The sequence below is a fragment of the Brugia malayi genome (assembly GCF_000002995.4).
Source record: "Brugia malayi strain FR3 genome assembly, contig: Bm_v4_Chr2_contig_001, whole genome shotgun sequence".
NCBI classification, from domain to species: Eukaryota; Metazoa; Nematoda; class Chromadorea; order Rhabditida; family Onchocercidae; genus Brugia; species Brugia malayi.
In genome coordinates this window covers 8,608,976-9,104,614 of record NW_025062476.1, presented here as the reverse complement: position 1 = coordinate 9,104,614, position 495,639 = coordinate 8,608,976, and the positions used below count along the sequence as shown (strand labels likewise).

The following is a 495,639-nucleotide window of genomic DNA, read 5'->3' as shown; positions in this document are numbered from 1 at the left end:
TCATATGTTCTACTTTCATACAATATTTTAGGGTTTTGCGATATTAAAATCTGCGACAGATATTGAGAGAGGGAAAATGCGGATACCGACAAACAAGTTTGATAGCGATCTAATCTTTGCAGATAAAATTGAGTTCAACTTAAAACTGCTCTATTATGCTTGTATCTTACAGTTCTTATTCATTAATAAGAATTTGACTTCGAAAGGAACAAACGTTTCAGATTGTCTCCTATCTTTCACAATATTCGTTTCTCAAAAATTATCATTTAGTTTACGCTACGCATTTGTTAACTAATTTGAATATATTTTTACTGAGCCAATTATCTTACCGTATTGAATATATAAAATGATTTGTTTATACATAAACGCTATCCACTTACCTTTCCATTTTTCCATAAATTGAAGTTGCTTCTTTGAAATTCGATTTACACTTTCTGAAGCAAATTTAGCAGCCAAAATTTACTCAATTAAAACGCTTCGTGGAAACTCTTAATCTCATCATACAAAATTTATTTCCAGTAATCAGACATACTAACTAAACCACTTTACTTTGGGTATCAGATACACAGATGTAGACGTATATTGTATATTATATTTCGATCTGTATGGTTAATTGATTAAATTGTTTTTTATTCTTTTATTGCAGTTATATAATAAAAATTAGTATACTGTTAAATTAAGCAGATTTTTTAATTTGAAAGTACTCTTTTCTCTTCTAATTATTTCTGTTAACTGTTCTTATCTTCAAAAAGTATTTTATACCTTTGTAATTATTGCAAGATTTTGCTGTCTTTCAATGCTTCCAATGCTTTCAATTTTCGAAAAGTTTTGTAAATGGCATTACAAAATAATATAGATTTTATCTCATCTCACAAAATCAGTTGTCATAATTTCAATACATGCATTCATCCGTAATCTGCAATTAATTTTGCAACAGAAATTGGAGTTTTTCATTGAATTTGTCAGCAGGATCGATTACGTCAACCCAATTTAGCATTATAATTGAGACCAATTTTCTATCACACATTGATAATTAAGTCAAAATTCAACTTTATGTCCTTGAGTAATCGATCTATCTATTCATAGATCGATTGCATTGCTTTTTCTGATGTGATATCTGAAAATTCACGGTTATTAACATTAAAATCAATCTTAGATAGGATCATTCGCTAGAAGTAATGTAGAACTAGCCTTTATTTTCTGTTTATTGCCAATTTTTTTAAAAATTGATTTACACTCTCTTAGTCAAAAAAAATCAAAATTTGCGTGAATTTTTGCTTCCCTCATTAATAATAAATTACAAAAGTGAGTGAAAGAAATTTATTAGATGAAATCTGTGTTTGTTGTAAGATGAAATTTGTTAGTCAATAATTTAGAGAAAAGGAATGAGAATTAATTAATGGAACGAACGAAAGAAGAGGGATCGTGTAATGCTTTCATCTCATTTACAAGTCGTTGTTCTTTAATATATTTCCACATGAAAGATCAAATCAAAAATCCCAATTAGGGGATCAATTATGTTGAAGCTTTCAGGAAATATTTTTGATTTCCTCAAAATTTTTTAATTTATGGATGGTTGAATCTACTATGAGAAAAAAGACAAAAAATTGTATTTGGGAATGAAAATAACCCGAAAATTTAAAAAAGTTAATGAAATTTCATCAAAACATAAAGCATTATATAAATTGATAGATGAATGTGATAAACAAATATGTTCTTAAGATCATTATGAGCTGAAGAAGCGAATTTGCTGGTACTCCTCCTTTCCAGTTTTTGATTGAAAAATACTTCTGAATTTATTTTTTAAACAGACTAGAAGCACAACTTCATAATAATAAGTAAAATTTCGTGCTTATGAGTGCAATTTTGCAAGTTAAAGAGCAGTTTCTTTTGACAGATACATCAACACTAAAGAAGAAAAGCTTCAATCAAAAGTGATTGAAAATCTATCTGCAATCATTTTTATCGCATAAAAAGAATTTGCTTCAAAAGAATCAAAACTTTCACTTATTGCAACAAATTGAAAATACTTTCAATAACGCGATAAAAACTGTGACATGAAAATTGCAGCTTTTTAAACCAATTGAAAATTTTTGTTTAATCTCGATCTTCAACAATTTATCAATTTTTCACTACCGATATCTTAAATATTAGCAATTCCCAATTGATTCCTCGTTTATTTGCATATCTGATAATGTTTCTATTCTTAAACATGCATATCTGCTGTATCAACCGATATAACTTAGAACCTAGGACCTCTACTGAAGAGTTTCGCATATTGTGAATTCTTTTTGAGTCGTATCATTGATGGCACAATTGTATCAGTGGCAAAGAGCGCTCAATTCAAGGACATGAAGTACAATTATTATAAAATATTCTCATGCTTCACTTAAGGATAAAATTTAATCATGAGACCATTATAGTACTGACATCGTAAACTTCTGAAGCTTTAAACTTTTTTGTTGCTTTCAGACATTTAATTTCTTAATTACTTGTTGTGATTTAAGTCTGTGAACTTTTGTGCTCAAAGCTAACATACTTGTGATAAATAGATGCTGCAATAATCAAATGAAAAACAAAGCAATTTCATGATTGCTAAAAATCGTTCAGAGAGCGCAATATTTTTAAACATCCCTTAGCGCCCACAATTCTATTCTAAAGTGACATACATAACCAATCGATTTTAAATCAATTCATAAGTTTTGTTCATAAGAAGAAACAAAAATTACGTCCTTCATGCATATCAGTTGAATGGGAACCTGTTTTCTACCAGAGTTCCACGTCTCTCTTCTTATCATCTTTAATTGTATTTCACATTCATCCATTACTAATTATGCTGTAGAAATGCTGCTTCTCCTCTGGGAAGATTAAAAGGTAAACTTATAGTAGTAACGATATTTCTCTTAATCTATCCATTTCATCCACTTACCCTACTCCAGCTATTATTTCAATTCACTAACTGGTGATCAATGTGAACATATGTTATTTTCACTCTACAATGGCAATTATGAAACGAAAAACCCAATCGATAAAGTTTGTGATGTTTTATAACATAAAATACCAGTTTAGATAACGCTTAAAAATGCGAAAGACATATTACTTCTAATATTGATATGTGTCACCTTGTCAAGATTACTCAGTGACTATTTCATTATTTGTCCTTTACTCATATAACTTTAAGTAGCTGTCAACTTTCTTCAACATTTTTCGGCTCTTATTGATAAATGGAATGATAATTCCAGAATATTTGTTATATCTCAAATACGTGCTGCTCTACGAAGGGTTCAAAGAATTGTTATTTGACTACATTTATTTATGTTATAAATCATTTCTGAAATCTAATAATACATTATTCCGTAGAATAAGATTAATATTCAAACGCAATATGTCCCACATGAAATCTTCTTGTTCCAAATATCTTTTGAACTGTTGGTCATTTAAATTACCGTTCACAAAGGAATCGATTTTGATTTAATAGATTTCAATTGAATTTCAATTTATGCAAACATTAGTGAGCCAACCATTAAGAAACACTCGGACAGGAATAGCAAGGAAATGACAACAGACAACAGAATGCATTGGTTCCCTACTCAAGAACCCAACTACCAAAATAACAGGTTTCATTCGATCACCATCATGGAATAGCTGCGCAGATTGTTCAAACGAACTTTTGATAATGCGACCTATGTACTTCCTTTTCATTCACTTCGATAAATTTCCAAACTTTTTTCTACATTTAAATTTTAATACAGAATGACTGAATTCTCTTTTAAGCCCTCCAGAGAGAAGATTGTGTTAACATTGCGCTGCGTCTCCGCCTGGAACAAATTTTCTCAAGATAAGTAGAAAAGACATCAGAAGATCCCTCACAGAAACTTGAAGAAATGACACAATTAGCAAGGCTTAAAATTTAAAGATCGATCACGTTTAATACCTGAGATATTTTACTACAAAATGCCTATGCAGTAATGATAGTTTGTTGATTTTTAAAGGAATTAGTTGCAAATGACCGATGCTCATTGTATCATACAAAATCATTTATGTGTAATGTTTTCGTACGTTTTGCAACATTTTTACTATTTTTTTTTCACAGTCTTGTTTATTAACTGTATCATTGTTTCAAGGTTTTCAAGAAAAGTATAATTTAGTATTTGGTTAATTTAGTCACTTTTGTTTAAATTCATCATTTCTTGGTGATCATATTTCAGAAAGGTATAGATTTAGCTTTACAATCAAATAATAACTTCCATCTACTGCTTTTTAAGTGATATTTGTAAAAACATTTTAACAGAATGCTTGGCGATTAATTTTAAAGATATAAGCTATTACTTCATTTTATTGTTTCCATGATATTTTTTGAAAACCTTCGAGAGACTGGGTTGATCGTTAATGTGTAGAAAATTAGTGTTATTTAAAGTAAACAAAAAACAATCAATGTTTTCATGATTGCAGAAGGCAACAAAAGTCACGCAACAAGATCAGAGAATCTTTCAGGTGGTGGTGCGATAGGAAGGGAATTGAAGAGATATTTGTCTTCTTCTTCATCTTTGACAGCAAATACATTTCTTTCAGGAAACTTTTTTTTAAACTGAAAAAAAAAAAAAAAAAAAACTTTTGGAGGAAAATATTTTAGAATAAAAAAGATGATCATAATAATTGGAAATTTAGAGCTAATGAGGCGAAAATGAATATCTTTTATTGAAATCGTGAGCAATGATATGTTGGATTTTCAATTTTCATAAAATGAAAACTGCTGATAAGTGATAGAAAGAGTAGTGAATGAAGTTTTAAAGTGTGAGTTGATTGGAAATCAAGCAGGAAAAGAGCTCTGGCCGTTAGAGGAGGGATGTGTGGCTTCTAAACTTCAACCTTACTACGACACCTTTTCGTACACCCTCTTTCGCTGGTGTAGTAGTTCTCGTCATCATTCAGTAAACTCCCATCAAGTGACATTTTATTAAGCAAACTATCTGCAATTCTTCACTCTCGTCCGTCTCTTTCTCGTCATTCGATGATCAAATTTGCCTCATTTTATACAAATACGAAATTTGGGTAAACAAAACATATGGCTTGCTCAATGCTTTACTCTATTTTGCTTGTTCTATCCCAACAGTGTAGCAATTGTGACAGCGGGATTAGTTACAAAGCAGTCAGTCCTTCTAGCATGTTTTCAATGAAATCGAAATTACTGTTTCTAAGGTATAATAACCTGTAGTAAGGCAATTCAGGTTCTCATTCATTCATAAACCGCACAGTAAATTGGCTCTATCATGGCTGCTTGTTGCAGAATTTAGCGCAAATGTTGCAATCAGTGGTAAAAAGCGATGGTAGCACAGTACTATTGACTGGGTGATAGATTTGTAATCACCATATTAGTAAGAATGATTTTAGCAAAACTGTGATGAAAATTAATAAATTATCATTGGTATTTTGCAGAATAATATAAAATCAAAATTAACATCCAAAACAATGCTATTCTTAATTAACGATTTCATTCTTCAATTGTAAAAACATGTTATCACTGTACATTTGCAACTTCTTAGTAATTCGAAACATTCTACTGTAGCCATTTCCTAACTACAAATGACCAAAGCGCATTTTTCTAATCTTTGGTAACAAAATTACTTGAAAACTTCAATTCGAAATTCACCGTTTAGCTTCCATTTTTTAAAACTTATAATGCAAAAATATTCTGCTAGTAATGAAATAAATGTAATTTGGAAAAGTCGAAAAGCTTTGCAATCTCAAAAAGACATTTCATACTTTCTGAATATAAAACAAAATGATGATCATCTCATCATCACTGATACTATACAAATTGATAGGAATTATATTATTTTAGAAATCATTGTTAAATAGCTTAAGAAAAAGGTAGGCTTAGATATTTTGGCTTTCCGAAATTCCCGCTCCCTTTTATACACGTCTCATAAATGTGAACACCACTTTGGTTTTGCAGGATGTTGGCCAATTATATACGATTAATATTTGTGTTGGGATTGTTTCTCTTTGTTACAGCTTCTTATGAAGAACTATGCAAATTTGCAAACAATGTTACAGGTACTTTTAGTATTAAAGAGCAAAAAGCGATAATGTTCAAATTTCAAATAATATTTGTTGTCTTTTCTTTAAACTTATCTTTAAGCAATTCAATGCATGAAATTATTTAACTTCAGTGGTGTTAAATCATAAACGATTATTCATTTTGTACTCCACTGAAATTGTACTTCGAATTAGCGATGCATTTCAAGCGCTAGAAAGGTTTTATAAGGAAAGGTGTGATCATTTCTCTATGTCAGCTGAAAGGTCGGAAAATCTTTAAGTCCAGTTAGCTGCATAAATGAAAGTGGTGATTAGTAATACCTACGAATCTTAAGTGTTCATTACAGGGAAACAAAACCGTGATCTTCTCTATAAACAATACGATAGTATGGATAAAAAACAAAAGCTTTGTTTTAAAAAAGCTTTTCTAGTGACTGTCACTGTTTAAAAAGATTAAGATGGGATTTTTTCGAAAGATATAGCTATTTAGTAAAGCAAAACATAAAATTACTATTTATTTTACACAGCCAATTTTATTTCTTCCCTCCAAGTACTCAATGATCTCTTCTCAATATGATGAATTTATTGATTAGTCCGAATCATTAATTACCAGAAGCAGTTAAATCTATACAATCAAATATGAGAGATACCTTATTAATCATTGTAAAATTTAAATTTATACTTAAAGAATCAAATTGCAACGGCAATAATTAATTATTGGTGTATGAAGATAGAATTATAAATAATGTCATTAACTTTTAATGCTCTAAAACGAAATCTGTAAGCTCGATTGTTAAAATAAAATAATTTTGTGGCATTCATAAATAAAACAAAGTGATAGTTATAGTGAGACTGTTTGCAACTGTTCTGTTCTGTCAATAACCCTTTATTCTGATGACAATATTAAGGTATGATATTAAATGAAACATCTATGTGATTAGCTGTTATTAATTTTGTTGCAACACTTCATCATATTTGACTTAAATATCTTAATTGATTGCCAAGAAAATGTTATCTTTAAAAGATTTGCAATTATTTAACAAGCCATTTGAAAAATGAAGTATTTTAGATTATTTTATTTTTTTCAATTGCAATTTCTGTTCAACAAGCATCGAAGATTATTCTTTCCAAAATTAATCTAAAAAAGAAAAAAAAAACCGGTTTTCCGTTTGTATGAATGATATTTGCATCAACCTATTTTCAAACTGATGTCAGCTGACTAGTAAAGTTTTCATCCTTCATTTGTTAAAAAGTTTAAAACAGTAATGAAAAAAATTGATATATATAAAAAAAATCTATGTATAACATCTCGAAAAGAAATAAGCTAGCATATTTATTTCCATTTTCTATTTTCAGATGTGGAAGAGTTGGCGCATCATAAATATCAGGTATTAGAGGATTGCTTGTACTATAAGCTTAGCCAAGATGCCAGCGCAATGCAAGGTAAATCAAATGCTATTAGCATTTTGCCTCCAAGTGTAGCTGCCGGTGAAACTTTGGATGCTGAAATTCTTGAAATAACACTTAAGCAATTATGGATGGTATGTCCTCTGGATTTTCTTACTGAATTTTACTCAGTTTCTAGCGCAACTTTCAGTTGTGGAATAATTGCTTTTACTATATAAAATTGCAAAAATATCTGTATCATTTTAATTCGAAAACACAAAGTAATGCGTATTTTTTTGTTTATAAATTTTAATTCGTATAAAATGAGTAAACGTTGTAATTTCTTAATTTTTAGACACATGAAACTTTGGATTTTTGTTTTTCAGAATGAGATTTGGCATGTGATGAATATAAATGGACATTTTTTAATCGTATGTTTCATTTTCCCAAGAATTTTAAAATTAATTTCTCTGTTCTTCCGCAATTACATTAAGTGTAGGTATAACTAAATAATTAGATGAGTTAAAATTAATAAATTTAGAAATATGTTTTACCAACCAGGGTGTGTAAGACATTTCTTCAACCAAAAATAATGCTTTATTGTTTTAGTTTAATATAGTTTAAAGTATCGGAAAAGAAGACGGACAAATATAATGTAATATTAAGAAAGATCATGAATAATATGATTAGCAGTGGCTGTCATCTATTCTAACAAAACATTAAATTTTAATGTAACAACAATTTCAAATCTTATGAATTAGTATCAACGCACAATTTTTGAAGCTTTTAGAGGGAACAACTACTTGATAGATGATGATGATTGTATAAAAAATGAAAAAGAAAAATTTTTTAACTAGTAATTAGAGGAATGAAAACTACATCTTATTGCAAGAGAGAACGATGCAATCAACTTAGTTTTATTGGTTAACTACTGAAAACTCATTCAGTTATTAATATATAAGTTAAAGTCATTTCTTTAAATTTCATAGAAATTACTGTTGACTGTATCTTATCGGAAAAAATCATTCTCATCATAAATTTAAATTTTATAAAAACTGTGGTTGAAATGACATATTTAGGATTACATTCAGATCAAGCAGATATTACAGCATAATAAATTGAGGTTACATATGAATTTTATAACATTAATCCAGGAGCGCTGAATGTGTCAACTGCGGACATAAAATTACAGTTTACGTTTGAAAAGAGAGGGTACAAAGGCATTTCCATACATTTATAATTCGGGTCAAAAATTATCGAATTGCACTTTTATATGAATAAACTAAACTATTTTTGTAAAAACACTCTGAATTTTCATTTAAAATGAATGAATAAAGAAATAAATAAGAAATCATTATATGGAAAATTGAAATTTTTTGAATATATGAAAATATTGGGAGCTTTAACAGAGTTGTTATTGAGATAAAAAGAAACAATCGATAAATTTATTTCCAAGTAATCTTCCTTCATAAATTACAATTAAATGCAAACGGAGCAGCTAAAAAAAATATATGTGATTTTGAGTCATGGAAGGATCGTAGGATGAAGTGGGATTTGAATGAATGGAAAACTGATACGCTGAACATACGTTCATATGGCAGGTTGTGGGTACCAGATATTAATAGCGACAGGTATGTTTTGAATTATTTGTTTTGAATTATGATAATTTACTTGAAGTTATCACTCAAAGTTATGGTACTTGGAAATATTAATTGGGAACATATAAAAGCAGTAACTGATTTTCCCCAAAAAGTAGGCTCGAAAATTCTCAATGAAAATTTTGAATTGACAGTAGTTTAGAAGCTTCTTTTACCAGAATTTTTATCAAGAATTCTAAATGAATATTCTGATTATTAAAAATATTTGGTTGGTTTGAAGGAAACTGATTTTTTAGCATTTTTTAAATATTTCCTCATGATAGTCATTCTTGTCATTTCTTCCTTAAAAATCTGCTCAATCTAGCACGCTTTAGCAACAATCTTTTCGTATTAGTATTAAACAACTTTCATCTAGCTGATTTCTGTTTGTCACAATTTTTTATTTTTATTTGTGTAATGATCATTTCGCCTCCTAAGTATGTTTGAAATTTGTAAATGTTTGTAGCACTTCCGACTTTTGTTTTCTTAATAATTATCTATCATTAAAGAGATCGCAACTTTTTGAACCACTCTTTTAGGTTAAAGATACTTGATAAGAAGTAATAAAGAAAACTTCAATCACTAACAGTTGCAGATTTCAAACATCATCTCAAAGTGGTGATTACGCACAGTTCTATAATATTGTGGCGAAAAACAGCGGTAATGTTACTGGACGGTTGGAATTTAAGATGCAAGCTCATTGCGATATTGATTATACTAACTTTCCAGATGTTAGTTCCTACTGCTTGTTAATAACTTTCTCAAGGAATTGTTAGTTAAAAATTTGAATGAGCATATAAATTTCTCAGCTTTGTTTTATAAAGCTAAATTATCTGTCTCTTAACACAATTATTCATTGCAGGATGACAAGAATTGCTGCTTTCGGATGAAATCAGTCCTTTATCCTCATTACATCAGATACTATCTTGCTCAGGGTGAAGGTGATACTCAAAATTTAATTTGTCAAAGTGGAATTATTTCTGATCTAATTCACAGAAAGCAAAATTTTGATAGGAGAAGATTGTAGAAGAAATTGAATTATTCTGCAGATGGATTGGATCTCACAAAGCTAAGGACCAATTGGCATGTACGAGATGCAACAATTAAAGTGTTACCGGATGAAGATGATCGCAAGTTAGTATCCTGTTGTTTCCCAACATTTCTTTTAAAGTAATTCCTCGAATCAATTTGTATTTTATGCAAGCTAAGTGCAATGTATGTGGGAAATTTTCAGAACACAAATGCTGCAAATTTGTTTACAAGTACGACGTCGATCGTCAACACTACGTATCGAGCTTACTCTTCCCATGATGGTTTCATCATTATTTGTTGTAATCGCACCATTTTTCGGCTCTTTTCGTGATCAAGTACTTACTTTCAAATAAAATATCGTTATTAATAGCTAGCTTATTTCGCTTTGACAGAATAATTCGAAAATTAACCCTCGACTGGTTCACTTCGTCTAGATAACTGCTATTCAGACTCAATCGCTTTCATTAAGCAATTGATTGTTTCCTTTTTGACATATCACAAAGACTTGCCTACCAGTAACAGCAAATTTCTTTCTTGATATGATTTGAAATATTGCTGCCTTCTCCTGCGGTTACTATTAAATTCTAAATTTGAATTTTTTATGGTTATTAAATGCCTTGTTTTGCAGATTAATGTGAAACTATTTGCAATATTCATTCAGCTGGTCAGTTTCACATTTCTGGCCATAAAGGCTCCTCAAGTTGGATTCGGTGAAACTGTTCCACACATATGTAGGTTTTTCGATTGATTATAGCTTATTTCTATTCTCAGTTCAGTCTTCTTGCAAAAGCAGTGATAACAGTTCTACTTGCTAGAAAGGTCATTTCGAACAGAATTATATTACAAAGTAACTGGAAGCAGTGACGAGAATTCTTAGACGAAAATAAAAAACAGTACAGGGAATTAAGAGTTTCATATTGCTTATTGATCAAATTTAAAACTCATTTCAGACACATTTTACGTATTCACACTAGCTACGACAGTTGTTAGTTTACTTTTGACTCTTATTATCAGCGCTATGTCACGGATTCGGCGGAAATTGCCACCTGGTAAAAATAAATATTTGCTTGAGGATTAATAGTTGCTGCTATAAAATAACTACTTATTCTTTTTAAAAATTTCTAGAATCAAAATTTTATTGAAATATTAGAAAAAATCTTTTTCTAATTAAACATTAGAGAAAAATTAGAAGAAGAAATAAGTTGGAATTCTGAAGGAAACATTTATTCGTATGACCAATAGGAAGGAAATATAATCTTTGGCTGAATAAAGAGGTTCTTTTGAAATCTTATACATCAGATTTCCCAGCGTCGGATTTAAAAATAAATTTTTAAAGGGTTTTTTTTTTTTTCATAAGCGGGATTTTTTGACGATTTCTGATGCAATTGCACAAATGAATCCAATTCTTCATATTTCAAGATTATTCGCTAATTACTCATTCCATGTGATATGATTTATCCTCTGTGTCTTTATTATATTTCATTTAATTAACTTAAAATGATATCTTTTTAGCACATCGATACACATTGCTGGCTTCTGCTCTCAATACTAGCTTGTGTTGCGGAAGTGAAACGTGTACTGAAATGGATGGAACTTCAGCGAAAGATTATCACCAAGATTGGCTACAAATTCATACCGCCATCAATAACGTCGTATCATTCATCATTCTCGTTGCTTATACCATTGGTATCATTGTCATTCTATGTGTGTAATAGTAGCACTGTACAAAATATGCTGAATTTAATTTTTGAAATTTTAATAAATGCTGTGTTAAGACAAATAATGACAAATGGAACAAACGAACAATAAAAAGATATCAAAACATCTTTTTAGTTATTCATCCGAAATTCTTGTACAGTAATCTTTCTATTGAAACAGTACACTTATTTGAAGTAGTACAGGATCGGATACGTGAATGTTAATTAAAGGACGGACTGATAATCGTAAGAACAATAAATCACAGTAATTAACGAGCATTTCATTAAATCCACCAGTTTTGCTGGAAAATGGACGCATCAGGTACTTTTTACATGATTTTTAACTGACAACATTTATTTTCCTAATATTTTTACACAAGAGATATAGACATATCATCAATTGAGGTCAAAAAAATGTCGTATAGGTAAAAAGATTAATTGTTGATCAGCTTATCATATCTTCAATCTAGGAAACTTCCTATTGTCTTTTTTATGCTTTAAAGAGAAAAGGAAAAAAAAAGGAATTACATAAGAGAATAAAAAAATAATCAGAGAAAATAACCAGAATAATCAGACTCAAAGTGGTGCACCTCTTGACTAAATTGGTCGTGTATCAAGTAAATATCAGCATGATATTAAAAAATGAGTGCGTCCAGTGGATTCATCTTTTGTAATTTTGGAGCGCAAGAAGTTGTGACGATCAAATTGGGGAATGTTTATTTGTATTTCATGTTATATTCGGTAATACGACAAGAAGTAAAAGTAACATCTGCCATTTGCGAAATCAACAAATACAAATTATTCATTAGCTTTATTATTGTAACTGATCTGTGAATAAATATTTCAATATGTTCAGTTTGTATTATCATTGATTTTTATCTCTTTAGTGCACAATATTACGCGATAATTCGAAATATCAGCTTCCCTTAAATTTAATAAATTAACTTTGTCCTAACTTTTGTAGGCTTGTATGGCGTGGAATAAAAGTAGATCACAAGATATCATTTATTTGAATAGTTGTGATTGTGCTGATAAGAGAGGGTGAAAATGCAATTCACTGCAATTTGGCTGTCCCAGTAAAATCTAAAAATGAAATATCAGCTTTTTAAGCTTCTCATTACCTTCCATAACTCTTTAAGTATTTGTCCGTAAGTAAAAAGGAAATAGCGAAAACGGAATCATTTGTTCATTTCATTCTTTATTTATTCCTGAAATTTATCTTTTCATTGTCACTTTGCTGCTCAAATCAACAAATAATAATAATAGTATGCAAAAGAACACTGAAACAAAAGGTAAAAAGACGAACACAGAGAAACTGACAGGTAAATAGACGGAGGGCTTTGACCACCTCAATAAAAGCTGAGGTAATGCATGTGTCTGGTAGTCTTTGATAAGTAAAACATCAGTGCATCAACCTGAAGGATCAAAAAAGTATCGCTATGAAGATAATAGAAAACAAAATCGAAGACAGATTCAGTAGTGCGATATACTACTGATTCTATTTGACTATTGAATAAAAAGTAATGAACTCTTGATCTGCAGATTTTTGAATACAGGGTCTGGCCATTTCAGCATGATTCCAACATAACAGAATAAATTCGACAGAGAGAGAGAGAGAGAGTTTATTTTGCTTTCCTTAAATGTTTCGGTTGACTTTCCTGTTAGACGGATATTCTTAAGCTTCTGAGTTGCTTCCGCTGCTCTCCAAATATTGGGCTTGTGAATCCTTTCTATGCATAACATTTTTCTTCCCTCTTTATCACTAGAATTCGAGCTTCACATTTTATTTCAAGCTTCAGACTTCGACAGAATTAAATTACGTAAAATCTTCACCAGCCTACAACATATAGAATTTAGAAAATAATGATAAATGTAGACTGAAGCAAAAAATATTTCAATTTTTGAAACAACCAGTAAGGAGAGCCAAATCATAGTTTGCAAGAAAGGCGAATTACGTTAAAAAAAAATACTTAACTACAGTGCTATTGAGCAAAATTAAAACTTTAAATATCACATTTGAGCAGCGATTTAATGAAACACAGAAGAATCAATTGTAATACAAAAAGTATAGAACGAAGGAAAGCTCTCGGAAAAAAGCTTTCAAAAAATTTAACAAGCGATTTTAAAACTTACGTAGTTCTTGAACACACACTTACACATAAAAATGGAAAATGTGTTTCTGTTTCCATAATTTTATACATATCAAAGAAACCACAATTTAGAAAATGTCGATGGAAACAAATTTTAAGTATTTTATTTGCTCTAAAATTACTCTAAGACTTAAAAAAGATGACCCGATTTTCATGAAGTTTTTAGGTTGCTCAAAAATTTGATAGGTCAGGAACAAAATATAAGGATTAAGCAAGAAGGATAAAAATTTTCATTCAATCTTTTTTTAAAGCTATTTTACCATTTATCTAATCTGGGAAACTTACAGAAATAATTATTCCAACTTTAATTTACATAACTATCCTAAATTTCTAATAATAAGTGTTCTGAAAAGCTCAAATTTGAAGAAAATAATGATAGATAATAACAAGTGATAGCCGTAGTATTTTGTTCTGAACCGGATTAATAAAGTAAAGCTGGAATAAAGCTAACTTTTCTTCGTCTTCATTTCTTCTTTTTACTCATGATTTCCGTATTATTTGCGAAAATCGATCAGCATTGGTGTTATAAGATGACCAAAATGATTAGTGCCCTACAATTCATCCATCGTCAACTAATATGGTTAGCATTCAAAATAGTTGTTGGATTACTGGAGCGTATTAAATTACGTAACGAACTATTCTGCGATGCTGAATCTCGTGATTCCTCTTTTTGGTCAAAAATACGATATTCCGGATTGGTCATGTACCAGTGTAGCATCAAATCATACAAGTATTTATATTCATCCTGAATTATATATTTAAAATTACATTACTAAAATTTTATTAAAAATATTTCTTGAAAATAAAATTTTAATTTGTAAATAATTTTCACAACTTAGACACTCAGAAATCGAACATAAATTGTCATTAATTACTGAACTCTTTCATAAAATTGCTATACAACTAAATAAGATTGTCAACCTGTTGTCTTCTATTCTTGTGAGCAAGAAAATAAGTTGGAAAACAGTCATTTTTATTATACTTTTATATCGAATCTTACAATTACAAAGTGTCATTGAAATTACTTTTTATAAATAAGTCATTCCTAACATAAGCACTAGCTTTTAAGATTACTTTATAGATAAATAAGTCATTTTCTAACACTTTCTAATCCAATAAGCACTGACTATTAATTAGCTGCAACTTTATAAAACAAAAATTAGTGAGTGAACAAATTTACTCTGTCAACAAGTTGTGGTCTGTTCATTCTAATCAATTTGACAGCATGAAAGACATCAACTTCATGATCCATATCCATTTGATCAATACATACATTAGCAGCTATATAAATGCCGCATCGATTTACACCATTACTGGAAATAAACTTATTAAAAAGTGAAGTATCTATCAAAGAAAATAATTCCATGGATCTTTGACTTTATAAAACAAAAATTAGTGAGTGAACAAATTTACTCTGTCAACAAGTTGTGGTCTGTTCATTCTAATCAATTTGACAGCATGAAAGACATCAACTTCATGATTCATTCATTAATTCATCTGACATTTCTGGCCTACTTCAAAAATGACGTCATTTAAATCTATTTATTTACCTTCAGTAACTGGAATTTCAAGAGCAAATTGAGTTTTGGTGTACTCAATCAACTTAAAAAATGTCAGATGAATTAATGAATGAATGAACTATGTTTTAAATTAGATAAAATTCAGACTAAAATTTTGACTAAGTTTCTGCACTTAACATACTTCAAAATATTTTTATTCAAATAATGTAACTTCCCAATTTTGTTTTTATGCTCAAAAAAATGACATCTATCTTTTCCTGGTAATTTAGAGTTATAAAAAACAAGTGTAGAATGGATTCTGTACTTACTGTGACATAACAATTGTGGGTTTTGTTTCCGGTCTTTCTGGGGCACGTTTCCGCCAGCTGCGAGCCATTTTTATCATATCAATAAGACCAGAAGTTGATGATGGAACCTTGTTTTCAATTGGCCACATTCGAATCTAAAGGCTTTCGAAAGTATAATTAAAAAATATTTTGAAAATTTTGAGTTAAGAAGTGACTTGCTAAAAATCAAATAACTTAAGGCATACATTCGTTTCTTTCTCAGCTAAAAATTTGCACAGATAAAAAATTAGAAAGTGTTAATTGTCTACCAATTAGATATTCACAAGTTCACTTTTTCTTTATTGTTGGAGAAATTTTCAAAACAATAAATGATAAGTCAAAGTCATTTTGCTCATTGAAGTATTATTACCTGTATAACACAACATATTCTAACTTCGGCTTCCAACTGCTGTTGATTGGTACCGTTTGCCATTATTTCTGAGATCATAAATAACTGAAAATATGCATAGAATGACAACAGCAAAACTTTTAAGAAGAGAAATAAAAATAAAAAAAGAACTTCTTGATTGATCTGAGAAAGGGAATCTAATTACTTATGGATTATCGATTTAGTGATCAGTGAACAAATCAACGAAAGTAAACACTTCCATTTTAAAGAAATTATTTCATTTATTTTCATTTAATTTTTTGCCTCAAATAGATAAAGCCACTTTACTTTTTGATACTATTGTGCTGTGTCTTTTTTGAAAATAACTTTTAATAAGACGTAGAAAGTATCTGAATCTTTTGAATAGGTACCATATCAGAAAGCAAAGTTGGCACCACAAGGAAAATAGCAATAGGAGGATATAGAAAATCATTCAACAATCCTAAGAATAATTTAAGAAAAAAGAAACTATTTTGTATTTGTCTTTATTGCAACATATTTCTAGTATCAGAATTATTTAAAGCCTTTCGCATTGTAGCGCAGATTTAATATTGTAACTTTTAAGGTTGTATTTTTTGGTGATTTAAAGCATTCCAAATTAAATTAAAAATACCACACAAAGATAAATGTAAATCGTAAACTTATCTATTAAAATGACAAAAGAGAAACGATATTAAAAAATGAAAAAATTTTGCATCAAAATTAAGTTTATTAGTCTAATCTTTAGAAATAAAACTAGCATTGTTGGAATCTTACGTGAATTAAGATAAAAGAAATTACCCAACTGGATTACTCTCTTCAAATATCATTTTAGATGTTTCACTTTGCAATACTTGCTATCACTCCTTCCCTCTCTCTTTCAGAATTTTAATGTATGTCGGGCTTGTCTGTGAATTTCCAAAAAAGAAAACTCAGCAAGGAATTTTTGTAAAGAATAAAAAAGAAAAATACTACCAAAAATAATTTGTTAAAAAGAAATGAAACAAAGCAGAACAAGTTAAAAATGAGCAATTTAGAGAAAATATCACACAGTGAGTGTGTTCACAATATTACTAATTGAATTGCTCAAGTCAAATACTCTTAATTCCCTTTACATAGAAGCAATTAATTCTACTCAATTTCAATTCTTCATACTGTTCACATATTGTCTGTTTTGTTTTAAGTAGGAAAAATATATTAGCTCTCTTTAAGTGACTCATTTTTAAAGAATATTAATTCGGGTAAAATTCAGACTAAAACATTCATTTTTAATTTGAACTTCTGTCTCATTCAGGTAGAAACAACTATCTTATCATCTAGTTAAGAAACCGTAATGTAGAAGAACTTCAGAAGTATTGAAGGATTTAAATAACATACCAATTAGGATTAAAATAAAAAATAACATACCAATTAGGATTAAAATAATATATACAAACGGTACTGACATGAAAATTTCTTTCGTGAAGGAAATTTTCATGTCAGTACCGTTTGAGAGAACTTCGCTAAATTCGTGATTAGCAATAGTTGCACATTTAAGCAGCGAGTCTTGATCTCATACATATTAATGGAACCGTCAACTGACCATCAAGTGTCATTCTTGTTAGAGTAGAGTGGATAGAACAATGAAGTCAATACTAATAACATGAAGTATAAAAAAATTCATTTCATTTCTTTTTAATTTGGATAACAATAGAATATTCAATTTTGATAGATAGAGAAAAGATTTCGATACAAAACATTTGGAATGGCAGAAAAACATGCCACGACGAGTTTCAAATCATTTACGTCCACAAATGACGTGAGCTGTTTTCTAGAATATGCATTTTCTATCGCAATTTTTGGTTAAAAACTATGTCTTAATTCTTTTACTCTTTGACAGTTTTCAGTGTCACAGTGACATATTTCGTTCCGATAAGATATATGCTTTTAGAATTGTTGAAATCAGTCTTTTATCACTTTTCCAGTACATGATGGTAATAGTGTAAGAGAAATCAGAAATTGATATGCTGAAGTGAAAACTGTAATTTAAGAAATGGAAATTCGAAAACTTTGCTTGGAAAAATTCAAAAAAATAAAAGTCGAGAAACAAATTTACACTGAGAGATTTGGCAGAAGAACAAGAACTTTTCAGTAAAAAGTAGATAAACAAACGTGGTTTAAATTGGAAAAAGATAAACGACCATAAAGAGGCAAAAAATAATGAATTTCTCATAGTAATCAACTGATTCGAAAATATTTGCATATACATTGATTTTAATGTATTTTAATGGTGCGAGACACATACCTTCTTCATAATTTTGACCATATGAGAGGTCATTGATGGATATTGATGATGATTTAAAATTTCGACAACAAAAGGCCCATATGTGTGCTTTCCTTTGCTGTGTAGGAATGTTGGATATGCCTGAAAGAGCAGAGTTTTAGAATTTGCATAAGCTCGAAGTACAGTACCTATTAAACGAAATACTTATTTTGAGGATGAGAAATTCGTATAAATTTAATGAATAGACTATGATCGAAAACCAACGTAATATTAATTAGTCATCTTTCGTCAGTTATTTGGATTATTTACTGTTTTTTTTTTTTTTTTTTTAAATGGCTTTACAAAGAAAACTTACTCGAGAACGCCCCTGATTACTTAAATTAATAATGGTATGGCAACTATGATCGAAAACCAACGTCCAGAAACTATCCAGTGTTGAATTTTTCGGCCACTCCGTTACGATAAACTCATTCTTCCGTCTAAAACCATCTACTTCAACTGCATTGATATAAGTGTAATCTTTGCTTTCACCGTGTAACGTTTGTAAATACGGTCGAGCATGGTCAGCTGCAACTGAATTTGAATAAGCGAAAAAAGTATGCCATTAATACATATTCCAAAGAAGCTTTGAAAATATCTGTAATATCTAAATGACATATTAAGGAAATAGTTTAATTAGAAAGAAATAATATAGTATAAGAACTTACGTGGTACTACCATTACGTCCCTGTTTTTACCGCGATTCTCTAACCGATGACCACCAGCACAATCACCAATCCTCAACGTAGGTGTCAACATTACTAGCAACTGTAAAATATTTGTTTCGAAAATTGAAGTTTTGGTTGAAGTTTTTAAGCTTTCTCATCAAATACTTTCAAAATCTTGTGAAAATTTTGCTTGGATAATAAAAAGTGAAAAGAAATTATAAAAATATTATTAACCTTAGCTTCATTAGCAACCTGTGCTTCCATTACCTGGCGATTCTTCTTCGCTTTGTACATACTACTCCTTTTCTTCAATTTCCACATTTCGATCGGTTCGATATTACACAAGACTGCCTAAAATTTTCCAGGTGTGATATTCAGTAGGTACTGAAACAACGAAGGAATCATTTACTAATTTAAGAGTTGAAGATTGCAGTTAAGACAAAGACTGAAAGAAAATTCGGATCCAAGTGCTAAGAGGTTAAAATCCTAAGGCTAAAAAGGAGATTGGATGACAATAGGGACTGCTTTAGCTGAAATCAATCAGCATGCAGATAACAAAATAAAAAAAAACAGAAATTCATTTGAGTTAAGCCGACCTCAGCGAGAGCATCATAAATGAATTGGTACTGATCTACCGAATCGATCAGATGAGGTCGAGCATTAATTAATATTTTACCATATTCATATACATCAATCTGTCCTGTCTTCTTCAAAAGTTCCAAATTTGCGTCCAATGCCAAAAATGCGCCACTGCGACCGCCACCGTTGCTAAAAATGGAAACGGGTAGAGGATCTGATTAACTCGACTAATTTTTCTCAAAATTTTCAACTTCATATCTTAATTTAATTAACATATATATAATTTTAAATAAATCAGTGCTGAGAACTGCAGAATTTTAGCAATAGCGATTATGCATATGCAACAAAAGTGGAACTTTTCATTTTCAAGGTGCAGAACGAAAACAATTTCTAATTGTAAACTTAAACAATTTCTGATTGTAAAATTAGAAAACAAAAATAGCAAACTGACAAATTGTTTGACTAGCTAGCAAGGTTTGGTGCATCAAATAGAGAGGAAGGAAAACGCGTTTGTGTTGCTTTCGCTGAATTGAAACCAGTGGGATGACTTTTATGCCCGATCATATAAAATCAAAACATTCTCAAAAAATTGACTCGGAGAATTATCAATTTTTTATTTCTTACAGTTACACTTTTACATGGAATTTAAGTTGCACTGCAAAACCCACTATTTGCAACAATGATACTATTACTTTAGGAAACATGCCTTGTTTTCAACTTTCACTATTTTATATTTACGAGTCCAAAAATAAGTTTGCACAGGCTGTGCAAAAAATTCAAAGGTATTATCGCATTGAATCTAAGATTTAGCTTAACTACTGGAAAACTGCAAAAACATGCAAATGTAAATGTATTTTCAAAAATTCCTAAGAAAATACATTGCGTTTGCAAGTGGCATGTGAAAAAACGTGAGATAGCTTCGGTTCTGACACTTATTCCACAATTTTTTCTTCTCGTCTTTATTTCCTTCTTCATCTTGTAATAACTGATGGAATTAAAAATTGAAATAAATCCTTAAGATGTGCTTGCAAGTGTAATTCTTATAGGCTTATCTATTGCAATTTAGCTTAATATGGTACCCTACTCAGTGTTTGATAAGCTAAAAAGTCTAACTCAAGTCCCAGCACAAATAATTCAAAGAATTTTTTAAAAATTCAAAGAATTTGAATATAGAATAAATGTCAAATGTTTCATTAAGTTGAGTAGAAATGAAAATTCTGATTAAATAATAATTTTATTACCTTGAGAAAAGTTTATTATAAGAAAAAGCAGTAATCTGGCATTAATGAGTTCTGATTACCGTTTTTCTCCATATTTTTTACTAATATATATAACTAAGTCTAAAAATGAACACAATAAAGAGACTTCCTATTCTCTCATAGATTATATCAAGTAGACAAAGACTACATAAAAACATATTAGATCAAAGTTAAAAATTGGTGAATTTTTAAAAAACTAATCCACGTTTTCGAAATGAATATCTAAAAGTGAATTTTACTCTGCTCACAAGTCTCTAAACAAGTTTTGACGGAAGTCATTAAAATGCTTGACCCTTTCCATAAGAGAACTAACGTGAGAAAATATGACAGCCGTCAATGAATTCAGATTTCTTTTCTTGCTCAAAATAAAATGAATTGACAGAAAGTGAGCAGAACCGCCCAGAACTGCTCATTTGATGCTATTAAAGCCAACAACGCATCTTATAGAAAATGGTGCATTAGAAAACGAAAATCATTTTCCATTTCTTTCGATCTTCTACCTTTCTCTTTCTTTTCTTCTGTTGTCTATTTTTATGCTGGATTTAACAAATTGTTAAAAAATAGGTAATTTAGTTTCAGAATGCTCAAAAACACATTTCTGGACTTTTATTCCTCTCATCTTTCTTTTCTAAAAATTTTACCTAATAATAAACAGAAATTGCGCAACAATGGAACGAAAAAAGATGTTGCTAAGAACTATTTCACTAATGAGACATTAGCGGTAGTCAAATACTTTGTTTTGAATTTCGTTTCTAATCGTTTTTTTTTTTTTTTTTTCTTTTTTTAGTATTTCCTTGTATCGTGTGAAGTAAACGATTCTGATTAAAGAGTTTCATTAAGCTATGCTATCTTCCGTCCTGTGAAGAGAAAAATCATCCTTTATATTTCCAGAAATAGAAGCCCAAAAATTCTAAACTTCAACAATTACATCAAAAATAAGTAGGAAATAAAAAAGGTCAGATTTGTTCAGAATTCTCAGATCGAAGTAGAGCTCAAATTCTTTACAGAAATTAACTCTCAAAAAACTCCGGCATTTTTAATTTTATCCCATCCTTCAAATTCCAATTTGGGTATTAATTACATGATTCTTTAATTACCTCCGTAAGAAATTACTAAATAAATACGAAAATTTTATCAAATGAAATAATAAGGAAGAGAGAGAGAGAATTGTATTAAAATGAATTCTGCTCGATATATTAACAGTGCGTTGCAGAAACTTATTGACACAAAGTCTGTTGATCTCTTATGCATCGATTCTAATAAGGTTAAACAACTGCTCTGAATACGTGTAAAGAAACGTATCTTGACACGCATGAACGTATCACGGGTCCCTCAACAATTTAGACCATTAAGAATTTAATCGGTCGGAATCTTGTATAATATAATTTATAGTAAAAAACTGATATATAGAAATAAAGAATTGCATGGATTAAAATATGCAATCTTTTCTGATATTTTTAACTTTGAAAAATACAAAAAAGACTAAAACCACTTATCCATACATTCTTTGTCCTTTAATTTGTAATCTAAATAAGTCTTACTGAATAATTTTGGGAACACGATTACAAGTTTGATTCTTAATATAAGACTCATCGATCATAGATATCTGTGCTCGACAAACAGTATGCTAAGAATCAAACTTGTATTCATGCATTAAAAGCAATCTAACAACAATTTTGAACAATTTTTTCCCAGATCCCGGCAATCTTTGCTTATTTTCCGTAATGAGGCGCGCATTTTGGAATTTAATTTATGTACATTTAAAACAACGTCTTTAGATATTAATGATTCTAATAAATTCGATTTAATTGATGTTTGGAGAAGGAAACACAACAGCTATGAACTGTCACTAAACAACGGGAAAATAATGAAATTAAAATTATTTGCTGAAATGAATTCCTTGCACTGCAATGTGAAGCTTTTTCTTACGCTGTTTTTGCATTTTATAACTTCTGAAATGCAAACAACAGGTAAGAATTATACCATTTCCTCTGATTAGTTCAAATTTAAATTAATTGAAGTGAAGTAAAATATCACCTGAATGAATTTCAGCTAATTGTTATTATTTATTTATGAGCCGTTTTTATTAGTATTATCCATCTAACAATATATAAATTAGGTTGGTAATTACTAGGATATAAATACATCTAAATCTATGTTGACAAATATATTAGAATAGAAGCATGCAACTGTTTTCCATCAATTTATTCACAGCAAAAAAGCAATTTTATCAAGCACACTGAAGTGTTTTAAGGGAAGAATGAAAGTAATTGCGCTCTTATGGTTTTTGTTCTTTGTATAGTCAATTGATTTTGCTAAGTAAAAAATGAATTAAGGATTAAGGACTTTTGCTTTCCGTACTTTTTTCTAACTAAAAAATACTTAAACTGACTATTTTTTTTTGGATTAGAAAAACTTGAGGATTTAGCTTGATAATTTGTAAATTACTGTGGCAGTAATTTACAAATATTCGTTTCGAAACTCACAAATGTTACAAATTAGTGTTTGAAAAAATCCTCGAATTAATGAAGTCAAGGTATTTCTCATCCTAACTTTTACAATTTTCATAAGAAAATGTCAAATTAATCGAAAGAACCCAAACAAATTCCAATATCTAGAAATTAATTAAAATAATAACTCTAATCAAGCTGGATAATTTTTAGAGCTGACCCTACAGAAGATTGTTAGAAGTAAGCGAGCATTTGACTTGGCACAAATCGAATCGGATCTGGCGGAGCAGGAAGAGCAGCGTATTCGCTGGGAATCATTCAGAACAGTGAATTCGGAAGCACTGAAGGATAAAATATGCCAAAATAAATGTAACGACAATTTACGACTCGGTCTTGACATGGTCAAGGTACTTAAATGATAATTTTGTGTATGCATCTAGTAGACAGTGGTGGTTTGTCACACCACTGTCTACTAGATGCAAATTGTAAAAGTCAGAGCAAAACAAAAATTTTGTTTTTGGAAAGAAACTTTGGAACAAGTTTTCGGTTTTTTTCAAAATATCATTTCATAAAATAGCGATCGAAGAGCTGCTTTTATAACAGAAAAAGAATTAAAAGACCAAGGAAACATGTGTAAACTGAACTACAAATCCTATTCATCTTCACACATAATTATCTAAATTCTCAAAACATTTTCCTCTCCTCGAAGAAACAGAAATGTTCTGTTTTTCCATTTATTTGGAGTAAGATAGCCATAATCATGGACAGTCATTCCGTCGCAAACTGTTATTTTTAGGCGCACATGGCATTTGGCAGTATCAGTTTTCCGCCATTAGTAGATGAAAACGATCTCAAACTGTTTTGTCACCTAGACGATCAGCATAGTTTGTGCTTACGTAATTGTGGTTTCATAATACAATTCAATATGAATGATTTCATTTGCAAGCATCATTATAAAGAAGTCAATTTTTTATTTTGAAAAAAAAATATTGAAAAGTCATTTGTAAGTAGTAACTATAAAAGATGGGCAACCATTTTAAGTGTTACACTGAATAAGAGAATTAATCTAAGCTTGAATTTGTCAAATTGTTTTCAAATCCTAATAGCTAAAATCAAGCAATGTTAGCTGCATGGTACTTGTCACTTCTTTTCAAGAACATTGCTAGTTCAACGAGAATCGATAACTTAGCAAGAAACCAGGGATAAATCCACTCCCATATTTTTCTCTAATTGAAAGATATGAATAAAGATGATTTCAAAATAATACTTTGATACTTTTCAGATGACTTATTTACTGCCCTGCTATAGACATGCAGTACCAGCATTAAAGCTTGAATGTGGCGCAAAAAGATGCGGTCCTTACATAGATACTGCTAATACAATTACTGGTGAATATTGTGTTACTTAGTTAAACTTCTTTCTTTTATTTATGGGGCGAAGAAAACTGTAAGTCCCACCCAAGGTTTTTTTGGCTCAACAGGCCAAAAGAAGGCTCATTTTTAGGGCGTGCGCATCGATGTAGTTTGCTATTATGTGATATGAGATGCACAACAAATGTGCTTATTGGACGATGTGCTAATGAGTATGGTCAACAAGCCGCTCATTTTATTATGAATTACACAAGCCAACAGGAAATTTTAAACTTTTCAACCTTACTGTTTCAAGTTTCTCTAAATATTAGTAATTTGCTTGCCACGATTTTTCCTAAGTAAACAAAAATTATTTTTCCTTTTCCTCTCTTCGTCCCCTATTATCAAACTTTTATTTCCAATTTCAAATCATATTTTATTCTGAATAAAATGAAGGCACATTTCCAGTTATGTGAGCTTTTTTCTTTGATATATTATCACTAATAGTAGTTGTACAAAGTCTATTTTATTTTTAGGTATCATTTTGGATGAAAGATTTGCTAAAAGAATTAAATTCTACAATCGAAAATTCGACGGTGATAATACCACCCTCATGCTCCAGACTTTTCTGTCATAAACCTGACTTTCGTCAATGCTTTTTATAGAAAGAAATTAAAAATATTATCCACTGATGAATCTGACTTTTGATTCACCAAAATATACTATTATAGTACTCTACTTTTGCCAAAGGAACAGAAGTTCTCTTTGAAAAAAAGTTAGTTTCAATATTTTTGCTAAATTATGTCTGTTTCATTCTTTTTTCCTTTTTTGGAAAAGTATGTTTTGGAGACTAATATTTTCCGATGATATTTTCTTCAAAATTCTATTACCACAAATAATTTTATTGAAAAGATGTCAAAGTAATCAGAAATAAACAAACCTGCAATGTACAACAATTGGTGCATCGGCACGAAATTTGTCAGTGTACTGACGAACTCGTCGACGTAATTCAATAAAGGCGCTAATATACGGTAAACTGTCCAGTTCCCACTCAGTAAAATGAAAATGTTTAATCACGCGAGATTGCTGACCCACATCCGGATCCACTTTTGATAACCGTAACGTACGTATGATCTATAAACCCTGTCTTCTATTAGTTTTCAATAAATGTAAGTTGGAATATATGGAGATGTTTCACAGTCTACTAATAATGGAACTTCTAGAATACAATCTCAGAAATGAGGAACAAAAATGACATGCGAGTGACCGAAGATTCTTTTTCCGGAATATTTTTCAAAAATTTATTTTCTAAATCTATCTCAGGTGACTGATTGGTTATTATATAGATGCCATAATAGGCAAATGAGACGTTTCATTCAACTTAAAATTCAACTTCATTTTTACAATCTTCAAAAAAATTATCTACTAAAGAAACATCGTTAAACTAGCAATTTGTTCTATTGATTATTGCAACTTTGAACTTACAAAATGAGCGTAACTTTTGGTCTCCAATGTTTCTACCTCGATTTGGCCATATTCACTGGATGTAGCAGGCCAATATTGAAGACACATGACCTATATTTATTTTGAATGAAGGAACCTTGTCTTTTTATGATATTTTTGATAGAATTATTTCAACAGCTTATACTCATTATTATTATTATTATTATTAAAAACACTAACCCATCATTATCACTCAAAAGTTAAATACTGTTCTAGGTCATTAATCAATATGCTGCAGTAGCTTTAGAGTTAACTAAACTAACTATGGATTGTTAAAATCAAACTAACCCGCATAAAATCAAAAACTTTAGTTAACATAACTATACAATTTGACCCAAGTTCCCAAATCAATCTCCAAAATTCCGCTATTGCGGGTTTGGTCCTAACAGCTTGCGTTACAACATAAGCCTTCTCACGTAGCCAACTCTGAAATAAATCAAAAATAATATCAATTGCTTATTTATTTAGTTAGTTGCTTGAGAAGGGGAAATCAATGAGAAAGGACGAATATATAAAGACTATTGCTGAATGAAACGTTCGCGGCGCACTTGTCTGGCTTAAATAAGAAAATTAATGAGTGACGCTGTGTGTTTGCATTTCTTTTCCTTCTTCTTCTTCTTTAGAATGGAATAATTTTAAAGTTTCACTATGAGAATAGCTTTGAAAAATTAGAAAAGGAGTAGTTCATCGAAGAACTTCGAGAAAGGATTAATCTTGTTTGTAATAATCAGTTTTGATAATGAAGACTGGAATAATGTAAAAAAAAAGGAAAAAAATTAAATTTAGAACAGAAGTAAAACATAACAGAAGATAAAAAAGCTTGGTAACTTCTATTAGTAGTCTAGTAGTGTATTTTCGTTTCATTGCAAATTTCGAATTTTAAAATTCATAATGTTTGTGAAATTTTGAAGTAAAAGTACAATCTTAAGAACTAACATTGACGTAGCTAGCATTAGCGTAGTGGGAATTTTTGTCGCCAGGGAGCATACGTAGTATGACACGATTGTAATCATATGGCAGCGTATCAGGGAATTGATTACGGTTCTCCATTGCCTGACCGATATCACATCGACATTTGGTCGGATTCACCGAACGTAATATCATCTGCAAATTTTCGAGTATTTTCCTCATAATTTGCTTAACAGCTGGGCCATTTACCTGATAAAAAAAGACTTGTATTACCTATTTGAGAGATGACAATAAAACGAAAAAAATTCTGCGAGACAAACTGCTAACCAACTACAGCTAATTTGCAAATATTTGTACATATATCAGTAGCAGTGTGACAAGTGCGCTTGTTGTCCTTTCAAAAAACTCACAATATATTCTCCTTTAAACAAAATCCTCTTTTTCCGTCGTTCCGTAACATATGCAACAAATTTAGATGCATCAATGGGCGCTGATGGTGCTGCCTGCATCGCTTTTTCTTCTTGCACTGAAATGAACTAATCCCGCAACCAATTCTTTTGATTTGCAGTAAACCTTTTAAATTAAATCTTTGTTTTTCAGTAAAATGTAAACCAAATTCATTTAAACAATGAAAATTTTACTTCGCTTTTTGGGTTTTATCGTTTTGTCATTGTTTAAAAATGAACGATCAAAAAATATGAAAAGAGGATGAGTAAATTAAAACTTCAGCGGAGAGAAATCAATCAAGTAATTCTTTCTTTTTTTTTTTAATTTGATTGATCGAAATGCTGAAGAAATCAGCGATACTACAAATTAATATGTTGAAATTTCGATAATGTGAAATATAAAACCTCAATGGCTGAAATAACCGCATACATTCATTTCGATTAAATGCGGCAGTTGAAAAGAACAATAATTTTCGATAATTAAACAAATGAATTTTTCTAGTGAGAACGATTTTAAAACAATAAAAGCAAAAAAAGAAAAAGTAATTGCAAGCGTTACATTAAAATGTTTTAATTCTAAAGGCATTTCCATTGCTTTTCAATGGATAAAACAATATTATTTCATATGAATGAATGCTAACTATTAATAATGATAAACTAACAGAGTTAGTCTTCTAGGTATATAATCTAAACGAAACATACTGGAAATATAATACATAATTGAGAAGTAAGGACGGAGATACATGAGAAGAGTTGAAAGTAAGAATATTTTATGTTTTCTTGCAAATGATACTGCTATAAAGAACATGCAACTAAAACAAAATAGCTGATCTTTTTGATATTAATTTGTTATCAACAAAAAGTTTTCTGCATTCAATCTATTGTAAGTTGTACAATTTATAGAATGATAAGTAACCCTTTAATGCCTATAAATTAGTCGATAAGCCTTAAAGATCTGTTAAATAGATATAGTACACTTTTTTAAAGAAACTTTTGTCTAAAGTTTTTTCTTTAATGATATGAAAAATGATTATTAATTACTGACTAAGATATAGTTCAACTGCAAAAAACAATGCACTTTTGATGATTTCATCGATTTTATTTTAGCGAAATGTTTCAAATATTATATTTCATAGCAGGATGTACAATTGGTGATGTGTGACGTGACAATCAATGTCATCTGTTTTTTGTTGACAAAGAAAATGTTCAGAGAGCTTTAACTCATTGAACTCTCAGATGTTGTATGTATCTTAAATGGTCCATATCCACGATCCATATTCAGGTAATTTAATAGGTAAGTTTGAACCAGAAATGCTATAAAGTAGCAAATGATTTTCATAATAATTAAACTATGGAGAATAACTTGAATACATCTCTTTCTCCAGAAACATACAGATCCAAAAAATTTATAAATAAAAAAATGCTAAAACATTTTGGATTCTCATGAAAATGCTAATTAAAATTATTGTCCAAAGTTAAAAATATTATTGTCATTTTTCCGCTCACAGTTCATTATGACAAAAAACCAACAAACATATGAAGTCAAAAGATAAGCTGTTTCTAGTGGAAATTCGTGATGGCTTTGAGGATAATGAAGTTTGCGAATTATAAAAAATGATTAAGCGCACTCCGCAATCTTAATAAACAGATGCAAAGTATCTGTGACCAGAACTGATGTTTACAGAATTACAGGAGTGAGCAATAAAATATTGGTAAAATAAACTTATTGTAAAAAGATGTGAATTTTGATGGTCAGGTGGTTAAACATATTTCCTGATCGGTCGTATGTATCTGAGGTGGAACTTCTTGAGAATGACAATCTTCCAACAAGTGTATCGTAAAATTTTCCTTAATTGAACATAGTAGCTTGTCCCATTGTTGACACGATTCAACAATCTTTGTCCGATGGTGAATATGACTCTTATAATTGGCCAAAGTTAGTTAAGCATAATTAGCATTTCCACTTTTTTTTCTTTCTTTATAGAAATATGCAATATGATGCTTAACTTCATGGCTAGTAATACTGCTCAATGACAGAAATCATTAAATTTCAGTACATTTAGTTATCCTCAATTTCTTCTACAAAAAAGTGACAGACTTGCAGGCTGCTATCTATCTAAAAATGAAATGAATTTTAAACAGTATCTTTCATATCGCTCAAAAATGGGACCACAAAATCTCTGATAATACTATGAAACCACTTCCTAAGTAAAGCAAATAGTATTGTATCAGTCCACTTTGAAATTCGTCAAGATTGCGTAAATAGAAGAAACTGAATTAATCAATATTTTCATTTGTTGACATTCAGGTGGTTTTAATAGGTTTTTTTTTTTTTTGAAAATTTTTTCAAAACTTTCATAATTTTGAAACATTTTCAGTGACGATGTTTGCTCAGTAAGGTACAAAAGACATTCAATTAGTACGCTTCAATTAGTACGCATGCAAAACTTAAATGACAGATAAATAATTGTAAACTGTTTAAATTATAACTGCTTAGTTTTATCTAAGTCCAAGACCCATCTCAATTCAGTTGAGTTGAAACGAAATAATGAGAGTATGATGATTTGTTGCAACAGAAGACTTCCATGTTTATTATAGTTTTGATAGGTAAAATCTTTTCAAAGCTTTTTTAAAGAACTTCTCTGGAAATAACCTTTCCTTAAGCAGTGCATTCAGATAAATACAGGTCTGAATCATATTAAGTGTTATTTTGGTGAACTTAAAGTCGGCAAAAAACTGACCAAACAAACTAGACAATCTGCACTTTTTAGATTAAAGAATACTAAGGTCTCACAGGTGTGTTAAGATTCGTTGCATAAATACAATAAATATATAGAAGCTTAATGTACTGAAGCTCATATAAGATCAATATTAATAAAAATTATTCAGAAAAGTTAGGCTAGGGAAGTAAAATTTTGGTAAGTCTTTTAAAAACATTAAAAAGGACCGGATATTTGCCGGTTTCGTTAGGAGAAGAATGAATCCATAGCATTTGAATGTTTCAAATGGAATGCTTGCTAAGCTTTTTTACTCTCTGCGACATTATTCCAATACCTCAAGAACCAGAATGAATTTTACTTTTTATGTACCTAATCTCATCTTTTTCTAGCCTTGAATTCCTTTGATACGGCATATTCCCTGTTTTCAAAGGAAAACTTAGTAATCTTCTACCTCATGATCACTATAATCGTGATTATCGAATAATCATTAAAGTAATTGTTGGCTCTTCTTATAATGATTATTAAGCTCTAGCATCTTATAGTGATTAGCAAATTCTACCTCTCATAAAGGATGAAACATTCTTTTAGTCGTTATCATATCTTATTCCAGTTTCACAAATCCAAATTGTCCTATTAATTTCATCCTTATCTAGCGCAAATTTTATGAAGTAAAAGAGAAATACGGATTGCTAAGAACAATTTACGATATTAATATAAAACTTGAAAAGTTCGTGAGTAAAAGATTCTAACCTGAGCTAATGGACACAGAAGAATGGATAGCTTGCAATAGTGGAAATTTGAGAACATCTACAAATAGCAATTTTATGACTTTAAAAAAGAAATATTAATTTCTCTATTTCAGCTAATTCTTTCGCACTCCATGAAGAATGTTCATTGTAATTCGTTCAGTAAGACTACTGAAATTTATTCCTCTTATTATTCTGTAAATAAATTAGAATTGTCCAAAATAGTTTTGAATGTAGTAGCAATATGAAGATCAATTGTTAGCTGTGATCTATGCATTATGATCAATGGACACGCTACTGATAACCAGCACTTACATTCTGAACTTATCATTTCGGTTCTTCTAAACCGCTGCTATCATAAACACTGCAACTTATTACAGAGATATATTGCTTGTGAAATTCAATTTAAGCTTACAACGCATACCTTATTTCTGAAACTTAATATAACGAAAAAGGTTGTGTAATAAAAACATGAATAAAAGATATATGAGTTTCTAGTTTAAAATAGAATAAATTAGTTATATTATAAATGTATGAACAATACAAGTCGATTCAAAGGATAAGTTGCAATTTCTAAAGAAAATAAAGTTGAGCTTGTCGCTTTGTCCTTTATAATTTTTGGAACACTCATTAAAGTGGAAATCAATTTTACTACTACATAAAGTACGAAAAATCGACAGAATCATCAAGCATTCCTTTTTCAAATTCTTTTCCAAACTGTCCCATTCTAATTCAACCATCTGTAGTGATTTCATTAGATCCATGCATCTTTTCTTTCTTTCATTGTTTATCAGTTGATAATTTCATCTTTGTGCCACCATTAATTAGGATGTTTATACTATTTTAATCGAATACTAAATCAAGTTAAGCCTAAGCTTAGTTAATAATTAATCTTTCACATCGATCTCTTAATTTTCATTAATGAGGTATATTTGAGCAGTTTCTGCTACATAAACATATCCAATAATTGCCACAATGTGTAAAGCATAGTGCACAGCTGAATGATTCTTGGAAATGTTGAAGAACGTTTCCAGTTGTAAATCTTTCTCTAAACATCCGTCTGCGCCAACAACAACTGTTCCATCGATGAAAAAGAGTAAAGTGTCAGTTTGCCAAAAGTTGGCGTAAATGTGTCTATTATAATGCAATTAACTTATGGTCAATATGTCATATTTCATAATATTTATACGCAGGAAAATTTCATGTAGAACAGAAAGAATTTTAAGTTTTTTTAATATTGGCAACGATGAGAAATGGCATTAAAACATGTGGACATTATAGCAGTTAATGAGAAAACATTTTAGTAGTTTAATATGCTGTCAAGACTTTTGAGATCAAGTAGAGAACTGTGTCCTTCAATGAATTATCTGATAAAATAAAGTAAAGAAAAAGAAGGAACTTATTTATTTTCGTATCCATATGCTAGAAAAATTTAAAAAGTGATTTAATTAATTACCATATCGTATTTGTTCGTTGAGATGATGCGGTGAATAATTTTGCCACTTGACTAATGCTTTACGACGTTTTCGTTTTTTCACTGCCGAAACACGGATCGACTTGGGAGCATTATCGCCAACCGTAACACCGCCAACCGTAATACCTGGTAAAGGTGGTATTCCATGCGTTTGTAAAGATCCGGAACGCATCGCTTCCAAGACTAGACTTATTTCAGAAGCTGATTTTCGTAAGTTAGACCAAATTTTGGGAACATGTAAGTCACGAAGCGATTCACGAAATGTCAGTTTTGGTGATGATAAAGTAACGGAGGGTGATGAAAGTGACTGTTGTTTGGATGGAGAAGCATTCTGCCGATGATCTGAATTATCATGATAATAATGGCAGTAATCATAGGATGACGAACTCTGCTGTGGTTCCAGCAATTGTCCTTGTTGTTGTTTAACTCTGTTATATTGGCGACGTTGATTTTCTGGAGTTTCTGGTGCAATGGAAGCTTTTTCTACTGTAATTTCTGGTGTCATCGCCATTATTTGCTTCCAGCAATCAGAATTAAGCAAAGTAATGAACGAAAAAATGAATTAAAAAAATAGTTTATTTCTTGATTATCGATGGGGATCGCATAGATTTTTACATCACAAAACATAGTCTTATGATCGTAGCAACCCTTTCGGTTTCGCAGCAGGAAGAAACAGGAAAGAATAAATGTTTTCGCATTAAGGCGTATTATTGCTATATTTGAGTTCCGTAACGAAACGTCGTCGACCGGTGGCAAAAATAATACGTATGCAAACCCTCTCACATGATGAAGTAAAAGAATGCAGAAGGCTGGGCGCAACTTTTTTGTCGCTGAAAGAAGACTAATAAATAAACTTCTCTTTGGAATCGATGTTTGTTTTTCTTTCAACTTGAAGCTTAAAGTTTGTGCTGAAGCTTTCTCCTTTCCACCCAACTGTGATGGGTTGGTAGTAGATCTCTGGTGCTTTTTTAATCAACAAAAATTAATGTCTATCAAGATTGTCAGCAAACAAATTTTGGAAATTCAATTTTCGAGATACAAATTTCAGAAATTCAATTGTCGAACATAAATTTCGAAAATGCAATTGCTGAGACACAATTTACTTATGTCACAATATTTGAAAAATACATTATTGCTATGCAACATGATTTTCCAAACAACTATAAATAAGGAGCAGTGGGATGCAGAATTTGTTGATGAGCTCTACTTGAATGGGTTTAAGGCCAAATTCGACATACAATAATACAACACTGAAAAATTCATAGAGAAGAAGTAGCTCCTAGTGCTTCCTAATGGAAGCAAAAAGTGGTCATAGGATATCAAGAAGAACAGTGTCTTAGAAACTGATTATTTTACTACTATTCTATCGAAAAACTTCTAATTTAGCAGTGAAAAACTCTCTTACAGATACAAAACCAAAATTAATGACTGAGAAAAACACTTTGATCAATGATATTAATAATGTTTTAGTCATTGATATGTGATCTTTGGAGGGAGAGGAAATTAATAACAATTTAGAAAATTAGTTTCTCAAAGTAATGGAGAAATTAATTCTGAATGAATAATTGAATACTTGCTTGTACGGATTAGCCCATTAAATATCCGATAAAGATTTCTGGGCAAAATTCGGTTTGCTGTTTCTAAATCAAAATTCAGGGAGAGAGAGAGAGAAGACTGAATATCACTACAATTAGCTGGCATTATCAAAACTCTAGCATCACATTTTTTGAATTTTGGAGCCTTTTTTAAAGAATTTTTGTTCAAATTAGTAGTCTGGAATTTTTGAGAAAACTAATATCCCAATACCTTGAAGCTAGAATGGCACTAGTCGTTTACTATTGGGTCAAAAATAATAGCCATTGCTTCAAGAATGACAAACATAGTAAGAGGATTATGCTACTAATCATTCTGTCTTTCGGGACAAATAGAGTCAACAAATCAAACGGTCGCTTCCCAAAGAGATTTACACGAAGAAAGTCTAAGTTTTAACTTTTTTTTCTGAAATTCAACAAAGTCTTTGGAAATTTTTGTACGAAACAGCTGCGTAACGTAGAAAGAAAACTACAAAAAGTAATCGCTCCTCATCTGGTCTTAATATAAATGATGCGCAAATACTGCACTTATAGAGAAGAAGCTAAAGGTTGGAATAGGACTAACAAAGAGAAGAAGTTGAATTTAGCTGTTGTCAAAGACACAAAATAAAAAAATGACCTTAGAGATATGATGTAACATGCTTCCTCCAGCAAATTAATTTACATAATTATTAATTTATTATTATTTTACTAGCACTATTCATTGTTATCGACTTTTATTACATTTTTGATCAGTAGGACATAAATATTCGAGGCAGAATCCTTAACAGATAGGGTTTATTATGTAGCAGACAAAAGCGATTGAGAAAGAGAGCCGAGGGGAAAGGGAACAGGTGGCTTTGAGAGAATGAACAGAAGAGAAAAAACCACCCGCCAGTACTAGATGTCATCACTTCTTTCTTCAACAAATTTCCCAGATTTGGTTGTTTCAATCCACCTATTGAAATCTAAAGTGGACCTAAAAGTTGATGCGGCAGTGTCGCACATGCAACTCACTCCCCTCCCCTCCGTAACCGATAGTAACCACTGCTAACTGAGTGGAAGGAATGGCATAACCTGTAAGATCAATAATAATTATGGCAATTTAGCAAATAAATGTTATAAATTGGATGCATAGATTTCTGCAGGAAACAATGAAAAATGATTTAATGATATTACTAACAAAAGCAACAAAGTATGTGAATGTCTCATCTGCTGCGCATACGGAAGGAATGACAGAGAAGAGTGATGGTTCTAAAGGCAATGAACCTCAGTATGCTTCAGTATTGTAATAGTAAGCGTCGTTTAGAGGATGATTCGGTTTCCGGAAAATAGAAATAATGCAAGGAAAACATGAACAAGTACATAACAATAATATTGAGTGTTTGAGGACAGAAAGGGAGAAATATTATTCAAAATGTGATGTGGAAAAGGACTAGGATACAAATTTACGAGCTTATGAAGGAAAAGGGAAGTCGTAAAGTAGGATTCAAAAACAGGTGGATCTAAGGATGAAGGAAGATAGAGATAAGATGGAAAGTCTAAAGCTAATAAGTTAGAGAGTAGGCTAAGTAGTTTGATAGATATCGAAACTGAAGAGGGAACTGAAAGGGTTAAAGAACGAAACTGAAAACTTTTGTCTCCTTACTCTTCCTGGATTTAACTCTTCTTTCCCTTGTTTTCTTCACCTCTCTGGTTAATGATATGTTATTGGCCCTGACAAAATGTTATTTTGCTGAGGAAAGAGATTTGTGAGTGAGGTAAGTCCATGAACTGAACTACACAGTTTCTGTTATCACATCATTAGCATCACCATCATCCTCATCACTGCCCTTATCTCCACTTATCATCATTACTGAACTTCTCTTTGTCCTTTTCTCCGTCAACCCTTCTTTATCAACTTCTTCGCAGCTTATTTTTTTTCTAACACCCCATTTTTCTGAAAAAATTTGTTTCTTTCGCTGCGCTTTTTGATTTATTTGTTATAGATGAAAAAAAAAAAAAAAAAAAAAAAACCTTTTATTCTAAACATTTCCAATGAAAAAAGCCAATTCATCCCCCTCTATGGTATCTACGTTATGACACCCATTTAATTAATTCCAGCAGTTCGTTAACGAATTGTTTAAACCATTAACTTTTGTTTCCTTAATCTACTTTTTTATCTCACGATTCTCAACGGGAGTATATGTAGTTCGAAATTATAGCCAAAAGATGTTTATGGAAAGTCAAAGACAATTCCTCCTTGTAATTCTTCCGAAACTTTCTTCTATCAAATGTGACGGGCAAAAAGTTAGGTAAAGGCTCGCAGATGATCTAATTGCAGGCAATAATGACACTAGTGATAATTATCTTAAAAATTCCTTTACTAAAGGAAATATTTAAATTATGAAGACTTGAATCATTATGTGTTAAACAACAAATATGAGATTTAACTTTCCCTCTCTCTCTCTCTCTCTTTCTCCCTATGAAGGTCAGAAATAGGGTTATTATTATATCAAAATGAGAGACACAAATCAATGAATCTCATCTTTGTGTTGCATTTAATACTAAAACTTTCTGATTTCGAGATTTTAGTGTTGGGAAAATGACGATGAACCCATCGTTTTTGAGATTTTCTATGCAAATATTTACCTGTTTTGCTTATTAGGAAGTGCATTTGTATGAATCGCGTATAGAATATACAATGACCACTCAGTGACTTGTCGAAGTATTTCAGGAAAGACTCAATCAAAATCGGAAAGCGATTTTGACAAGCAAATCTCTCTTGATTCAAGACGAATGTCTCCTTTGGTGGATTGCTGGCACAACTTAAAAAAAATAGAAGACTTTGTTGATTAAAGCGGAAATTTTTTCCTACCTGTCGTAATTTCAATGTTTTTTGGAAATGAAAATGATGGCTACAATAATGTATTGCAAGCGTTTTAGAGGAATTCTATGCATGCCAAACCAACCTGAAACTTTCTATAGAATGTTGACTATGACATTCATTGCAGATGAATAGACTGAACTGTTTGAATTGCACCTGCCAAGAATTAAAAATAATTTCTAATTTCACCGAAGGCTGATTATTTGAATCAACAAACAGCTGATTGTAAATGCTATCTAATCTGAGCTACACCACTAAAAAACATCTCAGTAGTTGTGTTTCAAAAGTAATCATAAACCATACGCTTTAAAATACTCAACAATTCTACTAAATTTCTAGAACTTGAAATTCAGATAAAAATGTTGGTTATTGTTAATAGCACTCCCGTTAAAGTACCGATCTAACGAGTAATGTACAATGGAATTAAGCCTGGCAACTGCGACCCAGTAGACAATATAAATAGTCTAGAATAGCCATATGTGTATTGTTTCCTAATTATAAAGCTTTGCTCATGTTTTATGTGGCGCATAAATTGCATTAGCTCTTATTCCAAAGTTTTAATCCTTCCAGTTACATCCATGTGGGAATAATAACAAATTTAATTAATGTGTGAGGAAAGAAGTAGCATTTTATTATCAGTTATGGACAATAAGAGGATATATTTTAAATCCATTTTAACCGATTTATGTTTCAGCAAAATTAGACAACACATGGGTCTTTCATGATGTGATATGCAACAGAAGCGCAGTGATGAAATCAAATGATTTCCCCCTTTTTTATAACAAATTGCATATTTGAGCTCTTAAAATTCTCGGAATGCTTTTAAATTCACATCAGTCAGCAGAACTCTGGAAGTATTACAAGAGAAAACTGGCAATAAGCGACAACAATTCAGTTAATCCAATATTGTAAGTCTGTTTCATTTGGACCTGCAGGATTGACCTATAACTCGAAATGTACTGAAGCGATTTGTATAGGTGCGATTTATGCTGTAAGCACTGACAGCATTGCTAATATTTACTGATTATAAGTTTTGCAATTGGATCTGATGCAGTTCGGGAGAGAATTCTGAAAAGGCTAATATATTCTAAAATTAGTTTCTGAAGAGAAAGTTTTCAATGTATAGATTAATTTTTCAAAAGATCTGTCTTTTAAGCAATTCAGCATTCAAATTTCATACAAGGAAGGCTGTCCATTTGCTTGAAACGTGTACAATGGCTATGCAAATTTGAGAAGAGAACACTTTATGAAGATGTGCTCCAATGTTTTCTCTGCTAATAGATTTAAATTTTGTCGTATTTGTTAGAGTCATATTTATAAAACAACGATCACCTAGGCTTTATGATTTAGAACTCGATTTTTAGTTCTAATTTCTTGTTATTTAAATCATCAATCTCATACTGGCGCTCATTTGCATTTTCTTTAACTTACTATAATTGACGGTTTCAAAAATCGGAAAGGAATAGTATGAAAATACCTAGACTTCGTAGTGTCTTTTGATCTTTCTCATGTCATCAAATATTTCTTTAGTTTATAATAATTAAAAAATAATTTATAATAATTTTATAATAATCATCCAGTGCAAATTTCAATTATCAATTATTAAGACATAATACTTCAGTTGAAAGTTATAAAATGAATTTTACATAAAGAGTACTCAAACATACATTTACCAAGTGCGCATTTAGGGTGACATGCAATGCTTGTATATTTTGTGAATCCATTCTCAAAATAAGTCTAATTAGATCTCATTTTCGTTTTGCGATTCACCAAAAAAACCTTAACATATTTTTGAACTAAGAACCGTACAAAATTCAATCTGGTTGTTCTTTGAAAAATTTCTCAAAATTTTGAAGACTTTTTAAAAAGTCAATAATGAATAGAACTTTTATAACTAAAAAAGACATAAGGCACTTCGAGGCATTTGGAGACGGAAATCAGAACTTATTTTGGAAAGGCTTAATAAAGTGTATCTTCACAACACACACACGACACACACACGTACATATAAACACAAACACACATATACACACACGCAGACGCACACACATACAAACACAAACAAAGCTAGTATCCATCAGTCATTCCTTCTTGATGACGTGGATAAAAGATTGTTGGGCTTGCTATCTACCAAATTACCGTGTTTTTAGCCAATTTCAAATACAATGCTAACTGGATCATATAAAATCCTAAGCACTTATCAGCACTCACCTTTTAATCATCTGTATTTTCCGGAACAAGAAGTGCTTTTTTCATGATCCGCTTGGAATCTATTCAGTTTCAATCAATAATGAAACTCGGAACTCGCTTTAGACTGAAAAATTGTGAAGTTCTTATAACAATATTAGTAACAGTAGTTTGAGATAATATGACAATAATTGGAGTGCGCAAACAGTTGTAATAATTTCACCGAGTGATTACCAATTAATTTGATCTGATCTAATATATGATTTTAAATTGAAATTACATTCTATAGTATATAACCAATTTGCTAATAGTTTCTCATAAGCCTCGAAGAAGTTATCATTGAAAACATGTTTAAAGCTATTCATTTCTATTCCTTTCATTGCGGAACTGAAAAGTTTCAATGTCGCCCTATTAAGCATATTTTCATCTTTCAGTAAATGACTTTGGCAATTGAAGTTTACAAGCAAAAATCATTGCTATCGATACTTATGAAAATCATTTAACAATCAAATTGTCAATCAAACAAATCAATTTTAAGGGATGAGGAAGAAGTGAACAGGCAGGACACAAAGTTAACTATGTTTTAAGTGACAACCTATTTGCTTGCCAAAACAATATACATCGGTTTCTTATAACAAGTAATAAAGGGATGTCCACACTTCGACATACTAAAAATGATGATGCTTGTACCTATCTAGAATTGGAAATCAAAATTAAATTGAGATGAAATCAATTAGTTTAGTTTGAATTTCATAATATTTTATTATTTCTGTTTATTCCCACTTTAGAATTTATTTCTTATCTCTCGTATTTTCATTTTTGATTTAAGTTTTTCGTAAATAGTAAAACATTAGCCAAAATATATATATATAATTCTTGTCTTTGCTGAGTAAAACTAGATTGATTTAACTAGAGGGAAAACATTCATGTATTCAAATTCAAATTGAGAACACGCGGAAAACAACAAAGATACATTTCCGAATAATATGAGGATATTTCGCATTGTTTATTGCTTAAGCAATTTTAATATTCTTAGAAAATAGTGATAGTAGTAATAATATTAATAACAAATGAATGATTGGCTTATTAATAGCATCATTTATTCATATTTTCTCATTTCAATTTGAAATGAAAGTAAGTTAGGAAATAAATAAAAGACCAACCTTTTTCTTGTTTCAGTAATTTCATTCGCTGAGCTTCTTCCTTTTCCCTGAAGCAAGCCATAATCATTCTTTACCTACTGAAAACTTTAAAATTCATTTTAATTTAAAAGAGCTAAGTGATGAAGCCCGTCTTCCATAAAGCTTGAAATATTCTTGAAAAAATGTCTTTATTGATAATAATTTTATGAAAATTATTGTTTTTTTTTTTTTGAAATAAGCAGGAAAATTTCACTGATATTTTCATAAATAATGTGAATAAATTGTAATCCATAATTCAACTATTTCATAAATTCTTTTGCAGTAAGAATTCGTGACTGTAATTTTTTTAATAAACAAAGCATATGTCTTCAATTACTTAACTAAATCTTTAATTTAAGTCAACTTATACAACTTATACTTCTTTCCATTAAATTCGTTCTCTGTCTTAAATATTTTCTTCAATGTATCATCTTTTTATAATTTTCAAAAAACACAAAAAATCATAGCGATTAAGCTGATGAGGAAAATTGGTCACTTGTTTAATAAGATATTCTTTAGAAAATTTAAAAAAAAAATTCTTTACTGCAGAATAACTGATAGGAAAAGAAGTGATTGAAACTAATTAAGCTTAGATTTATAAATATCTAAAGTCATCATCGTGGCTATTTATCTTCAAAGAAGATCATATTATAAATGATTGATTAGAAAAAATGTGAACAGATGGACCAAATTTTTGCTTTGGTAATAAGTTCAAAACAGCCTTCTAGCTATGCAAAAGATGCCTAAATAACTCAAAATGAAATCAAAACTAAATCAAGGAACAGTTTTAGATAGTAATAACATCGATGTGGCTATGTGGTGGTAGCTAGTGATCTGGTATTAAGGAGATATTTTGTAAAGCCTATTGACAGGAATACTATTGTACTGGCGTTGTAAACTGAAAATAGCTGTCAAAAATTAAGGGTGCAGTAGTAAGTGTGGCCAAGAGAAATAAGGCAACATAAATAATCATTACTCAGAGTTCTGGCTTGATTCCTTTTTCCTTTTCTGCTTGGGAAATAAGAATAAATTGCGTATGTTACGGAGCAATGAAGTAAATTTATTTGTTTATATAATGAAAGTCGTAGATGCTATTGCTAACCACTAAGAATATCATTTTGCTTCATTGTATGTATGGAAAATTGGTCAACAAATTAAACAATTAGTTTGATTATCACAAGCAATGGATATGTAAAGATTAAAAGTACAGTGCCGATTACAAAGGTTTTAGATCCTGTTAATCGATGTGTCGTAGTATGTTAAAGAAACGAAATGTCTCTTCAAAAAAGCAAAGATGGATATGACTAAGGTTTAAGAATAAAGGGGAAAGAAATGAGTAGCTTTTAATTAATTGTGCTCTTTGTTTTGAAGCAATTAATTGATTTTATTAGTTTTTTTTTTTTTTTAAATTTTGCGGTTGTTCCGAAGGTAAAAACGAAACCAAACAAAGTAAATGAAAAAATTCGGAAGAGTAATTTTCTTTTTTCTTTTTGAATGAAAAGCCAATTTACCTTTCGATAACAAAACTTCTTCTGAGGGTAGGATTTCTAGCATATGGCTATTATCGCAATGGATGTTAAGGACTAGGCTAGGAAAAAGTTGATTAAATCCACGATTGTAATTTTGTTCATGATATATAAGTTTTTTTTTCTACTTTTTGAGTTCATTTAACATTTTTTTGCGTCAATTTAAAAAAAAAAAATTTTTTTTCGATTGATTTACTTTTTACTACTTCTCCTCCCCACTTTCTAAGTTAATTCGTCTTTTTTTTTTGCTTAAGTATTTTTCTTAAACTTTCAAGTGTTTTGGGAAGAGTTTGATCTAAAATCCATGCTTCTATCCTCCAGAACCAAATTTTTCCTTTCAATTGCAAACCAAACATTTATTTAATTTTCAGGTAGAAATCAGAAATACGTTTTTCTCATCAAAGTGCGTATCTTTTATTTTGATCTGAATCGGTTGCTTAGCTCTTTTGACCTATTTTGTCATATGGCAAGCTTAATTGTCAATTCTAGCTTATGTGTAGATATTTAATCCCAATCATCATGAAAATATGGTCTCATTAGTGACTTATTATATAAAAAACACAGGGTATATGGCATAAATACGTAACCGGGTGAAAATTTACCGTTGCACCCAGAACTAAGGATTTGCAAAGTAATAACGGATCGTATTTTGCAATTGTTCCGTTATTTCGGGTCTCTCTTATTGTCACCACATCTCCCTTTCTGGTATTTCTGGTTCGGTGTAGAATGTTCTTTACAGGAATGGAGAAAATTATTATTAGTTATAAGTTATTATTCTAACTGTCATTATTAATTTATTTTTTCGAATTCTCATTAAAATATTTCGAAACACGGAGACTGTTTCCTTTGTTTTCCAATTGATCATTTCTTCAACTTTCACAATTGCGAATATCTTAGCAGTAAAAATGTCAAACATACGACGCATTTTTACTGCACTATTTTTTTAGCAAACAAAAGATAACAAGCTTGTCCTATGTGTTTAGCACTGCAGGTAATTTAGCAGATTGTACATAAAAATATTACAATAATATTTTTATAATTACTATTACAATTTTGGGTTTCTTATCACTTTTTATTTTTTAGAAATTTTCATAAGTGCATTTTTGGTGGGTGAAGTTGGTGCAAAAAATGGTCAAAATTGATTCTGCAACTTTATCAGCAAAATGATTCAAGAAATGCAAAAGAGTAATAAAAACAAAATATAAATTAGAGAATTGCAGAATTAAAGATGATTGTTCAAAGGTCATCATAATATTTGACGATGTGATAAGTACTTCGTAAGAATTTTAATGGTAGTATTTGAGTTGCATATTCTACAAACGAGCAAAAAAATAAAGTAAAAGGCATTTTTTAAGCTTTCTGGACAAGAAATCAAATAGTAACACTTACTCAATAACATCGGAAACTCTGCAGTTTTATTCATCCAAGATTTTTGTTTTATTTTTTAAAATTTATTTGCAAATTCTTACTGTTTCATATTCAGGCCGTAAAGCATCGAACGAAGTGATCGATATTTTGATTGTTTTTTGCTCGATTTTCTCTTTTGGTGATTTGATAAGCCCACATCGAATGAAAGTTGTTTTTGTGATTGCCTTTTCTTACGATGCCGGCTGCTAGTTGATCGTGACAACTTACAAAATTACTTTGTTTTGTAAAATATAATATCAAATAATATAATATATGAGACGAAGATATTGCGGTTGGTTATTAATTAATCACTAATTATAAGCATAGCTAATGCTGATACCATTTCAATTGTCTTTCGAAGAAGTTAGTGATTCAATTGTTCTTCCTCTTCAAGCTAACTCGTGTCTTACTTAGCATAGTAAGACTCAGTCTGCTAATCTTCTAATTAGTTATAATTACATAAGCAATTACCAATGATGAAAATATCCTTCGTGAAGGTAATAAACCTTTTCCAGTCGCTTCATCACCATCAGACTGCGAAGACAAGCGCATTTTATGAGTACGAGGAATACTGAAATTTTATTATTTCAAAAAGTTAAAGTAATTTTCAACTTCGTAATTAAGGAATTTCAAATCATTTAATTTAACTTACAATTTAAACTAATTGAGCGCATCTTTAAAAAGTCGTATGCGATTAAGTTTACTTCGCAATAATTCTAGAGCGTTTGTAAAAAGAAGGTCAAAATTTTTATTAAAATAAATTTTTATTTATTAATATTTTTTTAAGGAAAAATGAAAGAGAGAAATTTGAACTATATTCTTTTGATTGTAGTTGTTTATACAGTAAGATGACGCTGTTGTATTAAAATATTTGATGACATAATAATATGTTGACATAGTCGAAAGCAAAGTAGCGATATGTGATTTCTCATTAGTAACTGAAAATAGTTTTTATTGAATTCTCATAACACAATCAGATATGCTGATAAAGTGGAACAAATTATAAGAAACGTATCGAATTCTAGCTGTCTTGCGCCAAGCTTAACATAAATGTAAATTTTGTTACAAATCACTGAAATGGTGAAGGAGACATAAATTCATAACTCTTGGAAATGACAACACTGGAATTTAAAAAAATTTTTGACCATTTTTCTAGTTTGAGATACGAATTCTTGAAATGAATGCAACAGATTAACTTTAACAAATTTCCATTATAAAATTCACATGAATGATCAGTCCAACCTTCATTTCCTTTTTTAATTGTCTGAATTTGTAGCTTTCTCTTGCATTCAGAACATTTTCAGTAATTTTCTACCTCAATCAAAATTTAATGCTTCACTATCCACGCCGTTTTTATATTAAAATCACAGCTATGAATCACCGAGAATGAAGCGAAAAAACGTTGAAAAATTAAAAAATCAGCAAACAGCTCTCGGATTAAAATACTTCTTTAAATGAAGTAGAAAGGAACAGGGATGAGCTGAGGTTAGACTGAAATATTTACAAGCTTATCATCCTGCTTCCTCTTTATTCTTATCATTTTTTAAAGATATTTTTTCTTAATTTAATACTTAAAAAGTATCTTTTGTATAAACAGTAAATTGGAAATCTTGTAAAGCTTTGCACTATAGTGATAGCGAATGGAATGACTGACTGGATTGTTCTGATTGATAGCAGTTCTGAATAATGACTGTACGTTGGGAAAACGGCACAGCATTTCAGCTTTTACCTAGTAAATAGTGATGAATAGGAGATTTACACAAAAACTTTCTACTTGAGCGATCTATGGGCGCTATAGTTTCTTTATGATAAATAATAAACTTTTGTTATATGATTAAGTAGCGATGTGTTTAATTAATGGCATGTCTGGAAATGAACTTTTTATAAAGTTTATTACAAATGCTTTTGTAATGAGAAAGTAAACGAACAAAAGCATTTCTCAGCTACTTTTTTAAGCAAAAATTAATGGTCACCTAAAATATGAAATAAAATCTTGTGAAAGAAAAAAGATTTCATTCAAGTTGACTTGAATTTGACTTACAATGTACTGAAACGAACAAAAAAAAAAAACGAAAAGATGCATTTTCAAATGAAAAATTTAGAAAAAAAGATTGTAAAATGTTCACAAAAGCTTTCACAGACATTTAAAGATTAGCTTGATAAATACCACATATTTAATCAATTTCTATAAAATGGTAAGATAAAGTGTTTGATATTAACAACAACAGTTAAGTTCTGATGAACGGTGTTAATATCATTAAAAATAAACAAGATAATAAAAAAATGCATCATAATATTGTTAATTCATGTATATCACTTTTCTCTGGTCAAATAAATTTAAATTTAGCTTCAAATGTAAGCTGTCTTCACATATTTTTTAAATAATCTGAAAACATAGGATATAAAAGTATCCAAATCATTAAAACTGGTTTGACATTATAACAGAGCGTTGTGTTTGTTGAATGAATTTTGTGCAAAGGCTTTCTCTAATTGTCGAACTTTTTTGATGAAAAATTTTTTACTGATTGTTGTAAATTTACTGTCGAAAACAAATAACAACTGATAATTGACAGATGTGCGTATTTTTGTGATAAGATCAAAAGTCAAATCTTGTGAGGTAATAACAAGAAGATAGTAGACTTTTTGGCTAGTATATTTAAGACTAGTGATGCTTTGCTACTTATCAAAAAGATAAAAAAGTGTAATTTTCCTACACATTCAAGTCAACAGAATGAGCATTTCTGTTCGCGGCAAAAATTTGATCAAAAAAATTCACTAATTTACAGCACATGGAAGAGATCACTTCAAAATATCTCAAGACTTTTTACTCTAGTGAAATATTCTTCAGATATCTCAGTTTATATGCAATAATATTTAGCCATAAAAAATTATAACATAAATAAATAAAATAAAAAATTCATATTTCTGAAAATTCATACGGAGTGTTGGAATAAAAATATATGACAAGAGCAAGTGGAAATAGCGAGCAATGAGAGAGAGGAGTCTGATAAATAAGGAAGTTTACCTTTATTGAAAAAGTAACAGCTGAACGCTTTGGTCACTGATAATATAATGTCATTTTAAAATTAATGACTCATTCCGGGGTAGACAAAATTATTTCAATCAATCAAGGGGAAGCGAGAATTTGAAACTTCAAATATAAATAATATTTATCTTGAAAGCACTTACACATAAAGCATAAAGGATCTTTTTTCTTGTCTTCGAAAAACTCATTTGCTTTTTCAATTTAGTTTTTTGGCGATCTCATTTTGATCGTTTGTGCGGTCATAACTAATTGCTGAAATATACTAGAAAACTTATCTTCAACGAACAAATTCGTTCTTTTTTTTGAGCTTTTTTAGAAAACCTTAAGTAAATTTTTCTGATTTCCTTCGCTTTCTTTTAATGATAGAAACAATTTTGCTTTTTATACGATAAGTATATTTCTGTGTGTGCAGCGATAAAATTTCAACTTGCTGGAATGCGATCAATGCTAATAAACTTCTATATAAATAATTAGACTCCAAGTCTTTTAGAAATTCGATTCCAAGATATACATTATCATTGATCTGACCATTTTTTCACAATTGCTGAACAGCTGACAACAATTATTTTCCAACGAAACATAAAAGCTTACGCTTTGAAGTTAGTTAAAAGTGCACGAAGAAATTGTGAATCCGGTTAGAAAAAGCTTTCCAGAAAAATTATGTTGTTTTGCTTGTTCTTTTTCTCTATTGTTGATAACTGATCGTTTCATAACTGTTTGGTATTTTCAAAACTTATCATTAACTCACCGAATGCTTTGAAGAAAGAGAACTGTAAAATAGACAGAAAAGCAACAATCTGCACTGATGATTTTAAATCCTCAAACTTATTCCGTTCCTTTCTTTCAAAAAAGAAATTCTTTTCATAAGTGATGTGAAACTCATCATTACAATTAACGGAAACTTAAGCGGTGGACTTCATATTCATTTCATCAATGCGATGAAGGATCTTTAAGCCTTCAGTCTGCGAGACTTCTCCACAAAGAGTGCTTCTCTTTCTATTCTTCTGCCATATTTAATCATCATATCATAGATGAATTTATGTGAGACATAACTTTTGTTTGCAAAGGATGACGAAAATGAAATTCGATATTTTGAAGAATGATTTAAAAGAGCTTTACGATAGAGAGAAAGTTTGAAAAAAGTGCAAAAAGGCCTTACTTATGTCTAATATCAATAAACATAAGTATGTGTTATCCAGCAAATAAAGTTTTACTTGTTGTGAAAACGATCAAACAATGATTAGAATAGAAGGATATGGTATTCCGAATAAATAGTCACGTTGACTAAATAATTAAAAACTTCAAAGAAAAAAAATAAATAAATAAAAAACTTTGACATTATAAACCATTTGAACAGTTTATAATGCTAAAGAAGCGTAAGATAGTTTGTAATTAAAAATGAAAATCAAAATTCGAGTCATTCAAAAAGACCGCACAACAATACCAAAGGATTGCATGTGAAAGTTGGAATGTCCTATCAATGAAAACGACAGTGATCCAATTACTAATTATGCTATTTATGTGCTCAGTAACTTCACTGTTATACAGTTATACTCAAAAAAATTTTTTAACAAGTAATTAATTGATAAAATTGTTTCAATAACTCTAAAGAATGAATCGCTGAATGATACACCTATCTCTTTTTCAAAAGAATGCCAAAAATGACTGAAATTCATTTGTTTTTGAAAAGCCTCACAAATTTATAAAAACATTTATGTGACATGTTTATACATGAAGTTATGGGCAACTTTATGCATGCTGCCATTCAGATAACCCGTGGACATTCTTGTCATTACTGTAATTGTATAAATAATGACTCCTCGGTGCTATTAGCATTTGGCTAAAGGTCGCTTCTCCCTCACAAAAAAAATTTGGAATTGAGGAATATTTACTCACACTTTAGAAAGGTCTCCGACTTTTAAGTAAATCATTGATAATCTCATAATGAAGGACAGCGCTTGTGTTCCCAAAAGCAAAAGAACCCAAAGAACAGATTTCTAATTGTCGAAAAAGTATGAATCTATCCACCATAAAACTGAAAGAATCTATCCAACCTTTGCAAAAATATGAACTGAATCGGTAGTCAAACCTTAGATTTCTCTACTGTTCATTTTTTTCTTACTCTTCTCCTCTGAAAGATCCACATTAATTTTAGTATTGCGACAAAAGAGTGGTAGATGATTGGGTATTAAAAATAAAAGATCAAATAACTTTACTGGACCTTCGTCTATCAAATGATCATTAGTCAACGACAAGCAAAATAAAGCACCTTCTTTTAAAACTTGTAATTAAAATTTTTAGACTTTTCGAAAAGAACTGGAGGTGAGGGAATTACTGAATCTTAGTAAGTCCTGCATATATATTTTAAAATGAATAATGTTCTGGAGAAAATACAGTAAAAAAAGTGGACAAGAAAAATAGTAAGAATAAGATAATAAGTTGGTAAGAAATGATAAATGATGAATTTGATTAGAGATAGGTGCTTGGAAGGTTCTGCTTCCTGCTGATTTCCTGAGAGAAGAAATAGGAGGATAAGTTTTGCAACTCACAAGTTCATTTAGTCTTCTCTTCTAGCCCTTTTTCTTATTGCTTTCAGCATTGTCAGATCAAACGGCATTGGCTGCAATTTGCCGATCGATGGAATGATTAACCGACAAATAATCGAAAGCACTTCAATTTGCTTAGTCAATGAATGTTTGTTAAAAGGAGGTGCTCATTTCTAACGTTTTTAACTTACCATGTATTTGAAAATACGTATTTTCAGCAAAGTCAAAGAACAAGGCAATAAGACAGTTTCGTAGAGACGCCGAACAACAAACAAAACATTAAGCTAGCAGAATAAGTTAAAACTCCTATAAGCCAAGACATATGGCTCAACAGCCATTCTTATTTTAAATTCTTGTTAGTCAGCAAATTATTGCTGATCAAAGCTTTCAAAAAATAATCCTCGACAAGTCACTATGAATGAATTAGAGACCTTCAACTTTTGACATCAAATTTACCAATAATAGTTTACAGCTCATTTTATAAGCCAAATATACAGCCCAGCATCATTTCTCTTTCTCCCTCATCTTATCAGTAGTGATAAAATCTCACTTTTAATAGTTTCATTTATACAGATTTGTACAATCTTATTTATACAATAAAAAAATTTTACATTTCAATATTTTTGCTGGAACTTAAATCAGTTTAAACCAATTGATTATAATTCGGAAATTCCGACAGCTATGGATTTGTCACTATGCCACTCATGGCAGTACAAAAAAAAGTGTAAAATTTGGTAACTTCTATAAATATTTTAGAAAATCTATAGATTATTTTGTTCTATAAAATTTTCAAATAAATTTAAAATTATATATTAATTAAACAGCTGAGGTGACTTGCTAGTGTAAAATATTTGTTTCTCCTTTTTCTTCAAAACGATCAATAAATTTGAAGAATGATTACAACATTTTAAGATTATTAATTAATTAATTTTTAAGAAAGAAAAAAGAAAATATTTTAAGGAAACATGCTTAAAGAATAAATGTTAGCAAAACCAGACCAACTAATCCTTTCAACCAATGCTAAACTTATTTTGCTAGAAAATAAAATTATTAATTGGCCTTCGAGATAGATATCTTAAAGTGTAATACAGACATTCCTAGCTGCAAACAAAGTTCCGCAAGAGGTTGACATTTTCAACTAGTCAGATTTTTCAACAGACAATACTCAAGTTCATTTGATCAATGATTATTAAAAAAAAAAATTCACTTATCTCTGGCCGATATTATTTTACTTACCACTGCTACTTGGCTATTTGTAATTCGCGAGTGAAACGAAATTTCTTTTTGTGAACAGATGAATGCCTTTTATTCGTTTTTCCACTGGAAAATACTTAGTCAATATGGTTAATTCAGCTCGCGTAGTTTTAACTAATTATTTCAACACTTCAAAATAAAAATAACGCTTTCTCGTCATTAACTAAGTGATCAATCAAGTAGATAGCCTTTGAAATTAGATCACAAAAAATGGCTAACCTTCTCATATATTTGCAAATCATGCATAAAATACCGTTACTTTCAAAAAACTATTCCAGACTATAATTTTTTTTTTTTTTAAACAGCTCAAAATATGATGGCAAATGTTCAGCGCAAGTGGTAATTAAATACAATTTGAACCAAATATTTGTTAATTCCTAAAGTAGTTTTCAGGAAAAAAATAAATAAGTTGGATCAAAACAAAAGGATTAAAATAAAATTCTTTTGGATTTGATTTTGTGATTAAATTAAAAAGCAACTTGATATACGAAAAAAGTGAAATTGCATGTTTAATTACTCTCAATAAAAAAAATTTTATTTCTTTTATCATTCAGCTTGTTCCGACGTTTGTTATTTCAGCTTATCATTGTCGCTGGCTTCATTATTTAAAAATATTTATTTATTTGATCTTCGAGTTCCTTAGCAAAAGCACACAAATAGGAAATAGAGCAGCAGTATTTGGTTACTTTTTATTGCGATCATTGTTGAAAGTGATAAATCCATGGTATGATGAATATTCTTCAAGCGGTGATTTGATTTTATTGTAACTTGCTTATAGCACAGTTATTTAATATACAAAATATCTTACTCACTGATCCGCTGTTACAGTAGTTATTTCATTAATTAAAATATGTTTTGTTAGATGGGGAATACAGAACAGAAATAAAATTAGTAATAGAGCTATCGCAGAAACCTTTTTCTGAAATTATTGTACAGCATTTTAAGAAGCAACGAACTACTTAAATATGCTATTTCAGCAGTAATCAAATTCGATTTAATTCCGACTATTGTTTCTTATAAGGAAAAAAAGTAATGTTAAGCATTGCGCAAATATTTTGCATATATCGAAAGAAAAAAAATATTTTGAAAAAATTTGATATATTAATATATTAAATTTGAAAAAACATTGAGATATATTAATATGTTTTATTGATAGGTCATCTATTTTTATCAAATATTTCGATTGGGCAAAATAAAAAGATTCATTTTTTAATTTTAATTGCAGTTTAGCTCAAATTAAAATAATGAGTGGAAAAAAGTTAAATCAATAGGGCAATCAGGAAATTGTCCGGTAAACCTTCTTGATGGAGTTTAAGTAGAACTTTGCACAACCCACTGAGTAGATATGTGATTCGATTTCGAAAATATTACATTTGTAAATGGCAAACATTTCAAGCAATTTAGCACAAATTAGAAATTATTTTATAATAAACTATTTTATGAATTAATTTCGACATATCACGAAAAAGTCGAGGTAGACGCTAACAGCGATTTTCTTACTTCAGAAGCATCATCTGCAGCTGCTGCTTTCCGGCTTCTCTGGTAGTTGTTAAGGGAAAGCAGATTGTTGAGGGAACTTGTGCTACCCTGACTACCGTAAGTACTGTAAATTGCCGGATAGCTGCTGTATGCTGTCGGTAATGAATAGCTAGTCTCCAGACCTGAATGGCTGTTACTGGTGTAAATGTTTGGGGGTACACTGTAAAACGAGGGTAACGAGTAGGTTTTGTAACTTGCGTCTGGTAGCGACGAATAGGGATTGTAAATAGCATTGCTTCCCGAAATACCATATCCTATGCCACTACTTGCAGTAGGAACTGTATTAAGGCTACTGCTTGGTAAACAATTATTATTGTAGCAATTGACATATCCATTTCCAGCAGAACTATATGCGCTATTCGACAGTATCCCAGTCTGAAAGATTTCGGTATTTGAGAATTTGAAAGGAACGAAAATTTTCCAAAGTTTTTTTCTTGACCTAACAACAACATTTTTTTATATCTTGGAACAATAAATCATGAACTGTTAAAGATCAAAAGAACGTACTGCAGAGGAAGAACCGTAGTTTAGATTATTATTAGTCTGGGTGCTCCCATAACCTGTACCACTACCGTAACTGCTTGAACTATAGCCGTAGCTGCTTGGAATGATTAGACTGTTGCTTGTGGGTAGTGAATACAAACTTTTGCCAGTCAAATCTGAATTTGCGGTATTCGATGAACTTATTGAAATGCTCTTTCACAAAAATAAATTTTACAAATCAGTTTATTTTTATTGAATCCAGTTTAAATTTTGAACTTTGTATTTCAGTTTAAAGCTCATTTATTTGATAGAATGATAGAGCGAAATTAGTATAGCTATTTCGCTTTCTTATCTTTATAAAACCTTAGAGAATGGAATAAATCACACTAGCAAATATCGTTGTCTCCACATTAGAATGAAAAATTTCAGCAAAAAAATTGAATTGGTACCGTAATTGCCGCCACCAAAGCCAAATCCTCGCGAAATTGAGCCACTATTAGTCAGTGCGCAAGTAGAACAGTAACCATTACCACCATAACCTAACTGACCGCTACATTGTTTGAATGCGAAAAATATGATAGTAAGTATTAGAGGGAGCATAGCTGACTGGATAACTAGAAAATCGTTGGTTCAAAAACTGTCTGATAGTTTTAGCAAAAAATGCCAAAAATGTTGGTGCAAATACAAAACAATTTCATCTAATACCGAATTTTTGAACGCTGAAATTAAAATGATGCATTTTCAGCTCATTTTACTCTATATCACTTACAGGGCAAAAAAAGAAGCCAGAAGTTGAATAAGAAATGGCAGCATTAAGGCCAAAAGATTTTGAACTGAATTGATTAGAAATTTTGGACAAGAAGTTGATTTCTATATTTAACCAGATACATCGACTATTATGATCATCTAATAGCTAGACACTGTAATGGATAACAACAATTTGTTGATATGTAATAAGCAAGAAACAAAAACCCAGATTTACTGCAGCTAGAACTTGGGCCGAGGAGCCAGAGTAAATTTGAAAAATGTCAACGTTTTTTGAAATCCTTGAAAATCTGGTTGAAATTTTGATAGCATCAACAATTATTCTTACTTAATTTTGCTAGATAACGCTAACTTTGAATGATTTTTTCTCCCAAGAATTTAACTAATAAAGTATCCTTAACTATTTTTAAAGCAAAATATGAAATGAAGTTGGATGTTGGTAGCTGTCCGATGAAACGTTTATAAAGTGGTTAACAAACCGGCTGGTCCATATCCGGTTTAGAAGGAACGGTAGGACCTGACATCGAGATTTTTAATTGTAATTGTTAAGTCAATTTAACTAGTCTCTACGACAAAAATCTATCTGTTCTGTGTGAAAACTTCTGTTTCTATCTGCATAATAATGTGTCGATAGTGCTACCACTCTAACTAAACTATGTATGGCCTACAAAATGGCCTATGCTTGGTCAATGAAATTGTATTAAAATCAAACAGACGAGGGAAAAGAAAGGATATAGATTTAAGTGCTATTACTACTTTTACCATTACAAAAGAAAGCTTCTTTTTACTTTTCTTTTTCTTGCTTTCACGCGCGTCTTTTGTTCAGAAATTCAAATGCCCATTTAATGACCCAAACTTCGTCAACACAGTTTCGATAATATTCCTATCTTTTCTTACTACTTGCTAAGCAAACATCAGAAAAACTTCTTTAAAATGATTTTGTTTGCAGAAAGAAAATTCGAAATCCAATTTACTGGGTGATATTTAAATGAGAAACTAGATTTTACACGAATTCTACTATTTTTACTAAAAGTGCTTTTGACCATCTTGAAATTTTTTCTCTTTTGAACAAATTCTTCACTTTTATCATTTTCTAACATAAATTTGCAAACAGAATCTTCATTTACTAATGACGCAACAGTTTCGAGAAGTGCTAATTGATCAGCACATTTTCGTGTTCTTTTAAAATGTCCATGTGACTTTTCATTTGAATAACTGAATAGGCTGCTTGAACTCAATAACTAAATTCACTAATTTTTCCAGAAGTTTGTAATAATAGTGGCAATTTATCGCTAACTTCTTGTAAAGTGATGGCAATAGATTTTCACTGAGTACAATTTTATTCTCTTAGTGAAAGAAATTCTTCACACTGTTTTGAACTATTCTGTAATCATTAAGAATTAATCTTTTTGATGATAAAATTTTATATGAAAATATATTATGAACAAAGAGAGAAGAAGCATTATACCTCTTTTACAAAGAAATTATGTTTTTTCAGAGCTAAATGGAAAAATATTGGAATTTGTACTGTGCAAATGAAACGGCGAACGATTTGCTAGAATTAGAGCAAAGTACTTCCAGCAAGAAGTATTCTTAATAAATTAGATTTAATAATCGATGACAGCTGGTAATGAAACATTGAGCGGATGGTATGATTCAAATATTACAAAAAGAGTTACGAAATTTAATATCTAAGGAATACTAAATTTTAGAAAAGACAAATTTTTTCATTGTTCTTAAAAACATTGAAATCAATGTGAAAAGAAATTTCTAAAGAATTGTTTTATTTTTTACTAAACTAAAGGTTCCAGAGAAAGAATCAAAAAACGAGAATTACTACTATTCCCCAATTTTTTTTAGCAATTTGTTTATTGAGCACTTATTTCTTTGGTTCATTTCGTAACATGTTTAAACAGAAGACTTAAATCTTACTTTTCTTATTCAGTGATATAAATTTTTATTCCGCTGACACTTTTATGTTTCATTTCTTATTTGATCTCAAAATTTTTGCCCTCATGCTTTTCTCTAGATTGGAATTTCGAACTGAAATTTTAGAGGAATATGAAACAGCTAATTGATAACATAATAAGGTGTGACATTGAAGATTAATGCCGACAATTTTAATTCAGCACAAAATTGGAATATTATTCGTAATTAAAATCTTCGACAAAAGTACATAAGTAGATTGAAGAAAGTGTTGATAAGAAGTATTTGAAATTTCAGAAAAATAGAATCTTTCAATTAAATTGAGAAATTTAAGAAATTAAGCATAATGATTGTGCTTCTATTTTCTTGCTTTATTTTTTAAATTATTTAATTTTATTTTTCCTGATGTATCCATTACTGTATTACATTTGCTGAAAAAATTAATACCTTATTATACTGCTCGAATGGTTATATTCGTCTATAATTGTATAACCAATAAAGCATATATGAATCAGTTAATTCACAAATGATTAATAGGTGACTAATTTATTTTTGAGTTTCGGCAGCTGAATCATTTATAATTTTAAAATCTAACCTTCACTGCTTCTTTATCAACCTTGCTAGTAATGAAGCCTAGCTAGATTTTCGAGATTTATTCAAAAGAAAAATGCTTGATTTAAGTCCGACAAATCAAATACGCTGTCGCCCTGCGTTAGTTTAATTTGTACACTCTAACTGCTACACATTCGGCAAAACTTTTTTATTTGTACAAAGTTATAACGACAAATATTTCAACGCACAGTTTAAGCTATAAAATCATCATCAAAGAATACGAAAATTGCTAAATTCTGATAAGAACTTTGTAAAGCTATATTAATCGAATCTATGCTAATTAAATTAATAACCTTGAAGTTTCAGATCCTAAAGTTTAATTTAACTGATCAAAATTAATTATTCCAGTGAATAGTGAAAAAAGAAAACTCTATGCAATATTGCCAACATGAAAAGGCTCGTACACAGTGCAATGTAAAGCAAGAAGATTTCTCAGTTCAGAAAAAGATGAAAAGAATATTTCTAATTTAGAAGTTTTTTGAAATTTTCCTTTTGCATTGTTGTGTCATATATACTTATAATTTTCTGCTGAAAAAGGAAGTTCCAATTTTGTAAATTCCATTATAGTTAATATAAATAATATATAAATAAAAGTTCACTTTTATCCATATTTAATCATAATAAAACTTACAAAATTACTCATTTTTAAAAGTTACCAAAAGTTATTCCCAAAAGTATACCATTTAGGATCTAAATTTGTTTCACTTTATTTTTACTTTATAGACATACAACACCGTAAATATTGCATTCATCACTTAAATTTCATTTTTCTTTTTTTTTTTTTTAATATTCATTGGTAGTTCTATTTAAGGGAAGTACATATGACGAATAATTCTGTGGTCTTTGAAATATGCAAAATAAAATGTTCGACGTATTTAAAATTTGTGAAGTTTAGAAGGAGAAGGATTCAGTGTTGGTCAAAATACTTATATGAAGAGAATATGTTGTAAAGATATGATAAGAATTCATTGATTTTGAATTGCTTAATTGTTTATCTATTAAGAAAATCTTCTCTCTTACTCACTTCTTCTGTTCAATTAATATTTTGAAGTACACTAAATTAGTTAATTTTTCATTAGCTAAGCGTTGCAGATAAAAAAGAGTGCTAGAAATACGAAAGTAATTGTATGCTGTCATAAAGTTGAAATGATTATTGTTTTTGTTGTAATATTCGAATTATTTTATTGATTTAACAAGTGATGAAGGAGCAAAGATGGAGAAAAACTGATATGCAAAGAACAAGGAAATGGAAGATAGTAAAAGCACCTTCGAGAACTGTCGCAGAAATCATTCCACTATAGTATCATTGAAGGATAATAGGAACCTGTAAGGTAAGAGAAAGCTTAAAAAGACTGAAAAACAGTGATAGAGGAACAAGAAGACCTCTTTCCCACTGCAAATGAAAAAGAAACTCATCCTACTTCTCTGTTTATTTGTTGTGTAATGATTTATTTATCATTTACTATGTAGTTTATTTCTCTAGCACATTAAACAATAATTACCTAGTACAAAATACAAAATACTTCTAAAAATAATAATATTTTGTCTATTATGCTGAAAGTATTTAATTCTTATGCAGTCTGACTGAGTTTATTGCATGAATGCTTACTTTGGTGTTGCTACCTTAATCACTGTTATCAATCTTTTCCCTTTAAGCTTTATAAAAATTTTTTTTCCATCCAAATATTTAGCTGTTTACATAAAAAGCAATTAAATATCAGAGCAAACAGAATGGTCCCAATTGATGATGCAGTAACCTATCAATACCCCCTGCTACTCTATTATTGCATATTTTATTTCAGAATTTTTTGCAGGAAGGTTATCTAAAAAATAGGCGGAAGAAATTCTTCACATAATCTTTGTGTAGTATTGCAGTTGTGTCATTCATTGTCTCTTTTTCTTCCACTCCTCTTGTGACATTCCAACTGCTTTTCAAAACAGCGATTTCGTAGCATTAGTTGTGGTAAAGAGAGAAACTTCTTTCAAACTTTCAACTGATAAACAGTTCACAACGATCACTGAGTAAATATTTCGTTAATTTGCTATTTTGTGCGGGATTTCAAATTCGAATTGTGCGACTCAATTCCGCAGCATAGCATCCATTTATTCATAAAAGCAAAAAAGATTTTGACAAAAACCTTCGGAATTAACTAACAAATTGCTGGAACAATGTTGCATTTCCTGACTGCACTAATTTGTTTCTACGGATTCATTAAAGAATTTAAAATTGGTGAACCATTTATTTATTTATATCAAAGTGAAGTGTTGAACTTGACACGCGAACAACTTACAAATGAGGTTCGTATTGTATCTCAAATCTTGTGAATAATGTTTCTAAATATCTTTTAATAAAAGATTTTAAACTTTCCACACAGCTTTCATAAAATAGCACTACAGTGCTTTAGTACTGCTAGCATGCTTCTCAATTTCAGGTTTATCCATTTGCCGCTTACAGTTATTTGTTATCACTGATACCAGTACTTTTGTTAACTGATCTAACACTTTACAAACCAACGATGTTACTAGAAGTTGTCGCACAAACCATTTATCGGTATGTTTCATTCATCGTTTTCCGAACTTTCCATGCATGTGAACATATGGCTCTCTTTTTCGTTTTCTCGCTATTTTAAACTCCTAACGTAAGCATTTTAATAAATTTTAGTCTAATTCAAGTTTAACAGTAATTTTCAAGCATCATACTTTTAGTAAACTTCTCTGATTTTCATATTGAGGGACTTAATCCAAGTTTTAGCGGGTTGCTCTCCTAAACTGTGAATTTTGTAGTCAAATTAATTAATTGTTTGGTGGTCACAAATTTATTCTTTGTATAAACTTCTCGGAACAAATTATTTAAATTAAAATTTTGTTTTTTACGATTTACCCGGATCATTCATTTTAATTTCCCGACTCTGAGAAATATTTTGAGAGGTATATTGGTGTTCTGCCCGATGGTTTGGGCGCAAAAACTGGGGATTATGGTTTTCGGAACAGCATCTGCTTCCGAAATAGCTTTCTTCTCCTATATTTACTCAAAATCAGAAAAGGATCAGTATCAAAAGTAATTATTACGATTGTTTATAAGTGATCAGTGATTTATACTGAATTATAATCAATGATTAAAGGATGACCTTTCGCTAACATTTTTATTTTGTTTGTATTTCTAAGTGTTTTGATTGTTTTGGTCCTCAAGGCCTAGATATCATAGATTAACAAGTTATTCGAGAGCAGCAGTGATGTCTGGACGCATGATAAGTTATCTTCTGGCTCAGACAATTATTCTTACGGGGATTGGAAGTTATCAATTTTTGCAAAGTATAGGTTTTGGAATCCCATGCTTTGTTGTCATTCTTGCTGCATTTCTACCGAATGTGAAATGGAAGCAAGTGATTGTCAGGCTCTCCAACTCGAATAGCAAAGGTAATTAATTAGTCATGAAGAATTCAAATGCTATGAACTCAATTTGCGGCAAATCAAAGTTTCACTATTCTCTTATTTTTCATGCATTTTTTTTTTTTTTGACACTGATTTATAAAGAATCAGTGTCCTTTCAGAAACGGCCGCCGAACAATCCGGTTTACCACAGACGTATAGTGCATATGTACAATACCAGTTATGCTTAATGCGTCATAATATAACTCATATATATCAGATTGCTGCCATCCGAAAGTGGTCCATATGGTGGGCACTAACAACATGCATGTCACTTCAGGTATTCATTGAGTATATCCATCGCAGATACTTGAGAAAGTGAATTTCCTTCATTACTACCATACCAATGACACCAAACATCTTTCGAGAGTGTCACTGATTTCGCTATTTACATCTCGAGAAACACTGCAAAAATGAAATATTCTCAAATCAGTATGTAATTTATAACATGAAGGTTGCTCAATATGCTCAATCACTTTGGGGTGAAGTACAACGTGGTGACACGAATTCATTAAATGGTTTCGCGGAAGCTATGTATACTGCCACAGGTAGTTATATGCTTATTTTTAGAATTTTAATTGTTAGACTAAATCAAAGAAAGCCACAAAACACATGTATGATAGGATATTTGGAAGTAACTTCTAGTAATTACAGCGGATGGGTTGGATAAATGCAATTTCAATACAGGATAGGCAACTTCAAACACTTAACCAGTTTGTATGTTTGTCGTTTCTTCAGAATTAAACTTTCTAAAAAGATCAACAGTTAGAATCAGGCGATATATTTAATAATATGGCATAATCCTGATAACTTTCAGCTGCCATATCGATTTTAATATTGGGTTTAGCTAAAATAAATTGGGATAAATGGGGTGAACTGATGCTGGCTACGATTTCTTTGATTGATACGTTAATATTAATTGTATATTCAAGAGCACAATCCATATGGATTATGTATGTTTGTTATATTGGCTATCGAAGTTTGTATCAAGTGATGATTACCATTGCGCAGTGAGTTAACTAATTTCGTTTTAAAATCCAAAAGAGCTGCTTTTAACAATTGACTTTTTCATACAAATGTCTATCTCTTCTTATTAGAATCTATTACAGAATCTGCTAAATTATTATCAATCTACTAAAGCTGAGCAAAAAATTTGTGACTTCAATTTAGCTTAGGAGTTCCGCATATCTAAAAATAATTCATGTCTTTGCTTTACGAATTCATGCTAAGTTTGAGAGAAATGTGGAATACTTTCTATTAAATATAAGATTCTGAGAAATGCAAACTATTACAGCAATTATAAGGAAGCAACAATCAGCACCACTTACTGCTCCCATTATGGCTGATATGTAGTACAGCATCACCTATTTAGTATCCTTGGACCATTAAGAGAAAGAAATGCTTAATTTTGTAAAATTTTACAAAATTTGCCATTTTTCTGAATTGAGAAATTGGATATCCAACGCAAGTTAATCACCGGCATTTTTTCTGGTTATACTTGCAGGTGGAACTTGGCAAGGAAAATGATCGGTGAATCATATGGTTTAGTATTTGGTTTGAATTCGTTCACTGCCCTGTTGCTTCAAACATTACTCACCATCATTGTACCTGATCAACACGGACTTAACATGCCTGTTAGGCAACAAGTAACCAATTTATGTACAGCATTAACTATTGAATTCGAAGTGGAAAAAACTCACTTTCCTTGGAAAACATAAGTTTGCCTTTTGGTGCCTTGATTTTGTAATTCAATCAACAATCAAGTTTGCTCACTTAACCACTGCTTACGAATTCAAACCGTCTGAAACCGTGTCAGCTCTTAGCACTTCAGAAATTATACTTCCAATAAAATTTTTATACCTCATACCATAAAAGCGTAATCAGCAGTTTGAGCAGTACACTGTAATAAGTTTAATTCTAGTTTCTGGTATACGCCGGATGTCATGCGTTCATTGGAACAATCTTTCTAATCTCATTATGCAATTCACTTATCGGATGCTGCAGGTCAAAGCCAAATATCCTTGCAAATTAAACAATCGGCCACTGCAGCAACATGGATAAGATGGTGCATAAATAACTTGAATTATTTGTTAGTGAAACTTAATAACTATCACTTGATACAAGCGAGGAATAAGTCTTGATAAGAAAGAGAAAAGGTCGCTTCCAAAGGAAAGGAAATAATTCATATGGTTTTAAAGCATAGAGAATTTCAAATGGTCGTACTGCTTATCTTGTGTAATCTTTTTGGACGCTCGCAGAACATCAAGCTTAAACCTAATCATTCACTGTGAATTTCCTTATTAATAATTAGTGATCCAACAGTTCACAGTATACAATACAATATGACCTTCTAAGGAAAATATATATAAACAAAACGTGGAGAATCTTACAATTTATTTATCAAAAAATATAACTGAATTGAGGCATTATCAAATTTGTCATAAAAAAAATCGCCTTCGACTAGATTCCATTTCATGCCTCTGAAAATAAACCATATGAAAAAATAAAACACTTTTGATTCCAAACAAAGTAATTCATTTCAACATCTTTGCTTCAGTAGCATTGGAATGAAACACAAATAAGAAAAAATCTTCGCTAAAACAGAAAAAAATACATCTTAGTATTAAATATTTGATTAACAAATTATATAATGAAGCAAATATTAAGAACGAAATGATATCCAAAATTAAGTAAAACGAAAAATACCTTTAGGACCCATTCATATTCACCATATCGAGTATCAAATGTTCCTTTCTGCAGCCATTTCAGCCGTAAAGTGAAACGAGGTCCGAGCTCGAGCAATGCCGCCTTTTCACCTTCTCTTTTGAACTCGTATCTGTTTATAGTAAAGAAAAGTTAAATATCAATTTTAATAATTTTACATCGTGTATGAAAAATATCTCAAATTTGATTTCAAATTTCGAAATAAAAACAACCGTCAAAAGGAAGATGTTCAGGAAGGAACGTGAGAATGATTCCCAAGAAAAGGAAAAATCGCAACAAAGAGAACTTTAAGTTGATTAGGAAAAGCAAAAGTTAAATTTTGTCAGTTCCGAGAAGTAAAGAAAGTTATCAATGAAATAATCTGAAAATTAAATTCGCTAACAGTTGGTAATGCAAAACCTGTGATGTCTAAAAAATATGTAGTCACGTTGGTTGTGAAAAGTAACCACTCGTCGCCCAGAATACATAGGTTTTTGTGGAAAAAGACAAGCAAACATTCGAGCAATCGTATGACCAAGCCGGGTGTTGAAATTGTTTAATACGATTTCTGGATAATGCACGGTGGATTCGCCTTTTTTCTACAATATTAAAGTTACATTATTCATCAAGTCTTTAGAACCGAAATGTTTCTTTCTCGGCGAACCTTTTACTAGTTAAGATTAAAGAACGTACAGTGAAATGAAATTTTAAAAAACTAAAACTTCATAAACCAAAATAATAAAACCTATTTGTATAATTTGGATATTAACAAAAATCAACAAACGAGTAAAATTATTGAGAATATAGCACTTCAATAAATTCTCACCTTAAGATTCTTAGTAAACGTTAAACTATTAATTTTAAAAAACGCAGTTGGACCATCTGGTAAATGACAAAGAACAATACCATCTGGAAATAATGATAATAATTATGTCACAGCACCAAAAAAAAAGTGATGTAAACTTTTGATACTTGCAGTAGTGAAAAAAATTCAAGCACTACAGCTGAACTGGCATATCTTTACACAAATTGTTTCATTCATCTTATGTAAAGGAATTACAATAAATTATTTGACAAAGAAGAGACAAAAATTACTTGGTATCTTCCGATCTTCGTGCACTACAATCAAATCAGTATATTCCTTGGATTTTGCTTGTTTCACCACTTTTTTCAAAGGGATTCCTTTACGGGTAAATATATCAGCATTAGGAATGCATTTTTGTAATTCGTAGCAAAACTTGAATGTGTTCTTAAAAAAATAGAAAAATCAACAGAAAGATAAGAAATTGTTCTCAACATCCGTAAACTGGAATACTAATTCTAAGCTTCTATAGTCAGCATATTATGGTACTTCAGTTGTAGAACTCAATAGCATATGCAGTGTGTTGCGTCATGCAAATTGAAAAATACGCACCACTCTAAATAGATAAAATGTTCTACAAGACAAGAACTAACCACTTTAGCATATGGTGACGTGGTTATCAGGATTTTCGGTGGTATTTCGTCGTTGAAGTATGTGCTCATTTCATCATTTGCTTCATCATGCTGAACCTGAAAGACAATGACACTGTATACTTCTTGGTCCTTAAACTTTGCACATATTTAATTATTTTCTTCAGTCAAAAAATTCTCAAACATTACTTCTTAACAACTAAAACATTATCACTTATTAGTCATTAAAGGAAATTCCAAAAGATCTACCAGATTAAATGAACGACACTGATTAACCATGCGTTTCAAATTTCAATTAATAAAGTCCAACCAATGAATGAAGAAAAAAGATTAACCAAAAAATATGTATGATTATCTTCATACATATTATACTTGCTAAAAAACAAGTCTTTTGCTCAACTCTATGATTAACATTATAGAAATGGTATTAAAACCTGCATATATAAAAAAACTCTGAACAAACTTCTTGGTCGTCATCTTCTATCACAGTAATATCAAATTCACGAGTACTTTCAATTGTTCGAGGCTTTTCCTTCGGTATTTTTTCTTCGCCAAGTTTTTCGCGTAATTTCAAACGCAATTTTTGTCGCTCACGCTTTGCCTAAATTAAATTTTTACAAAAAAAGAGAGCGATACCGACCAACAATGCTTAGATAGTTTTGTGTTAAGAACAAAACAATCAATTCATAGAAAAAAAAAATTAATATATAGATACCTCCTGACAGAAATGTCGACAAATGAAAGAAGAAACAGGTAAGATCGCAGAAATAAAAGTTGACAAAACCTCACACAATAAAGAAAATTTAGTAATCTTTATAAAATGTTCAATTCAAAAAAAAAAAAAAAAAACTTTTCGAATCACTTCACAAGATTAAAGCTCGTTACAAAAAAAAGCAAGTGCTTGTGTCTTTGATCTCTTCATTCCAAAAGATATTCACAATGAAATCTTGTGAGTGGCATATGCATATTCGACATCACCTTATTTCTTCATACGAATCACCAGTTTTGTATCGTTGAGAAATAACTTACAGAAGCTTTTTCCAAACGCAATTTCTTGCCACGTTCATTTTTTGCTGAATTGCGAATTGTCTTATACAAACGCTCCAAATTCTGCTCTGCAGATTTGGCCGATGATGTGATAGATGCCACTGATGCTTTATTAATTTCTCGACCGCCTTCTCCCTTCAGCGCTTCTTTGGATGAACGCTTCATAACTTGAAATTTAATTAGAAACATTAGCAAACAAGAAATGCTTGTAAAAAAAAAGAAGCTAGAAAAAAAAGTTGAGGTATATACCAATTAGGTTCAAAGAAATAATCGAAGATGAAAGTGAGCAATGATATGGGGAATAGCTGTCAACTTCTGCTTGTCACTTAAAGAATGTCACTTGCCAAATAATCTTTTTTTCTTTCTTTAAAGCGGAATATGTAAAGCATGAACACAGTCCAGCCTCCTCCTCCTTCTACAATTCTGTGAAACCATAGCGATAAACATCAAGCGCCATAGCTAACCGTAAAATACCAACTGGCTATTTGAGCTGAATGATTCAAACCATCCAAGTGATTCAATGAAAATTGCTGTTCCGGGCGTAATTCATACTATCAACTTCGCTAGATAGGGGAGATTTCACATGGGCTTTTATATACGCATTTGACATTAAAAGTTGCATTTTTCATTTTTGCACTTATTTTAAGCAACAAATACATTGTAGAAAATATTCAAATTCGTTCTATTCAAATTTTTCTTGTTAGTATAAAAGAAAATATTTCAAAAGTTTCATTCATTAATATTCTTAGTACTTTGAAAATGTCCACACATAGTGTCCACAACGAAATTTCTTTGTAAAAGGCGCAAGTTCTTCAAATTAGATTTGGTATGCGTCGTTTTCTGAAAGTGAACTTCCAGAGATATTAGCTGCCTGATTGTTTTCTAACAGTGATGTCTGTCTTCCAGGAAATGGCTGAAAAAAAACTCAGCGAAAAATTACCACAGCCTGGTGAATTTATTATCACTAAAAAAGCAGAATATGAGGTGACAGCTGAAATTTGCCCATGCAAACATCGGATACTTCAAAATTATATACTCTGTGATAAATTGTTCCGCAACCATATTTAACTAACAAAATTAATTTCTTTTCATTCTTAATCTTTGCAAGAAAGTAAAGTAGTTTGCTGGTTCAGTCAATAAAATTGTTGGGCAAAGGCGGCTTTGGAGCAGTATATGAAGTAAAACGCATATCGGATTCTGCTGCTTTTGCAATGAAATGTGAATTAATGGATGTTAGAAAACGAGTAATATTTTCTAATACATTTAAATTAAACTATTTTATTAAATAACTGCTTAAAAACTTCTGGCAATTAGGAGGCAAGTCATTAAATTTTAAGGTAATAAATGAAGCAGTGAGATTTCCACAGGTATTATTAATGGACTGTACAGTTTTGCGTGGTGCTCAGTCACTTGGAAGCAAACATTTTTGCGAGATTGTCGATCGTGGAAAGCAACCTGAACGTTTCAGATTTATCATCATGAAACTGGTAGATTTCATTTGCAGAAACTATCACCTTTTGCGGATTGTCATCTATGTTATGGCAACTTGATAAACATTGGTCATGCTACTGAATGAACAAAACTGTAAATTAATTTCGACAAATTTAAGCATAATCTATTTTACTATAATTCGAGGAAGTTCTAAACCCAACTTTTTTATATATGATGTTTTAGCTTAAAAACTAAGTTTACTTCAAAATTTGAAAAAGTTTTAGGTCTTTTTATGAATAAAATTTTCAGGTTGGTCGAAATTTATGGGATTTAAGGGTGGAACGGCCAGAACAACGTTTCACATTAAATACAGCATTAAAAGCAGCCGAACAATGTTTGGAATCAATTGAGCACTTGCATACCGTTGGATTTTTACATCGAGACATTAAACCGGGCAATTTTGCGATCGGACGACCGGAAGCCAACGAACATCATACCATTTTTATGCTTGACTTCGGGTTATGCAGGCAATTCAGGTAATGTCTTGGAGAGGGTTGAAAATAAGTACTATTCTGAGTTTTCAGGATTATTATTTCTTCTTTTGTGCCCACTTGAATGCCTGTAAGCCAATGAATAAAATGAAATAGTTATATGGTTGTCAGTCCTTGCAAGAATCTAAAAGCATATATGTGCGACCATCGGATATACTATATTCAGTAATTGAGTAACCTTGATTTAATTGTAATAATGATCCTACCTAATAAGATAAAATGAATAACTTCCAGTTTTCACTTTTAATCAAAAATTACAGCTCTGGAAATAAAGATTTACGGTTGCCTCGTGCTTCCGCTCCTTTTCGTGGTACTACTCGTTATGCTTCAATTGCCGCACTGCGACAAATGGAGCAGTCACGAAAAGATGACGTCGAATCATGGCTTTATATTACAGTTGAATGGACTGCTGGTTCTTTGCCGTGGAGGAAACTAAAGGTTTGAGATTTAAATCAAAATGGCGATCCATCCTTTGAAGTGAAATTTTTAAGAAGCTGCGGAAGGAAAGAAGAGTGAATGGCATTCAAATTAACAAATTATTATTGGCGACTACCATGGTCAGAGATATGATATTAACACAAATGTAAATGAACATTTCAGGTAAAACTTGATCAACCTGACAGTCCTAATTCTAGGGGCCTGATAAAGAAGAGGTGCTGCAGTGGAAAGAAGAGGTACGTGAAGGTGAAGCAATGGATGATTTTTTTAAACAGTGTCCCAGACGAGAATTTTCAACAATAATGAAATATATTGATTCACTGGAATACGAAAGTATACCGGATTATGATCATATTTATTACTGTATACAACATGCTGCTAAGGTATCAATTCGCTTAGCTTTTGATTTAAATGAATACAAATATGAGAAAATCGAGTTAGCTTGATTTGAATTATAGCTTACCATTGGAAGTTTATTGCTTTTTTTGATTCCTTCTATTAATTGTTATTGCTTTGATTCCTTCTATTAATTGAAAAGAATTTACATCTAAGTAACTAATGAGTATTTTTCTATCGTTTCGGCAAATCACATAGCAGTAGATGATCCACTTGATTGGGACCCAGAGCACAAGTATCATGGGCCAATTATAAATCTTAACGAAAGGCAAAGTAAACAAATGAAGGATCGACGACGTCTGGTTACGGCAAGAACACAACATTCTAGTTAATTTTGCATCTTAGTTGTGGATTAAGCATGAATTATTGCTAAACATTTTCTCAGAATATCTTCTTCTGCATAAAAATTTTTATTAAAGTCCAAAATTTTCAAATAAAAACTTTAACTTCAAAATGAATTCAAATTCCATCTGAAATTCTATTTAACGTGCTAAGTAATAAATACGGAATTTCGTTACAGTCAATCTGTTTAAAGCTTTCAACTGACTTTCGCTGCAAGTAGACGACCATTTCTAACGTTCTTTCTTCATTTAATGCGAGTATTCCGGATGTGTTGAATGATAAAAACTGACTGTAATTTAAATTTATAATTTAATTCCAGTAATTAGTTGCACAGGAGAAAAAACGCTTAAATTGCGCTTGTCGTTCTAAGAAAAATGAGAGCTTATTGTAAACTATCTAAACTTTAAACTTTATTTCCTCCTTTTTTGCTTTGTATTTATATATTTTTAAAGAATGTTACAAAGACCATGAGCATTTATTTATAAGTACACAGATTCACAATTTCAAAAAATGAATTAATATAATCAATCATAAACAATCGAATGAGATCATTAAAAATATATACAAACTCTCAGATATGTTATGCAGTATGCTTCATGGATATTCACTTCAATTCGCTATTTCTTATGCTTGTTTTTTGATGAGCAAAAATTAATTATAATTTTAGCATAGTACATCACTTTTCTGCACATATTTGAGAAACAAATGCAAATTACATATTTTAATTAGTGATAGGTAGAAATTTAGGAAGTGCTTGACTACTACTCAGCATCTATCTTCATAAGCATGATTAGTCAGAAAATTTTTATCGATGAGCTGATTATTAAATAGCTGTACAGTGCTAAAAAATAAAAATAGTATTGTGAGTTTTCGGTTCCAAGGGTTCTGATAATTGTTTAAGATGTTCTTGATTTAAATTATTTGTGACACAAAATGAGATGCATTAATATGACATTGTGATACTGCTTAGTATGATAAGCACTAGTGATTGTTTACCAGCGAATGGAACTCATTCACAATACAGATCTCTTAGCATATTCATGCAACTTAGCCAACTTAGCTAAACAAACCGAACTGATAATACAATTCCGGATTCCACTGTAAGCCAGTAGCAATCACAAGTGTACCATTCCGGAAAGTTGCTGTACAATATATTGCTTTATATAGTGTACTTTTTGTTCTTGCTAGTGAGCACTGTTGCGTTAATAATTTCTAAAAAATAATAAGCATCGTACCCTAATGTAAAAATCTGAATTTAATGAAAATTAAAAGGTGACAAAAAAGGAGAAGTGTGAAGTAAGAAGATACAAAAGTTCAAGATGTCAATTTTTTATTGAAAATTTTCATGGCATAATCTGTGGTGGCAGATAATATAATATCGAAGTGTCGTAAGACTAATTTTTAATTTCTGTGCACAGTTGTGATGTCTATAAAAAGTTTTTCTCTCCATTCGCAGTATGAAGAATTAGTAAAAGAGTTGTTTTAAAAAATTAAGCATTAAAAACTAACCTCAAAGAATCTTTTTTTTGAAGAAATTAATCGCAGTAGATGTTCATCACAATTCGAGACTAACTCGACATAAGGCGTTACATTGCTTATCATTATGCTAACCACTTGCAGCGATGCATCCATATTTTGCACTGGCTTATACTAAAATAAATCTAATTTTACTTTCTGTATACCTTACTACAGAGTAACTATTGACACTGCAAGATTCTAATTTAGCAAATAATCATAGGCTTCTAGTTTTCATACGTATGCGGACGGGATTTGGTTGACAAATTTTGAGAAATACTTGAAGAAAGCTACATATCATATCTATTCTAATAAGTTGTTGTCACGTGGATCGTGACAAAGTATATGCCCTTAATAAGAAAATAGGCAACCGCATGAGTGTTTAACTATAAAATAAATGATTTACTTATACCGTTGCAGCAAGATGTTCATTCAGGTATTCATTGCTGACATGTATCGTTGCATGCCATTCGAACTCCAATACTTTCACATCCATACTTTCCTCTTTGTAAGTTACGAAACTTGTTAGATGCAAATCAATCAATGCAAAACCATTTCGAACTGATGCAACTAACGGGGAGCTTATTTTGATGACCATACGACCTGAATTTACATCTTTATATTTTACTTCCATTTCCTGTACCAAACAATAAGCCATTGTATGCATCCTCCTCATCTATCTATTTGAGTTAATTTGTAATTGTTTGTTTTAGGACGTACTGCTTAAGCAATAATTTTCAATATAGAATTAATAATTTCTCCCTAATAGATTTCTATTTATTAATAAGTTCATTCGGGAACAATTCGAGATAACAAGTTAATGTATTCATTAACTGTCACCTTTTATACTGATATGATGAGTTTTACAATAAAAAATTTAATTTCTGATAAAGTAATATAAAAAATTGAAGACAAACTACGAAAGAGCGCACCTGAATCGGGAACATATAATTCTGTATCCTGTAACAAGTCGCCCATGCATTTTTCGTCCTCAGAACAATTTAAGCTTAGTAACTTCTGAAATTCTGGATCTGCATGTAATTGCAACGCGGTATCTCCAAACGTTGCGAGCTGCTTCAGGAATATATTTAGTACTGATTCTGAGACATACAAATAAATCATTTCCACTTTATCGTCCGGTGATTTCTAGAAATTTTTGACGAAATTTTTGAAAAAGGAACGAAAAGCAAGAAAAAGCGATGTGACTAGATAATGCGCGGAGAATTATTGCCAAAGGTCGAAGTAGCAGATTAAATCAGCTGGAAAACTGAATATATCGATGCAACAACTTCAATTAAACTTCTAATATCAAACTTGGCAGATAAATTCTTTCTTCCGAAGGAAAAAAACTTGATTCTTCGAAGTTTGCGAAGTGAACAAACCATCAGATACGCTTCCCTTTCCAATTTCTTGATTGCGGGAGTACCAAGAAGTGGAAAATCGAAATAGTCTTCAGTCAGGGAAATATCATTGCTTATTGTAGTATCAATAAGGAGACGTGTAACTGTATCATTAATCTGAAAAAAAGATTCGTGAAATTCTAACATTACAAGGAAATCTTCTGGATGAAATAATTTTCTTAAATGAAGTGGATAGTGAAATATTTTCAAAATAAATCAAGTAAACAGTAAGATATTCAGAATTCATTTAAGATTTAAAATATACATATATCACTTACTCACTTACTTTAATTTCAACAACCGGTGAGCGTATTAACTTATTCAAGCGTTCTTCAAATTGATTTGTGAACGCTTCTAGAGCTTCACAGATAACAACAGATACGGTTTCATCTAATTCTACTCGTAAGCCTTGATCAACCAATTCGTGTAATTTCGGTGTCAGTTTAATGTCAATTGATCTTACTTCTGCACCACAAACTATGTCCTCCAGCTAAATATTTAAATATGTAATGCATTCGAAAAATTGATGAACAAAACTTGATTAGTTGACCTTTTCAAATCATTACAGTTAAAAGTCATGCATAATTTAGTATTGGTAAGTTCCCTTCCGGTTCAAACTTAATGGACCAAGTTTTCTTATTATTCTAAGACAGGTCTTTCCATATATATTATTACAGATCCAAACGTCAGAAAACTAGACTAATTTCTATTCTTTTGGTTATTTCCAAATATACTTACCAATAACTTTCCAGCAAATGTTGTAGCAATTTTAAGTCTTAAATTAATTACGAAGTTGCTCATATTTGCTTCCAAATATCCTTCACGAATGGTTCGATATACTGCTCGATAAGAACTTGACAGTTGCGCTGATCCTCCATGTAATATTACCTCCAAGGTATTATTGCACTGCACCTAAATTAATACTGAAAACCTTATAAGACAAAGCGAATTCTGTGGAAAACTTGAAACTAGTTTCCGAATTTCGTTTCAAATAGTGCAAAAAATATGTTTTTTATTCATGTTAAAACAAATTTTTTAAAAATAAATCAAAATATGTATGATTTGTATTATTAAAACTTCAGGTACGTTATAAGTAAATTAAATTGAAGATCCGGAATTATCTTCTTTCGTTATCATATTCTCATCTCACTATCTCTACCACTTAATATTTTAATTGAAAAGGACTGAAATTATTCATCATGCCTAGCATTCTTTTAATATAACCAAAAATTTGAATAGACCTTGTAACTGAATCCTGGAAGTGTTATATTATGAATTCGTGGCTTAAGGATTGATACGTTTAATTTCATCAAAGTACGTGAAAATTCCGGCAACTCTCTGTTTTCTAGCTTCTTTTGAAACATCTGTTTCAGTTCCTGAAAGGCAACTGTCAAGAATTTGAAATCTTATTTGCTTGATATCACAAGCAAAAGCTGTGATATGAAACATTGCAACAGAACCGTTTTTGATTTATTTGCTTATTAAAAAAAAAAAAAAACCTTACCGCTGCCCAATAATTAATCATTCTTGGTGTTATTCGTATTAACATTCCAACATTCCTTTTCAAATCATCATCAAACTTGATATTGCTTTCATAACCCACTTTTGCAAATAAATTTGTGATATTAGTCGATTGGCTAACTTCTGCATCCTGTTGCTTTTCTTTTTTCTCCTGCATCAGTCCCTGAGAATTTAAATAAATAACTAATACTGTCCCATATTCGATTATATTCATCGGATAGGAAGAATCTTGAAACAAACCAACAGCTTAAAATGCATTTTATCTTTCGCTTGGATACGTCTTTTTGCCACTCTTTTACCAGCACTCTCCGTTTATATATATTGAAAAAATGTTCAGCTCAACAATTACCTCCTTCTAAAGATAACAAAAATTTTGGAAGAGTGTAACAGAGATATGTGTCTATGGCTCGCATAATTTAACTATAACTTACTTCTGGACTAGTTATCTCATAATTTTTTCTAGTTGTAGTGACCAAATCTGGAACATATTCCAAGGTTAATCCAATCGCATAGTTCGGTAGTATCAAAAGTATAAAATAAAGTGTAGAAGATGAACCAATGATGATTCTAAGGTTTGGTAGCAAAGACATCATCGAAAATTATTTTTGCATTTAAAGTCTGAAATAATTTGGGCTACAAAAGCAACTGTAGCATTGGTAATAGTACGGTAGGGTGACGTGAGATTAGAAATGTCATAGAGACGTGTGTCTAGCAAAAGCACTCTAAATCAACACCTTATGCAATTGAACTTTTCGCAGAAGTACCAATGAAGGAAGGGATGAATTTCTTCATAAAGATTTTTAGGGTTTTTTGACACTGAGGTAGCGAAAAGGAGGCGGAGAAGGAAACAATGCCATTTGTATTTCTTTTAACAAAATTAACAATCTTCGCATCTTTTTATCGTCGTTCTTAAAACACCGGAAATGGTTGACAAGTGAAAAAGTGAAGGAACCAAACATGATTTGAGTTTTGGTGAACCACAAACATTTCCTCCCACACCACATATATATATATATTGTTTTCTGTAACCTCTATATATATATATATATATATATAGAGGTTGCAGACAAACATACACTCCAAAAAATAGTTACTTTTTATTAAATCGGTCATTTGTCATCGTCTTAAAGGGTTGACAGAAAACGGTTGCAAAATTTACACAGTTCACTATAAAAAAAGCTCATCAACAGTTCGCGGTAGTTCCCCGGAAGTGGAAATTTTCACGTTTTTTTTTTTCGACTTCGGCAATAAAATAAAATCGGTTTCGATATTTACTTCTGCTGTTTGAAGCACGCACCATTTTTTATCTTTTATAATTAATCACATCCTTATAAAAACGCTTAAAAAGACCACTATGAATTGCATTCTGATAATATCTCCCACTGGGAGTCCCAGTTAAAGGTTAAGTGAGAGAAATAGTCTTTCACTCTTGTTTTAAGCGATATAAATCTTGTTTGATTTACTTTCAATTTGTCTTTCATAAAATAAAAAACAAATAAACAAGGATTAAGCACTGATATGAATGAATCATCCCTTACCATAAACTTTCTTACCTCACATTGCCATTGACATCTATCTTCTAAATTTGCTCACATTTCTTGAATACTTGTGGAAACAAGGATGGTATCCATTTCAGTGTCATTCTATAAGTTGGCTGTCTAATTCATTAGTAATACATGTCTCATTTTTTCTAAATCACTAATTTTCGACAACCAAGTGAGATTAAATCAAGGAAGGAGACGTAATGCAATTTATAAATATTTCCTATTTTTGTTTCAATACTTCAAAATTGAGTTTTCTTCTCAAATAGGCTAAACCTGTTAATGTAGCAGTTTCTCTCAAAGTACAGGGACATTAAAATGAAATGCATAGACAAGGAGAAGCGTGACATTTTTCTAATATCTTCCGGTGCTTTTTCAAGACAGTAACAGTTTTGCCTATTTTATAATAAAATCAAAAGTCAGTACCATTCAAGTTTTCTTTTAATTTAATTTAATTTGCATGCTCAGTGATTGTTGACCTTTAGCTCAAAGATCAATGCGGAAAATTTCGGGAAATAAAGACTCTTCCTTTGTTTTTACCATTAGTCAGGTTGCGACTTTTTTCTTTTTGAAATAAAATTAGGAAAATTTGAGCATATTAACGGCAATACTTTTGAATTTAATGGTTTGTAATAAGTTATTACAAGAAATAATTAAATATAAGTTCCGAAAAATTTCTTAAAACATGAAAATTTTCAGAAAGGCAATAACTTTTGTGTGAAGATTTTCAGGATCTGAAATTAATGTCATTCTAGTTTTTTATAAAGTGCCAAGAACTTTATTCCAGTTATTTAAACTTGAAAAGTTTTCCAAAATATGAAAAATTTGCAATTTACCTCAAGAAAAGAAACTTCTGACAAAAGTGAAGTGAAGTACGGTTAATAGATTCCTTAATTTAGGCGAGAGCAAGACAAAAGCAAATGATCCTTGAAATTGCATTTGAGACATAAATCAAATAATATTCACATTCTTTTGTTTGTTGTCAGTAAATCATTGATCGTATTAATTGCAACTGTATCGGCTGCTTCTTTTCAAGTTTTTTAGGTCTTCAAAAAAAAAAAAAATTCTTTTAAAATGCGCTTAAATTAAAGCTATCCTATACTTGAAAGTCTATATTTCTGTGTTTCAAAATCAATGCTCAATCATAGATTTGAATTCCTCTACTATAAACGGTAATCTTAATAACTTTAAGAATGATAAATACATATGTTGAAATGTATGTAAATAAAGCAACATGGAAGAAATTAGTATAAGTGAGAAAAAACAAAAATTCGATAACGTAGTACAGCAAATTAAAAATGTCGTGAAGATCGTAGCAGTGAGTTCTGCGCCATCATGTCATGCCAAAAACAGTTTTTGATACTCTCAAAACGATCATAGCAAATCAAATAGCTATAGTCCAGTTGTGTGACGTTGCCTGGACGTTGGTCACAGAATATCAAGCACTTATCACCGGCCAATGTTGTTCCGACCCCTTCAATTAAATGAATTATAATTGACAAAACTTAATGATTTATGCCGCAAATATGATTAAAGATTGCTAAAATTAGTAGCTCAAGAGAATATGAAAAAAGCACACACCACTTTTCCAGCAAAAAAAGAGGAAAAGCAAGTACGAAGACAAATTTAAGTCAATTGAATTTAATTTTAAAATTCACAGGAATAGCTAAAATTCTGATCCACTGTACATCATATTAAGAAGAACACCATGTTCTATAAGCAGTCATTTTAGAGACAGTAAAAAGTGATTTTGATTAAGAGTACTTCATCTGCAAGACATGGAATGAAAATAAACTTCTCTGATATATATTTTACCATATGACACTTCAAATTATTATAAATTATTCATCAAACCATATAATTTTCACTGACAAAGAAAAAAAAATAAACGAATCAGAAAGTAACTAATTTATTCTCCAAGACGTTAAGTAGAAAAAAATTTTCTAATTCAATTGATTTTTGTTTTTTTTTGTAATGAGAAAATTTTTGATTACCATATTTTTCTGTTATCCTAACTATGCGATATCAATTGGATGCTGTTGGCGAATAAGATATTAAATTTAATTAAATACATTGAAATAATTGATGTTATCAAAAGATAAAACTAAACTTTAAATGCAACAAAGGATTACCATTTCGAGCACAGCACTGACGGTGATCGCGTCCTTGTGCAGCACAGAATTGTATTTCTGCAGCAGCCGAGACTGGACAAGGATCGCGATTAAAATACATGTTTACCAACTGAAATATAAATAATTATCAGTGAGAAAGAAATAAATCCATTAAGTTGAATGTTCTCTCAAGATTTGCTTACAAACCCGAAAAATTTATTGGAAAACTGCAAAGCAATGAAAAGAATTTCTTTGTTAAAGATTTAGAATTTAATTAGAATAATTAAATTCAGTGATAATTAACTTAAACTACTTCACTAAAAGAACACATGTTGTGCATTAGGAAGCATTGCACCCATCCTTTTTAATATGATTCCTCCAGGTAAATCTACACCTGTGTAATTTTCAAGAATAAACGAAAGATGAAATAAGTATTTAACCCAAAGTTATATATCTTTTATTTGAATCATTCTTCAAACACTTCAATAGAATCTCTTATTTAGTGTTTATTAGTTTTCAAAAAAAAAAAAGAAATGTTCATATTTGACACTTCTATTTGACAAATAATGTATCGGCTTTGTAATAACCCGCTTCACTGAGAACAAATATGCGAATCAAAGTTAGAAGAGATACTTGAACAAAGAAGACTGCAACATAATTCTGCCTAATTCCGTTGAATTCCGTTGACCTATTCTAAACTTTGCATTCCTAATCCTTGACAAGTTATTAGACTTCTAACATATTTTTATTTTATAAGGTACCGCATCTTTGGTGTAATCTTGAATTGAGCACTTTTGCAAGCAAGCTTTTGGGAGTCCTCTTCTTTCACAGCACTCCATGAACAGCTGGTCGGGACTCTGTAATTTATAACTTTAAAAGTTACATCAGTTTCCTTTGCTAGTAATTTTGGCTTTTTATCTGTTCTTATTTTCTTAATAGATTTAAATATTTAAAATAATAAGTCTTAAACTCATTTCAAAAACTTTACACTTTTCTAAGCTTACTTTTGAATCCTCACTCTCTATATCTGGTTGGAAAAGGTTTGCGCCACGAGCTCGTGCTCGCAACTGTGTACAACCGTATGGACCGCAGTGATATCCCGGGCCACAGGCTGGTTGACATGTTGATTGTGGTTGCTGAATCTGAGAATGACAAGTGCCAAAACCGGGACCACACACACCATTTGCAAGACACTGCAAATACAAATGTTGTTTTATAACACTTCTTATAGGAACTTTTTTCTGTGTACTCTAACTTAGGTAAAGGTGACTTTCTTCTTGTAACCGTATGGAATTGTTTTTGGAACGAAATGAGAATCCGGAAAGAATTAGGATAATTTCAGAAAACGAAATAATTAGAGGCTTTTTCCAACTTTAACATATATTTTGCGATAAATGAAACATGAAAGGAGCCTCGAAATAATATTTTTGCTAGTTATTTGTTTAAGTTAAATGCTTGAAAAAATTATGTCAAGTAAGTTTTGATAATTATTTAAAAAATTTTTGAAAAAAAAGTTTACCGAAATTGCGACAGGTATAAGTGGACTCATGACGCAAAAAAGTGGTAATATATTGAAGGACATTGTCCGTATTTGCAACTATTCTGGTGACAGTGAGGGTTTTCTATTGGAAAGATTCGAGAAGGAAAACTGGACAGATAGCTAGTCGAAAAGGCAGGCCGTCAATTTATATGCGATTTTCAACAATCTTTCCCATATCTAACCAATCTATTGTCCAGCAGCTTGCAGGGCGGTCCTTAAATGAATCGCTGTATTTATAATTAAAATTTACAAGTAAACATTTGAATGTGATGAATCAACAATTTCTGAAATTACCATTTTCTTTTAAAGTAGTAAATACTTAAAGTAATTATTTATTGGAAAGGTTAAATCAAATGGTTGCTTGTGGTTTATTGCAAACTTTTTTCAGATATTATTTGCACAGATTCTGGTAAAACTGAGAAGTCTTTGTTCATTGCATATATGAAAAGGAATTATATTCGATGAAATGAAAAAAGAAATTGTTACTTAAAGTTGAAACCAATAATGAAGTCATTTTAAAATAGAATAAAAACTACTAAATACTTTGGTCTAAGTTCTAATAAAGTTCAATGCAAAATGATTCTGGAAATATCAAATAGTTTGTTTTCTGACTTGTCATCAACACATTTCAAAAAATTCGTTTTTCAACTTGTGATTATTAATTTTAAAAATTGTAAGTTAATGAAATAACAACTGTAACAAATTAGAAGTGAAACTTTAAAAATTATTTGGCAAAAAACTTTTCTTTGCAAAATTTTTTGAAGGCGAAAAGAAATCTCCTCTTGTGATATAAGATGCAAATTTCTACGAATAGAAGTCAGATGAGTTTTCTCAATATTTGATGTTATAAATGTGTAATCACACTATAATACCAAACTTTTTTTATTGTATTGTCGTAGGGCAATGATTTGCTAAAATGTGTGATAGACGAATGGTATCAGTGAAGAATTTGCATATTTTATGGCTTTTGAAATGAAACATGGTGATTGGAAAATCCTGTTCCTTTCTTCAAAAGCCCACTTCTCTTTTACCATTAAATTGTTCGTGTTTTCATTTATATCACGCAGGCATCAGCAATACTGGAACGCAACATCAAATTAACTTCTGCTACTATCAAATTAACGTGATATCGAGTTGTTTCCAGGACATCTCAAGTTTATAAATCTACCACGTAGACTTAGCAAAAGACTCTGAGAATAGCGTGGTTCTGTTTTTCAGTTTTGTTTATTTGCAGCATTAGAATGAGTCCCAGCTTTTGTCTCTGAACCAAATTGAATTTCCAAAATATGAGAATAGCATTCATTAGATGGATTCGGAAAAGAAAGAAATCAGACGCTGGAGTGGAGTATAACATTAGAAGTCCAGAATGAATCCGATATGGGGTTTTTGACACACCCTTCATTACGGATTGAATTTTACATAATCGCTTATAATAGATGCAGATATATTACTTTCTACACTTACTATTTAAGTAAAAATGCACTTTGAGTTAACTTTGAGTTCTACTTCTCACTCCTCAATTTCATTAGCGAAAATATTAGTAAAAAATCATTTTTTTTTTTTTTTTATTAGTATAAAATCATGTTAAAATAGTGAAAAAATATAACTAACTGTGTGCACAAAAATGCCACATTCTTTCATATTAGTAATTGAAATGTCCCAGTTAAATAGTTAAAAAAAAGAACTAAATCAGGAACAGATCAACGCTGAGTAGGTTGTGCAGAGTGAGTAACTTAGATTTTAAGCAAATGGACTGTAATCGATGTAGCTATTTAGTATTTCCTTGGTTCTCGCAGAGGTCTCATCTTAATGTTATGCAACTTGCAACATAATTTTCTTTTAATCGTTGGAAACGAAGATTTGATGATTTGGAATCATAAATCATAAGGCATTACTCTATATTATGTTAATTTGACCAAACTTGAAATAATTGCATGTATTCGCCATGCATAATAGTTGCAACGTTCGAAATAACAGCCTAGGATGAAATAGAAGGATAATTACACTTTCTAATCAAATTTGGTTCATTCCATGGAAAAAAAAATGTGCTGCAATATGGAATGTTTGACAAAGGTCAGTGAAATATCGATAGGGAATTTTATTGGATTTGACTGTCCGTTTAGCAAATGGACTATAATTATGTGCTAAAATATCAATGTCCTGACAGTGTTTGCTGCGGGACTCCAAATTATCATTCCCCAATGAGCATGTAAGTCTTTTAGGTCAACAAATCTTTTATAATTTCATAATAAATCTCAGTTTTACAAAATATTAATTACTTTACTGGTAATTTCAAAAATTTTAACTTTAAAAAAATTGTCCAGAATTCTTCGTATATCATTACTGCACTAATATAAGATCTTAGTCACACCAAGAAAGACCATTTTGAGATTACCATAATACTTATTGGATGTTAAATGGTCCTAGGGAATAATTGTTGGTTCCAATCCGACCACTCAATGTCAATTCCTGAAAAATGAAACAAGTAGTTGAATGTGAACGTTCATATCGCATGAGTATTCTAGTACAGCTTTTAAATTTTTGATGGCATTTTATTTCATAGGGAATAGAATTGTAAAATCTAGTTCGACAGAATAATTTGGATTCTATCGTTTTGCTTACCTTTCCTTTTCTTCATCATCTCTATCCCTGAAACGGTTTTTACAGTTCACCTATTTCAAATCTATTTCGATTCGTGGATGTATGGATTTGTTGTAAACATTCTAAATGGCTGTTTTCACTATTCCTCTCTAAAATTATCCATTCTAAATGTTTACAGCAACGAAATCTGTTTTGACCCTGTTGTTGAATTTTATCGATATGAGACAATCATTTGAAAGGAAAATCTCCCAAATCTAATGTGATGACGTGTGGAAATCTTCGCACTACAAATAAGTTTGAATGTGTTGAAAAGGCAATTAAATCAAACAAATGAATCATTGTGAAGAAAATAATCCTTACAAATTAAGCTTCAATAAAAACCACAAAATAAGCATTACTCGTTATTCCGGTTTGGAATTTCAACACCTACTGGTTGACATATTTATTGTTATTCTTGCAAACTGGTTTTTGTTGTAATCAACTTTTCGCTTTTGTGAATCAGTTGAATATTCCTAACCAGGATTTATGTCGTTTTCATAAATAGAGTTTCTACTTGCAGTATTCCATCAAAATAGAATTAAAAAAATCAATTTTTAAAAAATCAAAATCGTTTGAACTTCGAGAAGGGAATAATGTACTCGAATATATGATGAATACAATTTAGTCCTTTTTGTATCACCTAAGTTTCATTATTCTAATATGATTTAGTAAGTATGGCTATGATTTAATAAATTGTGGCTAGTCATAGGTAATTTAATTAGCTTGGTAAAGTTAAATTCATTTTAAAATCGGAGCCGGGACCAATTTCATCAATTAAAAAAACGAGGGACAAAAAATTCAAATCTCTAAAAATTTAATTTATCGGTTTTCCTTTGATGCATACATATCTGATAATCTTTCCCTCCTTCTTACATTGTAACCGATGGTCCGAGGTTCTAGTTTCAGCAATACGTATCGGTGTGATGTGCGCAGTTTCAGCACAACCTTCCCAATTAAAGTATTTTAGAATTACGAGTTGCTGAAATGTCAAATGCAATGAAGAGAATGTGCTAAATCGAGGATGCATATCGGGATCATATTTCTCTTCCTATTGTAAAGTTTAAAAGAGCTACAAAATTGTTTAATCCTCTGATTTTACAATCAATCACTCGATGAAAGGGAAATTTTAGGCATGAAAGATTTTAACAATTCAAACTGAAAAGAATACTTTTTGACGGGAAAGAATAAAAAGCACAAAATGTAACATATCGCAGTAAAAACCATAATGTATTTTCAAAAATCAAAGATTACCGATATTTTTAATCACAAAAAAGATAAAACTGAAAAAATAGAAATATGACAAAGTGGGAAATAGAAATTATGAAATATTTGAGATGATCAATTCAAATTTTCAAATTAAGTTTATTAATAACAGTAGAATCACTGGCAGTAATCACTGTAATTATTATCAAAGCGAGCTGAATATTAAGGCAAAATATTCCTAATAGTAGTTATTCAAATTCCTAAAGATTTTTAGTAATAAAATTTAAGCACTGAATTTACAAAAATTGGTATGAAAGTCTGATATTAGATTTAGCAATCCATTGTTAATTTATTCAGTTGCAAGAAGACGGTAAGTCTGGAGTGTAACGAATCCATAGCAATATTAATTAGAAAGTATTGCATACATACCATTTCATCCTTTCAAACCATTGATTTTAAAAGGAAAAAGTTTATGAAGGCCGTTGGAATTAGATGGGAGAATTAGTACAACTTGAAATTGGAAGCATTGTGGAAGGATGGAAGATTGATGGGAAACTTGGAGAAGGTGCTTTTGGTGCTGTATACGTTTGTTCCAAGGATAACAAAAAATATGCACTTAAGGTATTTGCTTTTTTATACAGGATCAATTAAGATTTTGAATAGCTGTTTTGTAAACATTTTGATTAATTCAAATTAAAAAGCCATTTAGAAGAAAATTAATCTTAACAACATTTAGGTAGAAAGTGTCCATGAAAAAGTTGGCTTCTTGAAAATGGAGCTAACGGTGCTGAGTAAATTGAAGGAGCAAGATCGCCTACGACATTTTTGTACCATTGAGGACAAAGGCAGACACAAAGATTTTTTCTACATTGTTATGACTATGGTTGGAAAATCCCTCCAGGTCAACGGTTTATTTTAAATTGCTGATTAAGCGGACAAAGATGAAAGCTTTTAGCAATTGCGTAATGAAAAATCGACATACGTAATAATATGTATTATAAAACAACAGATACAGTAAAATTAATTCTAACAACACCTGAAATAATGCAGGAATTGCGACTAGAAGCTCAAAACAAGAAATTTTCATTGGGTACAGCCATCAGTGTTGGCATTAAGTGTTTGGAAGCACTGGAAGATTTGCATAACATTGGCTATTTGCATCGCGATGTCAAGCCAGGCAATTTCGCCATCGGTAGACCCGAAGTCAAAGAACTAAGAAACGTATTGCTTTCTAAAAATTTCTCAACTCTTGAGATTTATAATATATATCAGAAAATAACAATTCAAGGAAGCTGTGATACTGAGAAAGATTCAGTAATCCTGGATACTTCATAATTTATTAGCTTTTTGCATCTTTGCTAGAGAAAGAATACGATTGTTGTACAATATTGCCAATGATAGAACACCTCATTCGTATCTCATCCTCAGAATTTAAGATTATTGATTGATTCAGACAAAAAATGCTCCAGGTATATGTCCTTGATTTTGGTATGGCTCGACTGTATATCCATGAAGATGGCACGATGAGAAATCCTCGCGCACTAACTGGATTTCGGGGTACTGTAAAGTATGCTCCGTTATCGGCTCATATATTACGTGAACTGTGTCGGAAAGATGATGTAGAATCATGGTTGTATATGGTGGTCGAGCTCACCAATGGGAAGCTACCTTGGAGGAATATGACGGTGATAATTGAATAGTTTTATGTAGTAATAAATCCTGCTTAATTAAGTTATTAGGGAGCAGTGAATGATTTCTGAAGACCTGGAAGCTTATAGGTTATAGGTGGCAAACACCGTTAAAAATCTTCAGTAAAATAAGGGTTCGATCAAATAAAAAAGAAATTCATTAAAATAATAATCGGAAATAACAATTCTTCATATGAAAGTAAAAATAGGTGGAGTGCTAATTTCTAAGAATACTAGAAATACTTGGAGGCTGAGAAAAGACAGTAGTTGAAATCAGTACTGCTGCAAGCATTTCACATGGTGGAAAGAAACTTCGTCATAGTTCATTTCTAGCGATGAAACAAGTGCTACAGTTTCAAATCCTTCACCCGTGAAACATTTTGCGCACGAAGTAGTTAATGAGCAGATTGTGAGGAATAAATAAACAAGCGACTGTTTATCAATTTTAGGAAATCAACGCCATCGGCGTATCCAAAAAGCAGTGTCGCAAAGACAAAGGCATAAAAAAATTGTTCGGCGGTTGTCCAAGAAAATACATTGAGATACTCCAAATATGCGATAAGACGAAATTTTTCGATACACCCGATTATGACAAGATTTATAGTTTGATGCGTAATGCTATTCAGGATACTAGGAGTCAGGTTCGACGAATTTATTATCTTGAGTTGAATTTGAGCGATGAGATTCCTTCGAAAAAACAAGTGTAAAACTTTTGAGCCCGAGTAAGATTTAAACTTATACTTCTATCTATTTCAGGAATATCCATATGATTGGGAAAAACCAACTCCAGTCATGGAAAGCGATGAACATGGAGCAGACCTTTTAAGTCAATACAAGAGTACTGTTATGGGTGCACCGACAGCTGCACAATCTCCGCCAAGAAAGGAAGTGGTTGATAAAGCAGATAAAGAAATAAACGTAGAACCAAAGGCTTAATAATACATGCCACAGTTCTGATTGTGATATGATAACTACCAGAAAATAAGTTCTAGAAAATGATTTCCTTGTATAAATCTAATTTAAGCAAAAATAAATGAATCTTAAACGAATCAGCATGATATCTGTACAAAAGAATGGATAAGAATGAGCAGGTGCGATTTGTGAAGGGAAAAAGGAAATAATTCCTTTCAAATCTTGATGGTGTATTGAAGGAATATTCATGCAAAACAGCAAAGATTAAGACCTCTCCAGTCATGAAATCACGATTCTTCTTGAAATGAAAATATGGTGATATTGCTGAGACTGCAGTTTGCATACCGGTAACAGTGAGATATAACGGACAGCGATTTTGTCTCTTTTCTCGCCTCTACTAGTGCTTTCTTTCTATTGTTTGGACGCTAATTTGTTTGTTGGTTGCATTTATGGGTGGAATAAGGCATCTGTGATCATTCATTGTGATAATTTGATTCGTTGTGAAGTTATTCCAGTGATTTTTGGAGACTATTATAATAGGTACATTTCTATTTCCAGGCTTAGTTCTTCGATTTTACTATCTTTGAATTCAGTGCTGCATCCCTCAGGTATTAATAATCAAAGTTTACTGAAGTAAAAGGTGTTTTCGTTTGATTTAATGTCGAACTTTCCTCTTTAGAAATAAAATCTCAGTTTCAGTTGGAAGTATTTGGTTGACATCTTCCACCGATGAATGTTAGCTGGACGAACCATTTTCTTGTTGGAAAAAACAATTTCTTTCCGACTTCTCAGCTACGATATCCTGTTATTTCAAAAGAAATACCTTTCAGGTCTTTTGTCCACTGAACATTAATGAATAGTTGCGGATTAAAATTTTTCACTGAAAGCCAAGCTGAATATAGATCAAGAATACTAAATATTTAGGAAAGGATTTCAAAGGCTGTAAGGTGAAAAACTTACTTAGTATATCCCGCTTCAAAATTATGTATATATTGCTTCCAGCTAAAAAAGAACGGGATACTGAAGAAATTATTCAAGCGCTGAATCGACGAATCAGCGAATACAGGAAATATCTTTCCAGGTATTCATGAAGAAGTATTTTGTGACATAGGTAACTGACTGCATCTAACTCTATTGGGAATAGATTTCTCAATATTCTTATAACTGTCATGGTTTTCTAGACATAGTAACAGCACCTATCTTAGTAAAAAAGCATTGGCCTCTGTGGAAATCTTAACTCAAGAACTGGCCGACATACAACAAATGAACAAAGCAAAAGTAACTCCAGCAATTCCATCTAGTGTATCAATCGAGGTTTGTTTCCTAGAAAGTCGAGAATCTGAATAACTAATAGCTTATAAGCGGGACAACAGGGACAGCGCAGAATTGTAGAGAATTCTATTTACAGTGTTTTTAACTGCAGTAAAACGTTTTGTTAAATTTTGTTGCAGATTATAAGCAATGGCACAGCTCACCTTAGGCCATGTGTCGTTATCCATACTAATTACAAGGATTATTTGTTTAACTGTCCAGAAGGCACTTCACGATTCCTGGCTGCAAATCGCTTGAAAGCTATCAATCTTACTGATATTTTCTTTACACGAGGTAATTTACCTGGAATTTCTAGTAAACTAGTTTAGCTTTAGCTTAGCTTAGATGTTCCGAAAAATTTTTAATCTGTTCACATTATGTGGGAGCTTCAGTCGGTATGCTGCATCAAATTTAAGTAGTCTAACTAAAGTACATTTGAACTGGCATTAATAATTTTCACGCAAATTTTTGAGATACTTGGGAACATTTTGCCGGTGTATCAGGATTGCTCAAAACACCAGTGGCTTCATCGTCATCTAAACTAGAGCGAATTATCAGGCTACATGGTTCTCATAACAAGATGAAGTATTTTGAGTCCCAAAATGATTATACCGATGCTGATTTCCCGTCATCTGTGACTACTAAAGTATCATTTTTTTAAATGATTTATTCGATTTGAAGCCTTACCGTTGTTGGAATTAGAACAGTTCTCATAGTGGGATTACTTATTCTATAACAATGAGGAAAAAGATTTGAGATTCATAATCATTTGTTATATAACTTTTTTGACTCTGTATGGATTGCATTCAATATTTTCTCGTTTATTGAAGAATTTATTGACCTTTAAATGAATAATTCGACTTGCATGTGGAAGAGCGTCCCCTTAGCTGCGGTTTCTACTCAGACGATGCACTGACCGTACATTTTATACCAGTGTCAACATTTTCTACTCCTCAGCGATCAATGCAAGAAAAGGTTTGCATTGAGACAAATTACGCTTAGAAATGAGGTGAATAATTTTGTGCTGAACAATAATAATAATACCCCAAAAAAATTGAGAATTTTTTTGAGTTGGATATAGCTTTTTTGGTTGAACTGAAGCCACCACAAAGGTCCTTGGATATCCAAAAAATCAAGAAGCTAAAAATCCCTAGTGGTCCTCATATGAAGCAGCTAAAAGATGGGGAAAATATAACGTTATCCGATGGGCGTTTTGTTAAAGTTTGTTTTTTGATCTTTTTTATTCTATTATAAAAATTCCAGTCTTTTGTAACGAAACAGTAAACATATTTATGAGATAGGATTATTTTTTAAAAAATGCTTTTTCCAAATTTGCATGTGCAGTGTAAAAAGTAAACAAGTGAATTTTTTAAAGTAAATGTAGAATGAGAATTGAGATGCTGAGAATCTGAGACATGATCTAGATCCATTATTGTTACGAAGCTTTTGTTAATTCAGTTATCTTCTAATATGGTTTTTTTTTTGAAAAAAAGATTTTTGTTTGATAAGCGTTTTGTATGAGATGTTATTAGCAGTTTACTCTTACTGCCACAATACTTTTAATTTAGTGAGATATCAGAAATATTAAGAGAATCAGAAACAAAATATGAATTGAAACTGGAAATTTGATCATTAACAATATAGAATGACAAATTAATGAGGTCTTACTACAGGCAGAAGAAGTCTTAAGCGATTTAAAGGCTAAACCACTATATGCTTGCCTTATTGTTGAGTGCAGTGATCTAAAAAAGCTTCAGTCATTGCAAAATAATACTTTACTTCGAGTAAGTTTTTTAGATTTTTGGCTCATCGAATTTCTACTTATCTTTTATTTTGTTAGTCTTTTATTTATTGTTTCATAATGCTTTTAATGTATTTACGTGATTTTGCTTTTTCTGTATTTTTCAATAATTATTTTTGCAGGGCTATAACAACCGAGACAGAAGTCTACGGTATGTCGTTCATTTCACTAAAAATTCAGTGCTGAATAATGATGAATACAAATCTTGGATGGCTTCATTTGGACATAGCGTGGAGCATATCATTGTGAATGGCAGCGGTCCATGCTTGCCTCACATGGAAGCAGTTTATCGTATCAATGTTATCTTGAATCATATTTGTCCAAAGTTATTTCCTCTTCTATATCCAAAAGGATTCAATGGTATTATACAACAGGTAAGTGATTGTAAGAATGTCAAAGTATTTTTTTGATGTTTGTGTGATACATTTTTTGTCCTTTCTTGTAGAAAATTTCCAGTGAAATCATAGAAGGCCTTTGAATTTAGAAATTCTTAATGTTTATTCATCATTTCTGCTAGAAGTGCCCTACCGGCACTTTGAAAAAAAAAAAGTAAATGACGTGTATCTTTTTATTTTCTCCATTTCAGAATTGTTAGTGTCTTCGATTTCCAAATTATATCTTAAACTTGTAGGATGATGATTGCGAAAAGAGCGGCAACTGTCTCTATGTTAGGCCATTTCAGCGGTATTTTTTGCGCAGGCCTGTCAATTTAGATTTAGCACCGCCCAATGTATCGTTAGTCCTTACTGATTTGTTGCTGCAACTCAAAGAAGACTCGGCAACTTCTGAATCTATTAATTTATTCAGGCGCAGTAGGTTATCATTTGCTTGATTTTTTAGTTTTTTTTATTTTTTTAAAAATTTGTTTATCTTTATTTAATGGAATGTCAGATGTAGGCGGATGGTTATGCACTTTTTTATTACGAATGTAGCATTATTCATACGTGTGAGCACAATTTGCTTTAAAAGCTTCCAAAGTTAACTGCTTGTATTTTGGTGGAATAATTTTCTTCTAAAAATCTGAATGGCCAATAGTTAAGCACAACACAAATTTAAATTTCTTAGCATCAAATCTGCTAGCAAACGAGGACAATTGGCCTAGGATTTGTTTTCTTGGCACATCATCAGCCGTGCCTACAAATTTCCGTAATGTCAGTGCATATTTTCTTCAGTTTAACGAGAATTTTTGTATATTCGTTGACTGTGGCGAAGGATCATATGGTTAGTTTTTAATTATTTCTTTGGTAGCGAAACCCAATGCTATGTGATTAAAAATTTTTTACAGTTTGAGATTTAACTCTGCCTATTACATGTTATTGTACCATACGAATTCCGGATTATTTTCTCATTTTCTGATAATTTCATCTGCGATTGAATATTGAAGTAGTAAGCAGCTGACTATAGAAGTTTCAAAATTCTATTCGAATGAAGTGTTAAACTGTACGCTTCCAGGTCAGTTACGCACTTTATTCGGTGATGTAGCTTGTGAAGATTTGTTACTGAAATTAAGTGCAGTTTTCATTACACATGGTCATCAGGATCACTACCATGGAATTTTCACTATTGTTCAGTGTCGAAAAGAATTGTTTATGAAAAGAGGTGCACCTTATGTTTGACTTCTTAAATATTAATGCTTATTTTTATTGTTTGGAATGTCTTGTAAATTTTCTGTTGTATTGGTAATTCGTAGGCATGACTTACAAGCCGTTAATTGTGGCTGGTGGGAACCACGTTTTGAAAGTTTTCCGTGATGTTGATCGTAGCTTTGGTAATTATACGCGGGATATGCATATTGTGAACATCTCTAAAATATTGTGGACGTAAGTTTTAATACAAAGTTCATAGTGAAAGACATTTGTTTTGAAATGCAAATTTAAAATTTTTGGAATGTATGGAGAAGAAGAAGATCAGATTGTTGTAAAAAATTTGTTAGATGAAATTGCTTAACGTATTTTCTACTGAATTATTAATTTGATTTGCAGACTTTCTCAACAGAAAGGAGGTCCGATAGAGGCAGTCGATTTGACTGGTGAAATACCTCCTGAAATTATAGATATAGAAAAACTTGGATTTAAAAGTGTTATTGCGGTTAAGGTGATTTTTTGGTTGTTTTTATATTTCTGGCTTCCAAGCAATCCGTTTGTCAAGCTTTTCATCTTTACATTCATCAGTTGTGAAAAACTTCTGTTATTCATCACATACATCAGTGATGAATGGATCATCGAAGACGTATGTGTGATGAATAATAGAAATTTTTGAATGAATTGTTGTGTTTTTTGTGACTTTCATTCATTTTATAAATGTCCAAAATTTAACGGAAATACTTATCATTTCAGGTGAATCATGCAAGAACTGCTGTTGGTTATATATTTACAGATCTAAAAAACCAAAAATTTGTTTTTTCCGGTGACACAATGCCTTGTGAGCAGCTTGTAAATCATGGAAAAGATGCACTAGTTCTTGTTCATGAATCAACTTTTGGGGATGATGAAGAGGTTGTTTTTCATTTTGATAATCAAAGCACCTTGTAGAAGGAGCTTAGAATTGGTTTTGTCTTTCCATCGTTCTTTATGTTAATTTCAAGACTTGAATTTGTAATTATTCTTAGATTCAGGCACATGCTCTATATAAGAAACACAGTACAATGAAGCAAGCTTTCGATGTTGCTGCACGGATGGGTGCAAAGAATTTGGTACTAACACATTTTAGTGCGAAATATCCGAAGGTTTGCGTTATCCATTTCTCCCTGTGAAACTGCAAAAAAACTGAATGAAAACTTGCGAAAATCAAAAAATTCAAACTAAATATTAGTGAATTCTAAAAAACCGCACTGAAAAAAAATCACAAACTAATAATTATGCCGAATTTTAGGTACCACCATTACCAGATTATATCGAAAAAGCGGGCAATGTAACTATCGCGATGGATAATATGATTGTTACACCAAGCGACTTGAAACTCTCAGCAAAACTTATCCCGGTATTACGAGCAGTTTTCTCGAAAGAAATTATCGAAATAATGCAGCGGTCTTTGAAAAGACATGTTCAAGAAGACACACTTGCACGAAAATTTGTTGATACCCTTGGCTGTACGGCACAAAAGAAAAAACCATCCGAAAATTTATCTTTTTCGGATGCCGTTCCCTCAATAACTTCGTGATATTTGATGAAGTAAACTTTTTTGATTTTTAGTCAAGAAACTCATATAATCGTATGATTGAAGTATCTTCGCCATCAAAAGTTATTACCCGGAAATGCAATTTGGGGTCATTTGTATTCTACTGAAAGTTTTACGAAAAGCATGTCAGTTCCATTTGGCTAAGTGCTTATTTGGTTTTGCTGTTTTATGTTGTTTCATTAATCTGAATTGCATTTTGTCAAAAATTTGGTAACATCTTGTTTGTTTCTTAATTTAAAATAGCTCGTTTACATTGTATTGCCTCTTTAAATTTTTAGATTTTAAAGTGTCTTTCGTTAAATTGAAAAATAAACAGTAAAAATGTACGGTTATCTTGTCATTACAAACTTTTAAAATGGCATTCTCCACGGTAAATTGAAGTATATTATCATAAAAGAAATATTTAGCGATTGTGGTCCGATGTTCTGCTCGTAGAATTCAAAGATTTTGAATGGAGGGTTTGAGGGTTGGGGTGTTAATTTTAATCTTAACAGTTTCACGAAATCATTTCCGCTTCATTATGTCGCATGGAATGATTCGTAATAAAAAATAAGAACTTCAGGTTCGTTGTTATTGACTATTCTCTCACTAGAATAAACATGCAGAACGGCGATGTGAAAAGGCCTACCAGGATAGTAAGGTAAAGTTACTACCAATTTGTTCGGTTCTGTGTAGCAATTAGTTCCAGTATTAACGACTCCGAGTTTTACAATCTTTGTATTAAAAACAATTGGTCACACCTAACCGTAGGAGACAAGAAATCAGTTTTATGGTGTGAATATGGTTTATGGACTTTGATTTGAATTTCAGGAAAGTTTTCCTTTCACTTTTTCTAGATATAAACCTGTGGATCCGCAGTCATCTCTTTCGCTGACAGATGACCCAATCCCTGAATATATGAATGTGTTAGGAATGGTTTTTAGTATGTGTGGATTAATGATGAGAGTATGTTTTTCATTTCTTGTTAATTTGTTTTAAAGTTTTCGGTGTTATGACCTCTCTGAAATACCGAAGTTATCTAAATGATTCAATAACGCAACGTTTGTAGTAATCAGAATATTGATTTTTCATGAAACACTCAAATGTAGGGTTTGCGCTAATGTTTTTGCGAAGAAGAGTTATGACGTTCCGTTGCACTAAATGAGAGAATGAAGTAAATAATCATTATTTTTTAGCTAAGAAGGTTGTGTTTTAATGAGAAAACTTTATCTGGAAGACTACTTATGTGGGGTTGGTAGAATAGAAACAGAAAAGTTTGATTTTTTATCTATTCCAATTTAATCTTTTATCAGATGAAATGGTGCGCATGGGTCGCCCTTCTATGTTCTTGTGTTAGTTTTGCGAATGCAAGAACAAGCGATGATGCAAAACAAATTGTTAGCAGTTTCATGTAAGTTCTTTTATAATACGTAATCGAGATTCATATAGACAAAAGCACAGTCAATAATTTTTAGCTAACTTGATCCTACATAATTTGCTTCAGCTTTGCAGAGCTTATATACTTTGCTTTGTTAGTCTATTTGCAGTTGGTCTTGATAAACAGCTGAGAATACCAGGTTTTTCAGGCTCTCAATTTCCGCTGTTGTTATGAGTTATTTGCAAAATCCGCAACCAATAATACCGCCATGGGCCAACTTATTGTAGCAGTAACGGCTCAGTAATGTAGAATCAGTGCTGAAGACGTGAATGAGTCTTATTTGGCGCCATTTATATTTTATTGTTATTTCTGATACAATATCTCCCCAACTTCATAAACTTGAGACTTTATATTACTGGAATATATACTTGTAAGAAAAATATTGAATCAATGTAGGAGCAAATTACAATCAGTTTTGGAGCAGTTTGCAGGTGATGGGTTTTTAATTATAGTGTCAGTTTAATACATTGAAGTCTTATTCTGTTATTTGAGATGTACTATATCCAAAATAACTAAAAAACATTACTAAAGAGCAAAAAAGCCTTATTCGAATTCAAAGATCTGAGGAAATAAATGTGCGCTGTGAATAGATATTGGAGTGAATCTTAAAAATTTAGATGAGGAGGTCACTCACATTGAATAAATGGATTTGTTACAACGTATTCTTTTTCATATGATGTCCATAAGATAAATTATGGGAGCATTTGTCACACAGGCTGATGAAGTGATCAATTTCTCCTTTCACAGCAGTATAGATTTAGAGGCAAGTTAATTGTACAGTATTACTTACCGTCATTTGGAAATGAATTATTTCTCATGGGTAACAAATGGGTGTTGATGAACAAAGTCACATATAACTGTACCGAAATAGAAAAGAGAAAATTCTTCCACCGATACTATGGATGGAAAGAATTCAAAACACGATTGCCAACTATTTTCCAAGAGACATGCTTGAACTGGATATATCCGAAGCAGAATGCACAATGAAGTTCATGAAGAATTTATAGCTCACATATCCGTGCAGTGGCTCCTACGCATGCAACAAGTTAGTGATAAAGTGAAGTAGACGTGAAAAAAGCACAACAGAAATGGATTTAAGACACGGGTAAAGACCATTATTACTGTTGCCAAAAATGAAATGGAAAGTAGGCCAGTTTCTTGTTCATTTCCTTCAAAAATGATGTGCATATGGAAAAATTATACTTCAAAAGACTTAAAATTCAAAATGGTCGTAGAATTCGATAAGATGATCTTTTAGGTGTGTGGGTATCCATCACTTATCCACACAGATCAACGTTTGAAAGAGGGATGAAAAATGTGTAACAATTTTTTCAGATAAAAAACAGGAGAAAACCTACAGCAGAACTGCAATCAATCAAATCTTACGTTAATCATTCCCAGCTTTTAGAATAGAAACTTTGATATTGTAAGGTACATAATGTGATTTTCCACATTATTTTGGACTTTTAATGAGGCAAAGTACACTGAAGTACACTGGTTTACAGTCTATTCAAACAAAGAAAAAAAAGTCATAAGTGAGCATAACAACAAAATAATGGTAATAACCTCCTGCAGAAATGAATCTCATAATGAATTCATCCAGTGAACTTTCCTATGTTCATACTTCTTATTTTCTTCATCATTGAACATTATTGCATTTATCATCCCATATGCCACCTTTCTTCCTGCTTTTTTAGCTCTTCTCCCTTCTGCATTTCACTAGAAAAAACGAGATCTGTCTTTTGCTTGAGTTATATCAACACGCATTCGTTGTTGTTCGATCCGATGCTCGAAATTTAATTTTTCCACAAATATATCCTCTTAAACTCACTTAAATACTTCATTGTCCAGAGAGATTCTCGAGCAATACTTCGTCGTTCTCCACTGACCGCTGTGTAATGATACAGCTACTCGTTTTGTCAGATTTATTAATAAAAACTCAAACCAACCTTCCACAAATCTTTTTGCTCGTTTATCTTTTGTGAAAGTACTTAAAATGAAATGACATTTCCATAAGTGGATAATTAAGTATTAAAGAGCGAGACTAACATGCTATAAACATACCCAATTCCTTCAAATAACCTGGTTATTTTACCAATAAATATTTGCTTCCTATAAATCAACTGAATACCAGGCACCAGTTCTGGATCTATTTTTACTTTTTCGCCTACTACTATATATGGAAAATGTCTGACACAATACAGAAAATGGCATTTCAATTCACTTTTTGCAAAGACAAGGCTTAATCAACATTCTAATAATAATCAAAAGAAAGCAACTCACAAACCCCCAATAGATTCTAAATCAGTATTGTAAAACAGCGCTTGTCGAAAAAACCAAAATATAAAATGTCAAAATAATTTTGTATTAACTCCATAAGACAAGAATTTGTAGACAGGACTCTGAATATTCCTTTCACAGATAAAAACTGCTCTTTGTATCTGAACTCTCAATTGTGACTAAACTCATGTAGAATTGTAACTTCTGAAATGTTACAATCTACTAAAAAAGCATACAATGCTTCATATATTTTGTTGTTAAGATCTTCCAATTTGACAACCAAACTTGGATTCGATTATTAAAGACTCTAAGCTTTCTGTTCAATTAGTTTCCATCGTTATAAAATATATTTATTATACTTAAAAATTATCTACTTGCAATGTCGAAATACTTTCGATCTGACATTCTTATAAGTAATTGAAGCATAATGTTATAGACCAATTCCCACCGACAGCTCTATACCCACCTCAATCATTCACTTCGTTATAAGCCAACCCTATCATGTTATGTAAGAAATTAAAATCATTGCCCTGGCTTAGTTTTGGATGCTGCAAATTCAATTCGGTTTGTTTCGGCACTGACTCATCCACACCATCACTTCAACAAACGGTGCTGCAGAAAGAGCAGGAATAATATTGCTGAAGCGAAATTACAATTTAGACAATATTAGCAATTTGTTGGTATAATTTAGTATCCACTTTGTTGATCTCATCCTTATGTAAGTGTAATATCGTACGATCATTTAATTAATAATGATTAGTACTAACAGTAATTAATATTAATAAATAATAAATAATGAATAATAATAATTATAATAATTAATAATAGATATATTAATAATAATAATTAATATTAATAATAATAATTAATAATAGAATAATTGATAATAATAATAATATAAATAGAATTAATAATAATAATAATAACCAATAATTAATAATTACTACTACTACTACTAATAATAATAATAGTAATAATAATGTAAATCCAGTTTAATGAAGACTAACTTTTGAGTGTTGAAATTTTACTTGCAATAGATTAACGGAATCCTACTAAATCAGTTAAATTTCAGGAGAATTTTCACTCGAGCGGATGAATTTTTAAACTTAGTAAGGGAATAAATCATAATTAAATTAACCCTGAAAACTAATATTTTCGTTCTGAACAGAAAGAAACATGGTGGGTACTTTCATTGGTATTTTCATTACAATAAGGCACAAAAACATTGAGAAGTAATTAAATCTACAAAGATAGACAAGAGAACTGGTAAAAAGAAAGCAACATATGCGTAGTAAAAATACACGAAAAATTTTGTGCTTGGAAATGTGTGCAATAATTATGTATAGAGAGAAGACACTGTAAATAAAAACAAGTATTTTAAGACATTTCAAAAAAAGCTTCCAATTTCTAGACCAAACTATAGGAGTAAATAGTGCTGGAAATTCTAGCCTAATTTTAACCTAAAATTAATAAAGCTTGTTTTCTTTCTACCTCATTAATTGATGAATTATCTATGTTTTTTGAAGGCTTAATATGTTGCCAAACACTGTTCTCACAACTTCAAACATTATCAAATTGGAAAACTGAAAATTAATTAGAAATACTGACTGTGAAAAGTTATTAACAGTAACTGAATAACGCGAACTATTTTTTCCTTCTGTACAGAGTAACAATTATATATAATTACTGAGGAATGTACAATATGAAGCCAGCTAGCATGCGCAAGTTGAAAGTGGTGAATCCGAGCTTTCCGACAATGTTAATGACTTCGCGCGCATCATACCACTTCGAATACCTTCCCAACCATCAACTACACGCAACTGTCCATTCTCAATTCGATCACAGATTTCTCGTGCAATCATTTTAAACGACTCCTGAAAATTCGAATTAAGCTTCACTAAATCACATAGTTAAGCCTATTCAAATTGGTCTCTAACAAACGCGAGAAATCACAATTTAACTTCATTTTAATGGCTATCGTATTGTTATAATCCACGCAAGCAGTTTGTAAGCCTTCCAGAAATATAACACTTACTATAATACTTACTATAACACTTACTATAATACTTAATGTTATAGGTATTACTATAATACCTATAACACTTACCTGCACATTTTCACCCGTAACTGCTGATGTTTCCAAAAATTTGATTTTGTTATATTTGGCAAAATATTCGCCTTCTTCATACATTACCTAAAAATGGTACTACAAGAAACAGACCTGAACTGGCCATTTGCAATTCTATTTATTTATTTGTTTTCTTTTTTTTTTTTTTTTTTGATAAATGTTCGTCGAAATTTCCAGCTGCAACGTCTCATCAGTATTTTCTTATGAATGCAATGCATTACTGAATGATGCCAACGAACTTTTGATGCAAGTTATAACCATCAAACAAAAAGTAGCAGATAACTTGAATCAAATACACTCATAGTAAAAGTTACTTCCGCTTTGTGATAAATATGGATAAATATAAAAGATATTTTGATACTGAAGATTGTGACGAAGAACCGTGAACTTGAGGCGGTGCATCATCGTGAACAGCTAGCAAATGTTTATTTGCAGAATGGTGTGTGCCATACCTGGCGTTCATCATTTAGATCAGCTTTATGGCCGATGAGTTGGAAGACACAGTTGTTTGGTTGTGGACCCCCAACATTCTGTTCTGCCTCTTTTAGCCATTGTGCAACATGGTCGAATGTTGATCGATTTGTTATATCATAAACAACAATAACACCCACAGAATTACGGTAGTAGGAACGTGTTATCGATCTGAAGCGCATTTATTATTTGTTCCTTCAGCAAAGGATTTTGCTAATAAATGAAACTGAGATGGAACACACATGAAACATGTAAACTCAAAAATGAATCTGATCTAAATCTGTTTTAAATAAGATGAATTGCTGGTGACCGAAATTCAGCTTCAACCAACAATTCCTGGTTGTTATTAAACTATCTATAACATATTACGGGAATACTGGGCAGAGCTCCCATCTGCACATGATCTATGATTGTATCTAAGTAATACTGACAGTATCTCGTTAGTTACCAATCAGATTATTCATTCAGTATCAGCTTCGACCAATAGTCACTGAAATAAAAGACTTTTTCAAATCATCTTACCTGAACTTCTCTTGCCCAGCAGTATCCCAAAGTTGCAACTTTATCCGATACCCTGGTTTAACTTCCACCATTCGGGCATAGAAATCAACACCAACTGTGGGATCACAAATTTCGGCACACTTTCCCTCTGTAAAATGCCGAAGCAAACTAGATTTTCCCACGGTAGAGTCACCGATTAGTATCACTCGGAACTGATAACGGTACATTGGAGTATAATTTGGAGTCTCCATACCACTTTCCTCCGTTTCCATTAGCACTTCAAACCCGACTGGAATACGCGATCAAAAAAATCTAAAAAGCACTTTTAGAGTTCTAGTGCTAAATCATTCTAAATGTGTCCATCTTCTGTTCCTGTAATACCTCAATTATTGTAGATGGATTATGAGAGTCAACTGATTCGCAAGGTCAAAGATCAATGCACTAAAAAATTTCCGAAAACTTGTGAAAAGCTTTCAGGAAAAGTTTAACACACAGAATAAATAAGCTTGGATGAAAGGAAGACCTTCTGCTATACACATCATTGAAAATACACGCACTCATTGCTACTCGATGATAACAATGAAATAAATTAAGGTGTGTACGCTTCACCTGAAGAAAAAACATGGCCGTCGTTTCCTGTGAATACCGTGAAATGCAATTAGAAAGGATCAGCTACAAAATGTCGATGTTTTGATATTCCGAAATAGTAGCGGTGGAAATTAAGGTCCTTGCAACTATACAACTGACAACTGTGCAAATGTCAGGTAATACAGAATGCCAAAAATGCAGATTAATTTACAATTATTGAGCTGCAATGTACCAAAAGAGTTCGAAAGTGTTCTCTTGTTGACAATACGGTGATAGTTTTACATATTTTTTTTCCTAGTGGAATTGAAAGTATGACAGTCCTGGGAAGGTGGTTCATCTCCTTCTATCTGTTTAAAGTATTACTGAATACGTTTTTAACTTGAATAAGCTTTCAAATCTTGCCTCAATCCTATATGTAATGTCTATGTAACTCTTTGCATCTATGGCTGAAGATTTTAGCCTGAAGTGTTGTTTTTGCTAAATGCTTCTTACATGACTTCTTTGGTTGTTAGCGCTGAATACGTGTTCAAAAACAAATTTGAACATGAATAATATACAATGCAACTTTCCATTGATAAAGGTATACATTTTAGATTAAGCGTATGTGTATGAAAACAGCTGATTAGAGAAGGAGGACAGTATTATAAAAAAAATTTTAAGTCCAAAAATCGCATAGCGTAATGAAAATGGAGCATTCTAATGACTGTCAGTTATTGCTCGAGAAATAAATATGTTAAATATGTGGCCTTAACATTTTGTCTTGTAATTTTCATTTCGGTCTCCATTCGTTCGTTCAAACTTATTTGAACGAGGTTTTACAATAGAAGCATACTGGATGTAGCTTTGTGTGACTTTAAATTTATTTAAAAATGGAGTTTTTCTTTTCTTTTTTCCTTTTTCTCAGAATGACGAAATAAGCCAGCGTTACAGTTTGGTTTATCCTCATGAAATTAAAGCGTGGGATTTACGCTTATCAGACAACTCTTCGCTAATATTTGGATTTAGCTCTGTTCGTAACAAATGGAAAGAGTATAGAACAAAGTGGGGCGTGAAATAATCTCTGCAATCTGCTTTGTTTTACAAAAGACATAGTTTTATTTATTAATATCCAATAGAAGTGATCTCTATTTGATTACCTGACCACCGAATGGAGGAAAACAGGCGAGCGTAACATTTTGGTATTAAACAAACACTGTTTAATCTTGCTTCAAATGAAATAAAGAATCAACCTTCCAAGTTGTTTTTTTTTTAGCTTCTTGAGGAAGTTTGGATAGGATTAGTATTTGACATTTTTCTTTGGTGATGATTATGCCCTCTGCTTTCCTCTCAAGCTTCTCCCGAGTCGAAACCATCTCTTTCGATGAATTCAGCATTTTATAGATTGGGATTTTATCGAAGCTGGAAGTAAAATTGATATGCAAATCGAAGAACTGAATATGCTGAATGCTCTTTTGTCACATCACTGACATCATACCAGTACAAGGGTTGAAATGACATATTCTAATCGAGAATAACGCCTTGCATGTTCTTTTATTTCTGGTACTTTGTTTATTCAAAAAAATTGTGACAAATTATGTTTATAATCAGGGTTTACAAACTTAATATTGCTGTATTTTTCTTGATTTAAGTAAACTATTACTTAAAAAAATTTTTTCGGTTTAACTAATAAATATGAATACCTTATATTTCCTTTAGATATCCTTTTGGGTAAAATAAGGTGTCTTTTGAAAATTTTGTGATAGTATTATGCAATTACTTCATTTCTTTTCATTTCCATGCGACTGTTGGATCTTTCTTCTTTTTTATATGCGCTTATTTTGATGTGGGATGTATTAAAACTGAAGCACCTGCTATTTTTGAAGAAACATGTAGTACATTTCCATATTTTCGTCTTTTATAAAAGTATTTAAGGAGAACAAGTGAAATTTCTGTTTAAATATTTCCTAAATTTTCAGCGCCATGTCGTATACGCTTATATTTGACAATGGCTGTAGCACTATCAAAGCTGGTTATGTAAAGGACGACCAACCAAAGTAGCGTTTAATAATTTTCCTTATTCTTATCATTACCAGGTTTGACAGAGAAGAAAATGACTTTCTTATATTCTTATATTCAGTGATTTGAATTTCTCGATTTTAGACTTGCTAAAAGCGAGTGTTTTTATCTGCAGCTTTTGGGTCAGGCTTCTAGTTATTTAAGAGAACTTTGAATGGTTAATTTCAGATTATTCCCAAACTGTATTATTAAGACGAAAACTGATCGCAAAAGGGTTTTTGTGGCAGATGAAGTTGAAGAGTGTCGTGATCATTCTAGCATTTTTTTTCTTACTCCAGCGGAAAAGGGATATATTGGTTAGTGTGTTGATGCTTTTAAGAATTTGGTTTCAATAGCAGAAATGCTGTGGAATGCATCTTGTTCGGACGTAATTTTTTTTATATCGCAAGTATTTTAGTTAATTGGGATGTAGAACAACAAATATGGGATAGAGTATTTGGAAAAAATGCTCTGAATGTTTCATTCTCCGATACTCGTCTCATCATGACCGATACCATTTATAGTGTGCCAGCAATCCGGGATTTTTCGGATGAAATACTCTTTGAGCAGTATGGATTTCATTCAGTTGTCAAAACAAGTGGTAGGTAGTCCTGTGAAACTAAATGAGATATTTTGATGTAGTTAGATTTCATTCCAGTTTATCTAAATGCGAATCAAAAAATTTTCCTTGACTTGATATTCCACTCTCAGTTTTATGTTTTGTCGAAAATTCATTAAAATTCTTTTAAACGTCTGTCTTCAGCTTCTTCACTCGTTGCAATGGCTGATACTGTGTCGCAGGAATACAAGGATCAACTTTGCTGTATTGTCGTAGATACAGGTTTTTCATTTACTCATATCGTGCCTTATTATAATGGAAAAGTTATTCGAGAGGGCATTTTAAGGTAGGTTTAAATCCTTCAATTCGAAATTTGCAACTTGATATGATTTTCTGTAAAAAAGATGCAAGTTCAATTTATTTTTCCGTGCTTTTTTCCTGTAGCACGATTTTCAGAATGAAATTGGGGTAAGACAAAGAGAAAACTGATTTCCCCAGCTTTTCTTTATTTCATGTTATCTTTTTTTTGAATTTCAGAATTGATGTTGGCGGTAAAGTTCTGACTAATTTATTAAAAGAATGGATTTCATATAGACAGTTGAATGTAATGGAAGAAACATATGTTATGAATGAATGCAAGGAAGATATTTGTTTTGTTGCCGATGATTTTGCCAAACATATGGACATTGCGAAGTAAATTTTCAAGAAGTACAGAGCATTTTGGGAATAAATAAAATTTGCTGCACATTCCGTTCATACTGTGCAAAAGGATACCATCTTCATTTTAAATAGACATGATTTTTTCCCAGGGGGTTGTGCATACTGCAAACAACAAACATATCGTCTTCCTAAGGCAAAGCAATTGATAGATGTTTATTGTTGCTTCAGCGGTTGCTCAGATATGTAATTGGACTAAAATTATTATCTAGAATATAAAATGCCTTTTATATCCGGATAAATTTTCAAACTTATTATTTCTGCTATTCCTAAACTTTAATATGGAGTTCTCAATTCTTTTTTTCTTTTTCTTCGTGTAGCATAATATCTTAAGCCTCCTTTTTTAAGGTGCCGAGGAAAAGAGAATACCATTGTTCAGGATTACGTGCTTCCAGATTTCAACATCCATAATCGCGGATTTGTTCGTAGTCCTGAAGATAATGTTGGCGATGATCTACAGAAGTTGAGAGTGAATATAGAAAGATTTGCAGTACCTGAAACACTTTTTACACCGTCGGACATTGGAATTGCGCAGATGGGTATACCAGAAGCTATCGCAACAGCTGTAAAGAAATGCCCGTATGGTAATCTGTTTTGAGGATTCTGACATTGATTATTGACAGTAGTATACTTTTTGGTTTGTTAATTTCTGTAGGAGCGTAAAAGTTCATATGTTTTTAAGGTATGCGAGGACGATTGTTGAACAACATTGTTCTTTGTGGTGGTAATGTTTTATTTCCTGGATTCAAAGAACGAGTGTGAGCTTTTAACGCCATCTTTTCTTTAAAAAAAAAAAAAAGGAAAACGATTTCAGCAAGCTTTTTGTGATTAATTGTTGAATAAGTATTGTGTGGGATTTCCCATTATTGTTTCCGTTTAACATTTAGGTTTTTCATTTTAACAAGCTTTCAGCTTGGTTAAATTTTAGTGTTAAATCTGATCAAATTTTAGAGTTAAAGATTTGCGACCATTCGTGGATCAAATTTATGATATACAGTTAAGAGACGTTGCTAATCCTATAACGTATGCTTGGCACTGTGGGCAAAATTCGGTGAAACTCGGTGCTTGGGATGATAAGTATGTTTTTAACGAGAAGAATGAATTTTTATGATATGAAGAAGAATGAATTAAATTTTTATGATATGAACAATTTTTTTCGTGGGGCAGTTCACTATTGATATAAGTCAAATTTTTTTCTTTTTTTCAGTGGGATTGTTTTATATTAACTTCTTTAAATTTCAGATTTGTTTCAAAGGCGGAATACAGCGAGCATGGCTCCGTTATTTGGAGGAAGAAATTCTTCCATTTTCTTGAAACATAGTTCTGATTGTTTTGTTTTAAAATTCATTGTTGCTGACGATCTCATTGCCATTGATATATCTATGAAGAAATTTTTAACAGTTTGAAGTGCTATATTTCATGTATTATTCATGAAAATATTTTGTGTGATTTTTCATTTTCATGTCCAAATTTTCCTTAAAAATATTTAGGACTGTAGCACTAAGATCTCTATGATGATGCTACAGCCATAACATTAATTACTCATGTCTTTTCCTCATTTGCAAAAATTACATTACAAATCTGAGAGGGTAAGCTAACAGCAAAACGATCTGATTTTCTAGTTTTTGGTTCTTATTCTCCATTCCCTATCGCTCCCCTCTCTTACCTTACAAACTCAACACTGATTGTTCGGATTCGTGATATCTGAATATTTGATAATCTATTGAAATGATCGATTCGAAGTATTTCTGTATCAAAATGGTTCATACTCTTCTGAAGTTCAAATTTTCTTTCTAAAATCCATAGAAAGTAAGATCCAGTAAACTTTCTTTGGCATTATATTTACTAATGATTTCATATGTTGCAGGAAATTATTGTTGAGTAGTACTTAATCCCAACTTAAGTGTTTCATATACTGCAATTCTATCTCCGAATATGTCAGCAGGACCTATTTTGGAGAGGAATCAAGGTGAGTGTGGTTTTCTTGATTATGAGCCTTGAAATGTGCTATCTTCACTTTTAATACAATGTGATATCTTTACTCTTAATATGCACCTCATGTAACGTACTTCATTGCTGTTTCTGAACAGATTTTTTGAATTACTAATTCAATCTATCCGAAACATGTTTTCAATTTTTTGTGTTTTCTTACACTGTTTTTAACGGTTGTGGGAAGGACATTGCTGTCAATTTTTTATATGAAATTCAACTTCCAGATGCCACAATTTACGTTGGTGGTTTGGATGAAAAAGTGACTGACGCAATTTTATGGGAGTTGTTTGTTCAAGCAGGGCCGGTTGTATCAGTGAATATGCCGAAAGACCGAGTGACAAGCTCACATCAAGGGTTATTTCATTTTGAATTTAAAATTAGGTTTCGAATCTAATGTTGAAATTTGTCAAAGTACTGGATTTTTTTAAATTTGCAAGTTAATGTATACATTCAAATTTATAGAGATTTTTATTTAAGCAGTTTGAATGCTAAATTTTTTCTTACTTTTGATTATCTTTATCGAATTGATGTGGTTATTAGCCTTACTTACAAGAGTCTTTGGTTTCAGTTTCGGTTTTATTGAATTCATGGGTGAAGAAGATGCTGATTATGCAATTAAGATCATGAACATGATAAAATTGTATGGGAAGCCTATAAAGGTTGTTGATATCATATTTGAAAATCCTTTAGAAATATGCTGAATTGGAGAACTGATTGACTTAACGATCAATATTATTTTGCTTAAAAAGTGTGATTTGAGCCACATGCCAGTGCATGTTATACTATTACTAAGGTCATGACCTTAGTAACTGAAATATTAATGGATCTCTCCATGTTTACAAAAACCTTGAGCCGTTCGTATTGTATATGAATTAGTTTTATGTTTAATACTGTTCATCAGTTCTGTATTTTCTTGTTATGATTGCACTTCAGTAAAGATAATGAGGCTGTGAAGTCTTTAGATATAAAACAATTTTTAATAAAGTAATTCCTTTTTGTCTAATATTGGCTGGAGACGATTTTTCCAGGTAAATAAGGCGTCCGCTCATGAAAAAAATATGGATGTTGGCGCAAACGTATTCGTTGGTAATCTGGACCCTGAAGTGGATGAGAAATTACTTTTTGATACATTTAGTGCATTTGGAGTTATTTTACAGGTCTTTTTTCTTTTCTGAAATAATTACTTGGCTTAATTATAGTCTTTTCTAGAGTTATCACTTACACGCAAGGGAGAACCCTATATTTTAGAAAGGCGGTAGATTTAGCTCTATAATTCCTGTACGAAAAAGTGGGTGTTACTTTGTATATTTTATTTTGTATCACCAGAAATGTTGCTTTTCATTTTTCTAAATTCTCTGTTTAAAGCTAATAATGATTATTTCAATAATGGTTATTTTTCAGGTTCCGAAAATAATGCGTGATGCTGAAACGGGTAACAGTAAAGGTTTTGCATTTGTGAATTTTGCATCTTTTGAAGCATCAGATTCAGCTATTGAAGCAATGAATGGACAATTTCTTTGCAATCGAGCTATCACTGTGAGTTATGCATTCAAAAAAGATACAAAGGTTTGTTCTTTTTCTCAATTTTATTTTTTGTTTTCGATGCTTTCTTCATTCGACGTAGGTCTATCTATAGACTAATGCTCTAACGTGTGATGTAATTATTGATTTGGGTTTTGGCCGTTTAAAAAAAAAAAAACTTTCGATGTTTTCCTTTATTGCTTTATATTTCTAATGTGCTGAGCTTTTAAAGTTTTTTCTGCGAAAGAAAAAGAGAAAAACGGAAATTTTAAGGATGAGTTTACCAGTTTTGGGTTTCCTGTTAATTGAAGTTAGTGAAATTATCAGTTTCTTTGGTTTTATTTTCTGGCATTTAGGGTGAACGACACGGTACTGCTGCTGAACGAATGCTAGCTGCACAGAATCCTTTGTTTCCTTCAGACAAACCAAATCAGATATTCTCTGATGGAAAATTGCCTCTTGCACCTGTACTTCATCCACCACCACCAGGTCCTCCAATACCTCCACCGATGATCCAGCCAATGGCCGGACCACCGCCTGCAATCTTTCCACCACCTCCACCACCTATGCCTACACCTGGTGCAACACCGATTCCACCACCACCTCCACCACCTGCTCCACCAACACCGCTTGGTACCCCTAGACCACCGCCGCCAATGAGTGGTGAGTATTTGTTACCTTTGGATTCTATTTGCTTTGTGCAGTTTGTCAAGTAAAAAACAAAGTTGGGATTGTATTTTATATCATTTGAATAGTTAATTTATTTGGCAGTCCTTTAATTTGAAACCCAAAAACTTTTTTAATTTACATTAACTGCTTTTCATCCTTCGGAATAATTGTACACCGTTCGAAAATTTCAGCGCCGTTACCAATGTGGGGAATGCCACCACCACCACCGATAACACCAGGAATGCGACCGCCAGCAACACCGACACCGACGCCACCTCCACCACCTCCTCCGAGGGGTTTCCCTCGAATGCCTCCACCGTTTCCTCCTATGCAAGGTCGCGCATCATTCCCTCCGCCACCGCCTCCTTCAGTACGAATGATGCGTCCTCCTCCGCCTCCCATCATGCGCCCTTCTAGACCACCACCTCCTCCAACATCTGCTCCCGTCTCCACATCGTCATAAATTTTTAAATGATTTAATGTTTCATCATTTGCTGTTTCAAGTGTTTTACCAATACATGACTTAATCTTCGGTTTTGGATTTATTACCCTGATTTTTCTTCTATTATAACTTTAAGTTTCTAAAGTTGTTCAGTATTCAGTATCAATGATTAGTAATAAAAATATAAAGTTAAGATTGTCCTCTTAAAGGACCATTCCAACGAATCGAGTTGTGCAGTAAAGCACAGAATGTTAAGTTTTCATTTATTGGTTCTGCTTAAAAATGATATCCAAGTTACATGTGTGAACAAATAAAAATCTGTGTTACATTTTCTGCCAAATTTTTTCAAGAAATTTTTTCAGACGGCTAGTTTATCAATTTGCGTAGAAAGGTCTGCTTGGTGTGAACGTATATTTACATAACGATACCTTTGGAGATTTGTATGAACATTAATGCTCTGTTGCTGAAACATTTGCTTGTAGATTATGGAAGACCTGAAGCTGTTCATGGTATTTACAGAAAATCGAGTCAGCAACGCTGGCAAGACTTTTTTGGTAAAGTTGTAGCCAAAGCATTTGGTCGTTTGACTCTTAAAAGTCAATGAAAAAATCATTCACTAACGAATTTTTTTTTTTTTTTTTTTTTTTTTTATAGGCCAAAAGATTCCAAAAAAAGTATTTTGCAAATTTACTGGATAAGCTTCAATAGAATGAGATTACTACCAATTTACTTCGTTAACTATGTTGGCAGTGGTCTCACACTATACCTGCCATCAAATCTTTCCGTAGAACCTTTATTACCAATTCTTAATGTTTGTTGTTGAATTCAAAAGGGAGTTTTGGTGGACAACGAAGTACTTGCGTACTTGTTTTGATGGACAACGAAGTACTTATTAGTCTATCAAATATTTCTCAGGTGATGAAATTTGCCTATAGAATAAAATACTGGAATTTATGAGTTCTTATTAGCTTGAATAGAGTTACGAAATTGAGGAGAGTTTGTGGGATGGAAATCAGTCACTGTTATTACTACGAGTTTATCAAGGATGTTTCAAATCAAAGTTAAATGTCAATAATTCCTTTGTTACCCTTCTTCTTACTTCATCAACTACTTATCATATCTGATAGCAAAGGAGAGACGAGTCGATGAAGTGGCCTGCGTATTATCGTTCAGCCATTTCACAAGATAGGCAACACTTCAACTGTTTGATGATCTCTTACACTGCAACCATACGATCTTCCCTCTTGCGTAGCTCATCTGTTGCTTCTGCTCCGTGTAATCATACTGATAACATCGCGCTGCACTGATAAGGTTATTAAAGCTAAAATTGCCACTGTCGAAGATAATGTCAGTGTGAAATTTCACTGACTGATAGTTTCCATCTGGGATCATAATTACGAGATTTTGGTGCGATCTTAATGCAAATTTTGAAAGACACTTGTTTTCTTCTAGTTTTTCCACTTCTCCTAGTTATTGCTGACGACTTCTTGGAAGAAGAAATACGATTGGAAAATAAAAAAGATTCAGATAATGTACTGGGAGCATTCGTCACTGAATTTTTCGCCGACTCACAGTGGCAACTGATCATTGATTTGGATTTCTTCAGAACTTTATTTCTTCATCCCACTAGCAAATTTGAGAAAGCGTTGAAAACAGGCGATGAATCATACATCAAACGATTACTCACTTTGTTGGAACCTTTAAAGGTATATTTTAGCTCTTGTTCCGTTTCATTCCTTTATTTTTTGCTTATTCATCATTAATTTTATTTACTTCATTCATTCACTTGTTTACTTATGCTTTTATTATTTCCGTAATGCTTATATATTTTTTGAAGAAATGGCTAGTATTAAATGAAATTTTAATTCAATGTCAAGTATACCGTACTATTAAAATCCCTCATTTTATTGCTACATCGTAATTCTTGCGAGAAAAGCATCTTTGCATTCCGATTTTCATATAGTCTCTTCAGAGTGAGAATTAAACGAAATCGCTTAAAGTAACTGACTTTGTGAACCTTTGCACAGTCTTGCTAAAATATCTGGTATGTATTGTAATGATGCATAGATAAACCGCTAATTCTGACACCACTTTTCGAATATGAGAAGCACGTTGATAATGACTGTTAAATTAAGAAAATAATATTGTTTTCGGTCTGAAATTTTACAAATTACGGACTTTCCCTTTAAATGGAGATACTTTTAAATGGTAAACATAGATATAGATGGAATTGCTTAAATAGTATAACAATCATACGAAATATTTTTGTACTAACTTTATTTTAGGAGTACGATGTATCATCACCTTGTCTTGCCGATATAGCTTATTTTCTCTGGACAGCTATGGATTATACTCGTTCCAATGAGCGCAGTGGCTGTACTAATTGTACTTGTGAATTTCACATGCGTAATCATCAAAATCACCGGTGGATTTTCAACGGTATAATTTTAAATATGACGATTTTGTTGCAGATATTTTGGAGACTTTTTCTGTCTGTATATACATACTTTCTGACATACTTTCTCCTCAATTGATAGTTCTTTCAATTTTGTTTTACTTTTTTTGTGAATTTGTGGATCGAATAAATTTTTTAATGGTTTGATGTTTTTTTTGATCAGCTGTTCCTTTATCCGTTGCAGTACTAGATGCAATGGGCAAAGTACCAGCTGGTATTTTAAGCGGTAATAATCTCTGGATCGGGTCGTGGAGTGCTTGTCGACGTATTTCAGTTATCAAAAATCGCCAGCAGTATATTTTGTTGTTCTTCAATATTTATATTCTCTCGAATATTCGAACGAATAAATTTTTTAACTTCAAAAACAGAATAGTTCTGTTTTAAACTTTTCAAGGAATACTTTTTTTTTTTTTTTTCAACCTTCACCGTATGGGAAATTCAAAACACTCAAACAATCAACCGAATTTTATTTAGACAGAAATGGTCAGGTCAGTACTGCTTGGCCAGCTTCCAGCCATACAGTTCTGCTGATCCATTCAAAAACATCGCTTCTAGTCCTATAAAGAATTCTAACGTTCATTGCAGGTTTGCTTCTATTCAATTCTCATTTGCACTTTCTTTACAATTTTTTTTAACCTCCTTTTTAGTATGTATTCTAGTTCAATTTCATTTCATTTAAAACTAGTAATTTCTAGAAGTAGGCGATTTTTTTACATTCAGATGTAATTGAAAAATTAATACGCTTTATGGATACTTAGTTTAATTATGAGTTTTATAGTTTTTTGATCTTTCTTTTTAGTAGTTCAAACATTTGGCCCTCAAATGAAACAAATGATGAAAATGACAGATGCTTCACTTTAATTCCATTGCTCAACTATGGCATCTGCACGCCAGACTCTTGCACAAATTATGATGTGAAGAAAATTTTCGAATTAGGTCATTTTTTAATTTTCAAATTAATGCATTTACAAGGTCTTTATTAGGATCTTGAATTTGGAAAACTTGACTGAAAATCGTGACAACAAAAATCAAAAACTTCCGGGTGGCAAGTGTATGTTATGCATCTTGCTTCTCTGAACCATTTCAAAATTTGTCAAATTTAAAGGTTAAACCTTTTCAAGTTACAGTTTACAAATCGGCTGAAAGCGCTATTGGTAGACAAATAGTATGCAATGTGGATATTATTTGTCGTAATAATTTACCTCACTTCCAACTTTCCCATGATTCGAGTTCATTAATTGTACTGTAAGTCTATTATTTTGGTCTAAACTAAAGCTGTTACTCAATAATTCTGTAACAGCCGTTTGGATGCTCGAATCAAAATAGTATTAAATCAGAACAATAAGTTTTGATATGAACTGCCAGTATTTTTTATTTTTAGTATTACAAGAAATTTACTTTTCCCGGCTTTTAATGTTTGATATCGTAAAGATTACAGGTTGCAGGGGTTAATTACATCTAACTAATTCAAAATTTGTAGATCATTTTAAATCTTACAGATTTCACGAAAAACAAAAATTTTGGAAATGGTCAACGAAGTCAAAAAATTCTAAAAGTGAAAAAGAATACTTCTCTCGAATATGTTGTTCGTTGAGTATTTATTCGTTCAGACTTTCTGCTTTACAATGAACTTTTTTGCAGATTTTTTGTGCTCTTTGTACTAGTGTTGATGCTTTTCGGCACACTGTATGATTATCTTGTTTATCAAACGGAGCTGAAGAACGACGAGGATGAGATGTACAATAAAAAACAAAGTTGACCTTAATTTCCCTAAAATTCTTTGCTTTTGTCTAGGAAATTTTACTGCTAATAACCTATTAGCTATTGCGGGTTAAAATTAATTCTTCATGAAGTGACAATCTTTGTCCAATATGTGGTTAGGACAGCAAAAATTTTTAAATGCCCATAGCAGCAGTTGATATAGACAATGAACTTGTGAAAAGCATGATTGAAAACTAGAATTCATTTTATGATACAGTAAAGAACAAAATAGGTTAAACTATGATTAAATTACTTTTTTAATTTTTTGCAATATTTCAGACTGGTTCTTAAAAGTATTATTAGCGTTTTCGATTTACACAAATGGACGAAATATTTTAAGAACAGAGAAACGAAGTAATCAGATACACTGCCTTCATGGTACTAGAGTGCTCAGTATGTTCTGGATCATCCTTGGTCATTCATATTATTACATTATCAGCAGTCTAACAGTTGGTGCGTTTGGTTTTGAAATTTATGAACTAACTTTTTCGTAAAGATATAAAGCCTACGAAAATTGCAAGCAGTATTTAATTGGGAATAAAGATAAAATTTTCATTTATGCCATAATTTATTTCAGATAATTTGTTACCCGCAATGATTGCATTTCCACAAAAAATTTTTAACCTTATTATTGTACAAGCACCACTTGCTGTTGATTCATTTTTTTATCTCAGGTTATTTGTTTTTGGCAACCAAAGTATGGAATTTCTAAAAATTTCGGAGATTTTTGTTTTGTGGTACTTGATTTAGCTTCGGAAATTTCATGGCGTTTTGAATTTCCATTAAGTATACTTAAATTGTGCTTGTGAACCTTTGGTTATGTCTCAATTTTCAGCGGTATGTTAACTTCATATTTGTTTATGCGAAAGTTTGAAGCGGAAGCTGCAAAAGGTCGTTCTATATATTCATTAGATATGTGGTCGCTTTTCTACATTCATCGATATATCAGGTTTTTATTCCTCTGTCCAGGATACCACGATTCTACTTATTACTTCTTAATTCTTAACAGATTAGGAGATTCATATATCATGTTCATTATGATGTTTTTTTACTTGCCAATTAAAGGCTTACTCCCATATACTTAATGATTATGGTTCTGGATGTCACTTTATTTACACATTTCTCTGATGGACCATTTTGGCGACCTATTGAAGCGAACTATTGTCGCAAAAGTTGGTGGACTAACTTAATTTATATGAATAATTTTTTATTGCAAGATGTTGAAGTTGTAAGTTTTTCATGGTCTTTACATTTTTTAACATGTCTTTTGTAAGTTCCACTTCATAAATAATATTTGCTATATTTATTTAGAGATTAAAATATATTCATATTCAAGGCACTCCTTATTTATATAGACTTGAATTTTCATGTATTTATTTCTTCTTATTGATATTCCATATATCAGTTATATTATTTTAAACATAATCTCTTCTTTAAGTCTTGTGCAAAACTGATAAAAGATTAAAGCTATAATATTTGAAGTGCATGGGGTGGACGTGGTATATGGCCAACGACATGCAGTTTCATATTTTTTCACCAGTACTTCTTATACTTCTCTATAGGTTAGTTATTATATTCTTTTGTCAAATAAAATTCAGTTATAGCATTTAAGTCTTTTGATTAATATAAAAGCCTTCAAGCAAAAATAAAATTTGAAGTTAGATTTGTAGAAATCAGCTTGTTGGCATCATTATTGCGTTGTCATTGATTACTGTGTCATCTCTGGCACATTTATTCATCATTCTTGCAAATAACTATCCACCTGCACCCATACTGACCGCCAAACTGCAACTGTACGTTTCCATTTTTTTCTTCTCTGAATTATACTGCATTTTTTATGAGCGTCCAAATTTTCACTCTTTGATAACTTTCTGAAGTTGGATTTGTAGTCATTTCAAGTCAAGTATAAAGCTTATATAACAAATTACGAAATGAAAAATAGAAATGCTGATCTAGGTTTAGTGAATCAACTCTATGGCCTACTTTCTACAAATGGTAATAAGATAATTGCAGAGTGCAGGATCTAAGCACGTACTGGCCGGATGTCTATGTGAAACCGTATATTCGTTGCAATCCATATATAATTGGTATATTGGTTGGTTACGCAGTATATAAATGTACACTTCGGCCCACATTTCCTAGGGTATTTTTAAATTTAAAAGAAAAAACTTCTTTGTCAGGAAGTAATTTCACTTTTTTCGAATTTTTAATTTCTCATTTTTTCCCAGTGGAAAGTAGTAGCAGGCTGGATGCTGTCTACAGTTTTGGGACTTCTAGCCGTGTTTGGCTTATATAATTATGCTCGAACAGGCGATATATCAGACCCGGCACGCATTATTTATGCCTTATTTGGACGTAATGCCTATGCCTTAAGTTTAGCGTGGATTACTTTTGCATGCGCTACTGGGTATGGAGGTTAGCTGTTTAACATTTTTCTGCATTTCCATTTCCGACTTTTGAATGGTTTAAACTCAACAACATTTTTGCTTTATAAAAACATATGCTAAAAACATATGCTTTAATTTTATTTTTTGCTACAGGTAGTGCCAATCTTGAGAGAAATCATCAACGAGCAATTTAATTTCAGGAGCGGTAAATAATATATTAGGTTGGCGAGCTTGGATACCATTAAGTCGTATAACATTTTGTGCCTACCTCATTCATCCTATTTTACTACAAATTTACTATTTGAGTCGACCACATGCTTTTCATTTTACTACCGTTTATCAAATGGCATGTTCTTCAATAACTTTTGTTTTTTTTTTTATTCTCTTAAAAATAGAAATACTACATCACCGATATTTTAAAACAAAAATATTTTATACGATAAATGATGTGGCGAAATTTTATTTGTCCTAATCATAATAATCATAATATAGAAGATCGAAACGACTGAATAGTATCATAGTACTACGATTTTTCTCATAATTTTTAAGTTACTTGTGGAAGCTCGGTTGTGCTTTCTAGCTTAGCTTAGATTAGATTACTACTCTTATTATCGAATATCTATCCTAAACCCGTATTTTTACGGCTTTTTTTCAGCTTTATCAGTTTGCTATAGCTGTTGCAATGGCATATTTTACGGGTTTGTTCCTAAGTTTAGCATTCGAAGTGCCTGTATCCAACTTGGAAACTCTGTTGATTGACAAAATTATGGAAAAAATAAAGGCACATCGACGTCGCAAACCACCGCGGGTAAAAGTACAGTTTGGAGTGGTGAATAATGACGATGTAGACGAAATGGTGTTAAAGGAAGCGGTAATAGAATCATGTACTGCTGACGCTGTTTTAAATAAAAAACAACCAACTCGTTCATAAAACTCCAAAGCTTCGAATAAAATGGATTTGATATCTCCCTCTGTTTACTATTGTTAAAACTATTTTGATTTCACTTTGTATGTAATATCAAAGTTTAAATTTCAGTCATCTTTGTATATCACTTAAACTTAACAATAAAAATTAGCTTCAGAAGAAACGAGGCATTCTTTAAAAAAATCCAGAATCTGTGATTGTTAGTGCATATTGTTGGTGACAAAATGAACACTTAAACAGGGAACGAGTGAAGAGACTTAAGAAATTTATGAATATACAAAATGTCATATATACTAAGTCTAGTAAAGCTATGAGCAGAAATAGTTCATAAATTTAAAAGTTTCTAAGTTATTCATTTGGAATCAGCGAAATGTTTTTGTGTGGCCACTCATTTATTTACCTAATCCTTTGACATATACTTTTAGATCTCGTCAGTTATGTAGTCATACGAAGAAAAATAATTAATGATCTGAATTTTCTTCACATGAAGTTTTCTGTTAAGTTTAAATCCTGTTTTATTCTAAGTGAGGAATATTTGCCTTGAAATTTTATCCTAGTACATTAGGATGAAATTTTATTCGAGTTTCAAAATTACTTGACTTTTTTTTTAAGCATAAAAATCTGATTTGGAATGCTACCTTAAAGCTCGCTTCATGTTCTTCGGAAATTTACGAATCAGTTTTCTTGAATAAGAGCATTTCCATCTAAAGATATGTGAAATTGTTTCTTGGTAGAAGCATTCGGTTGTAGCATTCGGTTTTGATTACTGAGTTTTACAGTTTGCCATAATATTTAAATATTATTATACAGTTTAAATTTTATAACGTATATATTTAAAAAATGAGGCATGGGATTGGGATGATCAGTAATAAATAAAATGGAATGGAAGCGAGACAGTTATCTCTATCCGCTCTAATAATAGTTCAATCCATTAAAATTGTCTCTCATATTTTAATTACTCTTTTTTTGCTGCTTTTATTGATATGATGTGCGTTTGGATTGGAAAAACAGTTTTGTTCAAAATTATTACAGTACGTTGAAGCATCACAAGAATGCATCATTCTCTTTGCAAAAACTAATTGACAGGTTTTCTAGATGATAGTTTATCATTATATGCTTTTTAAGAGTTTGCAGTTCCATTGTGATATGAGCTTTAAGTTGTTATTAGTATTGATGAAACTGAAATATTTGGAGTTCTAATTTATGTATATTTGATTATTTGTTCGTTTCATCTAATTTGAACATTTGGTATGTCAGGATGGAGAAATATTTTAGATCTCAAAAATATTTGTACAGTATTAAACTCTTCTGAAACAGTTTGGTTAGGCTACATTAAATTCACTCATGTTAATAAATTCAATGGATTCTTACAAGTATTTTTGCATTTTCCTTAGTTGTTGAAGTTTTTGCTTCACTATGGAGAGAATTAAATTTTCTTGTTCTTAACTGATGACTAAAATCTTGTTTACTGCTTTCATTTTTACCTTCTTCAATCTATTAGCAAAATACATATCAGTTTCAACTATTCAACTCATTTATTTATTTCAATTTGTTAAACAACTTGATAGCACAATACATGTTCATTATAATGCGTAAGCATTAAGAAAAATTATCTGATGAGTTTTTTGGGAAGATTACTAAACGTTTTTTGTGATGTTGTAATTTTCTAAGTTTACTTTTACCCTGTTGTGAAGAAAATCATCTGTAATTTTCATTAATTCTTATCAGATCGAATATTTATTTAAAAAAGTGGCAAAAACGTATACACTCTTTTTTTGATATTGAGATTTTTAATTCAGATTTCATGCGCTTATTATATTATCTTACATTGAACAATGCATTTTTTGCAAATTGATTTGTTTCACTTTCAATTTACTAAATATAAAGTTTCTTTTTTTTTTACTAAATACGAAAATAGAACAATTGAACAATGAAAATAAGCGAAATGATCGAGTATAATCAGTTTTCACATGAACAAAGATTTTGTAAATAATGTTAAATCTGATTTTAAGACAAAACGAAAAGATGATTTCTCAAATACATCCATCATTGGAAGAAGCATCAATAAAAGTAACTAAAGGTGAATTTACTTGCTATACAATTTTATAATTTAATCCTTATGAAATATAGGTCAAATTGAACTTTTAAGGTCATCATATCTGGATGAATTGCCTCACTGAATGTCCTGAAAGCAAAAACTGCTGATCTTAACTCTTGCTGAATAGCTGGTGAAAAATAAGAATGTAAATGTGAATAAGGTTTTAGTAACTCAAAGATTGTGGATCAAATTTCCGAACTGACATGATTTTCAATCATAATTTCATAAAAGCTGATTGCTATTGAATGTGGTAAAATTGTTAATAGGATTAGCCATCCGAGTAAAGAGCATTTTAATAAGCAATAAGAAAAATAGAAGAAGGAAATTGAAGCAATGTTCAAAGATACTTATGAATCTTTTCGCAGTTGTAGGAAGTATTCCTTAGTATCAACCGTGAATTTGAAAGTTATGAATAGTGAAATTAATTTTTCATTGATGAAAAGCAATTTTATAGATTTGGATGAGAAAGATGAACGCAGTGGACAAATAAAGTTCGTTAATTCTGATACGACGCCGACGTCAAAGGAGAGAAATCTGTGGGAAACGAGAAAAGTACACATCTTTTTATTCTTTTCAATACAAAACATTCAAGGTGGCAATGAAAGCTATAATGTATGGTACTTCTTGGCATACAAAAGTATCCTCAATTTTTTTTTGAAGATACTTTCATTCTTTTGGAAAAATACAAAATATTTGGAGGGGATGAGGGGAGGAAGGGAGAAAGTCCTCAATATATAATATCTAAACATTCCTTAAACAATAAGTCAAAGTTTCATTGTTTCAGGCTAATCTAGGAGTAATGCTTGGTGTGTATTTACCAACGATCCAGCATATTCTTGGTGTGACAATGTTCATACGACTGGCATGGGTAGTTGGAATAGCTGGCATAGTGGACACTATGATTTTGTTACTACTTTGTTGCTTATGTGTAAGCATATTTCTAGAGCTGGAAAAGAATGAAAGAATATTTGGACTGCTGATGATATTTCATTAATTTATTAATTTATTTATCAAACACATTGAATTGCAGACTTTATTGACAAGCATTTCGCTATCAGCGGTAGCAACAAATGGTATTGTTGAAAGTGGGGGAGTTTATTTTATGATTTCAAGAAATTTGGGAGCCGAATTTGGCAGTGCTGTGGGTATTTTGTTTTATTTAGCGAATACGGTGGCATCATCGATGTATTTAATTGGAGGGATTGAAGTGATGCTGGTAAAGTTCTCATATGAAATTAAATATGGAATTAACCCTTTTTTTTTCCATTTAGTTCATTTCAGATAAAGCACTACAGCAATTAGTGAAAATAGTTTTTATTTTCCTGATTGAATTATGAGTTGGGACTTATAATAATGAGAAATTAGAAAGGTTCTTTTTCATTTTTCGAGTAACAGATCATATATGGAGTTTCTTTTTCCTTTATTGTGAATGATCCAACTTTTAAATTTCTTTCAGCTCTACATTTTTCCATCTTTAACTATTGGCGGTAGCGATGTACACTCTGATACTGGTTTGATTTTTTTTTTTTTAAGATATTAAATACTGAGTAAAAAGAGTATGATATACAAGAACAGTTTGAATCATTTACAGTTTTTTCAAGTTTAAAACACAATATTTAAGATATGTGGGGGATGATGTCACATAATTATCGTATTTATGGTTCAATACTTCTTTTATTGGAAGTAATAATCGTGGCTATGGGTGTACGATTTGTACAACTCATTGCACCGGTTTGTTTTTTAAGACGAATTGTATTTTTTAGAATTCTTTGAATATTTTCGAAATATGCAAGCTGATCGATTTAACCATGTTTTTCTATTAATATCGATTAATCCTCTCTGTGAGGTTCAAAAATTCCCTGTTGCAATTTGCAGGTGTCTCTATTAGTCGTAATTATTTCTATACTTGCATGCTTTGCTGGCGGTCTGGAAAAAGCGATTAATCATAGCGGTCAACAGTATGTTTTCATCAAATTTCATCAACAACAATCAGTGTGTTATATCTTCCAGTCTTTCTACTAGATGAAATTGTGTCCAATTCAAAAATCACTAAATTACAGTGTATGTATGCTGAACCAACAACTTCTTCAATCACGAATATTTTTTCCGCATGGCGCCGATCTGTCAACACTTTGCAAGCGATGCGTTAAGTCCGAAGAGTACATCTTACGTGTCTTTACCTTTCATTCGCCATCATTGTGATAAGTGTTATTAGTTTGTGATCGTGTGATTACTTCTTTGATTTGTAATTTGTTTAATTTAATTTAAAATTTAAATTTCAGTATATCGGATGATTTTTGCAACAGTACAACAGCATCTTTTTGCACACATTTCACTGCATCAACGTTAGCATGTACCAACGCATTCCCTGGCATCAATATGCAAACTTTTTATGGTAGCTACGAATTTCACTTAAAATTTAAACGAATGCAACCATTTGTATTTCGTAAAGCATAATACAAATGTTCTTGCTTTCATATGAATTTTAATATAATCTGTAGATAACATGAAACGAATGTATATGGACGCGGGTGAATCTTATCCTGATATAGCGGCTGATGATGCCGGTTTGGAAGTTTCTCAAGACTTTCGGACAAGCTTTTTTATCTTACTTGCTATCTACTTTCCAGCTGTTACTGGGATTATGACGGGGACAAATATGAGTGGTTAGTTTTCCTGAGCTTCGATTTCTAAAGTAGCAGCCAGCAACTGAAAATGAAACGTTCCCCTGTTACTAATGTGTGAAATCATAGACTGGAATGATCTGTTCACTTATTCCCTCGAAACACTTCAAATATTCATTTCATCTGCAACACGGAAAGAATTAAGTCATGACTATTCTGCAGAAAGAAAAATATAAATTTAATACAAAAATTTTCACATTTAAATTATGACTCTGGTAATTTGCTGTGACTCATACGTAGAAAACTTGATGTGAATAAAATGAGTGATTGAATTAGAATGAGAGAAATTTTAGGTGACTTGAAAGATCCTCAGAAATCGATTCCATGTGGAACGATCGCTGCAACATTAACAACATCCGCAATTTATTACGCATTGGCATTGCTATTCGGTGCTTCAATTACCGGACCGGTTCTACGTGATAAGTTATTATTTTTATACTTATTTGATCAACTATGCCAATCCATATCCCTTTTAATGGATGGTGCTAATAATAATTATAACATAACAGTGATAATTGTAATAATATTATAATTATCATAAAAAATTATAATATAACAACAGTAATTGATAATAATAATAATAATGATAATAACGATTAATCAATTAATTAACAATTATTTAATGAAAGTGCAGACCAACAACAACAGTCGGTCTGATCATTAAAAAAAATTGTATTTCGGATATAATTGTAAACTGAGGAAATAAAATTAACACTCAACCATAAATCGTAGGTATGGAAGAAGCTTGGACAGTTCCATGATTGCTGCACTGCTATCATGGCCTTCACCATGGATTGTTATCACTGGCTCTTTCTTATCTACATTTGGTGCCGCCTTACAGTGTCTGTGCAGTATGTTTTGAAATTAACTTGGTTCAACAGATATAATAACAGAACGGATTGAAAGTATAATCCTTAAAATATATCCTTAAGTTAAAGTAAGCATTGAAGTGCCGATCTATTTATGAAAGACATTTACCAAAATAGAAATCTTTCGAGTATTTAACATATTTCTTCATTGGTCACATGAGGACATAATTATACATCAATTAAAAGGAATCTATGATGACATCGTTTAGTCCATTCCTTTCAATTTATTCTTTTACTGTCGTCGTAAAAAAACAGTAATATCTAGAGATGAATTATAGTGATAGCAAAAAAAGGGAACTGGGGAATTAGATAGTAATGACTTGACTTCATCAGAGCAATATTGACTTTTAAAGATCAAAACATGTCAGTGTCAATTAAATTCAGTGGATTTAAACACAATTATTTTCTCTTTTTCACATTGTCTTAAAAGCATTTGTTATTTTAATTTACTGCTTGATTCTTCAGTCGAACCCATAGTATGAGATAAGGTTTCACAAGTTCTTAATATTGTTCTAGGTGCACCACGATTATTACAGTCAATTGCTAAAGACGATGTTATACCGGTATTAGCACCTTTTTCCAAAGTTACAGGAACTAATGAACCATTTCTGAGATAAGTTGCTAATTAGTTATTTCGAAGTTTTTACTTCTTTTAGATTATCTTAAAAGCATTTGTTAATTTGATTACGAAAAATGAAATATGAAATGATGCTTACATATTTCAGTTACTGCGCCTAAGTATCGACAGTTTTTTAACTAATTAAATCATAGAGGACTGAATATTGTTGCATTTTTCAATAAATTTTAAGACTTGTACTTTTACTAGTTCCTCCTAATTTATTCTTAATTTTAGCTTACTGGTAACAGCATTAATAGCCGAATTTGCTATACTTCTTGGCGCTGTGGATAAAATAGCTGAAGTACTGGATTTTTTCTTTCTGATGTGTTACGCATTTGTGAATTTAATCTGTGCGTTGCATTCATTGTTAAAAGTACCGAATTGGAGACCGCGGTTCCGTTATTATCACTGGTATTATTCTTTACCCCATCTAATCAAATGATGCACTTAATATAATTTCTAAAAGGCAGTAATAAATAAAGAAATTGTTGCATTTCATGTTTTTGCATAGAATCTCTCCCTCTGTCGTGAAATTTTATTGACTGCCAGATAATTTACTTTCTTTATAAATGTGAATCGATATAATATGCAATCGAATAATTGAAACAGCAAAGGAATACAGAGTACTGTTGGGTAAGAGGAAGGGAAGACTGCTGGCGATCCTTTCCTTTTTCTTAAAGATTTTTAAGGATGTAGGAAGTGGGCTGGCTTAACAGATTAACATTTACAATGAAGATACATGTACATTTACTATTTGACGTTTAGATAAAGAATTCATAGTTTCAAAAAATGGGATAAAACAAAGGAATATCGAATTGGTTTATAGCAATAAATCATTGCATTAGTATTATTCTAAACAGTTAGTGTGTAATAAATATTTTTTTCGGTTTTCTGACACCGTCTGATAATTTGTCTCATCGTGCTAGTTCAGAATGTTTAACATCTGCTTATGTTACCATATCTTCAGGTCCTTATCATTAACCGGTGCAGCTCTGTGTTTCTTCATAATGTTCGCATCACATTGGCAGTATGCAGTATTTTCAATCATTTTGACTTTTGTTATCTACAAGTATGTGGAATGGAAAGGGTAAAGATAATTTATTTTCACAGAAGTGAGTAACTGATGGTAAATAGCAATAAATGAATAAATAATCAACAGATGCAGTAACTAAAGCACTGGTTTGTTTTTTCTTTTAAAAATTTTTTTGCAGGGCTAAGAAAGAATGGGGTGATGGAATACGAGGTTTGGCGCTGTCAACAGCACAGTACAGTTTGCTGAAGGTTGAGGACAAGGATCCACATCCGAAAAACTGGCGGTAGGAAGAGAAAGTATTTAAACTCATCTGAAAAAGTGTTCATTTAATCACTTTTCAGGCCACAATTGCTTGTCTTGGTGTATGATTCTTTCTGGTCCAATAGTGTCATGGATAAATGGAATGTTAATTTAATTAATTTGGCTGGACAGTTAAAAGCAGGACGCGGACTGGCTATTGTGGTGGCCCTTATAAAAGGTTCTAGTTGGAACTGTGGTGATCGACAAAAAGCTGAAGAGGTGAAATGAATAATCCTAATCTTGAACAATTAATCAGTACGAAATACTTGAAAAAGACATTTTTAAGATGAAAGAGAGGATCCAACACGAGATGCTGCGCGTTCATTTGCGTGGTTTTGGCAAAACGTTACTTTTTGACGAAAATCAGGTAAATTGATATAATTCCTAAAACTGGAAAAAAATGTTAACCTATGTTAACCTAAATTTTATTTACAGAATTTAATTAAGATATTGCAATTTAAATTCACTTTCATTTAAGATATTGCAATATCAGTGAGTAAACACTTCTCAATTTCAGTTTTCTTGAACCTTTGAGATCCAAAAAATCAAGCAGAGTATGAAAAGAAAAATTTAAACTTTGTTTCAGAGTCTAGTTACTTGAAAATAGTTAGAAAGTAGCGTGTGATACACAGCTTTTCAGATGCATGGATGCTTTGCGACGTTATTCCAAAGTATCGGTATTGGTGGTCTGAAGCCGAACACTGTCTTAATGAATTGGCCTAAAATAGAAGAGGAAAACGCAGTCTTTGCTGGTATTAGTGTTTGTAAGGAAAGAATTCCGAGTTTTATTTTTGTATTTATTGATTTGATGTGTTAAACAAGCGAAAGAAAAGAGTGGTTTGTAGCTTGCATTCTCATTAAAACAAACAAAAAGCATTAACCATACATATTTTATGGAAAATCTCAACTTTTTCTTTAATTTAGTAGAATTGGTCGAAGCTGTAGCGAATGATGAATGCATTATGCTAGCCAAAGGTATAACAGAATTCCCATCATCATCTAGCGATCGCCTAACTGGTTATATTGATATATGGTGGATTTTACTTGATGGTGATCTCCTTATGCTGACTGCATTCCTTCTCAAACAACATAAAGTCAGAATTACCTTTGAATATCACTTATGATAATATCTGAACATTGGTTCTGAACAAGAGCTAAAACTTGCTAATGGTTCGTTGGTTGCATAATTATTATAGCATCACTTTTCAGATATGGCGGGGCTGTAAATTGAGAATTTTTGCAATCGCTGAAATACCGGGAAAAAATGTTGAATTAAAAGCAATGCTGCAAAAATACATTTACATGTTGCGTATCGATGCAACAGTTTTTGTAGGTTTCCCTTATTTTATCAGCTTTCCATATTTCATTGAATATAACTAAACAAATTTCAAAAATTTGTAGTTCAACCACTTAATAGTTTGGAGTTTTGACCTTTAAAGGTCTTAAAATTTTGAAAAAATATTTTTAAACCTTAAAAATTTCAATACTCGGTTATGTGCTTTGCGGCAAATGATAAGTACATGATTTATACATGACTTTACGAAATATTTAGATAGTAGACGACAATGTGAATCACGGAAATGAACCTGAAACTTCGAGTGGACTGATTCATAGTGCTGATGCACTCATGGTTAAATTTATACCTAAAAGAAGCTACTTTAAAATAATCTTTCACTTTTTTTTTTAAAAGAACACATCCAATTGCTTTCCTAGTTGACCCACCGCCGCAAAATGACATTTATTTTCTTTACTCGCAATAACAGTTCCAAAAACATTGTTGAGTATAAAATATGCCAATCCTATCAGCAAATGATTTTGAACATGACAAAGGGAAGGAAATCTAGAAAGGATGGTTTATTTTTCAATTAAAAATTTTCATCAACAATTTCTTCAGCATAAAAATGTCGCCTTGATAATTAAAAAATTTGCTACAATTAAACGGCAAACATTTTTTCACAAATCCTAGTTGTTTTCAGATTACCACCAAGGAAAAAAAAAATGACCACAAAAGCAAAAAAATAATTAGAGGTTCGCTTTCCGTTATTAAAATATATTTTACAAGATTGTTTATCATCAGTTGTTAGCCATCCTCGAATTTTAACTTAATTCTTTGTTCACTGTTATTTGTACAACATTACCTTATTGTTTGCTTACTCAATTTATTTTCATTCCCTAATCTTACACCTCTCTGTCTACCTTTATTGCCGTCTTTTTTTTTTCGCATTTTGAAGCGTTAAAACTTTCGCTTCACAACTTTCCCAGTGAAAAGCTTATTTTGAAATATATTGCTACTAAGTAGACCAAATGAAATTTAGGTGCTGATAGTGAAAATAATGAAATGCAAGCAGAAACAACTTTTATTCCGTAAGTCATTACTTAATATATTTTTAAATTTTCTAAATTCCAGATTTCAGTTTCAATTTTTTTCTTAAAGTTATAGAGAAAAATAGCTTTAAAAGTTGATGAGTAGTAACTTCAGGAATGGTTTATCTTCATTTTCAAAAGACTACTTATCGGTTTACCATCAAAGAGAAATCGGATTTCATAACGATGAAAATTGGAAGGTGGTTAAGGAATTATTAAGAAATTCTTCAATAATTGATACATAAAAATAAGTCTTTTTCACAAGCGGGTAGTCAGCTGAAATTTTCAAGCAAAATAACAATAAGATAAACTATTGAATAATAATCAGCTGAATACTAAAATTGAATGCATGTTTGTTAAGTAATTGTCACTCATTTATTTGTCACCTTTTATTGTCCGTAATATTTCATCTGACTCATTTATTCATAATATAGAAAACTATTCGAAACAACTAATGACAAAGCTGTTAACCAATCAGCCATTTAAATATGATTCTCGGTAATTTTTTAGGGTACTTTGGAAACAATAAAACGTTTCAACGACGTTATCGTGGGAAATTCGAAAGATTCACAGTTGGTCCTTCTTAGTCTTCCTCGTCCACCAGTAAGTAAAGAAAAAATATTGTCGCACTATATGCGTTACATCAGTACACTCACTCTGAATCTTCAACGAGTTTTATTCATCGGTGGAAGTGGTAAAGAAGTTGTCACAATCAATTCTTGATGTGACAAATTGATGGTGGAATAATTTTATTTCTTCCAATTTCCAAGCTTTATTCCATGACTTTTTTTTTTTTGGAAGTATTCTATCCTAGTTTTTCTTGATCCTTACTGGTGTTCAACATTATATAAGATTAATACCATCGTATCAGTGAATAGCATAGAAACGTTTGTTTTTACAGTTTGCTCGACTAGATGCTAAAAAAAATTAAGTTCGAGCAGATACCAAATTGCAACAACAATAATTTCATAAAATTAATGTCTCCTTAGCATCTATTATATTAATGCATCTTCAAAACTGTTGAAGCACTAATTAATTTAATTTTAGAAATCGTTATGTGACACTGTACCATATTTTTCTCAATTCATGTTATATTGCTAAAAGGATCTTCTTCATGATTACGAAATGAAATGCTTAAAATACTGCAAGTAATTCTTAAAAAATACAAATAAAATAAAAGTTCGACACATTTGGAAATGACCTCAATTTCCACATATATATCCAGGAAATGTTTTTTCAAGAAGTCATTGTCAAATATATATATATATGTCTTGCGACCAACTTTACAAGTGTTATGTATGCTTTTAGAAGTCTAAAAAATTTAATAAAATTTTTTCTCTAATAGTTTTTTTTTAATTGCTTATTACTCTAAGAAATTGAGCTGATAAGTGTGGCTTAGATGACCATCGATTTTAACGCATTGGTCAATTTTCATGGAAATACTTTGTACTTTCTCAAATTATTTGTTGAATTATTTGTTAGCCAGGAAGAATTTTTTTAAATCTTTTTAATGGAAATGAATGAAAATGTGACTGTTTTCAATTTTAAAATTGTTGAAAAGACCTTTTTATTCGAAGGAAAAGTAGAAAGTTTATAGATATACAAGGCGGAACGAGTTTTTCGAATTTGTAAACTGAAATTGTTTTGAAGATTCATGATCGATAATTCTAAAACAACCTGCAAACTTCCATTGCGCTAGAAGTGTGCTATGAATGTATGTGTGCACTGTTTTACAAGTGCAAGGAATTTGTTTCATGCCATGCATGATGTCATAATTTATGGAGTTCTTACATTGAACAAAAAACTTTATTCTACTTTCTTTTTATGGATAGAACCATCAACAGTACTTGTCGCAACAATTTGCAAATGAATGAAAACATTGACTCACTGCTCTGCAATCTTACCAAATCACTTGTGGTGTAAGCAATAAATGAAATTAAGCATCGTTGTAGGTAATAAAATGAGATGGATTAGAAAATAAGAATTTATTTTTTAATTTTCTTTTTTAAAGTGGAATATTAGAATACAACGGCTGTATCCTTTCATCATGTCGTTCTATTCTTTCTTCATTGTTTCTTTTCAATCATAAACATATCGTTTGGTAATGTCGTTTGCCGATGTACTCCAAAAAATGTGTACAAAGTTTGCGCACTCTGAAAAAAGAGCTGTCTTCCTGTCGCCAAAGCAGTGTCCCTATCTCAAACTACCATCAGAAAGAGGGAAGATCGAACAGAATTGGACTGACTCTAACAAGCAAATAATCTTGGAGAAAATTTCAATTAACCTCTATATATTTTTGTTGTAATGCTTCTCTGCTGCGTCCAACAGTTTCTACTTGTAACATTTGCATTGTTCTGATACTATCTACATAGCACTGCAATTAAGAAATCTTATGTTTTAAATAATTTTATTTCAACTTTAATAAAGAGCTGTAGCAGACTATAATAAGTAATAATAATTGAGACTGAGCCTGAATCTGTATAGTGGATGAGAATTGTATTGCTGCTAAATTAGTGGATGAGAATTGTATTGCTCACCAGAATTTCATGGCTAACTAATTAGTTGATTAATCACCTAAACAATCAGGTCATTAATTGAGTGAGCGTTTCTCTGACCTGATACATTCGTTTACGTTTTTTCGCTTTAATAACTGTACTAGTTTGTAGCCAAGAAAATCGAAAAACATTTCCAATAAAAAGTACAGTGCATATAATGATAAATAGTATGATGAGGACAGTATTGAATAATGATAGTCCATAAACCATCTAGAAAACTTTTCACATCTAATGTTTTTTTTTTTTCGGGTCAGCAAAATAAAAGCAGAAAGATAATTAACAGTTAAATATAGAAATCATTATATCAATGAAATTTCAATGTCCTTAGCGTTGTTTGACGAGATGAATATATTTAAAAAAAGAGAACTATAGTGAAGCGCAATTCTTTGCAATGATTTGAAATAGAATTAAAATGGGGAAGTAACAATGAATTTTTCTTTCACTTTGGAATGACGCACTCAGAATTTATGCTTTTTAAAGGAATTTTTTAAATTCTGAATATGTTATCCTAAAGAAAATAGGCACGCTAATTCACGCAGTCGTTCAATTTTGCTCATATATAAAAAGTAAGAAAATGATTCAAAAATACCAAACTGCATTTTTAGTAAAACGTTCAATTACTAAATTACATAATAACAGAATTGAACCATTGAAAATGTAATAATATGTATCACATAATTATATATAAGGAAACATACTACTGATTTCATAGATATCAAAATCTTCCATTCATGTTGTAATATCAAATTACTGTCTGTTGTATTTTTCAGAATTGATTGTGGGAAATTTTTGTTTATAATCTCAAATTTAGAAATATCGGATGGACTTTTCGAAGATTTTTATTAAAATTTAGTCATAAAAGATATGTGAGTATCTAAAGCCCACTTTTGAGTATTATTTATTAAAGATCACACGACAATCTTGCAAACGATCTAGTGGTTTCATAGCAATTTAAAGATTTCCATTCAAAGTTCTAGCAAATTCAGTTCATTTACATTAAATAGTTTTATTTACACTGAAAAAGGTTTAAGATATACGGCAAGAAAATCCTGAAGCTGTATTTTATCACTGAATGGTGATTCGATATCACTTATGTTGAAAAACATCAGCATATTTGATGGTAAAACAATATGAATCTGAAAATGGATGTAATCAAATGAAGAAATATGTGGTGAAGAATTTTTTTTTGGCACGAACCACGTCCCATACGATTAGGAGGAAATGTAATTGGTGAATTCAAGTTCTGATCAGCTCCGTCAAAGATTTTGTAATTCATTCCAAAGTTAAACAAGAAGCATAAACTCACCGCCTCACTTTTAAAATCACTGAATGTCAGACTGTGGACAGTAAAAAATGAGACAACCATGTTGTATACAAGAATAAATTTTATTTCACACATATTTCTCCTAATGAAACTTGAAAACCTGTAAAGAATACCCCTCAACATAAAATAAGAAGAGACATAATCGTGCATACTGTCACTCTAAATACTACGCTACAATGCTTTACTGGTTTAAACTTTGTCATTCGCATGAATCAGATAGATTTTGCATCCGGTGGGGGAGTAGCAGTTGTTCGGAGAGGCAGGAAATAGGTTTTACATCCGGATTAGTCTGTATTCCAAGTTGACCTAAATTTCATGTCGATGAGGGCCTGATTTTATAGTGATAATATGCTTCTGATTTAATAAAAAACCCTTTCAAGTGTTTCCTATTTTCCTTTGTATATCATCAGGGTTCTCTTATATTAGATATATTGGTGAATATTTCGTTTCTAGAAATCTGTGGCATACACTTCGGAAAGCTGCGATTTTTTTGCGTTTATGAGTTATCTTCATTCTTTTCAGTGCTGCCTGGTCATTGTTTTCCAGGATGGAATGGTTTGGTTCCTTTCAATTTGATTTTGATTAAATTTCATTAAGTCTTCAGGTTTGATGAAGTGTGTGTGAGGTCGCTTAGTTCATGTTGCCGTTATCATTGTTATCAATTCTCCTATTTTTCATCTCTTTCCTTCACGTTCATGTAAGCTTCGAAATTTCATTGTCAAAGAAAATGTTAAGAAATGTTTCGAAATATTGCTATCTGATATCGAGGTAGATTGTGACTGAGGTTCTGATTTTTATAGGAATATATATCAGTAGTCACATTGAAGCTATTTAAGCTATTTTCAAGAATAGAGTTTTGTAAGAGAATCAAATTTATCATTCAGGAAGCGGAAATGAATGCACTATTGTTGTAACCGTATAGGAATTAAATCAGTTTCTATGGTAATATTTATAAGATATAAACTGATTTGTAATGGTTTCAGGGAAATTTCGAAGATGCTCGGTGTCGTTGTGTTTGTCCATCCACCAAATATTTTGCATCGGAAAATAGTACAGTGAGTGAGGAGAGAAGATATTATACAAAATCGAATATTAATGCTCTCACATGGTATAGCATTTCGAGCTTGAGTGCTGCATCCTATATGATAGTTTTCTTAAAATTTCTTGAATCTCATGAAATGCTGTTTGTTAAAGCTCGCTAGTAGTGGTAGCTAATGCCGGAAGAAATTGACAATGAATGGGAAAAAGAAATTCATCTTATTTTATTTATTGAATTTCGACAGTTGATGTGTTTGGCATAAATTGATTTGGAGGATTTAATTTAATTTTGTAGCAAACCACAAACAGTGGTGAAACCAAACGTTTTGGATATAGTGGATGCTGCACATTTGGATGCATTTTTAGCGAACTGTGACTGCAAGCATGAATCGAGAAATACAGTTTTGTTGAAAGTATGTTCAATTTTCCACTTTCCATAAGGTGACTTCTTTCATATGTCCATATTTGCTAATTTAAATCAGGAGTTTGGATTTTTAAATCCAACTATACGGTTCTTGCTCATAATATTGAGTTGTTTTAGGTTGTTGTAATATTCGTTATTTGCGTAGTCTTCGTTCTGGTTACATATATGCTTTTCTTGATGTGTTTGGATCCCATGCTACGCAAACAGCGGCATTCAGTACCATATAGACAGCAAAACGATGAAGTATATTTTTTTCAAGGATTTTTTTCAAAGGAGGTTCAAAGATTTTAGAGGAGTGTCTGAAATGACTCGTCAAATTTGTTGCAAATTTCCGGATTTCTGTTGGTCTTTTCCTTCGTGGAGAATTAACTTTTTAGAAGCAACATTACAGATGGAAGACAATATTTTTGCCCGTACAGTACCAGCGAATGAGCGGTTTTCAGATGTTTCACCTTCAATTACAATGCGATCTCGGAATAGTAAGCTTCTTACAGTTTGTAATGTGCGTAGCATCAATAACTGCATGCTTCATTGCCTCGTATGTATGGGATCGACAAGTGCATAAGAATAGTTTAAAAATAAAGAATTGTGAATTCAGGGATTTCTTTTTTAGTTAATTTTCTATTTTTAGAATTTATTATAAACAGTTTTTTCCTTCTTTAGAGAATAATCATTGAATTTAGTTGCAGATAATGTTTTGGGACGAGTTGAAGCCGAACAAAATCGTTGGATGCGAAAAGTTGAAGAACAACGACGGAATATTTTCACGGATCATACAATGCTTAATTAGTTCCCTCTTTCGTAAATTTGTAAATTTATGCTTTATCAAATTAAACTAGGGTTGAATTTCTCTCCTGTAATTATAAAATTTTTCTCAGTCTAGATTACCAAAAGTTACAAGGAAGTTGGAATTTTGGGAGTTCATTGTCATCATTTGGAAACGATTTTAGGGTAAATTCTGTTGATAAATCTAATATTCTCATATATAAGTTCTTAGCTATTTTTTTACGATTAATCTTTTCAGACATTTTGGAATATATTGATTATTTTATTTGTGATTATCATGTATTGTTTGAAAAATGTAACAACTTTTGAGTTTGACTGATACGTTTTTTGCTCATGTTTTACTTTCTTCTCTTCCATTTATTTTTTCTGCATTCATTTTGCAGTAAGTGTAAAATTATTTCCATAATGATTATATGATTGTGCTGTCAACATTTTACAAATAAAATGAAGTTTAGGATCTTTAAAATGAGTTTATTGGCTTCGATATAACCACAATTTCCTATACAGTTGTGTTTTTAGTGACTATTTCGTTAGAGGCTTTTTCGATGCTATATACATCAGCGACTGAACCGCTTCTTCTCTGCTACTTGAGTCGGCTGCTTTTGTTTAATTTGAAAGTGGAGATTTTATTTTCTATATTTTATATTGTAAGTTCGTTTCTGTATCTTCACCAAATCACCTCTTGGCTGGTTTGCATATAATTGTATTTAAAAGATGATAAAAAATAATGACGTGGATCAGTCCTGATGTGTTATATGTGTGTGTCAAGTTGCCTGTGCTTTTTGTATGCAGCACTACCATTCAACAGTTATTTCTAGAACAAGGAAAAAGTAAAAGAAGCAAATATGACTACTAGGCTCCCTTTATTTGATGTGTTTATTGTCTCAGAAGTAATTGATTGGGTAGTGTTTGTCTCATAAGTTGCATGGCTTTAGAAATCTTGTTTGAATCATGTGCGCATGGAAAATGCAAAGCTTATTTACAGATTTGGTGATTTCACTTCCGTCTTTTTTAATTGACACTGCTCGGCTTATATGTAAATGCCTTTCAGGAATTTCAAGATTAAAAAGCTTTCAAATAAATTTTTAGGATTTTTAAATAAACAGTCATAAATAAGAAGATGTAAAGTGATGCGCTACAGTAAGATGTTGCAGAAGTTCTTATTGATTGAAGAAATCAAACTGATTTAAATGAATCGCTATTACATGAATGATAAAGAGTTAGCTGTAGCTAATGAGGTAGGATACCAATAGCACTAAAGAGATTTAAACAATTAGAAAGATAGCAATTAGCTCAATAAGTATTCAAAAGATAGCGTTTTACCGGTTGCTCGATCTTTTCTTAATATTTTTAATAAATATCACTGACAGAATGCATAGTCTGTTATATTTTCTCAATACGCGCACGAGGTTTATCTCATCTTTGTAACTGAAGTATAATTAAATTTCGATTCCTTCATTTTGATGAAGAAACGGAATCGACGGTATGTGTACATCAACAAAAGGTTGCTAAAAAGCAAACAATGATGGAGCAAAAAATCAGAAAAGACCAAATCGATTCTCAGTGGTGCATGTACATACATACAAGCATTACTGCAAAATAAAACTCGAAACAACATAGACCACTGAAGTATATGTAGAAACGAGTTAATGATATTTCTAGCGTTTTATTTCCTACTGCTCCAACTTTTTTTATTTCAATAGTCTCAAATTTTACAATAATTAAATTCAAGCTGATTATTTTTGGTGATTTTACATAACCCGTAATGCACAAAGTTTTTATGAAAATAGCTACAAGAAATACATTATCTAAAATATAACTACAAAGTGATTATTTACACACTCTTTTTTAATCTCAATTCCTTAAAATAGAGGTGGTTTTAAAAATGACTTAAAAAATGCATTTCAAAATGTTTTTTTAATATTTGTAACAAAATTTTTTATTTTAAAAAATAACAAAAATTTATTTTGATGCATCTCTTTTTTCTCGAAATGTATATATCCCTTTTTTCATCGGAATCTAACAAGAAAGGAAGAATGCAACTTTAAGTGGTAAGACTTGGATTTGCGGTTTGCGCTTTTATCAAAGCCTAACAAAGAGATAGTGACAGGGAGATTGCGGCAATATAGTAAACTTGAATAAGGAAGGTGAAAGTAATAAATCATCTTCTCACAAACACCGAAATTTAGCACATCTTTAATTATTATGTTATGCAGCACCTTGAAATAATATACTACTATGATGGCTCTTCACTTACCTTCGCTGTATCTCATTGATCATCAAACTGAATAATTCTTCTGGAGGAAAAACAGATCAAATCTCTGATTTAAAGAACCAATCGCAAGATTGCATTCTACGAACATACCGGTCGGATGCTGTTGTATTGGTTTTTTTTTTACTTTCTATGAGCAAATTTTGGCAGTATGTTTCAAAATAGAGCAGGTAATTAATCGCCACAAGAATTAAAAACAAAGACAGTGAATTTTAGGATAAGAGAGAAAGCTTTAAGACTCGATAAATATTGACTCAAACAATTTATACCATACAACTTATTAGGATTGCAAAAATGTTTATTTCTATGCTTTAATAGAAGTAATGGGAAAATTGCGTCCTGGCGTTAAATGGCTTATATTAATCTTTCATCAGCATTCGTTGCTTATCAGCTTTTTCAAAGGAACAAGTGAATGTTAATGTTACCACAGAAGTATGAGAAAAACAACAGGATTAAATTTAGGATGATGAGTTGGAAAAAGCAATTTCTTGATTGTCCCCAGTATGGTATCACGCTGATATTTTTCTAACTAATGCTAGCATTGCAAATGAAATTTCTCGACCAGATAATAAAATCACTTGATCACAATACCTGCTGATTCATCAGACCTTGCAAGTTTGTCAACAATGAAAGTTGAGATTCAAAACGGAAGTTGAACAATTTTGTAATATGTATGTAAAACGTGGGCATTCATTCGAATCCCTCACGACGAATTGCCTTATGGCTTCAAATCAATTCTATACTGAATTCTAATTTAATTTTCATCTAAAAAAACTTGTTTACATTGCATAGTAACAAATTTCATGGTTGATATCTCGATCACAAATCATTGTTCATTTTCGAAAAAAGAACGTTTGAAGTGGAGAAATTTATAATAATCTCATTTTTCAGTTTCTAATTTTCAAGTTTATTTGTTTGCGACAATTTTTGAAATGATTTTAAATGAGCTATTATTTGAATACAACGAGTCCGACAAGCATTATCATCTCATTTTTTTGAAATGTTTAGCTCTGAATTATTTTTAGTAGGTTCTCTTTATGAAGCGATGAAGACCTAAAATAGGTTGACTATTAACTAGTCATTTTTCGTAACTGTCATATAGCGGTTCTTTTGACGCACAAGACCTCTGTAAGTAGCAACTTTTATTTCAATTAAATAAAAACAAAAAATTTACTTTGTGAAATTCTGTGAAATGTGACAGCAAAACTATAATAAGGTAACGGATAAGTACTATAAGGTAACAGCTATTATTCATAAGAGTGGTCGCAGAAATTTTCCTTGAACAGTCAATCATTTCTTCTAGTGAAGTTCCATCTGATCAGAATCCAAAACTCAAAGACTCATTTGCGAATTTTCTTTATTGACAGGAAAGTTCTCAAAAGATCTAAATTTTCAGCAGATTGCCAAGTGAGTTATCTAGAAAACCAATTTTTGAATAGAAAAGCCACTATGTGCAGCCCATCATTTTAGCGTGGACAATAGGAAATGAGTGACAAGTTATTGCTAATTGTTGTTGTTGATGTTTTTATTATTATTGTTGTTATTAATTATTATTATTACTGTTGCTGTTATTGTTGGGTAGTTGTGGTAATAGTGGCAGTATTGGTGATGATGGTAATAGTGCTGGTAATGATAATGACGATGATGATGGTGGTGACGGTGGTGTGGTGGATGCATTGGAAACGGTAATTTCATAAAGGCCGTTGCGTGGAGGGCGTGACGAAGGGAGGGGCAATTTCTGCGAACCAATTGACGATCGGTTCGATGTGCTGATAAGCGGAACAGCATATTAACCACTCTTCGTCACAGCACTTGACACAAATGTTCGCATGACTTCAGTAGTGCTAAAAGTATTAGTTAAGGATGACTGATGAGGCCATGGCACCATGTATCATACTTATCCTCGAGACTGAATGTCTCGCGGCTTCTTTAATCATGATATTCTTTCTTACTGACTCTTCGACTTTTATTGAATTTTTTTACTGAAACACTTCAATCTCTCACTCCAAACATATCATATCAATCGCTATATTATTTATCAGAGACTTTTTTTTATCATTTCCTAAGAACTTCCTTCCCCAGATTGAGTCTCGATACATGCTTTAGGCTTGATTGATATTTTGTGATAGCGAAAAATTTGCTCGTATGATTTGACTTCAACTAGCTTATCTAAAAGGGTTAAAATAAATCCTTTTCTTGGAAAAGATTGCTTCTCTTCTTTACGATCTAAAGAGATTCTCTATTAATTATATTTTCCTTACACCAAGTCATCAAATCATTCAGTTCCATTTTTGTATTGTAAACAATGTTACTAGTTTGAAATGAAGTTAAAATGACATTCGCATATTTAATTAAATCAGCCTTAAATTTATTTAACTTCTTTCATTCCTCTTTCGACTTAGTTATCATTTTATTAGTTAATATACTCATTTTTTTTTTAATCTTGTTTGGCAATTTCAATCATTTCACTTAACTCTAATTCATGCTTTTCATCTTGTCGAGATATTATAATCAAACTGATCAATAAATACAATCGTCATTTGATAAAATCCACAATCACTTTTATTATATCACCTTATCAAATTTCTATCGATTGCTTTTTAAAAACAGATTAATATGCTGAACAAAGTCAATGCGGCAAAATTGTTACTCAGATTTTGCATAAATTGTTTTTGGTTTTGCAGGCAGACTTTTTTACCTTTTATTCAAAAAAAGTTATGGGCGATGGCAATAAAAATATTACTTTTACGAATATTATGGGGCAGGTTTGATTACTCTTTAATGTTCATTTTCTTTTTTTTTTTTGTATAGAGCAAAATTTTTTCAGTTCCTACTAAAAAAGCATATCATAATCGAAAGAATGAACAATCATTTACTTTAATCAGATTGCTTTCGTTTTTATCACTTGAGAAGTTTAAGAAATCATATGATTCATTGAAGATAAGCAAAATTACTATCATATCAAATGAAGAAAATCATTGTTTTCAGTTTTAGAATTCCCTCATACTTTATAAATCCTATGTATTGAGATTTAAAATTTTTTGAAGGGCCGCATAAATCAACTTGGCGGTGTTTTTATTAATGGACGACCTTTGCCTCAACATATCCGAATTAAAATAATCGAAATGGCTAGTAATGGCATTAAGTAAGTTCTATGAGAAATAGTTAATTAGTGGTAATCTAGTAAAGTAACTTAGGATTTATCGGATGCTGAAGTGCCACTAAGCGCTTGAGTTCAGAACTCCGAATTTTAAGTATCCTTTATGCTCCTATTACTTTTAGATTCAATCAAAGTAAATTTTTAAATACGTCAAATTTTTAAGAACTTAAATTGCTCTTAATCAATTTACAAATTCCAGACCCTGCCACATTAGTCGGCAGCTACGTGTATCTCATGGAGCTGTATCAAAAATACTGAATCGATATGTCGAAACAGGTTCCGTATCACCTGGACAAGTTGGTTTTCTTCTTAGAAATTTTCAAATCATGCTGATGAGTTATACAATATGGCTATAGTATATATTCGTACCACATACCATTTGCATAACCATCTAAATAACGATATATCTGCGTCCTAAATATCTTCAGTAATACAAAAAATGAAAAGTACTAAAAGGTTTATTTGAGAGGCATATGGTGCAAAACGGCACAGAGCTCCTTTTCCTCAAAATTTCATCAGAAATTCATCAGCTTGCCCCAGGTCACCACAAGTCGGATTTCGTACCCCCTATCGAGAGATTTATACGCCATTCTTCTAGAGCAGTTGTTGCTGTGCTTATGAGATGTTGTCTTTTTGATTAGTGAAAAGGAGAAGGAGTAGGGTGAGTTGTTGTTCAAGCAGATGTGTGTTAATGAGTGCTGCTTGTGGTGAAATGTTTAGCTCTGATTGTTATTTGACAATTTGATGAAAGAATTGTCGTTTTTCCAAAAATTCGTTTCTTCTCAAATTAACAGTTAAATTCAAAATTTTTACAATGTGATTTAAATATTTAAATTGTGGTCGCAATATGGAGATTTTGCAGCACAAACATATTTTATTTTTATTATTATAATTTCAGTTGTCTTATAATGCAGAAAATATTCATTGATAAATTATTGCTCTAATAAAAAGCGTTGCAGAATATCTCGAGAGCAACTCTATTAAAAGCTTGCATAGAAATTTTATTGTGATGATGACACTGTTGTCAACTAATCAATTTATTCTCGAAATAATGTTCTTTTTGAGGGTCTCACTGCAATCTTTTTAGAGAAATATATATGTATATTTTTTGAAATTTATATAAAAATCACAGATCGGAGGTAATCCACGTTCACGATTAGCTATTCAAGCTGTTGAGAAACATATTCTGGCATTAAAAGAAAAGTGTCCTAGTCTATGTGCAAGTGAACTGCGCTCTTGTCTTATTGAGCAAGAGATCTGCTCTGCAGAAAACGCGCCTACCGTATCTTCCATCAACAGGTGAATCTATTTCTGTTCTCACAATTTTTGAATTTTTATTTTTGCAACGAAATTTAAATTGTTGCGTACAGTTTTCTTCCTGTTTACATCATTACGCATTTAGTTTAATTAAAAACACAAATGGAAACCTTTAGACATATTCGATCGAAGAAACTCAATAACTCCAATGACAAAGAAAGGAAAGTAACAAAGAAAAATCAGTTAAGTCACAGCATCGAACAAATCCTTGGTTTACAGAGTGGTCTGTTTCAAAAATCTTTTCAAATTTATTTTCTCTTCTTTCTAGGAATTCTACTATGCCCCTATTTGTCTTTTACTTAATGAATTCCTTAACGAATCAAAAGATGGACTTTAGTCAAAAGCTTATTTATCAAACATAAATAAAGATAATAAAACAATTAGTAAATATGGAAAACGTTGTAAGTGAAATAAATTGTTATGGTCATGATGAATACTATTACTACGGTAAATTTTAACATTTGATAATAAATGTGCATCACAGATTTCATAAATGACATTTTCTTGAAAATTTCGAAATAGTTCATCAAATCAAAGTCATTAGTGTAAAATAGTGGTTCCGATGAAATTTGATACGTTTATGATAGCACATAATAGTTACACGTGACATTGTTTACTGGTTAAAATTTGTTCTTTGAAATCCGTTTAAAATTATACTTTTTATAACTGGACTGAAAACCTGTTATCGAATTATCACATCGCCGATTTGTTACGCATTTTGGATAATAAAGAATTTAAGAGAAGCGACAACTGAATGATAGGTTTGTGATGACTGTGCTTAAATTAGTACTCACTGATTGGAATTATTAAGCTACATAGATGTAGTTAATTAATTGTAGTATCATAATTATGAAGTGGCCATAGTAATAAAAATAAAAATAATAATAAAAGTTTGGGACATCAGATAGCTAGAAGACATTACTAAGGATTGTTTATTCTTACTAATTTTGTCAAGAAAAAAGAAAATGTAAACTGAAAATAATGCAGCAATGAGAGAGGATTGTGAGAATTTATTAAAATATATGAATGGCTATCTTGATGTGAATTTTAAAAGAGATTCTTGAACTAATTTAACAAAATAGTGTGTTAGTGCTTAAAATTTACCTGCACATTCTTTCTAATTAAGTGCAATCCAATTGATACATAATTACCAGACACCTCACATCACTGTAGAATGATTTATCAACTTTGAAGAGATGCTAAAAGAGCATTGACATTACGCAGGAAAAAATGTGGAGGAAATTTTTATTCTTGAGACAGCCATATATTTTGACAGATTCTCTCAGTCCTCTTCCATGCCATACTATTTCCTATCTTGCATACTTTATCACCTTTTTACTACCCAAATTAATGATTAATTTTCTTGATAAGATTCTGATCTCATGAGGTAATAAATCACATCTTTTGGTGGTCAAATGGTTAGAAATTGTATATGAAGTACTTCCGTTTCTGTATTTACGGGGTGCAAACATAAAATGACATAAAAATGAAATCGTTTTCCTTAGTTCATAATGTTTACAAATTTTTAGAAAATGAAAAGTTTCTGACATTCACTGTAAGAAAGTGTCGTTGAGGACAAATTTCATCCTTGAGATAGAGTGAGTAATGAGTAATAGACAGAATGAATAATTTGTCATTGATTGTCATCCGAGCACTGATCATAGATTGCGCAACTTGCTTCACTTTATCAACTGAATGTATCTCTCCCGATTAAGTGAGTAAGGAATGTCATCAAACATATTTGTTTAATAGAAATCTTTAGCACTTACAACTGAAACTAATTACAAAAGGAGCCTTACCACACTGATAATAAATTGATTAATCTTTAATCAGTATGTGATAAGTAAATAGTAGACGCATTTCTAATTCGCAATCTTAAATGAGATTTTGTATTATTATTGTTGCTGTCGTTGTTGCTGTTGGTGGCAATGGTAGATGATCAAATAGCGGTTAATATACTACAAAAGATACATATATGTCGCAAAAGTTCAAAGTAATGAAGAAGTAATTATCAGAAGCGCAATCTGTTGATACTTACAGAAATGAGTATTATCAAGGATCGTCTATACTGATCACCAAACTAATCTTATTAACCACTTTTCTGCTTTGTTGGCACGCGACCTTCCTTTTCTAATCATCCTATTTCCACCATATGTAATCCTCTTTTTGTACTTTATAAATAGAATACAATCCGCAACTTCGCCTTATATCGGTTACGGCTCAAATAATTTGTTCTCTCCACTTCTTATTTAGCTGGAAAATGCTTTCTGCTTCTTTCCATTGTATAAATCACTCAGCATGTTTCTTGGAGCTATATAAGCTTCAAGAAGCTCTCTGCACTTAAAATAATATAAAAGATATTAGAGTCATTAATGCTTACAGGGCTTAAGGTTATTATTAATTTCCTATGAACATTTTTTTGAAAGATTTTTATTAATTTGCTGTTGTTGCTTCAGTGCTGCAACGACACAATGACTGATTAAAACTCTGGAGAAAAATACTAAGGAATGAGAATAAAAGACAATTAAAAGGTCATAAACTTCAGTATGGGCGTATTTGTCAACTTCCCATCTTCGATTGCATTTTACCATCTTTTTCCTTTGCTCTCACTTCTGCTCTCGAAATTGTGGTCAAAAAATTATTATTTGGGTGGGTTTGCTTTATTCATTCGGTTTTTCTTTGATCGGTGCAGTAGTAGTTTGCCTTTCACATATATACTCATTTATACACCTACCGTACCTAATGGATGAGATCGTTGTCACACTCTCATTACAACTTTCAAATATTGCAACAACTACTCATAAATTTTTGGAAAGATATCAATGCATTTTTTTTATTTTGTTATTCGACACTTAATTTAGCTGTATCAAATAATATTTCCATTTTATAATTTTCCTCTTATTAGTTTTTTGTAAATTTTTTTAGATTACACTTGCCAATTACAGTCTGAGATAAGCCGAAGAAACTCTAAATTTAGGTGAAGATGATGGCCCAGAAACATCTGAAGCAAGCTATTCGGAAGGAGAAGGGTCCGGAGATAAAAGAAATGGAAATGCATCAGATAATGGAAATTGTGGGAAAAATGGAAGAGTGCGCCGAAATAGGACAAGTTTCAGCAGCGAACAACTCGAGATTATGGAGGCAGCATTTAATACGAACACCTATCCTGATCAGGATGAACGGGAACGGATTGCAATAAAAACAGGTCTTAGTGAAGATAAGATCATGGTATGTAAATTTTTTTGTCGCATTTTCTGATTGATTAACTATTTCAGCTGTGAAGATAATTATGGTCAATAATTTTGCCATTTAAATTTGCAGGAAATCTTTTCAATTCTTTTTTGATGTTCACATTAAATCAAAACATAAACATTGAATTTTTTAGAATGGCAGCATGTAAGCCTGTATAAAATTTCAAGTGTTGTTGCACAAATTCAATAAAATTTCTTATAGATATCCATAAATAAGTCATCAATTTCTAGACGTGGTTCAGCAATCGTCGAGCACGTTGTCGGAAGAATTTTGCCTTTACGGGTACCAATTCACTTTTAATTCAAAACGCTGCTCCCATATCTGTTATGCCTCGACCATCCATGCGACAGGTTTATAACTTGATTCTTTTTTAGATATCCAAATACCATTTTATTCATCAACAAGCATATTCAAGTAGTTATACATTGTTGTAGAATATATTGTGCTTTAAAAGCTGAATCTTTGCATACAATATTTCTGTAATTCATGAAAGATTTGAAAACAATATAACAAAGAGTCTAAAGTTTTCTATTTTTTGATATTTTTGGTAAATACCAAATAAAGTACTTTAAATCCACAATTACTTACTTTAAAGAAAACGAACTGACCAATAAATTTGCTAGTTAGATGTGCAAGCTTTTATTTGTGATGCAATCCCACTGAGTTTTCACTTCTTTGGAATGAGTTTCTGTTAGTTATTTTCATCAACGTCCTTCCTGTGAGGTGACAGACAGTTGACATCTCTATTCATTTTTTTTTTCTCTAATTGTAATTTTAAATTTCTAGCAGATCACAAAAAATGTAACAATTTGTAATTATTCCTTCTGCTGATAACTAAATTCAAACGTTCTTAAAGCTTAGAAGAGTTTGTAGTTAGCTTATTGTTCATGAGTAAGGGATAAATGTTAGCAGTGAAGGGAAAAAAAGAAAAGATGAATAACACACTTTTGAAAATTGTTTCACCGATATTGTTAAAATCGATAAGTCAAGTCAATAAATCATATAAGGTTTCATATCAGTTATATTTTTGTAGAGTATAATGTTTAAAAAAAAAAAATTTGTTATATTCTAAATTTAAAATTTTTTAGGCTAATATTTTAAATTTCAAATTAATATTTCAACTGCCAATCAATTCCTAAAATTTCTTTTCAGTCTGAAAGTGTACCGTTATTTTCATCACAAATGAATTTATTTCCCTATCCTGTCAGTCCAACATCACCAGTGAAGTTTCAAGATCCATCGACGGCACCGATTCTTTTTTACCCACAATATGCGTCTATATGATAATTACTATTTCATCCATAACTACAGTTAAAATATATGGTATGTGAATATCAGCAATGAGGTTCTATTGTATTCACTTCTTTTTGTTCTGATACTGAATGGAAGCACTGTGTCCATTTTATATAAACAAGTAGATTTCATAAGAAATTAAAAAGTGTCTTTTTGTCGTGCGGAATGAGAAGCATTTAGTACTTTCATATGGTCCATATCACACGACAAAAAGCACAGAAAAGTGTGAAAATTGAAGCTTTCATTCATTTTAATGAAGCAGTTGAATGAGCAAAATGGGTGCTGTTGTAATGTAATATAATTATTTGCGAGTTTCCGATGAAAATAATTTTGTTCTTTTCCTAAACTAATCTTGCATTTTACGTTTCAGTTCCTCTTTTAAACCAGAAAATACTAAACTATTTCTTAAGGCTCTATACGAATTTCATCAAATATGTAACTCAAATAAAGTCCTTTGTAGTTGAACGAGGAGAGATATGTAATGTTTTAAGATAAGCCTGTTGGCTGTATTCTAGAAAATGCAATTGCTTATTAATTAAAGGCTGGTCAGTTAAGAAAGCCGATAACTAATAGTAGAAAATGCTTGAAATTTCTTTTACAATGAGATTTGATTTGAAAATTCATCACTTATTGTTGTTGCGAAGTCCAAATAGCTCAATCCATCGAGCAGCATTGAAGTATGGTAGTCTAGCAATATCAATAGCGATAAACAAGGATTAATAGATTCCTATCCATCCTGCAGGATTTTCCTTCTCGGTATAATCAATGATTTCTTCTAAAACCAGGATAAGAACAAGCAAAATAATAAAATGTGCAAAAGGAGTTCTCTACTTGCTATAAAAACATTTCATATCAAGAAAAATTATAATGATTTGACCTCCTCTACATCGGAATACGAATCTTTTAGTATAGAAGCAGTCAGCTGATGCTTTGATCTTCTGAAGAAGTTTTGTTTTATAAATGAAAAACTTTAGCGTGCTTCTAAAGGAGACATGCATTATTCAAAGAATGAAAGCAACTCTTCAATGATAACTGGTTGTTGATATCAATTTTAGAAGCCAGTATGACTGCAGCCATGAAATGGCGGTCCCTTATTCCTCCCTTTCTAAATCCCTTTTTATTGCGTTCCACAAATATCTGTTCTACCTGACGCGGTATTTCTTCTTCATCCATATCTATATTTATTCCAACATAGATATTCAATGGATCATACGGTTTTGTGGGCTCACTGATGAATTAATTAATATTTGCGTTGATCTTCAGAAAATGTGAAGAAATGATAACGATCAACTAGAGTGTATACCATTATATTTCGCACATCGCAGCGGTGAGAATGAATATTAAGGTGGAGGTGTGAGTAACCTTGTCGTATGACCGATCGCTGTTTGCACACGCACACAGCTCAGAAAGATTGTAATATTGATAAGGATTTCTAATAAACTTAATGACTGACTAACTGACTGGATAGATGAATGGGAGGATGAATAAACTGATAATTGAGAATTCAGTAAAGTTTCCAGTTAGTAAGTTGTAGTGCTTACACTAAGTTTTTTTTTTTTTTAAATAAATAAAATTTACGGATCTGAATAAGGCATCTCAAAGAGGACCTAGAGCAATTCTTTATTAGTGTATTTTGGATGAGTTAAATTTAAACTTAAAAATTTTTTTTTTGTCGCTTATTTAAATTAAAAGTGATTTTATCAGAGACATTTAAGTTACAATTGTTTGAAATTGCAAATAAATTACATTTATTTAAAGTCACAGCCTTGTGCCTAGCAAAACATGTTGTTCCACTAATGATTTTAAAAGATATTGCTGCTATATTCAAAAAATCCTTTTGACTGTTCTAAATAATGATACAGTTAAATAGCAAAATCTAAATTTCTACAAGATGCAAGACTCAAAAGATTAGGAAGATTTTTTTTCGCCGACAGACTACGTGGACACTTGATAAAACAGCAGAAACTCAAAAACTGAAATTCTTCAAGAAAAAAACGTTGATAGATTCAAACAATGTGATACTCATTCAGAAGACTGCAAAGTAATATCTTAAGTTGAAGATACTTTGTTAGCTACAACATTGTTATATTAAAATCACTGTATTCTTGCTTCAGTCATCAATCATCAAACTTTGCTGAAAAGGTTATTTGGCGCTTTTCTCATATTAATTTATCAAATATCTAAGTGTAATTTATTTGAAATCAATTATTGCTTTCTTCCCCATACAGTTAATGTAATCAAAGGAATTGTGATGTATATTTGTGTAGTTGAACAAATTGTCCTTGTTGTGGTTGGCCTCTCTTTATGTCATTCAATACTTTTTACACTCCAAATCATCAAAATCAAAGCAAAAAATCATTGAAAACTGTAAGGTCAGGAAAAATCACCACTTTTTCATTTTTCTTTATGAGCAGAAAATTCGAAAAGTGCCGCCGGTCTGAAAACGATTAAAACGACACTTCATAATTATATATCAATTTTTTGGTGCGGGCAGGGAAAATTGACTTTGTTTGGAAAAAAACCTTTGAAACGCAGCTGCAGATGCAGCAATACTCGCCGCGATATTCGACCATTATCGCTTTGTAGACCGTCACTGTTCGTTTAATTTATGTCTTAATTAATTGATTTCGATAGAAAACTTGAAGAATTCTGTTGTGAAAGTTCTGGGACGGGTTTTTTGCATAGCGGGCTCACCAGAAACCGATCACATGGCAAAGGGGAGAAGGGGAAGAGGAGTGAGAGGTTGTTGGTAAGGGACGGGTGCGAGTGTTCTGAGAAATTCTCGATTATTTATGAATTGAATTGGGTAATTGCCCATTTCCATTTACACACAGTCTTTCTGTCTCTTTTGTTGTGCTAAGGAAGATTGAAGATAGTTGGGATAATTTGTCGGGAATGGGGTCTTTTATGAAAAAAACGAAACTATTTGCTTTTTTGAAATCAATTATTACCTTTTCACATATTTGATTAATCGCATTTTGAAATAATTGTCTAGTAGAGAGTCACTTGCTAATCTTTACTCTCCCTTATCAATGACCAAGGGTACTAATTTGTTAAATTTGAAGTATCTGATAAAACGACCATTTCTTATTACTTTCCTATATGTGATATATGAAATATATATATATATATATATTTTTCTCACAGAGAAGTGAACAAATATGGCAGTATAGCACACTAAATGAGCAAAATAATGATAAAACAAGAAGTAGAGTACAATTTGTTAAGTTTATGAAGAGGACCTTCGATATAATTTGATTTGTTCAGGAAAGGGAAGAAAATGAAGTCAAATGTCATATTTCCTTGAAAAATATCTTTTTTATTATTTTTCAATTATCTAACTGCTCATGAAACGAGAGAAAATTTGTCTGTCAAAGAACAAATTAATAAATAAAAGATAAATTATGTGTTTTGTGGTAATAACGAACACTGTAGTTCTGATAATTATTGCAGGTATGCAGAAGTTTCGAGTAGTTACAAAGACTCAAACTATGTCAATATCTCAAACTGACAAAGCATTGCCATGACATGAATTCTTATAAATGGAAAACAACACAGATTTTTTAACCCTTAGTATTTCTGATCTTTTATAGATTAGTATGACATAAAAATCAAACGAAATGGTGTTGAATGGGGTGCTAAAAAAAACTGCTGATTCCAAGTTTACATTATTAAGTTTTAAATTTTAACAAAATTACTAAGCTGATTTCTCCTTGTGTTTTTTGCATATTTATTAGAATATGATTATTATTAAGAACAATGTTAAAATATGACGAATGAATGAAGCGAACTTATGCGAACTTATATAATTATCAATGAAATTATGTATGAAGAATGATTATACTATTCTGAGAAAAGATTTGTTACATTTCTGTAATTCTTGCCTGATATTAGTTATGCAAATATTTCCTAGGAAACTTGATTAAATTATTGTATGTACTAGAATATAAAAAATAAAAAAACTTTTTTACGACAAAGTTTTGGTTAGAATTACTTTAATGGAATAATATGAATTGGTATTAAAATAATGCAAAAAGATACTTTATTTGACATTAGTTATATGCTCTTACGCTGCAACTTATAAGTAAATAAGTGAATTCTCGTTCTGAGTAATTGGAATTTTGAAAATTTTAAAATGTAACAAAAAATGGAAAAAATTAAGTGTGCGTTTTGACAGCTTCAATAAAAGATACAAATAATCTGAAAATTGGTAGCTTCAACTTTAAATTTTAATTTTAGCTATAATTTTATTATAAACTGCATGAAACTTGTAATTGCCTTTTCTAATACCTTGTGATCAGGTTTGTTTTAATGCCGACAAAGTTGAAGTTTGGTTTATCGAACTGCTCATGGTATTTTATTTTCTTAAAAATCTCTTAAAGGGATCAAATAATTGGTGACACTTAGTGTATTAAATGATACTTGGCGCTATTACTTCTGATGGAATAAACGAACAAATTTCGCATGCCGAGAAACAAAAGATCATTAACAAACGTGTAAAAGGGATCATTAATTAATAAAAAATGAATAATTGGAAAAGAACTTTAACTATATTAAACGAACACGTAAGATTTTTCTTCCCACTTATTGTTATGCAAATCACTGCTACTTAGTGCAAAAATAACATTTGCATTTTCCATATACTATTTGTTAATAATCTTTCTTATAGAAAAGATGTTTAAGACTGCAGTGACAATCAGTGACAATCAAACTTTTTCTTTATCCGACTGCAGTGACAATCAAACTTTTTCTGCATAAGATTTTCTTATGTCTTTACATAAAATCTTAAATAAAATTTCTTTACTTTGAAGGTAAGGACGAATAGTTTGTCGAACAAATTTATTATTGCAGCCACATAAAAAACAGAATGTTGCAATACAATGTGAGGACTCTTTTATCTCATCCCACATTTATAACAAGAAACGATTTGAAGATTTTTGACAAGTTTTCGAGATTTAAACCAAAATGGAAAAGAACTGGACATTCATTTAAGTTTTAGTGTTCACATTTATCATTGGCATTTACATTTTGAAGGTCAAGCTTTTCTTTCTTCAGATCGGACCGAAAATGAACAGTTGACAGATTGAGATTGACTCACCTTAAGAACTAATCTCGGATGTTCTGCTTTATGAGACATGTTAATCTTAATTCCCTTACCATCATCACATCTTCTTTATGATCTTACCGTAAGGAACTGCACCTAACAAATATTAACTCTTATCATAGACTGATTTGTTATGTTCATTGCAGTTGTTGATTCTTTCTATAACAATGATAATAATAATACAAATGGATACGATAGTGATCGTGATGACGAAATTAATAAAGGTGACATCGAATATGCAATGTTGTCCTGTGTCTGATACGGTACTTAAATGGTGCGGAGGTTGACATGTTAGGTGACAGATCTGTAACCATACAGCCCTAATATGGAGGCGGGGCAGAAACCAAACAAACACACATCATACGGGAAATTTTTGGATGGTTAATAATGCAGTGATGCGTTCTGGTAGCGTATAATTATCAGTCATCAACAAAACAAACTACAGAGGAAGAGGTGAAGGTGGAGTAGAAAGGGCGTAAGAGTGTTCAGTCGTAACTCTTTTCAGCATCTAAATCCGTTGGTAATCTGTAGTGGTTATGCACCGGTGTATATTTCAAAAAGAATAAATAGATATGGAAGGTAAAGGAGAAGGAAAGGAGGTTCAAGAGATGATAACAGGCAAAGCAAGAGGTGAAGTTAAGTTGTGTTATGGTAGTAAAATCATACTAACAAAGAGCATTCATATTTTTGAATACATAAAAATAATTTCAATCACAGAACACTCCCACCTCTACGCATCTTTGGACAACAGACGCCCCGTACATCAAACCATCAAAATTATCATTCCTTTTTTAAATAATCGGTAAATGGTGTGAATCGGTTGTTGAAGTTTTTCTTGTTATCGCTGTCATTGATACCACTAGCAAATAATGGCATGTACCACAGGTGGTACCACTACTACTGACATCAGCTCTACTACTTCTATTGTTAATGATACAGCAGCGCTAACATCTAATCACCATTCTTTGACATTTGCTAATATTATGGGACAGGTAAATTATTTATTTCTCTTGAATTAACTGAAATGCTAAATGATCCTTCGATGCTCCAGAATTTCTCATGTGTTCAGTTTCCTCAGCCATTATAAGCTATGATTCTGACGAACTATCTGTCATTAAATGGATTAAATGAAAGATGAAAAAGTCAAACAATTTACCAAAAGCTCTATGATAACATTGCATTGAGACGTTTTCTTTTATTAAGAAACTTTTCTAGCAAAAAAATATTTTCCGAAACTCGGAAAGGTCATTGCATTTTGTTTGTGAAGTTTGAATCAGTAGTTCTATTTACATTCGTTTCTAAATTCATCTCTTTCAAAATAACAAAGAATAGTTCTTTTTGTTCTATTGTTCCATCATTTCTTTAAAGCATCTGACTATCCAATTGACAGCTCTTTCACTAATGATAAAATAGAAAAGAAAATGTCCATGATCTACAGAAGTTGTAATTTTAGATCTTGAAGTTAAGTGCTATCATCCTGATCTCTCAAAGTTCTCATAACCAAAACCAAGCTATTAATTAATCTCTTGTATTTCTAAATAGCCATAAAATTATTTATGCAAGCATGCTTCAATTTCTACTTACTGTCTTGAAGGATAGTTAAAAAGTAATTAGCAACTATAGGGTCGCGTGAACCAACTTGGTGGTGTATTTATCAATGGTCGTCCGTTACCTCAGCATATCCGGTTGAAAATTGTTGAAATGGCTACCAATGGTGTGAAGTAAGTGTATGCTCTTCTGTTCACATTAAATATCGCAAAGTTTTGTACAGCCATTATAACTATTTCATAACTATCACTCAATGTTATAATCATTATCAATGCTACAATTATCATTTCATTTTACCCAGATACTTATAAATTTAAATAAATTTGGTGAAACTGTAATTTGCATAAGAATATTGGGAGCGCTCATTTTTTAACAGTCGAAATGGGAATGAGCAATTGTAAATCAAGTAACAACAAGTCTCCTCTCATATTATGAAAATTTGAAAGGGAATTTTCAAATAGTAATGCAAATGTTATTGCGTAGAATTCACGTATATTCACAGGGAAAGTAAGCCATACTTTACAAATCAATCTCATTGTACTTTATAAGTTTCTCAAATGTAAGAACCTACAGAAAATGAAACTTGAGGTATAGTTCATGCGCAATTCTTTCATAAAATGCACTACCGTCCAATATTTCCCTAAAATTTTTAGTTCACCACTAAAATTTTTAGTTCATGAAAAAATAACTGCCTACAAAGTTGATAGTATCATGTCAACGGATAGGTTGAGCCAAAAGTTCAAGTTGTTATGAACGTAAACTTTCTGCGATAAGCATGACATATCTAAATTAATACATATTTCAAAAGCAATAAATTAAACAAACAATTTTTAATAAACCGTGAAAAATTTTATGACTTCTTTTTGCTATATTAAATGTATCATTTTGTTGACATGACCGACCTGCTGTAGAGTACTTTTATCTAACTTACCTTAAAAGAAAATTGAGTACTTTACATTAGCAACTTTCTGCTTCTTCTCATTCTTTTATTAATGGCATTTTTTTCATCATTAAAGTGTTATTTATTTTCTCTAACCTTTTCTGGCACAAAAGAGAAAAGCGTTTCACGGTGGTCTTTTTCAATTTATTCACTAGTAAAAGTTTTTTTTTTTCTTTTTTTGGAGTTTTCATCGATGCGATATACTCTCAAAACTATATTGTTAATCAGCTCTAAGATTAAGTATGTAGAAACTTCTTATAAGCTTCATAAGGTGAAATAATATTTAGAGGTAGAATAATCGACTACTACTAAATCCTTTGAATAATTTCTACCTGTTCTTTTTTTTTTCCAAAGTACCATTATTAAAGCTCAGTGGAGAATTCTACAAAGCTCTTGCAGACCATGCCATATCAGTCGACAGTTACGCGTTTCGCATGGTTGTGTGTCAAAAATTTTGTATCGATATGCTGAAACTGGATCTGTATCACCTGGACAGGTTTGCACATTTACGAAAGCTTAGGTCTAAGGACAAAGAAAAACAGTAATCTATGACAGCATTTCAAAATACTAGAATAATTTTGTTACATATTTTCGAACGATTCTAGATAATGATAAGTAAAGTCTCACAGTACTTTGTGATGAAACTGCTTCTGTTCATGATTGCTAATTTCAAGTTCATAACTTAAAGTTGCAAACACGTTTATGCACAGATAATATTATATTAGTGTATGTTGTAAGATGATAAAATTTCCACTTTTCATACTTATTCAATGATAACTTTCGATATTCCGATAAGCAAAATTTCGGATTCTTAATACAAATCATCTGGCAATTGTATGCATGTGATTATTTTGAGATAAGAAAAAGAATGAAGGCATTCAAGAAGGAAAAAGAACCCAATTTATCGTCAGTTCATAATTTGATAATATGCAGAAAAAATAGGAACAAAATTATTGTAGTCGTTAGCTCTTTCTAAGAGATCACTTTGATATATGAATGAAACACAAATCTATTACAAATCAAAAAGCCAAAAAAATGGCATTGTGAGATTTCAGTTCTGACTTTCTGATTAGTTCTGAAAGCGGTATTTGGAGTATTGATTCATTGAAGCATACTAGTTGTTGAATTTTCTGCAACAGTTTGATGTGAGACTATAACTTTTTATTTATTTTGCGCAATCAGTCTGTTTTGTTAAATTGTGGAATGAAACAAAGTAGTGAGAGCCTTCCAAGAAAAATGGGTTTATCAATGATTTGTTGATTGGGTTATTTGTACTGACAACGTGTTACTAAAATATTTCCTTTTATTTTTTACTTGTGCCATTAGATTTGCATGACTAGCGCAAATTGCGACATTTTTTCTTAAGAAATTACATCCTTCTTCATAAGTAAGAAAAAGTGAAGAGTAGCAGATATCACTGCTATCAGTAATACAAAGCTAGATTATTAATATTTATATAATACAAAAACAACCATTCAAAATATTCAAAATATCTCATATTTTGAACAAATTCTTCATGCTTGAAATAATACTCATTTACGATTTCAACTCATGTAGCAATTTTACTACTAAAAATTATGACCAAAAATGCGAAACATTAAATACTGCATTATCTCTACTTTCCTTCTTTGTGATCAATATGTTTAATTGGATGCTAATACACATCTTCCAAATGTAATAAATACGTTGAAGTTATTCTGTAACAATGCAGTAATTATTTTGCTATGCGCATGTTTATTCATTTTCTGAATGACTTATCATTTGCGTCCTGATGATATCAACAGCGCTAAGCATTTCTTGTGGAAGTTTCACTTTTAATTTCTTAAATTCATTCCTTTATTACAGCTAAAATGCAGTAATACTGTAAAAAGTTTAAGATTGGTGGCAATCCGCGGTCACGCAAAACGATTCTAGCATTGGAGGAGCATATAGATCGAATTCGTCAAGGTCAACCAGCGATCAATGCTCATGAAATTCGTTTAATGCTTATTGAAAAAGGAATTTGTAGTCGTTCAAATGCACCAACCATTTCTTCAATACATAAATACATGAGGTTGTAAGTCTACCAAAAGTTTTCAAGAAATTTTTCAAAAAAAAAAAGAGGAATATAATGCTTTGATAAGCTTATGGATTGACTTCGAAACATTTAGATAAATTGGAACACTTTTTTGTAAATAAAGAGTTGTTTGTAAGAACTCTATACTTTTCTGTAAATTCCTTACCTGAAGAATTCAGCTATATCTTATAGTAGTGCAAAAATGTGTTTCACAAAAAGTTTCGGGATTTTTTGAACAATAAATTCCTGAATAATTAAAAATTATTGACAATCAGCAAAAGCGAACATTACAGAGATAGGAGTATGCGAAGTGAAATTCAGAATCAGTGCTCGTCAAACGCTTTTACAATGAAACAGCCAAAAGTCTTCACGTTGAAACATAGCATAGACGGTATTCTCGGTACCTTATCAGGTACTGCATTTCATTTGTAATCAGAATCGCAATTTTCAACTTTTATAATCAATTCTAATCACAACAGCTGCACAACAATGTATGTCTTAGCAAAGGAACACAAACAGTTTTCGATAGCTCATTTTGCTAGAAATGTAAACATACAGCTCAGGTCAAAAACTTTAATTTTTTCAATTTATTCCTTTTTCTGAGCTTTAAAAAATTGCAGGAAGCACTCCTTATCATCTTGGGAAGATTAATCTGCAATTGAACTTGTTATATATAGCATTAAATACAATCAATCATGCGTGATTGTTTAGTTAACGATGCGCTAAAATGTTTTTCTTTTTCTTTTTAAAGGATAAAAGCAACTGCAATTTTGGCACGGATAAGCAATTACTTGAAGTGTTAAAGTATAGTAATTCATTCTTGTTTCGTCACCAATCATATAATTAAGTCTAATTTGTACGTTTTAAAATAATTCTGGCGATTGTTATGTATATATGTCTGTGGTTAAATCAGAATTCTCTCTGAAAATTAAATCAAAACTCTCTGATGCTTTTGTGCAGTTAAAAGTTTGTGAATTTTTCAGAGTTTGACTATTTAAATACATTAAAGAGGCATGAAAACTGCTAGATTTCCCATTCATCTCCTATTCAAATGATATGTCTTTCCAAAACACAGTGATAGTTTCCGTTTTTAGCTGTTTGCTACCGAAACAGCTTTCTGAGAAATTGAAAATATTTTGTTATGTGCTCTCTATCTAGCATTTTCTTTTCATGACAAATAATTACAACGTCAGAAATTACTTCTGCTTCACTGAATTTTACTTCAAGCGTTATTATAATATTTCACAAATTGGTAATTAATACCGCTCACTAATACAGGAGGATGCAATAGTACTGAAGAGTTACTCGTGGAATGTCGAACAGAAACGATCGGTAGGACTCGAAGAAATAGGACAAGTTTTACGCAGGAGCAACTAGAAATACTAGAAGCGGCTTTCAAAGCGAACACCTATCCGGATCAGGAACTGCGTGAGCGTCTTGCTGTTGCAACCAAGTTGGATGAGGGTAAAATACAGGTTGAAGTCCTCATTTTTATATTCACATTTTTGATATCGCTAACTGATTGCTTCTTGAGAAAGTTTCAAAATCTGAAATTCAGGAAAGTAATCTGTTTTATATAATCAATGAGCAAAAAGTTATGCTATCGCATATCGTTACGACTTTATTCTTCACAAGATATTTTTATGATTAATCCAAAATTTTTTCAGAACATTGGAATTTTGCAGGTTTGGTTTAGCAATCGTCGAGCACGATGCCGTAAATCTCTAGCAACATCAGCATCTAATCCATTTATGTTTTATTCAAATTCTTCCGTGCCTTTTTTTCAAGAAATGGTAAAGTAATCTTCGAAGAAAAACAATAAGAATTTTTTGTAATTTGTCATTGTGAATAACTAGCAAAACTTACAACTTCAAAGTTTCAGAAAATCTTCAAATCTCGACCATACTTTTTCAAAAAGATTTAAAACTTAATTTTCTCTATTTTAGCACGTCTTAGCATCCACAAGATCTGATATTGGTGCATCTTTTCTATTGAATCCACATACTACAGCGACCGCTGCTGAAGCTATACACTCAATAAGTTTTCTTGATTTACCATCACTACTATACCCAACGAATGTCTAAACGCGTTCAATGACGGTTTAAAATTTAATCTTTATTAAATAAAGTAAAATACATACAAATTGTTTGCGCCTACTTTTAGGCTTTCCAACTTATAATGTAAGCTGTAAATCTGTCATTCGAGGCAGGCGTACTTATATTCTTGAAATCAATAAAATCCTTGAGCAGTTCGAAAGTAAATGTTAGACACAATGTTGAATTGCATACTTTGGTATTATCTGTGTATCTCTTCTTTCATTTATTCAACTAATAAATGGTAAAGAATCAATCCATAGCTGTCTTGATGATTCGGGTCTAAGAAGAGTGTTAAAGTTAGAATTCATAAAGAAGAGTAATGCAAAAATTATTGCTACTTAATGATATTTTCTTAACATTTTTAAAATAATAATAGAAATTCTAGGGATAAACAGAAAATTCGATCTACTCAGTAAAATATTCGAATTGAGGTAAGAAACTTCGTGAATTTTCTTATAAACTCGCAGAATCTTATAAGAGCAAAATTAAAGACATAGACTTGAACAAGACTAATGATCAAAAATTGGTCATAGTAATTAGAAAGAAAAGGCATCTATGATCATCAAGAAATGTTAGAGGTGCTAAAAATCTTCAGAGAGTCGCGTATATTGTAAAAGTAACTTTTCGGTTGATTTTGTCTACACCAATCCAAATCAAAATTTGTTCCAAAAGTAGAAAATGCAGAAAGTCTCAGCCATCAATATTGAAATATATCAAATCTTCTTCCGATTATGTAATTCATTTTTTGTAAAGCATAATTGAATTTCTCGAGCAAATTTGAGTAAGTTAGAATTGGTCTATCGATTTTTTCAAGAGAAATGAAGAATAATGAAAATTTTTTTTGAAAAGTAGAAATAAAAAAGTGTATTGAAATGATGTCTTATTGATGTGATGAGAAATTGGTATCAGTTAATTGAAAGATATAATTGTGAGAAATGATGGATAGGAAAATGTTAAATATAGAGTTGCAACAACATTTCAAATATTTAAGAGAATTGAAGAATAATGAAAATTGTTTTTTTTTTTTTTTCAACTGATAGTGGAATTCAGGGAAAAAGAGAGTATGCAAATAAATCCTTTCTTCATTATTTGCTGTTTACTTTTATCCATTTTCAGTAAGCAACTCAAATCTTTTTACTTTTTTATCATCTTTAATACTATATTGTAACAGTTTAACAGTGAAAGATATAATGTTTAATTAGTGAGAAAGGGAGGTGATATTATATAATAATGAATTGTCTGGTTAACAATTAAAATGTTCATTCTAAATTTGTCGATAATATATGCATCAGTTGCTGGTAAAGCAATTCTCTACGTGGGCTACAATAGCCGCCTAATGGAATGTGCACTGATAAATTATACGTTCAAATGCTGTTACGAGTCTTAGGGTAGTTCGAGAGGTTGTGGTTATGGTACTTCTCAATGCTGTGCATAATCAATAATGAAACTAGCAGATTCTTGGTATCCAAATACAATGTATAAGGAGAAGATTTTTATATTTAATTCTGCTAGTTCCGTTATTTACTTTCACAACACTGAGATAATAAACATTTCACAGTAAATTTGTTCTCAATATTTTTGGAAAAAATTATGAGAAATGAATGGATATGAACAGCTTAAATAGAAAAATTTTTCCGTGATACTGCTTCGGATTTCAAAATTGGTGAGATTACAGTCTTAAAGAGAAATAGTCTATTAATTTGAGCAATAAAAGTCTTACTGTCCGTTTTCGATTTTTAGGGAATACGTCCGAATTTTGTTTAGCCAGATTTATATTTCAATTTGGATATAAGACAGATATCGAAAGGACAGTGATATCCTAAGCTAAACAAAATAATTCATCCTTTTAAAAAGGATACAATACGCTGTAATGATCATAATGCATGAAAATAAATTAATATATCTGCATTTTTTGTTGTACAGTGCAGAACTGAATGGTCAACAAATGTATTTGCTCGTAATAATCATTTATTCTTACAAGCTAATTACTCTTATTTTTTGAGTTACTTCTTCAAAAACAAGTAAAAACTCACTACTATTTTCAGTTCCTACAAGTTTCATCTAAATCCACAGTGCATGCAAAAACCGAACTATTCAACACTTTTTAATGAAATCAGTATATGCAACAAGAAAATAGATTGTCAGTTAAGTTCGGTACTTTGTGATAATAATACATGCATGTTTTAGCTGGGTGACAGTATCCGGTGTCCAACTTCTTCACTATCAATCAGTGTCTTCACTTTCAAAGACGAAATTAAATTTATCTGAAATCAATTACCCACCCGTTCCAAATATCTAAAAAGAGGGCTCAAGAAGAAAAGAAGGAAGGAGAAAGTTGAGATTTCTGAAGACTTCATCACTTCCCATTTCATTTCATGTAATTTAATGTAATCACAAGTTGTACAACAGTATCCTTAAAATATTACATCCATGTTTGTGATTAAATAAATAAACTTAGTTCAAATTTATTCGCCTCTTCAACACAACAAGTATCAGTAGTTGCACTTCACAGTACAGCATACCTCTGAATAACAACTGTACCTTTCTCCAAGCCTACAACCAATACTGTTATCATTTTCAGTCATACACTAAGCAACAATTTATGTTGGAGCAATCAAAATGGATCGATTGTCTCCTACCTGAGAGATGTAATAACACAAAACGGAATCGAACGGTACAGAATATGATATTGTGTATTTTCTCGACCGATTGACTCAACGACGGCTTCATCACATCATCAGTGTCAACTCGTTTCACTAGTTGCCCTGCTGCGCTGCGAAAAATGATGCTGTTGTTGTCTAACTACAACCACTCTATGCTGTCTGCACCGTTCATATAACAAAATTCAGCGTGCGATCTAGGTCGCCTATGATGAACCCGTGCAGATTGATAGGAATTGCCGTCGTACGCCTTGGGCAATGAACGAATGCATGGTGCTGAGGCTTCAAGGGTTAACTGTGGGTGGTACGATTTGCGCTAGTTGCAAGTTGTAAGACTGTTTGGTTTAGTAAGGGTGTGGATTAACTCGCATCTCTGCAAATCAGTGGGTTCGGGAAACCAACCGCAAATGTCTCGTGTGACTAAGTGTGCTTGCATACCAGGGATTCCAGGAGTTGTGAATTGAGAGCGAAATCATTGCAAACTAAGTGGTGATTCCGTTGACGAGCATTAGGAACAAGTCAGTTCCAACTTGCATTTTGGTTGGTTTCTAATTCCGGAGAGGTCAGGATTAGCACATATTTTTATTTCTTTTGTTTTGAACAATAAGTTGGCGAAGTGAGTTATCAATATTTGGAAAAACTAGTAAGTCTTGTATTTCTTATTCTTGAGAATGTTTCTCGGCTTTTTTATGCTCTTTACCGGTTCTTGTTTTCCGGGGCGTCGTAGTTCCACGTGATGTTTTTCCAGATTTTTGTTATCTGTGTCACGAACACGTCTGGTATGCACAGTGCCATGAGTTTTTAGCAGCAGCTGAAATTGAAGCTTTCCGTTGAACTTTTTGAAGTATTAATTGAGAGGGAATCTTGAAATCTAATTGAAACTGTTCGTTATCTTCTCAGTTCAATTCAACTGTTGTGAAGTTTGAGTTTTAAGACTTTGCTGTTTTAAATGCAAATTTTCAGTCAAGTGACTTCCTTCAGTCCTTTAATAAATTTTGATTTTCAATGTATACATGGGAACATAAATTCACGCTCCCATGATGATGAATAAAAACATAGTGCTATTTTATTCAGTAAATCGATTCATTAAATTAAAAGTCGCGGAAAAAAACATTGCTTATGTAGAGAATTAAAGCATAATGTGTTCTGATTGAGTTGTTGCTGCGAACTAGTTAAAATCTTCTGAAAAATAAGAAAAATAACTGAATGATAGCAAGTTGAGCTCACCTCGTCACCACTAATTTCGAGAGTTCCATAACAAGTAGGCGAGATGAAAAGCAAAAGAACTACCAACGAGAACATCGCTTCCATGTTGTCTTTCTGGAAATGTTCTGTAATAAATTAAAACCGTAAAATACAAAATACGAGAATTTGAGATTAAAAATAACACAAAACTGAGTTTTTGGAGGAATACTTCTATCAACTGCCCTTAACATTTTGAACAGATATAAAGAAATGCTAAAAGGTACTTTATCCTATAGCTTACAAATTAGGTTGGTCCCAGTAAATTTATGAGTTGTCTAGTCAAAAGCTAAGATATGCATGCTACAAGAAGAGCAATTCTTTTTGAGACCAATCTACATTCTCAAATTCTCTCTGCATAGAATTGAAGATTTAAATTTTAGAGATGCTAGTTGATCGTCAGCCAAACAAAATGCGCGATATGTTGATGATGGCATGTGGGAGGAGATTTACAATAACTGCGAAAAGGAGGTCATACGACTGATTTGACACTATTCTTTGCCCTGTTCCTCCTTCCTCTCATCCATACAAATTTTCAAAACTGCTCATGATATTCCCGTGCAGACCCAAGAGATTAATTTGAATAACTTTTAAACCCATTTCTCGTAATGATATTGTTCATGGCTAGAAATGTGAGACGCACGCATGAACAATTTTAATCTAATTAGGTATGGATTAAATTTCTCTCAAGATTTTACTGCCTCCACTTTAAATGTGTTGTCTCCAATCAGTTTGCCTTAGCCTTAGCAATAATATAAATTCTGTTAGATATTTTAAACTCTCCACTATAAAACTTACTAAAAATTTTCGCAATATACCATTTCTTTACATAAGTACATTGTGAGCTTCATTTACAAAGCAAGCATTAGTTCTTCAAATTTGCATCTCGTCTGAGAAAGATCCAAGATTCCTTCCTTTGGCGGACATCGTTCTTTAATTATTTCGCTCTGCGTCATATGATGCTTCTGCAGACAGCTAAGCTTACTACGAATCAGCTAACCTAATTTCTGTTTTTCGCAATGTGCTCAGGAGGCAGTACCTCATTTGGAAATATTGAAATTGATATGTTCTACTTTTCTAATTTCGCCGTTAATTTACTAAAATACAAGTGAAAATTGAAGGTCTTATAAGACGCCAGATTTATGCGAAACTTGTTTTTTTGTTTGTTTTTAGCTGCACTTATAGTAGCAACCTTTATTTCTGTTAATATGAGTAATTGAATAATTTGGAAGTAAATTTCATTCCCTTAGTCTTCACATTCTCACCTGTTTTCTAAAGAAATTCCATAAGGTACACTTTGTATTTATCCTATTATTAATGTCGTTAGCTTCTTTAGAATAGCAAATTAATCCAAGCAAAGTGCACTATCTTCGATTTCAGATTCACAGCTCAAATTCCATATGTTAAAGATTCGTTTTAAAAAATAGTTTCATCTTATTCACACCAAATATTTTTATTTTAAATCGAGTACAAAAGTTGATCTCCTTAGCTTATATAAAGCGATTTTTCCAGTGGACAGATTTTGGGGGAATAGAATGCTCCTTGCAACAGATTCCTGGCTTTTTGTAATTAATGAACTGCGATTCATAACAGAGAACTATGAACGAAGGTGAAAACAAAAAATGTGCTATCTAAATAAAGTTATCCTGATGTCGAAATCAAAATGCAACTTCTCTTTTCAAACGCTTAGTTTCGTAAATGTTATGCCGTATCACTTGGGGAAAATGCTCAATGAATGTATAATTCAATAAATCGTCAGTGGCGTAACATTTCACAAGGACATGCTGCACTATTTATGAATCGACACTGCATGCGGGAAGATTCGCGTGTTACTATTACTATATTACTATTATTGTTATTATCATTATCGTCATTATTACCGCTGTCATTGTCGTTTTCACTACCATTATCCTATTATTATTAAATTAATTAATTAAATTATTAATGATATTACAAAAAACATTTCGCAACAGAAAGACGAAAGATCAATTTAGTGCAAAGCAGTCGCACTGGAAGTAGGACACAACATTGAAGTGTATGTTGCTCACGCATTTTGAATTACAAGTTGTAATTTGAATAAACGAAAATTTTCACAATTCTTTTTCTCCCACCTTATTTTTTCTTTTTTCTTGCTGGAATGTTTCAGATGAAACCCAATTTTGAAAAACTGTGAGAGTTCTTCAAGCACATGCTCGCAACAGGATTTCTGCTTCAGCTGTGATGCTGGCAATTGCTGAATCCCAAGTTTTTTTTTTCTTTTTTATTGTATAAATCTGTGAAAAGAAACCAATAATTAGTCAGCTTACTGGATTAGTTCAAAAACTTCCAAACATGGTAGGAACTATTCTTTCACAACTGTTGGGTATTCGTTTTAGTTGAAGAAATCACTTCAATTATGATATACCATAGTAATAATTTGATACAACCGTAAAGTGATTTTCACAACATCTCTACATAAAGTGCACTGGAAATTCCGATCCTGCCGAATTCGGTTTTAAAAAAATTAAAAATATGGAACCAACAACATTAAGACGATTGATTTTTGCAAAACCATTTTAAAAAAATAAGGGATCTGTTGGCAATGTTGAAAATAAAAACCAAAACCTTTCTAACAAAATGCAGAGTAAACAGTGAAAAACGAAATCATCTCGAATGTAGTTACATCTTCACTCAGAACTATAAAAGTATTTTTATCAAATATGATGCTAATGTTGGGCTAAAAGAACTTCAGTAGAATCTACTGAAGAGTTTAAGGAATTTTACGGTTACCAGTTAAATCAATTAATGTGTCACAACTATGAATATAATGGGGTTTAATTACTGCATATGATGGAAATAAGTGCATAAAAAATGAGTATGTTTCGGAATACAAAATATATTATATTGGAATAAATATATTATATATTTATTTAGGAATTATATATATATATATATATATATATTTTAAAAACTAACAAATGATATCTGAAAAGTGGTGTAAGGATTGAGCAAATAGTTGTAATCAGCAAAACAAAACCTTGTAAGTATCATTTGAATGTTTATCGCCAGAACTGCTTTAAGGAAAGGAAGGCCTTCTTCGTATGATGTTAGATTCCTGTCATATGATTTGTTTTCTGGAAAGTATTTGAATTTTTATATGAAATACATGTTACTTTTCCAACAAGATTATTTGCGAGATGCATGCACTTTGATTACACACCCCTATCTATTTTTGTTTAATTTTGATCGAAGTGAATTTTTACTCTCAGTTAACCAAGAAATCATTTGTTTCTATTTTGCCATCTTATTTGTACATAGAGAGAACGCAGCCAATATTGTAAATCACGGCTACTCACGTGGCAGAATTAAAATTTTTACCTTATCTGTATATTCAAACAAAATATCGCTCATTCTGAAGTTTAGCCGCTTCAAATCCAACAGTTATTGTTCGTGGTAACAGATACCTGCCATATAATTCCAATTGTTCCGCTGTTTCTTCAAGAATTCCAAGTGCTTGTAGCACTGGAAACAATGGTGGTTTCCTTGAATGAATTGCAGATGGAGTACTAAAAAGGGTTAAGAAAATTAAGGAAAATAGAAAGTTACGATGCTTAAATTAGTACATCTGTTAGATGGAAACAATAGAAAATTCTTAATTTGGTAAAGATAAAAAGAAACTTAGGTTCGCACTTCCGCTATTTATATACAGCTATACTTCGCTTCCTCCACTTAGCTTTTTCAGCTTGGCTGATGTCGTCAAAAATATCACAAAAGAAAATTTAGGTATTTAGTACAGCACGCATGCTGATAAGAGTGGCATTCGAGAAAGAGGTGTAACTTTCTAAGTAGCTTATAAGACAAAACCCGAATATCAATCTGTTTATTTATGAATTATGAGAATTCGCTCCTTTTTCCATATTTGACCAATGAAAGCTAGTATGTTCTCTGTCGGCCAAAAGTTTTTAGGAATATCTGTTGATGGTGGTATGCTAATCTTTACTAGATTTTTCTTTATTTTACTAATTTCTTTATTTTTTAATCTTTATTCGTGGATAATCAGAAATATATGCCTGATTAGGGCAAATTCATTGGCGATATTCATATAGTGTCTGCGAGCAGCAACGCAAGAGGCGAATACAATGTTTTCAAAAGGTTGCTTATGTTGGCTATTTAGATTGTAAACGGGTTCACCACTGTTTGTCACCTAAAATTTTGCAAAACATACAAATTGCATTAAACTAATTGAAAATCTTCACAAGGAAAAGAACCAATAAGTGTGCATTAATATATATGGCAGAAAATGCGTTAATTTCAATATCTCACGCTTTAAGTCTGGCTGTAAAGAGAAAGTGCAATATGACCTATCTTGTTTGTGAATCAGACATTATTCGAAAAGCGAAGCAAATTTTAAACTTAAACTGACAAAAATTTAACGCCCAATCTAAAGTGAATCTAGTTTAATCTGATGAAAACTTTTTTCTCTTTGTGCGGACGACATTTTTAATTAAACTTAAAATCTGATTCAAATTAGTTTAGATGTATCATTCAAACATCCGATATCAAAAAGAGTCATGATCAAAAAGAACCTTCGATCAAACTCCAAGAATACGAAATATGGAAAGACATGACAGTAAAATTAACTTTAAGCCATCTCCAAGTTGCTATTTTTTCGAAACCAAAATATTCGATCATATTATCTGTAAATTTCAAGTGTTTCGCATTGTTTGTGACCCATATTGCCAACAGTCCTGATTCCTTTAAAAGTTCTGGCAAACACAGATCCAACATCCACCTGTGATCACCATAAGTTGGGTAACTGTAAGATTAACATTAAAATTATTGTTAGAAGTCATTTTTATGAAAAATTTTCTTACTTTTAGTCTCGAAATCTTGGGAAAATTCACAAACATTTACAAGATTTACAGGAATATCTATTTTACTTACACAGTTTTCCTCTTAACAGATTTATTCTCCCAAGGTGGATCCAGTAATATGAAATCAAATTTTTTCCCGTCTGAAATAAATGCTCAATTACATGGGAATATTTGGAATCGATCACTTTCAACATAGCCTTTTGAAAGAATTTGCTTAGCAATCATTAAAGTGCAAGATAAATAGATCGCATTTTGATTTACCATTTTCAAAAATGAAAGAAAACAAGATTGTCGTTCTTGAGAAAACATTGAACGATCGTCAAATAAAACTCACATCTGATCAGTGCCTCTGCTACACATGCATCGTTAATGATGAAAGAAGAAAATGGGGGTAAGATGAATTTTTCATCTTTGCATTTGACTATAATAACTTCCGGGCCACCATTTACCCACATTACGAGTTCGTTTGAAATATCATCAATAGTTCTAAACAAATGCATGTTAAGAAAAGAAGCCATAAAATTTTCAAATGATGAAGAAAATCCAGAGTAGCATGGATAAGTAGATAAGCTGAAACAACTTGTGAAAAGCAATATATAAAGACCAAACAATATTAATAATATTAATTACCACAAATTTGGAATTATATTTGGAGGAGCAATATTGACGTGAAATATCAGTGTTATCAGTGTATATCAATATCAGTATTACAAAAAAAAAATGTTTCAAACATCAAAGTAAACAACAAATTTTCGGAAGATTTCCTAGAAAAGCTAAGTTCTCCTTCCACAAATTTCCAACATAAGATCATTGAAATTACCTTTCTTCTTGATTTAAACATATTTCTTTAATGCTTTGCTTTGCAAAGTAATACTGCTTCCCATAACGAGATAACGGACAAGGAACTGAAGTTGCAGTGAGAACTAACTGTCGTGTTAGATAATTATTGAAGTTTACTGATGTTTCGAAAGAAGAACATTGTGCAGGTCCGCAATGATTTTTACTAAATGCGTCCATCACAACCGCCTTTTCTAATATCTTCTTCAAAACTATACTAACCTGAACAAAATTCTAAAATAGAACAAAACGAAAAAATGGTATAAAAAATAACAAAAAAGTTCAGCAAACAAATATTTAAAGAAGGGAATAAAGCTTAACAAATCTGCTGTTCAATTATCCTTAGAACTAGAAAAGAAAATATAACTGAAAAAGTTGTTCCAAAAGCAAAGAAAACAAAAATTTACGTCGTTTAAATTACAAGTGATATTCGAACATACGCCACGCTTTCGTCTCCGCCTCGACTTATTTTTGTCTGTAAAAGAACCGTTTCCAGGTGAAACTTGCGAATTCATTCGAAACGGCGATTCTATTGCATAGAATCTTCGATTTGGTACACTGAAATATTCTAAATAAAGATAACAAGATCCAAAAACAACTTCCATTTATAATTCTCTACAATATTCACCTGCTACCGACATAAATAGCTTCATAATAAGCACTTTCATCGAGCACTGCCAAATCAACACTCCGTACTCGGATTATCTTCTCAAAAGCAGACACACTCATCAATAAGAGGACTCTGTAAAGTTTTATGTGCAATGCATGATTTCTAGTCATAAATTCTGGTGCAATTAATTTGCGACGAAATATTCATTTGAACACCATATGATAAAGCTACGAATATTCAGTGCGCTGATAATCAGCGATAGAGCAAAAAAACAAATAGTACATAATAAAAGAAATATCCGAAGAATATTGCAAACAATACGAAAAATGAGAACTGGAATATGTAAAATAATTCATCCTTTTATCTCAACAGTTTTAAAAAAAAAGAATTATGATAAAGATTCAGTAGTGTCAAAGATGGAGAAGTACATGTTGTATTTTTTACGTTGCCAAGATGTGTTCAATACCGTTCATTATATACAACTTCGGTTAAATTAGGTTAAATGCAGTATTCACCAGTAACAAATAACAGTAAACAGCAATACACAAAAAGTTTAATGGAGTTTTTTTCAGATGTGCAATGTAAAAGAATATTATGAAAACCAAATCAAAACTAAAAGAAAAAAAAAAAAACTAAAAAGAAAACTGCAGAATTAAAGTTTCAAGAATCTATTGATATTACAACCAAAATCGTACTAGTACATTATGCCATGTGCAAACTTAGCGGTTCAGAAAAGTCACTACGAGATCATTTTTCACTAATAGAAACTAAACGTTAAAAAACAGCAGTTTATGTGCAAAATTTTATAAAGTAACTTATCGGAGACCTGATTTCAAAGTCTAAAATTAAGGGGAAATTGAAAATCTCATCCAAAACTTCAGACTACCAGAATATCTCATTTTTTAATCCTATTATATCAAGTAAACAGTCTCGCAACATCATTTTCTGATTGCTTTAGGTGATGAAGTACATATAAAAACTCACATAAATAAGGAAATATCACTGTATCACGAGAAGTTGTGCAGATAAGAATTATAACAATTAATAAAAATCGAACTGCTCCTTGCTGAAGGAGACATGCTGTCACCACAATGGCGAAGCTATGACGTAGTGAACAGAGACTATTGTTTTAAGTCATTTTAATCTATTTTGTAACTTTAGCATCCATTAAATCCCTCCCAATTTTCTTCCTCACAAAGTGACTCATTATAGTTTCTTATTTTGGTATGGCTCGGTTAGGAAGTGTCTAGCTTGCTTATATCTTTAAATGTTTTATAATTAAGTTATATTTATGTATATCAATTCGTTATTGTAATGTTGTATAATTTTTAATGGTTTAATTACCCAAATTTGAGGTTTGAGTAATAAAGTACTTCACGAAAACTCCCACAGAACAGAACCAGTACAGATTCCAGAATCTACTGGTATCGAAGACAAAGAAGTCAACAATCTGAACTATCAAGAAAGGGAAACTACTTTATTTCGCAATGAAGCAGGGCAGTAAGAAAGAATTATTAAATTTGTTTTTACACATGCTGATATGTCGAAAAGCTTCAAAGCTTCGATCTAATGTTCCCTCTTCATTGTAGCTAGCCGGATAGCCTAGGGCAGAAATAAGCCACAATCAAAAAATTTCCTTGAAAAATACTAAAGCTCGATTAATGGGTAGTTTCCAAAGAAGGCATTACCGAAATCATTTCGATTACAGTATGTTGAAATAACGAAGTGAATAATGCAAACGTTGTCCGAAAATAATGTTAACAAAGAAGAACGTAAATAAACTAATAATTACAGCCAATGCTTTAAATAGGCCTTGTCTGGTACCATGATTATGAACACTCATTTCGGAACTTAATATTTCCACACATGCAACATAAATGAAAGCTCCAGCTGCGAATCCTTCTAACACAAATCGAATCAGCAGTATAGTGTGAACGTTTCTATGGAATTTATCTGAGAACAGTATTTTTTCTTTTTTTTTTCTTTTAAGTGATCGAATACAGACAAAGAAACGAAAACTGTAGAAAGCTGGTATAATACCTTTTTTAGAGAGCATACGGTGATGATTCATATAGTGATGCATCTGTCATACAGTTCCATCACTTCAAACTTATGACAGATCTTCCTCTAATTAAAGATTAGTTTTGATAGCTTTGATAAATATGATTTCTCATATTACCATTATAATTTACTTCAAATTTGTCCTGCAGCTCTAAATTTTCAATTAAGCTTCGAAATTAAAAAAAGTCCCTCTTATGCCATTCACCTGACAAAAAAAAAAGACAAAAGCAAATCTAAATTTATTTTGGCAAATCTAAATAATTCAATTCTTTGAATGTGAAACTTACTAGAATGTTGCGCTAAGCTAACACCTAACCCAAATGAACATAGTACTTCGTGGATCATAACAGCAGTTAACAGACTGTAGAACTCGGTTCAAAATAGCTGCAAATAAATTCTGAAACCAAATTTTGTAGTAATTAGCAATTAATTCAAAGCATTACACCGTTTATATTTAAAACTATGTTACACATAACAAGAAAAAGAATTTAAATATATATTTAAGTGACAACTTACACATATTTAAGTCGTAATTATGACAAAAATAAACTGAACTTAAATATATAATTAACAATCCAAACATCTTTACCAACATATTTTTGATTCAGGAAAAACTAATCAAAATCCGGAGAGAAAGATGTCTTTCATTAGAAGTTGACAGAGCAGACTTATATACAGAATCAATCAATAGTTTTTTTCATTTGATCCTACATTCCGCTAGAGATTTGTGAAATAAGTGAACTATCTAAGTTGACGAATTTATATATAGTATAACTAATATTACTGAGAAATGCAAGTATTTATTAACACTCTCACTTAAATTAGAATTATCGCTGACAATCATAAACAGCATGAGTTAGAGGTACGGAAATATTCATTTATTGACGGTACTGACTAGTTGCTTATTCTCAGTAAAAACAGATGTTTTGTAAGTATACAAAAATGAGCACTTTTGTTAAGGGCATCAAAAAATATAGAATATTTCAAAAATTGAACCTACCTCTTCAAGGAAAAGTATTAGAAGAAAGATCATTAAGACAACCAATTCCGAATTTAAAAATATATATGAAGATGAATCGGTGTGACCAACTGTCGAGATCCACATATTCCGAATATGTTCTTCATGTTTTCGAATGTGTGGCAAGAGCCCAAGGAAACATGACGACAAGAATATACCAGAAGCAAAACAACTGCCCAACGAAACGGCAAGATCAGCTTTTCTGCAGAGCTTTGCAATTTAATGAACATGAAAAATCAAATCTCAAAACAATCTAAGGCGGCAAAATAAGCAGTTGAGTTTGTACAAGCAAAAATGCAGATATTACAAGAAGAATTAGAGATCAGCCATTTCTAAATGGGAAACTTCAAAAGCAAGCAAAAACCTCACTATTAAATGTGTCACTTCCGGCTACCTCGTTTGTGGTCAATAAGCTTCATCAGCGATATTTACTTTCCAGCACCATGAATTTGTTTACATACGTTTGAAGGCACTGATATAAAATTTTTTGTATGTACCTTAATCTTCACTAAATATTCGTCTCCATGTCATAGCACAATATTTGAGATAGTTATGCAGAAATGATCATTTCTTATTCTTTTGCAAAAAAAAGATATCCGCCAAACTTACCTGGTACGACCCTCCACTCGTATCCGTTGTTTTAGCATATAATAAACTACCAAATGTTACGGAAAAAAGAACCATAAATATAATATATCCCCATAAGAAATTCAATAAAACCATCATCAAGCAGTCGAGAATACATTTATTTTATTGCTATCTTGTAACTGCCATCAATCAACATCAGGTCAACTAAACAATCAAATAAGTTTTATAAATGTTTAATATCCTGAGAATAAATGAATACCAGGCTTTCAAACTTGTAAAATCTTACTTTGTCCCAAGCTGTAAACTACCACAGTATTAAGAAAAGTTTTTAAAAAAAAGTTTTTGTTCCTTTAAACCAAGAATTTTTTCAAATATCTGTCTCAGGCGTTTATACTTCGCAAAAAAAAAGAAAGGATTTATAGAGTGTTTATCCACTGACAAAAATAAAAGCAAAAAGTACAAGTAACAATAATTCCAATCTTAACAAACTATCATCAAAACCGTTTAGAAGCAATAATTTTATTCAGAGTTCATAAAAAAATCTGAAAAGCTACGAGAAAGGATAAACAGAAAAAGTCACTGTAAAACATTTAATAAAATTATGACTCTACAAGAAATTCCTATAGTTTTGTTTGTGTTTAAAGTCAAGTAAACGACACACGTTGCATCTTTTTTTTTAGTGTTAGACAAAAAACAAAGACATGAAGATCATCTTTTTCTCGGCTTTGCACGACTTTTCAACACATGTGTGCCAAAATGATGTCCTTTGAGCCTACGAGCTAGACTCCCAGGTGTCGCAAATTCTTCAAAACTAAAAAAAAAATCATGCAAAAATTTGTAAACACTTCATCCTTATATTTCTTTTTTCATTCATTTATGATTTCATTAAAACATAAAGCATAAAATGGCCAAAAATGTTTTAAAGAATTTACTACCTATTTTTATCATTTTTCTTAGACCTCTTTTTTTGTCCGCCGAAGCCGAACTTTTTATCACGGGCCATTCGACGAAATCTCTTACTCTTTTCGCGCATTCTTCCTTTCTCTGACCTCTTTATTCCAACCTGAAAACCACCTTTTTCTTGCAGTGAGAAATAAAAACTTTGAAAACTGCCTGATATAAGCCATAATTCAGATGGCAATCTGATTTTATAGAAATTCAAGCATTATTGCAAAAACTTGATAGTAGAAATGAAAAACCTCAGTATCCTGTATTCTTCTTGCATTATTTAGCATGGCATCCAGATGCGACTTTACGCCCTTTCGATGTTTCTTCACTGCTTCTGCCAAAATCTTTTTTTCACTCTGTTTTCTTTCTATTACCTGAATTAATAAGTAAAATACACGAACTCTATTGTAAAGCAGGAAAAAACATGACCAAATTATGAGCCCAACCACAATTCTAATTACGAAACAACTGATGAAACCAGCCTTCTTTTGCACCTTAGCTGCAAACTTTTTTTCCTCACGAATTCTACGAATTGCTTCCAGTTTTTGTTTACTTTCTTCAATTTCTGCCATACGCTGCCTTATCTACAAAGAGTATGACAACATAACTAATAATATAATAGCGTACATGTATGAATAATGAAATGAAGAAAACAGCAAGAACTGTTAACTCTACCAAAAGTTCCTCGGTAAATCAGAACATTAATCAAAAGAAAAAAAAAAATCAGAATTCAATGCAAAAAAATAAACTCGCCTTCTGCATATGTTGGTCACTTTTTACCATTTCGGCATAATAATCTGTCGGTCGAAAAATCCTTACACCCATTTCCCGCAGTCGCGATATTGCTATTTGTGCTGCTTTTTCAGCCTGCTTGTAACTATAACAAGTTATCTAAGTTATTAAGACTTGACATTACAATTCAGAAACATCCAGTACTTGAAATGAATTACTTATAGTAAAACGCAAAAAAGATACAAAATAACTTACAAAATTATCTCACGTTCGAAATCGTCACTGAGTACTTTCTCATTCAGATAGTCATTATTTACTTCCACATCTAGCGTTTCTAACCATGCCAAATTCATCGCCAGTTTTTTAATTTTATCTTCCAACTCAGCCTTCAAATAGAAAAACTAGTATGCATGATATAATGTGAATCATAATTTCCTGCATCAAAGAGACATTAGAAGAACAACAAATTCAAGTGGATGATATAAAAGAATTCATCATTATTAACTCGATCCAGTTTACTTAATGAGTCAAACATCATACTTTTTTATTTATTATCGGTCTCTTTTTTTCCACAATATAATTCAGCTTATCAGTCTTCAGCAGACCTTCATCGAATGCGATTTGTAACTGTAATTAAAAAACCGTATTGAGAAAATAGCAGAATATCCTCGAACTAATTCCTGCTCCAAATCATCGAAAATTTTCGAAATTAAAGAGCTGGATATGAAAAATATTGCTGGATATGAAAGACTGGCAATTTATTTAAAGGAAGAAAAAACTTTACAAAAACTGAAGTAAGACTTATCGTCCTAGAAATCCCTCGTTAATATTGCTCCCAAGAATTAAATCGATGAAATTACCTCTCTATCAGAATCGCTGCTTTCTTCTTCACTTTCAACAGCTGGTAAAATCCTAGCATTTACATCGACATCTGTGGTACTCATTTCTCCTCTTTTCGCATTTGACATAAGTAATCCTTCAAGGAATCTACCGTTAAGTCTAAAAGAGTATAAATGCTATTGAATATATCACTATAGTATGTACATGTACGTATTAATAGGATTACAACCACTGATTAGAGAAAAGGAAAGAGACATTACACCATTCATTTCTGAAGAAACAAAGCCTAGCATGCGCCACACAACAATGGAGTAGAGTGATGTATTGCGTGTATGGTATTAGCAAATTTCAATGACCCCTGTCAATGGGGAAGCATCTGCATCGCGTCCCACAAACATAGAACTTCCAACTTCTGCATTTGAAAATAATGTTAATTTCACTAAGACTATGAATTTCATTGTGCTCCAGAGTAGGCTTGTGGACGCAGAATATTTACTGCAGCTTACTTTTTGCTAATTTAAGAATTCTCAATTGAGTTTTGCAATTAATGAAGCATTTAGAGATTGATATTGGTTAATCAAATTTCTGTCAGAAGATCAAAAGTAAGAGTCAAGAAACAGTGACCTTCACGCACATTTGGATTTAGACCGAAAAAAGAAAGCGAAATGTCCTTTCCATTAATAAATATGACGGGAAATACACTAACATCGCTTACCGTTATTGTCATTCTTTTTTAAATGATATGATCAGTGATCCGTGATAAATAGGTGTCTAAGATATTGGACCTCATTTCATATTTCAGTCCATGTTGATGTTCCATTCATCAATCTGACGTCTCAAAACAGTCTTAAGAGCCTCTTCGCTGGAAAAATGGGATGGAAAATGGAAAATGAAATAAATTCGAACGATTTCACCTTCGAATCTCCAATAATTGGTCTTTCATCCGACTTACCGCGTTTTCTTTCCTGAAACTGTTTCAAACACAGTAAAGTGTTTGGAACAATTTCAGCAAAGTGTTGGCAGGGATAATGTTGAAATTCTTTAATCCTTAAATATTGAATGAAAATCTTTCGGAATTTTTGAAATAACCCTCCTAAAATTTAGACTATTGAGAATTATTCTATATTTAACATATTTAACTTGCATAAATCAATATAAAATATACTTGTCGTTACAGAAACCAAGCGCCAAATTAATTTCAATTGTTACACTACAGTTTCTTTACAAATGCATTAACTTTAAAATGCGAAAAGATATTTCAGATTATAAGTTTGTGCGAGCGAATAGATGGCAGCCAATGATAGTGAAGTTTCTGAAAGTGAAAGTGACTTAAAATTTATCTCTTCTCAGTTCTACTGAAAATGAGAACTTGAACTTCAAGTTGCACATGAAATGAAGGTTTTTCTGAAGATTTCTAATCTCTGTATTCGAATAAAATTAAAATTCATAATCAATTTTAACCTATAAAATGCTGCTGACCACAGCTAAAGCCTAAAAGAGAAATACAGAAGTTATGAACTGTAAGATGAAATGCTTCTATTTTACGGTTATGGTCTAGTGAAGGGCAGAAGTTCCCAAAATAAGAAAGAAAGAGAAAAAGTGGGAAATTTTAGCTTGCAACACATTAACTCCTTGATCTTTTGTCTTCCACATGAAACCATAAAACAACCTAACTCTCTCAGGTACTGCACTACTGTTACAAAGATGAACTCAGTTTGGCAAATTGGCACGAAAATAGGGTCTAATCAGAATAGATGACAGTGGAATGAAAATGAAAATAGTATATGAAACCAAGATACGGCAGGGATTGCCAGAATTTGCAAGGAAGCATGCTGCTGACACTGAGGGTTCTAGCGAATGACAACTGGAGTAGAAACTGAGAGTTGAGATTTAGCATAGTGTTTGGATACATTGCGATATTGTGCTGCTAGAGTCTACTGCACCGTAGTAAACCCGCGGGTACTTTCGACATCGGAAGTCCGGATGAGTCAGTTTCTTTTCAGGAATGGACAGATTCCTCTTGTTTGGAATGGAAAGTCAAGTTTGGGATTCATCCAGTGGTAATATCATTCACGTTTTTATTATTACCCACGTTTATTTATTATTATTTTATTAATATTATTTACAAATGTCCATATTCATTAAGAAGGCGTGTGATGCTTTAATAATTTCAAACTCTGCATCACCTCATGTAGTTAAACTAGCACGTACATATTGCTTTATTCTTCTTTCTTTATTCTTAAGATACTATTCATATTTTTTACAGCTTTGCAACGTTTGTTATTTCCCGTCTATCCTGCTCGACTTATGTTTGCTCTAGCAGAACATTTTACACTGAAACAGCCGGTAATGATGTACTGAAAGATGAAGGAAAAGCAAAACTGAGGCCATCACCAGAGTTTTTATCATCACTAGACTCAAACTCTCGTCAGTTTCTTGATGAAATAGTGGCAGAAGTTGAAGTAATTTCGTCTTTGGACTAATTTTTTCCTGGTTTCTATTTTCCTCTCCAATAATCAAATTTTTTATGGAATAAGTAAAAGTTCAATCTATTCAAATTTCATGTTAGATAATGGAATGGATGATGCCACATCCACCATCTATTTTGCGAGATAAACAGTGGCAAAAGTTAATGACAATAAAGAAAACGGAAGATCGAGTAGCCTATTTGCGAGCATACGCAAAGCACATCTTTCGCGATGAAATGCGTGAAGCTAAAAAAAAGGCGATCTTGAAATCTCGAGGTGCACTACTCGATTTTCAGGTATTTTGTACTGAAGTTTACAAGTACTGGGATAGTAGGATAGGAGGGAGTCATGTAGGAGGTGAGGCGGAAAGCAAGGGAAAAAAATTTATATGAGAGAAGTGGAACTTATGAAAATGATAAGCAAAAAAAAAAAAAAAAAACAGATGGAAATCACCGATAATGACGTAGTCGAAAGGACGGTATAGGTTGTTATAAGAATTTGTAAATTAAGCCTTCCATTATTATAAGAGGCAAAAAGGCATTAATATAGAAACTTAGTTATTGCTCGAGTTTTGTTTCCAATTTTATTGCATTAAGAAGATTATTTTCAGTTTTTTTTTTACCGAAGTTTCTGATTACAGCGTGCCAAGTTTGATGCTGGTGCGATGGGCTATGGTCCAATGATGTATGAATTGGTAACTTCTAATCTCGAACGCAATGCAAGAAGTAAGTTGGAATTTAATTTCGCAATACATTTTATGGTTCTTGCCTATTTGGCAAATATGAAAAAGTTTCTTACGTAATGAATGGTTACATTATCTTCATAATACTCTTGGTTCCTAAGAAATTGCTAGTGAAAGTTTTTTTTTTTTCCTTTTTTTTTTTTGGTGGAAGTGATTTCTAATGTTCTAAAATGTCCTCCGTACAGTGTGGTTGGCATTAAGAAGATTCTACATTGTGATGCTCTGCGTAGTTTTCACCAAAAAGGACATAACAATTAACTGGTCAAGCTCTAGTCGAAATCTTCTTTAATCTCTTTAATAAAAAAGCCACTATTGATAATTGATAGTATGTCAGTACAGGAATTAAGCATGTCGAAGGTGCTGCGATGTGGAGGACTTTACGGCTGAACGAAAAACCACGAATCGTCTTGGACTGTCAGTTTATTGCTAAAAAATTCGATGACTTTTCGTCTCGTCTTGCTACGCAACTGGAATACATTATACAAGTAAATTTTCGAAACATTTTAGTAATAAAACTTTTTGAATATGTAATTTTTTTTTGTAGTGCAGTTTCAGGGAAAAAGAGAGGTTTCAGTTTTAGATGATTTTGACAACAAATATGAAAAACTTGGTTTTTTTAAAATGTATCTGTTAATGATATCAGGAAAATCTTCGACGACGAGAACCATTTGATTTGTCAATTGTCAACTACGATGAAAACAATCCGAACTGTGAGGCTGTCACGAAGTAAGTTTTTGCCCTGTAGAGAGACGAAAATGCAATTTCTAAATTTAAAGAATTGAAAATTTTTTAGATTTCTCAAGACTCAGTATTCTCATCAGACAATTATGCCACTGTATACAAACGAAGATGTAATTGGTCTATACAACAAAGAAAATATCATTTATGTTGCGAAGTATATAGCTTATATGATCTTTTCATTGTTTAATTTCTTCTGGATTCAAGAGATAGAAGTTTTAAAACAACAGAAAATAATAGATAGCAATAATGTTTTCGCATGCATTACAATGACGAATAATTTTCAGGTGGTCTCAGCAAGTAATACAAGCTCCACTAAATGATGAAGTTTATGTGATATGTTTAGGCCGTGATAATCGGTTGCCTCTTGGTGCTGCTCGAAAGCGCGGTTGCCGTACAGCGCGTATACCATTTAACGAGCACTTTAAGTATGCTTTAATTATTGTTAATTAACTCACTCAAAGTTTTTAATCCATTTTTTTTTTCGAAGCATTTTGAGATATCATAATGATAGGCTATATTAGACATGCGAATCTATATAAGTTTTGTGATTTAGTGCGAATTAAAGCAATGGAGGAAAATATTTGTTTTTGTCTCGAATTTATTGGGTATTTTATGTTATATCGCTTGACTGTAAACAAAACTTATAAACTCTAAAAACTTTACAGACTTTACAACTTTCATTTCCTTCCTTTTACAAGTGTAGTACGAGTTCTCCATGAAGCTTATCAAACTGGTGGAGACTGGCATAAAGCTATATTAAATGGTATTTCCAGGTACCACTTCTGGTTATAATGAAATTTATTTCATTGCGAGATGAGCATTTGTCGACTATTTTTGCTTATTTTTAAGTAAAATATTGCCTTATTTTAAGTAAAAAATCTAAGGAATTTCTGGATGTTAACAGGACTTTAGTGCATGTTTTCCAGCAGTCATTTTTCCACATTTTCACTCTCTGCCTACTTAGCTTGATGATTCTTATTTTGATTAATTTTATTTTTTTGAAATATTCCAGACGATATTTCATTCCTCAAGAAGACAATATATCCAGAACAATGAGTACACAGGCAAGGCTCAAAAATGAAGAGTTGACGGGTCAAATATCTCAAATGATTATCGATGCTTTACAAGCAGATAATGGTAGCAAATAATATTGTATTTCATGACTTGATTTGTTTCCGATGAAATTGAGATATAGCGAGGTGCAGTGGAACGAAGAACTTTCGTTACATTTCGTTGTTGTTTATAAGTTTTGTTATAGTAATGTATATTTTAACCATTGTTTTTGTCACTCTACACTGTTTTAATTGCATCCGAATGATCACGAAGTCAATGAATGAAGTAGCTCAAACGGATACTGTAAAATTCTTCATTGTTCCGGAATTACATTGTTGAGGACTAGCGAAACAGTGTACTTGGATCGGATCAACCAGTGCACAGTGTGAAACCTCGAATGAGGGTGGAGAGTATAGGGATGTTGTAAGGCGGTAAAATTAACAGGAAGGATATTATGGTTGCATAGCGCGTCGCGAGTAGTGTCCGAGTGATAGAATTCAACTTACTGCACAACTTACGGCACTCTGTACGTGGTGGTTATTTCGAACTGCATTAGTTTCGTGTTCTGTTCGGTTGACGTCGGGTGCTGAATGTTGTTAAGTGATCCATACTCGTTAGTGAAGAGTGGGATGAAATTTTAGGGGTGGGAGGGATTCACTGAAGGTAGGTAGATGGTTGCTCCTACCTCTTCATTAAATTTTCGTTCAACAAATGTCACGATTATTGATTGGATTATTCAAATTTGGCGACGGGATAGGGTTAGCTATCTGTTGGTCGTTATTCAGATTCAGTTTTCCGTTTATCGGCATCACCAGCTACCTCTGTTTTATATTGGTTTCTCCTATGTGTATTTCAACTTTATGGGATCCTCTTGTCTCTGCTTCGACTGAGCGGCAGCATTAGTTTTTGAGTCCATATATGGCAGAGGTTGAGCTTAACTTGATGGTTGGGGAGTTTTCTTTTTATGAGATTAACTTTATTTTTTTTTTGAAAAACTTATCTTAGGATATCAGGGAATAAATTTGTAATTTATGAAGTTGTGAAGCTTAAAATCTGTTTTTCAAAATATCAAACTTCCTAGTGTCGCTAGAATTATGTGGCTGAGGAGATGTAATTTAAACATTATACAGCTTGTATGCAGGACAGTTGCACAGTATTATCGTTATTAGTTTTGTTTCACTTGAGCTTCGAGTTTCATGGATGGTGCTCATCTGTCATTAATCGAATCAGATGAAGTCGGTATTTTGATCTGATTAGGCTAATTTTTTTCGGAAGTACTATTTTTTTTTCTAAATAATCAAATAGATAAGGTTACTGGTAAAGGAATCATATTCTTCTTACATAGTTTCTCCTTATTTATCGAATTTTCTTACATTGTTGAATGATTTTACCTTTTTATAAGTTGATTAAGTGTAAATTCGAATAAAGAGATTGAAGGAAACAAGTGAAAAATGCAATTCAGTTGGTTGAAAAACCACTTTCGCTACTTCTTAAGAATCGATGATTTTTTTTCGTCCTTAGCAGTGATGTTCGATTGTATGCTGTATTACAATTAGAAAAATGTTTCAAATTCTTTAAATGAATTTGTGTAAAAAAAAACTATTCACACAAAAGTGAAGTATTGTTTTTATTAGGATACAGATAAAAGGTCAAAGAGTCTATATGTACGGAAAGTTAGGGGCTGCAAAACTGATTCCAGAAAGCAAAATTCTCTGAAGGAAGTTAACATCAGTTTATTATGCATTAACGAATGTTGGGGACGTTAGTAATAATATGATAGAATTATGCATTAAAATCATGTAATGATAAAGTATCGATGCCTGCATATTGCAAACTTCTTAGAAACGCAAGTAACCTATGATCAAGATCCAAAACTAATCAAATGACTTGTTTGGAGGATGGAACACTTTCTTGTTGTCTGCTTTCATGAAATATGATTTGATGCCTTCAAGAAACTCAAGAAGTATCACTGGATAGTAGCGAATATATACGATCCAAATTATCCATCTTTTGTATTTAAACGAATTGAACGAACGATACGTTGTAACATGTAGTTCTGTCGTCACTTGAGATTAGCTTCAAAACTAGAAGTGTGAGGTGGTCAAACACTGAAAATTCCCTCTAAACGTAAGATTGTTACCAATTTCAGATTTTTACGACACAAATCATGGATACATCTGCCGCTAGTACCTCTGCCCACAATCAGCATCACCCATCGTTTGCACCCACTGGTACCATTGAAGTGCCTGTTTTCTATCCGACTATCGAAGAAATGCGCGATTTTCCGACACTAATCAATAAAATTGAACAACAACACCGTGCTCATCTGGTTTGCGGCATTGCAAAGGTTCTTATTTCCATTGTTTCTAAGTGGATGTATTTCTACCATTGTCTGTAGTATCTACTCATTTCGTTCAGTCCATTTACCTCAATCTCACTTACATGAAAATCTCCAACTTTTTTTCACATAAAGTTCAGAGACTACGATTCAGTCTCTTCTCTCGTTCTAATCTTTTTGTCTAATTCCTCATTTTAACAGACCTGACTATAAAAGTCTTTAGGAAATGAATAGTACTTAAAATAACTCTTATCAGATATGTATAGCCATCTTATGTTTGGACCTGATGATCTTTCTCTATTACATTCTGGAAGGTTTTTGTTGGGTTATAAAAAATTGAGATCTCATGTTGATATCATATGCCTCAATTCCTAACTGTATCAGCTTCATATCTCTCTTATTTCTTAGTGCCATTAAAATCTTTCTAAGTACTATCTGTAGCTTCAATGCTTTTTCGTTTATGAAGATATAATATTTAAAAATACAGTGCGGCAAAACATTAGGGAGAATTCTCACGAATAAAAGAAGCATTTAGTTTGATGTAGAAGATGCAGACCACAATAACAGCATAGTCCGATGATTTCTGAGCAGTGTAAATGCTTCATCAGTCGTGTGTAAATGCTTCATAGGCACTATGCTTTATCGTTCCAATATCGATCCACCACACACTACTAGCAACATCCAACCAGTGATAGAAGCAATGCTTTAAGCATGAAAAAAAAAGCAGCCTCTGAGATGTATCTTAAATAATTATTATTTAGAGGTAATATAGGAAAAGTTGTCATACCAGTTTTTTTATCTTTCTTCAAATAATTGCTGTCTCAATGTTAGGGCTGTAGGGATTGAAAAGAAAGTGTGGTACTTTCGTAGTGAAATTTTGATACGACATCAATTTGGATTCAAGTTTTTTTATATGAAAGCATTCAAATTTTCCAGATTCCAAGAGTAAGATATCAGCAGAGTTACTTCATTATTCTTTCTATATGTATATAAGTGAAGCACAGATGTGTGACTGTGTACGAAATAAGATAATGATTAATTGCTCGTACCGGTAAACATCACTTGTTTCATCTGCGGAATTCATTGATATTAATAAACACATTTTCTCTGTGACTGTGCTTCTAACCGGACTACAGCTATAAGAGCAATTAATGCATACTTCCTTTGATAATGTGGAAGAGCGCATTTTGGCAATAGCAAATGATGTTTTACAGTACAAACAGTTAGCTAATGATCATTTAAAACAACAGTGCAAAGAGTAATAACTTCTTACAAATATCTTAATGAAGCACTTAATAGACTATGAATTCTACATACTATGGTTTCTGGTAGAGCTGACATTTTATTAATCAAATAACACGTAAAAAAACGTCGACAGTTGATGGCATTATTTGATTCCGTTCTTAAACATTTCTGCCTCTTCCAATTATGATATTAGTCCACTTGTCTGGTTTCTGCTTAACTGTTTTCCAATCTGAAATAGGAAGGTATATAATCTTCGAAAATTATCATTCATTACAAGTCTATCTGTTACTAAAATTTTTATTCAATTCAAGGTCTGACTGCTACTCTATTCGTGACATTTAGTATAAACTCCCAACACTTCGAAGGAATTATTAAGTAATGAAAAGGGTGGATCAGTAAAGTGGAGGTATGCGAGAAAAAAGAATTGTTTCGCAAGGGAAGAGCTGTTGGCTTCCCAACGGCACCGTTACTAATGTATGATATATATATATGTGCGTGTGTGTGTGTGTATATGTCTGTATGTGTATGCCTGCATATATATGTTTCTTGTTTCTGTGCACTCATGGCATAGATCACTTGCTTATTACAGAAGATATGCATTATATACCCCAAGCATTTTGTTGGTCAAAGGTTAAGCTTTTATATAACTGTTGAATCATCTAGCAACAGTCGGTAATTACGAAGACAGTGTTCTTACTTATCTCCATTGAGATGGGCATATTCAATTAGCAACATATCGCTGTTGAAATCTAAATATGTTATTACCTTGCATTATAAACATGTTATTACCTTGTATTATAAACTTAGACTTTGACATTTGTATTTCAGTTTTCAATTATATTTTTTTACTACATATTCCTGTTTAGATCGTACCTCCGCCGGAATTCTATGCAAGGAAATCAGGCGACTATTCTGACGTCGACAATTATGTCATCGATCAGTAATGTTTTTCTGTCTTTTCTTTAATGTTTTATCTGTTTTAAACAATTAATTTGCTAGGTCAAAACTTAAAATTTCAGGCCAGTTAAAGAAAAAATAGAAGGGAATGCTGGAGTATATACTAAAACAAATAGGTTATATCGAAGATCAATTACTGTACAAGAATTTCGAGCACTTGCAAAGAAATCACCTTTTCCAAAGGGTGATTTACCACCGCAGGAGATTGAAAAGTAAGTTTATGACTATGACTTATGAATGTGGCCTTTACTTTTTTCTTAAGCTCGAAAAGTATAAAACTATAATTGCTTTTATAGCATGTCTTTTTCTTGAAACGAGGATTTTATAAGAGAACCAAGAATTCATCATCTTAAATTTTAAGTTGCACATACATTTTAGATATATCATATAAAACTAAATTCTTTAAAAGCTCAAAAAATTCAGATATTATTGGAAACATGTGTTACAAGGGGAACCGGTTTATGGTGCTGATTCACCGGGGACTATATGTGATGAAAATCTTAGAGAATTCAATATGAATCGTTTGGGCACGGTTCTTGATATGCTAGATAGCAGTGGAGTAAGTAATTTTCTTAATTTTTCAAGAATTGTATTTAATAACTCTTTGGTCATTATAGCTAGAGTTAGATGATATTTTGTCAGAGAACCTTCGTTTAATAATTCAGTTGTTAAGAATTATTTCCGGAATGCTGAGCTGATATGCAACTTATCGAAACCATACAAAAGCAGTCACCCAGTCAGTGTGAGTTGTTGAATTTTGGGTGGGCGCCTGGTTCATTTTTCATCATTTTCTTGCTGAATGAATAGAGATTTCAGCAAATATTATTAAATTTCAACTTGCACATTTTTTTTGTTAAAGTTCCATTATAATTACTGTAGGTTTTATGATTTCAGGTCAAAATCAAAGGAGTGAATACGGTTTATTTGTATTTCGGCATGTGGAAAACAACATTTCCATGGCATCCCGAAGACATGGATCTTTATTCCATCAATTATGTTCATTTTGGTAAACCAAAGGTCATTTATCATTAGTATCAATCGTAGTACCATCGTTGTATTTATTTCATTGTATTCAACTTTCCATTAATATTCTCAAAGTTCATTATTGATTGAAACATATCTCCCATTTTATATGAGTGTTTTTTGTTTGGATGGTTGATGTCGGATAGCATGGGCAATTTTCTTAACTCGCTTTAATGCTTAATGTTTCGTACATCTGACTCCAGAAAGGACTGTTGTCACTAGTTTTTTTTTTTTAAACTTTCAACGATATTTTTTCAAATATTTGGTTGAATTAGAGTAAGAATTACTTTTACTCACTTTAAATATTATATATTGGACACTTTTGTGCTTCAGAGTTATTGAATGGAATCATAATGGCTGCAATTTTAATCACAGTTCCAAGCTCGTACAATGTTGCTTCCTGATGTTCAGCTTGTGATTATTTCAGTTCTGGTATGCTATAGCTACGGATTCGTTGAGTCGTTTTGAACGTTTCGCTGCGCAGTGTTTCCCATCCGCAGCAAAAACATGTAAATCATTTCTACGCCACAAAACATTCATGATCTCTCCACATGTATTACGAAAAAACAATATCAGATACGGAACAATGGTTCAGTATGCAAATGAATTCATAATTACATTTCCACGAGTATGAGTTGCTGTTGACTGTGCAAGATTTTCAATGGAAATAAAATTTGAAATTTTAGAAATATAATAAAAACTTGATAATGAAACAAATATATATATTACTCGAAGGAGATTTTTTATTTTTTGATGTACTTTTATATATTTTTATTTGATCAGTATTGTATCTTTCGTTTATTTAATTTGTATTTCTTTTATTTAAAAATTAACCGCGAGTTCAGCTTTTTATTTTTTCCTCTTTCGATTTGAGCCATTACAGGGATACCACATGGGTTTTAATATTGGCTATAATTGTGCAGAGTCAACAAATTTTGGATCCGATCGATGGATTGATTTTGGTTAATGTTTTAAGTATCTGTGTAATACTGAATTATATTTTTGTAGTTCGTTCTGCTTTCAAATGGTGACGAAGTTGTTAAGTTTGTTGTTTTCAATAGGGAACATTGATTTTTTTTTTTTAAGGCAAGAATGCTTTGGTGTGTGGCTGCCGTTCAGACAGTGTTGAAATTGATATGCGACCATTTATGAAGACATATCGAGCTGCTGAATATGATGAGTGGTACCAGTATTGGTACGGAGAACGACTTGCCAAAGAAAGAAGTAACTTGTTTTCACTGAAGTTGTAGGTGGCGATCTGTCAAAACCGATTAGTTTTCTGACATCTTCTGGATAATCTTTGGTAGTAGTTTTGCTCGAGGATAAATAAACTTAAATTTGCGTCCCCCTCTGACCTCAAATATTTTATTGAATTTAGAAAGAGTGACAAGCTCAAAACGTCAACCAGTATATGATGAGAAAGCAGTAGAAAGGAAGAAGCGTCGAAAAACTCAGAAAAGTGGTGGTGCACGTGGGCCGCATGTTGAAGAAGGTATCCGTACAGGAAGTTCTGGTATGCCTGCGAGATTTTATCTGGTGTTCTGATTTACATTTTTTTTTTTTTTTTTTTGCAATTTTGAAAATTGTTGTTTTTAGAACAAGTTGGTACTAATATTTAAGGATTTAATGGTGATATGAATGGTTACCAGCAGGAGGTGTCAGCAGTGGCTTCAAATATGATTGTAAACAACAAATGGAAAAAGGAGGTAATCCCAATGAGCTTCTATGAATATACTTGGTTGTATATAATATAGAATAAAATGTTTCGATATTTTCTGAAGAAGCCATAACTAAATTTTAATGGAAAGTGATTTTCAGCGTATTTTTTTATATTTTTTCGTATTGTTTTTCGAGGTATTCATAGTTTACTAGTTCTTTTATGAAATATGAAAGTTTTTTCTTCAGGTCCGAGATTTATGGTCAAATCTACCCGGAAGCCTCTACGCTGAAAAGGAGTTTAATATTCGTCATGCTTATGAAACACCGCACTGTTCTGTATGTCAGTATTTTGTACCAAGACCACTAATGGAGAAGAAAAAAAATTTGCCGCTGACGTGAGTTGTGATTTCTTTCGAGATTTTCAGTTTGAAGAAATTGTTTAAAAGATTAGGTTGTATTATGTTACTTTAATTTTATGCATAGAATTGGATTGCAGTTATTTTTAGAACATTAGCAGTCTTGCGTTTGGAATTTAGAGCAGTTTGCTTCAGGTAGTGTGTTTCAGATCTCAGCGTCTTGTAAAACGTGCATATTATGCGAAGATGAATCCTGAAACGTATAATATAAATGAGGATGATGCTGCCTGTGATGACCGATTGTTTAAATGCGCAAACTGTTTTGTAGTTGTACATGAAGGTTGCTATCCAATCGGAAATATTCCTAATGGTTAGTTTTCATGATCTATATCTATTTGGAATGGAAATTTATATTCCAGGATAGCATTCAGAAATATACACTGTTGAAGCTTGATTGATGCCCATTTTTTTCTTCTTTTTCTCCTAAATTTGATTAGTTCTAATCTGTTATTAATTTCTCTTTGGTTGCATTTTTTTTAAATTAAATTTTTAATTAAATTCTTGGTTATATTCCAGATATAACTCAGTGGAGATGTGTACGTTGTAGGCAACGAGATGATTTGGCACTGCGTTCAGCAAGTTGTCACCTATGCGAATTGCGTGGGGGCGCTCTGATACCTTGTGAAAATGTTTGCTCTTTACCGTCTTTAGTAATATTTAATCTTTAGATTTTGGGTTTTTGAGATAGTTTTGCTTTCTTAAATTAGTTTTGAAGTTATAGAGACTATCAAGAAATCTAAATTATGTATTAAACAAGTAATCTGAAATTTTGTTAGTAGAAAGAGAGATGAGTAAAAAGACTAATTGTTTTCGTCTTATCTGATTCAGTCTTACCTTCAGAGTGAAGGGGAGTTTGTCCATGTTATTTGTGCGTTGTTAAATCGTCGTACAGTTTTTTTGGATCCAGTAAAACTAACATCAGCATATACTTTACCACCACCAAAGTTTTGCGCGCCGAACAAGTATCCAGATCTTATGAACAAGGAATATATGGGAGCCTTCGGCGAAAATTGTGAACGAGGCAAATTTGAGTGCGAGTTTTGCTTGCATTCGCGCGAAGGTGAATAAATAGTTTCATGTGAATCTAGATGTTTTGATTGGTTGATCAAAAAAGTTATGACTTCATTCTGATGGCAGGTCGATTGCAAAATTTTATAAGTTAATGTTTTAGGATTATTGAAATGTCTTTCGTGCGATGATACACTCTTTCATGCAACATGTGGTCGTCTAGCAGGTGTTTCTTTCGAATTCCGGAACTGGCCAGACCTTACCGTTGCTGTCTGTCCTGAACATAATGACGGTTGGTTCGAATTTAAGAAAAATTCATTACTGAATACCAAGTCCTATTTTACTATATGGTAGAATGCAGTAATTCTTAAGAATCTGTTGCAGTAGTATTTTTAATTTTAAAATCTTTGTATGAGATTTATGCGATAAATAAATCAAAAACTAGTTTCATCCCGAAATTAACAGGTGAAGTAAATACATCAGCAGTATCAGTTGGTGATAACGTTCGTGTGTGTTTGGGTGACTCTGGTCGTTTACTGAAAGGAACGGTTTCCAGTATTGAATATCATGATTGTTGTACGGTAAATTTTATGGATCGTAACTGGAGTGATGATTTGCCATCAGAAGATATTGTCGAATGTGAATGCTCCCGGTTTAAATGCAATGGATGGCACGTGCCTGGAGCTAAAGTTCGTTGTTTTTATATGAATGCTGAAGGATTTTTGTGAATGGAGTTTTTACATACGTTTGAGTCTTTAGATGGAAAAATATTCTATGAGTCTTTTTAATTTTATAAAGTACTGGAGGAATATAATTGAATTGCTGATCACCGTTTCACATTTCACTGTCTCTTGATAGGTGCTACGTGAAATGAGAATTTTTCAAAGGAGTAAGGAAAGTTTTTCTTACATCATTAAGTGACAGAGCATTCAACAAAATGTAATATTATGTTAGTCTTAAAAAATTGAGTTCATAGAAATCAATATATATGTGTAAATATATATATATATATATATATATATATGCGTAAAAAATTTGTATGTGTAAACTAGCATATCTTTGGTTTAAATGAAAGGAGATTTGAAAGCTTAGAAGAAGAGGGATGTCAGCTTTAGTGACACATTTCCGGAATTTTTTATCCTTAATGGGATAAAAAGTTTTAGTTATTATTAAGTAGAGTGTTATTGAAGATCAAGGTGAAATGGGACGATGGTTTAATCTATGATGGTATTTTTCGGAATCGCTATCAGCGTGCTGTTTATACAGTTAATTTAAACGCGAAACAAACACAGAATCATCCAGCGGTAGTACAGGTTGGACGAGATGCAATATTTGCACGTGGTGAGAAGCCAAACATTGTGTAATTGCAATCCAGTTTTAATTTTTGACTCATGTTTTGCAGTCACTATTTTTTACTTAGTAGCCATTGTTACTTTTTGTCTCATATTTATTGTGATTAGACCCTATTTTTGTTCAGTTCTAATTTCTTGATAGCCTTCAGTGAAAGCAGTTGCATGTGACTTTATATTGCTATGTTTCCTTTCTGTTCTCTCACATTCTAAGTGAAAAAAAATCAGCCTTTCAGAATTCGTTAGGAAGTGGTTATTGATCACTTCGAGTTTTTACTGGTAAGATTGAACTTACAGTTGAAGTCTTTCTGAAAATAACATTGCAGAAAGTAAAATTTATAATTCAGATAGTCTTTTTTAATATCATTAATTCCAGGAATTATGACATATTCTGTTCTTATGCCTAATGTTTTACACAGGTTATATACTTCGAGTCAGAAATACTGGGGATTGAAATTGAACTAATATGTAGTATAGGAATTTTAGGATTTTTTTTTGAAATCGAAATCTAGACAAGTTTCCTCTCTTTTTCTCGTTGCATTATATTGATGTTACGTTAACAAAATATTTTCGTTAAGACTTTTCCATTCGTTTACTTTGTAACTTTTCTAAATCTATTAGTTTTTGACAAATTTGGTTTTTCAATTCTTCTTGCATTTTCTCATCCTTGTTTCATTATTCAATGATTAATTATTGTCTTGTAAACTGCGATGTTGCATGTCATTACCTGCTTTGTTGAAAGTAATTCAGGTTCACTATTAAATTTCTTTTGATAACCATACTTAAATATAACCTATGTTTGCTATTACCGGTGCTTTTGATCGATAAAAAGGAGTGACACAAGGATGAGCAGGAGGGCTAGTTTGAATACCACCTATTCTGGAACGAGAAATGTTGTTTCATTCTTTTTATTCGCTAAATTGGCTGCGTTTTTTGATAGTATTTTGCGCATGGAATTGTTGAATCATCGTAGGTTTGAAATATTAGAATGCGTAGTACAAGTAGAACTAAATTTGTTAAGTCAGTTTTCAGTTTATACGGTCAGTTTTGTCTTAGCATCAAAAGCATTAAATATGGAGAAAAACGAAAAACGTGGCTAAGGTGTGTGCGTGACCTGTTTGGCAATTGATGTTATAATTATCTACTTATTACAAGAAAGAAGAATGAGGCATCTGCACTACAGCATTTTAACAGGAGTGAAAAGGTCGAAGGAAATAGAAGTGAATAGTTGGGAAGTAAAAAGAAAAATATCCTGGGCGAACAAAAACCATACTTTTGGGTCCTTTTGCATTACGGACCGCATGTGATTCATGTATGGCTTTGCAGTTTAAGAACTGAAAGATCAGAACTCTCGGTACTTATTCGGTTTTTCTTTTTTATGTGAGGGAAGAGAAATGTAAATGAGGGAAATCATGCATCATTCCTGCCTTACTATTTCTAGTTTTCAGTTCGGATATCGTTCACTTATTTCAAGACTCTGATTAACTGTCAACTTTGTTTCATTCATTCCAAATTTTGGAACTTATATTTTTGGAATTGAAGACTTCTGATTATTGTAAAATTAAATATGCTTGAAAAAAATTGCTATTAATTTGTCGCTTAGCTCAGTGTAACGAAAATTCATGATTCGGTTTTAAACATACATCTATTTCGTCACTATCTGCTACGGTTACCATCTTTAATTAAATTAGAAAAACTTTAATTAGATTGCGATCAGATCAATACTAGATCCAATATTTTATATTTTGTTCAAATGCCGGAATTTATAGCTGACACCTAATTATCCAAAAATTAGTACTATGCTTATTCACTGATTCAGTTTTGTGAAACTGATTCCTAAATACTTTCCATAATAAAGAACTCAGAATTAATGCTCAAAGATTAGCGGTAAGGTTAAACCAGAGCTGCAATTTTATTAGGAATGTATACTCAAGACGGATTTTTGATCAGATTGCAGCAGTTGTGAAATAATTTGTTGCTTACTCATCCAATTTAACTAAAAAATTGAAAGGTTCAAAGCAGATTAAAATTTCAGTGTTAAACCTGGACAATATGGGGAGTTTAATAAACGAAAAATGAATTCATTTCAGAAAATCTGGGTCCAAGACAAAGGATTAAATTTGTTATTATGGAACGTTTACTGCACCCGCACCATCTACTGCAGGCTGAAACTTTCATATTTTTATGAAACTTGCACAAGCATGATATTTTTAATTATAAGTAAGGCTACAAAATGCTGAAATAACCTCACTAGCTTGGATAGTAAAATTAAAAAAAATAATATCCAAGGTTAACTTCAAAAGTGCAAAGCTTCAAGTGCGGCAAACAAGGACTGGAAATGATCATTTTTTCAAAGTTTATTGAAAAGGAGATAAAAAGAAGATAATTCCGCCAAACCGAACTTGAAACAAATACCATATCCTGAAGATACTGAAAGTTGAAAAACTGTAAAGATTAGTTGATTTCAAAATTCCGATATGTTTTTGGACAGTTTAGGAAATATTTGTTTACATTAGGAAGTCTGCCTAAACATATAAACTATGACATTGAAACAAAGCATTCCAAATGGTTACAATATCAAATTTCCGATGAAAAAAAACTTCGCTGATGGAACAGTTCTCATTATTCAACTCTTTACTTGATGTGCCTGCTTATTTTTAAATTCAGTGATTAATGATATTTTGTAATCAGATTTTAGATAATAGGGAAATGTAGGAAACATAAGTTCCAGTAACATGCCAATAGTATCTATCAAGAAGGAAATGGAAAAAACAAACCAAGAAAACGCGAAACATGAACTAAGGAAATTAAGTGAAATTGGATTAGACTTCGGTTTAAACCGAAATAAGTTGCAAGTTTTCATTGTTTAGTCGGGACTTTTTGAAATTATGAAATTCCTTCTAACACAAGTCAGAGTTTACAATTAAAATTCATTTTTGCTAAAAACATTTACTGATCTTTTTTAAAACATAGATGTCTTGAAATTCACTACAATTTAAGTGCTAATATGGTAAAAAATATAATTATGATGCATGAAAACCAGCTGAATTACTGGAAGAAAGGAAGGGAGAAAGAAAGACAGACAAAAGAATTATTACCTCCTAATTTGGAGCCAGAATATTTTCCATCTAAGAAGATTCTTTCTATATTGGCTGTAATACAACTAATGCTTGCAAGTAGTCATTTCATCGAAAATACCGTCTTACTTCATCGGAATTTCCATGATTTTTATGACTACGAAAGTCGGTAAGTTGCTCTCTTACGTAATACCAAGAAAGCCGGTAAGTTCTACAATTTTCTCTATTACTGGAAACTTTAAATAACGATTGTTTTTAATTCCTAACTGTCCTGTAATAATTCATAATAGATAGAATAGATCGTCGCTGCATCGACAAGATCTGGAATTACTTAAACTTCTTCGAACTTACGCATTTTTACAGTTTGAATTGTTATCTGCAAAAGATTCTTATAAATTCCAAACGAGATTTTTTAAAAATTAAAACCCTGCTCTAGGACGCTCGGAATTGCTAGGATTTTTTGGGTCACTTAACAAATGGAAGGTAGATAAATTACGTTTTTCAGTTTGGTTGTAACTATAATTTGGGCGCTTACACTTTGCTGGATCTTATGCACATTCATTTTACTTATTGGATTATTCACCAATCTACCTTTCCTTCTCTTACCGCATATGGTTTTTTCGGTACATTTCGTCTGTTCACAGCTACATGCCTAGATCCTTATCCAAATTATTAGTGTGATTAATTCAATGTTTATCTGATTGTATTTTAATTGTCCACTTCAGGCTTTTCTTATGTTGCATTTATTTCGCACTTTTGCAATACAGATCAAATATTATACAATAAAAAGAATCAACACTTTCCCCGAATAAATGAAACCTCATTTCTGAAATTTCAGATTTTTTGGTTGCTGTGCAAGATTATTATTCTGCTGATTATGCTAATTTCAAGAGCAAACCTTCTGCCTCTTCTTCTTGTCTCTTCTATCTGTGTTATTACTGCTGTTTCACTGCCATATGAATGGAATTGTTATAGCTTAATGCGTGCTTTGCTATAATACATTGCTTTATGCCGAATTAATAAACATGTAAGAGATAGAACATAAAATATAACAGTAGAAATTAAGTAAAGGAATGGATAGAGTAAATTTTGGATATTAAATTTTTTATAAAAGTTTCGGATGAAACTTACAGAATTTCTTCATTTACATTTGTTACATAATACAATAAGAAACATTGAGTGAATATATTGTATATCAATTTAAAATATGATATATCGAAAAAAGGCTCCGTGTAGAGGAGAAAAAACCAAATTACGAAGAATTAGTCGAATAACATTCTGCCGATGTGATAAATTATGCATATAACGATAAAGTCGATCCGTTAGGCTTGGCCAGGGATTCGATGCGATAAGCATTTTATTCTAGAAATTAAAAACACATTCTTTAACAAATTATAGCACCAGCACAAAATGATTAGAAGACCAGCATTGAAACTACGAACTTCTAATTTAATGAATTTTCCCCTGACTTCACATGTAGGATGGGCCTTCTCAGTATATAAATCGAAGCCTTTGTAAACTTCAATTTCAAATTCTATTCTCAAGCAACAAAGGCTTGACGAAATACTGATTATAGCTGATCAAATAAAAACGAGCAATTCCATAAAAACAAACATTAATTGACCGAGAAGTTGCAGGAAAAAAAAAACTTTTATAGAAAATTTTTATCGCTGAATATATGTTGATAAGAACATGAGTAAATCAAAAATTTCAATTAAAACTAACGTATATTTTTAATATCTACATTATACTGCACTTCATCCACTTCAATACCTTCTTCCAGCTGGAATCAAAGCACAATCCATTTTAAAATTAGTTAAAATAAGATCATCAGGGTGCAGCAAACAAATTATCTCCCAAGTCACCGAAATTGTAATCAGTTAGAAATTACAAATTGAGTTTTTAGCAATAGAAAATTAAATTCGATGTACAAATACGAGATGGTAATCTGATCATTCCGGTATTTCTAACAAGAAACTGTGAAAATGGAAGAAATTTGTTGTAAATAGTAGTTAATAGAAGTGAAAGAAAATCTAAACTAGAAGTAAGAGGTGAAATTTAGTCAACTCACCAAACGTATGGTTTTGCAAGCATTTCTCAGTCGCTCTGATATAGTGTTCTTACTTCCGGTTAGCGTAATAGCTTTTGCAAATACGACCATTTCATCTACACTTGCGGAGTTGAATTTGTCCCCACTTGAGACATTCTACCATTTTCTCCATTGATTTCATTTAGTTTACCGACAAACTGAGTTCTATAAATTTCTTTCTGATTTATAGCTTCGGTAGATTCATCATTGTATTTTGATATCGATGCTGAAGAGGATTTTGGATTTCGCGATCTTAAATTATCGTTTTTTCCATTCATGTATACAGAGTGAAATCTCCATCAGCCACAGAAATATTTTTCATTTCGTCTGCATCTTTTGGATCCTGCCCAACTGCAGGAGTTCATGATTTCGTTTCGGAATCATCCCGCACAATCACTGTTTCATTGCAAACATTGGTTGAAAACTTTACGGAATTCTTAGAAGTCTCATTATCGATTGAAAATACTAGATCTTCAATCTGCAAGGAAACATCAGCTACAGTCTTTTCAACCTCTACTTCAGCTGTCCTTGATTTTAATTCTTCCGATGTTTGGTTAAATGAAAAATCCACCTCAATGAGTCCTAGACCAATAAGTTCTTTTGATTCGAAACTTGCTGATTTCCTCGGCACTGTTATTACTGAATCTTCAGTTGCAGTTCTTGAACCCCCCACTTGAGTATAAATATCATTGTTGTCTTCCTTCTTGTACCTTTCCAGATCTATAGCTATAGAAACTTCTGTCCTTCTCAGCCAATTTTTTATCCGAGCAATATTGTTCAGCGAACTCTTCCCTTCAGAAATTGTTTACAAGTGATAGAAGTTTCTCGCGCATTCCCATGCACCATTTCATTAATTTCTCATTGAGCACATCCAACTCACCAACACCATTATAATGCTCCAAACACTAATCAGTAATCAGAAGTAATTGCTATCAAAATTTCTAGTAGATTTTCCATTTTAACTTGCCGTGAGCCTACCCGGCATCAGACTATCAAAAATCAAACCAGCCTTACTTCAAATTTTTTGCTCTAAAAAAATTTCCAGAACAAATCCATAATGCATCATTTTACTTCTGCTTGGTTCACGACGCAATGCAGATATTGTTCTTACTTACAAATTATTGGTTGACTGTATCATTTTACTTCGTATATGTTGCAATAGCACCGAAGGACAGTTAAATAATTCTAGTAAAGTACTTTTCTTCTCTTCGCATGTTTCTCTAACGATAACTGCCGAAAAAGTTTACCGAAATAAAGCAATTGTTGCTGGATTTTTAAAGGAAAGCACGACAGTAAACATCTTAGATGTAAGGAATAAGATCATTTAAAACGGGTCAAATAGGTTGAATGTAAGATGCTACAGTTATGGTGTATAAACAAAAGTTGTTCCTTCATCTATATGCATAATACTCTAAGCGAGGATTGCAGAACTACCTAGTGGAAAAATAGACTTATATAGAAACAACAAAATGAAGTGAAGTGAATGAAAGTACATGTGACTACAAATAAATTAATCGAAGATTTGTAAAACCCGAAAAGTATGCTCAAAAGATGTTATAGAGGATTAGATGAATAAAAAAAAAGAAAAAAATGAATTCACTACAGCAAGGAAAACAATTGAAAATAATGGACGGGTAAGAAATGTGAACAAAGAATCATATAGAAACAAGAAGGTTCTGAAGGGAAAATCCCTCTTCTTTATTTGTATTTATTTACTTATGTCTTCTCAGCACCCTGAAATCCACCACCTTTTCGCCGCCGCAACTTATCAACATTCTGAAAAAAGCCTTAAAGTCCAAAAAATTCTAAAATGACATTTAAAACACGACAAAGTTTCCTCTACTTCCAATATGAGAAAAAATTCCGTCCAGTTCAACCCTATGTAAAGAGAAACAGGGGAATTTTAATAGAAAGAATTCTAAAATTTCAGATAAAACAATTCGCGTCACCAAACTACGCAGAAGTAATCCCTATCGATCACATCTTCGCATTTTGGGATATAATTTTAGAATTTCATCAAAAGAAATTACCATTATAAAAATAAAGCACATAAACACTAACCATTTCGTGGAAATAGTGAGTCGTCCTTTGTAATGCTGGTTCGAAAGGCTGAAGAAATTTGACATTTTGTAAGAATTATAAGAATTATGTAAGTAAAATTATATAAAACTTTGTTTCAAACGAAAGCTGATTTGCGGGAAAATAATTGTTTAACTGCAGAAGTTTTAATAAAACTGCAAATTCATTTAAAGAAAAATCTGAAAGTGATGAGTCGATTGGTCCTACACCTAATGAAATCGCTGAAATTCTCGTAAAAAAGGTAGCAAAATCAGCGTTTTCAAAGATTAAAGTTCTCGAAATGATTTATTACTCAAATTGTTTCCAGCTTCGCTCGCTTTTCGAAAGTTACTTTCAAAATTTCTAAGATTAAGAAAATTCTTGAAAAAATAATTCAAACTATCCCAGAAAGACGACCCTTTTCTACAGGAAAGGTTAGCATAATCATGGAAAAACTCCGTTTATAGCAAAGGGAAAAATTGTATTTTTATTTGAAAGCTTATTTAACTGCAGAAATCAAATTTTTCACTACATCCAGCAACTATAGTTGAAAATTTTTTAGACATTTAAAAAATTATTAGACATCAAATGAAACTACTGTGTCATAAACTAAACAGGATTTAACACTTGCGCATTGATTTAAAATCCAAATAAAAAGCCGAAAAATTAGGACGACCACATAAATTCACTTTTATCAAAGTACTGATTTCCGGCTGCATCTCTTGAGCAGCTTCTTCCAACAAAGTATTGTCATGTAGTGTTTCATTAAATTTTCCCTTCGGATCATCTACCTTAAGCATAAAAAAAGTAGTAGCACTTACCTCTCAGTTAGAAATAAATTACTATACGATTCAACTTTAATAAATTTTTATTAAATTCAAATTTTATACCTTCTTTTGCACCGGACAGTAATCATCGGTGATCACAGGATTATCAAGTAGTTGCATCGTTGTCGAACTGTAATCAAAACACTAGAGTGGCAAGTGCTAGATTTATTATGATAACAATTGCTATCATAACAATAATAGTGATAATAGTGACGAATAAGCAGCCATTGAACATGAATTATGTCTAGGGATTTGAAGCAATATTTTTATGTCAGTAAAACTAAACGACAGAGTCCCTCAGTTCTGCTCAATTTGAAAAACTAAAAGTGTAGAGAATTTGACTGTAATGTATAATGAATGAGTGACAAATTTACCTTGTTCCAACCTTACCGTGCACTTCGACCACTGTATTCCCATCATGCATCATTGGTTTCCCCACACGACCCCTATTTTTGATTATTTTCGCCGTTTTTAATAACGAAGTCTGCAGATTAGGTCCAGATTTGTTGGAAACCATAAGAGCATCCATTAGTTTTTGTTCACTATTTTTCAATAATCTGTTCTGCTCCACCACTTCATTCAGTCTGCTCTCCAGTTCCACTACTTTTCTCTGTGCTTCGACTAACTGTTGATGTAGGTCCTGATTAGATTCATTTTCCATTTGCGCATTATAACTGTCTAGTTGTCGTTGCATATCAACACTTTCTCCCTGTGTATGTTCCATTTCTGTTTTCAACTCTTTCAAGATAATTTCGCGATTTGCTAATTCAGCTTTCATGCTTCTTTTCTCTTCATTATGGGAAGCTCGCTTTTTGGCTAACTCTACAACCAGACTTTCATTCTCCTTTTTAAGTAGGGTAATTTCTTTGTGCAACTTTGTTTTTATTTCATTTTTCACTTCTTCTGCTAACCTGCCTTTCTCGACCAACAGTTCTTCGCACATTTTCTTCAGATCAATGATTTTTTGTTCCATACTTAAAGTTTTCTCTTCCAGTACCACGTTATATTCTTGTGCCACATTGAGCTTCTTCCCTAACTCTTCAATCACTTGTTGTTGTGATCTCAACTGCAGGTTCAGAGACCTGTTCTCAAGTTCTTGCATCTCAATTTCCCTTTCTTGATGTTGTTCTAATTTCTGTATTCTATTTCCCTCAACAACACCATCCGGAAGGATATCCTGCTTAAAGAGCAAAGTTTGAAATTGTTGTTCCGGCGTGCCACCCGAAATCCAATCCTTCTCCTTTGCTTCATGTTCATTCTCTTTCAATTTTCCCTTCGCAACCTCTTTCTGCTCCTCTAATCCCTCAGTGAACCCTGCCCAAAACAATTCGCATTGTATTCCTTCACTTCCTAACCGCGTTCCTGTACCCTGTAATCCTTTCCCCAGTTCTTCCAGTTCCTGTTCTTCATTTTTCACAAACCCCGCTAACTGAACATTGTAGCTTTTCAGTGACAATAATTCGTCAATAGTAGTAGTTCCACTTACTTCCAATTTCTGCTGATGTCTGGCATCTCCGTGCTGTTCTGTCTCTATTCCACAGTCCTTAAGCTGCTCCATTTTATTTTCATATTCCAAACAATAATCCTCGGTAATTTCTGAACAATTACCCAATCTTCCAGCTTTATTTCTCTCTTCAACTTCTACGCTGTACTCGCGTGTTACATTGAACTCCTTTTTCAAACTTTCTTTATCTTCTTCTTGGGATGTTAGCTCTGTCAGACCTAGTACTTGGATTTCATTCGTCATCGTTAATTTAGTAATCTGTTGATTCAATAAAGGTTTGTAGGGAGTAACTTGGTATCCCGAATTACTGACTAACTCTGCACCAAGATCTTCTGCTTCCCATTTCCATTCCTTTTCTTCTCTATGCATCACTTTCTGTTCCGATGATTGATTCGAAAACTGTTTTGGGATATACTGTTGTTGAAGTAGTGATTGCTGGCTGATAGCTGAGATAAGAGTGTTGCTGGAAGATGTGATGTGCTTAGTCATCTGCTCTTTCAACTCGCTCACCTCATTCTGCAGTCTCAAGTTTGTTTGGGTGAGTTCAGCATTGCACCGGAATAAAGCATCATTATCGGCTATTTTGGTTGTCAAGCGAGCCGCTAAAATGGCTAACTGTAGTTGCGGTGTTGGAGCTGATTGTTCGGTTTGCCTCAGCTCACGACAAATCGTACATGGTGTGGAACAGTTCCATGGATCACTACTACTACTACCACATTTTACTGCTGTAATAATCATTAAATCTTTTTTGAAATGGTATTTTTGAAATGTAATAATCTTTTTTGAAATGGTATTTTTGAAATGTAATAATCTTTTTTGAAATGGAATAAAGTGCAAGTACTAGAAATAATTTAAAAATTTCCACGGTTATTAAAGAAGAAGCTTTATTAAAGATAACGGAAAATTGGGATGCACAAGTATTAAATTTAATATTTTGATACACATTTCTAATAAACCGCTGTTTTTCTAAGAAAGAAATTATTTGAAGTCGTTTCCTGGTGCATACATTGCTGAACAGAATTACAAAAGCCTACATCTATTAAAAATCATATGTTCATTTGACTGCAAATTTCAAAAATTTGGCACACAAACAAGAAGTTCTTAAAAACATACTTACCAGCACTTCTTTTATTTAATCAAATTAATATTTTATAATATACATAGACCTAAGTTATCACTGATAATTTTCAGGTTTAAGAATGATTATGAATCATCGAAATCTCTATTCAATATCATACCAAAAGAGCTGTCAGTTTAGAAAAAGGTCAAGGTCAATTACAGGTTGACAAAGCTAATTTAAATGCATTTTTATTTTTAGCATAAAAAGGATACTACCGTATAATTAATTGAAAGAAATGAACCTGTTGGACTGCTCGTTGCTGAGCCAAGCTGAAAGATGATAATATAGTTAGAAATTGACATTCTTCTTTGGTAAATTACTGCGAATTAATTATTAGAAGCTCAAATTTTGTCCTCATGTGAACCTTCCACGTCCTAAACAGAGAAGATTAAGTGAGAAATTATGAAAAATTCATTCATAAAATTTGAATTTTGAAAGAAATAAATATAAAAAAATAACCACATCAAGTTCAGCTTGAAGCTGTTGACATTTGATGACGTGTTCGGCTAATGAAAACTGTGTTATTTGAAGCAGATCTTCCAACTGTTTAATTTTTGATTCCAACACGTCTTTTTCCGAAATACTCTAAAAATGGGAAATTTTCGAGCTTCATCCCAGTAGTATACAAACTGAAAAAATTCTCTGCTTATAATAACAGTGTTAATCTTCAAAAGATTTCGAAACTAACCAAAAGTTTGTAAGAACTGAAGTCATGGATAAAAGTAACATGACATAAAAAAAAAAAAGAAAAACCTGCTGTGCTTTCATTTCCAAAGCTTCTTTATCACTCCTTTCATTCCATAAATCATTTCCCAAAGTTGTGTTTTCAGATTTCATCTCTGTAAATTTCTTGTTGATAGCGTCAAAAACCATTGACAACGACGAATTTCGTGTTTGTAAGATGTTTTCCTGAAAGTAAGTTTACAGCATTGAATTATTTTTATAATGATTAAAAAAATGGATCAGCTTTACAGAAGATGAAAGTTTAAGATGAGCCTAAAAATCTGAAGCAATTGCTTCATTAAGAAGCACTAAACAGAAACAGGAATGAAGACAGTGAGAGAGATAATTCAATTTGGTATTCAGGAACTTACTGTTAGTGTGTCATTCATAAGATGCTGCATTGCTACAGTGATTTCGGCATCTTTTAATTCTTTCTCTTTACACAATTTGACGATAACTTCCTCAACATATGAAAGAACTTCTTTCAAAGCTTCGTGTAGTTGAGCTCGGACTGTCTGTACACTCTCCATAATAATGTTCTTAAGAAAATAGCATTTATTCCAACTTTCTAGTTTCGAGGAATTTAAAAAATTTTGAAAACACTGGGAAGAAGCTTGCAACGAAAATTGTCGCATCAAAGAAAATCGAATATGTTTATTTTTCGTAATTTAATTGAGAATTCAGTATTCAATTTATTTGAGCATAAATAAAATGAACGAACGTTCATTTAAAATACATACCTTTGTCAATTTCAAACTCATTTCTCGCAAATCTCTGACATTCTTCAGAATTATATGAAGATGATTCCGAAGTAAATCTTGAACATGCTTCAATTGTACTGCCTGTCCTTTCAATTCTGCTTCGCGCTGTGTAAGTTCGCTTTTCCAATATTCGATCGTCTCAGCAAATTTCTTAAATGTATCATCTTGGTAAAACATAATTAAGGTGAGATTTTCAAATCCATTATATTTTGCCTTTTTCCTAGTAAAAATCAAGACAAACTGAAAAAAATTATAATCAGAAAGAATATTTCTAGAATATGACTTTAGTATAAGTCTAGAATATAACAATTTTACCTCGCTAATTTTGAAAGTATTGCTATCCATTGCTGTCTGTGTATTGCTGTCAACCTTACATGCATTTGATCGGGCATACAAAGCATTGTAAGCTTGTTGCAATTGCTGATAGTATTCCGATAGCTTCGCATACGCATTTTCAAGCTCTATGCGACTGTTTTCCATTTGTGCGCTCTTTTCCTGCCATTCAACCAAACGACGATTACTTTCATTTTCGGCCAAAGCAGCCTAAAATTAGAACTTTTAAGATTTAGGAAAGTGAGGATTAATTACGAATTTACGATGCATACTTGTCGTTGGCTTCTTTCAGCCAAATCCTTTTGCTCCTCCAAGTCACGTTCCCGTTCACGAGCGCGCTCAATTTCTTCCTCATGGCGTTGTGAAAGCTTGCACAATTTCTCCGACAAGTCTTCTCGATCAATTAATGACTTGAAATTATCCAAATATTATTAGGATTTTTCTTTAAAACCGATTCAAATTAATATTGATCACATTACCTCGGTTAATTTGATTTTTTATTATTCCGAATGTAAAGATCTAATGAAAGTCTCAATGCTTGACAGCAGAAAATTTACCCTTTTTAGTTGTTCATTAAGGGCCCAGATTTCACCTTTGAGAACTTCAACAGCAGTTTCTAGTTCCGCATTCAGAATCATTAACTGTCTGATATCATCTGTCAAGTTATCGCGTATTTGGTCTGATTTTTCGATGCACTGGAAAATTTTCTCATTTTCAAGAATAGGATCATTATCATGAATGACTCTCCGGGACTAAAAAAATAATAATTTAAATGTGAGAACAATTCCTGATTTTAATTGATAACATTAAGCTCACCATATAAGCTTCGTTTTTATTATTTGATAAAAAATAAAATCAAGAAATAAAAAATATCTTCATGAATTATTCGGCATCTGAAAGCAAAGACGTAAAAGTTTCCTTAAAAGGAATTGATAACTTTAAATTGCTTTCCAAATACCTGATATAATGTCAGTGTTTGTAAATTATGAAGGATATCTACTTTTAAGTTCGAAAGTTTTTCAAACCAGAAGACAATTCTTGAAGCATTTAAAACACCAACCCTTGAAGTTGACTTGTGGCTTGTTTCTGGAGTTTCAGAAAAATGAAAATCACCTCTTGTTTGTGTTTCGCGATGTTGCATAAATAGAAAAGGACGACTTTCAGCTAAAAAAGACAACGTAATTAAACAAAAAATTCACTTCTACGATAAATTTGGAAAATCTTTCTTTTATGACTATAGAAATAATAAAATAAATTACCATCTATTCTTTACGATGAAGCCATACACAAGCAATTTTATAATTCTATTAACCGTGTATTCGCTTAGTGTTTGCTTGATATTGCTAGACAAAACTTCGTCATCAATTCAAGTACTCTCTTTTTAACTAAAGACATTGAAATATTGTATGAAAAATTTTGTAAACAGCTATGCAGGGCATACCTCACATAATGTCTTAATCTTAAATAAATAAAAGATTCGGACCTTCTTCCATAATCGTGGATGCATCCTGCACAATACATTTTGGTTCAGTATCTGTTTTTATGCTTTGTGATAGTGTTAGCGGAGTCGTTAACTGTTCTTCACTTTTTTGATTGAGTAATATGGTTTGAGTTAAATAAGTATGTTGCGACTGTAGCATTTCGATAATGGCATCTTTCTCTTGACTTCGACGTTCCAATTTACTACTCAGTAAATCCAACGCTGCCGTCGATTCAATGCATCTGTGTATTTATGTTAAACAAATTGATGAATTAATAAAATATAATCTTGAATCAACTGAAAATTCTGATTTAAATAACAGAAGTAAAGAAAAAAATCATTTCTGACTCATTAATTAATAGAATATCTATCTATATATATATTCTATATTTGGTGAGAATTTTGATATTTTTTCATAAAAAATATATGAAAATGGAACAAAAATTCAATACACTAATATCAAGAAAACTACCGATAGACCGGAACAAAAAAAAAAAAAATTAGCAGTAATATTAAATTTTCAGGAGGTGTATCTTTTGTTTGTTAATTAAAAAAAAACATCAGAAATAACTACATTTGGTGAGAATTTTGACTAGAAGCATGAATCAAACTTTATTTTTAGTGCTTCGTTCTCGTTCAACATTTTTTGTAGTTCGGTATCTTTCTGCTGCACAGCTTCAGTCAATCTTTCCATTTGTGTTCTCATCTCTATATCTTTGTTAGCTTCACCATGAGCCAATTTTGCAGCCATCGATAAATCTACCGCTTCACTGTTATTAAATTCCATCTGTTGTTGCGCTTGTTGCAGTTGAGCACGCTGATAAGTGCCTTTATTTGAAGACATGGCATCTAAATTTCGTTCTGGAGATAACTGAAGCTGTAACTGAAATCGATCATATCCCACTTGTAGTTGTTGTGTATGCACCTGTAGCCTTTGCAATTCAGTATTGCTTTTTTTCAGCAAATTTAGACGTCCAGATTCTTCCTGATTCGTATTTTTAACCTGCGCTTGTAAGTGCTCAATACAATCATCCTAAAAGTTGATTAATATGTTTTGATTGAAATGTGGTAAAAACGAACATTAAACACAAGAAATGAAGGACGTAAAAGTCCTTTGTTTCATAGTTTTTTAGTTAATGCTGCATTCCGTTTATCAGATTACAGTTTTATAAATGCAAGACAAGTAACCGAAAAAAAAGAAAAAGACAAATAAAAAACATTAAAAATAAAAACCTCTTTTCTATCGCTTTTAGATCTTAAATCTGACAATTTGGGCTCTGTAGAATAAATTCCTTCAAGCTCAGCTCTTAGTGTCTGAATTAAAACATCTTTTGAACTGTTTAAAGTAAAGAGAAGAGTCATTTCACGATCCATGAAATCTAGTTGTTTTTGTAGACCAATGATTTGTGCCTCGTGAACCAAATATTGTTCTTCATCATTTTTCATCGCTGAAGATGCTACTAGAGCTTTTTTATCGGCTTGCAATTGCCGAATAACTGCTTTGAACTTCCGTTTTTCTGTCTGAAACATAGTGCTGAATTAAAATAATGAATTAATAAAGACCCAAAACACTGTCCTTCTGAATAATCTTAAAATTATTATTTTCGAAGAAATGATTCCTCTGGTTTTTTACCTTTAATAGTAAATGTGTGTTCCGATCACTTACTGTCTTCTAATTCTATAGAAATCTCCACTTGCTCTTTTCACCTTTCTGCACTGTAAAACAGATCCTTGTGTGTACAAAAAAAAAAATGAAGAATTTCAACAGCCCTAAAGATAGAATAATGTACTGCGAAACGAGTTCGTTACACATTGGAAGGTAATTAACACTGCTGACCTTATTACGTTCAAGCTGTTTGGCCTGTTTATCGACGGTATTTTTCAAATCATTGATTGTATCCATCATTTGCTTGAGCTGATTAATGGAACATTGTTCTCCATCAGCAACTGATTCTGCATCTGAAGTTTTCCGCGATATGTCTCCTTTCCGTTCTAGCAATATTGTTCGTACTTCTGCCCACTTTGACTCCATTGATGCTTTTTCATCATTTAACTGAAAAAGTACCAAAATATTAACGAAAATATTGCTAGCGTATTATGTATAGTATAATCAATTATATATATATATAACCGTCTAACAATACTTCCTAACTTATACATAATGCAGCACAAGCAAATTTTCTAAACGAGCTCAGTCATAGAGCAAATGATCAGCATATTATATTTTGCTGAAGAAATTATTGGGTCAATCCCAACCTGCAACTTTCCACAATTTTTTTAAGTTGCAGGTTGTTATTTATTATTTCTAAGAAATCATTCTTTAAATTCCTGATAGATTTATCAAAATGGGCTTGCCAAATAAAAGTTTATATTTTTTACAAAGAAAATATTTTTGCCTTCCACACAATTTCTAGTTCCTGATATAATTTATTATAGTCGATAAAGCAGATGTTCGCACGACAAATCAATAGATTTTTAATATTACGGAAAGTTATAAAAAGAAGTAAACGGAAATAAAGTAACTTTCAGCTTTTCATTTCTACCTTTATAATACTGAAAATCGAAACTGTCTTTATTAAGATTTTCTGACGAATATCGAAGTTATTCAATTCGGACTTCATTATTAAAACTTAAATCTGAAGAACTACCTGTTTTTCCAACATTTTTATTTCCATATGAACGGTTTCCATTTCATCCATAGCAAATCGCCACTGCCTCATTTCTTCATTTCGTTTATTATTTTCGATCATCCTACCATTCAGCTGTTCATTTTTTAAAGCTAGTTCTTCCTTAAGATCATTTACTTCTCTCTCTATGGCACTGTACTGAAAAGGAAAAAAAAAGAAAATGTTTGGAATCCTCTATTAATCCCTAATTGGTATACGAGGAAATAACTCGCCACATGTAAACGAATCATCAATTTCAATTATATTGTATAATCAACATAATTAAATTTCGAATATTACATGCAAAAAAATGTGGAAAATCAACTGCAGCCTATAGAAAAAGCCATCTCTTCATAGTTCTGTGATCGTATATTATCAGTGTCTACAAAGTAATAAGCGATACTCAAGAAATGGTACTACAAAATTCTATTTCATTTTTTAATAGTTGTTTGTGGCTTTTCTTACTTTAACTAAGAATTCAGACTGCAATGATTTTTGATATTCTTCTTGCCGCGAACAATTTCGACAAAACTCTCCAACTTGTTCCTCAGCTTGCCGAGCTCGCATTTCAGCTTTTTCCAAACTTTCTTTAGCATTTATTAATTGATGCTCCAACTCAGAATTAATGCAACCCATCTTAACAATCTTCTCTTGTACCAAAGAGCATTCTTCACGAGCTATATCCAATTCAATTTGCATATTATTTACCAGATTCTCATTGTATTGATGCCCTAAAATATTAACATAGAATTCAGTAAAATCGATGTCCACAAAGAAGTTTGATATTACTATGTTCTAGTAAATAATAAAATTATAGAAATATTAGCAAAAACTAATAAAAACTAGTCAGTAAAACACTAATTAGTTCTGTAATTCAAATCCAAAGTTTAAACTTTGTCAGTCCAATTTGGAAAATGGATAGAATATTGAAGCAGAACGTTACCATATGCAGCCGCGACATTTTCTAACACTGGCCAACGTAAAGCTTCCGCAGCTGACTGCCTTCCATTATTTAGTCTCTTTAAAAAGGATAATTAAAATTCCTTATAACATATACACAATAATGGTCGGATAAACTGTGTAAATTAAAAAAAAATAAGATAAAAACTTAATGAATAGAATAAACAGCACAAGTAATTGCTTTAACACAATCTGAAAAATCTTTCAGATAAAATACACATATAAAATTAAGATAAAATACACCACCTGCATCATCGTTTGGGTGTGTACTGGTTTGAAAGCACTTCCTGAACTGACCAAGTTTGAAACAGATTCTACCGTACAAGGAGTGACAGTAGCACTTGAAGCAATAACGGATGCAATCGAAAGATTTTGGCCTAACTGGATCAGTCGAGATTCGAGCTCATCGTTTCGAGTTATTAGAAGGGCCTTCTCTGCTTCCAGTGAATTGATTTTTAGACTTAAAGCTTTTATGTGCAATTTCTTGCCTGAAATTGGAAGATGTCAGAGAAAAACGACAAAATAAAAGATAAAAACACCAAATGTATATTTTCCTGGGAATTCATGGTCTCATTAACTATATCCAGTCATAAAAAATTATTGGAGGAAGATATGCAAAAGGCTCAAATATTCCTTTATTCTAAGACCTTACCTGCCCATCCCACACTTTTCTTTTTTAAATCTCCATGCCTGTTACATGCCTGAATTAAAAAATGGAACGAAATAATAAGTATTTATTTCTTGAATGCAAAATGAGCAAAATCAAAATGAATTCTAGTCTTTGCTGATTTTATTTGTGAAATGTATTACCAGTAAGCATACTTCATAAATTCTCTTACTAATGGAAAATAGTTTTTTTGAAAATTTTTTTCAAATAAAGAGAAACTTTTTCCACTTATTCCAAGTCAGTGTTTTTATTTTTAAGCATGAAACATTAAAGACTTGATTGTCTAAATATTGAGATGATCTGGCCATTCAGAAGCATTCATCGTATAAATTTGGTTTACGTGATTCACTGTATACAAATCTCAAATTCATTTCAAGCCTAAAGATTCTACCCCTCTACAGATAATCTCCATCTGTACGCACAAGAAGATTAAAATTATTCTCGAAGATCCTCTATTTCTCAAATGCCTTTTTGTTAATGATAATACTTCGAAGCCAGCACATGAAATTCCCTCTTACAAAACCAGTTGCCGCTGCAGATTCTATTAGCAGTGAACAAACTCATTCTTTCTTTCCTCTTCTTTCTCAAAAACCTCTTCCCTTCTTTCCGATCGTTTGTCACTATCTTCTCTACTATTCCAGAAAGCGTCATCTTTTTTCACAGAAATTTGCTCTTTACAGAATTGCAATTCTAATATTTTGACTTTCGAAATACGTTACGAATCCCTTACTACTTTTTGACGCATCTGTTAGTTAGATAGTGCCGCAATAGTCACTCAATATTGGCTATTAGGTCTCTGAATTCTTTATTCTTTAAGAGTAAAATGGCTTTTAAAATGGTATTGATTCAATTGTCAGATCTGCTTCTATCTGATCTTTTCTTTTAATTATCACACCAAATTACCCAACGAAAACATTGATGTAACTTCGTAATGAATAATGGAAGGGAGTGGAAAAAATCACTGCTTTTTGCACACATATATTAGCATATTTTGCTTCGTTATTTAGACACTAAATTCGCTTTTGTTCACTGAACTATCTCGATTTTATTCTTTTTTTTCAAATCTCTAACAAAGAAATCAGACCAAGAATTCGAAATTTTTTCAGTTTTGAATCTTCCGCAAACCAGGCTAAAAAAATTCATTCCTTTAGCAGTCATTAAAGAGAACACTAATACTTCCTTTTCTATCAAGTTGGAAAATTTTCCAAAATGAATGGATTAAAAGTCCAGAAAATAACAAACCCTTAAGATTTAGATTTACAGCTATAAACTACTCTTTGAACGTTTTCAGTCGACATATCTCAAATTTGATTGTTAATTCTTCACATTCTCTTCTACGTTACACATACACAGCATAATGAAAATGAAACGAGCTCATCAAATTCTCATATCCTAATCACAATCTCTGCAGATGATTGTTTCATTGATTGGATTATTTCACAATGGAAGCTGAATCGATCCAACAAATTCTTGATCAAAAGCAAAACATCTTTTTCCCTCTTTCAAATGTATATAAGCATGCATATCATTTGCACAATTCTCTTCTCATTTCTGGTTTTCTAGTCGGACGATTAGTCATAATGTGCCGTATTAATCATCACTGTTTACCAGATATTTATAACGCTTTAGAAGAACGCTGTTCAATTTTATCAGTGAAAAATTCCACTATTACTTCCACTTTTATTCAATTTTCGGGAGAGGATGCAAAGCGTAATTTTATAATAAACTACTCTAAATATTTCTAAATTTTTGGCGAGTAACCCCAGAAGCTGACCTTTCGATTTTTGGTTTTTGGTTAACATATTTTTTCAGCATCTCCGATGGCTGCCAGTGCATCATCTTCTATCAAGATAATCGGATCAGAAACAAACCTTTCTTGGATCCTTTTCGGAATTCAAATAAGCGGAATTTCCCATCCACTCATATGATATTGTGAAATGATGGCATGACCAGTATCCTTATATTTTAAGCGAGAAAGGAAGACATTTGATTTTCCAGCAAACTGCCAAATTATTTATTTAGTTTTCGATAGCAGTACTCAAATCGTATCTGCCATTATGATATGCTCCACAGTTAGCATGTGTTTTCGGTTAAAAAGAAAATTTAGGGAAGAGAAAGTTACTAACACTTCCAACATATGTGAAATTGAATTCAAGGAGTTATCTGTTTGGTTAATTAATCATCTAATTATAATGTTTTCCCAATTCTTGTAACCAGGATGCAATTCATACATTATTCGAACTTATTTCTTATATCCCTCATCTATATTAGTTGTTTTTCACTGTACAAAGATGATCATGTGATATCTTATCATCACTGATAGGCTTAGATCTTGGATACAGATCGATATATACGTTACAGAAGTTAAAAGAATATGGAAATCCTCTCCAGTCTTGGATGGAGATTGCAGTTGTATGATTAAATATTATAACTACTTGGTCTTTAGGAATGATACTACATTGCATGACGTTAGCGACAGTGGTTCTGCTGAAACCGCCAGCAATTTATTGATATTATTACAATTATTCAATAATTATTAAGCGGTCGAATGGTACAGTAAGTACATCTACTCGAGACAATCTTTATTATTTAAAGTAGTGTGAAGTACTCTGAATTTGATCCATATATCAAAATTTCATCTTTTCCTTATTCCTCACATTATCATCAGAAGAATTACTTTCCGAATGCTTAAAGTCTTTTCTCATTTTCATCCTTTTTATTTATAATACTGCTAACTCTAAATTTCAAAAATTTTTGATGCGAAAAGGAAACAGCTGTCCAAACTTTTCAACGATAACGATTAGAATTGTAACGTTTCATGGCTATGGCAGTCTGTCCAGTGTGTAAAGTTGACAGTGTGAAGAAACGATTAACGTTGCGTGGTTTGCTACACGGTATGCTGTGTTTTCCGTGTGGTATCTACTGCTGCATGAAGAGTCGTGTATGGTTCTGTCCACTGTGTACCAACGAGGTAAAGGTCATTGTTCGTGGAATATCTATACGTGGTGGATCAAAGTAGTATAGCCTTGACCTGAGTAAGTTATTTAAACTCTTAATATTGCGCGAATCCAGTTTCGCAATCCACCTACGTTCCGAAAAAGGCCAGGTCTACAAATTTAACAGAGACAATATTAAACCGAGAGGAAAAAGGGTTACAGTGTACTTTATAAATTTATGTATTAAAATTATGCAGAAAATATTTCAGGTTAACTATTCTAATGGAAGAGAACCATCCTTTGGTCGAGATTATCGCTGCTACCGCTCATTTGAGAAAGTACACCAAACTAATATTAGAGATGACCATGAGCAAAGTACTCCGGCAAGTCGAACTACTGTGAGTTGTGGGAGGACAATTTCTGGCGGCAGCGAATCTATCAATTCTACAACACTGATATTAAAGCATTAATTATTTTTGCCTACTGTTTGTTCAGCTCTGTTACACAATTCTCATGTCAAAATTCTTGACTTTCATACTTGACCATGTCGCTGAAAATTTTTGCTTACATTATGATTATCAAAAATTGGCAGTTTTTTTACCTTCTTTCATTCTTCCTATTCATTTTTCAACCATTCTTGAAAAGAAACAACCCACTTTTTTATATAGAAAAATGTAAATAAAAAATTTCCTCTGACCAATATTTTGAAAATGGCGCTTAATAAAAATTGGTAACGTTCATTTTTTTCACTTATCTTTCAATACTTTTTTACCAGCTAATTTATTTCTATTCTGTTATTTAAACTTAAATTTGAATTTAGTTACTAGTCATATTCGCTATATAGTCTTATATCTTTCCATTTTCTAATTTCCTCAAATTTATATTAAACTTATTTATCTGATAAGCATAGCTATATCTGGCTTCACTAAACACAATGAGTAGTAGTGGTAGAAAATTGAACTTTGCCTACTGTACTGAGCATTACATATTCTTGTTCTATTCATTTTTCTTGGTTCTCACTAATGCTTAAGTAAAAGTTTGAATTCTTGTTCTCTCATTTTGGAATGAAAAGTTGATATGTGAGGAATATTATGTTATGCAATGTTTTCCATTAAAAAACAAAACGAACGATCGTGTTTGACTCGATAAAAAAGGAGCTAGAACACGCCAAGACTGTTTAGGTTAATACTCGCATGTAAATCAAATCCCAGACAACTTTCAAACACTTAAATCTAGGATATTTGACAGGTAATTATTTTTCTGTTTGCTGTGCATAACTCAGAATTCTCTCCCGTTCTTAACACAATTTTTAAAGTATATTATGAAATGAATGTAGTAGAGTAGTTGCATGCAACAGTTAGAAAAAAATATGAGTAATTATTACTCAAGAATTTCTTTTAGCCTGCCTCTTATCGTTCTGATTTGAAGGATTAGTTCATGTATTTTATCGAATTCAGTAGCATAAAAATTTTGACTTACCATTGCTTCTTCGATTCATTTGTTCTTTTTCTTGCTCTAGCGCTTTTAGTTTTGCTTCATAAGCCTTTGATTTTATCAGAGCTTTTCGTTCCGCTTTCGAAGCACCCAACGAATCTCTTAACAAGCCGACATGCTCTTCGTATATCATTGTATCTTTTTCCAGCAATTCAATATATTGATCTTGAGCTTCTAAAGCTTCTGTAAAAAGTTGAATATTAAGTTTTTTTTTTTAAATTTAGAAACAAAAAACTTTCACTTCGCACATATTCTTAATCAAACTACATAGCATAGCAGTATACCTTTTAATCGTTCAACATCATCAAGAACAGATATTTTTTGCTCTAATAAAATATTCGCTGTTTGCTGTGCTTCTTCCAAATCATCAGCCAACTGAACAATCAAAGCTCGATCATCATTCAACTTCGAACGAAGTTTCTTGCTTACCTCTTGTCCTGCATCCAGTGTTTCCCAAGCATCACTCAACTTTTGTCTGCAATTCATTCAAAATGTGTTAGAGAAGGAAAAATACCATGGAAGCCATAAACTTCGATAAAAACAAATGGGTTGAATATACAAGCTAACGGACGGATCGTCCATAAAATTTCAAATTGATAATAACATTTAGCACTTAATTACGAAATGGTACATTAGCTAAATTCTTGAGTAGAAAAAGCTATTTACGAAAGTTTCCTTGTATTAACATTTGAAAGGGTACTTGTAGGAACCAAGAAGTTTCAGAAGGTGAGCATTTTCTTTCAGTGTCCATTCACGATCAGCTCGAAGTGTTTCGATACTTGCATTCAAATATTCGACCTAAAACACACTGGTTATTAATTTCGAATTTGTTTTCGAAGTGTTACATGCTTGAACGATGCCAAGACCTCAAGCCTTATTTCAGATCCTTGTTAGTTTACTCTCGTCAAATCAATATGCTTCCTAAAAAACCTTCGAATTTTGCTTTGAGAGAAACTTTATAAAAAGTAACCTTATTGGCATTTTCTGCGTTTATTGTAGAAATTTTATCTTCCAAATCGCGAATTTTTCCCTGCATAGAAGCACGAGCTTTCAGAACTTGATTCCGGCTATCCCGACGCATTTCATCTAATTGTGCTTGGAGCTGAATATTGGCTATTGAAAATCAGGTAAGTGATATGCCATTACATTCAATTATACTCCACAATAAATTGAGAATTCAAATGCTTCTATATTTAATTAATTAAAATAACGAAATGAACACTGCAACTGAAGAAAAAGTACACTCCTACTAATTACATTACAAAATTTCGCGCTAAAAGAGTTAGCGAAAGGAATGTGAAAAGTGAAGAAATCGATATTTTTGAAGGTAAAAAGAGAGCTGAGAACAGTACGGAACTTGAATAATTGCGACTACGACTTTCCGACCACCGGGAAATGAAACAGCCTCAGACTGCTGTGATGGCACGGCTTTGTACAATGAACACAGGAGAAACGAAAGTGAAAGTGGTACTGACGTAAAGTTAGAAGCTGTTCAAAGATTATGAGAACGAGTAGGAGATAGGTTGCTAGATTTAAAAAATGAATAACCTGACTCAAATCATTCTGTGAATCACTAGCACACTTCTCCATTTCTTGGATTGTTTGTCGCAACTGGTCATTCTCAACTGTTACATCAATAAATGCTTGTGTAATATCGCTTTCTTCTTGACCAATACCTGAAATGAGTGATCTAGGAATTTCTAAATATTTTCCTGTATAAGCCATACTTTCAACATATAAAATTTGGGTAACAAAATTTTCAATTTGGACATTCTTGCAAATTAAATTTTTTTAATCTAGATTAAAAATGTACCACTTCTGAATTCTTTAGGAGGTGACAAGTCGAAAGTCACTTTCTTCCTGTGTTTCTTTTTGTACAAAGCGGACGCACAGCCTATATCGTCAGTATCAAGGTCGTCCTGTATGTTGCCGTTATCGTGGGTTACTGAACTGCATTCCTCACTTGGATCAATTGGTGGAGGTGAAGCTGAACTACCTGGATAAAAAAAACCTTGTTTAGATATCTTTTTGTAACCTTTACATCAACCTTTTCATCGGAAAATTAAATCTGGAAATATGTTGGCCTCGGACGCTATTTGAAATGAATCGAAGTTTCCGCCAACCAACCTGTTTTAAAATGTATAACAGCATGTCCTGGCGAAAAGGAATCATAGTGATGTTGCTCCTTCAGTAGTTGTTGCGATGACGACAGTGAAGTAAATGAGGACTCAAAAACATACGCAGCTTCAGTTTCTGTGGAATCTTCGCGTGTCGTTCGTGTGCCAAAATCCTGAAATCTGCATAATCGTAGAAGGCATGAAAACCACCACCTAGATATTGGGAAAGTCTTTTACAAAGTAAAAATGTATGGATTATCAGTGCAGAGCAATAATAAGATGGGAACCTCAACTCTATTATAGTCTGTCATCTCTAAAGTCATTTGTTGCTTCAAAATTAACCCTAGTGGTCTTAAAAATACCAGCAGTTTTTGCTGTATGATCTGGAAAGCTTTAGCTTTCGCTCGTACAAGTTCTCCCTGTTCACGACACATTTCTTGTAGTTCAATAATTTGCCCTTCTTTTTCAAGTATCGTATCATTCAATGCCATTATTTTCATATCCTGCAAAGGTCCTTCGTTAATGAAAAAAGAAAAAAATAGTTAGGGGTTGTGTTCCATTTCAGATTAAAACTCGCGCACTTTTACTAACACAAATTATGACGCTTGTTCGAAAGTGCAATGGACTTGTCCTTCTTCCATTTGAAAGATGGAACGTAAGGAAAAAATTTCCGTTCACGTTCCGCACATGTACAGAATGTGAAATAATTTATTTCGCTGACCTTTTCGGTTAGTTGTGAGTGAATCCGCTCTAGGTCTCGACCAATGATACTATCAACTTCAGCGCGAGAGAGTTCATTGATCGGACGACGATCGGTTGCTGACTGCAACTGTTCCTCAAGACTCTACAAAGCTGACCTTTCATTTCTTGTTTTTGAAACTTGTAGTGAATAAATCATGGGAATAAATTGTAAAGTGTTCATTATTTGTATTAATGATTTTTAATTTTTCATAATTATGGTGAGAGATCAAAATACAAATGAAACTTGATGACATGACATTTTAAAAAATACTTGCGAACATTTACGAACTAAATAAAAATAGCATAAGTGCTCAAACCGCGAATGCTTCAATTACCGAAGCTTTTTAAAAAGTTTTTTTTTTCAACAATAATATTATTTAAATCGACAGGAATTTTTATGAAAGGCAGTCACCTGAAATCTGTTAACGTACAGTCTCAATTTTGTACTGGAGAAAAGAATTCTCTTCAGTTAAGGAAACTTTCTCTTCCAAATCTTTTTTCAATTAAAAATTAAGGCTCACAGTTACGGTAGGAGATGAAAAATTAAGGCTATAAGAATGTAACAACAACACTACGAAGATTAGCGTACCATCGCTGTTGGTAAAACAATCTCTCAATTTGATGCCCAGAAAAAATTCGTTTTAATAAAGATATGAAGTGGAAGCAATCACTATCAGATAAAAACTAATTAATCTCTAAAAAATTAGACAGAACGATGCAACCGAATGGCTACTGACCCTAATTTTGATGGCATAATCATTGAGCCTGATTAGCTTGTCGTTCAGGCGTTCCTGCACTTCTTCCTTCCTTCTGCTTTCATCCTGCAGCTTATGAGCTAGTTTTAGAACATGTTCTTGCAGACTCTGCAAATTTTATAAAAACTATATAAAAATCAAGCGCTTTCAGTGCAAAATTTCCATTAGAATTACTTTCTGTACATTGGATCTTTAAATTAAATATAACAATCCTTTCATAAGCTGGAATTTTGCTTAAACCAAAATATTCAATAGATCAAATTTTCCGATTTTCTTAGGCAGAATCACTTAACTGTATAGAAAATTGTTTTGCGTGAATTAGCAAGGTCCAGCAATTCAATTTCCCACTTGAAAAGTTAAGCATCTCAAATGGTGAAAACTGCGTACAAATAGTGGTCTTAATTTCAAACTGAATCCGATACCTTAATTTCGTTTGCTTTGCTATTCAGCTGTTCGTTATAAGTAACACATTGTGAACACGTGGTTAATGTTGCTGCCATGCTATTTTTTAGCCGTGATATAGGATGTTAGAGTTAGTAAAATTATTTACATGTTAAACTGTACTTGACAGCACTCCTGGAAATATAAAAATTCTTTAAAATATACAAAGAAATATACAAAGACTCAAGTCTTCGATCTACTTAGCATCTAATCAAATTGCTGCTGTAGCACTCAAAAAAAAGATGGAAATGCCAATTACTCTTGAAAAGTAAGGGAAAAATAATTGAATAGGGAATCGAAAAGAAACTTAGCTCTCGCTGAATGTCTTATCAATTTGGTACTCACACAATCAGCTACACACAGAACTATCACAACAACATCACAATAAGTGGTAGGAAAGCAATGACAACAGCGTAGGACCCAAGAAAGCATGAATGGACTGTTTATTTTGAATTCGATAATGATGACATCTTTATAGAGGAATATCAAAGATGAAAGAGGTGGAATGTAATTTATTGATGCTGTTAATTCGAATCTTTCAAAAAGATTGAATTCAATGCATGAATCATTTCTTACGAGTAAGGTTAGCTAAAGGACGGTAAAATTTGCATTGTAAAGTGACGCATAAGAGAACTAATAAACTGAGTGAGAACTGACGTAGAAGTCCATGTCCGAGAATTGCGTGAAAGCGCAGTTCACGTAGGAGACGAAGTGAGTATGCACGAGAAGACGGACACTCTCTCTCACAAGAATGAAACGACAACAGCTGGAATTGTGCCAAGTTTTATTCACTGCATTATTTTGTCTCTATCTGGTGGTGATAACAGTGATAATTCCTTGAGATATCATAAAGGTGGATAGAAAGGATAGATAGAGTGTAAGAGTTAGATTGTGGAGACATCAAGGTAATTTGAGAGACAGTAAGGATTTAAAGATGGTGATGGACATTATCAAAGGATGATTAAGGATAGCAAGAGATGGAGAGGGATTTTCAGGGGAGACTGTTGTGGGGACGGTGAGAGTGGTTGGTGACAGAGGCAGCACCCAGCTGCCGGGAATGATGAGTTGGGGAAGGGCAGCCCAAAGGGGCAAGTTCTGTGCAGTAGGGAAATGTACTGCCAGATCTATGGGTGTGAATATATCGACACTGATAGTATTGTTGCTTGAAGGGGGCAGGTGGCCTTAGTGTTGTGACCTAAACAAATTTTGTCAGATAAGTCAGAGTACCCAGACCGATGTCTTTTACTGTATATTTAACAGTTTTAATTTTTGATACTCTGCATCACTTTTACCTTGATTTCATCTGCAGGTATTTGTTTCATATGACATATCCTTGATCATATTGAACTCAAAATATTACATCCCATCAGTATGACATCCTTGGTCAAATTAAACTCAGGATATTACATTCCATCTGTTGGTCTTGGTACTTGGCTTTCGAAGCCAGGTCAAGTTGGAAAAGCACTTAAAATCGCTCTGAACAACGGTTATAGACATATCGATTGTGCGCATGTATATCAAAATCAAATTGAACTGGGTGAAGCTCTTGCTGAGGTTTTCAAAGAGAGCAGTCTGAAGGTGGGAATGATTATAAAAAAATTCTATTTCACTGATTTTATATCCAAGAACTTATGCTGGCCGTAATTTCACTTGGCTTATATTGTCTTATCCAAATAGTTATGCCAGCATTTCTAAACCATTAATTTTAATTGCTTTAAAATGGTGTAAAAACCAGAGCTTTCAAGATTTTCAAAGCTATTTATATGCAGTAGAGGTTTTCAGCGTGCTGATGTATTTGTCACTTCGAAAATATGGAATACTTTTCATTCATATGAAATGGCCAAGAAGGATATAGATATCATATTGGGTGAACTTCGCCTGGATTATCTAGACTTATGCCTCATCCACTGGCCACAGGGATATGAAGAAAGTGGTGAATTTTTCCCCAAGGTTTTGTCGTACTTTTTTCATTTTCCGTGGAACAGCCAAGTTTTTCGTGTAAACTGTTAAATATATAAAGAAATGTGAGCCCATTTTTCCTTATTTGGCACTGTCATTAAAAATATCTTAAAATTAGTAATTTCAAGGTATTCGTTTAACTTGTTTAAAGTACTGTTCACGTATAAATCCATCTGATATTATATGCTATGATTTAGAGACCTGATGGCGAAAAAATGAAGTATTCCAATATTGATTATTTGGATACATGGCGTGCTATGGAAGAGTATGTAAAATTGAAAAAAATCCGCTCTATTGGATTGTCGAACTTTAACCACAAACAGATTCTGCGAGTGATCAACAACTGCACCATCAAACCGGCTGTTTTGCAGGCCTGTTTAAAGCTCCTGTTTCCTCTTCAAATTAAATTGGCAAATGATATCATATATATATAAGAGGCATATATAGTAAATATACTGTTAAGGAAGTTTTTTAAAAAATAAGACGTTTTTTTAAAACAAACTATAAATATAGCTATTTATTAGCCAGAATCATATTATTAATTTTAATAAATACTGAACGAAATTCAGGTTGAACTTCATCCGTATTTCCAACAGCTCAAACTGTACAGTTTCTGTCAGGAATACGGAATAGTAATGACTGCGTATAGTCCGCTAGCCAATCCCGCGATGCCATTCAGAAAAGCAACAGATGCTGTCTTACTTGATGATCCCGTTATTCTTAAGCTTGCGGAAGTGTATCACAAGTCATCAGCACAGGTAAGGCATTCCGTTTTTGTTACTTTTTTTAGTTTTTTATGGTGATTCAAGTTTTTAAATAAATTATGAATATCTGTAAAAAGGCTGTCTTGATTTAATTATATTTCTGATGTTTAAACTTCTTATAACCGTGTATGTCAAACTTTCAAGTTGGAAAGATCTTTCATTTTGCTAGATGTAAAGGTAGGTTTTGAAATAAGGAAACTTCTATAAACTGGGTCTTGTACTTCACCATTGACATGATTTTACAATCTCAGAATGCGGAAGAAGTAACGAACTAGGCTTCTAAATAACTTTTCAAAAAAACTATTTAGTTATCTAGTTATTTTTTCAGGTAGTGCTACGTTGGGGTATCCAGCGTGGATTGGTTGTTATCCCGAAATCAGTGACTGAGAAGAGAATTATTGAAAACGTCAAGATTTTCGACTTTGAACTCAAACCCGATGATATGGCACTGATCAATGGCTTGGATAAAAATTGGCGTATTCTAGGTCTTTCAAGAGATGCAGACCATCCTTTCTTCCCATTCAATGAAGAATACTGAAATAATTTTTTGGGAAAAGTTACAACAGTGAAGCATGAAAAGACTTTTCAAATGTTCCTTTTCAATCCAAGTTGAGCATCTTCACAGATGCGTATTCATGAATCCAGAATATTTCCCAAAAATTAAGTATGGTAGAAAACGATATGCTCAGTGTTCATCTTCGAATGAGGGCAGAGTTGTGAGAGGATTGTCGAATTATTAATTTTTCGTTACATGAACATACATCATTATTTTTCTGAGTTGTATTTACAGTTTTATTGCTGTTATTTGGTTCAGGCATTCCCATCTTTTTCTTTTCTTAATTAAACTTTAAAGTTTTAATCAATTATTTTTAAGCTTTATACATTTTCAATTCCTTTCTTTAACTCGTCAGTTTGAGTATAAGAATTATGCAGATTCTAATAATGATATTTCAAAGCTGTTCATTGATTTTCTAATTGTTAAATGAATTGTAAAAACTGTCACTGTGTCAACGTATAAAACAAGTAGAGAAAATGATATGTAAACACAGTCGGTATAAAATATTATTGCTGCTATACGTTTTTTTTTTTGTCGAGCTGTGTGGTGACCTGTCAATAGCCCCTTCAAAATTATGCAGTTTTTATTTTTTAAAATTCGTGCCCATTTTCCGAAATAATGAAGGAAAAGAGTACATGTTTCTTTTGTCGGGAAAGATGGAAAGAAAAAGATGAAGAGATACATGATTCAATTGTTTTGGACTGCGGTGAATTTGACATATTCTGGAACTCAATATACTGCAAATGTATTGTCATAACCTGCAAATAGTTTGAGGAAGTCTTTTGATCGGTTTTCTCGCACGGAGTGACTGAATACCTTCAGTATTCGATCTTAAGTTTAAGTCGATCAACCAACCTAGGAATTATGAGGTTCACAGAAGAGCTCACTTTCTATGTCAAGCTATAAGTATTGGAGAAATTTTCTGCTCTGCTAAGAGCAGAAAATTGAATTATACCTGATTTTAATGTAATGCAAAGAAGTTGCGGACAGATTTTGATACAGCAGGACATCTTAGGTTAGCTTTGCTTCTGATTGTTGTTAAGTATTTCTGATAGAGCTGATCGATAAATTCTATATTGGCTTCATTCCACACTCTCGATCGACTTTCCGGATCACTTTGCATTGACTGTATCCTTTCCTCAATTGTTGAGTAACGTTGGTCGGAGATAAGACGTAACGAGAGGGACATTGCTTCTGGAAATGCACAATTAACATGAACAACGAGATTCCAAATGTGTTACATAGCCCACAATTTCTTGTTCGTTTTGTTTTACTGCTGTTTTTTAATTTTTAAGAGATTCTGTTAATGAATTATTTCAAAATATTACTTACTTCCAAAGATATTTATTCCATTATTTTGATAAGCTGTTTTGTTGGTCTCATATCCTGTCACATGCAGACTAATGTCATTAGAAAATTAAAAGTATTTCGTTAAATTTATGCTAGTGGAATTACTTATTAAACAACCTTCAACAATTGCTTGTGCATATTTAACAATCTTGTCGTGATTATTGCCACATCGTGCTACTGCCTAAGGAATGAAGAATTTCAGAATAATGACAAACAATTATAACAATAGGAAATGATTTTTCAAATAGAATAGCACAGTTATGTTTTGTCCAGCACATTAGTTTTATGTGATGATGCAGGTTAAAGGTTGTTGTACTATTAAATGACCTGTATTAGAATATCGATCCATAGTTGATCGCTTTTATCTTCCACTGGAACGATGAGATTTTCCTCACCAATTTCATTCTCACTGCCAACTTCAGAACGTCTGGAGTGAAAGACAGGGATTGTAACTGGGATTGATATGCCCAAACTGTCAGTCACTTCCCGGACATCACTAGTTGCGGCGGTCACTTCACTGTAAAGTAAATTTAAGTCTCATATACAGAAAGACCACATTTGATTTTTTTATGAAAGTTTTTGATGTTAGAGTCGAATCGAATTTCAGTGTGAAGAAGAAACTCGAAGTATGCTTACTTTGTAAGAGATATAGGAACTGGCAAAAGTGCTGATAATGAAGTACCAGGTTGAAATAGTTGAGCATCACGATAAGATTTAGTAATAAATTCAGCCATGCCTTGAAGACCGATCGCATAATGATTGGCCTAAAACATAAGTGATTGTACTGGCTTTAGAAGTATGGACGTGAGGAAAACTATTTGTTGTTCAATTTTGTGGTGTTATAAACTTTCAAAAATTTTTTTGGAATTCTTCAAGAACATACTCTGAAATGATTAATGTTCCGTTCAAATGCAGTTTTCAGGACATCTTTTGTTAATTTTGTGTCCTTACCAGCAACCGTAAATACTTGTCGATCACTGTTTGAATTTACAATCAATACCATTAAATCACATAAATTCACATCCTGAATTTAAGTTGTAATAATACCTACCAAAATTGAAGTTATAGTAATATCTGCCATACGTTTTTTATGAGAAAGGTACTCATTTGGATCTTTAGTATTAAGTTGGCCGAAAAGATACAGATAAGGAAAGTAAAAGCAATCAATAACTTCAATTGATCTGAGCTTAATTTTCGAGATTCAACAAATCATTCAGGTCGGCAATAACTAGCAACTTATTTGAATAAAGAGATATACCTGGTAAAGTTGATATCGAATTTTAAGATTATTTGCAAATTTTTCGATATCAACTGGAGTATTCGGTAGTGTACTAATTTTATCGACTACTCCAATAATAATACTCAAACTTTTTCCAGGAAATAATCGACATGATGGTGATGAGTTTGGAACTGTTGCAGCATATGTCAAAAGCTACAAACGAAATGAAGGTGATCGAAGTTTGTAGACTCTTTCTCTTATTGCTTCCCAGACTTTTCGGCTTCTATTCGAGTTTAATAAAAAGTTGTTTTTAAGCAATAAGCTAGCTCTAAGAATCTTCTAAAATATTACAAACGCTTTTGCAGTTCTTTCAGTTTTGAAATCACTTCAATGTTTTAAATATCTAATGGTTATTCCATATTGGATTTATTGAAGAATCACAGAGATTAACACTCTTAATATTTAGTATTGCACGAGAATTCGATGAAATAACACCTTTGTATTATGACTTCTCAACTTTTTCCAATGGTTGATAGGAACAAAAATAATTGCGACAAAAACTAGCAACGTGACTTGAAAGAAATAAATAAACCTGTTTGATTCGGTTGGTAAGTGCTTCCTTCTCACCGAACGTAAGTAATTCACTTGGGTCACATACTGGTCCCACAGTCGGGATTTTGCAGCTAAATGGGTCAATTCGTGGATCCGGATATGTCTCAGAGCTGAATTGAGCCCAAGATATGTGTACCAACAATGCAATGATCAGTAAGTTAAATGAAGAATGCATGATTCAATGAGCCTAAATCTACTTCAAGCTTGAAGCACTGTTTTTATAATAAACGAATAATTTGGCGTTTCTCAAAGATTCTCAAAAACCAATTTTAATATTTTATAAATGGTAATATGCACCAGTTTCTACATTTAATAAATTGTAGTGGATAAGTTCAGTTATAGATAATAATAATATAAGCAATTGCTGTCAAAGTTCATTTAATGTCAAAGAAAGAGAAGTGTCAACACAAGAACATTAATCTGCATAATTGGGTTAGGTTGTTTAAAAAACTTAGAGATAAATCTACGTACATTCTGAGTTTGAAAAAAAAAAAAAACTGATACATTCACAGCATCTTTCAATATTTTGTTATTATCGGCAAATAAAAAGTTTTAACAATTCTTCGACCTTCAAATTCTGCGCACTAAATACAAAATATAAAAAAAATCTTAAGCGATCGGTCAAAATCATTTCCTGATTTTTCTACGAATTACGCTCATTGTTGAGAACATATTTTCGACAAATTCACAACTGATGCATCTTTAATAAATTAAAACGATCTAAAGAAAAGTAAATCATAAAACTTTTGAAATTCATAATTCTTAACACGTTTCTCTTGATTAGCTTTATACATTGAATGACATCTACAAATTATTCATAGAATGGGCTTTTAAAATTTTGCAATAAAAATTAATTATTTTCGTAAGCTGACCAAATAAAAAACCCTAAATCTCTGTAATCACTTTAATCAGACTACCAAAAACTGCGAAGAAAGACGGATGTTATGAGAGCTACAAAATTTATCGTTAAACTTATAAACACTATCTGAATGAAAACCGGATTTTCTACGACAGGTTAAATTCCAAGTTTTTGATCGGAAAAATCGAAAAAAGTCTTTCTTTCATGGATAAAGAAGTCATTGAATGCATCATTTTTTAGCGATTCAGCAAAAAAAAAAAAACATTCTCCATGACTGCACTTTGAATTCTAAGTTAATCAATGAAATGGAAAAAAAATCGATTTCTTAACGAGGTGTTTTTTTGAGGTAATTTATATGGAAGGGTAATCATATCAGCTAACCATAATTAAGCATTTTAACAAAAACTACAAGTGTCATTGTTGTCCAGCTATCAAAATTTTCTTTATTTGTTGAAGAATTAACTGAAATTAAAGTTGAAATAAAATGTTTGTGATTAGTTTAAGTTAGACTGGGCATGAAAAATATTTTAGTTGAATGAAAATTTTAGTTGCAAAGAAATGAAAGGGAAATAAAAGAAAGATCGGTGGCATCGTTGTGAATATTAGAACTGGTAAAAAGGGAAAAATAATAGGTAATCATTCCACCTTTCCGTTTTCTTGTCAGTTGCGCTCTTCTCCATCCACATATCCTCAATCCATATTCTTTTACACTTCTAAACCTATCGAATTAACAGTAAATTAACAATAACTTTTCAAAAATGGATTAAATGTAAGAAGTAAAAGAGTTCTATTTAACTGTCCCACACTTTGTCGCTGAGAAGTTCTATATTTATTTTCCTCTTTTCCTTTAATTAAACTATTTTGAAAGAATCAAATGTTTCATTAGAAGAAATTTAAGATGAAAGGTTAAAAATAAGATGCTACAGAAAAATTGAAGCAAAATATAAAAGTGATGGATAGTTTGGTTGAAAAGATTTGCAAATAATAAATATTAATTAAGGGTCAGCAAAAAAAAATAATGGTAACTGAATTTGCAACATTCGTTTTGCATAATTTATTTTGCTTAAATAATTAAAATTATTTTAAGATCCTAAATCATTAAACTTACGGTTGTTTAAAACTTTTGAACTTTAGTTGAAAAAATTATGTCATTATTTAAAATCAGTCCTCGGCTTTTCTTTTATGTTTTTCATATTTATAGACCTTTTGAAATCTGTCTCTATCAGTTATGAACTCTTTTAGGATCGTTATAACATATGAGACTAAGATTTTGAAGTAATAGTAAATGATAACAAATTTTTTTATTTTTTATAATAATTTATTTATCATTCTCACATTGCGTTAAGATGTTCAGATCAGATTTTGTTGAAGAAAGTCGCAAGGGATCATCACAAGGATTATCAGAAAAATGAAGCAGTAGTGTATGGCTTAACCTTTTAAACAAACTTGAAATATGATCACAAAAGAGAAAACTAAAGATGCTTGCATGCATGCACGTGCATGTACATGTATGTCAGAGAAGAATATAAATTAGTTGATTTAAAAAGAAAAGATCAGTCTGAATATTTATTAAAATTACTTTAGAAAAAGGTTTCAACCGATTTCTTTGTGATTAATGTGCTTTGATCTGATTTCACCTTGCTTTCATTTCGGATTCGGAAAGAAAAAATTTTTGTCATTATTGAATCAAATATGATTATCAAACTTGTTACATTATGCATGAGGGTAGTGCTCACTAGGTTGATGGCGACAGAAGTAGTAATAAAGTTATTTCTCTTGAAATCATCAGAATTGGTGTTCACTTAAAAAACATCTTATTATTAATTTTCTAGGCATAAGTATATCTTTTTTTGAATTTTGGTGACACTAGATGCAGTATTATTTATCAATGTTTAATTCTTTAGCACTTCGTAAACGAAGAAACGAATACAAAAATATTTTGAACCATAAAGTTTTTTATCAGTTTCACAAACATTACAGCCTTCACTACTTATCAAAACAGGTCGTGATTTTTACTCTGAACATTCCCTTTTCTTTTAGACATTTTATAAAATTTTCAAAATTCTTTAAGTATTTCGGCACTGTCTTAAAATTATACAAAACAGCTCTTTTTAGAAACCTGTTTTTACTTGCATTTCTTAACTGAACATCAAAAAAATTACAAAATTCTGCTGAACTATGAAATTGACAAACTCCTTTATTATTATTTCGAAAACAGTTTTGCAGGAAGAAAAGTATTATTTGAATGAAATTTTGTTCATAAAAACAAATATATCTATCGTCATTCTAAAATATACGAAAAATTTTGGACTGAATTGAGCATTACCATTATTCATTACAGTTTTAACAGATATAATTGCATATCATGGCAGTAATAGTAATTCATTTCCAAACTAGTTTTCTGGTTTCCTAGTAAATTCACTTCTATGCAAATTCAAAAAACTTTAGCACACTAAATTTATCAAATATTAAAATTCTAAAATTATGATTACCGTAGTAAGTGCCATGTAAATATGCGAAACTAAATTCTAATCAGTTGGGTGATAGTAGTAACGGAGTGATGATAACTGATTAACTAGTCATAAAGATGACAGCCAAAATCTTGAAACCAGCAATAATTAATTATATCGTTTCATGTTGAATATATTGATAGCATCAATTGTCGGAGAAGCTGAATTATAATATGTCGAAATGAATTTGTGTTGAATCCAAAAAACTAAACACATTTCTAAGAAACATTGTAATACGAAAATGTTTATTTCCACATATTACAATTTAGTTTTTTAGACACGAAAAGTTGTGACGTCATAATGATAATTATAACACTAATTAAAGTCACCAGACACCAATTCTAGGAATGTTTACAAATTATTTATAATAAAAAATTAGTGCAGGTAGTTAAACAGTGATGAAAGTAATATGTGCGATTCAAGACATTAATTCAAAATGTACAATGAACGGAAATATTTATCTTAATGAGTCTTGGATGATGGATATGATACTGATAGTGTTAATACATGTGATTATGATTTCAGAATGTTAATTGATTTCAAAAAGAAGAGTGATATGATCAAAAAATTTCTGGGAAAGTGATGACCTATTTTCTTGATTATGATGAGATCAAAAGACTGACAAACAGTAAATGAATAAGTTTGTGGAAGTTATTTTAAAAAAAAAAATAATTTTTCAGATGACTTTTGTTGATATTTCATGTTGTATTGGATTTAAACAAACAAGCAAAATTTTCCAAAATACTCGTATTTTTTCAAAATTTTTGATTTTAGCGAAAAAGTTTATTTAAGAAATTAAAGTGCAGTTAAAGGCACAATTGTCATGAGGGTGCTTGCAATATTAATTTATTCGTACTTTGGTTTTAAAATTTCCCCACACATTTTAATTTTCTCTTCTGTATTTGAAATCAAAATTGAAAAAATTTTTATAGACTCTGCTGCATTTCCAGTTCCCTCATTATAAGCCTATTTAAGCTTGAATTTTTTCAATAAAAAATTTTCGTTTCTTTTTTTTTAGCTATTAGACTGTTCAGGAACTGAAGAACTGAAATTCTTTTGCTTGGCTCGCTTTTACGAGATTGTGATTATGAGAAATCTCAAAATCATACATCACTTCGCGTCATATAAATTTTATATAATTTCATCGTATGAAATTAACCATTAAAAAATTCACTTACTTACAATATAAAACGAAAAACTTCAATTCTAGAAGGAATTTATAAATTATAAACAAGGAGAAAATAAATTTCTGGATAATTTGAAACTATTCAAACACGAGAAGTTTTTTGTTTTCTATCGAATGAATGGGTGGCTGAAAATGTTGAAGTTATTGCATGACGAATAGTCAGTCCCTCGTTTAGTTTCAACAACAAAACTTGTAAATCTTTGTGAAAACTTGTTATTTTTTTTTTTTTTTCATTTTCCAAATATAAGTTTTGCTTATATGAAATATACTCATCTTTCATGCATTAAATTCAGGAACTCATTCTCTGTAACTAACCTTTACTGTATAACTTTGTCTTACGATCATTAAAAATTAGGCCCAGCAGAGAATTTCCCGAGAAATGATTCATTCTATAGCGGTTGTCACCTGTTTTCATGTCCTTTCGGTCATTTTCAGCAAATATTCTGACCATATCAGTAGATGTCAGTTTAGATATATATAGGTCATGATGCCAAAGATATATATGCACTGCATTTCTTTTACTATTATTATTTATGTCATATATCTTCTCTTTTAGGTATGTCCATCTATTGTATGTCTATGTCTTTTGCACTTCTGCATATTTATGCAAATTCCACGGCAATTTCAACTCAGTTCAACTCATCTAATGTAAAATTTCATCTCTTATTGAACTCTACCACACTACAAACTTCATCATTCATTTATTCAAAAGTTATGTGACAAAATTCTATCGCAGCGATAGGCAAAAGTTGGCATTTTGTTCATTTGTCTATTTGCTTCTTCGTTAGTCATATTTGTCACCGTCCATTTCAAGTTTTAATCTTTAACCAAATTAATAAACTTTTCGACGAAACTAAGTTGCGGTTAACATTAATTTCGAAGTGTTTCTTTATTATTCCTTTACACATTCATTTTGTTGACGTTTGGTTACATTTCAATTTCAATGCTTCCATTAGGTTTTCTCGCATCACTCTCATCAAGCCATTTTATTCATTTCCAAATATTCATTTCCAATTTCTTACTAGTTTTGCAAAATTATTCTTTAAACTCAGATTGAACATTTGAAACTTTTCTTCCTGTTCTGCATCTCGTAATTCTCGTCAACTTACATCTGTCACCTTTTCTCAAACCAGGAAAATCATCTAACTCTCCTTAACCTCTGACTTAATGAAGTACCTCTCGTACAATCTACTCTAACACAATGATTTAAAGAAAACATGAATTTTTTATCGTTACAAAATTTTACATTTACAATTTTCTTCTCATAAATTAACCTCGATTATCCTTATCATTTATCATATTCGATATTTATAAAACAATCTATATCACAAACGCATTTCATGCAGTACGGATTTGAATTTTATAGCAAACATTTACGCACATACGGTGCGAAATGCACATTTCGCACTATTTGCATTACTTAAACAAACAATTTGCTATAAACGGTTGCACATGTTTGTTACTTCATGCAGTAGTCCATCAATTTTCTAGACCTTCTGTGGATGGCATATTGAAATATTGAAGCGATGGTTAGTTTTTTATGAAATTAAAGAATGACAAATTTTCTAACTTTGCTATTTTTGTTAGGCTTGGTCGTAGGTATTTATAAGATTAAAATGTTTTAAATTCATCATTACAGTATTTCATTTGCTTTTTTTTTATTTTTTTATTTTTGGAAGAATGTGTATGGCTAAATTTTATGACAATGCAAACTTTTTTAGACAAATTCTTTTCAAATAATGCTACGTCAAAAATAATAAACATTCATTCCATCAAAAAAAATTTGCTTTTTGGATTTTTTTTTTTTTTTTTTGAATGAATTTTTATGCTAATAACTGCAAAAATATTAAAATTTTATAGCATATCATTAAAGTTTCCGAAATAATGTATAAACTACGAAAGGATTCAATAAAACTTTGTTAGTATTTTAACTTTTGAAATACTTTCTTAAATACTCTATTTGCTTAAAATTGCGTTGTTTTTGTTTTTGAACATTCCAAAATTCTTTAGAAACTCATCAATAGGAAATTTTGAAATTTATTAAAATTAATTTATGCTCAATTTAATAACTTTCTGCTTGAATCCTATAAATTAGTAAAATGTCACATTCCGCACAAAATATTCCACAGTCAAACAAAAATCTTTTGCTGATAGTACTGAGGCTAGTTATATCATACCTTTCAAGTAGATTAGCAGAACAGGTACAAAAAACTTCTGATTGCACAATAAAGAGAACCATATCTACTCACGTTTATTACGCAATTCCCGTGAAATCTACTATTTGAACTGCATCAAATGTTTGTTTTGGATATTAATGATCGAAGCGGTTGAATGATATTCGTTTTTGTTACGCATATTTTGGATTCACTCAGCTTCAACTTATCTTTAGCATATTCAATATGCCTATACGATCGGAAAAGAAAATTTGTAAACATTGCAGTATTTTAAAATATTTCGTGAGGAGATGCAGTGAATAAATTAATTATTAATTAATATTTTTTAATGAGAGCGAAATAATAAATTGTTGAAAGATATGCACTTCATGTTAATTCTTTGGTGCATACTTCCTTCTCAGAAAGGCATATTTTCTACTGCCATAGTTATAAACTTTTTTCTTTATTCAAAACAATGATTCAATTTTCTCCCAAAAAAAAACGATTACATAAAAATCTCTGAAAAGAAACTTTCTTTCCCTGATAATAATTTTTCTACCTCAATGATAAAATGACAATTTAATTGCTTTCTTCACAATTATTTACCTTCATATTTTTTATCCTAACCACCTGTAGATAAAATAAAAAAGCTCACTAAAAACTTTTGGGATTCTTGCTTTAAATCTCAGTGATATCAATCGAAATCAAATATTTTAAACTAAAAAATTTCTAGGATATTTTAAATTTTATGGTACTTTATTTAACCTTATGCATATAGTGTATCCGGAATTTTGCATGATCAGAGATGTTTGACTGAATGATGAAAAAATTCTTTTCCGTTTTAACTTTTTTCTTTCATCCCTTGGCTCTACTATTAAAAATCCAGTTTTAGAATCGAGAACAAAGATATTGTAAGCATTAGTAAATTTTAAATGGACATATTATTTTCCCATTTTTTTCTTGAAAACTTTTTTTTTCCAAAACACATTGAGAAAAAAATTTTTTTAAGTGTACTTTTTGACACTTAGCGCTGAAAAATCAAATTTTTTTAAATTTTAAATCTAAAAATGGAATCAAACTTGTCAGCTTTATAAATATTGGTCTGTTTATAATTCCCCCCAGATCTTTTCTTCCTCTTATTTCTCAGCAACACTTCTGATCAATCCTACGACTGTTCCCTCTCACTCAGTTGTATAGTTCTCATTTTCATTTTGTCAATTCAGAAATGCATCTGCTACCGATGTCATTTTATTGCCATCGGTTATCGCTTCTACAGCTGGTGTCCACCCTTATGACGTCATTTTATTCTGATGAAATAGACAGCTGCTAGTCGTTCAGCTATTATTACTATACAAGAAGAAGTATTTATTATAAACTTATTCGTAGCAATTTCTTATTTTTGCAGTTCAAAGTAGAACTCATCATCTTATGGTTGAAAAACTCTGAGCTTGTAAATAAAAAAACTTTGAGAATGCAATGAAGGAATTGTAATTTGTTCATGGTTTAAATAAAAAGTGGGGTTTTCTATTCATTTCTATTTATGATATTTGAAAAACGCATTTAATAATAATCATTCAATAATAACTTTTCTTGTGTTTTCAGTAATTCAAAATTAAATTAAATTTTGAAATAATTCGTTTTAATAGGTTCATTTTGTATGCAACAAAAGTAAACATCTGCTTTGTTGGCTAAGCAATTCCTTTTACTAGAGAAGTCCATTTATGAAAAATTGCTATGGCAAATGTTTATCATTTGATTACTTAAAACTTTTTAGAAAATTTTCAATAAAGACAAGAATTTGACAAAAAGAAAAAAAAGAATAAAATGTGTATTATCTTCTAAATAAAATGACGAAATAATAAAATAAGACAGAAAAACAAAAATGAAGAGTTGAAGATTAGCAATGTTTTAATATGTTTAATTCTTGTCATTTCGGGTTTCTTATGAATCTCTCTGATAATAAGTAGATTCGTTGCCATAGTGTTTCAGCAGCGGTCATTCCCTCTTTACTTTTTTGTTCATCCATTTATTTACTCGTTGTTTGTCGGTTTGCCTTTGCTTTTGGCAATTTCAAAAAAAAAGCGATCACTTATTGGCTTAACAGGCGCTGATTGCACACAGATATTACACAAACAAAGTTTCACCACCGTCTCCGCTTGGTACCATTTTATGACACATTAGAAGAGGCAATAATCCATTTGAATCTACGTTGACCTTCTGATGATTAGCTCACCAAAAGAAAACAGCCAGGCAGATGAATATTGTAAGAGTTGCGAGTGACAGAAGGAATAAAGAAGGGTCTAATGTCCTTCCGATCTACCTCTCTCAAGTGAACCCTCTCTAGCAACGAAGCTGGGCCAAATCGTACATTCAGTGGAAGATGTCTGCTGGTTTCCTGCCTGCCCGCATTTCGAGATGTAATTGACATCTGACCAATTTTCTGTATTCTAAAGCATTAATGGCTTTTATAATCCTTCAAACCTTTAAATTTGCAATTTCCAAAGCATTTATCTTTCTTACTCTCTTTCCATTTTTTACTATTTTAAAAATCAAAAACAGATCAAATGAATCAAATCATTTGACTGGATACTTTCCCTAACTGTTCTTGTATAATTCAATCTAAAATAGTTAGTGAAAAATGGAAAGGGAGTGAGAAAGAATAAATGCTTTAGAAATTGCAAAATCTATCCCTTCTTGAATTTCAGAAAAAAACTAATACTGATTTTATTTTTATTAGCAGTAATTACAAATACTATTTTGACGTCTTCATTGGATATTTCAATTTCGTTAAAAGAATACTGAGACTATCACAGGTTAAAGGTTACCTAATGATTGCTTTCATTTCCTTCCCTCTATCAGTTCAATGATGCTGAAAACTGATATTTTCTTACTGCTCAAATCTCTATTAATGCTTTCATTGCTTGCATATTTTCTGTCTACATTAATTGCAATAATGTTGAAATGAAATTGTTTGCAAGCACTGCACAATTATCATCTGTCGTATCATTCATTTGCGACACTTCATTTCCAGCATGTGATTTGATTCAAATCAGTCTATTTCAGCTATCTCTGTGATATTGTTAAACCTAATTTATTATCAAAAAAAGAAAAAAAATTCTTTGAGAACGTGTTTTTGCAGTTATTCGTAGTATTATCCACGTTTAAATTAATTGTGACATTATTCACATGGATGAATTACTTATTTATTTCCATCTAATAGCTCGTCTAATTCTCGTGTTTCAAAGTCTTTATCAATGTTTTGCTAACAATACTGGTTAAAAAATCTACTCAGGGAAAGTTATTGTTGAAGAGAAGAGAATTTAGAAAGCTAAGTTTAACTTTCGTCTGTGAATATTTGCTGTCATTATGAATATGCAAACATCAAAGTGTAAATAAATTTCCTAACAGATTAGATTAGTAATACAAAAAGTCAATCACTAGGATCCGATGAAAAATACTATCCATCAATTCATTGGCTAATTAAACGCTTATTAAATTGAACAGAATTACTTTTTTTCTCTTTACCCCTGGAAAAGTAATTTTAAAACAATAAAAATATGAATTGTTTAAATGACTAATTTGATTTTAAACGCCTCACTGAAGTCTGTTATTTATTACATATGTTCGTTTCATATTGCAAACAAAAAAATGTACTCTGCAAGAAAAAATATAGAAAGAATTTAGGATAAAAAAAAAAATTAATTTAATTTAGTGGTTGCTAGTAGTGATGCAAAAAAAAAAAAGTTGATTAAATTGATCCATTTGTCAGAATTAATTCATTTACAAGACAGGAGAACAGATAAACATGCATGCATGCAACGGTTGCAGGAGGGTTGACAAACATCAATATAAATTCGCCTTGGATATCAGGTTTTTCAACGTAGTAGTCCATCGAGAAATACAATGAATGAACTATTTGTCGAAACCCTCTTGAAATTTCCCCTTTCTTTGATGAGTAAACCCGTTTGGTGATAAATAAATCTCCTGCTCTCACCAAATGTCCTTTATTTTGCTCTTCGTCTATCTTTTACTCCAATCTTTATAATTGAAAGCGCATTTTAATATGATGAAATTCTTTTTCATACATTTGACGATTAATAATGATAAGCTGATAAATGCTTATCACACACGATATTTCTTTCCTTCCCTCTCTTTGTTCTTTCTTCATTCGTGGAAAAATAATTATTGAGCGTTGCAATCATTAAGCAAATGTCAACAGATAGTTGTCAGTGATAAATAAACGGATAAAATTAGTGGAATTCGAAATTAGTTTGGTTCTCCGAGTACGTAACCGAGTACGTAAACCGTAATCTTTTATCAAATTTTTAAAATAATGTGAATGATAAGTAAAAAGCTTTTTGAAGTGTGAAATATTCGAAAGATACGAAAAGGGAAGGTAGAATGAAGGATGGGAGAAATTAAATAACATTTATCATTTTTGTTCGTACCATATCAGTCGTCATCAGATCACCTAAATTTCATTTTCTTAATTTGACCAGAAAACACACATATTTCTATTAAATGTTGCGCTTTTCAATTTACATCCATCTTTGCTAATTTCAATTTTTACGACTTACGTCACATTACATCACATCATGCATTAATTATGCTTTCAACTATCTTAAATTTTCAATTCGTTATGCTTAGCTTTTAGATAATAAGTCATAATGAACATTTCCAAATTTTTTGAAAGGAGAAATCATAAAATTGGGATATAAAATAGAACTTTCTTCCATTTGCACAACTAAAAGCTAAAAGTATATATTAAATAAAAGGTACAAAGTAAGCAAAGAATACAATTCTGATTGATCAAAAGCTGACACCGATTAATAGCAAATTAAATTTTCCTTTATTCCAACTTAAAATTACATAATGGAAAAAATTGAATTATTAATTTTTTTTCTAATTCTTAAGACTTCATAGGATAGCAAATTTATTCTAGAGCAGTTATTTCTTCCATTTTTTCTCATTTCTTTTTCCTGTCAACCTTTCCTCATTTCTGATCCTTTTTTATCGCATTTACTTAAATTTTTATTTCTTTATCAGCTGTTCAAGAAATGTGGAATCACGAGGGAAAAGGAATTTCTTATTAAGTTTACGAGCCGATTGTTCTATCGCTCCTTATCAATCTCCTCATTAGATCTTTAAAATTTGAAAAATAACGGGGCTGCTGCTTAATCTAAATATATATTTGAAAATTAATCCACTTTTGAGTATCGGTCAAAAAAAAGTGAATGAAATGAAATATTCAAGCTTTATGAGAGGAAAAATTCAACAATGAATGAAACAGTGACCTGACTTACCCTCTACTACCGCTTGAAATAGCTAATTTCTTTACGGGTTTTCCTTTTCCAATCAACGTGACATTGTCTGGGAATTTATAAGTAATCTAATGCGTCTTAGTAGTGAGAATAAGAATTTGCAAAACAACAAATGATTTCAATCTCCGATAGTAACAATAAAATGCATACTGATGTGACATCTTATGCTGGCAATTGATCCGATAAAGCAGCTTATTGAACTTCCACAAATATATTGAATCGGACATTTCGAGATATTTTCTACTGCATGTTAAAATGTTGCATAAATATCACACGGTTGCTCTAGTGCTTACAGAAATTGAACTCAATAAAGAATTCATTTTTCTTGCCATCATTCCGGTTTTAACATGCAACGATAAATGCTTTCTTATCGTCTCGCTGAGTTGCCATCGCTCTCTAAGAGCATTGTCTAAAAGCATTGAGATCACTATGAAAATTTAATTGCTTTTTGAAGTCTGTTAGAATAAAAACAGAAATGAAAACGTAAATTTCAAAAAACGGAATATCGCGTGGATGTTCACCAATCTAAGCTGAAAACTTTACGATTACTGAAATCATTTTTTTTATACGTTCAATTTCTTGAACAACATTTATATTCTGTCCTCTTTGGACCTTACTTTCACAGAGATATGAACTCCTCCCCTTTAGTAAATGTGAATGGCTTTCATAGAATTTGATATCATATTCATGTTGAAAATAGCTATTCCTATTGTTATGCTGTTTTTGTAACATTTCGCAACTGCTTGCTTTTTGCGACGGATTTTAATTGAGGAAGGAATGACTCGTAAAAAATGTAAATGCTGCTACTAAATTGCAGGTCAAAATAAATGGACGATAATTTGGCGGATTACCGGCGATTCTGTGCTAATCGTTTAAAGCGATTGGAACGCTGTAAAAAAACGAAAAGTTTTTGCAATTTGGACGACGAAGTTCCTTACCCATTTGCCAGCTCCGGTTTTGATTTTATGCTAAGGGAATCGGAAATTTCTGCGTCTCACGGTGGTAACATAACGTTTTCTAGATGCTCTGAAAATACTGTCCTTTCTTCTGTCAAATCAGAGACAATCCCCTTTTGTTTAGGAACAAACACGTTTTGTTCTGAGTCAAAGACTGCTCCTATGACAAATTCCCCTCGTTTCGGGTCTAAGGGAGCTTTTTCCATCAATGTTACCTCCTCCACAACTGAAGCAAATCCAACAAAACATTTATCAGTTGCTGATTCATACCGGAAAGGCACACCGGTAACACCTAACTTTGTGCAGACTGATAACAGCAATAACAATAATGGTTATTTGCCTCCACCTGCATGCTTATCACCATACTCCTCCTTAACTATTACCTTGTCAACTGTATCATCACAATCCTCAATATTGTCAACAAAGAAGCCTGAATCAGTGACAAAGACCACGATAACAAGCGTTAATAATAGCGCTGATTGTAATGATTCTAATCGAAGAGCACAAAGGAATTTCGATCTTTTGCGCGAAAAAATGGTAAGATTTGCAGTGTTTCACATGATTTCAAGCGTCTTTTGAATTCTGTTACTTCTATCAAGCAATAGACTAAGCATATTTCCTATTTTTATGCTTGCACAGACATAAGGATTTTAAGTAGCCAAAGTATTAGTGAACTAATTGTTGCTAATTACAATGCTTTTTGCGCTGATCACTAATAGTAATAAAACACCGAAATACGGAGTCTTATGTGTATTTAAAAATGAAACGAGATTCATTAAAATAGCTCCTAAACATTACACATCGGTACAATGTTTTCCTTGAAGAAATGAGACTTTTCAGTTTTCATTTAATATAACATATTGGTGTCTATTCAATATTTTATAATAATGTTTTCTTGACATTATTTTTTCTATTTAACCCAAGTTTCGTTGAGAAAGTTTCCCAGCTATTAATTATCAGATCTACATTAAAAACTGCTTGATTTCAATTTTTTTTGGCAAAATCCTGGAATTCTTTTAATTTTAAAAAATCAACACTTCTTGTCCACTAAAGAATATTAAAAAATTGTAAGTTGGATGAAGAAATAATGGAAAACAACAGTTTGATGAATTTTCCATGTATTGCAAATTACTAAAACTTATTAGTTTGTGTTATATTTAACGAAAAAATAAGACAATTCATCCAAAATAATTAATGAAGACAAAGAGCAAAAAATGCCCACTGAATGTGTTGGAATTTGCTTGGCGGTAGTTCTTGTGCAGGGCAAATTTGAAATTTACAAAAAGGATTAATTAACTTGAAATGTGTAAGTGGAAGTGACAAATTTGTCTACAAAATACAACTATTTGCTGTTGACAAATTAGTTTATTCAAACTCAATGCTTCACTGTTTTCCTTATTTCTTTATTGATGACAACTGCGCAAATTTTGGAACTTTAGCAAATGAATGGCCGTTTTAATTTGTTGAAATACTGTAAACGATTTTAAGTCGAAAAAAAAACATAAAACCGTTCATTTATACATCAGAATATTTACTTTATATAATTTGTGGTATGTATGCTATCTTCTCACAAGGGTAATAATTTTTGGAAATGTGTCGGTACTCATCAACATAATTAACACCGTTCTGCTCTGTTCAGCAATGTTTATAATTATCAGTTGTTCAACATGGGTGATAACATATTCTGAACAAACATTAACCGCCCGTTCAAGGTTATCTGTCACTGTCATTATTATCATAGTTAACCCATACGAAATGAAATGGGTAATTAACGCTGGAAGATTTTTTGATAGCTTCTGGCAGATGGAATAATGTGCTGATCGGTTGTTGGACTATAAATAATTGGTCACTAACTGCTCGTTCTTACGAACAACACGGAAGCAGCTTAACTGATTAGATATTTCATGCTCAGTTTCCGTCTAAGTAATACAGAAGATAAAGAGTAATGTATTCAATAGGCTCATTCCTTAAGTACTAATTTGCCACGGAATTTGTTTTAAAAAATAAGATTTCGTAAAAAGACAAGATTTCTGCAAAAGTCTGACATTAAAATGAAGTACTTTTGGCGCTTGAAAATATGGAAATCCAATTTTTATAGAAAGATTTGGCATGGATTTTGAAATATTAGTTTTGATTTAATAATTATAGTTGCTACTTCACTGATTTTTGTAGAAGTCTCCTGATTTTTCCAGAAAGGGAAATTTTCTAGTCCACTATATCATTTTTTTATCAAATCAAATGACCACCACAAATCAATGATCAACAAGAAGAGAAAGACTCATGACCTTCTTTGGACATTTATCAGTTAGTCCTTTGAAAAAGTGCATGGTACCAACAATAAGGTTAGATGATAAAATAACTAAAACATTCAAGTGTGGAATATAATTTTTCATTTTTTTCCCTTTGCTTCCTTCGTAGTCTTTCTCCTGTAATCTAATCTACACTTCAAAGATTCTTTGGCCATTTGAACAGAGCCCAATAAACTATTCCTTTGCCCAAACTGTCTTGCAAGCATAACAGAAATGACAATAGCACAGCAATAACTCTAAATTTATTTAACCTTCTACAGCAAATGAGCACATCGCACATTTATTGAATTTCGATTATGTCGCTGAGGCAATATTAAAACATGTACTATTACAAGTGCTGAGGCATGTTGTCACAGATATCAGTTGTTGTCCTCCATTTCCGGTATTATTACTAGCAGAAGCAAACATACACTCACTGTTTTCAAACGTCAACATTAAAAAGACTAACTTAGAGTTTGTCACCTCCTTGTTACCATTCATTCCTGTTTACTGATCTCATTCTCTATTACTATTAAAACATATCTATAACTCATACACAATTTAAATGACATTGGCTTGAGGCTGAAAAGAACTTTCCTTTAATCTGTCTCTGCTTTCTTCGTCAATTGTCCTCTTGTCATGTATTGATAATAGTAGGAATTATAGGGATTAACAAATATGCAAATAGGAAATGTTCCGTTTCAGTGAATTCAAAAAGGTCACAAACATAGCATAGTACAATTTAATATTCGTAGCAAGAATTGAACACAAGAATAAAGTAGGAGGGATAGATGAATTAAATTGAAGCGCATAGAATAATGCTAGTTAAATTATTCATTCATATGGGGAATTGAACAGATTTTGGATTGAGAAATTTTTTGAGGAAAAAATCTTCCCCGCCTGTAATTTCGAGCATGAAATAAATTAGAATTTTGGTCTATATAGTTCATTTCTAATCTTAACTTATATTTGATAGTGAACATAAATGATATAATGAATGACGTAAAAAAATATTAAGAACAGTAATTGAGTTCAGTGGAACACATAAATTTAATGCTACCACTGTACTGCTGATAGAGTAGAACACAATGATGAGTGCATGTTAGCATGCATCTTGCAACGCATTTCTGCCATTCCTATTTAAAGAAGACTTGCAAGAGTTGGACGTAACACAAAATGGGACAAGACCTGATGCAAATTGAGTAATTAAGTTGCCACTGATGATACCTGTTAATATTATCTTAATTGCTGCAGATCTCGCTGATGGAAAATGACGTCCGATTGCTGCAACAGTTATTAGCACTTGGAGATTCCATCCAGGAATTGAAATCCAAAAGTCAAGCTCATCACTGTAGCCAATTATCCCTGAATTCGTTAGAGGAGGAAATTGATGACGATGAGGTTAGCAATAAATACACAAATTAAATGCCACATTTCTTTTTAAAAAAGCCAAGCTATCGTTTTTTTCATTTCTTTCCAAAATTATTTTCTTAATCAGCTGACAATTAAATGAAATAAGCAAAGAGGAAAGAGCAATAGGCACGAAAGCATTAGAAGCCTTTCCAAAATAAGCCTTGCTAATGATCATAGGCATGAATTCACTAGCTAATGATGTCATTGTGAAAAAAAAAATTCATCAAATGTTTCGACATGTGAAGATTTTTGAATTAAGAATGACACTTTTAATGAATTCACCTTCAGGTGCTTATATAAGCATTTTCGTTCCAAAGTGATTGGTTCATCTTTTTGAAGTTTAGGAGTGGTGGTCCGATAATAAGACGAAAACATTCAATAAGTCAATATCAGCAGTTACTAATTTGTATGTGGATGATGAGCCGAAGGAAAATCAAAACAAGCAGTACTTTTCTCGCAAGAATTCTGTCCTTCGCATACCAATTCCGCCAAGAAGTTGTAATCGAATGTCAACAAATGAAAAATTGGTATCATTTTATGAGCTTTCTAATGGTCTTTTTTTTAGATAGTTGCGAATTTCTTTAGATTTTTCTATTTCCAAATAAATCTGAAGGGAATCTAAAAGAAATCACACTTCCTAGATCACTTTGGTTTTATACAGTTTTTTCATGTCTCTTTTTTCAATTTTCATGACTAAAAAAAAAAAATTTATTGTTTCATAATTGCTAGCATCGTCGATTGTCACAATTGTCACAACGTTGCCAGCAGTTACATCATCAAGAGCAGCGGCAGCATCAGCAGGAATTAGTCAAGGAAAATTCATCGCAGACTGATGGTAATATCATTTCAACAAGAGATTTATTACCGCTCATTGCTGTGACGTGTCCTTCTTCATGCCAAACTCAATCAATTCCACTACATGTCCCATCAGCAACAATAAAACAAACATTTGACACCACAGATACTCGCATATCTAATGGTAGCATCGATAGCGGTATTCGAGATGGAAGTTGTAGCAGTTCTTCTGCTGGTAGTTTAAGTCCATTCTTAAAAAATGAGAAATGTTAATAATTTGTTCGTCTACTTATAAATAAGTTTTAGAAATTTAATACTTGTCATTATTAAATTCTTAAAATCCTTCAAAAGCGCGAAAATCGCTTTTAGAAATGAAACTAGCTGAGAAAGTAAATTATCTAAATTAACATCAGTGCATTGTCACAATCAAAAATGGAACAAAGCTTTCATCCAATTTCTTCCTATAATACTCTCATAAGAAGTAACTCAGAATTCAAAATGAGTATACACTTTCTAAAATAAAGTATGTACATAGATCTTGAGAAATAAAAATCTGTGAATAGAATAAGGATTGTAATAGTTTAATCAGATTACCTACCATTAATTCTATAATCATTGATCCTAGATATTTGCTTAAACTTGTCATTGAAATATGTATTTATTAATAGTTGTGAAATAATTGTTTTTACTATGTTTTCCTATTTACAGAGTTTAGGTATTAATTTCTTTCGAAAGGACTTTTTAAAAACTCATGTAAAAGGTGATTTAACAGCAATATTTATTCTGATTGTTTTAAAAGATTAATTTTCCAACTGTAACTAGGAAATTGTTATTGTCTGATAAGGAAAATGTTAATTTGATAAGAACATTCTGAATATTCCTAACTGTGTTAAATTGTTCACACGTGAACTAAGTAAAAGATTTGAGTTTAATTTATTGCACACATAAATAAGAATGTCTTGGATTTTATCAAAACAGTTAATTTCAATTGCAGGAAATTTCAATTAAAAAAATCATTTCATCAAAGGTAATCAAAAAACCAATTCAGCTAAAATTCTATATAATATCAGAATTGATTGATTGATTGATTGATTGATTGATTGACTGATTTAAATAGCAAGTTGATGCAAGTCGATTCAACTTAAATAAAGCAATAAACTACATACAATCGGATTGATGAGTAATATTGCTTTTTTTAAATTTACTTATCAATCATTTGAACTAAATGTCTCTTTCTAATTCTATCGAAATATAATTCTTCTCTAACTATAATATTCTGATCCATTTGTGATTCCAATAGAGTAATTGATATTCATGCAAATAATATCATGATTCTGGACAAAATATACTCTACAAATTTTATTTAGAAGTATGATTTTATCTGAAGTTATAATCAGTTTATCACATAATTATAAAATGATTAAGCAGCGATCAGACGTTTGTCATTTCGTTCATACTTTCAAGAATGATTGTTTGCATCTTTTATTAACGATATATGGAAAATGTTGTTTGTTGCTGTTTAATAAATCAGAAACTATGAAGTGATAACTTTTCCGATAAAAGAAAAAAAACCGAACCTGTTGTTGTTGTAATTATGTGTTAACCGGATACTTGTGATACAGGATAGCAGATCGTATACCCGAAAGGAAAAAAACTACTGGTTGCATTAATGCTGTTATCCTCAGAAATCAATGCCGACTACTAGCTATTAATTATTTGATTATCATTTGACTGCTAATTACTTTTAAAGTTCATAACCAACTGCTATACAATTCCAGAAGAATTCAATCCAAACAACATACAATCATTTTTTCTGCCTTAACAATTATTTATTCCTTTCATCGACATGTGTTCTGACTAATTTCTGCTTCAAAACAACCCGCTCATTCACAATTTTGATGTTTTAATCTCTTTGATGCTTGACAACATCAGAAACGATAATTCATTTACCATTGATAGTTGTCACATGCAGTCACATTGCATTCCATTCCTATCAACAATAAGCACATTACATAGCAGATTGTAAACAATGACTCAGACAGACTACATTAGAAGATATCACAGATTGATTGCTGCTTTGAATATTCACAAGGTATAATCTAAACGAATTTATTAGTTTGTTGGTTAGCCCGTTTATTTAATACGACAATATGTTTTGTTTGCATACAAAAACCAAAATTTATATTAGCAAAATGTCCACTGATCATCCCCAGGTCATTTTGATTAATATTTACTTGGTGGTTGATCTTCTAACAATGACTCCTGAACAAGTCCTCAACATTGCGAACACTGATATTGTAATCACTACGTTAGCTCTTATCAGTACTATCACTATTTGTATACAAAGTATTTTAAATCAAAAATAAATCGTCGTTCCTGTCCATTCTCAATTGTAAAATGGATGAATTTTGTGATGTTCGCTATGATATTTTTATTTATCACCGACATGCTACTTTCAATGTCAACGATAAAATAACTTAGTGAACAAATTGGGCTGTTAGTTATGGTTGTGTGTGTCAAAACAACAAACTTGAATCATTGATTTTTTTTTTTTGTAATCATTACTCAGTATGAATGCCAATAATGAACTTGATTAATTAAGGGTTTCTCATATAATTTAAGCTCTATTAATTTTAAATAACATCCAAATGAATTGAAATTTTCGACACTTCATTTATTTATGATAAGTCGTTCATCTGGAAGTGTATTCCTCACAAAGGTTTCACAAAACTTTTTATAAACAATAAATTATTTATCCTTTCCTTAAATAACTTTCCTCTTCACATCTATTTTTTATTCCAGACAATCTGCTGTGCTTTCCTATTTGTAAAATATTTAGCAGTATTGAATACATCTGATTCTTCTTGAATATGTAATCAAATTATTTCAGTTTTCTGTTGCAGTGAATTGATAAAAATCTTATCAACATAGCTATGATATTAATTGACACGTTGCGTACATATTGCAACGTTAGTCCTTTTTCAATTACTTTTCAATTTTTTTTAAATTCTTCAGCAATTCACTATTAGCATATGCATGAATTCGACTAATGCTGTAGTGGACTGCACTGCTAAATTCTAGGAAAGTTTGAATGAAACTGTAAGAGATGACTTTGGATGTCTTCGAGTTACTGTTCTACCTGTTCTACCGTGCATATTCTTCTGGCTCTTACTGCCAGTCTTTTGCGCACAGATTTGTCGAATACGACTAAATGGAGGAATGCGTTCTCAACCGCTGCCATGGACTGCACTGTTGATTACTAAAACTGTAACTTTTCATATATTTTTGTAAAAGAGCAGTGACATCAATTGAATATTGAAATATACTATAAGAAACGAACCGGAAAGTTGGACTGGCCTGAATGATGAACGGAACAGATTAGAATAATGATTACAGCAGCAAAGTTATGTTGTGAAATTGGTTGAATAACCTTTTAAGAAGCAGTAGAGAATATCAAATTAATCATATATCAAAACATTTTAGGTATTAATGATATGCTTATTAGCAAGCGCATTTGCAAGGCTTGTCATTAACCTGCATAATAATGAAAGAGGTGTAAATATATTGCTTACTGATTTGCTCTATCCAGCTATTATTACAATTACTATGGTCAGTTTAATAATATATTGAAAATTGAATAGCCTAAATCAATTGAGTATTCTGTCATACTAAATCCTGTTAAAATGAGATAAACAGTTCAAATCTTCTGTTTCAGTTGGGCTTATTTTGTTGTGTTTTAACGGCACGAAAAAATGGAATGATCACTTCTGGGATAATACATATTACTTTGATACTCTTCGTACTGTGTGACTTTCCGGAATATTTCTTTGAATGGCAAGAAATTAGCAGTTTTATGGTTTGCATTTTTTGCAAAAAATTTAGAAATTTTTAACTTTAGCTAAGAGTTCAGTAACTAAGTGCACAGAAAGTGATAAAAAATTATCAATTTGTGATTGTCATATGAACATGCAAATCGATAGATGAGATGTAGAGTAGGCTTCGAATACAAAATTATATTTGACTAAGTTAAGTTATCCGTAGTGGTTATTTTTCAGTCAATGCAAAACATAGATAAAGCTCGTTTTCTCGTCTGTCACTTGTGGTATCCATTTGTTACCTTTCAAGCCTTCTTGTTTTCATTTGCCGATTATCGAGCGCCATTCTTGACGAAAGCAAGAAAGCAACTGGTATTCTTTTTTACAATATAAAAAAAAATTCAGGAGATAATAATAATTTGAACGTATTTTCCTCATAATTAACCAGAATTTTCGGATCTTCAATTTTTGTTCAGTTAGTTATAAAATAAAAAACCATTTTGTGTTCGCATTCGCGAACACAAAAAAAGTTAGCCATATCAATGTTCCGCAATTACATTCTCTAAAAGCAATGAAAATTTCAAACTTTATCACTAAATTTTTGAGGAATCAAAAAATTGAATCAACTATTACAATTCTGATAAGCCATGATATAATCAAAAATAGGAATTTACATTTTGTATTACAATAGATTGCGGTCTGTATTCCAAGAAATTGAAAAATTTTTTCTTATCTGAATGTGCAAAACAATAACATCACTAATATTCAGAGTAGAATTCTTCCAGAATTTGTCACCTGAACTGTATAGCTCATTCCTGAATCGTTTGTCACTCTGGTGGTTTACAACAATTCAGTTGCTTGGTGCTCGAAAAACATTGGTTACTAATGATTTATATCAACTCAATGAGGGTAGCACTGCTGAATATTTATCTACCAAATGGGAAGAACTGTGGAATCCTGCTATTGAGGGTTTGTGACAACCGTATGAATTAAATACGATTTAAAAAAAAAAAAGAATCGAAATAATCAGCTATTTGAAAACGTAAAAGCTAACATATATTTAAATTTTTTTTTTAAGTCTTAAAGAAAGTTTTTTCAAATGTTAATATAACTTTTCTTTTTGTTTATTTATATGTATTAAATTTGTTTCAGATTATCGTAGAAGACAGAAAATTTATGAAAGTACATCGCAAAACGACAACACTTCTAAATGCTCTAAAAAGTTTGGCCTTAATCTTAAAAAATTAAGTTTGGGTCTGTATAATTTCAATTAAACAATTCTTTTCAGAGAAAACAGACCGGAACCACCATCAGTCGTGTGGCGATTATTTCTAATGTTTCGTTTTGAAATTTTATCAGCAACAGCTATTAAAATCCTATCTGATATGATGCAACTTGCTAATCCATTTTTTCTCAAGTATGCAGTTTTTGATAACTCACAGGAATTTCGAGAACTTATTCCTGAAATCAATTTTTTCCCTTAAACTTAATCAGACAAATTATGTATGGAAAAGATTGAAATGATGACTACTTTAAATAAGGGTCTTTTTTGATCATTTTGAGATTCCTTGTGAAATATTAAGGATAGCTTGAGATAATCCATTTTCAACTTTCTACACTTACCTGGTACTATCTTACCAATTTCTTAAAATCGTAATTTTTGAATTAAATTAATCTTCTCTGCAACAACGATCCAAAAGGCTTCACTATTTTGCAGCTTATTGCTAAATTACATTTCAACTAAGGATCGTATCTTCATGGAAGGCATTACCTATGCAGTGGCAATGTTTGTATGCGTTGAACTTCGCTCATTTCTCCTCAATTACTACTTTTACCTGATGATGCGAGTGGGTACCAAAATTCAGTCCACATTAATTGCTGCTATTTATCGGAAGGTTTATCTCACTCGGATTTATTGCGACATTTAAAATGATACTCTAAATTTTAGATTTTAGACTATAAAACTCTGACTAAACTATTTCTAGTATTAAAGGATAAAGATTTTATGTCAATTCTATACATCTTGTTGTTAATATATCAAATTGAAGACTTTGAGGCTGTCGAATTCAGCCCGAAGAGCTAGGACAGTGGGTGAGATTGTGAATTTAATGGCAATTGATGTGGAGAGCTTTCAATCTATTACAGCACACGTACAGCAATTCTGGTCATCTCCATTTCAGGTTTGTTGTAATTTTGATTATTTTCTAATTTAAATCATTGTAATTTAGCAACACAATAACATCTTTTGATAATTTTGGTTACATTTTTAGTAACATTCAAATTCTTTGCTTACTTTCAGACTAGTCCTTTTCTCATTAGTTTGGCTCTTAATAATTTGGACACATTTTATCTATTTAAGCTTCTTAAATCTTGTCATCTACATCTGTTCGCCTAAAATTTCAACATAAACAGTATTTGCAGATTATGCTTGTCTTAATATATCATTTCTTTACCATTGGAGCATCAGCTGCTTGTGACATTATTGTCATGACTCTGTTCTTGCCATTAAATATTATTACTTCAATTATTGTCAAAAAATGGCAGGTTTATTCGTTTCATTTCTCATTTTTTTTGCCTCCAAAAAGTTTCATCTTTGATGTCACAAATTTTCATTTGTTTGTTTCAGAAATAGGTGCATGACTTACTTTTCATTATTTTTTCCTTTTTTTAAGTTTTCGAATTTTCCTCAGAATTTTTCTTTATTTTACATTTCAGACCGAACAAATGAATTTGAAAGATCAACGATTGAAAATTTGTAATGAAATATTGAATGGTATAAAAGTAATCAAAATGTATTCGTGGGAACCACCAATGGAAAAAGCTGTTGAGAGAATTAGAAGCAAAGAGCTCTATTTGATTCGGAAAATGGGTCTAACTAGGGCTCTCATCGATACTTTTAACACTTCTTCACCATTCTTTGTGAGTTTCCTTTTGGTTCATAACTTCTGAATTAACAATATGATGTTAAAATGTAGTGAGTCTTTGCTTTGGTAATTTCATTGAGAGTTGAGCTTTAATAACAATTAGACTTTTGAAGAATATTCAGTGTTGATTTAAGACAAAGATAAAGAAAGTTTTTCAAATTGAATTACCGAAGAAAGTACTATAATATTTGTAATAATCATCTGAACCGGACATTTTTGTGTACTATAAGATTTTGTATGATCTATTATAGATCTCCCTAGTTAACTTTTTACTATCAAAAGAACTTCCCTAATCTGATGGTCTAAAAAATTTTGTCACTATTGCATGTTTTCCGAGAAAAAGCCATAATTTCAGGTAGCGGTGTTAACATTTGCAACATACACATTGTCAAGTTCCACTCATATCCTTACACCACAAATTGCTTTTGTTTCATTAACTCTTTTTAATCAGCTACGTTCACCAATGGCAATGATCGCATATCTGATGAAACAGGCAGTAGAGGTATACCTAATTCGATTTCAGTTTCCTTTACATTATTTAGTCGTAGGATCGGAACTCGAAATTCTCAGTCATCAAATAAAATAATATTTTTAACTCGAAATTCTCAGTCATCAAATAAAATAATATTTTTAATACCTTAACTTCACAAATTAGTGTTATAAATAATATTTCCCTAAATATTGGAAAGGAATAAATATATTATTTTATTTTCAAAACAGATAACTCAATTATTTCAGGCAGCAGTAGCGAATAAACGGATTAAAAGTTTTTTGGTGGCAGATGAACTAAATCCATTAACTATTGATCTCATCACTGATCAATTTGGTTTCTTATTTTTTTATATTTATCCTATGAAAAGCGAATGAAAAGACACAGTTTGAAGAAATCATTTAATTCAAAATAACATTTCAATAATAATAACACGTATTGTAATAACGTGGTAGAAGTTGATGGATGCTTCAATTTCAGCTTCTTTAATTGAATTAATTTAGGTGGCAGAAATGCAGTGGAAATTCGAGATGCTTGTTTGAGTTGGAATGTTAGAGGACTGGAAACTGTATTAGAAATCGATTATTTAACGATACCAAAGAGATCTCTAATTGCAGTGGTTGGCAGAGTTGGAAGCGGCAAAAGTTCTCTTCTTAGTGCCATTCTAGGTAATTCATGCTTATTTTGAGATAGCTATTTCAAGTTTTTGTGATGTTTTTCTTTTTTAAAAAAAAAAAAAAAAACTTCTCGTAAGTATAAAATCTCAATTAGTTATAAAATCAATTACATCATTTGTTGATAACAAAGCCAAGCATTCATGCTAAGAGAGATTCGCAATTTTTCAACTCAAAATTTTGCAGCTATTTTATTTCACAATTTCAATGCGCTTTTGTTAAATATTGTCTAAAGAAATAATGTTTATAAGTACAAATTCTTTCTTGGAGAGTGTCAGATTTGTGTCATAAAGGAGCGACAGAATCTTTCAAATTGAAGAAGAAAGTGGTAATGAAAAAATCATTTTAGAAAGTGAAAAAATCATTTTATCATTTTAAACTCATATGTGAAATATTTGAAGCCAACAGCGATCAACCTGAATCATTTGATAGCATTGTTTCAGGTGAGATGGAGAAATTGAAAGGTTGCATTGGTGTGTCTGGCCAGATAGCCATTGTTAGCCAAGAACCGTGGATTCAGAATTCAAATCTTCGAGATAATGTATTATTTGGAAAACAGTTTAATCAAAAGTACTACGATAAAATTGTGGAAGCCTGTGCTTTAGTGAAAGACTTAGCAATTTTACCAAACGGCGATGCTACTGAAATTGGTGAAAAAGTAAGTAAATTGAAATATTATTTTTAAATGGAAAACTGGAAATTGTCGGTCGAGAATTTGTTAAAATTCCTTGCTTCTCTTGACTCCAACTGTTAATTTTTAGGGTATCAATTTATCCGGTGGTCAGAAAGCTCGAGTTGCTCTTGCTCGGGCGGTTTATCAAAACCGTGATAATTACCTGTTGGACGACCCACTATCAGCAGTAGACAGCCATGTTGGAAAACATATTTTTGAAAAGGTGATTTTCGGTTTATTTGCTCTTTTGTTTAATAGGAATATAAGATAATTAAGGATTTTTAAGCTATTTTCAATTGGAAAGAAATATGTCAACTGATAACATTCTACCTGTCCTTCAGGTGTCTGTTTTTTATACGAAAAAATTTTCAGCCATAATAATGGAATAATGAAATAGGGAAGAGAAAAAGGAATATGTAGAAGGTACACAGTATCAGTTCAACTTTGTGACATTGAATTTATTTAGTAATTCAATCACTCTGTACTCAGTTGATTGGATCTTCTATTCCTATTTATAGGTAATTGGTCATAATGGATTACTGCGACATAAGACAAGAATTTTGGTAACAAATAATTTGGTACATCTGAATAAAGTTGATATTATTGCTTATATGCAAGGTTCATTTTAAATTTGTGATAATATTATTGTTTGATGAAAAAGGAAAATTAGTAGTAACTAATTTTATTTTCTTTACCTCAAAAAATTTATGTCTTACTTTAAAATATTTTAAAAGAATAGAATAGAAGTTCAAATGGAAATAATGAAGTGAAAATGGCTTAATTGCATTTTACAGATGGTAAGTTAGCAGCATTTGGTCCATATAAACAATTACTCGAGCAATCCGAGAATTTCTTAAAATTTATTGAAGCATGCAGGAGTGAAAATGAAAAAGAACAAGAATTGGAAAGTGAAAGTGCAACGAGTAATTTGGATGACAGTTCACACTCGAACAGTATTTATTTACAATTTTTATGAATAGAATGCGAAATTCTATCGAATATTTTAACATTCCAAAATCATTTCCTCTTTCCCCGAAGTATGATTTCTACTTCCAACACTGCGTACTCGTACGTCAAGTCTTGCCCTTCGTGATTCCTATCTGAAAGAAGTCTGCAATGTAGAATGTTCGCTAATATCATTATATGAAGCAAAAGTCCCATTTTCAATTGACTGGAAATTAAAATTCCCATTTTCAAATGAAAATTAAAAAAACCAATGAAAAGAAACAATTTCATTGTAGAATACGAGGAATCTGAATCTGAGGATGTTAATAAGGAAAGTACCGCCAGGTTTGATTACTATGTTTCATTACTTTTTCAGTCTAAATATAAAAAGTATTTTGTGTTCGATTGTAAATTCGATACATTTTCAAAATATCAATATCATCGGAAGACTTGCAACAAAAGTTCTATTTGTACTCATTCTATTCAAAATTAGGTGCAAGGATGAAGGGGAAGATTGAAGGATTAAAGATGAGGTTTTTTCTTTTTTTCAAGACGAATTTCGACTCTCTCAGTATTGGATCAAGGATCGTCACGCATTTCCCATCATCCTTCCATAGCGGAATCGCTTTTTGAATCTTCGATTGATCCGATGAGTAGTGGTGAGAAGGGAAAAGTAGGAAAGATGACTGAAGTTGAGAAAGTGAAAGTTGGCAGGGTAAGTTTCTTTTGAGATACTTCTGATGAAGTGTATTAAGTGCCTGAAATTTTAGCATTTAACTAGGTTTGCACGTCATTACTCTAATGTAACTGAAAATTGAAGTAACTGCAAATAAGTAATTGGGAACATTAATAAAGACACTTCTGGACTGTTTCTCTTGCTTTGTGTGCTTTGTGAGAGTAGCCAATTGTTAGCCTGGAGTAAACGATGAGAAAAAAATCGTTTAAGGTCAAATTTGATGTTTACAAGCAGTACGTTCGATCGGCAACTGTTTCAACGTCACTTCTCTTTTTTTCTCTTTTCTTGTCTTATGGATTGTTTCAGATGGGACGTGGATTATGGCTATCTGAATGGTAGGGAAATTATACAAGATTTCTTGCTAGAATACTTATATAGAGAACAGTTAGAAAATAACTACTATTGAAGCAAGTTAATCATCAATTTACTACCTAATTTCGTAATTTCATCTCAGTGTTTTATTTTGCAAAATTACAATTTTTTTGGTCAAATGTAAATGAAACGACGTTAAATGGTTCGGCGATGAAGCAACTTTCTCTTGGAATACGTCTTGGCATATATGTTACTCTTGGCTTCATTGAAGGTTTGTCCAGACAAACTGTGACTTTACTAGGAAATTGTTGTCATTTTCTGACTTTCTTCCCGATTTCACAGCTACTAACATTTACTTTTTTAATCGAAAATAAACTAGAAGAATAATAAAAGAAGACAATTCACTCTATTATGGTGGAGAAAACAGATCCATCGAGTTTATCCATAAAAACGGTGATTTAGCGCAGTTTAGCATGAGTGCTTTATTTATTGGGATTTGTTGATGATGAAATCAAACACTAATTATATGCTTTTCCAAGGCTTATGTTTCTTTGGTGCGGTGGTATTTTTGGTGATAAGCGGCCTTCGAGCATCAGAAAATCTCCATACTCCTTTATTACACCGTTTGTTGCGTTCATCAATGTCATTCTTTGATACAACACCTATCGGACGTATTTTAAATAGGCTTGGCAAGGTTCACTTCCTTTTAAACTTCATTTTATGTTGCCGCCAGGTTTGAGTCAAATTTATTAATCGGACTTGTCTTTTTCTTTGATTGGTCGGGTATGACAGAAATTGGATGAATTTCATTGAGATTAAATTGTCATAGTTTTGTATAGTTTTTTCCCATCATTTTTTTTTTTTCAATATTTGTTCTCTCACTATTATTTTCCAAAGAAAAAAGTTATATCTGAGAAATTCAAGACGATTTCCATAACAGTCAGAGATGGAAGATCTAAATAACTAAAGTTAATCTGTCACTTTCTTTTTAGCTTTCAATTTTCTGCAGGATATCGATGTGATTGATCAGTCACTGCCAATAAGTTTTCGCTACTTCATTTACTGCATTGAAAACGTTACGACCATATTAATTATAATAATTATATCGACACCTATTTTTGTCGTTACTATTATACCTCTTGCACTTTTCTATTATTTTTCTCTGGTAATTTATTATATTCTCACAGACATTTACTTTGGTAGTAATCTTTTGAATAAAAATTCCTGACAATTTCAATTTAATTACCAGCACTTACAGCATTTCTACCTTCCAACTTCGCGGCAGATGAAACGATTAGAAAGTATCAATCGTTCGCCAATTTATCAACATTTCGAAAAAACAGTTCGTGGACTTATGTATATAAGAGCTTTTGAAAAGGTAAGGTAAAGAATATATTTGTGTAATTAAAATCAAAGGATTAGAATAATCATCAGTAAGGTTTTTCAGGATTGCTTCCATTCATCTTCATTACTGACTGTCCACTTCCATTGCTTTTGTGAATCGATTGATCGATTATGCTAATTTATCTATGATATTATTGGATTTTTTTTCTTAAGATTTATTTCTTGTAGCATCATACTCTAATTAGAACATTATCCTCACTTAACTTTTTCGTGTTGTTTTTCTTTGTTACTATATTTTTATGAAGATAAGATTATATTTATGGTATTAGTTATTTAATATGCGATTTGATGACGTTGCTTTGATTTTTGTCAACAGTACTGTCTTTGATTTTGATGTCTAATTTGATGATTCACTTCTCACTTAGCTCTTTTTTTGACTTTTGAAATTAGTTTTGACATAATCGCTATTAAGATTGTTTTGAACTGCTTCCATATACGATCACTAATACAGTACAGGTGCAAGAATTCTGCAAGTTAATGGAAACACACATTGATTGTTTCATGCGTTGTAAATATTCTAATATTTTATCGAATCGCTGGTTAGCAGTACGATTGGAGTTTATCGGGAATTGTGTCGTACTTTGTGCAGCGTTGTTTGCAGTTCTCTCGCAGCATTGGGGAGCTGCATTGAGTGCCGGAATTGCAGGACTTAGTGTTAGCTACGCTCTAAATGTAAAGCTTTTTTTTTAACTAAAACATATTTCATTAATACATTTAAAGGTTAGCATTAATTTTTATTATTTTGAAATCCGACACTTTTCCAATTTTAAAATGAAAAACATCGCTAACAATGCAATAATTTGTATACTTTGTCGAAGAAATTCCTACGAATCTTTAAACGACAATTAGTACTGTCTGTCATAACATTGCATTCCATAGTGCATTCATTGCAGATTACGGAAGCGCTAAATTTTGCTGTACGATATATCAGTGAATTGGAAATGAATATAGTAGCTGTTGAACGCATAAAAGAATATGCCGAGATAGCAACCGAAGTTTGCATTTATCGAAGAATTTTCTGTTATTGTTTAATTTCTAATTTGAATTAACATAGCTTTAAAATAAGCTATGTACATATACTACTTTAAAATATAGCTAATATATTAATATAGCTTTTTCATGCTTTAAGATATTGTATGTGTTTTTGTAACTTTGCAAATATTGAGAAAATTTTTAGGCAGAATGGAGAGTCGATCACTTCAAGCCAGAGAAAGATTGGCCTTCAAAAGGACAGATATTATTAAAAAACTATTCAACGCAGTATAATCCCAACCTTGATTTGGTTTTACGTCAGTTGAATGCTTCCATTGCGCCAGCTGAAAAAATTGGCGTTGTTGGTCGTACAGGCGCAGGCATGCCTTCCATATAAATTTAACAATTTTTTCCAATTCACTTGGTCTATCTAATGTATTCACATTCTGCACATAAAATTAATTCCTTGTAATCTTAAAGTTTAGGTAAAAGTTCCTTAACATTAGCATTGTTCCGAATTATTGAACCCATCCAAGGTGCAATTATTATTGATGGCGTCGATATTTCACTTATAGGCTTGCATGACCTTCGCTCGAATCTTACAATCATTCCACAGGTCATTATCTTTTCAAGAATTGAAAGTTGAGTAAAAGTTACGAGGTAATTTCACTAAGTGAAATTATCATAGCTTATTTATTTTGACCTTTTCATAAAAAAACAATTTGTTTTTGTGATTTCTTTAAATGAATTTAACTTCTGCTGCTCCACTATACAAGTCATAGTTTCAGGATCCCGTCCTATTTTCGGAAACACTCCGATTTAATTTGGATCCATCTCAGGTCTATTCTGATCAGGAAATATGGGCATCTTTGGAGTTGGCTCATTTGAAAACATTTGTATCAAGTCTTCCTGGAGGCTAGTTATTAAAAATTTTGCGATAACATTTATTAGTCCGTAAAATAATATTTATATTAATAGTGAGTTTGTGAGATTAAAAATGGTTCGTTCATTTTACTTCTTAATCGTTTTTATGCAATGCTGGAAAAATGTAATGAATTATCTGAAAATTTTCATCTTTGAAAGAAAATATTTGAAAGCATTGTTTTAGTTAGTTTTAAATTTTCCCAAAATTTACTTACTTTAAAACTTATGAGAAATACTTGTAGTTCAGAACTTCATTATATTTTGAAAGATACATACCTTTCCCAGTTATCTTATTCATATTAAACTTGCTTTGCAGGTTTGCAGTATCAGATCAGCGAGGGAGGCGAGAATATTAGTATTGGACAACGACAACTCATTTGTTTGACTCGTGCACTTCTTCGCAAGAGCAAAGTCATAATCTTAGATGAAGCTACAGCTGCTGTAGATTTAGCAACTGATTTATTAATTCAGGAAACAGTTCGTCGTGAATTCCATAGCTCAACTGTTCTAACCATTGCACATCGTTTGAATACCATAATCGATTGCGACAGGTAATTGAACAAATAAGTAAAGATCTAAAGTTTTGTCATTATTATTTATTTTTTGCCCTGATCTCTCACGTTCTATATTCTGCTTTTGTAATTTTTGCTTCTCATAAAGTCTTTTAAAAAGCTTTTTAGTAGTGGCGAAAAGTATCAAATACACAAATTCCATCTTACAATCAGTATGTTTTTCTTCTTTCAGAATAATAGTCCTTGAAAATGGCTTAATTCGAGAATTTGATTCACCACAGAATTTACTCGCCAGTCGCTCTTCAATCTTTTTCTCCATGGCATGTGATGCTCAAATTGTCTCTTAAAATTTACTTCCACATAAATGATACTTTTATATTGCTGATATTATTTCAAATTTGTGACTTTCTTCAAAACGTTATGGCCTGCACTACTTGTCATCATCAGCTAACTGATGAAATATTGCTTAAAAGGGAATTTTCATACAACAGAAATGTATACTCCTCGTAGACGTATTGTGCACTTTAATGGCCTTCCACTTTTTCCAGCGGTTTATTTGAATTCCTTTTACGGGAAACATCGTTTTACTTGAGTTTGATTGAGAGTGTACTTATTTATTTGACTTTGATAAGTATTACTTTTACTGCGTTAATTTGAATTTGAGACTATATAAGTCACTGAGCTGCAGTAGTTCTTATTACTTTAATAAGTTCTTATTACTTAATAATATATGTCTTATATGTCACATCTCGAAATTGTCTTGCTTTCGGATGACCTTTCAAATAAAAGGAAAATTGCACAGTGACCGTCCGTTATTATTAATAGGAATTATATTTGGAATGAACAAGACATATGAAGTTTTCACCGCTGGACATATAGATTTGCCTTAAAATGAAAGAAATTAATAAATTGAGGAGAAAAATTAATTTGTAATTGGAAATAATTCATTTATATGGGATTTACTGGAACAGAAGGGCAGAATGAAACTCAGAGAGTTATCATGGATTATTTTTGTTTAATTCTGTACTTGCAAATGAGCCTTTCCACAGACTTAAGAGGAAAACAAGCTTTGAAGACTTTTTGTCGAAATAGAAAGACTGCAATAGAGTAATGAGAAGTAATGAGAGGAGAGTAAAACAAAAATCATTCAAGATAACCTCGACATGCACAATATATAATACGACAACTCCATAAAAGAACGCTGAGAATTATAGTGCTCAGAAATACTCTCTAAAGTAAGCTTAGTAATATGCTATGGTACTTCTAACTAGGAATGAAAGACTTCACAGTTAGCTGTTCGCCGACCACAAAATCAGAGCAAGTGAATTTATTTTGAACGAAATGATAATTTAGCAAAATCGTGGAAAAAGAATTGAAAATAATAAAATGTAAAAGAGTAATATTTCATCGGGCCATTCGCCCTTCTCGGTTATTGCTAATATTTATGTATTTATTTAGTGAAACTTTCATCCACACTAGCAGACTGTGGCGGAGGATCATCAACTTGAAATAGCATTGGATTTGATAATGCGAGATTGATATCATTCATTGGTCCCGACTGCTGAAATATCTTCCGAAATGGGAAATTAGCAACACAGAAAGGATTTTAAAAAGGCTATTTTTTTAAAAAGGATAAATTTTGATTTTAAAATGGGTAATTCATTTCTCTGCTACTAATATTGAGCCAAATTTCCAATTCCATTATGAATCTATCACTCTTCGCAGTGTTAACCCAGTTCTTTTATTTAGAAATGTTCTGCAAACCTCCATAACCGTTTCCTTATTCAGGTCATCATCAATCATTGTCAAACCATTACTACCACCACTTAAGCCAGTCTCAATGCGATGCATCGGTAGTTGTAGTCGTTCTTGATGCAATAAATGAGACTGCTCTTGGTTATCATTCTGGAAATAAACATAAGATCAGCACTTGCACTCATCAACAGTTGTTATACAGTAAACCCTTCTTCACCAATAGATAAAAACCTCTTCACCAACCTTTATGCTATTACTATATGTGATAATCGACAGTGCCTCCTCAGTATCAGTGTTGTACCATTACTTACTGACCGAAATATTCTTTTCAGAAATACGTTGTTATGTAAATCTGTTGTAAATCACCTCATATTAAAGATCAACTCATGTTGTAAAGACAACCCAAATGAACTCAATTTGTAAAGAACCTTAGAGTCGATAATCAAGTTTATGAACAATATTCGACATACTGTAAAGGAATCTTTGTGTTTGACTGCATAAGTCAATTTATTTGTAAGAGATCCTCTGGAAACAATCTTCCACTATACAAAAGGAGCTGAGTTCGGTTACTGTTTATTACTCATCGTCGTTTCTTCATCATCATCTTCAGATATTGATTCTTTTGTTCACCTCTACACGATATTCGCTAATATTTGTCTTATAACGTCATTCAGCAAAGTCTTTTCACAACTATTCGTCTGTGCCGATCAACATTGAAGAAAATTCATCGTTAAGTAAAGGAATTCAAATAAACAATACTACCTGGGATTTCGATACAAGTGCCTAGGGTAACTATCACCTGTTGCACTGCAAAAAATTGGTATATTTAGATTTTGCTGAAAAGTTTCGTCTCGTAAAAGTTGTGAGATGGAATATCGTTAAACAATATTTACCGGCTTATTAAGAAATTGCTGCATCATTTGTGGTTCTTGCTTCTGTTGCTGAGTTTGGGGCAGAGGTTTAACTTGATGTTGTTGAACCGTTTGACTTTGCAGCGAATCCGTTATCTACAGAACAAGAAGCTAAGATTCCGTGCAATTCTTGCAAGCGCTTAAATAATTTCAAAAGGTAATTGTTACAATTTCTTGACCTTAAACAGAACTAAGAAACAGGTACCCCAGATTGCTGCTGATTAAGAATTTGATCTTCGGTGTGTTGTGGCAGCACAGGTCCTGTCACTTCAACTGATTGGCTAACAACAGTATTTGCAATCGGCTGATGCTGTAAGCGCTGGTTATTGATGTACCACTGATTGAAGTATCGCATCCACTGATCATTTGCATTGTTATTGTAAACATAACTGTTAGCGCTATCACTTGGTAAAACAGCCTGAGTCATTCGTCCATCCAAATTATCTATTATATTCGTCTGAAAAACAATCTGTCATTTGCTACCATTCTTCTTTCTTTTCTCTTTCTCTACCAATATTTACATACAATTTGAAAAAAAAAAATAGTGAAAGTGTTTTCCATATGCCTAAAAATATGTTTAAAAACATTTCGTTTAAGTTTTAATTACAAGAAATATCGCAGCATCAGTAATTTCCTAGATGATAGTTATATAACTGCCACCTATTAGATGAGACAATCAATGAATGACTTGTCTGGACTACCTGCTTAGTGTACGGTTGGAAAGGACTGTTGAAACCATTTCAAAGAAAAAATCAATTACTATTACTATTGCGTCATCCATAAGAGACATAAACGCGTGGTTCAGAAAATTTTAAATAGTAAATTTATTAGAAAGTAACAATTTCATTAATTCATTCACTCTGAATGCTCAATTTTTGTTTATGCTACCTAAAGTCTTATAAGGCAATTATTCATGAATGTTAGGAATGAGTTACTCTCTGAATATTCCAATCATTATTGTTCTGATATTGGTTCTGATTCATGCTTGGTAGCCAAGTTTGAGGATACTGAGACCAAAGCTGCTGCTCTCCTTGTCCTTGTCCTTGCCATCCTCCTTGCGCCCACTGACTGCCTGCTCCACTCTGAATACTACTTTGCCATTTACCTGCCATATGAGCATTATCCTGCCACTGGTTAGAAGTACTTTCCCATGCGGGCAAAGAATTCTGTCGCACTACAGGTGTGATGGACATATGATCGTTTAACCATTGAACACTCTGCCATTGAGCAACTTTTTCGTTACTATTTTTGTGATAGGGAGGAACAGGCCACTGCCAATTAATCCAGCGTTGTTGTTTGCTCATTTGCTGGGCCAAGTCAAACAGATGAGGTTGCAATGAATTGCTCCAAGCTATATTATTGTTATTATCCCAAACAGTAGGTAACAGCTGTAACTGCTGTGGTTGCAAAAATGGTCCTAGTATAAGCATCGGTCCACCCTTAACCGTATCATCCTGCTGCGATCCAAAAAATTGAATTCCTGAAGCCTGGCTGAAAAATATCAAGCTTTAATTTTCACTGGCTTTAATTTAGTGCTTCTAAAACTTCAACATTCTTATTTATTATTACTATTGTTACTATTATTAATTATTACTCTTTTATTGTTATTATTCACTACGTAGGATAAAATAATTTTAGATACGGCTTCATTTCACATTACTAAAATAGTATTTAGTTTAAAGTCTTCATCCCTACCTTTCATCGTTGTCACCCGTATTCAAGCGTAAGAGGTCAGACAACAGAATTGAACGGATAGGTGTCATAAAATCAATTAGTTGCGGTGCGTTAATTACTGGCTGGAGTTGACTTTCTTCTAATCCGTCGAGTAACTGTAATGGCTTTACCTAAACGGTTTCAGTAATTTAAATTCCTTAGTTAAGTTCATATGAAGTTTTAATTACATCTTAAATCAAATGTGAAACGGAAGTGTAATTAACATCCACCTGTTTCGGTTCGAAGGAATCCATTTGCAGCATCTTCACCTGCATGACGCCTTCAATGCCAGATTTTTCGGCTTGTTCCTTGATTTTTGGAATAATTTTGCGCAAGAAGTCAAGACGAGAATCCTAAATACTGTATCTGATAAATTTCTAAATTATCATTCTTGTTGATCTCTCAACGATATTTTGTCATTTCTAGCGACTGTCGTACTGGGGAGATAAACTTGTTGAAGTCGATAATAGGTGCCAATAATCACATGCAGTTTCGCAGTGAATTGAACGGTACACTTTGCACTGTAAGCCTAAGGCTCTCTTTTCATAATTGTGCAATATTAGTAGCAAAAGTCAAGCCGGTCAGGAATCACGGCATATTTCGTGACATTTTCTGTTCTTATAATTAAGATGAAAAAGCGAAACGCGCTTGGTTTTACTTGTCTGACTTCCCAAAAAAAAAAAAAAAAAGAACTTACGACAATTTGTGTAGCTGATGAGCCCAACTCCAGACGCTGTGATGTTAATGTGGTGGGTGCCACCTGTCTGTTTGTTTGAGATTGTTCTGCCTGCATTGCTAGTGCCACTGGTGGTGCTGCACTGTTTGAACTTTCAAAAAATCTTGAAGATCTACAAAACGAAAACTGTACCTTACTACATTTGCTATGCGCTTGATCTTACTCGCCTGACCTCCCAGAGCGTTTAAGTTGGACATTTTTTGATTGACTTGAATAAACCTATTTATTAAATTCATAAATTGTATTATTTTATATTTCTATAGCAATAATGTCAAAAAAATATGTGGAAGGAACCATTTATTGTTTGTAAAATTTTTCAGCATTGAGATCATTCACAGATCTCTCTAATTTTTTGTATGATGGCATGGCATTATATTACTCTATTTTATAAAACCGTTACCGCTGTGGATAAAATGATTGAATTATACGAGCACTCATACAGTCGTCGCATCCCATTCCTATTCGATGTTTCAATTCAAACCTAAATTTAAAAATTTCTCGAGACGAAAGAATTTCAGTTAGGAATGAGATAAAAAACTTGGAGTATGAAGATAAAAGTAATTTAAGTAAATACTAAAGTGAAAGTCTTTTTTTTTCAATTACAACTATTAATAATTCTTGTAAATTATCAAATGAAGTGAATTTTCAAAAGGTTTAGTTTGATATTATATGTTTCTAAAATATCGGAAATCTGATTTCAAACTTCCAAAAATAATCCTTAAGCGGTTTTTAAACGACAAAAATGTCTTTAGTTCATTAATACCAAGGAAAGAATATCAGATATTAGTCTTTTCCTTTAATTTCTAGAAATCTATTACGATTGCTTTTGATATATTCCTCATTGTGCATAATAAGAGAAAGAAAAATTACCATGGTAGTCCCAAATCATCAGGTATTCTATAGTACACCAATTTGCTGACGATAATTGCAAACAAAAAGATAAAGAACAGCATTCCCAAACACATCACATAATTCTAAAATTTCTCGTTTAAGTTTCAAATATTATCAATGAGAATTAACATGGAAATTAATTAATTAATAAAAGGATATTTTAACAGTTCCAGCTTTTAAAACAATTGTGAAACAACAAGTCTAAATCTAGTGAGCTTATTTTAGATCTCTTTCTTTTTATCTCGCATTATAGTTCTCGAGTTAGATTTTTTTTATTGTCACATAGGAACTCGTTCCCTGAATGACCGCATAATGCTGTAAAATGACCTTCACATCCTGTGACCGTAATAAAATGACTTATATCTCATGATCTTAGCAAAATAATGTAATGTGTTGTGCTACATTCCGTCTGTTTTGCAGGAATGCAAATGATTGAATTCAAAGGAAAATTTTTTCTTGAGAAGCACAGATAAAATGGATAAATAATCGAAAAGGCACAAATCATTACATACAGTATTAAACAAATGTTTCTGGCACTTATTGAGATTAACCTATTTTTCCAATACCACTTTCATCTTTCTATTTATACAAAATTATTTCCACACTTTACCCTTTACTTCTTCTCAATCACAAACATCTCGCATATCAATGCATCTGAAGGTTCCTATAAAATCTCATGAAATCGCTCACTTTATATGAAGTTCGCTTCTTTTCCAGTGTAATAATGGGTGTTGAAGCCACGGTAACTCCATCGGAAGATACTGGATCTTTGATCGGTGGTTTTTCGTCCATACCAACTGTAAATATTTTCATTTTTCGTGCCTGCAAATCCAGTAAGACGAAATTCACTTGTTTCTGTCCCTCGAAGAGGCGCGTAATTAATCTGATTAATAACTCGGAAATGGAAAACAAAGCTAGAAAACAAGAAACGCCAAATTTCTCTTATTTTAAGATCGTTATAAAAGTATACCAGAATTCAAATTTGCAGGAGAGATTAAAAGTTGTGTAATCTCAAAGGTTTAGAAAATTATTGCAATACTTGTTTGAATGGCATAAAACCTGGTGAGTATGTTTTCAATGACTGAATCAAATTTTAAACTTAAATTTGAATAATCTAAGTAGACGACCATCAATTTGAAAACATTCTAGAAAATTTATCTAGAAAGCAGAATCAAAAAATAATTTATTAAATTAGGTTAGATATAAGCAATTCCGTTATTTTCTAAGTGCAAATGGAAACACATTTTAAAAAGTTGCCGAATTCGAGCCATGCACAACAACATAGAACACAAAAGATGCGCGGTCTAAAAGTGAGTGCAGATATTCTCCACTGTAAGATATATCTGCCACATCCTTAATATGCAGGTCATCGGGGTTATAAAACATAATACGAAAAGATAAAACTGTAAGGAAACATGTGAAATACTCGTGATGATAAGTGGTAAGACATTCAACAGAATTATGCGATTGTAAATATCATTATGATTATGTATTACCGAATAATTAGCCGAAGAAACCGAGCCGTTTAATTTGTCATCATTCAACTTTTATACCTCATTACTTATTGCTTTTCGTTCTTCCACGAATTCTTCATTTATTTGTCACTCAAATCAAATAAAGCTGGTAATCATAACCAGAAATGTACTAAATGAATTAAAAAGACTTTCCCAGTCGTCGCACATGACTGGCGAAAGAAAATTATGTCATCATCACTCGACAGATGTAGTGCATCGGATGACAGATGAGCGTTGGTGATTCCAGAACAGAAGCGTTCAATCATTAAGAATTCAATCTTTTCACTCTTGGAATCACTATCCTCCTTATTACTTGTTACTTGTTCCATTAATGAGAGCCATAATCAAAGTCAACCTTAAGGCCAGATATGAAAAAGAATCAATCATACTAAAGTATATTATCCAAACAAATACACAGCACAGCAAAACAGTTTTCGTGTTTTGAGGTGAAAGAAGAGGCGATGAAGTGGAGGGACGTGGAGCGGTGAAAAAACTAGTTTCCGCTCCTCTTCTTCATCCTCCTAATTCACTGTCATCCCAGCTGTACTCTCCACTTCCAGACCTTTCACCCCTACTTATCGATCATTCTCCATTCCACAATGATGCCAACGATCTAATCCTTTGCCAGGAACTGATCGGTATTTATTCATTGTTTCATCTCATCATATTTCACCATCATTCTGTATGCATTGGTGACAATAAAGAATTATTGGCAGGATTTTAGTTTTGGTGGAGAAGGGAATGACAGTTTCTCTGCCGATCGAATCAGTGATTCATCGTCAAGTTAGTACAGTACTACTCATATCATAATTGTTGTTACCTTCTTTCTCTTTAAAAAATTGTTTACTTGTTTGTTTTACAATTTAACTCAATTTTTTCTTAACTTTCTGAAATGAATTGCAAGAATAAATAATTGCAACACTATATTTCAACAATTCAACGAGTACTGATGATTTATGGCGATACTGCAACTACAATTAAAATGTGAACAAGCGAGGTAGCATATATTTTGTTGAAGATTGAATTCCATGCAAAATACCGAAAAGAATAATTCGAAAAATTCCTAAAAAGAGGACAGATATGCTTAAGTGGAGGACGATTTCGATACAGCTGAAAGTTTACTTTGTACTATTGCACAGTGATAAAATTAAAATAAGCGATTATCTTCTTTTTAGGTTATCTCAAAGGAAATGAGTTGAAAAAATCCCGCAATTTGCGAAATATTCGACAAACAAAATTTTACTTGAACTCAATTTATGAAAGTTACAAAAGTTATCCTTATTTAGGTTTGTGACAACTTGTCTACTGCTACAATTTTATGATTTTAAATACTCTTGCTCTAATTTCTAACTCTGAGATATAATTATAACGGACGAAATATGTCAGACAAGGATGAGAAGTAGGATTCCTGAAGAATGCATTTCCGCATGTATAAATCCTAAAACAACATTATTTTTCAAAAACGTAACTAATCAAGAATAATTGAGGTCGAAAAATGTAATTGTCACATAAGCACTTCGTGAACTAATAAAACATAAGATGCTCTAATTAAATGGGTTAATTATTAATCCATCTAATACCTTCTCAGTGCAATAATGTCCTTTTTTTTCTGAGAAATCTAAAAAAAATACTCTATCAGGTCGTATAGGCATTCAGATGGTCTGAAATCAAAATACATCCATTTTCTCGAACAAAAAAGAGGACATTATGTCTTCAGTTGTTGTCCTTGGTATTTGTCTGAAAAAAGATAGTTGCGACATTTCTATACGACGTGTTTTTTTCTTGGTTCAGTAACTAATATGCAATATTTATTTGTTGACTGTTGCCTTTTCAGCACAATGAACGGAAGAAATGGAAATTACTTATTAGTTTTTCAAAAAAAAAACTTTTTTCTTTGAAATAAAAATTTTTCGAAATTCAAATGATGCCGAAATTCACTAAAACATTAATCATTTCCACTAATGGATGAAATAATGAAAAGGTTCATACATGGGAAGGATGCGAAATATAGCATTGTTCAGATGAAAGACTCAGTCCAGTGATAAATGATGATGATGATAATTTCGCATAGGTTTGGATAATTGCAAAAATATTGATGTTTTGCAGAAGTGATGATATGCTAATGATAGGGTCTATATAATGATAACAATGACAGCTAAAGGATTTCTGGTAACGCTGTTGACAAAACATTTCGTTATCTCGATAATGATATCATCATATCAAGAAAAACAGAGATATTTAAACTTTTCTAAACAGTTATATTTTGATTTTAATTGTTAACGCATGTTCTTTTTGTTTATTATTAAAAAGTCAGTAATGGGAAATGTCTTGATTTTTCATTCTCAGCGCCAATGTTCAGTTTTTTTTTTTTTTTTTTTTTGATAAGATAGCTCAATTCGGGATCGAAATTTTATAATAAATCCAGTAATTCTTTTTCTTTTTTGTCAGTGAATAATATGTGCTAAAGAATTTTATTTTTTATAAAAGAAATGAGAACTTTAATTTTTTGAGAGATTTTTTCAAAATTTTCGAAGGAGTAGTTTTGAACTGAAACTAAGCAATCTTTGACTTTGTCATATTTATGGATGAAATTAATATGAATTTGTTTGTTCTTTTGTTGGGACAGTGGAAGGAACGAAAAAATTGAGTAGTGACTCAGAATGGAAAGAAAATTCCTGCACTTTACTATTGTTATGCACTGTTAGAGTGCTTTGATTCTGCTCGAAACACATAAAGAATGTTTAAAATTTATTATAATTTACAATAAACGCTTTGTGATTCTGACCCAAATGTCGTCCGTCCGATCTTTACCTTTGATAGAGAAGAATATGGGAATTCTTAGGTTGCATCTATGATCCATTTCTGTTTAATCCTTAAATGATTCTTGTAAAATAGCCAAAGACGTTTTGCAGTAATTATTTATGAATGAACAAATCTGAGCTCTACATGTGCATTATTTTGAAGGATACCTCATTACTATCAAAATAGTAATATCATGAGAAAATAAATAGCAATGGAAAATTGTAGTTTCTGGAACAAACACAGGTAACAAACAAATAATTTAGAACCAAAGATATTGTGAGGAATTGGAAATTTTATGAATTTTTTATTACTCTGTCCTAAAGATAATAAAATGTTTTTGTTATTTTTTTTAAAGACAACTGGAATATTGTTGGAATATTCCTGAATATTGTTGTCCGTCGTCTTTTTGTGTTTGCTTCGCCTCACAATTATAATCATAACAGGTAGACAAGTCACAATGGACCATTAGATGACCACTAGTTATCAGTGGTATTGAACTATAGTCCTTCTCTTAAAGAAATCATTATTTGTAAACTCATAAATTCAAAGGTAACCGACTTAAATAAGCCCATAATCGAATTAGTGGCAAATTGTGTATAAATAAATAACTTTATAGAAAGGGAGGAAGAGAGAGAGAGTATAAAAAGGAAGTTAAATCAGTGTACAGGTAGGTAGATGATGGGTGTTTAAATACAAAACAATCTTCACAGAGAGTTGGGTGATGGTAAGTTGCCCATCTTCTTGTAACACATTCCCAACAATTCGGTGCTCACATTTGTTTGCTGAATTAATAATCATCAAAGGTTCGGAGAAAGTAAAAGGAGGCGCAGTTTCAACAAAAATGAATAGTTAGTTTCAGCGAGAATAAAAGCTGCAAGAGAATGGGAGCAGAAAACGATAGCTTTTTCATAGAAACACAGTGAAATTATCAAACATTCAGACATAAATTATTTTTTAAAATACCAAAATACGCACAGTCTGTTTTAAGGGAATTTCGTTCTGAATATTGTTGCGTGAAAAAATATTTTAGGCCACTAAACATGTGCTAGAAGTAATACATATTTTTAGCTTTCGAATCGGTATGACCAAATCAATGAAAAAACAGTACTGTCTCTTTTTTGATAGCCTATTAAAAGAGTAACGTAATTCGATGTCAAACACCAAAGCAATTTTTATTTTATCATAGAAATGACAAGAAATATTAATAGTTTATTTCTACAAATGATGTCGAAATGCTGAAATTTAATGAATTTTAGGATTTTTAAATGACTATAAGGAAAGAAATGTTGGCGCAATAATGTTGAAATTTAAAGAGTTATTTCTGAAAAAATTTTTTCATTTTTTGATGTAAAATTATTTTTTGGAAGGTAATAAAAAAATAATTCTTGATAACATTATGTACTATTAAGTAAACATCAGAAATTTCAACAAACAAAAGATGTGCGAAAATTGTTTCCAGTAAAACGAACTAATAAGGAAGCGTAATGCTAATTAAAGTGGATAAATGATTTGATGTGAACTTCTTGTTGAAATTAGTGTTATTGCCTTCCACAAAAATTCCTTATGATCAGCAGAAGCATTGTACTGAATACCTGCATCCAATAACTACACTAATTTAACTTAAAAACTTTAATTATTATATAGCTAATATGTATACGGTGGTTCTTCGATGATGCCAAAGAAGAAAGTTGCAATCATTAAATTTCTGGTTATTATTCCTGTAGCGGAAAGTTAAGAAATTAATATGAAATTGTTTGAAATTAGGGATAAGCTTTAAGAGAAATTAAAATCAAATATTTCCTTTAAATGCACAAAAATTTATTTGGATAATCTTAAGATTTTTAAAAATATGAATTTAGGAACAAATATTTCTTAATATTTTGGTAATGGTATGTGGAAAAATTGATTCGATGTTATGATGAAGACTGATGAAAGTTTACTAATATTATTTGGCGTTTAAACAAACATTGAACGGTATTCAAAAAAATCTTTCTCACTTTAAATTTATTTCTTCTGAAAAGTGAGGAAATATTTTTCTCGAACGAATATCATCATATAAATTGTTACTAACTTCCTCTAAACGATTTAATTTTTCCAAAGAATTAATCTCATTATTTTTATTCTTCCTCCTTTTTTGTCCCATTTCATATGATCTTTTACTTGCATAAGTTATTTCTTATTAACGAATGCTATATTCTTTTCTAAACATTAGATTATTTGTTCATTACAAACATTATTACATTATCTATACATTAACATTATCTGTTCTATCAGTACACTAACTCTAATCAAAATTATGTTTATTTATTAATCTTCATTTTGGAGACAGATGAGATATTTGAAAAGATCAAATTATCATATTTTTTTCTATTCTCTGTAAAATGAAAGATAGATTACAGATGTACATCAAAATTATAGAGAGAATGATATAATCGTGTCATATAATACTGTAAAAATACTGATACTTTGAAATGTCAGAAAAAAGTAAGTCATTGAATTACGTAGAAAGTTATGAAAAGTATCAAAAGAAAGGTAATACGAGAATTCTCTGTACCATATGTTTAATGTTATTATAGTACACTGTGATTGGAAGAGTTCATGCAAAAGGAATATAAAATAAATAAAAGTATAACTAAAATTTTTGACTATCAAAACACTTCTCGGAATGATCCACTTTACTGACACATTGGATTAAAGCCGATGAATCGAAATGATTACATTCATAGTAGCAACTATGTGGTTCTTTGTATATTGCCTACTATTATGGAAGTCTATTTCAACCTCAACTGAATCCGGTTGCCGGATATGGAAGTATGATTGAGCAAATCAAAACGAACTGCTTTGGATATCAAAACACTAATGGAGTGGGCTAGTTGGTCACTATCGTCCTCTGCATCCACTGTCCATTATCCATCAATAAACAACAAATGACCCAGTATGCAGGACACACCTCTCGTATCGATGCTCATCTTTCCTTGTCAATTATAAATTATATTTCCAGTTAATACAGGAAGTAGATAGCATTATGTGTTAACTAAGTCCATAATGAAAATAAATGCCTTGCAAAACACTGATCAATTTTAAACATAAATTGAATAGGAAACAGAAAACCATCTACTGATAGCTATTAATAACTTATGGTTATTTTAATTCATAATTACAAAAGAAAACATTATAGAAAATGTTAAAATGAACTGAGTTAAAAGTGGAAAGTAATTTGCAGGTGGGAAAATTGGTCAAGGCAAAAATCTATAAAAGATAAGAAATGATGAATAGCTTGAAGGACAGTACGGTAATAACTTATGGTTATTTTAATTCATAATTACGAAAAAAAAGTACAATTTGAATTAATAAAACAAAAATCGCAATATAAAGGAAAATATAAACGCAAACTTAGGATAACGATATGCAATAATATCAAACAAAATAGCGATCATTTGCGATCTTATCTCTTCGCCTTCATGTTCCAATTTGTTCCTATGAAATAACAATGACAGTAATGGCTGTGTATTATGAATGATAAGTAATAAAAGAAATGAATAAAATACCTATCTAATTTAAATTCATTCCTCTTTCCTTATTTGAGCATAAAATTCAATAATAACAACAATTAAATATTTCATTACTTTTCAGAAAATTTTACTTTTTAAAAATTTTTTGCCAAGTTTGTAAAAGAGGAATGAAGGATTATGAGTCATTGTGCTTGATGAAAGATCCTTGATAATTCCTTCAAAATGATAGGAACAGCAGATGACGAGAAGTCAGATAGCTAAAAAGGATTTTTCTGGAAACAGAATAAATCATTTTGGTTGGCAATGATGTAAATAATCAGAAATTATAGCTAAAACGACAACGTTGAGAATAGCAACAATGAATAGGTAATCAACGTGAACTTTCAACTTTATTTGTTTGTGAACAAAAATTTTAATTATTATTACTCTAAACGCAGAAAATATACTGAAATTTTCGTATTTCGTTCCTAATCCGCTATCCTAATTATACCATAAAAATAAATAATAAGTACTACTTGTAAGATTCAAGATGCCAATTTAGTTGTTGGCATTTGCAATTTATTGCTCTAAAAACCGTCGCCAAATTTTTTCGTCTTTTTTTTTTTTTGAAATAATTTCTTTTTTAATTGTTTTTGACATAAATTCACAGCTTATTTAATAAAGATGGATGGATGATTCGTGTTACATATTTTGAAATTATCTAATTTTATGGCAATGTATTGCCAGACAATTAGATAATAAATTACTTGAAAACAACGTTTCATAATTCGTGACTTGGAATACAAATGACTACAATTTCTTAGAAACTGCGAAATACGTGATGGACTAATACAATATATTATCAATTGGTCTTTAACATAATTGAGAAGTTAATTGTTTGCTCTATTAGTACTCTCTCAGCTGTTATTTGTGTTAAATCTTTTTCAAAAAATTTTCTAAAAATTCTGAACAGCCACAAATAAATCGAAAATATAATTAAAGAAGCGAGCAAAAGTGATAACTGATCAAATGAGCTGCCTATGTGAAATTGTAGATAACTGTGTCAAATGTTTTTCCAACACTGCATGGCATCAACTTTATGATCCTAATACTAGATTTTCCTGCCTTAAATGATTTCAATTTTTTTGATACTAAGAAAAATAATTTAAAATCAGTTTACTTAAATTACACTAACTATTTCAGACCTTATACTTCCCTAAAATTCTTTCTCATTATTTAAGTTATTGAAATATCCTCTTCTTAGCTGACGAGGCATAAATACAGGACATTCATGTGATGTAGGTCGTTGACTCACATATCTCTTCATAAAACTATCTACATTTTTGGGATGAATGGAAAGATGATGTTGAATGGTACGTACCAGGTACCACAATGTACAAATTCGGCAACCAACGACAACAGCAAGTGTGACACTGACTACATTTTAAGTCGTTTATTGCTACCTGTGTTATTTTTTTCTAAAAATTAAACTTAAAAAATAGTCAAAATTTAACAGGCATTCATGTGTCAACACACCAAAAATAATTACAAGTAGTTTGAATTTCGAACATAATGCATACGGAGAAATATTAAAAAAGTCGTTGTTTTACGACAAGTCTAAAAGTGATCAACCCTACTTTAAAAACTGAAAATTTTCACTTTTCTTTTCTTTTCTTCTTCATTATTATATAAATCTCACTAAGTCACTACCTTCGACAAAAACTTAAATTCCATCAAATTATGGAATGCAAGAATTGTCAAATATTATTTAAAAAAACTATTTATGATCCTTAATACCATTATTGATTACATTATTGTATTATTATTCGTTAATACTGTTATTAGATTTTACTTACGTTATTGATACTGTTATCACTATCACTTCTGTTAGAAAATTAATAAACTTTCTGAAATATTATTCCTAATTTTGCATTCATGAGACGATAAAAGTGGGCAATAGTAATACCGAATCTGTTTCAAAATTCTGATATATACTAAAGAAGAACATTGATATGTCTAAAAGTTGTGATGCAGGAAGTGTAAACGGCAATTAGCTATATTCGTTATCAAATTTTTAACTACTTTAAAATCTTTTTTATTTTAAAAAAATTTTTTATTTTAAAGACAGTATCTTTAACTCTAACCTCACTTCCTCAAAATTTATGCAGATAATTAATTATAGAAGCATAGTGTCGAGGAGAAGACTTAGGAGAAGATTAAAAGTTATGAATAATTTCAAATGACATAGACTATATGTTTTTTCAGACTGCTAGATCACCGCACTGAACTTCTGAAATCAATAACTGTTGCCGATATTCGTCAAAGTTAGAGGAATGAACAATGATTGGTTCGCTTAAATATTGTTGTTATTTTGCATTATACTCCTTTAAAGATCGCTAAGTCAAATATTAATAAATCATTTATTTAACTTTCTAATTTAATTTTTTTGTTTCAAGTTTTTTTTTTTTTCCCATAATTTCAAAATACAATTCTGAATTGCGGGACTTTCTGCTACGCAATCAGCTGATGAATCAATGATGAAATAGTGAGCTTAAATTTTGTAGAGTTAGTGAGATCAGTACACAGTAGAGTGCCTTCATAGCTGTGATTTAACTGTCAATAACATTTCACAAAGTAGCACAGTGAAGAAACAAAATAGTGCTTTAGAATATGTAAACCTGTTAGAGTCACGATCAATTATGATCTCATTTGTGTACACATATATCATATATGCACGACTCTGTGCTTCCTTCACTTCAGTAGTTTGTCAACAATTTTAGAGAGGAATTTAAATTTAACATGGCGGTTTCTTACGAGAAAATCACTTTCACAGTTGTCCAGACGAATTCATGTGAAGGATTGACCGAAAAGAACATTTCCGTGGATTCAAGTACCATCCTAATATAGGCCAATTTGAAAAAATGTACTAAAAAATCGATTCATGAAAATTTTACCACCAGTTTTTGTTTGGCTTATCATAAATGATATTTGCAGCTGATTATATCCTGTGAAGTTATTAGAAGTGACTGATTAGAAAACTGGACAAGAGACCTTCTTCAAAATGCCACAGACCCAACTATTTAGGTTTTTGAGAAGACATGTAGACCATGAACCTGCTTTCCACCGAGAAAAATAATACTTCTTTACTGCTTCAGCTATTTTTCCTTGAAAAGCTTCCACATTTGTTAAATCAACTTAAGATAAAACGGAGTTCCAGGCATCACGGCATCATTAAATTATCATTTATGATCTTTGTGATCAAAAAGCTATCCTGATCAGATATTACTGGAAAAATCACTGAATCGAACCAATTGTACATGTCCCCAACACATGTTGACTTTGAGATTAAAATTTTTTTATAAACAGTTTAATAAATAATTGTCAATGGCCGCTCTCATTACTGTACTAGAGAACAAATTTTTATTTATTTATTGCATTTTCCTTATTAGACAATACAGTTTAAAAGGAAAGGAGAAATGCAAGTGTTGGAACAAAGTATGCTGTTTTTATGATAATAATTAATTGTCAGTTATTGATTATCAATTAATTATCATTGCCTATGGCAAATAATCTCTGTGATATGAAAACAGCTTTCCAAAATACTTAAAGACTGCATATTTAAAAATGAAATACTCGGATAGCATAAAACTTTTAATTGAAAAATCCAAACCCGAATGCGCGAGATCCTCCTATTTTCCAATTAAGTAAGCGTCTAGCATGTAACAGTTGTCAGTTGTTGATTGTCATTTTTTTTTTTTTTTTTTTTCTTTTTAATAAATCTGACAATCGCACCGCAACAGAGTTGTAGATTGTTGAATGAAAGCCAACAACCCATTAAATGATTCAGTTTTCCTTTGCTAATAACTATGCAATCCTCTCTTACTCTGTTTTCCAAATTGAGAATTTCATATGTATCAATGATAACAATATAGAACTGGTTATAACTGATAAGTCTCAAAAATTGGTCATCATTTTTCTGCTCTCTTGAATCGAAGAATTGAAGAAATAGATGGAATATGAGCATAGCAATGTAAGAAATGGATACAATTTTAAGATTAATAGAAATCTCTGTAAAGAAACAACCACAAATTTTTCCATGAATAAGTGAAGATGAAATACAGCATTTCCAAAGGAGATAGCTTCATATTCAAAACGGATTCCTGTTCTTGACAAAAATAAACTTACCGTCTGAAATTTTCTTTGAGAGCACATCGGCTAAATTGAATTTGATTATTAAGCTTTTGAAAAGTAAGGCAAAGTGATGAATTCAAAAACATAGCAAATTTTTACAAGCTACAACAAGACTAATACTAGGAAAAAAGAAACAAAAACAAAATGCAACAACGCTGTGAACTACCATGAAACACATGAGCAACTAATTTTGACTGTAAACATTCATTACTGCTTCTTATCTTATTGTGAGTAAATATCGATAAAAGACTGGCCATATGAATATGAAAAATATATGCGTGAAACAATATAGAGAAAGAAGTGGCTGAAATGAACGTTTAAGATATTTTACTTTCTAAATTTCATGGTTTTTTGAAAAAAAAAAAAAAAAAAAAAAAGAGCTTAGCAGCCTTTGAGGAAAAACGGCAAGATTATAGGAGAACTTTTCGATAATTTCAAAAAACAATTTGGTGTGACTCAACAAGTACGGATGAGCCTAATCATGTTAAAAAAAATCGGAAAAACCGAAGTTGAATGAAAAACATAACAAACCCTTATCCAGTATCGTGTTTTAATAAGACCAAATGTTAGAAAGCCGACACCCATCGAAACATTGATCACAATACGACCAAAAATAAATTTCAGTGGTAGCATATATGGTTGTGCTAAGTAGTGTGATAACTTCGGTGATTTACTCAGCAATAAATAAAACTATAACACAGAAGAATTAAAAAATGAGTAGAAAAATTTCAGTCACTGAATCAGAATTTTCAATTTTATTTTATTTGAACTTTCCTACTTTCACATCACAACTATACATAATTCATTGAAATGTTGGAACCTACTTGCTTTTGTGCCAAAACACATGCAAATTCCAGGAAAAAAAGGATAAAATAACCAAGATGATAACCATGCCAAATCGCGAGGTAAATAAGCGTTATTAAATGACTATGGGTTTGACTACCCAGCCACTGTAGTCGTCGATATAAATAGCTAAAACAAAATCTGGGTACATTCTCAACGAAATAGTATCAAGTAAGAGATTATCCATTGGTCCGGATGCAAAGTCCGCCTGACAAGGAGAAAAATGGGATTAAATTTCCTTGTTCCTGAATTTAAACAAATCATTTAAGCAGAAGCTTTACTATAGATTACAAATAAATCCAAAAATCACTTTTTTGCAAAAGTATTTGTGCCGACATTGAAGCTATCAATAACACTCTGAAAATCCAAACCAAATTCCCATCTTATTATATGGATATCACGAACGCCATCCCAACGATCGTTACCTTTTGAATCTTTTCCATTATAAGCAATACCTGCCAATATTGCTGCTCCTTCCTATGCAAATTATATTTAATAAATGAAATGCACAATATCTGCTTTTCCACAATCACTTTTGAAGCATCAAGCCTTTGGACCATGGCTAAATGCACCAATAGAGGACAACTGAAATCTTAACACCAATACCTGCACAACACCTGAATGCAGTCAATAGCAGATAAATTGCACATAACCGAAAACATACTGTAAAAAGCCAAACAGAAACATATCGGCACATAGTAAGTCGAAACCATAATACAACCCAAATTACTTTCCATGGAAATGAAAGTGCCTGAAACACATCATGGATAACATTTTAAAAAAAAAAATCGTTCCAAATAATATCTTATGTCAAATTGCCTCAGTTAAATTGAAAAATTAATTGAAAGAATGTAAATAGTTGCAAAATCCTCCGTCTTTTTTTAATGATTGAGAAAGTTCGGTTGTTTGAGAAATCTAAGGAAGAAATAATGGAAATACTAACAAAGAATTGGGGAGAGTTGAAATATTCATTTGGTATCCATAAAGTTCCCCAATGATGTATAATCACGTAAAAACAAGCTGCTACAAAACGTCCCAAGCTCGGCATAAACCTGAAATTAAACAGTATTATTTTAAAATAACTGTTATCACATTCAAAAGATGGTTCATTGATTCTACCAAGAGTATTTAAATTCAAAGATCAAAAACTAACCCTGATGCACGCACTTCTTTGTTGCTGTCAAGAAATTCACCAGCAACAAATGATCGGAATCGAGAAAGGGAGAAAAATGGTCCAGTAAAGGTACCGCAGAAAAAATATCCAAAAGCCGCAATTTCTAAAAGATTGGGTGGTCTTCTTATTGCTGTTTGCTTTTGATATGTTTCCAATTCACTCTGAAAAAATATTTAATTAATGCAATTAAATTCAAAAATGACAATAAAAAACACCATAACCATAAATAACGCATACTAAACCCAGAAAAAAGAACAAATGAAATAAGTCCCTTTGAATTATTCTTTAGAATGAAGCGACCAATTACATTTGAGATAGTAAAGGGGAAGTATTTGTATTACGGAATTTTTGAAACCAATTTTACGGAAAAAATATTGTCCGAAAATAAAAAAGGTTTAATTGACGAAAATCTTTATTTTTGCATTACTTTTAGCGTGACGTGACACATATAATGATTACATCAGTTTATAAAATTTTAGAAATATACCACTGGTTTGTGCCCATCATAAACATCCATAACAAGACCAATGAAACGTAAAGTCATCATACAAAACGATGTTGTCCAGTTGATATCATAATTATCTGTTTCCGAATAACTATAGCCAATTAACAAATGTCCCTGTGATCAAAAAATTTTTGGAATAAATTTTATGAAAAGCTTTTGTCAAAAAATAATCTAGTTCTTTGTCATTACAAGGACTGAACTACAATCGTTCTAACATTCTGAAATTTGTATTGGTGATATGTGAATCAAAAGATAAAGGAAAAAAAAAAAAACTCAGGATTGAAACTTAATGGAAAGCTACCAAAAATGCAATATGAGCCAAAAGAATAGAAACTTTCTGGCCTGGAAAATATGTGACAATCCCGTATGCTAACAATATACTTAGAATGCTGTGAAGTACTGCAAAACCTGGAAAATAGAACTAATTTTATAAGAAGAAGCAACTAAAAGTTTCTCTTAAAAGTTCCCAGGAGAAAGTGACTGAGAAAAGAAGTAAACAAGCCGAACTGAAATTACATTCATTCCTCCAACTCTCATCGCCCTTTAAAATGAATCAAAAATGGTACCATAGTTAAACAGATAAAGCGACACACCAGCAACTACAAAGTAAACATGTTGTACAACAGGTGACTTATTATAAAATATTGACCGATGAATTGCTGCCAGTGGGTATCCTGAAAATCTCACAGTTCAATTCACTGATACACTTTTATCAGAATTAAAATATAATAGGGTCAATCTAATTAGGTAAAGAACTGCTGAGCAGTCGAATGGACAATGTTACTTACTGACGGTTGACAACATGCTACTGCTTCCTGCTGATAATATTTATTGTTTAATACTAAACATCAAGCAGATACACTATCAACAGATCTATTTATACTTTGCTGACAAAATAACCTACCAGCAAGGATGGTAACAAATAATACCAGTCCGTCTTCACGTATATGCACTGCAGCTGATAGTGACGACAGCATTGTTTCTTCCCTTCTAGTCCGATAAACCCACTGAAATTATCCATCTCTATGTTTCCAAGTAACACTTATAAAGCTTCGGGATTCCCAACCCGGCAGGCAAACTCTAACATGGGATTAGTACAGCAGTACTTCAACCTAATTTTCACCATTCCTACGAATCTTCCAAAGACCACACTTTGCACATGAATCCACGTAAAGAAAACAAACATTTACTGCCTGTTTCTTTCGAGATCAACCACCGAGACACTAAACCCCGCGTGAACAATCGCATTAATGCATCAACCCCTCCACTCATCTCTGACCCTCTTTTCTCCTCTCATCCTCTTCTATCCATGTTTCTTTCTATCTCTAACGTAACACCGTAAGCCATCTTTCGTTATAGGACGCAACAATATTAATCAAAATTGTTGATTTGGCGGGAGTGCTGACAGATTATAACCATTGGTTTCAGTTCTGCTCCACGGTGTGGCATCTCGGGTAGTGGTCTCGGGTTTGCTTCATGCATTGGGTATTTGAAGGGCGGGTTGTATGCGAAACATTGCATGCAAAATAATATATGCATTTAGGAGCGGAAATGCCGAAGAAGCGAGTGGATCGGCCTGTGGGAAAAAGTACGTCAACTGATTTGCTTAGCAGTTTGTGTTTATTGCTCAACCATAGCTTTGTTTAAAGATATTGGAATATAGGAACTGCCATATGTCAGAAAACATCTACCAGAATTATGTTAATTTTTGTACTTCGTTTGAAGGTCTTCCGTCACTTAGTGCAACGAGTTTTGTGAGGGAAAAAGTATAAAGCAGAGTGTATAGGTTATTAGAGTAAGTTTCAGTGGAGAAGGAAACAATTTTTTCCTGTTTTTTTATTGAAGTCCTAGTTGACAAATTCCTTGGATACTCCAATGCACTGTGACATACTACATCAGTTTCGGGAAGCTTAGTTGCCCTTTAATGGATAAAAACAAATCTCTTATTCTTTGCAACGAGTGAAATGTATAATACAGGTAATAAGCACACTTTCGTATTTAAAGCGTTGGGGAATGCGAAGTTAGAGCATGAAATAAGAAATATAAAAGTGAAAAGTGAAAAAAAAGAAGATGAAGGAAACCTTTCGAAATTGGACTATGAATTAAGTTCTTATGGCGACTTGTTGGTTAAAGCTGTGAAACCGATTCGTGGTCAGGTATTTCTTCTGAACTCTTTTCTATTTTCTATGGCGTCATTTACATCACTTCGTTTAAAGCACTGAATTGAAATTATATGTATGAGACATTCCAGTGACTTAAAAATTCTGTAAGATTTTTCGTTGCGCCGAATATATATATATATATATATATATATCGGTAGACTAAGATTTCAGACTAACTGAAACAGTTTTGCAACAATATTTTCACTAGGTGAATCCTGATTCTGTACAAAAATTCTGCAATTTTCAGAAACAGCTCCTGAAACGCCTTTATTTGGATGTAGATGAAGTGTTAGAGAAGTGTACAATTAATGAGTTGAGACGTGTTGTTTACGAACCATCCTTTATTACCTCACTGGAGGTTTGTAACCTAAAATCCTATTTCAGTAATGGGTAGGATTCCTACTAGGAATTTCTTTGTGATTTTCTCTTGGATTCTTGGTAAGCGCAACCGTCTAACAATTTCAATAAAAATGTTCTCTAAAGCAATCAGCTTATTACATATATATGGGAGCTTTTTGAAGTTTCCAGAGTTTATAATTAATTTTGTTAGCAAGGTTTTTTTCTCAGTTCAGTTTTATGTGTCCGTTATTACGTAATTCAGTTTGAGTTTCAGTTTCGTATTTAAGATTATTAACGTTTCATTATTCATTCAGGGTAAGAAACTGACAGCTCATTTCATTTCAAAAATTGGTGCTGACAAATTTTGGATATTAGTGAAGAAAGTTGTCACGTCTGAAAAGACTAACAAGTTAGTAAAGATTTGTCAGTTTTCAACCTCAAGTTGAATCAATTTTGGAATTTAACACATCGTGATTTTTTGATAAATGTCTGTTATTATATTCCATTTTTGTATGCTTGTACTTGAGGATGCAATGTGCCAACTATGGTGAGGTTTTATTGTTGGCCTGGAAGAATGCTGCAAAAGATGGTGTCCATAGACTGCAACATCGGTTGGAAAGGATTTTTATGGACATCGTTTATTATTCCTTACAGCATCTTCGTTATAATAAAAAATTTATGGCGGTATTATTTTTCTGTAGTGTTTCATTAAAATTCAGTCAATAGCTTTCAGAAAATATGTGTAGTTTTATTTTGAGCATCTTGAGAATTTTACAAATATGAAATAAATAAGGCTATCAAATATGGACTTTGCTAATAAGTATTTAAACTAATGTTACAATGTAGCTGTAGCAATATAGTAAGAAACGCTGATTCTGATACTTGTATTGGAATAAATTTGAATATGTGGTCTTCGCAATTCCGAGACTTCAGATGCTTGAGCCGCTCGGAAAAGCTAGAAGCAAACAAATTGATGCAATGATATATCGCACATTCGAGCCGAATTTGTGGCGTTCTTTGAAGGTCTTCATTCTTCCTTGAATTTTTTTTAATTTCATCAGTATTCTGTTAGCCGAAAGATTGAAATTCTGAACCGTAGGTTTCTTTTTTAATTTATACTATTTAAGGCAGCTAATGAAACGGTACGATGCAATGCTTGCTGCCTCTTCTTGCCGTTCTATCCATTTGTCTCGGATGATGATATCGTATGTTTTAATTTAAGAGAACAGTCTATTGGAGTCATACCAGTTTGGTTAAGAGTTTTGTTTACTGCAGTACTGTTATAAATTGAGCATAGCTTCCTCATGAGGTACAGAGTGTGATAATATTTTTTATATTTCATATATATATATATACAGGAATTCGCAAACAAAGTTGATTGTTCAAGAAAATTATCCTAGGAAAACGCTGTACCTCTGTTGCAGATCGCACCGAAATTAAAATTAAAATCCACCTTCCATTAGTCAAAAATGCAAAGCTTCTTTGTAAGGGAGGTACATTTTCCGCGAATAATTTTCAAAATGTCTTTTTTACTTAATGTATCATTTAATTGCCATGAAATGCTAAGTTTCTTCCTCACTACTTTATGTAAGTAGGAAAAGGAATAAATCGATTCCTTTTGCAATTAATATTTTGAAATGTTTTTTTTTTTTTTTTTTAATCAGAATTACGTGAAATTGCCAATGCATTTTTGTAAAATACTTTTATGAATAAGAATTTTAAAGTACTCAAAAACTATACAATCTATTTTGACAGTACCTACTGTTAAAATAAGCAAATCCACTGAAAACCAAAGCTGTATTCCGAGATTATTCCAATTAATTCTTTCAGGAAAATGCAGAAAGCGTTAGTTTGCAGCAAGGAATAATTATCGATCTTCTAAAAGATGATAGTTATGGAATTAGATCGGAAGCATGCAGGCGTACATTATTCATACTGAGCACGTATTTCGATACATTTTCTTTAGATTTCATCAAGCAGTGCTTGACGCAGGTAGCTTTCAGCATTTAAGGCTCTTTTTCATATAACTGATTCTAAGGGCGAGATTTAATTTCATCTTTCAATGAAAGTTATAGTTGACGTATTAATTTGAATTATGCAGATAATAGACCTATTGCAGCCTGCATTTTTTATCACTTTTCCATATGGTCTAATTTTGATCTTACAATAAACAATAAGTGTCTATTATTATATGCACTATTATCACGCTACATTTCTTTTTCAGATTATCGACATTTTATCAGTGGATAGCATTGTAAGTGTGAGGATAGCAGTTTACGAAGGCATGCGCGATCTTTTACGCTGCGGAAGCGCTCTGAATGCTTGTGAGCGGGCTCTGAAATGTCTATTTGATAACAGAGGGATCAATGATCGTTGTGACAGTGTTCGACTAGCTGCGTTTCAGTTATTGAATGCGCTAGTAGGCCATCGTTTTATCAAGGTTTGTTAGTGTTTTTTCTTAAGTTGTGTACATCAGAAGGAAAACATGTTTCATTTGGCTTCTAGAAATTGTAAAACATGTGACGAATGGATGTAGAAAATCAATCAGTAGAAATTCTATCTCTTAATGAATGATGTAAACAACAAATATTTTAGCTTAGTGAAGTGGTGAAGATGGATCGTATTTTGAAGGTTTTTGCCCTTGAGGAATCTGGCATGGTGCGGAAAGAGGTAAATGAAATTATTTAAAATTTTTGTTAACTGCAGCACTTTTATTTCAATATCACTAATAATATTTTTTCCTTGCAAGATTGCGAAACTGCTGTTGCCATCATATATAAAACCACGATTGAGTCCGGATGAAGTGATCCGACGCATAATTGTTATGGGTCGAGAAAGTGAAATAGCTGCTCTGTCTTTTCATCATATAATTATTACTGAAAATTTAATGTCAATCGAACATGCTGGTTAGTTTCTACACCGTTTGTTTTTTCATACGGACATAATAAATAATAAATTTGAAACTTATTAAAAGAGATTGCTCGGATAACACTTGATATTCCTCTGCACCTTCGCAATTAAGTTTTCATTTTTTTTTTTTTCATCAGTTCAACATGCAAAATCTTTGGTGCTTGCTGTATATAAAACATTGCGTTCATTGGAGGGGATCGATGCTTGCGAAACAGACGATGCGATGTCTATATGCTCGGAGGCAATTGTATGTGAAACATTCATTGAACCAATTCAAGGTAAAATTCTACAACCTGCTTTTTAAATATCTTGCACGATATGAATACGGTAAGGTTTCGGTGATGTCGGCGACACATGGCAAAGCAATATAGTCAGTACTGCTATCCGTTAACTGGGCCTTAACCGGGCCAACAAGCGATTTTAACTAAAATTTTTATGGCAGGTTCTGTATGACCCATCAGAGGTAAATTGGTGTATAATTATGTCCTAAATACAGTAATCGTTCTCCTAATCGACGAACTTTTGTTTAGACTAGCACAGTAGTCCAAATGACTGAGTCGATTTCAGTTCGTGCAGAAAAATCGGGTTTGTAAATAGTGAAATTAGTTTTAATTAGTTGCAGATGAAACAAATGAGAAATTCGAGCTTTGGCGTTCATCGCATTTGCTGCTGAACTGTTTGGTGGTATTGTGGCTTCCGTTACGCCTTACTTTAGATGATGAAAAGTATGTTAAGGAAAATGAAAACCTGCGGAGACTTCTCACTAAATTATTCAAATTTGCATTTTTGCGTTATCGAGTAAGTAAAGATTGAAATGTTCCAATACTAGTCGAAATTGCTTGAAGGCCCTCTTGGGGTTCTCAAGCTCTAAATCAGTCTTTCAGTTTTCTTTATTGAAAAGAAAAAACTTTCTTTTTCATTGAAATTTCAAATCCCTATACTCTTAATGTTGAAATAAGCAATGAATCCTTTTTAGAATACGTCAATTTTGGAAGCAGTGATGCATTTGGGCAAGACTTTGGACAATTGGAAGGAAGGAAGAGTATTAGTATTGCAGGAAATGTTGCAAAATTGTAGTTTAGACGATGAAAAAGCTGCAATTTATTTGGAAGCAGCCACTAGTTGGAATTTTTTGGCTATCCTGAAATTTATCGGCGATGGTATGTGCACTGAACTTTAGATACTTTTGAAACCTTGTTATCAGGTCTTGTTTCAAATTTTTTCAGCATTCGAAACTGTTAAACAGGAAGTGTGCAATGATAGTCCACTGAAGAAGCGTGGGAAAAAATCGGAACTTCCGAGTGATGCATTTAATCGGGTAAGGTTTAATTTTCTTTTCGGATTGTTTTTTTTTAGTTATAAAAAAATGCAGTTTATTGGTTAGCTATTCCTGATTTCATCACTTAACTATTGTAGCATGTAAAATTTCTAGTCGTTGTTATATTTGGACCGTATTATGAAGCAACCAGAAATGAGGCATCAATTGGAGCACAACTATGCTGTTTATGTTTCCAAATATTTTAAGGCAAGGTTGTTTTATGTTAAAACTTATAACTAATGATGTATGGAATAAAATTGGTCTCTGTGTTGGTTATTTTATCATAACGTTTTTTTTTTTTTTTTTTTCATTTTAGTTAAACAAACCAGAGCTATTTTTAGGATCTCACTTTGTTGCGTCAGTTAATCATGGAAAGTATTTTTCAACAAAGATATCACTTCTCAACCTTTACTTTTACCTTTGAAAATATAATTCGTGGTATCCGTATACAGTATATTTTAGCTGTTATGATTTTCACTAGCAGTAGAAAGGTTTTTACTTTTTTTTTCTTTTGTTTCAGAACAAAAAATATCTCGCTGGGCGTTTTATAAAATCATACGAATTTGAAATAGTGCTTGAGAAAAAGTAAAAACTGGATATGGCCGGAACAATAATTGTTCTTTGATCGTAGATGTTGAAACGGTTTCTTGCATTTTTAGGATGACGAAGAATTCCTGGAAATTATACAGGATGATGTAAAGTGGTTAAAAGAATCGATTATACCAGTTTTAACGGATCTAACTGATAAACAGTTGGATATGATGATCGAAGTTTGCGAGGTAAAAAGTGTTTGCATAGATTGGGAAATTTTTGCTGAGATCATTTTGTTTAGTAGATTAGGTGGTTTTAGTCATCAAAAAAAAAAAAAAAAAAAAAAGCTTTTTGTTTTATCATTAAAAATTTAAGGATTAATCCAGCTGAAGACAGGAATGAAACTCATCGGGTAACAAATGGTTGATCCATTTCAGACATACATTTATTTGTGGACACAACAGCTTAGGACGTATAACACACCATTTGCGTTTAGGGCAGAACTGTGTGATGTTCAGTGGATTGATAATATAAAAAACAGTCATGGTGCTGATCAACTTCTTGTAGTTGTGATAGAATTGTTCAGAAATTTAATTATTACTGCGGTTGGTTTTCTAAAAATTATTGTTTTCTGTATGCTTTTATTTCAAAAACTAGAGAAAAAAGTTGTTTAATTAACTTTATTTTCAGGCCACCAGCAATGAGCTGACAGAACTAATAATGACAGACATATCGATTTCCATTTTCAAATATGTAGTCGAATGTTCAAAGTCTTTATCTGGATGTTTTGACCGTAAAGTAAAGTTTTCCAATCTTTTTTTTTCTGCTGTTCAGTTTTTCTACTTTTAGTTCGTGTCATCCTAAAATTGTACGAGTTTTCAAATGAAGTAAAGTTACATTAAAGTACTCGACCTGTTTGTTGAAAGCATAATGTTCTAATACATGTATTTATTACAGAAGACGGCAGAAGCATGGCTTTCTATCTACAATACTTTGAGCAGCTGCAGATTACTGACGTCTAATATAATTACTGAGCATGCAAAAATTATTGCTGACTTAGTTTTGGAAGAATTTTTGAAGATGAATAAAAACGTATTGGTTTAACTGAAAATAAATTTTGTAGTATGATTTAACTCCTTCTTTCATGCAGACCTGCATTCCTGATTAGTTTTTTTCTGAGATTTATTCTTTCTTTCATGTTGTTGATTTTCGAGGTTTTATTTTTCAAGTACTGAAAATTATCTGTTGCATTAGATTTACTTTTCTGATTTCTAGAAGTTAGAAATTTTCGAAAGAAATCTAGATTTTTAGAGCAGTTTCGTTTTTAAATGCATTAAAAAATAGTACGTTTAGATAGGGATTATTCAAAGCCCATTTGATCCATGCCTGGAAGTTAACGAGGTTATTGATTTCTGGGTTCACAAAATATTGCTGAAGTACCGATTATTGCGATGGTAATTCATTTTCTTTACTTTACTTTTATAATGATGTAGTTTGCCTTTATTTCCCAAGCTTTTAAATAAGTAAATTTTAGTTGGGCTAGGTGAGATCAGTGTTCTCTGATCGTATTATATACAGTTGTGATAATTTTACTTCAACTTATCTAAATGGATGAAGGACTCCCTCCAATTTTATTCAGTTAATAAATTTTTTTTTCATATTTAAGGTAATGCCATATATGAATAGGCTGGCAACCAACTAGAGCATTCATTATTTGTGTTTTACAGTTCCATGCTTGTTTATCTCAAGAATCAAATTGAAAGTCGTATCCCATTTGCAAATATCATGAAAGAGGATGAAATCCACTGGTATTTTTTTTTTCTTTCGTTTTATTCCTACACTGGTTGAAAGTCAATAGACTTTTTAAAAAAAAGATTTTTTAATTCAATCTTTACTAAGATGGATATAGCAATTACGGTTTGTAAATACGACCTCTGTTTTCTTAAGGACCGTTTTCAGTTATGGAGCGATGATCCAGTTTTTAATGCTTCTTCGAAGTTCAACAAAGAGAATTTCGAGTACATTAATTAACAACAACAGTATGCGGGAAAGTACGGATTTGTTTGGAAGGTGTGTGGTGATGCTGGGTGAGCAGTTAAAAGCATTAGGTTATAAATATGAGAAAAATGAAGTGCTTTCGCACTTGGATGCTGTTTTTAAAGAATTGTAAAACCATTTCTCTTGCAAACATAAATGTGAAATTTTCGAATATCAGTATTCTTGATTATGCTGTTTTAGAAAACAGTATAATACAATAACTTCAGAATGACTGTAAACATATAATAACAAAGACCAAGTGTTGCCACTGGTTTTTGCTAACTTGCAAAACTTTTACGGTCTTTCTTAATCTGAAGATTATAAGTTTAATATGAAACTAATAATTTAAAATCATTTCGACATTGCGACCAATCACATCTTTTTTGAGGTTATAGCCAAACAGCTTTAATTTGTATCAGTTTGAATTTTTAATAGAGGTGGTGATCATCACATAACTGTAATTGGACCATTCGTGCGTAGTGTACTTAGTTTTATGTCACTGCCGTTGTGAAGTAATCGTAATTGCATTTGTGATGATTATTGTTTCATTTCTTAGATTTTAAATTGTGTTCAACTGTTAACTATTTTTGTGAATTTCTTACGAAAAGAAAATTAAGAAAGAAAGTTTGTGGTCAAGAGCTTGGAAATTGAAACCTTTAAGGAGAGATTTCTAACCAGGATTACAGATATCATTTAACAAAATTCTGATGAAAATTTCCAATCCTTCACCTGCACTGTACATTAAAATTTTAAATTTATGGCTCGTATAAGGTTTTCTCGTATAAGGTTTTTCGCGTGAAGACCAATATACGACAACATATTTTTTCCAATTCGATCTAAGTGCCATTTCCATTACCTGTTATATGTGGTTTGCAAATAATAAATTTTTTTATCAAAAATAAGAACAACTTCCCTATGCAAATGAAATATTCGAGAAAGGTGGTTAGAAATTCTACGTCAGTGACAAAGCGAACTAGAGCCAAGAAAGTTTATATGAGTCAAATGAGAATGCTTGTACTGAAAGATTATTCCAAAGATATGAGTCATATTTCTCGATGATCACTTAATGCCAGCATAAAATCAGACAATCTGTGTAACAGAACAGAACGAGACTCGTCAAGAGTCTCCTGCATTCTTTGCAGCACAGCACCCATCGAACAAAATTTAATCCCTTTATTTCTTTTATGTAATAGTGGGACACGTTCTGTTATGCACTAGTCTGTCTATTTCTCAGCATACATACACACACGCACACAACACGAGGCAGTACGCGGTTGTTTGCAGTGTCTTCGTGCGTCCCGCAGCTGAGACAGTTGGCTTTGTACTCGTCGTGGTGATCGCACTGATTGCAGCGATCACTTATTGTCCCATCATGCGTGTTATTTATGCATAACGCTGAGGATAGCATCGTCATCTCTGTCGTCTGCTCTCTGGTCCCCTTTTGCTGCCAAAGTTGTATAACTCGTATCCTTTCACGCTACTAAACTGTTGAAACGAGAGCTTAACAGTAAGCTGTTGAGCTTTACGTAAAGTTCTTTAACGCAGCTCACAATCTGTTCATCTTTCGAGTTGATGAAGACGAGGGCTAACTGCAAGTTTTGCTTGTTGTTGTGTGAATTAATCATCAGTACCATTCCATTCATCTCACAAACATAATTATTTCTCCCATATTCTTCGAAACCAACAGATATCGCAATTAGTGATTATCTTTTGTGCACACTGTGCAAGAACATTGTGAGTCCAAATCTTTTGTTTAAATTTAACGAATTAAATCATCCTCGTTACTCTTCCCATTATTAAATTCAATCACCGATGTGTGTTTCTTTATAATATGATAAAAGTATCGATGCTCATTTTATTTTTTTACGTAGCAATTTAGCTTCGATAAAAATCAATTCATTTTTGTAATAAAGCTATCCGCTATTGAAGCAGAACAGTTTATAAGATAGAATTTACACGATTTACCAAACTGATTTTTCGATTTAAAATAATGCTTTGCAGTGACAATTGCTCAACTTCAGCTGTTTTACACTTTTGTAAGTATGTATAACCTCATCATCAATGATAGGAAATATTCCGAAGAATTCTGAAATTTCGATGAATACATACTGTATTAGTTGTTAGTATTTGCTCCTCTCCAGAACTTTCAGTTCTTTTTTTCTGCACCTATCTTTTCAAGTTTTGAATTACTTCTGCTGGTCACTTTTTTGCAGATTGCGGCTCAAAATTTCTGTCTAAACAAAAAAATTTTCTGTATTTGCTGAAGCTAAGAAAATTTCACTTAAAGTGATCGGAAAAATTTCCTTGGATGATCCTCTTCGTACTTGTTTAATAAGAATAACTCTAATGATGTATACTGAAATAAGCTTTGTCGCTTTTGTTTAATTATTGCTGGTAGTAATGATGTTCGTAGGTATAAGTTTTAATTGATATCAACTTTTTCTTAAGTTTACTGCAATCAAACTAATACTGTAGCACTTCTTACGGAAAATTTTTCAATCCTGAGTTTTACTTAAGAATTGAACTCTAAAATGTAAAATTCTGGCATTTACGGATGAAATGATTTGCTGTGTTTATTGGTTAGTTAATCAATTAAAGTGCGCAATGTTTAATAATGAAAGCATGAGAACTCTTTTTCATGACTGCAGCTTGTGCATTTTCTGTATCATACGTCATCTTACGTACGTATATCCTATCATAATTCTTTTTCAAATTATTTCTGTTGCTATTGTTGCCTTTTATTTGAAGATTTTACTGGGAAAGATCTTTGGAAGTTTGTTCCTGTTGATTAGTGAACTCTTCTTCACTTTTCCTTCGGAAATTTGTGTCTCTTCCATGGAATTACACGAAAACTCAAAAAAATCTTTTCCAATGTTTCTTGTTTGCTGCGTTCGAACTGTTTAAAATGAAATAAAAAATTACCTCGGAAAAGTGGTACTGTAATAATGGTTCAGATTCTGATATGATCCCCGGAAATGATAGCAGTAGCAGTTCTGTTTTTTACGAAATTGTACAGTAAAATGACTGATGCAAAGAGAACTCGAATTCATTTTTTGGAGTAATTTAAATCACTTTCAGTTGAATGTTTCTTTTATTTTGGTGGGATTTAAATTTTTCATTGCTTTAAGTAGTGGATATTACTTATTAGTTTTTACGTAAATTTTATCTTCGTATTTTTACTAAATTTAACATTCCATCAATTTTTAACCTCTTTTGAATCGAATTGACTATAATATGCATTCGTTAAAACTCGATCAACTAACTTCTGATATTAGTTAACTGCAATTAATATTTTTCGATTCCAGATAGCTGAAAAATAAAGTATTAGTGCTATTTTCTGTCGATGAGTAAATGTGGAAGGATGGTAGATACGGATAAATATGGAAGAAATCATTTGAAAAACTTAGAGGTGTGAAACGAATTTAAACTACAAAATTTCAACATTCATTGTGTGGAATTTGATTAGAAGTCGGACTTGATGAAATAATAAGATTTTGAAATATTGTAACTTTAAATAACTGCGAACTAGCAATGTAAATAACAAATTTGTTTCCTAATTTAAAGATAATATTCATTGTAATCAGTTATTTTATTACTGTTACCGAGAAATGAGAAAGAGAGGACAAATGCTGAGAACAAACTTTGCGCCGCTGTTCCCAAGTGAAAGTTATGATAAGGTGCTGTTTGGCCTAATTTGTCGTTCTACTTATGAACATAGACGTACGAGTGCACACAGGTGCAGCAATACAACATCCGTAACCTTTTATAGACTGGAGAACTGAGCACTAATAACGTCCCTTTTGCGCCTTCCTTCATCCTCTTTAGATGTCTTTCCACATTTTTTAAATACATATTTCGAATGGGCAAATGGAAGTTGGTTTAAAGTCATCAAATGTGTTCTATGAAACACAATGATGGAGATGTGTTAAGGGAACATTCACATCACTATTTTATTGGTTTTAATTGTCATTGTCGTCAGTTTTGCCACTACTTTAATATCATTATCAGTGGCAATTGAGAAAGAAAACTTTTGATAAAAAACCACTGGTAAAGTTGGAGTTGTATGGAATTTCACTAACTAATTCTATCATTGCAGACATTTTTAAATTTTAACAGCGCAAGAATTTTTAATTTTGCCCGTGTTTTAATATTCCACTATCTACTCTGGTACCTTGAATATCTGCAATACATGACTAAGAAATAAAACTTTATATAGCTGGGATTGTTCCAAATTAAAACTTAAGATTTATATAGCGAATCTGCAAGAGTAGAAAGAGAGGGAGAGAAAGATTGAATTCACAGAACAATTTGTTACTCGTCTTTCATCACCCCACTTCATATTACAAAAATTCAATTAAGAGATGATTCATTAGAGTATGGTCTTTAATTTTTAACAGCCTATTGCCAGTAAGAGTAGCAATTTCATGGAACCAGGGAGAAATGATATTTATTGAATTCGGAAACATTTAATGAATTCTTTCCACAATTAATAGTAAATATAATAAAGAGCTAGTTGATATATGTGTGTGTACTGAATATATGTTAATTATATTGGCGCAGAAGTTGGGCGCTTTTATCCTCGCTTTTAAATGAAACAACGATTAGCGTCGGATCATTAACAACAAATAGTATTCCGCGCATGTCTCTCGTGTGTTTACAGTATGTATGGATGCTAACAGATTGTTCGATGCTTTTGCCGCAGCTACAAGCTTTACTAAAATTCAGCAGCTGTTCGCTCAATTATGTGCACTGCTGGATATCGATCCGTACGACAATTTCAATGTTTTTAGAAGGTATAACAATTGTCAGTGATTACTTTACAATTACATACATTACATAACTTTGTGGGGTTTGACTAACATGGACAGGTATACAGCAGCTGATTAGTTGAAGTTGGCTTATGCATCATACTGCGAACGTTTCTGTGACACAATCAAAAATTGGAAACAACCATCTCTTTGAATAACACTGGATTTCTTAGTTATAATTAGATTTAGGTTCTAGTCACATGTAATTTGATTAAACTATGAGAATGAATCATTAGTTCATAGTCTTTTAATAAATGAAGTCAGAGAGCGAAAAAACGGATCAACCAAAAGGACACAAAAAACGAAGGTGGCAAAACTTTGGTTTCAATAAATAAGTAAATTATTCATTCTTAGGTATGCACATATAATTTGAATGAGCATGAATAATTAAGAAATGGAAATGAATGAAATGTAAGACCTGTAAATCTCCGCCTAAGAAAGTGATAGTTCCAAACAGATTGCTTTTGCAATCTGTAAAATGTTCAGTCCTAAGTAATTAATGTTAAGTAAGATTAAATTGAGAAACTCAAAAAATCTCTTGAAGCGAACAAGAATAGTGCATGAATACTGATTTCGATTTCAGTATTTTGAATTACATCTTCCTATCTACAGGTTAAAAACAGTACTGAACGATTGGCGTGCACAGAAGTTGTGGTCACTATTAGAAAAACGAGCCGAACAGAAAGAATACTGTCACCAGAAAGCGTGCGAATGTTTGAGTGTACTTGTCATTGGAGCTGGTTGGGTTTTTCGCTGTTCTGAATTTCACCACCAGATCTATGAAATTTTACTATTTTTGTATTTTTTAAATTAGGTTTGTCAATCGTAAGCTTATCACGAAAATCGAAAATATTGCATAAACTTTATGAATCAGGGTATGGTAAGATTTGTTTAAGATAGTTTATACGTAATATAGAAATAAAAGTTAATTTAAGGACCATGTGGTTTGCGATCAGCTATTGAGTGTGCATTATTGGGAGCTTACGTTGTTTTGGTGGAACAACGGGATTGTTTTTCAAGAAACAATGTCCTACATCTTTGGCCATTTGTTATACAGGATCTCAAAAATTTGGGGATCAAAATATTTTACCCAAAATTTTGTCGCGGTAGCATTGATCATATAAGTTAGTTTGTTGTTACTGAAAATTTATTGTTAATTCATGGCCTTGTTTTATTATACTACTTATTAGATCAAAACTTTATTAGCTTACTCTTTTAAATTTAACTTTCATTTTGTATTGGTTGTAAGCTGCTTCCATATAGGAATATTGCATGGATTCTGACTGTCATATTTTTTGTTGTGTTATTCTTCCTGAAGTGTTTATTTGATCTTACTTGGATTCCATTTTTTGCAGGCATACGCCAGCTGCAAATATTTTTGGTGAAAATCGCATTAGTTCTGGGTGTTCAAATACATGATTCTATTACATTTCAGCGCCTAATATTTCCCAAGTGTAACGAGAATGGAATAGGTAATTCAGCACTATTTGAAGTTAATTAATAGATGAGAGAAGCATTTTTTGTCCATCAAATATATTCGTATTTTGTTTTATGTTATTCACAGTGAATTATAGTGGAAGGATGGCGAGCAGAATTTTATCCTCCAAGGCATATTTTGTCGGATTTTGTCTTTGATGCTTTAATAGGTGCAGATGGAAAGCGTAACACAGTACCAGGTCTAGATTTTATTTGTTATTCATGCGCTGCTATTATCAAACCCAGCTAACGACTTAATGGAAGAGTCTTCAGGCTTTCCGAAACGAGAATTGCGTGGCAAATTGGCGATTGGAATAACCGCAAATTTTGTGAATCAACGAACGCTAGCTGAAGAAAAAGTACAAGAAATAAGGTTCTCTATATAATGATTTACTTTTTTTTTGCTTTTGAGAAGAATGTAAAAAGGTATAAATGCTGAAGCTGAAGGTGTGCTTTGTGAAATTCCGATCTTTGTGCTATTTCTTTTTCCAGTCATTTATCTTAATTCAACTATTGAATGTTGTTATTACTGAAATGGTCTCTCACAATTACAGGAATTCAGTTTTATGTAATTCTATCAATTTTCATTTTGACCTTCTCTTTGTTTCATTTCAGTGGTGTTGCTTATATTTTCAATCAACAATTTTTCAAAGACATGAAAGAAGCAACAGGTGTCGATTTGGAGAATATCGTTTACTATAAAGATGAAACGCATTATTTCGTAATGTGTGCTAAGAAACAAAGTTTGTTGGAAAAAGGCGTTATTGTTGAGGTTTGTTGCTATTTGAACCAAAGTTTTATAAGAATGAGAATTTTTTTTTGAAAATTTTTAATCTAGTATTCACTTTTTGTAATATTATTATTCTTTTATAGGATAATGAGGATGTATCGCTTCTTTTATCGCCTAATAATATAAACCAGGTATTATATTTATTATTATCTGTTTTTGTAGTTGTCATAAGAAATTTTATTGGGTGAAATCTATTCAAGTTCCTTCAGCTTTTCTTTCAGGAAAAATTGTGCGATTATGCAGCAGAGGCAGCTGATTTTGCTACTGGTGGTAACCTTCCTAATTTGAAATATGCACGAAATCATAATGATAGTGAAGATGTTGCAATGTTTGATTTTACATCATTGTTTTCGGCGCAGTGTTCGGTACGGCTCATCGAACGATGCGATCGACGATTATTAATGTCGATTGTTGGAGACAGTTTACATGAGGTGGGTTTTTTTAATATGTAGAAATAAACTGATGTACGGTAATAAATAATAATTGATTTGTTTTATTATTTTTACCATTTATTATGATTTATGTTATCATTTACCACATATTGCTTATTATTATTTATTTATTATTGGTCACATTGTTTGGCGTTAACTCCATATACATACGAGTAATTTCCAGAATAGAATATCACAAAATTTTCAGACTATTTCTATACCCTCCAAAGTTCGATGATAATATTAAATATAATGTGCAGAGTACACGACTTTCATAAAAACTAATATGCAAAAAATCTTATTACATCTTAAAATAATAAAAAGCATGAAGTCATCATTATTATAATCAATTTATATTATTACTGTTATTATTATTGTTGTTGTTACTGTTATTATTACTATTGTTATTAAGTATTGCTAATTATTACTATTGTTATTAACTATTAATTATTATTATTATTTGTTATTATTATAATTATTTTTATTATTGTTATTATTTTATTATCATTATTATTAATTATTTTATTATAATAGGACTAGAATCTTCACTAAATTTATGATTATTTGCATTTGCATTACTATAATTCTCTCTTCACACATTGTGTTTGCTGTTGACATGATTGCACGCTGGATGTGCTGTTTCATATGTCTCATTAACGAGATTCACATGAATTATCTTTGGCTTGAAAGTAAGTCGTAAATAGTGGCCATTGGAATGTGCTGATAGAGAATTCTGATATCGCTGAATAAATGAAATAATGTATTATTTATAGAAGATTGAGAAATTTCAGTGAGTTGTTTCTAGAATGCAAGGTGTAATTTTTTGTCACTGTTGATTTGTTACTGGATAGTTTAATTTTTACTAAATACTGCAAAATATTTTCATTGTTTGGCATGAAGTTTATAAATTTTTGATTACAAGCCTGCAATTTGTTTATATTTTTATCCATTCTTATAAAAAAGAAGCAATTTCAAAAAGTCCAAAATTGAAGGAATTTTCACTTGCAGCCTTTCTGGCCAACAGGCTCAGGATGTGCGCGAGGCTTTCTGGGTGTTTTCGATGCGGTTTGGATGTTGAGAGCTTATGGTTTAAATGTACAGGGTCTGATGGTACTTCTAGCTGAACGTGAGAGTGTTTATCGGCTATTAGCGCAAGCGAAACCGGATAATCTTCATAAACAGACTCATAAAGTATATTCTGAATTTTTTTTTCATTACTTCACAATTTTTTTGCTTTATCTAAAGTCTATTTATGAAATTTTCTGCAGATAGACAAATCACATATAAAGCAGAAGTTGGAAAACTTTTAATATCTTAAATGAAATTTTACTTGTCTAGATATTTCCATCTGACAATATAATTAGACTGCGATTAAAGGCTAGTACTTGAAGCTCAGTTCTTATTGCTAACGTAGATTGAGTTTATTTTTTACAGTATTCCATTGATCCACGAACACGCTACATTAGTCTGGAAATGGCAGTACAACCTCATGAAGTAAGTCATCTGATTGATACGGATAATCCACGAAATGTGGAAACGGATAAGGCCTTACCGCTACGAACTACTAAAGCGGCTGACCGTGTCAGTGGAACATATATTAAAAGGTATTCTGTTGTTCGTTTCATTAATTTTTGGTAGCATATATATTTGATTCACATTTGCATTATAGCTATGAGGTTGTTGACATTTAGAATATCAAGATGTGAATTTGCAGATACAAGCTGTGGAAGTTCTGTTACCAGGCTCTCAGTGCATATCATTTGCGTATTTTCAACTTCTTGGAGTGGTAATTTACTTGAATTTCATTTATGTGTTTTTTCTTCTCGAACAATCAATTAGGAACATAAAGAGAAAATGAGGCATGATTTTTTAAACAAGATTTAGCTGGAATGATGGACGAGCTTTAGCTGCTTTATTAGGAAAATTTCGTCCCGATCTGGTGGATTATTTATCGCTTTGTGCTGCCGATAATCCTAATGCAGTTATTGAGGTAAATTTTTGAATTATTTGCGATCTTGATAAAACGCACCTAAATTCCAAAATTAATTCGTGAAGTATTTAATTTCCAAATTAAAAAAAGAAAAACTTATTTTTTTAAAGTGCATTATCCATTTAACTATATTTTGTTTCAAACTTCTTTTTCAGAAAATATTTTCTGCAGTTAAAAAGGAATATGACATTAAACCACCTTGTAAAAATCATGCAGAATGGGTTAATGTGAGCACTGATGCACGAGTTATATATATAAGCAGCATCGTGGAAGCGTTCAAAAGTGATTCACAGCGAATGCGAGAAACGCTAATGAATGCCATTAGAACTAGTACAATATCTCATAAGCGGAAGACACGGCAGGTAACTATACTGCCTGATATTTATATTTTTTGCTCATAAACAATGTTTGTGCTGAGAAATTTAAGAATCATAAGAAATATTTGTGCAGGTAGATACCTCTCGTACAAAGAAAACGGAACCAATCTGTCGCCGAGCATCCGATCTTTTAAATGCCTTTGCATCGACTGCAGCATTGAACGAAAGGGTGGAAGAAACGCTGAAAAATTTTATAAAGCGAAAGCAGGATATTGATATAGGCGAGGTTACATTTTCTCATATTTACTTCTGATTGGATTTGAGTTTGTCGTTTTCTCTGGAAAGTATATGGAGATAATTATTACCATAATATTTACTGCTAAGGTCTTAATTCTTCAGTTTTAATTAGGCTATAAAAAATTTTTTATGAAATGACTTCGAAACCGCTACTTGTCACTTTTGCTATTATTTAGAAGTCGTTATTTTCTCAATTTGTGAAGCTAATATTGAGTATTTTGATAGTGTTATTTTCTCTGATATTTTTACAGGTGAACTGTAAATAAGTAAAAAAAATATCTTGATTTGCTTTGAGATTTTTAAATATTTTAAGATGCCTGATTTCATAACTTTATGTCAGGTTCACGATGCAGTAACAGAACTAAATGGTGATGAAAAAATCGGATATTCATTTAAACGTTTAGATCGAAATGCTCTCATACAGTCAGCTGGATCACAGCCTGTAAAATACATTACTGGACGACCAGTTGTTGAGAAATTGAACCCTGAGCGACTATATGCTGTAACAAATTTTATTTGTTTTTTAGTTATCTAAGTAGTAAGTAGCTACAGTATTATGCACTAATAAAACACTTTGTTTCATATGTGTTTCTTTGTCATAGGTTATTACATTTAATTCAGTTCATTTTCAAAAGGTGCTTCTCTAATTTCTTACTTTATCGCAACTATTAATTTCAATTACAGGTTGAAAGGATCGTGAGTGGCGAATTGGAGAAGGAAAAGACAGAAGAAATGTATCGTAACAAACAGCGACTGGCAAATGTTTTGACGAGAAAAATGGATAAACACGACATTGACGAAATGAAATTGAAACTGGAACAGACTGCTATGGGCTTGCTTTTCAATAAGGAACAATACCGGGTTCTCACCTCCAAGGAAGAAAAAGTGAACAATGTTTTCTAAGTTTTTGCCATATCATACTTAGAAAGAGGGTGAAATTTTTAATAAAAGTAATTCTGATTTTTTATTTAATTTTCAAATCTAATGGTATCTAAAAGTTTCATTCATTTTTATTACATTTAATTCTGTTTTCATCAGGAAATTTGTGGTTTCATTTTTTTCCTGCACTTTCGATGGACAGCTTTTACATTTTAATCAGTCAACTTTTCATTCATTTTTATTATGTACCAATCATATAGAAGGTTTAGTTTTTTCCTTATCTGTCGATACTGACTTCCCTCTGTTAAGGTAAAAGCTTTACTGAATGTATTTAAGATTATATGTACGAATGCAGCAGCAGCTCGGCGGACTGTCAATGAAGGCTTTAAACATGCCGATGAAAAATATAAGGTTATCTCATAATATCATCCTTTACTTTTCTCATCCTTCCTTATGCTTACATTTAATATAATTTAGTGAAAATTATATTAAAGTGCTTTACAGGACAACAATTATATGTTTAGGACATTGACGAGAAACTGTCAAAAGCGGAAACGTTGTTGAAGAATCAAAATCTGGTCGGCATTGATATTGTCTCCAGAACAAAGAATAAGAATGGCGTGGTATCTCTTAAAGCTTGTATATAGATTTCAGCGTGAATGGTCATTATTAAAGGATTTGAAATTGATACAATTTGAGCATTTTTGATGAGAGATTCCATTATTTCATGTCCATTGTTATAGAATGAAGTCAAAATTCTAGATTGTAAATAATGGAGGTAAACCAGTAAATGCTAAGAAATCTCCACCACCTCTGCCTCCAAAGAAGACAATTTTGCAAGAAAGCAGAATCAGTTCATCAGCTTCTCGTCCAGAAAATCACAGTGTTATTTTTCGGGTAGAATCCTGTTTTAATGCTTGCATATAATGGAAACAAGTACAAACTTTGCAAAGCAGTTGAAATTGTACTGTAATTGTTCAACATAGGCAAATTCTTGTCACGATCAAACTGAAATAGAGATAATGAGAGTTCGGTTATTTGGTTTCGTTTAACCGAAAACTCAAATATTTTTGACAGTGGTCGTTTGCTATTAAAGTATTCCCTAAACTTTATTTCGTTTTTTGCTTGTTAAAAAAGAATTTTTTTTTTTGACTTCCAGAGTAAATCGTCATCTTCAAATAAATCCTCCAGGCCTTGTTCAGTGCCTGTTATGCGGTTGTCGTGTGATAGTGTTAATGCCCGTCAACAAATAATTTGTCAGTTATGCTTGAAAGTTGTTTACTTAGCTGAACGGATGCAGGTAGAAGGAATGTTCATTCACAAAAAGTGCTTTCGTTGTGCTTTTTGTGAGCAACCATTACGTCTTGGTAATTGTGCTCAAGACCGAAATCTTCGAAGTTTTAATCCGAGGTTCATTTCAAAGTTATATTCTGTATTAAATAATTTTGCTTATTCTCTAGGTTTGATAATCGAGAGTACAAGACTTTCTGTAATAATTTTTTCATGGAGCTCTTGACTATATTGTTATATAATAGATTAGGATATATATTTGAATGTATATTTAATACATGCCTGACTGATTAAGATACTTTTCTCATTATGATGACAAGAGGAAAAGCACGTATCTTGCCAAAATCCGGATCTAATGTTTTTGATGTTATAATGGATTTCACTGTGGATGATAAATTAGGGATTCATTTGGTAATTTAAAACGGTTACTCTTTTCTGACTGCTGAAGGATGTATTTTCAGATTCTTTTGCATGCAGCACATAAATTTACCAGTGTTAGAAAAGATTACTCGGATAGAGAAAAATGGCTGTAAAGCAGGTGGTTCTACTGAACATTTTCTTGCAATTTAATTAATTTTTAATTCAGTTTAGAATATTTAGAGCAATAACATTAATTTAAAAAAAAAAAATTCATATTCCATCATTTTCTTATGATGATGCATTCTTTTTGAACTGTGGTTTTGTAGGAGCATATTTGCCACTGCTGAATGATACGTTGAATACTGTCAATGGATATACTACGTCATGTGGAAATGTTAGTATATGGAAGTTATACCATTTGCTTAACGCGAGGAAAATGAATAAAGTTAAAATAGTTGAAATTAAAAAATAACCGGTCACGAGTTATCTCTAGATTTGTAATACTTTTACTTCATTGAGCTGAAAATTAATACTGTACTGTTTTTATTGGTAGTTTAAGTTTCAGCAATCTGCAGTATCTGTCGCTATGCAACGAACTGGACGAAACTCACCATCCATGCTCCTTGGAAAAACAATGGAAAAAATGCGTGCCCAGAAAGAAGCGGTTCGTGGATTATTGTCATCACATCAACAAGTGATGCGAGAGCGCGCCGAGTTTGAAATATACGATCAAAAGGTTAGCTTGTTAATTTGCAATTTAATTGAATTTACTAAGCTAAAAAAAATCTGTCTGGTTGATCCGTAGTTTTCGGAAATTATAATGAATTTTTATCTGTCTGAGATGCATCTTTAGAATTTTTTCCGTACTTATTATTATTACCATTATTATTATTGGTTTAATCAGACTGCTTGAATTTTGATTTTGATTCAGATAACCAAGAAAGAAAAAGAATATTCAGTTATCGGCAATGAAACTTGTTCCAATGGTCACGACAATTTCAGTGATGAGGAATTATTAGGTAAGTTTTTGTAATTTTCGAGCTTATTATGAATTCGGTAGCTCAAGTTCGGATATTAAGTTTTAGTATCCTTCATTTCAACGTTAATCGTTGAAATGATGCAAATTTGCATTTTATCTAGCCGCCATGCAGATCACTTTTGTAATCACTTCTGATTACAAAAGTTCTGATAATAATTCTCATTTTCAGAAAATGAGAATGAATATTTATCATCTGGTAAAGATGATGACGATGATGATGACAGTGATTTCATGGAAGATGAATTAGTCGATTTAGAATCAGTTGTGCTGGAAAATCTTGATGAAAGTATGAGTAGATCGTTAACTGAAGCACAGGTAAATCTTTACAATTTCATTTTGTACTTAATGTTAATGATTGCAGAAGTTTTTTCAGAAACTAATCTTCTTTTAGAAGAGTCAAGTTAGCATTACATTATCAAGAATGAAATGATTTTTGAAAGACTTTTGTCTTATTCTTTAATGCGTCAACTTATAAAACGTATTTACCCTTATTTGAGTAAATGGTTCATTTATTTGGTAATAGATACGTCTGTCTCATTTTGAAGTTTTCACATCTAAAAAGTGTATGCAGTGTATTGCAAGCACCACTAATATTGCTGTCTGCAATTATTTTCTTGCTGTAACCTTATGAGCTCATTAAGTTATTTTGCTTTTAGGCGTTGAAACTCTTGAAGACATTCAAAGAACGTAGGCAGCAAAGATTTCAAGAACAACACACGAATATTCTGTCATTAGAACAAGAATGCGAGAAGTCTAGCGGAAATTTTGATGCCACTATTATCAAAAACAGAAACGAAATGACAGCAGTCACTACAGTCGGATCAACTGCGGTGAAAATAACGAAAGATTTGCCTGAAAAGAACCACCATTATATATTCAAAAAAGTAATATTTCACATTTTTTGAAAATAATAGGTTTTTTAAAGTAATTTGTCAGTAATTATTTGCTGAGTGATTATCTTTATTTGCCAGTAATTGTCGCTTACTATGTCGTGTTTTTTTCTTCAATTAAGTCTTTAATTTCAAGTTTGTTCACATAAATGAATTCGTGTTATAAGAAAATATGGGCAGTAAAATTAGTAGAAAATGAAAGTCAATTGTATTTCAATAAAGGAAGGTCGAGAGATATCTCAAACTTAATAGAGTCGCAATGATGTAGTTATAATTTAAAATTAAATATTTTTTTCAGCAGTTTTCAGCTTTGTCATTGTATTTATAAAACTGGAAATATTTTAGCAAGTGTTGGCTCCATTCATGGGAATTAATGATATGGGAAATAAGGCTTGTACACAGGCTATGATGAAAACTAATGAACAATTGGGTAACTTATTTTTACTAGTACACGATTGTTTCCATTTAATTGTTTTTAGTGCTGAGCAGTCAGTATTTTTCGATACAACTATTTAAGAAACTTGACATAAAATTTTCTTCTATAGTGTATAATGTGGCGTATAAAATTTTTGTTGCTAGATTTCCTTGATACATGTTTCAGAATTATGCAGAACCATTAAGCGTCACTCGATACCCAAGCAGTCGTCGAGAGTTATGTCACGTTTTCCTCGCCATCTTTCTCTGGATCTTAGTCGAAAGGATATTGAAGTACTGATTTGGACTGGGTAAAAAAAGGGAATTAATTTATAATGCAGAAAAAAAAGGGAAAAACCTGCTTTTCTTTTCTATGTCATAACAAAAAATAAATCTAATATGTTTACAGCAGAAAGATAAGAGTTTTCTTAGTTTACTTATCATACAACGCTTCCGACTAAGTTATGGTTTTGTGCAGCTGAATCTAACATTGATACCAAAATGTTTTTATTTAATAAAAAAAAATCTAGCTTATAGTGATGGATACAGTTTGCAGTTTGTTTGCTGAATGAAATTCTGTATGTAGAATTGAAACATCTATTAAAATATTCTCATTCCAGAGGATTTGTACAACGCCTTCAATGGAGAGAACATCTGATTTTACTCATTTTTCATCATCAAGTGACGATTATTCTCAGGAAGCGGATGCAATTCAATCACAATTAGCTGCGCAGTCAAGTGGGTTTTTTTCTTTGTTTGCTTAATCACTTCTTTGAACCAAATATAATCGTGAGTAAACCAGTGTTCTTGTTGCATTATCAACGCTATATAAGAGAAATTGAGGTTTTAAACAGAAGTGAGAAAAGCATTTGTGACAAAAAATTATTGATTTCATCACTATGGTATAAGCACAATTCCAGATCTTGGTCTTCTAGCCCAATTGTTTAGTGCTGAAAGAGTCAAGGCTCTGCAATCTACTGACAAGGCAGATCAAATAGTTAGTTGCTTTGTGAATTCGAATGAAATTGTTGAAATAAATAGATAACTCAGTCATGCTAAATTATGAACAGATGATGCCATGAATGGATGCTACATTTCATAATTCAGTTATGTTAGTGAAATCTTCTCTGCCTAGGAGCATTCTTGTATAGTCGCTGATTGTGGATCCTACAAAATTCAAACTGAAAGTAGTGATTTCCGCAGGATTCAAATTTACATAGTCAAATCTTTCAGGATTCAAATTTACATGGTACAGATCTCAAAAATCAAAACCATGGTGCCTTGGGTAAATTTTCATGTTTCTGAATATTGCGAATGCGAAAAGATAGCAATGTTTTAGAGTTGTAAAACGCAGAGCATAGTGCTGTTTTAGAAAGTGAACTTTCAACTTTTGATATGTACATTTTTTTATTTTAAGTTGCATCATATGTTTTAATTTGCGGTAAAACTTGATTTATGTATCGTTTTGTTCCAAAAGCATCTTGTTGCATCTGGATTTGGAAGGTTTCTTATGTAATTAGTTCAGGAGGAAGGGTGCTTTCTCGATGTTCAAGCATGTCAGTCTCTCATGCACTCAGTACTTCATCAGAAAAGAAACATTCAATTTTTCACCAACGTACGGTTTCCTCTTCGCATTCTGTTGTTAACAGCACTAATACTGATTTATTTGGTAATTTTTGCACATTATTTCAATGTTATATCTAACTAGTACTTGATTTCATATACTTGCTGGAAGAATATTTATAATTTATATTCCAAGTGTTGTTAGAAGAACTCTTATCTCGCTTCCTACTTTTTTGTATAGATCTTTTCAAATCAGTAATTAAAAATTAATCTGTGTATTTTTTTGACATTCATATTTCTATGTTGTTTATGACAGTTAATATGTTGTTTTTATATACTATCAAATATATCCATTAAAGTTCCAGGATATCAATTTTTGTATTGTTTCTTTCACTTTTTTTGGCCAGTAAAAATCACATTTCAGAAAACAAATTATCACCCACTTTGTTCACGAAAAAAGATATTCGTCGTATTCAGGTGACTTTTTTACAAATCATTAATTTCTAAAACTTCTTGTTGGTTTTTTCGTCCAATAGCAGAACGATAAAGTTTTAATTTTTAGCAATCTTGGTTCCAAACTTCCGTCAAGGCTTTTATATCACATATATTAAGTGAAATGGTTTGAAATATGACTCTATTTTCAGTATGATTTAGTAGTTAGGTTTACAAAAAAAAGAAAAAAAAAAAAAAAGAATCGGATATGATTCTATTTACGAAAGTAATCAGATATTGATAATCATGTGGAATTTCAAGTGGCTTTGTTAAGTTCTTTATTAGTTTATCTAAGATTTTAGAAACTAGCTGAAAAGATCTTAAAACAAAAAGAACAAGAACGCATCAGTGCAGCACAGGACTTGCAGCGTGAATTGGAAGAAATTGATGTCCGGAAATTAGAAGTGGAAGCAGTGGCTGGAGATTTGGAAAGACGTTTATCTGATGGTATTTTCTTATGTTAGTCTCCGAAGAAAGTTAATATTTTTTTATTTGTAAGCATATATGCAATTGTGAATTAAAAATTCAGGAATGAAGATAGTGTAGTAAGCTAATTTAGTTAAATCTCTTGTTGCTCTATATACAATTTGGATTGTTATTTTTTACCTGTACAGATGCAGAAAATTTGTGGATACTGGAGCAGTGGTTATTGTATGTACAGGAAATGGTACAATTGAAACAACGTGAAGAAGAACTGAAACTTCGAGTATCTGAGTTTGAAGTGAATGAAGAATATAAAAACCTTCAACTGCAGCTCAAAGAAGTTCAGAACAGTGGTACCTCAATTGTTTCTCCTGATAGTCAAGTAAAACTATTTTTTGTTTTGCCATATTATTTATTACACAATTACAAAACTATTCTGATCTTTAGATCTGAAATTCTAATGATTTGAAATTCTTTTTAACACCAGCAGTAGTAACAAATAACATAATGAGGGTCAGAATTTACAAATATCAGTATCTGGATTTTTTGAGATTAGCGTTTAATAAAGTTTTTCAAGTTTTGTGGGCGGATTTATTTTTTATTCACTTGATTCTTTAGTTTTTTAATTATGAAACTAAATATAGACTGAGAAGTCGATATTGAAGAAGACACTGGCAGTTTTAGAAATGCGTGATGCCATACAGAAGCAGCTAAAAGTAGTGAAAGAAAGGTATTTGATTTTTTTCCAAAAATCAAAAAACTAATTATTTAAATCAGTTTTCGAGGAAAAGAAATCATCCCTTTCATTTTTATTTCTTTATTAGTGCAGAACTCGGACAGTGAGTCTTCGACCCATTTATTTGAGACATGAGTAATAAAATTTCAAATAATAAAATAATAAAGAAATGAAACTTCAAATGGTAAAATAATAAATTTGCAAAACTTTACCATAAATCATTTTGGTAGCTGAAAATTTTCGCCATCTTTTCACTAAGAAATGTAGCGTTATTTTTATGGTACGAATTTTTTAGGGCTGGACAGCGAAAAGTAACAGAAGCATCAACACTTATCGAATTAAAAGGAGCTTCATATCGAAATTTCAGACCAGTTTTCATTTAACTGATTGTTTTTAAGAGTGGAAACATCGGGAAAATCAGGATTTTAGTTTTCTGAAAATTGCTAACCCAGTACAAAATTCACGATTGCCTCTACTAGCAAAGTTGACTTGTGGCATTTTATATATTATTTCTATTTTTTAAAACTCTTAGAAGTGTCAAAGTTTCAAGTTCAATTCATATTTCACCTTATTTATATTTAATTTAGCTTTTGAGCTTTAAATATGCCCAGTGTAACCCAAACATTCATACGAGTATTTGGAGAGCGCGTTCGGTTTTCTAAGCACTGAACTTCAATTAAAGAATTTTGGACAGTTTCTAAATTTGCCAGAGATTACGATTATTATCCTTAATTTGATATTTAAATAATGAACTCGCTTTTCATATTCACTTATTAGTAGCTGGATTTTATACCAGTGTTCAGTTTTATGCCAAGCGGTGAAAGTGATTCCAAGTTGACAGCCTTCAAATTGTAAAATGATTCCAAGTTAACAGCTTTCGAAGAAATTACGGAAATTCTCGTCTTTTTTAGAAGCTTCAAAGAAGAGGTGGTATATATTATCTTATATTCCCAAATATTGGGACTTTTCACTGTTAATGCTCTCGAAGTTAGTTTCTACACTGCTTTAATTTTTCTGGAAACTTATTATGTTATTGGCGAATTTTCAAACATAGTGACTTGGAGGAAATATTTTCTGAGTTGTGTGCTTACAGTTAATCTAACATAATGAAAGGACTAAATTCTCGTGAAAGATTTGGCGATCTTTTTATTGTATCAAAAGTTTCCATCAGACTTCTATTTCAGTGATTTTTGTTATTTTTTATTGTTAAAACATATGTTTCAACGATAATACGCATTTTATTTGTTCATAATTGTTGTTATCTAGCTTACTTCGCAATACGTAATCTTCTTTTATTGTAAATGTCAGTTATTCTGCTCAAATATATAAATGATTGATTTCTTATGGACAGATTTCAATTTGACTTTTTCATAGTTTTGATTTTTGTGTTCAGCATTATTGAAGTTTATATAATTAACAGATTGTGATTTGTTTTCAAGGCTTCGTAGTGAAAAGTGACCTAGTTTTATGATATGGTCTATATTCTTATCCAGTGATGACAAATGACTGGTTTAGGTTTCATTTCTTTCATCAAATCATTTGTTGAGAAAGATGCAGTTGACCTTTTTGCGTTTCCTAAATGTTAATAGGATTGAAAGAAATGATTGACAGTGTCATCTAGGCAACAAGTTCATATGTTTCCTTCTCACTCCTTTTTTTTCTCTCGCTTTATAATGGAAAACATTTTAAAAAATTTCGGGAAGGAGATATGTTCATATGAGACCTTTCTAGTAAAAGTTCCTGTGTCACTAAACATTTTATGAAGTGCTTTGGTCGTATCGTTTTGAGAATATTTGCACGATTCTAATTTAAAGTTTCTCATGTTTTAGAGCAGTTTCGCAGTGTCTTTAAATCATAGGCAACTGTAGTAGTCACTAAACAGTTGAATGAATTCCAACATTTATTGAATTATGTTATGTAGTCTACTGAGAAGGTTGAAGAATTTCTACTTTTTTAAATAGTTTAACTATATTTCCGGATTTTATTCCTGCAGGGTATTACTTTGAAGGTTTTCATACCGAATATCAATAAAACAGGCTGGTCAAAATTGGTGGTGTTGTGGCAGATGAAACGAGTATTAATGGTTAATGATATTTAAGCTGAGAATTAAATTTGGTTTCATATTTTTTGTAATAAATCATCATGTGTGTGAAGATCTAGAAAAAGACCCGTTTATTATATTTAAATTAGTTTTTATGTAATGATTTGCCATGAGCGGTAGCTGTGAAGTTTCAGTTTTTAACAGTGTTCTTTCAGCACTTCTTTCAGTAATCGGTACATTTGTGTTATTAGTTCGATTTGGTTGTGTGTTCAAAAGAAAAGGCGCACATATCGATAAAGCGAGGGTATGATCCAGATTTACTCTCATGTTCTAAGACAGCAAATTCCTTCAAATTTGAGAACAGTAGAGAAGTTTTTCAATCCATGAAAATTAAAAGAGAATTTTGTTAATAGGATTTGCAGAAAATACGCCAGGAATCAGTCATTCTGCATGCAGATAAAGACATGGAAGGTCTAGTTGAACCGGTACTATTTCATATTTAATCGATGAAATTTCTCTTTCCTCCACATATATTTGCCAGTTCTCATGTTAATAATGTGCTACAGATAAATTGCAACAGCAGTGATTGAAATCTTTGATTTTTGAATTATCCTAGGAAAATTTGAAGTTGCAGGGACCAAATCAAACTAAAGTCGAGGAAAATATGAACCGAGAGTTAATTAAATTAATAGAATCAACACAAAATAGTGAGAAAAATTTAATCGGTCGAGAAAAAGGTTTCCTTCTGAATAGTTTGGAAGGATGAAAAAAATCTAACCTTTGGTGATATATTACCGATTTCTAACATATTTAGATTTCTTTAACTGAAATTAGATGAAAAAGATCTGAATTGGCTTTCAGAAGTCCAAACTAATTGAATTGAAAATTATAATTAACTGTTCATTACTGGATGTAAATGTAAATGTTGGAAAAGCCGGAAAGCTTTGTTATAACATATATGCGATGATTTTTGTTTCTTCTTTAACCTTCTGACTTCCGTTTAGATTTTTATTTATTTAAATTGTTTTAAAGCTTCAACGAAGAAGGGAAAAGAAACAACAAATGATAAGCAAGGAGGAGATGGGAAATTGTATTTGAATAAGCGGAAAGAGCACCAAATTTTATTCCAGGCAACGACAACACCTGAACTAATACAGCTCGTATGAGTTTTCATTTTTTCTTCACTTCCGATCAATATAATCAAAATATGTTGAATTTTTCAAGTTAAAATACGCTGGAGAGATGCCCACTGAATCCATTTATGTTACAGAAATCACAATCGACGCAGCTGGATGACCTCAAAGATTCAAAAACGAATAGTCAGGTAAAAGTAATTGAACAGTAATTAATACGCTTTGTTAAAATTCGTATACTGCTCCCCCGTTCATTATATTCAAGCATGGATATTAGAGCTAAAATTTTCGGAAAGTTTTTCGACGAACCAGAAAAATTTTCTGCCTCGGGAAAAAAAAAGTCACTTTTGCAGAGACTCTTTCTTTCTAACGAGTATCATTTTCTAAACAGATGCGTACGCTGCGTGCGCTATTTCGAAAATGCCAAAGTGATGTGGGTAAGCATTGCAAAAATAACAATTCGGAAGAAATTCGTGAAAGTGTTGGGAGAAATCAAAGTCGAGAAGAAGAACCATCAACCCTGGTGGGTATCGCATCTATTGATCGTGATGATGCACCATCAGCGATCACTAGTGTTAGGACAAACTTAATTTCAAAGAGGCGTGGGCTAAGTAAAGGTATTCATACTAAATGGAAGCCTGTTAAAAAACCATAGTTAATGTATCATTTGCATGTGTAAATATTGTGTATTTATACTTTTTAATAAATGTTTACAAGTATTTGTTTTTACTGAAGAAAATAGAGGAAAAATGGATGAAGATGCGTCACAATAATCGTTAGTCACGTAAATTTGATGTCTACCTCAAGAGAATGCACATAATTTTCAATTTCTCCGCAACCAATCTACTGGAGTTAGTTATCCTGCAATAAAAGGGTCATGCCTAGGAGATAGTTATCGTTCAGAAATTGAAATCGAAATAAGATTAGCCCAATTCCTTCTAAAGATTTGTCATACACTCAATCGTGTGCAAAAAAGCAGAAAATTACATACAGATGAGTCATATTGAGAAATTTTGCAGGAGTTTTGAATTTTGTAATTAGTTTTAGGAATTAAAAATTTCATTAATTTTTTTCAGGGATTTCGGGATTTCTATGTTAACATACCATAAATGATTATCGTCAGAGAACTTATTTTTTAATCATGAAATGTAACCTAGTCGCTAGTTTTGACCTTGTTGTGGTTTACCAATCACAAGAAATTAAAGTAAAATACGCATTATTTTAAAAAATGCTTATAGAGAAATATTTGAGTTCCATAAGCTTTATGCAAATTTTTGTTTATTTATAAGGATCATTTCATGAATCTAATTCATTTCAGTCTTCTCTGCTTCTCCAACTTACTACCACTCGTACTGTAAGTCTCATTTATGTTCTTATTGTTCGGGATACCTTGTCGACATTATTTCGAAATAACCGAATCCGATCGGATTATTGAAATTTGATGGAATATGATTGGAAGAGTCGGTTTGAATATACACATATCACTAGAAATGCCACTTCTTCATGCATTCGATGCTTACTTCAGTGAACCTTTCTGACCTACAAAGGATCAAGGGAACAATAAAAAAATTGAAAACTTAAGCAATTGGAAAATTAAGTGATGTCTCGCTTTCTGCCTCCAGCAATAAAAAGCCACTTATGCTGTATTGATAGCTACGATCTGCGCCTCAGCAACGAATCGAATGGAAGGTGAAAAATCTTCTAACCGTGTCATCGGTTTTTCAAAAGTGTTTGAGTTGGTTGTTCAGTATTCTTGTTGATTTACTACTGATAATGTTAAACTTAAGGCAACTGTATACATATACAGTAACATGGCATGATTTGCAACAATTCAAGCAATCAAATTCAACGGATGATGTGGGATTGACAACTATATCTCCTCAATTCTCATTTATGAGTGGTATGAAATTTCTGGTTGTCACTTTCACTTTAATGTTTGCAACTTAGTCAAGCCTTTCTTGCTTCCTTTCTAAATGAAAAGAAAAGTAGGATTGAAGAGGTATATAACACAGAATTCAAAGAATGGACCCTTTTTTGAGAGTGATGTCATGCTGAAGAAGCGCAATAAACACTGCTTTAAAAATAGCTTTATCTTTTTATCTGCCTTTATCTATTAGATAATTGACCTGATCAGTTTGTCTTGTGATTACTTAGTCATGCCGGCCTGATTTCCCATTATTATTTGATTTTCTTCTACCAAGTAATTTAAATAGTCAAGGTCAAATGATGTTGCAGACCATTTACGTTAAGTTTGCAGATTGTGATAATTCTTTAATTGTTTAGTTTCCTGAAGTTATGAATTTTCTTATAATCAAGTGGTTTTCAATATTTTAGTATCTCCAAAGCAAGATATGTCCTTAGTAGACATGAACATTTGTAAACGTATTCAACCAACTAATGCTCCTAGTTCTCAAATTCGAGAATGCCACTGTGATGGACCATGCGGAAAAATAAAGGTTAGTTTTATCGCCTATATACATTTTGCTGAGTGCTTTAAACAGTCTGGTAAGCTTATCACTTAATTAATCATCTTGAAGATGGAGGAAAATAGTTCTATTCTTGGGGAAGTGTTAACTAACTTATGGCAAAAAAGTATTTAATATAGAAGTATCTTTGATGATTTCTGATGTAATTTTTGTAGCCAGTGGGTGAAATGCATATTATGGGTCTATGTGATCATTACATTTGTCGAGATTGTTTGGAAAAAGCACCAGTTGTTGAAACTGGTTTGTTTTCTTCGGTAGTTTTGATAGGCTCAAAGAAGTATCGCTATTGCACGCCATTTAGTATCGAAAAAAAAAGATTCTTCCGCATAATTTCTTTATTCAGCTGGTGGCTTTGGTTGCCCGAATGCATCCTGTTTGCAAACAGATCTGATGTATACAAATGGTCATCGACGTTCTCACAAGAACCAAGAAATTACCGCTATGTCTTCACACAGGACGGCTACAACTGATAAAGTACTAATGGAAATTCGAATGTATAAAAGAAGAAAACCGTATCATAATGATAACAGGGATTTTGTTTGAGCATATTTCTCAACTCATTTTCATTTCGGAATGAAAAACTTAAGATTTTACTTATTATTCACTTGTTAAGATTTAATTAATTTATTTCTCACTTAATAAGAATTTTTTCTAGAGTGATCAAAGCATAGTGCCAACTGTACTGAAAAGTAGGCCATGCCTTCGTTTAGTGGAAGTTCGCTTGACAGCCTTCATACCGTTACGAAATTCTGACAAAGTGTTTCGTCAGCAGCAAATTGTAGAAATATACGGCGACTACACAATGTTACAAACATTAAATATACTGAAAGAGTATGAACGGCTTAGCAGGTTAATTAATTCATCGTGGTAATTATTCATCTTTGATAGATGAAAACATGCAGGATGGTGAGATCACTGCACAAATAAGCAAAAATAATTAAGTGAGTTTAAGTCTCTATCTTCCCTTTCTGATTCGAAACAAATTGCAATTTTCTTCTTTCTGAAACAGAATTGATTCATTCAATCTCCATCTCCTTAATATTCCATCTTTAATGAATTACCCATGCTTTCAAAATACTTCACTCCATTATTGTTATATCTCTGCAATTTTTCTTTCACTTCTCGAACAAAGTTCATGCCATCAATAAATCCTGGTTTGCAGAAATTATCGTTATCTGAATTAAATATCTGAATCTCAATGACCACTAAGTAAAAATCTATTTGTAACCTTAACTTGAACTTCAATTCATTGTTTCTTCTGGTAATCCTATTTCATCTTTCTGTTGCTCAGTTTGGATATCGCAAATCATGTATATTATTGCCCGAGTGGTCTCATTGATGAACGTTCATCCTGGAAACACATTAGAGAAGACGATCTGTTGATGCCAATTACAAATTTCGGTCAAGAAGATCAACGTATAGACATCATTTTTGATTATACCGCCCGTTAGCCATTATCAACAGTACTAATGCAAATAATCAACTCTATTTACTTAGACTTTTCAATAAAGTAATTACGCTTTTATTTTGACAACATCAATAAATGTACTAAATTACAAAAAATATATTTTTGCTACAATTTGTTCCCACTAATCTCATTTATAATGACGAATTCACGATTGGGTATATTGAGCCATATATACCAATATGGTTATTTTATAGTAGCAATATCATTCAATAAATTTACTTCCGCAATGCATCATAACATAGCATATGATTTGCATTTATTCCCGTACTATTAATCAATCTTATAAAACTAATTCTGGTGCACAATACCAAGTTTACATTGTAGAAATAGGTTGAAATTATAAAGTTAAATTAATTTCGTAATTTCATTTGAGCTCATTTTCAAGAGACTTGGCCAAAAGAACAATGATGCAGTAAGACTAGTGGATAATAATAGATTATAATGTCAAGAAAAGTAACGGTACGTGATAATAAATTATAAAGAAGAAATGAAATGCTATAAAATGATTGTAAGAGAAAGAAATAAATGATCTGCTTTTAATTTCATAATGGTAATCAAATTTATACTGGTGTCGTATGGAATTTTGACGTTTAGCTCTAGAACATTGAATTATAAAAGTCAGTTAAGGAAGAATAGCATTTCTTGTTCGACCTATGCCATTCGGACTAGAGAAAGGAAGAAAGACCTACTGAATAGCAGAACTGTTAGGAAATCTGATAAGATCATTGTTTCTAGCCTATATTGCAAGTTTGATAAATACTACACGGAGGGACAGCGGATTTTCAATTTTCAACAATATATGATATGTTATTCTCTTCAAGACAACAACATAGATGATTTCAGCGCTCACTCATTGTCAACCAAATGAATTATTGCAGGAAATAGCAACATGGACTCTCATGAAATCAAAGGAGATTTATAAATAATCAGTGACGCTCATGTCATTTAGAAATTAGATTCACGGGGTAGAAAAAATCGAACCTTATGAGTAAGGGCGGTCCGAGTCAAAGCAATCAATTACAATTCACTCATAATCAAACAACTGAAAAGGACTGTTATTGTTCAGAAGAGACATAAAGGAGCAGCCCATAGAATTAGGGGATACATTCTATATCCCGAGACTTTACTTGGAATTCTACTATTCCGACAGTTAAATTCCAGAATTGATAACCACGAACCAATCTCGAACCAATCAAAAATCTATACGTCACCCCCAATGCATAAATAACTTTGCTGCAGAGAGAATCCACATCCACTCGAGATTATATTAATCATTAAACAGCTCACAATCAAAAACAGTCCCAGTAAAAATATTAATATTTCCATATATTCAAGATTTACGGCCAAGCTGCATAAACTCGTGAAATCAAAAATTGCTTTCTCTCTTGATACATTAATTTTCAACGACACTATATCCTCTTTACAAAAGACAAGATTTTATCAACATTTTAAAAACAGCACCAAAAATCGAAAACCGTAGAATTTCCTGGAATCATCAAATACAACAATAACTGTAACAACAACAATGGTAACGAACAACAAAACATACAAATAAAAATTAACATATCACTTTCTCGGTCAGATTTGTTGAGCTTAGCAGCAGAACATCAGGGCCAAAATGCTGAAAATGCTTCAAAAAACGGCCTACTGACCGCCTCGCTGAGCAGATTTAAATTATTTTCCTATAAGCAGTTAATCAATTCGGAAAATCATGACTGTTTTAATTTCGGCTCTAAAATGCTGTACACTTATTGTAACACATGAAAACCTGAGTCATGCTTTCATCCGTAAACTAAGGAGAGAAAAAGACCTTTCCATTCAATTCAAAAACATTCTCCTTCATGAAAAATGTAATCATCTACGAAATATTTCTCAGCATGACGAATCCAAACCAAGAGAAACAAAATTTTAAGCTAACTTATAATTGGCCTCCTTGAAAGGCAAAATTTTAATATTTAGCAGTTCTGTTCCACAATTCCTAACCCTGTGATTCCGATTTTCAAATATATATGATATAAACACGACCATATTGGCTTTCATTCTCCAATACGTATTAAAATGTAAGAATCCATAATCAACACGCAATTAATGGTACCTGAGGACCCCAAGTTTTAGTCTTTGATCATTCGTTTGAAGCATACTTTTCAATTCGAACACATCTGAAGACCGAATGTCTCGCCATTTCATGTTGAATGAAAATATGTTGAAAGCATTCCGTTTTCGTGAGAGAAATTAAGAATCAAATTCAGTTCCGAATTCTTTGGGCACTTTGGGCATGAATTAAAAAGATCTATACAATAAGAAAGTAATAAATTCGCACTCGATGATTACAATTTTGTGATTTCAAGTGAAACTAAACTTCTAAATACAAATCATGTGCACTTCGCCATCTCTCCTTTCTTTCCCCAGCTTCTTCAATTTAAATATTTCTTGTCAACTTAGCACAGAAAAAACTGAATACAATTTAACAGATTTCTAAAACTATAAGAATAATCATGTTCACTCACTAAACTATAACTTGGAATTTGGTTAGCTTTTAGAAACTCTAATTTAGTATGGGCAAAATATCAGTATCTTCACCTACTCAACATAAAGAAAGCATTTTCTTGCGAAATACAACGAATAAAACAAAAGTGCATGATAAGGGGTAAAGCAGATGAGTAAACCATGCTGCCATGGATGCTTTCGAAAGTTTCTATCTGCCTAGATATTACTAAAACATAATTGCAATTTAAATAGCGAGGTAACGAAATTCAGTTTTTCTGATTCAATTTATTGACTGAAATTTTTAAAGAATCAAATTTACGGCAAAATGAAGGGAATTACTGTATCTAACTGTAAAGAAATGCAAAAATGTGAATATCGAATAGAACTCAAGGAAAACGATAACATAAACAATAATAGCATAAATAGAATTCAACAAAATTTCTCAAAATTGGTAAAAAAGGAAATAGCCAGAAACAAAGGTTAAATTGTAAGAAGAGAATTTAAAAAATCCATGCGAACAGAATTTTAAGTAACTCTTTCCTGCAAATGAATCGAAAAGCAGCATAGACTATACTTCCACATTTTTTTCAAATGCAAACTTTTTCTGACACGGAACTGAAGATGATGTTACAAAGCCCATTAAAATCCAAATGTATTTAAAATCATCCATATCCAGCAAAAGAAAGTTAAAATCATAAAACTTTCTTTGCAAGTCCTTATTTTGATTTTATCGAAAAAAAAGAAAAATTATGGTCAAACCAGATTAGAATAAGTCATCATAATTCAATGCAAATAACTCATAATCTTTTTTCACATGATGCGAAAACCATTCAGCACTTTTTTTTTAAAAAAATAAGGGATTTTGTTCCAATTTCAGTGAACTTGCTTCCTCTGGAATATGGAACAAAAAGTGACAGTTTTAAATCTGGAATCTTTTTGTAAAAAAGTGAAGGCTCTAGTTACCCACTCTCAGTTACATAAACCTATCACTTGCTGCTAAAGCTGGCAAGATACTCCAGAGGTACCGAAAGGACATTACGAGAAGTAGTACTGGCTGCAGAACGTGATTTCATTGAACTCTGGAAAGTTACGTTACAATTGAAAAACGTCCTTTGAACAAATGAATTCTAATATTTTCAAGCCTAGGTAACTGATTAACTTCTTAAAAAGGAGATAAAGATTAAAGAGAAAACTTATGAACCTGAAATTCGTTTCTGATTATGTTACTGACATCTATCAACTTGGAGAAAATATCTTCATCTTCATCATGCCTTAGATCTGAGAATCACTTTGTTTTCAGTTATGCTACTTTCTCCTTAAAGCATAAAGACACAGCCTTCTGAAACTTGTCAAGAAATAAAAATTAACCTGTATCGACCCACCACCAATGATGAAACCGTCGCTTGAACTATTTTCACGCGTATCACTCTAAAACTTTATCTTACAAAATTTGGAACAAACGTGTAATAAAATACTCATTAAAGGAAATAACAAAACATGAAATGGAATATATTTGCGGGTGTTCAACGGAATTTTACCGATGTCAAACACTATTACCAAAAATAAAGGAAAAAAAAAACACACTTTAAGTGGAGCCGGTACACTCGGGACAATGCTTGGTCCTGCCAGTTCTTCAGATTGCATTTCCATATTTTGACTTTCACACGACGCCTATAGTTGTCAAGAACCAAAAAGATTCAAATTACATACAAGAAAATATAATAGCTAAATTCTTGACTTCTTCAGTATTGCGTCTAAAATGTGCACTGAACTGTATATATCACTTGAAAAATAATATATATCTTATATCTTATCATTTGTATATCGTATATATCTTATCATTTGTATATCGTATATATCTTATCATTTGTTATTTATCGCAAGTATAGAAAGATATACCTTGTTTGTTGTTCCTTTGTATGGTAAAACACCGTCACGTAACTGGAAAATGTTATTATAGAGAAAATAAAATTTTGCACAAAAAATTTATTGGGAAGAACTGTTTCATCGTGAAGAAAAAAATATGAAATTGCAAACAAGTACCATTTCTCGTAACTGCATATAAATTACGCCCAGGACATTCCGACCAAGACCAAACTTGGGAATTGAGAGAACTGTTTCATTAGTTAATGGGAATTCCATTGGAATCTGGAAGAGTAAGAAGACTATTTAACACGCTTAAAAATGGATTGCAAACAAACAATTATTTGAATCAAAAAGTGCAGCTAATCCTATTAATTCACAGAGGAAATTTTGACACCATGACCTTTTATCTATTATATTTGGTTACCTTAATCATGACTTTGTTGTTTTGCATGCTTTTTGCCCAGTCCTGTATATAATTGTGATTACAAGCACTTGCATAGAAATCGTCACCGCCGAAACAGTGTACAAGCAACTTATCGCCAGAATCCGTTAATTCTTTTCGAAGCTCTTCACACTGTTCAACTTTTGCTAATAATGCACGCTAAATAAAACTTTACTGACTAAAGATACTTAAAAATATTAATTTCTAGATAGCTGCTGCCTACTATCTTCACTGGCTAAGTGCATGAGAAAAAACAGCAGGAAGAAAACTTTGAGAACATACCTTCAAGTCAACCGGAAGCTATTGTATAGAATAGGATGTTCTAATATATGTTAGGGTAGTTACAACATATTTTCTCATTTATAATTCATTTCATGTCAACTGATGTGTAAAGAAATAATCATTATAACTATTTAAGCTACTTAGTTCAAACATTCAATAATACAATATTTGACTAAAAGCATGTAAAATGAGTTACAAATCCTATAAACTGGAAGTTACCAGATATATGCCAGATGGGATGTTAAATGTCAAAAAAAAAAAAAGACAAAAGCCTTCACAAAAACTAATAAATCATCTGATAATTCTCACCACATACCTGCATTGCTTCAAGACCAGGACCTTTCCGCCAGTCTTCCGCAGCATTTCTACTCACCTGAAAACATTTTATTTTTGATATATGAAGAGTTTCGAACTACTGCTTTCCCCGGTGCTTTCCTCATAATGCGTCAAAAATGATTTTCTGTAATAGAATAATTTCACTACTTACTTTATTGATTTTCAAGATATTTCGTGCAAGTGTATTATAGTCTTTAGGTGTCGACTTCGATGAACTATCAACTTCAACACATTCTGTCATTAACAATGATGTGACGCCACACAGCGCTTCTGTTTTAGCAAGCTGATAAAAATGGTTAACATTGTCATACACTCGACCATCGATCTCCAACGGAAACTATAAACTTAGTGAATAAAAAGTTACGCATTCTTTTTTTTTTCGCAGGAAATCAATGGAATTTATAAACTATAATAGTGAGCAGAATACCGAAAAGCATCAGCATTACTTACCATCATCAGCCAACCCAAAACTCATTCCTATCAAATTTGATGACACCGAAAGAAGAAAGTTTGTGCCTTGACTTCACGAAGATTTCGAAACTGAACAAAGAAAAACCATAAAAACAAACATCGTGTTGGGCTGTGAAGACATTTTGGAAGCCTGAGAAGCATATTATGTTGTCGGGAGCAACCGCATATTCTTTATACTTAGCTGCTTCGGGCAATTTCTTGAACTAAAAAGTGGAGAAAAATTTGAAACTGTTACTTTTAAGCTTTCCTGCGAGACCTCCCACTAAATCAAATAAACGGTGGGGAATAAACCACTAGTTAAAGAAAATATAAGCACCTTGGTTAAACTCAATTCAGTAATTTTCTAAAGAAAATAGTTGATAAGATCTAACTTCAAACGGTCTCCTTTGTGCAAATCCTCGCTTCATAATACGTCCATACATAAACCGCGGCGTCCCGCGAGGCATTCGCATTGGTCCATAACCAAAACGACCTCCTCGAAAACCCATTGGTCCAGGCAAATTTCTCAGCAAACGACCACCACCACGACTCTCGTAACGTGGCCAAGCTAAATTAATTAGACATAATTGCATAAAAGCCAAAAATGAAATCTCTTTATTAAGTATAAATTACGAAAATATATATGGACTAGAACTTCAAATGAAGTAAAAAACTTGAAATGAGAGAGGCAGTTTAATAAAATCCACATATATATTACGCATTAGTCTGGCAGTACAAACGAATTATTCAAAAAAGTGCATCTTGTTTGTGTTAATCATTTATGGTCAAGAAATGTTATTTTTAAAATTTGAGCATGTGCACAAAGAGTGTTCAAGGTGAATATCACCCTTCTATGCAGTGAAGTGTATTATTTCCATCTTGATTTGTTCTAGTTGAGAAGCAGCAAAAAAAAAAAAAAAAAACAAAAAACAAAAGTAAAAAACTCGAAAATTAGCTAAACTTACAGTGGTAGGACGATGCAACAGGTTGTATGAATTCACCCTGAAATTAAACTAAATGGATAAGTTATTCTATTGTAAAACTGGGCTATTTTGAAAATTAAGATGAAAGTTCATAGAAACTGCAAAACTAATTAATGAAGACATAAACTCAGTGAAGTATTATAAACTACTGTAAATCATAACCATAACAGCCCTTTAGTGGAATTAGGCTGTAAGGTTTTCCAGAAGACCAGTTTTCTAGCGGTCTCAAGAAAACTTACAAAAAAAAAAAAAACATCGGCTTGCATTAAAATCTTTTCATTTGTAAAAGAAAAACACTCCACTGGAAAGACTGATGAATTTTGTCTTCTTATTATCGTAGTCTTCGTAATCTTCCTCTTTTCTAGCTATTTCTTCCTGTTCTCAAACCTCAAATTTCAAAACCTAATTCTTCAATTTCATTTCTTACGAAGTGAAAGTAAAATAACTGAAAACTTATAGTTTAACATGCAACAAGGTAGATGCAAACGAAACTGCAGTGCGAAAAGTTACTAGCATGTGGTCATAACAAATAAGTTATGCTTAGCAGAAAGCACTATACTATGACATTAATCTGCAGAGGAAGCTTCATGCAGGGATAGCATCTAAGATAAATCACCATTGGGACAATACATTTTCAGGAATTCTATTTGAAATATTAGGTTATATGAGTATCAAAGCAAAGACTAATATCAGCAATTTTGAAATGAAACTAGTAGCAGTAAATAGAACAAAAGAAACAGTAGTGATAAGGAATCTAGAATATGATTTATAGTAATGATAAATGAGATTAGTATGACTTGACTAATGATAAATGACCTAATGTTTTAATAATAAAGAAAATGTATTCCAATATATTAATGGTCTGCGCGAAATGAAGTATATGCAAGTAGTTAGCTATGTGCCAAATAATTACGACACTTGACAAAAACAGCCGTCAGATTTAACTCATCCAGGCTGTTCATCTCCAGTCTATTCATTAGGTAAATACAAATGTCATGGCCGTCAGCTTCATGTCTACTTTTATATCTGACCAAGCTACAGACTACTGTGCACGCGCATTTGCATCGAATTGATGCATGACTGCATGCATGCATGAAGCCTCACCTACTCAGCGCGCTATCACATGAAACAACGACACCCTACCGATTCCATTCACCGCACAAGCCACCGAGCGGAAAAACGTCCTTAGCAGCAGCAAATGTCCAGCGACCGGAGTGAACAGTTCCGCAGCTTGATGGACGGAGAGACGCGTGATGCTTAATTTCACGCTCAACGAGTAGTCCGTTGAAAATTGACTGACCAGTATGTATTTATTCTCGTCCTACTAGAGTTTTAGGTTGATCTCGTCCTAGTTTGGTGTTCAAGCAGGTTTCAAATTTATTACGATGAAATATCGGCATCGTTTCAAAAGTCGAGGTGCACGCAGTCGCATTACGAAAGGGAAAAGGTTAACTTGTTATTAAATCTTGCCTATGCCATACCAGTAATAGCAGTACCATTTTTTGCAGTATTCTATCGACTATGGCTGTAAGAAGTTTAAAATTAATACAAACATTGCAGTAGCGAAAGTAATCCATCGATAACTCGACATCGTGAAGCCGCAAGAGCAACCCATATCGTTCAGAAAATACAAGCAGATAAAAGTTATAACGTCAAATTCGGTGATGAGGATGCGGTGCTGGAACAGATACCTTTGGTTATTGTTAATATCTAAATCACAACCCTTAACTTGGTCTTTATAATTCCTTAAAATTCATGAATTTAAGCAATAGTCGATTGAAAATGAATGAGGTTTAGTTACCAAATAATTTGCTTTCCGATTTTAATGTTCCCGTTGAATGTCCGTAAATTTAATAATCCTTGAAACGCACTAAGTTGTAATTTAACTCCAGCATAAGATGCAAATTGATGATGCTGAAGAAATTAAAACTATAAGAAGCAACTTTTCGGAGCTAACTTCGGCGCAGTCACAGCTTTCGCAATTCACATCTTGTACAAATCCAACTTTCGATCCTGTGCATCGTATTTGGAGGTACTGAATTCATAATAATTGCATGTTGAATTTCTGCTGGCTGGGTTTTTTCTTAAATTTGGAGAATCCAAGTATTTCCTAAATGGTTAATTTCAGGAAGAGATTGTAATGAATTGTAACTGTAGTTTAGGAAAGGTTTCTGAGCTGTTTGGTTTAGAACTAAATATTTCTTTTTTTTTTTTTGTTTCAATTTTTAAGACTCTTTAGAAGTTTTTACTTTCTTCATGATATAATAGCTTTAATTTTGATTTTTTGATGCTGAATACATCTCCTTACATATGGATGGAGTGATCAGGTCGAACAGCCTTCGATTAAATAAAAATTTTCAGCATACTGTGCTTCCTGTGCGTAAAATGTCAAAAATGTAGTTAACTAAATGTGTCGGCTAATGTTTACATATAGATAATACATTTATAGGTCGGGATCAGTGTTGCAAAATGAAGTGCTCGCCGTGCTTGCAGCAACTGCTGAACTGATTAAAGATACTAATGGAACAGAAAGTGATGCTGAATATTTTGCTGCACTTTTGACAATTATCGAAGCAATGCCTGCTGTGGATGAATCAAAATTAGCTGCAGCTGCCTATTTATTAGGCCTTGTGGCTAAAAAAGTCAATAAAAGTGTGTCACAAAAATGTTTTTCTAGAGCACATGAGGTAGTTTCATTTTGCTTAAAAATTTAAGCTATTATAGACTGTTAATGTACAGATCATAAAAGTTGCTCTGGGGATACAAGAATGATCAATAATAAAACAGATTACGACGTGGAGTTCATTGTAATATGAAGATTAATAAGGGTTTTATGATTGAAGAGTATTTTTTTATGCGTTGTGGTTTTTTGAAGCCTATCTCATTAGTAATAATGTGTGTGGATTGGTACATCAGTATCACTATACCGTATATTCATTTCTTTCCTGTGGTGCAAAATTCGTAGTTTTCAGCAAAGTGTGTAGTACTTGCAGTGTTTTATTTATATGCAGATTCTGGAAAACAAGCTTGATAAAACTCAGCTGGATGTTGCTTTGGCAAAACTTATCGCTACATTAGGGGTGATTTTGCATCAACAAGCTGCCAGCATTTGGCAAAACAGTAATACCAGGTTAGTTTCTTGTAGATTTAGTTATTGGTTTGTATATGTTTTGTGTTTTGCTATTTTTGACAGTTGTCGAAGCAGTGCTTGCTATGGGTGAATTGAAATTAACTGCAGCTACTTATTTGTTAAGTTTTGTGGTTAAAAAAGTCTGCAAAAGTGTGTCACAAAAATGCTTTTCTAGAGTACATGAGGTATTTCCATACTGATTAAGAATTCTGAACTATTGTAAATTTTTAATGTGCAAATCATAAAAGTTGATGTTGTTGAGGATTCAGGAATAGTCAGTAATGAAAGTAAATTACAACATGAACTAAGCTTTGTTGTAATATAAGGATTAAAATGTCTTATGATTGAAGAGTATCCTTTTATTTGTGTTGTGGTTTCACTTTGTTTTTTCGAGGCGTATCTCCTTATTTTTAAGTCTTGCACTTTTTTTATATTTATTCGTAGATTGGTGCTGTTCGAATATTTATGGTGATCTCCATCAAGTATAGCACTGACCTTTATTATACTCTTGTGGGAAATTGATAAGTATTCTTTCGACTTAATTCTTTTTAAAAAGTTTTTTGATTTGAAGGTTATCACTAGTAAAAATTGAAATGTTTGCGGTCCATAACAAATCCTTGGTTCGCGCTGCAGCTCGACGAACTCTACGTACTATCCTTACCGATCCTGTTATGATTACATCTAGTGGTTGCCACCGGGGCGCCACAGTTGTTGGGGAGGTGTTGATGAAACAGATGGAACAGAGTGCTGGTAAACAATTTGCTTCGTAGCTTAAGCAGATAAACAGCAACTCAAAAAGTGTTGTATGTAGTTAAAAACGGTTTCATCTGGACTACGAAGCAAAATTTTTTTTTTATGAATTCAGAGTAAGAAAAAAAATCTTAACGTTGTTCTAACTTCCCATTAGATGTATCGTTTATTTTTTGCCCTGCTTTTTTATTTATCTAAAAATGGAACAAAAATTTGCAAGAGATGTAACTAACAGTAATTTTTGTTGAATTACAGCCAGTGTAGACGTTGATGTTTTGCTTCGATTGTTTTGCCTCGCGGAAAATATTATGCATAAAATGCCACATCTAATATTCAAAAAGTTTGCGGAGACGACATTTGCATTGTTATCTATTTCGGATTCCGATCTAAAGTGCACGATTTTCCAATGTTTTCGAAAAATTCTACAGCTGCAACCAGCTGATACAACTTTACCCGCCACTACGAATATTCTTCTGATTGATTTGTTACGTGATTTTGCGTCGAATGCCATGGACCCATCTATTACATGTCCATGGATGGAGGTTTGTTTACATCAAATAACTTCTTTCTAGACCAAATTTGGAAATAAAAACTGAATCGGTCGATCTTTTTCAAATTTGATATTTTTTGCATAGTAGGAAGCTAGTATTTCTAGGCTCTTTGTGAATCACATCTTTGTCTCGCTACGAAAGATCATGCAAAATCAATGGCAACGTTGAAAGCTTCATTGAAACTGATTTTCCAAACATTCGATTTAGGAAAAGATTTTGTTGCCCTGGTAACGCTTCTTTTTATTGTTTCGTTGTCCTTTTTTTAAACACTTATTTAAGTACGTTGGATTGCGTAATTTGGAGCGAAATTTTCAAACTTTGTCATGAAGGCTAGTCAGCTATTTAAATTACATTTAGTCTTCAAAGAATTCAAAGTAATCAGTTTTCTAAGTTAATTTATATCAATAGATATGAGGATCTTCATTGTTATTTTCTTTTTTCTGTCGGTTAATTCAGTTTAAGGTCGTTTAAGTGTAAATTTGTATAGAATTGGAATTATGTAGTCACCCTAAGTTTGAGTATAACGTTGATTCGGACTAAAGATCAGGACGGAATTTCTTTTTTGGTTTCTAAGTAAATTCTGTTAACTAATACATTAATGTCGCTCGGCTAAAATTTGATTTTTTTAGACAACTTACAAAGTAATTAGTCGCATAATGGAACATTGTGTGCAGTCAGATGAGGAATTAGCAAATTATTCTATCGATTTGTGTGACGAAGCTTTGAATCCACGAAGTGTCGCAGTGTGGCGACATGTTCTCCGCACTGAAACAAAAATATTCGAAGTTTGCAAAGGCGCTATCACCCAGGAACCATTTGGACGTGCATTGAAAACTCTCGCGGGATTGCGCAATGATGTTAATCGCTCCATTATACCTGATATTGACTTGGTAACGGCTTTTTGGCATTCTCTAGATTTTCCCTACTTTGACTGCACCAGACTCGATGAAATCTTATTCGTTCCATGACTTAGTTGTATTATGCTCAGAAAATAGGCAGAGTTTAAGGTTGTTGGAGCGGCAGTACGACATATTGGTGCTGAGAACGTCTTGCGTGTGTTGCCATTGGAATTGGATGCTCAAAATGTGCCAATAGTAACCCAGTTCGAGAGATCTTGGCTTGTGCCTATTCTGCGCATAAACATTTTCAACCAATCAATTGCTTTTGCATTACAATATTTTTTACCACTAGCACATCGACTTCGAAGGGAAGTACCGAGTGATGTTGTAAGACGGAAAACTTTTATTACTCTCAGTGTAAGTTAACCACTTGTTATTTGCTTATGTTGTCATAACTTCTGGAATTTATAAATTACCTTAGCTGGTAACTTTCTAGAGACTAATCGTTTTCAAATTACTCTTTCTCTGTCAAATAAACTAATAATTTCAAACAAACTTTTCCAGGACCAATTGTGGGATTTACTACCGAATTTATTGAGCTCAGCAACCGATTTTGAGCAAAATTTTCCTCATTTAGCCCAAATTTTGGGTAAAGTTCTACTTGAACAGCGAGATCTACGTCTTATTGTACTATCGTCGCTTCGTAGCGCACTGCGTTACGCGCTCCAGCCGGATGCGGCAGAAGCAAAAAAGGTTCATTACTTGCTTATGGTTTTGGGTATAAGCTAATAACAATAATAATAATAATAATAATGACATTAATAAATAATTTTAGTAATGATGACTTCGTAATTTTTATTTTAGGATGTGATGAGGTTTTTTGCATACAGCTTTTTACGAAAGTTATGTACTCTGTACACTGTATCTAATATCACTATGGAATCTATGGAAGGTATAACTGGAAATAGTCTGAAAACTTTGCGTTGTTCTATTCTGGAAACTGTTCGCATGTATGTGGAATTAACGCCAAATAATGTGATTGATAATTTCGTAAATTTGGCTGTTGAAAAGGCACAAATCAAAGATATGGGTTTGGACCAAAAAGTATTTTTCACTTTACATTTTACAACTAAGTGATAATTTAAAAATGTCCATGGATTTTGTTTCATGGAACATAGTGTTACATGGATTTTATTGAAATATTTATTTTATTATATCTTGTTTTAAGAAAATGAATAATGAAAACCATCTTTTTCAGTTTTAAAGTACATATATATTATATATATATATATATATTAAGATTCGAGTTTTGGATATTATGGCGGCACTGGTGAAGAAAGCAAGTGTATCAGGATTGAGCAGTATGTTTCCGAGCATACAGCCATGGTTTATTTGTAGTGAAGTAGCGCTTCAAAAGAAAGCATTCCGCATTTTAGAAGAAATTATGAAACGAATGAATGATGAAGCTGTGAAGGACTTTTTTGCTTGCAGCACCGATGAAATAAATAATGTTCTTGATCAGGTAGATTGTTTAAATGCCATTATGATTGCGACAAATTGCGTGAAGACGATGTTTATTTGAAAATGTGACATTGCAGGATTTGGATAGCATTGCAAAAAGCGCACGAGCGGCGTTAGTCGCAGTATATTATGTAAAATTATCTTCGTTGACTTCACTTAAAGATGTGGAAAGTTTTGGGAAAAAATTTCTTCGAAGAATTATTATTTGTCTTGATAAGTCACACAATATACGGACACGTTCAAATGCATTGAAATGCTTCGTGAAACTGTGTCAGCAGTTAATACTTTCTGGTTCAGATGAGAGGTTAGTGCGCTTTTTTAACGAGTGTAGCTGTGCAGAATTCAGTCAGTTGGAATTGATCAGTTTATAGAATCTCTTCTACTTCCACAACAAACACCTAGGTTCTTCATTGATTAGAGTGCAAATTATCAGTTTATTGCTAGCAAAGAAAACATTTTAGCAAAAGTCCATCAACCGTACTTCATCCGATATTGAATATAATTTTTGGTATGTTGAATCCAGAAAGATTATATCCAAATGAAGATTCAGTTGAAGTCGTACGGTAAGCCATGTTTTCATTTCTTGCCTCAGATTTTTAGTATTGAACATGTTGTCCAACTTGAATTCGCTTTGGTACTTACCAAAAGTTATTAATGGCAACTTTTAATTATACTTGCCCTGATTTTACTGAATGTAGCAAATGTATTGTTTTCACATATTTCTATTATTATTAACCATAAAAAAGTCGTAGTGTTTAATACTTTAATTATTTAGATCATCAACTATTGCTCTGAATATCATAGCACAGAAATTCACTCGTATTTTGGATGCTTCATTGTTGAGTCGTCTTGTAGCACATGCATGTAGTTGGATTAGTGATGGACGCCCTCTGATTAGAGTGCTAATTATCAGGTTGTTGCGAATGCTAGCAAAAAAATTGCCAGACTATACAATGCAACAGTATCAGGTTGGGGACATATATACGTCTCAGTTATTTCTAAAAGTTAACAAATTAATGGCTGAATTATTCTGATGCTTATTGAATTGCAGGAATTACTACTGTCGGCTGTGTTCGACGGCCAGTCAGTGACGAATCTGACGCAAAAAGTCCGCAAAGCGAATAGGCTGCTACTTGAAGTTTTAATTGACAGATACGGTGTTGAAGTTTTAATGATTCGAACGAATAAACTGGATTGGATTAAGCAACTGAAAGCAATTGCTAAAATAAGGCTTGTTTTTAAACATTTCCTATGAATAGTCGTTGTCGAGTAAAAAAATTTCATATTTGAAATTATTTGTAGGAACTACTTGTGCGGACAACTGCTACTGCAGAAACTATTGAAATGTTTTTTTGATTTATATAATACAAATGTTGAGAATGTTTAGACTGTTCCATATTGCAGACGCCGCCGTGAACGTAGGAATAGAACGGAGGCTCACAATATGAGTATTGATGGATGCCAAGACCAGGATATAGTATCCGTGGCTTCGAGTGCTCGAACTGCGGGTGCAGATACAGTACTGAATATGCTTTGTGATGCAGATAGTGTATGTTTTATCCTCTAATAGTAAAGTCGAATTATTGAGTTGGTTCAATTCGATACCATATAGTTTGTAAAAGAAATTCATTCCAGGAAAGTGAAGTAGAAATAGATCGTGAGTCGATCGGAGGTCGAACACGAGGTAGCTCGATGTGGTTAAAGAATGATGATGATGATGAAAATATGATGGACCTACTCGACCGAAACAAAATACTAAAAAAAATTGCAACGTCCCGTTCTGGCCTTCTGAAAGACAAAAAGTGAGATTTTCTGAGAATGACCATAATGCTCTCCTTTTTCTTAAAATTGCTTCTGGTCATTGATGATCATCTATTGATTTGTTTACGAATTCTTTTTCTAATTTATTGAGCGTTTTTGAGATGTGTTCAAATTTTTGTGGTATTTTAGGTTACAGGAAATAAATGAAAATGGCAATGACAAATCCAGTAGCAGTTTCGAAGTGGCGAAAGATGGACGAATAATAATTGAAAATCTCGATATAGATCAACAAGATAAAAGGAAACGGAAGCAACGCATAAAGTTGTTAGATATGCCGGATAAGAAAATGAGAAGGGATAGTGGTTCGAAGAACGATAGTGACAGTGATTGCGATAGTAACAGCAAAGTTTGTGTTTTATTTTATAATTTGTCATGTTTTGTTTCTTTTAGCGATGCACATAAGAATTTCGGATCTCAGAAAACAATCATTGTGCAAGTCTTTTGCTTTTAGAAATTTGATCTCTGAACAGTGTTTCCTAAAAATTTTATTCAGACTATTAACGACAAATATGGATGGAAACCTGGTGGGAAAGGTATTCACAGGAATGTATGTAAAAGTTTCACTGGCATTACGTCCTCCAACGAATTTTTGAGGAGACGAACTGCTGGAGATACAAGGAAAAAGAATGAAAAATATGAGCCATATATGTATATACCGATTAACAAACGTAGAAGAGGAAAGGTATGGTTATTACGCACAACGAAAGACATGAAAATTTTGCTTCTCAATTTCTAGACCAAGTTTTAAATCTCAGTTAAAAAAATAATATTTTATATTTTCCTGTTAAATATACATATTATTCGCTTCCAGAATGAAATGAAGAGGTTACTAAAAGGGAAGAAGAGAGAAATTGCAGTTGTTTCAAAAGTAAAGAAAATGGTTTGCTGAAAGCGGTTAATTTAACATTAGAATATTGCAATTTTTGCTGAAAATTTTGTGCTTATATAGCAGTGAAACATGAATCATCGCTTATATATTATTCGCTCCCAGATATTATTGCTTAAAATCAAAGCTAGTTCGAAAATATCAAAGTATTGTTATTGTAGGTATTTTTTTGTTATTTGTGTCATAAATTGAAATACATTGTATTGGAATAAAATAAATTCATGTTGCCTTTATAAGAGAGTTAAAGATAATGCCTTTATTCCAATAGTTATTTCCCCTTGTGATAAAAAATATCCAGATTATTGCAGTGATAAAGCATTTTCTGACAGTTCTATGGTGAACACTACTGGAGCTGTGCAGGTTATCGACACTGTATCACTGACCATTTCATTGGACGTACTGATAAGTTTGCCAAATGCAAGTTCTGTATTATCTGAAAACTACTTGCATTGAAGAATAGCAAAATAAAGTGAGGTTTATGAAAGATAATAGGTATTGCGTGAGGACTGATGTATTTGCCAGGAAACTTTAATTCCAAATTTATTGTGGGCGTTTAATTACTTGAGACTTTGACTGGCGATACTAGTGAACTCGAGAAAACGATAGCTTGAGATTGTCAGGGAAGATTATAGAAGATTTTATTCCAGTACCTAAATTCCATTTCAAGCCATTCGATGAAACCATCGTTTTGCGTTGGATTAAGGGGATAATGCCACATTTTCCTGTTAAAAGATGCTGGCCTCCAGCGAAATCTAAGCTCGTAGAACCCTAAAATCAGGCAAACAGATGCCAATATCACACAACACTGAAATTACCAAGAATGAAATCACAAATTCAATCTCTTGTGCATAGTTTATAAATTGGGAATAAAGCTTTTGTACCTCACGCAAAATCGTGACCAGATTAACACCATCAATAATTGCAATTTCGCAGCTATCGAATCGTAGCAGTGAATGTAGAGATGACAATACATGATCAAAACGCCCAAAGAGTCCGCCCAAAACAATAACTTTTGAAATCTTAAACTTTGTCCATGAGATCTTAAGAAGACGTCGTAGTTCATAACAACTGCTATCACTTTTCAATGGAACAGCTCAAAAACTTCTTGAATGACCTGGAAAATTGCTCAACATACATCCAGTTTTCTATTTCTCATCCTATCAGCAATAATTTGCAGTGCTTTGCACATGTCGGTGTAGTCTTGATCAGGAGTTTCCACAATTTCAACCTCTGATTCGAAGAATTTCCTCGCCGCAACGGTAATGGAATCGAAATCGCCAGAAATCAAATCAGGTATTACGTAATTTTCATTCCTGGAAGCTCTATTCAAGTTTTTATAACTCGAAGCCTCAACAAAACCACGTTAATAAAGGCTTACTTGACAAGCGACATGATGAAATTAGCAGCTCCATCGGTACAACTACGGAATGTGCTTTTGTTCCATAAATGTTGCGCTAGTTTGGCAGATGACTGTTCACGCTGCGAATTGACCCACAATATTCCAATTTTATCTGGAAAGCATTGGCATATTGGTGAAAATGTCACCCACTGAGTGAGTAAAATATATCCACAATAAAAGTGTTAGATTCGCGAGTGGAGTAATTTAAGTTTCTCAATAATTTTTCCAGTGAAGCGAGGGAAATGAAGAAGTACTTCACTCGAGAATTATTTAGCCACTAATACCATTAGATTATATATTATTCAGTAACCTTAAGGATTAATTGTATATAAATGTCAAATTTTTTAAAGTAGAATTATTCAATAAAACAAACCTTCTCTAAGTAACGGAGTCAATAGCTGTGTTCTTCTCATGTTCATTTCAACGAATATTACTGGTTCAGCTGAAGAAAACTGACCTTTAGTAAAGTTTTGTGGAAAAAATGCACAAAATGACCGTCACTTAGTTTCTCGGAATGGTCAATTTCTCGGAGAATTTGAAAATGCGAAAGAGGAAGAAAACGTCCAAATTATGAATGGACCCATGTATCTTCAAAAAATGCAGTCAAAAATGAATCATCGATGTCAATCTGGCGCGCGGCCACGAATTCCGGAATTAAAGAAAATGGATATTATTTTAAGACATCGCGTTCTTCAGAAATGTACTGCAACCTTGTAAGCTGATAGGTATCCTGTGGAGGAGTTGACAAATCATTTTTTAAAGAAGGAAATGTTTCATTGGTCATGCATCATATAAACTGAAAGACCTTGATCTGCACAACGAATAGAAGATGAGCAGCGATTTACGGCGATTACTACTTCGGTAAATTAGTGGACAGTTGTAGTCGAGCACTGTTCTCAATGATGTAATGGTCGCAGACAGTACGACCGATGATTTAACTAAAATCATAAAGGGCAAATTATGCAAGCCGTGTTCGTCTCAAGTTTAGCTTTACACTGCAATACATCTCAGCTAATTTTTACTATTCTTCTTCTCTTTTTGCTCGGTAAGCCGTAAAATAGAAAGAAGCTTTGGAACAATGACAATACATTCTCAACTGTTCGTTTAGTCGAGCTTAACAGTTGTACAATATCTATTTGCAGTCTTTTGCAAGGTTCACCTTTATGGTCACAACTAATTTTCACAGCACTTCCATTATAACATTGTCATCTACTGACACGGTAATGTTTCAAGGCGCGTCGGTTTACTCTTCTTGGTTTGGAGGGGATATTGGCGCAGTTACTTAGTTGCTCTGGTGGGATTAAAGTGGTGGGCTGGGTCAGACGTTTCGTGTGGTTACGTCACGTGGCATTGTGGGAAGTGTTTGAAGAGACGAGCTAGATTTCAGCTGGAAAATATACAGGCAAGTCTTTAGCAGCGATGGCTTTTGTGTTCACTCGCGTGGTTCGTTATGTGGTCTTCGTCATCGTATTGTATAGTGTGGTACAGTACATACTACGATGGAAGTCATATTCCATTTCACCGAAAGTTTTTCGACAAGCCTGTATTGCAGCACACGGTATAATGTCTTGTTTTAAAGCCTTTGAGTTCTAAATTGACGTTCTTGGTTTATGTCCATTTTATTTATTTATTGTCCCTTATATTTTTTATTATTTATTTATTGTCCCTTATACATATTTACTTTCATGAAGAAATCATATGACAGAGGATTTCATGACATGAAAATCCTCATTAACCATTTAATTTGGATATGTCTTAAGTAGTTGAGAGTCTTTACACTCTTTGCTTTGTCCCATTCAGTCTTAACCTCTTTCATTTACTTCATCTACTTCATTTCAAGCTTCAGTTTTCTTTTTAAATTTGGGTTTTTATAAAAAAACTTTTTTTTACAAATTAGTTCTCCATAATAGGAAGTAGTGGGATTACAAGTGTAAATAAATTACGAAACGATTTACGCCGTTCATATCCATTACAAATCATCGACAGTGACTGGGAAGCCGTTTATGGTGGTGGATTAAACTTACAGATGAACATTATTTACGCATCCATCACTGAATTTATCATTGTTTTTCGTGCACCGTACCGAACAGCTGGTTTTGCTGGTAAATTTTTTTTCTTAACTCACTTTTTCCAATGTTCGCGCAAGGCACATATATCTTATTTGTGCAGAGATGGAATCAAGTAGTAGATCAAAAAAAAAGTGCATTAATGAATCAAGCATTATCCTTTTTCACAATTCATAGATTTAGTTCAGTAATGCACACAATATTTAAAGGCACAAATGAGAAATTATGGGATAGGAACAATCGTGTGCATCTTGTACTGCTTTAAAGACACAAACTTATCACGGTTGTGAACAAAAGTGGTTTATGTATATGAAGTGATTAATGATAAACAAATCTAAAATAAACATATCAAGGCATAATTTTATCTGAACGGTTCCCATTTTGCCACTGTTAGACTTAATAATTGCGTCGAAAATTTAACCCGTTTTTTTTTTTTTTTTGATGATGTATGTGAATGTTTGAATTCATCCACCCAAATTTTTCATTTCCGTAACATGAAGATTTCTGTTTTTTAGGATGGCATTGGGTCAATAGTACCTGTACGGTTTTGAGCGGCGAAATAGTGCGTACTGCTTACAGCACTCATAGTGGCAATTTGGAAAAGTTAGATTCTGGTTGGTCGACATTCTTTGATTTGAATTCATTATTGGAATAATGACAAAACATCGAGATTTCTGTTAATTATTCTGTTTGCGGCACTTAATATACTTGTTTAAGAAAAAAAAAAAAAAAGAATGGGAGTACTTTATTTAAACGAAACTCAAGCCACGTAATTGAAATATTTCTTTATCTTTCCCAAATTTGTCTTTGAAATCGCAATTTAGAGTCCATATCTTAAAACATTATTCGTCATTTAATTATTTAAAATGTATCCTGACTTTTGTTCGCCTAGTTTCGAACTTCATTCTTTACAAAAGTTTCTTTCACTTCCAAACCCAGTCCTAGTTTTCAACATAGTTTGCAGTTTTCGTTAAACTATTTGTATAAAAATTTAGGTCAGAATTTTCGTCATGGTGAATTTGAGCGATATGCGTATGAATTTGCACCGGAATCATATATGGCATGCTATGGACGTGGTGCTGCACCTTTAAGCACTGCATGGTTGGGGATGGGTTCTCTGGCAAACGGTGATCCGATTTCATTTGCAAAGCTGCTGTACGTCTATAGCAATGCTTGTGCTCACCAAATTAAGCAGTCATTGGTAAAAACATTTAATTATTATAAATCGAAGGCTTTAAAAACCGAGTTATAATTCCTTAGTTCCACTGCTTTCACTTTTTTCTGCCCGGAATCATTTGCTCAAGAAAGTATTTAGTCGTAATGGCACTATTTGTTTAGGATAATATATGACACTCCTTTTTATTCAGTAAGGAGTTGCATAATCTTGTTTCTTTATCTCCTCATATAATTTTTCATGCATTCATTTTTTCAAACTTATTATCACGAACTCTCCACTGATGACCTCTTTGGGCAATTGCTCATTACGGATTAATGTTTTGACGGAATATTTTGTTTATATTCTTACACTTTTTATACGAATATTCCATCACATAATGCATTCACTCATTAGCAGACAAAAACTAGTAAAAAATGATTGTTTTTCTAACACTGTAAAGTATATGTTTTTATCACTAAAATATTACGTTTGAAAAAATTCCAATTCCAAAAATCTCTTTTTTAATGCTGAAAATATGATGTTGAAGATTTGTAATTGTTTTTATTGATATGAATGATTCTAACCGTATCACGTGAAGTGTTACATAATTGAGAGTTCGGAATTTCAGAATTTTAAATGTGAACTCACGGCATGCTTAGGATGTTAGAATAACACGGCAAAACTCTCACTGTGAAGTGTTGCAAAAAATTTTATTTACAAGTCCAGTATATCAAAAATATACACAAAAGCGGAAAAAAACAGATGGACTGTACTGGCTATCAAGAAATCGAAATACTTCTACTGGCAATTAAAATGAAGTGTTTTCTTAAATATCATTGTTATTTCAATTTCTAAAAAAGAAATCCAGAGCTGTGTTCGATGGGTTATTACGAGATTGTTAAGATTTGGGAATTTCCAAAGGAAAAACGAAGACGAAGTTTTTTGTATAAAATACTATTTATAACGAAAAGCCTTTACAGAGTGGGTGGCTGAATCAACGACAAAACACATTCCATTCCACTTAAGTGTGGAAGCAATAAAAACACCACTGGGACGTTTCAGACGTGATCCATAACTATCCATAGAAAATAAGAAATTACCCTGAAAAACAAATGCTGTTTAAAAAATTTTTTACTGTTTTAAAAATTTTTACTGATGTTTTAAAACTTAAACTGAACGCAATTAATAGAGTGGAACTACCTTATACTGGCAAACAACGAGGTAGGCTCGATTTTTCTTTGAATCCACGACGGCCGAAACAATGTTGCCCGTTAGCGGACACACAGAACATGCTAGAACCATAATTCGGACAGGATGTGTGGTTGAGCATAACGATATTTCACGCATAAAATGGCCTATTAAATAAACTTTACAGTGTGAATGAAATGCTATTGCTAGGGAAACATGCTATTACGATACATTTCCCTAATATGAAACAGTGCCCCTAACCTGTATCCTTTTCATTAAAAGCAATTTAAATGATGTAAAAAAGCAGGAATGAATTAGTGCACGTGAAGTAGCTCAAGTTTCACGAAAATGAAAAAGAAATAAACCTCCTCCGTCATATAATAGTAGAGCAGTACAGGTACCCACAAGAATATCATCATTAAGACCTATACAAACACATGTTATGGGGGACAGGCCTGCGTGAGTTGTCACGCTAAAGCTGAACAGTGGACGAAATGCACTATCAAAAACAAACACCTGAAATGAAAAAAAAAAAAGATATTTCCTGAAAAAAAGAATATTTCCAAATACAACTCACTAGACCATTTGTTTAAAATAATAAAGAAAATAAAGCAACAAATATAGGTCTTTAACAGCCTACTATTTAGAACTGAGCACATTCTTTGAACACTTGCAATATTTACTTTGCGAGGTTAATTGCCAAGCAGACCAAAACGAAAACTTGCAATTTTTAACGGTGTAACCTTACAGTTCGACTTATGCGGTTATCGCCAGTGCTATCTAAACACTAACCAATAAAAAATACATTCGTCAAATTACCTTAGCACACGCGGTATCAGCAATTATGTATCGTCCATGGGTGTCAACACAAAGATCAACAGGTTCAGCAAATTCGGTAAAACTCATGGTCTGTAATCAGATTACCAGTACCACTGTTGACATTGTTTAACAACAGATCCATGGAATACTGATAAAATGAAAAAAATATAAGAAAAAATAGAACTGTCACTGTCAAAAGGAACCTGAAGAAGTCCTCCAGAAGAATCAGATCTATATAATTCTTTGGTTCTCCAATTTAAGGTTAAAATATCACCGGACTGTAAAACTGACATGCCAATGGTACTACCACCTTTGATTCCCTCACCTTTCATATCCCTCAGAAATTCTCCGTTTACATTCAGAACTTTTACTGAAAATTTTAACTATTCTGAACAGAAAAATATGAACTGAAACATTGTTTCTCACAAAAGAAATCCAAAAATGAATTTGCTAAAAATAGCAATGAAATTAAGAAGTTCTACGAGTATTGGACTAGTACTATTTCATCAAAGTTTTGAGCTCAAAAAGGAGCTGTGAGATTAAAACTAACTTCGATTATTGCCAGTATCCAGAATATAAATTTGTTCCCTTATATCCTGAAATACTTTTACTGGCTGATTCAGCTGAAGTGCTCCTGCTCCATGAGACCCGAAATGCCATTTTGGGCAATGATGGCTACTTACATTTACGGAAAAAGGGCTATTTTTTACTGGCCGACCAAAAATCGTTACACAAATCAAGTATTCACATGGTTCGTAAGCTCTAAAAAAATAATTCACGATTCAAAAATTTTATTATTAATAAATTGTTGTAACACGAACTTTTGGGTAATTAAAATTCATTAATTAATAATTCAACAGTTTTAGAAGCATGTATGAGTGACAATATTTAACATTGCAGCAAAAGACGCTATTGAAATTCATGTTCCAGAATGTTAAGCAAAATTATGTCATGAAACAATTAATAGAAAAAAAGGAAAAATTACTTGAAACAAATGGAGTACGTTCCATCCTCTTCGTCTTTTATTGTTGCATCAATTATTTCAACTTTTTCATCAACACTTTCACCTGAAGTTTGCCGTCCCAATTTCGCCTTCACAACTTCTACTCTTACTGGGTCACCACCATTATTTCGGCGTTTACCGCTAACATCGTATGTTGTCAACATTAGATGGGTTTCCGTACATACACCGGATGTATCCAACAGTTCTATAACACACTGTCCTGGAAACGTTGTTGAACCGGATACTGCGCCAAACTGACTAAGTGACTTCTCGATCTCTGAAATACTGCTTATAATTGAAAATTGACAAACGGACGCAATAAACAAGCCATCAACCCTATATGTGAAAGGAAATGACGCACCAAATAGAAGTTTTTTGGTATCCATATGTAGTTTCAAGAAAGCGTTTTCACGAGGTTCTGTTAGAGCAAGTGCTTCTTCAGTAGCTGCCATAACACGTCTCGCACGTACTCCTATTTCACGTACATCCACTTCGCAAATTCCTAATTCTCTTTCTAACCTACAAAAGCATTGATCACCGTGTAATTTGAATTCACTAGTGATGGAATGAAGCAGAAGGAATTAGTCCAAATTCTTTTCAAAAATAGAATTTATACAATACGTGAGATCGACAGACCAATGAGTCAAGTCAGCAAAACCCCATTAAAGAAAAAAAAAAGCAAATTATTATTTTTTGCGGTATGAATCAATCAATTCTGTCTGATCGCGCAATACTTTCTGTTTTTCGTCCCTCATCATTCGAACTGCATCGATCAGCTCACGACGTCGATTCTCCACCAACTGACATATTTCCTGAAAACCGGCACTCTAACTGGATCGACAATTAACCTTATCTTGTAAACTGATTCATTAGAACCTAGCTACTCTATTTCGATTCTTGTAGCTTCTCCATTCTCTGTTTCACTACCTGTTAAATTTGAACTCTTACTGACGAATGATTTTGTCTCATTTCTCCATTTCATTCATTACCCCCAGTTTCTAGGAGATTCTTGCAAAAAAAATGACGATATAATGAATCCAATGCTTACCTGAAAAGATGCATTTAGTCCATCTACGACATTATCAACATTTCGATCCAACTGCAAAGTCTCGAATTTTACATTAGCTGCAGCCGTATTCAAGCTTACAACACACTGATTCGCTTTATATACAACAATTTCCGATAGGCGCTTTATTGCAATTGAAAAAGGAATTACTGTATGATCAGAGCAGTCACGCCTAAAAATTTATACCAAAAAATTTTTGCAACAATAATATGGTAGGTCTAGAAGAAATATTTTAAAACATAAAATCTTATATTTCAATGTATATTTCCATTACACTGCAATTGTGCAACTTCTGTGGATAAAAAATTGAATTTGCATCAAATCACTAAACTTTGAGTTTCTTGTTATTTGCCTACGGATATCTTGTGGAACTTTGCAGTTTGACAGAAGTATATTCATGATAAACAACAGTAAAGCAAAAAAGAGGAGCCATAAGTACTTACGTGGAAAGAGAATCACAATGTTGACAAAAAACGAGATCGCATGCCTCACAATAGAGCAGTTGCTCTTGTTGATGTACTGAACAGTTGGGTACAACGTCTTTCCGCTGTTTCTGCATCAAATCAAGAAGTTGGTTAATGAGAAATGAAGAAGGGAATGCATTCGAGCCACCCGAAGGTATAGTAATCATCTCACGACAAAGAGGACAACGCACGACACCTGTTTCAATCACCTGTAATTTATCTTACGGAAAAATACACTGAGCAAAAGTGACCTTACTAAATCTTTTATCAGTATTACGCATAAAAAATTTCACCACTTTGTATGAAATGAAGTGGAATGTGTGATTCACATTGCTACAATAGTTTTGCTCCTAAAATTCATCCAGAAAATGCATTTCTTTATTGACTTGTAGAAGTTCGCTAGACAAACAGTTCCTTGCCACCAATTTCCGTCCCTCTAAAACTTAATGCCGAGTTTGCTAGTCCCGTCCTTTAAAGTATAAGTGGAAAGGTAAAAATGCATTAACTGTCAAGTTAGTAATAAAATAAGGAACAATATATACTGCAATAAAATCAGTGTCCAATCCTTTTCAGTTCATTTTTTAACTATAATCCTGCAGAAATTACCCTTTTTATGACTTACCTGCGGCAGCTGCTCCATATGTAGCAGACATTCCAAACATACAGTATGAGAACACGAAAGAAGCTTCGCTTTTTTTTGTTCCTGAAGAAAAAGGAAAAGCCTTCTTTATTGAATAGATATTTATATATATTTTTTTTTAAATCCGCCTAATTAGAACACTAAAGAGTTCTAAACCAAAAAATTTTTTGCTTTTGAAGATATTTCTGCTAACTTGTTTCAATAAGAATTAGCATCATTTAATATAAGCATGCCTGTTTTACATTAAGACTTCAAAACAACAATTATGAGGAGTTTTAGGAAAAAAATTACTCAATCAGGTTCCTTTAATTAGTGATATAACTCAGTTACCTGATCGTAAGTGCACAAGCATGTAGCACAGGTCAAAAATGTTTCAGAGAAATCCTCCAAATTGATATTAACTGTTTCGATAAAGGTTGAGGCCATATGGCCACGGGTTAACCTCATCTGCTAATAGCGTAGCGCAATGCACTGTAGAATTAATACACAGAGAAAAGAAAAAGTTCTTTTTTCTTGTCGACAAGCCTTGCTGATGGATGTGGACTATGATAAAGCATACACTACCAGTACAACAACAGCCAATGTTTTTTATTGATGTCCCATTCTAGTATATGCATAGAGATCACAACCACCATCAATGTCTTGTATAAATTCTGAAACAGAATTAAGAAAAGATACCATTTATCATTGTTGTTGGTAAAATTAGACTATTATCATTGTTGTTTATTTAATGTGTTTGTTGTTCAATGATATCACTGTGTTAAATCAAAGATTATTAAATGTGGCACAAACGGTCCAATGATGGCACATTATCGAAATTACTTGCAAATATAGCTTAAGTTTACTAAGAAATGTAAATTTATTATGAAAAAGTAATTTTCTATACAGAACAAAGCTATTAAAAAGATATGAAATAAAATCATGTTTATGCCGTTTTGAAACAATTTTTACATTAATTTTTAGTTTAATTTTACAGAAGAGAAGCAAAACTGTGAAAAGGACATTTTTTTATGAATCAGTTTCTTCTCTCGAAGAGAAGCAGAACAATGTCTACCGGAATAATGTTTAGTACTGTATAATTAAGATATCTGATTGTAATCAATTTTTTTAACCAAGCAAAAAATGTTATAAAAAATAATTTACTAATTTATACTTCCAAGTACAGTGAAATCAAACATCTGGAAAAGTTGAACTAGAAACAATCTTACACAGACACTCTTTTCTGATTTGGGCTGAAGGTCACTGAACTAATGCTTTTTCCGAAAGATGGCTCGGCCAATATCTTAGGATTGAATAAAAATGCCTTCAATAAGTGACTGATCGACCGAACTACTCTAATTTAAATTAAGCCAGTAGCGTGGATCTTCCCTAACAGTGTCACAACGGTGGTTCACCCCTGACAATCTGTCGTTATTGTTATTACCTGCGCTGTACAGTTGGAGAGAAAAAATATTGGAGCAAAAGATTCACATCTCTTTTCATGTCTCATTCATTAGGCTTAAAAAAAAACAATATTTCTTCATTCGTTTCACAGTCGTATCCTTTATCTGTTTCCGCGCACTAAACTTGTAACACATTTCATTTGCTTATGATTCCGATCATAAAATGCAGGAACTCTTAGTAGAAGTTGGCCAACCTCACATAAACAAATGAATTAATTCTAAAATGCCTATTAGATAAAATAATATAATGAAAATGGTTGAAGAATAAGCTGGAAATAGAAAAATTAATTCTTGCAGGATTAATGTTTATCTCTTTATACCGGTGATAATCACCAGTATATCCATTATTTGTTTGTAACATAGTGACCTTAAACCCAGTAGCTGTGAAACAGTTTTTCAGAATTCGATTTATGAATTATCAATTGCTTCGCTAACAGCACCGAATTCTCTCGGGAATGATAAAAGAAAGTTGTCCATAAAAAATAAGTAGATCGTATTGCGACTGAACCGTGAAATCCTAGATATTGAAAACAGACTATGTTATAGAGAGAGAAGGGGAGGGGGAGGGAGATTACACAGTTTCTATGAAATTTGACGTGTATTTCCTTTAGTTCTTTTGTTCCTCTAAATTACGATTAACTTTTAAGTGAAATTCAAATCGCCAGAAAGATGGTTTATCTACGGGATTTACATGTGAATTGTTTAATTGTTGCTGAATTGTTTTTCTATAAAAGGAACTATAGTTCTTTAATTGATTAATACTTAGCTAGCTAGCTCGAAGCATAGTAGTATATCAACATCTTTGTTAGGCTAAGCTATCCCGTAACATCCAAGTTAGAACTTTCATCATCCTTAAGCCGTACTCTTAAAGAGAGGAGAGAAGAGGGAAAGAAGAGATCATTTATCGCAATTAAATATCATAAGTCACGTGCCGAGATTTACTACCTTCAGTGATTGAAATTAGCACTTGCTGCGAGAAAAGTTGTAACTGTGTGCATGAACTTATGTGCAAGAATGTGTGTCATATATGACGGGGCACATCGTATGAGGTGTAACTGTGATGTTGTCACAGGATCAATGAAGTCTTTGACTTATCGATTTTCTAATGTGAACTCTTTGTACTTTTCAGGTGAATGGATGATCGTATACAAGTCCACAATGATAACATTTCTCCAACGACATCATACGGTGGCGTACTGCCAAGAAATGCGACCGAATCAGTAATGCAGTCACGTACAAATGGATCTCCTATTAGTGATGGAAGTAGAAAACCGGATAAAGCACCACTTATGATGGGTACGAGAGAATTTACTGTTTTCATGATTTTTGCATCTTCTTTACTTTCTTTGCATCCTTGAATTATGTATGTGCAGATGTTATTAATAGTACTTACTGATAGTTTGTCTCAGCCTAACTTTTACTTTACGTGTTGGATCAGTACTCAAGTGATCCTTACTAAATGAAGAAATTTTATATAAAGGCTAAATTTCGTCAAGCAGCATCACCAGAAAGTGAACGTTAACTGTTTTGAGATTTATGTCACTTTTAATTTCTATTAAAAATGTAACCTTAAGGCAAATGTGAAACTTTTGAAAAAAAAGTGAGTAACAAATGCAAACTTTGAGACCTCAATGCAGATCTTTCTTCGTGAATGCGGACAGTAGGACTACCCATAAGATAATGAGAAGCATGGAGAAATGTGAGGTCAAGTAGTTATCTTGGAAGTCGAAACACACTTCATGATCTATCTTAGCCGTAAGTGATAAATTTACTTTATCAGTACTAATGTAAAAAGCTAGTGTTCATGGATATTTAGGATTGTTTAAGGAATTTGTGTGCTTAAGTGCTATAAACGGTTTTTTTATCAGAATGACGAACCATAACAGTGGAATATGGGACGCATGTAAAAACCTTACATGAATTTGGGAATTTTGGCTTATGTAATATTCCTGTCGCAATCTCACCAATCGTGATGAGATTTCTATTTACGATGGAATTTGTAGCTTATGAAATATATCAGGATTACTAAGATTGCTAGATTATTTCGTGTGGATACCTGTTGTGAATGCTGCATCTCGTAGATAATAAAAGGATCTTAAAGTCAGGTTTAATCACTGCGTTATGAATCTGTTGTTCTTATGCAAATAAGAAATAATTTTGCAGTAAATTTTGATGAATGAAAATAAAAGCACTGAACATTGACTCATAGAATTTGAAAGCCAATATAGATTTCCATCAGATAGTTTTTTCGTATCATTGAAAGAACTGCGACTTGGTAGTACTTTCTATGATCATTAGCATGTTTTTCCATTAACGGTTCCTTTTAATTGGACATTTGAAATATAGTGAGACCATATTATAATAATTTGAAAATGAAACTACTAACGGTTTCCTCTTTTCTTAATAAATCTTTGTTTTTAAATTTTTTTGAAGTTCATTTCTTGTTTAATGTAGTATTTTCCTATTCATCTTTTGCTTGATCTTGTTTAAATTTTAGAATTCTTTAAAGTGTTTAAATAAAATAAATTTACAGATCCAGGTACGAGATTAAGCAGTGGAACAGCACAAATGTATACCGAAGAACGATCTTGTCTTCGTAAGTTTTCATTTCCGAGAGCAATAGCTCGGTGAGATTAAATCTTTAATATATTCAGTCAATTGAATGGCATTGTTTTATTGCTGATCCCGAAATTTTTTTTCTTATAGATTCTGTGGATTTCGTAAATACTGCTAAACCAAATGGATTATCCACACTATCCGGTGTTTTTGCGCCTGTGGCAATTTCGATGTTCAGTGTTTTGCTCTTTCTTCGGATGGGTAGATCTTTTGATTGAAGTTTTTGACATTACATCTTTAGAGAAATTGTGGTTGAAATCAGTTTGCGTATACGATTCTGATTGCCTTTATTGATCAGTGTTTGCTAATGTAAACTTTCGCGCATTTATTTATGTTGATACGCAAAATCATGAAGCTGTTTTAAATTTTTTTTTATTTCTAATTTTTTGAAGTTTGGTTTTTGTTTAATTTTTATTTAATCTTTATTTAAGACATATACTGCTGAAAGCAAAAATTCATGGGTGGGAAAGTTTGTTTCTAAAGAAAGAAATAAACTATTTCAAGGTTTCGTTGTTGGTCAGTTGGGTTTCCTGCAAACAATTTTGCAACTTTTCCTTGCATATGCAATCGTTATGTTAACTGTCCTTTCACTGTGCGCTATTTCCTCAAATGGTGCTATCGAAGGCGGTGGAGTTTATTGTAAGTTGTTATCTTTTTTTTCTCATTATTTTGGAGAAGACGGTTTATTTTTAGATATGATAAGCAGGTCATTGGGACCAGAGTTTGGCGGTGCCATTGGATTACTATTTTATATTGCCAATGTTTTTTCTTGCGCCTTATATATATCTGGATTTACTGAAGCTTTATTAAGCAGTATTGGTGAAGAGAGTATGTTTTATTTCATTTTTAGTGGGATTATATTTTGTGGTGGGAATAAAATGATCATATATATGATCATTGTATCATACTTCGATAAACATTCTGATTTTGGCTAGACTGATACAGTAAGTAAGAAACTGCATATATAATGTGGCCGTAATATATATGTAATATAGTTCAATTTCAGGTTCGCCATCTAGCGCCAGCTGGAAATTTCTATGTTGTGTATTAGTCTCCGTTGTTCTGTTGTTGTTATGTCTTCTTGGAGCTAGACTGTTTGCTAAAACAGCGTTTATTACATTCAATGTTATTTCTGTTTGTTATGTTACATTTTTATTATCAGCATTTATAGTTGCACCATTCAGTGTTCCGATACCAAAAACAAATGAAATAGCGTATATGGTAAGTTTCTCCACCTGCCGTGCAGGTTCTGTGACTATTATTTTTTTACTTCTCGATGTTGATTAAATCTTGTTTTTGCACTTTTTCTATATGTTTTAAAAAAATTCCATTGGAAATGGATGTTTTTACAGATTTCATCAAATCTGTCAGACCCCTCTTCTGAGAAGATACCTGACTTCAACCAGACATTAAAAACACCTTATACAGGATTCAGGTAATTCTTGAAATCTATTCATAATAGAATAAAGTTATAGCATTCCAGCATTTCGGAAAGATTTGTGACTTTCCGTTTTTTATTCGGACTGAGCGAATAAGAGTTCAGATTCATAGTTTACACTAGTGTCATGCAGACGACATACTCGTATATCCTGAAAATAAAAGGACAGAACATAGTTCATGTGCAAAGCATGTTGTTTTCTATTTTTAAGATTTTTCGAGAGCAGAATATGAGTTCACATTTAGATTCGCGACTCTCATAAATAATATGATGGCAAATTATACATTTGATTATACAACATCAAATCCTACTGATTTTGCTATGATGTTTGCTATTATATTCAGCGGTATTACTGGTGGGTTATCAAATTATGTTTAACTAGTTTAATTTCACATGCGTAGTTTTAGATTATTTGAAGACATCTTAACTAGTGGAAAACATGACGGTTTAACTACAACTAATTAATCATTATGAGTTGTTTGTTTTGTCATAAAGTTTATTCTTGTGTGATAGCAATAGAGTTTTTCAATTATGGGTTATCTCGCCATATTGATATACATGCTAAATTTATTTTTGGCTGAGCGGTTTACGAAGTTTCCTTTTAGTTTTACTGGTAGTGGGTTGAGATGTAGTAAGGAGGTAAAGAATTGAGGACTCAAAATTCTTCAAACTTTTATAAATTACCAGGACTGATGGCTGGCGCAAATATGTCTGGTGAATTGGCTCGTCCATGCACTTCCATTCCACGTGGCACTGTACAGGCCGTTTTCGTGACACTATTTGTCTACATTATTACGGCATTTTTTACTGCTGCTACATGTAGTCGTGAATTACTTCAGTCGAATTATTCAGTAAGGTTTCACTACACTTTTTATTGTTCTTGAATTCTTAATATTTCCTGGTATCTGTTATGTGAAACTTTATACATGTATATGTATCTTGGTAGTACTGTCTTAAAATATATATCTTGGTAGTTTTAAAAACTTCTCTTTTCAAAAACTAGTTTCTAAAATGAGTTGTCACAAGTAAAGGATTTGGAAATTAATTAAAGGTCATGATGAATGTGAACATTTCGCCACTGTTTATTCTTATTGGCATATTCTCGACAACATTTTTCTCATCTATGAGTAACATGATTGGTGCATCCCGTGTTTTGAATCGCGTTGCACATGATAAGCTTTTTGGTTACTTACTTCATCCAGCGAAAATTGAAGTCGGTGGAGGCAATCCTGTCGCGTCGGTGATAATATCATGGATTTGCGTCGTGGTGCTGTTTATTCTTTATTAGTTGCTTTTGCCTTTTAAGTTTTTATATAATTTATGCATCTGAGGAAGCTGATCTGAGAAAGTTTTTCAACCATATATACAGAAGTTTTATTTTAACACTGTTCGTTTTTATCGTATTTACTTCACTTAACTTTTTTTGTGATGTATGGTTGACAGCAAGAAAAATTATAAGTTATGTTTCAGCATGTAGTAATATGTAATGAGATTTTACACCTCTAACTGTCATCACTTTTTTAATGAAATGGAAGTTAATGATGTTGGTGGAATGTTATGTTTATTATTTACAAATTCTTTGCAGTTGGTTTTCTTGATTGGTACAATGAATAGAATTGCGAAACTAACATCTATTTTTTTCTTGTTATCCTATATGGGCGTTAATATTGCTTGCTTAGCACTGGAATTGACAAGCGCTCCGAATTTTCGGCAAGGCTTTTTCAAAAATTCAATTTTTTGATGTATATATTTAAGTTTAAGCTTTCTCATCCTCAGCATCGTCAGCAAAAGTTGGTTAAGTGATTTGGTTATAAACTAATATAGCCCAGTGGATGACGCAGTCTAAATTTTCTTTTGATATTTATGCTAATGTTTACGAACTTTAGGACTTATTTTTAGGCCAACTTTTAAATATTTCACCTGGCATACTTGTGCAGTCGGTGTTATAAGTACCATTGTAATGATGTTAGTTATTGATGCTGCTATGAGTGCTATTGGTGTCATCGTTCTTTTAATCTTGATCATAATTTTGCATTACCAGGTACAGTTTTTATTACTGTTGGCTTTTATTATTTTGAATTAATGTTTATTTTCCTTAGCTTTCAATACTTTCAAATTCTTTCCAAGGGACATTCTTTCAGGCTCCAGTAGGATCTTGGGGATCTATATCTCAAGCTTTGATTTACCATCAAGTACGAAAGTATCTTCTTCTTCTTGATGTTCGCAAAGAACACGTAAAGTATGTTTTGTCTTCTTAAATAAAGAATTGATTTCAAGATCAAGGATAATGAGTATAATTCATCCTAATATTACAAAATAAGATAGTTGTTTTGTTCTTATTAATCTGTTTTAGGTATTGGCGACCGCAAATACTTCTTCTAGTCAGTCGTCCGGCGAGCGTTTTTCCGCTCATGGACTTCATCAATGATTTGAAGAAAAGTGGCTTATATGTAATTGGTCACGTACAAAAAGGTAGCATGGATGATAGTAGTCCGAACTTGGACCCATTGCATGAGGTAGTAGTTAAGTAATTGCTCTATAGTATTCTGAGACGTATCGTTCTTCACCACTATTTATTATCATAACAAAATCTTTTTCATGACTTTACTTTTTATTACTTTAATTTTCGGCTGATAAAATTATTAAGCAGTGCCAACCAGCTTTTTTACATTTCGAATAATTGTCTGTAAACTTATTGTATTTTTATTTTCAGGTATTCCCATATTGGTTATCTTTAATTGATTATTTGAAACTGAAAGCTTTTGTTGAGTTAACGATTTCGAAGTCAGTACGTGAAGGCATACAACAGGTAAATTTCTGCAGTTATGATAACATTATAAAATGATGATAGGGAAGTGAATGCTTAGAATTTAAGGAGTGCTGTATATCTAAAATAATTCAGAAATATGTAATTATTTGTAGATTGACGGATTTTTTAAGAACAGTGGCATTACGAAGTGTATTTTTTGCAGCTCTGCACCAAACGTCTTATATTTTATAGCGATGGGCTTCATGAGTGTTTCAAGGAGTAAATAAGTGATCATTTAGAAAAAACAAAGCAAAGTGTAGCATACATATGCAACAGTTTTTTAAGCAGTTGGATTTTCTCTCATTGCTCGAGAGAATTGGCTTGAATCTTTTTCTTTTCGAGAAAACAATTGTTAATATATTTTTGATGCTTCAGTTAATGCGTTTATCTGGTTTGGGAGCCATGAAACCAAACACCGTGGTTTTGGGTTTTCATGAAAAATTTCCGACAGAAACTACTCTCGCTGAATCTTCTCTTCTGAAGGATCTTAGATTTTCTCGGATCGATCGAGCTGCAGTTGTCGAATATTTCACAGCTTCAGATTATATGCCACGCGTAAGTTTTTTTTAGACTTTTATTTAGAGATTCTGGTTTGTTCTAACTTTTCATGTTTCCTAAAATATTTTTGAAAATTCTTAGTCATTTTCAAAAATGTTTTTAAAAGTTTGAGTTGTTTGTTGTTCTCTGCTTCACTGAATTTGGTCCGTAATTTTCCATATTTGTTGGAAACTTTTTAAAATGGTGTTCTACACTTACATAGTAAAACCTTGGCTGGAAATTAGTTCATTCTTGTGTGCCAGAGGAGTTAGTATATTTTTACATCTCAGTGGAATTCCTTCAAGAATATTGAAGAAAAGCACTGAATATGAAAACATATATTCATATCATGATTCTATGTAACATATATAAGTCAATAAGCGAATAAAATTTTGGACTTAAAAAATTTTAAAAATAATTTACTTTTGGAAATTCCGAAGTTTCCTGTTTCCTTACTTAGTTTAATAATTTATGGTTCGAGCGGTTTTTCAGGAGCCTAATGGTTTTTATGAACGTTTAGATAGCGAGGAATATGTACGCATTTTGAATGATGTAATTCATATCAACAAAAATTTGTGTATTGCGCGCTATTTCAATCATCTGGACAAGGACGCCCCAAGGTTCACGAAAAAGGAATTTTTTAGGATTGAGTTCGAGAGTTCAACTCATTTTTTAAATTAATTTGCATATTATATTTCAGAGGATGGAATGGTAAAAAAAAATTCATTGACGTTTGGCCAGTATTCATACAAAAACCCGGTGAAACAGGACTTGGCTGGGGTAACAGGTATGTTTCTATAATCAGCGACGTATTTTTTTTAAATTCTTGGTCCTAAAGCCAATTTTTGTTTTTTTAGTGATTTTGTTTTAATTCTTAAGTTGTTTTTAATATTCTAATATTATTATTAGTCGGGACAATTTTTTTTTGTCTTACAGTGATTCAGTTCAACGCTTCTTTTGATTCCGTTATCAAAAGTTCACCTGCTGTTAATGCTTTTTATGAAGATGTTTAAAAAAGACTTTTAAACACTTTTCAGTTCTCTTTTCTTGCTCCAAATGGCTTGCATACTATCTATGAGTACTCGATGGCGCTCATCATCAGTTTTGCGCGTTTTCATTTGTGTTAATAGCTTGCAGGTCTGTCTTGATTAAATATTATCTCGTTCAGAATTATTCTACTCTTTGTTTGAAGAATATTATACTACTCTTTGTTACATTTAAGTTTTATACTAGATGCATCAATACTTTATATGAGTTTCTGTCTTATATTATCAACAGCCAAACATTCTGGCTCATCAGTTTACTGAAATCGTTGGTCAGATCATTCTAGTCTTAATTTAGTGACAAATAGAGCAATATTTTTTTTCATACTTGCTTGCTACCTATGATTGGTTTCCTTTATATTTAACGTTGTATAGCGATTTACCATCAAGAAAGAGTGGATTTTTAATCGGATTATTTCTCAGTAAGTCATGGAAACACGACAGATTTTAAATTAAATTTACATTCCTTTGCAAACCCGTTTGCATCCATCTTTATAGAGCAATTTTACAAGTGCAACATTTCTGAAAGTAATAGTGTGTACGGCACGGTCTCACGGTCTCCGTATTCTATGCTCTTTACTTAACTGAACATATTATGCAGGATATGCAAAGGCGTGAGCGGCAGTTGAAGCAAATGCTCGCACATCTTCGAATAAACGCGAAATCACTGGTGACACCATGGGATCATGTTATTTGTCATCTTGATAATGACAGTCCATCCGCTCCATTAAGGTCACCTGAAAATTAATGAATTTAATGTTTTTAATTCTGGTTACGCTTTCATTTGCATTATTCATTCAAAACACATTCTGGCATTTTTAAATTTTGGCATTATATTGTGTAAGTGTTGGTCTTCTGCTGCAGGGAATCAGTTGATTTGCCAATGCCTTATTTGACAGCTCTGAATGATTTAATCAAAAAGAACAGTGGTGATGCAGCTGTTTGCTTGTTAAATTTACCAACTCCACCAAAAGACGTAATTTTTTCCAGTACTTTGAAACATGTTGAAAATGAATGTAAAGAATAATTATCTCTATAAACTTGCTCAGCTATCAATATGAAATTAAATATAATTAGGTATATTGAAGAGAAATAAAGAAATAATAAGTGCGCTGATTCATTTTAATGATTAGAAACTAACAAAAAACATTTTAATGATTAGAAAGAGCTAAAAGTTTAAATAGCTATGGAAGCACTAGTAATGGGTAATGGGAAATTTATTTTAGTAATTTATTTTTATTCTTCAGGTTTCACGAAGTGAACAGTATTTGGAAGTAATAAGGTATTTGACTGATGGGTTACCACCAACATTGTTAGTACATGGTTTGTCCTCAGTTATATCAACGGCTCTATAATTTGCAGTCCAAGAAAAAGCAACTACTATAGTGATTAGGACTATCAAACAGCTGTTAAAAGATTAATAACTTAAAGTATATTTTAATTATACACTACTTATTTGAAAAACTATTGATCTCTTTTTTGGTGGTTATAATTACCGTGAAGAACTATTTTCGTTAAGAATCACGAAATCATACACGTGGCACCAAATTGATGTACCCGAGATATAACTGCTTGGATTTGCAAAATAGAATTTTAATATTCGTTTGTTTCATCACCGTGTTAGTTTAGTTCTCAGCTGTTAAAACTGTTTTTCAGGTGGTCTAAGAGTTTTAATAATTAATTTTGAGTTTCACCGAGTTGTCGTTTATTTTCGTTAGAATAAATTTATCAAAATTCATGAAACTCTTCAGTGTGGTACAAAAATTTGGGCTTCTCAGAAGCCAGTTTCCTCTTGCTATTGTATGGTGTTGCGTTTCCATTTATTTTTCCCTAAATTTAGTTTTGTGAAGGATATTGTGCGAAAAAATCCCATTTCCGTCCCAATTTTTTTCTCCCTTTCCATTATTTTGAAGTTCTTTTTTAACATTTTTTATTCGCTGTGATATTTCTTATGCTGCTGTAAGCATTTTCCTATGATAGTTTAATTCACCTAAATCTTTGGCTTAAGAAGGAAGAGTTAGAAAGACGAGAGGGGGAGAACCATATGTAAAATATACTTTTCATTTCCAATTTTATACTATTGCTTCATATATATGTTTAGTATATTATTTAGTCATTCCACCAACTTTCTTTTTGTTTAGCAAAATTGAGGATTTAGCAATGATTTCATTCTGTTTATTTTTGAATGGAAGAACTGTTCAATTCATATTTCTATTCTAAATGGCAACATTAGATTGTTCCGAAGTTTATTGAGATTTATCAGATAAAAACCAAACATTTCCTAGACTTTTAAATTGCTACAACCCATTGAACTGCTTCTTAATAATCTCCTAAATCGGGTAAGTGGAAGTTCCAATAAAACTAGCTATACAGTTGGTCCAATTACCAACCACTTACAATCAAGGCACTAAACCCCAGCACTGATAAATTTCTTGTTAGTTGTGGTAGTGTGATCCAACGACTATGAAGTTTTTTCGCAAGTTGGATTACAGTGGTTGTTGTGAAAATGTCTGTCTCCATTTTAAGTATTTGGTTTTCATATATTTTATGTTAGTCATGTGGTCGTTTAAGGCGGAAGTTTACTAAAGATGGAGTTGTTATAGCTTTGTCTTTAGTGAAAATATTTTTCTATTGGAAATCAAATTAGCTGTGCACACATCCGATTATAAATTTACGAACGAGAACTGTTGTGAACTTGTGGTTCCATTATTTATCAACGATGTAGTATAATTAACTTGGAAAACAATGCCTCTGATTAAAAGCTAACGAAATCGAGAAACAAGCACTCACACAATTAAGTTATTTGGATAGCATATTTCAGATGACATAGTATAAGAGAAGTGAGAAAAATAGAGCTGTAAGGATTGAAGTAGTAAGAAATTAAAGAAAATTGATAATATTTGTCATTTTATATCTCCTAAATTTGATCAAAACTATTTCGTGAATTTTCCTCTCTCAATAAAGCTACGTGTAACTTATACAGAATGCAGTAACAGATAAAAGCGATATAGGATATGTAAGAAAAGATATTAAAATTACTAGTCATTCGGGTAATTGATAGCATTGAATCGTCTATGATTTAAATGAAATTCCGAGGAACTCTTCAAATTGGTTCTTCTAGAAGTACACTATACTGAATTTTTTTTCCTTGATTTTTACTTCTTGTAATGCCTTACATGATCGGATGAATGTTTGAAATTCGAGAGTATTGGTGATTTAGTTTAAAATTACATTGATATCCAACAGACATGAGTTCCTATTTTACATTTGCAACCACTTGCTTTGGATCAAAAAAATTAGGCATTTCTTTTCATTCTATCCGTTACTAAATCAGAAATAAGGTAATTCATTTTTTACGACAAATTAAGATGTTTTGTCCTCTAACTGATTTGAAGGGTAAATTTGTTCTAAGACTCACTTTTAAACCAATACAACGCTAGTTGATCTTGATTTTAGTATACCTAGGATAAGTCTCATTTCAGCAATTTCTAGTAATACCATTATGAAGTTTTCACAAATAATTATTTAGAGATTTCGCGGAAGAAAGATTAGGATGAGAGAGTAAAAATACGACGAAAAGTAAAGACCGAATTTGAATATGTTTATCATGCAATAAATATATTCATCTTATTAATATATTTATATGTAATATCTTACCTGTTGTATTGGGATATTGATAAAGAATGACCAACAGCAAAGCATGCTAAGGCATTTTAAGAGCGTTTGGAACTTAACATGAATTAGAGTAATTGCAAAAAGGTTTGTTGTTGAAACAAGCAGATCAACAAAGTGAGAGAGGCTTCACACTCACTAGCAAAAACTGTAAATATTTCACGATAAATTAAACAAAAACTTTGTTACTAAATTTTTATTTTCTTAAACTTTCTTCCTGGAGCACATTCATATCAATAATGTACACGCAGTGGCAAGCAAAATCAAAAGAATAAGAATTGAATTTACTGGGAGAACTGCCGAAATATAAGTAGCGCCGTGATAAATTTAATAAAGAAGTGAATATTTTTATGAAACGAGTGGTTAAAATTTGACCTAAAATGAAAAATAGATGACGGCAATACCGTAAATTGTAAGTGAAATACAAAACATAACAACTGTAATTAATAAATGAGGCAATTTTAGGTGAAGTGATATCTGGAAAAATGAGGAGGAAGAACAAAAACAATAAACATTTGGAGTGAGCGAATCGAATTGCATAAAAATGAAATTAAGCTGTTAATTTCACTACTTTTTCAATTATTTATGAAAGTACCGAAAGCTTGATAATATCCCTCCATATGTTTTTAAAACTTCGCAAAACCTATCATAAACATAATTTTCGCATGATGTTTCTCGAAACATCGATATCCGTAAAATTTCTATAAGTTTCCATCTCATGCAAAAAATCATAAGTTAAAGTTTGAGGTGAATGAGGTTCATAGGTTTATCACGAAAACTAGATTTTCAAAAAGAAATAATACTGCTCATATGCAAGTGACATACATTCATCGTACATTCTTGAAATTTTGAATTTCCATCTTTTGGCACTAGTTTAACGTCGTTTAACTATCTAAGGAATCATCAGAATAACAGATTAGAAGTACTTATATTTGAAATACATCACAATGTTTCATTTCCTACAAGCAATAAAAACATAGTCCAAATATTCTAGGATTCATAATTTTACTATAAAATATGGAACGATATTGTGCTAAACATCAGTTCCGGCATCTGAACCAACCCTACTTGGTTTACGTTTGCATTTCTTGATGTAAATTATAATTACTGCAGCAATAAGTACTGTAGAAAAGGATGCCGCCGCAATTACCAAAATAAGGGACCATAATGTGACCGCTTTTGAATTCCGTACGGCAATCAGAGAATTTTCTGTAGTGATTAATTTACAGTCACCATCGATTAATTGATATTCTAAAAAATGTTAATATATTTTGAAGTTTCGGTCACTATGCCAACAAAGTTCAACAAAAGATAAACTCCAACGAGAAAAGCTCCCAACTCTTACTTTAAATAATGCTTTAAGTAATTTGCTACTTATAGTAATTACAGAAACGCCCTTGTCTAAATGTAAACATCATTTTTGTCATTTTTGTCTTTATGAAATATTGAGCAAGCATGGCGGTGACTTCTTCAGCAATCTAATTTTCATTATGACTTTTCTTGAATCTAATATTTTTACTTTGTAAAAAAAAACATGACTAAAATGAATAAAAAAGACATACCAAAAAACTAAACAAGAACAAACACTAACTCTCTTCGTCTAACAACCATAACTCAATAACAAAAAAATTTTTTTACTTACTACTATTAATTTTGTTAGTGAAAAATGGAATTCACCGTAAGCACACTGATTGCAGTCTTCACCAACCCAGTTCGGTGCACATGAACAGAGATTCTCGACCGTAATACTACCGTGATTGCATTCGATTGGTGTTTCACAAAATGGACCAGTAAAACCAATGTCACAAAGACAAAAGCCACCTATCTGAAGGAAAAACATTATTTGTTGAATTTCTTTGTATGTATAACAAATAAATAAGCGAAACTTGTTTTTCTGAAGTCTTCGCCAACCAGTTCGGTGCAAAATTTATTTTAATTCCAAATCTTTAGAGAAATTCTGTTTAGAAAATCGAAATTTTATAAATATTCAAGGTTTTATAAAATATCTTATAATCTTAAGTTTCATCTTTACCTGCTCTCCTGATCCAACAGAAATTCCATTATGACACATTCGAGACTGACAGAATATTCCGGTCCATCGGTCTTCGCATTTACACCGACCATTTTCCAGTTTTCCCTTGCCCTCGATACATTGTGTTACCATTTCACATCTTTCACCTGAAAAATATTTTACAAATCAGTGGATGAATTATTGTTACCTGATAATCGTTTTTTAGCTTGAAACTGTCAGCATGAAACTTTGCTCATTTCTGTAAAATTGTGGTAATGACTGATTGTGTAAAATGTTTTACTCTAGATCTCTAAAAAGGATGATTACCGGTTAAACCATACGGACAATGGCATTTGCCGGCCTTCGATTTTCTGCCACCGTGTAAGCATGGTTCAATTTCGCATGCTTCACCTTCAAATCGTTCTTGACAATGGCATCTGCCCTACAAATAAAATAAACTTTAATTGGTCGTACTGATAAAGAAACAAGATGGAATATTTAATACATTCCGTAAATTAGAATCATCATTAACAAAAGTAATATAATTGAAACCATTTAGATCAGTTAAGCTTCTTGAAGCTATTATTGCAATTTACCAACAAATTGATAATATCGATATTTCTAATGATCAGCACACACATTCAGCATTTATTTTCTGTCAAAGTAAATCACAGCTCAATGTGCAAGATAAGTTCGAGGTCATTTTGCATAATGTAAATATTAATATTAAGATATCGTGATAGATGCTAGATTGGTTATGAGATAATCTCATTTGAAATGATGGAAGTCATCGAAATGTTTTGAAGAACATTTCCAAATTCCATGCGGAAACTTTTCGCAAAAAAATTCTTTAGGAATGGCAATTCTATGGTGGAAAATTTTACAATTCTCCTGTTTCATTTGGCTGAACAATATCTTTGTTCTACCAAATAAAGTTTTAATGTCATTTGCATAAATTGAAAGTGAAATATTCAAAAATTGGAAGTATCGATTATCGATTTTTCAATTAACCACTGGGGGAAGTGAATCAATATTTCGTATACAATTAAATAAAATCTTAATTGTTTTCTGGATTCAGACCCCTTCATATTCTTTCACTTTATTCATATTTTCTTTCCGTGGTTATTTTAAAATCCAAATTAATGAAAAACTTGGAACAAAATTCAAAAAAGTGACAGTAAAGTTGGAAGCATTAAAATTGTTCGAGAATAAATTCTCGTCAAACAATATTTATCACTGCTTAGGAACAGAATAGCTAACATTAATCAATGAGCCACCATTGAAGCATGAAAAATTCGTTCGACCATAATGAACGCCGTGCTCCATTGAATTTTCATCATTGCCAAAAACTGGGTTTGTTATTGTTGCGATATTAGGAATTTGCAACACAACGGAGAGAATGAGAAGGGATCCGGTAAAACGAAAATCAGTAGGTATTGTCATTTCCTGATTGATCTGAAATTTCCAATTAATTTTATTCTGCTAACAAATCGAGCAGCAACAATCTCTTTGCTAAAAAGTATTTAATACATATGAATGAAGAATAATTAGTATTTTAATAATAGGCAGTAAATTATTAAAATTTTTGGTTTACTTAAATATGTAAGTTGATCATTACTAGCAGATTAATTTCAGACTTATTATAAGATGAGTTAAGTTCTCTTTTGTCCTCATTCTTTTTTAATGTTTCATGCAAAAAAAAAAAAAAACTTTCTTTATTGACCGAGTTGATCAAAAGAGAAGTTATAAAAGCCTATTGCTGTTGAACTAACTGTCAACATTTCTTATCCTTTGAACTAGTATGCAAGAAAACTGACCATATCACTAACATTTGTATTTTAAATGCGTAGTACATTTTGTTGTGGAGGATATTAAAAGTAATTTAACTCCATAGACGTTTTTAAATATGATTTTTAGAAATTCATTCAAGTGCTGAGCTCCAAGTGCAACTGAATCGCAACAGAATAAGATCAAAAAAACTTGTTCACGATCGGTTTATTGATAATTGCTAAAAGCTAATTGTGCTTATCGGTTTCTTAATTTTAGGTTAATCAAATAATGTTCTAAGTACTTTTTGCACAAAAGAGCTGTGCAAAAAGTAACAAAAATATGGATTCAGAACTAAAATCTAGAAAGTAATGTTTGGACGATGTATGAATAAATCCTAACAAATTTCAATATTTCATTAAAATATGTATGTAAAGGAAAACATGAGAAGATATTGATAAAATATACATATAAATAAGCAAATAGAATTTCCTTAGATCCTACTTTTCTATTCGGTTTTTGTTTTTAATAAAGCTGTCTTTGGGATATCTAGAGAAATGAAAAATTGATAAAAGCTCAGTTTTTGCTTGTATGAACCAAGAGAAACAAATGATGAACTTTGGTCTCGTTGAGGCAAAAATTAATTATTCAGGCTAGCCGGAAACAAAAAAATCTTATATGGGTATGCTGAGCGCACACTTACGACTGTCAAAATCTGAGAGACATCAAATTAAGACACCCAATAAGCAATCCATGCAGTTTGAGATGTCCTAATTGATTCAATTAGTATTCATTCCACAGTAGGCGCATGCATATAAATTGCAAATAAATTAATTCTCTAATGAGAATGAGTTATTAATATTTTGGACTATTCTATTCAAATACCTATCGGGAGGCGAATCAGCAAAGAAGGAATGAATATGAACAGCAATTTCAACATCCGACAAAAATTACTACTTTTGATTCATTAAAAATTGTTTCCGTAAAAAAAAGGCTGTAGAACTTAGAGAATGAAAAGATTAACTAATGTCCTGACTAGAAAATGAACTTCATTCTTGAAGGAACTTCAAGAAACTTGCTTTTAAATTTGAGAATTTTAAATTTAAATTTAGGAGTCTTTGCAAAAACACTACAACAGTACGGGCACAGAATAATAAACTTCTGGTTTGGAAAAGTTTTGGATTTTTACATTTGAGAATTACATGAAAATAATTTATTTAAGATGCAAAACATTGAGATAATGAGCTTAATGAATTAGAAAATGAATTGAATAGTTGCCTGAAATCGGAGTTTAAATTGTATCACAGAATTTCAGCACTAAAATACCTTATTTTTTTCAATTGAAAATATTTCCTGTCACATTTGAAGAATATGAAGCAGAAGGCAGGTAATCACCACAAAATTCTTGGAGTAATTTCAAACGATAAATCGAGCGGTAAATAAAATAGAAATTAAATCAATGAAATGGTTATTATTTGAAAAATTTTATGAACCAACTTTCGTTATAGTTGCCGAAAACTTTAATCAAATTATCTTCCTATGCGTCTGCTAAGATATTTACATAATTTTCTATTTGAAAAACAAAGGATTGGAATTGATAGTTTGATTTCCAAAGACTATAAATTATTCAGCAGAATATCTCAAAGCTTTCGTTAGCATTGGATAAACACTTAAACTGAGCTAGCAATTAAATTTAGTTGTGAATGGGTAATTCAGCAACACATAAATTGAAAATAAAAATGATAACAAACACTGTCAAAATATCAGATTTACATAATATTAACTAAAATGATGTAAAGAGAACTTTTCGTATAAGCATGAAAGATCAGATCAGTAAGAAGAAAATTTCTGATTAGAGACATTGTTAGGTGAGGTAAAATGAGAAAGTTGGGTTAAGTAAAGCTACTGCATAAATTGACATCAGTACAACAAAACATATTGTTTGAAGCAATAATCAAAAGAGAAAGAGACTGCGAAACATAGATGTCATTTGTCACTCTTATAAATGGTGCAGTGTCATCCAATGTCCATCAACGCAGCTAGTGGTTAATTTGCTAGAAGTTCGGACATATCCTTTCAACTAGCATTCTGGTATGAATCAATCAGCTAACTACTTTCTATTCATAGTAATTCCATTAGACTAAGTAATTCGAAGGCTGGAACAAACGGCATATTACATCTGGAAGAGTTGTTACTTGGAGCTCACTCACTGATTATAGTATATTGTAATAAGCATAAAGTTAATAAGTGAAAACTGAATGAATAGTATATGTGTAAGAATGTGTATAAGCAAACAAATAACATATTAAATGGAGGAGGTTATTTAAAGACTGGATATAGAGTTTTTTTGAAGTGAGTTTACGAAGTCGAGAATTATCGAGAGGAAAAATAGTAAAATTGCAATTACCGTTTTGAAAGCAAGAAATAACGAAAACTAATTTGCATAGGTTAAAACTAATTTACTATTTCCATATTCAATACCATTGACGACAAGCAACCTTCATTGTTAACTCAGACTGACGAAACATACGACCTTGATATTGGATCAACCAAAACCCAGGTCCAGCTATGATAACCAAAAAATTAACAACTAAAACCTATAAAACTAACTAATTTTCACCATGCTTATGATTATCTGGCAGAAAAGATTTAAATACTTTCGTCTAATGGACAAAAACACATGATATAACTCAAATATGAAAAAAAAAAGCAAGATAAATACTGTTAAAAATATTGTAGAAGACTTTGGACCAATTAAACAAACAATACTTCTATTTAAATGAAAATAATTTTCTTTTGAAAATGAATATATTTTTTTCTGAGCATTCATAAATATTAAACAAGATAACCATAATTCGAGGAAATTTGAGCGAAAAATATTTGTATGAGCTTTACATGAAATGTTCAAGGTTGGGAGAGTATTTAGGCCATCGATTAGACTGTCACAGATTCTTGTTTGTGGTCAGTTTTCTGCAAAGCGATAAAATTGGATTGTTAATGGGTATATCATTTATTCCACAAATGATTATCACGAATGATTATTTCGCTTCGTTCTTCCTACGGGAAGTCAGTGGACATTCGAAACAAGTGCAAATATCATCTCAATTTTCTTTCATTTATAAATGTTTACTGTTATAAATATGTTTATCATCATTTTCTCCTTTTGTTAGGCATTTTCAATAAAAATATTCAGAAAAAAATTGAGTGTGAATAATTTTTTTTGAAAAAAAAATTTGAAAAGATGATTTTCTGTCTAAGGCATTACTTTCAAGAAGCAAAATCTGCTTCAGTAGGCCTGTGGTAAAAAAGATTAAATTGTCAAAGTGCAAAAATCAATGATAATTATAGAATGTTTCAAACATTTTATCATAAGTGCCCAAAGTTTGCAAACGAATCTCTCTTTGTTTAGGATTGCAAGAGTAGCAGTAATTTGAGCAGTAATTTGAAGAAGTTCTTAGATGAAGTGCTCAAAGGAGTTGACAACATTTCAAGGATAAAGTGACGTTGGACAGTGCAGAAGATAACTATGATCAGAGAGATGGTGGTGTCAATTCAAAAAGGATGAAAAAAAAGGATCTTTCATCTTTTAGTACTCAAACTAAAGAGGAACAATAAGCAGTCTGCTTAAAATAATTCAAAAAATTGATGAAAATTTTAAAGAAACTATTCTGGGCGTGAAAGGATGCGCTAATATTTCGCAGACCAATATAATAATGACAAATAAAAAGTATCGGTTGTGATATATCGGAGGAATAAGATGAGGGATTGTGGGTGGCGTATAAATGACAGTGCTAGGAAGGAAGAATGAATTAAGAAAATTGAATAGTGCTAGGAGTAGAATAGGAAAGTCAAAATGGATACTTCGTGCCATAACAATTGCAATGATTTCACTTGGGATTAATATTTGTGTTAGGCATGGATCAATTTCCTTCGATCTTTTTTCTTTTGGAAAAAAAAAATATTTAATCTATTTTGTTGCATATTATTAAATATTTTCGTTCTGTCCTTAAAATCTAATAACTGAATTTCTTTTAAGATATAATTTAGAACAGAAACGATATTATGTTATACGTAATTGACAAAGATTAAGTTAATTCCATTTCATGTCCATTGTGCGTCTTTCACCTTACTATTCAACATAATTCAATTCGAACTGTTTCATTTTATAGATTAAACATTTTGAACTACAAACTACCATTTCATTGCATTCTGAATAAATCAATTTAACTTGTCAGATTTTGACTTGTGGATACGGTATCGACTAGTTTAGAAAAGGCAGAAAAACAGGAAAGAAAAGAATAACAACGGTTTTTAACTGCAACAGCTGCTTGTTAGGTTGGATTTAAACATGCTTTAAACATGCCATATGTGTTTCAACGCCCCTTTTAAACAAAAGATTTACATTTTAAATGCAATGACCTGAGATTGGTATGAGAAAGAGAATAGAAAAAGATGAGAACAGACATGTGAGAACGGGACCGGGTAGGGATGATTGGACCGGAAGAAGGGGATAAGCTTTGAATAATGAGAAGATTGAAGAACAGAGATTTGCATAAGCCTCCAAGCTTTCCGATATCACTACCAGTATTCGAACCTAATTTTAATCGTCTTGCAACTGTTTTTACAGATACATTTTGAACTCTTTTAAAATGAATTTTGTGAGAATTTAATTGGATTTCATTGTTGAACAGTTTTTCTAAGAATTTTCTTGAAAATTTTAAATTTGGAAAGGAAAATTTCGGCAAATTTTTATGTTATGTGAGCTAATAGTATTTCAGAGAGGCATGGATCCGAACAAGCTTGGCTTTGCTCGATTGTTGAGAAAGCGGAATGGTAATTCTGATAATTCTGACAGCAATTTCAAAATTTATCAAATGAGGTTCAATATTCAGAGGATTTTACTATTAGCAAATATCAGAGAAGAAATATTTCAAAAGACAAAAGAATATTGGTCATACAGGCGTGGTTCTTAATTTTATGAATTAAGAGTAGTGATCAGAGAAAGAGAAGATAAGATTAGAAAAGTAGAGAAAACGAAGAGGGGAAGAAAGGGTCCTCTAAACAAAGGAAGGGAAAAGAATTAATTAACGGCGATTAATTTATTTGTTGTAGTATAGACAGACAGAAATCAAAATGATTAATGACCTTTCATCACTTTAGATACCGCATAGTATTGCAATGTTTGATGCATTCCTAAGTGATATTTTCAGTTCTAGTCAAAAGTCGCTTCAAAACAATGTCAAATGAGTGCAGCAATTCTAAGTTTCACTCATCTTGACACAATTTTATGCTAAGTGCTATTCTGCAATGGTTAGAGAAAGGCAGTGACACGTGTCAGACGTGATCATTAAGCATGTGATCATTTAGACTAACCTTTTTGTTAAATACATATACAAACATTACATGCTTTAGGAATACAAAAAGTAAGGGATCTAATTTCTGGAAATTTGAGGACTTCTTGGAGAAAGATTAGAAATCATTTGTAATGTTAAAGTGTTCCCATTAACGAAATTAAGGAAAGTCACAGTACTGACCATTTTCCGGGTCAATAGAGCAGATTCCAAAGTGCTCATATGTGAACATTTCGCCGCATATTTGTTGCACCATCACTGACCACTACTTCAAAGGAACTTTTAATCTTGACGTGATCGCAACACAAATATTACTCAGCAGGATGATTCTTAATTGATCTCCAAACAAACAAATGAACTATGTCTCTTAGTTATTCAATATTTTTATGCTGTAGAAATGGGAATCAAACGGTATTTAGCAAATATATTTGGTTTTTCAATTTTTAGCATTGCATATTAATAGAAGATGCGAAGTGCTAAATGAGATATCTTATGAAATAGCTGATCGAAATACAGCAATAAAATTTCCGACAACAAGGAAAACTGATTCAAGAAATTGGTACAAGAAGTTATGTGTAATTTTTTTTTTTTAAATTTAGATGGTTTGAAAAGTTAAGATGATGAAAATACAGAAAAAATAATTTAGTCGTATGAAATGACAGGAGCAAATTGAGAAGTGATGATCTTTTTTTTTACGTAATTACATATCCTTGAATGATATGTTATGTTATAGTTCTTAAAACTAAAATTTTAGATGTTGTAAAAGACGCCACTGACCATAATAACGCAAATTTATGACCTTGTTGTGTAACTCTCATCTTACAGCAGTCACATTAATATCACCCATGTTGAGATATTAAAGATGATAAATGAATTGGTTCGATTATTCATATGGCCTTGTATCTTCTCTGTCTTATGAAAACTTCAATTTATAAATAAAGTTTAAAAGTTTGTTGTGCACATTTATGAAGTAGGCTAAGAGAATTCTTGAAATTAAAATGAAGCAAATGGCGTGGACAAAATATGGACTAGGGTTTAAATATAAAATTACAAAATTTTTGGGAATAGTAATACTTCATTTGTCGGACACAACAATAACGCTTTTGAAAAAGGTGTAATAATTTGTGATTTGGATATTTATCGTTGCCATTAATCCCTTTCTGTTGGGCTCATGAAAGGGACAAGCTGAGAATTAAGTATATAAGGTCAGCAACAAGCCAGACCCAATAATTTCACCACTATAATAGGCCATATTAATATTACAAGGAGTGATACATCTGCATTTTCCTCTTTACTTCTCATATTAATGTCATGAAATGCGACTATCATTGCAATTGATTTGAACAATTGAAAAAATCTGTTGTCATATTTTTAAATAGCATCTAAAAAGATTAACCGCTCATTCAGTTCCAAGTAATTTTATAAATGATGATGAATTCAGGTTCGCCATTTTAGCGAACATTTGACTGTCGTAAAATTAAATTAAATTGGAACGATTAAATTTAATAATAAAGGTCTAGTTATCTAGAACAAAAATTGATAGGAGGAATTTGTAGTCATTTATAATTTATTTTCAACTATTAGATGCATAACACGTGATAAAGCTAATACTGTTTTGATTGACAATGCAAAAAAGAAACTGAAAGTAGCATAAAATTTTGGTTTCAATAATCTTTTAAAAGTGAACGAAATGCATGCAAAAAAAAAATCTTTATTTGATTCGTGTTATTATGGAATTAGTTTAAAAGAATATGCAAAAATCTATTGACGAGTTTCAAACTGATGCAGGTTGTGGCGATTAGTTTACTAGATAATGCTGGTCAGTCCACTTCCCGCATAGTTTGATATTAGTTACAATTTGATAGCAGGCTAGAAATTACCAATTCGAGGAATTTTTTCTTCGAAATCTCAGAAAATTACCCATTCGAAATGTTTATTATGTAAATCTTATTCACAATCAGTTTTTATCTTACAACTTTAGAACTGTGTGGCTTGAAAAAATTAAACATAAATAGTATTTGACTGAGCATGACACTTAGGAATAGTTTCATAAATATATGCTTTATATCAAATTCCGAAAGATGGCTTCTTTGAAAATATGTGATTAAGTATTATTTCAAAGCCAGTTTTGAAAAACATTTGTTTCCAGAATATCATGGAGAATCTTTTTCATCAACTACTTTTTCCCAAATAATTCCAACTATAAAATCTAATCTTGACAAATATGTGACAGTTAATGCGACTAATTGAAAGTGTTTTTTAAAATACTAGAATATTTGTTTAAATGATGATATAAAAGAGCTTCATTCAAATTTATAAGTTTTGGGGACAGTGAAAATTTTGATTTCAGTTTCTCAGTCTACTTGGAATAGGAAAATAGACGAGCAAAATTATGTTGAAGACTCACTTCATATATTCTCTGTTTCCCAAAGTGCCAAGAACTTCAGTTCTTCTTTTCATCCCGAGAGGTTTGACCATAATCAAGTGCTGGCCACTGTACTCTATTATTCATCTATCTTTCTGAAACTATCAACATCAGCCACTATTCTCCATCTTCCTTGTTCCTTCTCGACACTCTAATATTATCTTCGTCATTATGACTATTATTTGGAAATATTTAATGAAAAGGTACAACAACCCACTTCTTAAGTGGTTTTGCATTAGCAGTCGTAGAATATTTTTGAATTCGATTTGCAGAATGTAATATTTTTCCAAAATGGAAACAATATTCTTTTGCCTGATATTTCCATAAATATAAAATCGCTAATAGTTACTTAGTCGAAATAAATTTGCAAAATTTTTCTACATTTGAAAGTATTCAAACAGCTCACTTAACTACAAGGATAAAGTTTTGCTGCTTGGACGAGTAACGAAGTAAGCGGATGCAAAAGCACTTCAACTATACATTTTGCTAAAAAGCTAGCTTATCAAATTGCATTATTCCCAAATTATTTTTATTGTGTGCCTGCCTTTTTAAATTCTGCCCTTATATTTCTTGTTCAAGACTGATTTCAAACTGAAACTTTTTCGTAGAAATGAAACAAATGGAACATTTTGTTTCCAAATCAAAATATATTAGCAATTGCTGAAAACTATCGAATTTCACTAATTGCGAAAAATGTCATTTCATTGCAATGCACTGAAAAAGCAATCAAAGTAAGTACTCAGATGGCCTTAATTACATGGTTTTCCTGTCTATCCTCGAATCGAACAATTCTGTAACATCAGCTATAGGACAGAAAGGCCATATGCTCTCGAAATATTCGTCCTCTCTCCATGAATCTATTACGGTTATTATTGGATGGAAATGTCGTCATTGTCTGTCTGTAGAGATGTGACAGGACATTTCTCTATGCACAAAAGCAAATTATGCTCTCGAAAACTGAATTAGATTATTAATAAATGGGCAGAACACCATGTTACAGGACAATAATTATTCAGATATCTTTCAAATTACTTTTTAAAGCTACAAAGTGCACAAAGAATATGAGATTTCTAAATGAAATAAAAGAACAATTAAAAATAGTGTTAGGAAAACTGCAAAAATCCGGATCGATGTCTGATAATTAACTAATGATCTACTGAGGCTTGAAGTTCACCACTGTGACCAAATTGCCAATATTGCAGAACCCGAAGAAAATAAATTAGATAATCGACCATATAAATTATAATCGCATAAAAACCATATAAATTATACATTCTAATATTTCAGCAAATTTTTTTGTCGCAATTTTCGAGCGTTAGATTAAAGAAAAAAAAATTCTTCATTTTTGGAGTGAAATAAAAGGAGTGGAAAAAACTCAAAAATGCATAAGAAAGGTTGCCTTTGTTGAGTGAAATCTTGTCGAAATTTGAACAAAATTCTTGCATTATGGCAGTAATGCATATGCTAAATGATCCATGCGTAAATATCAATAAAAAGCGAAGAATGGGAGAAAAGTAGGTAATTGTGACGATCTAAAAATACAAAATTGTCATCTGCCAAGGACAAAAAACTTTTCCAGCTTTTAAAAAAGAACTTTTAGAATAATCAGTTACAAAAGTAACTGAATTTCTTCAGATACTGTAAGAAATTTCTTCTGCAAGACGATGATAAAAAATTGAAGGAAGGGAATGCTGAACAAATTGAGATTAAAAGAAGAGCAAGGTAGAACTATCGAGAACTCATTAATTATGGAACTAATTAGCTATGGTAATTAGTGTATGCATTAAGATTATAAGTGAAGTTTCATTCATCAAGGTTTCAAAGACAAGAAGTCAGTATGTGAAAACTTCCATCGTGTAGAATAGAATAGTGGATGATGGAACTGTGTTTTGTTTGAAATATATAATAAAATGTATGATACATTTATTGTTTTGTCTATCTTTTGAATGACATAATTGGGTATTTTTGTGTCAAATGTATTCGATTACTTTAATTTTAAAACATTTGAATACCAGTCAAATTTGATAAGTAAATGTATTAAAACTAGGAATTACTAAGCAATAAAAAGTCATATTGTTATGGACGGATAAATGTGCTTCTGCAATAAGTAAAAAATAATTTGCAGATAGGAAGGGGCGACAGGTCAGTGAGCAAGTCTTCATCAATTATCATCGATGATATCGGTAGTGACCGTTTACAAGATTTGTTTAATACAGCCAAGAACCATCAAAAGGTAGGACAGAAAGGTGAAAGGAGAAGAATAAGTGATTAAAGAAGATGCGAATAGGTTGATGGACAACAATCAGTCGTCATTATAAATGAATAAAATAGACAAACAAGTATAACAGAAAGACAAGCTGAATTGGTTTTGAAGGTCATCGGTGAAATTCCATGCAAAATGGTGCTAATTCGTTTTATCGAAAACTCTGTTTTACAGTATCAATATATTGCTGTCACGAAGTTCATCAAAATGATCGCTTTTCATTTGCATGAAAAATAAAGAATGTTGGAGTCATTAAATTCTTTTAAAAACTCCCAAAAAATACTAACAACTGCTATGGGGTTCTTTTTGTAGATCAGTGTGATCTTAATTGGTGTGTTAACATTGTAAGACATAATATTATGCCACTTTACGGCTCAGAGATAAATGCTATCGGTAGACATGCAATATTTATTTTTGCTGGGAAGAAGACAATCATTTATAAGCTTTTGCTTAAAGTTGAGAATGCTTGTAATGTGACCAGAAGAGAGTCAGAATAGCCTTGTAAGGGATAATCTTTCCCCTCTATATTTTTCATTTATTTGTTGTTGATTACGTAATCAGAAATTCTCCGCTTCGGTATATATATATTCAGTAAAAGGAAAGACTTATACAAGAGGAAACACAAGTGCTTCGTAAAGGAATTATAGTCAGTCAAAATGATTAGTTATTCTTTTCACTCTTAACCCATACTGCATCACAGGATGGATGGATACAAGCTGAGGTGATGAGAAAAATGAACTGGATTGATGGCTGCTGACATTAGAATCATTCATTCAGATCACTTCAATTCCATCACATCGTAGGATGATGATTCATTGTTCTGAATGAATGAGTAGTTTGGTTTTCCTTCTTTCTTCCAAATAAAGATTTAAAAACTTGACAACAATCAGCTTTAGTTTATATTTGTAGTTTCAGTGCAAATATTATATCTCTCTAAAAATCGAACTCATATAGATTAATTTCAATTTAAAACTGTTTTTCAGTAATTAAGCATGCAAAAACGATTATAATTTGCCATTTAACCATTGGTTCTAAAAATAGATTATCAACTGTGATTCGAGTTATGTGGTAAGTATAAAATAAGCTATAAATAATAGTGTCATGTGACACCAAATCTATTGTTTGGGTTCACAACCTATTTCATATCTTCCTCCTTACACAACAAGATTATACTTAAAGTAAATTTGAATTTAATAATACTATCTGAATAGCCATTGTATTTTATGCTTTGCTACTCGATTAGGAATGACAGCTTGAAACTAAAAATGCTAATTTGATTGTCTGGGCTCTTAATTATATGGTTTCCCATAAGCTCTAAAAGGATGAACGTCCTGGGTAGGTTGCAATGTTATATGAAATGCTGGTATCGAATAATGGAAATAACTCTTGCGGGAATAAGAGCGAAGGAGAAAGGAAAAGTGCTTCCATTGATTTAATTTGCTATCAAACAATAACGCGGATATTGTGGGACTTTGGTATGTGAGGAGTATAAATTATATGAAGATGGAAGTCTTCCATACAAGATTGTCTTAAACTCATATCCAAAAGCAGCAGTTTGAAGATAAATGATGCCTTTTTAAAGAATATGCAACTTGAAACTTGAAATGTTCTTGAAACAACTGTTCTAAATTCAGGAATGAAATCTAATTTATGCCGAATTTCTTACGATTTTCCTAAAGAAAACGATCACTTCTGGTATAATATCGAGCAATGTTTGAGCAATCAACAGTCTTAATTCAAAACTTTTTAGATACGAAAGCACTTCTCTCAGTGAAAATGAAGTGATAATGGGATGGTGATTGAAAGAGAAATTTTTTATTGAGATGACTGACAGTTAGCCATCGCATTCAACTGCTGCTATTGCTGAACTGACGGTGATGTTGATCACTTACTGCTGTGAACAACTCATGACGACATTCGAAGCATCAAAACAAATTAGCTAAATTAGTGCTGGACAGCTTGGACACGACTCCCTTCTTCCACCTCACTTTTCTATATCATCTTTATGGTCATTGTCAACATTCTTTAATGACAAATCCTAATGATTTAGCTTTGAAACAAAGGTCATTTCATTGGCACTCAACAATAAGTTGCGGAGTCTTAGCCATTCCATCCTCACTTTTATTAAGATGAAATTTACTTATTGTTAATTCAAATCAATTAATTACAAAATTTGAAATGAATGGTACAAATTTAATGAAATGAATTTAATAGGTTACAACATTATTCGTACAGAAAATTTGAAAAAAATAAAGGTAATTTCATTTTTCTTGAAATCCCACAAAAAAGGCTTTGATAACCGAATTATTGTTTACAAGATAAAGTTGATCTTTTCCTCATTCAACTTAGTCGGAATACTGTGAATTTTATTTTAAGAGATATTATTAATCGATATTTTAAGATGTGTTCTGTCATTTGAATAATCAATATAAAAATAAAAATCTTTAACAGTGTATTCGTATCGTGTAAGAGGAAACAAGTAAACAAATATTGAGGCTATCAGTGATGGTAATTTAGTTGTTTTTACAATTTGATTGATATTGAAGGTTTCGGAAAAGATTTGCTCTATCTTTCATATATTTTACTCTCTGATCAAATAAACTGTCAAAAAAAAAATCTATAAGTTTACTTATTTTGTTTATGAGATGAGCTAAACCAAACATAATGTATTAGAATGACGTCCGATAGAGACGACTTCAAGAAGGACTCTAATCAAAACAGGAGTGAGTTCATTCAACAAGTGAACAAATTAAATTTTTAAAGAAAAAATCGAATAAGGAAGACAACAGTACCAAAGAATCGCAACGTACTGAGATTTTAAAGAGAACAGAAGAAGCAATGTTGTTAATTTAATTCAAACAGCGAATTACAAGTGGGTACCCAATATGTTAATAACTCATTCTTTCTCGAGATGTTGTGGTCGGTACTTGAACCTTTTACTTCTGTGCTGTTTATGACGACCAAGTTTTACAATTTAGTCTCACGAAGTTTCGCAGAAAGGTGGGTTATTGAAGTTAAAATTTCATTTCGAGAATGAATACTACTGAAATAATGCCTTTTTATCTGATCATGCAAATGTTATCATCCATTAAATTAAAGCTTTATGTATTGGTAGATGAATCAATAAATGATACTACTCAGTTCTTCAAATTGTAAGCAAAACTAAAGTTGGCTTCACTTACTGTACCAACTTATGAAAAACATAGATATCGTAATATCAATTTGAAAATGCCAATTTTCTTACAGTTTTTTTGATATTAAATTATTTTTTATGGCATCAATTATTATTAACTTTAATTAAAAGGTACACGCCCAACTTTAATTAAAAGGTATATTTTTAAAGTCACTATGAAAAGATTTTAAATTATATGAAAACGGGATGCACTGAAAAGCTTTTTGAGGAAGGTAATGAACCTATATGAGTGCGGATCGAAGGTTTCTACTCAAATTTAGTTGAGGAAATGACACAAACATTGACAGTTATTTCAAACATATTCATTCGAATGCCAACAAACCCATTACTAAAATTAATATATATCCATAATTCGAACAAATTAGCATATTAAAAGACCTATTCTATAAACGTACAAATGTGCTCCACAAGGAAATCGAAAAGATCCGCTCGCAGCAGGACATGGTAGGGCTGTCGTAGACGGTAATCGTTGCGGCACTTATTTGACTTCAACAAGATAAAGATATTATCCATTTTTATTACAAGAAATATTACATGAAGACTTCTGTAATTAGTTCTACTCTTTTTCCCAACCATTCCTCTCAAATGACTCATAAAATTGTTGATTCTTGAAGTAATTGTAGATATTACTTGCACTAGGTCACGATCTCATAGTACAATGATGGTAAAAATAATTTCCGACACTAACTTCTTGCTGAACAGGCTACAAGTGTATGCTGATTTGAATACTAGGTTCAATGGTATGCATCACGTAAGTTCAATCAATCATGTATGCACGATCAGACCTTTCCATCACAGAAATCTCAGTCTGATTCTTTTCATTTAGTTTATTCCTCCTGTATCATAAAAATCACTGCAAGCTTCCCATGGCTTTTTAAATTGAAAAATATATCAGGTATCAGAATTAATTAATCCATTAGACAAATTCAATGCAAATTTTAGGCTCTTGCCATAGAAATTGACTGCCTGTCTTCCTGAACAATCCATATTACTTTCCGAACTAAATTGAATTCTTGGTTACCTTTACGCATATATAATCACTTATAGCAGGACTTCGAATGTTTTCAAAAAAAGCTTTGATGACAGCATCTAAAATTTTATGAATTTATGAACGTTACCGTTTCATTTCCATTTTATTTTGAATATTTCGTAGACCTTTTGTTGTTGTCATACATAATGAATCTTGAAATTGGAAGTGATTTCAGTTATGTTTCTAATAATTAAAAGAAATGATAAAGATGGTAATGTAAGAGATGGACGAAATATTTCGTGCAATCTAAGCAAAGTTAATCAAGAGATAAGTAAAAACTGTCTGCTTATTGATTACTGCTTACAGCTTAATTATAAGCAGCTTCAATGAGCAATAATCAATTTGAATTCACCGATTTCTGTACAGCTGAGGGAACATTACACGAATGGTACATGAAATTGTTTTAGTCAACATAAAGATGTGTGTTATATTTGTATCGTTATAACAATGAATATTAACAATTTATTTTGAACTATCCCAACTAATTAAAAAGGTGTACATATATGTCTTTTGTTAAGGCATACGATGAAATCTTTCAGTAATATAAATAAAATTTGCTCAGAGAGAGAGAGAGAGAGAGAGAGACGCTTCCTGTGTCGCTAAATGTGCATTATCATTTACCAGAAAATGCTAAAAGGCAAAGAGAACAAACAAGATGATTCTGCTGGTAAATAAAGTCAAAGTAATTGAACACTCGACAAAAACGAAGTTAAACAAAGAGCTGGAATTTATTTTTGTCATCGAAAGCTCAGTGAACTCAGTTGCACTAACTCTGAAAAACTCAAGTCTTTCACACTAAAATCGAAATATCTGTATGCATAAAAAAGATTGCTTCCGAAATGGGAATTTACAAATTTTAGTTAATGGAGAAGCAATTGACGACATTAGAAGTGTGCGTATTTTGGGAAGAATAAACTAAAATGAATGAAATGAGAACAGACCACTATTACTAGTAGTATATAGATATTTCTACCGGTATATCGGAAACCGGTAGATAGTTATCGTTTCACAAATGCTTGGAGACCAGTATGATGTATTACGAAACTCGAGATAAGTCTCGCGAATCTCCAAATAACTTATAAATTATATAAATAAAATTGCATTACTCCTTGGAAACCAAAGATTGTCTTATTTCACACAGGAAATCCATTATATTTGTCTCTCTAATGCATTGTAAACGAGATCAACAGCTCTTTGTTAGATTGATCTCTTTGCAAGTCAACTGCTTATTGTAGATCACACACGTTGTTTTTGTGTACTGTTATATAAGAATGTCACTTATATTCAAGAGTGCATAGTTTTACCAAGAACCAAATACGACCATCGCCAGCAATCGCTAAGTTCGATTACTTTTTTTCTATTTTTTATTAATAGTATTCCTCATCTCATATTCATAAGCAAATATTACGAACTTATAAGCATATTTGTAATGTGTTGTGGTTAAATTGAATAAAATTTTCATGAGACGGTGTGTCAGACATATTTCAATCAATTTTATCTTCATCCTTCGGTAGTTTTAAGCATGGTGAAATAATGAAATAACATAATTTTTTAGGGGATAAAATTCAGAGACTGCACCATAAGAGATTAGGAACGCCTGCTGTAAGAAAATACATTAGGAACATCGGATGTAAAAGGAGGAACAAATTATGAAAAAGAAGAAACATAGTTTAATAGCCAAGGACAGTAAAAAAACATACAAAGTTGAGTCGTAGTATGGTAAAAAAAATGAAATTATTGGCAGCGTAATAATAGTGACAAATTTCCTTGAATAGTCCTTAAAAGAAATTCTCAAAATATGACGTGAAACTCCCACTAAAGATACGTTGTAACGGTGTAGCCTTGAAAAAGTTCAGAAGTTATCGGGATTATTTAACCTTATTTAATCTAACTATTATTAATTCTTAAATATGATGAATGCTAACGTATTATAACAAGAAGTTCAAAACTAAGTAGTTTTTCCAGAGCCAAGAGAAACGGCAACTCTTAAAAGTGTGATCTGTCAAAAAAAGTTAGCAAAATATGACTTATGCAGAAAAAATATTTTTAAGTCTGGGATATTTTTGAAATTTACTTAAATATTAATTTTTCAAAAATACTGTGAAAAATTCGCAAGGTGGGCATTCTTTGATGGGAAAAGGGGGATTTTTATTGTCCTGTTTGTATTGTTTTCTGCGTATGTGTTGCACGTTCGTCACCATCTTTGTTGATCAGAGTCGTAACAACGTTTGCACCAATACCCCACGTATTTTCGCCATCGTACACCAACGATTCCGGTGGACTGTGTATACCTCCTTGATCACGTGCCCAAATCTAGCAAGACGGAAATTTATTAGTTGCAAAAATTGATTTATCCAATTTTAGAACAATTCATTTCTACAAATTCTAGGCTAACACATGGTTAACTTATATAACTCATCTCTATTTATGAAACAAAATTCTCGAACTTATAGGACAGCTAAGAAATGGAATCTTTTTTCCACCATAGCTGAGCACACTGTCCGAATGCTCATGAATGTATGTTATATATATATATATATATATATATATATATATATATATATATATATATACCTTCATTGTACGTCCAGCTTTCAAAACTGTATTCGGTGGAATAATGTAAACAATTTCTCGGCGATTGTCAAGTTTCCTTCGGAGTTTATGCTCACCAAGATTTTCATCCTGAAATGAATGAGAAAGACGGTTGCCTCTTCAAAGTCTGGAAGATCTATTTTGGTAGACTGGGAAATTTCTTAAAGCAGCAGGCGTTCATGATAAATATTAATTAGAATCAAAGATTGATGTTTCTGGAATCTTTTGAACTAATAAGTACTTACCTTGCTTCTGTGACTGTTCTCAAGCATGATGAATTTTCCGTTTGGATCACATTCAGCAATAGTAACATTCCCTTTAGCTGAGCGCTGGAATGTTGTCTTAGTAGAAACTTCACCACGTACGCTACGTGTCGAATCCGTATCTTCTTGCTGCTGTAATGAATGTGTCTTCACCACTTGTTCAACCATTTGACGGAGACCAACACTGAAATGTCATAGATACTTAAACGCAAAAACAGTAAATAGTTGCATTTATCACACAATTTGTCCTTTGAAATTTCGTTTTTGGAGGAATTTGGAGTTACCTCATTTATATAAATGGAGCTGTTTCAGTTTTTATTAAAAACCTTTCATTGGAAAGATCAAGATACTTGTAGTCAACTGTTTAACTTATCGATTTAAATGTTCCTAGTTCCTAACTAAAAAATCACTGGTATAATATTTGTAAATATAAAATTAGGAACTTGGAGGGTCTAAATATCTAGAGAGAAACGGAATTCTGAAATTTTCAGTTTCTGAAATTTTTTTTTTTAATTTAAGTGATTGAGACAGCGAAATACTGGTGAATGACACTTACCGACTCTCCTCACCCTCTAGCATCTTCCGATAAATAGCAATTTCAGCATCTAGCATTTGCTTGGTATCAAGCAGTGCTTGTAATTCAGCCACCAATGTTTGGCATTCCTCACGCATACGACGAAGAGTTGCATCGCGATCGTTTAAAGCTGCTTCGTATTGTCTCTGATCGTCATTGAGCTATAATTCCTGGCGATATGAATTCGGACAGAAAATAAAAAACAGCAAAACTTTAGCGATCATGTTCAAATGTCTAATTCCCAAGTTATGTCAAAATGATTGAGCTTTTATGAAACTATGGAAGATCTGTCATTGTAGTGTGTTTGGAAAAGATTTAAACTTGATAGTAATTGTCATTTTATTGTAACAGTCACCATACCTGATTATTCAAGCTTTGTACTTCCTTTTCAAGCAACGCATTTTTGGCTTCAAGGTCACCGAGTTTACCACGAAGATCACCAATATTATCGCGCATTCGTTTCACCTCTTCACGCTGATAATTTGCTTCAATGTTGGCACGATTTGCAGTGCCTTGCACCTCTGACACCTAAGATCATGACAATCATCAAAAAAACATGTTTAACTTAAGAGTTCAATACAGAAACTTCGGAGATTGCTCTACCTCAACATCTTAATTATTTTATTCAACAAAGATGCAGTGATGACAAGTTTATGCCTTCGATTCTAAACTAGCTATGAAGTTCAGTTGCTTGATACATAGTTCTCACAAGAAATTTATACCTTCAATTTATACCAGCTTTCCATATCTTGCTTTCCTTGTTTAGCAATGTAATCATATTCATCCTTAATATCACGAATAGCTAGAGCGAGTTCATTTTTAAAGAATTCACGAGTATCAGCTGGAGCTTGAGCTAATAGAGCTTGCAGCTCCTTAACCTCCTGCTCATGTACACGTCTCAAAAATTCCAATTCTTCCATTAGCGTTTGTACTTGATTTTGGAAATCAATTCGTCCTAAGGTTTCTTCATCCAGATCCTATAATCTCTCTTTTTAACTAAATTGAAATTTCAACAAAAAATTCGAAAAGTAATCAGGAGAAAAAACATCGGACTGAGTAAAGAATACTTTTTGGATTCATAAATTTCGCCTTTTCACTTCAGTTGTGGACATTGTTCTAACCCGAATTGAGGTCATCGTTGTATGTACTATGAATCCATTTCTGCCAGTCCAATGAGATCCCGAGAAGCATCAAACTACTCACATTACGAGCTTTTTGAAGTTCCTCCCATATGCGAGCATTATCACCGTTTAACCGTTTCTCTTCATCTGTCAGCTGACGCCAACGAGCTCGGAGCATTTCCAGTTCACTTTGAGCGTCATCAATTGCATGTTGCCACTGGTTAATCTTTTCGCGATCGTTCTCACGACGATGCTGGACGTCTTCATAGCTAAAATAAAAGTACAATTACGCTTGAAAATGAAAAATGAAATTAAATCAAAAATGATTTGTAGAGAGTGTAGCTAGAGCATTTCTAACTTACCAACGACACTTTTGCAATATTTTTATGATTTGACTTCAATATATATAATAGTTAAAGGAGGAAGGTAGGACATTTCTTTTTTCTTTCCTTAAATTTTTTAAGAGAACTGTCATCGGTGATCTTTTTTATTTCTTAATAGACACCAAGTTATAGTTTAAGAGAGCTACGAACCGGCTACGAATTTCCGCAAGGTCATCTCTGAGCCGTGCTACTTTGACATCAATTTCAGCCTTCCGTCTTGCACCATCATCAATCTCTTTCCGAGCATCACGTAATGAGTCTGAGTACTGTATCTGAAAAGAATCGTTGCTTCTTTTTACAAAAATTTCACTTTTTGTTGACTCTATTATATCTAAGCGAGCGATTACTCGATGATAACTTAACTACTCCTCTTCAGTATTACATTTGTAACGATGAATCTCGGTCTTTAAAAAGTACATCAGTGTTATAAAATCTAATTTTTCCTGAAAAAGTAATAGCAAATTATCAGAACATACTGTGCTAACCATAACTAAAGAAAAATGTAATGTCTCGGTAGAATCAATTTTTAAGTAATTGTTGTTTTTTTTTTGAAATCAAATAAAATTTCAGGAAAAACATCAAATAAAAGTACCAGAAAGTTCATGTAAGAGATATGGATGTTAAATGCTCAACAATAATCCATGATAGTAAATTAGTGTCTTGGGTAATCCTAAACGAAGCGGAGCACAATCGTGAAAAGCTCCTGAGTTAATTAGCTGGTCATGACTACTGTCAACTGTAATCCATTAAACACAGCTTAAATATATTACTTTAATGGGTGTACCACAATGATCCGACGACATCTTCCATGCCTTCTCTCTCATCCTATCTGCCTTACTTTTTCCAATTCTACATGAAATTTTCACTTCCGTTAGTTAATATTATCAAAAGCTAAGCATTTTCGAACAAAAACACTTCTAGAAAGTTGATAAAGCTTTGATAAAACCCAAGAAATTAGAAAGAAACGAATCACAACCTTTGAAAAAGTTTAAATCTTCTAGAACAAGATCTTATAGAAGGGTAAAATATTTTTCTAAAAAATATTCTAAAGATTATGACGTTGCCACCATGTGTACTTCAAAATCCTTTGCAAAACCTCTCCACACATACGTAAATGTTCCATATTTCTTCAATCTCTCAGCACATATGTTGTCTTTTAAATGAATTCTCCGACAGTGTCAATCTTCCCACACGCATTACAGAACATTTCGTATTTTTGAAAAATTTTTACTGCTCAATGGAGTTTTTGGAAACTTAAAATTTCAGCGTTAACTTTCGTTAATTTTCGTTTTTAAATAAAATAAACGTATTAAAAGATTCTTTAGTTTTCAGCCATTATTTTTAATGCTAATGAATATTTTGACAATACCAAATAGTTCCACTAAGTTTTTTTAACTACGAGTAAAAGTACTGACTTTAACTAAAATGATACAGAAACATGGTGGTTGCTGCTGACAACACTAAAGTACCAACCATATACGGCATATCACCCTCGCTTCTCATATTGTATATTAATGAAAACAAAAAAGTTCGGGCTGATTTAAATAAACGAAACCTTCCAAGCAAACGATCCTTTTTCGCTTGTAACGAAGTGACATCTAAGTTAACTTCATTTCTGAAGGATATTTCTGAAGAATATTCCTTCGAGTGAAAATCGCTCTTAGACAAAAGATTCATCCAGCTATTTCTGGATTTCCATAAGACGCACTTTTTTTTTTTACTACTTTTCGATTGCATGGATATTTTACAAAATTTACCTTGATTTCACTGGTATCTTTTCCCCATCGACCACGCAACTCTTCGAGATCAGCAACCAGTTTTCTATTCTGTTCCTCCAGTTTTTTCACCCGATCAATATAATTTCCAAGCCTGTCATTTAGTCCTTGCATTTCCTTTTTTTCTTTATCGGTTGCTTCAAGGAATGATTTTGCGGCATTTGCGCTCAACGCTGGACTAATACCGCCAATAGATGCTGAACCCATCTCGGTGACCATTTTTAGCACTCGACCTAAACCTTTTAAAATGAATCAAAGTTGAATTCGATAGAATCTGGCTTCTGGTAGAGAAGTAAGCAAATCTAGAAGCTTTTACTCCAATAAACAATATCTGCATTTTCCGTATAAAGAATGCTAAGGATTGCTATGGAAATTAAATCTTCAAGAAGCTCAGTGCATTCATTCATAATTGGAAAACAAACACAGATGGAAGTTCGATATGAAAATATATCAAACAATTGTGCATTTTTGGAGCATTCTAAAAATTAAGAAAATCCCGAATTTACGCTTTTATTAAAGCATAAAGAGTCTACTTTCTATTCATTGTTAATTAACTCACCTCCACTGGCTCCAGGTAACGACCGAATTGTGTCACTTGAATACATCATTATTCTCTTTGAATATAACTACAGAATGTGATGACAGCAGATTAATAGTAACAGGAACTGGTCAAATAGTAAATTTGAATATCACAAGCACAAGTAAGTTTCCCTCACTATCCCTCACTATAAAATAAGCAAAATTAGAAGAAAAAGTGAGATCGAAGAGATGAGAATCGACAAATACATTTCACTTCGACCTAAGATAAACTCACAGATCTTTAAAAAATATACTCTTCTGACACTATTTAAACTGCTCGCGTATACCAGCTTGAAAACTATGACTCATTCATTTAAGCAAGGTATTAGCAATTATTTATTTAGTTTTTTTTTTTTTTTTTTTTTAGTGGAGGGGGATTCTACAACAAGCCGACACTTTCTGATGATTCATTAATTTAAATTCCATCAACGCCTAGCAGAATCCATCTGCAATCAAAAATCTCGCTCCAGATGTTCAATAGTCGACATACTACTGAAGGTAGTAATAGAGATGGTAATAATGATGTAATTGGCTTTAAAATAACATTACTGATTGGTGGTAGAAAAAGTTACCAACCACTGAACCACTGCTACTATCACCAACGACCACATCGAGAATTCTGCTCAGCAATTCTTGTGTGTTATGTGACACTAACTGATGATAAGAACGAGAATGCCGATACATGACTACTGACACACAGGAATAAATGCACGCATATATACACATACATTCACGAATGCACACGCAGACGCACACGCATGGACAATTCATACACCGCAATCATTTCTATTCCGCTCCTACCTTTCTTCCCATGACCTTATCAGTCTTATCAGGACATCTTTGAACTGATGATTGAAAGATATTGAATAGAACGATTAGATTTTCAATGGCTTCTGCGAAACAAATGTAATATATTTAGGTTAAAGTATGCTAATATAGCACTTATCTCTAGAGTAATTTAAATGATGGAAGTGAATATGATAAAGATTTTAGTTGACGTGACTTTGCTTACTTAGTTCTAAGTGTTTAGACTTGAGATGATTTGATAAAATATTGCGCGAAAATTCAAATCAATGTTAATTATTCGATTATTTGCTTTAAATCATGCAGTCTGATCAATATATTCGACTAATTTGAATTAACTGATCTAAGCTAATCTCAGCTAGGTTAGTCTGTATAAGGTTACTTGTTAAAATAAATGGAATTTTATCGAAGACAACTCTATAAATAATATCAGCAGCACGTTATAATAAACAACTGGCAGTTTCATAGCAGCACAGAAAGACCCCATCATCGGTTAGTGTCAACAAGGCAGAATCTACGTGTCATCTACCTGTCCTTGTATGCGTAACCCTCTCATATATATCATTCTGTTGGGGCGCAATCATTCCTCTCTCTCTATGTGTATGTGTGTTTGTATCTATACCACTTGCATGTTTTAAAGTAACTATTAATTGTGCAAGATTGCGTGCCTAATGTTCAGTAACTTATTGTCAGAATAACTGCAGGAGGACAGCTGCCGTGGACACCTACTGGCAATCCAGTAGATAGCGACAATTAGACAGAAGGTGAATCATCGATGCAATAATCTGAGAGATTTCGATCGAACAGTGCAAGATATCATCGTTCCATATTTGCACTAAGTGTTGCTGAATCCATTCAACAAATATACGACAAGCTGTCTCATATCTGTACTCCGTGGTTTATGTTCGTCAGTTCAGAAGAGATCCAATGAGATGCAATTACCTTTTACATCGGTATCTATTTGCCAAATAGTTTAAGCAGTAAAAAAGGCATTAATTGTCAACTTTTGGAATATCATAAACCTCTTAGTCATCATTAATTTTGTGTGGTTCTGAAAAATAATGTTTTCAATTAGAACAAGTCTTTCAAAATCATTTATCAAATCTTCTCAAAAAGAAAATGACTCATCTTTTTGAAAAAGAGTCACTTCTTGGAATTAGACTACGTATGCTCTATTTATAAAAAGGATGAAGCAAAACAGCAACATAAATTATTCGAAAATCTAGTCAAATGTAAGTATTGCGCTTAAATTCCCGATCCTAGTTCTATTGAGAGCGCACGATGAAATCAGCGGGAAATTTTCCATGCCAGTCAGTACATTCGGAACCTTATGTTTAAAAAAAAAAAAAAACAAATTTTTGTTTTAAACCTTTTTTTTTTGGAAAAACAAATTCGGAAAACTTAAATCTTTGCAAACAAAGCTAAACCGTTTTAAACAAATTATTTGAAGCAATACTGGAATATTCATCTCACGTTAAGAATGCAATATTCAAATCAAATGAGATTTTGTCGCATAAAAAATGTCTATCTAGTAGAGAAAGCAGTAAATAAACACTGATTGTTTAAAATGTACTTGAACTTTTGTTGAAAAAAACTATAATCAAAAAAGGGGACAATAATATGAGAAAAAATCAACAAAAAAAGAAATTCTGATAAAATTCCTTTGCTGAGTTCATTTGCAACCGTTTTCTATCCACTTTCCTCAACTACTTCCAAAGAGAATACAATTATAAGTGTCAATTTTCACTACGCCTTTTTGAAGATACTTTCAACTTCAATGTCCTAGAAATATTTCGGATGAGCTATTTTAAAAGATCAATTTAATCTAAATTATAATAGTAAAAGATGTCAAATTGAATATTTCCAGATGAAACAAAAAAAATAAGTATATCTCATATCATTAGACCAGAAAACATCTCAAAGATGGCGTTAAGACTAATCGAATGAAACTTTTATCAGATAAAATAATTCGTTCTCTGCCTTCCACTCAGCCAGTCTTACCTCACAAATAAAACCATCAACGATCGTTATGGGTAAGATCATGACCGTTCCCACGTGAGGTTACAACAACATTCGTCTATGATGCTTTTGGGAGACATAGAAAGAATGTGATACGGGCAAAGTGGAACGATGATTTCGACAAAACAAAATGCACTTCGCTTATTTATATATATTCATATTCGTTTATTCATATACATTCATAAAACGAATATTTCCAATGGTGCTGAAATGTCGTGCAGGCGATATTGTCAGTAAACTGGGGATGGGTTGCATACGGCTACTTTCTGATACTGATATTACAACAACTTTGATATTGATATTTTAATCATTTCATGACATCTTAGACGTGCAGCTTCCTTATGCTCCCTGTAATTTTTTTTATTTCCTCAAATTCCTTTCGTTCCTTTTCCAATCTTTCTTCACCTTGCATGTATAGATGATAATCAATCAGCAACCACATACACTACACTATGAGACAACACTTCTTTTTTATAGAAAATGGATCAATTTCCCCAAATATTCTATTATTTCCAGCACTCAATCAAGTATCGCTGCTTCTTTATCACTTATCGCTGATATGTTGCCCTCCAGTCTTCTACTTCCCTTTTACTTTGTTTCCGAGAGGCTTGTCGAATGCCATTTAGTTAATTCACTGGAAAGATGAGGACTCCTGACTCAACGATTTTCAGAAAAGATCGAAAAAACGGAAGTATATACCTTGAAAAATGGTATTTCCGTAGTGTCCCGCAAGAAATTAGCATTTAATGCAAAGTAACTACTTATGCATAATGTGAGGACTATATATTGATGTAATGGAAAGCAAAAAACTCCGTAACTAAAAGTACTGTACAACGAGAAGGTTAAAATAGTGCAATGGTGCCATTCGATAAAAAATTGATTATTTTCGAGTTCATTAATTTTCCGACAAAGCTGTGAATTTTTTCTCCAATCTTTATTGAAGGCCATTTCCTTTAATCATTTAGTAAACGATATATTTATTTTGAATTCCTTCAAATATTCTTTAAAAATTAACATCTGGAACCGAATTTATTGATAAGATCAATGCTGTGTAAATCTGACCAATGCTATATTGAATAGTGCAAGGATAGTTCATCTATCAGCAGCAGTATCTACTATTAATTAATTCTTTCATTATTGAGCAAAAGCCAACACAACTCTTTTTTACGAACTATACAGACGCTTTTAGTATGTGTTTGCCCGGTATTCAGTGTGATATGTTACGAAAACATAAATAAAGAGGAAAAGTAGTAGCAGGAAAGACTTCTGATATTTTAAACTGATATAAGTTTTAGATCCGTCGAAAATTTTGTTTAGAACAAATCTTCTCTCTTTTTGTAGCTCAAAAAAGTAATCACTGTAATCACTAATTCTGGCAAGCAACTAAACTGGTACTGATGCCCTTAATAATGTTAATGAAGTTTAACGTTCATCAAATATATTTTAATTGTTTAGTAAGCCTCCGCATATTAGAAAAAAACCTTCAAATACATCAGGAATAAACAAAAGTATGCCTTTTTGGAATGATAACAATTTAAGAGGAATAGCTCCATTGTTAGTTCAATTTGTGATGAGAATAAGAATTTAGTGAGCTTACCAGAGAACATTAATTAACGGAAATGAAAAGTTTAAAAGTACTTTCTTTCAAAGACAACGAAGTTAGTCTGAGAACAAAATAAAATTATAGTATTTCTGTACACCTGCTTAACTGTTTTTGTAATTCACTTATATGATCAGAATGCAATTTTCCGGACTAACTTTCATTCAGTTCTTTTATCGTCTTTTCACTAACGTAAAGACTTCCAGATATCGTTCTCATATGGTAATCTTCAATTTTAAGATAATCAATTCTACACGTATATTCCTATTTCCAACTTTATATATACATGTCTATTCCATAGCTCAGTTTCATTTATATCAAATGCATTTAAACTCTAAAATGAAATGTAGTAGGTGCAATAAATTCTTCAATTAATTCAAATGATCCAAATCCTCACTTTCTATAAAAATCGCGATTGAATCACAATAGAACTGGAGTGCATCTTAGAAGAGAGGGAAGCATCAAATACAATTTTCAAACTGTCACAGCAGCCATGCAATTAAGCTTTAAATACCTTCTTTCGGACAATGAAGAATACAAATATTTCTTTTTTTTTTTTTTCATTTTCTAAATGCTATAATGGGAGAATTCAAGCAAAAAAATTTTGTATAGAACTATGCCTTGACAGAATATGGATATCTCATTTCGATAAAAAAAGATGGCCAAATATTGATTCGTTTTTCAACCAATCTATCTGAAAGGCACGATGCGTCATTTCCGGCATTTCCTTCCTACAGTTCATGCCTTACGATAATTTGTCAGCGTCTGCATAAAATCCTAGAAAAATAGCCTTACCGCCGCCTCCGCCGACCACCGTACCACTACTGTAGTTTCCGGATTGTCGGCTCTGAGTACGTACCGCTGTACGCGGCTGAATAGTGGAACGATAAGCGATTTCATATTCGCTTTCAGCACTTTGTTTTGAGGATGACATTTCGTCCTTCGTCTCTTCCTTTTAAATTTTCAGATAACTGAGAGAAGTAAGAATTTCTCAACAACAATTGGAAGCTCACACTGAAATGATGTTTCATGCAAATTTTAAGTTAGAAAACGAAACATAACGCGGTGCGATAAAAGATAAATGTACGAGACGAATGGAACAGCGCAACATTCAAATTATGTGGATTTTTGATGTTCACAAATTTGTTAAACCATAAAAAACTATCCTACACGAAATGCATACATCCATCTCAGTAAGGAAATTCGAAAAAAAAAAAAACACCATTTGAAGGACGAATATGAGATTTGCGATAAAAATTTTATTAAACGTCAGGCTGTTACGCTGAATTAACAGTTATAATGAAATGGAAATATGTATGTATGTAGGATTGATGCGAATAATGAGATTAAGCATAAAAATGAGCATTGATTCAAACTGGTCAAATATTTCATATGACAAATAATTCGGTTGTATTAACAATTATGACCAAGCAACTCCTGCAATGAATACAACGTAGCTTTCATCTTTTTAATGCAAACATTCACAGCAGCAGGTGAACTAGTGAGGAAATAGAAGTCTTAGGCTTTTCACATGCAAAAGTGTAACACAGATGGACATTGCATATGGAAGTATGAATTACTCGACTCGATCCAGAAGTCTGGTACATCTTATAGCAGCAAACATGCGGTTACGTCAATCTATTTCTTTAATAAACGGATAAATCCATCAGGAAAGATAAGAGAATAAGTTGTTCAGCGGTTTTATTCTTAAAGAGTTTTATAAAATCTTCAGCTAGAAGTACTAAAGAATCAGCAATAATCGGGAATAAATCTCAAACACCTGCTTCACTCGAATTATTATATATATGTCTGTTCAGTATCATCAAAGAACAAAACGTTCTTTGGAGTCGACGAATAATTTTGTGCTGGAATAAATAAAAGAAATATTAACACTGAAATTCTTATTTACGGAAAATAGGTAATTCGTGTGACTATAATAAGAGACAACATATGTTACTATATATCGGTGACTAACTAGTTACAAAAATTATGCAAATCACTTCGAGTTTTCTACTGCTCGACTACACCGCTTCTTCTGATAGAACTACCGTATACATTATTTTTGGCATTGCACTTTTGATTAGAATATGCTTCAACAACAAAAGGGTGCAGATGTGAATTCTTCAACTAATAATGTTATGATAACAGAGAAGAGACAAATATTATTAAGCGAATGAGTAATATTCAGTTATTGAACTACCCATCTTACGACTGCTATGAAATCCGTAACAAGATGATGGCATTTGAGATCTTAACAGATCAGCTACAAATTTCACAACATGAAAAATGATAATTGTTGTAAAAAACAGAATCCTGCATATTTCGTCTTTCTGTTTTCAATAAATTCTGTGCGATAATAAGAGCAATTTACTTAATTTCTGACTGTGGAAACATATTCAAACTTCCCTCACTGTTTCTTAAATGTACGAAGCTCTATGCATGTCCATAGAACAATTTGAGCGATCTTAAGTGAGAATTACTGAGCAAAAAGTGTAGACGAACATCTGATCAGAAGTGGAAATGACATCAAAATTAAAACTTTTTATGAATCCTACGAAGGGAGAATATGAGGTGAAGCAGTAAAGATTCGAGGCCTCAATTGACTTTCTCTACTTCAAGTAATTTTAGCATATTCATGAAGCAAACATTCCACAAAAGCACATTGAACAACGACCTTTCAGTCAGCCTACCAAATTTACCATAATGATAATAGTCATTCATTCACTTTTGTAGTTCTTTTGGCAGATAATGGTAATATATGTTTGGCCCATTCATCTTGGAAAATACAATAGAACTAAAAGGAGAAAGTTGATTGAGAATACTTGATCTAAGCTCTTGAAATGTGCACATATCAAGAATCTTCTGGATCATTCTTCGCGTCCAAACAGTTATTTAATAAAAGAAAAAATGATTTGTTCAAGACTGACAGCCCGATACAGAAAGGTACAAATCATTCCCGTGCATGAAAGTGACTACTATCATGCAAAAAACACCGCTTATAAATTAATTACAAAAAATCATTTAAGGTATAAATGATACACTTCAGATTTTTTTAATTACTACTCAGCACCACTCCAAAACCGTTTTACAGTCTGTGATAATAATTATAAAATTTCAGAATTAGCATGACTCCCACAAAGACTGATTTCGCTTCTCATCTTGCGAACTGTAATGATAAGGAATCGTCGAAAATGGTGTCCCGTACGCAAGGCCTTTCTATTTTATTTGCCATAGATATATCGATTTCATGAACTTTGGAAATGTTGAATTTATTAGCAGTAAAACCAAAACTGCTTGAAGTACTTGTGAATTAATATTCGATGCGGGAAAACTTTGGTTTTAATTAAGGTTTGAAGACAAAGAATTAAAACTATAGAATTGTATATGTAAATAGTGAGGGAAAATTTTATTCTCGGGAAATTTCGCTAGCAAAGAATCCTTCGATTTTCGTGAATCTCGTTAATGTGCATGGAAAAATTATATATTGATTGAAAATATATAATACTTATTGCACGGAATGGTCACTTTATTTTAATATTACAAATTCACTCAAAAATTTCTCGAACTGATTTTACCTTTTTCATGCACTTTCCCCCAAAAAAATATCAAGAAATGAAGGAATAGAAGTTCCCTTTGTTCATCTCCAATTGCTTTAGAGAGAGAGAATGAGGAAAACTTTAGCAGAGAGAGAGAGAGAGAGAGAGATAAAGAGAGAAAGTAGGCACCGAAATTCCCTTAAACGAGTCATTTCAAGTTTTGAAGTAGAGAAAAACACAATGTTTGCATAAATGAACAGTGGGAGATTTGTCCAGCTCAGTTAAAGTAGTGCATGTATGTGGTACTACTGCACAGTTCTGAACAAAATATGCTGCAGGAGATTGGGAAGGCATCAAACATACTCTCCGCACCTTCACAAATAAAGCTTCACTTTTTCAAAATTAATGGCAATAACACAGAGAGTTAAAAATACCAGATAATTATATAAAATTAGCCAGCATAGTTACTTATTCGAGTTGCATTTGTCTTTCTCAGAAAGATAATAAAGAAGTTTGTTGGTTCTAGAATTATTGCACATAGCTATTTCAAGTACAAACAGATCTAAATCGGGTAGAAAGAATCAGTTATCATTGACTGACAAATACATTCAGTAGCCATTGCCCATAAAGCAACTAACTGCAGCTGCAGCTACAGCAGCAGCAACACAATATTCTTGACATAGAGAATACTCTGCTATGCGAGACGAGGGCTAAGCGCGACATCTCCCATATAAACAGATGACAGGTGGTTCCCACAAACAATGATGCTTAAAAGTGAACTGATAACATCTCTCTCTCTGCTTTCCACAGTATACTACTGATAAACGCAGAGCACCAATAAGCCTTCTTAAGAAATAAGTGACCGATTTGTCAAATTTTATTCCTATCAATGTTTAAAACAAAAATGGCCAATAATCCCACCTAAAGATGTTCTTCCTTGTGTTCGCAAACAAGACATAAAATCCAATATTCCGTCCTTGTCAGCATTAATTGTGTTCACTTGAATCTGACCGCGGTCATTACACCTTATGAATATTCCCTTACACCTCTCTCGTGGTAGGATATAAATATGGAGTTTAACAAGCCAAAATTTAAACCTTACTTACTCTCGATGTTTCTTCTTATACTGAATATGTTTTCAGAATTCACCGTATATCTCCTTCAAAGTGATTATAAATCACTTTCACTTGACACTTACTCTGTTACTGTTGGTCTTAAAATCCAGTTACAGAAGATGAAATACAAAGTCTTGAATGTGACACGTTTCATCTCAGTCAAATTTCGCTAGACGATGGTTTTACGAGACGGCTCAAGGGATATCATCACTCTGAACATTGTACTGTAATCCACGAATACTTACTTACTGCAAAGTTCCCATACTTCTCTACAGATCGGTCATTCCAACAAATAACAAGAATAACTAGGCTTCTGTAATCATCTTAAAATAAGTACGAGTACCAGTATTCAATCCAGCAGTATACAACCAAGACCTACTTAGATTTGAGAGCAAGGACTATTAATAACACTTTAGAGATTTCGAGGCTGAATTCAACAATTCTAAAATAAACTTAATCTTTGCTGGAATGACCATATGTAACATCTTTCAAAGCGAATTTATGTCTTATATAGTGTAAAAAGCGTAAGAGCTAACATCGTACTAATTTTAACTATTCTTTTTATCTATTAATTAATCATTGGAATGATGATTAAGAAAAGTAGAAAGATCGAGGGCTTTAATTTAAATGAATGTAAATTCTCGCAATTTATTAAAAGAAAAATAAAATTTAAGAATCTCATTAGCAGTTTGAGTGAATTCAAAAAGTATTGAAATTGGAATGAAGGAAGCAGGTTAATTTTTTATTATATCGAACCATCCATTTGTGACAACCAAAAGTGTTTTAAAAACAATCGTAACATCTTTCCTTTATTTAATACTTTCTTCTGATTGTGAGAAATAAAATGTGAAAATATTTAACTAAATAGCCAAGATTCTATCTGTTCTTACTTTATTGGATCCAGATGTTTGGTAGCAGCTAAAGATCTTTTCTTTCAGAGGAAAACAAAATCTCGAGGAATCGTCAAAACCTGGTAAAATAATATAATTTTAGAAATGGAACAGAATAAAATTCAGGTTACAAAATCAGATTTATTGTTAAAAATTATGTTTTCTATGGACTTCGATTGTAATTTGGAAACACTTCTAATTTCCCCTCAATGAATCAAATTAAAAATTAAAAGTGTTATCATCAGGAAGAGAAAATTCTCTGGAAATCTACAGAATCTTTGACACTGAGTGACTGGCTTATGAATGATATCGTAAATAGCATGTAGAAAGGAATGAGCATCTCATTTCTATCCTAAGAAGAAATGGGCAAGGAAGAGTAGTTATTGACGCCATTGAACTTTTACGACACAGTGGAAGCTCTGCTCTCTTCCTCCTCTTCTTTTTGCTGTACAAGGAAACACAATTTGTCCTTCAAAAATAAGAAGAAAAAATTATTAAATTGAAAAACTAACTAACAACAGAAGCGGCGCAATCAAATACTATTAACTGTCATTCTGAAATTCTCCTATTTTTGCAAAAATGGAAATTTTTCCCCATAGTTCTACAAATAATTTCTAATTTAACAATTAAAATTAATAACTTTCCACATAAACTTGTAATGGGAATTTCATGCTGTTATCAGTCAGTTAAAGAGAATCAGTCCCAATTACCCATCACTATCATCAGGAATTTCTGAACATACTGACATTATTGCCGTGTAAAGTAAAACTAATGTGTCAATTCATCTAGCAGAGAAAGAAGAGGGAAATAGCGAAGTTGGATCAGGATGAAGGGAATACCTGTAAAATATGAGAATAATGATGAGAACAACATGGAAATAGTCTGGAAAGAGGCAAGTGACATTCCACCGAATGATGTGTTAAGGGACTGCTCCGCTAGTGCATATACAGAGAGAGGGAGGGAGAGAGAGAGAGAGAGAGAGAGAGATTATGCACATTTTAACAACATATCATTATTGTCAACAGCGACATCTACCACAGCCAGCCAGCTCTTGCAAGCTGAATGAATACAAAAGCAAGTAAACAGGAGAGGCGGAAAAATGAGCGAACGGGTTGCTGGGAAGACATCTGCTAGCAATGGGAGCGTACGCCAGGTGAGATTCTTATCTTCGGGAGTGAAGGTGCTTAGATAGCCTAGAGAAAGCGTATGTGTTGGAACTTAGTCTATACCTCTGCTTAACAAAAGTGACCAGCTGATTCTCATCAAAATGCGACGACCAGTATAAAGCACAGCAACATCTGACTCATGGATTGTTCCCTCTACTCTTAACCGTGTTTCTGATTCCTTGTGGACATTCACACGAATACATGCACACACAATATAACATACAGATGTTAAACAAACATGCAGTGACATACACGAGCAGACACGCTCAAGATACAAAAAGCATCACGCGCAACAAACACGCGTGATAAACATTTTGCTTTAGTCGCATGTGCTCTATGGAATAGGGAAAGGTTAATAGACTCTCTCGATCGGGAAAGAGTGGACGTGACTTGAAGAAAAACTTTTTTTGGAAATTCTCGAATCAGAAACCTATTTGGGAAAAATTATTCCAAAATCTGAAATAATGTTTTACGAATTTGGAAATAAACAGACTTTAAAATGATCCGCCCAATAATTCCTGATCATGTTTTATGGCGCCGTTCTGGAAACGATACTTAAAAATGGCCGAATCAATTAAAAGTCTGTGCATTCGTAAATAATAGTCTTCATTTCTTGAAAGGAATAAATAACACTCAACTCGTTGCAAGGGTTTATCGAAGCTGACCTAGCTGAGCTTTATTCCGGTTCTATGGAGGAGAGAAGAGAGAAAAATGAAAAATATTTGATGGCAAAGTCTGTGACAGATAAAAAGCCGTGACACAAACAACCGATGAAATACAGTAAAAACCAGTTATACACTAAATGCAGATGAGAAGTTCAGTGGATGGAGATATTAATAATTGAGATTTCTTTAAATTATGTGAAGTTTATAAACTTCTTTTCACTAATCCCCCACGTGGCTTACATTTTATTTGTGGCTTACAATTACACTCTCAGTTAAGTAATCATTTTCGGATATTCTTTCCCTTCTCTCCTGTACGTTTTGTAATTTAGTCTACAGGATGTGAAATATTTCTACTCTCTGTTCTTTTATTGATCTTTGTTCTATTCCTTCTCTGAAATATTTACTTAAGAAAACACAACAAAAAGAAAAAAGAAACCAATATTTGCATTCAAATGTTTTCATTTGCCTTTTAACAAAATATTTTTTTTAATCTCATTTTCCTTAGAGATTCTGCAAATGCTACGTTTTAATATCCTTCCGTCTTCTACGTTTAACAAAGATATAATAATTGCATACTAGTACATATATATGTGTGTAACGCGAGCTGTAAAGATTTTCTTGTATACTGCAATCTGAATTATAGATATTAAAGTATTATGTATACATTTTTCATTTCTAAAGTGACGTGGAGTCTCTATTTTTGTCCTCATCTAAACTTGACTTTTACGATTAATTTGTTCATTTTGCACGAAATCACATTGAGAAATTGCTAAATTCCAATTAATTGGCATTGTGCAGGATGGTTCTTTTGTAGAATTACGTATAGAAGATTAAGAAATTTGGTAGTAAATTCGTGGCTGTGTTGCACTTCATAGTTTTACACTCTGAATTTATTTCATTTAATCGATAACTAATCTTTTTCAAATATTCCATTTCATTATTATCCACGTAAATTATAAATGGTGTATAAATTAGTTAGACCAGACTTTATTCCGTGCCCAAATATGATCAGAAAGAAATGCATACTGTATGTACTCTGAAATAATGTCATTTCCATTTGAGTTCCAATTCTCATTTTCAAAATTTGCCTTACACTTGTCAGATTTTCAGCTTCTGATTCCGAAAATTATTGTTATTCATTCTTTAAATTCACTTTTCATTCCTCGATGGTTAAAGAGAGCATCAATGAGAGTAATGCAAAATAGTTCTGTTTATACTTTGAAAGAATGAACTAATAACTTTTATTGCAGGAGTAAGGGAAATAGAGATAGAAAAGAAAAAAGAAAAAATTTATGCTTCAAAGTTTAAACCTTCCGTAGCAATCCAAACTGGATTTTCTGAGTAAGAGATTGTTACCAGAAACTATAAGAAGATTATAGGGCCTCAGTGTTACGGGCTTCACCTGAAAAACTATTAATGATTCATTATTTTCGATACAAGCATAGCATCTCTAATAGACTTTTTTTGATAATAGAAACGATACAGTATCATAGAGAGAATTTTTGTAGACAAAGATTGTTTATAGCAAATAATTTCGTAATTAATTAAATTCTCACTTACTAAATCAACGAATTTAGAAGAAAGCTCCATTTAAAATACAAAAATTAATGAAGAATATTCGGCAATTACCTCAAAGATAGAATTCAAAAAATTACTGGCATTTCTGAAAGCAAAGCAGGAATAAAGTAAAATTGTTGATATAATGAGGTAATGTGAAATCTTTCATAGGTTTTGATATTTTTCGCTTTTTATTGAAAGAATTTTGGAAAAAAAAAATTTGAATTTCCGAAGAGATTTAAAGTTTGTTTCTTGTTAAACAACATCAAAACTTCGATTATTTTTGCTTCATTATACCAGAAAATTCTATCTTTGAGGTAATTGCTGGATATTCATTAATTTAAAAACTCAGATTTATGGAAATAAATAATAATACTAAATCAGCAATCAAAAATATCAAAAAATGATAGCAAAGACTTTTTCTATGGTACTATTTTAGATATAACAAATGAAGTATAAATAAATCACTTTATAATTTAACTTGAAAATTTTTTAAGAACGGACTTCATTCAACTTCCTGACTAATTCAAAATTACAACACATACTTGATGTACGTTTGGTATATAACAGGTGACTTACAAATGACACGTTATCTGATGATCGTCTGATACTTATCCGATATTAACTCAACGAAATTAAAAAATATGTCATCAGAAAAAAAGAGGACTGTACGTTCAGTACAGCTTGTATTCTGAAATTAACATAGCCTGCAATGTACATGCAAACGAATTGCACTAATTCTTGTAATACACTGTAATAGTTGAACTTGAGAAATTCAAATTTGTGAAGTCAGTTTCAATCACTACATATTGATTTATTATTATATAATTTTTAGGATCACACTAAAATCAGGGGGGAGCAGACAAATGTTTAGAGAATGATTCAAAAAATTTGAAATTTAAAATCATTTGTTCCCAAAAAAGCAACAACTTGCTGCTCCCATTGTGGATGCATACTTTTATAACTGCAATGCATAAAAAGTGTCACAAATCTTGTTTTCATTTCAATGCAGGTAATTTTTCGACTGAAATTGAAAAAATGAAAGCTTAAACAAAATTTATTTCATTTCTCTAAAAACACTTCAGTGTGAAATTCACAAAAAAAAAATACTCTTGAACAGAATGATACTAAATTCTTTAAAAAAAAAAAAAAAAAAAAACTGTAAAGTTTCAATTTCTAATGAAATGTCATATGCATGTGGAAACAGTAAGCTATAACTGAAATACGGATATTAAAATCAACTTAGATTCTAGCTCTTGTATAAATGGAATTTTGAGGAATGACTGATGAAATTAGTACTTCATTTTAAAACAGCTATGTAGGATGGACGACTGACCAAACTTCCATATTATGAAAAGAAAGAGAATATCCTCTTCTTCTGTTGACATATAATCATTCCTCATTTGCATCAGGCATTTCCTGCGAGGCATCGACACGTGCACACCATCTCGATCGACACATGCCGGATAGTATCGCAGCAGAAATATGGCCCGAAAATGGGACTGTTTATGAGATGTCCATTAATTCACAAATGCTTGGATCGATTTGATCTTTTCCTCTACAACAGTGATATGGGAGGTGAGTCAGCTATAAAAGCTTTGGATTAAATGTTTGCAATGCACCATGCATTGACTGGTGACAGATAAGGGGAAGGGATGAGACTGTAAATGTCACCCAAATCTTTCGCCAGTTTTCTGCTCACTCCTACTCGCCTCAGTGTTATATTCCGGTTTGTACACGTGAGCCACATTTATGGTGTCTTAGTATGTTAAAAAGCTTATTCACTGTTATTAGGTATCTAACTATCAGCGTCAATTGTTATTAAACTAGAAATAGAAGGGAGAATTTAGATTGATAACAGAGTTTGCTCTTTGAGACTTCACGGTACTCTAAAGATAGTACAGGTCGTCGTAGGAGTCACCTCGAAAGATAGTACTCTAAAGATAGTACAGGTCGTCGTAGGAGTCACCTCGAAAGATACGGCGGATACATAATGCGTTTGAAAGGGAAATAAACATAGCAGGATGAGTATTGCAAATGAACTAGACGATCTCCAGAGACCTAACCTTTATCTTTCCTGTATAAAACACCTCTTGAACAACGCTGGACAACGTAATACTAAGACGTTATTTTTTTCTTTGTTCCTTACTGAGCTATTATTGCGTGTAAATTATTCTCTGCACGAATTTGCTTTACATATTTTCGAAATTTTCACTTTTCAATAAAATAAAACACTTCATTTGTGCTTCAGCCAAAATGTCGCGCTGGTATGATACCAGAAACATGAATAGTTTGTTTCTCGTGGTCTGAAAACTGCTCAGATGGAGAGTTCAAGTAAGCTGGACAGTGCGATATTTATCAAGAAATTAGTTGATTTCCGGTGAGTTTACCTATCATATTGCTAAAATGATTTACCTTCTTGAAATTATAGGTTTTCACATAAAATAATTTTCAGACCGAAAGGTCAAATAACCCATTTATGTTCGAGCAATGGTGAAATGTTGCTGGTAATCGGTGCACGACAACTGCTTCATTATGCACTTCAAAACACTAGTAGGCAAATTGGTAAATTACCACAGCTGATTTTAACAACACTCTAAAAACGAAAAAAAAAGAATTTAATTACTCTTCATCAATTTTTTCTCTGATTTTGGGAGGTTGGATGAGTTTTGTTTGGTAAGATTTAATATTTAAATTTTTATAACGCCTAGTTTTAAAAACTAAAAAAAAAATTGTCTAAAATGAATGGCAGAGTGTTATAAGAGATCACTAAACCTACTGGTGTATTCTGTTGTGTCGTGAGGGGTAAGGGAAATCCTTTTTAAACATAATCACGATACATTAGACGGTAGTTAGAAGTAGTTCGCTGTTTTATAGCAAATTGTCTTTTTTTTTGTTATCAATAACTTCAGTTTATGGATCTCATCAAATTCTTGTTTTTCTAGACAGAGTTTGTAGTTTTGTGAGTTTTAGTGGGAATTTTTCCTAAGCTAAGCTATTTTTCAGATGTTGTTTTGCCGTTATTAATGCATGATCGTATTGCTTATGTTCATCTTAGTCCTAATGGTCGTCATGCAATCATAAGTACAACTGGCGCGGATAATTTTTACTTGAATTTGAAACACGATTCAGCAAAACAGTTGAAAAAAATGAAAGTAACATCTTTTTATGTAACACAAAGTTGAATTTGGTGCCCGAAGGAAATTCGGAAGAAAGCTCTGTAATTTTAAGGTCTTTTTTGTGGAAAGCGAAAATATTGAAATATTAAAAAAAAAACTTTTCAGGGACATGTGATAAGTTCCGTAGGTTGGAATATGGAAGTTTTAACAGATAACGAAACAGGCTTCATCGTTCTGGGTACTACGAAAGGTTACTTTATAGAATTTAATTAGGAACAGAAAAGAGATCCATATTTTGATCACAAAAACCAATATATCAAATAGTGTTTGAAAATGTTTGTTTTTTTTTTTTTTTTTTTTTTGAACCGTTTAAAAAAAACCGGCACTTCTGCCATTTTCTTAAGTTCTGATTTGGAAGCACTTTTTAATGAACTTTTTGTCGCCAAAAGTTTGATCTGAAGTTTCAAAATATAGGTTCTCTGTTTGAATCATCGATCATTTCAAGTGGCACAGTTGCTTATGTTCGTGAATTGACCAGTAATTTAAGCGGAATAAAAGATCTATCTATAACTGGCATTGAAATGTGTCATTGTGAAGACGAAAACCAGAAATCGAGGTAATTTTCTCCACCGATTTTTTTTTTTTGTTTTGTATATGTTTCTCATGATATTCGTTAGAATACTAATCTCAGATGGGCTATGTTTGTGTGTCTTCCTGGAAGGCTGTATTGTTTGAGCGGACAAATCAGTACGAAGCATGATGTTACTGGGGTACAGCCAGTTATGAGTACAATTTGGAGCTCTGCGTTTGCTGAATATAATCATGCTATCTTACAGCCTTTATTTGCTTCCAAAGGTTAATTATTACTATTTAGTACTTCTCAGTGTTTGAGATAAACTGGCTTAATATACGATTTATATTTCGCCATAGAATTATTTTGTCCATCTTTTTAAATTTACTGTAATATTTGCGATTATCAGATGCTTCGATTTCTTGTTACCTAATTTACTGATTTGGCAAAATTTATATCTAATTTTTTTTAGCATCAGTTCGTTTTCATTCTATGGATGATGGGCAACGCAGTTTGCCTAGCACATTTGTTGTCTATCCAAAAGTGAGTAATGAACAACCAACTACGTTTTGTTGGGTTGGTGCTGATGGCTACACACTGGGACGAATAGATTTGACAGTTTCAGAAGCATATGACATGATTGTTGAAGAAGCACATATACAGTAAGTTGCAGTTTCTAAGTCAGTTGTGTAGAACAGAATTTAAGAAACGTAAAAATGATTTGTGAAGGATAGTATAGCATAAAAATTACAGTGTTTTTATGTTGAACAAGTTATTCTAGAAAAACTGCATTAAAAATATTAATTTTGGTATAGCTTGTAACGAATTTTCAACAAGCGATTTCAGACATCAATTAATGGATGGACGTTACAGTTATCCTTTGGATGTTGCATTAACAGAATACAATGTTTTGTTATTATATAGTAATCATATTGAAGCTGTTTCATTACTCAATAAGAGGCCAATTTTTGATGATACCATTGGAACGGTTAGTTAGATATTTCAGCTAAAAAGAAAAACACTTGTTCCTGTAATGCATGGTAATCTTTCAGATTTGGTGGTATCTGATGGTTTTTTAAATATGCTTTTGCATCTTTGTGTTTTAAAGATTGTTTTAGGATTGTGGTCAGGTAAAAGGAATGTGTCGTGATACTGTGTCCGAAATGATTTGGGTATATACTGATGTCACTGTGTGGAAGTATCGGCCAAATGAAGAATTCAGGTATTTATTTTTCTTCTTCATGGCTTACGACATTTGATTCGACATCTGATTGAGACTTTTCCTTTCCAGAGACATTTGGCAGATCTATTTGGAACGTGGTGACTACGGAAAAGCACGGACTATCACAAATAAATTGAGTAATCCAGCACCACATCAGCTAGTTGTTAAGAAAGAAGCTGAAAAATACATTGCAGAAAAAAAGTATAATTTCCAATCTTTTATTACTTAATTCGCATTTATATTTCATCTTTTTCTTTACATTAGATTTAAAATATAGAAAATTACAACCTGTTGACAGTTTTACTTCAAAAGTTATGTAAAATAGCATGAAGTTTTTAGTTTCACTGCTGCAGCGGAAGTCCTTGCGGAATCAACCGAACCTTTTGAAGTTATATTACTTAAATTTTTGTCAACGAAGGAGGATCGGCGAGATGGTCTTAAACGTTTCTTGGAACTTAAGTTGAAATCAATGTCAAATACGGAGGTGTTAATTAAAAAGCCATATAATTTTTCGAGAGTTTTTTTGCTTCGTAATTCTTATTATTGATTGAATATAAATTTACCAGGATAAAATACAAAGAGATGCCTTGGTTCTCTGGTTGTTGGAAGTACAGTTAACAGAATTCGCAGAGTTACGTCGAGATGGGAAACAGGCTCGGTTGGAGGGAACAGAGTTAACAAGCGAAGGAACAAATATTGAGCAGCAAATCAAAAATATGCGTCAGCAAATTGAACTATTTCTTGCTCGCTCTGTTGTTCTGGTTAGTTAGAACTAATTTTAGACTGTGACTAAATTCTGAATACACTGTTATTCTAGAAAATCATCATTTTGTAGTTATAAACGATAGGCGAAATTGTGATTTATTATCCAATATTTATTCACCACACAAAACAGTTTAGATCGACATTAAAAATTTTAAAAAAAACAATCGGTTTCAGGAAGCTGTGGAAGTAAATCGTGACGCAGTTTATCATCTAATCACTTCACATGCACACTTTGATATTCAGCTCTACCTCGCTCAAAAGCTAAAAGGTTTGTTCTTTTGAATGTTACTTGATTTACCAGAACTTGCAAACCTTTGGCGAAAATACATTTTCATATGGGTTTCAGATTATGTGACAACTGTAAATGTTTACTTGCTGCAGTCTGACTATGAGAAAGTTTTGGAAGTGATACGAAGACAGGTATTAACTTTTTAGTAGATAAGTAACAACTGTACATCCCCTGAATATTGATAATTTTATTTCATATTTCTCAAATATTTTAACATTACTTTCTAATCTGGTTCTTAATATTAGATATTAATTTTTGGAGTATATTTGTATAGAAATCGTTTTTGGTAAAAACATACATTTTCTAGCACATTTTGGAACTTTATTATAAGCATTCTCCATTGTTAATCGAGAAAATACCAACCGAATTAATAGCAGCTTGGATCGAGGAAGGTAAGAGACTTGTGTCGGATCGTCTTTTGCCGGCGCTGTATCGTTGTCAAGATGTGTCGAAAACAAAGATGGTATATAAATTTTGATCACTTTTCTAAGGGTTTTGAAATCTTTTGGTATGATAAAATTAGCATAGTGAATAAATATAATAGTTTAAAATATTATTCTGAGAATTCGTTTTTTATTACTTCTGTTTGAATACTTGTGCTCATATTTCAATTAATTAATTTAAGGTTACTGCTGCTTTGAAATATCTCAGTTTTGTAATAGATCAAAATTGGGCAAGCCGAGCAATGCATAATTTTATGATAACATTATGTGCTGAGTAAGTCATATTGTTTTAATTTATTGCATGTTGAACTTTTAAATCTTCGAAAATTACTGATTTTTTTAGGTTCAAGCAGGAAGAACTGTTGAATTATTTTGAAAAATACGGTTATGACAGAAATCTAGTTCCGTACGATGTTGAATATGCCCTAAGAGTTTGTATTGAGAGACAAGGTATATTTAACCGACGACAGTCTTTTAAAATATTTCTATTTTCGAAGACTTTAAAAATTCATTTATTGCTTCTTTTATTTGTCATTTGTTCCAGCATTGAAGCGATGTTGTGTTTTTATGTATTGTGTGAATGAACTGTACGACGAAGCTGTTTCTCTTGCTTTAACGGTGCATGTTTTTGAGATATTTTTCTCTTCTTATATTTCAAAAAAAAAAAAAGGAATTACAATTTTTGTATTCTGTAGATTGATGTTGAATTGGCAAAAACTTGTGCAAAACGAATGGTGGAACCTAATGAAAATGAATACGATTTCTTGCTGCCTAATTCAATGAAGCCCAAATTTTCGATTGAGATGCGAAGAAAAACTTGGCTTCAAATAGGTATGTTGTATTTAGCTTTCCTCGTAACTGTTTGAATTTAACTCTTATCAAAACAAATTTGAATTTTGCGTTCCATACAGCTGCATCTTTTATCCACTGAATTAGTTGAACATTTTACTTTTATTTAAGGATAAAGTTTTGAATGTTAACATTTAGTTATTCCATTTTAGCTCTTTTCAATTTTCGGTAAAAAACTTTTCTTTATTCAAATATCTGTTTTGCAGCGCGACATGTAATTGAGAAGCAAGAAGATATAGCTGCATGCGTAAGCCTGCTGAAAGAATCGGATAACACTATCAAAATACAGGTTTATTTAACTTTTGCTTTCACTTACCAAATCTGATTTTAATTTTATTCTCAGTTATTTTAATTTATTCTGCATAAATTTGAAAATCACTGTCTGAATCATCTGAATTTTTAGCACAGTTCTTTGTTTGCAGGACTTACTACCATTCTTTCCAGAATTTACGACTATCGAATATTTTAAAGGGCCATTATGTGAATGTCTAAAAGAGCATTCCGGAAAAATCAAGGTTAAGCTACATCTAACAAATTAGAAGACAAAAGTTTTTTTTTTCTCGATGTGTATTAGAACTAAATTACTGTCACTTATATTTGCATATTTCGTTTTTTCAGCAACTTCAATTGGAAATGAAGAATGCAACGGAAATGGCACAGCGAATCCGTAACAATATGGAAAAGACAAAAAATAAGTAGCAATTTTTTGTGTTTTTAAAACGTGATTTCCTAAAGTCTTAAATTTCACCCAAACTTATATTGATATTGTTTTGGTTGAACAACAAATGTTCAATTAGTAGTTCATTTCCGGTTCACCATAATTCGTACTAACGATCAATGTGCTTCATGTTCGGAACCTGCGATGATGCGACCGTTTTATACATTTGCTTGCCGACATTTTTTTCACAAGGATTGCTTAGAATCGGAGTTGAAATCTCACTGGACTCTGGTATAAATTGCATGTAATTTAAGAAATTTTCATGAACTTAAAAACTTCTAGAAACTGATTGAAAGTTTCAGTTATTCTTTAACGAAGACTATACTGTTTCTGTTTATATTCGCATTTTTTTAAATACTTCAAATACCGTCTAAAAAATCATGGTAAGACTTGTTGTTCTATGTTAATAGAGAAAAATTGCTTTTATAGCAAGAGCAGGAAAAATATAGCTGTTTGGTTGAAAAGGAGAAAATATTGGAGAAGCAACTTGAAAAATCGAAATCTTCAAACTGGGCACAAAAGAAAATAAATGGTAAATTTATTTAATAATTCAAGAAATTCGTCGTTTTCTAACTACCTCCATTACAATAATAGAGTTTCGCGTGTTATAGAATTTCAAGAAGAGCTGGAACATATACGCAATGAAATTAATGATACTGTTGCTGGTGATTGTATCTTTTGTGGTATTGTAATGATTAAGTTAGTTTACTCTTTCATTACTAAATTTTTGGATCAGTTTTGTGTGTTACACTTGATTTTCTATGAGGAAATTTTCAGAAGACAATTTTTCACCGGGTTTTACATTCAAATAGCAAATGTAAACATTGATTCCACTTTTAAGTAATTCATATCCTCTTTTACTGTAATACCTTTTTACAGCTCTATCGATAAGCCGTTTTTTGAAGAAGACGAATATGAAAAAGAAATAGCGACTTGGTAAGGATATACTTATGGCATAAAATCGCGCAAATCTATGAATTGCTTTAATATATGGAATCATGAACGTACCGAACCAAGGTTAATTCTAATTAGGAGTGTACGACTGCTTCCTTTTAAAGCGCATGTTCAAATGTAATGTTATCGAGTGTGAGTGTTTCACTTTTTTATTTATGGATTTTTGCAAAATAAAAGTTCATGAATCAATAAAATTACGAGTTCCCTTAATGTATGTAATTGAGATTTTTCATACTAGCAGATAAGCTTAAATATTCATAAATGATTTATATAATCCTTACGTTTATGTTCGAACTGTATTTTTGCGATTCGTATTACATTCTCCAGTTGTTTTTAACATCTATTAAATAATTATGCATAAGGTTTTTATTACAAAACTTGTCTATATATCTCACATAATACTTAACAAAATATTTCGTTTTATAAAATCCCAGTATAATCTAAAATGGTGTTCCATCCTGTTGAACAGTGTCACACATCATTCGTTGGCTTTCTGTGTAGAGAATAGTTTGATGATATGTGAGGTAAATTTGTAAATAGTCGTTGATTTCATTCATCAAGAAGGTCTTCATTTGAGTTGGAAGATTTGACATGCTGTCGATAATCCAAAGGATTTGCTTGAACTGGTGGCAGTGGTGCAATCGAGTTATACGAGAACTGTGTAGCGGTTTGAGATGTGTCACATGGGAGTATTTGTGGAATTGCACCTGCAAATAAATGTAAACAGTTATTTCCCTCATATACTGATAAATGAATGGATAGGAACTAAGATGGAGGGAATTACGAAGAATGAATACATAAGCATTGGTCACCTTCAGGTACACTGGGAAATGGAGATTTCGTGTACAGCATCGCTGGATTGATGGGGTAACAACCAACACCAAATGGGAAAACAGCTGTAGAAAAATACATTGTGATCGTTGAAATACATTATGATCGTTTATTTTGCTCAAAATAGAAATGTTGGATATGTTAAGGAAGGATTTGAGAACTTAACTGCTGCGGTTTTAATCTAATAATTGAAGATCAGTGAGAAACCGTGCCGAATAATACTAAAAGTTGTGGTACCTCCGTGTTATTATTGTTGATATTATTGTTAACATTCATATGAGTATCTCACATCTTTTGATTTGATTCTCTCATCCTTATTCTTTGCTTTCTATGCCTACTGGAGAGAAACAAATATGGGAATTTTTAAAATATTCGAGATTTACTTTGTCCGAAATGTTGGGGTCGATATGGAAGAGGCGCCAATGGCTGGAATGTGCAAAAATTTAGTGGATTTGACCATTGTGCAGACCAAATCTGCTGTTGAGATTCCGTAGATTCTATCACATCAAATGGTGACTATAAATACGTAGTGTTATGATTAATGTTATGAATATTTTCTGCTTTAAAAGGCTATGTTGGAGAGTATTGTACTTCAATTTTTTTAAAATTCTATTGGTGTTCGGAAGTTTTTCACAGATTGAAATTCAAGCAAACCTTATTGCTTTCTCGATCTGCTGTATCATTGTTTCTAGATCGTCGATGTGTTGTTGTGGATGAAAAGGAGAAATTTTCCTGATTGGTAGCTGCATTTGGTGAGGATGTCTTCGGTTTTATTAATGATGTTGATGGCAAATTGATTAATTGCGGCGATTTCGCTTTGTCCTCTGTAATTCCGAAAATTTTTGAATTTCGAAACTGATTTAAATCCAGTTATTCCGTATTATTATAAAGTAGTAGAACTGTTGCTGATATTCTCGGATAACTGATTACAAAGAAGGAATGTGTTCATGCACAGACTGTTATAAATTCTGTTATTCTTTCACAACCAAGAATTACTGTACTTCTAAGATAAATTTAAATACGTGATGATTCTAATTTTTAAATCTGAACATGTTATGGTATAATCTAACTGTAGTTAGGATATAGTTGAAATAATAATTAAGTATTGCGCCATTTTCGAAAAGAGCCGTGGAATAAGAGGGCATCTGCCTATAATTCTTTCTCGTCATTCAAGGATAATCCTTCCGTGGACAATTTCTGTTGGAGTACATATATGCAATTAATTGTGTTTTGATTGTTGACTTGATTCTGTGATGACCTTTAGCAGAGAGCTATTCAATTTGACCTTCTGGCAGTTGCGGTACTAATATGTTTTCGATTAACGTTAATCCTTATGAGCTCATTAAACGTTCTCTTCATGGCAAGCTTATGTTTCAGAGATAAGATTTTGCCGCCATCGGAAATGTTGTGATTCACAAGTGAACTAAAGAAATAAAGAATAAAATTACTTATCAAAAAAAAAAAAAGGGGTCATTAAAAACGTAGCTAAAAAGTAAGAAAGTAAGCGCAAATAAGATACTACTTCAGTAATGATCTATCCTTATAACCAAGCAACAGTGATATCATTAATTAAAATTCTGCACTGGATCACATTTTTCTCGTAACGAAACGATGTTTACACAACTGACAAGCCAATTCAAAAATAATTAATTTATATTCCTATCAATTTCATAAGGTGCTAATTACATGCATGTTTTTGTAACAATAGATAACACATTACCATTAATTAATTAAACTTTTTAACCTAACTTTAGCTATTTTATGTCCTAATTGTTTACCCAACAAAGTCCGATGGCCATGACATGTTGCAATCTGATAGGGTTATGCATATAGAATAGCTCACAAGTCAAACTACGTTCATTTTGTTTGTTTATCTAGACATACCTCGCACTTCTGCAGCAAATAACAGTACTTGATGTTATTTGCATCCGTTAATTGAAAGTCGTGTAATGACAGACGCACTGTCCTTCTGTCTACTTTATCTGTTCTGGATTTCTGAGGTAGCCAGATACTTACTTGAGATTCATGTTCATTAAGTTTAACTCATGCTTTTTATCCAACTACTCTATGATACCAAGAAATCCATCCCTACTTTTAACTTGTTCTGCTAATTTGCCTGAATTATATTGGCAAACAGTGAAACTGTAATCTGAGCAGTTCTCCTTAGAGAATGGTCACTGAAGTACAATGTCCATTGTAATATGTTTACTTTCACAGCTAGTTCGCTGAAAAAGGGACAGTAAAGTAACAAAGAATGATCAACATCTGTGTTTGTTATGTTGCCTCATAAGGCCTATTAACAAATTTAAATTAACTGGGACAAAAACTATAAAAGAGAAAGAATTTCAAGAATTCCCTAGTGAAATATTGTTATCAATGGTAAAGAGGTTATGTACCGGTGCAGAAATACTTTGTTGCAACGTTCAAAATAGCAAATGAATCATTTAAAAGTTAATCGATCGTAGCATTTTAAAGCAATACGATCTGTTTTTAGAATCATAAGCAGTTCATTTAACAACTCAAAATTTATGGCAAGTAACCTTCCTCAAGTGACAGACCACCATTAATCATATTTTCACTTCTATTATCATTGGTAGTTGTTTCACCTTGTCGCATGAATTTCAATAATTTTCCAGCTGAAAAATAAGAGATGCGAAAGGAAAGTATAGAAATTTTATAAAAACCTATGCCAGAGTACTGTTTACTATTGAAACTTGAAAGTAAAAGTGATTCAATAAAATCAATACAAAACATAAAGGATGACAAAATTTAGAAAGAAACGAACCTCTCTCAACACCCAGTAGTATTTCTAAGTCTTTAGCCTCTTTCTCATCCTGACTTTGCTGCCGTCTTAACGCGACTTGCGCCGCCATCACTCTCTGCCGTTCCGCAATCAACGTACACTTTGCGCACAGACAATCTTTCCATTTGCAGTAACGCTTATGTCCTGGAAACAGCTTGAAGAAATTAGCATCAATCGAGAACTGCCTAAAACATTTTAGGACAGCGATTTTTGATAATTCAAATATTTATTGAAGATAGTAAGATGGATCAAAATATCGAATTTTTGCAGATTATTAATTAAATTATTAAAATAACAGCGCCACTCGAGATTTATCCTAGAACCTTTGAAATCTTAATAAATTATGTAATATCAAAAATGACCCCAAACTTTTGAAAACCACTATTTGCACACTTTTTGTTTGGGCTGGTTTTTGCAATTTTGAACTTTCTACGCACATTATTGACCATTATTAACATTATCAGTTTTTCACCTTTCAATGCCGAAACAATGCCATGATTTCGGCAACGGGCACATTTCGGTATCCGTTGATTACGCTCTTGTCGGAGTCGTAGAATTTGTTCTATACTACTGGGACCGAGTCCACTTAATGATAAATTATTTGGGTTTAGTGTCATCTTGACTGCGATCTGAAGTTTGAATAAATTTTAGAATAGACCAATTTCATCTTCAAAAAGTACCGATAGAATAGATGTCGGACAGTAATCTATGCAAAGTGAATATCAATAAAGTTTAAATCATCTTGCTCTCTACACTTGCCTCATTTAAAGCTTACAGTGCTCAAGAATTATATGTATGTATTGTATTCAAAAAATGAAAACAACCAAAATTCTAAATTTATCAGGTTTTTAATTATTTTAATTTTCTATCAGTGCTTTCTGAAGATGAAATTGGTCAATGATTTCTAACGATTTACAGTGACAATACTACTAAAAGTAAAGATTTTGTCATAGAAGGGAGAGTTTTAATGGGAAAGTATAGACAATTTAATAGACAACAGAAGAAAAAAAGATAGTCACAACCAAATATTATAATTTATTTTGTTCTGCAATTAACTTTAAAAGAATTTCTATAAAGAACTCGCATCGAACAGACCTACAGTACCTATGCCTTTCCACATCGAAACCTTCAAGGTCTCCTGGTTCTGTGGTTCAAGATCCCAGGACAATAGAAGATGTTTGAGGCTAATGATGATTTATCCAAGAGCATCTGTAGCTAAGTGAGGCACGCCCCCAGCTCGTTACATTATTGGTTTAATAGCATATCAATTCTTTTTCAAGCCACTTCGAAGATACTGTCATTGCAGGCTTTCCATGCGGATATACAATAAAGTGCCTAGGCTGCATTAGTCTTGGCGTGCGTTCGTTTGCATGCATTCTCCAAAATTTTAAAAAAGGTTGAGTTTTGTGGTTAAATTTAATGAATTCCCGAGCAATCTGATATATACAATTGAATTTTTTTCCAAAAATCCAACGAAAGCTATTACACTTACAAACCTTCCAATTTGTTTCCCATAAAGACAGTATAATTCTCTCATTGTTGATTGATCTCAAAGAATGCATTTGATTCCAGTCAGTATACAGCATAGATACATGCTTTGAAGCTGAAAACAATCTAACTCGATTTTAGAATATTCGAAACGTAGAGTTTTCGAAAAGATGATTCCAAAATCCGCCTCGAACTAAGAAGCTTGAGAGCAAAATAATGAGATATATCTACTTGCTGAAAATACCAGCATTACGACTGGCATTCTACAGCCCATCATCGCGAATAATCACCACCTCTGATATGTACAGTTCTGTATTTCGTTGTCCTCTGCTTTGCAAACAAAACTAAATTCAAATGCGATCATTGCAAACCAATTTGCTGTTGTCCGTGATATTATATTTTCTTTTTGAAAGAAGAGGAAAATGCATGATATTATTTTTAGATATCTTACATTAACTTTAACGATACTTAATTATAAAAAACCACTTGTGAACACCGTAATTGTACTAGTGCTACCGTCAAGGATATTGTACAAATCTGATAAGTAAACCATAACAAGTTATAAATCCATGGCTAGTGTTTTTGTCAACCGCTATGTTTACATTAACGATTCGTGAATGGAATAGGAAGTTTTGATAAGATCCGAATTGATCACATCCTTATGCAATATTACCCTTAAAAAGATAAAGGATAGGTAGCTATCCATATTGAAGTGACACTTATTAAAAGGGATCCAAAGAGAGATAGGTACTTCAGTAACAGGACTACGATAATACTTCTTTTTCTGCTACTCTAGTTTACTTCATTTAATATACTATTTTCCCACCATATAATAAACAAATTAATTTGGTGCTTCTTTCCTTTCTGCTTATAGAATGTAATCATACTGCAAATGACATTTCATAGCAACTCAAAGGTTTTGATTCGCAAAGCAAATTAGTGACTGCCACAGTGCTTGAAATTCATCCTTCAAAAATTGACTCACTTCAAATGATGAAAATATCAAATTTATCAAAATTACTTCAAAATTCTTTATCTTATAAAGGAAATAGGAAATTTAAATTGACGATTTTGTATGTCATAGTTTCTGCTTAAGAATAGCATTTACATTGTTTTGAAAATGAAAGTAACTTTTTTTTGTTCACTTTTATTACATACAAATTATGATATTCAGTCAACTCACGAATATAATCCTTCTGATTTTACCATATTTACATATATTATCCCTGGGTATATAATTATTAACAAAATATAAACAAAAGGAAAATATGCAAACAAATTCCATGGAATTCGTGTGCATAACAATGAAATTTGATGTCAGTGACGGGTTTTAATTCACGAGGGTTAAAATTGAGGGTTAAAATTTTTTTTTTTTTTTTGGTTAAAATTGAGGGTTAAAATTTAGTATCGCTAAGAATAAGCAACTGAAATATGTACTGGATTGTGCTTTATGCTTGTCCAATGACGTCACTGTGGAATTAATTTTCTTCACAACTATAGTGGAGGTCATTTGATCGAATGATGTATTCCAAGAGGAATGACATATTGAGAATCTAAGTAATTTAAACTTTTTATAACATTGTCATTGTCAAGTTAGGTATACCGAGGTAGAACTGTAAAGTCTAATGAAGGTCTGTCTGCGAATATCTAATCAATAATTCAATTCGAAAAGAGGGCTCTCTGCATAATATTGTTGAAAGAAAAATGAGAGCATATATGATTATAACATTGGATGTCATTCATATGTTTGATTCTGAAAACTTCACGTTTTTTATTATTATATTGTTATTGTTACTATTATTACCATTATTTCTTTTATTGATTAATTATTGTTATTTAACCTTTTAAATGCGAGTTTTCCCAAAACATTACATATTGAACCGACGCTGTTTTGCTAATCCATTCATAATAACCATTCTAAAAAAATTTGCTGTGATTTTTATTTGTTCATTTCAACCAGTTTTGGGCATATTTTTTCAATTATGAAGGTTTTAATAACAAAAAAAAAAAAACCTCCCAACTCATATTTTCTACAAGTACAAATAACGCAAAATACAGCGAGAAACACTATTGATATAAAATGACATGAATTGTCCAGCCAATTAAAACTGCATATTCTTCACCATTAGTTTTAAACTGTAAACAGCCAATTAGCGAATTGACTAATTAATTGTTTTAATTTTCTGAAGAAATTATTTGGATACACAAGTCAGTTTGATGTCATTTTAACCTAATCTGACTGCTGTAATATGAATAATAAACTGAAGTGATGATATAATATTAATACATCAGTTACTCATTAGCCACATTCTGCCATCAAAATATTACTTTTAAAATGTACACGGCATTTTTATGTTTAACTTTCTGAACAAATTATTTGGATAACAGAATATTGCAGTTTAGCTCATATTCCCAACATAGAAAGATGCGTTCAAGCCAAGCCAACTGCTAAGGATAATACTAATGTTCCTAGGCCGCTTCAAACAGCTATAACTACGTGTTTTGTTACTAAATACTAATAAAAATATGTGACAGCATACTTGATTATTTTGTTCTTTTGAACAGAACAGGTTTTCTTAAACTCTTAATTTCGGTACTGTGAGAGGAAGGTTTACAACTGAATTTCTTTTATCATTTATCTCGTTTAGATATATTTGGTGAAAAAATGAATGACCTTTGTTCTGACTTGATGGTTATGCTGATTGTGTATGGGGAAAGTGATGTGAGAAGTAGAATGCAATTTTCGATTCAACTGTTGTATCTTGCTCTGGTCAAAGGTCACTGTTACAGGTGATGGAGAGAGTAGTTTATGCAAATACCTTTCTATTGGCTGTTGTGATCAGCAACTCATCTGTTTTTTGTCACATGTACTCATTTATTTATTTTTTTGGCGGTTTTCAATCAGTTCTTCGAAATTTTTTTCTCTACTTCACCTTTCGCTTGTTTTCTACTTGACTTTTATCTTTCCCTTAAATATTGTTCTAATTCAAACACTCCAAAAAGTTCCTGATTTTGTAACTGCATATAATCACAACTTTATGATTAATATATTTCCAATTTTTTCACAGTTGTTTTTCTTTATGATCCAAATTTCACAGTGTTTGTTGAAATTCTATTTCGTTTTAACTCAGTTAATTAACTTGAAATAAAATAAAAATAAGTTAACTTGCACATTAATATAAAAGCTAATTTCACTGTTTGATTTACTCTTTTTCGAACATTGAAATTGGTTTAAAATTACTGCTTAAAACTTTTCGTCCATAATTATTCGAAAAGCAAATTTTAAGCACCAGTCATTGTTATTACGATCTAAATGACAAGTGCACATTTAATCTTGCAAGGAATGTCATCCTTTAATAGGATATCAAAGCAATACCTTGCAGTTTGAAGCTTCTTTCTGTACTGAACCTTCCATTTCATTATTTGCTTGCTAATAATCTAAATTTTTATTATTTTACAAAGTTATATTATTGATGCTTATAACAATGATAACAGCGATCAATGAAATGATTAATGTATTTTTGAAGCACAAAATTCAGTTGCCAAAAGAGTATCTTGATAATTACCAAAATAATTTACGAATCTGGTATTATCGCCCTAGATTATTCTTTCACTCATTATGCGACAGAAACTCATTGTTCGGTTAAAAAAAAAAAAAAAAGAAAAAACGAAATTTTTTAAAATAGAAACGTTTTTAGGAAGTACTTTGCTTCCTTTTCAATCGTTTATTTCTCTTCCAGTTTCTTCTTTTGTTGAAGTATTAATGTAAGGATAAATTATTTCCCACCACTGAAAATTGATTTTACTAATTTGACTTTTGATAACGCAAATTTATACTTAGTTGGCATTACTACTTATCTGGTGAAAAAAATGATTTTAAAAATTAATGATCCGTGAAATAAACCTCAATAACTATCAGAAGTGTGCCGTATATTGTCATTCTTCTTGACTTAGTAGAAACATTTTCAAACAGATCATTTCAATGAACTCTCACTATTGCGTCCCTTTTCGTATTCCATGAACGAAACTTGGCTCACTATTAATCGCAATGTGATTTGAGTAACATTTTGCTGCCAAGATACCCTGTTCATCTGGAAAAGTAGTCTATTGTATCATCTCGAGTACTAATTAAATCAAAATATGAACTTTGTTTCATGGAGTACATGTACTTGACTGTGTCACACTTGTTTCACGGCCATATTTGCAGGTGAATTAGCTACTTTTTCTGTTGCAGCCTCCAATTGCATTGATTGCGCTGAAAATGTCCTCAGAATATTTCCTACATCTATTATTTTCTATATATTCTATACTACAGAATACTTTTTTCCTTTCCTTTTTACTCACCTTTTTACTTACCTGGCAATAGGCGTTTATTGAAGAAACATATGGCATTGACATCTGACACCTATATCCCATTCTACTTCTCCATCTTTCAAAGCCTTTTCCTTCTTAAACGGCTTTTAACCGCGCATTTCAATTTTTGACCGCTTGAAATATTTCTCGAAGAATACTCAAACACATTTTATTCAGCATTTCATTCTTAGCCATACAAACCGAAAATCATTTTGAACTAAATTTCCTGCACTTATTGTGCTTTTCTTCACTTGCTATGCTTTCTTCACATCCTGACAGTCCAATCATTTTCATGTTTGTATTACATTTTCTGTAATTTAAATTAATTACTAGATATTATCCTGAAAAATTTTTCTTGAAATGGTTCTATTTATCAAAAGTATAAGGTTTTATTTGATGATCAATCGTTTCAACTTATCGCTTTGAAATTGCTCTTATTTCATTTCGATGCATTAACCACCATCTCATAATTTCATCTTCTGCTGAAAGCTGATAATTACTCCGTGTCACATCTTGTAAGCTATTCAGAAAATTGAAATTATCAGATTTGGTGAAATTCGAAGCAATTTGAATGTGATAAGTCAAATTTAAATCAAATTTTGAAGTATTGCAGATATGAGCATTGCAATTAACAATTTTCTAGACACTAATATCAAAGCGACCAATTTTTGAGATGGCTTTTGACTTTTTTAAATAAATATTGCTTTGACAAACATTAATATCGCTTTACTACATTGATAACAATTACATTCATTTCCATCACCGCATCTGTTAAATAAACATTTGTTGAACTATTCAAAAAAAAGTATTTATCTTTAGCAAAAGCCATTGTTAGCATTACCTTCCCCTGAAAATTTCCACTCTTTTTAATCATGCATCTTTCGCACTATGCTGTTTCATAGAAAAGATACGATGCCGCTCTATGGAGAGGATACAATGCCGCTCCATGGAGAGGATACAATGCCGCTCCATAAAAAAGACCTACGTCATCGCATGCTTCATGTCGTAATGCAATGAAGCAGTTGCATCGACATTTTTTTCATTCTGAATAAATTGTCTTTTCTATTAGAACACATTTTTAATGTTATGAACAATTTTATATGTAACACTTACATAAACGCCTTCAAAAATTTGTTCTTTATGCTTTCAACATATTTAAGAGTTTTGCAAGTAGATATCTAAACTTGCTGAATGCGTATAAAACAATTAACTATATATAAAATCTAAAAATGTGTTATCTTCCTCTTAGTACTTCCAAAAACTAATTTCAAGTGTTATTTCAATGAATTTCATTAAGTTTCAGAGGGCTGTTATAATGTGTGATATAAAGAAAAATACACTTACAAAAATACACTGGCATACACTTACAAAGGAACGAACTGTCATCCAAATAAATCTTTTCTATTTTTACAAAATTATCAACAATAAAAGTTGTTACCATTTACACGCTTATCCACTGTCGTAACTCTGCCACAGAAAATGACTTATAGTTTGCAAAGCAATCAATGTCAAAACAGCAGTGATCTGTCGTTCACTTTTCTTTTATTACGTTATAATGAAACAATAAGAATTTTCCGATGTTTTATACTTTTAATTTGAAATATTGAATTATAAAATTTATGGGCTAGAAATTAAGCTGGTAATTATTGCAAAAATGAGCACAAGAAGCTACAAATATTTAAAGCTACTTTCATCTCGTTGACAAGCTCTTTAAAGCTAGCACTCCAATTTATTCTACTAAATTTTTGCTATTCGTATCACGTTCCTGAAATTATTTTGTGGTACTATTTATCATCCTTCTTTTTTACATATTTTTTGAATGCAGATCCTTTTGTGTACATTTATTTCATTTCACACATAAGCAAAAAGAGATGCTTAACTGATTGACTCATTCAATTGATAGAACAAACAGAAGACAGTGCGGAAGAGAATGGGATATTAAAATAGATCAAAATTTTAGCTAATTGGAACACGGAACTTTCTTTTTCCTCTAGAAGTTGACCCTCTCTTTTACATCATTCATTTTATCCTTAAAACAATTAGTGCAAAAATTTTAATTCTTCCTACACTCTACATTTTTCTTCAGAACTTTTCAATTAGTTGTCAAAGACAAAATAGTCTGAGGAAACTTGAAATGAAACGAATAATAAAAGAAAACATGTTTTATTATATTTCTTTAGTCATAAATGTTTTCCTTTAAACGAATTTGTACAAGATTAAAAATCCACCTTGCTTTGGGATTAAACATTTGCAATTTTAATCCTTCTCTGAAAACTTTGTTTTTGAGAATCAATTCTATGAATACAAAGTATTTTTTCATCATTTAACTTTTCAACAATTAGCAAAGTGCTTAACAAATGTGTCACTTCAAATTTTCGAATTTCGTTCTATATCACATATGTAGGCATATGTGGATCATGTATCACTGGCATTTTTAAACATTTCAATCAAAATTTTAGGAATGTCAATGCCTACGGATCCAGTAGTATCAAATAATGAAAAGTTACCCCATGAGGACAATGATAACAACGGGATATTTGGCAGAATTATAAATAAATCAAAAGTTTATCCCCTGGAAGAATATACTCATTCAGGTCTGATTTTTTGAATTCAACATTGAACTCATTTGTTTGGTATGTGAAATATTATTTCGACTGCTTGTTTCTTACTAAATTTAAGCAGTCCTTTGCTCATCATTTTGAACTTTTTTTTTCTTGTCTCCATTATTTCCCAGTGATTTTTAAAATTGGTTCTTTCTAATTTAGAAATCCGCAACGATCATGTCAACGAGAAAGTTTTGCCAGTAGAACTTGAGGAATCAAGAAAAATTGTTACCGTTCCGAAACAACAAAAATCTCTATTCAGGCGGAATTTTAAAGAAACTCTTATTCTAAGCGCAGCTATTTCAACTATAGCATTGTCCTTTGTTGGTGTTACTGTATATTATATTCTATCTTACTCTCGTCCCGAACTTGTCTATACTAATATGGTTGGTTCATAATGATCGTTCAATCATTAAAAAAAAAAAAAAAAAAAAAAAAAAAAACATTAGATATTCAAAAGAAAAAAATGAAAATTTAAACGATGGAATAAATTCTGCACATTAAACGTTGCATACTTAGTTGTTTGGCCTGCCTTAGCAAGCTATTCTAATCCTTTTGAATTATTTTACCAGTATTGCTAAGGTTTTTAATATTTCCGAAAAGTTCAAATATTTTTGATCAAATTTAAAGTTAATTTTCAGTAACATCTCATACAGATTCAATCATATAATTGTGTACCCGAAAAAATTGGGCCTAAAATCTGCGTTCAGTTTAATGTCGATTATAGATTTGGCGACATGGCGATCGAGCACCCGCACATTATTTTCCAAACTTTACTGAAAAATATATGATAGCCTTTCCACGAGGCATGGGAAATTTAACAAAAGTGAGCTTTGTAATCCAATTTTCTACAAATCATTTTGATTATGATTAATACTTTTTTAATTCACTTTTATTTGTCTTCTTAACTGCTTCTCCAAAATACCAGAAAAGTGCAAATTTGAATTTTTTGTTTACAGATAGGTGCCGAGCAAGCGGAACAGTTAGGTTTATTGTTACAACGTCGTTACATTAACCCTGGAAACATCACATCGAAACAGGTGCGGTCCTTTTCTCTCTTCTCTTCCCGTTCTGCAAGCACATTTTGCACTGATCCAATCAGTTCAAACAACCCAATCAGTAATCTGTTAACGACTCACTTCTAATCACAAATTTAAACTTCTAATCAGATCAATGATCTGTAAGAAATTATTATCGAAATAATTTCAACCAACTAAAACATCATTACAGATTTATATTCGTAGTACAGATGTCCATCGTACTATCGAAACTGCACAACATGTTCTAAAAGGAATGTCTTTTCCTGACACAAGAATTAACGTCGAATTAACGACCAATGTCGATACGGTACTTTTTGTGGAAATTTTTTCCATGTTATCATTTCTATATCAATATTATAATTCCAGGCCGGTAATCCATTTTTTGATTGTCCTGTTGCAACTCAATTTGTTTTGGATCAAGAGGAAAAATATTTTCTACGAGAAAATTTCAGCGTGAGTTCATGAACAAATTTTAAATTTGAACGATTTGTTTTCAAAAAACTGACTCAATGTTGTTAATTGTCTAAAATATTGTCATTGTATCAAAAATATATTCTCGATTTTTGATAAATCTAGATACTATAAGTTAATAAATTTTAGGAGATATACGAATTAATGCAACAAGAGCTGAATTATAATAGTTATTCATATTATTTATTCGATACTCTCAATTGTCTGGTAATGAATTTGCTAAATTTATAAATCTGTATATGATCTAATTCAATTAGGAAAATTGATTTTGTGGTTTCTACTTTACAGTCCAAAATCTATTGATTTGTCGATACTTCTGCTCGTATTCCATATTTGATTAAATAAAAGGCATTCAGCTCTACAGACTTTATTAAAATGTAGAAGTGGTAAGACAATATTACATTTTAATGCGTTTAGTATTTATTTTCTTCTGCAACCAAACATAAATTCACCTCTAAAAAAGTGATTAACCAATGTACTTATTTTTGTTATTTTGAAGGCTTATTTGATTTGTAACAGAAATTCTTAATTATTATTTATCAAAAAAAAAAAAAATACTAAAAAACTAAAATTTTCAGAAAGCACATGATTTAGCATTACCAAACTGGCTGAGGAGTGATGAATTGTACGAGAAATTGAAATTTCTGAGTTGGTATGGTGTAGAAGCACAGTTTGGTATAGGACCATACGATAATAAATTGCAGAGAAAGATTCGAGGTATGCATTTCAATTTGAAATTAAGTTTTCCTAACTAAAACTAAAACTGTCTTATGAATAGTTCGTAACTCTGTGAAGGAAATTTATTAATAATATGAAAGGTTACTGTTATTTTTCACTCTTAAATAATACCCTTAAGCTTAGATTGTTTTTCTTATGTACTAAATTTCCATTTGTTTTTCATCTTAAGTTGATCTTAACTCATGTATTATTTGAAATTAACAGAAAGTTTCGATTTCTAAAATTCTATTTTAAAGGTGGAAGTTCTCTTCGTGGTGTTGTTAGCCGAATCGCGTGTAAAGTAAATTATTCAGAATGGTCATCAGTTGATTCTTGTGAAGAAAAGTTTTACGGACTATCAGCAGCAAGTTTTTTTGATGATTTTTGCATTGCATGGATTATGCAGTAAACTTAGAAGGATAGGAAGGAACTAAAGTTATATGATGAAAAATTTCTTCTTAACATTTTGACGAAAATCATTAGGAGCTTTTAAAGTGTTTTATAACTTTATTTCTTTAACTTTAGAATTCAAAAACATTTTAAAATTAAACATTATTTTTTCAGCATGACATGACAATTGCTGCACTACTGTCAACATTTAGCGACATACATTCTATTTTGGGCAAATCTCCATTAATTGGTTACGGAGCCAATATTGCATTTGAAATTTGGAGAATTGACAATTTATATAAAATGAAAGTTCGGCTTGTTCTATTATAGCTAGCAAAAAATAATAGATGCTTCAAGTAACTCGAACGATCAAAGTGGAAAACGTGATACTACGAAGTTTCCATCAATAAACTTTGTCTTGAAAATCAGTATTGTGACAGGAATGAAATAATAGTATTGTGACTTTAGCAATTAATTAAAAAAATTTGACAGCTTAATGATGGAATACTGTTAAGATCATGTATGCAAATCAGTGGGATGCAAATCCACAAGATATAACTCAGTTTGCTCCGGGATGTGAGGATTCGATCAAATTTTGCAATGTTACCAAATTCATTGAGCATTCGAGGGAACTCTTTTTCGATAACGTTCAAGAGGCATGCTTGAAGGGTAGTGAAAACTTGATTTCACGTAGGTTTTTTTAAATAAATATTTGAATTCCTTCGCCTTATCAATTCTGTGTCTTCATTTTTTTATATTTCAATTATTTTGGATAATATTATTGTACATTCCTATTAAATAATTTTTACAAATTCCAATTTTTTAAATTCCCATTTCCAGTTACTTACTTTTTATTTGGTTGAAAGGTATGGGGTGAGGGGGAGGGGGGGGGGGGAAGGGGGACAGATACAGAAAGCAAGAATTTGTAAATTTGTTGTGAAATAAATGACAGCCTCCTGACCTTTCCAGTATATGAATTTGTTGAAATTTGCACAATGAACAAATTTTTCCTCATGTTGCAAAATAATGCCATGAGGAAAAAACTTCAATTTGAATGCTAGTTTGATTAACACACTTCAAAAAAATCTCGACTTTTTAAAAAGCCTACAGTTCATTCTATTAATATTATTGTTTCAGATGTAATCAGAAGATCGACGAATACCGATGAAGTAATTGATCTCATTCAAATGTACTGAGAACAAAGAAAAGAACTTTGTTTAATCTTATTCTTTGTTTCATTCATCTTTTTTCATTTTTGTTTTATTCATTTACTTTTACTCAGTTAAATCTTACATATAAGAAAATTTCAATTTGCAGGGCAGTTTTCAGTTTTTCTATTCTTTTTGTCATACATGTATTAATTTTTTCTTCCAATTTTGCTCAGAACTTGTTTCTCATCACTTTTATAATTACCTTCCCATTAACAATTATTTGGGATAGACATATCCATCCATCTCTAATACTCAAATTTTGTTTGAAAAAATGTTCTTTTCACTCCTTAAATAGCAAAAATATTTCTTGCTTCACAAATGCATGGAATAATTTATTATGACTAACTATTCATAAATGAATGCCGAACAATTATGATGCCGTTAATATAATACTATTTCTGGATTAATTGTGATAGGTTGAAAAAAAAGTAGGTAATAATTCCTAGGTCAACAATTATTAAAGAACGCTAATAATTCTTATAATTATGCCATTTCGGTTAATGCCTGTATAAGCTGTTCGTTGACATAAAAAAAGGTTTGCATGCTAAGTAGAGATATTTCAGATTATAAAATAATTCTTCAACCATTCACCACTAATAAACAAAATACAAACAGATATATAAATTAATAAAAATCACTGGATGTATAAATTAAGAATTTTCTTAGCATTATATAAATACAAACATCATTACAAAACCAACAAAGGGAAATCACTACAAAGCAATTAAAAGCAAATGAATGAAAGAAGAGGCTAGAAGTTTTGCTAAAGTATATTCAGGTTCACACACTTATTCCATGACCAATATCATTGATAATTGCATAATTTAATTGCTTAATTGATAATTGCATAATTTAAATTTCATTATTTAAAATGATTTTTTGCTGTTAATTCTTATACCAGAAAACTATTACTAAAAAAGAAAAGCAAAAATACACAACTAAAATAAATGATTTTCCATAATGTTGTTCCCAAACATCAATTAATAATTCAAATGATGTAAGTTTCACTGGATGTATTGGAATACCCCGAAGACTGGAATCCGGTTACAAAATTAAGAAAGTGGAATCATTCCACTAATAAATAAAAAAGTGCACCTGGTTACTCTAGAAAACATTTCTTTTACATTTACTACATTGAACACGAGTAATCTATTCCTTGTTGTGTTCTTTTCTCCCTTCATTCCATTATGTACCGCAGCACTCTATTACGATACAATTAATTCACGTTCTTCGTGCTGTAAAAGAAACTAAAAAGTCACAAATTCCGGATTTGTAATGAATTTCCAAAAAGTTATAAGAAGCAATTAAAATGGGTATGCAATCGTAGTCATTAAACGAGTGACTGAAACAGCTGCTAAATATACTTTCTGAGTTGTTCTGTGAGTATTTTATCTAAATACTCTTAATATTTATTTCAACTGGAATATATAAAGAAGAAATGTGTGCTTTTATTTGAAAGCTTCCATATATATATATATATATATATATATATATATATATATATATATATATATATATATATATATATGGAACAGTAAACAATCCCATCATAATCACGTCGTCCTCTTTTAGCAATTGTTCCTCTAAATATATTATCATTCAGTGATACTTGACACATTTCGTATACACAAAAGTCGTCACATTTAGTAATATCTATCCAAAAATATGCTAGAATTCAAAGATAAAGAAAACATCAACAATATAAAAGTTTCAGACTAGTTTCTATTGTTCTAAAATAAAATTAAAGGATTGCCCAGAGGTAAATACACCCTAACATCATATCTTTCTCGAATCAAAAATACTATACATTACAGAAATCAGCAATATTACTTTTTCATTGGGTTTTCTAATAACAACTGATAATAAACTATAACTTAAAAAACAACTGGCAAATGGGACTTTAGAATGAATACACAAAAAGAGAAAAAGATGAAGATAAGCAATATGCAATTTTTGTGAGATTTATTTCTTACAATTAACTATACTTTTTTAAAGCTTGATTTCATCCATTATTTAGTCCCAGCAAAAAAACACTGTTAAAGTAATAGTTAAAAATCAAAAAAAATCAGAATCGATTTCAAAAACTAAAAAAAGAAAATGGAGCAATTTGAATTTAAAGCTGATGACGAGTCAAAAATCAGAAACAAAAAAAAAATAAAGAGATTATGAGAATAGATGAAAAGACAAATAGTTTTCCCATACTAAACTTACATGAAATATCGTTTCCAAATTTAAAGTACCAATATCAAAAACTTTCTTCGGTGTTTTCCCATTGGTAATGTATGACTGCGGTATCTTGAACTTCACCTTCCTTTTACCAGGCTAAAGATTCTCCAAATTAAGAAAATGAAGTACGGATATGAAAGAAAACTTATATTTATAAAAGAAAAACTTATACTTATTTTTCCAACATCTTGAAACAATCGAACACTTATGTAATCCCAAAGTCTTTTGAAAATCAAATTTGAATTAAGGAGATCAGTGAATCATCATATACCTTCAGCCCATCGTCACAGTCATGATAAACTTTAAAAACAGGATCGATTGGTGTCAGTTCAACAGTATCACCTTGAAGCAAAAAATCACCATTTTGATCCGTGTAACCCTGATCAAGCAAGTCATCTGGATCCGGTCCTAAAATTATATACAATTCCCATGTCAAAATTTAGAATTTAAAAGAAAAACATAATTTAGAAACTCATCAAATTCATCCACTTACATATTACGCCAACAAGAAACAATATTTCAAAAGGTACATCAAAATCATGTCGGATACCTAACACTTCAACATATCCCTGAAATGTTCATTGATGATGGAAACATATCTATTTAAAAACCTAATCGTTGTCTATTTTTATAAGTTATAGAATCAATAATTAACTGACTGATAACCAATCTTTATGACTGGATGACACGGAGATCACATGTGTTACAACATCTCTTTCTCCTGATTGTCTTACAAGAATCTCGAAAACTCAAGCACGTACCGCTATCTTCTTCCCAGAGCTTTATGCGTACATTGGAAGCCGGACTCGAGCCACACATTAGACGACCACGTACTGCAACTGATTGACTCCGGAAACTTACCACACCAGACAACAAAGCCAACAGCACTATTGCCACCAACATAAAACTTCAAATATCTTTTTCATCACTCATCAAATTCATTCACTTACATATTACGCCAACATAAAACAATATTTCAAAAGGTACATTAAAATAATGTCGGATACTAACACTTCAACATATTCCTGAAATGTTCTCTGGTGATGGAAACATACCTATTTAAAAACCTAACCGCTGTCTATCTTTATAAGTTATAGAATCAATAATTAACTGACTGATAACCAATCTTTATGATTGGATGACACGGAGAATACTTGGTGTTTTTCTCAGAGACGCTAACAAGCAAAGAGATAACTAGCTGTTTGTGAATTGACAGATATGAGAAGAGGCAATGACGCATGGAAGTGAGTCAATATCCCACAAGATTCAAGCAAAATATTCTATCTGTAATATTGCCAAATCGGTTACTTCCGCTTTTTGTAAAACCTCGTATCACTGTACATTACATACAAGTTAACAGCCTGGAGCACTAACCTGTCAATAAATCATTACTATCTTACATATGACATAAATATTTCAAGTTAAGTATCTCGAAGTTTAAGCAGAATTCCATATCACATCGATCTGTTCCGAATTCGTGGTTGTATCTGTATTCTACCAGCCGACTATAAAATCGCTGAATTAAGGTAAGATTAAATTGCATTCAAATTTAATACTACCATTACTATACATTATAGTTCGAAAAGAAAAACCGAAGACAAGGTCGATTGAGACGAAAGATGAAGAAAAAGAAAAAAAGGAAGAAGGGAGAAAGAAAGCGCTACTTTTCTTCTTCATTACACACTAATGCAAAGAAACCATTAATCAAAAATTCTTTTAGTTTTTATTTCCTTCCTCTGATCTCTAAACACAAAATAAGAAATACAATTTTAATAATTCCCTCACAGAAAGGCAAGGAATAGATCCAGTCACTTAGGTCAACACTTGCTCGAGTTTATTTCATAAAATACACCCTATCACCACTGCAACGGACATTCTCCCCATCAACATTCGAAATTTATGTCACTGGAAACTTAATTTTCACAATGACTCCCCTTTTTCTCTCCTTCCTCTAAGCAGAAAGGGAGAATATGGTTGGGCGGTCAAAGGTCAAGGAAGGGGGAATTTGGTTCATGTTTGTTATTAATCGCCTTATTTTATGTTTTATTAAGTGCATCTTCTGGCTTGATGGGAATTTTTGCCATGTACTGTAATGATGTTCACTGTTTTCTATAGGATTATGAATTAATTCACCCAATTATTTGTATTCAGTTACATTATTGCTTAGTACTTTTTATTTGTTGATCGATTCAAGTAATATTTCAAACTATAATGACGGACCGTGATATAAATCTGACTCCATATATATATATATATATATATATATATATGGATTGTTGCCTCAGATAGTGGCGAGGATTTGGAAGACGTATTTGTTGTTTATATTCTTTGATTATTTGTTTTCTGCAAAAATTGTAGTAAGAAAAATTCTGTCAGTGATTTAGAGAAGTAACTTTAAATCCTTCACATATAAGACTTCAGTTATCTAGCTCTCCAGATTTCTTTTACAATCAGGATAATCTGACTTGCCTTCTTTAATATTAAATCATTTTAGATATAACTTTGATTTTTTTTAAAGAGTTTAAACTTTTTTCCAGATGATTTTTATTCTGTTTAATTGTTTACAGTAATCATCATCTGTCTAGGCGGCTGGATATTGAATGTGTGCCACAGAATTGGACAATTGTGCTATATGTATTTGTGATTGGCCTTAGTAGATTCGGAATGCGTGATTTTGAAGTAGTGGAAAGTAAGCCTACATGTAACCGGAAAATTTATTCTCCACAGTTGATGGTGATGGATATCAGTAGCAAGTCGGTCTACGCGGAGTGCAAAAGAAAAATGCAAAAAGCTGAAGCTGAAATGATCTTTAATGTGAGTGTCACGTCATCAACACCTTTTGAAAAAGTAAGTGTTCTTTGAATCCAGAATTATAAAATAATTTGTGTAGAAATGAATGAAACTTTGGCATGTGGACTATCATGATCAGATTATGTCAAAAGCTTTTCGTTCTTTTTCGATGTTTATTAAACTATTTATCCTATATATATATATTGGACTTTTGCCGTTTCATGCTGACAGAATTTGCGGACTGGCAAAAGCCACTGGTTTTTGTTGTGGTTATTTGAACTTCCCGCGAATATGCTGTATCCTTGGCATTTACTGGATTCAGGTTTTGCGATTCTTTCACCGCTATGCCTGAGTGAGAGTTTGCTGCTCATCTTGGTTATTTTCTTTCAGATGTAAACTATCTTAATAATGTCCATTCTAAAGCAGTTGGAAGCATTTGGTCAACCGACAATCAAGATTTTATTTAATTAACGGGCAGTTTTTCAGGACATATTTACTGCTTCGTTGATTCACAATTTTCCTCGGAAAGGAGACAGTGTAACTTATGGCGACGTTGCTTTAGAGTATATTCCGCAGCCAGTGCCACCAGATACTATGAGGATACGTTTATATATCGCTTATCCTTTGGACAAAAAAGAGTGGTATAAGTAAGTCTATTTAGTTGATTTTTCCAGATAAATTCTGCAATGCTAAAGAAGCCGTGAGAAATGATGGACCAAGAATGATAAACCGATAAACAAGAATGAAAAAGCTCATTTTTGAAAGTTGCTGACTCAGGCAGCACGTATACTTACCAATTTCTTATTTGTCAACTTATTTCAGTTAATGCTGAGATACTATGGAGATTTGAGTAAAATTGGTGCCTAATAATAAGAGCTCAAAAATTCTGAAATTTGTATTATTGGATGAAAAACTGTTTACAATTTTCAAAAACTTTTTTTATAGTCAGTTGTGTTTGCAACGTGTTGGATTGATTGGATTAATGGTTCAAACATTCATTGCTGTTGAACTGAGCAATTTCAATAATGGCAGCGCAGATGATCTACGTCCCTATATCCCGTTTTTAGATGATTGGTGGACAGAGCAATTAGCAGGCATGTTGATTTCATGAACTCACTAGAGATATATGAATATTAGAATTGCCATGTTAGAGTATGATTAGAACTTTTAGTAAGTTTTCTGTTATGCATTTAAAGTTTTATATAAATACTACGAATGAATTGTTATGTAATTATATTTTATTTTGCTTCAGTGGATCTGTACATTATGTAAAATTCATGGCCTTCTAGTCTGATTTTTCATTGAATGATAGTTGTAGAAGTCCCGATGGAAGACCGAACGCTGACATCAGGAACGTATGTGTCAATGTCTGGTAAGCGTTTACAATTTAATTTTTTAGTGATATGTTATGTAGAAAATTTAGGGAAATCAAGGCAGTTCAGACTTCATATCAAAAACCGTTGGTTGTTCACTGTTTTTTTTCTTTTTTTTTTTTTTTTTTTCATATAACTAATAACGCATATTTCAAAAGGATAAAAAATTTTTGAGATAAAGTTTTCAGTATAGTGAAAAAAAATTAATCTCATTTCATTAAAAAAAAGAAAACATTTTCATTTCCCAAGCACTAAAATGCAGTTACCCTTTAAGCGATTTGTAAAGTTTTCACACAATTCTATAAAACTTTAGTACGTTCCAGAGCCGCAGTTTACAGAAATGACACCATCTGTAGCACTTTTGCAATTAGATAAAACAGCTGTGGAATTAGCTCATGAACGTCATCTTGCAAAGTATATTCGTAGACGTCTTTCCCTTCTTGGTCAGTTGGATGCCAATAAATTGCTTCATTTGGTTTTCCTCCTTTCACCGCAAAAGACTGATGGAATAGCAGAAAAGGTTTGTTTATTCCAAGCAATTTTTGCTGTTGCTTGTGATTTCATATCTCGACTAAGATTAAAATAAGATTTCTATGTTAGTGAAGAAGGCATAGGTTATGTTGACAGGACTTACTTGATTCTTCTATACTGGTAGAAGCAAAAGTGATTTAGATTAAATCATTTTAATACGAAGAATTTTTACGCAACGTTTGACTGAAATTGTAATTACTTTTTAGGATAAAATTGAAACCCTACTTGATTTGAGCGTCATTAAATCTGCTGCATTCCACTACATGCCTGCAAATGCATCCCACGTGCATCGTTCTTTACGAGATGTAAGTCGTGCAAGTGTTCTGACTAATCGTTATTGTTGGCGTGTGATGAGTTGGCAAGTAAGTTTTCTGCTTCGATTTACACCGATTTGCAAGATGTAATTTTAATCAGTATTTAAGGAAGCAGTTGTGTTATCTTTAAAATGTTGCAAAATTTATTCACTTGTTTTCTTTTGGGAACTTTTATGTGAACTTTGCTTTACGACTATTTTTTAATTATAAATTTTTATTTAAAAGTCTCGGTTATTTGTTACTGAAATATGAAAGTGTTTAGGGTGACAAATACACACTTCAGCATACGAAGGGTGGTGTTGTTGCATGTTATTTAGGTGCCGTTATGCATGAAGTGGGTCATCTGTTCAAAATTCCTCATACTAATTCTGGAATTATGTGTAACGGTAAATGTTAATATGTGCTGTTTTTTAGTCTTTCTGAATTTTGATTTCATTTCTTCGACATCTATTCTTGAACTCCAACTCTCAAAACAGAATGAGATTGGCGGGGAAATGGGAAGATGGCCAGTCTTTCCCTTTGCATTATATCTTTTCAAAAATCTTAGTCTTTTTCTAAGCGTAAATATATGTTTTTTCAGGAGGTGAAAATATTCAGACGTTTTTTTTGCCTCTTAAAAAGGTAAACCTGGGTTTTACAGAAAAAGAATTTCCGCACCTGCAAAGAATAGGGGAGAATGTGTACATTATTCGCGTTGTAAGTCTTTATTGTTATTATGGTATATCGCATTTTACACTCGAATTTCATATGGCAATCATGCTTATATTTCTCAGTATGTGCGTGTGATAGTAACTGCTAGAATTTCATACGGAACGTTTTGCATTTATTCTACTTAAGAAAAATATCGTTCTTTAGCAAATTATGTCGCTCCTCTCTTTACAGCATTTGCGTCATGAATTCTTAGTCAAACGAATCATGGAAAGTTTGCTCGACTCCACAACAAAATTGCTGATGACTGTTCATCCTTTAATTACACACAAGTCACGTAGAAAAATGTGTCGGATTTTATATGACGAAAGTACTGGCGTTGTGGACGTAGAGTCAGGAGTGCGTTATCTAGTTTACTATACGAATGACAGTGTTAAACGTATTTGTTCATTTACTGAACAACATATGAAGAAAAGACTGGTTCTCAGAGCGAAAAAGTCTGCGGTTCGAGCTTTAATTGTTACTGGCGAAGGTAATTTCTTATCAGTTCTAGTGACAAATACCTTATGAACCGAAAATCATGTTTAAATTTCACTTGAAATTTCTTTCACACTATCTGGAAATTATTATTACAAAGTTACTACACATATGGAAAAGATGGACATTAATTCAAATTTTTTGCTGTATGAAGTGTTTAAAAATCTGAATAGTGCATTATTTCATCCACACGCTGTAAAATTCCATTTCTTATAAAATCCGGTAAGAGGTTTCAAGATTATTTTGTGAGTCAATTGAAGATTACGGGTTGTGACTTTTTTCTTCGCTGTGCCAAATGATTTATTGCTTTGCTCTTTATTCTTTCATAATTTTCTTTTATAACTCGTATTCGAGTATAGAAAAGTCGTCGTTGCATTCTGATCTCATTCCATTATGTCTTAGTCGTATTTATAGTGACCTTATATTTTATATTACTAAATTCTGATTTTAATTGTTCATATTGCATTAATGTATATTGCGTTTTATTTGTATTCCGGATGACACTGACTGCAGGCATGCTTTTCTCAATCAATTTAGGAATAACCATTGGAAATTATGAAAGAATACCAGGAATTACGCCATATCAGTTTTTTATAACTGTGTAACGTATGACTTTTCTTGAATTTATATTATTACTTCACCTTCAATTTTTTCTGTTGTGACTTTTTTGATGCTTATTCTAATCATATTTCAATCCATTAAATTATTGGCTTCTGATCTCTGTGGTTTCTTGGTTTCAAAATTCATGCAGCACAATTAGAATTTTTTACAGTGTCTCAATAGAAAATTCGGAAATTGAGCAAATTTAGGTAAATTTTCTAAAACGTTCAGTGACTCATCAGCGGATGAATCGTCAGAATCAGCAAATCTAATGCGAGACAAATGGAATGGTACCAAACTATACTGTGTCTAAGATGTTGCTGAATCTGTCTCACTCTCCTGAAAAAAGGGTTTCATTTTGTTTGCATGGAATAGTTAAAAACTCATATGTCTTCTAATTTTAAAAATAATTGTGAATACTTACGCTGAAGTTTTTCCGTATCACGCTAGTTTGTGGAGACTGAAGATTTGATTTACTTAGGATATGCAAAGGTCTGAAAAAATTGGAAGTCTTGAAATTTAAATTGAGATCACTTAAGATTAATTACTGAAATGTACAGTTCCGACTGGTGCAGATTTCTAAACCACTATGGAAGCTTCTTTTTTTTTTTCTCTAAAGATTTCTAAACCACTATGGATGGGAGGGTGATGTTGTCCATTTTGCTAAATTTTTTTGATCAGAAATTAAAAGATAACCTATGCGTAAAGGGCATTTCATATATGACATTATTATAGTTACTAGACTGTGACCGGCAATATTTCTCCTGGCTGCTTTCTTTTGTCGCCTCTGTTCTGTGTAGATATCGTGACCTGTTTTGATATGACTCCTATAAGAACGTTGTAATTTGCATGAGAAATATGTATAAGTACACTTTTACCACGAAATGGCGTAGCTACTTTACCAGCATGCTGCATTTCGAGGATGAGTGTCGCTGTGTCGAGTTGAATACGACTTTATGACTTTCACACAAATCTGCTTTTAGCTGTCTGGTATCCGACGAACTCGAACCCATGCTTTCCACAGCATTAGATCTGTCACAATTTAACTGGAAAGAGATTTCAGTTGCAGATAGGAGAATGGAGTTTGAGTGCTATAGTTTTTTTTCACTAGAGAGCAAGTTCTTTTAAAATACTTCTTAAACAATGTTTAAGTTCCCAATTACTACCTGAGCTGTTCGTTTTCTGTTTCAAATGTAATGTAGTACACTACATTACATTTGGAGAAAAAAAAAAGACGACAGATGGACTTCATGCTAGATATTCAGTAAATCCATTTACGATTTACTCAACACCTTACTAACAACTTCAGATTCTGATAAATGATACTGTCTCCAGAATTGGTACCATGCAATGTGCTAGCAGTGAAACATGTACATCATCAATCTAACAGTATTGTGTGCAATGAATTGTATGAATCAGGGAAATAAATCTTGAGAATTTTTGGGTTAAAAAGATTTTTAAACTAGAGGAAGCTGTAAAGTGATCAATGATAAATGAATCAAAGTGGTTGCGAACAACTGTTAATTATCAGCTACTATGGATAAAAATTCCGGACCTGAAAAAAACAAGTTGAAGCACCTTCAAGTTTTATACCAGCTGTAGTTAGCAGGAACTCACTTCCTTAGTTTAGAATGACTTCAACTGAAATCAGTAACAGAGGGAGGTAATGAAAAGCTATTAAATAATTGTTTACCTCATTCTCGTTATGCTGTAAAATTTCTGGTCCACAATATATAGCTCGTTGTACTGTTACATTTCTATCATTATCGGTGTTTGTCATCTTTGAATCTAATCTCATCACCGAGAGCAGCCTTGAAAGTTTCGGATTCCAACACCTCGGTTGTTTCTCCACAATGTCATGAGCAAAAAGATGCTTCCGTATAATCCATAAAACAAGAGCAACTGTCAAGATGAAAAACAAGATGCAAATAATGGCAATTAACGACCAGAAAATTTTCCATTTCAATGAAATCGATATTCTCTTCATCAAAAATTGATCGCAACCTTTACGAGCTCCTTTATGTCGGACACCTTTGAAAATCTGCAAAATCCGAAGACCGAATATGCACTCAAAAATTCATTTTGCAACAGTGTGACACCTTTCACGCTAACAGTTCAAGAATGAACCAAAAAATAAGTGCATGATATGCCATATTATAATGTCGTTATCACCTTGCCCTTATCACACAAATATTTTATTTTGTCAGTGGAATTATTCTTTCATAAGAAAAACATATACCTGTTGTGATAATAGATTTCTTTCCAGTACGTCAAAGTTTTGTGCCTGATTATTTACAATAAACCGCCTAAAGCACCCGCTAAAAGCAGCTGAGTAATTCTCTGCATCGTAACCCAAAGAAAATGATAACAAGGAACTCGAAATCAGAGTCGGTAATTGCTCCTCAGATCGAATTTCCTTTCCATGTCCATCGATCTGTGATCACCAAATAAAATGTAAGTAAAATTTGAGGAATAAATGATTTGAAAAATGGACCAAAGTCAAATAAAAGATGTAAATGCTATGATAAATATTTTGCAATGGAAATTCCTGATTTTGTTTTTCAGAAAACCTAAAAGGTCAGTTTCAACTGTACACAAGTACTAGTGTCTTCACCCTCATTATTATGAAACACATGGTGACATCAACCAGCAATTCGTATTTCTTTTCAAAAAAAACATTCTAAATTACTTCGACTCTGAAAAGTTTCTGATCCTCGCTTATCTGGATGCTGAGACGATGCCATTCAGTATCATCAAGATCGCTTGAAATGTGTACTTCTATTGGTTGAGCGTCTCGCATCTTCGCAATCATATGAGCTGATCCGTTCATAAGCTGAATGTGAAATAATTTACTATCATGTGAAGTTTAGTCCCAATTTTTCTAGGAAATTCTCGAGATTTGGAAAGATTGTTAACTTCAGCATTCTAAAATCTGAGAACCTTACTGTAACTCTACTTAATCCCTTCACCTCAATTTTGATGAATCGTTTCTCTTCAACTATAGCAAGAATAACGGTATTTCTGAGTGCAGTCCTGAAGTCAAGTTCCATCCATTGAGCAGGAATATCATCCAATATGTCACCTTCTCTATAAAAACTTCAACAACATTATAGGTAAATTAAAGCAATAGTTTATTGCATGTATTCATGTTAAACATCAGTATTAAAAATCATGGCATCCTTTTTCAATCAGCTTATTTTTTTAAGCTTTAATATTCTCAAGTTTTTGTCTTGCAAATTCAGCAAAAGATCCTACTATTTATAATTCAGTATTTTAAAAAAAATAATGTGTAGAGGCTAACATTTCTGATTCCTCACACGGAATTTCTCGCAGTAGCTCCTTCTCATCATGGATGGCACTACGTCCATGTTTCTCAGACTGTATTTGTATAGCAGTGTTGCGTTTTGCGAGCTCAATTTTCTGCATCATGTACATGGATAATTGAAAAATAATTCCACCGCTTTTAACATGCCATGGTTCCATTGCTAAAAACTTTGCGACATTTTGAAAGGAGCGCTTCTGGCCGTGTATGGTATTACTGTGTAATTATTAACCTTTATGGCAATTCAACGCATCGAAACCATCTCTACAAATACATTTTCTATCATTTTCGTCGATGACGCAAACGCCACCAGAACATACATCGATATCACCATCATCTGCGCATGTTTTCCGTTTATCTTTGTCAATTACATTTTCCTCTAACAAGCCGGGAACTCTATCAATTTCATGTTCATTAATTGTAATTTGACGCATGCAACCCTCAAAATTGGCAGTACCGTCCTGGAAAACACATATCCTATAGGATTTAAGCGCAAATTTGATGTACCTCATTCACCGGTTCAGAGATTTTTTAGAACTAACCTATGATTCTTCACATAAGAAAAGATAAGAGACCATTCCAGAAAATTCAAAGCCAACCATAATATTTATTTTGATTGAATTTCCTTCCATTAAACAATAAAAATCCTAATAACAATAACTCTTCTGAGATTTCTAGCTGCTCCAATTAACGATAAAGAATTTTAGTTGCACGAACAGAAGAACCTGTTTAGTAATGATAGCCGAATTGACGGAATCTTTCACTCCACCAATATATACAATTTGCTCTCCACTGGATGTCGAAATGCTAAAACTTACTCATAATATATGACTGGAAAAAAAATTTAATTAATGATTATTTCTTTATTTCTCCAACTTTAACCTTTCTAAATGTTTAGAATGTGCTGAAAAAATTTACCAAGTCTTGAAGAGTTTAGAAAAAGTTATCTGTATTAGAATTGTTTTAAAAAATTTCAACCATTTAAGTTTATTAAAGAAAAAATTTTATTTAAAAAAGGTTTATTTTTTCATTAAAAACGAAATTTGATATAAATTAAGCAAGGAAGACAGACTCAAAATTATTTGCAATAGCAATACAGCGAGTGCTTTTGCATGGCTCACAGAAACCATCGTCGTCGCAGTGCTCAACTGTCAACTTCACTCTTCTATGTTTGTATTGGAAACGAATCATTTTCCATTTTCCGTCATTTACTTTCTCTTCCACCAATAATTCATTCATCTTTTTGCTTGAATTTCCACTTAGGTGTACTTGACCATTTTGTAGTTTCAGTGTGAAATGAGGTTCACTGACCCCGGAAATTGTTAACGATGTCAACAACAAGCTTGACTGCAATGTAACTAAAACATAAGAGAGGCGGTACCTGTGACGTTTCCATTTTCTATGAAGATAGTTTGAACAATAAGCTTTCATTGCAGAGAAAAAAAAAAACTGAAAAGAAATTTCACCGGATTTAGAGTCCTGAATCCTTGTGTCAATATGAAAATTTGTTGAGAAAATGGAAACTGTAATAATGATGATAAACCATCGAAACAAAGAGTTTTTAGCTGACAGTAGCGCCCACTATAACCATTATCACATTCACATAAACGTAGCCCATTATTCTGCTTAACGCATGTTCCTCTACAAAAGATCATGGTTAAAGGTAAAATGTCGGAATTAAAACTGATTGAGAACAAACGAGGTGGTCAAAACAAAAATGGCTATAACTTTCCAATACAGCCTTTAAATATCGTAATTTAAGAAAGGATATTTATTTGAATTAATTGACAGTTAGTTTTTATTGCGAAGTATCTGTTAAATATCTTATTTGAAACATTATTATAAATCGCTATATACTGCATTAAATCAACGATAACATGACAAACCTGTGACAACGATCACAAATGTTAATATTTGAATGATCGCAGTGTATTTCACTTGCTGTGCTATTATCACTACACGTACAAACAAATGAACCAAATATATTTAGGCACTTCCCATTCCCACAAATATTCTGTAATAAAATCTCATCAGCTGTCTTTCAACAATGTCCAAGTTTTCCAATCATAATTTATTTTACTCTACTTTGATTCATTTTTAAAAATGGTTTTGAAACAAATACAATTATAATAAAATACCAAGATCAAACGTTGTTGAAATTTTACAGTTTCATTTACTTTTTAAACAAATAAAACAGCAAATGGTTAGTTATGAGACGGGTAAACAAGGATGACCTTATCCTCACATTCATCGATATCATTCTGACAGAATTTTCCTGTATAACCTTTGGTACACAGACATGTTCCCGTATGTGTGAAATGGCGGTACTTGTCAATACAAGTACCGCCATTTCTGCACTTTTCATTTTCGTCACAAACTTGATTGTCACCACCATTACATAGGATATCATTCTCGCATATACAGCTATAATACAATATAAAATTAGGATGGTACACTGATGAACAAGGAAATAATGTATAATATATGCTAAAAATCTAATTGGTGAGAATAGGAACAAATATCAGAAATGCTGGTGTCAAATATTTACTTTTGAAAATTAACTATCTAACGAACTTTAAGGACTTCCTAAACCTTTCAGTATGGTTTTATCCATATCTTGAAATAGTAGCCAAAAAAATTTCTTTCCTAACTCTCTAAAGATGCAGTTACAATTCTATTTATAATCATCGAAGGAGAAACTTACTTTACATGGCTAATAACAACAGGAACAATAAAACTTGTTTTGTAGCCAATCAGTTCGAGTAATTCTCCATTCTTTGTGATATTTTGAGAACATCTTGTGCCGTAGATACATTGTTCAAAAGTGAGTGTACACATATCTAATGCGATTCGTACGAGATGTACATTTTTAGAAATCAGTTTTTCAGTGAAAAATTGCTTCAATAGTTTCAATGCATTTTCTTTGTCTTTTGGAACTAAATCCTGATCCAGAATTGCAACAAAAACACGGAAAAAGTCAACTTCTAATTGCTGAAGGCCAAGAAGTTGAAGCATCTACAAAAAGTGAGATAAATGTTTTTCTTATGTTTCAATCTACTATGTATCAGATCACAAAGCCAACTTCAAAAAATAAAACGCTTCGACGGTTTATAGTTAATTATTGTACTAATTCTAACCATGGCTGACGTAAAGAAACTTAACTATTTACATCTTCTAACTAAAAATATTGAAACATGCAAATGTCGCACCACATAACAGCTTTTTTCTAATATATCTTACCATATTTGGAAACATCTCTTCAAATGTAGAAATACTATCAGCTATACTCCCTTCAACAGCCCATAATTCCACGATTACACTGAAATCACTAAGTAACGATCTTAGAGCGGTTTCTCGTCGCATTCGTAAATTTATTGGAAATGTTATATTTGTACGAGGATTGGAAGCTTCCACCAATAATGGAGTGTTCAGAAGATATTCTTCTTGTAATAAACTTGATGATAGCTTTAACACACAACTGCCTGATATCTGCAAATATTCTGATTAGATGTTACCAGACAATTTTTTAAAGTTTTTTTTTTTTCAGTTTAATGTACTTTTATGGAATTTTGTTTACTGGATATATTTTTACAACATACATTATAAGTTTGCGAAACATTTAGTAATCGACAACTGTATACGCCAACTTGGTCAGCGTCAACTGGAAATGCATGCAGGATTATCATGTCAGGAATTTCGCACAAATATCCTAAATTTATTGTTCGTGGTACTAGTTCTGGTTCATTATCATCCTGATCATCAACGTAGATCCGTAAGTGAATCATAGAGTGAACACTGGAGACATCCAAATCGTTGACCGTTATTGGCACAATATATAGCGAACGTTTTTCACGATCCAGAACCTCAGAAGTGAATACTATTCCAGTGGTATCATTGATAACAAATATCTTTAAAGAAATCTGAGATTAAATTGAGACTGTAAAGAAATCTTCAATTGTAAATTAAGAAGAATCCTGTGAATGAGATAAAATCATCATTTTTAATGCGAGAACATCTCTAATCGCAATTTTTTTCATTGAGATTCTATACCATCACCAATTGTGACAAAAATGGAAGTTATCTTCAGTCTATTTGAATAGAGAAAAGCTTCAAGTTGAGAGCATCCTCTCGCCAGTTTTAATGAACTTACTTATTTCTTGATGATGGATATTTTTCTATATTATTGTTCTCACCTATTTTTCAGACCGTAAACGACGACATTTTGAGAAGCCTATTTGGACCGGCAACCTAACCCAAACAGTCATCCTGGTCCAAAATAATAATAAAGAATTAACAACCTGAGACAGGTCTTTGTCAGCAATTCGGTACTTGAATGACGACTGTTTTCGTAAAATATCACTATCCATCATGTGTAGCTTCATTACTGCTGTGTGTATTGGTGAATTCTCTAAGACATAACCAACAGAAGAGGAAGGATCCAGTGAAGGTCTATTATCATTTACATTATTCACTGTTATCGTGACTAAGGCTCGAGAACGTATGACATCATTCTCGATAAGAGCAATTTGTAAGCGGTAATCAACTTTTTGCTCATAATTCATCGTGCCGCATAAATAAAGTTTGCCGGGGTCACCAACACAGAAGGGCTGCAAAAAATTTTATTTTCCTCTTGCTATTTTTAAATAGATCACAATAAAAAGCAATGCATACTATCAATTTTCTCCAGCAACCAATTTTTAAAAAACTCAACCAACAATTCATACCTTTTTAAACAAGACCTCAAATTGTGGATCTTGCATAGATAAAATAATAAAACTGTTATCTACTTAGTTCAAAAATTGTTACCTGCTCAGTAGCATATCCAATTCTTCCTTCTTCAACAATATCAAGGTAATATTCCTCAGGAAGATTTTCAAAAATAACGAAACTCCTTGAACTATCAGCATTTTCGGATAATAAAAACTTGTAGTGAGGCTGCAATATTGGCGGTGCTTCTGTATCCTTCCGTTCGATGAATACCTTACAACTATAATGAACCACTTCAAAAAAATCAAAATGAGACATCCAAGAACTGAAGTAAACTCTGACAAGTCATTAGTAGGATTCAAATAAGTATTCTTCCAGGAAATTTTCGGCAACTAACACATTTGCTTCAAAATTTGTTTTTTGCAAAAATTGGCCAGTTGCAACTATCTGAACCATTATAGTTCCAGTAGTCCCATTCCAATTTTCTTTCACATATATTTCCCCTGTACGACCATTTATATCAACTAGATTACTTGAAGTCATACGATATAGAATTTTTTGGTAATAATTTCCATTCTGATAAATCGCTTCCACTCTACCAATTATGGTGCCTAAATAGAATTTGTTAACCCAAACAATAATTTAATGATTTTATGATGCAAAATAAATTTAAATCTCGGGTCACATTTCACCATGATGAAATTAGATCTTATCGATCAATCATAATTTTGGTTTAAACGAAAAACGAGTTGCTTGCATTCTTAATTCCAGGTACCTTTCAAAGCAAAAGCACTAATCTCGAAGTTTCGTTCCGTTTCTGCAAAATATAGCTCAGATTCGCCATCTTGCTTCACGAAAATTTCAACTTGTAAAACGTTATAATATGTTCCGTTTCGGGAACCTTCTGGAACTAATCCTGGATAATCCGAACTTGTGGTTCTGGGATTACTGGCCAGTACGCCAAATAAATATTCACTAGCTGTTCCGTAATGAAATTGAGAGGACACGTATAATGTGCCAGATGTAGCATTTATAGTAAAAGGTAATTCAGAATCCGAAAGCAGATGGTAGACGACAACAGCGTTTGACTCTGAATCCACGTCAACAGCAGAAAAATGTGCAATTGTGGTGCCCACTGGTGAATATGCTGATATCTGAAACGATCGCTGAGCAGAATGCACCGTGAACCATGATAACACTATGAAGCGATGAATCACAATCTTTTAAAGAAATACAATGTTGAAGAATGCGCTGTTGACTGATTATTGCACGGATAGAGAAAGCAGAAATGTCAGATATAGAATATACCGTATACTGCACATAACGATTTTCAAACTCGGGCGCATTATCGTTTTCATCGAGCACTTCAACAGTAACTTCTGCGGTAGCGCTGAGTGCAGGGAAACCGGAATCTTTTGCTGTTATTAAAAATTGGTAGTTACTGCTTTCCTCGAAGTCTACGTATTCCGTTGTTAATATGGTTCCTAAACTCCTAATGATCATAAAAATTTATAATAATTCTAACATACTCTCCAAATAATAAGTAAATAAATTTAACGCTGCACAAGTAGTATATGTCAAGAATGTATTTTTCTCACTACCTTGTATCACTATCAACTCGATATAAACTAGATTAAACTGTTACATCAATTGAAAAACATAAGCAAAGAAGTTGGAATTGAAACCTGTTGTTGCATCAATTGCAAATGGTAAGCGGTCAGTGTCATAAACAATATAATAAGTTATGTAACCATTAAGACCTATATCAGGATCTTTTGCTATAACCATACCAATTGGTGAGTGCAAATCGCAGTTTTCCTGAACCGAAAATTTATATCTGAAATAGCTTGATCAGTAGTTCTGTTCTTTCAGCTATAATTGCAATGTTTATGAGCAAAACAAAACTCAGATCCATTGCTGCATACCTGATCGTATTAATTCTGCGGCCGACATGCATTTCACAAGGAAATGGTTCTGTTGACATATAATTATTTGAAAATGATTTATATAACTTCACCAGCGTACAACGTCTTAGTAGTCATTATTGCTAGAAATTGTATGTCTTTCAAAATTTGAAAGGAGGATAACCTTTAGTTTTTCTCATAATTACCTTTTAAATGAAAACTGCGGGTGGTTAATGTTTGGTTCAGTAAATTCAACGGAAATTATAGCTTTCATAAGTTTCTTATTATTTGTTGCAATAGAGAATATAATTTTATATCCTAATACAGCTTCCGGAAACGTAGCGTTTGTGAACAAATACCCATTCTGATCCACCATAAAACGGCTATCATTCACTATGGCCATTGTCTTAAATTTACAGAAGTGAAATTGAGGAATGAATAAATTATTAGAAAAGTTTTGAGGCAAAGCCACCTCCAGTAGAAAATTAGATACCAAAATTTCTCTTAGATATAGAAAATTTGGAGAATCAACCAACATTATATAATGGTAAATGACCAATTGCTGTATAAGGGTCAGCATTAAGAAGAAGCGCAAACTGGTAGTAAGGTTGTTCTGTTTCATTGCTCTTAGCAGAATCAGTGATGTGAATATAGATTGTGACCTGGAATAGTCCAGTTTTAACTAATAATTTGACCATTTCAAATAGTAAAAATCACTCACATCATTCTTCATTGATGGAAATCCTTGATCACTGGCAACGCCCTTACATTCCACAGTATTATTCACATACTGCCCTAAGGCGGTTGTTGAAAAAATGAGTCCACTAGACGGTTCAACCATAAACAAATCATTGCCGCATCGCAAAGCGTAGCGAATTTGCCCATTTAATCCTTCATCCATATCAAATGCCAAAATTTGTCCAATTTCAGTAAAGATTCCCTGTAAACTTTGGAATGAAAACATTTTTTAAAAATTACTAGGAACCCTTAACAACATAAAATCTTTTAAATCAGCCACCAACTTTACTTCCAGCTTTATGTCTTTTGCAAGTCCTATTATATCTTAAATAAGTAATTGATATAAAGAAGGTTCTAAGTCTTGCAGACTTACTGAATCAGCTGCAATCGAAAATGTATAAAATGAATCGTTGAACGTGGGAGCATTATCATTAACGTCCTCTATGGTAATAGTTAACGGTGTTCGCACTTCCCACAGGCCATCCCATGCTTTCACTTTTATTGAATATTCACTTTTCTTTAAAATGAAAATTTCAATGTTCACATCAAAACAGAAGAAAATTTTCAACCAATGTCTTAATTACAGTAGTAAGCACCTTTTCCCTGTTTCTTCAAGCGATGTTTTTTCTCAGCAGATGATCCTATCCATGTTGATATTTTCTATACTTCAAGACTTTCTCCACAAACTATTTTAATTTTAACTGAACAAATGAGAAATGTTCCATTTCGTACCTTTTCTCGATCAACTTGTTTTGCCAGACTAATCCAACCCGTTTGTTGATCAATTGAAAAGTTATCAGCACAGTTACCTTCCAGACCATAGATAAGAGTACTGTTTACATCAGCATCATAACATATTACCTGGATAACAAATTTTCGGTAATAATCTGAAATACCAAACATAAAGAATCACATTGTGACTAAAACCCTTACCTGAAGTATTAGTGTCCCCAAACGGCTATTTTCCGCAACTGCACCATGAAATAAATTTGAAAAACGCGGCGCATTATCGTTTCTATCCAGTACTTCAATCTAATGATAGAAATTAAGGGTGATTAATATCAACAGCATTTTTTTGTATTTCATTCATTTAATTACCGTTATCAACATGACAACATAAAAAATCAACTAGTAATTTCAAATAACAATCTATACAAAGAGACGAATCATAATTTAATCGATTGAATCTGACTCAGTTTTGAAAAAAATATTTGGGAAACTTGATCAACTTAACATAGAGTAAAACAGCTTTTACAAAATGCCAACAAAATCGGATTAAAGTGGTTAAAAAAACATAATTGGAAATAGTCAATTGGATGGTCAGTCGATTTGACCACTTACTCATTCGTAAAATCATTATAAAATGTAATTCATAAATCATAGAAATAAGCAAAACCTTTACAACCACCATCTCCGACAATTGTGGATTACCATGATCTTTTGCAATAACGTGCAAATGATACTCATTTAACTCTTCGGCATCCAAACTGGAAGTAGTAAAAATTTCTCCCGATACTTCATCGATTTTGAAATATTTCTGTGCAACCGAATCACCTGTCATCAAACTGTATGAAATTTTCCCATTCATTCCAGAATCCGAATCTCTGGCAGTAACTTTTATTATCAGTTCATCGCTGTCACCGTTCTCTGCTACTGAAGCAGAATAGAAAGCCTGAAAAAAAAAAAAACGAAATTTATCTTCATCTTTTTAAATTCGAAAATAAATGCCATTACAAATTATAATCGTTCCAAAGAAAATGCAATTTTGTCGCGCTTCCAACGTATTTGTATTTATACCTTAGACTTTTGTTAAAAATGAAATAAGTGAAACCTTCTCAAAGAAAGGCCTATTATCATTGATGTCTACAACATTTACGACACAATTTGTGTATGAAATCATTGGTTGAATATGTTGATCGATAGCAGCAATCCACAGTTCGTACTGTTTTCGATATTCATAATCTATTCGATTCCTTAAATTCCAGTTAAAAGTATGTTTAATAAATAAAAAATAAAATAAAATATAAAAATATTTATAAATAAAGTCAATAAAAAGTAGTCTAGTTCTGATCGCAAATTCTTAGCTATGTTAAAAGTATTTGTCAATAATTAAGTAAACAAATGAAATGTAAATCATCCTCTAAGAATTAAAACTTATTTCTGAAGCAGCAAAAAGTTGATTCCAGAAACAATCCATAAACTTAAGAAACATACGTAGCATACAATTCTCCCGAATTAGGATTTAGATAAAAATGATGGTGCGGGTCACCACTGAAAATCGTAAATAATATCCCTCGACTGGATACATTAACCGACTGAGCCATAAATTTTGTTACCAACATGTCCGGATTATGCTCAGTAGCCATCAGTTCTTGCTGTGAACGTTTCTGGAAATTTGTAGAACTCGTGTTTAAAATATACACAATGAAACACTTTTGGAAAATGAGGGTCTTCTGAAAGGGACTTTTAGAATTTCACAACTTAACTATTAAAATCAAAGTGAGTGAATCTTGTTGATCAAATGGATTATACAAAATTCGTTCTAAGAACTAGCACCCAAGCAACGAAAGCAGATCAAAAAGTAAAAAATAAAAACACAGAGAAGATTCATATCTTAGAACTGAATAAAAATTTTTGTGAATGTTTTGAAAACATGACAGATTACTTCGAAAACGGGGAATCTCATAGTTTCGGACACGTAAAAGGCTAATCCAACAGATGAGGTTAAGTTTCCATGATCAGAAACTACTGCAGTGATTGAATAATCTTGCTTGAGGAGTTGTCGTGTAGCAGTGATGATACCACTCTGACTGATTTGGAAATATGATACATCCGGACCACTAAGGCTATAGTACAAAGTATCATTTTCATCCAGATCAAGTGCCGATATTACATATATTACATCATCTGGAATGATGTAATAATTTGTCAAATAACGACATTATTTTATAAGTCTCAGGTTCTAATAAATCTCAACCTGAAGTACTTGTGAATTGAGTAAGAATTTTTTAATTTCTTTTTTTCTTGCACTTATTCGAATACTGCTTTTGCTTTAATGTAATTTCTCGAAAATTCATTGCCCTATGTTGGAACTCAGATAATTGGCTAAATGTAGTTGCTGATTAGTACAAAACAATAGTGCTCTAGTAGAACTGTTACATTAATTCCTCATTTCTCTGCTAAATTCACAGTCATAGTAATATTTCTTGTCGTGACTGTCGAAAGTATAATTTAGTAAAAACCACTTCAATATACTTTTTTCAACACTGTTTGAGATGAATACATCAAGTTGTTCATTAAGAATTATAGGAATATTATCATTCTGATCCAGCACTTCAATTCGTACTACTGCAGCACTCGAATGTTCCACAAATTTCCCATTATCGTGAGCTATCACTTTCAAGATCCAATGCGACTGAGATTCACGATCCAGTACTTCTAGTCTTCCTATACATCCTGTTGTTGAGTTGATGAAGAATGGTAACAGTTCTTCGTCATCAAGGCTGTACCTGCATTGAGAAATTTTGCACTTAAATCTAAATCAAATTTGTACTAATTTTTAGTTGCTTTGAGTTACCTTAAAGTTTAAGGAAAATATGAAATTTCAGTAAGGTGTAGTGCAGCACCGAATTCGTTGTGCTGAAGCATCTAGGAGTTGTTTTACTTATACTACCAGTTCATAACAATTCTATATAACGATTCTGCACAAAAAAAAAAAAAAAAAAAAGAATTAAAATCTTTTTTATAAAAAAGAGTTGAAAACTAAAATTAAGAAGGATTGAATGATAGAAGAATAAATTTGATTATGCATTTTATAGACAAATCATTGTACAATAAATGACAAGCGATGTGGCTATGGCTAATACGATAGTAATGAAGAGGAAATTTAATTTTGAAATTATGAATAAAAGTAATGCAAGAAGATATGAGTATCATATGATTTTTAAGGCAGTTTATTCCACATGATTTAAAAATCTCTAAAAAATCTTCACCTTATCATTGAGAATTCTCGGTCATCTTTATCTGTTGCCTTCAAACACAATAGCGTTAAATTCTCTTCAACAGGCTCATTTTCCATCACTTCAACGTAGTATTGAGGATACTCGAAGATTGGTACATTGTCGTTTACATCCATGACTAATACAGTAACCGTACTTATTGTGTTGAAGCTTCTCGGAACAGTTAGGTCATTTGCTTGCACAACCAATTCATATCGGTTCTGCATTTCGTAATTCAGTGGTCCTGTGATTTGTAGTTTGCCTGTTTGTGGTATCACCCGAAACAGTGTGCTATTACCCTTAAAAAACTGATGACCTTTTATCAACCTACGGAGGATAAAAAATATTCGAGAACTTCAAAAATCTTTCACACCTCCCTTTACACTATCCTTTTCTGATTTATAGTGACAGAACTAATGTCATTAGTTTTTATCAACGTAACCCACAATCCATAGTTGTCTCATTTCGACAATTATACCATGGAGTATGAGAAGAAGATACCTGAATGAGTGAATAAGATAACGTTCCGTTCAGTCCTCGATCTGCAGTAATAGCTCTCAGTGTTCCTATAGTAATTGGGTATGTCCCTTGCATATTTTCACCAACATATAATATTATGTCAACACGGCCAGGAAATTGAGCAGTTTTAACACCAATATTTAAAACTTCAATTAAAACGATGCTGAAATTAATTTAATACTGCCTCATTTTAAAAGCATTTCATAACAGCAGCATTTATAACATCAGTTATTTGCTAATCTTTTTAGTATAACTTTTTAGAAACGCATCCTTTTATAAAACACAAAGGAACTGCAAAAATTATTACTTTCATTACCTACAGACAATGACTTTCAATCGATTCAGCTTTTAGTTTTCCTCTTGCATGTAACAAAACATCATCAATTTCAGTAAAAAAGCAATAATTCCCAGTAATATTTACAAAGTCCTTCGACAAATATTTGGATTGTCCTAGTAGTGAATAATGAATAATTTATATGATCAAACTTTAATTAGATTTCTATTATAATAATTTGGCTAATACTCTCGCTATTAAAAACTAAATGCTTCTTTTTATAAAAAATTGCACCTGCTCTGCTTTCTAGTATTATTGTTTGATAGTATCGAAACCGTTAAGTTATAACTCGAATTTTTGGCAGCATTTAAGCGTTTGTTTGTCATGATTATCCCGTTTGTGGGAGATATTCGAAAATAGTCGTCTTCATTTCCAGATTTAATTTCAAACAGAACATTTGTCACAGTGTCCTTAAACAAAGGATGTTTGCCTCGAACATTAGTGGAAAAAGCAAAAAATTATTTGTGAATGATGGAAAATGAATTAGGAGTCTATTTGAAGTTTTTCTAATGAAAACAGATGAGTTTATTCTCGAGTTTCCTTGAAATTTCATCTAATACAGAAGTTACTAATTGGAAATCCACTGATTGATTCTAGATAAACCATTTCACTGCAATTATATGATTGGGATGAGAGACTTATGAGATTCACGCAAGGGATGAGATTGATCGAGAAAAACTTTTGCATAAGATATGTTCTAAAAATAATTGAATTGAATGCGACATACAGTAATTTGAGACACAATATGGCCAACTGGAACATTTTCTGGAATCTTTATATGGTAAAAGTTTCTCAGTCTCGGTGATTCCTTGTTACTAGCTAGTACTGTCACAGTTACTGAAACAACTGTTGACAACCTCCTTGGAACACCATAATCCTTTGCTTCGATTAGCAAATGGTAATTTTTTTGCTCTTCTGCATCAATCGGGTAGTGCACCTGAGGAAAACTAAATGTTGGTTTAGTTGAAATTTAAAACTTTTGAGGATTACTCGTCTTTAATTGTCATCATTGAGGTGATAATTAGTACTACTTTACATTGCCGCTTATTTTTTCTAATTTTTGGCTAGTTTAACATTTCTTCAGCATTTTAATTATTAATTGAATTCATCGTGATTAGTGGTAGTTTTAACGAAACACATCGAAATGATATAGAGAACAAAACTTTGCATCAAAAGAGGTACCAGCAGATATCCGAGAACTGGATTTATCATAAATAAGCCTTCTGAATTTGACCATGGTAAAATGCGATATTGCAATTGTCCATTATGACCCATATCAGGATCCACAGCATGAACTAGGCCTACTATGGTACCAGACGTCGCTCTTTCGGAAATAAAAAAGGCAGACGGTGAAACAAACTGTGGCGCATTGTCATTTACGTCCAGAACTATTATTTTTACTGTAGTTGTTGCTTTGAAAGCTAAAACATAAAGTTGTATTCACTAAGTGCTTTGGAATGATCAATTTAAATTTGACTGTCTGAATTCTATTTTACACAATGATCTCACCAATAAACATATTATTTACTTCTTTTCCTATATATAATGCATGACTCAACATACGTAATTAGAAGATTTAAAATCAAAATTATAATTCATCGAAAACATTAGCTATCTAGTCAATTACTGATCTTGAGTGTTTCTTCATGTTACTATCGTTTTAGTTCGTCATCATAATTAAAGTTTTTTTACTATGTCGTATTTTCAACTAGATTGAGATTAAATCAACGCAAAATTACCCACTTTTTTCTGGAGGTCTCTGATCATAAATAACAATGTGTAAGTGATGAACAGCCATGTACTCCCGATCAAGAGGTGTTCTGAGAAAAATTCTCCCATCAGGTTTAATTCCGAACCAACTCCGCTCATTACCAATTATAGAAATTTCGAAAACGAATTCATTTACTGAAGAATTTCAGGAAATTAAACAAAACGTGAAATTATGGCTGCAATTGCAGCAATATTAAAAAAACAAATTAAAAGGTAGTTTTTGACTGCAACCACAATAATGGTGATTTTCTTGGTGATGCTTTGAAAAACAAACCAGTGTCCAAATCAATAACTTCAAGTTGAGTGATCACTTCACCGACTGGAGCATCTTCATAAACTTTGACTTCATAATTATTAGATTTAAATTTCGGTGCATTGTCATTCTTATCAATAATATACAGAAAAATTTGACATCCCACTGATGCACCCCCTATTCTATGGGCGATTGCCTCGAACTGATAAAGACTTTCCTGGAAATTGAAGATTTGATGAGAGAGATAGAAAGAATCAAAAGAATACTGTATGTGAACTTCAAATACTTTAAACAATTAAAAAAAATTGGACTTTCTACTTCAAACAATTATTCTAAAATTGGAAATCAACTTATTTTTAATTTAGAGATTATCTCACTTTTTTACATCTAAGCATAAAATCAAGTGCAAATGATATACTTTTTCAAAATCAAACGGGGCAGTGGTACTTATGATTCCAGTATTACTGTCTATCGATATAGCAGCCGGATTTCCTTGAAGCGTATAGCGAGTAAGATTATTGTCATCTGACATCAGAATATCAACAAATGTCCCCGAAGGCGAATTTTCAGGTACCATCAAATCAATACGATTTTGCAAACAGAACAATGCATTATTGTCTACTTGAGCGACGATAATGAGTACAGTGACTAGTTTGGATACCTCGTTGACTTTATTTGTGACCCTGATATCAAGATAAGTCTCCGATATCTATAAGAAATATACAATAGTTGTAATTCTTGTGAGAGTTCAAATTTTTACTTCATTTAATAGATCTTTACTATTTGACTTTTCAGCAAGTTAGTTAACTTACATACCCTCATTTCATTTCTTGTCCGAATCACTCCAATTTCTTTGTCAATTTCAAAATTATCACTCTCGCTGAGCATCTCAAATTTGATTGCTTTTCCACTGCCAATTTTCCCTACAGTAGATCCCACTGGCACTCCTTCTTTAATCGTGAATTCATAATACGAATGAAGATTATCAATACTGCTTTCTTCACCTGTTACTAGTAATTCTATCTGAAATTTCATTTGATATAACCTTTGAGGAATTTCTACTAATTACGAATGGTTGTTGCAAAAATTATTGAGATCTTCTAGTTTATTGCTGTATAGTTAAAAAAAAAACTTGATTGGATTTAGACATCAAATATTTTGATGTTCACAATTGGCATTCTGAATATTTCGATTTTTTAAAAGTTGAAGGGAAACATGTTCTTTTAAACTATGTCCTTCTGAGCTTTCATTTCATTTAGAGAAAATGTGCCCTATCGACCTTGATTTAATTTCAAAATTCGAATAAAAAATTCATCATTATCGAGGGAATAATTTGCGTTCGTTTACCATTTCATCAAACCTTCCCCTATCATACACATGTGCTGATTGACATTTCCATGACAACAAAATTATGAGTGCTCCGAATAAGATGTTTTAAATTACTTTTTTGAATGAAATTATGCTTGAAATCAGGATTGTTTCTGCATCTTTAAATTGAATTCTATGCATAAAATGGACGAAACGGACAATTATGCTTGAAATCAGGATTGTTTCTGCATCTTTAAATTGAATTCTATGCATAAAATGGACGAAACGGACAACCTAAGGTTGATTTCTTCCTATAATAAAAGAAATGCGTTCATATAGCACAAAAAGTGATATAATATCTTACAACTTTATCAAGCAAATCATTTCTCAATTTGAACGTATGTTGTAGGCAGGTTATTTAATATGGAGAGAGATACCACAACCTTATTTTAATTATTTTTAATGAGTGAAAAGGGAGCATAAACAACGCCAACTTTTCATATACATATTTGATTGATTGTCCTCAAAATCTGTATAATTCGGCTATTAAACTAATTTAATTGGAACACTCGTTAAATGCAATTTCATCAGACTGAAAACAACAATAAATTTCATCAATTGTTTGTGTGATGAAAACTTGTTGTTCACTTACGGCCCATTAATCGAATGCTTGATTTCTTTTTAAATCATTTTCTCTTCTATAATTGCACCTTGCTGTGCCAATGATGGTAATTGAAGGCTGCTTAATGTGTTTTAGACATTAATTTGAATTTTTTGCAGCTTTATTATAGAGACTAAAAGTGATTACTTCAACAATTAAATTTGTTGATTTCGGATAATCTACACTAAATTTTAATCACAATATCATCATTTCCTGTTAGATAGATTTGATTTAGATTTATCTAATACTTAAAGGAGACAATCTGTATTAAATAAATAAATAAAAACTATTACTATTCCTTGTTGGGCATCGATTTCTCAGCATTTCATTTAAAAATTTAGGACATACTGATTTCTTCGATTCAACGAGCTCATCAAATAGAGCAAATGAATTGCTTTAATATATGATTGATTATATTTCCTGTCGATTGATTATAAGAATTCAATTTTACTTTTGAATAAACAACACATAAATTTCTCACACTGATCTCTCATTCTTATTCTTAGCAATATAATTGGCTTTCTGACTAAAATCTCAGCAACTATTAATTTGACTGTTGCCTGATTTTCCTGAACGATGATGTAATTATAGAAAACAGAAAAATATGCAATCAGAGAATATGGTAAAGTGAGGTTAGGAGGAAATACATACCTTCCGACCTAACGCATTCCCGTTCGTTTTATTTCAAATTATTCGTAAGGGTGATTAGAGATAATAGGTATTGATTTCGTTTTTAAGTAAAAACAAAATGATAAGTGAGGAAAAAAAACACTTTGATTTTCATTAAAATACTTATCAAGCTCGACTTCATAATCTCGATCGAGCTTTGATTCTCAGTGATCGATCAGTAGATAGTAGAGACGAAGTAAGTGAAAAGCAAATGAAAATTCATTAGAATTAGTGATGCAGTATACCAGAAAAAGGATCAGTCTACAATTAGTGTGATCGTTTTTGATTACAAAAAAATTTCAAGTGAAATCTAAGACAAATAAAAATTGATAAAGTAAAGAAAACATACCCAACTTTAATCTATCGCTTTGCAAGCTCTTTTAAATCGCAATAATTAATTTCTTTTTCTTAGTTACTATTACTGTTCATAAAATTTTTGAAGATTAAATTTTAATGACAAAATAAGTTAAACTGCTGATAATAAGTTTTTTGCAAGACTGAAAGATTCTGCAATTTATGCCTTATTTCCCTTTATAATCTTATCTCATTCTGGTGTTAAAGTGTAGTGTAAGTTTAATAGGAGTGCCTTAAGGCTAATCTGTTTTGAATCAAACGCTTCTAAGCTCCAAATGTATTAATCCTTACAACTAACATATTCACGCTTGAGTAAACACTATAGAAAATGAATGCCCTGCGACATAATTAATAAACATTAAGTAAGACTGATCACTTAGAAGAGGAATTTTGCTTGTGTTGAGATAATCAGATTTTGTAGAATTACGGGAAATAAAATAAAAATTAATTAATAAGCCACTTCTATTCTACCAGATGCTTCAGATTTCGCGAATGGATGATTCACATGAAAGCACCAAGAAGATAACTGACGGAAGTAAGATCTACAATTAAACCTATCGTATCACTATTTCTTCCATAAAAAGCATACAGTTCTAGTTTGCTTTAACATTAAATCTCCGTTGGATGTTCAAAAAGATTTGACGATACCAAAATTAGTTACTGTAATTATCTTTTATATTTATAACTAATATTATTAGTTTTTGCAAGGTCTGGACTTTTCGTTACACTTCTTTATAATTTTAAGTTGGTATGAATCGAATAGAATTTCTTTCTTACTTCATTCAGATTGTTTACTCAACTTCTGTGTCCACTTCCATTACTATAAATGTTGACAAACAAATAGTTTGATCAATAAGTGGACAGGAAACAATATGAACATGAGGTCCATTTGATCACTCTAATATAAATGACTCATTGAATAAAGTACAACTTGACAGGGTATTCTTTAGTCAGCATTTGTGGAATATTGAACCCAGTGTGAAAATTCTCACCTTAATGTTGAAATATTATCGAATTTACGAAAACGAAAGTAATTATGAAAAATCATGGAACTAAAGAAGGAGAAAATAGAATAACAGAAATGTTCAATCATTTTTAAATTAACATTTCGAAATTCGCATTTTTCATTTCTAGTTGATGAAACTGACTTCTGAATCAAAAACTCTCCTTCTCAGGAGTTATTAAAAAGTTAGCTGAATAAATTAATTTGAAGACCTCAACATGCAAAATTTTCATAAATTTATTCTCTGTCCGAGCCAAATTAAATGATCCCTATAACAGAGAAAATCTGTGAAGTATGTCAATGTCCATAAAAGGTTTATAGCCACTGATTTTTCAATATTCAATGTTTCACATAAAGGTAGTTGTATAGGCTATTGAGGAATAAATGATGCATATCAACCCTCAGCATTTCAGTCATCACCAGATGTCCTCATATACAATTGGACGACAACACAACAAATGACAAAATCAACAAACTGCACATTACAAACACGCATGATCGAACAGTGCATACAGGGACATCAATAGGACGAACAATAGTGTCGAGACAGCAACAAATTTATATTTGCATATAAATGACATCGCGTCTGTACTTTGAAGTTCTAGATGCGCATTACCACACATATCAATCTCAACAAACTAAGGTAAACAGCGAAAGGCAAGATAGAATGGGGAAGCAAATATTGACCAAATATACAAGTAGAATATGTTAAATCAGTCATGCGGTCTTAATTTTAATGTGTTCAAATATAGAATCAAGAAAGATAAAGAAAAAGAGAGAAAAGATGTTTTTTATCTCACCAAATCATTTTCACGAGTACTTGTTAATACTCTAATAAATTTCTTTCAAAAAAAAAAAGAATTTCGAGACACTAATGTAATGATAATGTAATTTGTCGAATAGATGGTGCAATTATCCATTTTATCAGTTAATTTGAATTTATTTTACTACAGTTACAAATATTCATGGAAGGTTTATTTAACAAAAGTAAACCTACTGCAATTGTCTTGGTGAATCCTTCTGACAGTAGCGTGATTTCCATGCTCACCAGATGATCATCCGGTTTCTGGTTAATTTGCAACTGTCCAGTTTGACGATCAATATCAGCCCACTGCACGCTATTCACATGTTTCTCATTTTTAAATGAGGTAGTAAAATATTCAACTTTAGCGCCAGTTTTCGCTATTACGGTACCAAATACCGTGCCAAGTTGGATGTCTCGGTCAAGCTGATACCGCTTCTTGAATTCAACTGGTGCTTCCAGCCTTGGATTAATCGAGATCAAAATATAGTGAAGCTCAGTGGTCCTTCGTAATTTATCGTCTTCAAATCTAAACCATTTTTTACTGAAGGGAAATTCGAAAAAGAGAATTCTACATCTCTTGCTTTTCTGAATGTAAACTTACCTACTGTTAGTGTTTCGATCGTAAACCAATACAGAAAAATACTTCGGATCGCCTGAGAAAGAACTGACTATGAAACCACTGTCGTTTATTTCAGAAACTATTTCTGAACTCTCCATAACTTTATAACCAATTGTTCCGTTCAAACCAGCATCCCTGTCTAAACAATTCCATGGGACGAACGATGACTCAGAACCAACTAGAACTGCTTTGGTTCCAAAGCATTCTGGAGAATTATCATTTTCATCATCTACTTGAACTGTAATGACCATTGACTTCAAACCATCACTTTCAGCAACAACCAGACGATAAAAGTCCACTTGTTCACGATCCAACACATCAATACAAATCAAATTCTGTTGTTGGAAGAGAAATGCTTTCCCAGCTGGTATTTGGCGTAACAACTTTAAATCTCTCCCCAATGTTTCTATTTTGCCACATATTTCACCAACACTATTGTTTTCCTAAAAATGTGATATTTGGTAAGCTCCAAGATAGATTTCAAGTAATATAAAAATTTATCATATACAAGATTAAATGAGTGAAAAGGCGAGTCGATTTTGTAATAACGGAAATAAAAATGAAAGAAAGAGTCAAATCCACCTGAATATGAATTGTAATCGTATCCATATCAGAGTTTCTATTCCTTTTGTCCACTATCATAACTCCAAAAGTTACACTATTAAAAACCGATATCGTTTCAGCTTTAATTATCAATTCAATTCGCTCTCCAATATATTCATCTAAGTTTTTCATTAAAAATATGCTCCCGTCAGTAGAATCAATCCAAAACAATCCGAGATTGCTTTGAATACTACTTGCATGACCATAACTTAACGAATACAGTACTTCTTGATCGCATGCAACTGCATGTATTCGAGTAATCATTTGTCCAACTAAACTGTTGTCAATTTTAATATCATTGTTTGGATAACTTGTAAAATTAGGTGTACAATCTTTTTCTGCATCACTGTGAATGAAAACAAAAGTTGCATTAGAGAGTGTAGGAATGCCTCTATCTGTTGCAATCACGGTGATGTTGTAAACATGACCTGGTACCACAGAACCATCCCGTGTGATATCACCTGTACTTTCATTGATCTAGAACTAATAAGCTTTTAGATTATGGAAAGGTTGAAATCAAAAGCCCACGACTAAATTTAGATTCGAACAACAAATAAGCTTGCAAATTAGTAAAGTTAAATATAAATCTAAATGAACAAAAATCGACTAATATATAGGAATATATAGAAAAAAAATCGACTAATAATAATATATAATAATGTAATTAATGAAAAGAGAGCCCAAAAAATCCTGAAAATTTTCAACCAATAACCTTAAACGGCATCCATTTCTGCTGCAGTCTATATCTAACTTCACCATTTAGAGCAGAGTCCAGATCTTGCGCCATTACCCTACCGACGAAATTATCTCCTGCATTTGGTGAAATATAGAAATGATAAAATTCCTTCTCCCAGTACGGTACGTTGTCGTTTGAATCTTTCACTTCAACCACTACCGTACAGTTTGCTTTTAACAAGCCTCCATCCGTAATAATGACGGTTAAATTGTGGAATTGAGCCAGTTCGAAATCCAACACCAATAATGTTCGGATCTAACGTTTTATAATGAACCTCTGGTGATGTCTAACAGTAAGAAACGCATGAAACAGTTCTTTAAAAAATGTTGAAATTTTAACATAAAGTCATTATTACAGTTTTGCAAATTATTATAGGAAGCAAAAAAAAAAAAAAAACTTTTAAAAAATGATTAGCATGAAAACGGAAAGTTAATCACAGTAAATTGAACATACAATTCCAGTATGAGGATCAATGCTGAACATTCTCTTCGTATCATATATCATTTCGTACAACAACGTCGCATTTGGATCACTGTCATCGTCAATACCATTAAAAAGTCCCACAATTGCACCAGGGATGTTATTTTCGAAAATGATGAATTTATTTTTGTTGGGGCATTGAGGTGCGTTATCATTAATATCCTAAAACCATGGGTTTTAGGATAACTAAACTAACATTTGAAAACTACTTATGGAAATTTCTTTCTAAAATACAATCTGCTTGAAGATTTTAATTTATGCCTGACTAATAGCAAGTTTCAAAATGTCGTTAATTTTACTGAAATGGTTTGTCATTTAAAACAGGTCTTTTGTTTACTTTTAATCAAGTTAAGTACAAAATAGCTATTCGAAAAGAGAACTTTTATCCAAAGAATGCGGGACAGCTAAATTTTACCTCTATATAGAGCTGAAGTAGGAATTCGTGCTTGTTTGGAACTGAATTTGAATTTTTGTATGAATTGAAAGCAGCAACAGAAATTGATAGGTAATTCATAATTTCATGGTCAATCTTAGATGCAACGAAAACTTCACCAGATGGAAGAATTTGAACTGGATGGTTTTCCGTAACTCCATATGTTTGGAATTCAAAACGTTGGGTTATATTTTTGGGTGCTAAAGTGGTTATAATTGTTCCCAAAAGTATATTTTCTGGTATCGATAATGCGATTACTGGCGGAAATGAATAGGGCTGAAAGATAAATTGGCCATCACTAGCTTAAATTGATTTGGTCAATTAGAAGTGAAAAAGATAAATAAAATGAAGGGTTTATGTCATTGACGGAAGAAATGGAAAATATCTTCACTATTAACCTTAACTGAACTTTAGTATTTGCCCATCATTAATTAATGCATAATACTCAATGAGAAATTGAAGCTAGGAGATGGATGATTTCAAGTTAAATTAACTCATGACCAGTTGAACTGTACGTTCACTTCTAGTAAATTAAAACGAATTTCTGCCTGCTTGATAAACTGTACTACTGTAATTTCGATAAAAAATGGCGTAATGATTTGTCATCGGAGGATATAGTGAAATTATAGTTGCTTTAAGAACAAGAGAATTAAACCTGAAAAGGTTTAATTGAAAAGGTACTAGTGAATTTTTGAAAGAAGCTCACTTTTTCATCTTCCTTGATTTCTACCACAACTCTAATAGTACTGTGTCGTGATTGTTCACCGCCATCAGTTGCCGTCACATGGAATTGCAACTGATTGAAACTATTAGGAAATTTCACCAATTGCACAATTCCCGTTTCTGAGTCAATGCTGAAAAAACTACTATTGATACTAAATGTGATGTGACCATTGCGACCTTCATCTGGATCGTGACATCGTAATCGAAACAATTCTGCACCAATCCCTATCCGCTGAGAATCAATAACAAAATGAGCTGTTCCATCAAGTTCAAAGATCGGAGAGTTATCATTCTGGTCAAGGATATTCAGCGTTCCTTGGTGCATTGCAGTTGACCATTCACCATCCGCATAAATCGTGAAACCAATTCTAGGTTCCACTTCGCGATCAAATGAACGACGAGCTCGTATTTCACCCGTAAATTCATTGATCAACAAATCAGTAGTGTTGATACGATAGCGAATACCACTCTACAATTTTTTAAGTGGATTTTTCGCAGCTTTAAAAGACACAGATTTTGCAACCTTCGAATAAGCTAAAATTCAGATGCATCAAACACAAATTATTGCATTAATTTAATCATTAATTTAGCCATTTTCTTTACAATTAACATATAATACAATTTAAATTAGCACAGAAGTGCAATTCACTGAACTATGAATACTACACTGTGCTCCAGTATGATGACAGGGGGTGAAAAGTTTGAAGTCTTCTTTTAATCGTCACAGCTCGATTTTTTTTAAGTTGTAATCTGCTGTTATAATAACTCACGAGTGGCGAATGCACAGAAAATGAGGCCAAGATTTTTTCCGGTGACGAATTCTCAATGACTTCAATGGACCAGTTGTTCGATGTGCTGAATTTTGGCACTTGAAACATACTGTCTAGTAGCCATATATTTATAGTAGCATTGTTACGTGACAGACGACCGCCGTTATCTTTTGCACCCACAATGATCTGAGGACACATTAATTCAATACAATTACATATTCCTTGATTGAACTGACTGAAGTGGTAAGTCAAACCTAAAAGACTTCAGGAAAAGTGGTTAAAAGCACTTACTTCTATTTTCGGTCCAAAGTTAAGTAAATCCGCATGCGTAGCTAGATACACTCTTCCAGTTCTATGGTCCAATTCCAAGGAACTCGGAACAGAATAATAAAACAAATATGATATTTGCGCAAATTTTGGACTGTCGTTATCAAATGCCTCTAGCTGTACGAGATAAGTACCTGATGGATTGCCTCGTACAATGTAACCATGGTACTCAACTTGAGCAAAATATGGATCATTGTCGTTTACATCCTCAAAACATGAGAAAATACCTTATTAAAGCTTCGTATTAAAGCATGAATAATCTTTTTTCAACTACCACAGCTGAATTATTTTTAAAAAAGAGTAATTTTCATTTGGTACTCATCATTTTCCCGAGGATAGATTTATCATTAGGAAACATAATAATAATGTAATTTAATATCATATTAATACTAGTATTAAAATATATGAAAAAAAAAAAAAAAAAAAGCGAACTAAGACGTTGATGATAAGGAGAACTGAGGAACTTCGTGATGGTTTGCCGTGATCGGTAGCGGTAACAATAATTTTATGCTGTTTTTTAGTTTCTCGGTCAAGCTTTGTACGCAGCAATATTTCACCAGAAGATTCCTTGACCATAAATATTTGTTTCTTATGAGGGTCTTCTATGTTGTACGAAATAGCACTGTTATTTTCATGGTCCTGAATATGAGTTCATTTTAGAAAAACAAAAATTTCTGCATATTACTTATTAACAGCTCTTTAAAATCTTCACCATTCAACTAAGTAATACTTCTAATACCATCTCTTGAAGATCCCAGTTGATGAATTTAGTTTAGCAGGAAAAAGCGCACCTCGTCAGTTGCACAAACTTTAAAGATGACAGTAAGTGGTGGAGTGTCTTCCAACACTTCAACTTCATAAAAAGGAGCAGAAAATTGCGGTTCGTGATCATTTACATCGATAATCGTTATTTGAATTGTGCAGATCGAAAATTTATTACTGGGCGTTGTTTTTCGTACTGATATTTCAAGTTCGTAATTCCATTTGGTATGATTTGGCCATACTTTGGAAAGTGTCACAATACCTATCAACCATTTCGATTAATTTCCTCATATAATTAAGTGATTCAGACTAAATTTAGGATATCCTTCTTATTGTTTATTCTTTTACTATGTTGATAATTTAATGAGGAATGCAGAAAACCAATATTCTTATCACTAGAAAATTCGGTACTCGATTTCAGTATTTGGCTAATGCTCAATTATAACAGATTTTATATTCCAGTATTGGACAGACAGGACAAACTGGATTCATTTAATTATTAAAATTTATTGTGTTGATTAATCATTTCAAGTAAACAAAAGAGTTCAAGTTCTGATTTTACCTGTATTTTCACCAACCAAAAATAGTCCGTCATTTCCGCTGTTTTCAATAATCGAAAAGTGTAAATCTTCCTCAGCAGAGGTTCGAACCGCAGCAACAAATGACCCCAGCGGTGAAGTTTCAAAAATATCAACTTTCATAAATTTCTCTTCAAGTACTGGAGCCGTGTCATTTAATTTTGTAACAAAAACCTAAAAATGACTGAATTTCATCAATTTTCTGGTTTGCGTGTCTTAGTCGCTAAAAGCTCTTTTTTTGGTTTACGTAATCTCAGAATACTGACCTTCAGATCACGCTCCAAAGAACGTGGTGGCACACCATCATCTGTTGCACAAAATTTCAATAGAAACTGCTTGATCGGCTTATCCATTAATCGGTTTTGTCGTAAAATACCGTAATTTTTTCCACTTTCTAATCGAAAATAATTCTCATTGTTACCATTAATTATAGATATTCGAACATTTTGCCCGTCATCGCGATCATTTGCTGTTATCACAGCAATTGTTGAGCCTACAGCTGTTTCTGAACTAATGTATGCAACCTCTGAACCAGTTGGATAGGTCCTGTAAAGTTATTGAAACTTGGTAGAATTTAAACAGCCTTATGACGGCAATTAGAATTTCAAATTAATTACCTGAAATTGATTTCGGGATCATGCAAATTGGTATTTGTGAGGTGTATATAAACCAAAGTATGGCCAATCAATTTTGGTTCACCTTGGTCTTGTGCTTCCACTGTTAAAACACATATTCCCGAGCAATCTTGCAAACAACCATCTTCTAAGCAGTTCAGCGCAGTGTGCTACAAATAACTTTATTCCATAGTTTTGGCTTAATTCCATTTTGGGAATCCGAAAAAAAAAAAAAAGTGTCTAAAATTAAATGCAGCAAATAAAATTGATAGAACATTGAATACTTCAAGTAAATCGAGTGAAGTGATATTGCGAAGACTGAGAACGTTCAGGGTCTTTACACTATAGAAAAGATTGGGAAAGTTTTAATTTCTTATATACTATACTAAATAGTCTATTTATTGATTTCGCAAATATTAGATTTTTTTCACAGATTGAGACACTCACTGTGAAATAGGATTTAACTACTTTCTTTAATTTTCTTTACCTGAATAGTTATTGCACCCGTACTGCGATCAATCTGGAAATATTCGGAAGGGTTTGTTGTAAGATGATAGCTAATAAGACCATTATCACCGACATCTACATCAGTAGCTTCAACCCACAATAGTGTTGCATTAGATAATACCGATCCATTCAATTGGACATCGTAACGTGATTGACGAAATATTGGTGGGTTGTCATTCACATCTAATACGTTTACGTAAACTATGCAATAGCCTGAGCTAAAACCATTTTAAATTAACGATATTAATTACTTGAATTACAAGTCAAGATGAAAAATATTCCTTAATGAGACGATAATTATATAAATGTCCTTGCCATAAGAATGTTTTCTTCAGTTCTCGGAAAGAACTTTATAGAGATCAAGAAAAGTTTCCATAATCCTAATCATGGTAATGAATACGCTACTATCACAAAACTAAAGGTACAAAAATAACCGAGGTGGACTGCCACCATCATATGCTGAAATGTTGAGAACAAACAGATCTTTCGTCTCACGATCTAGTTTTGTTTGTAGTTCAAGTAGCAAGACATCTTCACCAGAAGTGTTCGAAGATCGTACTAATGTAAAAAATTCTTTTTCATTCTGAAAAAAATCATCAGAGTCTCTTAATTTTCCAGAACTTACAATGATCTGAAAAAAAAAAAAACCGACTGACTTCAAGCTCATAATTTACAATCGTGCCATTTTCAGCTAAATCTGGATCGTTTGCTGGTTGTAAGCGTATCCGACTGCCAATAACTGCTGATTCGACAATTGAAACACTCTAGAAAATAAATGAGATAGTTAAAATTTTAATTAGAAGGAGTTACATGAAAAAATGCTCAGAAAATCTTTTTCTGTTCAATTTTGTTCAAATTTCAATCTAATTTATATTAAAATAGCAAAAATAGCCAAATTTTCAGGATGTAAAGCAACATGAAAATTAACTATGCATCATAAATTCATGATTTCTGGACACCTGCGACAATAAATCCATTGCCCGACCCTCATCTTCCATTCTCACTAATTATCTCCGCTTCACATCCCCAACAATTATAAAGCTTTCTCCGCTGCATTGATGAAGCGAAATATATAATTAATGCCTACGGTCAATGGTCCTTCTCAAATATACACAGCAAAATTTACTACCCACGGGTAAACGACTCAATTGAAATATTTTCTTTTTAATTATGCAGAATTTTCGATGTGATGAATAAATTGAAATTATTTTGGCGATAAAAAGGCCAAATAGATCCTGGCTGTCAAATTGATACCTGATCTTGGGTAGGATATCTTTTTGAATTTCATAAATAACTATCAGAATGCAGTTATTCGTTATGATTTATTGTTATATTTTCCACATCTTGAAAAATATTTTGATTTTCTTTTGTTAAAGGATCAAGAACCAGTTACTGAATAATACTTTTCAAGTTTTTAAGTTCGAAAAGTCAGTTTTTTTTTCTCAATTCAGCGCCGTAACTAATTTCTGAAACCCAGAAATTTGATGTATGGATGTACAAATTACTAAAATAAAGTGAATGGCCCACAGGATTTTCAACTAATAGCAGCGATTGACCTATCCTGAATGCGAGAATTTATCGAGAATGATAAGTCTGTGCTGTTCTGTGCTACAGCTTAACCAACCATATGCTTTGAGGGGAACGTCGGGCTGTTATCGTTGACATCCAGCACATTAATTCGAACTGCGACTATTGTAGTCGGTTCAGCAGTTAAAATCAAAATAATTGTTCCGTTGGGTGCAATTGTCTCCCGGTTCAATGGTGCAGAAGTGCGAACTTCACCAGTTTGAATATCCACAGATGCAAACTGATTGTGACCATTTAATCGATAGTTGAGATTTGGTTCCAGCGGAATTTTGCCGATCAATGTACCTTCCGCGATATCTGCAAAAAAATAAAAGGATAAAATATCAGAGAAACGGAGAATAAAAAGTTTAAATTTAGTTCTAATTTCAACCTATTTTTAGTACTACATATTTTTAGTAAAATTGATAACCTATGACTGGCATTACATTCATTTTTTCGCTAAATTACTGATGAAAAATGTTTCTGCAACAAATACTTTATTAGTTTCTTGGTTTTTATATTTACTCTTTAAAAAACAAATTATACCTTCTGGAATTTCAAAGTCGAAATGTTGTTCTGAGAATAATCGAATGGGGATAACCAAAGAGTAGAGTAGAGATATTTGAAGAACACATCGCATTCCACAAACTCAAATAACATTAACATTTTATAGCGAAATAAACAAAAGTACAGCGGAACAGATTACAAAATACAAATTTCGTTGACAAAGATATTGAAAATTTGTGGTCTGACATTTCAATGATTTAATGAAGATCTTTCTATAATCTTTCTAGACAAGACAACATATTCCTCATGTCATAATAAGTACATGCATCACCTACTGTATCATTAAGATTTTCATGTGGAGTATTTGTCACTGGAGTGACAAAATAGGAAGATGTGCCGTGAGGTTGTGAATGGACATAGTGAAGAAATTATTTATAGGAATAAATTCGAAATTTTAAAAAATAACCACAAAAAACGAAAATTTAAGAAGCCGAAGAATCTACATATATAAAAGAAAAAAGTTTTGAGAACAAAAAGTCCCGATACTAACAAATGAGTGGATGTAAAATAATTACATCCAATGAATATTGCAGAATGGCATTATTGAAAAAAATGAATTTCTGTTTAACAATGAATAATATGCAAAGAGTTGATCGCATGAAATTACTAGATTCTTATATTTGATGCAAACAGTACTCATTTACCTAAAAAATCTTTCTGGCCGACTGCTTACTGACAAGTACTACTGGGGTCTTTTATATCTAACAACCAAAATTAATAAATAAAATAATTATGTATTGAAGGATCGTAATTTTTTGATTTAATTTTCTGTTAATAACTAAAAAGTTCAGACATTAAAACTATGCTTCCATATAAATACAACTAATTCTTTTTATAGATGAATGGCCAAAAAGTGATATGCATGTAAAGGATAGAATACAGTGCATGAAGAGAGAGATTTCCGCGGATAATGGCATGCAGATGTAATCTAATCGTATGATCATGAAAGAAAACCCAGATGACGTGTCGATGAACTGTTTCGAATTATTTGGAAAATGACAAATGAAAAGGTATAATCTTAACAGAAATAAAATTACTTACCGTGGTGGGAAAGATCCACAAAATAGACAGATCCGGCGTGTTTGTCAGTACTAAAACGATGAAGATCAATCTTTTGGCAGTAGTAATAAGCGCATTTGAAGTAAAGTAATCAGTTAGCTAATAATCATCACAATGGCATAGTTGTATGTGAAATTCTAAAGTAATTTGTGATTGAGAAATCATCTAAAGAAGAAAATGGAATGAATTCGAATTTTGTTAGCTTATTGGAATTGATAAGAAATCATAAGTCATAGTTTAGCCCTTTGCCAGTCTATTAATACAAATAGAACATCAGGTGAGAGGAATTGCTTTATAAGATAGACTGATATTCACGGTAGGCGGTTAAACTGGGCGGATCCAAAATAGGTGACCATTGGGCGTGGCTCCCTGTCACAGTAGATGTCCTTTCTCTAGTTGTTAACAGAGGTCAACAATATACTTTGCATAGACGGAAGGTAGGAGAAAAAGTCTTTGCAAAGACGACCTTCGAACCGCTGCGGGAATCCATGCGGTAGGAAACACTTCCGGTACTCAGCACTTGAGAAATAGTCCTCATTATCATGGACAAAACTTATGCGAAGATATCGAATTTGCACCAAAATCGAAAAGAACCTGTTGGGTGTGAACAATACATATTACCTTAATTCATCTCCATAACATTGGATGATTTCCATTCTTTGATTATTCTGCAAATCATGAAGTTTAGTTGTTGAAATAGTTCTTGGACGACGAATAATTTGTATTAAAATTAAAACAAAATTTATCTATTTGAAAGATTAGATCCTAAGCCTAATTGCATGAAAGAACGATTATTCCCATTATTTGGAAAATAAATTTATTCATTCCCTTCTAATATTAAGGAATTTGATCGTTATTCTACCAACAACTATTGTCTTACATAATTCTCATAGTTTTTTTCACTTTCTCTCAATGAAATAAAATCACTTAGTAATTTTTGCTACATAGGTAATTTTCTCCCGTTTCAAAGAACTTCCTTTTTTTAAAAAACTTTTATCGTTACTTCGTCTAACAATACTATGTTTGAAATAACTTTTTGAAATTACTTTTACATTAAACTGATTGCCAATGAAAATCTAGAATTTTAATCTACCCAAATTTAATTATGCTCAGTCACTTGAATTCCAAACAACGATTGGTCAGCAAATGAAACTAATATGTAACATTCTAATAAATGTTCAGTCATTTATGCTATTTATTTTATGGACAAGTACAGTTCAGAAAAAAAAAAGATTATGTTTTAACTCACCTTTGAGGGGAAGGACGTACTTTAGAAGGTCTTAATTTGGGTAAGGATAATATATCGAGATGGAATGAGTTCTCAAATAATACGAAAGCATGATTATCACATGAAAAGCAATTCCGACCAAAAATGGTGCAAAAAATTAAAAAACTTCCTGCACATATTTCAGTAAAACTCAAAAGTTTAGCCATTTCTTATCTTCTTTCACTACCAAAAGTATACAGAAATCAACGTTACATCGTTTTTATCGGCCGATGTTGTTGCTGCTCGAATTGCCAATTCGTTCCAATGGTTCAACAAATCCAAGGACGAAAACTCATTTTTTTCCTTCAATATTTGTGGAATTCCTTTTCTTCCAGCAGAACATCAACATGAATAGAAATTTTCACCCATAAAAATACAGTCTCACAATTCTTTTTCCATATTTGTACGATCAGTTTTTATAGAACATTGGATGCTGATAGTAGATCTTTCTTATCAGCGGTCTATGATAAATTTAGAAGAAAGTCAAACGAAATCAAAAAATATAGCATATATGAACCCCAGAGTGGTATAGAATGTTAGACTACTGTCAATTAGTTATACTATAACGTGAAACTCTAATGATGTGATGATGAATTCTATCCTAATGGATCAAATCGAATTGATCTTTTTGTTATTGGTGCATCTCCACTTTTTGCGTGTGAATCAAAATTCGAAAAAGGAGGAGGAAAATTATTGCTGCATCAATTTATGAAAAAGCTTGTTGCTTTTTTCCTCGTCGATTTCATCTCTTTATTTGTTTCAAAAAACTAATTCAAATATTCTATGTAAACAATTTCAAGTATGGATTGAAGTATGGATTTCATATTAAGAATATAAAAGTAGGAAGAAAACAAAGTAATGGTGAAAACAAAATAAATTTATAACTTCTGATATCAGACCAGTCTTTGTTTTTGTGAACTTTAACATAGAGGATGGCATCAATGCGGCTGCGAAAATAGCAAAGTTAGCTTTTCTTTAAAAATGATTTTCAGAAGCAGGTGAAAAGCAATGACCATCAGTGTCACTTTTCCATACATCTCAATGTAAAAAAAAGTACGATTTTTTTCCATGCCATAAATTCTTTAATATTGTGGATTCATACAAATGACAATTCTCTCCCTCTCTTTCTCTCTCAAATTCAAATGAAATTTCAACTTTCTCTGTGTACAAAATGAACACAATGGGAAGCCAGAATCGTGATTCTTGATTTTTGTTCTCCATCTCCATTAAATCAGCAATTTCCAATTTTTTTTTTTTTTTAATTAGTAAAGTAATTGCTGTTAAATAGAAGGATATATGAAATGTGCGTAGACCCATTCTAACCTGAAAAGTGGGATATCGACACAGTCATATATTACTTACATTCATCATAATTGTATTATATCCTTCCACATGAACATGAGCAGTCTTCCAAGTTTCTTTAAGATGCCTTTATAACTAAGTTTAGGTAATCCGCAGATCATGCAGATAACTTTGAATAATTTCACAGTTGTTAACTACTGTTTGTATGGAATGAGTGAAGATTAGACTACAGGACGAGCTGTTTTCCTCCTTGGCTCACATAATGATTTCAGAAGTTTTTCATTTGAAGCCAGAGGTAAATTAATTAAGTGATGAAGACAGTATAGCACTTGAAAAGCAACCAGTAGTCTAGTAAGAATGACCAATGGTCAGTCAAGAATAATGTCCCATACCTTTGTGTAGTATAACATGCACGACTCATTACTAATCGACATTCGTTTGCGGCATGCCGTTCTGCAGTCAGTAAAAGGAAAGTGGCAGAGAGAGTGGGAAGGTCATACTTTCTCATTTTCGACAAGATATGTTGCATTTTGTGTGGAGAGTTTGAGAACTCTCGGTCTGTGCAAAGCAGGATGGATTCCATAAGATCAAAGTAGTATTGTGAGACAGGCTCAGCATTATTTCGCTTGCTGCTCTGCGTACACTTCCACAGTGCACGCGTTCTCGAATGTTCTTTCACTCTTTTAAATAAGCTTTCCGATCGTTTTGCCTTCTGTCTTAACTTTGCATGCTGCTTCGGTCATTTATTCAATAGTCTGCGTGATATCCTTCCGTGTCCTACACCTCTCAGTTACATTGAATGCCTTTTTTCCACATATTAAGAGGCTAACACTAATAGTAGGAGCAAACAATTTAGGTGTTAAACTCGCTTAACCTCCTGTTCCCCACTGCACATACTTCCTTAACAAATTCTGACTGGAAGTGAAGTTAAATTACAGTTATCAAATCTTGAATTCAATGGGAGATCAGTAAAAATAAAATTTAATATTGTATAGTAATCTATCACTCGTTAACTGGCACTATTGCTTTCCTATCATGGTATTGCAGAGAGCTTATCAGAATAATAGGAAAGTCAAATGCTGTTGGGTTTGATCTCGGTACTACTTACTCATGTGTTGGTGTATTTATGCATGGGAAAGTAGAAATTATAGCTAATGATCAAGGTAACTATTCTATGCATTCCGGTGACCATCTTTGTTGATGAATGATCGAAGACAGAAGTGGATGGCTTAGTAGATTGTCTCCAATACACATTGAAGTATTCTGTTCCTTATATTCATTTATAATTACAACTTTCATTTTCCGATTATTACATACATCAAATTGATGAATGATCGAAGACAGAAGTCTAGATTAAAAATAAGTTGGATGAATGATTTAAATAAAATCTAGATATCAAATTTGAATAAAATCTAGACATAAATTCTAATGTTCATATTCATCCTAATTTAGGATTTCCATCAAACTTTTTTCGCTTCAGGCAATCAAACAACCCCATCATATGTTGCATTCACTGATACCGAGCGCTTAATTGATGATGCGGCAAAAAACAAGCTGCTATGAATCCACATAACACTGCTTTTGCTATGCTGATGATTATTTTACACTCTGTCGATAGATTAGTCTCATCCAGCTCTGATTTGTGTCAGTCTCCATGTCGGAAGTGTTGAGAAATAGAGAAACCCCTTTTTGTAATATTATGATTGATGAGAGATCAATTGCGATAGATTTCCGTGCCACTAATGAATGTATGAATTTAAAGATGTAAAGCGGTTGATCGGTAGGAAATCTGGTGGTCCGGCGGTCCAGTCAGATATGAAGCATTGACCCTTTAAAGTCATCAGTGCTGATGGTGGCAAGCCAAAAGTTCAAGTAGAATACAAAGGTGAAACGAAAATATTTACACCAGAAGAAATTTCTTCCATGGTTTTGGGAAAAATGAAAGAGACAGCTGAACGATTCCTTGGACATTCTGTAAAGATAGGCTTTACTTCCGTTTTTTTTTTTTTTTTAATGGGAGAGAGCTAACCAGGGATAGACAAGAAATGCTACATACAGAATATCACAATTTATAACAAATAAGCTGGTGCTACACAGCATACCAATCATTCTGAGTTTATTATGCTGTCCTATTCACCCTGGAGTTGAGTTCAGCAAAATCAGGATTATCAACTATCTGAATTATATTGCTTTAAAAGAAAATAGAATTCTTTTAAAAGTACTGGATGATTCTCGCTTACTGATCTTCTTACCATTAAAAACGAATTAAGATTATAAAAAGCTGTTGTTCATTGCAGCGTCTAATGAGAGCATTGGAACATATATATATTCAACAAAAATATAAATTCAGATCAATCACATAATATCGCCACATATTTCCTTTTGCAGAATGCTGATACATTCACCTGATGCCATAAAAATTTATTGCAAGATTTGTTATGTTAGGAAGTACGAAAAAGATCTTACAGAAATGTCCATTATAATAATTTATGAAATGTTTGGTTTAATAAAGTTCTTACAATTGAAAGACAAGATCTCTGCGGATGATCGCAAAAAATTTAAAGACAAATGCAACGAAGTAATCAGATGGCTGGATGGTAATCAGGCTGAGAAGGACGAATTCGAACATCAACAAAAGGAGTTGGAGGCTCTTTGCAATCTAATCATTATTAGGATGTATCAGAGCGCCGATGATATGCACGGCGGTATGTGGATTCATTTTACTAGTATAAAAGTCAATTTTTACAACGCGTAATCCGTATTGAAAATTTAAATGAGAACATCATTTTCGATGTTGGACCAGTTCCAAAGTCCAAAACACTAGATATTTTGTAACTCGAGGAACTGTTTTTGTTTGAAAGCAATCTTTTAAAGACTCGAGATAAGGTTGTACGCTATTCTGTCTGATCAAAGCGATGAGGTCCTTTCAACAGCGAAAAATATTATCGATAATACTATAGCTGATAAAATCATCAGTCGATGGCATTACGAAAAAGCCGAGTCGTTAAGTAAGAATGTATGCAGTACCTACTTATATCACAAGGGTTAGTGATCCACCTGAATTAATAATCCTTGCTGTTTTCACTTCTAAAGTTTCGAGAAGGCAAAAAGCCATTAACTTTCTTGTTCATTCCAGGAATGCCAAGAAGTGTACCAGGCGACGGCTCACAAGAAAGTGGCCCAACAATCGAAGAAGTAGAATGAGATATTTGTTCTCGAAGTAGTGATTTATGAACTGCATATTAATGGAGTTGATTTTATGAATAGTTTTGATTGTTCGTAAGATCAGTAAAAATGCATAAATTCATTAAAGGATGAGAATACATGCCCAACGAGAGAAAAATTACCAGTCGAATTGCCCTTCACTGTTCCGACAACACGAATAAATACAGCTATTAGACAGTAGTGAACGGTTTACAAAGTACCATAATGTAAACAAATACAGGTGCATTTCTTCTGAGGAAGCCACAAAACAAAACAAACTTGTAACTTGAATAAAGGAGGGATGACAACTTAAAATTTTGGTATTACAAGTTTAAGAGTATGTTTTTTTGAATTGGTAAATCATACTTTGCTAATTCTTGAGTTCAATATTTTATGTTAATGAGAATAGTTGAGGAAGTAGATCGAAGAAAAAAGAGAGACAGTTTCATATTTTTCGGGTGTAATAATAATAGTCTAAAGATATTTTGGTCCATATTTTCTTGTTCTTCAGTCTATTTTGTCCTGAGCGGCCAGATTTTAATAAAAGTCAAAAGCACTCATGCAGTTGTATACTTGCCCAGTCCTAGCGCTGTAGAGTACTGGACATTCAGGTGTGCTCAACTGGGCAATCGCTGAAGGGCAATACCACTACAGCAAAGAATTACCCGTACCCTGTCAGGTGGTCAATTAGGAAATTAGTAATGCATGTGTATGACTAATCTGCGGATTACTGGCAAGAATATGAAACGGTTAAGAATATCCCTCCAAGAAATGCAAGCATCACAGAAGCAAGGGCAGCTAGGGAATGCACCAACCGAGAATCGACCCCCTCCCTCATTAGTGTTCCAGAACATTCTCTGATCTGGTCCCCTCTCACTGCAATCCTAAACGAGTTTCTAGAACATTCTGACACTTCACAATATCTCTCTCACTCCGATGCAGTCACTCTCTCATCCTAGCCCCAATCACTTATTATCTTTGATATTCTGCTAGCAGCACTCGCACACTGACTATTGGAGTACACTCTCTGCCTGTGCACTGAACATTCTGTAGTCTTCCAGAACATTCGATGTGTTCCACATATAAAGGAACTGAGCGATGGCTGCCTCGCTAGTGGTGAGTCGTCGTTGTACAGTGCTCGGTTGCGTTGTCGGTTGTTTGGGCTAGTGGAGGGGGGGGGGGGGGAAAGTAGTATGCGTGGATTGTGTGTTTGACGCTGCTCTATACGTGTGGTCTAGTTTTAGGCGTGCTCGTTGTTGATTATTGCAACGTTTCTCGAAATACAGCAAATATGTCAAAGAATGCCATTGGTATCGACCTTGGAACCACGTATTCCTGCGTGGGTGTGTTCATGCACGGCAAAGTGGAAATCATTGCTAACGATCAAGGTACAATTGTTATTGGTTTATTTTCCATGAAATTGACCGCTTTGCTCAACATCTGAAATTATAATCGAGGCCTCTTTTTTTTAACTGTTTGCCAGTAACTTATGTTTAGGATCAAATGTGATTTTTTGTGCGTGTATTGTTGCAGCAATTTTGCTCACTGAAATTTTTGCATAAGGTGAAAGGCGGTGCTGGCACCGATTTTAGCAGACCTCCAAATGGTCCACATCATTTAATGGGACGCATGTTAATGTTTTGAGCTCTGAGACATAAATAGATGAAGTTACTGATGTGACATATCAAGACGAATTTAACATTATAGTGAATTGATGGTGACTTAAGGGCAGAACCAATTTTTCATTTTGCAGTTTCCTTAGAAAGAGATGGGATATTGCAGGTAATCGTACAACACCATCGTATGTTGCATTTACCGATACTGAACGTCTTATTGGCGATGCAGCCAAAAATCAAGTTGCAATGAATCCGCACAATACTGTTTTCGGTAAATCAGAACTCTCTGTCTTTTTCGTTTCTAGTGTCGAGTGGTGTCACAGGTGTATAATACTACACTGCTGGGTATACGACTAGGGAGCTAATGTTTTTGGATAATTATGCCAACAGTCTGGACTAATTTTTTAATATCTGCTGTAATTTCAGACGCTAAACGACTGATTGGTCGTAAGTTTGATGATGGATCAGTGCAATCGGATATGAAACATTGGCCATTTAAAGTAGTGAATGCTGGTGGTGGTAAACCTAAAGTGCAGGTTGAATACAAGGGAGAGACGAAGACTTTTACTCCAGAAGAGATTTCGTCGATGGTTTTGGTTAAAATGAAGGAGACGGCGGAAGCTTTTCTGGGTCACGCGGTCAAGGATGCTGTTATTACAGTCCCCGCATACTTTAATGATTCACAACGACAAGCCACTAAAGATTCCGGTGCAATTGCTGGTCTAAATGTTCTACGTATTATCAACGAACCAACAGCAGCTGCTATTGCTTATGGTTTGGACAAGAAGGTGCTTTATATAGCGCACATTAACAGAGTTGTATACTATTGTACTCACCAGTGGGAATGTGATATTTTATGTTACAGGGCCATGGTGAACGCAACGTTCTTATCTTTGATCTTGGTGGTGGTACATTTGATGTATCTATTCTAACCATTGAGGATGGTATTTTCGAAGTCAAGTCTACAGCTGGGGATACTCATCTCGGAGGTATGTTTATCCTCCATAAAGTGACGTTTCCTCTAGTTATTTGTGCGCATGCAGTGTGTTGTAGGTTGGATTAGTTATGTAAGTAGTTATTCCTGTTAGTTGTGCGTTTGCAGGAGAAGATTTCGATAATCGCATGGTGAATCACTTTGTTGCGGAATTCAAGCGAAAGCACAAGAAGGATCTTGCGTCAAATCCTCGTGCGCTTCGTCGTTTACGTACTGCATGCGAAAGAGCAAAACGGACATTGTCTAGTTCATCTCAAGCGAGGTACATATTTTCACCTGGAATTGCCATTTTTTAGCCAGGCAGTTTTAGAAATGGGTGATGGTTTTGCATTATAAGTTTTGTCAACATTGGTGTGATGGCGCACATTTCTATTCCAGTATCGAAATTGATTCATTGTTCGAGGGAATTGATTTCTACACCAATATCACCCGTGCTCGCTTTGAGGAATTATGTGCTGATCTTTTCCGTTCAACTATGGATCCAGTTGAGAAGGCACTCCGTGATGCTAAGATGGACAAGGCCCAAGTCCATGACATTGTACTAGTAGGTGGATCAACCCGTATTCCGAAAGTGCAGAAGCTCCTATCGGATTTCTTTTCTGGCAAAGAACTGAATAAAAGCATCAATCCAGACGAAGTGAGTTGTTATTTGACTCAGTCTGTTTCCATGACATAAACAGGATCTCAGAAGTTATCGCGCACTTGAGTAATTAAAGTAGTTGTTTTTTTAATCTAGCCATTTAATTTGAAATGAGAAAAATTTGAAGGCCGTGGCGTATGGTGCAGCAGTGCAGGCAGCTATTCTTTCTGGTGATAAGTCGGAAGCCGTACAAGATTTGTTACTGCTTGACGTCGCACCGCTTTCACTTGGTATTGAAACAGCTGGGGGTGTTATGACTGCACTCATCAAGAGAAATACCACTATTCCCACGAAAACCTCCCAAACTTTCACCACATACTCCGACAACCAACCTGGTGTCCTTATTCAGGTTTGTTATTCTAATTTTTTACAAGGGCGTCCGTATGACTCTTTAAAAGAAAAAAAAATCCCAAATATATTGTTAAAAACTTATACATACAAAAGTTGAAATTCAGGTTTACGAAGGTGAACGTGCTTTGACTAAAGACAATAACTTGCTTGGTAAATTCGAGTTGTCTGGAATTCCGCCTGCTCCTCGCGGTGTGCCGCAAATTGAAGTCACGTTTGATATTGACGCCAACGGTATTCTGAATGTTTCTGCCCAGGATAAATCCACAGGCAAACAAAACAAAATTACCATTACCAATGATAAAGGACGTTTGTCAAAGGATGAGATCGAGCGGATGGTACAGGAAGCTGAGAAATACAAGGCAGATGATGAAGCACAGAAGGATCGTATTGCGGCGAAAAATGCTCTGGAATCGTACGCATTCAATATGAAACAGACGATTGAGGACGAGAAGGTAATTGGAGACATATTTTCCTAAGGTATTCTGCTTCGTGGTGTATCGTTTGAATAACGCGTTTATCATTTCCAGTTAAAAGATAAAATTTCGGAAGAGGATAAGAAAAAGATTCAAGAAAAATGTGACGAAACAGTTAGGTGGCTGGATGGAAATCAAACAGCTGAAAAAGATGAATTTGAGCATCGTCAAAAAGAATTGGAATCTGTTTGCAATCCGATTATTACAAAACTCTACCAGAGCGCTGGTGGTATGCCTGGAGGTAATGTTTTGCATAATCTGGTGGGATTTTTGTCTCACCAATGGTTCGGGTTGTTTAATTATGATGCACTATAAGCTAATGAATAGGATTTGTCTAATGACAGGAATATTTCAGGAATGCCGGGTGGTATGCCTGGTGGAGCTCCAGGTGCTGGTTCAACAGGAGGTGGACCAACAATTGAAGAAGTTGATTAGATGATTTTTATGATCGGAATTGACGATCTCATTTTCATTGCGTGATATTACCTCTCCCTCCCTGTTTTTGATGTTATGGAATTTCAAATTACTGGTTTCTTTGCAACCTCGTCTTAATAATTGAGGTGTGATTGGACTAGGCTGTATTTGGAAGTTATTTTATTGATTGTTATTGTTTCTTGACTTGGATTTCCGTACGATTTGTAATAAAGTTCGAGTATTATGGTCCTTGTGAATATTGTAGCATATCGTATGGGAAATGATACCGGGTGGAGTTCTTCATTTTTACGGTAGACCGCAGGGCCATCGGGAAGACAAGATTTCGTTGGCTGGTGGTGCCCAGCACAAAGGTGAGTACGCACTTCAGAGCAAAGGATTTTAAGGATGAAGGTTATGGTGTGTGAAGGTCTGCTCCCCAATTAGATGCCAGCCATATCATTTTTATAGTGGGTAATTATCTTTAATGCTAATAGACTTCTTGAAATACTGTTAAAATATTTTACTGTCATCTGAAAATAATAAGTGATAAGCGATAACAATAAGGATTCTAATGTGGAGTAGGAAAATTCCAGTTTTCGTAGACAACCACGCCCACAGCCTTTTCATGAAGTTTCGGGAATGCGTATTTATGAGAAACAAATTGAAACAAGGTGGAAAGCAGAAAGTGTACCAGTGGTCTTTTTAACCTCCATCAAAATACAAAAGTTATCTTTTCAACAAGGATTTCTATCAATTTTTTTTTTGTTAAGTTTTCCATCAACTGCATAAAAATGGAGCGCAATCACTCTACATATCGTCGTCATCATCATCATTCCTTCGCTGCACTGGTTTCTCCAACTTAATCAGATCATCAATACGAAGAATTGTTATGGCGGCCTCAGTCGCAAATTTCAGGCTCTTGACTTTACTCATCAGCGGTTCAAGAATGCCAGCTTCCTTGTTATCACGAATTTCTCCATTTTCCAAATCCAGACCAGCCCTAATTCAAAACAGATTGAGTTAGAGATGAAACAAGTCTGCAACCTTCACTAGACAGATTTAAAACAGATTTAAGCAAATGTTTATTAGATGAAGACCAATGAATTATTTCCAGTAAGATAAATACCATTTCAGATGAGCAAGTTCCTTCACTTGCTGTGCTTTATTGTGAAATGCTCGCAACTTAGCGACCAATTCCGTTGAATCCTTAGCAGCATTCGAGGCTAGCACTTTCGGGATAACGAGTAATGAATTAGCGAATTCAGCAACAGCAAGCTGTTCACGACTTGACTGCAAATAAATTTCACTAAAATAATTTCTTAAGCATTTTAAAGACGTAAAATATTTCAGATTTAAGTCTATATTTGTAGTATAAATGCAAAATCAAAGCAGAAAAAATAGTCCCAATTTCCAATTATAAAATGTTGATGAAATTATGCAAACTGCAAGGAAATCGAACTCACCAAAGTTGTAGCAAATGCTTCAAGATAAACATTCAGCGAAGCTTCTACCGCTCCACCACCAACAACCAATTTTTTGCTTTCAAGTACGCGTTGAACAACACAAAGCGCATCATGAACTGACCGCTCCATTTCATCAAGCATCACATCGTTTGGTCCACTAAATACAAAAGTCAGTAAGAAAGAAGCAATGGAACATCAAAAAGATCTGATTTATGGCAAAGCAGCAGTTCATTCATTTTTCTTTTCTCTTTTAATAAAATTGCAGATATGAGGAAGTTGTTGAGAAAAATCAGAGTAAATTTAAATAATTTCAATGAAGTTTACACCAGATCAACAAGAAATTTGACTAGCAATTAAGATGATGAGAAAAATAATGTTTCACCGAAGTATAATCGAGGACGAAGTACGCGCTCTCGGTCCTTTGATAAAAATAAGTTCATCATCTGAAATTCTTTCCTGAACTACTTCATCAGCTGTACCAAGCTGGGAGGATTCGAATGCTTCTGCGCCTTCCAGAGTTGCCAAAGATGACATTAACGTGGCTGAAACATGATTTTATAAAATTAAGACTTCATAAATATGTTTTCTGTATAACCAACGAATTCAATCCTTTAGAACCCATAAAATCTCCAAAGATATTCAGTGGTATTCTTTGTTAAAACAGTAATGTTTTAAGATTGCTCAAATGCTTTTCAAACATTTTACACGTTGCGAAAGATGCCTGAAATAGATGAAATCTAGAATCAGAGGAAATTTCCATTCCATTCATATATAACATTAATCAGTGAAAGTGTTTAATCAAAAATAAAATTTCCTATTTTCCTTCCCCAAAAAAATTTTAAAAAAGTATTTCAAAGTTAGACTAATAGGTTCAACGGTAATATCATATCAACCAAAAAGAAGTTAAAACAAACTGCTACCTCCTGTTGCTTTAGCAATTCGTTTCAAGTCAATCTTTTTGCATCGTCGAACTGCCATTGCACCTGCTTCCACAAACTGCTTCAAGCAGAGATCATCAATTCCACCTGTCGTCAGTACTACATTGGCTCCAGCTTTCAAAATTTTTTCAATTCTTCGTTTCGTTATTTCATATTCTCTGCAACCGAACATTTCTTAAAAAACGCAAAAACGTTGCCAGTCCTAAAGGCAGAAAAGTAGAAGTAGGTATTGCATTTGTTTCCTTTTGAATTCCACGATTTAGACTTATACAAACTTAAAAGGAACTTGTAAAAATAATCCTTGAGAATATATGCTAAAAAAATATTAGCTGTAAAAAATACAAAAAAAAAAAGAACTTACTCACGACGAAATGCTTCAAGTTTTATCGGGTCTTCAACTATCACCGATATTCCGAGATGCATTTTGACCTTCTGAAGCGAAAAGTCCAAACACGCAATCTTCGCATTTTGAATAATGCGTGGCATAGCTAAACGTTAATACATGAGAATCATAACCAAATTACTAAAAGAAATTAATCAGAGTGATGAAGTTTCTGAGCAAGAGAATGACACAAATGAAGGATAAAGCGGGAACAATTTGAAAGTAAATTTATTTGTTCCTCCAGTTTATTGTTTTGCACTATAGAATTTTTATAATGCCTAAACTGAAATAATGATAGCTGCAAAAGCTACAGTAAAAAAAAAAGACTAATAGATTGCGAGAGCCCTTTCATTTCGAAATATAAAGCAAATAACATAAAAAATTCAGAAACCTTTGTCCAAATCATATCAGATAAATCATGATGACCAAATTCTGGGAAGGGGGAGAGAGAAGCGAAGAAGAGATGGGAAAGTTAGGAACAACAGAAATATGATTAGGACCTATGACTAAGAATTGTAAATCCTCAACATGAAAATTACCTTGACTAGCAACAGTACAATTGAGCGCATAGCCCTTAATCAGAAAACTTTCACGTACTGATTTCCCATGAGCTTTCAGTATATTGACAGCCTTGACTGGGTATGTAACTTTACCCTGAACATCAGTTATCTTGATTAGTTCTGCCGCCTCAACAACCATATCAGCAAAAAAGTCAGCATCTCTGAAAAAAATACATGTTTTTCAAAATACCGAAAAAGTTATCAAAGAAATAGTTACGGGAAAATATATTCATTGTTTCCGAGAAACAGGGAGAGACGAAAAGACGGTGAAGCAATTTGATAATAAGATCTTAAATCATAAAGTGTTATCAAAATGATATATCAGGTAATTAGCGCCTTAAAAAAGGAAATAAAAATATACAGGTCAAATAACCCTGTAATATGCAGTCTTCAACCAAACCGCTTCACCTCAAATCTTTGAACAATTAAAAAAGAAAACATACGGTCCAATGACTTTTGAAGACATCGCTGTCTTCGCAGCTTCAGTAATCGAATGTCGACCCAGCTCCCGTGATCCAAATGACAAATTGTCCTGAAGAAAAAAATCATAAGCAAAGAATATTATCACGACTAATGAACACATGACTGCTGCACGTTTTTGCTCACTCATCAAACGCCCACAGCTTAAATATGAAATTTCTCTTTGCATTACCAACTACCACTAATTTTCGACCGCAGCACCTTTGTCGCTATGTGAGAGTACAGTGCTGAAATACTAACATTGATGAAAATATAAAGTGGTAGCCTAATTTTCCGAACACAAACAATTTTTGATCTCTGAACTAGTGCATAAAAGATATACGTGATTAAGATCATGAAATAAGTGAATAAATAAAAATCAGCGAATCTTTAGAATCACAGAACATCTACCTGCATGTAACGCACAGACTCTTTACAAGCTAGGCGATAACCGTTAATAACAGTCGTAGGATGAACTTGCTGCTTAACTAATTCATCAGCAGACTTGAGTAACTCTGCCGCCACAATAACTACCGATGTTGTTCCATCACCAACCTTGAATCAAACTTATTTGAAACTGCTGCGTAACACAATTCCAATTAAAAATACCCACAGAAAAATGAACTGAGAACAAAAAGAAAACAATGTGCAATCGAATACCTCCTCATCTTGTAACTGAGCCAATTCGACAAGAACCTTCGCAGCTGGATGTTCAACTTCTATTTGTTTAAGAATTGTCGCACCATCGTTTGTCACTACTGCATCCTGAAATAAAAATACAAAATGCTTCAGAAACTTCACTGTGGTGTGTTGCACGGACTCTCAAAATGTGATTCCTAATCCCATTCTCAAAACTGTTTCCCCACAAATAAATTCCTTACAAGTTTAAGTGTTGTAAGTGTATAAAAATACATACAATGCTACAATATCACTCCAATCAGAGTGCACAAATATAATTAATGTTGATGGTCATTATAATAAAAAGAAAAAATGTTTGGTTTAGACATTTGTATGTATGCAACCTACTCCGACATCATCCACAAGCATTTTGTCGAGCCCAACTGGTCCAAGTGAAGACTTGACAATATTAGCTATCGCCGATGCAGCCATAACTGAAATGGAATTAAATTGAGACTGTAAAGATTAAAATGAAGTTTCTGCCAAATTTTTTATTAAATTTAGATTTATCCAGAAGATCAAACTGCATGCATACATAATGATACATAAAGAGGTTAACACGAAAAGTTAATACCAGAATCGGAATGCATAAAATATAATAATGCAAAGGAAAACGTATTATAATACCATTTTGTGTTCTGACGGACTGACCCGAAGTACGTTTGCCCGTAACAGCAAGAAGTCTTTCGCCACCAGATGCCATCTTTCCTAAACAAACAGTATAACTCAGTAAGTCAAATGATAAATATTAATAAGGAGGAAATGTTGCCAATCCCCTACTTATACCCACTCATGTGCCCTGGCCATTACCCCGAGGACAAGGCACCACCGACCAACCCAAGACACATTAAACCAACCTTACCTCACATCCATTCCATCTGAGTGTCACATAGCATGCGATCCAACCAAGTACTCACTATGAAAAGTCTATCTTCCATCCCAGTTCGACTGTTACTGTCGGATTTGTTGGAGTAATTAATTGTTAGTTGTCTTTGCATTCTTACCTTCAGATAATATAAGCGCTATCAGTGATTGTTAATTACTCAATTCTTGTTTGCTTTCAGTTCACCCATTCTTTACTTTCGAGAGTCTTGAGATGTGACACGATGACGTTATTATTGTTTCGCATGATACCGAAACGCGATGCTCACTTGTATGGCATAGTATCCAATGATGGCGAGTTCCATAAGTTGCCGAACTGTACGGATGGGATCAGATGGGTGTTGGATGTAATGCCCTTCTCATATTGCAATTTCATTTAGTAATTTATAGCTTATCGAACGTTTTTTTTATCAAAAACTTTTAAACAGATTGAACTCGGGGACTTAAGAAAAAAAAACTTAAAATCTAAAGTCTTCACCAATACCTGAAGATAATTATGCAAAAGTGGAAATACTTCAAGTAGTTCCTAACTCTATGTGCAAAACGATTTTGAGAGTAAAAGCTTATTTTTCAGATTGGACACATTTACCAAATCTCATTAGAGTTATGAAATAATTAACAAAGAAGAATAAAATATTTATCTGCTTTGAGTAGAATTTAGCACTAATTTCAGATTTTCGGGGATTGTGTCGACACGAATATAAAATTAATTGGCTTTATCATCGGCTTTATATCATTGTTTCTCTGGCTTTTACCGATAATTCCACAGCTTTTACATAATTATCGTACCAAGCGATGCGATGGTCTTTCCATATATTTTATACTTTTTTGGTACCTATTCCAAACCAATTTGTATTGTTTATAGAAATTTAACATTCCAACTGGGCACAAATTTAACATTCCAATTGCCACATTCCAGTTTCGATTACAAGAATTCATTGATATGTTTTAGCGATTTGGTATGAATAGTTATTTGCTACAAAACAATTTTTCCATTGATTTACGTTGTTCTTTTAATTTAGTGTTTTTTACCTTATTATTTATTTATTGCAAAACTATTCGATGAATAATATAGCCTGAAGAGCCTGGGTTGACATTTTCTAGATAGGTGTTTGAATTATTTCATTTTTTAATTTTTAGGGTTGTTGGTGATTCATGCAATACTGCTGGAGCATTACTTACAGATCAACAGCCTCTCCAAAAAGTTATCGGTATTTACTACATTTTGCAGGTGTGCAACTTCATAAATTACGATGTGCTATACCTGTTCTTAAGAAATTATCGCTTTATCTTTTATTTTCATGCGTATTTTCAGGATATGGTTATTCTCAGTCAGTTTTTTTATTATAGTCACATTTATTCATATCGACTGCGAGGTATCTCTCGAATGTTTTCAATCCTTAATTTTTTTTACTTTTTCATATCTTTCACTGGATGGGATATACCGTTGAAGAGCTATTTGTCCTTTTAGAATTGCTAAAAAGCAAATTTTAGCAGGACCAGTTTCTTATTGACAGTGCAGCTTACATCACTTGCGATTAGATCGCCTTCAGTAGTTCGCTTGTGTGAAAAATTTAAACATTTTTTTTTGTTTTTTGCCTTATTTTTGTTGATATTTTTGTTGCCTATTTTATACGAAATGATTATTAGTTTCGGCACGAAGTAATCCAATAACAAGTCCAACAGCAATAGTACCTGGCATTTTTATTGGATTATTCATGAGTGGAACATTACTTTCAAATGGGTATATATCGAATAAATTTGATTTTCAAGCTTACGAAATGCCATTTGGGAGAAGAAAGTTACTTTCTGCTGAACCACTTGGTGGACCACCATTTTTTTACGGCTACTATGATTTGGTTAGTGCAATTTCATGTGCTAGCCTTCTGTTTTAAAAAGCCTGGAGTTGAAAATTTAAGGTTTATCGTTTTGCTATTGGCAAAAAAGGAGAAATTATTTATTTTTGTATAAGAAATTGCTTTGTTTTTTAGCTCGGCTATATAATTGGTTCTGTAGCTGCAACGTGTTATTTTGCCGGTCGAATTCCACAATTGCTAAAAAATTATTACCGTCAGTCTTGTGAAGGTATTATGTCATAGCAACAGTATTAATTTACCTCTCTCATGTACTTAAGTTGGATTAGCGCTAAAAACTTAAGATATGCGCTTTTTGCAAAAGGGGAGTACTCTGAATGAAGGGTTAATTAAACAGAATTTTCCAGCGATGAACATGCTGCTTTCTGATGTAAGCATTATTTCACATTTTAATCTATTGTATTGTTATTGGAAAACAGTTATATAATGGTTTCTGTGCTTTAGCAGCATAAAGCTCAACCTCTATAAATCATATAAATTAGATCTCCATATTTAGAAGTTTATTTCGAAATAGAAATTTGAGTGCAAAATAGAAGATTTGCTTTTTTAGGTCTATCGTTGATTATGTTCTACATAATTATAGCAGCAAATGCTACATATGGATTATCTGTGAGTTTTCCTCGGCCATGGTCAAGTTTCAAACATTAAATAATTAGAAGCAGAAATGCTATCATGGAAGTATTATAGTTAGTAAAGTAATACCTAAGAAATTAAAAAATTTCATTCTATTATGAATGTCGAAGACCAGTTCTCACAGTGATTTAATGGTATCACGAATTACAACTTTCCTTCAGAAGCAGAATAAGAGAGCAAGAAGCAGCATTTTATCCTTTGCTCTTTTATAGTTTAGTGTTAAGTTTTCATGAATTTTAGGTTTTATTGGAAGCAACTAATTGGCATTATATTTTGCGTCATTTACCGTGGTTGGCAGGGAGCTTAGGTTGTTGTATAATCGACATTATTGTGGTTATGCAATACTTCTATTATGTTCGGTTAAATCATCAGAAGGATGTAATGGAGCGTGAGGCATTATTGGACGATGCAGATTAATTTTATATTAATCTTATGCATATTAGTGATTCACAATCTTTAAATTCAGATGGATAATTTTACACAGAATATTGATTTTTAGAACTTTAAAAAAAAAGTACAAGAATTATAGCCATGAAACATTAAAAAAGCTTTCATCTGTTGACCAAAAAATTTTTTTTCTGAAAATTCCCTTGTTTTAATTTTCATACGTTTACATTAAGAAATATCCGGCTACAGAATGCAATCCAATGTAATCGTGATATTTCCTATTTTTGACTCTTGCTTGTTGTGGATCGGTAACCAGCTTTATTTTTCTGTTACATACTTTTGTATATAATCGACAGACCTTAAATCCGAATCTTAAATTTTAATTTTGAATGGCTTTAGATATTATTGTTATGAATAATGGGTGAGCTTCAACTTACTTTAGATAAAAAAATCTATTGCAATCGTATTTTTCTAATATTCTGCAGCGCTTTATCGCTTTTTTATGGTTGGTTTTTCCCTTATTATTCAGAAGCCGGAAGGAATAGGGGATGCTTAAATAATGATTCTATTACAGACTTTCTTTACTCCCACATTTTTGATATTCCTCATAATTTCCTGAGAAGAGCTGGACTCGTAGTTAGTCAGACTTTGTTGTGAAGCCAAAGATTGGGATGAAATAATTCCGAATTTTTGATGCTGATACCCACCATCGACTTTTTTTCCGAATGACTAAATATGTCTCAGGAGATGCAACCGTTCCACATGAGTTGTAATTTTAAATTACTACATAATTATGCAGTATTTCCTAATTTCCATTGGAAAACAGTACATACCTACAGACTATAAAGGTTTCTGATTGGATATGCAGGATGTTGTGATCGGTATGTTAAGTTGCGGATTGTAGTCATTGCTGCCCCTATGAATACTTGAATATTAGCAAGAAGGTTCTGAAGTACTCACGAAAAGATGGAAAATGCATGCGTTGACAAATTCGTTTGCTGATGACAAGTATTCCCACATGTACAGGTCATACCGAAAACTGTTAGTTCAGTAGTGTTTAAATGATTCAAGGAAGTAAATGTATTCTCTGCGATGTTTTTAATCACTTCGCTCATCATCACTCAGTGAAGAAACTTTGGCAGGATGCAGTGCAGGAAAGAGGAAGCATCGTGCAATGCGACTACAGATGTCAGCAATGAGTACTTCTGATCTAATGTTACAAATACTTGAAGTGGGAAGATATTGTTGCATAGTGGCAAGTTTGATGGCCCAGAATAGTGAGGGATGGTGGGGTGAGCACATTTCGGTTTTTCTTCATATGGGTAGGTTGATGTGGTGTTGTGGACGGGGGAGTGAGTATGGTCAGTGCGTGTTGATGAGTGTGGATGTGACTTTAGACTGAAAGGTGGGGGAGAGCTGTTTGTAGATGCAAAGTGGTGCACTGGAATGAGGATGGGACAGAATGTGGAGAATTTTAAATGATTTGGTATTTTAAATATTCTGTAAATTAGTGCTATTTGGGTTTCTTTTAGTTTCTGTATACTGATTAATCAGTTTTGTTCGAAATATGGGGGATGTTCCGCAATGCGTATTATATGAACATGCTGTCGGATATGTATTATTCCGTGTTGCGGAATTTGAAGATATTGGAACGAGTATTCCTCAGGTTCTCATTTCTGTTTCCAAATGAAATTTTTATGCTTTTGGTAATCCTTTTTCAATTTTAGTATTCTTTTTATTCTGTTTGCCAATATAGAACAACACTTTAGGTGGAAGAGTGTATCGCTGATTTACAGCGGTTTCGTTCAATTGTTAAAGTAGGAGCTTTCGAGCCTTTTAAAAATACTGAGTCTGCACTGGAAAACTGTAATAGCTTATCGGAAGGTAACTTATCTTTCTCCGACATACATGTTGTAATTTTAGTTTTTTTTTAAATTGTTTTGTTGATTTCCTTCTTGATTAATATTTTTATTTTTAAACTTGTAATTAGACACAAAATGTTAAAATGCTATTAGAGTTGCAGAAAAAGCATATGTAACATCTTTTTTAGGTCACTTGCATCCAGATTTACTTAATTTTCTGGAAGCAAATTTGCCAAGGAAAAAAAAGAAGGTGGTTACACTTGCTGTTGGTGATTCGAGATTGGCTAGTGCCATAAGCGAACAAATTACTGGCATAAAGTGTCAAATTTCTGGAGTCGTGCCAGAACTTATGCGTGGTATACGCATACATTTCGAACATCTTGTCAAAGACTTACCTCATCATTCGCTTTCAAAGGCTCAGCTTTCACTCGGTCATGGTTATTCGCGGAAAAAGGTATGCATTAACGTATATTGTTTAATTTATTTTTGGGTTCAAAAGGAATATCTCCATTTAATACTGGTTTCGTATTGCGCTGCAGATTCAAGAGGAACTATGGATTTTGATATTTAATGTTTTGAAGGTTAAATTCGATGTGCATCGAGTGGACAATATGGTTATCCAATCAATTGCACTATTGGATCAACTTGATAAGGATATTAATCTTTTCGGGATGAGGATTCGGGAGTGGTGAGTCCAGTGAAGGATTGTTTTTTGTGAAGTACTTGTAAGGCATTGAAATAATGAAATATTTAAAGTTTTCTAGGTATTCATATCATTTTCCCGAGCTTTTTAAATTGGTTCCTGATCAGTTAAATTATGTGAAATGTGCATCCATTATAATGGACCGAAAGAATCTTGATGATGAGGTGGTCGGGAAACTGAACGGTTGGTGTTTATGGTTTATTCTTATTTCTGAACTTAAAGCTGTCCAGACAACAGTGTAAGCGCTATATTGTCAGTATTTTACTTCTTGTGTTCGGTTATATTCATTCATGTTTTCAAATTCGAATCTCTCAATTGACCACCACCAATTTATTGTCATTAAAAAAAACTAAGGATTACCAATATAAATGACTCAAAATTATTTTGAGTACTGCTGGAAAAAAAACTCGAGATTTTTCACATTTTTTAGTGAGAAATCTCGAGTTACGACAAGGTATGCATTTCTTAGATCTCCAAACAGTAGATATGTGTTTTGAAATAAGTCTTGAATTTAGTGTTTAGTTTTGTGGTAAATATCTGGAGCTCATTCACATGGAAATTTAACATCACTGTCCGAATTGTAATAGCTTGAACTTAGTGTAGCTTTAGGAGAAATGACAGCATTCAATCTCATAACATGGAAGTCTTCAAAGAAGCTTGGATTTTATAAGCAGTATTGTAGGAAGGTCTTTGCATTTTTCAATTTTTCAGAAGTTTTGGAAGATAATGATAAAGTAGTAGAAATAGTGGAAGCTGCACGAACATCGATGGGAATGGATATTTCTGATCTTGATTTATTTAATGTTCTTCGTTTTGCAAAGCGTGTTGATGAACTAACAGTTTATCGTCAGGAACTTCACATATATGTCAAAGAGCGTATGCATTCATGCGCGCCATCACTTTCAGCATTAATTGGGGAACAGGTAATGAAATTTGGCGATTAATTTTACTTTAGGTGAGGGAGGATTGCATATCGCTGAAAAAAAAAAAAAAAAAACAAAAAATAAGCATTGATTCTATTTTTTCAGAATTATGGAACATAATCAATTTTTAAATTTCGAGACCAACGTTTTAAATTTCTGATCATTTGAGTTACCCTTTTTTTTTTCTTGCTTTAATAGGTATTTCTCAGGTCGGTGCCCGTCTGATTTCGCATGCAGGAAGTTTAACAAATTTAGCGAAATATCCAGCATCAACTGTGCAAATACTTGGAGCAGAAAAAGCGCTTTTTCGTGCACTAAAAACTAGATGTATGTTCCTTTTATTCAGCTGCAGTGATTGACTGTGCATTTTTAAAATATCCATGGTTCGCCATTACTGCATAGTTCTATGTTTTTGTTTCCTTTTAAAAATCTGATTATATATATGTTGCAGCAAATACACCAAAATATGGTCTCCTTTTTCACTCTTCTTTTATTGGTCGTGCATCTGCCAAAAACAAGGGTCGCATATCACGTTTTCTTGCAAATAAATGCACAGTGGCTTCTCGTATTGACTGTTTCTCTGATGTACCAGTGGCTACATATGGTGAACATCTCAAACAGCAGGTTTGATACGGCGATGATAGTGATGATAATTGTATTTTAAAGATTTGAAACTGTAACTTTTTGTTTAGCGTAATAGTTTTATGGGCGGTTTGTTTAGATACTACCTAGCATTTCTTTGTGTTATTTGTTTCATTTTCTTTAGGTAGAAGATCGTTTGAAATTTCTGGAAAGTGGTATAATTCCAAAAAAGAATCTGGATGTAATGAAAGAAGCGATTGAAGAAGCAGCTACTGTAAAAGTAAAGGTAGGGCCATGTGCATTTGCTGGTAAAAAGGTGTTGCTCAGAAAAGCCGTCGAAGCAGGTTTTCTTGCAGTTGACTTGTAAGAATTTATTTCTGCTTTATAGATTTTGAAAAAGAGAAAGAAGGAAGCGAAAAGGGCTAAAAGAGCAGCTGAGCAACAAGAAGATTTTGATACTACCCAAGGGTCGAAACCAGATGCTGATACAATGAAAATAGAGGATGAAATTGTTAAGGAGGTATGGAGGCATTGTTGTCCTAAGTTTTTTTGATTTTTTGTCTGATTTCTCAAGCAGAATTACAAGTTCTTAGTTTTCAATGACTGATGTTTTGAAATTTGTTTGTGTAGAATATTTGAAAGAAGATTGGTTTTAATTCTTTTCGGTAGAATATTCAAATTGAAATTAGCTGTTTATTACAAGAAAGTAGTTATTAATATATATAACATACTTGTACGTTATGTTAAACAGCTGCAATGCCTCCAGAAGACCAAGAGGCCGAAGTTGGTGTTACATGAAGAAGGCATGGAAGATGGACAAAAGACAAATAATGATGAAAGCGTCATAAATAATGGGCACAAGAAGAAAAAGAAAAGAGAAAGTTCAGACGTAAGGGATGAGTCCAGACACAGGGAAGAAAGCGGTAGTTACTTTTATCTTATTTAAATTTTCTAAATCAATTTTATGATTGTTAATGAATTATGTGGATGCTTTTTATTGTTTACCAGTGCTACAATAGAAGTAATATAAGTTGGTTTTTTAGATGAATAATAAGTAGCCTCCACCACTGCTGCTAATAGTAATAGTAGTGAAATTAATCAAATGCAATATGTGAAGTTAAAGTAATCATACCTTATTATAGTATCATCATTTAGCACAGATAAGGTTTTATATGGTCTTAGGAATCTGTGTTTTATATACTGATTCTGTGGAAAGGAACTATATATTTAGGAGTAATGAATGGAGAAAGCAGTTCAAAGAAAAAGAAGAAACTAATGAAGAAAAATGATTCAGAAACAACAGAAAGTGGTGATAATTTGCTTGAATGTTCTAAGGGTGCACTTCTAATTTTAAATGAGGGAGGGGATCACAAAAAGAAGAAGAAATATTTGATGGAGCAAATGGAATAATATTGTGAATGTACTGGTCTCTTTTTATGTGTTACTTGTTAAATTTTTTCTTTCGACGTTAATCTTTTTTTTTTTTTTTTTTTTTTTTTTTTTTTTTTTTTTTTTTTTTTGGAGCTTTGAAGTTGTTTATTTGGATTTTAGAAGCACAGATGTGTAAAACCTATGAATAGCTACAAGGGTTTGCTATGGACTGCTTGTTTGGAAGTTTTAATTCATTCCCGCACAGTTGATTTACTGGTGGCAAGTTAGATTTTCAGTGTATGGTTTTCCGAAATTAATATCTAAGAGAATACTGTTTCAACTTGAAAAACTGGTCTGAAATTTAAAAATAATATCTTGTTCAAAAGTTATGTATTTTGTACTTTTCATTTGAGGATCAGGAAGTAAATTTGTTGAAGTTTGTTTGTTGACACTCTATTCATTTTCGTATTTGTGAAGAAAATAGGATGTTATTTAAATTTAACTTAGTGTGACTTAAAGGTTGTAAGGTATTGACTTTGTGCTGTCTCGGGTTTGTCAAAAAAGTCCATTGGTTAGCCGGCCAGATTTGGATGAAACAACTAAATGTAATTTAAAGACACTTAAATTTCATTTTTCCAATAGCTGTTTTTTTCAGTTGTGCATACCAGCAAGTGTTAAGGCTTGACCACAACTAGTTGTAAGGGGGAATTGGGACTTTATACATTTTCATAAAATAAAATAGCTAGGATGGGGAAAATATTGTGCCCAGGCAAATGTTTTCCTGGAATGATAACAAATGGGAAATTGAGTCAATGATCACTGGGACTGAACATCAGTCCTTTTTAATTCCAGAATCGGGTCTGTTAATTCCGATAAGGATAAAACAGACGCTAACAGTATTGGTGGGGATGATATGTTTGCATCTTTTGCAGGTGTTTACCTAATCTGGCAATGTGTGATCTCATTTGGTGCATTGCTTCGCTGCACTGCTTAAGACTATGAATCTTAATTATATCACGTTGGAGATTTATTGGATCCTATTAATGCTTTGATGTAGTATTCTATGAAATGCACATTGGGCTAGATGAGATGTGAATTTATTAATGATAATCTATTCAATACGCTGATTGTTTTCTGGCCCGATATGAGTGTTCTGTTATTGCTCCATTAACTTCCCAAAAACTTTTAAACTATTTCTATGCTTCATCCATTGCCAAGTAAGCTATTGTTGTTGGGAATTTTATAATGACGCCAACGCCTCTCCCGGTCAGACGATGGCTTTGAAGCCCATTGTGGAACTCTGATAGTAGTCGCTTTCTCTATAGCCACTTCTGGGGCTCATATGCGAAGGATCGATACTGCAATGGCTTCTGATATTCCGTGGAACGCACGCATGCACACATAAATATACATGCACAACACGCATCTGCAACAAACTCACGGACCGGGAAGTAAGTCTACTTTGACTAGTAGTTGCGCTAGCAACTTCATTGTAATTATCTTTTTATTATTCCAATGTTATCTTTTGTCAAAATCGTGCAGTTATTAAAAATTCACGTGACCTATATAGGTAAGTTATTTAATTTTTGTACGTTTTCTTTCTTAAGTGTACACGGTATAATTTGGTGGCATCTCTTCATTCATCCTTTTTTATCCTTTTAGAAATGATTACCCCTCAGTTTCACAATAATTTGCAGATATTTTTAGTTGTTTGATTTTAGTGTTTCATTGTATCCACTATTTATTGCATCTCAAGTTAATTTTTGAAATATATTAACTGTAAGAATTTATAGGGTGAAGGGTTGAAAGGACGAATCCAAAGTGAAGCACGCTTTACTAATGCAATCAGCCTTTTTCTAAAAGTTCGGATTTATGTTCTTGAAATTGGCTTTTGATTCAATATGTTTATCATTAACATTTGTGAGTACTAGTAATGTTATACTGATCACTGATTCAAAAATTTAATTACCAGCTGTAAGAGACGAAATTGATTCTCTCAAGTCTAAATAAACATCACATGGCAATAAACTGACTGTTGGTAATCTATCTAAAGGAGGCATAAACATGACATGAAGTAATTATGATAACCAATATCAGAAATTAAAAGAATATGCGGTAAGGGACTTAATCTGATTACTTAATTATAATTGATAGTATGCCAGAATTATAATGTCTGATTGTAAGTTTACCGCTTGAGTGAGAAAAGTTAGTTTGAGATTGTCGATCAGCTAGAAAATGCTATGGATAATAATTAGACGATATAAGTTTTACAGGAATTTTATTAGGCGCTAAGCGTCAATCAATATTTCATTATCTTACACAAACTTATATTGCAGCGGAAGGTGTGTACTTGTAAAATACGACAACTTGAACTCACTGAAATCAGGGCAAGATATAAGTTGTTGTGGAAGCCATTTCAGTCAATACAAGGGATTAATCTTAGTTAGTTTCACTTTCCGTTTTCTCCATTTTCTTAAAGTTTTTCCATTTCATTTAAACTTTTTGCTTGTAATATTTTCACTGTAAAATTTCTCTGACTTAAGTATCTGCATGCATTTTAAACACAAGCTATTATTACTCAATATCAAAACGTTTACTCTTTCCTTCTGTTATAGTTCGAGTAAATGCAGCCGGAATTTCATGAAACGCTGCTTTTCAGCAGTATCGTTAGAGTACGGTCGAAGAATAGGCGCATTTCTCAGTGATTAAAATTACAAGTAAAATAAATAACTCTGACCCGATCTAGATGATATGGCTGCTCAATCGGTAAATATATGTTGATTTCTTGTCTTTTTTGTTTTTTTAAATGTGATCTACATTAAGAGCACCTTACAGTCTTTGTCATGTTTAGGGTTATGTCTTAAATTTGAACTTATTTTTGAGAGCGGCCGAATACCACCAGAGCACACGTCGGATTATCGAGTTGCCGTATTTGGTGCCGGTGGCGTTGGTAAATCATCCATTGTACAACGTTTCATCAAGGGAACATTTAATGAAAATTACATTCCGACTATTGAGGACACTTTTCGACAAGCTAGTTTTTGCTGTTGTAATCTTGCCGATAGGAACTCGGTTTTAATTTATTCCAATGAAATCCATGCAACTTGTGCAATTTCACTTGAGAGCTAGATACATCAGGAGTGTGGATAATACGGACTTTAATTATTGTTTAAGTGTGATTATTTAACAAGAAATTGAGAGAATTTTCTTTGGAAACTATTAGCTCATATTCTGTTTATTGTTAATCTAACTACGGACCAGATTAACGATGGCTAACATCATATTCTCAGCTAACTTGCATAAGAGTGTCTTAAGTTGCATCAAAATTCTAAATTTGTACCTAATTCCATTGCTTCGCTATCATATTAGCAGTGAGATGGATAAACTGGATTTTGAGATGATCGATTTATTTTACCTTTTTAAACTCATTTTTACTTTCCCATGTCTAATATTAGCATTCTTATTTGAGTAGTATTGGAAGAAAAATTTGTTTGTACAAGGCGTAATTAACAAAAATAAGGAAATCTTCTTTTCTGTTCTTTCAAGAAAAAAAAGAAAAAATTGTTTTCAATGCAAACTGCAAAAAGGAGAAGGCTTAACAACAGTACAGGTTATACATAGTCTTGTTTAACTACTTCGAAAGGAATGCCTAGAAAGAATTAAAGATTTTTCATTGAGAGAGGAAGTTTAATAACATGATTTAGATTAAATTAGCATTTTGAAGTTTTGCTTTCTTCAAATAGACCAATCTATTATGATCTATGAAAAGATGCAGATTTAAAAGATTTCGCTTTTTTTCTCAGATTCATCAGTTCCCTCCTGCAAACTAACGACGAATAGATTTTAAAATTGCTGTCCCGACAAACCGTTGCAATATAATTAGCGGCAAAAAGATTTCGAGGCAGTAAAAAGCTACCAACTTCCAATAATATTTCTAAATTCAGTTTGAGGTAAGTGTCAATGGGAGATAATATTTCAGGTGATAAGCTGTAATCATAAGAATGTATGTACATTACAAATTACTGATACAACAGGCAGCCATCAATTTCCTGCTATGCAACGGCTTTCGATCAGCAAAGGAAATGCTTTCGTACTGGTGTATTCTGTTACAAGGTTATTCTTACTTATTTTTAAAATATTCTTCTGTGATTTTATGACTAGCTGCAAAAGAGTACAGTGTTATTTGCATAAATTTTTTCATTTACCTATCATTAGAATAAGGGATGCACTGCCATGTGAAAAAATGCTATCATTGCTGTGACATATTCATATATTACTATGACATATTTCAATGTTTGAGTTTTCAGCAAGCAAAGTTTAGAGGAGCTTGGACCTATATTATTAATGCTAAAGGAAGTAAAGGGTGAAAATATTACTGAAGTGCCTATTATGCTTGTTGGCAATAAAAAAGATGAAGATCAGGTAATCCATCCTGTTATTTCTCTCTCCTGTAGGCTAATTCACTATTTATTATCTTCTTAAATTATATAGCTATAGCTTAAGAGATAAATCGGAAGTAATGTTATGCCAGGCGGATTTATGAGTCAAAAGAATCGCTGAGAATTTAGTGCGACGTAATTTTTCAAGATACAGATTAACTTGCACATAAGATTTATTTCGAATAAGAAAATTTTGCGGGATAATATGCTGGTTTCTAGATCAGCAGAACAATTCCAAGTAATTTGTAGTCACCTTGTTAGTAGAATAAGAAACATAAAAAACTATTTCTGTCAGTCGAAAGGTTTCTTTTATCAAATTTGATCTATTTTATTTTAATTCTAATGAAGCGCACAATTTTCAGCGACGTGAAGTGAGCTCTGAACTTGGACAAAAATTGGCCGCGAAATGGGGAACTGGTTTCATCGAAACGAGTGCAAAAGACAATGAAAATATAACTGAATTATTTCAACGCCTGTTGGCGATGGAAAAAAAACGAACTTTAGCTTTGACGATGGATGAAGAGAGCAGTAAAAGTGGCTCAAAAAGGAAATGCTCTCTAATGTAATTGTTACTTTCTGGAAAATCGACAACTTTTCGGATTTCAAATATAAGTATTCTAGAAAGAAGTGTAGTTATTGTTTTATAATTAATTGATGCCAGGTAAGAAGTCACTTTTTATATCTGTTCAACTAAGTAAAACATATGAAATTCTCTTCGGTGCTCGAAACTGTGTTATTCTTCCGTTCCTATTTATATTTATTATCTGTTGCTTTTCGTTAACATTACTCACATATATCTTTATCTGCATATTGTTGCCATGCTGGCTATTTTTTCCTTTAATTTTCCGACATAATCAATCCTCTTTAGTTCTTGAAAATGAAATCAGTATAATGCATTTGTGATACAAAAATTTTTTTAGAGCTTTTTCCCAGCTAAATCGATATTTAACTTGACAAATAACACCTAGCTCAGTCTCAGTCCAATAAGCTAATCACAATAATTTTGTGGTGACTGTTAGCATCAGGGCACTTACAACTACTGACGTGAATATAGATTCAGTAGTGAATTCTGCATTACAATTGTTCCCTCGTTTCTTTTTATTGTCATTATTTTAATTTGAGAAAGCCAATCACAAAAATAGCTGCATTAGGCATGGAAGGTTAAATCTGTCTTGCATCGGTCTTATTTATCATTTATGATTTTAGCCTAAAAATAAGTATAATAAATAATCTCCCAGTCTTCGGCCACATTTCACATTTCTTCTAGCTGCTGGCAAATCCCGAAAATCAGCTCAACATTTAACTAGTACACACTTGGATACTTCAGGAAATACGGAGGAAGGATAACTCTAATACAACAGAAAATTGCAACAAAGTTCATCACAGAAATTGTAACTTATTAGAGATATAAATTATATTTCAATTTTTTTTCCATTACGATTTACACGCAAAATAAAAAGCAGATTCGTTAATGACAACATATTAAAAAAAAAAAAAAAGAAAGATTAATATTAGACAGAATAGGCAACGAGAAGCATTAAGGTAATGCATGCCAATTTATATAGTGTTTCCAAGATCCCTCATTTAGCATAGTTTTAAAATCATTCTCGGAATGGATTTTAAATTAAGAAATTACCCAAGCGAAAAAAAAAATGGACTGAGATCAGCAATCAAAGTTTGCAAAGGTAGTGGAATTCTTTTTTTTTAATTTGCAAGTTATGGAAAAATATATTGTCCATCTTTCCTAACAAATAAGATTGGAATGACGTAAAATCTGCAAGAAAAATAATTGCACAAATACGGACGTTTATTTTACTGCCAAAAAGGTTATGACATAGAGGATATATAAGTCCCTCACTAATCTCTAATACATATATATCAAAGCGCAATCAAATGCTTATAAAGGCAAAAGAATCCGCCTTATTCACGCAAATTAGTTATTCATTTTGAGTTATTCGCGTCTTTCTCGTTCTCGTCCACTATTCCTACCACCAGTTAACATTTGTCGAAAAAGAATTGTAGCATACACCAAAACAACAAATGCGATAAAAATATCATCCACCATACCAAGTACACCGAATGCTGCTTCCGGTAATATATCAAAAGGACTTAAAATATACACAGCCATACCACAAAGACATAAAAAGAAACGGATCCGAAACATAAACATCAATCCATTGACTGAGACTACGGCACGAAACATGTGTGGAACTAATACGGGTAAATCCCTGATGTAATCAATAATCTGAAAAAAGGATAATGAATCGATGGGAATATTAAAAGCAGCAGTTGTTGGTAGTGAAAGACGAAATTCTGACAATATCTGGTAAGCAAAAAGAAATTTATTAGATATGCTGATTCATAGTTTCTGATCTTTACTTTCATCAAGAAATAATGCGTGACCTACATTTCGATAAAATAAGTTGCAGAACTACAAGATGAATTAATTAAGAAATACAATGCCTGTACTCATTGTAAAAAGCTGTTCGTTTTAAATTATTCAGTGCTACCACCAAAATAAAGTTCGGAAACAAACTCACTGGTCTTCTTTCACTGGAAAACCTTCGATTATAATCCGTTAACTGTTCATCACATCGTAGTGCTTCATCAGCACTATTTTCTCTTTCACCTTCTACCGGCAAAGGTATCAGCAAATTAACCTATAATGCAAGTAAAATTCCGCAAGTGATTAAGAACTAATTTATCTCACAAAACTGTTAGTTCTCCATAAAATTGTTACTAGGGAATATGAAATTACTGCATAAGTAAAACTGCCGAAACGTACAATTTCTCTACACACTGCACATTTTACAGGTGTAATCAAAGACGCACTATACTGCCAGTAACCATAAATGCAATTACCTGCAAAAATACAATAAAAAATTGAAATTTTTATTGAATTATCACATTCCTTCTATATAAGCGAAGAACTAAAACCAAAGCATGTAATTATCCAATTTATAATCTGATTCAGAATTGCATGTTTAGATACTCACAGCAAAATAAGTGGCCACAGTTTGTAACAACAGCAAATGAAGCTTGGCCAAAACATATTGGACAAATATGATCATCTCCAAACCGTCGCAGCGTTCTTGCCCTACTCTAAAACCCAAAAAATGAACAGACTGATAAAAGAACCACAACAGCCTTGACAACATACATCAATAAAGACTATAATATTTTAAGAAAAGCTATAAGGACATACACCACTTGCACCAGTCTCCGGTCCCTCTGCTTGCGCAGCACCCGAAAATGTGCGTCTGAATTCAGTTATAGCCGAATCTAAAGCAGGGTAAATATTTCTTTCCTGCTGCCTAAAATTCGGTTAAAATTATATAGAAGCTGAACATCGACAGCTTTGTTCTCAACAGAATAGAGATGTAAGAGTCCTTTAAAATGACGGAAAATGACTGTTAGATTTGAATATCTGGAAATTAAAAGAAATAAAACAATAAACTATTAAGGTTGCAAATTAAAACGAACAAAAAATAAAGAAGCTTACTCTTGCCGACAGTATAAAAAACAGATTACCCCAATAACAGCACATAAAAACGTGAACATCATAATGATTTCATTATCAAAACCGGAAAAAAGTGTACATTATGCGAAGTTAGAATTAATTTCTACCAAATAAACTTGCACATTTCAAATTTAAAAAAAAAAGTCAACTTTTTTCAAAAATACTCAACAAATATATTGAATATAAAGCAGTCCTTAGTCCAACCATTATCCCAAGTAAGTGGAATACAAGGAAGTATTATAAAATCAAAGCACATGACTACCTATTCCGACTTCGCCTGAAGTATAACTTGAGAACTTAGGTTACTTGGTTTTTTTATCCAACTAAGTGTTAAATGAAGGACTCACCTTCAATGAATTGGATTTCGGCAACATTGGTATGCACCATTACCAATTTCACCAATTTCAATACAATTCGATGACACATTGGTGGGATAGAATAACTGTCATCACTAACACCAACTATTCCAGAAAATGTTTACCTGAAAATAATCTGACAAATTGTCCTCAATTTTGTGTTTATACTTTTCTCTCATTAATTTGTCACAAAATATACCAGTTGTTGCCAACTTTCTCTTGCATCATTCAAGATTAGAACTCCACATCTTTGATAGAAGATTTATTTCTGACCTTTAAATTCATCTAAAAAAGAGATAAAATTCATCTAAACATTACCCTATCACAATGTAGTATGAATGATCATTGTTACTATTAGAATAGAAGAAATAAAATCTTCGAAGTGCTAATCATAGCAAACCGTAGGTTAACGATGACATCGCCAGAATGTCGAAGTGAGACGAACAATGGAACACGTGACCACATGACGTGACCGTTTTACTCCAAACAAAGTGTTAAAGTAAAAGACATTTTGTCGCTACGCACTATTTCCACCCCTCCCTGTTCTCTTTACAATTCTGTCACCGCTTTTGTTCTATGCGTTGCGTATACTCTCCCACTTGATCAGTGGGATATTCGTAGATTGGAAGGAAATTCTACTCCGATGGAAAGTCGTCATATTAAATTGAGTTGGATTCGATCTGTTTGTGTAGAGGTCAGTGGATCAGATCCGTTGTTTATATTCCATCTTTAGCACAACTATTCATATTCATTTGAAATATGCAATTAGTCGGAAAGAAGTTCATTTGATACATTGAATTGCGGAATGATTAGGAGTTGACAGAGATTCAACAACATTTATAAAAACTGTGACTTCTTATAAGCACTGCAATAAGGTGTTGTTATTGTTGCGATTCGCAGACATTTATCCTTTTTGGAAAATAAATGTGGAATAAATAGAGGGAAACCCATCGAAAACGGCATTATTATATCCAGTAAAATTCGATATACAGTTTAAAATAATTTAGACTTAATTCACATCCAGAGGGGATGTAAATCATCACTCAATACTTTTTATGTGGACGAAAAGATAATTGGTAGAATTACGCCCAGAGAAGGAGCTATGCTGTCATCAGCTCGTGTGCTACCATTAACATATCAAACTTTTTTTTGCTGACTTCGATAATCCATTACAGTTCCTTGTCTTTCTTTCACGATGAATTCAGTTTGAGACGGTTAGCAGTGATCATAAGCAAAGAATTGTTGCACCTAGCCTTCAGAGTTACAGGTTACTACCTATACCCATGCACTTTAATTCCTTCAAAGCGAATACTAGTAATTTCTTTGTAACAAATCTCGAGAAAAAAAATAAGCAATCAAAGATGAAACATATCTTCCTATTTCTTTGCTTTTACATGGCCGCTTAATTACTACTCTTAAATCACCTACATCCATTTATCTTTAGCATTATTATTTTATTCTTAACCCTGTTTTTATTATTTTTAATCCCTACTTAATCACTTAAAACTAACGAAGCTCAACTCCTCACGGATCAAAAACAAATGACAAATATTCCAGGTGATAAATCAAAAACTCATCAAACTATTTTTTCTATTATGCTTCTAAACATCGACATGTTCGACTAAACCTAAACCTCACCTATATCAACTAAAAATAAATTTTAATCCAGATGCACGAGCAACAATACCTTTCATATATGCTCTCTACATGATCTGGACTAATCAGAAGTTCGAACATAACAGGAGTGTCTCGATTCAATGTTTGTTACTTTATAGTCTTTAATTTATGCAATTATTTGAAGCAGAGATTCTGCTCAATAACCATAAAGGCGTTTATCACCAAAGAATAAACAATGAATAGCATTTCCACAAACTAATATAACAGCAAATGAGTGAGTAGAGCTTAACATATGAAAATTCAAACACGGAAGATCAACTAAAGTGAACAAAAGTCGGTTAGGCTAGATTTACGGCAATTCATTTGACATATTACGATACCATTGGATGTATAACGACAAAACAAACCCTAAAACAAAAATTCTGAATCTAAAATTGACAAAACTTTCCTTATGAAAGGTCAATTTAAAATTATAGTAAATAAAGAACAAGAACTGTTAGTAAACCAGGTTAACAGTATCAACCAATACGTTCACATAAATATAAATTTGTTCTTTTTTCCTCAAATTCTCGTTCTTTTTTTCCAAAATGAAGCACTCCTTCAGAGTGAAATTGCAGCAGATATTAACGACTTCTCACCTTGTCAACTAAAGTATTTTCTGGATTCTATAAAATACGAGCACTAAAATGACTGTTTCCGACTGACAATATTTCAACTATTTCAAATATTATAAATCTTCCGTGAATGTAAATTCCATTTGCATCGACTTATCGTTCACACAGACACAGCGAAATCATCCGCATGAAATACAATTAATATTAATCCTAATTAAAAATTAATCGTGTCTTGTTGATTCCAATTTGTCTTTTGCTTCATTAATTTTTGCAGCCAAATAGGGTGAACCACCACGATCAGGATGATTGGCAATCATTATACGTTTATGCGCTTCTTTCACTTTTGACGCTGGAGCACTAGGTGATATACCCAGGACCAGTGCTGCTTCACGTCGTGTCATAACAGGCTCGAAACCGCCACGATAGTACTTTGACATACTATTTGCAACCGGCAATGTTTTGGCCATTTTTAGGAACGCTACACGATTTCGTAGCATCAGTCGTCCAACCAGTCCAATAGCTACCATACCAACGCCACCAACGATAAGCGCAGATGACATCCCTGGATTCCGTCAAATTTTAAAATTTTATGCAATTACTTTTAATGAAAATATATCTAATATTTTTTATGAACAGTTAATATATAATATTCATCAAAAAATGACTTAGCTATAGGAAGATCTTCTTTCATTAATTAAAAATTTGACGGTTGAACTTCGAATCTGATCTCTTCAAAGATACTTCAACAGAAATAAGAACATCAAGACAACACAAATAATTCCTGAATAAAAAAGTGTCTCCACTGCTTCAAATCGTCCTGATGTAAGACACCATAAACTAATCTCTATTTATTTCTTGCTCAGAAGTAGCAATGTTACAGATTCAAACTGCTGTCGTAAAAAATTCGACTTTTCAATACAATAATTTATTTTTTTCTCATTACTGGAAACAATAATTAACATAACAAACAAGTGAGTAAAAATAAAAATAAATCCAGCAGACGAAAAAATTGACACAAAGAAGTGAATAAACTGAAAAAAGATAATTTAGTTTTAAGTCTTCAAAAAATATTTATCTAAATCAATAAGTCAAGTAAGAAATCAGTGCACTGTAAGAAATCTAATTAAAATAAAAAAAAGACCTTTATGAAAATTACATGAGACTAAAAAAATTTTACAAAGAAATAAAAACCAAATAAAAAAGAACTACAAAGACTTGTAGGCAAAGAAAAATACGGAACACGTAATATAAATTAGGAATACTACTTCAGTATAAAAAATAAAATGTCTGTCCCAATTATTATTTGACAGCTGTCAGAATGTTAAAAAAATTTACTCACCTCCTCTCGGTTTATTTCTTTTGTCTATCTTCCGGACAACATGAATTTTGTTTTTCTTTTCATTCTTCCCTTCTATCTTCCCGAATTTTCTGGCGCATCCAAAATCTTATATCAAATTCCAAACGTTCTAAGATTTTATTTCTGCAAATTTTATAATACTTTGAGTAATTTCTAACAAATTTATTTTCCTTTTTTAGTGACTTCTTTTCCAAAAATTTCATAGCTTCTCCCATAACAAACAGCTGTCTGCATGTTTTTTATTTCTCAATCTTAAAGTCCGACCATCCTTAACTAACAGAACCGCAGTTTAAATTAGATATTACAAATCATTAAATCAACAAATCTATCTTCATCACTCAACTTGTTTCGTTTCACATGATGCACAATGCGCTTCTGTTCCACTTTTAAAATTATTAAAAGAGAACTTTTTCTCTTCTTCGTCATCAAAATCAATGATATCTGTGCTTATTTCTTTCGTAACTTCATCCATATCTAGCATGGAATGATCGGGACGCGGTGTAACTCGAACGCCAACTGCTTCCAATACTTCAGTTAACTTTCGAGAGTAGTCTAGATGACCTTTTATCTACAAAAAAAGGATGAATTCATAAATTTACAATAATCTGCTATCTTCAATATGCAACTATGTATTATTTAATCAAATGCTTTAGTAAAGAAAGCTATATTAAACTGTTAATATAATTTTTTGAACAGAGTGAACGAACTAAGTGAGAAAGATTGAAATTAACAATTTTCTTTTCCATTTTGCATGTTACAGGACCTGTGCCAGCAATCGTAAACTGTACACTCATTGCACGGTAAATAAACCTACAAAATTGACAATTACATCAAATATAGAATTCAGAAACATTCACTTTATGAACTTCGAAAAATATACCAAAATTTATGTAACTTCGTTACAAGAAGTAGACTAAATTAAAAGACTCAAACCCAAAATATTTTTCTTCTTTGCATCCTAAAGACTTAAAAAATATCGAGAGATCCAAACATGAAAATTCTACCTTAATAACCAATCACTACTACAATAACCATTTATAATCCGTCCTCCAACAATGTGACTTATCTGCTGCCATTGAATCGGTGAAGCTGTTACAGGTGCACCAAGAAGTACCACATCATTAATTATTCCTGGAATCCTTGTTTTTTAATTTTACATCAGCATAACTGTAAAAATAAGGAAAAACTACGGCACATAATAACAGCAGCAGTGCTATCAAAAAGAAAAAAAAAAAATTCACCATAACATGTAGTACGTTTGGTCATAGCCATTAAGCAATGAAAAATTACACGTGCTCCAAGGGAAAATCCTATTAAGGTAATAGGACGGTTGCCATGTGCACGACTTAACAATACCTCGGCTAATTGTTCACCGACCTGAAAACTATACCACCGTCTGGTAACTAATCTTAATATTTCATAAAGTCCCTTTCAGTTGTCTCCAGAATTTTAAACGTATGTTTTTTAAAGTATCATTTTAAATGCTTAATAAATAATTATCTTCTTCCGAAAAATGCAAACTATAGGAATTCATGCCTCGGCGGCTCGCCTTACGCAAACATTCCATGGATTATCGATTACACTAGATGCGGAAAGAAGTGCCACGGGCCAAGCAACCGCAGCAACTAAACCTGAAATAGTTTCCTTCATCTGGAATTTTAAAGGAAAAAACTGGAAAGCAAAAATATCAGAAACGAACATGAGATATCAGAAACTAAGATCAGCAGAAGAAAATACCAGCAAAGGCAGTTTCCAAAAGAGTGTGTTGAACAGCAAGTGATACAGCAAAAGAAGTCAAATAATTAATTGCTCGCCCTAATTCTACTAAATATTTGCTTTCATAACGCAAAATATATTGTTCGCGCGACATCCACAAATGCCTCCATTGCTGTTGAAAAACACGTTCTCCTTGCTAAAACAAATTCTTCAAAATTTTGCTAAAATATGATTCAAAAGGTAACTAAACTCCAACTGAGGAAGCAGTTATGTCACGGAAACTTTGTAAGAACCATTCAGAAAAAGCAATTAACTAATGTTAGATAGATCCAACACTAACATAACCGCCACAACAATGGTCGCCAATACAAAACGACAAACTTTCTAATTTCAGATTAATAAGTCTCAAAATTCAGAGATAAGCGATGCGACTTGGGCACAAGGAAACAGTTATATCATGAAAACCTTGTAAGAACATCAACCTACAACATTTTGCATGAAAATATTTTTTTTTTTTTGCAATTTTTAGCAATTTAAGTGGACTGTTTCGAAGTGAATAAAATCAATTAATATTTTTTATTTTCAATTTAATTACAGAAGATTAAATCACGAATAAAAATATTTCTGCTATCTGAAAACTGTGATTTAAAAAAAAAAAAAAAATTACAAATTTACATCTTCAATCCATCCACTAATTGCCAAAACACAATGCAGACTTTGTCCTTCAGAAATTGGCTGAATTACAAATTCTTCAATTGCACCTACTCGTTTTCGCATTTTGTAACCTGAAAAATAGAAAGATTAAATATAAAGTGAAGTTTACTAGTGAAATACGAATAAATTCGAAAATTTCTGATTGGATATAAAGTCCACTTTTTTCAAAAAATAAAAATTTGACTTAAAAATCGATTAGAATCTGTTAGCACGTGAGATTACAAGAAAAAAAAAGTAAATAAAATAAAGTAAAACAAAAAATAAATAAAATAGAAAATAAGATCCATGTCGGCGAAGCGAGTATTTTATCTGTGGATCAAGGAACTCATAAGAACGACAGGACCTTTTGCTAAATTGGCAATGAACATCTATACTTTTTCAATTTACTTCAAATAGCTTGCCCGTTAATCCCGCACCAGCTACTCCAAATAATGATCCAACTATAGTAGCGCCCGCTGCTGTTGAAATGCCTGCTGCTGCTCCAGCACCAACTACAGCCCCTGCACCAACCGCTACCAGCGGTGCTGCTAACCCACCCGTTATTCCTGAAATTCAAAAAATATAATACAGCATGCGAAATCTAGAAATCTTCCAAGAATATGAATACTAAAAATTCCACCTAGTAAGACACCACCGATACTACTGGCTGCTCCAATCATAACATATCGCTTAATTTTTTTCAGTTTCGCAGCTTTATCTCTTACCATTTTTTGTTCTCTGAAAACGGAATTTCGTGTTTCATAATCTATGCATTCAAATACAGAACTTTTCACTTCTACTTTTTAAAAAAATGTTGGCATTTATTTTTGATTATAAAAACCGCTCATGTATCAGATTTTCACTTTTGAAATCATTATTCACAGAGCTTTCAATCATGACGAAACAGTGTGAATGTAAACATTATACATCAAAAAAGGGCAAAGAGTGGTGGTGTAGGGCGGTAAAAAGATTCCTTTCAATATTTTCACTGTAACTTCTACAATGCATGAATAGTTTTGGAGATCGAAGTCTGTGTTTTACAAGTTGTTGTAAAACAGCTTAATCCACACATAAATCTCATGTGTTGAAAGCAGTGAAAAAAAAAATCATAATGATAATGAAAATGAAAATGAAAGAATATTTTAACAAATATCATCTCAAATGACCAGAAATTTTCAAATATGTAAAAATAAAATATTTTCAATAGTACTTACTCGTTTTCTTTGTAATGATATCCAGTGATTGTATCAACTAGTGCATCCTCTATCTAAAACAGAGCATTGATGAGATAAACTTTTCGATGTTCTGAAGATCCCTAAACAATTAATATACTATTTTCTAATTTAAATTAAATGTTTAGAACAATGTAATTAAGAAACAAACATTCTCAAAATCATCCCATTTTACAGACAAAAGCGCACAAATATGACGCAATAAGACACGATAACGACAATCATAAGTGCCTAAAAATACGTTACTCATTTATTTGAAACACCATTTGAAAAAATGCTTTTATTGTCTATATGATAGCTTTCGAAACTCTGAGCAGAAATTACTGAAATAAAATAAATTCCATGCTAGTTGCAGATCGAAGTTTTTCTCTCACCAACTCATCTTTTCATCAGAAAATAAGACCTTAGATCGGAGATTTTAACCTCTCCTATTCCTCACTTAATCGTATCTGCAAATGAAACTTCAACGGAATAGAAAAGTAAACTCAAAGTCCTTTTTGATAAGAGTCACAAACATTTGACGAACCATACTCGGTGAAAGTAGACAAAAGACAAGCAAGAATAACTAAGGCTCCCTTCTGCTTTACAATTGGGTCCTTCTTGATAAGAGTCACAAATGCTGCTATATCGTCTGTTGCACCCTCGCCCTAAAAAGCTGATTATACTTAGAATTTATGAAGATTAGCTTGACAGTTAATGCTATAAAGTGAACTCAGCATATTTTGTCTTCGAAGAAAAATAGTACATAGGCGACTGGTGCTAATAACGACACAAACTGTAAATTTGAGCTGAAAGAAAGCATTGTTCAATATAAAGCGATTACCACAACCTTCTGATTCCAGCTACTTATATTAATCATATCTAACTAAGAAAAATGAGATTATCGAATTTTGGAGCCCGAAAATAATGCGAAATAGACAAACCATAAGGTGATGTCGCACGGTTACGTTTGTCCGCTCTGGCAATGCGGTACACTTGAGTACTTTTTCCATTGCTTGTGTACAAAACTCACTAAAACTCGACTTCATACTCGAACAGGAAATCAATTATTTCTCATAGTAATTATTGATATTATAACTGCTTTCATGAAATATTAATATCATAATATTAGATTCAATTCCGATCTTTGTTAATGATAACTCCTTATATTTAGTTCAGGATAGACTTATTTGGAGAACTCACATATCGCTCAAGTGGTCGTTGTTCTGCCAAAAGTCAAGCCTAAGCACTGAAGCGATCAAATCAACCAGAGCGAACGATGCAGCGCTGCTTAATTGGTCATAAACGAACATAACCGATGAATTTACAAATATCGATGCATTTCCATGAAGGTCATTGTTTTCGAGAGATGTGTCTAAAACAAATTATTTTATTAATTTCCTCTGTCAAGACCATCTAAAACTTATCATTATAAACAAAAGAAAAAGTTGAATTAGAAGTTATCCTAACAGTAACAAAATTTCTCACTTCATCACATCTTCTCTGAAGGTGACGAGATACCTAGTTGAGACAAAAAATAGTTTTATCTCTAAAAATAATTAGTGGTCTTAAATTACCAATGAGTTCATACATGAAGTTCAGAAAAATCAAATCAAGAAATTGAGGTAAGTAAAAATCCTTAGGACAATTCTTCGTGTTATCATCGGAAATCATAATAAGTGGGAATATTTTCCATCAAATAATGCCTTTCATTTTTATTTATAATGTTGGGATTATGAATAGTGAGCAATAACAAAAGATTACCCGGAGTCAATAAGCCTTGTCATGACTAAAAACAAAAGATCAAAGGAATGTGTATGAACAAAATACACATTTAGTTTAGTTATTTACAAGACTGTTTCACAACAGAAAAACAAACCCGACGATCCCCTTCCCGGAAATAATGGATCGGATGCACTTTCTTGCAAATCATTTCTTCCTGAACTGGTCATCATCAATGACGGAAGCTCCCTTTCTTGTAACTTAAATTTTAAGCAACGTCAGCTCTTAAAAAGATCGATGATAAGCACAATAATATCTAAAATTAACAGGATTTACCTATTATACTGTTACTTCATTTTCATATATCAATTACAGAAGTGCAGAAAGAAACTCGAGTAAATCAAGAGTAAATCAATGTACCAAGACACGTTATTATAATTTCGGGTAAGTACGGAAACTACTGCAGTTCAAACGACATACTATACACAACCGGAAATATCAAAGCGATTACTACATATGAAGGTACAAAAGCATCTAAAATTTATTTTTTTTCGCAGAACCATAAATTACAATTATAAATAGACTGTTTAAGGAAACTCGAAATAATACTATATTTTTTGATCCGCTGAGTTAAATGTGAAACTTGAAAATAATAATAATACATGATGGAAAATTAAGAAAGTAGTCTATAAAACCGCATTAAAAACATGAAACTACAGTAAACATAAACGTATAACTTTCTAGTTAACAAAATCTAGGAACATAATAACGACTAACAAAGCCATGTTTCTCCAACCATGTTTCTCTTTATTCACTAGTATATTCTTATTACCAACTGAATAATTATAACAGCGAATTGTTTAAAGTAACTTTTAAAGATGCTTTGGCTAAAAATATTAGAAATATTTTTTTCACAAAGCCACTAAGCGTTCTTGCAATGAGAGCTGTGTTTTCGTTAAACTTGCCAAATAGGAAATCATCATATAATCCTGCAAAGAGTAATATCCACAATATAAAATGCAGTAGCTTCTAGCTAAACTTGGGAAGCAATCAATGCAGCGAATGTAATACAGAAATGGAAGTTTTAAATGAATAACTAACTTTGTGAGAAGATTGATAAAACAGAATAACTCACCCTCAAACTTGTTTTAACCAATACATCCAACTTTTCATCGGACATATGAGTTGCAGCAGTACTGACAATGTCCATCACACGTCGTCCAAACGACGAATCAACGGGTAATTCCCGTTTTTCAAGCACCTGAAACATAACAAATTACAAGTGAACTGTTATAAATGTGAAAGTTAAAATACACTCGTCATCGAGAAAGAAATTTCTTTAACGGTCAAAATTTGAACTTCGTGAAAAGCAGGACTAAGAAAGATAAAAGGATTAATTCAAAATTATTTTTTTTTTAGTATTTAATACACACAAGCATTAATCATTCTATATTTCTCATTGTCTTGCTTCGAAATAAATATTCTTTCTGCTTGTATGTACAATGATTCTGTTTGAATCAGCATAATGGAAAAAAGATAACAGCCAAGACTTGCCTCATTCACATATTTCAAAAGTCTCTCCAACCAAATTATCATTTCACCCGTACTTTTTTCGAGTTGTTCCAAACCGTTCTCCAAAACAACCTCACGCTGTTTATTACTATAAGCCGTACCACTCTGCACTAAACTTAGTGCAACACCTTCACCAGGAAAAGCATCGAATTCAACTTTTAGCGGATTAAAAATGGCACAATGTGGATCTCGAGTTCCAGGAATCCCAGCTTTAATCCTGTAAAAAAAAAAAAAACGAAACTTAGAATAATAGAGGCACATTTCTGAATTTTTTAGTAAGTTAATCAGGAAATGAAATCCATTTACAAGATCAGTGGAAAACGAATCAACCTCAAGTACGCTCGTATAGGCATCCGATAATTTTCATCTGATGAATTAAAAGTTGTATCAACAGTAAGCAGGATCACTGGTGGCGGTTCTTTCTTGGCTGATGATTCGCTTATCAAACGATTATAATAGTCATGATATGGCAAACAATGGATTGACAAATCGGCGTTGGTGTAAAACATGCAATAGAAAATATGAATTCTTATAAATGACAACTATGTCCAAATTTTTTATGACAAAATCAGTTTTTCAAACAAATTAGGGATAAAGCTTTATTGGTTCATTAGAAAGAATGCGACTAAGATATGAACTTTTTGTATTAAATGTATACCACTGTTTCATGAACTACACCTTCCATGTTACATGCTAGTTTAGTGTATCGTCTTAATAATATTCATCACCTCGAAGCAAAAGAAATGCTATGCAACATCTTTCATTTTCACATCAAGTATTTGTCTTCTTTAGTCTCCAACATGAATGAATTATCTTTGAGATTAATTTATTAATTTAAGTAATTGATAGTAAAGCTCCAGTAGCATTTGATATGAGAAAGTTTATGATGTGCTCTACCATCCAACTGGTTGTTCTGAAGGCGTTGCTCGTTTCATCATCATTAACATTGTCTGATTAAAGCCATCGTCTAGTTCTGGTGTGTCTTCTTTTTGTTCCCGGAATGGTATTGCGTAACAATTTGTTACCTAAAAATGTACAAAGCAAATGAAACATTAAGTTGTTGCTGTTTGCGTATAATATTGTACAGCGAAATTAATATAAATGAGTTTTGATTATGACAGCATTCGTTATTGAGAAGTCCAAGTAATCTTACAAAATAATTTTTGCATCTAAATAATCAAAGTGCTTTCAGAAATTTGTTGTATTTTTAACATAGGATTTATAAGTTTTATAAAAGTTCTGATATCCGACAAATACAACTCTTGAACATCTGAAATTAATTCACAAGTAAATTTGTCCATTCTAAACAAAATTTATATTCAACGTTAAATTAATGCAAATGTAAATCACTCAATTTATAAAGAATTAGAATTCATTATTAGTGCATGTTCTACGGAGAACCTTCGCTTCCACAGCTTAATAATTGTGTTGTTTTAGACTTCAAAAAAAGTTTTTTAAGGATCACTAAATCAAAAATGAATAATAATTGTTACGTATTATCACCATCAATGTTCCACAGAGAATAAACCTTTACAAAAATTCCAGTCCGACGAACTATTCAAATCAGAAAACTTCCACGATATTAGTAATGACAGAAGGAAATAAATGAACTATTTTCGCTGCTGAATCTAGCGAACGCTACATTACTTATATATGCAGTGAATTGTGAATCGCGGTTGTATTCGTCTGAGTATCATACATGCATGAATATCATACCATAGCAGTTACAACTAATGCTAATTAATAGCATTCAATCTTGCATGATCTCACCAATAAGATTAAGTGGTCCACATTAGTTTTTAGATTTGAAAATTTATCTTAATGAAATAATAACAATACCTGAATAGCATTTTTTTCATAGAATCCCATCAATGTGCCTAATGCTTTGTCATTAGCACCCGGCTTGTTCGAGCGTCTTTCAAATGCATCAACAATAGTCAAATATACAACCGGATGTACTTTAACCGTTAATGTCGAAGCCATCTTTCAGTTCACAACCAATTACCTTGAAAATCCTATTAAAGTAGATAAAGCACCATACGAAGCAAAAGCGATCATAGCAATAAATAATCAATCGTACAGACTTATTGATTTATGCTTCGTCAATACTTTAATAGACTATAAAAGCAATCACCCCCCTTTCAACCCGCTTTACGATATGAGCCTAAGCCAACGGTGTATTGTAACTTTAAGGAAACGGCCTTCCACATGCCACAAATTACCTCGGTGTTGGCACATTCAGTGTGGGAATTTAAGTCTCGGCCCTTTGAGCCATTGAGAAGGCAGTAGCGGTGGTAGGTATTGTGTTAGAAATGTTCTGTGACACAACCATATGATGACACTGGCTCTATAAGCAGCCTTGACAAATTCAGTTCCGGACCGAACAGCTGAACGCAATTTAAATTAAAAGTTAAAAGGAACATGTAATGCTCCTATCAATGTTACTGTATGGTGCAGAGAATTAATAATAATATAATCCATGCCACATTCATTGGAATGTAACGGAGATGCGGAAATGCTGTTTGTATTCTTTGAAATATTTTGTGATTGTTTTAGAACAAAACAATATTAAAATAACAATAAGCATTCCTTCTTGTTGCAAAAATGTGCGAGCTGAAATGATACAATTGGAACAGAATGCCTCCTGTTCTCTAAAGAACTGCTCTGTGCAGCTGTTACAGATCCGTAAATAGGTGTTATGAAATGTGCACTTTCGATTCATTTTGCCCTCAGTACTTTTGCAGTGCATTTGGCACAGATATTTTTTCGTTCTGGTGAAAAGAATGCACTCCTTTCAACCATTTGTGCTCGGGAAGTTAGAGCAAAGTAAACGTGTTGTGCATTTATTTGTGTAATTTAATTTTAATGCTAAAATGATGAAGGGTAGGGAACTGATATCAGTTTGAGGAACCTTTTTTAGTTTATCTGTGAAGCAAATTCATACTGTCAGCCTTTTCTCCAACTGTTCAAAGCATGTCTACGCCTATTAGACAATTTAAGGTTTAATCCATTCTCGCAGCAGCAAAATATACATTTTCTTATGTTAAGTATTGGACAAATTCTCGTATCATTAACATACGCTTGCTGTTTTAGTTCTTGTGTTAATAAATGAATTGAAAATAAGATGTTATCACACAAATGAGTGAATTATAGTCATTTCAATCATTTTTTAATATAACCAACCTGCTTGATAATATTAACTTCCTCAAGACCCTGATCAGAACATGAGTTCAAATGTTGGGCTTCATAAACATTGATTTTGGTGAAAGTGCGGTTCGAGAAATTGCTATTCCTTTTCTTAACTGGTAAATGTAGTAATCTGGTGAACAGAATAAGACGAAAATTTGATTTTTTATAGATTTCAAAATCTTTTTTTTTCAGGTCGATAAATAACAACGTGCATATCAAGCAGTAGATTGATTGTTTTAGTGAAATCTAAATAAATATTCTAAGATGGATTTATGGAAATTTTTAAAGACGTTTTCGAAAAATATTTACAAAAAATTTGCAAACGTAGCACTTCATGATCATTTATAAGAAGAGGAAATCAGTGGAAAAGTCATTAATCAGTTCATTCTTCTGACAGCACCATTTCAAGAGTTTGCTTGGCACCACATTCGAATTTAGGAGTCGGTGGTTTGATAGCCAATTTGAAGGATATTACTAATCTGATTTTAAATTCATCATATATGAATCATTACTGTTTCTATAGTTTTGAATCTTCATCCTGTTTCCAACAAATCAAATATCGTTAGGTTGAGATTCCAACAATGTTTGAGAGTTCACTACACATAGAAGAAGCAAATTAAATCAAAAAATAGCACTTGCGCTTTGTTAACTACTAGAAATGACATTAATAATTATTCATGCCTAAAATTCCTTAAACCATTTCATCTAAACTTGTTGAAGTAATCTTCAACTCATTCCTAAATTATTTTATTAACCAAACCCTAAAATCGGAGGAACAATTCCTCCCAGATAACTAAAGCATTGTTTTTTCAAAAATGTTTTAGATGTTGGGAGGTCCTTCAACTTAAAGCCTATGATGAGCATTAAACTACTGTGCAAGCTCTGCCGCCTAATATAATTTATATTTAACAATTTTTATGCAAATTTTAAAGTAAAAGGAATCTAATAAAATGATTTGTAATTCACTAAATAATCGAAAGATTGCCACCATTACAACTCAAACTCTAACTTTTTAAACAATTTTACCTTGAAATTACGATGAGATAGCTAGATTTTATTTCCCTTTTTATGATTAATTGCAAATAATAAATCTCTCCGCAAATGATAAATGTTTTAAAAATTTGCGAAGTTTTCCAATAAAAAATTTCTAACAAAATAATGAATTACATCAAACGGAGTTTCATAATCAAAAACAGATTCTCAAAAAGTAGTTATGAGGTAGTTGCAAGTATTTTGAAATAAAATTTCCATTCCAACATTTCAATTTTTTTCACGCTGTCTCATTTTACATTACACTAATTTCAGCAATTTTTAACTTAAAGTCTTAATGTAACTTCATATTTCACAGAATTTCGGTTAAATCTAATTCAAATTGGATTGGAATAGCGAAAACCAAACGAAAATGTCGGCATCGTAAGTTGAAATTTTTTTATGTGTCATGTTTATGATGAATGAGAGATGACATTTATGGCCTTACTAAATTTCTAAAAGTCTCGAAAATATACCTTTTATATACCAATTCTCGAAGGTTTTTGGATTAATGACACT

The 495,639-nt window shown here is 32.1% G+C and overlaps 68 protein-coding genes and 1 non-coding gene across 91 annotated transcripts; 38 read left to right on the top strand and 31 right to left on the bottom strand.

Moving 5' to 3' along the window:
• Positions 1–5,957: 5,957 nt before the first annotated feature.
• On the top strand, positions 5,958–11,806 carry Bma-lgc-27 (Uncharacterized protein; the record flags this gene model as incomplete). Its single annotated transcript, XM_001900102.2, has 11 exons — positions 5,958–6,057; positions 7,396–7,580; positions 7,812–7,856; positions 8,950–9,056; positions 9,658–9,793; positions 9,925–10,003; positions 10,112–10,196; positions 10,297–10,429; positions 10,723–10,825; positions 11,045–11,143; positions 11,607–11,806. 11 exons carry the CDS (start codon positions 5,958–5,960, stop codon positions 11,804–11,806), a joined length of 1,272 nt encoding a protein of 423 aa, XP_001900137.1.
• Positions 11,807–14,509: 2,703 nt separating this feature from the next.
• On the bottom strand, positions 14,510–33,070 carry Bm5777 (Uncharacterized protein; the record flags this gene model as incomplete). The annotated part of the gene is made up of 15 exons (XM_043078995.1): positions 14,510–14,686; positions 15,122–15,254; positions 15,770–15,903; positions 16,158–16,241; positions 18,439–18,558; positions 18,773–18,984; positions 19,125–19,224; positions 19,359–19,475; positions 19,721–19,892; positions 25,702–25,895; positions 26,247–26,336; positions 26,553–26,690; positions 27,201–27,368; positions 27,584–27,699; positions 32,542–33,070. The coding sequence occupies 15 exons, from the start codon at positions 33,068–33,070 to the stop codon at positions 14,510–14,512; spliced, it is 2,484 nt and encodes an 827-aa protein (XP_042934929.1).
• Positions 22,854–25,124, top strand: Bm5106 (Uncharacterized protein; the record flags this gene model as incomplete). The annotated part of the gene is made up of 5 exons (XM_043078996.1): positions 22,854–22,932; positions 23,626–23,819; positions 24,209–24,373; positions 24,695–24,800; positions 24,916–25,124. The coding sequence occupies 5 exons, from the start codon at positions 22,854–22,856 to the stop codon at positions 25,122–25,124; spliced, it is 753 nt and encodes a 250-aa protein (XP_042934930.1).
• A 2,838-nt stretch (positions 33,071–35,908) lies between the features above and the next one.
• Positions 35,909–43,849, bottom strand: Bm265 (Uncharacterized protein; the record flags this gene model as incomplete). The annotated part of the gene is made up of 4 exons (XM_043078994.1): positions 35,909–36,069; positions 40,347–40,393; positions 43,360–43,520; positions 43,769–43,849. 4 exons carry the CDS (start codon positions 43,847–43,849, stop codon positions 35,909–35,911), a joined length of 450 nt encoding a protein of 149 aa, XP_042934928.1.
• Positions 43,850–51,601: 7,752 nt separating this feature from the next.
• Bm8956 (Uncharacterized protein) lies at positions 51,602–52,765 on the bottom strand (the record flags this gene model as incomplete). The annotated part of the gene is made up of 3 exons (XM_001900107.2): positions 51,602–52,057; positions 52,190–52,341; positions 52,615–52,765. 3 exons carry the CDS (start codon positions 52,763–52,765, stop codon positions 51,602–51,604), a joined length of 759 nt encoding a protein of 252 aa, XP_001900142.2.
• A 4,872-nt stretch (positions 52,766–57,637) lies between these two features.
• Positions 57,638–60,615, top strand: Bm8957 (Uncharacterized protein; the record flags this gene model as incomplete). Of its 2 annotated transcripts, XM_043078992.1 has the most annotated exons (8): positions 57,638–57,766; positions 57,901–58,019; positions 58,395–58,526; positions 58,674–58,885; positions 59,020–59,177; positions 59,352–59,445; positions 59,715–59,907; positions 60,402–60,615. In XM_043078992.1, 8 exons carry the CDS (start codon positions 57,638–57,640, stop codon positions 60,613–60,615), a joined length of 1,251 nt encoding a protein of 416 aa, XP_042934926.1. The 2 variants fall into 2 exon arrangements, with proteins under 2 accessions (XP_042934926.1, XP_042934927.1); XM_043078993.1 differs by lacking the exon at positions 58,395–58,526.
• A 720-nt stretch (positions 60,616–61,335) lies between these two features.
• On the bottom strand, positions 61,336–64,264 carry Bm4092 (Uncharacterized protein; the record flags this gene model as incomplete). Its single annotated transcript, XM_001900109.2, has 8 exons — positions 61,336–61,377; positions 61,604–61,733; positions 62,021–62,199; positions 62,427–62,509; positions 62,696–62,849; positions 63,056–63,151; positions 63,516–63,653; positions 64,082–64,264. 8 exons carry the CDS (start codon positions 64,262–64,264, stop codon positions 61,336–61,338), a joined length of 1,005 nt encoding a protein of 334 aa, XP_001900144.1.
• Positions 64,265–65,008: 744 nt separating this feature from the next.
• On the top strand, positions 65,009–66,965 carry Bm5394 (Uncharacterized protein; the record flags this gene model as incomplete). 2 transcript variants are annotated; one of them, XM_043078991.1, is made up of 6 exons in its annotated part: positions 65,009–65,083; positions 65,233–65,343; positions 65,467–65,586; positions 65,840–66,066; positions 66,342–66,519; positions 66,717–66,965. In XM_043078991.1, 6 exons carry the CDS (start codon positions 65,009–65,011, stop codon positions 66,963–66,965), a joined length of 960 nt encoding a protein of 319 aa, XP_042934925.1. The 2 variants fall into 2 exon arrangements, with proteins under 2 accessions (XP_042934925.1, XP_001900145.2); XM_001900110.2 differs by having other exon boundaries at positions 65,437–65,586.
• A 1,348-nt stretch (positions 66,966–68,313) lies between these two features.
• On the bottom strand, positions 68,314–72,283 carry Bm8958 (Uncharacterized protein; the record flags this gene model as incomplete). Its single annotated transcript, XM_043078990.1, has 10 exons — positions 68,314–68,469; positions 68,767–68,907; positions 69,185–69,375; positions 69,705–69,918; positions 70,155–70,289; positions 70,459–70,662; positions 70,911–71,084; positions 71,414–71,548; positions 71,677–71,856; positions 72,125–72,283. The coding sequence occupies 10 exons, from the start codon at positions 72,281–72,283 to the stop codon at positions 68,314–68,316; spliced, it is 1,689 nt and encodes a 562-aa protein (XP_042934924.1).
• Positions 72,284–74,526: 2,243 nt separating this feature from the next.
• Positions 74,527–76,894, bottom strand: Bm4313 (Uncharacterized protein; the record flags this gene model as incomplete). The annotated part of the gene is made up of 5 exons (XM_001900112.1): positions 74,527–74,708; positions 75,367–75,475; positions 76,107–76,202; positions 76,350–76,538; positions 76,865–76,894. 5 exons carry the CDS (start codon positions 76,892–76,894, stop codon positions 74,527–74,529), a joined length of 606 nt encoding a protein of 201 aa, XP_001900147.1.
• A 4,326-nt stretch (positions 76,895–81,220) lies between these two features.
• Bm2077 (Uncharacterized protein) lies at positions 81,221–83,352 on the top strand (the record flags this gene model as incomplete). The annotated part of the gene is made up of 6 exons (XM_001900113.2): positions 81,221–81,349; positions 81,465–81,629; positions 81,779–81,949; positions 82,198–82,413; positions 82,866–83,057; positions 83,173–83,352. The coding sequence occupies 6 exons, from the start codon at positions 81,221–81,223 to the stop codon at positions 83,350–83,352; spliced, it is 1,053 nt and encodes a 350-aa protein (XP_001900148.1).
• A 709-nt stretch (positions 83,353–84,061) lies between these two features.
• Positions 84,062–89,599, top strand: Bma-hoe-1 (Uncharacterized protein; the record flags this gene model as incomplete). Its single annotated transcript, XM_043078989.1, has 17 exons — positions 84,062–84,158; positions 84,331–84,409; positions 84,510–84,642; positions 84,780–84,933; positions 85,113–85,224; positions 85,527–85,614; positions 85,711–85,860; positions 86,313–86,423; positions 86,563–86,814; positions 87,072–87,252; positions 87,506–87,661; positions 87,893–88,039; positions 88,131–88,260; positions 88,423–88,534; positions 88,777–88,935; positions 89,055–89,165; positions 89,312–89,599. The coding sequence occupies 17 exons, from the start codon at positions 84,062–84,064 to the stop codon at positions 89,597–89,599; spliced, it is 2,460 nt and encodes an 819-aa protein (XP_042934923.1).
• A 617-nt stretch (positions 89,600–90,216) lies between these two features.
• Bm4967 (Uncharacterized protein) lies at positions 90,217–91,261 on the top strand (the record flags this gene model as incomplete). The annotated part of the gene is made up of 4 exons (XM_001900115.1): positions 90,217–90,257; positions 90,454–90,562; positions 90,910–91,007; positions 91,183–91,261. 4 exons carry the CDS (start codon positions 90,217–90,219, stop codon positions 91,259–91,261), a joined length of 327 nt encoding a protein of 108 aa, XP_001900150.1.
• A 3,765-nt stretch (positions 91,262–95,026) lies between these two features.
• Positions 95,027–96,686, bottom strand: Bma-rab-39 (Uncharacterized protein; the record flags this gene model as incomplete). The annotated part of the gene is made up of 4 exons (XM_001900116.2): positions 95,027–95,188; positions 95,422–95,508; positions 95,895–96,084; positions 96,436–96,686. The coding sequence occupies 4 exons, from the start codon at positions 96,684–96,686 to the stop codon at positions 95,027–95,029; spliced, it is 690 nt and encodes a 229-aa protein (XP_001900151.1).
• A 1,838-nt stretch (positions 96,687–98,524) lies between these two features.
• Bma-arp-6 (Uncharacterized protein) lies at positions 98,525–101,633 on the top strand (the record flags this gene model as incomplete). Of its 2 annotated transcripts, XM_001900117.2 has the most annotated exons (10): positions 98,525–98,541; positions 98,958–99,035; positions 99,226–99,353; positions 99,455–99,637; positions 99,800–99,941; positions 100,133–100,288; positions 100,661–100,896; positions 100,995–101,070; positions 101,264–101,389; positions 101,555–101,633. In XM_001900117.2, the coding sequence occupies 10 exons, from the start codon at positions 98,525–98,527 to the stop codon at positions 101,631–101,633; spliced, it is 1,221 nt and encodes a 406-aa protein (XP_001900152.1). The 2 variants fall into 2 exon arrangements, with proteins under 2 accessions (XP_001900152.1, XP_042934922.1); XM_043078988.1 differs by lacking the exon at positions 98,525–98,541 and having other exon boundaries at positions 98,962–99,035.
• A 614-nt stretch (positions 101,634–102,247) lies between these two features.
• Positions 102,248–104,957, top strand: Bma-sap-49 (Uncharacterized protein; the record flags this gene model as incomplete). Of its 2 annotated transcripts, XM_001900118.2 has the most annotated exons (7): positions 102,248–102,281; positions 102,529–102,658; positions 102,873–102,963; positions 103,333–103,461; positions 103,706–103,870; positions 104,182–104,488; positions 104,686–104,957. In XM_001900118.2, the coding sequence occupies 7 exons, from the start codon at positions 102,248–102,250 to the stop codon at positions 104,955–104,957; spliced, it is 1,128 nt and encodes a 375-aa protein (XP_001900153.2). The 2 variants fall into 2 exon arrangements, with proteins under 2 accessions (XP_001900153.2, XP_042934921.1); XM_043078987.1 differs by lacking the exon at positions 102,248–102,281 and having other exon boundaries at positions 102,624–102,658.
• Positions 104,958–106,354: 1,397 nt separating this feature from the next.
• Positions 106,355–112,470, top strand: Bma-nrf-6 (Uncharacterized protein; the record flags this gene model as incomplete). Its single annotated transcript, XM_043078986.1, has 17 exons — positions 106,355–106,642; positions 107,222–107,375; positions 107,576–107,684; positions 107,866–107,976; positions 108,191–108,327; positions 108,519–108,636; positions 109,033–109,145; positions 109,432–109,605; positions 109,730–109,826; positions 109,988–110,101; positions 110,218–110,380; positions 110,635–110,714; positions 110,823–110,945; positions 111,166–111,295; positions 111,381–111,567; positions 111,740–111,885; positions 112,195–112,470. The coding sequence occupies 17 exons, from the start codon at positions 106,355–106,357 to the stop codon at positions 112,468–112,470; spliced, it is 2,520 nt and encodes an 839-aa protein (XP_042934920.1).
• Positions 112,471–114,489: 2,019 nt separating this feature from the next.
• On the top strand, positions 114,490–123,154 carry Bma-kcc-3 (Uncharacterized protein; the record flags this gene model as incomplete). Its single annotated transcript, XM_043078985.1, has 26 exons — positions 114,490–114,544; positions 115,017–115,114; positions 115,347–115,490; positions 115,593–115,778; positions 116,019–116,073; positions 116,184–116,293; positions 116,438–116,520; positions 116,623–116,721; positions 116,845–116,957; positions 117,064–117,228; positions 117,540–117,669; positions 117,979–118,097; positions 118,632–118,728; positions 118,969–119,145; positions 119,702–119,821; positions 119,946–120,050; positions 120,109–120,286; positions 120,354–120,434; positions 120,708–120,819; positions 120,992–121,161; positions 121,277–121,396; positions 121,620–121,697; positions 122,044–122,095; positions 122,383–122,431; positions 122,547–122,631; positions 122,942–123,154. 26 exons carry the CDS (start codon positions 114,490–114,492, stop codon positions 123,152–123,154), a joined length of 2,994 nt encoding a protein of 997 aa, XP_042934919.1.
• Positions 123,155–124,497: 1,343 nt separating this feature from the next.
• Bm1187 (Uncharacterized protein) lies at positions 124,498–125,196 on the bottom strand (the record flags this gene model as incomplete). Its single annotated transcript, XM_043078984.1, has 3 exons — positions 124,498–124,584; positions 124,716–124,805; positions 125,047–125,196. 3 exons carry the CDS (start codon positions 125,194–125,196, stop codon positions 124,498–124,500), a joined length of 327 nt encoding a protein of 108 aa, XP_042934918.1.
• A 1,751-nt stretch (positions 125,197–126,947) lies between these two features.
• On the top strand, positions 126,948–128,562 carry Bm5365 (Uncharacterized protein; the record flags this gene model as incomplete). 2 transcript variants are annotated; one of them, XM_043078983.1, is made up of 6 exons in its annotated part: positions 126,948–127,007; positions 127,294–127,418; positions 127,644–127,761; positions 127,890–128,015; positions 128,164–128,251; positions 128,462–128,562. In XM_043078983.1, the coding sequence occupies 6 exons, from the start codon at positions 126,948–126,950 to the stop codon at positions 128,560–128,562; spliced, it is 618 nt and encodes a 205-aa protein (XP_042934917.1). The 2 variants fall into 2 exon arrangements, with proteins under 2 accessions (XP_042934917.1, XP_042934916.1); XM_043078982.1 differs by having other exon boundaries at positions 128,456–128,562.
• A 4,985-nt stretch (positions 128,563–133,547) lies between these two features.
• On the top strand, positions 133,548–139,843 carry Bma-pax-3.1 (Uncharacterized protein; the record flags this gene model as incomplete). Its single annotated transcript, XM_001900123.2, has 8 exons — positions 133,548–133,595; positions 133,878–133,975; positions 134,190–134,286; positions 135,123–135,289; positions 135,424–135,530; positions 138,285–138,535; positions 138,790–138,909; positions 139,712–139,843. 8 exons carry the CDS (start codon positions 133,548–133,550, stop codon positions 139,841–139,843), a joined length of 1,020 nt encoding a protein of 339 aa, XP_001900158.2.
• Positions 139,844–145,825: 5,982 nt separating this feature from the next.
• Positions 145,826–151,584, top strand: Bma-pax-3.2 (Uncharacterized protein; the record flags this gene model as incomplete). The annotated part of the gene is made up of 8 exons (XM_001900125.1): positions 145,826–145,948; positions 146,580–146,677; positions 147,844–147,940; positions 149,322–149,500; positions 149,794–149,912; positions 150,779–150,975; positions 151,186–151,293; positions 151,447–151,584. 8 exons carry the CDS (start codon positions 145,826–145,828, stop codon positions 151,582–151,584), a joined length of 1,059 nt encoding a protein of 352 aa, XP_001900160.1.
• A 3,312-nt stretch (positions 151,585–154,896) lies between these two features.
• Bm10055 (Uncharacterized protein) lies at positions 154,897–155,567 on the bottom strand (the record flags this gene model as incomplete). Its single annotated transcript, XM_001900126.2, has 2 exons — positions 154,897–155,067; positions 155,484–155,567. The coding sequence occupies 2 exons, from the start codon at positions 155,565–155,567 to the stop codon at positions 154,897–154,899; spliced, it is 255 nt and encodes an 84-aa protein (XP_001900161.1).
• Positions 155,568–158,868: 3,301 nt separating this feature from the next.
• On the bottom strand, positions 158,869–161,917 carry Bma-damt-1 (Uncharacterized protein; the record flags this gene model as incomplete). Its single annotated transcript, XM_043078981.1, has 8 exons — positions 158,869–159,043; positions 159,548–159,681; positions 160,119–160,293; positions 160,422–160,491; positions 160,686–160,837; positions 161,172–161,410; positions 161,596–161,746; positions 161,817–161,917. The coding sequence occupies 8 exons, from the start codon at positions 161,915–161,917 to the stop codon at positions 158,869–158,871; spliced, it is 1,197 nt and encodes a 398-aa protein (XP_042934915.1).
• A 2,936-nt stretch (positions 161,918–164,853) lies between these two features.
• Positions 164,854–165,561, bottom strand: Bm13114 (Uncharacterized protein; the record flags this gene model as incomplete). Of its 2 annotated transcripts, none has more annotated exons than XM_043078979.1 (3): positions 164,854–165,079; positions 165,310–165,374; positions 165,487–165,561. In XM_043078979.1, coding segments are annotated over 3 exons (366 nt in total), but the record flags the coding sequence as incomplete, so codon positions are not given. The 2 variants fall into 2 exon arrangements, with proteins under 2 accessions (XP_042934913.1, XP_042934914.1); XM_043078980.1 differs by lacking the exon at positions 165,310–165,374 and adding an exon at positions 165,247–165,278 and having other exon boundaries at positions 164,913–165,079; positions 165,487–165,524.
• A 612-nt stretch (positions 165,562–166,173) lies between these two features.
• Bm2285 (Uncharacterized protein) lies at positions 166,174–168,113 on the bottom strand (the record flags this gene model as incomplete). 2 transcript variants are annotated; one of them, XM_043078978.1, is made up of 8 exons in its annotated part: positions 166,174–166,276; positions 166,401–166,528; positions 166,665–166,787; positions 166,896–166,997; positions 167,167–167,290; positions 167,401–167,531; positions 167,686–167,772; positions 168,006–168,113. In XM_043078978.1, the coding sequence occupies 8 exons, from the start codon at positions 168,111–168,113 to the stop codon at positions 166,174–166,176; spliced, it is 906 nt and encodes a 301-aa protein (XP_042934912.1). The 2 variants fall into 2 exon arrangements, with proteins under 2 accessions (XP_042934912.1, XP_042934911.1); XM_043078977.1 differs by having other exon boundaries at positions 166,665–166,997.
• Positions 168,114–169,968: 1,855 nt separating this feature from the next.
• On the top strand, positions 169,969–173,084 carry Bm10056 (Uncharacterized protein; the record flags this gene model as incomplete). The annotated part of the gene is made up of 10 exons (XM_043078976.1): positions 169,969–170,045; positions 170,252–170,447; positions 170,555–170,749; positions 171,094–171,178; positions 171,535–171,680; positions 171,839–171,921; positions 171,989–172,090; positions 172,221–172,361; positions 172,602–172,709; positions 172,949–173,084. 10 exons carry the CDS (start codon positions 169,969–169,971, stop codon positions 173,082–173,084), a joined length of 1,269 nt encoding a protein of 422 aa, XP_042934910.1.
• A 2,072-nt stretch (positions 173,085–175,156) lies between these two features.
• Positions 175,157–182,999, top strand: Bma-jmjd-2 (Uncharacterized protein; the record flags this gene model as incomplete). 2 transcript variants are annotated; one of them, XM_043078975.1, is made up of 18 exons in its annotated part: positions 175,157–175,336; positions 177,439–177,512; positions 177,592–177,741; positions 177,953–178,088; positions 178,203–178,271; positions 178,424–178,546; positions 178,980–179,180; positions 179,436–179,514; positions 179,639–179,776; positions 179,931–180,065; positions 180,173–180,258; positions 180,458–180,606; positions 180,777–180,937; positions 181,144–181,256; positions 181,468–181,687; positions 181,799–181,927; positions 182,101–182,324; positions 182,826–182,999. In XM_043078975.1, 18 exons carry the CDS (start codon positions 175,157–175,159, stop codon positions 182,997–182,999), a joined length of 2,541 nt encoding a protein of 846 aa, XP_042934909.1. The 2 variants fall into 2 exon arrangements, with proteins under 2 accessions (XP_042934909.1, XP_001900165.1); XM_001900130.1 differs by lacking the exon at positions 178,203–178,271.
• A 3,010-nt stretch (positions 183,000–186,009) lies between these two features.
• Positions 186,010–187,058, top strand: Bm13478 (Uncharacterized protein; the record flags this gene model as incomplete). The annotated part of the gene is made up of 3 exons (XM_043078974.1): positions 186,010–186,230; positions 186,567–186,684; positions 186,900–187,058. 3 exons carry the CDS (start codon positions 186,010–186,012, stop codon positions 187,056–187,058), a joined length of 498 nt encoding a protein of 165 aa, XP_042934908.1.
• Positions 187,059–187,418: 360 nt separating this feature from the next.
• Bm17526 (Uncharacterized protein) lies at positions 187,419–188,222 on the bottom strand (the record flags this gene model as incomplete). The annotated part of the gene is made up of 3 exons (XM_043078973.1): positions 187,419–187,423; positions 187,787–187,844; positions 188,133–188,222. 3 exons carry the CDS (start codon positions 188,220–188,222, stop codon positions 187,419–187,421), a joined length of 153 nt encoding a protein of 50 aa, XP_042934907.1.
• Positions 188,223–189,866: 1,644 nt separating this feature from the next.
• On the bottom strand, positions 189,867–209,792 carry Bm6064 (Uncharacterized protein; the record flags this gene model as incomplete). 2 transcript variants are annotated; one of them, XM_043078971.1, is made up of 32 exons in its annotated part: positions 189,867–189,926; positions 190,212–190,259; positions 191,099–191,165; positions 191,410–193,264; positions 193,901–193,928; positions 194,119–194,244; positions 194,413–194,568; positions 194,754–194,921; positions 195,123–195,293; positions 195,459–195,686; positions 195,749–195,886; positions 196,034–196,171; positions 196,537–196,640; positions 196,960–197,198; positions 197,568–197,989; positions 198,190–198,477; positions 198,794–199,009; positions 199,605–199,781; positions 200,088–200,353; positions 200,566–200,641; positions 200,829–201,070; positions 205,665–205,862; positions 205,964–206,154; positions 206,380–206,477; positions 206,650–206,781; positions 207,228–207,355; positions 207,493–207,675; positions 207,807–207,969; positions 208,159–208,299; positions 208,518–208,640; positions 209,275–209,400; positions 209,715–209,792. In XM_043078971.1, 32 exons carry the CDS (start codon positions 209,790–209,792, stop codon positions 189,867–189,869), a joined length of 6,774 nt encoding a protein of 2,257 aa, XP_042934905.1. The 2 variants fall into 2 exon arrangements, with proteins under 2 accessions (XP_042934905.1, XP_042934906.1); XM_043078972.1 differs by lacking the exons at positions 207,228–207,355; positions 207,493–207,675; positions 207,807–207,969; ... (2 more) ...; positions 209,275–209,400; positions 209,715–209,792 and having other exon boundaries at positions 206,650–206,760.
• A 1,312-nt stretch (positions 209,793–211,104) lies between these two features.
• On the top strand, positions 211,105–212,994 carry Bm6484 (Uncharacterized protein; the record flags this gene model as incomplete). Its single annotated transcript, XM_043078970.1, has 5 exons — positions 211,105–211,311; positions 211,516–211,683; positions 211,890–212,063; positions 212,262–212,450; positions 212,785–212,994. 5 exons carry the CDS (start codon positions 211,105–211,107, stop codon positions 212,992–212,994), a joined length of 948 nt encoding a protein of 315 aa, XP_042934904.1.
• A 979-nt stretch (positions 212,995–213,973) lies between these two features.
• Bm3124 (Uncharacterized protein) lies at positions 213,974–216,368 on the bottom strand (the record flags this gene model as incomplete). Its single annotated transcript, XM_001900134.1, has 7 exons — positions 213,974–214,206; positions 214,480–214,543; positions 214,690–214,879; positions 214,999–215,126; positions 215,246–215,386; positions 215,621–215,794; positions 216,174–216,368. 7 exons carry the CDS (start codon positions 216,366–216,368, stop codon positions 213,974–213,976), a joined length of 1,125 nt encoding a protein of 374 aa, XP_001900169.1.
• Positions 216,369–229,049: 12,681 nt separating this feature from the next.
• On the top strand, positions 229,050–233,947 carry Bm6006 (Uncharacterized protein; the record flags this gene model as incomplete). Its single annotated transcript, XM_001900136.2, has 4 exons — positions 229,050–229,715; positions 232,721–232,867; positions 233,224–233,406; positions 233,609–233,947. 4 exons carry the CDS (start codon positions 229,050–229,052, stop codon positions 233,945–233,947), a joined length of 1,335 nt encoding a protein of 444 aa, XP_001900171.2.
• A 2,660-nt stretch (positions 233,948–236,607) lies between these two features.
• Bma-mrp-7 (Uncharacterized protein) lies at positions 236,608–244,270 on the top strand (the record flags this gene model as incomplete). The annotated part of the gene is made up of 22 exons (XM_043078969.1): positions 236,608–236,643; positions 236,756–236,941; positions 237,158–237,283; positions 237,390–237,530; positions 237,730–237,861; positions 238,275–238,458; positions 238,642–238,711; positions 238,778–238,906; positions 239,207–239,384; positions 239,538–239,669; positions 239,911–240,033; positions 240,205–240,408; positions 240,769–240,915; positions 241,152–241,239; positions 241,407–241,571; positions 242,021–242,235; positions 242,339–242,473; positions 242,769–242,868; positions 243,045–243,203; positions 243,492–243,540; positions 243,748–243,910; positions 244,142–244,270. 22 exons carry the CDS (start codon positions 236,608–236,610, stop codon positions 244,268–244,270), a joined length of 2,991 nt encoding a protein of 996 aa, XP_042934903.1.
• A 183-nt stretch (positions 244,271–244,453) lies between these two features.
• On the top strand, positions 244,454–248,402 carry Bm17525 (Uncharacterized protein; the record flags this gene model as incomplete). Its single annotated transcript, XM_043078968.1, has 11 exons — positions 244,454–244,514; positions 244,783–244,937; positions 245,253–245,408; positions 245,502–245,621; positions 246,104–246,319; positions 246,541–246,642; positions 246,825–246,999; positions 247,105–247,235; positions 247,408–247,534; positions 247,860–248,094; positions 248,288–248,402. 11 exons carry the CDS (start codon positions 244,454–244,456, stop codon positions 248,400–248,402), a joined length of 1,593 nt encoding a protein of 530 aa, XP_042934902.1.
• Positions 248,403–249,505: 1,103 nt separating this feature from the next.
• Bm10058 (Uncharacterized protein) lies at positions 249,506–254,874 on the bottom strand (the record flags this gene model as incomplete). 2 transcript variants are annotated; one of them, XM_043078966.1, is made up of 11 exons in its annotated part: positions 249,506–249,616; positions 249,820–249,960; positions 250,704–250,817; positions 250,927–251,178; positions 251,657–252,212; positions 252,417–252,565; positions 252,665–252,787; positions 253,132–253,282; positions 253,571–253,651; positions 254,041–254,144; positions 254,752–254,874. In XM_043078966.1, 11 exons carry the CDS (start codon positions 254,872–254,874, stop codon positions 249,506–249,508), a joined length of 1,905 nt encoding a protein of 634 aa, XP_042934900.1. The 2 variants fall into 2 exon arrangements, with proteins under 2 accessions (XP_042934900.1, XP_042934901.1); XM_043078967.1 differs by having other exon boundaries at positions 252,417–252,550.
• A 1,140-nt stretch (positions 254,875–256,014) lies between these two features.
• Bma-mir-5869 lies at positions 256,015–256,117 on the top strand. Its single transcript, XR_006228141.1, has one exon. It is a non-coding gene; the product is annotated as a pre-microRNA Bma-mir-5869 (primary transcript).
• Positions 256,118–257,288: 1,171 nt separating this feature from the next.
• Bm17524 (Uncharacterized protein) lies at positions 257,289–257,765 on the bottom strand (the record flags this gene model as incomplete). Its single annotated transcript, XM_043078965.1, has 2 exons — positions 257,289–257,312; positions 257,565–257,765. 2 exons carry the CDS (start codon positions 257,763–257,765, stop codon positions 257,289–257,291), a joined length of 225 nt encoding a protein of 74 aa, XP_042934899.1.
• Positions 257,766–266,276: 8,511 nt separating this feature from the next.
• Bma-mboa-6 (Uncharacterized protein) lies at positions 266,277–269,558 on the bottom strand (the record flags this gene model as incomplete). Its single annotated transcript, XM_043078964.1, has 11 exons — positions 266,277–266,363; positions 266,591–266,749; positions 266,884–267,031; positions 267,213–267,379; positions 267,567–267,653; positions 267,846–267,954; positions 268,056–268,237; positions 268,564–268,695; positions 268,883–268,989; positions 269,148–269,255; positions 269,486–269,558. The coding sequence occupies 11 exons, from the start codon at positions 269,556–269,558 to the stop codon at positions 266,277–266,279; spliced, it is 1,359 nt and encodes a 452-aa protein (XP_042934898.1).
• A 574-nt stretch (positions 269,559–270,132) lies between these two features.
• On the top strand, positions 270,133–278,011 carry Bma-capg-2 (Uncharacterized protein; the record flags this gene model as incomplete). Of its 2 annotated transcripts, none has more annotated exons than XM_043078963.1 (24): positions 270,133–270,169; positions 270,586–270,737; positions 270,991–271,101; positions 271,397–271,491; positions 271,610–271,766; positions 272,016–272,105; positions 272,210–272,287; positions 272,913–273,074; positions 273,307–273,522; positions 273,678–273,752; positions 273,832–273,988; positions 274,130–274,270; positions 274,615–274,790; positions 274,969–275,152; positions 275,219–275,310; positions 275,425–275,517; positions 275,652–275,801; positions 275,970–276,089; positions 276,279–276,446; positions 276,532–276,639; positions 276,799–276,933; positions 277,195–277,295; positions 277,569–277,649; positions 277,801–278,011. In XM_043078963.1, the coding sequence occupies 24 exons, from the start codon at positions 270,133–270,135 to the stop codon at positions 278,009–278,011; spliced, it is 3,090 nt and encodes a 1,029-aa protein (XP_042934897.1). The 2 variants fall into 2 exon arrangements, with proteins under 2 accessions (XP_042934897.1, XP_042934896.1); XM_043078962.1 differs by having other exon boundaries at positions 270,559–270,737.
• A 4,532-nt stretch (positions 278,012–282,543) lies between these two features.
• On the top strand, positions 282,544–296,456 carry Bm10060 (Uncharacterized protein; the record flags this gene model as incomplete). Of its 2 annotated transcripts, none has more annotated exons than XM_043078961.1 (38): positions 282,544–282,671; positions 283,299–283,426; positions 283,622–283,810; positions 284,042–284,158; positions 284,261–284,362; positions 284,436–284,535; positions 284,778–284,934; positions 285,036–285,083; positions 285,174–285,383; positions 286,392–286,574; positions 286,818–286,987; positions 287,098–287,169; positions 287,268–287,373; positions 287,529–287,735; positions 287,824–287,976; positions 288,328–288,489; positions 288,672–288,872; positions 289,203–289,277; positions 289,391–289,489; positions 289,629–289,763; positions 290,026–290,276; positions 290,618–290,694; positions 290,843–290,910; positions 291,082–291,252; positions 291,448–291,535; positions 291,725–291,870; positions 292,212–292,439; positions 292,791–292,875; positions 293,047–293,153; positions 293,480–293,597; positions 293,780–293,856; positions 294,093–294,144; positions 294,385–294,474; positions 294,847–294,899; positions 295,217–295,361; positions 295,529–295,719; positions 295,982–296,067; positions 296,369–296,456. In XM_043078961.1, 38 exons carry the CDS (start codon positions 282,544–282,546, stop codon positions 296,454–296,456), a joined length of 4,863 nt encoding a protein of 1,620 aa, XP_042934895.1. The 2 variants fall into 2 exon arrangements, with proteins under 2 accessions (XP_042934895.1, XP_042934894.1); XM_043078960.1 differs by having other exon boundaries at positions 294,385–294,528.
• Positions 296,457–298,283: 1,827 nt separating this feature from the next.
• Positions 298,284–299,902, top strand: Bm10061 (Uncharacterized protein; the record flags this gene model as incomplete). The annotated part of the gene is made up of 6 exons (XM_001900142.2): positions 298,284–298,418; positions 298,537–298,599; positions 298,749–298,851; positions 299,147–299,274; positions 299,385–299,438; positions 299,639–299,902. The coding sequence occupies 6 exons, from the start codon at positions 298,284–298,286 to the stop codon at positions 299,900–299,902; spliced, it is 747 nt and encodes a 248-aa protein (XP_001900177.2).
• A 945-nt stretch (positions 299,903–300,847) lies between these two features.
• Positions 300,848–303,184, top strand: Bm10062 (Uncharacterized protein; the record flags this gene model as incomplete). The annotated part of the gene is made up of 7 exons (XM_043078959.1): positions 300,848–300,936; positions 301,035–301,147; positions 301,582–301,703; positions 301,889–301,973; positions 302,077–302,207; positions 302,389–302,582; positions 303,025–303,184. The coding sequence occupies 7 exons, from the start codon at positions 300,848–300,850 to the stop codon at positions 303,182–303,184; spliced, it is 894 nt and encodes a 297-aa protein (XP_042934893.1).
• Positions 303,185–306,674: 3,490 nt separating this feature from the next.
• Positions 306,675–311,199, bottom strand: Bm3968 (the record flags this gene model as incomplete). Of its 2 annotated transcripts, XM_043078958.1 has the most annotated exons (12): positions 306,675–306,767; positions 307,057–307,116; positions 307,273–307,359; positions 307,588–307,629; positions 307,732–307,836; positions 307,979–308,155; positions 308,595–308,651; positions 308,766–308,951; positions 309,184–309,288; positions 309,457–309,632; positions 310,030–310,066; positions 311,191–311,199. In XM_043078958.1, the coding sequence occupies 12 exons, from the start codon at positions 311,197–311,199 to the stop codon at positions 306,675–306,677; spliced, it is 1,134 nt and encodes a 377-aa protein (XP_042934892.1). The 2 variants fall into 2 exon arrangements, with proteins under 2 accessions (XP_042934892.1, XP_001900180.1); XM_001900145.1 differs by lacking the exons at positions 310,030–310,066; positions 311,191–311,199 and having other exon boundaries at positions 309,457–309,657.
• Positions 311,200–311,432: 233 nt separating this feature from the next.
• On the top strand, positions 311,433–319,548 carry Bm6577 (Uncharacterized protein; the record flags this gene model as incomplete). Its single annotated transcript, XM_043078957.1, has 22 exons — positions 311,433–311,494; positions 311,608–311,743; positions 311,940–312,079; positions 312,497–312,734; positions 313,059–313,177; positions 313,749–313,927; positions 314,183–314,469; positions 314,583–314,705; positions 315,108–315,368; positions 315,486–315,734; positions 315,882–316,070; positions 316,182–316,421; positions 316,618–316,839; positions 316,916–317,142; positions 317,300–317,401; positions 317,614–317,806; positions 317,890–318,068; positions 318,243–318,387; positions 318,474–318,640; positions 318,789–319,005; positions 319,153–319,341; positions 319,471–319,548. The coding sequence occupies 22 exons, from the start codon at positions 311,433–311,435 to the stop codon at positions 319,546–319,548; spliced, it is 3,942 nt and encodes a 1,313-aa protein (XP_042934891.1).
• A 296-nt stretch (positions 319,549–319,844) lies between these two features.
• On the bottom strand, positions 319,845–321,363 carry Bma-tpk-1 (Uncharacterized protein; the record flags this gene model as incomplete). Its single annotated transcript, XM_001900147.1, has 6 exons — positions 319,845–319,978; positions 320,196–320,313; positions 320,427–320,564; positions 320,681–320,858; positions 320,924–321,056; positions 321,318–321,363. 6 exons carry the CDS (start codon positions 321,361–321,363, stop codon positions 319,845–319,847), a joined length of 747 nt encoding a protein of 248 aa, XP_001900182.1.
• A 1,000-nt stretch (positions 321,364–322,363) lies between these two features.
• Positions 322,364–324,262, top strand: Bm6239 (Uncharacterized protein; the record flags this gene model as incomplete). The annotated part of the gene is made up of 4 exons (XM_001900148.1): positions 322,364–322,502; positions 322,855–323,046; positions 323,526–323,624; positions 324,006–324,262. The coding sequence occupies 4 exons, from the start codon at positions 322,364–322,366 to the stop codon at positions 324,260–324,262; spliced, it is 687 nt and encodes a 228-aa protein (XP_001900183.1).
• An 858-nt stretch (positions 324,263–325,120) lies between these two features.
• Bma-nhl-3 (Uncharacterized protein) lies at positions 325,121–329,793 on the bottom strand (the record flags this gene model as incomplete). 3 transcript variants are annotated; one of them, XM_043078954.1, is made up of 13 exons in its annotated part: positions 325,121–325,267; positions 325,367–325,521; positions 325,720–325,870; positions 326,174–326,263; positions 326,377–326,543; positions 326,724–326,935; positions 327,159–327,453; positions 327,538–327,690; positions 327,958–327,988; positions 328,225–328,414; positions 328,686–328,915; positions 329,329–329,409; positions 329,677–329,793. In XM_043078954.1, 13 exons carry the CDS (start codon positions 329,791–329,793, stop codon positions 325,121–325,123), a joined length of 2,019 nt encoding a protein of 672 aa, XP_042934888.1. The 3 variants fall into 3 exon arrangements, with proteins under 3 accessions (XP_042934888.1, XP_042934890.1, XP_042934889.1); XM_043078956.1 differs by lacking the exons at positions 327,958–327,988; positions 328,225–328,414; positions 328,686–328,915; positions 329,329–329,409; positions 329,677–329,793 and having other exon boundaries at positions 327,538–327,628; XM_043078955.1 differs by lacking the exons at positions 325,121–325,267; positions 325,367–325,521; positions 325,720–325,870; ... (3 more) ...; positions 327,159–327,453; positions 327,538–327,690 and having other exon boundaries at positions 327,863–327,988.
• A 2,128-nt stretch (positions 329,794–331,921) lies between these two features.
• Positions 331,922–340,586, top strand: Bm5537 (Amino acid permease family protein; the record flags this gene model as incomplete). The annotated part of the gene is made up of 22 exons (XM_043078953.1): positions 331,922–332,084; positions 333,322–333,384; positions 333,495–333,605; positions 333,909–334,043; positions 334,098–334,232; positions 334,411–334,625; positions 334,757–334,839; positions 335,088–335,197; positions 335,530–335,693; positions 335,894–336,109; positions 336,428–336,552; positions 336,742–336,883; positions 336,984–337,081; positions 337,196–337,358; positions 337,556–337,651; positions 338,027–338,206; positions 338,681–338,808; positions 338,889–338,975; positions 339,226–339,325; positions 339,833–339,963; positions 340,096–340,207; positions 340,479–340,586. The coding sequence occupies 22 exons, from the start codon at positions 331,922–331,924 to the stop codon at positions 340,584–340,586; spliced, it is 2,865 nt and encodes a 954-aa protein (XP_042934887.1).
• Positions 340,587–343,936: 3,350 nt separating this feature from the next.
• On the bottom strand, positions 343,937–346,357 carry Bm3832 (EGF-like domain containing protein; the record flags this gene model as incomplete). The annotated part of the gene is made up of 5 exons (XM_001892031.1): positions 343,937–344,154; positions 344,581–344,728; positions 344,936–345,081; positions 345,242–345,356; positions 346,175–346,357. The coding sequence occupies 5 exons, from the start codon at positions 346,355–346,357 to the stop codon at positions 343,937–343,939; spliced, it is 810 nt and encodes a 269-aa protein (XP_001892066.1).
• A 16,734-nt stretch (positions 346,358–363,091) lies between these two features.
• Bma-ifb-1 (cytoplasmic intermediate filament protein, putative) lies at positions 363,092–373,587 on the bottom strand (the record flags this gene model as incomplete). Of its 2 annotated transcripts, none has more annotated exons than XM_043078951.1 (10): positions 363,092–363,256; positions 363,518–363,625; positions 363,781–363,982; positions 364,355–364,533; positions 364,733–364,900; positions 365,095–365,349; positions 365,576–365,762; positions 366,027–366,148; positions 367,634–367,884; positions 373,449–373,587. In XM_043078951.1, 10 exons carry the CDS (start codon positions 373,585–373,587, stop codon positions 363,092–363,094), a joined length of 1,776 nt encoding a protein of 591 aa, XP_042934885.1. The 2 variants fall into 2 exon arrangements, with proteins under 2 accessions (XP_042934885.1, XP_042934886.1); XM_043078952.1 differs by lacking the exon at positions 373,449–373,587 and adding an exon at positions 368,211–368,259.
• Positions 373,588–383,903: 10,316 nt separating this feature from the next.
• Bma-vps-18 (Uncharacterized protein) lies at positions 383,904–390,498 on the top strand (the record flags this gene model as incomplete). The annotated part of the gene is made up of 26 exons (XM_001900151.2): positions 383,904–383,962; positions 384,038–384,147; positions 384,589–384,737; positions 384,867–384,951; positions 385,176–385,317; positions 385,393–385,556; positions 385,745–385,934; positions 386,119–386,260; positions 386,391–386,494; positions 386,564–386,695; positions 386,834–386,978; positions 387,061–387,255; positions 387,434–387,527; positions 387,606–387,679; positions 387,856–388,011; positions 388,174–388,265; positions 388,335–388,441; positions 388,536–388,609; positions 388,687–388,822; positions 389,047–389,129; positions 389,263–389,355; positions 389,459–389,507; positions 389,641–389,789; positions 389,988–390,090; positions 390,170–390,257; positions 390,438–390,498. The coding sequence occupies 26 exons, from the start codon at positions 383,904–383,906 to the stop codon at positions 390,496–390,498; spliced, it is 2,976 nt and encodes a 991-aa protein (XP_001900186.2).
• A 563-nt stretch (positions 390,499–391,061) lies between these two features.
• Bma-dmd-5 (Uncharacterized protein) lies at positions 391,062–394,763 on the bottom strand (the record flags this gene model as incomplete). 3 transcript variants are annotated; one of them, XM_001900152.1, is made up of 7 exons in its annotated part: positions 391,062–391,219; positions 391,325–391,408; positions 391,727–391,859; positions 391,998–392,167; positions 393,884–393,979; positions 394,129–394,290; positions 394,619–394,763. In XM_001900152.1, the coding sequence occupies 7 exons, from the start codon at positions 394,761–394,763 to the stop codon at positions 391,062–391,064; spliced, it is 948 nt and encodes a 315-aa protein (XP_001900187.1). The 3 variants fall into 3 exon arrangements, with proteins under 3 accessions (XP_001900187.1, XP_042934883.1, XP_042934884.1); XM_043078949.1 differs by lacking the exon at positions 391,325–391,408; XM_043078950.1 differs by lacking the exons at positions 394,129–394,290; positions 394,619–394,763 and having other exon boundaries at positions 393,884–393,959.
• Positions 394,764–402,448: 7,685 nt separating this feature from the next.
• On the top strand, positions 402,449–406,404 carry Bma-pho-8 (Uncharacterized protein; the record flags this gene model as incomplete). The annotated part of the gene is made up of 12 exons (XM_001900153.2): positions 402,449–402,581; positions 402,753–402,976; positions 403,318–403,416; positions 403,550–403,630; positions 403,821–403,937; positions 403,997–404,083; positions 404,231–404,308; positions 404,680–404,818; positions 405,076–405,182; positions 405,383–405,517; positions 405,724–405,898; positions 406,346–406,404. 12 exons carry the CDS (start codon positions 402,449–402,451, stop codon positions 406,402–406,404), a joined length of 1,434 nt encoding a protein of 477 aa, XP_001900188.2.
• Positions 406,405–407,624: 1,220 nt separating this feature from the next.
• On the bottom strand, positions 407,625–409,548 carry Bm2964 (Uncharacterized protein; the record flags this gene model as incomplete). The annotated part of the gene is made up of 4 exons (XM_001900154.1): positions 407,625–407,654; positions 408,631–408,741; positions 408,917–409,053; positions 409,407–409,548. 4 exons carry the CDS (start codon positions 409,546–409,548, stop codon positions 407,625–407,627), a joined length of 420 nt encoding a protein of 139 aa, XP_001900189.1.
• A 1,761-nt stretch (positions 409,549–411,309) lies between these two features.
• On the top strand, positions 411,310–414,871 carry Bm10065 (Uncharacterized protein; the record flags this gene model as incomplete). 2 transcript variants are annotated; one of them, XM_043078948.1, is made up of 9 exons in its annotated part: positions 411,310–411,492; positions 411,922–412,082; positions 412,381–412,529; positions 412,754–412,807; positions 413,132–413,328; positions 413,546–413,701; positions 413,916–414,039; positions 414,234–414,349; positions 414,536–414,871. In XM_043078948.1, 9 exons carry the CDS (start codon positions 411,310–411,312, stop codon positions 414,869–414,871), a joined length of 1,476 nt encoding a protein of 491 aa, XP_042934882.1. The 2 variants fall into 2 exon arrangements, with proteins under 2 accessions (XP_042934882.1, XP_001900191.2); XM_001900156.2 differs by having other exon boundaries at positions 411,376–411,492.
• An 876-nt stretch (positions 414,872–415,747) lies between these two features.
• Bm7425 (Uncharacterized protein) lies at positions 415,748–447,141 on the bottom strand (the record flags this gene model as incomplete). 2 transcript variants are annotated; one of them, XM_043078946.1, is made up of 63 exons in its annotated part: positions 415,748–415,777; positions 415,863–415,932; positions 416,135–416,265; positions 416,341–416,484; positions 417,132–417,479; positions 417,678–417,872; positions 418,128–418,271; positions 418,408–418,525; positions 418,740–418,923; positions 418,993–419,221; positions 419,486–419,567; positions 419,833–420,107; positions 420,227–420,401; positions 420,647–420,774; positions 420,995–421,184; positions 421,465–421,775; positions 422,001–422,249; positions 422,360–422,668; positions 423,059–423,367; positions 423,567–423,747; positions 423,865–424,078; positions 424,243–424,621; positions 424,776–424,951; positions 425,153–425,304; positions 425,578–425,777; positions 425,908–426,033; positions 426,093–426,311; positions 426,483–426,626; positions 426,842–426,970; positions 427,043–427,141; positions 427,506–427,781; positions 427,941–428,082; positions 428,324–428,496; positions 428,775–429,016; positions 429,365–429,618; positions 430,102–430,406; positions 430,609–430,789; positions 431,195–431,370; positions 431,688–431,897; positions 432,143–432,381; positions 432,704–432,865; positions 433,005–433,200; positions 433,402–433,692; positions 433,800–434,006; positions 437,976–438,309; positions 438,385–438,845; positions 438,985–439,482; positions 439,718–439,996; positions 440,195–440,383; positions 440,637–440,930; positions 441,361–441,846; positions 442,148–442,333; positions 442,439–442,681; positions 442,907–443,113; positions 443,266–443,498; positions 443,799–443,988; positions 444,081–444,360; positions 444,432–444,598; positions 444,916–445,153; positions 445,370–445,518; positions 445,592–445,699; positions 446,560–446,819; positions 447,048–447,141. In XM_043078946.1, the coding sequence occupies 63 exons, from the start codon at positions 447,139–447,141 to the stop codon at positions 415,748–415,750; spliced, it is 13,590 nt and encodes a 4,529-aa protein (XP_042934880.1). The 2 variants fall into 2 exon arrangements, with proteins under 2 accessions (XP_042934880.1, XP_042934881.1); XM_043078947.1 differs by lacking the exon at positions 416,341–416,484.
• Positions 447,142–452,255: 5,114 nt separating this feature from the next.
• Positions 452,256–452,523, top strand: Bm10066 (Uncharacterized protein; the record flags this gene model as incomplete). The annotated part of the gene is made up of 2 exons (XM_043078945.1): positions 452,256–452,340; positions 452,459–452,523. 2 exons carry the CDS (start codon positions 452,256–452,258, stop codon positions 452,521–452,523), a joined length of 150 nt encoding a protein of 49 aa, XP_042934879.1.
• A 667-nt stretch (positions 452,524–453,190) lies between these two features.
• On the top strand, positions 453,191–453,900 carry Bm17522 (Uncharacterized protein; the record flags this gene model as incomplete). Its single annotated transcript, XM_001900161.2, has 3 exons — positions 453,191–453,401; positions 453,657–453,740; positions 453,833–453,900. The coding sequence occupies 3 exons, from the start codon at positions 453,191–453,193 to the stop codon at positions 453,898–453,900; spliced, it is 363 nt and encodes a 120-aa protein (XP_001900196.2).
• A 1,291-nt stretch (positions 453,901–455,191) lies between these two features.
• Positions 455,192–458,409, top strand: Bma-hsp-1 (Uncharacterized protein; the record flags this gene model as incomplete). Its single annotated transcript, XM_001900162.2, has 10 exons — positions 455,192–455,288; positions 455,683–455,787; positions 455,943–456,304; positions 456,382–456,505; positions 456,619–456,772; positions 456,889–457,147; positions 457,278–457,499; positions 457,606–457,953; positions 458,029–458,215; positions 458,330–458,409. The coding sequence occupies 10 exons, from the start codon at positions 455,192–455,194 to the stop codon at positions 458,407–458,409; spliced, it is 1,938 nt and encodes a 645-aa protein (XP_001900197.2).
• A 786-nt stretch (positions 458,410–459,195) lies between these two features.
• Bma-cct-1 (Uncharacterized protein) lies at positions 459,196–463,571 on the bottom strand (the record flags this gene model as incomplete). Of its 2 annotated transcripts, XM_001900163.2 has the most annotated exons (12): positions 459,196–459,388; positions 459,515–459,678; positions 459,852–460,008; positions 460,234–460,393; positions 460,772–460,947; positions 461,151–461,277; positions 461,711–461,892; positions 462,175–462,263; positions 462,602–462,745; positions 462,851–462,955; positions 463,217–463,302; positions 463,496–463,571. In XM_001900163.2, 12 exons carry the CDS (start codon positions 463,569–463,571, stop codon positions 459,196–459,198), a joined length of 1,659 nt encoding a protein of 552 aa, XP_001900198.1. The 2 variants fall into 2 exon arrangements, with proteins under 2 accessions (XP_001900198.1, XP_042934878.1); XM_043078944.1 differs by lacking the exons at positions 462,602–462,745; positions 462,851–462,955; positions 463,217–463,302; positions 463,496–463,571 and having other exon boundaries at positions 462,175–462,197.
• Positions 463,572–463,995: 424 nt separating this feature from the next.
• On the top strand, positions 463,996–466,674 carry Bma-laat-1 (Uncharacterized protein; the record flags this gene model as incomplete). Its single annotated transcript, XM_001900164.2, has 8 exons — positions 463,996–464,097; positions 464,424–464,581; positions 464,891–464,981; positions 465,066–465,126; positions 465,401–465,609; positions 465,742–465,835; positions 466,175–466,233; positions 466,498–466,674. 8 exons carry the CDS (start codon positions 463,996–463,998, stop codon positions 466,672–466,674), a joined length of 951 nt encoding a protein of 316 aa, XP_001900199.2.
• Positions 466,675–468,211: 1,537 nt separating this feature from the next.
• Bma-nol-56 (Uncharacterized protein) lies at positions 468,212–472,124 on the top strand (the record flags this gene model as incomplete). 2 transcript variants are annotated; one of them, XM_043078942.1, is made up of 12 exons in its annotated part: positions 468,212–468,310; positions 468,414–468,528; positions 468,695–468,960; positions 469,088–469,194; positions 469,271–469,392; positions 469,921–470,132; positions 470,342–470,459; positions 470,584–470,756; positions 470,899–471,000; positions 471,103–471,234; positions 471,481–471,637; positions 471,946–472,124. In XM_043078942.1, the coding sequence occupies 12 exons, from the start codon at positions 468,212–468,214 to the stop codon at positions 472,122–472,124; spliced, it is 1,782 nt and encodes a 593-aa protein (XP_042934876.1). The 2 variants fall into 2 exon arrangements, with proteins under 2 accessions (XP_042934876.1, XP_042934877.1); XM_043078943.1 differs by having other exon boundaries at positions 471,466–471,637.
• Positions 472,125–474,836: 2,712 nt separating this feature from the next.
• On the top strand, positions 474,837–477,090 carry Bma-drn-1 (Uncharacterized protein; the record flags this gene model as incomplete). The annotated part of the gene is made up of 5 exons (XM_043078941.1): positions 474,837–474,851; positions 474,969–475,118; positions 476,065–476,198; positions 476,393–476,507; positions 476,887–477,090. The coding sequence occupies 5 exons, from the start codon at positions 474,837–474,839 to the stop codon at positions 477,088–477,090; spliced, it is 618 nt and encodes a 205-aa protein (XP_042934875.1).
• Positions 477,091–478,475: 1,385 nt separating this feature from the next.
• Positions 478,476–480,088, bottom strand: Bm6426 (Uncharacterized protein; the record flags this gene model as incomplete). The annotated part of the gene is made up of 6 exons (XM_043078940.1): positions 478,476–478,769; positions 479,065–479,184; positions 479,310–479,386; positions 479,521–479,626; positions 479,730–479,838; positions 480,027–480,088. 6 exons carry the CDS (start codon positions 480,086–480,088, stop codon positions 478,476–478,478), a joined length of 768 nt encoding a protein of 255 aa, XP_042934874.1.
• A 2,764-nt stretch (positions 480,089–482,852) lies between these two features.
• Positions 482,853–483,191, bottom strand: Bma-dnj-21 (Uncharacterized protein; the record flags this gene model as incomplete). The annotated part of the gene is made up of 1 exon (XM_001900168.1): positions 482,853–483,191. The coding sequence occupies one exon, from the start codon at positions 483,189–483,191 to the stop codon at positions 482,853–482,855; it is 339 nt and encodes a 112-aa protein (XP_001900203.1).
• Positions 483,192–484,105: 914 nt separating this feature from the next.
• Bm3836 (Uncharacterized protein) lies at positions 484,106–489,563 on the bottom strand (the record flags this gene model as incomplete). Its single annotated transcript, XM_043078939.1, has 16 exons — positions 484,106–484,111; positions 484,332–484,556; positions 484,696–484,798; positions 484,993–485,119; positions 485,230–485,365; positions 485,525–485,619; positions 485,726–485,900; positions 486,380–486,489; positions 486,820–486,963; positions 487,038–487,135; positions 487,612–487,664; positions 487,781–487,860; positions 488,156–488,276; positions 488,553–488,640; positions 488,812–488,983; positions 489,488–489,563. 16 exons carry the CDS (start codon positions 489,561–489,563, stop codon positions 484,106–484,108), a joined length of 1,809 nt encoding a protein of 602 aa, XP_042934873.1.
• Positions 489,564–490,241: 678 nt separating this feature from the next.
• Bma-eif-3.F (Uncharacterized protein) lies at positions 490,242–492,885 on the bottom strand (the record flags this gene model as incomplete). Its single annotated transcript, XM_043078938.1, has 6 exons — positions 490,242–490,319; positions 490,466–490,591; positions 490,885–491,119; positions 491,233–491,409; positions 491,800–491,927; positions 492,742–492,885. 6 exons carry the CDS (start codon positions 492,883–492,885, stop codon positions 490,242–490,244), a joined length of 888 nt encoding a protein of 295 aa, XP_042934872.1.
• Positions 492,886–495,639: the final 2,754 nt, after the last annotated feature.